The sequence below is a fragment of the Nannobrachium achirus genome (assembly GCF_963921795.1).
Source record: "Nannobrachium achirus genome assembly, chromosome: 23".
Lineage (NCBI taxonomy): Eukaryota > Metazoa > Chordata > Actinopteri > Myctophiformes > Myctophidae > Nannobrachium > Nannobrachium achirus.
This window is the reverse complement of record NC_137830.1, coordinates 20,659,068-21,235,783: the sequence shown is the minus strand read 5'-3', so window position 1 is coordinate 21,235,783 and position 576,716 is coordinate 20,659,068. Positions and strand designations below refer to the sequence as shown.

Below are 576,716 nucleotides of genomic sequence, written 5' to 3'. Positions count from 1 at the left end.
GCCGTGCCGCCTCCTTATACACAAGATGGTGACCTTACTTTTATTTGTGACTGTATTTGTGTCAAAACAAACAATGATCACCGTGTTCGGAGAGCGACCCCTGGAGTCACCGCACACGATGGGTCACCAGTTTCCATGTAACCTCGCAGTTTCCATGTAGCTAACAAGACACCGCAGCGCTTGCTCACAGGGAGAGGAGATGATACAATTATTAACGTGTAGCCTACTGCAGGTCATGAAGACATATCAGCGGTCGGGTCATATCAATAATGATTCCCGTAAGAAATTCATGCTTTTAGAACTAATTATTAATCCAGCTTCACAACTGCAGTTAACAAAGATTGATGAGTGTAGTCTCTTGTAGCCGAAGTTACAATTGCTTCACGAGTAGTCGTTTATTATTTTTTCCATATTGTTTTTCAATGAACAACACACAATGCAGAATGTAGTAGGCTGATCAGACATAAGTTTGGTCCTCTATAAAGTCCGGCTCCGTTCACACCAGCAGAGGACCGGACCATGGTCCGTTTGGAAGGGGACCGAGTCCTGCCTTTTCAAGAGGACCATGGTCCGGACCAAACAAAGGGACCATGGTCCCTTTGCACGTTCACACCAGCGGACCAAAGGAGAAAGAGGACCATGGTCCCTTTTAAGCGGACCAAATAACCCTGGTGTGAACGCCCCCTTAATTTACTTTATATTAATATTGATGTAACTGTAATTGTAATGTACATGTTTTTAATGTGTTTTGTAATGTTTTGTGTAGGCCCCAGTAAGACTAGTTAATTGCCATGGTATCAGCTAATGGGGATCATATTCAAATAAACAATTTAAAAAAATCACACCTAGCGTGAAGTGAGCGGTGCTGAGTTAATTTCATTAAGCATCCAATGTCGACCCTGGGCGTACAACAAACTTTGAGCGCTTTGTGCCAAGATGTAGGCCAGATGTAGGCCATGCTTCAGAGCCAGGACATTTAGTGGGCATACAACACATTGTGCCAAGAAGTAGGCCAGATGTAAGCCAGATGTAAGCCACGCTTCGTGTCCCAGACAAAGCCAGATGTTGGAGCGTTCAAAGTCTATAAATAGGCGATCTCTAGACGTGAACCGCCCGAGATCGGACGGGTAAGGATGGGTAAGGATCTATAATTCAAAACAGGATTATTATTATATATATTTACATCCCATATTAGTCCACTTGCCAGAATCTGAACCCTGGCATATTGAGTACAGTAAGGTTTTATGTTAGAAATGTTGAGTATGGGTCCCCAGCATGTAGAAACTACCGGATGCTAACTTGCATATGTTGAGCAATTTTCATAATTTGCATAATTCGATTTATTTAGCATCATCCCCCATAATAATGGATAATATGTCAAAAACTGATTGGCCGATTTGAACAATATTAGAGTGGTTTTGGGGGTTATTGAGGATGCTGAATCCATTTTTGACATTTTCTAAATTCAAAATGGCCGTTTTAAACCGGAAATGGCCATATACCAACTGGAAAATCAACAAAAAAGTATCAAAATCACCCACTTTAAGTTGGTATAAGGCCATTTCCGGTTTAAAACGGCCATTTTGAATTTAGAAAATGGATTCAGCATCCTCAATAACCCCCAAAACCACTCTAATATTGTTCAAATCGGCCAATCAGTTTTTGACATATTATCCATTATTATGGGGGATTATGCTAAATGAATCGAATTATGCAAATTATGAAAATTGCTCAACATATGCAAGTTAGCATCCGGCAGTTTCTACATGCTGGGGACCCTTACTCAACATTTCTAACATAAAACCTTACTGTACTCAATATGTCCGGGTTCACAATGGGGCTCTATGGGCTGGCAAGTAGACTATATACAGGTACGCAAGAGTATAAAATGTGTAGGTTTTGATTCCTCAACCACAACATAGCAAAACAAAATATTTTATATTTTTAGATAAATAATAAACAATAGTAATTATTAAGTATTAAACAGAAATAAGGAAAATACAGTAATAACAATAGCACTTTGTTAGGTGCCGTGACCTGTAGTAACAAGCCAAAAGAGTAAAATACAAAATGTGCGTGCACGTGCGTGTGCGCATGTGTGTGCGTGTGTGCGTGTGCGTGTGCGTGTGTGTGCGTGTGCGTGTGTGGGGCATACTGGCAACAGGTCTGGTTAGCGTCTATTGTTCATAAGCCTGTTTGCCTGGTGGAAAAAAGCTGTCCCAGATAGCCTTCTGTCAGGCGGAGGTATAAGCAGGAAGGCCTGCTGCACAGTGTGACTGGCTGGCTGCAGTCAATAACTCCCTTGGACCGCTTCAATATCAACCTTTAAAAGCCTCCTGGCAGGTGAAGGCCGTGCAATGAAGGCAGCTGTGACCCGCTCAGAGGCTGTGTCAGCTGCATTCATACCAACAACACCGGCATATTAAACAGACACGTCGGCGTCGCGCCTTCTTCCTAGCTTTGGAGAGGGCCGGGAGCCGTGCTTGGGAGACGGCCAATCAGCCAATCAGCCAGCTGCCCGATAAGGACAGGTTGGTTGATTGACAGGCTGACACAGCGGCAATCTGAGATGTGCAGTTTTCCAGGAAATCTCCACCGCCAGCCGTACAGAGACAAGGTAATGAAGACCCAGCTGGGGACTTCTGAAATATTGAGCATACAGCGGGAGGGAGATAGCGAGGAGAGTTCGCATGCACACTGTCAATCATACACACAAAAAGCATACTTGTCCACACATACAGCAACCTAAGTACGGTAATATGCATATATGTACAGATGTGCCATTTCAAGTCTTCTGGCTTTACTGTTCTTTTCCTGAAACTTTCCACAGCTTTCTTTCCCTGTTTTTCCTTTCTAATTTTTATGGAGAATGGAGCGTATTTTTTGCAGAAACCTGCAAATGGCAAGAAACGGTGCCAGTCCCCCAAGAAACCACTTCATTCCCATTGAAAAAATAGGCAGATTTAAATGTCGAAGTCAGAGAAGGTCATAAAATAGCAAAAATAGCTGATCTACAAGCTCAATGTTCTGCCAATTCATTGGAAATCTACTGTCTTGCCAATGGCAGGACGTGTGAAGTTTTGAAATGGCACATTTGTAGGCATGTTCAAGCTATATCATAGCATGTACTGGCCGTGCTGGTCCGACTGGCCCCCATTATAACCCTAACCCTAAGCTCAGACTAAACTAATGGTCAGAATAATGGAATGTCAGAATTATGAGTGGAAGCCGTGCAAATAGAAACCAAGCTTACACACATGGGGGCATAGGTCTACTTCACTCGCAAAAAGCACAAAGGAAATGCAACGGATATGTCAAGATATAGCATTTAAACATAAAACACAAACTCAGGATCACATATGGACAAGAATGCACTAACACGTGCATGTGCACACATACAAGCACAAACTCATAACACACCCAAGATAACGGTGAGACATTCTCTTGCAAATGCAAAGTTAATTGCAGTCCTCTTCCACCACAGCGGCATGAAATGAAACATCAGGAATGCAATGGGTCGACTAGAGATTATGCGATGGTGACGTTGGCTTTGCTACTTTAGCATTAAATATTGTTTCATTTCTGTGTGGGGGGGAAGAATAAAAATAATAATTGAATTTTGCTCATTGCGTGTGACGATGCAGTCTCCGTTGACTATTAAAATCCTCAAAAGCCCACAAATTCTTGTGTTCTCAGATTTCTCCAGGCCCTTTTTTACCCCCTTAATGTGTTGTGTCGTTAGTTGTGTGTCTGGAGTAGTTAAGCTCTTATTGCTCTAGTGTTTGTCAAACAGAACTTAAGTTAGGTATTACCTGTATTTTACTTTACTTCCTTACTCAATTATAATGACTTAATCATAATTATCTATCTATAAATGCGACAAATCTCTGTCTGTTTGTTTGTTTGTTTGTAATCCGCGTATCTCGAGAACCGTTCGTCCCACCGGCTTCAGATTCGGCACGCGCGTTCCCCGCCGCCGCGCGGAGTGCAGTGCCGGGCCTCGGCCCGACTCGGCATGCGGTTTTCCCGAAGCGGCGCGAAACGTTCGGAATCTCCTTACGCGGAGCTGATTGTTGACATCAGGCTGTTCCTGAGGAAATCGGCACAATCGCTGACTCATTGTGACATCACTTCATAAAAGGCTCTGACATCACGTACGCCAGGAGTCAACAAAAAATCTCTGTGAATGTGTATGTATGTATGTGAATCTCGAGAACCGTTCTTCCCACCGGCACGCGCGTTCTCCAGATATGGGCATAAAATGAATCCCCGAATGCGGAGCTGATGTCTGACATCAGAGTTTTCCGCAACCGGTACTGTGTGTGCAGAGATCTCCATATATTGGGGTTTGCATTAAAGGGTGGGGACAAAGGCTAACAGAAGGCAAACAGATGGTCAAAACGGGTCCTATGACAACATGACAACAGGTATATTGGGGTTTGGGAAATCGGCACAATCGCTGACTCATTGTGACATCACTTCATAAAAGGCTCTGACATCACGTACGCCAGGAGTCAACAAAAAATCTCTGTGAATGTGTATGTATGTATGTGAATCTCGAGAACCGTTCTTCCCACCGGCACGCGCGTTCTCCAGATATGGGCATAAAATGAATCCCCGAATGCGGAGCTGATGTCTGACATCAGAGTTTTCCGCAACCGGTACTGTGTGTGCAGAGATCTCCATATATTGGGGTTTGCATTAAAGGGTGGGGACAAAGGCTAACAGAAGGCAAACAGATGGTCAAAACGGGTCCTATGACAACATGACAACAGGTATATTGGGGTTTGCATTAAAGGGTGGGGACAAAGGCTAACAGAAGGCAAACAGATGGTCAAAACGGGTCCTATGACAACAGGTATATTGGGGTTTGCATTAAAGGGTGGGGACAAAGGCTAACAGATGGTCAAAACGGGTCCTATGACAACAGGTATATTGGGGTTTGCATTAAAGGGTGGGGCAGGCATAAAATGGACGCAAATAGACAGATATCTCCATATATGGGCATATGGGCATAAAATGGACCCAGAACTATATCTGCAGTGATCTCCATATATGGACATAAAAGCTAACAGATGGTCAAAACGGGTCCTATGACAACAGGTATATTGGGGTTTGCATTAAAGGGTGGGGCAGGCATAAAATGGACGCAAATAGACAGATATCTCCATATATGGGCATATGGGCATAAAATGGACCCAGAACTATATCTGCAGTGATCTCCATATATGGACATAAAATGGACGCCGACAGACAGACAGATACAGATATCTCCATATATGGGCATAAATGGACACAGGCAAACAGATGGTCAAAACAGGTCCTATGACAACAGGTATAATGGGGTTTGCATTAAAGGGCGGGGCATTCATTCTCTATTTACATCGTTCCCGAGTTGGCCAGGTCGCCGACTAGACGCTGGGCCGCCCGATACTAATGTTGGACATGTATAAATGTAGTTTATATTATTTTGGGATTCTCCGGATACTGCAAGACATTGGGTTTGGGAGGTGTTCAAAAACGCCCTTTAAAAGACAACATTTCACACACATCTCTAATAATAGAATAAATGGACAAAGTGAAGAGTTTGGTAGTCAGAGGTCAAGGTCACTGGGACATCACGTCCACCCCATTGTCATGAACATGATAACTCAGGAACTTTTGAGGGAACTTCAATACATCTGGCACTTGGGTTCAAGGATCATGAACTGATCATAATTGGTGGTCAAAGGTCACTGTGACCTCACAAAACACATTTCATACATGCCAGTGTAGTGATTCTACGTCTGCTGTTATACTGTATGTATCTGCTGCTAAGTGTTGTGTCTACTTGCACAAGAGAGACTGATATTCAGCCTCATTTATTTCTATTCTGACCATGAACCTCATGCATAGCTTACATTGTGTCTCGTTATGTGACTTTGTTTCCTTTGTTACCTTTGTCGCTTTCTCTATTCTCTATTCTCATGGCTATTTCTGAAACTGCAAAGAGCTGGGAGCTTCAAGTACAAAAAATCAATTTCACACTTTAACCCTGCCAATTTGTGATGAGACAATAAACTTAAAGTTGAAGAAGTTAATAACAGTGAAACTACAGGGAAATTGTCAGAGTATGTTTGTCTTGCACAGGAAGGAAGTGGAAATGCATTATGAAGAGCTGAAGCAGACTATCTCCTTTCCCCTCTATTCAATAAACCCCTTAAAAAGAGTAATTAGTTATTAAAATATACAGTTCCTAATATAAAACGGTGTAGTGCAAGGGCGAGCAGTATTTCACCATAAGCAACAGGGTGACATCTCGGTGGTTTAGTTCAGCAAATTGTCTTTGTTCATTCATGGTAAGCTGCGTACTGTAACCCCACATTTCCACACTCACTACATATCAAAGCCAGCCATGGTTTATGTTAAACGTGTTTCATTTAAAGCAGGTCAGAGTGGAAGCAAACATAATTGCAATTATGTCCTGGGGTCCTCGCGGTGTCCTGGGGTCCTCGCGGTGCGAGGCGTTGAGCGTGTGTAAATATATCAATTCTGTAAACAACAACAACTCGTTTCTTATTCCCATATGAGACCACCAAGAAATAAGACAGGAGAGAAAATCAAGGTGTAAAATGGAGTTAAAGGAGCTATAGTCAACTTTTTCTTGAAAAACGGATGCTAAAATAAAAATAATGTTTCAAAAATATTTTATTAAAAAATAAGCTTCATATATTTGTTTCTATTAAAAAATGACCACAAAAAGTGTAAAATAATGATAAAATAATAATTTTGGCCATTGTCAGACCGACACTTTGTTTACTTTCTAGTCTATAGACTAGGATGTAAACAAAGTGTCGGCCCTACAATGAAAAAGTTGACTATAGCTCCTTTAACTTTGGAGAGGAAAATCATACACAGGCAGGTCCCATGGTGGGTTCCTCTAACAAGATGGAGATCTTACAATGGTATATATGAATTACAATATAACCGTGGAACTCTTTGATTGGTTCCCAGAGAATGTGACAAAACAGAAACACTAGGCCTTATAACCCAAACATGATCTCGTAGTCATGGTACCCACAGTTGCCGTGACCTGTAAGTCCAGACTCCAAACAGTGGTTTACAGTAAGAATGGAGACAGTGTCACACAGTCCATATCTAGGCCTTGGTGTCAAAATATAATTATCGATAAAAACAATATGATATTAACTACAAACAAAATGATCCATCAGTGTAGATCGTCTATTTTGGGCTATTTTCACTACTTTAACTCGTTTTTAAAATAATGATAAAAAATGGTTTTGGACATACAAGGTTTCCACTCGACAGAAAAGATGTGCATACTTGCCACACATGGGGGCACACTTGAATAGAAAATGTTATGTTTTTTGTATTTCAAAATATATAATAATAATACAGTATGTCTTGGAATTGTGGATTTAAACACAAACTCATGATACTTGGCAGTTTCCGTTCTCATAATAATGCAGCCAAGAGCACAGTGACACATTCTCATGTGAATGAACACAGTCAATTCCAGTCCTCACTCTCCACAGCGCCGTAAAATGAAATGTCGGGATGCAATGGGTCGACCAGAGATGATGTGATCTCGACGTTGGCTTCATGAGCCTCTTCTGGCGGCGCGATGTGCTTCTTCAGTATTAGATATGGTGACATTTTACTTGTGGTGTGTGACGATGCAGTCAATGTTGACTATTCAAATCCTCAAACACCCACCACCCTCGTCTTGTGTTTTCTCATTTCTTTGGCCTTTTTCTTTGAACCTACAAATGTACCGTATGAGAGATGTCACTTCTGCCATTAAGGACTCCATCCCTGTGAATTCACTGGGGTCTGTGCTTGCTAAATTGACGCAACTAGAGGTTTGCGCCTGCAATAGTAATAGTAAGATATTATGATGTCACATGAAATTTGACCAATCACCCATTTATAGTCTGGTTGGCCAAAATGTCAGCTGACCAATCCACCAATCCTCATGCAAGCTTATCGGACATATGCCCGTTTACGCCCATCTAATTTGCTACAGGTATAGAGGGCCCCTCTCATGGCCCTTATATTATGTCTCGATGTTATGACATCACCCTTTGCCCCTCTCTGATTGGCTACGGGCCCATGGCATAAACACAGATACACTCACAGACATACATATATTTGACACATTTTATGCATGGCCCGTTTGGCATACTTGTACGCCAGCAGAGCGCCTTGAAATTTATATCAGGCTCCAGTTGTTGATGGTGACGTCACCAAGAATGCTAGTCCCTCATTGGCTGTTGATGGTGATGATGGCGATGTTTTGGTTGACAAGATGAGATGGGACAAGAACGTTATTGGGTAGAATGGACGTTCAAGATGCATGAAAAGCTAAACGAAACATATTGTAACGATACTACTGGACAGGTGTTTTTCTATGGGGGATTATTGGCCAATCACAGGGAGGGTTCTAGCATGCAGCTCTGTGATTGGGTGGCATTCCATCGCATAAGCCGGACCGACAGATTGTACCCAATTGGCTAATTCTGGTACATAATCTTGTGGGATCTCATAGCCTGGGGGGATGATTGCTCTGAAATAATTCATTCACAAAATTTGCATGCATGTAGTTGGCGGAAAATATCTGCCTGGCAGAAATAATAATAAAAAATAGCAAATGAATAAAATTGTAAGTAATTATAAGTAATTAAGCGAATAACTTTACTAAATTCTCAAATGAAACAACCAGAAATAGCAAATATTAAATCAATAATGTTAGAAACAATAATTGTTAGGCTTATTTTGACTGAATGCCTAGGAACCATTGTGTGAAAATTGTGTGATTTAATGTTATGGAATTAGTGTATGAAACAATTAGGCCAACACAAAAGACTTGAATGAATGAAGAATTTTCCAATTATAACTTTCACAGAGTTTATTGATCAACAATGTTGGGAGAGTATGCCATTGCGTGATAAGGGTTGTTTACACAATTGTAGACCAGTGATTTTCAAACTTTTTTCATGTCAAGGACCCCCAAATGAAACATGCGATTAATTTCCGCTCTGCCGCTCTGAGAAATCGGTCTATATATGGGCATATAGAGTTTGTTTGTGGTTATTTCTGAGTCATAGTGACATGCAAGGGTGGATCAGGCGTTGTTTATGGTTATGTCAGAGTCCGACCGACTTCCCACTTGGCACATTACTCCTTTGGGTCCTCAATGAGTTGCTATAATTTTATGGAAATTAAGCTCTTGGATCTTCTATAGCCGTCCACAATAAATATGTTTGCTTGAAATACTATCAGCTTAACCCTTTTTGTGCCTATCCCGAACAAGTTCGGCTTTATTTCAATCCAATACAATGTTTTTTTTTGCTATTTTACTTACCCACATGTAGAGATGTGGGTGGTCTTGGCTCGTCCTACGCTTTCCAACGAGTGATCCTAGATGGTCCGACGATTTATTCCATTGAAAATGGTTTAAAATAAAGTTTAGAGCCCCCCCAAAAAAACTCAATCTATACTGTCGGCGGTGCGACGTATTCCGGGGTGCCTATCCCGAACTAGTCCGGGATATTTAATAAAATGAATTAATTAATCGGAGGCCTCAACGAAGCCCCGGTCTAATTTTCCATCCATGGCCGGGGCCGAGACTCTGTTTACATCGGCCCGTAATCGGGCAACGCCGGCGCATCGCGTCGCCGAATCCAATACAAAGTCACATCTTTAGAGAGCATTTTCTCTGAACTGTGTTCTAATCTTAGCGGGAACGTTTTATTTACGGCTTAAATCGCCGAATATCTATCTTCTAAATGAGCTATCAGGCTATAGCTATCTGAAGCCATTTTCATCCGGGTCATTTTCATCACATGCACAAACGTGACCACCCACGTGACTGCGACGTGGGTCCCTGTCTGTTGCAGCGCTCACCTATGGAGTGAAGCCTGGCCACTCAACAGACTTTGGCTTTGGCGCCCCCAAGTGGCACTGTATGAGTTAAAAGGGAGCTTTAGGTTAACCCATGAGGACAGGGTGGCTCTGGGGGCCCAGCGTAAATGCATAGTCCACATAAATGGCCTTGTCTAGAGGTGTTGATCCGATCTCAGCTCCATCTACTTATTGTCTCACAGAAGGACTCGTGCTTACAGTGATGACATTCTCTTGGTTTCTCTCTTAGTCAATGTGGTGAAGAGCTCGATCTGCGCGCGCACCCACCCACCCACCCACCCACACACACACACACACACTGAAATTCAAATTCATGAGCGCTGAGCGAGAGGCTCACACAATACGTCTCTTTAATACAAACAATGAGCTCAGAGCAAAATCTCTCTCTCTCTCTCTCTCTCTCTCTCTCTCTCTCTCTCTCTCTCTCTCTCTCTCTCTCTCTCTCTCTCTCTCTCTCTCTCTCTCTCTCTCTCTCTCTCTCTCTCATATGCCCTGGCAGATGATTTTCATATTGCCTTTCATAAATGGCCTTTGCTACAGCAATTTGAAAGGGCAAACCTTTTTTTCCCTGAGAGCACTTTTCCTCCAGGTGACGTTGAAAAGTCAGCAAAGAGGCATGAGCGCAATTCAATTATCTCTCCCCCCCACTGGGGGGGGGGGGGGGTCGGGCATAGACCCTTTAACAAATTGAAGATGGTTAGAGTTGATGCAGGCAAATGGGCCGAATCTCGCTCAGAGTATTAACGGTGCGAAAAATGGAATGCGGTGCTGACGGACGTTTTGCTCCCTGACAACCCCGGAAAAGTCATTTCTCCCTCGAGTGGGATGAAGCGTTGAAAGGAAGAGGGAATAAATGCCGACGCATAGGGTAAAGGACACAGAACACAGTGTTCTGTGTAAAAACACAGAACACGCTCGGTTCGGGATAAGTATTCAGTATTGGCCCCTGCCCTGTGACCGCCCCCCAGGTTCTGTGTGGTCAGCGGACAGCTGGCAAACTGGATCCCCCAGGAGGAAGTGGCAAATGAAGCTCAGGGAAGGGATGTCTGGAACTCTCTGAAACGGTTGCCCCCACCACCAGACTCTGGATAATCGGTTGAAGATGGATGGATGGATGGAATTTGAATTGAAACTAACCACGTTTTTATTGTGTAGATTTGTATTGTTTTATGACGATTCAATATTATTCCTTTTATGTTTTCCTGACCTTTTAAATTGCTCCCCATAGCGGTCGCCCTGCACTGATGTCACACACTTTGAAAACCTGTGAACTAGTCCACTAGTGTTCTTTGTGGAAACCCCTCTGCCCCTTTTCTGGCGAGAACAATTTGCTTGTTTTTTTTTTTTCTCCTCCCAGGCCCAGGTAGCAGTGCCACGCCACCCCCCTCCCCTGCCCTCCCTTGCAACCTCCCTAAAATGAAGAGGCATCTACTGGGGAAATCACCTCAGCTTGGTCTCTGCTCTCCCAGATCCCTCATCTCCGGTGCGCTGTAACCTCTGAAGGCACCCGGCGCGGCGGCCATTACCCAGGTGCCGGGGCCTTAAACAGGGAAAGATGGATCTAGCGGCAGTCCCTCCACCGTGCCAAGAGCTCCACACATCGCCTCCTCTGTATTCCACACCATTACTTTGCCTAGTCTCGCCTGCCTGCTATCTCACTCCTTCCTTGCCTCCCTTAATACCTCCATTTTTAGTTTTTTTCCGTTTTGTATTTATCTATTTATTTATTTAGCCGAGACGGCACACATCGGGAAAAAAAGATATATAAATACACTAGGCGTCAGCAACATCCAATAATGTGGACGGATGTGAGGGGTTGTGACAGGCCATCACGCCTTTCCAAGAGTGGGAGGGCAATTTCTGTGCTCGGTCAGCAGCAAGTGGCCCCAAGGTGAGCTACTGGAACCAGGAGACAAATGGAGAGGGATACTGGCATGCTTCTGTGCGCCATCCATACAAAACGTACTGCATTTCAACGCTCGAGCCTTTCGTCCCCATCATTCGCGATGTGATTCTGTATTATATTAATGGACCAATTCCCAGGTTTTCAAAGGTTAATAGCAAAGGAGAGAAAAAAAAAAATATATATATATATATATATATATATGTATGTATGTTACAGTCAGTTTGGGTAACTCGGTGAGATTGGGGTAAGAGCGCTCGTTTTGTCGTTCACCACCTGGATCAATTCACCTTGATAGTCTCTTATCAGCGCACCTGTGTAATTCTGCGTATTCACCATGAGATGGCGACAACAGCCATTCACTTGTGTAGTCGCTGACGTCACTCGTTTGCGACACCTCTTTCGTTGTTTATCTACTAGCCTAGCCCGGCTGTGTTTAGCCATTAGCTTACTATGCCTAACTCTAACCCTATCCCTAACCTTAACCTCAGTAAAACTATGCCTAACCCTAACCCTATCCTCCGTGGGGTGAGGCGATATCATTCCTGCCGACGCTACGTTGTCATTGTCGTTGTCGTGGATCAAAGCGACCGCTTGTTCCGCCCCGCGCCGCACGACGAGCACTCCTGTTCTCAATTTCACTGAAACTCAAAAAAACTGTGACATGCATGAATGCATGAATGCTGCTAGCCTGCTTCCATGTCTGAAAATGGATTTTAAACGTCATTCAGAAAAAAAATATTTATCTTATCACATGTTGAGATTATTTAATTCATGCGTGGGGGAAAATATTTGACGAGGTCCTCTGGGGAACTATGACTATGCATCTATTCTGTTCACACTCACAGGCTAGCTAACATTAGCAGCTCGCTAGGAGGAGAGCTGCCTCTCTTTAGTTCAAAGCGGGCCAAAATGGATTCAAACTCCATTTCACATATAGTAAATAATGTTGTTATATGTTAATAATATTTAATTCATGTGTGTGGGGAAACATTTTTGCCACGGGACACGTCGTGAGGCTCCCGGTAGCAGATCGCGGGTGCCGAGGCCTGCATAAGCTTCTGTGTTTCCTAGTTAGGGGAAATCTCGCTCTTTCCTACAACGCAACATTTCGACAACGGAGCGTCGGCAGGATAGCGCCTCACCCCACAAAGGTTAGGGTTAGGGTTAGGGTTAGGTTTAGGCATAGTAAGCTAATGGCTGAGCTAGGCTGGTAGGTAAACAAAGAGGGGTCGCAGACGAGTGACGTCACCGACTACACAGTGAATGGCTGTGTTGTCGCCATCTTGTGGTGATTACGCAGAGTTACACAGGTGTGTTGATAAGTGACTATCAAAGTGAATTGATCAGGTGGTGGTAGGGGTGTGTGGTGAACTAGGAAATGAGCGCTCCTACCCCAATCTAACTGGTTTCTCAAACTAACTGTAACACACATATATATATATATATATATATATAATGAGAAAAAAAAGGTTATTCTCCTCAAAACTGTCCAACAGTACAAAGGCAGGGCCTTTAGCCAATGAGGGAGCAGCATTCTTGGTGACATCACCACCAACAAGTGCTACCTGATATAAATAACAACACCCACGTGAAATCTTTTGTAGTTTTTGAAATATTTAACTTTAAGCACCCAATGCATTTCCAATGGGAAATGAGTCTGGAGAGAGAGGAAGAGAGGCCCATTGAATCCATCAGTATCTGAGGGATTGAATGTAGGAGTCTCAAAAGTAATATGTTGGAGTGCCCGTTGGGCAGATCTTTATGCCCATATATGGTGTTCCATGTTGCAGTGCCCGTTGGGTAGATCTTTATGCCCACACATGGTGTTCCATTTGTAGGAACAGTATTTCTAGTATTTTCTTGAATTAAGATCCCAAGCATTGTCCTTCTAGCTATTGTCTAAGTCTCCTCTACCCTGTGATTATTGATAGTTTGAGTCACCTGTGTCCTATTTGCCACCCAATCCCGGTGTTCGTCTTTGACTTTCATCTGTGTCTACTGTACTTGATTTGGGTTGAACTTGAAGGGGGAAAATCCTGACAGTTATGTTTGCCTTTTAGAATGTTAAAACAAAAGCTGCATGGGTTAGATTTGACAAATAACTTAATTATACCCAGAAATGACTGACAAGGATCCTGTTGCACAGCTATTTTTGTTAGTTTAAAAATGTGTAGGAACCAGGGCAGGAATTTCAGGGACCAGGGCAGGAATTTCATGGCCGCCGTTGCCCCTCAGTTTGGCCTTGTGCCCCTCAAACCAATGGCATGACCTGAGGCCACAGTGGCCTTAATGCCCCAGCTGACTGTACCACTGCATCCTCTGTCTCTTTCTTGTCAATCTGTAGACACCAGTGTCTCTTTCTTGTCATGTAGAGATTCTCAGCTATATCTTTATCCATGCCTTACCCCTTATCGTTATAAACTTCTTTGCCTTTTTTTCTTATTACGTCGGCACGTTGTGAGCTTATAGATCAGCTATTTGAAATTCAAAAGAATAAAATAAAATCGTTAAAAATGTCAAAAAGGTTTAGGGATAAGGGGTATTATGGAGCTTATATGACGTGATATGAAAAAACTCAAGTCTATTGGAATTCAGAATGGGGTGAAAAAAACAGGACCCAGGTAGGATGTGTAAATGACGTAAAACTTTGCAGCTCTATTAACACTGACATTAACACTAATAAAGAGCAAGGGTTTTTTAAGCAAATGAATACTGACCGGTGGATGACGTCAATGTGACAATTCTTCTCACTGTCTCTAATTATCTTTTGTGCTTTGTAAAGTTCAAAGCCATCATTTGGAAAACGTAGAAAGTGAAGAAGGTAAGGAAGTAGACAACATTTTAGAGATGGCCATGGAAATAATAACAACAATAATTACACTTGACTTTTAAAGCAATTTTGGAAAATGGGTTATAAATTGCTCTCTCTAAGCCTTCCCTCTCTGCTTTCGTACTTAACGGTACTTAAAAAAAAGAAAAAGTTCAAAGGGATGAGGACAAAATCTCCCTCTATTTTATTCATGGTAATATTATTGACCAGTCCTTTTGTCTGTGGCAAAAATATATTTTCAAGCCCAGGGGTTGATGACCCCTGATCAATGATGTAAGTTTGATTTGTGCAGTGCTGAGATTCTTTTCACTTCAGTCTACATTTCAAAATCATCCTTCACCCTTAAATTCAATTAATTCTTTCAATGGACTAAACCTTGTTTTATTTGATGGCCGTCCTGCCCTAGCATTTGGCCTTTGTGCCCTAAAAAAATTTACACCACCCAAGGCCAAATGGCCGTGCCCCTAAAACGATGAAATTCTAGGCCTGGTAGGAACACTTCACAAGTTTTAATGATTTTGCCCTAAATGTGCAAACTAGGCATGCCAGGCTGAAAGTGGTTAAACAAGCAAGAACAACTAGCTGTATAGATGAATGTAAACGATTGCAAGTTGGAATCGTTTCCAACATTTATGATTATTGCAATTACTTCAAAATAATGTCAAATATTTTTTGGAATAATTGTGGCAGGCTTGCAGGCGGTGCAAAGGCAATGCTTTATAAAAGTCGGTGTTGGTGGTATACCTTTTTTCCCCACATACACAGTGATAGACATGGCTGAATGAGTGTACCAGCTGTCAGCAGCCCTCTAGATGATTTCTGTCACCGCTTGAAGTCAATTAGCCGGCTAATGCCATCAGAACCCTTCCCTGTGCATGAATCAACAGCAAGCCGTATGGAACCTCAGCAAAAAAAAAAAAAAAAACAAGAGATAATGGCCGGCTTTGATCCATCATGTTGGGTTCTGTTAGGAGGACGCAACAGGTCACCTGCAACTGACCTGAATTATAATTACAATGGAACCGTGCGTCTTCAGCCATTACACAGTCAATACCCCAGTCCATACCTAGCCTGATTTCAGACTCTACGCTGGAGCTTGAGTCTGAAGTTGTCCCCATTCTATTTGATTGAAAAGGGGAGGGGATTTAAAATGTGAAATTCCCAATCACAAGAGATCTGGTGGGAGGGGTTGTGTTTGACTTTTGCACAAAAACATTCCCTCCTCCCCCTCCCCTCAATGACATGCACCAAACAGGTCATTGTCTTTGATGTTTCATTGATTAGAGAGAATCACTAACGAGCTATCGACACTTGTAGCTGAAGCTCTTTTGAAGTTCAAAGGAGGCAATTAAGAACTCTGGTGAGCCACCCCTCCCTCCACTGTTTCTGTTGATTTTCAAAAGTTAGACGCACCCCTCCTCCGTATTGCATTGATTTCATTGGTCGGTTTCGGTCGGTTTCAGTAGAAAGAGACGCGTCATATGACAAAACCAGACCAAGAGAAGCAGTTCACTCAGAGAGTGGGCGGGTCTATTGGCTGGAGCCAGGCTAGATCAGATATGACCATTTTTGGCGCTCGCCGACAAAACCCCCGATCTGACGCAAGATTGGGCTTTGCTCACCAAGGTTTTTCTGGCTGGGTGTGAAAGGCTCTGCGACAAGATCTTTGGGCGATTCCAGCACTCGGCGAGACCTTTCAGAGAGTTTCAGAATATCTGTCAGGTTTGATAAAGGAAAATCAAGTTCTTTGAATTGAATTGAATTGAATTGATATTTGGCTCTTTCGCAGACGGGGCTGCGATAAGCACTGCGAGAAGCGAGTAGCGAGCATCAGTTTCAAATGAGAGAACAGTATACCCTCCTTTCCTTGGGTCCATGTGTTATTGTGTTGTGAATCAAAACCAAAACAAACAGCGGAGACGATAACACCATGGCTCCAAAGAAAGTGACACAGAAAACAAAAATGCACATCACAATAACACATCAACCCAAAAAAAAAAGGAGTATCGACTGGTTGACCACTGGCAGACCACTGGCAGAGACGTGATCCTCAGTTTATCGTTCCAACTTTATTCTCTGGTTTTAACAGACTTTCACATGCACCAACTCCCAGCAGGGCACTGGATGCACACATCAAAACATCCCTGTCAACCAATCCCTGAGCTTCATGCTGCTAATGTCAATTCTCCAACAACACTCCCTCCCATTGGCCAGCTCACGGCTACACCTCGGCTATGAGTCATGTGAAATGTCCTGCAATGTGTGATCCCCTTCTCAGCAATCAGTCGTGTAGTGAAAACCACAATGATATTATCACAGACGATTTCAAGAAAGAGACTTGTGTGAAATACTTTACGATCTGATTATTCCCCGCCACTTCAAATTACTGCCAGTGTGTACCTGGCTTGACTGAGGACGTTCATGCACGTTTTCAGGCTTGCACCAATATGTGTTTATTTTCGTCATCTCCATGACAACTAGTCACTCTCTGCTGATATGGTATGTTGTTTTCTATGGTGGAAGGCTGCAGTACACAATATTGAGGAAACTGTAATCAACTCTGAGTAAATGTAGCTCACTCTGAATCTATTGATTTGCCTGCAGATCAATACAATCAGTTTATTTATCCGCCAATGCATTTATTTTGCATTGGCGGAGTGATTGTGTGCATGCATGCTCTTCTAATCATGAAAGGTTATGTTAATGAGAGTATGGCTGCTTTGTTTTTTTTTTCTCACCTGAAGAAGAAGAACTCTTATGTGAAATTGCCGTTTGTAGACTACAACGCATCAGCATACATTCAACACCATAATCCAGATGCGACACCAAACTCAAAGACCTAAGACCCCCAGGCCGTGCAGTCGGATTCCAGGACTATAGGGCCGGCATAGCTGAATGGTTAGGAAGCCCACCTGGGGGAACCAGAGCCCCTGGTTATCCCTGGTTCGATTCCTGACCAGGGTAGCAATGTTGTTGTGTGTCCCTGAGCAAGACTCTTAACCCCTAATTGCTCACGTGCTCCTTGTGGGCAGTGAATCAGCTGGGTTGGGCTGAAAATTTCCCCCTCGGGATGAAGTAGCTATTATTATTATTATGACTTCCTGTCGGGAAAACGCCAGGTGGTGAGGATGGTATCCAATACCTCTGCCCCCTCTGTCCCTCAAAACAGGACCCCCCCCACACCCCCCACACCCCCCTTCTTTGCTCCCTGTACCCCCATGACTGATTAACTCTTTTACCGCTTCGAACGTTAACGCTCGTCCCAATTCTGGAGGCGTTGCGTTGCGTTGATGAGGGGTCGCGGGGGTGTGTACAGTTAAAACATCTCCCGTAATGCTGCTTTCAAATCTCCACCACACGTAAACATCAATGATGTCCAATTCACAGTTTCCTGGCTGTTCTCTGTGGACCTGATCTAGATTATGCATTTCTTTGCTCTGAATGACGGAAAGAGGGGAGGGCCATTTCACAAACATTCCTTGCATAAGGCTTCAACCTGCCGTCAGTTTGGCTACAGTACATGTATATGTGTTCATTGAAAAAATATTATTTTTGCCAATCATCCATAGATTTTCTATAACATCGCAAAGGTAAGCTACTTTTTGATGGCACCAGCACAAATAAATAATACATCTGGCAGTAAAACTGTTAAAGTTTGCCTACAAAACTCAGACGGCTGAAAACGTTTCTACAGAGGCATCACCGAGAGCAGCCTGCCTGGATGCATCCCACCTGGCGTGCCCTGCCCTGCCTGCCTGGTCTGGGTTCTCCAACATTACTTCTGAGACTCCTCAGGGACATTCAATCCCTGTGCACGCATATAGGCTACTATGGTATATACAGGTATATACTGTATATATCTCTATATATATTTATCATCATATGAATATGTGTAACCTGCAGCAAAATGATCACAGCACATTATTGATTTGGTTAACTTTCACTGAGGTGACATCAAAAGGTTTTCTGTGATTGTATTGCCTATAAGTCTTTCAATATACTGTATGCTGGGGGCACGGTGAAGCAGTCAGTAGTGCTGTCGCCTCACAGCTAGAAGGTCCAGGGTTCGATACCCGCCGGGGGACGCTGTGGGCGCCCCCGCAGTGCCCATACCCTAGGTGAGGTTGGCGAAAAAAGTGCAGTAATCCTGGTCTCTATACTGCCTCTGCCTGGCCAGCCAGGAGCCCCTGCACGTCTGGGAAAGGAACTCGCTGGAATAACGTGTTCCTTCCACGCACTACGTCCATCCAGGGAAACTTCCCCCTGTCAGGTGAAAAGAAGCAACTTGGACTCCTCATGTAATGAAGCATGAGATCAGTCTGTTGTCTTCCCAGGTTGGTGGGAAGTGTAGTGCCCATGGGATTACATTAGATAATGTGGGATGTAAAGGGGAAAAAAAGAAAAAGAAAAAAAAAGGTTATGCAGCAATAATTTTCAAGGGCTGTGTGGAATAATCATTTTCAGAGGCTGCCTATAATAAAAACAAATAGCTACAGAGTGTCTTTGTATTCTACTGTATGCAAAATAATGTCCTCCAACAGCGCAATTTGCCTTTCCTCATGACTATAACAGGTGATTGGAGAGATGCTCCAATCACCCTCTATAGACCCATTTCTCAGAGCGGTGGTTTTGTTGCATTTTCGGACACGCGCATTTCTTGAGACGATTCTCTATGTACGGTAAACATTTTGGAAACGACTCAGTGAATTGTCTTCATGTATACTTAGCCTTAGACTGAAACTAATGGGTAGTAACATCCCAGAGGGAGAGCTGACAGGGTCCTTTGTGGAAGGGTATTGCCATAACAGCCTGCTAGGGTTTTTAACACTTTTGGTTGTTTCGTTTCCTTTGTGTTTGCCTTGAAGTGTTTATATTTGCAAGTCTTCATTTCTGTTATGTTTTTGTCTTGGCAGCAAACACTGTACAGTATAGGCTAATTGTGTACAGACTGGGTGTTGCGTTTGGGAGAAAAAATAAATACTACAACTAAATGTGCATTTGTGGATTCTTGTCTGTTTGGAGCTTTAAATACTAAAACATTTTTAAAGTAGCCAAAGATCACAATGCTGTGAGCTTGTACATCTGTTGTAAAAATGATTGAATGAATAAATAAATATCCTATAATGACTCTCCCAAAAATGGATGCCAGATTGAAGGCGGTTAAAAGTCGAGACACATCTGCATAAATGCTGATACCAAAGTAATCAAACAAGGTAAATAATATAAATATCGGCCAAACCAATATGCTGTAGATCTGGCTAAAACATCCTCACGTCACCACATATTATGTGGCACTAAAGATATTTTCCATAAGTGTGTTGTAAGTCACTGTTGCCTAGGAGCATGGCATATAGCAGATGTATTTTTATCGTGGAGATGACACATAATGACTCTGTAATCGCCGACAATCACATTTCTCAAAAAACATTATCTCACTGCTCATCCCATACACAATGAATTCTGATCTATATGTTCAGTTTTTTCCCCCCTCCCCATCACCCGTGGATGGGATTTTTTTTTTCTTACCGCAGTAGGCCATGTTAAATATTGAGAAAATGATGCGCGCCGACAAGCCAGCGTTTCAGATTCTCATAACTCACTGCATATTATCTTGTCTCCCATCTTGCACTGCTGGGCAGTGTCATTTGTGGAATCGGACTCATTCACGCGAGGATTGTCTGGGGGGGAGGGATAAATAATTGCCACAATCACGGATCATTCAAGGGCCACCACTGTGCCGGGATCAATGGGAAGACCATTCGGTGTGACAATGAACCAGAGAAAGTATGGATTTTACTCAGTGATGCGATGTGCCCACATTGTGCCCACTTCTTCACATGCCACAGTGTTTTCATGTGCCCCTAGGAAGAAGGACTATACAGAAATCAATCTGTCATTTCCTCAGTTTGTGTTTAAAACAAGCTCTCCCGAACCTTTCAAAGTTGTCATGCGGTGAGAGGCCGATGCAATCAGACTTGCATTTTTCTCTAATTGGAACCAATGACAGGAAAGATTAAGATCACACAAGTGGATGGCATACACCACAATAGAAAGGCTCAAGATTGATTGTGTTGCATACAAGCAGCAGTATCAAATGACCTGACTGGCACCTGTGCGTTGCTCGCTGGCATGGGATGGTGGCACAGCTCTCCAATGAGTTGAATGCAGTGTGTGTGTGTGTGTGTGTGTGTGTGTGTGTGTGTGTGTGTGTGTGTGTGTGTGTGTGTGTGTGTGTGTGTGTGTGTGTGTGTGTGTGTGTGTGCGTCCGTGCATTAGTGCATGCGTGCGTGCGTCAGCAGCTGGCTATAGCTTACAGCTGGTTCCTCTTCCATAAGCCCTTTCACTTTCTCTTCCTCTAAGGTAGTAGAGGTAGTAAAAGTATCAATACGGCTATGTATTGTGAGCTTGTAGATCTGCTATTTTCAAATGCCCAAAATGTATATAAGGTTGAAGTGGTTAGTCTATGTTTTGTAATAATAATGAAATCTGCAAAGTAACTAGTAACTAAACTTTTCAAGAAAATGTAAAAGTATAATATTTGGATCCGAGATGTAGTGGACAAGTATTTTACAAATACAAATACCGACCACACACCACAGTGTGCAGTTTAAGATCCGGAAACCAAATACAGTATATATACTGTATATATTAACTGGTTTGGAGAGTGGCCCAAAAAAGCGCCTACTGCAGATGTTTCAACTCTTCGGTATTTATTGATATTTTCCAGAACGTTTTCTGCAAATGCATTTTTTACACAGGTTTCTTTCCCTGTTTTGCCTTTGAATTATTTATGGAGAAACCATCACACCATTCCCATTGAAAAGCAGAATCCACCTTCATAGGTAGATTTAAACTTCAAAGTCAGAGATGGTCATAAAAATAGCAAAAATGGCTGATCTACAAGCTCGATGTTCTGCCAATCCACTGGAAATCTACTGCCTTGCCAATGGAAGGACGCGTGACGTTTTGAAATGGCACATCTGTAGTGTCGTCTCTCTCTCACTGTTTGTCAACTTCATTTCCTTAATTTATTCTCTATACAGTATTTTCTCTCTCTCAGGGCGATGAGTTTCTACAAGCCCCTCGGGAGCTGTCTTCATGTCAGCCGTGTAATTTCTGTCTCCCCCCACCCACCACCCCCCTTTTCACCCCGGCACGGTATGCGTGCAAGTATTACCCTCCATGCAGGGGAAACCTAAACATCTGTCTCACTAGTAAATGATTTTCGCCTCCCCGCTGTACATCTCCAAAGAATCCTCTCCCTGCCCGACGTAGCAGCTATGTTTGCATCTGCATCAGAGCCCTCTAGGGGCCAGGGGGCAGTGAGCTGGGATAATTGGGTTTGATTTAATGCAGTCGTGTATCCAATGCAGCTGTCGTGCTAAGAGAGGCATGTGTGTACGCAAGCAGCTATACGGTACCTCCTCTGGTGGTGTGAATGTGCTAACCAACAAGTGGTGGAACGCCAAGCTATAGTATTTGTTGTAATAGTGTTTATTCCCGCTGATCCTAGAAGCACCCCACACTTTTTAAAACTTTCCTCTCCTTTGAGCACCCGGTTGGCCTCTGTTTTTTTCTCTAGTATTTGTTTTTGCTTGGTGCTACAATTTCAATTTACAATTTAAACATTTTGCAGTCTTATCCACAGTGACTACAAAGAACGGAATAAGTAGCATGATGAACCCTAGTCAACAAACAGCATCAATTATATTATGTATTATACATATTATAAATGGTCAAGTGCGATACGATATCACTTTTTCACTTAAATTTGTCTTGCGACACAGCATCCCCATATGCAACCATAGACTGCAAAGCCAACAATTTAGGGTCCGCGGTCCCTATAGTCTGGGCAACTTACAACGTCTTGCAACATGATTATTATATATACATTGTGAGCTTGGAGATCTATTTTTAGATTTGGTGTAGAGGGACCCCGGTCAACGTAGTACTGTACATAGGGTGCTACAAAATAACTACACCTGTCTAAACAACTTGCTATCTAAATAACATACTCAGCATTTGTGGTCAAGCAAACAGTAGGTCTAAACAACATAAATAGGATATGTGAACAACAAACCAATCTACAGCTGCGTAATACTCGGATTGTTGGCCATGAAGTTGTGCTAGCACTTCAGCGAAAAATGCAAGTCCTAAGACACAGCCTTGACTTCAGTTCTGGCCCAAGAGAGTCTGATGCGCTGTGCCATCTTTCAACCAGACACTTCAGCACATCTCGACAGTGGCCCACTTGTTACTGACAAGTTGGCATAGCAAAACACTCCTCATGTTCAATTTAGGTTTTCAGAGTGTGCTCTTGTGAACTGTCCCTTCCCCAAATAAATCCCTCCTCATCAGCATGCAGGGCACACTTTAGCTAATCATTTAATGACTCATTGAGAAGTACATTACTGTTTCCGCAAGCCAAAAACTGGGAATATGCAACATGGTTTTGATTTCAGCAGAAAGGGAGCAGCTTGTCAGCAAGAATAATGTCTTCCTCTAGCATCCTCTGGCATCTAAAACCATTAGGAAGAAAAAGCCCATCTGCCTTTGTCCCCGGCGAGCTGCCATACTTAAAAATACAGTACATGTCTCAGAGGCTGTGTCCTGTCATGTTGAGGCAGATAGCAACATCACCGCCCGATGCGAGGAAACACACAAAGTATGTGCACGTAAACACACACAGATTCACATTTGTTTGCACCAGTGCTTCTGCATGAAGTTTCTGTCTTGTACATGCACACATGCACACTCACATGGGTTAATGCGGAAGACACTTGCACATTAACCCATGTCATGATGCTTGATGTTGTGTTTTTTGCCTAATGCACAATCTTGTATGTGTATGGAGGCAGTATGCCAACAATATATGCATGTGAAGGCATATACAAACATGCCTACTTGAATACACATGATGTATAGTTTTAATGTCTCACACACGCACACGCACACACGCACACACACACACACACACACACACACACACACACACACACACACACACACACACACACACACACACACCCCTTACCAAACTACTTCCAGTTGGACAGCTTAATCCCGGCTTGCCCTTGTAAATCAATTCTCTGGCGGAAATTCAATTTCATATTCTGGGTTTTTTGATCGGTCCAGGTGTCCCAGCACACAAAACACCTCCGTTCCCTTCTCAGATCACCAAACAGACACATTAATCACACAGTAACCTTTCAGCGAGCGAACGAGCAGAGGACACACTGTGGCTTCAGTTGTCCCTCGGCGCAACCTCTCACGTGTGTGTTGTGTATGTGGTGTGTGTGTGTGTGTGTGTGTGTGTGTGTGTGTGTGTGTGTGTGTGTGTGTGTGTGTGTGTGTGTGTGTGTGTGTGTGTGTGTGTGTGTGTGTGTGTGTGTGTGTGTGCGCGCGTGTAAACTGTAATACTAGTTGTTCTGCATCGCCAGTGGTGGAAAGTAACAAAGTACACTTAGTCAAGTATTGTAGTTAACTAAATTTAGAATTGAATTAACGTATATATATATAAGAAAAACAATTTATAGATTGATTGATTGATTGATTGATTGATTGATTGATTGATTGATTGAAGACAAAAACTGTAATGGATCAAACATGAGTAAAATTAAATAGATGAAGTCTGACCTTGCTACCTGTACTTTGACTTACAGGGTTAGCATAAAGTGGATGAATAGATGACCAGGAATATGAGCATGAATGATATGGATATGGATACATTAACTGATAAATGATGGTGTGTTATTATAAGTTAAAGACTAAAACACAACGAATATCGAGTGTATAATACTTTCCAGTAATTAGATAGAGGGGGAGTGGAATTATGTCATAAAGACACTAAAAAAAAAGTCACAAAAGAATTTACCTAACTCCCAGGTGTGTCTTTGAGCTCGACACAATGCTTTTTAGGTTATGATCTAGGGACTTACAAAGATGAAAACACAATGAATATCAAGTGTTTAAGCCATCCAGCAGCATATCAAGTGATTACAATCAGACCCACCTTCACCAGCGGCAGCAATTAAAGTGAAACGCATAAGTGCATTCCTGATTACAATCAATGTAATGAATGAATTTGATGTTTTGTACTGTAAGTATATAGTACTTTTGTATTTTTACTCATGTAACATTTATAATACAGGACTTTTACTTACATATTTACATATTTCTACATTGGGGTATTGCTATATGTAAAAAAAAAAAAAAAAAAAAAAAACGACTTCTTTCATCTGTTTGTATGGGTTTTCTTAACTCTCCTACTGCCAGATTATTTATTTATTTATTGGGTCTGGCGCCATCAAAAAGCGGCTTACCTTTGCGACGTTATAGTAGATAGACAGACAGACATTTATTTATTTATTTTTATTTTTTTTGGTTGTGCAATAGTGCACTTTGGTCTGCCAGGCAGCAGAGGGCGGCGTCATGCGAGAATGAATGTGAATTGTCCTGCTATGTGTTGCCGTACATTCAGAGCAGTCACTGGCTACAGAGCCTCCGGGCCAGAGGAAATCAACAAGGAAGTGAATTGTTCTCCGTTGATCTAACGCATAATGGATTTTTTACACCATCACAGCGGAAAATGTGTTTACAGTAAACGGCCGCGCGACCCCTCATCAGCTTACAGTCATCAGACGAACGAACCGAACGAGCGCCGTATTGGCATCGAGGTTCTGTAAAAAATGGGGCGAGCGTTATCGTTCAAAGCGTGGGGAGAGTTAAAGGAGAGTGCCGGAATAGTCGTTTTTCCACGTTAATCTGATGATGATGATGTCCAAAAAACATCCGTAGCCTTTTTTTCTTTTTCTATAGTCCTCTGCAGCTCTAACCGCAAGCGGTTGGATTTATTGCTAAATCGCTTATTTGCATTGCTGGACAATTCCTTTGTTTTTGTTTACATCTGACTTTCATAATGGCGGAAATTTCTCCATTACTTATGTAAAAGTATCAATACTGCAATATAGAAATACTTTTACTAAGTAAAAGTCCAGAATTCAAAATGTACTTGAGTAAGTACAAAAGTATTGGAATCAAAATAAACTTAAAGTAGGCTACCAAAAGTAAAAGTATAGTCCGGGAGCCGTGGGGGTGAACGTGGATTCGCCTGTAAAAGTTTTTTTCTCAACTGATTCTTGTAGCTTGGGGTCACCTCTTAAGGATTCAAGATGATAACCAGTGATATCCATTGAGCATTTTTTATTATTAACCCCTTAATGCCTGAAACACAAGAAATCCACCCAGGAGGAAAATACCCAGAAAAATATTTTTTTTCTGGGTATTTAAGGAGGATCTGAGGGGTCTAACTAGGGGTTTGTCATGATGCTGAATCCATTGCAGGCATTTGTTTTGCACAAAAAACATTCTGTGGGCTAGAAATGGCCTCAGAAAACAATACACGTATGGGTGAGTATTCATGTTAGTCGGAGGCCTTAGGGGTTTTTTTCTCGTGCTAATCAGTCTAAATATTATCTATTTTGCACAGATGTAGCTCAGGGCATGCTCTAATGATTTAGCTAGGGCGCCCGAGTCTGCAACATTCGGGGTCGCCACAGCGGCCAAATCAAGTTGGGCTCCCATCGACTTTAGTGATGAAAAGTGATGAGTCAGAGTTTTGTGGGTGCTGTGGTGACCCCGAAGGTCGCCGACTCGGGCGCCCTAGCTAAATCATTAGAGCATGCCCTGAGCTACATCTGTGCAAAAATTCTAGCCCACGGAATGTTTTTTGTGCAAAACAAATGCCTGCAATGGATTCAGCATCATGACAAACCCCTAGTTAGACCCCTCAGATCCTCCTTAAATACCCAGAAAAAAAATCTTTTCCTGGGTATTTTCCTCCTGGGTGGATTTCTTGTGTTTCAGGCATTAAGGGGTTAATAATAAAAAATGCTCAATGGATATCACTGGTCATCATCTTGAATCCTTAAGAGGTGACTCCAAGCTACAAGAATCAGTTGAGAAAAAAACTTTTACAGGCGAATCCACATTCAGCCAAAAATCACCATTTGGCTCCCGGACTAGTACTAAAATGTTTGACAATAGCAGATCTAATGCGATGCAACGCACTGTGAGCTTTAAGAAATTGTACAGCAGTACTTAAGTAGGCCTAAATCTACTTACTTTACATCACTGCTCACAATAGAGCCCTCCCATCTCCGCTCAGACCTATCGCGGTAGAAAGTGATGTATTTTTTCCTCGCCTCTACCACTTGTTAACACTTGGGGAGCCAAACTCGTTCAGGGACGAGTTATGGCCACTAGGTGTCCCCCTGCCACAGGAAGTTATCTCGTTCACACACGAGGCAACAAACAGTTAACTTTTTGAGACTGCAGCTGCCCTTTGCATGACCTGAGTCCATTACGTCACCCAGTCAGTGCAGGCAGCCCCTCTAGGGAAGACATCACGGAAGGATTAACATTGCTTTAGATTCTACTTTGAAACATAAGAACGGCTTTATCTAAGAATGAAGTGAAAACAGCCCCATGGAAGCAGAGAGCTGATTGTTTTCACGGCGACACTTTACCGCGATTTTACCGCGATTTTTGGATTTTAGTTTCGCGAGCGTTTGTAAACAAATGGATTATCCTCCTCAATCTTCTCTGGACACGCACGTGCACACGCACGAAGCTTGCAAGGCACGTCAAAACAAAGCGTAAGTCAATGGTGGCAGCAGCAACAGCTATAAATGTTATAAACCTTAGCAGCCCATGTGTTAATGGATGGAAGAACATCAGATTGCCATAATAAAGGCACTCCTCTGAAATTCCCCTTTAACTTAGTGTACTTCTAGTAGGGATTGTAATTCAGAGATTGTACAACTGTAACTAACTGTCTCTTACGGATCCATTTGGTTATATTATTGAGACTATTACTGTGTCTATTCAGCAGTCCATGTCCTGCATGGATGTGCTGGAGGACTGGACACCTGGTGCAACAGCTGCACACACTTACACTATGACCTTTTTATTTGTTTCCTGAGAACTCCAAATGAAGATTTAGCTTTTACTGTTTTGCAATGAATCTGTTTTCACACACTCATATTTGGCTGTAGTTGCATTGGGGACTCCTTATTGGTTAAGGCTGAGTCAGAGTGACGTCCGAGGTCCGTCCGCCGGCCCGCCCTCTCATTACAATATCAACAAGAGCTTGTGTTTAAATAATAACCACTATTTGATCCATTAATTGGAACAAATGTTATTTTTTTTCCACCTCCAGAAAAGTAATGGATATACAAGGTTCCTGTCCGATAGTGATGAATTGTTGCTTACGACTGGGGCTTACATTTCATGCTGTGTGAGGAGATGCAATCTTCCTAACACTGGGTGAAAAGATAGATTATCGGACCGGTATACTACATTCTATGACAGGTATATTCAGTAAATAAACCGGCATAAACATGAGGTATTCAGCCAGATAATCAGGAATATTCAGTTCGGTATATAGCCGTTTTGTACCACTACTTAAGTATTCGTGAACCCCTGCTGTGAAATCACACCTCCGGAGGTCCCAGGATTTCTCACTGGTGGGAGGGATTTTTTCCCCCTCCCTGTACCTGCATTTTCACTGAGCATGTGCACTGAGCCAGCTGTGATTGGCTGTGATCTGTGACCTCTCCACACTGGGGGGGGGGGGGGGGGGGGGGGGGTTTATGGGGGGGGGGGGTATTCGTGGACCCCCCTTCCACATTGGGGGGGGGGGGGGGGGGGGTATTCGTGGACCCCCCTTCCACATTGGGTCCATTATATATTATATATTATTGTATATTTATATCTAGTTAATCATTATTCAGTATTCCAATTTTTTTTAAATAGCAAAATAGCAGATCTACAAGCTCAAAGTGATATTCTAGTTAATCATTATTCAGTATTCCAATTAAAAATAAATAGCAAAATAGCAGATCTACAAGCTCAAAATGTGTTGCACTGTGTCACATAGAATTAATTTATGAACGAATAGGCATCAGTCAGGTAAATTGTTTTTATTGAGAGAAACACAACAGAAAAGCATAACGTTACAAAATATTTAAATGGTGCATACATGGTGTCAGTTTTCAATTACAATTGTGGGGATCCTTGACATGAAAACGCATGTATATCAAAAAACTAAATAATAACAGCAAACCACATCTAAAAATAATAATAATCTAAAAAGGTGTAAATAGTAAATAGTAGTAAGACGTAAAAAATAAAGGAGTGCAAAAGGCAAAAGAGCAACAGGAAAAGAAAAGAGCATCCTCAGATGTACATGTGCAAACAGTTTGACATATTCTATACGCCAACAGCATATTTTTTCCAGTAGTTGCTACTGTACTGTAGGCTACTGTACTTAACTTTTGTAAACATCTTCACAGTGTGTTCTATGTGCAACAGATTAATATTCATTCACAGTATGCAGCATTCAGAAAACATTTGTAGAAGAAACAACAAATTGTAAAAAAAAAGGGGAAAAAATTGTAAAATGGTGGCGTAAAAAATGTTCGAATGTTCGAAATGAAAATGTAACAGCGACTGTCAACAATTCTGCTCCCACAAAGGGGACAATAATTACAAAAATGAGCAGTTCTGTGCAGTGTATCGCTGGCTGAACAGTGTCCCCATTTCCTCTCCGTCCAAACTGGACAACATAGACATCCTTGTCTGACATCAGCTCCCAGCATGCAGGCGACCACACAGCTCTTTCTTCATCTGTCTCCAGATGTGCACTCCTGGTGGTCAGCAACTGTAAAACATAGAATAGCAATTAATTGTATGTATTTAATTACCATTATTACATTGATACAACATGTAAAACATAATAACAACAGCAACAGTTCCAAACTTACCCTGGTCTTTCTTGTCGGTGCTTCATTGACATAGTCAATTTCTTTTTGCGGAGAGCATTTTCTGGCTGGTCCAGTCGATGGCTCCTTTTCAAAGACTCAAAATGGGTCCTGCAGGCAGCTTAAAATAAAAGGAAAATGCATTTAGGATTTATTTCGTTGTTTATGTACAAACACAATCGAATTAAACCAGTTCAAAGGTGTTATCACGAAAATGAGGAATAGAACACTGTAGTATCATGACTACTAAGATATTTAGAATAACCAGTCTGATATTATGGGTCAGTAACAGGGTTTATTCCACGCAAGGTCGGCAGGGACAACTCACATGCACCCACAGAGGTTAAGGTTAGGGTGAGGGTTAGAGTCGGTGTCGAAAAGATGACATGCAGTAACAGTGACACGTTCCCATCACATCACAGGCTCAGTCAAAACAGGAACTGGTCCAGCATGCCATGCGTGACTACTTCAAAGCTAAATGAGTAAAAAACACAACAAACACACAGGACATTAATGGGGAAATTATATATTTTTTACCTTTTATTAAGTCACCATCTATGTCAGGAAAAGCAATGCTGACCTGCTCCAGCACGTGTGTCATGACACCAAGATTGTGTGGTGAGTTGATACTGTTGAGAGAAGCAACACATTAGTTTGTATTCCAGAAAAGGCATTTCCTGTGAAGAAATCACCCCCTAAAACAACTCACACCTCCCCCACAGTTGACCGTTTCTTCCCTTCCAGCCAATGCACTTTCCCTTCCCCCCCCCCCCCCAATTCAAATAGCCAATGCACTTTAATAGCGTGTCTTTTTACTAGCCTACAATATGTGATATTATTTAATTGGTTTAATTACACAGTGATACAGCAAAGAACAACAAAGAACAAATAGTTACCTTTCTTGCGGGGATAGTTTGTGTTTGTTGTTTTCCGAGTTGTGAAAATGTCTTACAGCCTCCTATAAACAAAGAGAATGATTCACAAAGTTAGTTAAGCATAAATGCCTTCTTGCATTTGGTGGACACATACAGCCATATGCAGACATAATTATAATTTCACTTACTTTTCACCCAGTGTTTGTTGAAGAGATTTGGTGCAGAGGGACAATACAAAATGGATCCACAATGCATGCAATGCAATGTTTAAGTGGTTAAAACCCATAAAAGTGGTTATAAAGGCCTCCAGTCCACGGTTTGAAAGACATGGTCACTGATAAATACAGACAGTATGATGTGAGAACAACAAGCAATACAACCTAATTTAATATAATCAACAATGTTTGTCCCCCTTAATTTGGCAGAAAACAAAACAAACACCTATTTTAGTTAGCTGCTATGCTTTGAGAAATGGTTACATGTCTCTACTATTACCTGTCTCTAACATAGGCTACTTACATAGAATTATAGTAGTTGCAACTTACCGAACAGTTTGAAAATGATCCATTCGTTTAAGTAACACTTCTCCTCTCTGTCTTCTTCAGCAAGCAGTTACTACTGTGCCAGAGAGCCAGACTGTGAGGCACTTAGAATTCAAAGGTGGTGGCAAGAAACCTGATTGGTCACATTTTCACACTGATAAGTCAAGTGATTGGTTAAGACAGAATAAAGGAAGCCTGGTCTGAGCTACTGTACTTGTCATGGTGTTAATAATAATAATAATAATAATAATACATTTTATTTGTAACATACTTTATATTTGAAACAAATCTCAAAGTGCTACATTAAAATGGCAAAACAAAGCCAGCAAAAGATTTATAAAAAAAAGAACTAACATGGTAAAAATTGTTAATTCCATGAATTAAGAACAGTGCACATATTAGACACATCTCAAGGAAGATTTAAAAGAACATTAAGTGAAAAAAAAGAAGAATTAAAAGCACACAGGGCATCCAAAAGGACCATCTAGGCAAATGCCTTATTAAAAAGAAATGTCTTAAGTCCCCTTTTAAAAGCGTCAACTGTTGTCTGAACCCAGGTCAGAAACAGCGTCTGTTTTATGTACAGTAGACTTTGAAATAAATAGCCGATCTACAAGCTCACAATGCGTCATGATGCAACACATTGTGAGCTTGTAGATCGGCAATTTTCAGCAAAGAGGTTTGTTGTAGAGGGGGGAAAGAACGGACTAAGTACAGCGTATAAGGTCAAATGTATTTATACAACTGTTTCTAATTAGTCATCATTGAATGTCATTATAGTACATGAGATTGCAAGTTTCTACTTTTTACAACATTGTAATTACTTGAAAATGTGAGTTAAGGCAAATTAAGCCCTTTATACTTGGGATATCCAAGGTAAACTAAAATGTGTCTTTTTGGGAGGGGGGCTGTTTGCCCTCCTCCCCTTTCTTTAAACAAATAGTCAATTTGTAGGTCAAAGGAATGAACCAGACCCCCTGGTGTGCCTTTGTCTAGCTGGGGGCAGTATATCACCTATTATCACTGAATACAGAGGAATATTCCAGAATATCCCTCAAAAAGTATATACCCAATAATGTCGGTATATGCCCAGTATACCTGTAAATAAACTGTCATATACTCTACCAGTATATGTCAGATAATCTCTCTTTTCACCCAGTGTAACGGCTGTCAAAGCTCCATGCTGTATGTGGTGGGGCTCACAGTTCCGTTTGAATTATTGCCTATTTAGACAACAAAGTGGCTTAATTAGACGAGAATATTCAATCTCTTCAGCTAGTTGCCAAGGTGAGCCTGCTATAAAATGAACAAAACAAAACCAAACTAGAAAGATGCAATTGGAAATTGCAAGTGTGGTTGCCTTGAGGCGAGTCACACTTGCAAATATCTCTGTATCAGTCAGTCCTTGTCCCTGTTTGAGCGGTGCTAACCATTCCGTCCTTGTCCCTTTCATGCCCATATACGGAGATCCATGATGTCATCAATATTAAGCCCATATCTTGGAATGCCCCTATATGGACATACTGTGTCAGTCTCATGTGGTCTATGATGTCAGACATCTCCATAATTGGGAAAAGTTAAAATTTTAGTCAAGTCAATGGAGAAAATGAATTTATATAACAAATACATTTATACAAATTAAACTATATAACGTATCTCTTAGCAAAATGCAAGGAATCGATTCCAGATGAAGCCGGTTGATTTGACATATGGCCACCAAAACTGTGGGAGGAGAAGCACGGCAAAATAAAGTTTATCTAGGAGGGGAAAGAAAGAAAGAAAGATGGGTGGATGAATGGAATAAAGTCAGACAAGTACTATAGTGTGGTTGCCCTGCTAAAACAATCCAACAATAATGAATTAAGTTTTGCTCGCTCACACTTTTACATGAGCCACTTAAAGCCAGCCACTCTACTAGGTGAACTAGATCTCTAGAAACAATATGAAAGGATAAATACTCCATTACTGAGTGTTGCATTGACCCATCTGCTTAAAAAAAATAGGTGTCTTGCAGGACCTGAATTTCTTTTTGAGTCTTCGAACCCTATTTCAACTCCCTGAGCTAGAAATCTTCAAGGTATGAGTTAGGCAGCCATGCATGCAACAACATTTCTATTGAAAGAAATCAAAGTTTGAACTCCGCACACAAAAAGCTCTGGGTCATTTCCGTATAGCTAATGCAGTTGGATATTATCATAACCCACATTTGGCATGGACTGTCCCAGGTGATATGCTTTGAGCACACAGATAAAAAAAAATAACTAAAAAACGAAGACTTCCAGTGTACTAAACTAAATGGGTGATTATTTTTTTTCTTTTTCTTTTCTTTCAGCCAAAGCCAATTTCCCCAACATTATGGAGCCATAGATATTTTATAGAATTGGTATGTATTTTATGGCAAGCAGACTTTTTTTTATTTAATTTAAGTTTGTATCCTGACATCTTTTAAATGCATTCCAATGCATTTATGAATTTGCTGTGCACCTTTGTAAGGTTATTTTGTTTTTTGGTGACCCAATGCCCTTTTCTTAATGCAACTATTAGGCCAACATGACCACTCGCACACAAAATAATTAAATCTGATAGCTAAGAAACTTGTTGAGATTAAATACAACCATTTGCATGAACCATGGGCCATGGCCATAACCTTTCTTCTAGCGCCATCCTGAGGCCAAAATGGCAGCTTTGCAGACAAGATATATCATAAATTAATACCAGATTGTAGGGGAAAGTCTACCTACAATTTTGGGACAGTAGGTTGCATGAAGTGTTTGGTGGATGGGTGAAATGTCAATTTCCAGAGGCAAAGTGGCATGTTTTTCACTGCCTGCGCGTTTGGTATTTTGGAGTCTCCCTTGTGCCAGTGCGGAGGGGTGCCAATAGGGGGGTTGGACCAGGACCAGGTTTGCAGACTAATAAGCCACCCGCTTGTCCCATTGCTGTTTTTGGATCACTGTAGTGTTTAATGTTCATGATTTGAAGCATTTTGTTCAAAACGGAGAACTCTTGCAAACTTTGGAAGCGAATTGTAGCCAATCAGAATGGAATATGAAAAATCGGAAAGACCCGTTTTGTTTAATGACTAGAGATGCTGTGTACCGATTCGCATGATTTTTGGACAAAATCTGTAGGAGAGTACTGTCCAAAAATGTGTTTTGAACAAATCGACCCCATCGTGGTGCTATAACAGGCCCATGTGAAAAGTTTGGGGCAGAGGATCTGCCCTGGCATCCAGGGAGTGTGCATTAACAGTTTTGCTGCCATCAAGCTAACAGTGCCAGAGATTAGCTGCCCACAGACGGACGGACGGACGGACGGACGGACGGACGGACGGACAACATAGTCGTGCTAACCCTAACCCATACATTCAACCCGGTGGACACAAAAAAATGCTTACAATGTGACGGTTGAGCCCAACCACTGGAGAGTAGCCACACACCTTGTCCCACCTTTAAAAATTCCTATCTTGCCATGCTGAATGTGGGCAGTGCAGGAGGTGATGGACACATAATTCAGTTTGCTAGCTTGTTAGCCACTGGCAGCAAATGTTGCATTTACCTGTTCGCTTGCGTAGCATGGAAGCGAACGGGAGGTGAATATTTATTTCCCCCCATGTATGACTGTGTCCTTGCTCTGCAGCATGTCTTTGCGAAGCAATCTAATGCCGCCCCGCTGTCACCCAAATTCAGTCACATACTCACGCTGAGCTACTTCACACCAAAGCCGTAATTACCTAATTAGGAACCATCCAAGTTTTAAAGGTCAGAGTTGTAAAGTTTCACTTGTCACAGCCAACAATGGAGCACAGTGCTCCATTGCAAAATGAGATGTCTGCCATGTGAATAGTTTAGCATGCGAGGCTGCAAGATGAAAGAGCATTTGAAATGACATGGTAACTCCAGTCCACGGCCTGACAGCATAGACCTGTGATAGCACATTCACACACCTTCAGCGACAAGCCAATGAAAACATTCCAAGATGGAACTAATAGTTCCGGAACAGAACGTCTCAAACTTTTTGGCACTGACAGCGCATTCAAAGAGCTCTGCACGTTTAAGACGCCAAATCCTATTTTCCCTCCCACTGTTTACCCGTAATTGCCGTCAGTTTAATTTTGATGCACTTCAAATTAAACAATCGCTCATTATCTGTCGGCCTCACAATCACCTTGGAAATCAAGCGCCCGAGACGAAGCCTTACAACCAGACCTGACAGCGTGATGCGAGTGGAGTGCTCCATATTCTCAGCATAGGCAGTGGAAATAGCTAATTCGGCCCCCGTTGATTATGTAAATACCACCACATTTTGTCCTCAAAAACACCATTAATCATGCCCGCATGACTCAGCTCAGCTGTGTCATTTCAATTTCCGTCGGCGTGGAGACGCTCGTCTGAGGGGGCGAAGCTAATCAATTGCGTCTCATTATGTGACACTATGCGCTTGCCGCGGGTATTGACAAATGCCTGATACTTTTTCTTAACGATCCACCGGTGAAAGGAGGGTGCAGGTGGTTTCCTATTCGTCATTATGCATCGCAGACATTCAAACCAAACCAAGGGACCACTTGTAATCATTGAGTGTGTGCGCGACCGCGCGTGTGTGTGTGCGTGCACATTATGTGGATGTGTGTGTGAGGGAGTATGTGTCTCCATGATTTGCGGGCCTGCATAGTCTGCGTGCAAGTAGGTGCCGGGGAGAGGTTGTTTTGCTGTCACTCCCAAGGACAATTGGACAGGACAGTTTTAAATGGACTGAAGCGATCAATCCAGTGATATCTCTCATGTATCTACTACATACCTGCCAGCTGGGCTTTGAACATTCAATGTTCCAGTTTTGCATCCTTCTATCAGCAGACATGTTATCGTCAGAGTTTAAAACCACACTTAACAAAGGTTAAACATGTTTTAACCCTTGTGTCCCTGGGCATGACACAATAGGAGAACATCCGGCGAAGAGGGGACAAAGGGCAAGGCAAAGCCCTTAGGGACCCTGGTCAATAGAATACATATTGTTTAAGGCAAACGATGCAAATAAGAAGCCACATATCCTGGCAGAGGAAAATATATGTTAATTTGAGCAGTAGGCATCTCGCCCCTCGATATTTGCATCTGAATGACCTCAACCTTTTCCAAGCGTTTCATTTGTAATTAGACAAAACAACACACTTTTTTGTTAATAATGTTGATTGCACCTTGGCGCACAACCTTGGAAACCAATGCGTATACGTGCCTTGCATTAATCAACGATGGCGTTGGCTACAGAACAACCACTCCAAATTAGCCGGGGAAGCAAGCGGCATGCGACACCCATGCTAATGAGAGTTTTGCGTCTCCGTTCTGCCGGTGTTTTTAATTATGAATTGTTGTGCTGCATGCTTTTTAATGACTCTGTTTTAATGGAAGGCGCAAATTAATTGTGTACATTTCGGTGGCGCGCCACGACGGAACAGTCTCGGCGGAATTGGAATAAATGGAGAATCAATGGAGCAACATATTGGATGTAGATGCTCATCAATACGGGTCGTAACCGAGGAACCATGCCTCACTGCCACCTACGTTTGAACACACGCCAGGGGAGGGGGCTCAGTTGTTTACTGTCTTACCTGTGAGTGTATGTGGGATATGAAGAATGGGATGGAAATGTTAGGCATAACATAGGCCATTAGGATTTTAATGTTTCCGGTTTCTTAACGTTCCCTATCTTTAACGGTTCCCTTTCACGATTCCTAGGGATCGGGGGTTCCAAATGGAGCCTTAAAGGTACTCTGGGAGTAAATGGTGGTCCTTGTAATTAAAACGTTTGAGAACCACCGGTATTGTCACCGGTATCGTAGCAGACGCGAAGTCCACATACTGTACATACAATCTCTGACAGTGTGATAAAAGCGGTTCCGTAAACGGTTCCAAATGTGATTCTGGTTCCTCAATGTTGGATACAGTTCCGGATCCCTAACAATGACTAGCAATAGAAGTTTCCAGGTCTGCAAGATGTAACCTGCTACTGACACTAAGGATCATCGCTTAAAAACAAAACGTGACTGGGCTTTTGCAATCAGTGCTCTGCAACTTTTGAATACCCTACGAAGATAAGGCTTGCATGAGGCTGTGCCCCATTATAAATCCCTTCTGAAAACTCACCTTTACAAAGCTACTTTTGACCCCCAGTTGTGCATTTGTGTCCTGCCTAAGCAGTACGTGCATGTACTGTAAGCACTTTTCAAATGAGTCGATTTGTTCAATCCTGAAGAAGAATAAGTCTGTCAGCCGCTGTGCCAAATCTATGTCTCTTTATTTCCCCTTTGCAGAGGCTTTGTCGTTGCAAACTGACTTGAGATGTCAATCAACTGGAGGGCCTAGTGAAACTAAGTGAGACTATCGAGTCAAGTGTGTCACTTGAAGTGTCTGCGTTGCATTATCAGTTCTCAGGTGGCTTTGTGAGTGACATCAAACACATCCTGGGTTTGTCTGCCACATAATCTCTGTCTTGTCCCTGGATTTCTTTTAGCTTTCTCTCCTTGACGTGTGAGAAATTGCCCAAAATTGATTGAATTAACGCCTGCGGCTTGGGTTACGGCGTGCGAAGACGACGTGAGACTGAGACGGAACCAGAGAGGGCCTCAATACTTACGTATGTGAAATAACTGTGGAATAACGCACATAAAAAGAAATATGCAAGAAAAAAAAATCTGTATGGGAGGGGCAGGGTGCAGGCAGAGGAGTGGATGAGTAGGCAGTCGAGATGCCAGTTGGGGGTGGGGCCTTAAAAAAAAACAGTGTGACGGGAAGATGTGCCTTTGTACTACGCATCTTCTGATGCGTTGTAGAGAAGCAATCGGCTCCTCGAGCTTATCAGGGCCAGCCACCCCCGACACCATGCCACCTGCCAACAGACTGTGGCAGATCGCATTAGCGGCTGACCGATGCCTCTCATTTCACGCCACAGAACCCATGTGCTGGGAGTGGATTTTAGGATCGGGAAAAAGTGGTGCGAGCTGGAGACTTCACCCCTAATATCGCTTCCAGTTTTGAGCTCCACAGATACAAGACGAGACAGGCTTGAAAGGTGTAAGGTTCCATTTGTACACTCTCTGCGTTACAGACCTGTTATGGTAATTCAGGGCTAGCTCTTCATGTGCTTCTGGTCATATTATTGTCCACTAATTTTGTTTGTCTGTGGCAAACATTGTTTTTTGACAAAAATGTCCACTGCAAGGCGGCATGGCGATGGCCCCTGGAACACAACATGTATGACCTATTTAACCACATGAGCACGTCAAAATAGGCAAACGTGAAAATAGGGGAATATTTGGCTAAAATAGTCCCGTCGTGAGGGGTGTGAGAGGGGAAGAGTGTGGTAAACTTAAGACACCGGGTAAACTGAGACACCCCCTGTATCTAGGCAACGGAACACATGTGTGGTCATGTGACCATTATATTTTCAAGCCCCTTGAATTCCCCCCTTACCATGAAGGAGAGGACCTGATAGCGCTCTTGAAAACATTTCTTCATAAAAAATATGTTTTTTGCATGTAAAAGTAAATGTTCTTGCTCAAATCACTGTAAAGTATCACTGTCGGGCAGAAAACCTCGTATCTCCAAGTTTCAAATTTGTACGTCTTTCGTAAAGAAAAGCCCTGCTTCACCATACAAGAACTAGTCGAACTAGTAAAAATAGCAGATCTCCACAAAACGAAAGGTTTTGGACATGCAAGGTTTCCACCCGACAACAACGATAGGGTTTAAGCAGTTTAGGGACACAGGAGAAGGTGATTTCTCGACTACAAAGTGTTCACCCCAACGGCTGTATGCCGCTGTATCACTCACATCACACTCCACTCCTCAATTCTCAATACTTTGTCACAACGGAGCCTAGCTGTCAAGGTGGCCCGTCACCTACCCTCAGGAGAGAGCTGTGGCAAGCAGCCAGTCACATGTGTTGCGATGGTAATGGCCAATGGCATCCGGCTCGCCGGGGAACAAAGACAGACCCCCCACCACCACTAATCATTCCGAGGAACCACTTTAGCACAGGTGACATGCAGTCTTTCAGTTGCTTTGAACGTCCCCCACACTGCTGACAAAATGCCAGATGGTGCCCACTTTTTTTAGAAACTAGAAAATAGCTTAGCTGCCATGGGCGCTGAGGAGCCTAGACGTGAGATGGCTGTATCTTAACTGTATTGGTCTTTAAACGTGGATATGACATAATATGACATGATTACAAACATGCTGATCGATATCCTTTCCATTATCGTCACTTTAGTGACAGAGCATCGAGGATTCTTCTCTCGCCTTATTTGCTAATCGCACACAAGTTATTACTTGCGCTGTCTGTTTTCGGCTGGCTGTTCCCGGCCTACAGTACAAAGGCAGGGCCTTTAGCCAATAAGGGAGCAGCGTTCTTGGTGACATCACCGCCAACTAGTGCAACCTGATATAAATAGGCGCAAACTTGCCCACCCACATACATACAGACAGCACCGATCGCAGTACTTGCACGCTCTGCTGGCACACAAGCAGGCCATATATGGCCATGAGTGCACAAGGTGCAAATTGGCACCTCGACAGAGTGTAGTCTAGTTACCGCCTAGTTTTATTTGCACTATACAGCATGTAATGCATCCAACATCAAAGCCACAGAATCAGACATCAAAAAGCCCTCAAAAGTCAGCATGTGTTATTATGTGGACAGCAGTCAGCAAACAGTTAAGCAGCAGTCCTTGAGTGTAAGCTGCCAGTTTGCGGTTGGCACGTGCCCCGCTGGTGTAATCCTGTTTCATGCTCTCTTGGTGTGTGGAGGTGCACCATCATACCCGGGCATGACGAGTTCTGCCTACAGATATGCACCGCCGACCTCCGCAGCTCCACTGTGACGGATGGGTTTACGAAGCTCCGTTATCGCATTTCCCCATTTTCTGCATCCTTGACGTTGAATATATACTGTATGTGTATATTATTGAGTTTATATATTGTGTGTATGTGTGCCTGTGCCTGCACGTATGTATACATATCATGTGGATTTGCTCTGAATGTTACATTGCAAACGGCGATGACTTATTTTGAAAATAATTTAGGCAGGTCTCCAGCCTTACCCTCAGTGGTTGTATTTCTTCTTCATAAAGCGGCCAGCCTCTCTCTCTCTCTCTCTCTCTCTCTCTCTCTCTCTCTCTCTCTCTCTCTCTCTCTCTCTCTCTCTCTCTCTCTCTCTCTCTCTCTCTCTCTCTCTCTCTCTGACGAGGAAATAGCTCTAATCCACTTTGAGGGATATCCGAGCTGCTGCTAGCATGGCAGGCTTCAGTGCTCAGGAGGAGCAGTGGGAGAGAGCGGGGAGATTGAGGGTGTGAATTCAATAACACCTACGGAGTTCACCCGTCCCAGAGAAGTGGGGGAGATAAATGGCGGCCTCCTTCCAGGCGTAAGGGATGAGAGGGCTGCGGGGCCTCGGGCCACTCGATATGGCCCCGAAAATGTACAACTCAGAGGTCAGCTCTAAAAGATAAATAAAAAAGTAGAAGTAGACACAAAACGATTTTGGAGATAGCGGTGACGACGCCACTCTGCCATTCCTCAAACTGATGCTTTCGCCACAATTCACAAAGACAGACAGAGGTGGGGGGGTTGGGGGGTTAGAAAGACAAGAGGCAGAAAACAGAAGGGGTTGAGATAGTGTTGATTTCGTCGACTACCTTTTTTCACTGACAAAAACTAAATAAAAACTAATCACAAACCAAGCTAAACTAAATATATTGGCAATTTTGTCAACATATAAAAACTAGACTAAAATGTTAGGGAGGGACGAGTGGAAAAGAGATGCAGTAGACACAAGTAACTTTATGTTTGGTTGCGCTCTGCAAATAGTCAGAGCGCGGTGCGACGCGTTGTGAGCTTGTAAATCGTCTATTTTCAGCAACCAAGTGTAGAAACTCGGCCATTACGACACCATCAAGGCCCCGCCAAAATACATTTTAGTCGACTGAATCAATTTTAGAGTTAATCGACTAAAATCTTAAGGTATTTAGTTGACTAAAACTAGACCAAAAGTAAAACATTTCAGAGGACTAAAATATTTCCAAAATTGAATTTTATTCAAAAGACTATGACTAAAGCTACATCAAAATGTGCAGTCAAAATCAACACTGGGTTGGGAGAACAGAAAGAGAAGAAGGATTAATGGCAAAAAGAAGTGAGGGAGACAGGAGGACAGTGGTGTAGAGAGAGATAAAAGGGGGAGAACGGAGGGTGAGTGGGGCAGGGAGCGGGCTGAGTCTCTGCTGTTGACTCCGTTGCACATTTCAGCCCGGCTGGCTCTGACATAAAATTGATGATTTTTATTAAGAGCCCTGGCTCTCTATCTCCCGACTCATATATCTCTGTTACCAGAGGAAGGCCATCTTTGAGACGCCGGTGTGTGTGTGTGTGTGAGAGAGAGAGAGAGAGAGAGAGAGAGAGAGAGAGAGAGAGAGAGAGAGAGAGAGAGAGAATCTTGACACTGTTGTTCTGAAGGAGGCCGGCAGCATTTTTCTTTTTCATTTATTTTTCTTTTCTTTTTTTCTTTAGATTCAGAGCAGCGGTGGACGGCACAGTCCATTCAGGCTATTTTGGGGTGTTTGAAGTACAAGATGCGATGTTGGAGACAGAAAGTTAGTTAGTGTTTCACTGCAGACGCATGGCTGCTGTCTCCTAACGGATGGGCCTCTCAGCCTCGATGCCACACAAACCAAGTACTGCTCCAAGTACCCCATTTGTGTGTGTGTGTGTGTGTGTGTGTGTGTGTGTGTGTGTGTGTGTGTGTGTGTGTGTGTGTGTGTGTGTGTGTGTGTGTGCATACTATTACTATACTTGTTGTAATTGCTTGTAATTACCTGAGGTTAAAATGTCAGCACAAGTATAGTATAATTTGACTAGTTGACTGTGAGGACATTTTACAGGAGAAATGGTTGTTCTATAGTTAAGAGATTTTTTAGAGTTCACAATTAGCTCAGAAGTTAGGTTTAGCAGTTAGGGTTGGAGTTATGCCTGATTTCACCTAAAATGGAAGATCTACAAGCTCACATTCCTTCAAAGCTGTGATTTGACCTTGTAGATTGTTTAGTGTAGCAATGTACGGCGCACAGCAAAGTATAATCCAGGCTTAACTCCCCCCAGTTTTAAGACTCATCCTCACTTACTCCATCCCTACCCATGACAGGCCCCATAAACCACCACCAAACAAGAAAGCTCTTCCCTTCCGTCACGTCTGGCTTGCTCCCTCTCAAAGGCCTGTGGGATATCCGTGGGAGGACCAGCGAGCAGAAAACGAGTTGAGCTAGGGGTGTTTGTGTGTAGGGGGGGTGTTGAGAGGGATTCATGCTGATCGATAGCGCAACTCCTGCACAATTTGTCACCTCCCGCTTCGGAGAAAACAAGGAGGAGAAATAGCCGAGCCTGGATATGTTGCTCCCAATGACAGATAATGGCCGATAACATCGCCTTGGCAACGGTTTCGCTGCTGTAAGGCAGGGCACGGCGGCGTGAGGATCTGCTCCGAGCGCTGAGAGAGGTTCCAGCCTCGCGGTCGCAACAGTGCCACTGAGTGCCAGTGCCCTTTATTGGCAAAACTGTCACTGCAAACATCCTCGTGCAGCTCATGCTAACAACGGAGGAAACTAAATGTTTGTTTTTGTGCTCTCCCTGCACACTTGTTAGGCATATTCACTCCTACAGCAGGAGGAGGTTACTGAAAAAGACACTGTGGTGGAAAAAGTACTCACATTTTTTACTTAAGTAAAAGTATCAATACTGCAATATAGAAATACCCTGTTAAATTCTGGGATAAAAAATTTACTCGAGTGAAAGTATACAAAAGTATTGTCATCAAAATGTACTTAAAGTACCAAAAGTAAATGTACTCAGTACAAAGAATGTCCCATTTCATGTTTTCAAATGTACAAACATCTTTTGAAAATAGCAGATGCGACGCATTGTGAGCTTGTAGATCGGCTATTTTCAAATGGCCAAAATCTATGTAGGGCTGAAGTGCTTAATGTATGTTTTGTAATAATCCAAATCTACAAAGTAAATATGTTCAAATAAATGTAGTGGAGTAAAAGTTTGGATCTGAGATGTAGAGTAGAAGTACAAGTATTCCATCCATACATCCATCCATCTTCAACCGCTTATCCGGAATCGAGTCGCGGGGGTAACAGTTCCAACTGAGACTTCCAGATTTCCTTATCCTGCGCAACTTCCTCCACTCCCTCTGGGAGTATACCGAGGCGTTCCCAGGCCAGTCTGGAGATATAATCCTTCCATCTGGTCTTTGGTCTGCCACGGGGTCTCCTCCCAGTGGGACGTGCATCGAGGACCTTCCTAGGAAGGCGCTCGGGGGGCATCCGTACTAGATGCCCGAACCACCTAAGCTGACTCCTTTCCAAGTGAAGGAGCAGCGGTTCTACTCCAAGTCTCTCTCGGGTGATTGAACTTCTCACCCTATCTCTAAGGGAGATACCAGCCACCCTTCTGAGAAAACTCATTTTGGCCGCTTGTACCCGAGACCTTATACTTTCGGTCATGACCCACACTTCATGACCATAGGTGAGAGTGGGAACGAAGATTGCTCGAAAGACAGAGAGCTTTGCCTTACGGCTCAACTCTTTTTTTCTTCACAACAGTGCGATTCAGCGACTGCAAAACCGCTCCTGCTGCTCCGATTCTCCGGCTGATCTCCTTCTCCGTCTTCCCCTTTCTCTCACTTGTGAACAAGACCCCGAGATACTTAAACTCCTTCACCTGGGGTAATGTCTCATTCCCTACTTGGACTGCACAATCCATCGGTTCCCTGCTGAGAACCATGGCCTCAGACTTTGAGATGCTGATCCTCATTCCGGCCGCTGTACACTCGGCTGCGAACTGATCCAGAAGGTCTTGGACCGATGGTGCCATCAGGACCAAGTCATCCGCAAAAAGCAGTGACTCAACCTTTAGCTCACCAAGCCTTATTGGAAATTGGAAATACTAAAGTAAAGTACAAATACCTCAAAGTTCTACTTAAGTACATTTACTTAGTTACTTTACACCACTGATTAGACAGCTATTGTTGGAGGAAATGTGCCTGGTGTGACAAAATAATTCATAGAGTACTCTGTAAGTAAAAGCCCTGAAAAAACCCGCAATCAAAATGTTACATGGGTAAAGGTCCCTGTACAAAAGCATTTCCATCAAAATATACATACAGTATCAAACATAAGTGCTCATTAAGCAGAATGGCCCATTTCACGATCATATTATTGGATTATAATTAGCAACGAATTAATCTGCTTGTCACGTTAATGTTGCGGTTGGTAAAGGTGGGGTGGAGTTAAATTACTTTATGTGCTGTGCTGGGTATAATGATACTTCATCATGTATCAGTCAAAGTATGTTTTGTATTAACTTAATACAATACAATTTGCAAAGTACTTTGCTAATTGTAACGTGCATTACATTCACCCATTCATACAATGTGCATTACATTCACCCATTCACACATTGTGCATTACATTCACCCATTCATACAGTACATTTAGGAAGTGCCTTGCCCAAGGACCCAACCCAAGGGGAGCTCGGGTTCCAATTCCCAGTGGTGGAAAAAAAAGTACAAGTAAGTTAAGTATCAATACTGCAATGTAGAAATACACTGTTACAAGTAAAATCCGCTAATCAAGATTTACTTGTGTAAGTGCTGGTACACGGCACGCAGCAAGATATTTGCTCCGATTATGCTTTCGCCGACCATTTTTGGCACTCGCCAACAAAACCTTCGATCTGGCGCAAAATCGGGCTTTGCTCGCCGAGGTTTCGCTCGTTGTGTGTGAAAGGCTCTGCGACAAGATCATTGCGTGATTCCGGTGCTTAGCGAGAGCTTCCCGAGCGCCGACTGGGCTGCCATAACCACTGGGAGAAGCATCAGTTTGAACCAGTTGGGTCCATGTGTTGTGTTGTGCATCAAAACCAAAACAAACAGGGGAGAAGACAATGCAGCATGTTTCCAACGAAAACGACGCAGAAAACAAAAAAATGCACAACACAATAACACATGGACACAAGAAAAGGAGGATCTACAGGTTGACCTCTGGCAGAGACATAATCCTCAGTTTAAATGGGGTGCCATGATCACCCCCCCCCCCCCACCCCACCCCACCCTAAAACATGATTATCAGGTATTGTGAATATACTAGGAGGAAGATTTTTTTCCAAGTGTACAGAAAGAGTTAAAATTAGGTTTTTGTGTGGCCACACCGACCAGTTCATTAAGTACGCGTGGTTAGTCAGGTGGGTGTTGATCCAGCTGAAGTTAGCCACACCCACAGTGTTGGGTGAATGGTAAAAGGGGAGGAGATCATTATATGATGTCACTCTATCTGTGTTTTTGGATCGTCACTTTTGACCCACAAGGTGGCAGCCTCGAGGGAGAAACCCAAAATACAAATGAATACTTGCGTGAGTGAGCGCACACAACAAAACATCCCGACCCTCTCACCAATCCTTGAGTGTCATGCTGCTTATGTCCATTCTCCCAACACCAATACCTCCCCTTAGCCAAAAACACCCAAAGGGGTCGCTCTCGTCTTGTCTACAACTCGGCCATGACTCCTGTGTAATGTCTTGCAATGTGTGATCCCTTCTCTGGGATCAATCGTGTAGTGAAAACCTCAACGATATTATGACAGCCGATTTGAAGAAAGACATTTGTATAGTGTGAAATACTTTAACGATCCTACGAGTCCCCGGCCACTTCCATATCGTACAATGTGTTCCTGCCTTTAAAGTACAAAAATAATGGCATCAAAACAAGTTCAGTAGCAAAAGTAAAAGTACTCATTATGCATAATGTCCTGTTTCACAATTATCATAACATAAAATGTATACTATGTGACATGTTGTGACTTGTGAGCTTGTAGAATGGCTCATTTCAAATACCTAAAGTTCAAATTGGGCTGAATAGGTGAATGTACAGTATATTTTGTAATAATAATGACAATCTACAAAGTAACTAGTAACTAAAGTTGTCAAATAATTGTAGTGGAGTAAATTTTTCAATATTTGCCTCTGTGATTTAGTGGGGTAGAAGTATTGGAAATTGGAAAAACTCCAGTAAAGCAAAAAATACCACAAAAGAGTACAGTAAAGTACTTGGGTACATTTACTTAGTTACTTTCCACCACTGCCTGGAACTATTTTAGTAACATAAGTTGTCAAATAATTGTATTGGAATTAAAAACTACATAATTTGCCTCTGAAGTGGAGTAGGAGTATAAGTGATACAAATGTGAAAAAGTATCTAAAAATTCTACTTAAGTAGAGTACTTGAAATGATAGTAGCTAATTCGCAACAGGGCTCTATACTTGTGCCACTATTGGAACAAGAAGTGGAACTACTTGGTGCTAACTGCTCCTACATCTGGCTTTGTGTGTATGTCCCTATGTCCGCATGCAGTAGAAGACTATCGTCACACAAGACCAAGTACGCAGAGAACGACATCACCACAGCTGATGTCACGGACAGAACGGCCCATACAAGGAGATATATGCAGATTATGCACGTGTGTCCTGTTTGATACCACAGGTGCGATTTTTGAGTGGTGCTAACCACTCCTACGTCTGACTTTGTTTGTAGAAGCATCGAATGTAGGAGCACGGAATGAGCACGGAACTCCATGTATGGAGCTAACTAACAGTACGGACAGAACAGCCTATACAAGGAGATATGCACATGTGTCTTGTTTGATACCGGTGCGATTTTTTTCCTCTAGACCGGAAATAACCATTCAATCTTGTAGATCTGCTATATATTAACTGAATAGGGCTGCAAGGGTTCATGTGATTTATGTTAACTGATTTGTTTTCTGTCCAAAATGACTGGTTATAAAGCGGACATGTCTCTGTTGTCTGAATTCTATAACATTTCATGCACCTTGTGTAAAAAAGCTGTCTTGATAGCCTGTCTTAACCAGCGAAAACTAAAGCACACACCCAGAAGCACTTGCTTATTCATATTGTCGACATTGTAGCTCCGCCACACTTTACCTCGTCCCGCCACACACACGCCTTGCTTGTCAGCAAAGAGGGGTAAACACCCTCCACTAACGGTGCCAATACAAAGACGTCTAAAAACATCCACAAGTCTAATACTGTATGTCAAACTGGGGCAGCGGTACGCTCGGAGCAAATCAAAACGGACGAGCCAAAACAGAACATTTAGCCTCCTGTGGCTCCCTCTCACCCCCCCCCCCCCCCCCTCGCCTTGAGGAAACCAGCCATGGCGGTCTCAGGTAATAGCTGAGGGACCGCCCGTTGTCAGCCTCATATGAGCGCTCCTGGCTTTCCGTTTTTCTGACTCACTGTTCTTGCAGAGGAGCTTTTGGTTGCCACTTGTGGAAAGAGATATGATATGTCCAACGGCACTGAAAGGTGAACAAACAAACGATCTGAATAGCTGAGGCAATGATGGCTAAGCGCCACAGTGTTTATTCAGTATATCATGGATTTTGGATCTTGCACATAGATCTTTTCTCCAGGGACGATCCTGGGTCGATTGTGGGAATCACAAAAATAACATGCCCATATATGGGCTTTTTTGGCACGCAGACAGCTACCGTATATGAACATTGCTCGTGTCATTGATGATCTCATGCTCTGACATCGCTCTGTGATATCACAAGTTCACAGATCGACAGACAGACAGATAATAACAGACACAGTCCATATAGAGGCTTAAAAGCAATGCAGGTAGACAGACTGATACAGAGATATCCATATAGTTCTGAAGTCGGCAAAATCTATATGTGGCTTTCCGATATCAAACAGTCATTACCTTGGTTATACAGAGTCCCTTCTTTTTGGGTCCAAACATTCCCTTACAAAGGTCGAATCAAGAGGAATAACACTGATGTGTTCGGCCATTGTAGTGCCTGGTCGCTGTTGTTAAACGACATCAAGACTAAACTAAACTTGCTTCAAGATGTTTCTATCCTCCGTCATTCGGTCTGCTGTGTTGCGAACAGCCAGACAAGTCAGGAGTTTGCATCAATCTGCAGCACGTGCTGGAGCTGGAGGCATCTTTGTGCACAGGGACACGCCTGACAACAATGCAGACACTCCTTTTGAATTCACAGAGGAAAACAAAAAGCGCGTCGAGGCAATCATTGCAAATTACCCAGACGGACACAAGCAAGCAGCCACCCTCCCTGTGTTGGATTTGGCCCAGAGGCAGCACGGGTGGCTCCCTGTCTCGGTCATGAACAAGGTTGCAGAGGTGCTGGAAATTGCCCCAATGAGAGTGTACGAGGTAGCAACATTTTATACCATGTACTTGCGTAAGCCAGTGGGGAAATACTTCATTCAGATCTGCACAACAACACCGTGCATGCTTTGTGACTCAGACAGCATACTGGAGGCCATCCAAAACAAACTGGGTATCAAGGTTGGAGAGACCACACCAGACAAGATGTTCACACTAATAGAAGTGGAATGTCTGGGTGCTTGTGTGAACGCTCCAATGGTTCAGATCAATGATAACTATTATGAGGATCTTACTCCTAAGGACATGGACGATATCATTGATGAACTCAAAGCAGGCAGGATGCCACTACCAGGCCCTAGGAATGGCCGTTTCTCCTGTGAGCCTGCAGGTGGATTGACTAGTCTGACAGAACCCCCAACAGGACCAGGTTTTGGTGTGAGAGCAGACCTGTAGACTCATGCAGAATTAGAGTATTTAAGAAGCGAATCCTTTCCGTAAATGTCTGAAAGTCAATCAAAATGTGTAAATATTAGAGGTGTAACGATACATTTTAATAGCAATTCGATACATATCACGATACATGGTTGACGATACGATACATGGACGATATTGGTTAATTCATGGTGATAAGATACGATTCGATTTAATTATTTAAAACCGATATAGTAACTATTTAGCAAAGAAATTAAATCTGTGTGAAAGGTGTGGATAGTGCAGGTTTTTAGGGGAAACATGTATTATTATGGATATAAATAAGTAAACGTAAACCTGCACCTTGACAAAAGACAGGAACACAGAGATTACACACATTTATCGATAGACCAGTGAAGCTATATGGAAAGGAAAAGTAATTAAACCCCTCCTTTTAATTTTTTCTTCTTAAAAATGCTAAATACAATGCACAAGTAGGTAGTATCGATACAATCGATTCTTTGCTCTGCCGATTCGATACGATACAAAATAAAATTATACGATTCGATTTTAGCTGTTTTCATTTCGATATACTTCGATTTTTTAAGTTAAAAACGATATTTCGATACAGTTACTATATCGTTACACCCCTAGTAAATACCTGTGCGATAGGTGTCAGTGTGTCACTTGTGAAAATGAAATGAAAAAAAGAAAGAAAATAAGTAAATGTTTTCCAGCTCATCAAAGAACATGAATTTTGGGCAGGATATCCTCTTTTGTCAACAAAGGTGCTCTAAAGACTCTCGCTGGAACCTCTTGGTTCTCCAACATCTCAAATGTCAAATTGTCAATAAAACCTAAGCTTCAGACCTCCCAATTGTCCCAAAACAAACTGATACAACTTCATTTCACCCTTAGGCCCATGACCCACCTAATTTTTGAAAGACAAAATAATGAGTGGGGCAACCAGATTATAGTACTTGTCTGACTTTATTCCTTCCATCTTTACAGATAAACTTTATTTTGCCACGCTACTCCTCCCACAGTTTTGGTGGCACGCACTTGGGCCATATGTCAAATCGACCGGCTTCATCGGTCCGCCTCTTATTTTTGCTACAGAGATACATTACATATAGTTTAATTTATATTAATGTATTAGTGAATTCATTTTCTCCATTGACTTAAAATGCAAAAATTTAACTTTTCCCAAATATGGAGATTATGACATCATAGATGTCTGACGTCATAGACCATATGAGACTGACACATTATGTCCATATATGGGCATTTCAAGATATGGGCTTAATATTGATGACATCAAGGATCTCCATATATGGGCATAAAGGGGACAAGCACTGACAATGATCTCCATATACAGTATGGCCATTAATTTATTGGTGATTTAATTTTCCACAATGACTTGAATAGGGAAGTTCTAATGGTAAGACGTAATTCATTTGCCAGTGTGACTCATGTTACGGCAACCACACTTGCAATTTCCAATTGCATCTTTCTAATTAATAAATAGGTATTTGTCAACAGGGGTGTCGCACCAAATTCTGGGCCCTGCGTGCTACTATTGAAAAATAGCAGATATACAAGCTCACAGCGCGGCACCAAGTACAGCGCTGCGATCTGCTATTTTAGAAAAATCTTGAAATTTGTCTTTGAATATTTCAAATCCTTCTAAGGTTTTTGGAAAAACCCATGTTTCTATGGGGTCCGCATCAATATGCCGACAGGCCGGTATGCCGACACTAAAACTAACCCTAACCCTAACCCTAAACCTAACCTCAGTAACCGTGACGAGTAACTAATCTGCCGGCGCTAATCAGAACAACGGACCGGCGGAACAATGAGCGGACCCCTTTCTATGTCAGTGGTGCTCAAACCTTTTCTTGTGAAGGATCCCCAAAATGATATGTATTTGGCCACAGACCCCCCATCTCAAAATATTTTGTTCCAGGGACCCCCCAGAAGCAAAATCTGAGTTACAAAAAAGCTAAAAAAATTCATATATTCAAAGATTTGCACACATTTTCACGACTTGGGCCCTAGTAACTCAGTCCTACTTTTCCCCTCCCTTGTGACCCCATATGTGACACTCCTGTTTGTAAATATACAAAGTTCCAGTGTACAATTCATTGTGATTCTATCGAGTCAAAGGGAGAGATAGTTTTCATTTCTCTTTTTTCTTTGGTAGTTGAGATACGTGTTTTTAAGCTCCCATCATTCATTCTCACAGGCAAAGGTTTTGCAATTTATCTGAAATGAGTTTGTTTCGTAAAGCTTTCAACACTAACCCTCACCCTTGCAAAGTTTCATTATCTTACGGCTTGTTTTCTGGAGTAGGAATGTTCGACCATACGTGGTCGTCAGAGAAAAAATGTCTTCGGGCTCATTTAAGGAGATTCAGAAGAATAGAACAACATAATCCACTGTACAAAGCTCTGCGGCAGCAAATGTGCTGTGCGTGTGTGTGTGTGTGTGTGTGTGTGTGTGTGTGTGTGTGTGTGTGTGTGTGTGTGTGTGTGTGTGTGTGTGTGTGTGTGTGTGTGCGGCGCGCGCGCGTACGCGTGCGTGCATGAGGTCTGACACACACGCGCACAGCTTCCAACAGCTGTCCCACATTTGTATACTTTTTTTTTCTCTTATTCTTAAAGACTATGCTTCCTTTGACAATTCCATTATGCTAATCAGGGCCTCTTCAAATTAATTAGCTGCGACTAAAAGGAATGAACGGGGGAAGCAAGAGACTGAACTCCCGTTGCTTTTAATAAAAGACAAGTTGTACAGAATTCACTACGATAATGGGAAAGATGGGAACAAACATTACCCTTCTTTTTTCCCCCTTATACAAATTCCACTTTTTGGATGCTGCCATTCATCTCCTATACAAAAACCTGGCTCACGCCCTCCTGCTTTTGGGTGACAGTTTAGGGTCTGTGAAAGTATTTGGTAACAAGCTCTAAATGGCCAATCAGGCCAAGCGTGAGAGGAGCGGCTGTCGGAGGCACGTCTTTCTCCCTGTGAGAGTGCGTTTTCATGCCCTCTAATTGGTCTGCGGCGGATCCATCCACTTTGTGCCGGTTTCCCTTTGAATTAAATCTCGGATCATGTCGGCACTTTCAGCTCAGCCGGCAAACCAAAGTTAGGGGAGTGTTTTGCTAACAACTGTGCCTGAACAGCTGAATTTCCTTCTTCTTACCTCTATCCGGATCCCCCACCTCGCCGCTCACACTTTCAAGGGATTGGCGAGGGATGAGATGAAGTGGTGTGCTCGACGAGCACAGGAACAATGCGGGAAGCATGGCGGCCTCTGGCGCAGCACCCAAAGACTGGATCTGCGTGGGGCCAGGAGGAAACAGGAAATTACAGTGCTATGCCGTTAATACGTACAAGGACGTTGTAAATTCAATTGTGTATAGTAAACCGGTATGGTACAGTCGGCACATGCCAGGGTGCAATCGAGTTATGTCGCAAAACCAACTAGGGCTGCAGATATTGATTCTTTTCTTTTTGATAGTCGTGCTTTAAGACACTTTATGTATATATATTATTCGTTCCCTTTCCTGTTGTACCTTGCGCTTACTGTACTTACTGTACTCTGTACTCTGTTCTTGTTTTTTCTTTTTATCTTTTTCATACTTCTCTGTAACTTTGTAAATAACCTTATACTGCTGTGCTGCCTCTGGGCAACACATTTTCCCCCTTGGGATAATAAAGGTATCTATCTTATTGATTATTCTGTTGATAACTTTTTCAATTAAACCATTTTTTCAAGTCTATCGGCAAATTCATTAGCCACTGAGGCATTATTTTATGTGTTCATGCTAAATTGAGGAAAAACATCAGACCTACAAGCTCACAAAGCATCGCAATGTGATGCGCTGTGAGAATTTCAGTATATATTTATTTTACTTTTCCCTCAGTTAGCTTTGCCCAAAATAGAAATTGATTATTGAAGTAAATCGATTATTTTGTATAATTGATTAAATAGATTCAATGTTGCATCCCTAACCCATTCCACATCACAGTAAAACACATGGCTGCTTCAAGTATATTGTGACTGGATGCAGTGGGTTACACAAAATAGAAATGTGCAGAAAGCAAGAAACCAACTGAAGAATGCAACATGAGCACTGCAGGGTCTGACCGATTTTTGACCAATCAGAATGTTTGGCTGAAACCATTATCTCCCGTATAATTGCAAAACGCCTCCTTGCAAACCACTCCAGGGTCCAAATGACCCAAATCCCAAGGGCGGCAAAGAGCGAGACAACAAGGCACGGAAGCGTGGGAGAGAACAGAGAAGCTAGCTGCCTTGCGCAAACTAAAAGGGCTATAGGAGGGGAGGGGAGAAAAGAAAAGAGAAAAGAAAAAACGAGGGAGGTAATGGACATTGAGAAGACAGATTATGCAAGAGGATTCCATGGCGTCCATTATCAAGCAGCCGGTGTGTGTGGTGTATAGTGCCACCAGCCAAATGCCCTATTTATTCCAGGCATAATTATATGGCTATGAGGGCCCCCACTGATGCCCAGTGCGAGGTTAAGTTGATAGGTGACCCAGATTTAAGGCAGCCTTGTCTCGTAATGGTGCTCACAGTCAAACAGCCTTGCCAGGCTCCCAATAACCCATCTCATCTGTCATAATAAAAATTTAACTTGCAATTTGCGCTGCCCTCCCCCCCCCCCCCCTCCCTCTCACATTGTGACTGTCCTCACGTTCCGGGTCTCTCTTTGTCCCATTCTCGCGTGTACGCATGAATAAAAGCGTACACATCCATTGACAAATACATTATGCACCCAAATGCACACCTATGGCTGTGCACTATATGCAAGTATTGTGTACACACACACACACACACACACACACACACACACACACACACACACACACACACACACACACACACACACACACACACACAATGCCCTCCGCGGTAATGTTTTATGTGGATGGGCTCATATCGATTCCAGAACTGTATCCTCGATTTAATTACCCATGCTGCATATAAAATGGGCCTCCAACCAATCATTCTGCTCGGAGAAACATGCCAGGAGGCCTGAGCTCTCAGATAGCACCCTGGAAGGTATAAACCTTTTAGTGCTTTGGACCGTCCTCCAATGCTGTTGATTCCCTGACCCCTTTTGTGTTTTGTTTCCTTCGTCTCCCGCTGTCTTCCCGTCTCTCTCTCTCGTTTATACTCGCCTTTTATTCAGCCTGACCTTGGCCCTGTGCATCTCTATTTTCCCCCCACTTTGATTTCGCTGTTAAGCTTTCAGCTCTTCTCCAAATGTGACCGTAACTCTCAAGTTAGAGCCATAAACTGAGAAGTGGTGCGATGCGCCCCCCCAGCCTGGATTTTGCCTCAAGGGTGGAGGGTTGGTGGTGGTGGTGGAGTAAAGCATAAAACGAGCTGTGAATCAAACAGAGCTGAAAGCGCTTGCTGTGCTCGAGAGCAGTGCACATACCTTGCTGTTTTGCTTGTAACAACCGTGCCTCAAGGGCTAAGCTGTCACGAACAGTAAGCCTGCCATGGAGCCAAGGACACACACACATTCTGGTGGAGTCTTGGTGCCAGTAGCAATAATTTTACCAAATAGTCACAATTACCCTACTGCTTAAAGGACAACTTTGGTATTTTACAACAAGAGTTCATATTTTAGATTGCAATTAGAGAAAAGAAAAGATGAGTGTTAAAATGTTTTCATGTACTACTTTCTATCGTTTTAGCAATTTTAACAATTTTGATTTCAGTGGGTGGGGGCATACGTGCAAGTGGCTACATACTACCCAGGGGGCAAACCAGCCTTTTTTTGGGAAACCTGCATTTGCCCCGACATAAAAAGTTGTCCACCAGAAATATTATCTATGACCCAGTAGGATCACAACCTATATGGACAACCCGGTCAATTTGTACAACAAAGTCCAATATGGCCGCCTCAATATTAGCCCCTATTAGTTTTAATCGGGGGTGAATAGGGCAACATTTTAAACTGAGGGATATTTCCACGAAACTTCACAGGTTGATCAATGGTATACATATGAACATTTTTTGTATTGCAAGTTTCCATGAAATCCAATATGGCCGCCACAATATGGCCGCCATAATGTAAGGACCCAGAAAATAGGTTTTGCCTCTAACTTCTGAACCAGATGAGCTAGAAACGCAAACTTGGTGTCTATTTCATGGTGTCTGACCATGGGAGACTCAATGGAATAGCTAATTTTATTATTGGGTGTGTCTGGACCTTTATTGTGCATATTTGCAAGATGGTGGATTCCCAAAATAGAGCTTTAACATAATTTCTACCATGATTGTTGACTGCTTTTGCAAATACAAGCAATATGAATCCATTTGCTAAGATTTATGGCACAGAAGGGACTTATACCTGTATTATTCTTGAGTTTGCATGTTGTCAAAATGGCTGTAAACGAGATATTATATTTCCTGTCCGATTCTACTGTATGTAGTTGTAGCAATGACTTCAGATAAAATCAGAGACCAAAACAATGTATCTTAGAAATTATTTTTTTATTAAAAAAAATATAAAAAAAGAGAGAGATTATCTCAATGAAATGAATGCAACTGCCTTTTTGGGTCTTTCACACATAGACATGCACATGCTTTCCAACAACTTCAGCTTCAGGGAAATTATAATGAACACATGATTAAAACAGGCTGCATTATAATGCAAATAATTGCTAGTCACTATCACTGTCATGTGTACCTATCCTGCTGCATCTTGTCTCCAGTCCTTGGCAACGACACCCCAAGTAGCATGCAATTCCCTTCTTCGCACATGAACAGTTTTTCTGGCTGCCTTTGATACAGCTACATGATCTTGCCTTGTCCATTGATATAGGCCAGGCTGGCTCTGTAGATGGACAGGGGACTGCCTTCCCATGGCGGCAGCATGATATAGGCATCTATATCATGCTGCCACCCACCTCCTAGACCTTCCAGAGCTGTGGGTGAGAACAGAGCAGGATGCATATCTTCCTATCCATCACATGGTCTCAGCCCTTGGACTCGCACAGTGTCGTGCCCTGCCCTTTATTCACAGCCTGAGTGTCAGAGATACCACCAGCTATCCCTTTTTCACTGGAAAGAAGGCATGGTTCAAGACCAGCATGGGTCTAGATCTCCCTGCACTTCAGGAGTTTGGTGAAAATTCCTCTTATTCCCTCTCAGAGGATGTCAAGAATCAGGCTAGAGACCTCACAATAGCTGTATATGCATCAAAAGCTGACCATTCGGAGGACTTTGACCTGGCAAAGCTGAGAGTGTACAAGTTCCTAAATAACCGATCAACCCTGTTGAAGCTGCTGCCACCTACAGAAAATGCCTTTGGCCTGCACCTGAAAAGAGCTGCTCTTGCAGCCATAATAGATAAAACTGCACACATCGCGAAGCCAGACATCCCTTGCTTCACTGAATATGGATGGTCTCTCAGTGATGGGAAGGCAGTCCCCTGTACATCTACAGAGCCAGCCTGGCCTATATCAATGGACAAGGCAATATCATGTAGCTGTATCAAAGGCTGCCAGAAAAACTGTTAATGTGCCATCCATCCATCCATCCATCTTCAACCGCTTATCCGGAATCGGGTCGCGGGGGTAACAGTTCCAACTGAGACTTCCAGATTTCCTTATCCTGCGCAACTTCCTCCACTCCCTCTGGGAGTATACCGAGGCGTTCCCAGGCCAGTCTGGATATATAATCCTTCCATCTGGTCTTAGGTCTGCCACGGGGTCTCCTCCCAGTGGGACGTGCATCGAGGACCTTCCTAGGAAGGCGCTCGGGGGGCATCCGTACTAGATGCCCGAACCACCTAAGCTGACTCCTTTCCAAGTGAAGGAGCAGCGGTTCTACTCCAAGTCTCTCTCGGGTGATTGAACTTCATGTGCGAAGAAGGGAATTGCATGCTACTTGGGGTGTCGTTGCCAAGGACTGGAGACAAGATGCAGCAGGATAGGTACACATGACAGTGATAGTGACTAGCAATTATTTGCATTATAATGCAGCCTGTTTTAATAAATGTGTTCATTATAATTTCCCTGAAGCTGAAGTTGTTGGAAAGCATGTGCATGTCTATGTGTGAAAGACCCAAAAAGGCAGTTGCATTCATTTCATTGAGATAATCTCAATTTGGGAATCCACCATCTTGCAAATATGCACAATAAAGGTCCAGACACACCCAATAATAAAATTAGCTATTCCATTGAGTCTCCCATGGTCAGACACCATGAAATAGACACCAAGTTTGCGTTTCTAGCTCATCTGGTTCAGAAGTTAGAGGCAAAACCTATTTTCTGGGTCCTTACATTATGGCGGCCATATTGTGGCGGCCATATTGGATTTCATGGAAACTTGCAATACAAAAAATGTTCATATGTATACCATTGATCAACCTGTGAAGTTTCGTGGAAATATCCCTCAGTTTAAAATGTTGCCCTATTCACCCCCCATTAAAACTAATAGGGGCTAATATTGAGGCGGCCATATTGGACTTTGTTGTACAAATTGACCGGGTTGTCCATATAGGTTGTGATCCTACTGGGTCATAGATAATATTTCTGGTGGACAACTTTTTATGTCGGGGCAAATGCAGCACACCTTCCTTTGCCCCCTGGGTATACACGTATGTATTGCTTGACACAATAAGCTCATTCCCAAAATGCACTGCAATCTTTCATGGGCAGATGTGACTTATGGGGGCCAGTAGTGTTACTGTAAATAGTAGCAAAGAGATCGCCGGCTTATTGTGTTTAAAAATAGAAAATACATATTTAGCCACTTGTATGCATGTCCCCATGCACCCAAATTAGAGATGTTCCGATCAGGTTTTTTGGGGCCGATACCGATATTACCGATCGATCACAGCACCGATATTACCACCGATATTACCGATCGATCACAGCGTGAAATCCATAAATTCTTCTATTCTAGGAGCATTTATATTTAATGATTCCTCTTACACAGCATTGACATTGTATATAATAAGTCTACAAAATAGGAGATGAGATGTGATGTGATGTATCATAATTGACAACCTTGGTCCTTTTTATTTCAGGCTGAGGCAACGTGCAAAGAACTCTCTAAACTTTAGAGACAACTTGGAACTTCAACTTACTGTACATATAGATACAGCAGTATACTGTGGCTTTCCAGTGGAAAAAAACAAACATGAAAAATAATAATATAATGTATAATTATGGATGTCACATGTGTACAACAACAACAACAACAACTGTGCAGTGTGCACCAACACAGAACAGACAACCGTAAACATTTCACTCACAGTCTCTACAAACTAAGGTCTAGGTCTTCGAGACAACTTGGAGCTTACAGCCCATAAACTGTAGAAAATAAATTAAATCTTACTGTAAACAATATTTGTATAAAAAAAAACAATAGATTATGTCACGTGACATGTGCAACATTTTCTATAGACTAGAGACACTCTTACTGAGATACTGTAACTTTCCTGTCAAATAAACACAAACTGCAACATAAACAGGATATAGGCAAAATTACATTTTGACAGCTGACAGTTTCAAATCAGTTTTCCTCTGCGTATAGGAGATAACAAGTGGCAGCAATAAAATAAAAAATAAAACATTTTTGTTCACAGCAATAAAATAAAACAAACATTTGATCTAATATGAGTCATGACAGCAATAAACAAAAGAACATTGGTAGTTGGTAGGTAGTTTACCTGTAGGCCTATCTATCTGTGTAACTTTATTTCAGCTGAGGTAGTTTACCTGTAGGCCTATCTGTAACTTTATTTCAGGTAGTTAGTTTCTGTGGCTATACTACTGAGTGTGGGGAGAGAGCCATGGGCAATACAGTGCACAGTAAATACAAAAAAAAATCAGCTCTATCTGTAGGCCTGTCTAGTCTACATCCCGTTATTCTCTCAGCTGCTTAATCAGACTTCTGATCCGAGTTCTCCTGGTCAGACTTCTTCTGATCAAGCAGCATGATTGGCAGATTTACCTTGGTAAATATAAGCATCTCAGCATGTTTGGCAATTAACCTGTTCCTCTTCTCATCTATAATAATTCCTGCTGTACTAAAAAGACGCTCGCTATCTACGCTTGTGCAAGGTGCACAGAGATAGGATCGTGCTGCTTGTGCGAGAGCAGGAAAGCGCCCTTTATTGGTCTTCCAAAAAGCAAGTGGCCCCTGTTTGGGCTTTTCATCGGAATCATCGCAAACTAGAACTGGCTCTGACAGATAAAGATTAATCTGCGATGATATTGCGCTGTGAGCAGCTTCATGTTCATGTTCCCCATCTTCAGCCAACAGTTCAGCATACATAGCATTCAAGCCGGTTCGTGGTACCTTCTGTGGGGGTTCAGAGGACCCACTGGCTGCCACGCTCTCCTCACCAGTCTGTTGTTCCGCTGCAGTGGCCAGGACGTCAGAAAGCAGGCTGCGTATGCGTGGCTTGACATCGCCATGGAAGAATCTGTCTTTATACCTAATTATTAGAACAGAACAAAAGAGAAAATTAACATTAATTAACTCATCATGATGGATTAAAGATCATGCTTAACTTGTGTTTTGCTTAGTCATGGGCCCATAGGCATAGCATAGTCCAAATGTGTAACTGTTTTTATTCTATAGTTTAACCCTAACTGCTTACATCAAATCTGGTGAAATCTGATGGAAATGCAAACCATCCTACAATACAGGATAGCAAAACAACACTATAGTTCAATAACATTTTAAGCATAGCCCCTTTTTTTATCAATCACTTAGGCCTAAGCTAGATAAGCTTAAAGCATAATCAAATGTCTCACACAACGAAGAGAGAGAGAGAGAGAGAGAGAGAGAGAGAGGAGGAGAGAGAAGTTTTCACTCACCGTGGATCGAGGATAGTAGCGAGGGTGTACAGCTCCTCAGATTCAATGGCACTGAATCTCCTCTTAACAGCTTCCAAGAGCGTGTCTTTGGTTGTTTTCACACCATGGTCAGTCTCTTCTGTTTTCTCAAGAAGGCGAATTAAAGCTCTGACGTGTGGGATGACATCCGCAGCTGATGCAGTTGCTTTGCTTATTGTATTTGTAAGCTCATCAAAGGGTGCGAGCAGTGTAATGACGTTTTCAACCAATTTCCACTGGCTGCCGGTGAACAAGGGAGGCAAATCATCAAGGTCAGCTGCATAAGAACATAGGGCACGTTTCTGTTCCAGTAAACTTTGTAGCATAGCAAGAGTACTGTTCCACCTGGTGGGGACGTCCTGCTGTAGCCGTCTGCCCTGCTGGTTGTCGAATAGTTTGTCGTAGTTTGTCTGAGAATGTTTAAAGTGGCCTACGATGCGTCGCCCAATTGCAGCTACATCTTTGATGGCACGATGTGCCAACAAGCCCTCATTCACAACGAGCTGCAGTGTGTGCGCCATGCACGGTAGACTTGGGTACGCTGCATCCCGCATAGCCTTCTCCATGTTTCTGGCGTTATCCCGGAGGATAACGTGCACTTTGCTCGGTGGGATCCCCCATGCTAGGAACATGGCTTTGAAAGCATCGGCGATGTTTACCGCGGTGTGTGACCCATGAAACTCCTGTGAGTGAAGCACAACTCTCTGCAGCTCGAAATTCTCGTCAATAAACTGCGCGGTTAAACTCAGCATGGACATAGGGGACACACTGGAACTCCACATGTCACTTGTGAAGCTGATTGACACGATAAACTCGGTCTTCATGAGGCTTTCGATGTGCTTGTATACAATCGCGTACAATTCTGGCAGGCAAACGTCAGTCATATTTACGACCAGGCATCGTGTATCGTGGATCCAACTTGGAAACGAAGCGGTTGAGCCCTACGTTTTCCACCACAGACAGGGGCTGATGATCAAGGCAGATCATTTCCATTAACGACTAATTTAATTCTTTTTTTTTTCTTACTGTCGCCACTGTAGGATTCCTTGCGTTTCAGTGAATCTGTTACGGACAGCTGGGTGAGTGGCTTTTCTGCTGCAGCTGCCATTTGTTTCTCTGCCTTAGCGTTCGCTAGTTTTTTATACTCGTCATATTCCTTGTTGTGCTCAATCAAATGTCTGATGAGGTTTGTGGTGTTGAAACTCTTTGGAAGCGATCCTCCATGAGGTACCTCCTTTGCACAAACATTACAAACGGCAAATTTGTTGTCCTGTTCTTTTACTTTGTAAAACTTCCAGACTGGCGACGCCATTTTGCTGCGTTGTTCTGTTTACATCCACCTCCCAGTTCCAAGCTCAACATGTGCAGAGAGACACATTGGCTACTGCCACGCCTCCTTAGGGAGCCAATGACATTTCACAGACCGCATTAGCCATGGGATATAATGCACTGTCGGTCCCTATATTTAAACGTCATCTGATCGATCGGCTCGCTTTGATCCATTCTGGACGCACCGATCGATAACGATATAGCCATTATCGGCCGATCAATTATCGGTGCCGATCAATCGGAACATCTCTAACCCAAATCAAAATAGCTAAAATGGCTAAAACGATTGAAAGCAGTAAATGAATTTTTTTAACACTCATCTTTTCTTTTCTCTAATCACAATCTAAAATATGTTTAAAAAAAAGTCCTTTAAAGTTCCATATTTTATGTGCAGCTCATTGGGTTGAGCTTGGCCATTGGACTGCCAGTGAAATAAGCATTCAATACAAAGAGTCTAATTATCCTCACCAGTTGAAGGTGGGGCAAGATATTATGTTTTCACTTGTGTCTTTGTCAGGGATATTGTGCAGAGAATGTTTTTCTAAAATGGCCTTTTGGTGAAACTATTGAAAATAGCAGACATCCAAGCTCACAACGCGTCTCGCTGTGACACGTTGTGAGCTTGGAGGTCGGCTATGTTCACTGCTTGCACACTAAACTAAGCATAATCAAGTCAATACTGGATATTTCTACACAGAGAGAAACATTTTTTCAACATACGATGCTGCATTCAAGTTCAGGAGAGTTCAAGAGAATTCTTCTTGAATGCTCCCTTCAGCTATGGGTTGGAAAGAGGGCATTTGCATTTCTTTCACCATAGTAAAAACTGCATTCATGGTCTGGAGAGGGCACTTTTTACAGATGGCTAAAAGGGCAGGGGCTCAAGCCCCTTTTGATGTCTATGTGTGCACGTGCCTGGTCTTTGTCAGAGTGCGCATGAGCCTTCAGCTAATCTCACAAACCACTGGACCAATCAGGGACAAACTGTTTGTATGCCGCTGCCATATGTTTCCAATCTGTCAACGATAACTTAACTAGAATATTTTTTGTGAATGCAGACCTAGCTGTCCCTGTTCATACGTACAGTAAGGGCTTTATATCGACAACTCATACTGTACACGTACACGTATTGACTCTATTCCTTTAGTTTAGATGTACATGCCCTGTGTTTTTTTCAACTACAGTTCTACTATTCCTCACACAGAAACAAACACACACACACACACACACACACACACACACACACACACACACACACACACACACACACACACACACACACACACACACACACACACACACAGGGCCGTAACCAGCGCTGAGGTCACCGAGGTCATGACCTCTGTATTTTTGCCGACCAAAAAAAAAAAAAAAGATCTGTGCGAGTCGGTGCGACAAAGATATTAAAACGGGAGGTGACACGGTAGGCTGGGAGCACACTGGCTATACATGTGAGTGCACTGTGCCTTTAAGAACATCACAGCACTGCCGTAAAGCAGGTCCGTTGTTATAGTAATCACATCAGTCCATAGAGTTGGGGACCACGCTGTTCAGTTGTTGTTTTGCTGCCCGGAGTTAAAGCCTAAAGGCCTGTCCATACTTTGACCGAAACCGCCGTTTTCGGTCAAAAGGTCCTTTTCAACTATAAAATTAAATTCCTCGAAAGTCCTGGAATGCTTTTTCTCCGAACAATAGTTCTGAAATTTGCACAACGAGATGTTGTGACTCGCCGAAATCTAGTTCGGTGAAACGGCAAACTTGGTCGGTTGGATCACGTGTGTGTTCACAAGAAGACGGGTGGTGCTGGTGGCCACAACACTGTCCCAAAGCTGTTCATCCAGCTGCAATGGCTCGGACATACCCCCACCGGCTAGATGTGCTCGCCTCCTCCTCAGCTGCACAAAGCAGGGCAAAATCCTCCTCCTCCTCCTCTGCCTCCTCGTCTTCCTCCTCCTCAATACGTGCCACCGCTTCCAACTTTTCCATCTCCGCCATCGCTGCTGTTATCTCTCTCTCTTCTCTCCTGTTCTCTTTCTCCTCACAAATTGTCACAATGCGCCTCGCCGCCTCCTACACCACACGCAGCGTGGTGTACGCTTTTCCCCGAACCCTCCGAACAGGAGCGAAGTATGAACATCCAACGCTTTTTTTTCAGAAAAGATAAAAAATAAAAAAGTTTATTTTTCAACCGAAAGGTTCGGTTCTGTCGAAGTATGGAGAGGCCTTAAGTTTGGATTATTACTTTAGTGTGGACATTGAAACTCATTACATGGTGTCTTAACTTTGCATTTGACTGCCCAAATGAATTAGGGAGACTAGAAACAGACAGCGTTTTATCAGAATTTGGACGCTGTGTTGGGAAAATACGAGTACTTTTACCTCAAACGGAATATGATCCTGGACCACGAGCGCACCCGTTTCCACCAGAGAGAGAACAGCGGCCCGGTGAGAAATGTTTATCAGAGCTCTTTATGATTTATCAGAACACTGACATTGGGGCAATAAGTACTGTACGTGACTGCATAGTTAGTTGTTGGTTGCAGATAAGCTGAAGCACACTGGCATAGGGTCTCTCTCGACTCGAGAGTACTCAAGTTCATACATACTTAATTGTTGCAAAAGCAGACCAGGTAATGTAGTGCTGGGCAGCGGGCTGTTTCCTTCATTTGTTACTAATATTATTTGTCATTCATCTCGGACTTGCATGATGAAAGTAACTCTACTTAACGCAAAGAATGAAAGGTATTCTCTATACCATGAAACCAAATTTTCTTCCTTTTGTTTAGTGAGTTTGGGCAGAGCTGAGGGTACAAGGTATGTAGCAAGCAGAGCTGGCTCAGAGTTTTCCACTAACCTGGTATTAAGTTGGCTTGTCACATGGTCAATAAAATGGTAAAATAGTGTGAGTCTGTAATGTTCTTCTATTGATTGTGATGATGTGTTGGCTCTGTTGTTAACTACCTGCCACACACTTTTTTTGCAGGGATCACATCAATCGATTCTTTATAAATTCCACTAAAATCTTCCCCATTCCTCAGAGTAGAAATGACATGAGCTACATTTCTGGCCCCTTTTTTAGGCAGTCATGAGGTCCAGATTTGGTGACTGTACATTTTTAGTCAATGGCTGTAGCTTAGAATTTTCTTTGTTGTGACAGCAGTGACAATTGTGTCGAATGACTCTATACTGTGTCTTAGATTGCTGGCCTTGCTAGAGTTTGATGATGTCCCTGTTTCTATATCTGTGAGTGCCGAGTGGACGGCATAAGCCTTGTACAAGGCAGTTTACTGGACTTTGTCACAGTAAAGCACAGTAAAGATGCTGATAAACTAATATGATGATGTGTGTCCTTTATAGATCTAGCCTCTCTTAACTCATTTGCTGCCATTTTAACATTGCACTGTATGGCTTTACTGCCATTTTGTATAATGAATATTTTTTTTTATATTTAGATTTTTCCTAAATTCTGTGTTTGCACGACCATGTCATACATTACTGGAAATGGAAGAGGACAAGCTGTAGTTTCACGAAAAAAATATAATCTTGCATTTACGATGTACCATTCTATAGTTATAGCCATTTCAAAAACCTTGTTTTTTGATTTTCCGAGCTTGAAAATCAAATGAAAAGGAGTTATTTAAGTTTTTGTGAATGTTCTCTTTTCAAGGAAATAACTCACTTGATATCTGTCTTTATGGCTTCAGGCACTTATCAGATGAGTGTACTAGTGTAATAAGTGTAATTGTGTATAACTGGAATTGTGTAATAGTGCTGTAATAGGCCACATCTTGCCCTTAGGGCGTCTTACTTCACACAAAGAGAAATACGCTTTTTATATTGGACTGGCCCACGATGGTCTGCAGTACCTCCTCACACACACATGCACACACACACACACGCACACGCACACGCACACACACACACACACACACACACACACACACACACACACACACACACACTAACTATACTGTAGGCTATACACATACATGTACATAATAGCAGATCTATATATATATATATATATAAATATATATTGCTAAGCAGGTGGGAATGGTACCCCCTCCAACTGTATTATGTTACCCATTTTCAAATGTTTTTATTTTATTTGTGACACTTGCTTTGGCGAGTACAAACCACTTGCGTTTTCTCATGTCAATAAAGCTCCACCGAATTGAATCTGTTGGGATCCGTTAGTGTGCAGTTGCAGTGGCGTCAGTTCAGAAAAAGGTAAGGTATGGCAACATGACATGTTGCCATACCTTAGCAACAGGCACAATGAAAAGTACATTTTATTATTTCCCCCTGTAGCCAAGGCATGGCAGCTGCATACCCCTGCCATACCCAATTGACGCCCCTGTACAGTTGCCATATGTAGTTGCTGATCAGGTCCGTTTCTATACCGGATGCGGAAACGTTTATGTATGTGATTGTGTAAATAACCGGATATTAGAACGGATCACAAGCATAGAGTTATTGATCACATCAAGAAGAACGCATTACAACATTACAATGCTGTGTGCGATACACATGCTGCAGCTGATCACACTCAGGGGGAGATGCAGGAGCGCCACGATGGATCGATATTCACTTTCTTTTCAGTCTGCACGTTGCGTGCAGGGAACGGGACACCGACACGGGAAGCACAGAAACTTTGGATGAAAACAAAGCAACTTACTTTCAATGAATCGTCGCGATTGCTTACTCCACTGTTCCCGGTGGGATCCATCTGTTAGCGTGCAGACACGGAGAAGACAAGGCTAACGCTCGACGAGGATGTCTTATAAGTTTTACCGACGCGAATAGAGATGTTGTTTGTGGTCAAATCAGCCTCCGGACACGACATGGTTGCTTGACCAGGAGTCCAGGACACGGGGGGACATATACTCTGCCGCGAGCAGTGCCTTGTGATCGGGATGTAGTCGAGGGGACCCCCGCTGACGTGAGGTGAGGTGCAGATGTGTTATCTATTTGTTGTGATGGTTTATTTTGGTTCAGGCAGTCATGAGGCAGAGATGCTTCCAACTCTCTCTAGTTGGCTGCAAATCTGGACAATAGTGTGGTGTGTGGGGTTATGAAGCTGTGGGTTGTGGAGGCCCATAGCAGATTATGGTTTTTGAAGTGAAAATGTCACGGGATTTTGTTTGATTTATGAAGAACGGTCTCATCGAGCTGAACTGTTTAGTTGTTGCTATAGGCTAGGCTGGCTAGCCTCCGCTTGGGGGGCTTCCTACATGGTGCCATTCAGATTGACTTCTGGCAACACTTCCATTGTAGGGCAAGGGCATTGGTGTTGGAATGGGGGTGTGTGTGAATGGATGCATGTTGGAGTGAGGGAAAAAAAAAAAAAAAAAAAAAAAAGAGCCTGGAAAAAAAAAGACGCATTCTGTGTGCTGGAGGCTGCAGCGGTTGCCAGCACTGTTCCTTCTCTGTTGATTTTATTGAGATTTATACATTTATTACACTCTTGTTTTCAAACACACTCACTTTGATGTGTGATATTTTGGTTTCCTTATAAGATAGAAGGCTAAAACTTTTTGAGGAGCTGTGGGAGAGTCTAATTTAGCATTACATAATTTAAAAGCACATTGGCGGGATTCACGGGCGTGGCAGGGACGTACAGCGGGATTTTTACGGGATTCACGGCCATCGCAGCAAATGAGTTAATTGTGATCACAAAGTGCACCAGATTGAAGCATTTTCATTGCAATTTTAATTTAAATGTGCAAAAAGAAAAGTTCCCACATAATGGCGGAGGACCTACTTTAAGTACATTTTGATGCAAATACTTTTGTACTTTTACATTTTGAAACAGTATTTCTACATTCAAATATTGATACTTGTACTTAAAGGTATATTCAGTGATTGTATTTCATTCAAATAAAAATATAATTGGTACATTTTCCATTCAAATAAAAATATAATTCGTACATTTTCCATTCATTCTCCTCACTAGAATGTGTGCTGACCATATAAGGACTTCCACCATGGCCCGTGTTGCAAGCATACCGGTAGCTAGATTTGGTTTTCAGAGGTGGCCAGCCAGTCCTGGACCATCAGGGTAGAGTATGGCCGTAGTTATGTTATGATGTTTAGTTATGATGGTCAAAATAAAAGTTTTGAGAACCACAGTCGCTCTGAATTAAGAACGTCTGCTAAATGCCTAGATTGTAAACTACTGAACTCATAAAATGCCACAGTCTCGTAGTAAATCAGTATCATACATATCCTGAAGCTGGAGACGTAGGCCTACTGATATTCAGTGATTGGGTCTAATGATCAAAACGAGAACATTATAATGGTGTAAAAATCTATAAAAAACTAAACATTTCGACGCTGAAAGGGCAGTAAGGGACAAGATGACCCCCGGCAACTTTCATTATCACTGAATACACCTTTAAGTAAAACATTTGAGTACTTTTTCCACCACCGCTAGAAACATCGTGACAGCATGCATGCACATGGCCCACAAAATAGACAGAGACAGAGAGACCAAGCACTGAATCAAGTGAGACCACGATAATTTATTAGCTTGTTTTTAAAGCAACGGCTGCCGACTGCACCTTTCTAGTTTTGCAAATAAAGGGCTTGAGTTAATTAATTGCGTCAATGAATCAATTGGTAACATCAATCGTATTAGAAGTGAGCTTTAATCTCATGCCAAGAATAAAATTGGCAGCGTGGATGATTTTCAACTTGGCATTCCCATCCCAATGAGGCAAGATAGTTGTCTGATAGGTCTTGAATTAAATTCAATTTAGCTGGGGTAAATCTAATGCTATAGTCCCTTGTGGGAAAAGGGCAGTCTGGTGCGTTTATTTCCCAAATCCTAAATTAACTGCAAGATACGTCTGGCCAGCGAGTTCAAGCTACCCTTTGAAGAGGACAAGAACATGTTAGAACTCATTGTGCTATCTATCATAGTAGCCGTCTCTTCTGTCTTCTAATCGGGGTGAATCTGTCACTTTGGGGACCGCAGAGGAAGAGGGGCCCTAAGCTGCTGTTTCAAATCATCCATCTCTTTCAGGAAAAAAAAAATGGAACGCATTTGTCAGTTTACTTTAGCTATTCAAAAATAGCAGATATACAAGCTCGTAGCGCGGCAGCTTGTACATCTGCTATTTTTGAAAAAGTATGAAGATTTGTGCAAATCTTTGAATGTATATAACTAAAATCTTAGCTTCTGGGGGTCCCTGGAACAATATATTTTGAGATGGGGGTCCGTGGCCAAATAATGGGGTTCCTTGACATGAAAATGTTTGAGTACCACTGATCAAAGAAGCTTTTTTCAAAAACCTTGGAAGGATTTAGAAGACATTTGTAGAGTCTGCCTCAGGTCTTAATGGGTGAAAACAAAATAAAACTAAAACTGGAAAATATACAAAACATGTGTTGAAAACACATGTAAAGGAGAAGTGTGGTCATTAAAACGGCATGAAGCTCCGGGATTCATGGCCAATTAACATTTAACCTGAGGATGAACAAGTGGGGAGGCTTGAGGATGCAGGAGGGAAGAATTAACGTGGCTTAGACTCAGTGCTCTGGGAGCCAGGATGCTGAGGGTCACTGGCTCTTCTTCTCAAACAAGCTCGCCTCCCATCGATTCCAACCGAAACACTTCGGGGTCCAGCACAATTTCAAGGTACTCTAACTTTACTTGACATGTTGCCTTTCTCGACACTTAATATGTAAACTATTTTTCTTCCATTATATTTACAGCTTTAGTTACACTTTACTTTGGCGATTTAGGTGATTAATAATGAAATAGAAATAATTGGCATTTTTAAAATCTACAATCTATGTGACGCGTTGTGAGCTTATAAATGTGCTATTTTCAAACACACGCACGCACGCACGCACGCACGCACGCACGCACACACACACACACACACACAGAGGTAGATTAAATGCAAATTACAGTGTAAGAGATTTTTATTTTGAAATGATTTATTTACACTGAATAACAGATAATGAGTTTAAAGTCATAAAAATGCATAGAATCATAACACACACTGTGCAATTTCAATTATTTGTAGAAGTCATGGTGTGCGTGCGTGTGTGCGCACACGTGTGTTTGTGTGTGTGTGTGTGTGTGTGTGTGTGTGTGTGTGTGTGTGTGTGTGTGTGTGTGTGTGTGTGTGTGTGCGCGTGTGCGTGCTCGCAATGTTGCAAAACAAGTGGGTTTTTAGCAACCGTTTTAAAGCAGTCAATGTTTAAAGCAGTATGTATTACCTTGCTTATTGTATTGATGTATTATTACCTTGCTTATAGCAAGTCGCTCTGGATTAAGAGCATCTGCTAAATGCCAAAACTGTAAACTGCAAGTGCGTATTTTGCTAGTTTTAAAGCAGTCAAGGAACGACCAAAGAATTATACTCTAAGCAAATAATACTGCAGCTGTAATGGAGACCAGACTTAACCGCAAACTAATTTTAATGTCAGCAACATCAAACAGAACGAATGGTTTTGCCAACTCTCTCTCTCTGCAGTGAGCTGACTTCATCAGTATACCCATGCCGAGCCAGAGAGAAGTCTGTGTTTGTGCCCATTATAAAAGTTCAAGTCCTAGCTGGGAAACACGTCTGCCCGACTTTGACAGGAAATCTTTACTAAAAGCATATAATGGAAAAATGTCTCCCCTCCCTCGCAAAACACCAAGCTTATGCCACATGCATAAGTAATAGCCGCACGTAACACCACACCCCACCCACCATGCACACTTTACTACTTGATTTCATAATTGTTAAAATAAATACAAAATAAATAAATAAAAAGGTTGCCAAAAACAAGGGCAAGCTCACAGAGCCGCCGCTAGGGTAGTGCGAACGCTGCGGTCGCACAGGGCCTCGCACATGGGGGCCTCGCACTTTTGCTTACATGATGAATCCGCCTAAATAATCATGGCATGGGGTGGAGGGGATCTGGGTTTTGGTCAATTGATTTAGTTTTGTTTTCATATTAAATTGTCACACAAACACCGCAACCTGCAGGACACGAGACGGAGCCTGTCAACCGATTGGCTGTGATATCTCCCTGACAACAACAACAACCAGTAACACAGATGACTGTCCCTTCGGGCTATGGGATTTACTGTATCTCTTGAGACGCGGGGGGCACAGGGCCTCGCATTTCTCACAGACGGCTTTGCAAGCTCATCGTGTAACATAAATGTGATTGGAAAGTTTGGCCACAACCATGCCTTGCAACATGCAGCTACATGCAATTACTCGCAACCATTATCCGACTAGTTGCATTGGTGCACTTTAAATTAGGTTAAAATAAGGCACATACACAGTACTGGTGGTCTGGTAAATGTATCCATTGGATATGACTTACGTCTTACGCGCTTGACATTGCTGCCACCCATTTTCCAAACAATGCCATTGGTTTCTGCACGGTATGAAACTCGACTTGCCACACTTGGCATTTTCTTGATAGGTAATTCCACGCACAAAATGTCATTGCAAGGTAGTTTTTTCGGTTAAAGTTATTTTTGTGATTGAATGCATTTGAAGCATGGATGGACTCTATATTCTATAGCCACAACTAGTCCCTGGAGGAAATGTTGATTTACAAACTCAATTCACACGTCCACAAATTATTAGCCGCACAGTTGTGTTTTTGGCTATTGTAATGTACTGTATAATAAACTATTGTTGTGGGCAGGGGATTTCTATACAAAGCCAAGGGCCACTTTCTCTGCTTAACCCCCCTCCCCCCCAACCAACCCCCGGTGGAGAAGGGTTGCAGGGTTGCAATAAATCAAATTCGCCCATCAGCTCCTACCGCAGGGGGAAGGGGGGTTGGGGGGGGGGCGCAGGCCCTGGAGGACAACGTCCACTTCCGTACATTAATCTTTTAATGGACTCACTCATCTCTCTCTCTCTCTCTCTCTCTCTCTTGCTCTCTCCTCCTACTCTGTTCTCTTTGGCAGCCACTGCACGACACTTCCTCCCCCCTCCCTCACTCACTCGACCCCCCCCCCCCCCAATCCACCCACCTGCCCATCCACACCGCTCTGACACGTCTACAACGATCGCCGGGGTCATTAGATGGCCGATAGGCCTGAGAGATAACATCAGCAACAACGTGGGGGTGAGGTGGAGGAAGTGGTGGTGGTGTGTGTGTGTGTGTGTGTGGGGGGGGGGGGGGGGGGGGGGGGGAAGGGGTACTCTACTGTCTGAGCTGAACGAGGAACAAGGTCGTCCGGAGAGACGGACTCACAACTTCTGCACACCACTCCCTCTCTATTTAAGACACTGGTTTGTTCAACAGTTAGTAGTATGTCGAGCTGAAATGGCTTTTTTGGGCATTTTATTTTGAAGTATCAGTCTGAAACTCAAGCCAGTGCGTTTCTGAACCAATCAGAAGGGACCAGCCCTTCAGGCCATGGGATGGTTAACATCTGACTCATGTGATGCCTATAATGTTATCGTTATTTGTAGCCACCATTAGCCTGCAGCCGCAGGCAGAGGGAGACGGCCAAGGTGCCTCTTGTTCATCAATATTGTTATTATACATTTTATGGGGGCTATTTCCGCTCTTTTTGTGCACAAACAAAGTACGAAATTGGGAATAAGAGGTTCAACAAAATCACTTGAATTTGGTATAATAATTGCCTAACTCACGACCCGGCTGAGTGTAGGGGTCACCAGGTGCAAACACAAAAATATGGACTCCCTCCTTTGGAGTACCCAAGTTTAATATCCAAAATACAGTGAACTAGAAGAAGTGCTCTTCCGAGCACAGGTCTCCACCAGCCACGCGTCCTGGTGGTGCTATTAGGCCAATGTAAAAAGGGTGGCATGTTCTTCACCAATCTTAGACCTTTCATGGCGCCACCATGAGGCTGATTTGAACATTTTGTAGTGTAATTTCTTCCTTGGCCTTTTGCGAATGTGCGTGCACAATTTCATTACAATTGCACGCTGTGTTTGATTTGAGGCATTTTGTTCGAAACGGATCAATCCTACAAAGTTTGGAGGCCAATCTTAGCCAATCAGTATGGAATATTTAATACGGGACAGATCCGTCTTGATCATATGACTGTAGAGATACTGTGTACTGATTTGTGTTAATTTTGGGTAAAATCTGAAGGAGTAATATCCAAAAATGTGTCTTACAGTCGGCCTCCTGGTGGCGCTATAAAAGGCTGATGTGAAAAATACAAGGAAGGGGTTTTCCTTGGCCTATAGGGAGTGCGCTTAGGGATGCCCCGATCAGGGTTTTTTTGCTCCCGATCCGATACCGATCAAATATTATTGCTTCCGATTCGATCCCGATCTTTCCCGATCCGATCTTTTGGCAAGGCATTAAGAAAAAAAAATTCTATTCATTCTATCACTTAGTGCATGAAATATCCCAACTAGACAAAGAGTCTAGAATAGAAATACCCGGAGTTACTGTGAGTTGAATCTAATCCTAATTCCTTTGTTGCCACGGAGAAGAAGTTAAGAGAAAAGACAAGCAGTTGCAGGCAGGAATGGAGACGGAGAGAGATGTTCTGAGATGATTCCAGGTTTATTGTATAGATGTAGGGAGCCACAGCACAGAGCCGACCATCAGCCTCACGGCTTCTGGCGGAGAAGACACCCCACACAACATTTTGCTCCAGTTTTAAACCCTTTCGGAGTTAGCCGAGACAGCTATTGGCCCATACTTCCAGACATGTTAATTCGGTTGGCATCTCCCTTGAGACTAGATTTAGCATAACCAAATGGTCTTAAACAACAGGTGACCAACACCTCCGTGGGCTACTGGCCCCCAGCTCTTAGATTAACAAAGGGAATGTAAATGATGGTTACACCCTGACGCCTGAATAACTGAGACAGACAGGCAGGCATACAGGCACTGCCACATCAACTCCACTTTTGACTGTAAACCAACATTTGATGAGCTTGTAGACAGTACACAATAATTCACTTCATGGTAATAGTTGGTGGATATGGTTTCATATAGGCTACGACATTCCTCCCTAAGGTCACAGCCCACCTGTGACCTTCATGATATAAAAGTGAAACCATATTCATGTAAATCAGTGGAAAAAAAACATAAAAAGAAGAAAAATACAGTTCGACATACTACATACAGATTCAAGATTACATGTACATGTGGTTACAGGTTCATACATCAATATCGTTTCATTCAGTGTGACGGATCTTTGTTTCCTCTTATCTGAAATGTAAAAACATTACTTCCTATAACGTTGCCACACCCATACCAGACTTTCAAAGGAATACATAAAATCCTCTATTAACACTGAAATATCCCTCTTAACGTAGTCACAATTATAACCAATACATGACCTAGAAATGGTGGTTTACAATGATACACAAGTACATACAAACACTTGTTGATAATAGCTTATTGGCTTTCCTAAACCGAATGAATGCCAAATAATGAACTTTAACACTTATTTGACCATATTCAGACAAAAATAAAAAGAGACAAGACGTGACAATCAATAATTCAGAAAAAAACGTGAATTTGTACTTGGCATACTTGTGTATTAACACCACCAACTGGCTTATCCCGTTTGCACTGAAATACCTTCAATATCACAGAAACCTGACGTATGCCTAATAATTGTGTCTAAAACAGAACCTTTTTGTCGTGTTTTCACTACTGACAATTTAAGAAATATTAGATCAAATCCATTTTACTTAAAAACACTGTGCTTCAAAGTTGAGAAATAACAGTGTACCACGCCATACCAACGGAATTTGAGAAAAGTGACCCCTTTGTTCGGGAAGAACAAATTACGATCACTGCTGGGTCAAATAGCATAATAATGAACCGAACATACTCTGAGTAATGCCTGGTCCCTTTAAACGCAGGCCATTCCCAGAATCATTCATACGTAATAAAAAAGTAATAAAACCACAAGAAGCTATGACCCGCGTACCCACACTCTACGTTATATCCGGTGCAGTCCTGTAATACCTCTTCCAAGAAACGCAGAATTTAGGCCGCAAATAGAAAATAATCACCAAATTTCGTGGCAAATATGCCTTTAAGATCTAGTATAGGGACTCCGATTAATGGACCCCATGTTCATTTGCTTAGCTCAAAATCAACAAAAACATGAAATACATACATACATTTAACTGATTATTACATGATATTGCAAAAATAATTGACCTCTTTGTATATGTCGCTTCTGTAGTCTTCTTGCAAAACATATCAGTGTCTCACCTATATGCCACTGTGTAGTGGAATGTTCACGTTGAAAGGGTCCAACACCTCCCTTGGCCCTGCATGGCCTTGGTGGGTGATGCGCTGTAGGACAGACAGCCAGGCAAGAAAGCCCTTGATCCCGGGTGAACGAAAATCACCGGACCTCCCTCGGCGCTCAGCTGCATGCTGCTATTGTTTATTGTTCACGAAAAGTTTTTACTGTCCGACTGGATCCACGACTGGATCACCTCTTCTCCCCCCTGCGGTGAACCAGACCTGGATTCACCGCACTTTTTCTTCCTTCCAACATCACAGAGGTCCATCTGTGAGGCCATGTAGCGTAGCATCATCACAGCCATGCGCTGCGAGGTTCCTGGCTTGCAGATGAGTCGAGTTGAGGCAGCCGCTGCCGTCGTGGACATCTCTCACCCGCACGGCGTCCTCCGTCGCGTTGTCCTCCGACGTTGCTGCGGTCATCATCGCTGTTGTTGCGTGGACATCGTTGCCGCGGTCTGCGGGTTCCTCACGTTGCCGTCCGTCCGTCATCCTCCCTCGACCAGAGAGGTGCCCGTTGATAAAACACTGAATCTTCTGCTCCTCAAAAAAATCCTTCCTCCCTCGATCGCAAAAAAGAAAAAGATAGTAAAAACACTCACAGCTCCCCATATTGTCCCGCGGTTCAAGTCGTTTTCGCTCAGAGCCCCCATTTGAAATATCCCAACTAGACAAAGAGTCTAGAATAGAAATACCCGGAGTTACTGTGAGTTGAATCTAATCCTAATTCCTTTGTTGCCACGGAGAAGAAGTTAAGAGAAAAGACAAGCAGTTGCAGGCAGGAATGGAGACGGAGAGAGATGTTCTGAGATGATTCCAGGTTTATTGTATAGATGTAGGGAGCCACAGCACAGAGCCGACCATCAGCCTCACGGCTTCCGGCGGAGAAGACACCCCACACAACATTTTGCTCCAGTTTTAAACCCTTTCGGAGTTAGCCGAGACAGCTATTGGCCCATACTTCCAGACATGTTAATTCGGTTGGCATCTCCCTTGAGACTAGATTTAGCATAACCAAATGGTCTTAAACAACAGGTGACCAACACCTCCGTGGGCTACTGGCCCCCAGCTCTTAGATTAACAAAGGGAATGTAAATGATGGTTACACCCTGACGCCTGAATAACTGAGACAGACAGGCAGGCATACAGGCACTGCCACATCAACTCCACTTTTGACTGTAAACCAACATTTGATGAGCTTGTAGACAGTACACAATAATTCACTTCATGGTAATAGTTGGTGGATATGGTTTCATATAGGCTACGACATGCAGCACCAGGCCTGGAATTTCATCATTTTAGGGGCAAGGCCAGTTGGCCTTTACTGTTGTCAAACTTTTGAGGGCACAAAGGCCAAGTGCCAGGGCAGGAAGGCCATCAATTAAAACAATGATTTTAAGTCCACGCCAGTCATAATTAATTTAGCTTAAACATTAAGGAAGATTACATTTTTAATTAGGCTAATGTAATACCTTTCAATTAAATAAATATCAAAAAGCTGTTTATTTATGTTTTTCCATGTGCAGCGGTGTAAAGTAAGTACATTTAAGTATTGTACTTAATTTGTTATTGTAATTTTGAATAACCTTTAGTTACTAGTTACTTTTTATATAAATTATAATATTATTATATACATGAACCACTAGCCCTATTTAGGCTGTTTTTCAAAAGCTGTAGGATCAAAACGAATTTATTTTATTACATACATTTTACTTAAACATGTTGACGACAGTCCTTATTAATCATAAAAACAAATTCAGTATCACACATTGCTTTTTTCTTAGTTTCCTAGGCCAATTACCAAAAAGCAGACCATTTTACCTTACTTCACCCTATACTTTTGCGCTTCCAAAAAGTGTCCCAATTTACCTGACTTCACCCTATTGTTTTACACGTAACAGCGTAGCCTACTTTGCGCTTCATTGCAGAGCTGCCTGCTGCTGTACAGTCTCAGTCTTCATTTGGATCATTGGATTTACAATCTTTTCTTTCTTGTACAAACATGTGATTTAAAGGGGAGCTTTAGCAACACAGCACATTGGATACAGCTCGTTTTGTGTTGACGGCACTCACAGCAGGCAGCGGCTTGAAAAAAAAGGAAAGAGAGAGAGAAAAACGTTCACTCTCTTGCTGCCTTGGACATAAAGGGAGACAAATGTGTCCGTCCATGCAGTGAGCAACTGGAAAGCTGGCGTCTCATATTATCAAAACTAACTAGCACAGCACACAGGTGCAGCCAATGACATTAATGCACATTGTCGTAAAATACAGACAAGACAAGCAGCAGAGCTCCGTTTGAAGGCATTCGTTCGCACGTCCAGATGTATTCAACAGGATGCGTTAGATTTAACTCCCGTTTAGCCCGGTGATGCAGCTTTTGTGTTGTATAACACTGTGTCGCGGGACTCCGGTGGCTGCTACGAGCATAAATCGAATCTACTACTGGTCATATAAGGAGCTCAACCAATCGGGCACTGCTGTCACCGTAATGACTGGAAAATCGCGCAGATGGAAAACGGTGAAATGAAGTTAACGGACTGCTGTGGGCACCGGGGCACCACGGCCACTGTGGCCGTTTGGGCATGTCATTTTTCGAGGGGCACACGGCCAAAGAGAGGGGCAACGACGGCCATGGCCGTCGTGGCCGCCGTGAATTTCCTGCCCTGTGCAGCACTGAATCAACAAATTAAAAACAAAGCTTATGAGTAGTGTATAGTGATATAGGCCTACTAGTGCAGTGTTTCTCAATCATTGTGCAGCGGACCTTTGGTGTGGCCTTTGAAATTTGGCAGTGAAGTCACGATTTAAGGACTTTTAAAACCTGTTTAATATCTCAAAAAATTTAATAAAATAGACCATTAACCCTAACCCTAACCCATCAAAAATAATCAACAAACTATATAAAAACTGGTAAAACATTGGCCATTTTTAAAGTTGAAACAAAATAAGTTAAGAACCAATTAACCAGTCTGCTTGAAAAGTATGCATCTGTAGCAGCTAGTTGACAGTACACAGAGACATAATTGCCTTCCTTTGATCCATTAACAAGGGGCCAATTACTACTTATTGGCATCAGCTGCCAGCTGGACACAGAGTCTGACACAATCACCTTCCCTCTGCAGTGCTGTCAGTCTCATTTCTCCAAAAGCCCTATGATTGAAAATGATTAAGGATTACTGTGATTATGGTAAGCTTACATTTCATATCGCATTCACCTTACCTGTAACTTTCAGTACTCCCAGAAAATATTTTTTTGAAAAAAAAAGAAAAAAAAAAAAAAAAATCGATATTTTTTTCCCGATCTCCGATCTTATAAAAACGGCCATATCGGCGGCCGATCCGATCACGTGATCGGGATCGGGCAACACTACTTGCAACGTTTAAAACTGATCGGTGTAGTTAAAGGTAAAACCACGAATTGGCCTGTTATAGCGCCACCATGAGGCTGATTTAAAAAATTTGAAGTGCCATTTTTTTCCTCGGCCTAGTGGGAATGTGTGTGCGCGATTTCATGTTAATTGCACTATGCGTTTGTGATTTGAGACATTTTGTCCAAAACGGACCAATCTTACAAACTTTGAAAGCCAATCTCAGCCAATCAGGATGGAATATGGACAATCAGACAGATCCATGTCGATCACATGACTGTAGAGATACTGTCTACCGATTTGCGTGATTTTTGGACAAACTTGTAGGAGTACTGGCCAAAAGGTAGTTTTGCACAAATTGGCCTCCTGGTGGCGCTAGCACAGGCCCATGTGAAAAATGTGGGGCAGAGGTTCTGAATTGGCATCCAAGGAGTGCGCTTACAACGTTTAAAACTGATCGGTGGAGTTATAGGTAAAACCACGAATCGGCCTGTTATAGCGCCACCATGAGGCTGATTTCAAAGATTTGAAGTGGCATTTCTTCCTCGGCCTAGTGGGAACGTGTGTGCACAATTTCATGATAATTGCACTCTGCATTTGTGATTTGAGGCATTGTGTCCAAAACGGACCAATCTTACAAACTTTGAAAGCCAATATCAGCCAATCAGGATGGATCCGTGTTGATCACATGACTGTAGAGATGCTGTCTACCGATTTGCATGATTTTTGGACAAAATCTGTAGGAGTAGTGTACAGAAATGTGTTTTGCAAACATTGGCCTCATGGTGGCGCTAGAACAGGGCCATTTGAAAAATGTGGGGCGGAGATTAGCTGGTAACAAACTCGGAGGACGGACGGACGCACGGACACACGGACAGGGGCGAAAACATACTCTCCCCCTGCCTTCGGCTGGTGGAGACAATTATTATCAAAGCTGAAAACATGGTACATTTTCCTCAGGGTGGGCCCCTGAATATAAAAATCCTAATAAAATTTTTTAAAACGTATTTACTGGTGAAGGCTTATCCTCCCCTAAGCCCCCCTCCCCACAACCCCAATTGTGATGAAATATATTTAAGGAATAAATACATATATATAAAATATACGTGAATATGTGAAAGACAATTGACTGACTTCTATGTAAGCCATACTATGTAATCATACTTTTTATCTTCAGCCTCACGAAAACCCTATCCGATCACCTACAGTCCACAGATTTGGACCTGGCATCTGCGAATGATCTGGTCTGTTCAGTTATCCATACCCTAAGCGAGAGAATATTGTTTGTCGTATATTGGTATTATTATATTGTTTGTTTACAAAATTCATTCGCCCCTGCTCTAAAAAAGCCAGACCCCCTATAGCCCCCCAGTCACAATTCTCTGGAGCTGCCACTGTCTATAGCTGGTCCCCCGTTTTTACCCTCTACACCGAATGTCTTTGTCAAAATTTGCTGATTAGAGAAAAAAGTTTAAATCATTTCAACTCTGCATCAGGTGCTGTAGGTATGTGAGTGAGGCGAGCTTTAACGTGTCATGTTCACAGGATTGCGGCAGCTTGATGCAATGCATGTTAGATAACCTGCATTTCCTTGTGCGCCGACACCCCAGGTAAACGGCAGCGCTCTGGAAAAAGTTCTATATGCCTGCTCACCTCTCATTGAAAATGAATTACTAGACATGTATGTGAAAAGGCCTTTCAAGCTCATCTGTGGAACATGGTTAATATCATGAGTTTTATCCCTTTGGTGCAATCTGAAAAGCTGCTTTGCCACTCAAATGTGTTATTTTGCAGCTTGGAGGAGGACACACATAATGGAACTTTCATGGTCAGTGCCAGTGGATGGGCAACGCATTCACTCGAAGACAGAATTATCCGCTGAACGCTTAAAATATTTTTTCTTTTGATGAAAGGCTTTACACTACAATAATATAGTTTGAAACAAGCAGTATGTTTTTCAATTCAACATTTTTCATGTGACCCTGATGAAGCCCATGCGTGGGACAAATAATTGGTACCAAAGCATTTATCGCTGCTCCAAATAAATATTACAGAATGGATCTCTGGATGTCTTTAAGTATGTGATGCACTTGAATAATTTGCTATGGTCCTCACAAATGGACCTTGCACAATCTAGGCCAAGAGGTGAAGGTTTGAATTTCACATCTCATTCTCTACAGTATTATCACTTCGTTTTACAGGAGTCTTAAGTAACTCTTGCTATGAAAGCCTAGAATTAAATGTCAGACAACAATTTGGGTGCAGATAGTCATCTGCTAGAGCAAAAAAGTTGCCTGAATCCAAATTAAAGAGACCAATTGATCTGTGATCGGACATAAATGGATGCATAACCACTCTAAACCTGGCGTCCTTGAACATTTTCAAACATTTTCAGAAAATTTCAAAACAATTCCTCCATTTTTACAAAATGTAAAATAGCAGTTCTACAAGCTCAAAGCACATTGCAATGTGACATATTGTGAGCTTTTAGATCAGCAATTTTCACTATTTGTTGTATGAGTATATACCGGTAAGGCTTAAAGGAGTAGTTCACCCCCAAAATGACTTTTTTTCTATTGATTACTCATGCCATGGAGAGTAGAGATTTTTTGGTTTTTGTCACATTCCTAAGACAAAAATTTGATTAGAGTAAATTTACCCCCATTGATTCCGGATGGGGACCCGTTTCGAAAAGGGTCCCCATCCGGAAGGAATGGGGGTAAATTTATTGTTATCACATTTTTGTCTTAGGAATGCGACAAAAAACTAAAAATATTATTGAACTCTAGTCTCCATGGCGTGACTAATCAATAGAAAAAAAGTCATTTTGGGGTGAACTACTCCTTTAAGTGCTTTATTCACGCCTGGCATGGGGGTAACTGGATAAACGTGTACTCCCACCACCACCACACATGCAGCAAGTCCTCTGAGAAATTACACCGATTGCCATTTCAAAAATGAATTCAGTGACCTACACTAATGTGAAATTCATTTACTGTTGTTTGCTACCAGAAGTGTGCTCACATGCACAGACAGTGTGTTGCCTCCCATTTCAGCGGTGATTGATGGAAATACGAGATACCGATCTCCATTCTCCAATCTCAAATAGACACATCATGAAAACAATATGACAGCCGAGCAGATGGATTATTTCAATGTCTTGGCAAGTGATGTCTTTTCTAGTTAGATAAAACAAATCACAGTGAAGTGATTGATACATGTCCAAACAAAATGCGCTGCGAGGAGTTGGTCTATTTTAAATTAGAATAACATATGCAAGGGACTCACAGGTTTTCATTTGGACCCAAAGGAAATTGATTTTGCAGAAACATGTCGTTGTTGTTTTTCCACCAAAATAGGTCACACAATCTAAGAGGAGTCATGTGACAATGAGAGTCAAACAGGGTTTTGATATTCCAAGCACTTTCACTTCTGCCCATAGGTAGTCTCTCGAGTCAGACTGTTTACTGACACAATTTTCAAATGCTTCCGTCATACGGATTGTACAACGGAATGCTGAAACTGATCAGAGAGTAAAGCCTTCCTTTTCGTCTTTGCAAATTAGTCGAAACATACTTTATAGCCTATAGATTGCTGCTTGTCAGAAATGGAAATTCAAAAATATATTCTCAATATATTTTGAACATGATTTTGTGAACGGAATTGATGACAAGACAGCTAGCTTTCTCAGCGTTCAGGGGGATTAGTACCAGACTCCAGCATTCAGAGATTGTGGAATAGTTGTATGGCTACCAGGCCCGGCGCCAGGAGACAATGGCTTAGGGCAGTGGTTCTCAACCTGTGGGTTGGGACCCCCAGAGGGGTCCTCAAATTATTTTGGGGTGTACCCAGATAATTAACAAACCAACATAGCGTTTAAGTGTATAGAGGGTATCTGCACATTTCTAAAGTGACAATTTAAGGACTTTTTAATACCTCTAAAATGACAAATTAAACATTGTCCAAATTGTCAAATAGAGGCAGAAATTGTGAAAATACCAGATCTACAAGCTCACAACGCATCCCAACGCAAGGTGTTGTGAGCATGTAGATCTGCTATTTTCACAATAGAACTGTGTTCTACATAATGTAATTCTTCAACTCTTAGTGCTCGTCAGTGTGGGGGGTCCCCAGTTAAAATATGATTATTTTGAGGGTCGCGGCCTGAAAAGGGTGATTAAAGTTACAGGTATGGTGAAGGCGATATGAAATGTAAGCTTCCCATAATCACAGTAATCCTTAATAATTTTGCATCATATTCAAGGGATTTTGGAGAGAAATAAAACAGACTTTCTAGTTGTTCATTAATCCTCTGTAATCTATAAAATTTATTTATACTTATTAATGATGATCTACCAATTAAATGTGATTATCTTTGTGCACTCTTTGTATAGTATGTATAAGTCTATTATCTGCAACATTTTACCAGAAAAAAAGTTGTGTGCTGTCGGTAATCTACATTCAAAATATTATTCTGTCTGTGAACCCTTTGTACACTGCGGATAAAAACTGAAAAAGTGAGGAACTTGTGGTCAGTGTTGGCACACATTATGTGCAGGCAGAACAAGCATTCTAAAAATCTATTCGAAACAGCAGCTGCTAGAGATTGTTTAATTTGGATTGCCTTTCTATCTGCAGCAGTGTTGAAAGTTATAGTTTCTTTCATTCCATCCAGACCCTGTGAGGCCTTAGCCGCCCTCGCCTTGTGTGTGCTGTTCACGCAAGGCAACGTTTTATGAAGACGAGCACATCGTCGGAGGGGAACGCACAAACCGCCTGCTTTCGCAAAGTAATTATATTTTGGTCCCTAATGAGATTAGGCAACGGCTTGCGTAACAGCCAGCCTTTACAACAAGGCAAATACTGCAAAGAAACACTCACACATGCATGCAAACAAATAGTAAACATGTGAAACACACAAACAATTTGAAACATGCGACTCAAATTGAGTAAGTGTTGTGAGTTGTTTAGCCCTCTTAGCCTGGAAGACCCTCTCTCATGTTGTTTTTAAAGAAGACACAAAAAAACTAAACAAAAAAAACACTTGGGCTGATTAGTTCAGGGAATAAATGATCTGTAATTATTAGGCTAAGTGCTTCAGAGGGAATATTCTAACAGAGTGAGAACAGAGGCCCTCTCTTGGGCTACAGTAACGTACATACAAAACAAGGAGCCAAAACATCCAAGAATGCTATATTTCCCCTGATTCTGAGCCAGAATGTGGGGGAGGAAGATAGCGGTGTTTGCAGTCTTGGGCGGTGGATCATGTAGAGTAGAACTCATTTCTGAAGTGTTCCATTCCATCCTGCTTAACTTGTACTCAGGAAAGCTGATTTTGTAGTTGGTTTTCAATTCAGGTTAAAGACTACACCAAAAAAACGACTTTTACTTATGACTCAAGTAGGTTTTAACATCAAATGTGTGAACAACAACAAATAATGTAGTGTGCACAGAAATGTACTCTAGTCACAAAGATAGTATTCAGCCAACCTTAAGCTCCTTGAGGTTTCTTTCTTATGACCTACACAAAATAGCAGTCTCTTACTTAGTGAAGCCCAATCAAAATACTGAGATCTCAGAGGAAAAACTCAAAATCCCCAAATTCCCCCCAAAAGTGTTTTACTTCTTCCTACCATACTCTTGAACGGGTCAGCTGTAACTGGACAGGGTGAAGTCTTCCCACAGGGTTGATGTGTTGTTAGGGTTTAGGTTCTCCATGAAGCAGCACCACTTGGTCAGCATGGAGAATCCTCCCTCAAGAAAGAAAAACTGCCTCCATAGCCACAAGTGTGCAAAAACCATTATGATATGGTCTCAACTTAAAAACAATGCCATCACAATAACCTAAATATTGGTCCTGGACTCCTGGAAGTTAAAAAGTCTATTGATTCTTTTTCTCTTCACATTTCAAATTAATCCATATATCAGGATTTTTACTCTTATTGTTTTCAGCACCTTAGCTTAACCAATATATTGTGCGCACACACACACACACACACACACACACACACACACACACACACACACACACACACACACACACACACACACACACACACACACACACACACACACACACACACACACACACACGCTTACTTTATATGCCACACGCCAGCATAATCATCAAATACTGAACATTAAAAAAAAAAAAAAAAATAACAAAATGCAAATCCAGCACCAAAATGTAAATGTTGAGCAGCCAACTCACCAGGATAATCAAAGAAATCACTTTGAGAAAAAACTAAAACAACTATGGCTCTTTTGTGTCTCTCTCTGGCAACCCTGCAACGCCTCCTTTCAAACTCCACCTTATGGAAAGTAGTAGGCCTATGCATTTTTGTTCTAAATCTCACAGAGCTCTATCATAATTTAAAGCTATACTGTGTAAGTTGCTCAACTAGTGGTCAGTAGCGTCCGCGTCTTTCGGCCGTTTTTCGCCGCGGACCGGGCCTCACACCCCCGCGTCACCCCCGCGTCTGCCTCCATCTCGCCTCCATCTATCTTTGGAGGGGTCCCTGGTTCCTGTGCGTTCAGGCATTCCGGAGAAACGGAGTGTTTCACCCGAGTATAGATAGAGACACACGGGCGCCTACAAATATGGCCGCCCTATTGTGATAGCTAGCGACCCCACTTCAAGATGCGCTGTGATTGGCCGGCAGTTTATAACCCTCGCTGTGATTGGCCGGTAGTGTATGATGACGTCATTTTGCCGGGAAATCCCGCCCCTGTCACTGCTAGAAGAAAATATATAAAGAGAAGGCTTCAGAAGCTGAAAATAACGGAGTGGGTGTTCTAAAACTTTAGCGATTTAAGAGTTAGGATAATTTTAAGATTTGTTTTATAAAAAAAGTTACATGGTATAACTTTAAATACATCTGAATTCAGTTTCATGCGCTCCTGCATGCAGCTTGGGTGCAAAACAAGATGTAAACAGAACACTGGGCCTTTTCAATGTGCCTACTTGTCTCTACTTGCCTCCTCGTGAACTTGTGATACGTCATCAGTCGCCGCCCAAGTACTATTCCAATCCTCAAGTCTGCATCTGAGCAAGTAGAGACCAAATACCAGGTAGACTTGATCCGCTCCGATCCTCACACTTTACCAAGTCTGCTCTGGACCAGACTTGCACAGACTTTTCAGAGCAAATTACCCACAATGCCTTTCAACATTTCTTCTTCTCTTGCTTCTCCGTCAATAAACTGTTCAACAGCACCATCTACACTACAGTATGTGCAATCTCCCACAACTTGTTTTTACTGTTAGCTTAAATATTGATGCTTAAAATAGTCTGCAGTATTTAATTTGATTGTATTCAATCAATCAATTTTATAATTATATTGACCTAATATAGGCTACACTTTAATGAACAAATGAATTGGCAAGGCTGTTTCATTATTTCATATTTCGTTTTATTGTCAATGCACATTAAGCCCTGAAAAGTCATTTATTGAAGAGTAGCTTAGATGTTATATCTGACTTTATTTTTCATTATTACATTTTTGGCCACTTGCAGTAAGATTTCCATGGGAATGGCATAATACGATAATCACCCAGGGCTGTACACACAGTGGGCTATATTATATTTATAATTAAAGTGTTGTGTTGTGTTTTGTTTTATTTTTTCTAATATATATGTTTAGTTGTAAAGTGCACAATGACTGTTGAATGAGCACATTTTATCCTCTGTTGGAACAAAAGAACAGATCTACTGCTATGAATGTGTCCAACTTGTAGATCTGCCCAGAATATAGGCCTATTCACAGAAACGCGCAGTGGAATGCCCTGAAGCAAGCTGAGATGGTGACGTCATTGAGTATGCTGCTATTCCAATAGCAGAACTACCCTCCTCCCGTCCTCCAGTCCAAGGAAGTCCCTTCTCCCAAGGAGAACTTGCTAGTCTGAACTCCCAAGGAGGGAAGTCTCTACTCCCCAAGTCTTTGAATTGATAATCGGCCAGTTCTGAGAACAAGAGTTCCTTCCTGTTTCTAGGGAACGTCTATCCTGCATTTACAGGGAGCGTCTGTAAATTAATTACAATAAATATCTGGGTTACATAAGCAACATAGCTGCAGCTTATAAAATTAATGTTAGATTTTAGTTGTGTCTACTTTGCTCTTGCACATTGGCATGCCCTTGGCTGTGGCTCTAAGATAAGATAAGATAAGATAAGATAACTTTATTGTCACTCAAATTTGCCATAAATTGGAAATTTGTCTTTGGCATACATGCAGTCAGTCAGTCAGTATACAACAATAACACATACATAGAATACACAATGCATTAAAAAACTATAAAAAATGCATCCCAGACATATATATTAACAGTGCAACAGTGATCAAGGGCTGTGGGGGTTGGAACTATTCAAACAATGTCTTATTTATTTGTGCAGTTGGCACAAATGATGTCTTGTAGAGGTACTCTAAGCAGATCTACAAGCTCGCAGCCGCGCTGTGAGCTTGTATATCTGCTATTTTTCAATAGCTAAAGTATAAAATAATTAAGGCCCCTCCACCTTGGGCCCTAGTAACTCAGTCCCACTTTTCCCCCCCTTGTGACTCCCCTGCTTATATACTTTGTTGTCTGCTCTGACCGGGGATCGTACTTTGTCCCCTCCTTTTTCCCATTGCACTAAAAATCTCTTCACCAGACAATATTCCATTTACAAGCTCACAGTGTGCACTGTGAGCTTGTACAGTAGATGGGCCATTCTCACCAAATCATTATGTACACACTTTTAGATCTTATGGTCATTATGGAAACATCATTTGAAAAACATCAAATTGAAAATAATTTGGTTCATTTGGTTATTCTACTGTTAGGCTGATGATACTGTAGGTTCTTATATGATTCTAGATTACTATTTCTGTGCATTTGATGTATTACCTTGTGCTGTCCTTGCATCTGCTAAATGCCTAGATTGTAAATGCATAGATCTAAAATTGGAATTAAACTATTTATTAGCATTATGGGATATGGGATCTGTAGGGATGCATGCATTTGGAGGTATGGACGAGTGTTTAACATCTTTAAAATATCTGAACAAATGTATGCCTATAATGACATGAATTTACCTACGTCATCCCACAAGGGAAATTCAGTGTTCAACTTAACCCAGCTGAACCCAGTGCTGCCCACAAGGAACGCGAGGGAGGGGAGCAGTGATAGCTGGAGCAGGGAATCATACCTGCATCCTCTGGGACCTTCGGAGTCCTAGGTATGGACACTAACCACTCAGCTATCACTGCTGCAACATGCTGATCATAGCGATGACAGGTTAAAATATATGACATGCCATGATAGTGATGAACCAGCCTGGTTGGGAAATGTTGTTGGGAAATGTTTGCTTATATAATAATAGTTTATTGATGCACAGTTCACATATCCAATGGCTTTCGACCCCATTCTGTTCAAGATTTCTTCAGTCTGAAGTTGAAAGTCTGCTCGCTGCATGAAATGATTCCTTGATGATGTAATCCAGAGCTTTTTTTGTGCAATGTGATATTTGAAACATATTACTACGCTATGCACCAAATGACGAGTACCAGTGGGTTAGTGTGTGTGTGTGTGTGTGTGTGTGTGTGTGTGTGTGTGTGTGTGTGTGTGTGTGTGTGTGTGTGTGTGTGTGTGTGTGTGCGTGCGTGCGTGCGTGCGCGCGTGCGTAGATGCGTGCGTGCGTGCGTGTGTAAGTGTTGGTATTTGAGCAGTTAAAAGGACATGGATTTATTCTTGATGTTTGGAGATTCCCAAGTTAATTAACTCCTCTTTAAAGATTCTTTTCCCCCCTAAAACACAGAAAGTGTTAAATTATGTTTTTATGTGGCCACACCCACCAGTTCATTAAGTATGCCTGGTTGTCTGGTGGGTGGTGACCCAGATGAAGTTAGACACACCCACATTGTTGGGTGTATGGTAAAGGGGGAGGGGCTGAGTTTATGATGTCTCTGTTTTTCGATCAGGCCTTTTGAGGCTTTCAGCTTTCAGGAAGTAACCAACAATACACAGCTGGGGTCTATTTGAGTATTAACTCTATAGACACATACAAAACAGAAAAATACAAAATTATGGCACCAACTCTTTAACATGTGTCTTGTCTTGTTTTCTTTCTTTGTTTCCATGAACAAAACAAAAAAACAAAAAAACGAACCCAGTTTGGTATCAAATACTGATTTTGGGAATGTGTTCATCCAAGCGTATGGCAGCATACTGTATATTGTCCCATGCAGACAGAGATCCCTTAGGGACATTGCACGGTGGCACAGTATGCCAGAACACTTAACCCTTGAGAAGACATAATGGCACTGTGCAACTGCACCACCCATGCACTGTCCTGCACCCACTTGACTTGTCATAAAGAACAGCCTACTTTCTGCTTTCCAACACTCCCAAGGGACTAGAATGACAGCGCCTTTGTCAGCACGATCGATAACATGCTCTGTTTCTAGACACAGGCTATGACTATAGACCCCTTTCCATGGTAAGTCATTTGTCAATCACTGTGGTCTTGGCACCTAGACTTAATGTCCTGGTGCGATCAAATCAAAATGGCTGTTTCTTGTGCCCTTTCCGACTGCTAAGCACTGTTGCCTGTTGCCCTCAGCTATAGACCTTTTCACATCTGACAACATATTCATTCTAAATGGATTATTTGCTGTTGCAGTGTTTGTGAATATCAGTAGCTGACATGAAATAAACTTGGACCCGAGCCGTTTCCTAGCAACACAGTTCCACTGACTGTGTACAGTAGCTGTTCTCCAGTAGCTGTTGAGGTCCAAAAAAACTCAAAAACAATGCACACAGATCTACAACGTTCTTACAATTACAGACATGAGCATTTTGGTCACACAGAGAGAGGCGGAGACAGAGACAGACAGAGAAACAGACAGAAGGAGATTCTCAGTTAGATACCCAGCTCCCACTGGGTTAGCGTCTAAGGTGTCCTTGAGCAAGACACTGAACCACCTATACCTGCATGCCGACGACCAACTTTATACCTTGCAAGGTTTCCTTTGCTTGGGTGAAAAGTGCTATATAAATGAGATTTTCAAGAGAGAGGTGGTTGCAGGTTAAAAGGAGGGACATCATTTATTCATCAGTTATTTCGGAACTAGTTGATGGGTGTTGAGGCAATAAATTGCAATGAAACTATGATTATATAGTACACTACACTCTTTCAGAGCTTTTAACATGAAGGACCCCAGGTCTGGGAGAGCTCCATAATGGCAGGCCAGGGCTGGGTGCATCAAGGCTGCCTCAGGTAGCCAACGCTACAGTTGGCATGTGATTTCCAGGGAAGGTTTCCCATTGCACATCAAAGCCGGGAAGGTGTGTTGTTGTTGTTGTTTTTATCTCATGAAACACATGCGCATCACTAATTATGCCTCATATCATATCAAAGCAACCCACCTCCATCAAAGTTGGAACTGTTCGATAGCACAACCATGTCTTTTTTTGGACGCTACCCACCAGCCCCTCTCTGCTTCTTCCCTGCGTCTGTTCTCTCGCCAGGATGGGATTAAACGCCAGTTATTGTTCAGCTCCCTTAATGTCACGCCCCTCCCTCTCTCGCTTGACGCTGCCATTTCAAGCTAATTAATTTTCTTTCTGGGGTGTAACCGTATTGGCAGGCTGACAGGTAACATTATAAAGCATGACCTTCCCCGCACCGGTGTCCCACAGGCGCTTACAAAGCCAAGAGATTCTGCTGGCGCTGGCCTGTTAGAGACAGCCTACAAAGGAAGGCACTGCGGGAGTGGCAGGCATCCTTCTCCAAAGCAGCTCAGTTCTTAAGCTTTCATGTGGTGGATTAGTGGAGGAAAGACACACCTTAGCCTAGTGGCTATAGTGGCTGAATGCAGCGATAGATCACCCAAAGCCAGACCACTCACAATCACGTTTGTCCACATTAGAAATGAATGTGTCTCTAACCTTTTTATCTTTCTCTAGAATAAATTAAGAGCATTTGTGAGTGCCTGTACAGGGACAGGTAGTGTTATTGTATTCCGTTTGAGATAACCAATTTCAATACGCATAGCAAGGGTACATTTTAATGGCAAAACACTGTAGGAGTTTGGGGGGGGGGGGATAAAAGTTGAAATCCAATATCCAAGATTCAGAATTGTTTTCCATGACAGGTGCTTTACAACACATTGGTCAGGGAATACAGTAGGCCTAGGGGGCTACCAAATGTAGCTAGAAACAACAATAACTATTATTACCAGTAAGACTCCCTAATCGGGAGATAAGCGACCGTCAGGTCGCAGCGTGATTTTAGGGCAAAATGTGTAGGAGCAGTGTCCAAAAATGTGGTTGAAAAAAATCGGCCTGATGGTGGCGCTGAGTGTAGACATAGTGTCTACCGATTTGTGTGATTTTAGGGCAAAATCTGTAGGAGCAGTGTCCAAAAATGTGTTTGAAAAAATCGGCCTGAAGGTGGCGCTATATGGGACAGATCCATGTTGATGACATGAGTGTAGACATACTGTGTAGCGATTTGCGTGATTTTAGGGCAAAAATTGTAGGAGCAGTGTCCAAAAATGTGTTTTAAAAAATCGGCCTGAAGGTGGCGCTATATGGGACAGATCCATGTTGATGACATGAGTGTAGACATACTGTGTACCGATTTGAGTGATTTTAGGGCAAAAATTGTAGGAGCAGTGTCCAAAAATGTGTTTAGCAAGAATCCGCCACATGGTGGCGCTAGAAGAGGGCCATGTGAGAAATGGCGGACGAATAGGTACCGGCCCCGGCTCTCCCGGTCGCTCCTAGCCCGAGTTACGGCATTTTATGTACGCTGCAGTGGCAGGGGGTCCTCCACTGGGGGCGCCACCACTTTTGCATCCGTTCTGGAGCACCAGGAGTCGGTGGTCCCCGGGAATTCCCCGTGAGCAGCCCCGTTGGGGTGGTCATTTGTTCATTTTTGCACATTTGGTCATTTGTTACATCTGGGGGTCCCCCAGGGACCTGGGGGTCCCTGGAGCTCCGGGGGTCCTTGGAGGTTGTAGTTTGGCAGGTAAGGAGTGTGTGTGCAAAATTTGGCATGGATCTGGGCAACGGTTGCGGAGATATGAGCAGGGCAAGAGTGTGACGTGTGAGGTGTGACAGACAGACTGACTGACTGACTGACTGACTGACTGACTGACTGACTGACTGACGGACTTACACTTTGTGCAGGGTTTGATAGTAAATGCGACCTACGGTCGCAATAATACTGAATTGCTCTACATTGCAAAACGTAGTGCCATAGAATTACAGTAACTGACATGTTTGTACAGTATAGCTTGCGCTGCATGCTCACACATGGCCGTGCGCTAGTGATGCGCGGATAGGCTTCTGAAGTCATCCGAATCCATCCGCGCAAATTCATTATCCGCCCATTATCCAACCGCATTAATTATATCATCCAATTTATAAATCCGCACCATCCTCATCCGCAACTTCAAAAGTATTATTATTATTATTACCCTTATTATTAGGCTAATATTATTTTCTGGTAGGCTATTCCCTGTTAGTTTTCTTAGTTGTGCGATCACAGAAATGCATTGATCTAGCCTACGGAATGTCTCCGTTCGTCTTTTTTTCTTTCTTTTTTTTTTTTTTTGGAGTCGGTGCTGTGCGTCGATGCAGACCAACCAGACATGCAGGCAGACAGAGTCAGACACACAAGAGAAAGAGAGAGCGAGGGAGAGAGCGAAAGCGAGAGGAACAAACACAATTTAGTGGGAAGTTTAACTTACCTACTGTACAGTACTTTACAATATGGACTATGGAGAGATTCACTTTTAAGCGCAGCGCAACAAGAGGTAATGATGAGTGCGACGATGCATGCCGTGATGCCGTTTAAGTGGACACAGCTGTTTAGTTTTATCGTGGACTGCACATTGCCTCATGAAAAATGATGGTTACTTTACAAAGTATACAAAATAACACACACTAACACAGACACAAGCATACCTAGATTTCGCTTTTTATTGATAGATATATTAGGCCATAATTTATTTCCTGCATTATTTCATCCGCGGATATCCGAAATTAATTAATAATTATATTTGATTGATCCAAATCCGACTGCACCGCGGATCACCGCGGTCCACCGCGGCTAAAACCGCTATCCGCGCATCTCTACCGTGCGCTCTTCCCTGTGCCTGAGAGAGTTTTCCAGTGCAGCTCGCCCATGCGGGGGTGTGATGATGAACGAGTGCCATGCTCAATTGACCACTCCCTGAGCTCAGCAGGGGGACACGGCCTTCTGGGCCTCTGTTTGACTGCATGTCAGACCTCATTTCAGATCTACCATTTTATCTCTCGTTGAGGCTTTGATATAGGAAACCTTTGAGGTATTTTTTGGGTTAGGTTCTATGTTTTTTTATATATCTATATATGGTACAGTAGATGTGCAATATGCCATCACTGATGATAGTAAGCCATGAAAGAAACTATCTGCTTTTAACCTTAACCGTTCTACTGCCATATTTATTATTTATTTATTTGTGCTGGTGCCATCAAAAAGTAGCTTACCTTTTGTTATAGAAAATTATCTATGGATTATTTACAAACATAATCCTTTTCAATGGACACATATATCTGTACTGTAGCCAAACTGACAGCAGGGGGAAGCCTTATGCAAGGAATGAATGTGAAATGGCCTGGTAAACCATTCCGGTCGCGTGAATTCACATTATCACGTGTCTTCTGCAGACCGTTCTGGCGCCAAACCATTTCGCAGAAACCAAAGAGTTGAAAGCGCAAATCTGTGTCTGTGCTCAGGGCCCTGTGATTGAAGTTGATTGGCTCTTCCACTTTAGTTAGGGGTCAGATTCAGCAATGTTTTTTTGTCTGGGATTTCGAAGGGATTTTGAAGGTAAAACAGAAATATAAGCCAGATTTAGTCACTTTATTTACACTATATTTACGACCAGATTGATGAATCAGGCCCAATGTTGGTAAACATTATTTTAACCCCTAACTGCTCCCCAAGCGCCTACTGATGGCAGTTCACTGCCCCCAATAGTTATAGCAGGGGTCGTCAACGTTTTCAGGCCAAGGACCCTTTAGCTGAGAGAGAGATGAAGCAGGAACCCCTGCAACCTTTTCATAGATTCCATATAGTTTAATCAGTTGGCAGCACAATCATCAGTGTATTTTGGATTCATGTCAATTTGGGTTTTCAGATATTTAACCACTTGGACCATCAATACATAATAAACTTGAACTGTCTTTCACTCTGTACTTAGTGTGCTCATTTTTCCCCTCTACACCAAACCTCTTTGCCGAAAATAGCCGATCTACAAGCTCACAACGCCTCGCAGCATGAGGCGTTGTGAGGATGGTTAAATGCAGAGGACACATTTACAGTGACAAAAAAACACCCCAAGGAGTGGGAACCAAATGATAATAATATTATTGTCATATCCTCAGTACTTCCAAAACACTGAATATTGTCTGAAACTTTTCTATTTAAATCACTTCCATTCTTGCACACAAACAAGGATTGTCTTTTATATATAGGCTCTATAAAGACAGTTGGAAAATGGTAGAATGACACTGTTCTTAACGAATCACCAATATTGTATGAGGGAAAAAAGGATGCTGCCGTCTGCATCATATATCTTGTCGGTTTTCGGGCTGGGCCGGTCTCCAATTGTCAATTATGTTTCGGGCTTGGGCTCGGTCCGGGCTGAAATTCTGTCGGGCTGGGTTGGGCCGGGCTCACTTTTTTAGGCCCGATTTAAGCTCTAATTGTGAGCTTGTACATTGCCTATTTGCCACGCGCACACACACACACACACACACACACACACACACACACAAGTCCAGGTTGCTGGCAGTGTAAGCGTTCAGCTGCTGCAATATTCTGAGTGTCAGTTAAACTTTTAGAGCGTTAGAAGACACATTTTGACACTCTCAAGGTTAAATGAACACTGGGGAGTTTACAGTGCAGGTACTCCTGTTTCCTCAGACTCCCACTCAACAGAGCAGCGTTCAGCATTCTTTCTGCACTCTTTAAAGCGTTGTTCACTGTAGCCTGCCCTCCATTACTGCGAGCTGAACAGCAATAACAGCCAGCCACGGTCAATAATGCTGACACTTATCACGAGAGAGTGAGAGAGTGAGAGAGAGAGAGAGAGAGAGAGAGAGAGAGAGAGAGAGAGAGAGCAAGAGAGAGAGAGAGAGAGAGAGAGAGCGAGAGAGAGAGAGAGAGAGAGAGCATGAGCGTGTGTGTTTGCACACTGTAAATTATAACGAATGACAAGGAGAAATATAAAAATGGCATTTATAAAATCGGTGTCCTAAAAATCGTATTTGCTCACAGCCTGTGTGTGCCCATGTGTGTGCGTTTGTGCGTGTGCGTGACATTGTCTGGCCAATACCGATGATGAAGGCCAACTGTGGCCGAAACATTGTACCATGTAATTAATCTTAAGTAAATAAACACTGTCCAGCACCAGCAATGAGCTGGGTGTGCGCAACCCACAGTTTTCAACTGGACATTGCAGGACCCATCAGGCACGTGCACACCTAGACATAAAAGGGGGCTTGAGCCCCTCCCCTTTTATCTGTCTCTAAAAAGTGCCCTCTCCAGTTTTCACTATGGTGAAAGAAACACAAATGCCTCCTTTCCATGTCATCCGTCCGTCTTGGAGGATAGGCATAATTTGTAAGGCAAGCTTCCTGAATTCTGAAGCACGCTTCCATTTGTGTCACAGAAGGGGACGTTCGGTTGAATTGAAGTCCCGGAAAACATGTGCTGCGATTGGCCAGTAGTCACTTTGAGTGGCAGCGTGCTTTTAGCACTTCCGCACTTCTGCCTATCCAGTTTGAGGGGTCGCTCCAATGAACTACAGCGGCGGAAGAGGTATCTAGCTTTTTATACCTGTGGTTACAAACTGCACCAGTCTTCTGCCATCAGTGATTCTAATGACATCACTCAAACTCACCTGTACGTGTCATCAGGTGAAGTTTTTAGTGCCTACAAGAAAAACTGCTCTCAGCAGGAAATGCCTAAACAATGCATTTCCTGTGTAAAGGGTCTTTAAATGCCTGTAGGTACTTCCTTGACCTACTGGCAGAGTAAGCATGATAGCGAAATACAGCTCCATTCTGCCTAGTCCTGGAAAAGACTCGCTGTGATTGGCCAGGCGTCACTTTGAGTGACAGCCTCGCGAGGCCCCTCCCCTACACAAGGCTTCTCCTCCCCTACTAATACAGACCAAATGCCCCATCTCAGCACTGGCTTCTGTGGCTTGGTTGGCAAATCACTCGACTCTCCATCCATGCACCCCGGGTTTGCATCCAGCTTGTGCACATTTTTTTCTGCCACCGCAGACAACTTTTTGGCCGATAAAGTATAGTTAATTATTGACCATGACGGAGGCACGCCGTCTCAGGCGACCTTGATCCACGTGAGACACCGACAAGCGAGCTGTAGTGAGCGAGTAGCCGTGCCGAGCGTTGCGAAGGTCGCATGAGCCGACTCAGCGAATTAGTAAACCAGGGGGACAGAATGGTAAACATTGTTGTGGCGACTGCTTCTGCGACCGGCAACAGCCGCTCAAAGGGACTAGTGGGCTGCATGCAAGGCTTTCAGCCAATCGAACGCAGCAGCAGGGGTGTCGCACCAACATTTTCACGACTTTTCAAAAATAGCAGATCTACAAGCTCACAGAATGGCACTCGGTGCCGCACTGTGAGCTTGTATATCTGCTATTTTTCAATAGCTTAAGTATAAAATAATTAAGGCCCCTCCACCTTGGGCCCTGGTAACTCAGTCCCACTTTTCCCACCCTTGTGACGCCCCTGGCAGGCAGGGTGGGTCTTGGCAGAATGAAGCTGCATTTTGCTATCACGCGCAGAGCACACAAGAGTCATGACAATTGGCTCTGATCAGTCCAGCAGTTTGTGAGATTAGCCCAGGACGAAATAAACAGACGCACACAGCGTTGAGCTTCTAGAAAGATGGTTAGTCTCCAAAAGAACCTGTAAATCCAGTGATTTACTGGTGGTTGCTAATATCCTCATACAAGAACAGACGGCTTCAAACGTTCTGGCGGTGGGCGGTTCATGATTCTCCTCTTCACACTGCTGTGCTGTTTATTAAGTTAAGCTGTTCAGCTTAACTCCTCTAAGGTATATTAATGACATAGTTCAATATTGAAAATGGGTGGTCTTCCCCTTTAAGTAAAAGTATAGTAAAGTCCGGAAATTAAAAATGTTGTTGAGCAAAAGTACAGAAGAATTGGCATCAAAATGTACTTAAAGTACCGAAAGTAAAAGTAGTCATTATTAGGGATGGAGCTCAAAACAAGGGTCCGCTACAAACCCGATAACAAATGTAATGAGTACCCGGTATCAATAAGCTTTGGGATTATCAAGCTTGTTATCAAGCATAGCTGCCCATGACATCATGATTAAACAATCAAGACAAGATGCGATCAAGAAATTAGTACAGTACTATTCATAATATAAAGCCATTGATGATTGTGTTAATGATTATATTTTGTCAATTGTTTTGCCATATATTGTTTGGTGGTCATAGGTGGTCAGCCACAGTTTCAGTCACAACAACTGGCCAATAAAAAAAGATACCAGTTTTGTTGTCGTGAATTTGTCTCACGTCTTTCCACAAAATATTAGAAACCGCTCAATATTGGGCTTGATAAAAGCCCGGCTCGATAAGCAGGATTGACAAGGTGCTCATTATCAATAAAGATTAACAAGCTCCATCCTTAATCATTATCCCATTTCAAGTTGTCAAATGTATAAAAGTATTTTGAAGTAGAAGTCAAAGTAGTGGAAATTGGAAATACTCCAGTAAAGTAAAAGAAACCTAGAAAAAGTAAAGTAAATTTGTACTCAAGAGCACCAGGGCCAGACATGGGGCACATCATGATATGTGATTTAGACAGCTAACCACGCTAACAGAGTCTGACCTCCTTGAGACGTGCCTTATTTGCGCATAGCGTAAATATATGCCAATGATCTGGAGGCTTGATGTACCATGCACACGCACACATGCACGCGCGCACGCGCACACATGCACGCGCACGCGCGCGCGCGCACCCACACACACACACACACACACACACACACACACACACACACACACACACACACACACACACACACACACACACACACACACACACATGCACATGTAATTAGTGACAATTCACCCAATTACAAATATTCCCAGTACTGTAGTTGAGTAGCTATTTCACATACCTTTATGAGTACATTCTAAAACCAGTAATTCTACTTATAGGCACATTATTATTTGAGGCATATTTATGATGACGTTTGCCTGGTACTTTAGTACTATAGTCAGAGGTGTTGATTTGTAGTGTGTTATCACCTACAGTCCCCTCCACACACTGCGAGTCACAGACACTGTAGTTATTTTACAGTTTGTCTTCTAGAGGATTTGATTTGCTCTCTGTAGGTCGTATGCATCCTTTTTTTTTTTTTTTTTGCATTCCTTCTCCCCTGATTTATAAGCACTGTTACGCTCCTTTAACCTCAAGCGAACATCATTGTTTATCCAGGGCTTCTGGTTGGGATAGGAGTGAATAGTCATAAATGGGATACAGTTGTCAGTTGTAGACAGTTACATATTAAGCATACTCATCCAAACTCACAGTCCTTAAAGGAATAGAAATAATATTGGAGCAGTCACCCTGCTGTGAATATATTGCTGCGAACATATAACCTAAGTTTGCCAGCAAACTCAAATTCCTTTGTTATGACTTTTTTCAGTTAAGAAACCTCTTGTGCCATCATTGGATACGTTGGCATTTTGATTATGCTTGCTCTGCTTTAAACTGTTGTTTGACAGGAAAATTTAGGGACAAACTGCTGGTCAGGCAAAGTAATATCATTCTGAGCTTGATGAAATGCAACCCCTACGATTTCATGTTGGTAGAGATGAATTCAGACGGGTAGAACTGCTGCCAGTGCAGAGTAGAATAAGATGTAGTCACATGCACAATATTATAAATGTGTACTGCACCTCAATATACTTGTTCTCAGATACCAATGGTCCATACTCAGCATAACTAAAACCAGAGCCAGTGTGTGTTCTTTTAAATTGCCTTGGATGAACAATAACAGAGCCAGAAGGTTTTTGTTTGATTTGTGGACTGTGTCACATTTGACTACTTTTGTAGCCTACTTTTGATTGACTAGATTGTCAGGCTGTGTATTTTTCTACTTTTGTACTTTTAATTATCTAGATTTTCGGCGCGATGGTCAACGAGTTATGGCCATTTGAAGTGTTAACCCCCCCATCCCCCCTTTGATATTACTTTTTATGGCAGACCCCTGAACAGTGTTTTGTGTGGTGTAGATTGGAGCAACAGTGATGGGGAGAACTAATATACAGCATATAGTTCTAAATAGTTTGGAGTGCTGGTAGCAGATTATCCAAGCTCCGCTGGTCAGGGCGGTTTACCTCCTTATTGAGGTTTGGGGTACAAGTAACTAGCTGACAGTATAATGAGTGTGTCAGTGAGATGTGGATCTTCCTATGAAAGCGCCCAATCTGGTGAGATGTGGATCTTCTCATGAAGGCGTCCAATCTCTCTTAACATGGCTGCTCGAGTAATCAGCAGACAGTATGGAGCCAGCCAGTTGAGGTGATGGGGCTTCTCTGGTATATCCACTCCTATCCTGGTTATTACTGAACTTTTCCATCTCTCCAACTCAACCTAATATACTGGTGATTTAGGATTCACCCTATTAGGGCTGTCCTTGAGCATAACAGCTTCATACATCATTTATATATTCCTCCTAAGGAAGTGTCCATAAGGACATCTCTCTAACAGTGTGGCCCCCAGGGGCCCCTGACTTGGCCTCTGGTGTGACTATTCTCATGGCCAACCCACGGATTGGAGCAACAATGTGCCTGTGGTCCAAGGGGGCCCTGACATATCTTGTGGCCGTGGCGGCCACATGTGCTATTCTGGCTATTCTGATGGCAGTCCCCTGAACAGTACTGTTTGTGCCAAGTTTGGTGCAGATCGGAGCAACCCTTTAGGCAATTTTAATTTACAATGTGAAAGAATAAACGAGAGAGAGAGAGAGAGAGAGAGAGAGAGAGAGAGAGAGAGAGAGAGAGAGAGAGAGAGAGAGGAGAGAGGCCCAGATCATAGTACAGATATGTCTGCTGCTGCTGTCCATGGTTCTGAAGTAACTGTAGTTGCTGTCCAGGGGGGCTGTGACCCCTGGTGTTATTCTCATGGCAGACCCCTGTACCCCTATGTTTCTGGCAAGTTTGATGCAGATTCGAGTCTGTTCACTTCATACAGTATATAGGCCTACTGCGACATCAAATGCATAGGCAATTAAACATGTAATATATGTTTTCAACACAAGTATTCTCGCTTACTTGAGCAATACGTAAGCGAAGTTACAGCACTTACTTCTGTGAGATGATCTAATGCCCTTTCCACCCCACCACACTGGTTTTGTATGTACAGCAATGCCACATGCTAAATCCTCATCAGAAATACTGGCCCCCGAGGCCTAACTATTCACAGATGGCACTGTCTCTAAACTCCATCCCCTCCTCTTCAATTTATTATGTGCTCTATAGCTCTCCATATACCCTAAATCTCTCTCTCTCTCTCTCTCTCTCTCTCTCTCTCTCTCTCTCTCTCTCTCTCTCGCTCTCTCTCTCTGTCTGTCTGTCTCTCGCTCTCTCTCTCTCTCTCTCTCTCTCTCTCTCTCTCTCTCTGTCTGTCTCTCGCTCTCTCGCTCTCTCTCTCTCTCTCTCTCTCTCTGTCTGTCTGTCTCTCGCTCTCTCTCTCTCTCTCTCTCTCTCTCTCGCTCTCTCTCTTTCTCTCTGATGGGAGGCGGGGGTTCATCTGCTATGGCTCACTGCTTCCCCGCTCTGTTCTCAGTGTGTCTGTAAAATCTCTTTCTCTCTCTCTCTCTCTCTCTCTCTCTCTCTCTCTCATCTCTCTCTCTCTCTCTCTCTCCTCTTTCTCTCTCTCTCTTCCTCCTTCTCGTTTCCTCGCTCATCTCTCCATAGCGTCCATCTGTAACTTTATGTTGAATTTTCATTCTTGCCAGATTCTCTCGCCCCCCCGTGGGGTGGAGGATGGTGGTGCAGATGGTGACACTCTCTCTCTCTCTCTCTCTCTCTCTCTCTCTCTCTCTCTCTCCCTCTCTCATCTCTCTCTCTCTCTCTCTCTCTCTCTCTCACTCTCTCTCTCTCTCCCAGACCCCACACCCGCCATATCGTCCGCTTTTTTGCTTTTTGCTCACACACAGACACAGACACACACAGACACACAGACACACACACACACACACACACACACAACACACACACACACACACACACACACACACACACACACACACACACACACACACACACAGACTGCACCCACACAAGTCGGTAGCTGTACCTTGTACTGTATGTCCAAAATCGTGCGTGAAATTAGCCGACCTGCAAGCTCACAACGGCCCTTACATCGCGGCGTGTTGTGAGCTTGGCGATCAGCAATTCTCTTTGCTTCTGTGCGCCAAGGGAAGAGGGCATTTGTCTACAAAGCAAAGTTGAAATATGGAGATACAAGGTTTCTGCCCGACACGGCAACAAAGTCTTAACCCTATAGACTGGTGACAATGACAATAATCACCTGCACTAATCCATTTAGCGCCTTTGTGGTTGTTCTGGAAAGGAAATGGGAGTTGTGTGTGTGTGTGTGTGGGGGGGGGGGGGGGGGGAGGGGGGGGAGGGGCGGTTGAACGGGATTGCTTTGCTTGTTGTGACAAAGTCTCTGCGGATGGAGCCAGACACGTCAGAGTTTGTGTCAGGACATATCGCTACACGACTAATCTGAGAGGGATTGATTCGATTTGAGGCAATACGCGAAACTGAGCACTAAAGCACCCGACGCAACGCTTTTTAAAACACGTGTTGGAACAGGATTTTTGGGCCTCGTGGAGGCTTTGTTGGACACGGGGGGACAGAACATATGCCTGCATGAAGTCGATTCACTGGCCTGAGAACAATGGCACTGCACTCGACTTGGCACAAACTGACTTTTGTGAGGCATATACCATTGACGCGGTGTTGAACAGATCAACCTTTGCTGAGCACACAGCTACAGTACATATACAGTATCATGGAGGAGTTTGTGTTATAGACCAGTGCTTCCCACCAAACATTTTAGCTCAACAATCCAAAGGAGAGATGTGATGTCACTCTGGGACCCAAACTTCAAAAATACATCATGAACTAGAGCAGTGGTTCTCAAACCTTTTGGGCTTCAGTACCCCCTTTTCCTGATTACTGCATCCAAGTACCCCCTATAATCGACAACAACATTTTTATTAGAAAATACTGACATCAAAAGTCCAGTTCTGATGTCAATATGTTGAACATAAAAATAAGTAGCCTATTGTTTTCTACTCAGTAAGAGTTGCGCTAGTCAAAATCTTACTTCATTTGGTTTTAAAGCTTTACAGAGCAGCACGTTCACATCCAAGTGTCAATTATTTATACTTAAAAATAATAGTAAATAAACGTTTAAAATGTTCCATTTTCTCTCAAGTACTCCTGTAGTACCTCTGCGTACCCCTAGGGGTACACGTACCCCCATTTGAGAACACTGAACTAGAAAGGTGCAATTCTGGGAAATTGCAAGTGTGGTTGCACTGGGTTATAGTCAGGGGGCCAAAACTGAAAAGTGCTTCAGAAATGACTTTTGCTTTGCTTTTGTTTGGGTAGAAGCTGACAACCTTTTTTTTTTGTTAGACGGTACCCATAGAAGGAGTTTTAAGGTGGTTAAACTGCCAATGAGAGAGTAGCTGTACTTGGTACTTCATCCTCACCAAAGTTGTGGAAAAGTTGAGGGCTGGAACAATTTCCAGGCTCTCTTTTTTTCCTATAGTGAACTGGCAATGAAGCATTAAATGCTAACAGATAATTTAGTATCTCACTTGACATTTTGATATCTTGAACTTTTTCATGTATCCACATTTCTTGTCTCAGTTGGTATGCAAACATAGTGTAAGAATTAACACCAGCACATCTGTGTCTCTGCAGAGAATGATGAGCCTCTGATAGCCTTGGTTGTTGCATCAGCTGAATGTAGAAGTACAGTATGCGAGTAACAGCTTTTTTATAATAGCTGGATATATATCAATATCAGTTTCGGCCCCCAGACTAACTTCTACTCCACTACATTTGTTAAATAGTGACCTACCCCAATCATCAATGAGTTATTTTATTACCTTACGGGTAACTAACCATTACTCTTAAGTAGTTAAATGTGCTGTAATTTATATTATTTGATTAAAACAAATACATGTATTTATTAAAAGTTAAAACTCTATATTCTGATCATTCCTATATGTTTGTTCAATAACAGTATCCCCAGTTTAATAAACAATTTCATCCGATCAGGAAAGAAAACCCATTCATCAGCTTCGATGTTAGTGTTCAAATTCTAGCACTTCCAATTCCACTTGTTTGTCCTTTATCCGGCGGGTATTCAACAGGGGTCTGCAACCCCTAGGGGGTCCTCAGTAATTTGCAGGGGGGCCGCCAAGTTATTGTTTGATGGTAACAATTTCTTATTTTTTATGTGACAGTTTTGAAGAGCTAGGTAGGGAAGCTGAGAGGGATGACATATTGGAGGAGCACTTATAACAAAGTTAGTATTATATCTTCAATGCCAGCTCTGTGCCTTTTGTCATCTTTCTACCGTATTTCCTCTTTTTCAAGTGCCCTCTAAAAGCTTTGAACTTTCCAAAGCAATCATGAAAACCGGAGGTAGACAGATGCTTTTAAAAATGTCCATAAAAACACACCAAAAAGTGAAAAAACAGGCCCTCCTCATCTTTGCTCTTTATAAATGACCCTTTCTTGATGTTGAACTTTTCCTTGGTACAGACCAACAGTGTACTCACCCACCGTCCAAATGTGCCAGTGTTAAATTGTATTTTTTTATTTTATTTTGGGGAGCCTACCACCTATGCCTAAAAACACTCCTGCACACTATTCTCTATATAACTGTGCAGAGGTGGCTGCAAATTTCAGTGGGAAAAACTGATAGAAAGACTCACTCTCTCAAGGAAGTTTGAAGATGTTTTTGGTTTTCTCTTGGAGAGGCTTTATTCATTGTGACCAGTTGGTTCCCAACAAATTCAGTGATCATAAACATCCTCCTATTGGAAGATGTGATATCTATGGAACTGTTCAACAAAGATGCATGGCATCAGTATGATCCCTTTTGATTCTTCATCATCATGTGTCAGTGCATAAAATTATCAGGTACCCAATGTTGCACATTCATTGTAGGTGAAGGACCAACGGTTTATAGTTGTCTCATGTCTGTGATCATAGCCGCAAACCAGGTCATCATGCTCTTGAAATAATATTCATCATTACTCTTGCTAGCATCTTCTAATATTAGATTTGCTACCTGCATGTTCATTACATTACCACATTAGTAGTACATTTACATATGCAACATTGCTCAACATTATTGCAGCAAATTAAAAATAACTTGTCAGTACTGATTTGTGAGATTACAACCAGGCTAGAATGCATGACAAGGGTTTAAACATTAATACTGGATAGGTTGTCTGCTTTTACTCAGAGGTGTTATCTTACCGGTAGGTCAAGTCAATATCAGATTTGGCTCCCTGACAACCAGGTGTGACTGCCCACACAGAATCAGCCATATCCTCCATCCCACCTCCCCCAAAAAAGATATTCATCAACACTTTAGCCAGCCTCTATTAGCTTTGCTACCTGTATTTTCATTACATTACCACATTAGCAGTATGTATAATTACATTGGCAAATCTGCTCAATATTATAGCAGCAAAATACGATTTTACCACTTTTAAGTATTTAGTGATAAAATGACCTAAAAATCATTTTCAGAGATGCCAACCAGGCTAGAACCCATCACAAGAGGTTAAAGATTAGTTCTGAATAGGTTGGCAACGTCTACCCCGAGATAGCTGCATATGTCTCAATATCAGTTTCGGCCCTCAGACTATTAGGGTTACGAGTCGCGAGCAATCCACTGGGAATTAATTCCGTCTTACCATTTATATTGAATATTGAGAAGTATGACCAATCCTGTCTGATTGGACATTATATTGTCCAAGATATCCAGCCTTACAACCCAGATAACATCAGTCAAAAGGTTAACAAAAAGCAGGTTCACTTTGCTGGCAAAAAGATTCTCTGACCGAATACAATAGTGTGTTGCCCATAGCAACCACACTCATTAACCACTTAAGCCATGTGAAAATAGACGATCTATAAGCTCCCAATGCGTTTCCATAATTCTATTACACACTTGGGTTCCAAGTGATAAAAATCATATCAAAACGAGGGCCTGTGGCCTAGTGCATGTCAAACAGGAGGTCCTTGAAAACAAAAGAAAGAAAAGAAAATATAGAGAATCGTTGTATTATGCATGGAAAAAGTAGCCTACAACAGAACAACCTAGCCTACAACAATAGAACCAAATGGCAGTCTGAGGTATGATAAGCTACTTTGTATGGTACAGGTGCGTATTGTTCCTCCACTGTGAAAACATTGAAGTGAAAGTCCACCTCTGTGTGGACAGACCCTGAATGTGTGCGCACACATGCGGGCATCAGGCAGTGGTGGTCTGCCCCAGTACTTGAGTCGAAGTGTAGATACTCCTATATTACTCAACTGCAGTACTGAAGTGAAAGTTGCTATGTCAAAAGTATAGGCCTACTCGAATCATTGTGCTGGAATACACAGTATTCAAAAGTACAAATTATAAAGTACATGTTCTTTTTAATAAGCAACGCATTGCTGTATTGAAATGTAGACCTTTTCCAAATAAGAGCAAAAATGCAAAAAATAAATAAAATAAAATACAAATAATTTGAACATATAGGAGTTCAAGCACACAATCAATCTCCTTCCTAGAAATGTAGCTGAATCAAAAGTACAATATTTCCCTTTTAAATGTAGTGTAGAGACAGTCACACGTATCCGAAATACGCAAGTGCAGTACAATACAAAACTGTATTCAAGTAAATGCACCTTGTTACTGTCCACCACTGGCATCCACCCGGACTGCATCAGGAGCTTGAGAGGCTGGATTGCATACATGTCAAGAGTGATGATCACTCATGGCCTCTCCCCGAGTAGTGCACTAGTGAGCTGACACTCTGCGTTTCTGCTCTAATGATCTTACCCTTGCATCCTGCTGCTCGCCGTCTCTCCCGTCTTAGCGCACAGCGTTCCGCCAGATTGATCGATAAGACTGCCACCGGCTTTGTATCCATCGACAAATAACTATGCAAATAAAAATCAATGGGGCGGCGATGGGAAATCATTGGCCCCCCAATTAAAGCAGAGGCCTCGCCCGCGGGCACTTTCCGTGGAAGTGCCGTGGACCGCATTAGGATACCCACCTCTCCCAGAGTTAAGGAGATTATGTTTGAAACCACACTCATTTTCCTGTGTAAATAAATGCTGTTTTTTTTGGGGAGGGGGGGCACTGGAGGCCCGATCAGGCTTTTTGCTCTAATCAGACGGTGATTGACAAGAGTTTGATTACAAAAAGGACTCAATGAGTGGATGAAAGGATTATGATGGGACTTTCCGCTCTTTCAGATGTGGATACCCCAATCTGTTTCTGTTTGATTTGCTATAATCTCTGGTGATTTATGTTATTTAGATAAGATCCATCTACCGTCTCTTGTTATTCATGCAAGGAGAGAAAAGTCTCCCCGTCATCCCGATTTGTTCTCCTTTGTTTTCTGTGGATGAGAACTTGTTTTTACAGGCCACCTTTAGCTTTATTCCTCCTCTGATTCGCACACTTTTTGCTCAGGGTGGGCATGTCTAAGATAAAAGAAGAGAGAGAATTCAAAATGAAAAGGGGGTGTAAAGAACAAGCATCCACAGACAGGTATCTGGCATCAGTCAGCATGGGCGCTCGGGTGACGCTGAGGTAAAGTACCTGCCCACCACAGTGGAGTCTAGGGCAGGGGTCTTCAACAGCGGGGACCCCTAGGGGTCAGAGTTACTACAAGGGGCTCCAAATCTTTGTGTGATAGAAACTTTTTCTATTTTTATTTTTTATATTAACCACTTGAACCCTATAGCATATATATATATATATATATGTATGACATCAGTCTTTTGTTTTATTCACAGCATGGACGACACCATCTGCAATGTTGTTGTTGGCAGCTGGCCCTGGGTGAGATACTGGACTATCTGTTTTCATGGATAAAGGCTCAGGTGGCATTTCCGTAAGGCATTTCCGTAAAGCATCCCCACAAAGCTTCGCCGACCGCACCACAGACAAAAAGCATGTCTTTCCATGCTTTTGAGAGAGTAACTGTCGCATCTGCCAACGTTACCGTTATCCGCGTAATCCAAATTCACTTCTACATGATCGACTGTCCCGATGCGGCGGCTTCGCTGTTTGAGGAAAATGACACACAGCTCAAATGCTTTCAAGCTGTTCCCATCCTTTTGATAGCCCTCTGATAATCATAGCATTGCTGTGGTACAGGAAAGAAGCGGCCAATACACATAAACTGCTATGTGCTTATGTGTTTGTCACGCACACACTAGCACACAAACACATGCACTGTACTGTATGTCAAACGTTCGCCTCGATAATGAATGATTATTATTTATATATTATTATTACTGTGAAAATCGGATCTACAAGCTTGCGATGCGCTGTGAGGTTGTGGACGATTTTTGCTATATTGTTGCGCACCACCATTGTACAACAAAGTAGAGGGCCTAAGTGGTTAATCAGACTCATCGATTTAGTCGGTTATAAAAATTAAAAAAAACATATTTTTTTGTGTCGATTTGTTGAATAAAATATATATATTTCTTTATAAATGATAAATAACTGCCTTTCGATTAATTGATTATTCGGTCAGTTAGAGGTTCAAAATATCGGTTTTGATATGTTTTGGTTTTGCTCAGCGCTACGACCATACAACCACCGCATGCGTGTGCGCACATACTAGCACACACACACACACACACACACACACACACACACACACACACACACACACACACACACACACACACACACACACACACACACACACACACAGTCTACTATCTTTGTGGGGACATTCCATTCATTTTTATGCAAGTCCTGTGGCCTTACCCTAACCTCTATCCCTAAAACTAACCCCTAACCCTAACCCTAACCCTTAACCTAACCCCTAAACCTAACCCTATACCTTGTGGGACACTAAAATTTGTCCCCACAAGGTTTTTTTTGTCCGATTGTACTATCTTTGTGGGCACCTGTGGGCCCCCACAAAGTAATAATTGCAAGCCCATGCAGACACACGCACACACACACACACACACACACACACACACACACACACACACACACACACACACACACACACACACACACACACACACACACACACACACACACACAAAAACACACACACACACACACACACACACACACACACACACACACACACACACACACACACACACACACACACACACACACACACAAATGGACTGATGAGCGGCACTTTGATCCAACCTGTTGCCCTGGCAACTGCATGAAAAATGTCCACCAAGGACCTTTGCATCGCAGCTCCGTGTGAAATTACAGCTGAAAGGCTCGCGGTGACAAACGGCCCCTCCAAGCGGCTAGAATCACTCACACAAAATACCAATCTCCTCCGCAGGCACCGCGACCATACAATCTCCACTGACCTTGGGTTGTAAAGTGCAGCCAGGAGGAGAGAAGATGTAAGGCTGAGGCACAATGCATCCAGCAATGTTCTGTGGCCGCATGAGGTGAAAATGAACATGATACTTGGCCCGCATGAAGTCACTTCAATCACTCACGGTGCTCTCTAACTAAATAGCTAAATGTGACCCAGCATTCTGAATTTGGCAAAAAAATCATCATCTTCTGGAAGGCTACAGTAGACATCACAATGGCACATATTTCACATTGGGAGAGGGTGGGCAATGGAATCTGTAGTTCGCAAAGAAACTGTGGTTCGCAATGATTGTCGCCTAATGTTTGACACATTTTGTTTTATACTTGCTGAATGTTCTTTTTTTATTTTTTGTAAAATGTCTGGCCTATTATGACATTCTAAGAATCGGGATGTGCATTTGTATAGCGCTTTATTCCAACACGGTTTACATTGTGCATTACATTCACTCATTCACACACACAGTCATACACCGATGGCGAAGGAAACCATGCAAGTCTTGCTCAAGGACACTTCGACAACTCTGGGATCGAACTGGTAACCTTGCCGATCTACATCCGGCCACTCCACCGGCCACTCTAAGCCACTGCCGCCCCGGGTTCATGTGGTTAATACAACACATGGTATAATAGACGGATGGAGAGAAATGGCCTTAAATGTATTTACAGTGCACTGACCCACTGTATGGTGGGGACAGGATTACGGTCGAGGTGAGCGTGATGAGAGCGAAGTGCGGCAGACTTGTGATTGCAACAGTGTGTGTGCACCCAGCAGGGAGGGTGGAAGGTAGATAAAAGCATACAGGTCCAGTCACCTTGCAGCAGCTCAACAGAGCAGAATTCATGGTGGGGACCTGACACGTTCAAAGCTCAAACTAAAAGAAAAATCCATTTCAGACAAATCAGAGCCGATCCGTCTGAGGTGATGAAACCCCTTGCTGGACATGTGTAACCTTTCTCTCTTTTTTTCTTACCTGTCCGTGTCTCTGGTTTTGTCTTACTCTCTCAGCGATGACACTCCGGTACCTATCTTGCATGGTGCCTCATCTCTGATTTTTTGGAATAATAAAAAAAGAACATTGAAAAGATTGACCCAATCTGCAATTTCACAATGCATAGATAATTGCGACCGAAGGTCGCATATACTCTGAAAAACCGTGTCGCTTGAGTGTCCTTCCTTCCTTCCTTCCTTCCTTCCGTAACCTTCCTTCTGTACGGGAGTGATGTCAGTGTGATGTCAGCGAGTTGTGACATCACTTCCTGTACGGGGCGGCTACACGAAATGTGGATAACACTATATATGGAGATAGTCCAGTCCATCATGTCATATGGGACTACCGTCATAGACAGTAGCCAAAAGAGAAGGATACACAAGATACCCTCACAAAAACATGAACAAACTCATGTCACTCAAAATGACAACAACTAGAATCGTCAGAGAAACGCTGTGGTTGGCCAGATAGTCAAGAATTGGCGCGACCTCGCCCTTTAGGGCGAGGTCGCATGTCACCCTGAGGTCGCATTCCACCCTCAGGTGTCTTACTAGTAATAGATTGGCTATTTGTCATAAGGGATAGGGTGCTGTGCAAGATGTAGGGCCCTATAGTCTCTGCACAAACGTACACAGAAGTATGGACACACAAGCATGCACGTACATGCACACAGGCACACACGCTCACACACACACACGCGCACACACACGCGCGCACACACACGCGCGCACGCACGCACGCACGCACACACGCACGCACGCACGCACGCACGCACACACACACACACACACACACACACACACACACACACACACACACACACACACACACACACACACACACACAGCCTATCTCTGCATGTGTGTATGTACAAAAGTTTCATATTGGTCACCAACACTCCCCCTGGCACATCACTGACTTGGCTCCACCCATTCACTCACCTGCACTGATTCACCACACCTGCACCCACTCAGCCCTAATCAGTTACCTGGTGACTATATATACTGCCCCAATGCTCAGTCACTCAGTTTCCCTTTGGCAGCAGCAACAACACTCATGGAGAGCCCTGTCCTGGAAGAGTCTTGCCCTTGTTTATGGTCAATGAAGTGAGTTCAATGTTTGCCTATATGACTTGTACTGTTTGCCTAATGCCTATATGACTTGAAAGGTTTACCTGAATGTCGAGCCTTGGCTTATGGTTTTTACCTTGAGTTGTAACATTGTATTTATGTGTAGTCCTTATGCCTTATAGAGTATTGACCTTGTGTTGCTATTTGTATGTATTTACTGTAACTATGTTCTCTTCATTTACTGTATGTTCTTTTCTATCTATTTTATAGAATAAAACCATTAACTTTATAAATCACAACCATCTGGAACTCTTTTTCTTCGCACTCTGACCGGTGCAGCCAAGGCAGTGTTGAAACCAGACTCAAAACCTGGAAACTCTATCCTTTTAACATGGTCCTTCGACGCCGAGAATGTCAACATTGCATGGCTGGAGAGGAGCCCATGATGTCTACCACTACTTCTCCTCCAGCGCCCAGGGCGCCGCCTCCTCCGGAGCCCGGGCTTCCTTCGAAGTCTCCGGCCTCCTGAAGTCTCCTCCTCCTAAGGCCTCCCCTGAAGTCCTACGGCCTCCTGAAGTCTCCTCCTCCTACGGCCTCCCCTGAAGTCCTACGGCCTCCTGAAGTCTCCTCCTCCTACGGCCTCCCCTGAAGTCCTACGGCCTCCTGAAGTCTCCTCCTCCTAAGGCCTCCCCTGAAGTCCTGCGGCCTCCTGAAGTCTCCTCCTCCTAAGGCCTCCCCTGAAGTCCTACGGCCTCCTGAAGTCTCCTCCTCCTAAGGCCTCCCCTGAAGTCCTACGGCCTCCTGAAGTCTCCTCCTCCTAAGGCCTCCCCTGAAGTCCTACGGCCTCCTGAAGTCTCCTCCTCCTAAGGCCTCCCCTGAAGTCCTACGGCCTCCTGAAGTCTCCTCCTCCTACGGCCTCTCCTGAAGTCCTACGGCCTCCTTTAATTCTACTCCTGTAGTGGAGTAGAATTAAAAGTATTGGAAATACTCCAGTAAAGTAGGCTATAGGCTATACTTAAAACCTGTACTTAAATACAGTACTTTAGTAAATGTAGGTCTACTTAGTTACTTTAGATAACTGGTTATAATAATATTAATAATAATATATATAATAATATAATAAATATAATAATAATATATATATATATATATATATATATATATATATATATATATATATATATATATATATATATATATATATATATATGTCACGGGGATATAGAGAAACAGGGAGATCGAGAAACGGAGCGCTCGCCGTGCTGCACGGCGCCGTGCGACACTGCAAGCGGCGCGAAGGCCAGCGGTCCTTGGTCCTGCTCTTCGCCCCCGAGCGCCGCAGGCGCGAGTGGCCGCGAAGAGCGGGCCAGGGCCGCGCGGCCGGCGGAGCGCCGCGCGAGTTACGAAGCCGTGGTGAATGCAATCGTTATATTTATGCCCAGGCCGTAAGGCCTGGGCAAGCGCACGATAAACGCCGAGCTAGGCTAGTAAATAAAGAAAGAGCGTCGCAAACGAGTGACGTCAGCGCGACAAAACAAGCGCTCTTACCACGCTTTCACTGAGTTACCCGAAGTCCCCGTAACATATATATGCTTACCCTTCTGTATGGAACAATGAACAATATGAAGAGGCTTATTATAGAAGGGCAGCAGGTGGGCCTCCCAAAATGCAGTTTTCTATGCATTTCAGGGGTTTTGGGGGATTAGAGCCTCCCAAATTTCGCCGCGCGGCCAATTTATGACAGTTCCGATGACAGTGATATGACAGTTATTTAATGGCAGGACGTTCCTCCAGATCAGTGGAACAGCCATGGGCAAAAGATTTGCCCCGTCACTGGCCAATATCTACATGGCTTCCTGGGAGGAATCAGTAATGGAAAGATGTCCACTCAAACCATCACATTATTACAGATACCTGGATGACATATGGGGCACATGGGAATACACCATGGAGGAATTCCAGGATTTTATTACAATCCTAAACACACATCACAGAACAATAACAGTCAAATATGTCACAGACATGACACAAATTGATTTTTTGGACATCACTACATACAAAGGTAAATATTTTGACACAACAGGAAAACTTGACCTGAAAGTATTCTTCAAGGCTACGGACACACACGCTTTATTACATAAGAGCTCGTTCCACCCACAACACTGTTTTTCAGGAATCGTCAAGTCACAGTTATTGCGTTTTAAACGTATTTGTACGCAAAAAAATGACTTTGAAACAGCATGTAAAATTCTTTTCAAAGCCCTAAGGGAAAGAGGCTACACAAGAACTTACCTAAGAAAGGCCTACAGCACCTTTGAGGAGGTCAAGATCAGAGACCAGAGACCCCTTTTAGCCCTAGTAACAACTTATTCCAGCCAAAGCATATTGGCCAACAAACGCCTAAAAAGCAACTTTGAAAATAGGCATAACAATCTACTACAGGATTACAAGATAATCTCAGCCTATCGCAAAAATAAAAATTTAAAGGACTACCTGGTCCGGAGTAACTTGAAACAAAGTAACAGGGCTACAAAACCAACCCCAAGCTATTTCAGCCCACAGAAACAAATTATAAATAGATCAAAAAGAAATGTAGTTGAAATCAAACAAATTATACCCTACAACACACAAAATGTGATATACCTTATCACTTGTGACATTTGCAAACTACAGTATATTGGAGAAACGGGAAACTCCATAGCATGTAGGCTTAACCAACATCGCTATAATATTAATAACCATAAAGAAACACATTTACTGATTGTAAAACACTATTTAACACATGGGATCCAAGCCCTTAAGGTGTGTGGTCTAGAACACAACAGAAACTGGACTGTTGGAGAGAGGAAATTCCAAGAACAGGAATGGATTAGAAGACTAGATACGAGATACCCAGGAGGGCTAAATCTATAAAAGTTAAAACACTCTACCTACACAATCCCTAACACAAAGGCCCCCAATGCCTCTGTGATTAAACAACAATGAGCCTACTTGGCCTTTGTCATGCCTAGGGAGTGGGTACCACAACACACCCTAACCATAACAATGACCCAAGTGATGGACCATTATCACACCTGGAATCCTTTGTTATGCCTAAAACAGAAGATCTGGGGATTAACACAAACTCAAAAAAATTGAGATTTGAATAAACCTTACAAGCCTTGTCATACCTGAAGTGAATGGCCCTGACTGTCATACAACAGTCAGGATTACTTACTTAATCTGCAAGGAGACCTATTGAAACCTATTTGAAATGTAAAATGAATAGAATAAGAATTGTCATGGCGTTTATCGTGCGCTTGCCCAGGCCTCACGGCCTGGGCAGAAATATAACGATTGCATTCACCACGGCTTCGTAACTCGCGCGGCGCTCCGCCGGCCGCGCAGCCCTGGCCCGCTCTTCGCGGCCACTCGCGCCTGCGGCGCTCGGGGGCGAAGAGCAGGACCAAGGTCTGCTGGCCTTCGCGCCGCTTGCAATGTCGTGGACAATAACTATGACATCTATTGTTTTATAAAAAACACAACACTAGAAAGGCTAGTAAACATTTGGAAAAACTAAAAAGGACTAATTATAGCCCATAACCTATTTAAATCCTAAACACATAGTCCAAACAGACTATAACCATAGGGAACTTAAGAAATGTATAGAATATACTAGCCCTCTCCTACATTTTTAAATTATGGCGAGTGCAATCATTCCCTCAGAACTATTTACAGGAAGGAACCACTAAATATGATTCCTTAATGTAAACAGTACTGATCGAACTCTGACAACCTACCTAACCAGGCCAGTACCTAACTTAAAACTGGGAAAGGAACTATATATATTTTTAATACATTTCTTTTTTGCTAAACCTACATGAACCAGAACATGTAGACATGTGTATAATAATATACTTATACAGACATTATGCCCTCTTGCAAAAACACAGTGAAATGGAACCCCCTACAAGGGCTAAGACCATTCACACAAATTAACATAGCAATTGGGCCATTGATACCAACCGGGGACCAATGGGAAGACCCCTAACTTAAACCACACCCACTCATGGGACACCAGACCCCCATATATACTGGGGTAACAGAGACAAGACTTCATTCTCACCTGGAGAATCACGCATCTGAGGAAGTACTAATACTGTACGAAACGTTATGCATCATCCTACTGAAACTCGAGCCCATGGAGGACACTACTACACGGAGGAGCCCTGGCAGACAGTCAGGCGGAAGCACACTGAGAAAAGGAACCGGAAGGACACAGGAGTGTCCCAGGTAAGACAGCCCTGGACCAGGACTGAACCCAGGAGGGATTTCAGACCTAGGCCTACCTACCAACAGCAACACGGGAATCCCGGAGGAACCCGTGGGGTAAGTACTATGCATCATTCTACTCGAGCCCATGGAGGGCAATACTACACGGAGGAGCCCTGGCAGACAGACAGGCGGAAGCACACTGAGAAACGGAACCAGAAGGACACAGGAGTGTCCCAGGTAAGACAGCCCTGGACCAGGACTGAACCCAGGAGGGAAATCAGACCTAGACAAACCCACCAACAGCAACACAGGAATCCCGGAGGAACCCGTGGGGTAAGTACTAACCAACAGCCACAGTGGAACACGGGCAGACCCAGAGGACGGAGATGGGAGCCAGCTAGTGAAACCACACGGCCAGGGAGAAATGACAGACCCAGGAATAACAACAGGACCCAGGTAAGCCAGACCAACAACTACATACACACAGCAGGAGAACGCAGAGACTCCAATTTACTGGTAACCATACGTAACATATACGACATAATGGTAGCAAAACACCACTTGGCAAATGTCAGCAATCTGGACAAAACTCCAGATAACATAATAAAACGAACCAGAGATCTGGTCACCTGGATCACCCCTGCTAAACCAACAGAGCACACACTACAAATGCTGGTTAGCAATGCTAAGAATTGGGAATACACCACACTACAAATTCTCAAACAACACTACCTGGACCAAATGGATGGAGCAACAGCGGCCTTAAGCCTATGCCATCCACATGATTTTGAAAAAGCATTTCCTATCGCAACAAGATGGGCAAAAAAGAAATTTGGCAAACGTATAACACCAGGAACGACTTCGGCAACCCGGGAGATATTGGTGGATTTAAAAGATGCCTTAGAGGCTGACAGCGCTACACACACACAACCAGGAACCACCACACCCCCCACCCGACCCCCAACCCCCCAACCCTCCCCCCCCATCCTGTCTCACTGTCTACCCCAAGGGAAACAACTGGACCAGATGTAGAAACCAGCCCTGGACCAGCCTGGAACGCAAGAACCACCACGACAACAGCAGAGGTTGGAAGACAAACCACCCCAGACAGCCCAACATCACCAGATGGGATTGACGAAGGAATAGAGGAACTAAACGCAACAACTCCAGCCACAGAGAGTCCCCAAGCAGAAGACACAGAGGAAGAAGAGGACAGCATTCCCTGCACCGCATACCAACCACGCAAACATGAGGGCAAAAAGAAGAATTGGAGACTACACCTCAACAAACCGATAGTCATCATGGGTGACTCTAATCTAGCAACGATTCCCACCTACTCAGATTCCAACGTACAGATAGAATCATACCCAGGCATGAACCTGGAGTGGGCAATCACAGTGTTAGAGCACACCGAAGTTAACGAGGAAACAGAACGTCTCATTCTGAGTGTAGGTCTAACGAACATGGACCAGAAGAATATCGTGACCAGTCAGAAAAACTTAGGACGACTGATCAAGATAGCTAAAACCAAATTCCCTAACGCAAACAGACAAGTAGCGCTAATAAACTTCTCTGAGGATCTAGAAGAAAACCAAAAATGGATTCTTACCAATTTGAATAAAGAAATTAAAAAAACCAACTGTCTCCCAATGTTGGACCCAACCAAATTTAAAACACAATGGGACAACGTACACTGGACGAGAAGGACAGCTACCAGTATATTTGACCTTTGGATGGAGTCGTTAAACTAAGAGGCCCTGAACGCCACGAAGCACTAAGGGAAAAAGAAAAGACCCAAACAAATAGTATAATCAATTTATCGCATTATTTTAGACCTAACGAACACGAAAAAACCCTATTGGAAAAAGGGCTATCATTTGTACCCACAGTAGACATTTACCGGGAACAGATGAATAATCTGAGAAAGGACGTCTCCAAATATCACCGGAGGCTAAAACTAACAACACATTTTGGAAATACGGACCAAGAGGAAATCCCCAGATTCATGCCAGCATCTTACTGGGAACCAGCAGGGGAGCAACTCCCACAGGGCCTAAAGCTACTGATCCAGCAAGATCTGACGACGATCAGAAACATGCCGGGTCATCTAAAGGAGAAGCCGAACCTCACTGCAGACCAGGTAAGAGCACTCCGATCCCTAACTAACAACCAAGATATAATAATCAAACCCGCTGATAAGGGGTCATCGATTGTGATATTGGACAGACAGCAATATATATTGGAAGGCATGAGACAATTGAAAAATGTGAACCACTACAGGGAACTAGCCAAACCGATATTTGAACAAACAGCTTTAGAAGCTGAAAAAGTTATAAACACCTTAAGGCAGAAAAAATTTATAAACAGAAAACAGGAAAGATACCTGTTAGGGGTGGACAAACCCAAGGCTCGAACTATGTATCTTTTACCAAAAATACATAAAGATCCAGCCAGTTGGACAATTCCCTACGAAATTCCAACAGGGCGTCCGATTATCTCAGACTGCGGATCTGAGACTTATGGTACGGCTGAATTCATAGAATATCACCTTAACCCCTTATCCATAAGACACAAGAGCTATATTAAGGATTCCTATCATTTTGTGGAAATAATAAAGAACATTGTCATTCCAAAGAATGCGATATTATTTTCGATAGATATTGACAGTCTATACACACATATTGACACAAACGCAGGGCTACAAGCCATCAGGGACATATTCCGGAAATACCCGGACAGAAAGCGACCAGACAAAGAGCTTTTAGAATTATTGGAAATAAATTTAACAAAAAATGACTTCCAATTTAATGGCAGGACGTTCCTCCAGATCAGTGGAACAGCCATGGGCAAAAGATTTGCCCCGTCACTGGCCAATATCTACATGGCTTCCTGGGAGGAATCAGTAATGGAAAGATGTCCACTCAAACCATCACATTATTACAGATACCTGGATGACATATGGGGCACATGGGAATACACCATGGAGGAATTCCAGGATTTTATTACAATCCTAAACACACATCACAGAACAATAACAGTCAAATATGTCACAGACATGACACAAATTGATTTTTTGGACATCACTACATACAAAGGTAAATATTTTGACACAACAGGAAAACTTGACCTGAAAGTATTCTTCAAGGCTACGGACACACACGCTTTATTACATAAGAGCTCGTTCCACCCACAACACTGTTTTTCAGGAATCGTCAAGTCACAGTTATTGCGTTTTAAACGTATTTGTACGCAAAAAAATGACTTTGAAACAGCATGTAAAATTCTTTTCAAAGCCCTAAGGGAAAGAGGCTACACAAGAACTTACCTAAGAAAGGCCTACAGCACCTTTGAGGAGGTCAAGATCAGAGACCAGAGACCCCTTTTAGCCCTAGTAACAACTTATTCCAGCCAAAGCATATTGGCCAACAAACGCCTAAAAAGCAACTTTGAAAATAGGCATAACAATCTACTACAGGATTACAAGATAATCTCAGCCTATCGCAAAAATAAAAATTTAAAGGACTACCTGGTCCGGAGTAACTTGAAACAAAGTAACAGGGCTACAAAACCAACCCCAAGCTATTTCAGCCCACAGAAACAAATTATAAATAGATCAAAAAGAAATGTAGTTGAAATCAAACAAATTATACCCTACAACACACAAAATGTGATATACCTTATCACTTGTGACATTTGCAAACTACAGTATATTGGAGAAACGGGAAACTCCATAGCATGTAGGCTTAACCAACATCGCTATAATATTAATAACCATAAAGAAACACATTTACTGATTGTAAAACACTATTTAACACATGGGATCCAAGCCCTTAAGGTGTGTGGTCTAGAACACAACAGAAACTGGACTGTTGGAGAGAGGAAATTCCAAGAACAGGAATGGATTAGAAGACTAGATACGAGATACCCAGGAGGGCTAAATCTATAAAAGTTAAAACACTCTACCTACACAATCCCTAACACAAAGGCCCCCAATGCCTCTGTGATTAAACAACAATGAGCCTACTTGGCCTTTGTCATGCCTAGGGAGTGGGTACCACAACACACCCTAACCATAACAATGACCCAAGTGATGGACCATTATCACACCTGGAATCCTTTGTTATGCCTAAAACAGAAGATCTGGGGATTAACACAAACTCAAAAAAATTGAGATTTGAATAAACCTTACAAGCCTTGTCATACCTGAAGTGAATGGCCCTGACTGTCATACAACAGTCAGGATTACTTACTTAATCTGCAAGGAGACCTATTGAAACCTATTTGAAATGTAAAATGAATAGAATAAGAATTGTCATGGCGTTTATCGTGCGCTTGCCCAGGCCTCACGGCCTGGGCAGAAATATAACGATTGCATTCACCACGGCTTCGTAACTCGCGCGGCGCTCCGCCGGCCGCGCAGCCCTGGCCCGCTCTTCGCGGCCACTCGCGCCTGCGGCGCTCGGGGGCGAAGAGCAGGACCAAGGTCTGCTGGCCTTCGCGCCGCTTGCAATGTCGTGGACAATAACTATGACATCTATTGTTTTATAAAAAACACAACACTAGAAAGGCTAGTAAACATTTGGAAAAACTAAAAAGGACTAATTATAGCCCATAACCTATTTAAATCCTAAACACATAGTCCAAACAGACTATAACCATAGGGAACTTAAGAAATGTATAGAATATACTAGCCCTCTCCTACATTTTTAAATTATGGCGAGTGCAATCATTCCCTCAGAACTATTTACAGGAAGGAACCACTAAATATGATTCCTTAATGTAAACAGTACTGATCGAACTCTGACAACCTACCTAAACCTTACCCTAAACCTAAACCTAACCCTAACCCCTAAACCTAAACCTAAACCTAACCTCAGTAAAACTATGCCTAAACCTAACCCTAACCTCAGTCAAATTATTCCTAGTTCCCCGAAGGAGGCGGCGCCTGCTCCACATTGTGCACAAAAACAAGCGCTCCTGTTCTCAATCTAACTGAATCTCAAACTAACTGTGACATATATACTGCCCCAATGCTCAGTCACTCAGTTTCCCTTTGGCAGCAGCAACAACACTCATGGAGAGCCCTGTCCTGGAAGAGTCTTGCCCTTGTTTATGGTCAATGAAGTGAGTTCAATGTTTGCCTATATGACTTGTACTGTTTGCCTAATGCCTATATGACTTGAAAGGTTTACCTGAATGTCGAGCCTTGGCTTATGGTTTTTACCTTGAGTTGTAACATTGTATTTATGTGTAGTCCTTATGCCTTATAGAGTATTGACCTTGTGTTGCTATTTGTATGTATTTACTGTAACTATGTTCTCTTCATTTACTGTATGTTCTTTTCTATCTATTTTATAGAATAAAACCATTAACTTTATAAATCACAACCATCTGGAACTCTTTTTCTTCGCACTCTGACCGGTGCAGCCAAGGCAGTGTTGAAACCAGACTCAAAACCTGGAAACTCTATCCTTTTAACATGGTCCTTCGACGCCGAGAATGTCAACATTGCATGGCTGGAGAGGAGCCCATGATGTCTACCACTACTTCTCCTCCAGCGCCCAGGGCGCCGCCTCCTCCGGAGCCCGGGCTTCCTTCGAAGTCTCCGGCCTCCTGAAGTCTCCTCCTCCTAAGGCCTCCCCTGAAGTCCTACGGCCTCCTGAAGTCTCCTCCTCCTACGGCCTCCCCTGAAGTCCTACGGCCTCCTGAAGTCTCCTCCTCCTACGGCCTCCCCTGAAGTCCTACGGCCTCCTGAAGTCTCCTCCTCCTAAGGCCTCCCCTGAAGTCCTGCGGCCTCCTGAAGTCTCCTCCTCCTAAGGCCTCCCCTGAAGTCCTACGGCCTCCTGAAGTCTCCTCCTCCTAAGGCCTCCCCTGAAGTCCTACGGCCTCCTGAAGTCTCCTCCTCCTAAGGCCTCCCCTGAAGTCCTACGGCCTCCTGAAGTCTCCTCCTCCTAAGGCCTCCCCTGAAGTCCTACGGCCTCCTGAAGTCTCCTCCTCCTACGGCCTCTCCTGAAGTCCTACGGCCTCCTTTAATTCTACTCCTGTAGTGGAGTAGAATTAAAAGTATTGGAAATACTCCAGTAAAGTAGGCTATAGGCTATACTTAAAACCTGTACTTAAATACAGTACTTTAGTAAATGTAGGTCTACTTAGTTACTTTAGATAACTGGTTATAATAATATTAATAATAATATATATAATAATATAATAAATATAATAATAATATATATATATATATATATATATATATATATATATATATATATATATATATATATGCTTACCCTTCTGTATGGAACAATGAACAATATGAAGAGGCTTATTATAGAAGGGCAGCAGGTGGGCCTCCCAAAATGCAGTTTTCTATGCATTTCAGGGGTTTTGGGGGATTAGAGCCTCCCAAATTTCGCCGCGCGGCCAATTTATGACAGTTCCGATGACAGTGATATGACAGTTATTTCAAACCACTTTCACCACTGCTCCTGAAGTGTCCTCCTCCTACGGCCTCCTGAATTCTCCACTGCCTCCTCCTGCAGCCAGGGCTCCTCGGTCTCCGCCTTCCCTTGCATGTGGGCCCCCGCAGCCTCCCCCAGCACCTGGGCCCCCTCGTCCACCACCACCTGAGCCCCCCCCAGCCCCAATCCGTTCTCATGGGGCGGCGACACCACTCATCACCAATATGACCTTTTTAGATTTGTAAATACTGTCGTATTTGGGGCGGCTGTACAAAAGTTTCATATTGGTCACCAACACTCCCCCTGGCACATCACTGACTTGGCTCCACCCATTCACTCACCTACACTGATTCACCACACCTGCACCCACTCAGCCCTAATCAGTTACCTGGTGACTATATATACTGCCCCAATGCTCAGTCACTCAGTTTCCCTTTGGCAGCAGCAACAACACTCATGGGTCCTCCTAAGGCCTCCCCTGAAGTCCTACGGCCTCCTGAAGTCTCCTCCTCCTACGGCCTCTCCTGAAGTCCTACGGCCTCCTGAAGTCTCCTCCTCCTACGGCCTCCCCTGAAGTCCTACGGCCTCCTGAAGTCTCCTCCTCCTAAGGCCTCCCCTGAAGTCCTACGGCCTCCTGAAGTCTCCTCCTCCTAAGGCCTCCCCTGAAGTCCTACGGCCTCCTGAACAGTGGTGAAAGTGAGCCGGAACGGCCGGAACCCCCGTTCCGTTAAAACATTCGGGGCCGGAACGGAGTTCCGTTAAAAGGAGGAGGAGAAGCCAGCTGTCAAAATCCCATGTTAAATAGCCAGCCACAAACGCACGTCCATGAAGAAAACAATAGCCTATACTAGTCAGATTAACATACAGTACACAAGTGTTACTAGTTAGACTATATTTTCTGATAAAGTGCTTCTAAATTATTCCCGTGGGTTTGTGTAGGTCAGTGTGATCCAGTCTGTTTGCGTTTCAGTGTTTGTTTGACACGGAGCGAGTGGGTGGGGACGTTCGCGAACGAATCAAGTCTTTTGAACGGCTCTTTGAAATGAACGATAGGATTCGGTTCACAGTAGGGAGCCGTTCCTTTCTAATGAACAGTGGTGGGAAAATTACTCAATTTCTTTAGAAATATCAATACTGCAATCAAGTAGAAGTTTGGAATGTTAATGTACTTGACTTGAGTAGTAGAAGACAAGTATCAAAATGTAGGCCTACGTCTTTTGAACGGCTCTTTGAAAGGAACGGATCCCAGAGATCCGGCTCACTTCAAAGAGCCATAAATCCCATCTCTAGGAGGACTCGTGATCTGTGCCTGCATGCGGCAATAAATGCAGAATAGACCAAAATGATTCAATTCTGCATCTGGAAATGCCAGATGTAGTGGAGTAGAATTAAAAGTATTGGAAATACTCCAGTAAAGTAGGCTATAGGCTATACTTAAAACCTGTACTTAAATACAGTACTTTAGTAAATGTAGGTCTACTTAGTTACTTTAGATAACTGGTTATAATAATATTAATAATAATATATATAATAATATAATAAATATAATAATAATATATATATATATATATATATATATATATATATATATATATATATATATATATATGCTTACCCTTCTGTATGGAACAATGAACAATATGAAGAGGCTTATTATAGAAGGGCAGCAGGTGGGCCTCCCAAAATGCAGTTTTCTATGCATTTCAGGGGTTTTGGGGGATTAGAGCCTCCCAAATTTCGCCGCGCGGCCAATTTATGACAGTTCCGATGACAGTGATATGACAGTTATTTCAAACCACTTTCACCACTGCTCCTGAAGTGTCCTCCTCCTACGGCCTCCTGAATTCTCCACTGCCTCCTCCTGCAGCCAGGGCTCCTCGGTCTCCGCCTTCCCTTGCATGTGGGCCCCCGCAGCCTCCCCCAGCACCTGGGCCCCCTCGTCCACCACCACCTGAGCCCCCCCCCAGCCCCAATCCGTTCTCATGGGGCGGCGACACCACTCATCACCAATATGACCTTTTTAGATTTGTAAATACTGTCGTATTTGGGGCGGCTGTACAAAAGTTTCATATTGGTCACCAACACTCCCCCTGGCACATCACTGACTTGGCTCCACCCATTCACTAACCTGCACTGATTCACCACACCTGCACCCACTCAGCCCTAATCAGTTACCTGGTGACTATATATACTGCCCCAATGCTCAGTCACTCAGTTTCCCTTTGGCAGCAGCAACAACACTCATGGGTCCTGGAAGAGTCTTGCCCTTGTTTATGGTCAATGAAGTGAGTTCAATGTTTGCCTATATGACTTGTACTGTTTGCCTAATGCCTATATGACTTGAAAGGTTTACCTGAATGTCGAGCCTTGGCTTATGGTTTTTACCTTGAGTTGTAACATTGTATTTAAGTGTAGTCCTTATGCCTTATAGAGTATTGACCTTGTGTTGCTATTTGTATGTATTTACTGTAACTATGTTCTCTTCATTTACTGTATGTTCTTTTCTATCTATTTTATAGAATAAAACCATTAACTTTATAAATCACAACCATCTGGAACTCTTTTTCTTCGCACTCTGACCGGTGCAGCCAAGGCAGTGTTGAAACCAGACTCAAAACCTGGAAACTCTATCCTTTTAACAGTGTATATATGCGTGTATACTGTCGTAGTAGTAACATGTTATTTTGTTGTATTCACCTGTCTTGTTTTGTCATTTCAGTTCTGACATAGCTTGTCTTGTAGCTCACCACTGAAATGCAACTTCTCCACTCATAACTGGATTGATTTTTTTTCTTGATGTTGTTATATCTCAGAACTTTGAAGACCTCATGTTTAATATGAAATGGCATATAAGAAACATACTGGACAAATCACATTCCTTATTGATTCAAAACGGGAAGCAGCATTTTGTCTTACGTTAGGGACAACAATAATTATCCTGTAACAGCAATGTTTTGTTCAGTTTGGAGATCAAATCTCGTCCTTGCTTGTAACTGGTGGGGCTGAGTTAGTCTACTCTTGTTCGTAAGACAGTTCATCAGCTGGGGTGATCTGGCTTAGGAACTCCCTGCCTGAGGATTTAAGGCTATAGCAAAGTCAGAGTCAGTTAAATCACTTCTGAAAACCTACTTTTACATCAAGGCCTTTTCTAGATTGTGTATTGCCTCTTTTAGCAATGCACATTTCCCTGTTTTGTGTGTTTTATTAACCCATTTGTAGCCGATCCCGAGAATACTCGTGAAAAATACTCGAGTACTCGGAGTGCCGATCCCGAGGATACTCGCGAAATATACTGTATATACAGTAAAGCTGGCAAGCTTACCGTACGGTCCGTTGGAAAGTCCTGGCACGATTGGACTCGCCGATTCATCATCATCGCGGATCCACGTGCACAAAATAGTGATTCCTTAACATGGAGGCCGACGGTCTATCTCATCTTTAACACATCGGGTGCCCACGTGGTGTCTACGCGTCAATCTCTTTGATCTTTACGAGTGCCCAACGACGCGTTTGACGCGTTGTACAGTAAACTATACTGTACTGTACTGTAGCTACTGCACTTGGCTACCGCGGTGATGAAACAACTCCATTTCCCAACATGCAGCGCGCAATTACATCACCCGGACGTGCTGTGTGGCTCGTTGACTTCCTGTTTACCGGCTGCACAAAAGTGCTGTTTTCTCCGGATTCCCTTCCTTTTTTCATTTTTTTCTCAAAACGGCAGCCTCTTCTACATGCCCTAACACAAACACTGTGGCTTAGAAATGATAAAAAACGGTCCTGACTGAAAGAAAAGATTTTCGCGAAATAAACAGGACATACTCGGATTACATTTACTCGAATTACTTTTCTCGCCAGTACTCTCGCCGGTAGGTAAAATGACGCGTTGCCATGGGCACCAGCAAATTAGACGTCAGAGATCACGTGGGCATCCGATGTGTTAATGTCCATTTTCTACAAAAAACAGTTTTGAAGCCAAGGATGGCATTAGATTCTCGCTATAATAACACAAGTTGAAAGGCAACGATCCTCCATTACTACACCCGCATGTGATGATGATCACTTCCGGTGAATGACGTCATGACGTCAAAAAGGAAATGTTTACGCAATCGACTTCTGGCCTTCAAAATAAGAGACTGGCCGCGGACAGAGCAGGCGAACGGCGCGCTGGACATTTAACCCGTTCATGTCTGGAGCACAAAATGAGTTACAATTATTCAAATTGTTTTTTGATTTGTTTTTTTACTTTACAGTTTTATTTCCATATTACTAGCTTTCTGTATTGTATTTATTGCGCAAGCAGAGGAGCAAATACTGTAATCGGCTGGGTATGTATGTACAGTAGGTGTCCGACTTTTTTGAAGAACGTAGCCCTGAAATGGCTGGGATTCTGGGAATGTATTTATGTATGTATGTATTTAGGTGTCTCCCTACAGCCAACGAGGGACCAGCATTCCTGGTGATGCCACTGGTGATGTCAGCAGAGTTTGGTATAAAAGAGCGTTCTTGGTAATGTCTTCATTAACAGCCAATGAGGCCAGCAGGGCACACTTCGTGGCGTGCACACCTCGTGGCACACACAAGTTGGCCTTGGCCATGTGTGGCCTACTTGTGCGTGAGACGCAAGTTGGCACCTCGATAGATTGCAGTTCTAGTTATTATTTATTATTATTATTAGTGTTACACTAAATTGGTAACTATTCCTGGAATTTCATAACCCTGGAGAGGTTGCTGAGTTTTCTGCCACACGTCTTGAAGCTTGAAGTTTACTTACAGGCTAAATTTGGTCACAGTTTAGAGCCTGACGAATGAATGAAATCATGATATTCTTTACACGATAGTGTGTTGCCTGCTGCTTGACTTAATGAGAACACGTTTACAGAGTGGACCCTACATACTTTGGAACGTATTAATAATAATACTGATGATGAATGACACAATTATTTCCCACATTTTGATGGTGGTTTATAATTTAACTCTATTCTCGGGACCACTAACCCATTAACACAGTTGTGTCATTCTGGTACAAGACAGCATTTTGGGACCAACAGGCCTATGCTGAAGACCGGAGGTTAAGCAAATTCAACCTGGTGTTTTCAAACAAATAAAATACTGCGATAATGTTGGAGCTTAATTGGTACAAACGTAGTGGTCCTTTCCATGCATGCAGTGCAGTCAGTCAGCCCCCCCCCCTACTCACAGAGACTACAAGGCTGGAGACTGGAGGTCTCAGGGATGGTTCCGGTAGCAGCGACTCCACTTCCCTCACCTATTAATCACCTGCAAAAGACGACGATCTACACTTCTGGATACCAGAAGGGGGGGGGGGTGAAGCCGTGAGCAGTAGTATAGCTCCAGCACAGTGGCGTCAGTTCAACAAAAGCTAAGGTATGGCAACATGACTGGTGTCATGCACGCGCGCAAAGGCGTCATGATGCCATACCTTAGCAACAGGCATGATGATGATGATGATGATGATGATTACTATCGGTATTATTTAATTTTACCGTAGGCACAAGTAAACAACTGACTGCCACATTTGAAGAAATGTGCTGCTGCTGCTGCTGCTGCTGCTGCTGCTATTTAACAATAATGTGCTGACCTACTGAACCGGGGAATAAACCATTTTGTCCAGATAGGAGGGATACGTTTTGTGGAGAATATGATACCTTATGAAAGCAATCATTTTGTTCTAATTTGCATTGTAGTTGGTTTAAAGAAATGCAATAACAGAATAATCAACGCAGATAGTCAGACATTTGTGAATTTACTTTAAGAAGTACGTTTAATTTTCTTTCCCCCTGGAGCCATACCCAATTGACGCCTCTGCTCCAGCGAGGGAGGTTGGAGAGGTGGATGCGGGAGAATGAGGGCAGTAAGGGGGGCTTTGGGGGGGATGGAGGTGGGGTGGGGGGACGGCTGGAGAGGTTGAGGTATAATGAGGCTTGGGGTCCGAGGTAGCTTAGGGGGCCACGGCCCGTGGGGGAAGCAAAGGTCCCGGATTTATTGTGATAGACATGGGAAGAGAGAGCGAGAGAGAGACGGGGGAATGCAGAGAGAAAAACCTGGGATGAAGGATGGAGGGTTATTTTTTCCCTCTCCTCTCTCTGTGTCCTTTTTTCCACTGCGTCAGCCATCGACCAAATGCACCGTAGCCTACATTATGTACGGTCATTGTGTTTAAAAAAATAAATAAAATAAAAATGCCCGGGATGCACCTTGTGGCGAGGGGAAAGGGAAGCATGTCAGCATTTCTAATCTTGTTCGAAATTACAAACGACACTTATCTGCTCCCCACAGCCCCTCAACGACCAACACCGAAGATTTCTATTCCCATTATCATCGGCATCCTTTAAAAGAAAAAGTGACGTCCACTCTAATTTAAATTAATGCGCAACATTAAAGTACTCTGCTGTTAAATCCAACTGACGATTGCATTTTCCGACTGACCTGTTACTGGTATAGTTATCCATACCAATCTATATCTGAAGCAAAAGCTATAGGCCTATCTTTATTTATAACACAGGAATGTATCTGTTATCTATTCTTTCGTTCTTTCTGTATTTACCATGGTGCAGTATGTACACATTTGAGTTGTTTTCATTCATTTATTTGTTTATTTTCTATTCTTTTCTCATTGTCATACAGTACGTTGTTATTCCCGCCAGGCCAGGGGCGAGGATTATGTTTTCCCCCCTAGCTGTCCATGTGTCTGTGTTTCTGTGTCAACAGCAATATCAGGCACCGCTGGACCGAACAGCGTGAAACGGTTCACGCACGCACACACACGCACACACACACACACACACACACACACACACACACACACACACACACACACACACACACACACACACTGCCATTTCTCTTTATCGTTTGGGCAATTTTCAGTACAATGAACTAAAAGTGAATGCGTATATAAAAGTCTTGGCTGGAGACTGTACAGCAGCTACAGTATGTGCGGATAAGTGTGTGTGTGTGTGTGTGTGTGTGTGTGTGTGTGTGTGTGTGTGTGTGTGTGTGTGTGTGTGTGTGTGTGTGTGTGTGTGTGTGCGTGTGTGCGTGCGCACTTTGTCGGCAGGGTCATATTTCATAGCTTTAATGAATAGCTCGGGCCGTCGACGACATTCCACATCGCTGCGCGGAGAGAGAGAATAATGACTTCTGCATAATCATCCTCCCTCGTCAACATTCACTCATTACAGGACTGTATATTGTAGCAGGGGGGGGGGACGTCCCCCCGTCCCCCAGTTCCCCCCATCTTCTCCTCTCACTTCTGCGTAGGGGGAGGAGGAGGAGCGCGGGCCAGCTAACCCGAGTCCCAAGGGATGTGGCTACAACGATGGAGCCATTATGAAGGAATAGGCACTCACATCTCGGGGGCCAAGAGGTGCCGTGCTTAAGTAAAGCGTTGCCACTATTCACTTTCATGCAGGCAACGCCAGAACCCAGCGCCTTGTAGACCTGCAGAAACACACAGGCGAGCGAGCACACACACACACACACACACACACACACACACACACACACACACACACACACACACACACACACACACACACACACACACACACACACACACACACACACACACACTGCAGGAAGGGCAAAAGCCCTTTGTGTGGAAGTCAAGGTGCGCACACCTCGACAGACTTAACCACCAAAACATTCTAAATGATTTTGAAAGCAGCTAATCTAAAGGCTCACAACAGGCCACGGCACATTGTGCTACCCTCAATTTAGTCAGGAACACTCACGTCAAAGTAGATTTAACCATTTATTATTGCAACAAATGGAATAAAGTTAAACTTGGCGTTAAAGGGCTCTGTGTTCGGAGATGTTCTCTGAATTTTGTTCAAGCTGTTGCTATGCAAAATCAGGGAACTTTAAGCAAAACAATAGTAGTACAATAGCATTACTTTGACATTAGCTTGAATCATCAGACATAAAATATTCGTTTTTGAGCCTATGCCAGATAAAAAAGGTGGAGGCTAGGGTGGAGGAGGCAGCTAAGCAGCAGAGGATCCGAAGCTTCGGATCCAAGACAAGCAGAGCTATAGTGAATGCAAGCCATATTTAAAGGAGCCTCTTAGCGTGAGCTCTGATTGGATTATTATAGTGTGATGTAATGATCAGCAGATCTGTGAATGAGGAATAGGAAAGGATATGACTGACAGCTGATTACAGCTGAGGCGGGCAAGACTCATGTGTCCTGCATAAACTAACGCTATGCTTCATTTACATTTATTTATTTTATGGCATGCCCAAAATATAGGGACACCAGGTACCCATGGTTAACACATACTGTAGTAATACCATAATATCACTGCCACTTAATTCACTGCTATAAGCAATATAAGTGGTCACTATAGGGTCACACCCACTAGTGGAGGGCCACATCACCGGGGGGGAGAAATAAAAGTATTGTCTTTGGTTGTGGTCGCGCTAGGAATGTTTGGGGGCCACAAACAAGAGAAAAAAAAAGAAAAGAAAAGAAAAATCTTGCTTCGGGCCACCAGAATCCTAGAAATGTAAGCATTGAACTGTGCACACACACAGACACAATCAATTCATCCCCCTACTGCTCCAGACCAAATGGGCCCCAAAATAGATGGTGTTTTATTACCAGCGAGAATGTATTTATTTATTCAATGGGCAAATTTAAATCACCATTAAACATTCTATTGCCTGTTTACACTCCCTCCACCAGTTTAAGGCGTGAATAGATCTGTTAGGTAAAGGCAATTCAATTTTTCAGCGGCAGCAGCAGTGAATCAGAAAAACTCTCTCATGAGAATATCGCGGCAGTGCTGCTTGCCGCCATTACCTCTCCCCGACCTCCATCTCTGCCAAGACCTATTGCCGACGGAGGAGGTTTGTTGTAATTTCAAAATGAGGAGCCTGATTGAATAATTTATACAAATGTCTCAACATCTTGCTACGACACTGCGAGCTTGCACTCCGCTCTGCTCAACAGCCACAACAGATCTCTCATTCCTTCTCTTCTGCTTTCTCTCAGAATAAAGAAAATGACTGCCTGACTATTGTTTTTATTTTATTTCAACTCTATTTCAACTTTATTTTAACTCATCTCTGCATTGCTGTACATTGGGAAACAAGTACACGTCCGCACGTTCACCCTGACATGATGGGCCGTAATGATCTATTGGGAGTAATGAGGTGCCGGGTTGAGGCAGTCAGTTGGAGTTCATCGGATTCTCGGCTAAATGAGCGGCTAATAATGCGGGCTGCCTTCCAACTGGGCCGACTCCACGCAGCTTATTGACTCAAAGTTGTTGACTGTGGGCTGAACATAGAACCTGTCTGATCTGATCGTATCTAATCTTGGATGTTTGTTCAGTGCATGCACGCACATAATCACGTTTACACACAGAGGGAATGTATTTGCAATTATATATTTTATATCCATCTTCTTGTGCCCTTGTGGCAAAGTCTGTGTAACTGTGTAACTACATCCACGCATGTGCAGTGCAGCTAACCCTCGAGACCTCCGTTGGGTCATTCGAGTGGACAGACACTGGTTCTGAAGCCTTTAGCTTTCCCCCGGCGAGAACGTCCCAGAGGGGGAGCCGAGGACTTTTCTTTCCCAGCGAGCGTTCATCTGAACCCAGGTCCTTTTCTTTCTTTCTTTCTTTCTTTCTTTCTTTCTTCATCAGGCGGAAAAAGGAAGCCTGTGTATATCCCCACTCCTCTTGTTCCTGCCTACAGAGAGTCCCGGCTCTCCTCCCTTGATCCGGCAGAGAGAGGGTGGGCTTAAAGTGCGTTCGGGGCCCTGTTCCGTGGGAGCCCAGTGTGGAAGGCTGAAGGTAAGGGGGCCTGCCCCGGGGCTCACTGTGTTGTCTTAACTAACCGTGGGTTTCTCGGATTACCGTGCCCTCACGGGGCCTTCCTCCAAGCCCCCATGTTCTCTTTATTTATTCTGCTCTCTTTTGATTGTCTCTCCTCTCTCTCTTTCGGTCTCTCTCTCTCTCTCTCTCTCCCCTCATAAGGAGTCTTTGGGGTTCTCTCTCTTCCCTGCTCTCTCGCTTTCACTCTGTCTTCTGATGACTATCAGAGTTTCTGTCTGTCTTCCCCCCTGTCTCCTTCCCCCATCTCTCCATCTGAGACACAAAATAAACTCAGCTGAAGTTCTGTTCTGACGCAGTGAGGCTTCTCTCTCTCTCTCTCTCTCTCTCTCTCTCTCTCTCTCTCTCTCTCTTTCTCTCTCACTATCTCTGGTTTTTGATCCCTGAGGTCTGTCTCTCCTTTTTCAGCGAGGCCTGTGTGCCTTCATCCAGCAGTTTTGCCCTCCCAGCAGGCTCTTCATGTAAGGGGTTTTTCCAAGGTGTACCCGCGTCGGCGCGCCGCGCCAAATGACGCAATTTGCCACCGATAGAACCGAGGAGGCGCTATAGCGTCGTCGGCAAAAGATGAAGATCTCTCGGGCCTGAGAAAAAAACGAAACAAACGGATGCACATACCTACAATGTGAATAATACCTAATCCAACGTATTTTACAGTGGACACTTTGGTCACAAAGGATTTGATTGCACGGAGTCTCAACTCCCCTCAGTGATGCTCATTCCTCCCCTAATTCCCTCTTGTCTCTCCCTCTCTCCTGTGTTGTCCTCTCACTCTCTGCTGTGTCCTCTCTTTCTATCTCTTTGTTCTCCCAGTTGGTCCCCCCTCCCCCCCCCCCCCCCCCCCCCCACCACCACCACCCACCCCTCTCTCCATCGTCTCCCTTGGCTCCGGAGGGTATTGTTCTTCGGGCTCGGAATCATAGCAGAGATTTAAAACTCTGTGGATTTGAAGAGTCATCGTTGTCCCAGGTGGCCGCTCCCTCCCCCCCTTGGCGGTGCGCTCCTAAAATAAGGGTCTGCACATGGTCTGCAGAGATGGGAAACAATCCATCATCCGCCCACATGCGGTCACTTCACAGCAGAATGATACAAGAGTAGCCTCTTGTATGTGTGTGTGTGTGTGTGTGTGTGTGTGTGTGTGTGTGTGTGTGTGTGTGTGTGTGTGTGTGTGTTGCACACGCAATTATGTGTACGTGAGAATGTGGGTGTTGGCACTTATGTGGACACATACCTGCAAACACGCTTGCGTGCATGTGTGCGTGCATGCGTGTTTGTGTGTGGTGCGCGCATGTCTTGTGTCCACACACACACAAACACACACACACACACACACACACACACACACACACACACACACACACACACACACACACACACACACACACACACACACACACACACACACACACACACACACACACACAGACTATAAGGGTTTCATTGGAAACAAAACAAAACCCTTGGCACATTCCGGGCAGGCAGTGCGTCTCTGAGGAGATTGGAGGAATGTTGCCGTCTGGACTCCTCCGAGGAACAAATCAAAACTCTGTCTTGTGAATCAATGAGAGCCACGGCTCTGGGACTACCCCTGCATTCCCTATCATGTCTGGCAGAAACCTCGTATGTCCAAAAACAGATACTTTTCAGGAAATGTTAAATGTGCTGCAATGGACCATTTGAGTTATTCCTTTATTATTTAGTCGTGCAAGTTCTTGTTGGTAGTTTTCATTGGTTAAATATTCATAAAAACCCACAGACAGACGTAACTATATTCACTTTCAAAATGTGCGAAAACCAATTTGCAAGCTCACCACCGGTCTACCGGTTCACCACCGGTCTACAAGCTCAAGCAACAAAAAACAACGTTGTGCAATACTCTTGTACAACGAATTAGGGCATTCATTTACTCCAAAACATTTTAAAAAAGTTGAAACACGGAGATACGAGGTTTCTGCCTGCGAGCGACGATACGATGCTGTATATTATTCTCCATCCACCTGTGTTGCTATAAAAGGGGTCACGCTAGCGTCCCGTGCACACCCCCATGGTATAGTGCAGTGTTTACAGTGGAGCAGTGTTTACCCACAGGAGGCAGACATTAGCATGCACTCAGGGGCCTACTGAGCGGTGTTGGGGTATAGCGGGCACACCCACATAAACTGTTTACACATGTGGTTCATACCACGTACTGTAGGTACTGTACACGTTTTGTTTTCTCCCATAAACCAATGCCCTATTTTATACTTCACTGTTAGTGTTGTGGTGAAAAGCAGTAGTTGCAGAAAAGCAGGGGCATCAATTGGGTATGGGGGTATGCAGCTGCCATACCCTGGGTCCAGGGGGAAAATAAAAGTTACTTTTAAATATAAATCCATGAATGTCTCTTTGTCTATCTGTGCTGGTTATTATGTTGTTAAATTACAATAAAATAACTACAAATGCAAAATGTAACAAAATGGTCACTTTAACAAGGTATTATAATTATATTCTCCCCACTTCTATTCTCCCCATCTTGACAAGATGGTATATTCCCAGGTTCCGTATAAGCTGCACAGGTGCAATTAATTATTGTTAATTGTGGCACGTTTACTAACATGCCAAGTTTAGCTGCACTTGGACAACCGTTCCAGGCTGCCATATCCAGCCCAAGAAACCGTAGAAATGGGGGGGAAAAATAAAATGTACTTCTTAAAATAAATGTATCATGCCTGTTGCTAAGGTATGGCAACATGACTGGTACGCGCGCGTGCAAGACACCAGTCATGTTGCCATATCTTAGCTTTTTCTGAACTGACGCCACTGCAGAAAAGCTTTGTCTTTGATGTATTTGTTTAGTTATATTTATTTCACACTTTGACCAGAGAGAGACGCGCACGGAATAGGGACTCCCAAGTCAAAAATGGTTACATTTGTCTTTTATAAATATTTAATTAGGCTTTTGACCAAATAATAACTGCATGCTATCAATTGGATCCAATGCAGTGTCTTTGCCAGATACAGTCAATATTCATCTTAAAACCACACATTATAGGTACGTGGAGATATAGGTTGCATTTATGGTGGTTACAGACAGGAATTAGCAGTTTACCTACATTCTATCAACTGTTCACCCAATGAGAAACATACAATGCCTAAACATGATTAAACACACATACAGTGTACATTAAAAATACTGTACATATAGGCCTACTGTAGTTAACAAGTCAAACAAATACATATTGAATTTGTAATTGCATTGTATTTTAGTTTTTTTCAAACGCTTTTTCTATTGTTATTTTATCCCAATACTTTTTGGTGTTTTTCTTGTTGCTGCAATGTCGATGAGCCAGTTACAAAAATGTTTGTCTCAATGCAGAATCTTCAATTCTGAAAACATTTACTTCTCCACTTCTCCACAAGATATGCTTTTCAGTGTTATCATTACTGTCGACAAGCAATTATCCGACAGCGACAATATGTTTTGCATCTTTGTCCCAGTCATACCCGGATTTTTATTTTTATTTATTTTTTCAACCATGACTGGGACAACACAATATTTGTACCAGCAGGTGTGGAGTCTGTGGACGTGTCGTGTGCGTGTTGCGAGGCGGCACAAAAAGGAGATGTCTTTTTGACGCGCACTTGCGTGTATATACGCTCCCTTTTCTTGTGACAATCACAGTCGCAGGCTAACGCTCCCACTCGAGGTGTTCGACAGCACAGCGTGTCACAGGAAACGCAAGCGAGTGCGAGGAAGGTTTGTTCTAAGAAGCACAGCCAGGGGGCGGGGGTATTGAAACACAACAAAGTGTGAGCGCAGATGTCCTTCGTTGTACTGTACCTACAAACGTATGACAGCACCCAGCATGCTTCTGCCCACGCACCTCCCTCCGCACACACACACACGCACACACATGCACGCGCGCACACACCGAGTGGAGAGTGCCTGTTAACATCAGGGGCGTCCCAAGGGGGGGAAAGTGGGACTGAGTTACTAGGGCCCAAGGTGGAGGGGCCTTAATTATTTTATACTTTAGCTATTGAAAAGTCGTGAAAATGTGTGCCAATCTTTTTTTTAAGCAAACATTTGTCAAATGTTGCTTCTGGGGGGTCCCTGGAACTAAATATTTTGAGATGGGGGTACATGGCCAAATACATAATTTTGGGGGTCCTTCACATGAAAAGGTTTGAGCACCACTGACATAGAAACATAGGCTTTTCAAAAAGCTTTAGAAGGATTTGCAATATTCAAAGACTTGCACAAATGTCACGATTTTCAAAAATAGCAGATCTACAACCTCGCTGTGAGCTTATATATATCTGCTATTTTTCAATATTGAAGCACAAAATGTGAGTGGATCCTTGTACTCAGGGCCCAGAATTTGGTGCGACACCCCTGGTTAACGTGGCTGGAGGTGGGATGGGCATGAGTAATGTGCCATGAAGGCAGCCTTCAGAAGCTCTTAGAAGGGATGGGCGTGTGGCAGCTTGAGGCCTGGCGATCCGTCTTCTGCTGTTCCCATGTATAAATACCTGCGATTTGACAGGGAGAGGAGAAGCCTACAGTCGTCCCCTCTACCTGGAGGCGCGACCACGCACGCCGGCCAGGATCTAAGATCGACTTTGAAACCGGGGGGTTCAAACGCAACCAGGGATGGAGGATCGACACCTCCTCCTACCACAGTCTTTCACAGCACTGTCCGGCGACCGTAGGGACCACTGCCACCAATGTAGCGTGACCCGCAAGGCAACAACCGGGAGGCGAACCCGGGCCGCTACTTAACAGGGCGCATACGTTAACCAGTCGGCCAAAGAGCTGAGCTCGTTGGCGAGTGACCAACGCGCTACCCCGGAGCCTATACATACATACAGTACACACAAGAAAACATCACGCAAATGCTTGCACTCCGTTGCTCAAACCATGCGCGCAAAGCTGCGTGTGTGTGGTCGTGCGGAAATGACGGGACACCTGTGCCCGAGGGCCCCCAGCCCGCACGCACGCACTCACGTGTACGCACGTGGGGGAGCGAGTGCGGAGCTGCGGGCCCCCATGCTTGGCTGTGATTTTTATTTTAAGACCACTACTGGCGTCGAGACAATTTCTCCGGAGGAGATGGAGGTTCAGTCACCGGAAATTGACTTATCAATCTTCATATCTGTCCTTGGAACAGAAAAGCGGGCCGTGTTTCCCTCTCTCCACAGGCCTTGTGGCGTTACCCCCCCCCCCCCCCCCCCCTCCTCACTCAACCCTCCCCGCCCCCAGCAGCTCTCGCTCAAGCCTGTGGACGCGAAAAGCCATTATTTCCTGCGCCTCATATAATTCGGGGTTGGGTCGCCGCAGTCAAAGTCGCCTGCCCATCATAGCGGCCGTTAACACGTTCGCCGGAGTCGATCGGTGTAAATGTGTGGCCGATTTGGGGCATTAAGACAAAACAATTACCGTTTTCCTTTTATCTTTTTTTTTTTTTGCTCTACTCATTTCGGTCTCAATCTGTCAAACTACTGTTGTGGCCTACTTGTCTCATCTATGTCACGGAAAGCGAGAGAGAGAGAGACAGAGAGAGAGAGAGAGAGATTGATGAGTGCAAACTTCTCCTCAGGGGAGGAGAGTACCAAAGCTGCGGCGCCCAATCGGCGCTCTGCAAAGCAGCAGGGTGTCTTTAAAGAGGCATCATTATGCATGTGTTACAGACCTAATGGTGCACCTGACATTGTGGTCGACCAGGAACTAATGGATTATAAAAGGTTGGGAGAGGGGTCAAGGCAACGGTTGTTTCTGGAATTAGGTTGCGGCGAGTGTGCAGGAAACACTGCGAGAATAGATGACATGAGAAGCGATATTAATCCCCGGGGGGACATCTTGTAATGCAAACACTGAACGATGAATACTGAGCTAGGAAAGTGACCAATGTTGTTTGAAACTATATTTATCTCCAGCACACTGTATAGCATGCACGCACGCACGTGTATGGGGGGGAATCACTGCACAATGTCTTTAATAACCAATAACCAACATTAATTGTTCTGATTAACCATTTAAGCCCTATTTTATACTTACAACAGTGTCATGCAAAAAAGAAAATCTGCTATTTTCTTTTCTTTCATTTGACAAATTTTGGAAATGTTAAATGCAGATGAGCAGGGGCGTCACAAGGGGGGGGGGGAGGGGAGTGGGTCTGAGTTACTAGGTCCAAGGTGGAGGGGCCTTAATGATTTTATACTTTTGCTATTGAAAAATAGCAGATATACAAGCTCACAGCGCTGCGAGCTTGTAGATCTGCTATTTTTGAAAAGTCGCGAAAATCTTTTAAGCGAACATTTGTAACTCAAATTTTGCTTCTGGGGCGTCCCTGGAACTAAATATTTTGAGATGGGGCCGGGGGTCCGTGGCCAAATACATATCGTTTTGGGGGTCCTTCACATGAAATGGTTTGAGCACCACTGACATAGAAACATAGGTTTCTCAAAAAAGCGTAGAAGGATTTGAAAACTTCGAAGACTTGCACACATTTTCACGATTTTTCAAAAATAGCACGGGTGCCGCGCTGCGAGCTTGTAGATCTGCTATTTTTCAATAGTTAAAGCACAAAATAATGCGTAATAATGCATTCCCAGTCTAAAATGGGGTTAAACCCCCTCCCCTATGAAGAACATTCATGGAGGGCCCACAGTGAATCCTTGTACCCAGGGCCCAGAATTTGGTGCGACACCCCTGCCGATGAGGCATGGATACTGTATGTAACTGTGTTTTGAGATTCAGTGAGATTGAGAACAGGAGCGCTCGTTTTTGGGCACAATGTGGAGCAAGCGGTGCCTCCTTCGGGGAACTACCCATAATTAGTCCTACAGGGTTATAGATTTAGGAATAGTTTTACCGAGGTTATGGTTATCATTACCCAATGTCATGGCATCGGCTTCTTCAGGGGACTGCCCCTAAGGTGAACTAAAACAAGCGCTCCGGTCCCAATCTTACTGGTACCTCAAACAAACTGTAACAGATATACCACTCCATCCTTCCCAGCAAATCTAACCCTAACACAGCAGAAGAAGTTCTTCAACCCCATGCAGCCCAGATGATTAAAAGGTCAGAGTGGGTCCAACCACCAGACCACAGAGCACTCCTGGAGGAGCAGCCGGGGTCTTGGGAAGCACCATCATTAAACACACTGTCAGCAGTGGCTTGAATGGACCAAACGGCTAAAGGTCAGCACTTCATTTGTCTCGGTCAGTTGATGTGCCTCTCAGCTCGCTGGACCCTGCCTTTTGTTCGTGTTGCCTACACGGCACGGCCTAGTACAGTAGGCTACAACAGTGGTTGTCGAACATGTTCAATGTCAAGGGCACCCAAACTGATATGTATTTGGTTGTGGACCCCCATCTGAAAGGATTGCGTGCCAGGGTCCCCCATGAGACAGGATTTGAGGTGTTAACATTTGTATTTGTTTATACAGTATATATATTTCTTTTTTTAATCTGGTAGGCCGATTTCTGAACTGTCCACAGCCCTCCTCAGAGACACAGAGTGAATAGACAGAAATGGTAGCATCTAATAATGAGCATTTGTGAGGCCAATTACAGCTCTGTCTAAAAGATTTTATTTAGAATATTGTGTAAAAAAAAGAAAAAAGAGAGAATTGGAAACAGCAGCTAGATAGCATCCCAAATCATCACTGACTGCGGACAAGCAACTCTGACTTCTCTAATTGTTTTGAGTGGTCTCACATAATATTGTAATATTTTGAGTTATGGATTTTAGATTTTTAAGAGCTGTATGCCATTAAAACATAAACGGTTTTGAATATTTCGCTGCAATAGAGATGCGACGTTCGCGATATACAATGAGCCAAATCAACCAAATCAACCAAATGAGCCAGTCTTTTGAACGGCTCTTTTAATTGTGCCAGATCCATGACTCTGGCTCACTTCAAAGAGCCATAAATTGCATCTCTACGCTGCAAGCGCAATGTATATAGAATGAAAGTTTATCTTTTTTACAGAATTACCGAAAATAATTAATCCACAATATTCTCTTTTTGTTTTAGATGGAGCTGTATATGACAATAGGTAAATGGGTGAAGTGGTCCTTTAAAGGAGTAGTTCACCCACAAAATGACTTTTTTCCTATTAATTAGTCACCCCATAGAGACTTGAGTTCAATAATATTTTTTGTTTTTTGTCGCATTTCTAAGACAAAAATTGGATTCGAGTAAATTTACCCCCATTGATTCCGGATGGGGACCCGAATCCATTAGGGTCCCCATCCGGAACAAATGGTGGTACATTTAATGTAATCACATTTTTGTCTTGAGAATGAAACTTGAATGAGACAAAAAACTAAAAATATTATTGAACTCAAGTCTCTATGGCTTGAATAATCAATAGAAAAAAAAGTCAGTTGTGGGTAAACTATACTCCTTTAACACTTAAGTTCTGTTCGGGTCATTTTTACCCGTTTTACATTTTAATTTGGAAAAAAAGGTAGAAGTTTAATTTTTTCCACCTGAAACTCACTGGCCTTAAAGATTCTTCTGAGATGAACATGTAAAAAAAATATTTTTGCACTACACCCATGCTACACCCCCCTCATATTTTTTGAACCTTAAGTGCTGTTCGGGTCATTTTGACCCAGAAGCACAGATGCACAGAAATACACAGTATTATGCCAAAACACAGACACACAGTCACCCCCACTTCTAACAACCCCCTTCCAAAGCCCCCCCTCCGAACCCTCCCCCCCCCCCACACCTAACCCCCCCTCCCCTGATGCACAGAAATACAAGGAATCATGTACAAACACAGATACACAATCACCCCCTAACCCCTTAAACCCCTCCCCCCTCCAACCCCCCTCACCTCACCCTTACCCCCTCCCCTCCAAACCCCCCAACGCAACCCCACCTCCCTCCCCCCCCCCCCCCCCCACCACCACCCCAAAAGCACAGAAATAAAAGAAAGCATGTATACTAACACAGACACACAGTCACCTCCTTCCCCCCTCCTCCCCCCTCCTATCGCCCTCACCCCCCCCCCCACACACACACACCCTTCACCCCCTCCCCTCCTCACCCCTCACCCTCACCCCTCACTTATCTGAAGTTTTCCTTGTGACTGTACTGTATCTTTGGGGAAATTTTACGTTATTTTACATAAACATAAGGTGCTGTAAAGTAACACTGTAATTCAGGGGTGCTGTTGGATGAAAATGTTGTTTACAGGGGTGCCCTGAGACCAATGTGTTTGAAAACATCTGTCCTAGTGTATACGTTCAAGTGTATATTCATATGTGACGTTCATGTGTGTTCACATGTGTGTTCAGCTCTATGTGAGAATGATGTCCTGTTCTTGAACCACACGTATTCAATTAATGGGCATGTTGGCAAAAAAAAAAAAAAAGTTCATAAAAACATTGTCTGATTTTCATTTTTTCCTATAAGCATGAGCAATATTGCCCAATATTAAATGAAGTAGTTTTTTTTACATGAATTTCAGCTAAATCAGTGAGAACGCCTAGCTCTTTCAGTGTTTAATGTGATATAGCAAAGCAGAAATGCAAACATTTACCATATATATCATATGAATTGTTTGGTATTGAGTCAAAGTCAATGTATCATGATGATTTGTTAAGTTAAAATTTATATTAGTGTTGTTTTTTTTAAACCAAATATCCCCCGGGTCAAAATGACCCGAACAGAACGAAGGTGTAGTGAATCTGAACAGAACTTAAGGGTTAAGTACAGTACTTGAGTAAATATACTTGGCTGCTTTCCACCACTGCCCAACTGAATGTAAAAACATAATAAAAACACTGTGAAGGTACAAAGGCTACACTGAAAGGTGGGACGCCACTATAGCATCCGTCTATGCCTCTATGGTGAGTGGCAAAAGAGGCCTCTCCTCTCCATTCTCTAGTGGAAGTGATTTCACCCATTCAGCGTAGGTCACCATCAACCTACTCCATCTTCTCATCCACCGCCGCAACGGAGCCCTCCTCACCTTCACGGCGGCTAATCCTCGCAGTCGATATTAACAAGCACACTGACCACCTCGCTACAGCACCGGCAGTAGGTTATTTTGCTAGTGCATTATCCCCATGTGTGTTCCATACAAAGCTCTGGTAGCTAACTCAATGGGTCAAGCCTGCATTTAACCTCGTATTGAGCCGGCACAGTGTGTGCCTAACCCCCAGGTACCTCCAATAAAGTATACATGTATCGGCCCTGCTAGTGGGGGGTTGAGGTGTGTTTTGAAACGCACGCCCTTGTCTATAGCGCTGCAAAGACCACCTTTGCCGAGCCACTGAACAGCGACCGAGAAGTCACCTCGACAACAACAGCCCGGTTTGTTTTTGTTGTCCGCCCTCGACTGGAACCCCATGTGTCTCTGCTGTAGAGTATTACTTACACATTACAGTGAAGGGATTTAGCTGACACGCTTATCTAGAGCTGTTCAGTCAGTGGGGCGGCGGAGCAAGCTTCAATCTGTAAATCACCGGCCCTACAAGCAAGCGATGTTAAATGGTTAGACTACAAGGTCAAAACCTGCGCGCTCTGCAACACGCGTCCGCGTGATAACAGGGGATCACATAACGTGGAAGTCACATGTAAGTCTAGGAGTTGAGGACATTGTAGGTTCTATTTGGTGGGCTGAGGAGAATGTGAGCTATTGAAGTTTTGAAGAGAGCTGAGAGTGTGCATGCCCTTCTGACTGGAGTGGGAAGACTGAGAAGCAGTGGTGGAAAGAGTACTCACATTTGTTACTTAAGTAAAAGTATCAAAACCGCAATGTAGAAATACTCTGTTACAAGTAGAAGTCCAGAATTCAAAATTGACATGAGTAGATGTAAATGTATAGGCTTCAAAATGTACTTAAAGTACCAAAAGTAGAAAGTACCTGTTATGCAGAATGTCCTATTTGAAGTTTAGGTATAAAAAAGGTATAATTATCTTTTGAAAATATCTACAAGCTCACAATGCGTCGCATTGCGACGCATTGTGAGCTTGTAGATCGGCTATTTTCAAATGGCTGAAATGTATATAGGGTTAATGTATGTTTTGTAATAATAATCCAAAAACTACAAAGTAACTAGTAACTAAAGTTTTCAAATAAATGTAGAGGAGTAAAAGTACAATATTTGAATCTGAGATGTAGTGAAGTAGATTTAAGTAAAAGTATTGGAAATTGGAAATACTCAAGTAAAGTACAAATACCTCAAAATTGTACTCAAGTACAGTACTTAAGTAAATCTACTTAGTTACTTTACACCTCTGCTGAGAAGTGGGAAGGCCATCGACCCTTCGAGAGACGGAAGGGGGGAGGACTTTGGAATCCCGTAAAGAGATTAGGCTACTAGAGGGGAATCGAGAGCAGTCGTGTTAGTGCCATAGACTGTAGAAAAATATGGACGATGCGAAGCCATTGATTTCTATGCAGCGCAAATGGCCCTTTCTACCCCTTGGAATGGATGTCGCCATCATAGAATTGTAAAGGCATCAGAGATGCTATTGGCTGCCAACGGTCACGTGCAACCGCAGGGATACATGGGAGAATGTGATCGGAGCCTCCCGAAATACAGCACAAGAAGAAGAACACAGCCGGCTGGTATCAGTTTAGTTGGCCACGCCCCCCCGCAACTTTATCATTTATTATTATTTATTTCGACAAAAACGAATATGATGGTGATTGAAAGGCAATTTTTAACTAGCGATAGGAACCATACAGTATTCATGAAAATGTTAATTAAGGTTAGAAAACGAAAGGGGAAAATGAATGGGATCCAATGGAGCACAATTCTTTTTGCGATCGGCCGGGGGGGGAAACAGTGCAACTAGCGGCCAATCATAGGAAGTTTTACTTCCGTATTGGAGTCATTTTAAATCGGCAGAACTATGCCCCTGGTTAGTGCTGAGGTGCCATGATACGAGCCGCGCCTAGGAGTGGAAGCTGAGCAGAGAGAGCCAGGCTCATGTGGAAGAAGAAGACGAACGGCGGTCTCTATGTCTTTATTGGTCGGCGTATACAGAGATTCTCCACTTTTTTTATAATATGCATTGGGCCACGGCCCCACATTTGATTTGATCTTTATCTCATGGCGGACTGGCACCCCAATCTACACGTTGTCATAGAGTTGACAAATAGCAACCCAATCCATTTGGTTCCATTTGTCCACTCTCAGAGTTACAGAGAGGCAAGGGTCCATTTGGTTATATCAATCATTTAGCTGCCCCCTTTCCGGAACCCCCCCCCCCCCAAGGACATGCTGAGAACCAATGTGGTGGATGCATTCCATTCTATAATGGTGTACTGTAATAAATAACCACAGAGCCTGTTGCTGTGGAAATAAAGATTCTAGTGTACTCCAACCTGATCGACTCTAATCTAATCTAGCCCAATCTAATCTTCAGACCTCCATTGTGTGGAACCCCTCCCCCCAAAGGCATGGCTCAGGAACTCATTCCACATTACTGCAGTGTTGTGGCATGTCATCAATCAATCACTTTTCATTCACTTTTATTTATATAGTGATAAATCACAAGTTGTCTCAAGACACAGCAGGTGAAGACCATTCTCTGTAAGAGACCAAACAGTAAAAATAAGCAAGCACTTGGCCACAATAGTAAGGGGGAAAAAAACGTATCTCAGTAACTAATCATATTGAAGTTCAAACGTTCAACAAGTGTTAAGGGAAGACACGTAATGCTCCCTCAGGGCAGCCTCTAATTGATAGCTAATAGTACCCTTTAATTTACAATATACGACAGTAAATCAATATGGAGACATTGATGTTCTTTCTTTCAATTGGCTTTAGTCATTGAATTAGGACAAGTATTTGCTGAAATCATCTCTCTAGCTAAAGAAAGGTTATTCAGCAGTGTGCATGGGCTTTTTTCTTTTGGTTTAACAGATAATTTGAAACATTGAAAATTAAAGTAATGTGAAAAGCAGCATATATATTAAAGGTTCAAGGTTGTGCTTTATTGATAGCCTACATCTATTCTGTACAGGTACTTACTGTAAAAGTAAAACTTATTTTTGTTTGGCTTCCTTCAGACAATGCAGCAGCATAGAACAGTGCAAAGAATAGCAAAAAGAAACATCAGTGTATGTACACACACCACACATGCATACTGTATAATCTTGGTATATTTTTTCATTCTCGCAAAAAAATCTTGGAAATCGGTATGCTCGTTGTGCAACATTCAGGAAACGTGTAAACTCAAGCTCCATATAAACAAATACAATATAGGCTCACTGGGGTGAGTCAAGATAGACTCAGAGCTGGATGTGACCACACACCTGTTTTGATTGATGTTGTTTGTTTCCTTGTGGCTATCTATCACATCATTACAACAAAGGCATGGCACGCAGTGTGTTGTCACATGGAAATAAAGATAACTTTTCTTAGCTGTCACCTGTCATACAATTTAGCCTGTCACATATAATTTCTAACAATAGAAAGGACAGGACCCGAGAGCTGCTTTTTCGACAGTCATGGGCCCCTTTTCTCATTTTAAAGTTGTAGTTCACACGTTAAAATGTGGTTTAAATTCTAAGACAGATCTATCTCTGATCCATACATTTTCTTGTCAAGTATTTTTTGTATAGTACCACAAACCTGGCTCTATCTTTGCCCTCATTTAGCAGTCCAGGATCTATTAATTATGCCAATATGCCACGCCTGTAGAATCAAGCCCTCCTTAATATGTCAAAATGTCCACACCCCTGCCAGATTGTCTCCTGAGGACCATTTAGGCTACATTGATTCCAATCACATCTTTAACTGTGGTTGTTCACTTTGATAGGCCATATGTTAATACAATTAGTAATTTCCAAGTTATAAATGAATTGCAATAATATTGCATAATATTTGCCACTTAGTGTTAGACCATTCATGTGCAAATGATAAGCACAGAATAAACAGCCAGGCGAAGAGAGGATGAAGGGATAAACCACAGGCTGTCATATGTTGCTACATTGGCCATTGCGCATATATAGGGAAAACTGAATTCACAGAAACACGCGCACGCACGCACGCACGCACGCACGCACGCACGCACGCACGCACGCACGTGTGCAAATGATAAGCACAGAATAAACAGCCAGGCGAAGAGAGGATGAAGGGATAAACCACAGGCTGTCATATGTTGCTACATTGGCCATTGCGCATATATAGGGAAAACTGAATTCACAGAAACACGCGCACGCACGCACGCACGCACGCACGCACGCACGCACGCACGCACGCACGCACACACGCACACACGCACACACACACACACACAGTGTGGTTTTATTTGGCGAGTGCGTTCGTGACGTTACCCCCGTAAGAATTATGTTTATTATGTTCAAACTAGCTCTCAGTGAATGTCTGACGACCAGAATTTGGCGCTAAAAATCCATATTAATGTGATATGCATACTTGCATAGATGATTTTTGGTGGAGTACGTCTTTAAGTCATTTCCATATTTTTTTAAAAGCAACTGATATAGTTTTATAGTTATGAACTACCGGTATAAATATGTAAAACACCCATATCTGTTTTGCCCGATGCTATATTATAATTGGCTTAAGATGTGGGCCGCAGCCGGCCGGCGGACCACGGCCACGTCACTCTGATTCAGACATAACATAACCAAAGCAAATCTGATACGCCCATATGTTACAATGACTCAGACATAACCATAAACAAACCCCACAGGCCCATATATAGGCATACCAGTACTCTAAATGGAGATCTGGTTGTCCAGAGTCACAGTTCCGATCGTTATGCATGTAATGTTCATGAGACTGACCAACTCCTGGAGTGCCGATCCAACCGATATTACCAGATATGCTCATGCCAATATACAGACAGGGCAAGAGCATACTATACTAATGACACCAGGGATCTCCATATATGGACATAAAAGGGACACAGAAAGATGGGTACAAAGGGTGATTTGACACGCCATGTTGGATCGGCGGTGCCATGTAGGTGGGAGGTCCGCATAATGCTGTGTTATTCCATAACTCTATGTGTTATTCAGATGTCTGTGCATAATTAAAGGCATATAGGAATGGAGGTACACTTTGTTGTGTAATTGATTAAGTGTAGATAAAGTAAGCCAATATTGAGTAATAAGGGTATTGAATTTTACCCGTACACTGTATATCAAGATATCAATTTTACGTCCTATCTCCCAGCAACCAGCTCTGTAATTAAGTTAACCTCAGATACACGGATAACCATCAACATTGATACCAAAATGGATTAAGAAGCATGTTGTGCTTTTTCAGCTGAACCAACCTGGAATGAATTGAACTGAACTGACACAAAATGAATTGAATCTAATGTAGAAGAGGGCGAGCAGTGAGATGGTCATGGAAGGTTAGACGCGTTCAGCGTTACAGTAATTTGTACCATTCCCTCTGACAGTTTCACCTATGTTATTTGTTTGTTTATTTAGCTTTATTTTATTATTATTATTATTATTATTATTTTTTTTGGGGGGGGGGGGCCCTATGAGTGTACAGGCATGTAATTTGCCCAATGACAGGCGTTGGAGTGGTTAGCACCGCTGCTAAAAAAAAGGACTTATTACTGCAAATAATTGGAAATAGAAATGAAAGCTCTAAACACACCGCAGCCCGTTGTAAGCTTATAGATCTGCGATTGCAAATGATTAAATTGTGGTACTATCAAATCGAAGCCAGAATTATGGTAGACAATAAGCAAACTGAAAGAAAGGGGAAGCCCTCAACGTCTCTGCAGCCAAGCTCTCTCTCTCTCTCAGCTAGGTATTGTTTGTCCAGGAGTGATATGAAATCTGAAATCCGTGCACACAGGCCCTCCACTGCTAAATATTTCATTGACAATAAACCATTGATGAAAGACTCGGGCAGAGATGGAGGTGTGTGTGTGTGTGTGTGTGTGTGTGTGTGTGTGTGTGTGTGTGTGTGTGTGTGTGTGTGTGTGTGTGTGTGTGTGTGTGTGTGTGTGTGTGTGTGTGTGTGTGTGTGGAGTAACGGGGAGGTGGAGAATGGATTAAGGGAGGGAAAGGTGACGGTACAGAGATGGAGGGGGGAGAGAGTAGAGAGACCCAGTGGGAGAAAGAGAGGGAGGTGAGAGGCAGAGGTATAGAGAGATAGAGGAGTGGTGTATAGGCTCGACTAAGGTTGCGAACCAAATGTGCCGGGGACCCCCAAAGACAAAGACAACAGTCAAGGAAGTCAAGTTATAGAATATAGATTTATTCTTCTACTGTACGTTACGGGTTGGGAGAGGATATTCCATGGGGAGGGCCGGAGGGGAGAGGCGTTTGGGAATCCAGGGAGTGTTTGTAGAGTGGACGGAGGAGCGTGCGTGGAGACACTGGGTTTGGATTGGAGGGAGCCTGGAGTAGAGCAGTAGAACACATGTATTAGCATGGAACACACGGTACACAAGGTTAGCTTTAGTTAACACTCAAGAACACTAGATAACAGCCGTCTATACTGACCACAGTAGTCAACGTTCAAGCGTCCGGCGCCGGCTCTCAGCGGTCTATGTAGGGCAGCCTCTGATGATGGTGACGAGGAGCAGCTGGGCTGATTGGGATCAGTCACACCTGTGGCTGCACGGCCCTTGGCTTGCCCTTGTATGGCGTGCAGGGGAGGGACTAGGAACATGTGGCACAACAAGTGTGGAAGGACATGAGAGAGAATGAGAGGGCAGAAGTGTGATAGCCTGATTTCAGACTCTGTGCTGGAGCTTTGACAGAGCTCTATGACAGGCATTGTCTTTCATGTTTCATTGATTAGAGAGAATCACTAACGAGCTATTGACACTTGTATGGCTCAATCACTGACTGCAGTTCAGAACCCCTTTGAAGTTCAAAGGGAGCAATTAGGAACTCTGGTGAGTCACCCCCCCTCCACTGTTTCTGTTGATTTTCAAAAGATAGACCCACCCCTCCTCCGTCTTGCTTTGATTTTATTGGTCGGTGCCGGTCGGTTTGCCAAGACACCGACATAAAGACGCGCGTCATATGCTAATTCCAGACCAAGAGAAGCAGAACCCCCCTCCCATTACAATTACAGTATTCGAGGTTTGGAGGTCAATGTGCACTTACAGACAGAATACCCCTTTAATTCCACACATTAAGGGCCTGGGCCTTGTCTGTAACGAGGCCCCATTGACTCTTAGCAAGACAAGGATTGCGAGGGGGGTGGTAGTGGGGGGAAGGGGGGTGTTGGGTCGGACTCGTGCTCGGGGGAGAGGAAGGCCAAGCTCTCATTCCTTCGACCGATTTAATTAGCGCAATCAGAGAGATTTTGAAATTCAGCATTGGTGTCCTCCTTTTGCTTATTGCAGAGCATATTAAACAGGGTCACGGTGCCTCAATGATCTCTGTATTAAAGCTTTAGCGGGGAGTCGGGGAGTATTCTTTCCTCCTCCTGACTCTCCCTTCAATCATTCAATAGCAGCATATCGTCGTAGTCGGGTGGAAACCTTGTATGTCCAAAAGCGTTCATTTTGTATTTATCATTTGAAAAAAGAACTAAACTAGTGAAAACAGACGATCTACAAGCACACAACTTGTGTGCTTGTAGATCTGCTGTTTTCACTACTTTTGTGCGACAGCCTTGTATGATGAAGCAGGGCTTTGCTTTGTGAAAAAAATGTACAAATTTGATTGGAGATATGAGGTTTCTCCCCGGCAGTGACGATATCCCCGAGGCACCAAGGCCCAGCCGAGTTCACAGCCCTTTCCCCAACCGCCTCTCTCTCTCTCTCTCTCTCTCTCTCTCTCTCTCTCTCCACTGTCGCCAGAGCCCCGGGTCCCTTCATTCCGCTCGCCGGGTACACAGTGCAGCTCATGAATAAAATATGCGGGCGAACGGGAGGGCAATAAAGCGGCACCCACAACATATTAATAGAGCATTTACATCCATCCGTGACTCGCGGTGGCCCTCCCACCGAGGCCGGCCGCAATTAAGGCTCAGAATGGCTTCTTTGAAGAGTAAGCGATGCTCAACGTTCAGGCTAGGCCCCGAGGACAGTCAGAGAGAGAGAGAGAGAGAGAGATTGTCTGTGTGTGTGCGTGCGTGCGAGGAGGGTGATTGGCGGAAACCACCCGGCGAGAGCGGACAATCAATATTTATGGTGTGTCGTCGGGACCGCGGGCAGGTTCTCGCAGAGGAGAGAATGATTGGACGGAGATGTTTACAATACGGCCGGCAATTGGTCAGGCCACCCGAAGGTGCGTTGTGGGAATTCTGAGGACATTGAGTGGGCGGTCAAACAAAGAATGCGGCCATGGAAAGAATAATCACATGCCTGTTGATCCCACGACACGAATTCAGTGTTCTGTATCGACCGTCAAATTGCATAGACTCCCCCCCACATCTGGTGAAAAAAGTGCTATTTTTTTACTTACAGTAAGTCAAAGTATCAATACTACAATGTAGAAATACAAGTAAAAGTCCTTATACAAACGTATTGGTATCAAAATGTACTTAAAGTAACGAAAGTAGAAAGTACTCATTATGCAGAATGTCCCGTTTCACAAGTTTTCAAATGTATAAAATGTATGCAAAGATTGAAAATGGCAGATCTACAGCAGATTGTCTATTTTCAAAGTGGTTTCGTAAATAATCAAAACCTATAACTAACTAGTAACTAAAGCTTTCAAATAATCATAGTGGAGATTTAGTGAAGTAGAAGTAAAAGTAGCCTATTGGAAATTGGAAATACTCAAGTAAAGGCCTTCTCATTATGTCCATTTCAAAAAGTCATGGCAAGTCAAGTGCAACAAGAGAATAAAATGTCCAGTAGCTGCTACTGAAGAGAGAGAGAGAGAGAGAGAGAGAGAGAGAGAGAGAGAGAGAGAGAGAGAGAGAGAAATGCTGTGGTGTATACAATTGTACATGTACATTTAATTTGATGATGCTCTTTTTATTCTCTTATTGCTCTTTTCTTTTTTTTCTCTCGCACACTCTTTCTTTTTCTGTCTGTTTCTTTTATTATGCTATTGTTATTTTATATGCTGCTGCATTGTCTGAAGGAAGCCAAACCAAAATAGGTTTTACTCTTATGTAACTTAATATGTAACAATAAAGTAAAACCTTGAACCTTGAACTTTGAAGTGGTTAATGTATGTTTTACAAAATAACAAGGAACTTAAGTTTTCAAACAATTGTAGCGGAGTAAAAAGTACAATATTTGACTCTGTAGTCAAGTCAAGTCATGTAGTGGAGTAAAAGTAAAAGTAAAAGTACGGTATATAAAACAAATGGAAATATTCCAGTAAAGTAAAAGTACCTCAACATTGTACTTAAGCACAGCACTAGAGTACTGTAAATGTACTGTAAAGTTACTCTCCACCACTGCCTTTCATACTGTACATTTATACCCATATGCCGTTGCCGTCGCATTCCGATCGAGGCTCATGTATATATGTGCAACTCAGCGGGTCAAGCCTGCGTTTAACCTGGTATTGAACCGACACAGCGTGAGGCTTCAGAGTCGTCGTCCCCCCCCCCCACCCCACTCCAGATTCATGTATTCAGCATGTGCGCCATTGAACTCTCGCTCTTTAAATGAGCACCGTCCTCCATGGAATACAAGGTACACAGCGTGAGCTAACACCTAGCATAGCGATAATAGTGTCGAGTGCGGTCAATCAATGGGTTCGCGGTGGACTCTGTGCCGCCGAGCACCGCCTCTCCTCCGCCGCTCCCGGCCAACACAACGCCTAAGGAGAGGGAGGCCGGGAGACTCCCGGGGATTGTCACGGCTAAATATTTAACTCTCCGTAATACATATTTCAGCGGGCGCGCGGTTAATATTTCATGTCCTGTCGCGCCGCAAATAAATAGATAAAATGGAGGGGGTGATTTACCACCACATTAGTTATTCATATGCTCATTTTGCCTACTCAAATCGCCATATAAAATAATAAACTCCGCGGCACACCTGATTTTCACGAGGACGACTTCGAGATCCCCCCCACCCCCACCCATTATTATTAATGGCGGGAGCGCGAACAAGCATCAGGCGGGCTCCATTACAGGCGCAGCAGGGTCTGTAGTCGATGAACGCCCGTGTCAGAGGTAGTAGGGCTTAAATGAATGGGAGTCGAGCGGCAGGGCTTATCATGGAAGGTTAGGTCTGAGCCTGGGCTCGCTAATGGCCGATCTGGTGTACCATCATCTATCACTATTTGTTACCAATGACAAGACTGGTGCGAGGGCCATGTAATTAGGCCTGGAGATATACTGGCCATCCTCGGTGCTCATACACAAGGGGATACCACGACTGCCTCCTTTGTGTGTCGTGTCTTGTGTGTGTGAGTGTGTGTGAGTGTGCGTGTGTGTGCGTGTGTGCGTTTGTGCGTGTGTGTGTGTGTGTGTGTGTGTGTGTGTGTGTGTGTGTGTGTGTGTGTGTGTGTGTGTGTGTGTGTGTGTGTGTGGGGCGGGGGGTGGGGGGGTGCATGTGTGCTTGCATACGTGCACGTGTGGCACTGGCAGATATATTTTCCTACATTTGATATGCACTCTATGTCTTGTGTTGAACATTGTGTAAGCATAATTCTTCTGCTTTTAGAAGCGGCATCACACGTATGCATCCATTTCTGTGACTCTGCCAGGTATAGTGCTCGTGTGAGTTTGTGTGTGTGTGTGTGTGTGTGTGTGTGTGTGTGTGTGTGTGTGTGTGTGTGTGTGTGTGTGTGTGTGTGTGTGTGTGTGTGTGTGTGTGTGTGTGTGTGTGCGTGCGTGGGTGCATGCATGCGTACGTGCATTGCTGTGTGTGTGTGTGCGTTCGTGTATGTAGCAAACACAGCAGACAGATGAGAGAAGGGACACTCGGGCCCACATGGGACCAATTTCCCTGGCCTGTTCCAAAGGCCTGTTCATTTCAGTGAGCAGGAGGGAACAATACTCTACACCCTGCCAACTGCTGGCCAGAAACCTCATATCTCCATATTTCCACTTTTTGTCTTTCTTCATAAATGTACAGAATGCCCTACTTTGTCGTATGACGGTGTTGCACAAATGCAGCGAAAATGTACAGATCTGCTGATCATTACATCACTCTGTCCAATCAGAGCTCTCGGTCAGTAAGGGAGGCTCCTTTAAATACGGCTTGCATTCACTATAGCTCTGCTTGTCTTGGATCTGAAGCCTCAGATCCGCTGCTGTTTAGCTGCCTCCTCCACCCCAGCCTCCATCTTTTGATCAGAGTCTGGCATAGGCTCAAATACTTGTGATTTTATGTCTGCTGATTCAAGCTAATATCTGAATGTATTGCTATTGTACTACTATTGTATTTGGGTGTATTGCTTTTGCTTAGAGTTCCCTGATTTTGCATAGCAGCTGCTTGAAGCTGCTTGAGCAACCCTAACCCAAGTTTAACTGTTTAACTGTTTAAAAATCTACTTTGATGTGAGTGTTCCTCACCAAAATGCCTTCTGAATCCTGACCTGAGTGCAGTTTTGTGAAAAAAAAAAAAAAAAATGATTACAAAATAATAATATAAGATACTGTACATAGTACATTTAAGAACCCTAAAAGGCGTTCCCGGATTGAAAGGTAGTGGTTCCAAGTATTAACAACTAACAAGAGCTTTTGGAAATAAAACAGATTTATTTCATTTTTTTTCATTAGCTGAAAAGTAACAGTTTTGAACATACAAGGTTTCCCCCAGGTTTTGCCACCTTCCCCCAGCCGCCCCCACCACCACCACCACCATCACCACCACCCACCACCCACCACCCCTGCCACAGTACAGTGCACCATGCAGGCCTCCCACAGTACAGCGCTGCACATCTCCGAAAGCTCAGATTGGAGGCGGTGGGCTCTCAAGATTTCAGGCTGTCGCGTTCCCGTTCTCTCTCTCTCTCTCTCTCTCTCTCTCTCTCTCTCCTTCTCCTTCTCTATCTCTCTCTTACTCCATCCCTCCCTATTTTTCATCCATCATGTTTAAGAAAGCGCAAAAATAAACCAGGCAGTCTAGGTTTTTAGTTTTGCCTGGCACAGCACGTGAGGACCGGCAAGCTGCGCGCTGGCATCAGAGAGAGCAAAGCTGTAGCTGGCAGTTTTTTAGCGCATTTCAAAGATGAGGATGCTAATAATACAGTCAAATAGTCGTGCCAAATGAAGCCTGGATGAGCTGGAAACTATACCTCTCATCATCATCATCCAATTGTATTAAAAAATGTCTTATTTTGTCCTGCTGTTGTCCCCCCGCCGGTCATGAATAACACTAATGCAGCCGTTCCTCAATTTCCATGTGTCACCAAACGAAATGGCTAAATCAGAATCTGAGATAATGTCTGTGGTCGGGCCTGCTCTCTGTTTTTGGGGCGACGGAACGTGCCTGAAAATGAGCCCGCCTGCAGGGGTGTCGCACTAAATTCTGGGCCCTGGGTGCAAGGATTCACTGACATTTTGTGCTTTAACTATTGAAAAAATAGCAGATATACAAGCTCACTGAGTGCCGCGCTGCAAGCTTGTAGATCTGCTATTTTTGAAAAATCTTGAAAACTTGTGCAAGTCTCTAAACCTATATGTTTCTATGTCAGTGGTGCTCAAACCTTTTCATGTGAAGGACCTCCAAAATGATATGTTTTGCCACAGACCCCCATCTCAAAATATTTAGTTCCAGGGACCACCCAGAAGCAAAATTTGAGTTACAAATGTTTGCTTAAAAAGTACATTATATTCAAAGATTTGCACACATTTTCACGACTTTTCAAAAATAGCAGATCTAGAAGCTCGCAGGTGCCGAGCTGTGAGCTTGTATATCAGCTATTTTTCAATAGCTAAAGACAGGCCCCTCCACCTTGGGCCCTAGTAACTCAGTCCCACTCCCCCCCCCCCTTTGTGACGCCCCTGCCCGCCTGCGTACATTAACCAATGCTGCATCAAGGCGACATGATCCAAAGGCCTGTTCATTACTGTGGGCTGGAGGGAACAATACTCCACACCCTGCCAAATTAATTTGCCGCCACATGTAGACATTTAGCAGACGCACTTGTCCAGAACGACTTACAGAGTGCAAGATCAGAGTCAATGGGACGGAGAACCCCAGTCAACAAACGACAGGGTAAGTGATCATATAAATCAGCCTTTTCAATTGTGAAAATAGCAGATCTACATTCTCACAACGCCTTGCGTGAGCATGTAGATCTGCTATTTTCTGCGTCTAATATTTGACAATTTTGGCCAGTGTTTTACCAGAGGTACTAAAAATGTGTTTAAAGTCCTTAAATTGTCACTGTGCAGATGTGCAGAATGCAGATACCCTTATACTGTATGTTGGTTTGTTTACTGTTGAGCGATAAAACAATGTTAACATTTAGCAAAACATCTGGGGACCCCTCAAAATAATTTGGGGTCCCGACCCACAGGTTGAGAATCACTGATATAAATAGTGTGTGACTTGAGAACTGTTCTTAAGTACATTCATTCAGCATTATGTACTTGTGTATTTGTGTTTTTAGATACTTATGACCTTCACCTCCACTACATTTCAAAGACAGATATTATACGTTTCACTCCACTGCATTTATAGGAAGAAAGAAAGGTACATTAATGATAGTAAAAATAGCATAAAAGCACATCGCAAAACATAATGTTAAAGCTCTCTGTTCCCGTCACGACCATCCATGCCCTCAATCCAGAGATCCAGAGATCCTCATCCCCAGATTTTAATAACTACTCACACCTGTCCTCACTTCTTTCCTTGCCTGCCTTGCAATCAGCCAATCCCATTGTGTATTCACTCCCTTTATACCCCTCTGTTTCAGTTAATCTCTCAGGCAGTGTTGTCGTTTCATCTCACTTTTGCGTTACTTTCCGTACATAACTCCAAAGTCTGACTTTTGGTTGCTGAGCTGAACTCCTGGGATGTCATTGGGGTCGCATTGGCTGGCAGTTTCCACCCCCCAGTGTTCACATTTAAACTCCCAATTCTATTCTTTTATGCATATTTTCTATGCCAATTTGTGTAGATGAATCTGCATTTACTGTAGATAGGTATTGAGTGTGTCTCATCCATATACATATTTCCTGGTCTGCGCCTGTACATTCATTTCACTTTGTGCTGTGACTCCTTACTCCTTCTCTCAGATCAAAAGATGCACTGAGCTGAAGGCACTGAGCTCTCAAAAATGCTAATGTCGGGTTCGCGGAGAGCCTCTCAGAGTGTATTACTGAATGAATGTATGTATGCTTAATGGTCTGCGATAAACGCTAAGCAATTTGAGAAAATTGCTTGGCGCGGTCACCCTAGCAGTAGTTCTCTCTCCTCCAGACCAGGGCACACGAGCAGAGTGGAGCGGTTACAAAGGCCGCTCCATGCTCCAGAGGGCTGTTGTCCCGCTCGCTAGTCACTCTGGTCGACCACCGCGCCGCTCCGCTCCCCGCCGCTCCGTCGCTCACGTTGATTTTCTTATCTCTAGCTCCGCGCTCGCTCCACGCTCCGCTCAGGGTCGTCAATCAGAGTCAGCAGCCAAAATAAAAAAAGTAGTTTGCTACCATGCATATAACACTTTCTCCTTTGCCAGTGTGTTCCCAACACAAATGCTTGCAGTAACATGAGCCTCGGCTTGATGGAGAGCTGTCTAGCCTTCAATGTTACAAAAGACGCCATCTAAGGCATTGTATTTTTTAATAAGACGGTAATATTCAATCCTGTTGGTTATTGATTAATCACCACAACCGAGAGAAGGAGGCGACTCGTGGCGTGTGTTTTTCATTTAGCCAAATCAGACTTTCATTTCAAATCGTATCGTTTGACTGGCTGGTGGTGCCTATAATTTAACTGACACAAGGTAGGCTATTTATTATAAACATTGCCTACTTGTGTGGATGATATATAGATACATTTGACTTGAGTGAAAAGTTGATGAAGGGAATTCTCTGTTTGCTCTCCTCTCCGCGGTGGCATGGTTGCACTGACTGCACTCTGCAGTGCAATTTGGAATGCACAAGAGTTCTGGGCAGAGCCGTTCGTTGTTTGCATTGGAAACATGTGGCACGTGGCCCCAACAGGATCGGCCAGGAGCGGAGGAGGGTCGGCTCCAAAGACACCGCTCAGACACATTTGAAAAGTCGCTCGTTCACGCTCAACTAAAAAACGGCCCGCTCCGCTCCCCGCGCTGCTCGCGCTCCACTCCGCTCGTATGCCCTGCTCCTCCTGACTGGATAAAATTGTTATCCTGACTGGAAATTTTATTTTTGGTTTACTAAAGAGCTGGAGACCCCTGGGACAAACACAAGTCTAGGATACCAGGGAAAGTTCAAACAGCTATCTTAACTAACACTCTCAGCAATTATGGTCAAGCCAACATACATGTATATCTATCTAAATAAGTAGGCAAGGGTGGTGTAATGAATAGAGGCACACACCCTGTTTTAGCTGATGTGCAGGAAAAGGGATACAGGGGTGGGTCATCTCTTGTGTGCTGAATGTAAAGGGGTGCCTACGTACCGGTATGTACCGAAAGCTTGATCCAACACCAAAGGCAACCCACATGATCTGGTAGACAGTACTACCAGATCATGATATCAACTGTACGTATATGGTCCCCTTCTTACACCCCTTTTGCACAGCATAGGCCTATGCCACATGCGGAAGCAGACAAGTGTCAGCCTCCTCTAGCGAACATGGGGCAAGGCAGGCCAAGTTTGAATCAAAAGCAGAACAGAGGACTCCACATCACTGATTGACACATCACTAGTGTTGGATGCAGGCAGCTCAGTCTGTCCAAAACTTGTTTTTAAGTCCATGTGTCCTCAATAAAGTATTGGCCTCGGAAGCTACGAGTGTGCGGCGTCTCTTTAATTCTTCAGGATGCAGGCTGCAACCAGAAGCCAGCGAGGGGAATGCAGAAGGGTACAGTGTGTAGGGAGGTTGGAAACCAGGAATTCAATCATTCAAGCCTGGAGATTGGATAAGGAGATAGGCAGACTCCTCCAGAGAAAGCATCTGATCTTCCAGATGTTGTACAGTGCAATTCTTGAATGATATATATAGCTGACTGTCCATGACACTTCCAGATTCTTGGAAGTTGGAACAGGAGCCACCGAGGTGTGTCGTGGCAACTGGAGAGATCCTGCAGGGCTTTGCAGGGAAGAAGAGAAGCTCAGTCATAACTGTGTAGAGCTTGAGGTGGTGTGTATATGTTACGGGGACTTCGGGTAACTCAGTGAAAGCGTGGTAAGAGCGCTTGTTTTGTCGCGCTGACGTCACTCGTTTGCGACGCTCTTTCTTTATTTACTAGCCTAGCTCGGCGTTTATCGTGCGCTTGCCCAGGCCTTACGGCCTGGGCATAAATATAACGATTGCATTCACCACGGCTTCGTAACTCGCGCGGCGCTCCGCCGGCCGCGCGGCCCTGGCCCGCTCTTCGCGGCCACTCGCGCCTGCGGCGCTCGGGGGCGAAGAGCAGGACCAAGGACCGCTGGCCTTCGCGCCGCTTGCAGTGTCGCACGGCGCCGTGCAGCACGGCGAGCGCTCCGTTTCTCGATCTCCCTGTTTCTCTATATCCCTGTGACATATACATCCACTGTGAAATGTCAGCCTGGAATGCAGTGATGCACATGCCCTCCCGCGACAGTACAACATGCCATGCCAGCCTCCCATAGTGTCACACCTCCGAAAGCTGAGATTGTTGGCCATGTGCTCTCCGTTAATTTCCAAGCTGTCACCACTGCTCAAGAAAAGTTATCCTGTCATGTTTCAGAGAGTGAAAATAAACCAGGCAGTGTTGGTTTTTAGTTGTCTGGCAATGGCACGCGAGGACCGGCAAGCTGTGCGCTGGCACCAGAGAGAGAGATGCAAAATGAGAAGGAAGAGAAAAGTGACATGTGAGAAGCAATAGAAACACACACACACACACACACACAGAGAGAGAGAGAGAGAGAGAGAGAGAGAGAGAGAGAGAGAGAGAGAGAGAGAGAGAGAGAGAGTATAGGCCGGCAGTTGGAACCAAATTTCAAAGGCGAGGATGCTAATACAGTGACAAATGAGGCTTGGATGAGCTAGCAACTATACTTCTCTGTTATCCAATATTTATAAAAATCTTATTTTGTCCCACTGTTTCCCCCCAGATCACGAACGGCTTTCCACATGGACAGTAATGCAGCTATTCCTCATGTCCATGCATCACCAGACAAATAGCTAAATCAGAACGTGTCACACAGTAATATACGTCTGTGGTCAGGGTTGGTTTCTTGACCAATTTTGTATTTCGGGCGACGGGACTTGATTGAAAATGAGCCTGTCTGTGTACAATGTCTTGTTGTGGAGACACGTGAGGCGTGTGGCTGTTCCAAACGCCTGCTCATTACTGTGAGCAGAAGGGAACAATGCTCCACATCCTGCCAACTTCATTTGCCGCCATCACCTTCCCTCAACCCGCCCACCCCCACCACCGCCACCCATCTGCCACAGTACAACAAACCATGCCGGCCTCCCACAGTACACCACTGCACCTAAAGCGCAGGAGACCAAGCGCAGTGGTTAAAGATGCCAGACTGAACGACTTTGTCACACTCATACAGTATATGTGCAGTGAAATGTTGACTCCGACCGTGCCACAGTGCCCTCTCTTTACTCAAAGTTTAAATGTAAATATCCAACAACTAGATTAGATTTATTTATTAGTGTGGTTGCCCTAACAGGCAGCCACACTATTATTCAAGAGTAACCACAATACTTTGACGCACTACACCTCCCACAGTTTTTGCGCCACACACTCGCGCCATATGTCAAATCGACTGGCTTCATCAGGAATCGTGCAGAATCATAATTGATAATTTATTAGTGAATTAATTTCCCCCATTGACTTAGGTACTGTCCATGTAAATCTTCCTATACTTCCTATACTTTTAGATTATTTGTCCATTGATGTAATGTTTTTTATATGTTCATCATGTTTCTTTTTATTGATAACCTGTGTGAATATTGCATTGGAGCTGTTGAACGAAATTAATTTCCTTCAGGATTAATAAAGTATCTATCTATCTATCTATCTATCTATCTATCTATCTATCAATCTATCTACCTACCTACCTATCTATGATGCCAACATAGCACAGGCCAATCAAAGGCCGTGAATGGTGTTAACATGTTTTAAGCTTATGTGAGCTATGTGTTACCTGAGACCTATGACAATAACCACAATCTTTGCAAGTGTGGTTACTAGCTCAATCAAAGTTCAGCTCGAGTTTGAACAGCCTAACTGTTGAGCTGTCCCTCTTAATGTTTCCTTTCCTACCTCCTGTTTTAGAATTCTCTTTTTTCTCCTGTCTGTCTGTTGGCTGACCCTCTCTGTTGTTCTTGTTTTAAACCTAGTTTTGTTTTCTTCAGAAGGCCGTCCATGACGTCAACATAGCACAGACCAATCAAAGTCCGTGAACAGTACTAATTAAGCTTACAGTATGTGAGCTAAGGGTTACCTGAGACCTGTGACAATAACCACAATCTGTGCAAGTGTGGTTACTATCTCAGATCAAAGGTAATATTCAGCTCGTATGAGTTGAACATTTCTTTTTTTTTTTTTGGTCCATGCTGACGTCATGATTTTGGTTATAACACGGACCAATCAAAGCAATTTCTTTTGTTAAACCCGCTGTGAAATTGGCAAACCAATCGCAGGCCACTGTGTCCATGACCAGTGTTGGGCAAGTTACTTTTAAAAAGTAATTAGTTGCTAATTACTGCTCCGAGAAAGTAACTAGTTATGCTACTACGTAGTTACTAAATTATAAAAGTAACTAGTTACTAGTTACTTTACTTAAAATATATATATAATAAAAACTAAACATTCTGGATAAAAAGGTCATCTACATTTTTTCTTTTTAAAGGGGGCTTCCATTAATGACCTTATATAAAGAGAAAATCTTATACTGGGATTGTACCGTAGGTTAACCAATAATCACTCCTCTGCAACGTGCATTGACTCAGTTAGAGTGAGAGCGGCCGGTAAGTTTCATGTTCATGTTACTGTGAGAGGTTTGCACCGCTCAAAAAATAATTGCCACTTTTTTGCCACCATTTTAGGATAGTTACAGTAATCTTTGGGCTTGGTGGTCACTTAGTGGAGAGGGCCAATCCTTCAGTAGCAACGGCCCACAGAGCAGAGACATCACATGATGTCTATATCATCCTGAATACAGGCTACTGTGGCCCAGAAGTCCCACCCAAACAGCACACACAAACCCACAACGTGCCGCTGCTTCAACCTCCTATTTTTGAGCTGTGCTAAACTTCTCCTTCATCTGGCTTTGTCTGTTTTTACGTTTATTGGCCAAGCTTCGCGGGATGCTTAATGAAATTAACTCATACAAATCACCACTCACTTCACACTGTGCTGCACTGGCTGCATAAGACAGGTGGCAGTGAAAAAACTGCATTCATCAGCCTACAGACATATTTCGGTGCGACCACATTGGGGTTTTCCTCGAGGTTTTCACTGTTTACAGTGAAAAGGTTTTTCTCGAGTGTGGATACGCTGGTGACTCTTCAGGTTATCTAACCGACTAAAACTCTTGTCACACTGTTTACAGTAGAAAGGTTTTTCTCCAGTGTGGATAGGCAGGTGCCTCTTCAGGTCAGTTAACTGACTACAACTCTTGTCACATTCTTTACAGTGAAAGGGTTTTTCTCCAGTGTGAGTACGCTGGTGACTCTTCAGGTGACCTAACCGACTAAAGCTCTTGTCACACTGTTTACAATAGAAAGGTTTTTCTCCAGTGTGGATACGCTGGTGACCTTTCAGTTCATCTAACCGCCTAAAACTCCTGTCACACTGTTTACAGATGAAAGGTTTTTCTCCTGTGTGGATACGTTGGTGTGTCTTCAGGTGACATAACTGACTGAAACTCTTGTCACACTCTTTACAGTGATAAGGTTTTTCTCCAGTGTGGATACGCAGGTGTCTCTTCAGGTCAGTTAACTGACTACAACTCTTGTCACATTCTTTACAGTGATAAGGTTTTTCTCCTGTGTGGATACGCTGGTGACTCTTCAGGTGACTTAACTTACTGAAACTCTTGTCACACTGTTTACAGATGTGCGTTTTCTTATAAGTCAGCTGATGTGTCTTTACTTCTCCTGGTCGAGTAAGAATCTTGGTAAACCTTTGATGACTGTAATATTTCGGTTTGTCTGTGTCTCCTTGTTCCTGGTTGGTTACAATTCTGGTGATTTGCTGGAAGGATTCTGAGGGGATCTGTCCATTGCGGGGGACAGACTGAGGGGATCTGTCCAAATGCCCATAGCAATTGGCAGTAGAGGTAGTCATGGCTCGATTGAGATCTGAATGTACAATCAGAACAGCGGACTGTGATAGGGACAGAGGGTTAGGTTCTCTTTGGTAATGAAGAATGTATTTATCCTCTTTCTGACACCCTATGTGTCCTTCTCTCACTACACTAATTCCTCTGGTCTCTGTGGAATGAAGTAGAATTCAAAAAATATTGTCAAATCTTATACATGCTGAGCAGAGCTCTGGTCTGACCTCACTCACAACACAACTGGTTGCTGTAGATGCCTGACAACACTTATCCATATCCATATATGGAGCTATATCCATATCTGGAGTTTGTGATGTCAGATAGAGGTGATGGCCAGTTCCATGTCTTGTGTCAAGGCAACCACACTTGTAATATCCAATTGCATCTTTCTAGCTCTGATAGCCTGAGGGAAAATGCTCTTTGTGTCACACTAGTGGCTTTGTGACATTGCTGACGTTTGCCTGTCCGCAGCGGCACAAACAGTCCATTGCTGGGGTGAAGGAGCCGTGAAGGTCCCTCAAAATCCCTCTAGCTCTGCTCAGGTACCTCCTTTAAGAGGCATGCAGGGAGTGAAGTCACTGTATACTCGCCCAAGGCAAGGCAAGGCAACTTTATTTATACAGCACTTTTCATACATCAAGGCAATTCAAAGTGCTTTACAGAATAAAACAAAAAACACATACATTCAGAGTGCAACAATCCACTTTAAAAATACACAATACATACAATTAAAAATGTGGTTGAGTAAGCTATGTTAAATAAATAGGTTTTCATCTTGGACTTAAAAACGGCTATGGTTGAGGATTGTTTGATTTAACTTGTTTTGTTACAACTGTGTGAACTATTAGAAGGCCAGTGACCTACAGTATAGGGGGTTCATATGGCTTCAGCATGTCTAAGATGTAGCTGGACCCAGAGCCACAGAGACATATAGACACGTAACAACATAAAATCTATTCTCTGGGAGACTGGTAGCCAATGTAAGGATTGTAGGACCTTTGTATAATATGGTCATATGTTCTAGGCCAAGTGCACCACCCAGGCCTTGCTGGTCCTGAGAGGAGTTATTTTCATATCAAACAATGATAGCCTCCATCAGATTGCTACTGTATGTGTAGTAGCCGAGTAGAAGGGTTTTAGGATCCCCTTGGAGACTTGAAATATCCTCAGCTTTCTGAGGTGGTAAAGGTGGTGTCTATAGCCTTCCTAGCCACCGTATGCATGTGCATAGTCCACAACAAGTCCTCCCTGATGCAGTGCTCACCCTCTCCACTGGTTGCACGTTGATCATCTGCCAATGTGTACAGAAATCCACACCATCTATTGGTATTACCCAAAGTTCAAGTAGAAGCTGTTTTCCTGGCACCACAGTGACCACCTCCTGCAGATCAGCCTTCTTCTTGCTGTCGAGATCGGAGCTCTGTGCAGATTCAAAAAAAGTTCCTCGGTTCCTGTTTCCGGGGGCAGTTGCCTGGCATGGCAAAGTGAGTTCCATCAAGCTGTGTGCTTGGCATCATAGAGTGAGAAAAGAGAGGCAATGAGATTGAGGCGATGCGATAGAAATAGGATGAGGGAGAGATTAGCAGAGTGCGAGCCAGCAGTTTGAAGAGCATTTCAGAGACCAGGATACTAATACAGTGACGCAGTCGTGCAAAATAAGCCTGGATGAGCAACAGTAGCAACGATACTTCTGTGTCATCCATTCCAATTTAATAATAATTTCTTATTACGGTATGGCCATCTGTTGTTCCCTGTCTCTTGAATGACTTTCTACATGCACATTAATGCTAGATCTGAGTTGATAATGTCTTTGGGAAGGTAAATCTTTGTATTTCGGGTGAGGGGACATGGCTTTTCACCCTTGTTACCCCCCCCCCCCTGCATGTGTACCATAACAATGCAACGTCATGGTGACACGCGAGGAGTGCATGCGGAAATGAGATCTCATTTCATGTTTTCTTTCTGGCAGGCTTGCATGCCTGAACTCGGTGCATAGAAGCAAATAGCAAATAAATAGAATTGTCAGACAGGGAAGGGAGGGCGCTCTGGGTGCGCTCGTCTCTGATCTATTTTGCAGGTGTCTGGCAGACGAGGGAGCTCGCAACGACGCTTGACAAAATGTCTGAGAGAGCTATAGGGACAGAATCCCAAACAGTTCCAAGGAGCGACACAGTTTTTTGTTTTGTTTTGTTTTGTTTTGTTTTGCTTTGCTTTTCAACCCTCTCTTCCGTCAGACTCGGCCCCTCTTGTATAAGTTGGGTGGTGGTTGGTACTCAGTGAGTGCGGCATTTCTCTGCGGACTCAAACCTTCCCTTGAACTGTTTGCTTTCTAGAGTGAATACACACACTCTTTCTAGAGTGTGTGTGTGTGTGTGTGTGTGAGGGCGCTTGCGTATATATAGAGCGTTCAGATCCCTGGAGCTTTGACTGCCAATACTAATTAAAAACATGTGTATCTATTATAGATCATAAGAAACAAACCAAAAAAAGACTCCCATTGTACTACTTGGTAGGACAAAAATCCATGTAAATATTTAATGAGCGGAAAGAAGTCTGCCGTCTCGTGTGAGCTGACAGGGTTACGCGTGATGCCACCGACGGGACACGCCAGACATCAATGGAGGAGCGTAACTGACAGGCTCATACTTAACCGAGAGTCTCATGTAAAATGAAAGAGATAAACATCCATTCGATTTGTTTTCTCCACTGGGCATTTTATGAAACAGAGCTCAAACGTCGGAGGAGTTGTAAGGGCATTTTTGATGAGGCTCTCAACAAAATGTGGACAAGAAATCGACCTCCATCAGTGCATGAGTGTGCATGTGTTCATGTGTGCGTGTGACGTGTGTGCGCGCACGCTTAAAAGTATGAGTATGTGTAGCAGAGTGACTCAGTGCCTCAGCCCGATTGATTGATTGAAGAATTTATTAGAAGTTTGCAATAGAAAAAAGTACAGTTTCATGACAGTACAAATCACTGGTACAAGGTCAACTAAAAGGAGATCCTAGAAAGCCGAGGCTTATTTCCACAGGAACCACACTTTAAGTATCTCATACGTCTCAAAAGTCTAATATCTTTGGCCCAACGGTTAAGATATTGGACTTTGACGCAGGGGACCCGTGTTCGAATCCCTGGCGTTACATATGCACACACTAGATATGCATGCATACTCAATACATTAATTAACAATATACAATATGAATTACATGTGCCCCCCCCCCCCCCCCCCCCCCAACTCTGTCGGGGGGGCATCCTCATCCTTGTCAAATCATCATCCTTGGAAAAGCTGTCCATATAGCACTGGGATAAATGTAAGAGAAATGTGCGTACATACTATTACAGAGAGCAGCGTTCTTGGTCAGATCACCCCCTTAGCAAGGCTAGTCCACAAGGTGCAAGCTGGTATAAAAGGACTGTGTAAGAAGAAAAATCACAGTGCACTGATCCTGATGGTTTCGGTACACTCAGATTTTATTCATGGACCGATGCTTTTAATATTGAACAAACAAATACCCTAGTGCAACAACTAGTGGAGCTTCAGGTCAAAATGGCAATGTTTTTGTGGATAAAGGCTTGTTTAAGGACAAGCCCAACAGGTGCTCGTAAATGTTTTAAATCCAGTGAGTTCGTTCTAAACACAGGGCTCCCCCAAGGTTGTTTCAGCCCCCACCAACATCATCTCCTGCAGCAGCCGATGACAAGATGGCCCCAGTGGCCAACCTGACTGACACCAACGCTTTGTCTGAATGCAATCAGACAGTAAACAACCTGGTCAGGACGTTTTGGGAAAACTCCCTGGAGCTTAACATCACCTGTACACCATCAGACAGTAAACAACCTGGCCGGGACGTTTCAGGGGAGCTCTCTTAACCTTTTTATCTTTTTTAACCTCACCAAACCAAGTAGCCCTGTTGTTGGACACGAGAGACCTTTTTTCCGCCCACTCGGCATTGAAGGTCAGCTCAATCATTTTTAAACCTTGGGACAGTGATATCATTCTTTTCAACTATGAAGGATAACCTTTCCATAAGTTCTGATTGTTTTTGGTTTATATTTGTATTAGGGCTGGGATGCGATTAAACATTTGAATCTAATTAATTACAGGCTCTGTGATTAATTAATCGCAATTAATCGCATTTTAATCGCACATCGATATTTGACCTGAAAAGCATCTTTTTTCGGTAGCACTTTATAATGAAGTACCTCAATAAAGGATAATTAACAGCTAATAAGGCACTTATTAACAATGAATTAACAGCTAATAAGGCACATTAAGTCCTAATAGTGCATTTATAAACCCTTTACTATGCACTTATTATGAGATCAATTAACACTAACAAATCCTTAATAAAATCTTTATTATAACAGTATAAACAATTAATTAAGCCTTTATTAACACTTTATTAGGCAATTTAAAGCCACCTATTCTAAAGTGGGAACACATCGGGTACACCCGCCACTCTGACATGTCGGAAAGGAGACATGTCAGAGTGGCGGGTGTACCCGATGTGTTCCCACTTTAGAATAGGTGGCTTTAAATTGCCTAATAAAGTGTTAATAAAGGCTTAATTAATGACTTGTTGTTGTTTATACTGTTATAATAAAGATTTTATTAAGGATTTGTTAGTGTTAATTGATCTCATAATAAGTGCATAGTAAAGGGTTTCTAAATGCACAATTAGGACTCAACGGATATTAAGTTTCCCATAAGGGGACTAATAATTATTAATTAAGTCTTATTAACCATTTATAAATCTAAATAGTATTATAATACATTTATAACTATTAATTAAGAACTTATAAGCACATAACGATTAAGTATCTCATAAATACACTACCCCCTTATTATTGCCTTATTAAGATGTATAAGCACATATTAAGGTTAATAAGTATCTTATAAGTGTTTAATTAGTTGTTCATTCATTATAATTAACTCGTTAATTACGGTTTAATAATGTTTGAATAAGAGTTAATTAATTGTTAATGTGCCTTATTAGCTGTTAATTAATTGTCAATAAGTGCCTTATTAGCTGTTAATTAGCCTTTATTGAGGTACTTCATTATAAAGTGCTACCCTTTTTTCAAGTAAAACACATTTTGTTGTACGAGTGAATCAACGAGTGAGTTTTTTAAATCAAAATTTCGCATCCACTGAGCCAAGCAAAGCGCTCTGATCGGCTACTTCTCCCTTTGCGTTTGTTGTCTCTTCTTGGTTGGTGCATCGCTATGATCAGTATGCCCGAAACTGAAGGTTCTGTGGTGCAAAAACTAAGTGCGATTAAAATGCGTAATTTCTTTTAATCGCGTACATTTTCTGTAATTAATTAATCGCAATTAATCAGTTAAAGCTATACTGTGTAAGTTGCTCAACTAGTGGTCAGTAGCGGTATAGCAAACCGCAGTCGCGTCTGCTTTTTTCGGCCGTTTTTCGCCGCGGACCGGGCCTTCAGACCACCGCGTCCGCCTCGCCTCGCCGAGACGCGGCGATTTAATAATTAGGACAACTTTAAGATTTATTTTATTAAAAAAGTTACATAGTATAGCTTTAAAGTCCCAGCCTTAATTTGCATTATAACTTAAAGGGGGGGGGGGCACAGCAAGATTTGTCCATTGTCAGTTTTTCTGAGTTTTTAAGTTTGATTTGTTTATTGTGATATAGAAACACGTTTTTTCAGAAAAAGTAGGATTTTTTGAAGTCATTTATTTAATCAGGTCCTATAAGGTCTTTGGTGCTGGCTACAGGAATCTGGATATTTCTGAAGCTAGACATCTTTGTGCGGTTGGAGCTTGCAGCCACACAAAGCTGGAGATTTCGGCCGCGAAACTGGATACTTTTTAAACCGTATATAAGTGAAGATATTGAAACATATCTGATATACTGGATCCGTGTAGGCATGGAACACGGATAACACTAGCCTGACTGCAAGCGTCAGACTCTATCACACACTTCGTTTTGGGAAGAGAGTCTGAGATTGCGGGCAGACATTCCACTTCTGGGGGGGGGGGGCGGGCTGAAGCCTATTGACGTCACACACACACACACAAACACACACACACACACACGCTTAGAGCCCCCGACGGCGACGTGGCGTGACATTGCAAAAATACGTTATTTCTTATAACATATTATATGATTGCATGTTTACGTTAGTGCAAAATGGTATTAAAACGTAATGAAACGGCACTATTGTATAGTTTATTAAAAGAATTTGAGTCGAGTCTGACTCCGCCATGACCAATCAGAGTCCACTAGAGACTCTCATGTGGGCAGAGGACACCAATCAGAGTCCACTAGTGACTCTCGCGTGGGCAGCAGAGCTCTGGAGGGAGGGGGCTGGGACCGGACCAGCCTTGGGAATCCACCAGACGCCAAACCACGTGCCCCAAGCATACAACCCTGATTGGCCCATTCAATTCGCCCGCTCCTCAGGCGGAGAAGAAATAAAATATTAAATCTCCGGGGTCAGTCCACACTACGCACCACCCACCAACAGGGGGTGGTAATGTGCGGACTGATTTATCAGGCTAGGATAACACAGGACTCCGATTATTTTAGACTTAGATATCTTTGTCGTGTGGACCTAGATATTTTTCTATGGGGATATCTGAAAATCTGGGATATATGAAACATCCAGATTCGTATGGCCTAGGCCTTAACACCCATGGAGCCAAACTCGTTCAGTAACGAGATACGGCCACTGGAGGTCGCTGTGCCAAAAATCAGTTGTCTCGTTTGAGGAACGAGACAAAGGGTTAACTGTGCAGCGTGCAGCTGCGCGGATGTTGTGTTGTCTGTGAAAGACCCGCGTGATTCCTAAACCCACCAGGCTTGAGTTAAGACCTGCCTCGCGGAAACGCGAGGACTTCCAGGAGTGGCTGAAATCCCTGCCTGACACATGGAGGGTGGATAAAGTCAGAGGCATGAAGACTTGTACTTGAGAAAAGCCTGCATTTGCACAATGCACAGCTATTAATTTCTCACTACAGTGCTCAAAATAAACTGTGCTAAAAAAAAAACTTGAAACTGACTTAATTGTACTGTGCTTAACTCATTGAGTGCCTATCCCGAATTAGTTCGGGATATATTATCGCATCCCAGAGTGCCTATCCCGAACTAGTTCGGGATATTAAAAAAAAACAAAAAAAAAATTTGAAAAAAGATTAAAAAAAAAAAAAAAATTGGACCCCATCAAATCTAGTGAACATGATTTCAATCGCGATTTTGCATGTTCCACCCCCATACAACCCCATCTAACATACAGGGCAGCCATGTTTGTTTACATAACATGTAAAACATAATGGCGATTATCTCAAGAATGCCTGAACGGATTTCCAATCGGATTTTTTTGTTTGAAAGCTGTGAACAAACTGCACAAATCCACTCCAATGCAATCCAGGATTGCATTGGATTTTTTAGAGCTCATTCTTCTCTGTTTTTTTCCCATGCATGAGGTGTGCAAGCTAGGTTTAATCATGGCTAAGTTGACGAAAATAAGGCTTCTAAAATGCTTGGTAGCCAATAGCTAACTTCAAGCTAACTTCATCCTCTTCCTGTACATGCACAAAGGAAAGTGTTCAGGCAAGTCATGGCTGCAGGGCTTCTGCATATACCAGCATATCTCTATGGGATTTTCTATGGCCACTGGGCGCCCTCTAGTGGTGACTAGGGTGGCACTAAATGAGTTAATAAAGGGAAAACTTTGTAACTTTGCTAAAGAGAAAAACGCTCTGAGAAATTAAGCTATTAATTTGTCACTACTGTGCTCAAAATAAAAACTCTTACTGATTATCAGTTAAATTGTTATGGTTTGGATATGGCTTTGGGCGTATTATGCTGCGTGTATTATTGTAATGGATCAGTAGGTAGTAGGTACTTTGCACTTGAGCGAGCAGCACTAACGTTCATGGGCACTTTCATACTTAAGATTATCGAGAGGAGGCGGGTCTTAACTCAATCCTGGTGGGTTTAGGAAACACGCGAAAGACCCTGGTCCATACGTTATAACGTGGCTCGCACAGAAACAAAATGGAGCATCTAGGCTGCATTGATTTCTATTCTATGCTGAAACATAAAAAGGGCTTTATCTCTGAATAAGGTGCAAAGAACGGCAGGGAAGCTAAGATCTGCCTGTTTTCACGGCGACACTTTCCCGCGATGGTCGGCCCCGTTTTGGATTTTAGTTTTGCGAGCGTTTGTAAACAAATGGATTATCTTCCTCAATCGTCAGTGGACACTCACGTGCACATGCACGAAGCTTCCGAGGCTCTTCAAAATAAAGCGTAAGTGAACGGCGGCACCAGCAACAGCTAGAAATGTTAGAAACCTTGGCGGCCGTTGTGTTAATGTGCTAACGGCCCCGATGAAGGTAACATTAAAGGTTGTTGCACACTGCTACGTTTTTTCGTCCGAACATAGGAGCACATTTCAGGGGCACGTAAATAAAGAAATATGAGCAGCGGTTGCCACAGGGGCTCCCGAGGATCATCGGCTGCCGTGCCGCGGTGAGACACAACACACTCACTCAGTGAGTAAACGCAGTGCGGGATTTCACAAAGAAGAACACAATCCAGCTCTCATCGCCCGCGCACGCATGCACAAACGAGCACGCTCGCGGGGATTTCACGGGACCACGCCCGCTCACTTCACCGCCCCTAAACTTCTCCGCGTGGCCAAAATAGCCACCCGCCTCTCATTGAAAATGAATTACTAGGACACGGTGACCGCACTCCGTTTGAAGTGCCCTTAATTAATAGAGGGGATGACTTGCGCCAGGGTCTCCAAAATATTTCGAGATCATGTAAATCTGCTTGTTGTAGTTAAAGGGATATTTCACTTTCAAAAAAACTTTTGGTAATTTTATCGTCTAATCAGGCTTTTATGAACACCCTGAACAGTTTTTCATTTGCTTGATTCGATATTTAGATATCTGATGTAAATGTTAACAGGCCCATGGCCTCTCCCCACACACAGCCATTGTAACTTCAAACTTCATTTTAACCATGATAGATTCATTAAAAACACCCATTATTTTTTTCTGGTGACTCCTATTACCCTCCTAATACGTGAGCAGGCCGTGTTTTTTTGATAACTTTCTTAGTTTATTTTTTAATAATTATTTTTTGTATTTCATTTTTTCCATTTTCTCAAATAATTATTAAAAATAAATGAAAAAAGTTATTGAAAAAACACGGCCTGCTCACAAATTAGGAGGGCAGTATGAGTCATCAGAAAAAAAATAATGGGTGTTTTTAATGAATCTATCATGGTTAAATTGAAGTTTGAAGTTACAATGGGTGCATGTGTATGTGGAGAAAAGCCCATAAGGTGTTTCCCCTGTTGAAAGTGGAATATCCCTTAACTGTTAGAGCAGTCCCCCCTAGCCCCTCTAGACTCCATGGTGGTGGCATTTACTGTTGCGGCACCTGGGCACATGTCACTGTTTCTTATGACCATGTTCTACAGTATCTGCAAGTGTGTATTTGTGAGGTACTGTACTCTCTTTATTTTAAAAAATGCACTTTTGTCCATTTCATTAAACGAGAACTGTGTGATTGACTAGTTAGTTGCCAGGTAACCACTGAAGTGGAGTAGCCCACTCTGTTCAGTCAAGATGATTGACGGCAACATATTAAACCGTTTTATATTAATTGCATAACTCACAGGAAACTAGGGATCAGCGATCCTGTAAAGCTAGCTGCACAGTATGCAGTATAAATTAACACACATGCAGGGACGTGCTGGGCCCTTGATTCAGCCCGGGAAAAAAAGAGTTGGAGAGGCCCTCATTGCGCTGCTGCTACTCCAAGATATGCCATTTCAGATCATGACAAGTGACAAGCCAGTGGGCCAATTACATGAGTTATATTTCGTCATTGTCGGGTGGAAACCTTATATGTCCAAAACCGTTTGTTTTGTATTTATCATTTTAAAAATGATTTAAACTAGTGAAAACAGCCGATCTACAAGCACACAACGCCTCGCAGCGCGAGGCGTTGTGTGCCTGTAGATCTGCTGTTTTCACTACTCTTGTGCAACGGCCTTGTATGATGAAGCAGGGCTTTGCTTTGCGAAAAAATGTACAAATTTGAAACTTGGAGATACAAGGTTTCTGCCCGACAGTGACGATTTACTCTGTTGGCCGCCCAGCCCCCAAAATGGAGCGAAGGCAAACATTTTTTTTTTTTTTTTTCATAATGGCCGGCCTGGACCGGCTGGGAATGAACCGGCCGTTCAGGAGTTGTCCCGCTTTTCCCAATGGCCAGCACGTCCCTGCACACATGGGCAATTGGTGAGCGCATGTTTGCTTGGCTGAGCCTCAGTGTTACGTGACCAAAGCGGTAAACAGGAAATGAGTGTACTTCTACACCTGACAAGAATACAAATATCAGTGCAATGAAATGTGGGGGTGGACAATGGACATATACTTTGTGTGTGTATCCACACAGTTGAGGAGGCAATAATAAAAAGTACAATAATTGCTGCCTGCAATTTTGACACAATTTTTGCAGTGCATGTGACAATAAAAACCTTGAAGTTGTTGAAACCCTTTTTTTTCTACTGCAACACTGTAGATAGATGTATGGATGGATGACAAGATAACTCCTGAACAAACTGACCGGCAAAGTTGTATTGCAATGTCAGTGGTTTATTTATGTTTTGACCTCACCAGTGTGTCTTCTTAAGAGCCGGCACAGAATGTTCTCCTTATTCCTATTACAAGCCTCAAGAGGAGTGGGATGTTGTGTAAGGCTTAGAGGTACCAAATCCTCCATGAACACAGAACAGAGAAGAGACCGTTTTCTTTTTTTTTTCTTTTTTTTTTTTTTAATGAAAAACCCTGCCTCATAAAGAAAGGGACATGGTGTGGGACGGGAAGCACAATGCCATATTGCAGTGCTGAATCCAGAGACCGCAAAGCTCAGCTTTTAAAAACATGAGGAAAGAGATTGTTTTCTCATCTCTCACTGTCTCTCTTTTCCCTCCCTATCCCGGCATTAAGAGAGAGAGAGAGAGAGAGAGAGAGAGAAAGAGAGAGAGAGAATCATGTTTTTTTTTCTTATCCATTGTGTAGCCTACTGTACACACCATATCCATTAATTTTTTTCCTACTGGCTTTCCCTCTCTCTCAGTCAGTTTATGCACCTTTCTTTTATTTATTTTTCCCTACTTCCTTACCATTCTGCCGTGCCACATATTTCATCCATGGTAACCTCTCCAGTGTTGGATGTATTCTTTTCTTATATGAACACAAAATGTCACTTTGAGTGAAGAGCATCGGCTTAATGCCAACATACAATATTTTGATGAAGGGAAGGCGTCAATTCAATCTCTTCTTCCCCGGCTGGCTCCGTCTAAGACACACAAAGGAGCACATACAATGGAGCGCACGCACGCACGGTCGCACGCACGCACGCACGCACGCACGCAAGCACGCACGCATGGACGCACGCACGCACGCACGCACGCACGCACGCACGCACGCACGCACGCACGCACGCACGCACACACACACACACACACACACACACACACACACACACACACACACACACACACACACACACACACACACATACACGTAACAAGTAACCAGCTTGACTCAAGTGCAATTTGGCAATCTTGAGATACTGTAACATTCCACCAACTAGAAAAATATTGTTCCTTCGAAACAATTGTGGGCTCGCTTCAAGCCAGAAAACAATGGCTATAAAAGCACAAAATGTCAAGATCGCAGGCAGTGCTCTCTTTGACGTTACTGACGTCAAAGATTGGTCCATTTTGTTCCAAAAATGTGTTATGCAAAAGTTGACCCGCTGGTGGCGCTATAACAGGCCAATGTGAGAAGGTTGGTATCTGTTCCTTGACCTATTGGGAATGTGCTTGCAAGATTTCACGCACATCCCAGGCTGTGTTCATGATTTGAGGTGTTTTTGGCTTTCGACACTTTATCGCTGCTTGCAGCTATATTTATTATTATTATTTTATATTTTTTTGTGTGCACTTCATAGGCATGTTAGATAAAGGTCCTTAGATTGCGTGTAGAATGTTTCATGCAAATTGCAAAAAAAAATCCTAGAATAAAAACGGGTTTAAGCGTTTTACAAACGGCTCAAAATTATATAGCGCCCCCCTTTGGCCATTTGGGGTAAGATTGGTTTCAGTGATATTTGAACTAACCCTCTACACTATTTTGTCATGAAAATTTGACTTTGCATGTATGTTTTAGAGGCAGAAGAATAATTTGCATAAAACTGCAATATTCATTGAATTTATTTAAAAAAGCATGTTTCAATTTTAAAGAAATCCGATCTGACAGATCTTTAGATATCGGTCCAAAGTTCATGTAAAAAAAGTTGTGTGCACGTGGAGCGAAAATTCCAGAATAAAAGCGGGTTTACGTGTTTTACAAACTGCTCAATATGGCGGAAAATTGAAGGGCGGAGCTTACTTAACAACGACACAGATGTCTTCCGCTTGAGTCAAAGCACGCGTGTAACAAGTTGCATGTCTTCAAACGAAACGAGTCATGACTTATGCCCGTTTGAAGTTTGAATTTTCAAACGCTTCGTATAGCGCCCCCCTTTGGCCGATTGGAATAAAATTGGTTTCAGTGATACCTTGACTAACCCTCTACATCTTTGCCAAATGCCATGAACGTGTAACTTTGCATGTATGATTTAGAGGCCGAAGAATAATTTGCATAAAACTGCAATATTTATTGAATTATTAAAAAATTATATTTCACTTTAAAAGAAATCCAACCAGACAGTTTGACCGTATTGGTCCAAAGTTCATGTGAAAAAAGTTTTGTGCACTTGACGCGAAAATCCCAGGAGGAGATAGATTTTTACTGTTTTTCATATAATTCCGAATTGTGGGAGACCTAAAGGTCAGAGGTCAAAAGTTAGAGGGTAAAAGTTGTTCGGCATGAGGAGACGCATAAGTGTATACAGGTTTCATGGCTGTATGTATAACACAGCATGAGCTATACCTGTTCAAAGATCGCACTTTCGAAGGCTTCCTACAGCGCCACCATTTGGCCGATTGCTATAAAAAATAATAGCACACTTCGCCACTGTAAACTGAACACATTGATGTTTTTATTTTCATTTTCTCACTAAGTATGTAGGAGTAGAAAGGAACCGAAGATCCCGTCTACTGATTGCCTGCCTGATAGATAAATAACTAGAAAAATATTGTTCCTTCGAAACAATTGTGGGCTCGCTTCAAGCCGGAAAACAATGGCTATAAAAGCACAAAATGTCAAGATCGCAGGCAGTGCTCTCTTTGACGTTACTGACGTCAAAGATTGGTCCATTTTGTTCCAAAAATGTGTTGTGCAAAAGTTGACCCGCTGGTGGCGCTATAACAGGCCAATGTGAGAAGGTTGGTATCTGTTCCTTGACCTATTGGGAATGTGCTTGCAATATTTCACGCACATCCCAGGCTGTGTTCATGATTTGAGGTGTTTTTGGCTTTGGACACTTTATCGCTGCTTGCAGCTATATTTATTATTATTATTTTATATTTTTTTTGTGTGCACTTCATAGGCATGTTAGATAAAGGTCCTTAGATTGCGTGTAGAATGTTTCATGCAAATTGCAAAAAAAATCCTAGAATAAAAACGGGTTTAAGCGTTTTACAAACTGCTCAAAATTATATAGCGCCCCCCTTTGGCCATTTGGGGTAAGATTGGTTTCAGTGATATTTGAACTAACCCTCTACACTATTTTGTCATGAAAATGTGACTTTGCATGTATGTTTTAGAGGCAGAAGAATAATTTGCATAAAAATGCAATATTGTTTGAATTATTTAAAAAAGCACGTTTCAATGTTAAAGAAATCCGATCTGACAGATCTTTAGATATCGGTCCAAAGTTCACGTAAAAAAAGTTTTGTGCACGTGACGCGAAAATTCCAGAATAAAAGTTGGTTTACGCGTTTTACAAACTGCTCAAAATGGCGGAAAATCAAAGGGCGGAGCTTACTTAACAACGACACAGATGTCTTCCGCTTGAGTCAAAGCACGCGTGTAACAAGTTGCATGTCTTCAAACGAAACGAGTCATGACTTATGCCCGTTTGAAGTTTGAATTTTCAGACGCTTCGTATAGCGCCCCCCTTTGGCCGATTGGAATAAAATTGGTTTCAGTGATACTTTGACTAACCCTCTACATCTTTGCCAAATGCCATGAACGTGTAACTTTGCATGTATGATTTAGAGGCCGAAGAATAATTTGCATAAAACTGCAATATTGATTAAATTATTAAAAAATTATATTTCACTTTAAAAGAAATCCAACCAGACAGTTTGACCGCATTGGTCCAAAGTTCATGTGAAAAAAGTTTCGTGCGCGTAACGAAAAAAACCCAGGAGGAGATAGATTTTTACTGTTTTTCATATAATTCCGAATTGTGGGAGACCTAAAGGTCAGAGGTCAAAAGTTAGAGGGTAAAAGTTGTTCGGCATGAGGAGACGCATAAGTGTATACAGGTTTCATGGCTGTATGTATAACACAGCATGAGCTATACCTGTTCAAAGATCGCACTTTCGAAGGCTTCCTACAGCGCCACCATTTGGCCGATTGCTATAAAAAATAATAGCACACTTCGCCACTGTAAACTGAACACATTGATGTTTTTATTTTCATTTTCTCACTAAGTATGTAGGAGTAGAACGGAACCGAAGATCCCGTCTACAGTATACTAGATAAATAAATAAATAATGACAATATCTAAAGTGTGCTCGCCAGTTACTGGCGAGCCCACAACTAGAAAATATTGTTCCTTCGAAACAATTGTGGGCTCGCTTCAAGCCAGAAAACAATGGCTATAAAAGTACAAAATGTCAAGATCGCAGGCAGTGCTCTCTTTGACGTTACTGACGTCAAAGATTGGTCCATATTGTTCCAAAAATGTGTTGTACAAAAGTTCACCCGCTGGTGGCGCTATAACAGGCCAATGCGAGAAGGGTGGTATTTGTTCCTTGACCTATTGGGAATGTGCTTGCAAGATTTCATGCACATTGCAGGCTGTGTTCATGATTTGAGGTGTTTTTGGCTTTGGCCACTTTATCGCTGCTTCCAGCTATATTTATTATTATTTTTTTGTTGTGTGTGCGCACTTCATAGGCATATTAGATAAAGGTCCTTAGATTGTGTGTAGAATGTATCATGCAAATTGCAAAAAAAATCCTAACGGGTTTAAGCGTTTCACAAACTGCTCAAAATGATATAGCGCCCCCATTTGGCCAATTGGGGTAAGATTGGTTTTAGTGATATTTGGACTAACACTCTACATCTTTGCCAAATGCCATGAACATGTTACTTTGCATGTATGATTTAGAGGCAGAAGAATAATTTGCATAAAACTGCAATATTCATTGAATTATTTAAAAAAGCATGTTTAAATTTTAAAGAAATCCGATCTGACAGATTTTTAGATATTGGTCCAAAGTTCACGTAAAAAAAGTTTTGTGCATGTGACGCGAAAATTCCAGAATAAAAGCGGGTTTACGCGTTTTACAAACTGCTCAAAATGGTGGAAAATTGAAGGGCGGAGCTTACTTAACAACGACACAGATGTCTTCCGCTTGATTCAAAGCATGCGTGTAACAAGTTGCATGTCTTCAAACGAAACGAGTCATGACTTATGCCCGTTTGAAGTTTGAATTTTCAAACGCTTCGTATAGCGCCCCCCTTTGGCCGATTGGAATAAAATTGGTTTCAGTGATACTTTGACTAACCCTCCACATCTTTGCCAAATGCCATGAACGTGTAACTTTGCATGTATGATTTAGAGGCCGAAGAATAATTTACATAAAACCGCAATATTGATTGAATTATTAAAAAATTATATTTCACTTTAAAATAAATCCGCGAAGACAGTTTGACCGTATTGGTCCAAAGTTCATGTGAAAAAAGTTTTGTGCGCGTATCGCGAAAATCCCAGGAGGAGATAGATTTTTACTGTTTTTCATATAATTCCGAATTGTGGGAGACCTAAAGGTCAGAGGTCAAAAGTTAGAGGGTAAAAGTTGTTCGGCATGAGGAGACACATACGTGTATACAGGTTTCATGGCTGTACCTCAAACACAGCATGAGCTCTACCTGTTCAAAGTTCGCACTTTCGAAGGTTTCCTACAGCGCCACCATTTGGCCGATTGCTATAATAAATAATAGCACACTTCGCCACTGTAAGCTGAACACATTGATGTTTTTATTTTCATTTTCTCACTAAGTATGTAGGAGTAGAAAGGAACCGAAGTTTTTTGATACTTGCACTGCTTAGTATAGAAATAAATAATGACAATAACTAAAGTGTGCTCGCCTATAGGCGAGCCCACAATGACAATATCTAAAGTGTGCTCGCCTTATAGGCGAGCCCACAATAAACCATTAATTATATTGATTGTACAGAGACTAGACATAACATTCCCTCCGCCCGTCAGTTATTGAGTTATTTTGTAAACAGACAAACAGAACGGGGTGATTAACCTCTGTCAAACTCTGTTGAAGGAGGCAATAAACAGACTGATTACAAAACCCTGTCACACGTTGCTGCAGACAGGGTAATAATCATGAGGAAATGGAATGTGTCCCTTAAACGTTCCAGATACCAGCCGATGTCACGTTAAGGTTTCCGATTTGTTTAATGATAACGCCCCGCTCAGCTCTGTCTCCCACTGCTGAGATGAGGATATTCTCTCTCTCTCTCTCTCTCTCTCTCTCTCTCTCTCTCTCTCTCTGAGCAAACAGGCACAAGTTGTTGACGTTATTTGTTGTTTTCTTATTCACAGATCGTTAAGCTATATCAGATTTATGCTCCGCCTCCCACACAGCTAAAAAATTACGAGTTGTGTGAATGAAACAATGACACAATTGAAGATTTTATTACAATTACATTGATATACAGTATATACTATACGTATATGTCATGTTTTTGCCAGACCCATGAAATGGGTAGGCCTACATAAGCAAATGTCGGTCTGTCCCTTTTCTATATAAAGGGTACATATGATGATGACATGATGATGACATGCCTACAAATGATGTCATAAATGATGATGACAGACAGGGGGTCTGGCACAACCAGGTTGACCTGGTCTAGTTGCCAGACCCATGAAATGGGTAGGCCTACATAAGCAAATGTCGGTCTGTCTGTCTGTCCTGGTTTTCTATATAAAGGGTATATATGATGATGACATGATGATGACATGCCTACAAAAGGTATGATGTCATAAATGATGATGACAGACAGGGGGTCTGGCACAACCAGGTTGACCTGGTCTAGTTTTTTAAGCAAAATGATCTTGGCTGTGATTGTTTCACTTTAACTTCTGTATAATCTGTGCCTCACTTGTGTTTCAACCTGGTTGCTGTTGCTCATAACACCTGAATTTCCCTCCGGGATCAATAAGGGTTTATCTTATCTTCCTAAAGGCCTTACGCTATCCCAGGACTCACTGACCACCACCAGCACGACTGCCCAGTGACATACAAGACAGACAAACACACCCACACACTAACACACAAAGAAGATGGCGAACACACGCAGAGGTGTCAACTTCCCAGAGCTTTTAGATTGTGCCTGTAAAGGGAAAGTGTTGACAGAGACACAACTGAAGAACGTCGAGACAACCAGCCAGTTAATTAGCGAGTACATTTCTGTCTCTCCGTCGAGGAATAACGACACCTGTTTGGAGGAAGGGGGCGTGGGTGGGTGGGTGTGTACTGTATGTGGGGGTGTTGTTGGTTTGTGGCAGGGGTGGAATTGTGTGAACTCCATGTGACAGACATCGTCGCTATCGGGCAGAAACCTTGGATGTCCAAAACCGTTTCTTTTTCTCAGAAATGGAAAAAGCTCAATTTCACGCACATCACAGGCTGCAGCTATTTATTATTATTATTATTATTATCATTATTTTGTGTGCATTTCATAGGCATGTTAGATAAAGGTCCTTAGATTGCATGTAGAATGTTTTATTCAAATTGCTCAAAAATCCCAGGATAAAAACGGGTTTAAGGCCGGGGCCGGGGCCTTGCTGCGCGGTGAACTGCTCTTCACCTTCTCTGGAGTATGAATGAGCCTTTACACCACTGTGACACTGCCACATAAATAGTATAGAAGGTATGCGCGTGACATCATCATCATACCCGGAAGTTATGCGGGAACGCCTACTGACTGAGTAGTAAAAAACTACTTTCTGGCCTTGACAGCCCATACATCCAAACAGAAAAGTCCTATCTGATTGCATTAAATGACATTAAACTATGTTAAACTCACTTTGCCACTCACTTTGCCACTCGATTTGCCATTCACTTTATGCATGCGCATACCCTCTATATTTCCTGTCTAGGTATGATTGTTATAAGACCCATTCTTTGTTCCAATGAATATATCTATTAGTTCTCTGTTGTGAGGTTTTATTTCATAGGGGTAGAACCTGTAGTAAAAGTTTCCAGGAAGTGATCACTGATGGAAAAAAGCTACCAGGATGTGTACTTCCTGGAAACAAGCCCCTAGGGCTTTATGTGTTATCATTTTAGCAATCATTGTAATATAGTACCATGTACTATTTGCAACTGTATTGTTGCAACTACAACAATATTTGGCAGGTAAACTTTAAGGCCTGAATAATGGAAGCTTGGTCGAAATTAAGACGATATTCTGGGTGGATATTATGAACTGATTAAAGGAACAAAGGAATCTCCTGCATGGAGCAACCTGAAATAAAGGTTGGTTTGGTAGATTTTTGGACTGACTGAAGATTTTTAGTTTGTGTTGGATATTACTGATCTTTAATATAACTCAAACATACAATTTATGGTTCTGATTGTTCTATCACCACGTATGGCATTTATTTACAAAAAGACATAGGCCTACAGTTCCATGTTGAAATATGGAGATACAAGGTTTGAGCCCAACAATAGTCTGGCGGGAAGTAGCCAATAATGAATACCATTGAGGTGTCAAATGCTGCCGCTAACAATGCTGGGGCGATGGCATTTTAATGTCTTCCCAGTCCCCTGTATGTAGGCTATTTTCCCATGTGTTAAAAATAAGAAACTGTTGCAAATTGGCTGGCTAAATAGGTTAGCGCTGTTAAAAGCTCCCGACGCCGGGCTGCCATTTTCACAGCGGATCTCGCACTGTAGCCGTGATATTTGTCAGGGATGCAATAAGCTCTTCTCCGAGATGTTCTTTTGAATAAACAGTGCTGCCTGGTGCAAATGAATTAGCCCCGCGGCACTCAGCCACTTGAATCAATTTCAACTCATAACAGTAACAAGCTCTTACGCAAGTATGCATAAGTATATTGTCGCTGTCGGGCAGAGAACTTGTATGTCCATAATTTTACTTTTAATGTCTTTATTTTCAAGGGACTTGGGGAGGAGGTCACTAACCAAAGATGCCTCTGCCATTGAAGGACAAAGTACTCAATTCTAGTACTTGCAAAGTGTAGCTTTCTCAGTCAAATTTGTACTTGAGTTTAAGTACTAGACTAGGCCTACTGGCATTTAAAAATACTTAAGCGTTCAAAGTACAAATCGAAATAATTTAGGGAGACACATGCGATATAGGATAATGTGGATAATCTGACTTTGATTATTCATTATAAGGAGGTGAGATGAAAGTCTCCTCATCTACATTAATAAAACGTTCCGAGGGTGAGTGGCGTCTGAGGGATTTTGAATGACTGTCAATGCTGTGTTCATAAAATGAGACTGATTTCGTCCACAACTATATTTGTCGCTATAGTTGTTGTGTGGGCACTGCCATCCATTTGAGTTAGAGTGATTATATTGTTATCATCGTCGTTATCATACTTGGTGTGAGTGAGTGGCCCCTTAGGGCCGATGCATACTCCACTTTTAGAGCCGGGTACCGTCATTAATTCGGCTCTTCAGTGCTGCCGAGATTTTGTGACTCCCCGAACCGAACCGGAATAAATTCGGCTCTAAAAGTGGAGTATGCATTGGCCTTTAGAAAGAGAACAGGCACAGGTGATGTCGACTCTCCTCTCTCCCTCTGTCCTCTGTGCATCTACCATTTAGCATGAGAAAGTGATGTCTGAGATGGGAGCGCAGACTATATGTCGATCTCTGTGGTGTGGAGTGATCGTAGCACTCTTGTCTTGAGAAAACAAAGTGCCTGTGGATGTCCGTCATGAAAAGACGGTATTCCCTTTAGTCATGCCACGACTCCACAGTCTCTCAAATAAATCAGTATAAAACCGCTGTGTGTGTGTGTGTGTGTGTGTGTGTGTGTGTGTGTGTGTGTGTGTGTGTGTGTGTGTGTGTGTGTGTGTGTGTGTGTGTGTGTGTACATAAAGGAGCACCCGTTTTCTTTTCTTCTTTTCTTTTTTCATTGATAGTACAGTAGGAAGACAGGAAACAGAGAGACGGGGAGTGACATGCAGCCAAGAAATTAATTCATTAATTAATTCTCTCTCTCTCTCTCTCTCTCTCTCTCTCTCTCTCTCTCTCTCTCTCTCTCTCTCTCTCTCTCTCTCTCTCTCTCTCCCCCAGTGAAGCACAGTGAGTATTCTGAATAGGCCTCATTACAGGCTCCAAAACACAACACAATTAGGCTCTTTGTGATGCAGCCACTATGATACTGATAAGTTTCATTTCCTGAAAGATTGCTTCCACCGTGTCCGGCTAACACCGCTGTGGGCTGCAGGATTGCCTTCACAATGATATGAAAACAGCTCTTTATTTTAAATTTTTCTCTTCTCCCCCAATCAAGTGAAAACAGAGGGAGACCAAAGTGTTGACATGCTGCTGTGCAGACACACACGCAAGCTTGCATGAAATGTACTTCTGACAGGAAATATTATATATTGCAATGTTTCTCAAACTTTTTCATGTCAAGAACCCCCAAATTAATGTATTTGGCTGCAAAACCCTGTCTCAAAAGATGTTGTGCCAGGGACCCACCTACAATATTTGAGTTTGAGAAATATATCACAATTGTTCTAGAAAAAAATAAAATAAAAAAAAGAATATATTTATGTATATATATATATATATATATATAATATTCTATATTATGTTGTTATGGTATTATGAAGAAAGTATGGAATGGAGCGGAGAAAGAAAGGAAAGAGGCGTTGATTCAAGAGGGTTTTGTTCCATTTTCCGATTTAGCTTGTGTTGTCCCCCCCACCCCAAAACCCCCCCTACCCCCACCGTCTGATGCACTCTCATTATCGCACGATAGAGACAGGCAACGTGCCCATCACATATGGCGCGCCGCGTCTTACTACGCCCCTGCGTTGTTTATGGCACATCTTAAGAGACATCTTAAAGACGCCAGAGTCGGCAAGGGTAACCGCGGGAGACGAAGGTTCTATAGATAATCCCTCAGAGAAAGACACGAGAGGGAGAGGGATAAAAAGAGAAGAAATGGATGAGATTACCAGAACATGATGAAAAGGGGAGTAAGAGTTTGGAAGAAAGTCATGTCGGCCTTGTTATGACACAGGCGAGAAGCCGGGAGAGGCAGTGTTTCGTGAGAAGATGGGTGGCAGGGACACCAAAAACTGGAAAAAAAGGGAGAAATTAAGTAAAAAAGTTCAACAGCTTTTGATCCAACTTTGATCGAGCAGTAATTGCTTTCCAGCGGATGTCCCGAAGAAACTGAGGCACGTAGCCATTCACCGACTGCCCAAATCCAACACAATCAGCCTCTTTTGCAGTCTGTCATGGCTGCACAAGCCTAGAGGGTATGAGAATGGTGGTTTGGGGTGTTGAGGTATTGATGTGGGAAGCGGTGCGCTGCCTCCTCTCACATCTCCTGGGTGTGAATCAGAAGTGAGGCGGAGATCCAGCTTTTGTTCTCTTCCAGGCAGAGGGCCTGCTATTCCCACTCGATGACACCCTTCTGTCACTCTCTAACACATATACATATATATACAGTATATTTGACAGTGCTGGGTGGAAAACTTGCAAGTAATTATTTTTTCTCACTTCGCTTCATAGTCTGCTATTTCCGCGGGGCGGGACGATCACCCAGGCATCACTGCTAATGATTGGTCTGTGGGCGGGGCGGGACTGGTGGCTTCCAATGTAAAATCACTTCCTGACTTACCTACGTAATTGGTGACGTTTGGGAATCCGGCTAAAACAGGATGAGAGCAAGATGGAGAAGCAAAAAATTATAATAATGGATTCCAAAGTTCAAGGTTAATTTATTTGTCATTTACATGCTTGCACAAAAGTACAGTACGTCCGGATGAGTGGGCTCCTCCATAATGTGAGTCACACTGCTCCTAGATAGATAGATAGACAGACAGACAGACAGACAGACAGACAGACAGACAGACAGACAGACAGACAGACAGACAGACAGACAGACCTTAACCAAATAAAGTGTCCAGAAAAGTCAATGCTAGTCAATGCTACATAAGTATATCACCATTATTTCAAACCCAAGTAATGATACTTAATTAATACTACTAATACTACTTAATAATGCAGTCAAACTGGTCAAAAGTGGTCAGTGGAAAAAAAAAAAGCATGACAAGTGACATGTGCTCACAGCAAAAGCGGCACCTGCTCACATTGATGTCCTCAACTGAAGGAAGACATGGGTGATATTCTGCATGTGTGCATTTCTTTTCCCACCACCCTCTGTAGTGCCTTCTTGTCAGCAGCAGTGCAGTTCCCATATGGTGCTGATGGAGAATGTGAGAGTAGTCTCCACCACACACCTGTAGAAAGCCTCCAGCACTGAGGTATTGAGGCATGCAGTCTGCCTCGGGCCGCCTGAGGAAATAAAGGTGATGTTAGAGATGTTAGTGGTGCACTTCAAGTCCTCAGAAATGTGAACTCCAAGGTACCTCAAACTGGGGGCGTTTTCCACCATAGCTCCATTGATGAACGGGGGGAGCTGGGGACATGGCCTCCTCTTCTAAAATCCACTATCAGCTCCTTTGTCTTCCACACGTTAAAAACAGAGATTATTCTATGCACACCAGTCCACCAGATCTGTCACCTCCTGCCACTACAATGACTCATCATTGTGGGATATCTGTCCCACGACTGTGTCGTCTGCAAATTTCACAATATGGCTGCCCGAGTGTTTAGCTGTGCAGTCAAGTGTTAACGGTGTGTACAGTAGGGGGCTTAGGACACATTCTTGGGGGGAACCAGTGTTGAGGATGATGGGGGAGGACAAAATGGCATGGATACTGACAGACTGTGGCCGGTGAGTCAAAGTCCAGGACCACCCCAAAAATCGGCGCATGCAGAAGTGCCTCTTTGTGAGGTTTGAGCACCTGCCCACTCAGTGGTAAATGATAAACGGTACCCAAGGCGCTTTACAGAGATTGTGCATTACATCACCCATTGACACACACATTCATACACCGATGGCGGAGGAAACCATGCCACTCACCGGGAGCAACTAGGGGTTCAGAGTCTTGCTCAAGGACTCTTCGACACTAACTCTGGGGGAGCCCGGGATCGAACTGGGAACCCTTTGAGTTCTAATGACGGTTTCTCTACCCCTGAGCCACTGCCGCCCTCTGCACGGCCCTGCAGGACCCAGTTGCAAAGGTTAGGTTACTATGACTATAGGATGGCTTTAGAGTGAGAATAGTGTACGCACACACTCGCGCACACGTAACACTCATACGCACACACGCACACACACACATGCCATTGACATTGACACATACTGTACACGTGCAGACATAGTCCACAGAGGCAGTCTAGTGCTCCATTTATCTGAGAAGGTCAAGCACGCACAAGTCGTCATGCTTTATGCATTACGATGTGAAATATCACACAAATTAGCATGCACACTTTGGCTGGCACCCATTCAGCACAGCCTGCGTGGGGCCACGCAGTGCATTCTGGGTTAAGCAGCGGCCGTACTGTACCTGGTGCTTTGAGACAACTTCATTTGCTGGCCTGCCAGGAACATGACACATGCACTGCCAGTATCAATTGGACCAGCGGCGCGGCCGTTTATTGTAAAGCCTGATGTATGCTTGCTTACGCGGCATTGACGTGCACCGCAAATAGCAGATCTACAAGCTTGGAGATCGGCTATTTCCGATGCACAACAAAGTATAAATCAGATGTAATGGTATTACTGTCTGGAGTGCATTACCTTCATTCCTGGCCGTCGAGCACATAGACACCACACCCACGTATAAATGGAGCGGCAGGCGGCAGTGGGTATACTTCATTATTTTGTGGTAACAGAGTGAATAAATACGAGGTTGATAGCACATGTCTCCCCACACGTGGAGACGTACTATCTCCACGCTGGCACGCCATGCACATAAATCATCACAGTGCTCATAGCGTTTTTCATTACCCTCCTCATACTTTATCTGCAGAATTGTGCACGGCTATAGGTTTGTGCTTTTGATTTGCGAACACTGTGCACGCATGTTACATTCAATGTTCTGTGTCGACGTGTAATCTCGCAGAATGCACGTGGCGCACGTTTGCAAGGTTTATATGGCCTGACAACTAGACTAGACATAATATTCTATGGTATATATAGCGTCCTGGTCTGTTTTACTGGCCGAGGAGAGAGTCCTAAAATTCCTCGGTGACACGCCCACGCTATTTTTGTTTATTGCTGTGTTATTGTGTTAGTATTCTCCTTGGGGAATCTGTTGTCCAGCGTTGATTCATGTGTTATGTCGTTTTATGTTACATTATGTGTAATAATTTGGTTAGCACCCATCAATGGTGGACGGTAACAAAGAACATTTACGTGTACTATACTTACAGTAAGTGAACGTATCGAGTATCTGTAATTTCTTTTAGTATGTGTGTGTGGGTGTGTGTGTGTGTGTGTGTGTATGGGGGGGGTGTATGACTCTCACGGCATTTCAAAGAAGAATACGTCATTTTGACTCTGCTACTCTACTCCGGGATCCAAACTTGAAAAATGAATAAAATAAATAAATAAATGAAACATTATGAATGAACCTCTTATTCCAAAAGGTTGTGAAAATAGCTGATCTACAAGATCACAACATGTTGCGATGTGATGTGTCAATGGTAGGCAGGTTTCTGAACTGTCCACGACCACAGCCCTCAGACACCTTGGTTGAAAGTGAGGGCGAAATTGTCATGTTAGGTTATATTCTATTTAGGGCAAACAGAGCCATGATGCTGCTATTGTGCATGTTGGATTGCTGGAAAGGCTTTGCTACACTAAAAGGAACAAAACCTTAAGCAGTATCAATAACACCTGTAAAGGACTATTTATTTCAATATGGCTGCCATGGAAAAGGTCTTTAAGTGAATACAGATTATTGCGACCGCTTGCAGTCGCAGTTGCTGTGATTCCTGTAAAAATTAGTGAAAGTAAAAGTAATAGTAGATCGAAAACGCATTGTGAGCTTGTTGATCTGCTATTTTCTGTGAAGGTTTTCCCAGAATACAGATACTAGGGTTTAAGTGACTAGAATTCTAAGGGTTTTTTGTGCTGCTGAATTCTAAAAATAACGTAAGTAATCCATATTACTTTTTCACTACCTGTACGTTTAATCACCCACTCTGACTGCAAAAAGCCATGCAAATACGCATCAAAGCAAATTGAATGCGCATTTGCATTGTGGTAACAGCAACAAGAACAACAAGTGCTAAATGAGTCTTGCTTCGGTTGGAACAGGTGCAGAATTTTGCATTGACAACCTGAAGCCATTGGTTCAACCAGCCTGCTGTTGTCGGAACAGGCAGGTGGTGAATGGTGATGGTTTCCCCATCGCCGAGCACCAAGCCCATCATTGTTTGAATGTCAAACCCTATCTAAACATCATTGCTAACCAGGTGCAGTTCTTCACAGCCTCTGTGTGTGCACCCTTTGGAGGTGCGTGTGTGCATGCATTTGTGCACCAAGTCAATGGGAAAATACATTATATCAAGATCATTACCATTTCTGTCCTTTTGTTCTTTTATCACCCCATCGCCCAGGGCAAATGCTATGTGGGGGGTGTGGAATAAGCAAATTACTGCCACATTGTTGTTACCTGAGGTTAATCAACTGCCTGAGGTTAGACTGTCCAGGTGATCAAATATGTTTCCCTGCAACGTCCATCAAATATCGCAAATATGAAAATACTATAAAACAAGCAATACAGTGGATGGAGGAGGAGGAAAGGGAATGGCTAGAGGAGAGAATAGTAGAGAGTAAAGCTACATCATTTGGAAGATGTGCTGTCATGAAGAAAGTCACTGTCTGAAGAAGGGAATTCTTGGTGAACACCCAACTCAGAGATCTGAGACACTCTGGCATCCGAGACGTGAGATCGCTTTTAAACCTCCGTTCATTGTTCATGAGAATAGTTGCTTTCAGAAGAACGTTGAGAACAGTTCTTTGCATTTATTTTTTAGTCGTCATTGTTGTTCAGTCAACTGCAAGGATGTTCAATAACCACTATTCTCTTTTGCGATGACCTCACTCTCCTAATGCAGGGCACAGAGAGTTAAAGATGAATGTGACGCTGGAAACTGGCCTCAACTCCTCTATTCCCTTCATATCCTCAGAGGACAAGTCATTAAAAATTGCTATATTCTCTTTCAACCTCGTCCTGTGGTTACCAACCAACAGCTATGTCCTGTGGCTGATACTGAGTGGAGCCGGCGGGACAATAGCCTCCGAGTTCTTTTCTCTCAACCTGACTGTATCCGGTATCATCTCTTCCCTGGCCTCTGTATTTTACTTTGCGTGGATCCTCAAACGTGACATTGTTTTTGAAATGGGTCTCATCGTTGTTGGTGTTTTGCTCCTCTACGCTTTCCCATCGTTCCAGTGCTGTATATGTGTGGAGCGTTACATAGCAGTGGTGCATCCTGTCCTATATCTCAGGTACAAACCTCTGCGCTACAGGGTGGCCTGTTGCTGTGCTGTCTGGCTGATGGTGCTTGCGTTAATCTTTGGATACACAGTTGATATGTTGTCGACGACAGTGTCGTCTTACATCTTTCTGGGTTTTTACGTTGTGTTCATTTCCGTGATGTCTTTCTGCTGCCTCTCGCTCCTCAGAGCTCTGAAACAGCCCGGACCGGGAGAAGGACAGAGGGACATTCAGGAGGGAAAGGAAATGAAGAGAAGGGCCTTTAAAACTATTCAGATTATCTTGATAGCAATGTTAATGAGTTATATTCCCTATGTTTTAAACGTAGCACTGAAACATTTTTTAAACCCAGGAACCTTTCATACTTCAGTTGAAATCACATACTCACTAGTCATGATGTTAGGGCTTGTTCACCCGTTGCTCTACATGCACAGAGTTGGGAAACTGCCATGCTTCAAGGTGCTCTGAAAGTAGCAGACCTATGTTTAAATTAATTAATCTTCCACTGTGAGTCGGAGAAACTTATTTCAATTATTCAGCTATTTGTTATTGTTTATTGAATTAGTCATGGTAGAGGAAATTGCATTTTGGATTTGCATTGTAATTACCACATCATATATGCATTATTTTCTGGGGCTAAATGTATGTCTGTTAAGCATTGCAAAAGTATGATGGAGGTGTCCGCTGCAAAGCTGAAATGATCACTCCTCTGGAATCCATACTGGAATTTCATGTTTTAGATATGAGAGAAATGACAATTAGGCCTGGGGCGGTATCGACATTTTGTTACCGCGATTACCGTCTTCCCATTTACCGCCGGTACTGCGGTAATTACCGCACCCCAGTATCTATTAATTAAGGTTCGGCGATAAGCCAAAATATTGCAATCATCTTCCCAAAAGTCGCCTCTCCACAGCCTGACTGCCCGAGTTATACTTCTCCGTACAGCACAGCGGGTATGGCTTTGAAAGGAGCAGATCTACAAGCTCACAACACATCGCATCCGCGACGCGTTCTGAGCTTTTAGATCTGCACTGTCGGGTTACCATAGTAACGTAGGCTAGCTACTTAGCTTTTCAGACACAAACAGCTGTGTGAACAAACCAGAAGAGGACGGGTAGTCTGATCGTGTACAGTGATTCTGTAAACTCACGTCACGTCTCAACTCTCAAATCGCAGTGATTGAGTGCTGCTATATACAGGTTTTAGTTACAAGACTTGACAGAAAAGGTTATAAAATCTCCAACGCGCCGACAGACGGGGCACAACGTGCGACGCGGTGGAAAAAGTAAATAGTTTCATTTTCGGTTTTAGTCCACGCGGCCCGCGCTCCGCCAGTAATCCGTATGAATAAAAAAAGATACAGAGAAAAAAGATTACAGAGAAAGTTTACGCTGCTCTGTACTCCTCTACGCAGGCTGCCCTGTGTAGGTCTGATTGTCTGTGTCTCTGAGAGTGAGAGTGACGTATGTGGCTTCCAAACTGTGGTACACGGCCCAGAGCAGAGCGGCATGGAGCGCATGCGGTCCTCGCTTCTCCCCTGTTTTAAAACTCGCTGGTTTTCCAATAAAAAGTAGACTTTTTTTTGTCTTTTTTTACCGCGGTAAGCACACTGACACCGCGGTAGACCTCGGTTTACCGCGGTACGGCGGTACGGCGGTTACCGTGTCCAACCCTAATGACAATGTTGATTTTGACAGCACATTTTTATTTAGTTTTAGTAATTTGAGTCATTTTAGTCTTCTGAATAAAATTTCATTTAGTTTTAGTCAGAAAAGTTTTAGTCTTAGTCTAGTTTTAGACAACTAAATATCATACGATTTTTGTCGACGAAGTGCACAGTTGATTTTGTTGACAAAAATGTATTTTGGCAGGCCTTGATGGTGTCATAATGGCTGATTTTACCCTTGGTTGCATGCTGAAAATAGACAATTTACAATCTCTTCTTCACTATAGTCCCTTATTCCCTTAATAATATTTTGTCTGGTTTAGTCTGTTTTTTTATTTGTTGACATACATCATACAGCTTAGTTTTTATTTCATTTTCGTCTGTGAAAAAAGGTTTGTGAGAAAAAGAGTGTTGCTCTGCACAGTGCTTTGCGCAGTGTTTATTTTGTCGACTAAAACTGAATCAAGACAGATGTGTCTGATTTTTCTTATTCCATCCCGAATTGATTGGCAAATTCCACACATTGCTGGCCCACATACCTGACCTGGTGGAGAACTGCGCCCCGAGGAGCACTTTTTCTAGTTTATAAAGCATCATTCTAAATTATGTACTTTTTGAGGCTTTGAAGACTTTAGGCAGGCAGTATGCAGTATGCACATTGTGCTGCACAGTTCAATGTCATCAATGCACAGGAAGTTGTTTTCTTCATGTCTCAGTATTCTGCACCTGATTAATTATTAGGTATTTTGGTTCAAAATAAACACAACTGAAAATAACTTCAACACTTTTGTTCTCATATTCCTTTCTTGTGATAACCCTAACCCTAACCCTAACCCCATTCCAACTTCGTATGATTCTGTACAGTAATTCCGTTAAGTATTCATGTATTGAATATTCTTGTATTGTGAATGTCACGGGGCAGCCCATGCCCTATAGAGACTAGAAGAGACAATGCACACACACACAACTAACTACTCCTAATTAATCATCACTGGCCATCTTGTAAGTGACTGTTGGGAGTGTTGTGGGTTTCATATTTGTATATTTGTATATCTGAATGAATTCGTGAATATACAGACATTGCAATACCTTAAAACATTATCTGATTATTGGATCATTGGGGTGGTGGCAATTTGTAGGTGTGGTCACCTCACCTGTTACTCTCATGCAGTACTGGTGATCCTCTTGATAGAGTGGGGGAAGGTACCAAGTACTGTAGAGGAGAGGGGTGTTTGACCTATGTTAAAAAGCTCTTATCTTGTCTTTGTTATGTTCTCTTATATTGTGTTGTCGCCTGACTTGTATATGTATTTGGTTTAGTAAAACCAGGAAATTGTAAGCCAACTCATGGGCCGTTGTTAGCCATAGGTTGAGTTAAGGGGTTAACAATTACAGAACTGTTTCTTGGTATAGTCTTGGTTATTCAGTTGGACTTGGAGCATTGACTAAAACACTTCTAGGGGAGAGCTGCCAGGTTTAAAGCAGTTTCTTAAGTTCCTAGTTTGTTTTCTTTCATTTCTTTAGCTGTCAAGTATTTTCATTTTCCATATTTTTGTAAAGTCGTCTTTTTGTTGGTTATTTAAAGGCCTTCACTATTTATATTGCACTGAACCTGTTGGTGGAGGTAAAATGTTTGGGTAAAAATAAAACCCCAAAACGGGACGCTTTTGGAGCCTTGGCCCTCGTTCAACCTTCACAGTGATTATGGCTACTGCTCTCAGTAGCCAACTGTTTTGATCTCACAAACCAACTGTTTAAGAAATCAATCAGTCAATCACTTTTATTCATGGTTCACGTTCAAGTGCAATATCATCTATGCTCTTCTACAGGCACGTGCACACATGGACACCAAAGGGGCTTGAGCTCCTGCCCTTTTACCTGTCTGTAAAAAGTGCCTTCTCCAGACCATGAATGCAGTTTTCACTATGGCAAAAGAAATGCAAATGCCCTCTCTCCATGCCATACTTGAATGCAGCATTCAAGAGAATGGCCTTGTCCAAACACTCCTGAACTTGAATGCAGCATTTTATGTTGAAAGCAATACAGGGAATGGAGGGGTGAGGCTAGAAGAGGGAATAGTACAGTAAATGATTTGGAGGATATGCTGAAAGGGGAATTTATTAGGTGTTTTGGCTCAAAATAAGTACAACAGAAAATTACTTAAATTCTGATGTTCTCCTTTCATTGAACTTTGATGGCATTATTCCTATTTGCTTTGAGGGCTTTCAATTAAATATACATTTTGTATAGTGATTATGGTTCAGTAGTCATGTGTTCTGATCTCACAAAAAAGTCTGTTTATGACATCGATCAATCTTTTTTTTTTCATGATTGTTCCAAATCACATAAGTTCTCTATTCAGCTGACCAGTCAGTGTAAGATCATCAACCTCTCTGTCTTTTTAATCATTTATCATCCATTCAAAGGGAAAAGAAAGGTTACACGGGTGTATGATAAACAAATTATCTCCATATTGTTGTGGCCTGAGGTTATGCAACCATGGGCCAGTGCTGATGCAACCTTCCGGATGGTTGGTTAAGGACTATCCAGGTCATAAAATATAAATTTCCCTGGAATAGCCATCAAAATAAATGTGGCATTTAGGAAAATGCTCTTGTTTGCATGTGTACAACAAGCATTACAAGTGGATAGAGGAGGAGGGGAGGGAATGGCTAAAGGAGGGAATAGTATATAGAGTACATTATTTGGAGGATGTGCTGGCATGAAGAAAGTGACTGTCTGAAGAAGGAAATTCAGCAACAACATCCCAACTTGCATCGAAAACGTGAGATCCCTTTAAGTCTGTTTGTTTGTTTGTTGTCCATTAGAATAGTTGTTTTCAGAAGAACATTCTGTTTTTTCTGTTTTGTCTGCAGAAGAGCAGCGTTCATATGGCCAACTTTAAGGGACCTGCCTTAAAGTTGGCCATACAAACCAACAAGTCATTTTGTATTTTAAAACGAAATGCCAGATGCCACATGTGTTAAAATGTTTTAGTTGTGTCAATGTTATATTCAACTGAATCACTCAAATCCAGCCATTACGTTTGGAGGATGTTATTCACTGTCCTCTTTTAAGATGCCTTCACTCTTCAATGTTTGCAGGGCATCGAGTGTTAAGATGAATGTGACGCTGGGAAACTCGTCCACATCCCCAGAAGACTACATCCGTCCGACACTAAAAACTACTGTGGCCTCTGTCAACCTCGCCCTGGGTTTACCGATCAACAGCTATGTCCTGTGGCTGATACTGAGTGGAGCCGGTGGGGCAATAGCCTCCCAGTTCTTTTCTCTCAACCTGATTGTATCTGGGATCATCTCTCTTCTGGCCTCTGTCTTTTACTTTGCATGGATCCTTGCGAACGCCGCTATTTTTCAAATTCTCCGTAACGTTGCTGTTCATTGTTTCATCTTCTCTGCTCCATTGTTCCAGTGTTGTATCTGTGTGGAGCGTTTCATAGCGGTGGCGCACCCTGTGGTATTTCTTCGGTACAAACCTTTGCTGTACAGGGTGGCCTGTTGCTGCGTTGCCTGGCTGATTATGATTGTGACTGTTGGCTTTGGACACATCTTTCGTTTTCATACAGCGTTGATTTGCATCTTTCTGGCTTCTTACATTGTGTACATTTCCGTGATGTCTTTCTGCTGCGTGTCGGTCCTCAGAGCTCTGAAACAGCCTGGACCGGGAGAAGGACAGAGGGACAGTCAGGAGGGGAAAGACCTGAAGAGAAGGGCTTTTAAAATTATACTGATCATCTTGATAACAATGTTAGTGAGCTATGTTCCATACGTTTTCACTGTAGGACTGCAATTTTGTGTCAAATGTGTCAGCCTTTTAGGACACTTTCCCCTTGCTATTGACATCGCATATTCAGTATTCACAATGTCAGGGTTGGTTCACCCAATTCTCGTCATGCACAGAGGTGGAAAACTGCCATGCTTCAAGATGCTTAAAGCAGGATAGATCTCTTACACAACGTGTGACAATGATGATGAACTTTATTCATGAAGGACTTTATGGTGCTCCAGAACGGATGCAAAAGTGGTGGTGCCCCCAGTGGAGGACCCCCTACACTGCAGCTCACATAAAATGCCATAACTCCGGCTAGGAGCGACCGGGAGAGCCGGGGGCGGTACCTATTCGTCCGCCTCGGCGCCGTGCAGACCCCACCCCTCATTTCTCACATGGCCCTCTTCTAGCGCCACCATCAGGCCGATTCTTGCAAAGCCACCCTACGGTCGCTTATCTCCCGATTAGGGAGTCTTACTGGTAATAGTTTTAAATCAGTCAGTCACACAACATCGTGCATCGTGCCTTTTGTTTATATGTTTCTGATGCTAAATGTGTTATTAAGCATTGTAAAAGTGTCACATGGAGGTGTCTGCTGAAAAGCTGAAATGATCACCCCTCAAGTTGACTGTTTGATTGCGACCGTAGGTCGCATTTACTACCAAAACCTCCACAGGCTGTCTGTCTGTGAGTGAGTCCGTCACACTTTTGCCCTGCTCATATCTCCACAACCGTTGCCCCCATCCATGCCACATTTTGCACACACACTCCTTACCTGCCAAACTACAACCTCCAAGGACCCCCGGAGCTCCAGGGACCCCCAGGTCCCTGGGGGACCCCCAGGTGTAAAAAAATGTCCCTCCGTGAGTGACACATCACACGTCACACTTTTCCCCTGCTCATATCTCCACAACCGTTGCCCCCATCCATGCCACATTTTGCACACACACTCCTTACCTGCCAAACTACAACCTCCAAGGACCCCCGGAGCTACAGGGACCCCCAGGTCCCTGGGGGACCCCCAGATGTAAAAAAAAACCCAAATGTGAAAAATGACCAAATGACCACCCCAACGGGGCTGCTCACGGGGAATTCCCGGGGACCACCGACTCCTGGTGCTCCAGAACGGATGCAAAAGTGGTGGTGCCCCCAGTGGAGGACCCCCTACACTGCAGCTCACATAAAATGCCGTAACTCCGGCTAGGAGCGACCGAGAGAGCCGGGGCCGGTACCTATTCGTCCGCCTCGGCGCCGCGCAGACCCCACCCCTCATTTCTCACATGGCCCTCTTCTAGCGCCACCATCAGGCCGATTCTTGCAAAGCCACCTACGGTCGCTTATCTCCCGATTAGGGAGTCTTACTGGTACCTCTTTATCTGAAATGATGGGTAGTGAATCATCATGGTTGTGATCAATGGCTTTAGCTTGCAGATGGTTAAGTTTAATCATGGGTTTGGTGTGCTTTAATTACTCGACTTTATTCAAGGGTTAGGGAAAGGTTTGGGTTATTATTAATTCATGTATGTTTGATATTTGTACACATGCCGGTGATGGAACAGTTGTAGCATTAGTGAAAATGCAAAAAATCTACAACATTATGTTGCTGTGCATTGTCTGAAACATAGCCTATAGAGAACCGTGTACTACATTTCACTACAACTTTTGTCATACAAAACAAAATGATAATCCATAACCCAAGATCTGCACCAGGTCCGCAAACACGGTCCATGACAGCCTGCGAGACCATAAATCACAAAATCTCCTTTGAAGATGTGAAGTTAATGACATGGGACATGAATGATACGTAACCCAGTCAGCAGAATAAAATGCAGAATGTTTCTGGAAACCATTTATACTTTTGTAGATTATGTCTATTTTCAACTTAATGGTCTTAAGTGATATTTATTAAGGAGGAAAAAAAGGTTAAATAGCTCTATATTCTCCCCACTTCTCTTTATTAAACATGAGATTCATTTTCAGGTCTCGATACCAATTTTGTCCAATCAACAGAGAGAACTCATGCAGGATAAACATGTGAAATTGGAAGTGATGACACAATTAAGTAAGCAAACTCAACTGGAAGTGGAACATAAAGTTGAAGCTGTTAAAACTGTCCAGATTGGCTGAAATTGGCAAACCATACATTTTCTGGTTATTAAAGAGCTAATCTTTTGTATGATTGTTTGTTTATTATATTTTTAGTTTTATCAGATTTTATATTGTTAAAGAGCTGGTGAGATGGGGTTACTGAACAACATCAGAATAGAGCTTGTTTGAGGTTGTGTATCTCTTACACTGCCTCAGTGGTAGCACTGTTGGAGTTTCAAGGGTCATTTTTAAGGATAGCCATGAAGCATTACATTATATTTAAGCAATATTACACGAGAGGGTGTGCATTAACGCGGTTATCCTGCACGACAGCCTTTTCGCAGGAACGAGCCGACAGGCGAGTTCCGTAGGAAGGGCCGGAGTGCAAGATAACCGTGTTAATGCAGACCCTCGAGTGTAATATTGCGATTATACAACTGTTGCCCTAAAAAAAAACATGTCAACTTTATTTCATTGTAATTAAGATATTCGATAGGAATTTGTAATTTTTTAATGCCACATTTAGCTACTGTGTCCCTGAACGTCACATGAAAACCACTAGCCAGCCGCCTAGCATAGTGTGGGGAGAGAGAAGCGCTTGCGGTCTTTCGTGACCAACGCAGCTGATTTCTTTACTTGATGAGAGACAGTGCAGTAGTGCTCGTTATATGCACGGTTGGAGAGCCTGTTTTCCATTGAGAGCCCGACTACCTGTTGTATAAATTCTGTTCATATTACACACCACACATTTTGAGAATGTGGAACAATTAATTTGCTTAGTCATTTCTTTTTTACTTGAAACTTTAAAGTATTGCAGTACTTGCTTTAAAACAGTTGTTTTCTAAAGTGTGCTTTTAAAACACTTAAGTATGTTTGTATTGTTTTCACAATGCATTTACAAAACCTTTCTGATATTGTTTTACAGTGCCTTCACACCCAGGGCAAATAAAGGCTACATGGGTGTGTTATAAACAAATTATCCCTGTATCGTTGTTTCCTGAGGTTCACCAACCAAGGGCTAATGCTGATGCAACACTTCCTGAGGTTAACCTACCTGTCAAATTCCATGTGATAAAATATAGAATTTCCCTGGACTAACCATCAAACGTGGCAATTATGAAAATGTTCATGTGGACAGGTGTACAACAAGCCATACAGCGGATGCAGAGTAGAGAAAGGTTGAGGTATTTGTACTTTACTTGAGTTCCTAATAGGGTGATAAATAGGTCTACTGTAAATACACAATAAATGATGTCTAAGTAGTTGAAATAGTTATATAACATTTGCATTTAATAGAAGATCACATAAACTTCTGAGTGCACAAATGTCATTTTACGGGAGCATCGCCTTAACGCCTTTTATGTAATGTTTGTGTCAGGGTCTGCTAAATAGCTTGTGTTTAAGGAGCTTGCTGGTTGCTTGAGAAGCCTACAGCAGTTATACGATACCAGTCAATTGTACTGAATTACTTTCATATGCTGAATTTAAATAAACAAAGATCTCCAAAATCTCAAAAGACCAGTACATCTCAATTTTGTTATAATCTCTCCACCTTAAGGCCTACTCAGGATTTGTCTCCTTGAGTTTTGCCACCCTGTGTGTTACTTTGTTTGCAGTGCTTCCCCCTTCACCATAAAATATGCAATAATGTCATAATAATGTCACAATTGCAAGACATACTGTATTATAAAGTCTGATTCATGTTGGAATTTGTTTTGTCATTTTGAATAATTGTTAACCATTTATTACTAAAATAGAAGTGCCGACAGCTTTCAAGTGCCTTGAAAGCTCCATACCACCTGGTAAATAACCATCACGTGTATGTGTGTCCATCTGGGTCTGTTCCCAAGATAGCAGTTTGCAATTCCATCTGCAGTCACTGGCCCACAGCGTGTTCATAGCAACCCATTTCCTGAGAACACACACACACACACACACACACACACACACACACACACACACACACACACACACACACACACACACATGCACATGCACACGCCCACGCATGCACTGCAAACTGAAGTACTGTGTTTTCCTTAGACAATCTCTTATATAAAGTAAACATAAAAAATGGAAAACTAAAAAAGCTGATCCTGATAAAGACTGTATTTTATTCTGTGTTTAAGGCCTGGGCCTTTTTGCTCACTCATCACCATGTGCTTTACATAACAGACACAGTTTGATACTTGTTGTCCAGAATGAAGTGTGGGTGTGAAAGTATTCAAATTGGTCCACCCACTCGCTTCCGCTACGTTTAACGTTCTGGAAGGGTAAGCCAGTAATTCAAATGTAATGTACTTGTCATGTCATGTCATGTCATGTATTTTGTCTATCACAGAGAAGGCCAAAAAGAAACTGCAGCCTGCACGCACGCACGCACGCACGCACGCACACACACACACACACACACACACACACACACACACACACACACACACACACACACACACACACACACACACACACACACACACACACACACACACACACACACACACACACACACACACACACACACACACTCAGATAACTTGCATGTGTCATTTTTGATCATTTTCTGTGTAAGATAGTCCATGGAAACAAAGAACGCTGATTAGGTTTCTGTGTATTACATTTCTTCAATAATAATTTCTAGAACAGAAGTTCATATTCGTCAGTTTGGGGCACAAACTTCAAACAGTTATTTCAGTTTGAGTTTAAGAAAGAAAGCACATCTGTATCCCACAGGCGTGGGAATGAAGGATATAATATTGCCGCAACAGAGGCCACTAAGCACTTATTGAGCTGATATTGGATGCAAAAGCAATGGTTGTGGTGACAATGATACAAGACATAAGACATTAGTCTAACTCCCCAGGGGGCTCATTTATACAACTGTGTGAATTCCAAGTGTCTTTGTGCTCAAAAGAAGAAAATGCTAAAATGCACCATGCATAAGCAGTTGAATGCAGTTCTCCCTTTATGAAATCAACTTGAAAATGTGCATGAGCTTAATATCTCACCCCGTTAACTACCACATTCGTCCATAATATGGTTGTTGAAGCCCTTCTGTGCTCTTATATTAAAGTCAATTCAACTCTGTCAAACTACATCAGCTCGAGTATAGTCTATACTTCACTATAACAACTATTTAAGTATTTCCACAAATTCTGCAAAGTAGCTATATTCATCTTTACCTGCGCTGACTGAGTAAGTGGGTTTCAGAAACACATAACATCATGGATGGACGGACGGGTAACGCCTGACACCGTGGTTCTCCTGACACATCACTGTGACATCACTGTGATGTCAGATAGGCTACTCAGAGCAGGGATCACCATATATGGGCATACACAGGTGACATCACAGTGATGTCAGATACTCAGAGCAGGGATCTCCATAAATGAGCATAAAATGGATTCTGTTAGGGATTTCTATATATGGGCAATAAAGGGAATGTATCTCAGATGATGCCCTATAGGAGAACCACACTAACAGAATCCATATATGGCCAAGAGACAGACAGCTTTTGCCTTTAGGCGTCTTAATGGTATTTCTAAATGTTTAAGGTAAGGATTTCTAGGATTTCATTAGAAGTTATGAAACTGGGGGAATTACTTTAAATGGTCATGTACGGTAGGCTACAGTATCTTTACCTCAAGTACATAAAATATTAAAAATAAATGTCTTTGGTGTGCAGTGGTGATTTTGGGACACAAAATAAATCAGAAATCTCGCTTTCTGAGAAGTTGGCAGCCCTGTCTCGATTATCTGGTAATTGGGTTAATTTAAGCCTGCTGTGGAAGTTCCATTGAAACAAGATCTAACAGTTTCCATTTGTTAAATGGGAGACAATATGGTGACTGCCATCTAAGTGCCAACATTTGTATTATTATTTTTTATTTTTTTAATGTTATTAAAAGTCCCTCCTCACCCTTTTGTTTGACTAACATTGACATTTGGGAGAGTTTGGCAATGTTTTAATGACTCGTGTTAATGTGCAAAATGTTAACAAATGTAGATTACTAGAAAGTCGCGCCGCAAGCGGCGCTCCTGTCTCTCCCCCCTCGCCACGTTGTTAACAGGAAAAGCTCTGTGAATGCATAGCAGGATCCAGGCAGAGGTGGAACATAATTCGACGGATAACCAAATGTTGTGTAACTGGCTTCACGTTCGGTTGAAAACACGACACACCTCCCTCTGTTGTAATTCGATACACTGCCCTCCGCTCACTCTCTCTACTCTCTCTACTCTCCACCCCCCCATCCTCCCCTCACTGACTGTGCCTGTGAGGGGCACGTGCCTCTCTCTCTCTCTCTCTCTCTCTCTCTCTCTCTCTCTCTCTCTCTCTCTCTCTCTCTCTCTCTCTCTCTCTCTTTCTCTCTTTCTCTCTCTCTCTCTCTCCACGCGCGCTTCTGCACTCTCGCTGCACTCTCGGAGGGGCTGCGCTCTCTAGGGGTTGTGTGTGTGTGTGTGTGTGTGTGTGTGTGTGTGTGTGTGCGTGCGTGCGTGTGTGTGTGCGTGTGTGTGTGTGTGTGTGTGGCTACGCCCCCCTCTGTTGAAATTGGATCCGCCGGTCCCATAGCTGGGAATGAGCCAATGGAGGGCTGTCACCATGTAGGGGCGGTATTCCTTACGTCCTAGACGCCGACTACCTATGAGTTGAAGTCGATGTAAAGGGGGCGTTAATGGGCGTGGAAGTGGGATGCGGCAATAGGAGGAATGTATAAGATCCGTGACCTCTAAAATAAAATAAACATAAATTAATGTTGCCATAATGGCAAAATGTTCAATATATGGCCAGATCTATAAGTAGACAATGACATTTGAACTAGTATGGTGGTTCTTTTCATCACATAAGCCCTCTATCTATCCTTAGTAAGCTGAGCCTGTGTCTATGTTGTAAGCTTGCTTAACACATTTATTATTTGGAAAGCATCTGTGTCACTTTAGATTTGAACCACTTTAACCATTATTGTATACTTTAGATATTCAAATAGCATATATATATATATATATATATATATAGCAGATATACAAGCTCATAGCGTGGCACTGAGTGCCACACTATGAGCTTGTAGATCTGCTATTTTAGAAAAATTATGAAAATGTGTGCAAATCTTTGAATATCTAACTATTAATCAATTGAATGTCCTTCTGTCTGTCCGGAACCCACATGCTGACATCACTGATATTCTCTGATTCTGAGACTCCTACATTCAATCATTTTAAAGCGAACATTTGTAACTCAAATCTTTGCTTCTGGGGGTCTCTGGAACAAAATATTTTGAGAACCGCAAAATACATATAATGTTGGGTGTCCCTCAACATTTGAGCATCATGAATACAGAAACATATGTTTCAGGAAAACTGTTTAGGATTTGGAAGACGTTTGTAGAATCGGCCTCAGGTCTTAACGTTATAACCACAGGAACACCCAAAATCAAATGAAGTCGTAATTTCTCCCGGAACAGAGAGGGAAAGGGAGGGGGCTGTGGGGAGGAAAGGGAGAAGAAATCAAAGGCCGTGATCAATGTCCTACTAATCTCATTGCCATTTAGACCAAAGTGGATTTCCATTGGAAGGTTGACCCCCACCATGCCCGGGCCTGGGGGCCCCACTTCCCCCGACCCCTTCCAATCGTTCAAGCCCATGGCCTCACTCGATATGAACTAAAGGCCAGGCCGGTGTTTGTGAGGGAGCTAATTAACTTAGAGTCTCTCTGCACAGAGAAGCAGCCTCTCCGAATCAATCCTGTCACTCTGTGAACTGCACCATGTACGGCGTCACTCAGTCACCTGCCACCCTCACTCCCTGTAACCCCGCCGCTCAGTTCAGGTTGAGGGGGCTTCGACTCTTCTTCAAGGCTCCTTGTCTAGAGCAGCAGTTTTCAACCTTTTTTTATACCAGTAAGACTACCTAATCGGGAGATAAGCGGCCGTCAGGTCGCATAATACAAACTTTAGAAGGCAATCGTAGCCAATTAGGAGGGAATATGGGAAATGGGACAAGATCCATGTTGATGACATGACTTTAGAGATACTGTGTACCGCTTTGCATGATTTTTTTGGCCAAAATCTGTAGGAGCAGTGTCCAAAAATGTGTTTTGCAAAAATTGGCCTCATGGTGGCGCTAGAAGAGGGCCATGTGAGAAATTATTGGAGGTTGTGAGTTGCCATCCAATGAGTGTGAGTGCAAAGTTCGGAATCGATAGGGGCAACGGTTCCGGAGATAAGAGTAGGGCCAAAAGTGTGATGGTTTTCATAGTAACTTGCGACCTGATGGTCACAATCAAGGTCCATTATTTATTGGGCATCTGAGCCATGGACGCAAAACGTAGAATATTTTGTTTTTTGCCCACAATTCCATGCTGTATTGATGTTGTACCATTGGAGAGATAACAGGCAAATCAAAATATAAATTATTCTACATTCTCTGATCAAAATAACAATTCTTCTACTTTCTCTATTGTGTAGACTTCTTGTAAATTAAGTAATGCAGGTGTCAATAATTTAACTCTTAGTGTAAAATGGTTTAGAGTAGGCCTATATACTATATGGTCTAGAGTATGTAAGCCATTTACCTTGATAGGGAGTGGGTTGTTGGCTGATTTACCACTGTTTCAGGGTTGTGCAAACGTAGCAAACAACCCTGAAACAGTGGTAAATCAGCCAACAACCCACGACCTCAAATGGTAAATTGCTTTTCTACCACTTTTTCCATATAAATGAAAGAAAACACAGTTGTAACTTGCAAGGATCTTTAGTTACAATCATTAATTGTTTCAGTGGGCGGGGTCCATGAGCCAACTCAAGGTTGTTGGCCTATTTACCACTCTTTTAAACCAATCAGAATCCAATATTTGAACATGTGACTAGAAAAAGTGGTAGAAATTGTGTGTTGTCCTATCTTTTTTCCCAGTATATTCCCAGTATATTTCTTCCCATTTCTTTCCTTGAGTTACTGAGTTCCGTCTGCCTCTAGTGTTTGGACCTTTGGGCCTGTACCTGGACCTTCTTTTCCTCCAGCTTCTACTAGTGTTGCCGATTTAGTTTGAACTGCTCTGACTCCTGCAGTGTAGCAAAGCACAGTTTAGTATAATGTGGGACTTGAACGGCTCTTGATATGGCTCTTAGAGGACGATGGATTTTTACGTTGGCAGTTGAATAAACCTGAATGTTCAGCATTACGACAAGGAACAGAATGATGAAAGGAAAGCAATTTAATGAGTTTGTTCTTTTGAATGGGCTCGTTTTCGCTCCCAAAGTTTAGTTTAGTCAGCCACATTCCACGGTGAAGAGGTAACTTTAGTATAATGAGGTGATCAGTTCTGAATTCCTTCCCCAAATTGTCTCTGTACATTGAATGAAAGAGTTCCAGATCCCCAAAAAATAGAGATAATGACATTCTTGCTCACGACTGTGGTGAAAGAACGCGAGGAAAGAAAACAAGATGACAAATGGATGGAGACACAGCCTGACGGCCTGAGGGACGGACGGACGGCCTGAGGGACGGACGGACGGACGGACGGACTGACAGATGAAGAAGGGAGAGGAAGATGGGAGCGAAAAGGAGAACCTTCTGAGCTCTTCTTTCATACTGGATGCTGAAGCCATGGCAACAGTGGTTGGGATGACAACGCACGCACGCGCACACACACACACACACACACACACACACACACACACACACAGTATATTTGAACCATACCGATTATAGATCTCACCTAGCCTTCGCCATAAAATGAACCCTATATCACCTCTCTGTCTTGAGTGTAAAATTGAAGAGGGAGATTATATTCACTGTACTGCATGTGGTATATACAGTATAGGCCTATACAGTATATTTGTGCGTGCGTGCGTGCGTGCGTGCGTGCGTGTGCGCGCACGCGTGTGAAAGTTATTGCTTTCAACCTGTTAATGCCCTTTTCTGAGGAACCTAATACCTGCCATGGGAAGCAGGATCTCTGTACAGAGAGATGTACATCAAAGAGTGTTGTGTTGGAGTAGACGCCATGTGAATGATTCAGCTGAACTTCAAATATCATCACTGTCGGGCAGAAACCGAGTATGTCCAAAAGTCGATCCAATATACTGTAGTATTTAGTCTCAAGCTTTTGATAATGCTTTTCATTGGTGTATTTTTAAAAGACAGACTTAAACACTTTTAACTTGGCATTGTGAATCTTTGAGCATGTCTTTATTATAGCTAAAATATATATGGAATATGGAAGTACACATTATGTTTCTGTACAGTGTAACATCATTGTCTGTCAGTGATGATATCTCCATATTTCAATGCCCAGTGTCACAAAACGTAGCAAAAATAGACGATCTTCAAGCTCACGGTATGTTGTGAGCTTATACTGTAGATAGGCTATTTTTGTTTAATTCTTGGAGAGATGGTGGTATAACAACATCAGGGAATTTATTTAATGGTCACTACAATTGATCAAATAATTAAAAAAATATCTATCTCCCAGAAGCTTTTGTCCGATTTTTACAGGTGAGGGGTGATAAGGTGATTTCATTCTCAGGCGCACAACACAACTAATATAGACACCGCTCCAATTGAGAGAGCACTGACAATGGATTTTACAAGGGGTTTTATAAGCATTCTCTATCGCCCGTTAAGATCCAATGCAACTGTTAACACCCAGGATACTAAGAGGAAATGGGAAAGAGATCTCGGGGGTTGAAATTGCTCCTATAGCCTTCGCATACAATGTACCCTAGTCTATCACCTCTCTGTCTTAAGTGTAAGATTGAAGACTAAATTCACTGTACTGCATATGGTCATGTCATAAGATTGAACGATATTGTTTGGGTATTGTGCAGTGGTTGAATGTAATCTTTAATATGGATGTGTCTGATTCTGGGACTTAATAATACGATTTTTAACAAGTTCTAGAATATGTTTGTTTAACTTATATATGTCTTTATGTCTTTTAACTTATGCTGCGAGGAAAAATATTTTCGTCTTGGATTAATTGTTGTCGTTTGTTTTTTCTTTTTTGTCACCCATCTAAAGACTGTCAAGCACCAAACAATGTGTCTATATAACATTCTATTGTATGGTCCGATGTGCTGCCTGTAGGTATGTGGTAGTTCATATTTGTATCTTGAGCTGTCTGTGTTTGTTTTGTTTTGTCTTTATCATAAAAAGTAAAAATCAATTCAAATATTATTGGGAAAAAAATCTCAAGGTTGCAACGATACTGTACTGTGGAAAATCAGCTGGGCAGGACTTCCTGTATACCTCGGGCGTACACATCTTTAATGCTTCATTGTTTATATTGCGCTGTAACTGTTATTTGTTATGGATGTGTTGAGTGTGTTGTGGATGTGGAGATGAATTATGTTAATAATTGAGTTATGGTGTTTTGTTATGGCATTGGGAGATAGTGGTAGTTGCTGTGAGCACTGTTGCTCAAGAGTGAGCTTTGGTTGGAACATTTGAGAGCAATAAACTTGTTTACACGTGAAGTCGTTGGCATGGCACTTCCTTCGAACCTTCAACCCACGGGCCAATATCTAAATGCAAAATATAAAGTACCTATACTCCAAAAATGTAATACAGTACTCAAGTACATTTTCTTAGTTACTGTCCACCATTGCACTGTTCATAATGCAGTGGTGGGCAACGAATATTCAAGTGAATTACAAATTATTATCACTGCATTGCTGTATTAAAATTTAGAATATAAAAAAAGAAAACTATCAGAATTCCTTTCAAAAATGTTGAACATAGCAGATATAAGCTCCTTCTGGATCCGGAAGTTGGTGGTTTACGAGGCTAATTTGAAATGGGGCTTAAGAAGTGTTGAATTCATAATATATTTTTGTAAGTTTGTGTCCGAAGAGTCCCTTCTTAGAAATGTACGTAGAAGAGTCAAAAGTGAGAGTAAAAATGTAATCGGGCAGAAACCTTGTTTCTCCAAGTTTCAATGAACGAACATTGACAAAATGTACGCTACTGTCCACTACTGCTTAAAGGAAACACCTATCCCCTAGACAGGAAGCACTACTATTACCCTTTTAGGAAACACCATCTCCCTTATGAAAACACAATCACATATAGACAGGAAACTCGCAGAGTAGAGACCATTTGGTCCGCTGGTGGACCCCTGACCCAACGTTGAGAAACAGTGGCCAGCTAACATTCCACACTTGTTTCAGGTATTAACCACGCTCAACCTGGCGTCCCTATTTTGGACCTACTGTATATTCATGTCATTATCAAAATGTGGGCTTTCAGAAACCCCTTCCCCTCTCAATGCACAGAAAGCTAGTCCCTGCTTTGAATCATGTCCCACTTGATGGAAATCGTGGTAAAAGGCAGCTAGCAGCTGGTGCTTAGCGGGGGCCCCTGGCCCCAAGCCTGCAGCCCGGCTCACTGATGAAGACAGATGGACCCGCGTCGAGGCCCCCGACGCCCCCAAGCCAGGCAGATTAGAGCGAGGCTTTCTGATGGACGCCATATCACCCACTGAGGAATGAAGGAGGAGTGTTTGTGTGTCCCTGTATCCCTAATGCTTGTGACGACCAAATGTCACCACAATTATACTAGAATTATAGGAGAAATACTCGAACATCCCAGTATGGGGAACATTCATACTATTGATGTCGATGTACTGATGTATTACCTTGCTTATTGTAAGTTGCTCTGGATTAAGAGCGGCGGCTAAATGCTTAAAAAGAGGGTTATTGTCCGAGCTGCTCCAGTGTGTTTCCCAAACAGTGGGTCGCGACCCATTTGTGGGTCAGGGACCAATTTTTATGGGTCATGGCTTTCCTACAAAAAAGAAAAAATATATTTTCAGAAATAAAAAAGAAAATTTGAGAATTTTATGAATTTTCAAACAAAGAATCAAACACATCCAAGAAATTCCATAAACAAAATATAATAATAATTAAGAAGTAGTGAAAATAGCAGATCTACAAGCTCTCAACGCAGCTCAAAGCTTGCATGTTGTCATATCTTGCAGTTCTGCTATTCTCACTAGTCTGGGTCCCGGGCTAACGTCTAATTTTTCTTTTGGATCTCAGGCTAAAATGTTTGGGAACCACTAAACAGTACATGCTGTTGTTACACCGGACCTGCCTTCCTTTGGCTGAGGCAGAATTCCCTTTCTCCTCTTTGAATCTCTCAGCCCTTTGCCCTTACCTACGGCTACGGTACCTTTTTTACTAACAGCAAGTAGTCCTCAGCATTGCTGGATCATCATTCTGGCAGTTACCGTAACTTGAGCTACTTTCATACCACCACCAACAACAACAGGATCAGGGTTTGTAAGTATATTGTGCTGAGACAAATGAGAGGCGGGCTAGAGTCTAGTGTGGGAAGGCCGGTTTATTGATCGGTAAAGCCCCTTACTATAGCAGCTGCCCCGAAGGTGATTGACTTAGGCTGATGAGAGCATAATTAAGACGGCAGCACTTGGACGGATGGGTGCCGTATCACACCGGTAAGCACAGTGTGCACTGTGATGTATGAGGGACAGTGTTAGTGAGAGGGAGGGTGTCTGTATCATTGTATACTGGAGGAGGACCAAATATCCAAATGTCCACTACAAGTATAACATTCGAGAAATGGTCCTCAAAAAAAAAAAAAAAAAAAAAAGTTCCAGTATAGGCTTAAAATTTGCTAGGAAAAGACTCAGGTTGGGTTACTGTATAGAGTTACGACCAGGCATTTAGAGGTTGGCTTGACTCAAAGCCTGGGTTTCCAAGGCTAGCTTGACTCTGACAGCTGCAACCCGCAATTTACACAGTCTTGCTAGTGTAGCAGTATGGGGTCAGAGCTTATCTGATGCCCAAGGTGGAGTTCCAATTTAGGCTAGTGGTTAAGATGTTGGATTTCTATGGGAAGGCTTGGGTTCAATCCTCAGGCGTTGTTACACTAGGCAACATAACCTGGCACTTCATTTTATTTTTTGAGCGGTGGAGCCGCTCCTCTGAGTGGGTATGTCCGTATGTGGCTGGCTATGTCCGTATCATGGCAATACCTCTGCTGACCACACACACACACACACACACACACACAAGGGGCAATCATATTCAAGGGCTTTTGGAGAGAAATGCGACAGACACAGAGCACTGCAGAGGCAAGGTGTCTGTGTCTGTGTCTGTGTCTGTGTCTGTGTCTGTGTCCAGCTGATGCCAGTAAGTAGAGGATGGCCCCTCGTTAATGGATCAATGGAAGGCAATTATATCTCTGCTCTGTCAACTAGCTAATTGGTTCTCAACTTGTTTTGTTTCAACTTTAAGGAGTGTATTTCTCATAATAATTATAATAATGGTGGTATAAGAGCAGTATATCTGAACTGTCGCTGGAGTAGCGGTAACGCCGCCGCCACCCCTTGCAATATTGTGGCCCGTGGCTTGGTAATTCGTCCCTTGGGGAAAACTAATTGGGGAACCCTGCTCTACACTGCTCTACAGTAGGCTATGAACAGTACGTTTTAAACAGCCTGTCGCATGTTATAGTGAAAATAGCCGATCTACATGCAGATTGTCTATTTTTTTTGCAATTTGGGTAAAGCTGCAGGATTAATGTGGTTTCAACCCATTAAGACCTGGAACACATTATTACTTTAACCTTTATTGACCTGATTCTATAAATGTTTCCTAAATCCTAACAGGTTTTTGAAAAATGTTTCTATGTCAGTGGTTCTCAAATGTTTTCATGTCTAGAATGATGTGTATTTGGCCATCTCAAAATATTATGTATCATACTATAAAGGGACCTGCCAGAAGCAAATATTTTAGCTAAAAATGTTCGCTTTAAAAATAAATATTCAAATATTTGCACAAATTTCAAAAAACTTAAAAAAGAATTGCAGATCTGCTATATTTTTAAGTATAAAATAATTCCAGGTCTAGTTAAAACATGTTTGGTTGTATTTCTCTGTAACAAACATATGGTAGATTATTAGCTTTTCAATCAGACGTCAAATCAGAATGATCCAAACTGGGCATTTTAAAATGTGTCCCCTTTCTGAAAACTTACAATATTAGTTAATTTCAGTTGGTAGAATGGCCGTCTTGATCTGAGGTTTACCGGTCTCACTCCTCTTGGCTTCTTGTCCTTGATAAAGACACTGAACGCAACTGCGCCTGATAAGCAGAATGGTCCTTGCACAGTTCCCTCCGCCATCTGTGTATGAAAGGGTGAGTGTGAACTGTGAAATACATTGTAATGTGCTTTGAAGGGTTGGAAAGACAAGAAAGGTGCTATACGCAGTCAATTTACCATTAAGGCAATGACTCACACGGCAGAGCCGCATTTCATTATTTCAATTTTATGGTTTACTCACGTATTTTTGTTTAGTTCGGCGTCTTCCAAGCAGGATGAAAAGGTAACAGAGGTGCAGGAACCTCTGGCTCACATGAGAAAACAGTGCTCAACATTCAATGCACACACAATGTGATGACATGACCAGAAAAATCAATAGGAATTCTTTGTGAGGGGTCACCCCCCCAACCCACCCCAGGGCTTTGCACCGGCAGAACAAAAGAGCAAGGTCTGTCTTTCTCATGGAAGGCTGAGACGGCAATAGGCCCTGTAAAGTCTTTCTGTACAAACCAAACCATGTGCGGTCAAGCAGTGCATTAAGCTGGATTTTCACTTTGTTGCGCTATACCGGTGTCACATGCTCGAAAATAGCCAAATCTACAAGCTTGCAACCTGTCATGCTGCAGCGGGGTGTGAGCTTGTAGATCAGCAATTTTGGCTGTACGACACCGATGCACAACAAAGCATAAATTAACTAAGCCTTATTCTTCCCACGGCTCGACCTTCCGCCCCCGCTTCTTCTTCACCAACAACAGACCTCAGATACCAAAGACCACAGCTTAGAACAGGGCTTTTCAAACTTTGTTACCACAGTAAATAACTTTTTCATCCACAGCACCCATGAATTACACTGTACATTTTTAGAATCTTATATCATATTAGAACTGACTGAAAATATCTTTATAATTGACGTTTAACCACTTGAACCCCAGCATGCACTATTGGGGGGAAGGATAACATAAAAATGCCGATCTACAAGTGGTTAAACTTACTGAAGTGATATTGATGAATTCCAAATATTATCAAAGTATTCTGAGGCACCCCTGGACTGGCGCCACGGCATCCACTTTGGGAAACCCTAGCTCAATTAGCATTCCAGAACAGTCAAAACAAGCAGTTGCAGGAACTAAAGCAGAATGTTTTACTGCAACGTTCATTCTAGTCTCTCCTGACTCCTGGAGGAACAGTTGGGCTGTTTGTTTATCAGGTATTTATTTGTAGAGAAGCCACCGGGCTCTTTGTGAAAATCCCATGGTGGATGGAGAAAGCCTGCTGCCTCTCTCCATTGACACCAAACATTGATTAGGTGGGGTATAAATACTGCACTGTAATTTCCCAATGCCATTTCTAATTGGTGCCGACCGGCGACCGGCAGCTGATAACAATTACCTTGGATGGGTTTTTGTTGCTGTTTGTTTTAGGTCAACGTTATAACGGGGCCATTGCCTTACAGGAAATGAAAAAGCAACAAATCAACTTGGGCCTGCAAGCCTCTTAACCAAACCAATTAGCGTTTCAGCTGACAACGTGCTAAAGCCTAGTCGGGAGATTCTGAACCTGCATGGACATCACTTGGCTTCCCTCATTTTCCCCTCTTCTTTCTTCTATCTGAATAGTTAAGTCAGTGGTTCCCAAAGTGTGGTACATCTTTTAGTAAAGGTTGGGGTTAACTTATACTTTTTTTTTTTTTTTTAATTTTTTTTTATCCCACAATTTTGTAACCCATTTTTCACCCAGTGCTAATTGCCTATGTAATCCTGGGCTCTGCTCTCCCTCTGCCGCGCCTGGGGAGACAACGGACTGACCTCATGCTTCCTTCTGTGCATGAGGAGTCCAAGTTGCTTCTTTTCACCTGACAGTGGATACTTATACTTTTGAGAATGACTTTGCATTTCCATTTTTTATGGTACGGCAGTGATATGAGCTCCATGGGGCTCCATGGCTCATAAGTCTGACATCTCATTACTCCGACTACGCAGTTACTGACTACGTGTGCGGTTGGGGTAAGAGTTAGCGTTAGGGTTAGGGTTGGTCACATGTCACTAACATTTAAGTTCGCTAACTAGCAAATACATTTTGAGAGTAAAGACTGTTGCACCCTTTGTTGACCCAACCAAGCTTTAAATGTTTTAAGTCGGCCCCTAACCAACCAACCAGTATGGGCTCCTTCCACATAGCAATATGGTTGTTGTCTCCACCAGACTGGCTGGGTGAAGAAACTGTCCAGATGGATATTAGTTTGAACCATGTTTTTCATATCACTGGCAGCTGCACTAACCAGTTGGCTGAAGCACCAGCCCCACTATAAGATGAAGCTACTTGGTCAGATATACCGTATGTTGCGCACATCCTGTTCGTCGCTGGTGCTGGACACAAAGTAACAGTTCAAAAGAATAAAAGTCTGCATGCATTGCTCCTATTTTAGTTTACTTTAAAACAAATAAAGTGCAGTCTAAACAAAAACAGTCTGCACTCTGTCGAGGTGCCAACTTGCGCCAATTTAGTCATTTCAATGGCATGTGCCATTGGTGCCGTGGGCCCATTCGTGGCGATTCAGGTCTGGTGACGCTTGCTTGACTCGGTTGAAAATCTGTACGGCAAATCAGCGTCGTTTCAACTCCATGACGTCAAACAACAGCGCCCGGACAGGAGATTCCAAAACATAAACAAACATGGTGTTTGTTTATGTTTATGCGATATCGCTATGAACCATCAGTAGCAGACATATTTTACGTGTTTGATTGTTAGTTGGTAGCACTCCTATTCTTCCGGTTTCTTTGGTTAACAAGTAGCAACATGTTAGCCAGCCACATAACAACACGAATAAGGGTCGCTTAACAACGATGTTGCTTTGGTACTATTGTGATTGATTAGGGGGTGAACCAGTCGCCGAAGACTGCCTCTTTGGCAATGCCCATGCCAAAAACGGCTGCAGGTCTTTCAGACCGAATAATGGAGTGAAACAAAAATTTTAATTCAGGCTGATAGTCAGGCTACATTATGATTTCCCCACACCAGAACAATTAGGTTTGGGTTCCAAATTCAGCCATGTTTTTCCCTTTACGCTTTATACGAGGTTGACGCCCGACAACCCCGACCTGACCTCATGTTTATTCACGTGCATAATGTATTCAGAACAGAGGAACACGAAAGGCCTAACTGACCTGAAAGGTTGAACTGCCCAAGCGGAACCAGGGTGATGGCCCCAGAGAGAGGAGGGGAGAGAGAGAGAGAGACAGAGACAGAGACAGAGACAGAGACAGAGACACACAGACACACAGATGGACCGACAGAGAGAGACTGGTTAGAGAGAGTGAGATACTTTGTTGTCGGGCGGGAACCATATCCATAACCGTTCATTTAGTTTTTATCATTTAAATGATTTAATATGGTGAAAATAGCACTAGATCTACAAGCACACGACTCCTCACATCGCAAGGCATTGTGTGTGTTGTGTGTGTGTGTGTGAGAGAGAGAGAGAGAGAGAGAGAGAGAGAGAGAGAGAGAGAGAGAGAGAGAGCTGACAACAGATCAAGTGTATCGTTTCTAACATGGTTGGCGTGGTAGAGGTCTTTATAGAGTGACCTCACTGGAAGCTCCAGGCGGATCACACGGCCAGAGTGGGCAGAGTGATGTCAAGAGGCCCTCCATCCCGGGCCCTCGTGGGCATGAGACTGCTGTCAACACTGTGACCCTGGAGGATGACTCAGAGAGATGGGATGGAATGATAATCACAGTGGTGGGAAAAAAGTACTCAAATGTGTTACGTGAAGCTGTGATGACACGCAAAAAAATATATAAATCAGGTTATCTCTTTGACTAATATTGTTGATGACGTCACGGCGTGCCTCTACTGTACTTCACTATGTACTGTACTGTTGGTCGGCCAGTCCGTCTCCCCTTGTTCACACTATGAAAACCAGGAAGTCGCCTTACAGGAAAATGTATTTTATTACTAAATCTGTGCATATACAAATTATATTACCTCTCAGATATCTTAGTTTTAGCAACATTGTTCATGTCAAGTAGTTAGTTTGGTTTATTTGTTGAAATGATAAAAATCGCTATGGTGGTGGGTGGATTACCAGCCCCGCTGCTGGGTGGTTGATGGCTGGATTCCAGTCGGGGAGGTGGGAGCTAAAGACGGACACATGTGTGGTGGTGCTCGCTTACCGTGACAAATACGCCGCTGTGCGGTGCTCTCATAGCGATTTTGATCAATATAATGAATAAGCATGAACAGACTAGTTTGTGTGGACAATATCGATGTAACTAAGATATTCAATTGGGTACAGTACATAATTATATTTTATATGTGCAGAATTACAATTAAAATACATTTTAATTTGAGGCCACTTTCTCAATTCCCTGGTCAGTGCGAGGCGCTGCTGGCTCTCACTCTGCTCGCCTGTTTCAGAACGTTTTCAGAGAGACCACGCGACCTACTGCTATTATAATGTTAAACGTTGGTGCGTGACATCACATTTTTAAGTAAAAGTATCAATACTGAAATACTCTGTTACAAGTAAAAGGAAGAAAGCGTTCAAAGGCATCAAAATGTACTTAAAGTACAAAGTACAAAGTGTTTGAAAATAGCAGATCGGCTATTTTCAAATAGCCTATAGGTATACTATTAAGACGCCTCAGGGCATCTTACTAGGGCGAGGTCACGCCATGTCTCGGCCATCTGGCCAGTGATGTACTGTATATCGGACCAGTTACCCATATATGGAGACCCCATGTACCCATATATGGAGATCCATGTAGTGTATATGGAGATATGCTGTGAGAGCCCAAACATGCATACTCAGTTATTCGTTATGTGAAAGTCCTATGACGTCTATGACATCTGACATCATACATCCCTTTTTCCATACATGGAGATCCCTGTCTGTAGAACCAGCCAGCCACACAGATATGGGCTGTCTTGGCCATCTGCCTTGGCCATACGTGTATATATAGTATGGATTCTGTTAGTGTGGTATGTGGCCAATGTGGCCTATATGGGCATTCCCATATGAAGTCCTGTTAGATATGTGCCTCTGTTTGTGCCAGTGACTGCTTCCACACAGAACTGCGACCAGGAACATGTAATCAACATTAACAGCTTGGTGAAATCAACGCATACTCAATACCATTTCCACAAAAAATTATAATAGATAAGTACACCAAAAGTATTCCAAAATTACAAATGTCTTGGCATCAGATTATTATACAGAATGGTTCAATTCACAATCATATTATTGGATTGTAACTAGAACGCATTAATGTGTTCCTTGCTTTAATGTTGCAGCTAGTAGGAGGGATTTCATTACGTTATGTGCTGCAGGGTAGCTTAAAGGAGTAGTTCGCCTCCAAAATGACTTTTTATCTGTTGATTACTTTTGCCATGGAGATTTGAGATCAATCATATTTTTTGGTTTTGGTCTCCATGGCGCGAGTAATCAATAAAAAAGGTCATTTTGGGGGTGAACTACTCCTTTAACCTGTAACAATACATCACCATGTATATCATTAATATGTTCTACTAATAGTCGAATCTAAAAAATCAACTAGTAACTAAAGATGACAGATTGTAAAAAAATATAATAGTATTTTTGCCCTGAGGTGCTATGGAGTAGAAAGTATAAAAAAGTTAAAAAGTTAAAATAAAAAAAGTAATCAATTTAAGGACAGTTCTTTAGTAAATGTACTGTAGAGGTACTTCTTTTTACCACTGTCTGGCATTCGTCTCTGACTAACACAGGGCCAGTACAGTTACAAGAATGATCTCTGTGATAATTCGATGGTGCAAAGATCTCTCACTGCAATCTATTCTGTTCTGCAGTGCCAGTGCATGAACCATACTTTATGTCTGTTGCAAGAGCCTTTAGAGAATTACTGCAGAAATGTGACAGTGCTGATTTATTCAGTAAAAATCCTCTAAGATCACACACACACACACACACACACACACACACACACACACACACACACACACACACACACACACACACACACACACACACACACACACACACACACACACACACACACACACACACACACACACATGCACTTGGCACAGCCCCCAATGCACATGCATGCACATGCACAAACACGCATACAGACACATGCACAGTTTAACAATTTTTTTATGTCCACACATAGGGAAAGCTAGCATACAGGGACACAGGGACAAAAGGTGCGTAAAGGTTACATTTCTCATGATACAACAACACGCATGTCACTCAGCACTCCATGGGTAGTAGAGACAGCACAATATTTTGCCAGCCTTTCTGCCTCGTCTTTGGGCATCCCAAATTGTCGAATTTAGATTAGATTAGATTAGATTTATTTGAAAAGCGATAAAACCACGCGTCGCAGCAGTTCGAGGATAACCAAAGAAAGTCCTTCGACATGTTTCCATTGAGGTCCTCTCACAGTCAACAGTTAATCTTCTAAACCCTCCAACAACCAGTCTGTGGGTATGTCCTAGATCACCAGGAAACAAAGTTCTTAGTCTTGCACTGCTGCTTGGTGTTAAAGTGCTCTCTGTAGTTGTTCTCAGGGGCCTGGAAGTCTGTCCATTGCTATTCCGACAGCGGACGGACATAGCGCAGGAAAGGCCGGGCCGGTCTATTGCCTCTCTTCCCGGTAGCTGTTCACGCACGCACGCACTAACGCACGCACGCACGCACGCACGCACGCACACACCAGCATTTACTTGATTTTCTATTCTACTCTCTATACAGTATTTGAAACTGGCAGGTACCTTTGTACTGCTGCTGAGGCAATAGTGCTCCACCGAGGACGGCACAAAAAGTAAAATAAATAAATAATAAAAGAAACGTAATTAATTTCTCGTCTCATGGTAAAAGAAAAAAAAACAACCCAGAGCGTTTGAAGTTGTCGAGTTGAGAAAGATAAAATAAAAGTCTGCTATATAAGCTGCGGCGAAGCACAGCAGAGCAGCACACAGAGAATAGAATAGGAGAAGTGGAAGCAGGAGATAAAACGTGTCATCTATTCTTGCGAATTCTCCCTTTGAGAGTTCTGCTGCTCTTCCTGTGTGTGCGTCTGCTTTGCTCCCCGCAGAGCAGCCCCCCCCCCCCCCCCCCCCCTTCTCCCTGGAGAGATCTGCAGAGCGAGGCAAACACCTTCTCCGTTTCTCTGCGGCTGTGTGTTCTCCAAAATACGCTCTGGGCAATTTTAAATTAACTCCTTAGCACTGCTTTTTCCCCTGATAATTATGTCTCATCACCCGCCGTTGCTGCTATAAACGGAGGATGTTTAGTGTCAATATAATGGGAACTAAACTGTTTTTCTGCACGAGCCCCGTGCCAGGTTATAATGTAATGTAATGTCTGCTGTATCCTTTAGAAGAAATATGCTGAATGGATTTACAGTTTATTGGTGAGCCTGGGTTCATAATGTTTACATGCCATTATTGTCTCGTGCCTCGCAGCTATACGGTTCTATTGTAGGAGTCATCTTTGCCCCGGCAAAATGTCAAGTTCTGCCGGGATCAGCGAAAATGTGTCGTCCACTTAACCCTCTCTTGACCCTCCTAGAGGGATAGGGCTCTTTTTGCTCCCTACCTGAAGGCAGCTACCACCTCCCCCAAAACAAAGACAGCTCTCTTTCTCCTGCCAGAAATGCCATCGTCGAAGGATTGACAACAGCCTTGACAACAGGCTGTGCACCCAAGGCAAGGAGACTGCCGGTTAGCAGAGAAAGTAATTCCTGAGGATGTTGTCAAACTGCCGTCAAATTGCAGCTGCATGCCAACTACTTTGACTAGCGCTGACAGGTTTGGTGACTTTGTCCACCACAGCAACCCCCACACACACAGTACACAACCAAAAATATGTCTACACACAGGGGGTTGGAGTAGGGCACACTGTATTCAGAGATTTAATCAACAGATTGTGACACTGTCAATGTCAACAACATCATGTAGCTGTGGACTAGAGCAGTGGTTCCCAACCTTTTTAGGCCACAACCCCCCCAAAAATGACCCCCATTGTAGTAGTTGAGGCACTTCATTTATTTTCACTCAATTCCCGCAGATTTCTTTTTTTTTTTGGGGGGGGGGGGGGTGTATTAAAAAGTCACTTTTATACTGTCATCCCCAACAAAATCATGATGACTCCCCTGGGGGTCCCGACCCACAGGTTGAGAACCACAGGAGGCCCGGTAGAAAGTGACAGTGGAGAGGGTCAGATCAGTAACTTCAGATTCCTATAGTTCCTCGTCATACACATCACTGAGGATCTAAAATGGGCCACACACATTTCACAGGGTGAAAAAGACTCAAAGGATGCACTGCCTCAGACGGCTGAAGATATTCAGTGTGAGTACCCACTACCCGCAATCCTCAGGCCGTTCTACAACAGCAACATCAAAAGCATGCTGACAAGCTGCATCACTGTCATGCGGCAGCTTATTAAGAATCATGCACTGTGCCCTCCACTGCTAAGCGTACTTACAGAGCACTCAGAGCAGTGTGGTACAAATGGTCCAGCGTCTAATCGGAGGTGAGCTTCCCTCCCTTCCCTTGCCTTCTGTCCAGGATACGGTGTATACTGCATGGCCAAGGCTGAGCAGATCATCATGGGCATTCACCACTCGCCACGGTGGACGTTTCCAACCATCAGGCTGTTGAACAATCGCTGAGCCTCGCTGTCATGTCAGCCTTGATGACACAGGCCATCACACAGGAATTATCACTTCATGTATATGATAATAATTAGTCAGACACAACCACTTTCCTCGTCCCTTAAAATGAGCAAAAATAGCTGATCTACATGCTCACAACACGTCACATTGCGCTTGTAAATCAGCTATTTTTGTTCCTTTTGTGGGAGCTGCCATCTGGCATTAACTTACTCTAACTACTGTAGAAAACTTGCAAGAAAATCTTAATTTTATTTCAGAGGCTATGGCTATTTATGAGGCCGTTTTGAACAATTTGGAGGTTCTTCCTTCCTCCATAATCTAGCCATTTACTCTAATTTACTTTAATTAGGAGTGTTCTTAATCATTATCCATTTAAAAGCGCATGTACTCCGGTCCATTTGTTCCTCGTCCCTGCTGTGGAGTCTTTCTCTCATGGTGAGTCATAGTCGCAATAAGTTAAGACGATAATTAAGACAACTAGAACATTTGCAATTTGTGAAATTGCAAGTGTGGTTGCCCTGTGTTTCAAATCATATATTTGAGTTTTGGGAAGTGAATTTCCATTATTTTTGGGGGCTATGTTTGTTTACCAGTAAGTAAATGCATCTTGTGCATTGTAATCCCCTTACATGAGTATAAGGGGATGCACTAACAGTGCATCTATAAACTCTAACAGGGCCTAACAGGGCATCATCTGGGAATCATACTTAAAAGTATGATTCCCGTTTTCGGGGGGAATGCCTATATATGGACATATATGGTCTCATGTGGTCTATGACGTCATCTCCATATTTGGGAAAAGTTAATATTAAAGGATCTATAGTCAACTTTGTCTTGAAAAACGGATGCTAAAATAAAAATTATGTTTCGAAAATATTTTATAAAAAAATAAGCTTCATATATGTGTTTCTATTAAAAAATTACCACAAAAAGCGTAGAATAATGATAAAATAATCATTTTGGCCATTGTCAGACCGACACTTTGTTTACATTCTAGTCTATAGACTAGGATGTAAACAAAGTGTCGGCCCTACAATGAAAAAGTTGACTGCATAGGCAGGCCTAGGCAGGCCTATGCAGGACTGTTTTTCACAACTGATCATTTATCTGGTAGATTCAGTCATTGTGTTTTATCTCCCTAAATAATATAAATATAAACACCTGATTTATTTCTTGAGCTATGCTGGCATGAAAGACGCAACTGAGAACATGATACTTAATCCACCTTTTAGAAATTAGATGGAGAGTGAATAATGTTCTTTAAGAGTTTTGAATCCTAAACCTTTGGTTTATAAACTCCTGATGTCATTTAAACCATTCAAAATTCACCAGCAGTCTTTTTTCTTTTTTTTTTCTGGCATGGAAGATGCAAAAAAACATCAGCTTTGAACATGTTCTAAATGTCTCAATAGAATAGCAGGGAGACAAAATACAACCGCCCCAATGGTACACATTATAACATACTCTACCATACAGATTGGACACAATTTTGATGGAGAGTGAAAAATGTTCTTCAGGAGTCCTAAACCCTAAACACTCTGTATAAAGCTCTGATCTACAATATCTCTTGAGCCACACTGGTTTGAAGATGCAAATGAGAATGGAATACTTAACCCGCCTTTTAGAATGTAGATGGAAATGTTCTTAGGAGTTTGAAACCTAAACCTATGGCTTATAAACCCCTGATTTATCTCTTCAGCCACACTGGCATGGAAGATGCAAATGAGGATGTAATACTTGACCCGCCTATTATACTTAAGACTAGCTTGTCTCCGACTAATATAATCGAATCTGATTGGATGAAATCTTGCCCTGGCACAAAACTGTGTTAAACCACTGGAATATATCACTTACCAGACACCACATGACACTGACTGCAGGTTGAGTTGAGTAACACATCACCACTGGCTAGCAAAGACCAAACTTTGTAAGACCAGGCCACATCTCTCCGTTTGGTCTGGTTGAAATAAATCAAAAGAATGAATACATCAAAGTTAAAGAAGAGATCAAACGACACTATTCCATGCAGACAGTGAAAGTTAAGTCCAACAAAATCACTTCACACGCTCAGTGTAACCTACTATTTTCAGGACAAGGTCACTTCACATCTTTAAATGTTTCTATTGCACCCTGGAGATAAGATTTTGTGCAAGAGAAAGCAACGTTGGAGCAGCGTTATTATTTAGGAGATCACACATACTATAGGAGAAAAAAGGCAGTCTTAAATAGACTATCTCTGAGCTTTCATTGCTTGTTTTGATTGTATTTTAATAACCGCATTGCAGAACCAATCCAAAGTATTTAGGGCGGTCCTTCACATTGGGGTTGGGACAGGACTTTTGAGCAGTGCTCCTGGAAGGAGCTAAGATCCAACAACATCTAGCTTTGTCTGGGACGTGAAGCGTGGCTTACATCTGGCCTACATGTTATTTAGGGCGGAGTTGTCCTTTAAAGGGGAATTTCTCTTGCTCAGTGTTGTAGTGCTAAATTTGGAAGTGTGGGCATGCACCGACGCGTGCACGTGCATCGCGTGACGTTTTCGGTGGGTACTTAAAACGGGTCTGCGCGGCGGCAGAAATAGCCTTTAGACCAGTGGTTCTCATTCTCTCAACCATTAATTTGATGACCAGATCATCAGCTAAACCATGCAAAATAGCTGCAAAACTGATATTTCCAATTCATGAATCCATTCTCAAATCTTCTATTACCATCTGCTCATTTCAGCACTGCCTGGCGAGCCTATTTCAACCAATTGCTGGGTCAGAACGACCTGTAATATCAATATTTCCTAGAGACTTTTCACAAGAGATATTTCACACGGTTAATGCACGGTGGCATAACAGAACCGTTTTAGGCAAATAGTTTTAATATAGGCATTATGTCTTACCTAACCAGCCCTCCAATAAGAATAAGACATGTTTATTTACTCACGTTTAGCAGCTGATGAGAATGCACCACGTTGCTGTTGTACAGACAGTGCTGGTGGTGTCTGCATGTTTGACTGGAATAATACTCGGGTAGATAATCCAAGGTAACAAAAAATCAAAACAAACAAACTGCTGCAGGCTACAAACCGCTTAAAGTTTGAAGAAGTAAACACAGACTGTGTACTAGTTGGTTGGTCAGTGAGTCTTATCCCATAGCCCGAAGGGGCAGTCAGCTTGCTGGTTGGTTGGTTGTTGGTTGTCATGGATTATATTACAACCAATCGGTGGACGGTCTGCTCTGTGCTTCTGCACTCTGTCTGCGGTACAGTAGGTACTTGATGACACGGACCAGCAGCCAGCCTGCCGGCCCGCGCATCACTTGTGCACGCACGTCAATGCGCGTGCGCGCGACGTGAGAGAAGTGTGGGCACGACGTGCCCACGCTTGTACCCCCCACTACATCCCTGCTCTTGCTTGATTCAATATTTAGATTATTGAAATTCATTTGATCAGACATGCTTCCCTCCTATACTCTGTAAGCCCGTTACACTTCAAACTCCACGTCAGGTTCAGGTGACTAGAATTGTTCTAATTTTTCATAATTTCATTATGTTAAAGGGCAATACCGGGTGGGAAAGGTGGGCAAGAAATTAACCCTTCTAGTGCCTATCCCGAACTAGTTCGGCTCAATTTGTCGGCTAGTGATGTAATTTGGAGTGCCGATCCCGAACTAGATCGGCTCATTTTGTCGGCTAGTGACGCTGTGCTTTGGTCCTTACCGTGAGCTGATTCTTGAAAACGTAGGTGGTCCGAGGTCGTCCTACGTTTACTATTTTCTCTGAATCTATGCTTTTCTGGAAGAGGACAGCCTTTATACAGCGCTGGTCTATTAGGCCTTAGCCCGGCCTTTGAGCAGGAGTTGGGCTCCATCTAGTGGTGGCACTGGACGAGTTAAAAATAATTATATTAATATTAATTCTCTCTCTGAGCTTTGTTAGGCTGCCATCCAAGCTATGGAGCCACTGGCGCTCTAGCCATATGTGCAGAGACACTACTACTACTACAAGCCCCTCTTGCTCGGCTGCATCTGGTTGTGGAACTTCTCCCCTGCACCGCTTGCACTGGAATGTTGCACTTTCCTCTTGCAGGCTGCCTTTTACACCACTGCATCTCCGATGGACCCATTTCTGACAGCCCCCGCACTGGATAGAATTTGCTTGTACTCCCTTCCCACAGACTCCACATGGCCATGCTCCTGACTGTGGTATAACTCCCAGGCTAGCACCACCAAACATGACCTTTGACTTATCCGCATTCACCTTCATCCCTTTTCACTTCCAAGCACTGTGCGTGCTCTACTGTAAAGAGCCATAACCACCTTGACCAGTCCCTCCTCCACTCCAGACTTCCTTAGGGCCCACCTCACCACCTCTCTTGGCACCCTATCGAATGCTTTTTCCAGGTCGACAAAAGCATAGTACAACCTCTTCCTCTTCTCCTGATGTTTCTCCAGCATCTGTCGGGTGACAAAGATTGCATCTGTTGTACCTTTACCGGGCATGAAGCCAAACTGCATCTCATCTACCTCTACCTGTGTCCTCACCCTCTTTTCCAACACCCTCTCCAGAACTTTCATTCCATGCTCCAGCAGCCTAATTGCCCTATATGACCCGCATGCAAGTGGGTCACCCTTCCCCTTGAATAGTGGCACCAGGATGCTTTTTGTCCAGTCTTCTGGAATGTGCCGTTCAGCCACGACACTGTTACACAGGTCAGTCATCCACTGCACACCGACATCCCCTGCCGCCTTTAGCATCTCTGCCACCACTCCAGATGGTCCAGCCGCCTTTCCATCCTTCATGGCTTTCAGGGCTTTCACAACTTCTGTTGGCATGATTGGGCAGCATTCACCCTCCACTATGTCACATCCCACCTCTCCATCCCAGTCATTCTCCACATTCAGCAGCTTCTCCATGTAATTTCGCCATACTACCTCAACACATTCTCACCTCTAAAGCGTCATACAACCGACGTGTTGTGAAGTACTGTACTGCGTCGGACGATAGACGCTTTGGGATTGCCTACTGTGTCAAGGGTTGGACGCATTGGGTATGGCCAGTGGTCTAAGAAGAAAGAAAAAAAAAAGTAGTTCCCGAAGCGAGATTCGATACCGCTATGAAGGGTTTACCAGCCACCCGACGCTACCGCTCACGCCACTATAAACGACGGAGCCGTGCCGTCTCAGGCGCCCATGAACGCCGAGAGACGCCGCAGAGGGAGCGGAAGCGACCGAGTCGCCGCGGCGAACGGTGTGAACGGCGCATGAGCCGACTCAGCGGCGTTACCGAATTATGTGCCGTTATGGACAGAATAGTACATTTTGACCAGGGGACTGCTTCCGCGTCCGAATACGGCTCAAAGAAGGGACTACGTTATCATCCACGTTGTCAAAGATAAAAGCACAAAAAAAAAGAAATTTCCCAGTCGTCTGCTTAGCTCAGTCGGTAGAGCATGATGACAGCTAAACCAGAGACCCGGGTTCAATTCCCCCAGTGTTGTACCCGAACGCGTTCAAAGAACGATCGTTCATGAACATGTTCATATTTTGGGCGAACGTGAACTGAACGTAATTGTTTTCGCTTGATGAACGATATCGTCGAACGCGGTCATTCTGACGCCCGTGAACGGCGTTCGTCGGCATTCACATGCTCCAATAGTATGCACTGCACGCAGCTCCTCGTGAACGTTGATATGCGGTGCTGTCTGCACTCTGCAGCTGCACTGTGAATCTCCTCCTCGTTACGTCTCGCAAGCCTGACTATACTTTAACTAACTCCTATGTGTGTTGCACGGCGAAAATAGCTGATCTGCAAGCTCACAACGCGTAGACAACGTGAGCTTGTAGATCAGCTATTTTAACCAACGCGGAAACATGCTGTGCGCGAGGTTTAGAAACGTCTGCCTTCTAGTGGGGTTCCTTGTACATGTAATTTTTTGTTTTCATTTCAAATGTGTGTTAAAGTTTGTTTCACTTCCAATTTGTAGATTATGGTCTATAGAACAATTTTGGTTTGAGTGTCAAGACAGTAGATTGAAGAAAAATATATTTTTTGCCCTATATCAAAATGACCAAAATCGGAATTGTGTTTTTTGAACAATGTCTTAGTTTTCCCACAACTGCTGTGTAATATATATATAGTTTTTTATTGCTATATCAAGTCAATACTGTGTGGGGAATCAATTGGAGTCAAATATTTGTTTTGAATATTATGATATTTCACACAATGAGACAATAACATGGTTATTACATTCAGCCCTTCACAATAAGGGTGCAGGAAGACTGGGAACTAGGCAGTGGGCACATAAATATTGTGGGCACCTCAATGTTAAATTGGATGAAATTATTGCTGTGTGTGGTTCTATATGGGCTGTGTCAATAATTTTGACAAATAATAGCATGCAGCAATGTCTAAACATTTATATATATATATATATATATATATATATATATATGTTACAGTATGTTCAAGAAACCAGTAAAAGTTGTCAAGGAGCACTCGTTTTGACGTTCACCACACACTAATCACCACCAGATGGCGACGTCAGCCACTGCTCTGCCATTCACCAGAGTGTATATAAGAGAGTTACGTCACGCTTTGAACTCGCCGCAGACCGGAAGTGTTTACTCTTTATTTACTAGCCTAGCCTAGCCTAGCCTAGCCTAGCCTAGCCATTAGCTCCATTGTAGTCACTTGGACAGGGCGTTTAACGTGCGCTTGCCCAGGCCTTACGGCCTGGGCATAAATATAACGATTGCATTCACCACGGCTTCGTAACTCGCGCGGCGCTCCGCCGGCCGCGCGGCCCTGGCCCGCTCTTCGCGGCCACTCGCGCCTGCGGCGCTCGGGGGCGAAGAGCAGGACCAAGGTCCGCTGGCCTTCGCGCCGCTTGGGGCTTCGTGGACCCAGGGGGGCCTCGTAACTCGTTTGGGCTTCGTGGATACAGGGGGGCTTCGGTAGCCGCTCGCAGTGTCGTGGACAATAGAGCGGCGCACCGCCTGGAGTACGTTGTTGTGGCGACCGCTTGCTCCGCCCCGTGCCGCACCACGAGTGCTCCGCGTCTCGAATGTGCTGTTTCTCTAATATACTATGACATATATATATGACCTATATATATTTTTTTTCTTCTTTTTTTTCTTTTTTTTTTTTTAATAGCCAAAAGTATAAAAAAAAATTTGGTTAAAAAAAGAACGAAAAAGAACTAAGTTAGTTCATTTTGGGGAACCATGAACTTAGTTCAAAATATAGAATTATGAACTATGAAATTAACTAGTTCATTTTAGAAGTTCTGAACTTGAACTTGAACTAGTTCGTTTTTGAAGTGAACTTTCCCAACACTGAATTCCCCGTGAGTGGAAAATATTCCAGTAAACACATGTCGGCGCATGCGTACTAAGACTCTCCGTTCTCGTCCTAAAACTCTCCGTTCTCGTCCGACCGTAGACGCAGTAAACGTTCCAAAGTGTCGCACGGGTGAAGCAGAAAGCGAGTTGGGAACGCATCGGGAGGGTGACACAAAGGGGGTGAGAACGGGTTGACTTCCTTCACTCCTCTGTTGTCTGTTACAATGTTACCATCCTCATCCTTCACACAGCTTGCACCGGTTACATCCCGCCTATCCTTCACCATCTGCTTTGTTATCTTGAAGAAGCTCTTTTGCCCCCTCTCACTCTCCAGCTCACTTGCAAATTCTTTCCTTTTCGTCTCTTGGGCCTCCCATACTGCTGTCCGTGACACCCTCTTTGCCTCTTAGCGTACTCTGCGTACATAGCGTACTCTGTCTCATCCCTAGATCTCTTCCATACTTTATGGCAACGCCTTCTTGAAAAACGTGTTGCACACCACCAGCTCCAGTGCATCTCCAAACTCCAGAATCCTCTCTCCCTCCGGATTCCATGTGCCATAACCCTGAAGCCACCTGCCTCCCTCCCCACGTGTCCATTCAGGTCACCCCCAAGGACAATAGCCTCATCCTGGGGGATCCCTGCTAACACCATTATGGCCTTGTCCCAGAACACATCCTTCTCGTCTGCACATCTGCCAACTTGAGGGGCATAGATTGAGATTACATTTGTCAGGTGCTTCCCAATAATCATCTTTACAAAGAGGATCCACTCATTTACCCTACTGACACTTAGCACTTGATCTATCCACTTTTCGGTGATAAGTATTCCAACACCACCTGTCCCTTCATTGCAGCCTTGCCAAAAGAACTTGTACCTTCTACCGATCAGGCCTGTAGGCCTTAAGGCTGTACCCAGCCTCTCTAAATCATAATCTTTGACCACCATCCCACCCTACCCTCTGACTCCCTAGGCTCTTTTAACTCTAACATACGCTGCGCTCCTCCGCCAGAAACCTTGGTGTTATCCTGGACAGTGATTTTAAATTTGATAAACATATTAGCTCGGTAGTGAAAGCCAGCTTTTTCTAATTGAGAACACTATCTAAGGTCAAACCCTACCTTCCCCCAAAACAGCTGGAGATGGTCATCCATGCTTTTATTTCTTTCAGACTAGACTATTGTAACTCACTGTACACCGGCATTGACCAGGCCTCTCTCAAGCGTCTACAACTCGTCCAGAATGCAGCAGCCCGCCTCCTCACCAATACCAAAAAACTTGACCATATTACTCCTGTCCTTGCTTCATTACATTGGCTCCCTGTTAGATTTAGAATAGATTTTAAAGTTATTTTATTCGTTTTTAAATCCCTTCATGGCCTGGCACCTACTTACCTCTCAGATTTAATTCACTTCTACGTCCCAGCCAGGACCCTAAGGTCCGCAGATAAGATACTGCTGGTGCCCCTTTCCACCAATAAGAGGAGCAGGGGAGACCGTGCTTTCGTAACAGCGGGCCCTACGCTCTGGAACTTGCTGCCCCTCTCTATTAGATCAGCTCAATCGATAGGTGTTTTTAAATCTTTACTTAAAACACATTTTTTTTCTCCATTGCCTTTGACTGTATATAGCTTTTGTTTTTGTGATGTTTTTAAAGGGGCACTCCACCACTTTTCAACCTATGTTCATATAATTGGTCCTCACTCAAAAATAGCTGTTTTCTTTTCTTTTTTTTTCTTCTTTTTTTTCAGAGGAGGGCTGTGGGCAGGTCAGAAACCCATTGTCTTGTGACATCGATTGCCAATCCAGCTTATAGAAACTGCAGGCTTTCTATTCCTGAAAAGTTGCAATTTTAAAGTGGAAGCCATTGTTCTCGCGATAATAAAAATCTAAATAATTTTTTTCAAAAATATTGATTACATTTTTTTTTTGGAAAATGATGATGTCACAAGACGATGGATTCTGAACTTCCCACAGCTCTCCTAGGAGACTTGGACTGAGTAGAAAAAAATTGTGATATTTTATCATGAACATTAGTGAGGACCTATTATATGAAGACAGGTTGAAAAGTGGTGAACTACTCCTTTAACTATTTTTGCTTTGTTTTTGTGATGTTTTTAACTATGTTCAGCACTTTGGTCAGCTTTGCTGTTGTAAATGTGCTATACAAATAAAGATTGATTTGGTTTGATTTGATTTGATTTGATTTGATTTGTGTCTGTCCAGCCATATCAAGAATATTTGGAGCACATCTTTTGCAGCCGGATGCCCTTCCTGACGCCAACCCAAAGAGATAGATTTTTCTGTAGGGGTTGACTCCCTTAGCCTATTCCTCTCCCGGGGAGCCCACTAAGCAGTGGTGCTATTTAACCCATAGTTGGGGCAGTGGTTGGCAAGGCGCCAGGGCATGTCCACGCGCCGGTGGGCCTGCGCACCTCACCTATGGGGCCCACTGCTGCTCCCCGATCCCTTACAGTTTAGCCTGGGACTGCGAGGTCCCAGTATCCGTGTGTGGCCACGAGGAGGCACTGCAAGAGTCTTGGTGGTGGAGAGGCTGTGTACCGGCAAGAAGAGACTTACTTACTCGGCTCCTCTGTTCACCCCCCGCAAGGAGGGCTAGCCGGCGGCAGTAGCTGAAAGCAGAAAGTAGCAAGCAGGGGCAGCATGCAGCATGCACTAACTACAAGCACTTCTACACAGTCCTACTGCACTGACGCATCACACACACCCCGTGTGCAAGCACACTCACACACAAACTGAATGTCCTGCCTATTTATGTCCTCCTTGTTTGTTTATGCTTTATTTGATATTTTTCTTGTTTATTGTTTAGTTCTTTTTTTAATAATTTTTTTTTTGCTTCCGTTTTGTTTTTATTAGGAAGAAACCCCGTACTGCACGGATCTAGATCCAGATATACTTAACATTATGTTCAATGTTATAATTAATTGACCATGTACACTGTCTATAACAGACCCTCTCTTTTTAACATAGTTACCTTACATTCTTACAGAACATTAAGACCCAAATTGTGTTCCTGCAAATGTGAATGCTGCAGATAACTCAGATAAACTCATTTAATATGATGTAATTTTGTTTTGTCATGTTATGTCACTGTCACTTCAAGTTGTGTCATGTGTATATACCGTGCCTTTATACTTTATATGTGCTTTCAATGAAAGTGGAAATATGGGTGTTCTAATAAGATGGTTTTAAAAAACCTAAACATTTCAAAGTAAAATCACACTTTAAAAATGGAACCTTACTGTGGACACGCATGCTTGAGACTCTTACTTTGAAATATAAATATTTAACTTTAACCCTCTCATGCATGAATTATGATAAATTAAAACAAATATTACTATGTGTTTTTATGTGTCTTTAGACATAATAACTGAATTTTGTCTTAAACCATATTGACTGGGCCACCAGGCAATAGGGTTTAAGTGGTTTTCAATCATGAGTCCAAGATGTACTGCACAAGCACGAGTCATTACAAATCTGTTGATCAGAGCATTTTTATTACATAGGGCAGTTTATTGAACTTGTAAATGTGTTAGGTGTCGTTATGCATTGACCTTAGCTTTTCCTACACGCACAAAAACATAAGATTTTGAACATTTATAATAATTTGTTGCTTTCAACATTCAAAGCTGTAAATTTGTTATAGCTACATTTTTGTTAAAAACACAGTATTTACATTAATAGCAATACACAAAGTGTCCTATATTTGGCATACTTACAACAATCTCGATATATACTTTACAATTTCTCAAGTACTGATTAATGTGAATATTTAATCACAAATATTTCACAACAAATTAAAAAGGAAATCAACCGTACAAAAGTGAAACATACAAGCAATACTGAAGTTAATTTCCAGGAGGAAAAAATATGTTGCACTGAATTAAGAGATTATTTTCTGCTAAAATCTTCTCTTCTCTTTTATTTCATTTTATTTTTTACAAAACAGTGCCAAATTTGCTGACTTCACTACCTAAAAGCGGATGAACTGGGTCATTGTTGATAGTGCAGTCAACTGACATCCACCTCTTTATTCAAATGGAAAATAAAAATGTCCTACTCATCTGTACAAATATTAGACTATACAAAAAAGTAGTTTAGAGATTGTTTCTCCATAATGCTTTCCCAACAGAGCAACAGCGCTGGGACATATCTGACAGGCAGGACGGTGGCAGTTTGTAGAGATAAAATTCACTTGTATTTTACTTCCTTGTCAAATAGTCCTCAATAACAGTACAGGTCGTAATGTTGGTGATAAAGTCTCTTTTGTGCTTGTCTAAAGTTGCCTAAAGCAGTGATCATAAAGCAGTGATCACCTTGATCACTGCTTCAAAAAGGAAATTGTATTTTTGTCGTTTTGTGAGCGATCACAACTCCTATACCTGCAGATATATCAGTGGTTCTAATATATTAGTGGATTCCAGGGACTCTCTGGGTTCCTTTAAACTAGAGGGTACGTCTTAATTGACCCTTACAAGTATGTAACTCTGACAAAAACGACAACTCCAGAATAAATAACATATAGGCTAATTTTCCTACTTATATTGATCCCAAATGACTTATCATGCATTTGATGTATTGATGTTGATGTATTGATGTATATTACCTTGCTTATTGTATTGATGTATTACCAGCTTATTGTAAGTCGCTCTGGATTAATTAACACCTAAATTATAAATTGTAAATTGCCGTCCAGATTCCCAAGCAGACCTCATAACATATTGCTACTTTACACTATATGATTTTACTGTTGACCGCAACAAATAGTGTAAAGGCTATATGCTTACGGGCTCCACTCTATGCTATATGAGGGATGCTGGGGTCTGCTGGGGAAACAGGACAACAGATTTTAGGGGATAAATAAGTAGGAAAATGAGTCTATATGTTATTTAGACTGGAGTTGTCCTGTAACAGGTCCATTTGGTTCCATTTGTATACTATCAGAGTTAAGGGGAGACCATGAAATACAAAAGCTTGAGAACCATTGCAGTATATCGTCACTGTCGGGCAGAAACCTTGTATCTCCAGGTTTCAAATTTGTATGTTTTTTCGTATACTAAACTAGTAAAGCCCTACTTAATCATACTGTCGCACAAGACTAGTGAAAATAGCAGATTTACACGCACACAACGCCTCGCGGCGCTTGGCGTTCTGTGCTTGTAGGACAGCAATTTTCACTATTTTCTATCATTTTTAAAACGATAAATACAAAACTAACGGCTTTGGACATACAAGGTTTCCACCCGACAACGACGATAATATTTACAGTATGTGCAGGTGTCTTTGAGCAGAGCCTCTCTGGAGTTTCTTTTCTCCCGTTCTAGTTCCAATGTTCCGGGGTTGTTTTTTTTACAGCATACTGTACATATTTATGATTCCTTTGGCACAATACTTGGTAAATCCCCCGCTCCCCCAAATGGATCTGCCGTCACGTACATCATCTACACTTCATGCAGGAGGGGCAGGGTGCATTCACAATCGCCACTCTGGAATGTTCAAGAATTCAGTGTTCAGCCGCGAAATAGGCTATACGAGCCCCGCTGGGTAGGTCACATTAAATTAACTCCAGTGTCTGGTATCAGGAGAAGCCTTATATGATTTCAAAGTTAAGGAGGCACGCTTCCTCACTTCACTTGAGAGCTTGAGGGAGAGATGAGAGGTTGGTTGGTTTTATCCGGTTCCTCGATGGGGATGACGGTCGAGTGGTTTGTGTTATGTTCCACCGACGACCTCTCGAGCAGTGGTGTAAAGTAATTAAGTACATTTACTAAGTACTGTACTTAAGTATAATGTTGAGGTATTTGTACTTTACTTGAGTATTTCCAATACTTTTACTTTTGTCTGCAATACATCTCGGATCAAAATATTGTACTTTTACTCCAATACTAATTACTTCGCAATATAAATTATAATATTATAAAACATACATAAACCACTTTCGCACTATTTTATACCTTGGTCATTTGAAAATAGCCGACCAACGCCTTGTGAGCTTGTATATCTGCTATTTTTGAAACATTTTGTACTTTTACTCGTACACATTTTGATTTCCAGACTTTTATTTGTAACCGAGTATATCTGCATTGCAGTATTGATACTTTTACTTAAGTAACAAACGTGAGTACTTTTTCCACCACTGCCCTCGAGTCAACCGTTAAACATATTACCTGCTCTTGGATGATATATGCCACGGCACTGCAGTCATAGTTGTGAAGGTACCCTAAATTGAAAAATAAAAAAAATGCTGATGCGGTTATTACTTTGGTACAATTCAAATGCAAATTGAAGGTATGAAACCTATCCCCTTTCCATCTGGACTCCATATTTTGTGCATGTCATTAAGTCATAAAAAATAACATTATGACAAAAATAGTGTCAAATAATGAGCAGATCACATTTCGATGCTTTGTGAGCTTGTAGATAAGATATTTCCATTTTTGGGGGGAGAAAAATAGGGCTTAAGTGGTTAACATTATTCACATGTTTCTTGGCACAAAGCCAGAAAAGTCTTTGTTTTATCACTTTTATCACTTTGCCATTCCATCGGTGGAACGGTTATGACTGTGAACACACCCGTGTCTACTACACTAAACTGAAAATGCATACGCGACCTCTAGCACCTTTCTAGCCATACAGTATACAAAGAGTACAGAGTACTTAAAAAAACGTGCAAGACTCACGGATAAAAGACTCTTGTTTCCAATACTTAAGGCAAAAAAAACACTTCTCATATACCAATATACATATATTGGGATTATGACATCTATCAAAAATGTCTTTAATTCTTTTTTTTTTTATCATATTTTCTAGAATGTTCCCGTAAACATGTGTTCTCATTGACCATGGAGACCTACGGGGCGTGATAGAGCTAAAAGTGTGGAATGACATATTTCAATGCAATGCCCTGGAGTGAAGTACACAAAAATAAAATAAAATAAGAAAGAGCTATGACAATTTGACATTCTCTTCAGTTTAGTTTGTTGCCCGCATGTCAATCTGTCTGTCTTTAATCGGAGGAGAATTGGTCACAGATCGTGCCAAACTGAAGATAAAAAGTAAAATAAAATAAAATAAAAAAAGAGGGAGTGCCCAGTAGAAAAGTGCAAAACGCGCCAGTGTGTTCATTCCAACATCCCAACCGTCCTCCGGCCGCCCGTAGCCCAGACCTGGGCCGTACTCCTCCCCCCAAAGCTGGCCCCTATAGCTGGGAGACCTTCCTGGGGAGAGGCCTGGGCCTGGGAACGCGGGGGTCGCCGGAGGAAGAGGGTGCCGGGTCCAGCTTCATGCTGCCCGTGCGGAGCTGGTGGGGCTTGGGGGGCAGCGCCGGGGGGTCCACCTGCGGAGGAGGTATGGAGAGGCTGTGGGGCAGGGGCACGGGCCGGCGGGTGGGGTTGTTCCTCTCGTAAACGCTGTACGGGGGCGGCGTCTTGTTCTCCCGGCGTACGGGCTGCTCCGCGTCCGAGACGGGGTGGAGGGCCAGCGTGGAGGGAGGGGGCGGCAGGGGCGTCACGTGGACGGGTGGGTGCTGGTCCCCCGCCGCGGGGAACTCGGTGCCGGACGCCTCAGACACGCTGCAGCGGCTGAGAGAAGAGATGCCACTGCTGTAGCTGCCGCTGAGCACGGGGGAGTTGGAGACCAGCCCGGTGGTGTGGCACTCGGTGGGCGACGGGGTGAAGGGAGGTGCCGTGCTCTGATGGAAAGAAAATAACAAATGAAATGTCAAGACTTTTTTTTTTATCTTCTCATTCTATTATTCTCTGCTGTCATGTAAATTTCCATGTAGCTTTTTTTCAGCGTGATGACCCCCTGTAGCCAGAATGACTCCCATTAAATAGAATGCTCAACTGCGTGGGGGCAGCGTGTTCAAAGCGGAGTGACATGACAATCGGTTTAAAGATCAAGAAGAAAGAGGTGATTATTTTCTGATCTTTCTTTCATCGCGGCGGCAGAGCTTTCCTTTGGCTTGAATTTATTGAAGCCTTTCTGTACCATACGTAATAATGGCTTGGGTTTAAAAATAAATCCCATTTTAACCTTTTCAAGAGTGTCTACGACGTGGACTGGAGTGACTCTGGCGCAGTGTTGGCATGTGTCCCCTCTGCTGTGTGATAGGTTACATCTAGTGGTTGTGAAAGAAATTATTTCTCAGGGGTCTTTTCAATTGTAATATTTTGTCATAATAATTCACATTGTGTGATAGTTTAGTTTTTAATCTCCTTCGAGAACGCTGCTACCCATTTCTATTATCACATTTTCAATGTGAACTTTTGTGCCCCCTCCAAAATGTGGTCTGGATTACGTCAGATTTTATGGCTCACTTGTGCTTTTCAACATCTTCAGAATGTCTCAAGGCCCTAGCATCCCTCTTATCCAATCTGCGGACACTTAATGTGTGACCTTGCTCACAGACTGGCAGTGACAACAAGTGACAGGGTGGCTATAAGTCATTCATTTTATTGCATTAATTTTCATTTCAATGTATGCAAATGAGCAGCGACAGAGTCAACCAATCGGAGGGCAGATTAGAACTACTATCTATTAGAACCACCACAGACAAACTGTCATCACTTCTCCTAGCTCACTGACTCAGCTCACTGCCTAGTTGGCTGGTTGATCAGTTAATTGTGAGATCTAGTTTGTACTGTACTTAGCCTGGTAAACCATCCCGGCCGCATGAATTCACATTTTCATGTAGTTTACATTAAAAAGTCGTAGTTTACATTAAAAAGTAAATTTTTTCTTTTGTGATTTCTGAATGTAATAAATTCAATTTTTATACTTCAGCCATTCAAAAATAGCAGACATACAAGCTCATAGGGCAGAAGCATTCCCTGTAAACACACGTCATCGTCCATGAAGCTCAGAATCATTTCTCAAACTTTGGAAGCAATGTAACCAATGTTATTCACATCACCTCTTCCTTATAATGATAAACAGGTTAGGAATTTATACAAAAAAAAACAACTATTAATTAACAAATAAACACAGCATATGAATAAATATTCATGATAGGGTGCAATAACATGCAATCAACTAAGGGTTTTCATTGCTTTAAGGTTTGATATTTATGTACTGTAAGGGATAATGAATGGCTCCGCCGTGAATGACGATATATGACGATATATAACAGACCAACGGCCTGATAACTAGTTATTAGTAATAGTTATCAGGCCGAAGGGATGTTATATATCGTCATTCACCGCGGAGCCATTCATTATCCCGCTTATTACCCGGCTACTGTATAATTTGACTCAAAACTAAAAACAAAACAAAGTATTTCCTTGTTTACAGACGGCTGGAAGTGTTCCACAAGTGTTGCGCTGGGTGTCCCCCTAGCGCGACACGGTCGCCTTAGAAAACAAGGAAGTCTGATTAGATAGAATCCATTTTCTGATACTACGTTGTCTATTTCTCGCTTAAATATATGTTTGTTTACATGGCTGACATGTTGGATACAGCACAAGATTCACGCAGTGCAGCTTGACTGCAGCAGGTGCTCTGAGTCTTTGATTAGCAGCGGTCTGTTATAGAGCGGAGCGGTCTGTTATATCAGGGAATATCGGACCATATTCAACCAAGCTGGATAATAAGAATGGATAACTGGTACAGTCCAATAACGATATTGCAGAATGAACACAGCCTTCCAACCTTCCTAACCTAGCCTTCCATGGACAAAAGCATGCCCACGCACCCCTGATAATGGTACTGTAGGGGGTTGCACATCCATGGTTGCTGCAGCCTGTGGTCTCAACATCACTTACTGTACAGTACCTCTGTTACCACCACCCACGCAGTTACTTTGTATAGATTTGGATCATTATAACAAAACAAAGCAAAACAAATAAAAATCCTCTAGTTTTAGTAAAACGAACTTGAGTTACAACTGTACTTTTCCATCGCTTCGCCATAAATAACCAATCTACAAGCTTGTAGATGGGTTATTCTTGCCGAATGTTTCCCCCAGAATGGGGTTCAAGTGGTTGACCAATTAAGGCCTATATATTTTATAATTTGTCAATTCCAAAATAACCACTTTGAGCTTGTGGATCATCTTTTTTTGGGTTACGTTATCATCATCATGGCAGCCTCAAAAACGAGGATCCGTTCTCCTCATCCATTCATGTGCTATCCTTTTGAACTAGCTAAGCTGAAATCTCCGCCTGTGTGCCTGCTGGTGACTGTGGAGTCCAAGATGTGAGTAGAAGAGTCGGAAGTGTTGGAAGGGAACGGGGTAACATGAGACGTTGGTGTCTTTGTTGCCGCTTCGCTTCGGCTGCTTGTGCCCGATCTGCCTCAAGTTTCTGAACACCATTGGCAATTGTGCCTCACCAGGATGAGCATTCCGCTGCCAGGGCCTCCCAGTTGTCCACAGGAATCCTGTTTCTTTTTTGAGTAGCTGTTTAAATTGGTCTTTCAGCCGTCTCTTGGGTCCCCCTAACAGCCTTGAGCCATGAGCCAGTTCACAAAACAGGGTCTGTTTGGGGAAGGACAAGTCTTCCCTACGACATAAATGACCAAGGAAGCGCAGCTGGTTTTTGTCGATGATTTCTTCTACACTTGGGAGGTCGGCGCGTGTTAGAACAACGTTGTTAGTGATGCGTTCTTCCCAGCCGATTCCCAGGATTGCCTTTGGTTTCTCACTGGATGCTGTGTGCCTATCACATCCACAAATCTCCTTAGAAATGCGTGCTGACGCAGACATATTGAATAACCCCGAAAGAAAAGGCAGAAACGACTCAGCCGACAAGATCTCGCACCTCATCGACGTCCACGGCAGGCGTCAGGAAACCGATCGCTCATCAAAATGTTGTTTTCTGAGCAATTACACCATGATGCCATTATATCTGCTTACGGTTTAATTGGGCCTGGTGAGGAGTGCGATTGATCAGCGGGTGTGTAGCGCTCTGGCTGGGAGGGGGGCACACAAAGCCCTGGTCGCGCTCTGCTCATCAATCAAGGCTGGTCGTTTAAGATTTAAACGATTGGCACAAATGCGTTATTTTCTTTTGTCGTTTTACAGCTGTTGTATGTTGTACCTGTATTGACATGCTGTCCAGGCATGTGCAAAGAGAGATAATCCGTTAACAGTTGGACAAGGGCGATTTAAAATAATATTTTTGACACTGTGCTGTGATCTTGTTTAATGGTTGTCTCGCACAGAGCTTAATATCTGTCCACCAATACCTGACATCGCTTCCAGGAAGCCATAAAATGTAATTGAAGAATTTACAACGCCATAATATTTAATAACTTGCAGCCATCTTTGAATCAGCAGCCTTAGGGTCACCATTTGACATGGTAAACTCAGTCCGTATGAGAGGAACTGCATTTTAGCTGACTAAGTGACTGTGGAAAATCATACTTTAACACATTAACCATATTTAGGGCATGTCATTACAGGCGAAGAATCATTATATTATATTTTATTAAAAGCCCATTCCTGCATTTCCATCCACCATCTGTGTGAACTATGGGACATGACCGTATCCACAGATCTGATAAAACCACAGCTTTGCCATCCATTCTGACTATGGGATTGCAACTACCGTGGCAAAAATGCTAATAAACAGCGTAAATGTGGGAAAAGTAAAAAGAAAATCGACTTCCTCACTCCCTGCATATGCCAATGGTCAATGTCCATGTGCAAGTTCAAATCAATCGGTGAACCCACTGAGGAGAAAAACAGATGAGGACGGACACAGACAGAAAATAGCTAATATACAAGCTCTCCCAACGAGTATATAAGTGGATACAAATTACAATGTGCAATCTGAAGTGTCGTAATTCAAGCGACAACATGGTGGGTTGCCCAGCTGACCAGGGGAATATCACGTTTACCTTTGTTTTGGGGATCATTGCACAATCATAGAAACATATTGATATCACACTTTCAATCAGAAAGAGAAAAAAAAGACACACCAAGCACAACTTGATAGCGTGATTTTTTGAAAAAATGAAAGAGATTTCATTTTTTTTTCCATGCCTGACTGGACAAGATATTTCTTGGATTTAACAGAATGCTGAGTAAAAGAGCGCTCTCACTTTCCCGAGCTGTTTGTTTGTTTCTCTCCAGGGTACCAGGCTGTGAGAAGTCCCTGTGAGCAGTAACAATGTGGCAATACCAAAAACCTGACGCAAGTCACGTCCCTTGCAGGTTCCTATCCTGTGGTTTGTGAGTCTGGTAACGACTCCTGTCTGTGTGCGTTGATGTGTGTGAGAGAGGCCAGCGAGAGGGAGAGTGCATAGAGAGTTTGTTTGCTGGCAGAGTTGGTGTGTACATGTCTGTGCTCTGTGAGTGGTACAGGTACTGTAATGGCACCTACTTGAGGACCATAGAGCAGCCGTTACTGGCTATGATGGGCAGCCGAGTGCTTTGCTTCAGGCCTTTGCTATTGCCAGAACACACACACACACACACACACACACACACACACACACACACACACACACACACACACACACACACACACACACACACACACACACACACACACACACACACACACACACACACACACACACACACACAATTGAGAGAACATGCTGAACTGCTGAGCTGTCCACAATTGTTCCCTCTCTTTTACTTTCAGCCTCCTCACACAGAGACATTTTACCAAAACATTTACCAACTCAAATCAGACATCAAAAGCCCACAGTAAAAACAAGCCATTATCTTGTGTGACGCATCCCACCCACGACAACAGCCCACACCGTTTAGCAATGTTGGCTTTGTCAAGCTCTCACAAGAACGCAACAATGACAATACACAGCAAGCAGATACAAGGTTCTAAAGTACGTTTCCAAACAACCTTCAGCGCTTGATTTTCATTCCAGTCACTCTCCAGGCGCCAAGACCTCTTCCACATGACACAGCTGAATGACTACGGGGCTCATTAACAGCAAACCTGACAGCTCAGACTACCTAGTCAGACAAAACTCATGTTCATTCTGGTTGAACCTCACAAAATTAAGACATTTCCATGTGCTTGGGTCTATGCAGACTTGACTTTTTTCGGAACTTTCGGTCCTTTCAAACCCCATCAGAGCAAACATGAAGCAACAGTGGGAAGACAAGAAATGGTAACCATAGGCATTAGCTGAGAGACATCACTTGATTGGCCCACTGGCTTGTCTATCATCTGAATACTGGCCTAGTAGCCCAATCACATGCCGGTTGTGGTGGGCCGGTCTGGGCCAAGATGCCAGGACTGAATTTATGTCCCAGTCCAGCCCTGCTATACGCCACCACTTAAAATCATTGTCACCCGTGACCTAGGATGACATTGGCCGTAAGACGTAAGAGTACTGTACATAAGCCCATGTCACCATCTAAAATGTCACATGCTTGCATAGTAAAGAAAGAAGCTAGATTTTTTCATTGTTGTAACGCGTTGCAACCCCATGGTTGGAACTACTGTTTCGTTCTCCAATTGCTGGGATTAGACAATCACTGTGACTTTCTAAGCTGGTGTTTTTGCCGTCACAGTACAGATACTGTACTGTAAGTGAACGTCACAAGTGTTTTCCAACTCTGAGCCTAGGATAGCAATGCATGCATACTGAGTCTCCCTTTGTTAGCTTTTTAAGGCAAGTAACTTTTTTAAAGAGAAGCCTGTTTGAGACTATACAGTTTTATGGTCACTGGGCTAAGTGCTTGCGTTTGCAGCATAGGCTGTTTCCTTTTTCTGTTATGAGTAGGCAACTTCTCTTTTTTGCACACTGACGAGAGCTTTCACTCGTTAAAGCACTTTAGCGCCGTAGTTTTAATGAAAAGAGAAACTGCTTATTTTCTCCATTATTGGTAGACAAATTCTCAGTCGCAGTAAAAAAAATATTTGCACAGTAACGAGCATGTTTGCTCGTTAAAGCGCTTTACCTCCTTAGTTTTAATGAAAAGAGCGGCTGCTACCCAGTAAGTTGTGGTGGGTACTTCTCTGGTGTTTGCTGTAGAGGTGCTTGGCCGTACATTAAAGATCCCAGAAGGTGCGCGGTTGTTACTTTAGAAGTATTATTAAGCCATATATTGTTGTTGTCGGGTGGACACCTTTGTTTTGTGGGACATTCTTGTATGATCAAGCAGGGCTTTACTTAAGAAAAAACATACACATTTGAAACTTGGAGAGTTTTGACAGTGACAATATATTTGGTCATACATCAGTGAATCAGTGAAAATAGCTGATCTACAACCTTATAACGAGTCACAGTGGTGTATTGTGAGCTTGTGGATATGTTTTGAATTGTTCTTCACCTATAATGACATGCCCAAAATAGGGACGCCAGATTGAAAGTGATTAGCTTAGTTCAACACAGGGGGAGCCGTTTTGATTTCAATGTCAAAAACTCAACCTATTTAGCAAAATGTCCTATTACCATTACTAATTCTCTTTGGCATAAGAAAAAATTAAATAAATTGGAAATGATAAAAAAACATTCCTCATATCGAACGGCCAACACTAGCATCACGTATGCCATGCCAGCATAGCTACTAATGCCAGCCCGACTAGCTGAGGTGGAAGGAATGCAGCTCGATAGCCCCCCCTCCTCCCCTTCTGGTATCTCTTCAAAGGCACGGACTGAGCTGAGGTGCTCCCCATCTGAGGTTTCCCACCTTGGAAAAATGGTTTGACTGCTACAGTCAAACCACAACAATAGATGTTGCCCACTCAACATCATAGTCACCCTATGATGTTGAGTGGGCAACATCTATTGTTAGGCTCAGCCTCTGGCAGTCATCCAGAATTCATAAACCAATACAGTAGTTGCATGTCTGTTAGCTGAGTCTGTTTTAGCACTACTCACTAATCCTCTGTTACCAAAAGAGGGAATAGAATTTTAACAAAATGCTCTCTTTTTAAATAAACCACAACAGGTCATCTCCATAAATGATAACAAATATGTAGCAGATGGCAAGTTATTATGCCAAATATAAGTAAAATCTGAGCAAATTCAGCCATGTATTCTATGTGTTACCTTACCTACAGTATATACATTACCTGCGTATGTTCAGGTAATGTGATATCCCCTCTTTTAAAATACTGATCGCCTTTACTACTGGTGAGGCCATATTGAAGATCACTCCCAGAGCCTTTAATTAACTACTGAAGATAACTTAAAAGCCTGCTAATTAGCTAATGGTGATAACTTGAAAACCCATTCATCAGCCATTGATCATATGCCTCCGACCCTCCCCCCCTCCCCCCTAAATTCAATAGCACGTTCAAATCTAGATTGAGCAATGACATGCGACCAGGGACCTTTGCTTGTCACAGTCTTTCCTTTTACTTCAACTCGGTGGTTCTATACAGGTTTTTGGCATACTCTTATTGGAATCCATCCAACTGCAATTCCTTTTAGTTGACAAATTTTCTGTGTCTGTGATCATGTCAGAACATCTCCTAACCCGGTTTCGGGGCCCCACAAACACCCCCCCCCCCAGTGGCCGCAAAACTGCTTACTAACTCATAACAACCGCCCTGAGCAAACTTAATAGACTCTCTTGGATCGATCAAGAGCATGGATACTCCCCAACTCCCCGGCATTCCGAAGGCAGAGGTATAACTATTCAGCTGTGCGAGCAGTTTCGGTGATCTATAATGCAAAGTTTCCCAGGCGTGAGGTGGGTGCAGGACAGAGACCCCCAGGCTGTTTGGAGCGGTTGTTAGTGGTGCCGGATAACAGCCTGCGGGGTCACACTGACCCTGACCTTTACAGAGGGAAGGAGAGAGAGAGAGAGAGAGAGAGAGAGAGATAATAATAGAATCGAATGGAGGGAAGAGGAGAGGAGAATGGGCTAGCATAGGGTACTATTATTTTGTTTACTGCACAGAGGGAGAAGAGGCTATAGGCAGTGGTGGAAAAAGTGCTAAAATGTTTTACTTAAAGGGGTTATGCCACCTTAAGGGTTACTGTCACCTTAAGAAATTATATTAAAAACAAGTTAATATTTGTTTGATGTCATTGTGGGAATGCACGATAAGCCAATCAAATAAATTAATTGACTGTTACTTACTGTATGTCTGCACAATGTACATTTTCTTCCCATCGCCCGCAGGCTCGCTCTCACAGTCACAGCCCTCACAACTTCTCTGCTCCCACAGGGCTAGCTAGCTGGGCTAGCACTAAAGCTAACCAGCTAAAGACACACATTTATATATGAATCTGTGGCTATAAAAATTATATTTCCGGTGGTTACTGGTTGTTACTTCCCCATTGTTCATGGGAATATGCTTGTTTATGTTTATTCATTGAAATGGAAAACACAATGTTTTCACTGAGTTGGGCAGCTGCGCTCGAACTCATCCTCGAACTGCGTGCGGCTGGCCAGTATAGATGTGACGTTCGCGAACGAATCAAGTCTTTTGAACGGCTCTTTGAAATGAACGATATGATTCGGTTCACAGTAGGGAGCCGTTCCTTTCTAATGAACAGTGGTGGGAAAGTACTCAATTTCAGAGATCCAGCTCACTTCAAATAGCCATAAATCCCATATCTGCTGGCCAGGCTGTCTCCTGTCTGTCTCTCTACTCCTCCGAGTGGAGGGGGCTGCGCTACGAGGGATGGGATCATTTGATTCAGAGATTTCAGACCGTTTTAAAAAAGACCACGTGACCTACTGTATCCTACTGTATCATACTATTATAATTTCGGGGCGTGGCAGGACCCCTTTAAGCTAAAAGTATCAATACTGCGTTGTAGTTGTAGAAAATACTCGGTTAAGAGCTGTCGCGCAATCTGTGCGCGACTCATCTAGTAGACGTGTAGACTCGGTGACAGCTTTCGAATAAAAAAACCCCCATTGAAATAGACATATCTGTTGCCACGTGGTATCCCTGCTTATCCGCCAGTGTTTACATAAAAAAAAACATTGGAAACAGCCAGCTGTGCGCTATGGTAACACATGGACACGTTCGCGCACATAGCAGACGATATGTGCGCAGATCATATGCCAGGCGGGTAAAAGAATCAAACAGCTACAAAATAAAAATAAAAACGCGTGAAAAAATACCATTCTATGGCCGTGCAGTCAGCTCACTTGTTTACAATGAAAAGCTATGCGAACGGAGCTGCGATTGGACCTCAGACCGGATATGGAAACCTAGATCCGGTCCAAACGGGAAATACGACCGGATACAGTTAGGAGGCGGGCCTAAAGAGACAGAATCGGCTATAATCAGCGACCATACTTTTAATCGTTTCATAATGATTGAAGCTAATTAAATCTTCGGGCTCCTCGGGCATCGCAGAGTGGTACAGCGGGAAATCTCCGGTTTCGACAGGGATCGCAGGAAATGAGTTAAATAACCAAAAGTAAAAGTACTCATTATGCAGATTGTCCCATTTCAAGACAGGACAGGAATAGAAAGAAAGAAAGAAAGAAAGAAAGAAAGAAAGAAAGAAAGAAAGAAAGAAAGAAAGAAAGAAGGAAAGAAAGAAAGAAAGAAAGAAAGAAAGAAAGAAAGAAAGGTGAGAGAGCACGTGAGAAGAGACAAGTTAGAAGGGGGAGAGAGAGAGAGAGAGAGAGAGAGAGAGAGAGAGAGAGAGAGAGGGACAACCAGACAAAAGCTGCCAGGCCAGTGTTCTGGCAGCCCTGGGTACAGCAGGCCAGTCCGTCCATCAGATGGACCAACAGACCTGAGTGACAGGGAACATCACCCACCTTCTGCGGAGATCTGGACACGTGGACAGGAGAGTGGGACCTCATGGTCTTGGCTGACGAGCCTGCGGACAGCCATGCAGAGAGAGAGAGAGAGAGAGAGGAAGAGAGAGAGAGAGAGAGAGAGAGAGAGAGAGCCAGAGAGAGAGAGAGAGAGCCAGATAGAGAGAGAGAGACAGACAGAGAGACAGAGAGAGACAGGGACAGAGAAACAGGTTTTTATTTGTTATAATTGTGAGGACAAACATGTTAGGACGGCAGTTTGGTCCTTATAATTATTGTATATTGCTAAACTTCTACTATACTTGTACTCACAAGTCTAGTAATACAGAGACACAGTGATACAGTACACACACAGACACACACACAAAGTAGCATATCATTGTTGTCGGGTAGAAACCTTGTATGTCCAAAACCGTTCATTTTCTATTTATCACTTTAAAAACGATTTAGAATAGTGAAAATAGCCGATCTACAGGCACACAACGCTTCGCACCGCGAGACATTGTGTGCTTGTAGATCTGCTATTTTCACTAGTTTTGTGCGACAGTCTTGTATGCTGAAGCAGAGCTTTACTTTACAAAAAAAAAGTACACATTCGAAACGTGGAGATACAAGGTTTCGGCCCGACAGTGACGATATCTACAAGCTCACGAGCTGTGATCTTGAAGATCTGCTATTCTCACTATTTTTACTTCCTTTGTGTTTAGATAATAAAAAAGGAACGGTTTCGGACATACAAGGTTTCCGCCCGGCAGCACCGAGGAGGAGTGGCGAGATGGGCCAGCAACTATAAGAGCGTCAATTAATCAAATAAGCGTCGACGTGCCGCAGGGTTCCTTTAGATATGCCCTGAGCTGCTTCCTGCGGTACGACGCCAGCGTCTGTCTGCACGCCGTTCGCAAATAAGCAAAACAAACAATAACGCAACCGCTGCCTGCCTCGTTACACTGTCTGGCAGTGTGATTCATCAGAAGACTCGGGGGAATAAGTCTGTAAACAAATTAATAAACAAACTAAAAAATAGAAAAACAAGCGTTAGGATTGATGATGGAGAGCTCTCCTGGTGTAGTAGTAATAGTAGTAGTTTCATATATACTGTATATACAGTATATATGAGAAACAAAACAGCAAATGCAAGAATTGACGAAGATTTAATGTTGGCCCTCTTCGAGGCCTTGAAGATTTAGAATGCGGTGCTCAGTCAGACTGTATCATCTCATAACAAGACTTGCATTAGCATTTCAAGCGACGGCGGGTGAACACAAGAGCAAAAAGTAAGTTGGAAAGAGAGAGAGAGAAAAAAGGCATCAGTGGTGCAGATATCTGCAGTTGGAAGAAAACAACACAGACTAATCAAATGTAAGGAGACTGCTGGGTTGTCAAAAGTCAGAGCGGAAGAATTAGTACCAATTCCCTCGGCGGGAAGGAGGAGAGACTAGTTTTCTGATTGGTCGGTTTACCTGAGTACGGTGGCCTAGGTGGGACAGGAGGAACTAGAAACTTGCCCACCGGGTCGGTGGAGTGCAGGGTGCCTTCTCTGGCACTGTCTAAACTCCAGCTACTTGGGGTGGCCCTCACTTAATGGTGGGACGGCAAGACAAGAGACACCACCAGACGAGTCAATGGACATGGGAGGACACAGCACCAGACCCGTTGAAAGAGAGAGACATTATGGCACTCTTTGTCGGTTCACGTGTTTGGAAATGTACAGTATAGTGCAGTGTTTCTCAAACTTTTAAATGTCAAGGTCTACTCTTAACTCTGACAGTATACAAATGGACCCGTCAGAGTCCATTTGGTTCCATTTGTATACTGTCAGAGTTACAGACGTCTATGGGTCAATTTGGAACCCTCTAAAAGGAACTCACAGAGTCCCTGGAATCCACTTTGAGAACAGTGTTTGGAAGTGCTTGCTCTTTCCTGAGCTCAGCTCAAAACATAATACCAAATCAACTGTTGTTTTTTTGGCAATAAATGATTTGGAGTGTTGTTGTTACTATCTCTTTCAATAGATCTGCAAGGCACAGTGGAATGATACAAACATCCATATACAGCAGCCTGTCATGGTGCTTGGTGATCAATGGATTACTGTAGATGCACCCGCTCCACATGAGACCCCAAAAAATACAATATTATTTCTATAGCAGAAATATCACATCTACAAGGTTATAAATGTTAATCATATGTACATAGGGCTTAAAGGACAACTTAGTTTTTTTTTTACAACACAGGTTCATATTTTAGATTGTAATTAGAGAAAAGAAAAGATGAGTGTTAGAATGTTTTCATTCACTTCTTTCTATCGTTTTTCAGTGATTGATTTCAGTGGTTGGGGGCATGCGTGCAAGTGGCTAAATATGTCTTTTTAGACACAATAAGCCCCCTACATGCACCGCATAGTTTCCTTTCATGGTTAGGTGAGACTTATGGGGGCTCGTAGTGTTGCTAAAGAATTTGACGGCTCATTGTGTCTAAAAAGACATACTTAGCCACTTGCACGCATGACCCCAACTACTGAAATCAAACTCGCTAAAATGGCTAAAACGATAGAAAGAAGAAAATGAAAACAGTTTAACACTCATCTTTTCTTTCCTCTAAGTAATCTAAAATATGAACCCTTGTTGTAAAAAAATAAAGTTGTCCTTTAAGTGGTGAAATACATACAGTAGGGCAGTGTAGTTTGCTTAGGGTGATCATTGTATCCGCCAAAAGTTAAACGTCTAATGCATTCTGCTTACTTTCTAGCCATTATGGAGAATCCACTTTAGTTAAACGCCTCCCATGGTCAGAATGGTGCTCAGAATAATGGGCCTCTGAGAACCCTGGTCAGTCACCACATTTATTTTATAAATGATGAAGGTTAAATGTAGGTCTAATATGATGTAAACAACATGTATACTCAGCCTATACAAGGCTATACATTATTTCCGACCGTTTTCCAAAGAAAACATTTATTCTTATTAAAAGAAATTTACGTTTTGGGGGTAAACAACTGTCTATTTAACCTTGATTGCCCACTGGACCTGTGTGATACACGTCAGCATTTGTGTAACTTTCATCAGAAGGAGAGAGATTTTGCACACAAACATCCCACTCTATGGAAAGATGAAGATGAGGAGACTCAAGGATTCACAGCCTTAATAAAGTTGATGAGATCACGAGATGTCGGCGCTTAAATGTGTGTTAGAAGGCGTGATGTTACGCAGTGTCTAAGGAAGCTATGAACTGCACCTGTGAATGAATCACACGTTCAGTGTGAATCCTCACACCCATCCCCACTGTCACGTGCACAAGGTGTAAAGCCTGTTTGTATACTTAGAGAACAGCAGCAGTGGTGGAAAGTAACTACTGTAGGTACATTTACTTAAGTACTTGAGTACAATTTTGAGATATTTGCATTTCCAATTTTTAAAAAAAAATTACTTTGAAGGTTTTGATAGACAATAGATAATCGACAAGCTCACTGTGAGCTTGTACATCTGCTATTTTCAAACTATTTTTATACTGTACATTTCAAAACTTGAAATGGGACATTCTGCATAATGAGTACTTTCTACTTTTGGTACTTTAAGTACATTTTGATACCAATACTTTTGTACTTTTACTCAAGTAAACTTTGAATTCCGGACTTTTACTTGTAACAGAGTATTTCTATATCCCAGTATTGACACTTTTACTTAAGTAAAACATTTGAGAAATGTTTCCACTACTGAACAGCAGATCTTAAAAGATCGGCTATTTTTTTCGTGCAGAAAAAAGGTTTATGGCCATAGCTCTCAGCGAGGTGTGTGCGTGCGTGCGTGCGTGCGTGCGTGCGTGCGTGCGTGCGTGCGTGCGTGTGTGTGCGTGCCTGTGTACGTGTGTGTGTGTGTGTACAGGGGAATTGACGCATGCCAACCACTTCCTCTTGAAACGGAGGTGTCTCACTCATTTCCCTCATTATCCGAGTGAGTTCAGCGAAGCCTCCGGGGCTGTTTTCATGCCGTTTCCGACTCAAGTGGCACTCTTCCAAACTCCCCATCGCTGATACAAAACTAATCACAGAAGGTGAATTAAGGTAAACCCGCCCACCCCCAACACCACCCCCTTTATTACCGCGTCCAACTGCACAAAGCGGATGGCAACTGTACAAGCTTCTAGCGGATGAAGTTAGGAAGGTTATTTGGGGTCGAATATGCAGTATAACCCAAAAAAAAGTTGTTTACCAGTCAGGTTGTCGGGTAGTCACGTAGTAAAGAGAGAGCTCAGTCGAAATGATCATGATCGTCTCGAGTTTGGTTCTTGATTACACCCAGTCGGGGTCAGATTCAGGTCTCGGTTTTCCTTTTGACTTTTTAAAACTAGTATTTTCCTTTCTTCTTTTATCTCCGGTGAGGAGGAGGAGAGCAGCGCTAATAGATACGCTCTCATACATATGAATGTCGCTCATGTCCGTCTGCACTGCAGGAAGGCGACCCGCCGTTATATTACTCTACCTGATGAAGGGAGATGAAAAAAACTGTAAACCCTGTTTAAGAAGAGTAGGAAAGCGACGCCTGCGGGGTGTGGGTTTGTGTGTGTGTGTGTGTGTGTGTGTGTGCGTGTGCACTTTTGCATGTACAGTATGCTCATGTTGCATGTGAATGCATACTCTTTTACCTGACCAGCCGCCTGTCTCTGTGGATATTTTTAAGAAGAGTAGGAAAGCTACGCCTGCGGGGTGTGGGTTTGTTTGTGTGCGTGTGTGTGTGTGTGTGCGTGCGTGCGTGTGTGCGTGTGTGTGCGTGCCTGTGTGTGTCCTGTGGAGGCTGTGGACCCAGAAGCAGCTGCGTGATGACAGGTGTCTCCAGACAGCAAGTGGTCATCCTGTCACACACACTCTGCCTGGACAGAGGCCCACTGCCTCGGGGACACACACCACACCACACCTCACAGCACAGCACAGCACAGCACAGCACAGCACAGCACAGCACTAGTGTTGATTTTGACAGCAAATTTTGATTTTAGTTTTAGTCATAGTCCTTTGAATAAAATTCAGTTTGGTTTTAGTCATGTTTTAGTCTAGTTTTAGTTAAATCTACAATTGATTTTGGCGACAAAAATGTATTTTGGCAGGCCTTGATGGGGTCATACTTCCTGATTTTACACTTGGTTGCATGTTGAAAATAGCAGATCAACAAGCTCACAACGCGTCGCGCTGCAGCTTGTAGATCTGCTATTTTCAGAGTGCAACATCCGAGCGCAACCAAACGTAAGATGACTTGTCTTTTAGTTCTACAGGAACTCCACTAGTCCCTCCCTAACATTTGTTGACGAAATTGACAATATATTTTGTCATAGTTTTAGTCACCCTTCTGTAGCTTAATTTTAGTTTAGGTTTCGTCAGTGAAAAAAGGTAGTCGACGATCTTTTTATTTTTTTACCTTTGTCTGGTGCTGAGAGGTTGGGATCGCTCCTTGGTAGAGTGTTGTCTATCTGATGAGGAGTGGCTCTCTGAAAACACACACACACACACACACACACACACACACACACACACACACACACACACACACACACACACACACACACACACACACACACACACACACACACACACACACACACACACACACACACACACACACACAAACATCTCAAATCAACTTCACAGATATCACACACAAGCGCGTGAGGTTTGTGCGTTTGTGTGTCTCTCTTGGGAGTGTGTTTGTGAGCGTATCTTTTTCATACAATACGTCAAGAACTCACAAGAGGACCAGCCTAATCATAGAAAGGTTGCATGTTTCTATGATTAAAACCTTTTTTTTTTTTTTATTAGGCTTACAATTAGGAAAGTATTCAGGGTAGGGTTAGGATTAGGCATTTAGAGAGAAAGATACATGCCAAAAATAGACAATATACAAGCACACACCGCGTTGCACACGGTGTGTGCTTGTGCACCGTGCATTGTCTATTTTCAGTGCGATATATCTCTCCTGGTCGTCCTCAGACGAGCCCTCCATCGTCGCTTCCAGTCATCTCTATGCAGCTTGTTGGTGCTTTGCGCTCCTGCGTCTTTCTTGAGTACATCCACGTATGTTAATGTGGGACGTTCTCGGGACCGGGCCGTGTTGCGAGTTTGTGGATCGGCTATTTTTACTACTTCTTAAAATGTTGTTTCCTAATGTATAGAATTTGTTAGATTTTTATTTTATTTCTTCATGAAATTACTGCAAAATAATCATTGCATTTGTTTTTTAATTCATGAAAAAAAAGCTTTTTTGGGAATGTTTTTTTTTTATGTTTTGAAATAATATTAAAAACAAAAGGCAAGAAACAAAAAATAAAGGGACCCATAAGAATGTGTCCACGACCCACAAACGGGTCCCCACCCAGTGTTTGGGAACCACTCCTCTACCCTGAGTTACCCCAGTCTAGCACACTGGTTCTCAACCTGTGGGTACTAGGGACCCCAGGGGGGGTCACCAAATTATTTTGGGGGGTCCCCAGATGATTAACTTAATGTGTAACATTGTTTTCTCACTCAACAGTAAACAAACCAACATAAAGTTCAAGGGTATCTGCACATTTCTAAAGTGACATTTTAAGGACTTTTAAAGAGGTGGTGCCATAGTTTTGTACTTTTTCTGTTTTTCATGTGTCTAGGACCCCCTGGTGTGGTTTTTATGAGAAATGATGTATTCTCTTGGTATTTGTTTGTTTTCTCTTGGAGGCTGCCACCTTGTGGTCAAAAGTGTCAGTTAAAAAACACAGATACTAAGTATGTCACAGTATCAACTCCTCCCCTAATTACCATTCACCCAACACTGTGGGGTGTGGCTAACTTCAGCTGGGTCACCACCCACCATGCATACTTAATGAACTGGGGGTGTGGCCACATAAAAACCCAATTTTAACTCTTTCTGTATACTTTTTTGGAAAAAATCTTCCTCCTAGTATAATCATAATACCTGATAATCATGTTTTAGAGGGGGGGAAATCATGGCACCACCTCTTTAAGACCTTTTCTAATACCTCTAAAATGAGAAATTAAACACTGGCCAAATTGTCAAATATTAGAGACAGAAATTGTGAAAATAGCCGATCTACATCCTCACAGCGCCTCGCAATGCGAGGCCAAAAAGGTTGAGAGCCACCGGCCTAGCAGAGTGTGCTGGGATTAGGGGGGTCCTGGGAAGTGAGGTCTAGTACAGTAGCAGATGAATAACGGAGGAGGTGTGTAGTAGCCGTGTGTTAACCTGCGTGGGGTCCAGGGGGTTGGGGAAGATGGCGCTGACCGGCCTCTCTCTTGGAGACAGACAGCTGTTGTTGTCTCTGGAATGCTTGTGTTTGTCCGCCATCTGGGGCGAACCTGAGGGGGTGAAGGTTAGCACAACACACACACACACACACACACACACACACACACACACACACACACACACACACACACACACACACACACACACACACACACACACACACACACACACACACACACACACACACACACACACACACACACACACACACACACAGCGTTAGACTATTACCCGCAAACACAGGCAATCAGAAAAGGCCAATCTCTGGTTGGTCCCTGTGAGGCGGTCCAGCATGCGTTCTGCCTCACTAGCTCCACAACATGATAAATGGGCCACATCCACCCTCCACTCTTCCCCCACCGCCCTCCTCTCCGCTTCATCCCAAGCCCTCCTTCTCCGGCCCCACGTCCAGTGGTGTGAACTAACTAAAGTCCATTTTACTTAAAGTAGGACTGTCATCTAAAGGGGTACTGTCACTTTAAAAAGTCATCTTAAAATATTAGTTAATATGTTTATGATGTCATTGTGAGAATGCGCAATTAAAAGCCAATCAAATTAATTGACTGTACTTAGACTACTTACTGTACTGGTCAGCTGCTGTTGGGGGGCGAGGGGCAGATTACACTGTGACATGAGTTTCAGACTATTTCAGACCGTTTTCAGAGAGACCATGTCACCTACTGTATCATACTATTATAATTTCTGGGCGTGTCAGCGGGCCTTTAAAGGGATATTTCACTTTATAAGGTGCTGGGAGTGAAAATTATGAATATCGTCACTGTTAGGCAAAATGATAATTTTATCATCTAATCAGGCTTTTATGAACACCGGAACACCCTGAACAGATTTTAATTTGCTTTATTCAATATTTAGATATTGGTGCAAATGTTATCAGGCCCTCCAGGCCCAGGGCCTCTCCCCATACATACCCATTGTAACTTCAAACTCCATTTTAACCATGATAGATTCATTAAAAACACCCATTATTTTCTCGGTTGACTCATACATGATCAGACCGTGTTTTTTCAATAACTTTTTTCATTTATTATTAATAAATAACATTTGTACACCCTCACAGTTTTTAAGGGTCCATTTTGGTTCCTAGCTATCAATCACGGACAACAGACAGAGCATACGCACCCTGTCTCCAGTTAGAAACGTTTAGATCAGCAATAGATCCTGTCCCATTAGTGGCTGTGCCCCGCGACAGCCTTGGGATGGGGCCATCATACCAGCAGCAGATAGCAGGACCCCCCCCCCCCCCCCGATAAGAACAGTAATTCACCTGCACTCTTTATGGGAGAGACAGAGGCAGTTTTTATACGGGGCGGGCGGCCAGGGGCCTGCTGGGCAGAGAGGGGAGGGAGCTGGACCTTTTCACGTCCATAAACGTCCCCATATATTCGTATTTTTATGAGGCACATCGGGACGGAGACACATCGGCACGTCTGTCCGAACGTGTCGAGATTAAGAGGCCAGGGGGGAGGGGGGGTGGGGGAGAGAGAGAATTAGAGAGAGAGGTGACATTCGATATTTTAACTCTGGTTAAAATAGAGGTAGGATTGGTTGCAGAGGCGTAATTTCAGATAGAAATAGGTGGTGACATAAAAAGAAGTTATCGCCCCAATACTAAAATAACGAACGCATTGAGCATTTGTAGATTTTCACTGTTTCTTTGGTAGCGAAGAGAGAAAATGTTCGTCTAAAATGACATTCCCAAAATAGGGATGTCACATTGTAAGTGGTTAATTAATGAATGGGACAATATGCATAAAATAACTGAATTTGAGGTTAAATTCATCAGGGGTGGCAATTGCCAATGTCCTGATGCCCCAAATGACGCCCCTGGTTGGTTGAGGTTACGACCAGACCGGAGATTATCTGAAGGGTTAAGGAGGCACGCTCCAACAAACTAGAATCATGTCATTCTCTTGTTCTCTCTCTCTCTCTCTTTCCCTTCGCCTTAACTGCCTCTCTCTCTCCCCCCCTTTGTCAGAGTGCCCCTCTGCAGTGTTTGTCTCACCATATAAGCAGGTTTACTTTACTGTGGATTTGGTTAGTAATGAAATGTGTGTTGTTTTTGTTCTGTCCATGTATTTTGTCTTGTCTACTCTGTATACATGTAACGATTGTAACATGCATTTATGTTGGGACCCCCTCTAAAACGAGATGGCACATCTCAAGGGGTTTATCCTAATAAAGAAATCGGCATATTACATTTTTCATCTCATTTAGTATTCTCTCTCTCCTATTCTCTCGCACTTTTCTGTTGCACTCAACTACCTCCTGATGTCTTTTTTCCTTTCCTGTACAATCTGTAGCTGCAGATGATGAAGTTACCAGGTGTGCGGTTTTCTAATATTCACGTTCAATGATTTTGTGATGCAGACGGCTTCTGCGAAAACAAGCCCAAAAGAAGCTGTTTACAAGCGACTTTAAAGAAAAACAGGCCAAAAATCACTTATAATAAGCAGACTAAGCAACACTATGTTATGTGGGGATGTCGTCGCAGTCAGGCGGAAACCTGACGGTCCAAAACCGTTACCTTACAGGAAATGGATCCAGCTGGATCCAATGTAGTTATTAGACACAAGCACTTTTTGTTGGTTGACTATTCATTAAATCCACAGACAGACAAAACATCCGGACTTGCGCCGCTGCTCCAATCCGCACCAAACATGGCACATGACAATAGTCACATTTGGGGCCATGTGTAGACCCCAGCGGCCACAGGTCCCCTGGATAGCAGCTGCAGTGACAGTTACTTCAGAACCATGGGCTGCAGCTACAGTTTACTCAGGACCATGGACAGCAGCCACAGACATCTCTGTGCTAAATGGTAAATGGTGCATTTATAATTATATAGCGCCTTTATCCAAGGCACTTTACATAGATTGTGCATTAAATTCACCCATTCACACACAAATGCATACACCCATGATGGAGGAAACCATGCAAGGCAACCAACCTGCTCACCGGGAGCAATTAGGGGTTCAGTGTCTTGCTCAAGGACACTTCAACAGTAACTATGGGGGAGCCCATGATCGAACTGGGAACCTTCCGGTTGCCAATCTGCAACTCTACCTTGTAGATCAGCTATTTTAACTACTTCTTAATTATGATTATATTTAATTTGTGGAATTTCTTAGATGTTTTTGATACTTTGTGTGAAAATGTATCAAATTCTATGTTTTATTTTATTTTTCTAGAAAAAATGGTTTACTCATTACTTTGAGTCGTGATCCATACAATTCTGTGACCCACAAATGGGTCCCGACTCCCGACCCACTGCTTGGGAAACATGTGGTGTGGAGCATGCTCAGTCTTACCTCTGGCACTGGAGGGGGCGGAGCTGGTGACGTTGGGTGAGGCAGAGTGATTGGAGCTGAGACTCGAGGTAGATGGGCTGGGCTGGAGGGAGAACCACAAGAGAAGTATGTCACTATCGTCACCATCACCAGGGAGGGGCGTCACAAGGAGGGGGAAAAGTGGGGGTGAGTTACTAGAGCCCAAGGTGGAGGGGCCTTAATCATTTTTATACTTTAGCTATTGAAAAATAGCAGATATACAAGCTCGCAGCGCGGCACTGAGTGCTGTGCTGCAAGCTTGTAGATCTGCTATTTTTCAAAAGTCGTGAAAATGTGTGACAATCTTTGAATAAATATGTATTCTTTAAGCGAACATTTGTAACTAAAATTTTGCTTCTGGGGGGTCCCTGGAACTAAATATTTTGAGATGGGGGTCCGTGGCCAAATACATATCATTTTGGGGGTCCTTGACATGAAAGTTTGAGCACCACTGACATAGAAACATAGGTTTAAAAAAAAAAGAAAAACTTTAGAAGGATTTGAAATATTCAAAGACAAATTGTCAAGATTTTTCCAAAAATAGCAGATCTACAATCTCGCAGCTTGTATAGCTGCTATTTTTCAATAGTTAAAGCACAACATAGCCACAACATGGCATAACGTAATAATGCGTTCCCAGTCTAAATGGTTTAACCCCCCTCCCCCTATGAAGAACATTCATGGGGGGCCCGCAGTGAATCCAGGGCCCAGAATTTGGTGCGACACCCCTGTATGTTACTAACATCACCATCAGGGACGTGCAGAGAATGTTAGAGTGGCAGGAGCTGACATTTCTAAAAGGGCATTTGGTGAAAATATTGAAAATAGCAGACCTCCGAGCTCACAACTCGTTGCAGTCGGCTATTTTCGGTACTTGATACTTCACTGAACTATAGTTTGGACAAGGCAATTCTCTTGAATGCTGCCTTCTACTTTCACCATAGTGAAAACTGCATTCATGGTGTGGAGAGAGGGCACTTTTTACAGACAGGTAAAAGGGCAGGGGCTCAAGCCCCCTTAAGTTTGATGTCTATTTGTGCACGTGCCTGATCACCACCACCATCATCAAGTACATTTTTGAATGCCGTATAGCAGGGCTATTCAACTAAATTGTCCAGGGGCCCACATCTTCAGAAACCCAAGGGGCTGGACGCTGGACTTTTTTTTATGTTTAGAATTCTTCTGCTGTTTTGGCCCCGCCAGTTGAATAGCCCTGCCGTATTAGCATGTCACACATTGTGGCGCATTGTGAGCTTGCAAATTGGCTATTTAAAGCATTGCAATAGTTCAGGCGGGCATAGCAGTCAGACTGTTGCCCCCGCTTAGTCACCCTCCAACCTCATTCACTACTATGTCAATATGTTAATATAGACTTCTGCAGCTTTTATTATATCTGTGTATCTTGAGTTATGCCGTGGAAGCGTTAAATGTTATGTCCATATCAGAGGCAATACTTCAGAGGTGGTTCGTGATCTTAGATTATGTCGTGCTTGCGCAGATAAATCTGTAGTATCACAGGAGCAGAGCCACATCCACATACATAGATTTTAAATTCAATCATCCTCATCATCATAGTCGTAAGTGAACAGATCGACGCCAGAATCACAAGAACACAACACTGCAGCACGGAACAGCGCGGCTGAGCGCAAACATGCCGTAATTTATAGTCTACTGGCGAAGGTTAACGGGGCGAATCCCAAGTGGAGTGTGGTTATTATTACATTTCCCCACGATCAGCCGTACTAAGTGCAAAGGCGTTAATGGGATCCGGCAGTGCGAGTCTCCCCTTCATTATCGCTCTCAGTAACTTTGTTCAGAAAAGTACCAATATACTGTAGCAGTAACTTGTGAAAAAATATGTGTTGGATTGAACAGAAAAAGAGGAAGGATTTATTAATTTACCCTGGGGGGGCTCGGTCGATATTTCAACATAACATTTGTTTTACGTCCCAGTGTTTCGACGCGGGTGAATGTTAACCTGGTTAAATGCTAACCTGACGATGCTGGTGAGAAGCTAACCTGCCGACGCTGGTGAATGTGAACCTCTATGCCTAAACCTAACCCAAACCCTAACCTCAGTAACCCTGACGCTGGTGAGTAGCTAACCTGCCGACGCTGGTAGTCAAAATAATGGGATATAGAAATAGCGAGATTTCCCCGACTTCATCAGTCCTTTGTGCCGCTTACTATGAGAATGCAAAACGATGCACGCATGGGTCAGCCGTAATCGACTCTCTGTTACCCAGTGGCATTATGGCCTTGTGTGACCATTGTAACATCCACTCTGATGTCACCTGTTGCGCCACCATGAGGCCGATTTTTGCAAAATAGAAAGAAGAGGAAGTCCGCACACTGTTCCAATGCTCCAGCGACAAATGTATTTAAAGATGGAGACACAACGTTTCAACCCTAGTGGGTCTTCATCAGGTATGTTGTGTCCCCTCTTCTTTCTATGGTGCGTATTTTTGGTCCAGCACCTGTACATTTTTGGAGATGTGCGTGTTTCCCCCTTTGCTCTCGATTCTTGCAAAACACATTTTTGGACACTGCTCCTACATATTTTTCCCTAAAATCAACAAGTGTGTACATCAGCATGGGCCAAGACACACGTGTGCCATGAGTCAGCTAAACGTGTGCCTTGAGATTCTGACGTGCCTCCATAGAGCGTATGAGTAGGTTGGTGTATACAATAAAATAGTGTAACCAACAGAAAGAGAGAGAGAGAGAGATTGACAGAAATAGAGAAAAAGACATTCTCTTGCGTTCGTGTTCTGTTTTCTTATTAATCACGACGTTTCCAGCTGCTCATAATTTAAAGCAATTACCAATCCTATTATTTCGATGTACAGCAATGGCTTGTTGAAATGCCGACAGTGTTCTTTTTGTTTTCTGATAATCAAGCTGAAGTGAGAGGCAGAGAGAGAGAGAGAGAGAGAGAGAGAGAGAGAGAGAGAGAGAGAGAGAGAGAGAGAGAGAGAGAGAGAGAGAGCATTAGAAAGAGAGAGTGAGGCAGAGTGAGAAAGGAAGAGTTGGAGGAGAAAATAAATGATGGAGAAAGTGAGAAATACAGAGAGGTTAACAGGGATAGAGATGGAGATGTTGGTGGGGGGACAGCATAGAACAGGGTGCCGTGGCACCCTAGGGCAGTGTTTCTCAACCACTGTGCCTGGGGACCTTTGGTGTGCCCCTGAGAAGGGTCAAGTGAAACACTGCCTTAGGGTGCCGTGATACAAGTCCACTGTGCACTGTTACTTGGTGCGTTCTTCTTCGATCTACACAAATAGCTACAGTATATTTTCGTCCAGGCCTTACCCCTTATCCCTAAACTTCTTTGCCTTTTTTATATTTTGAAAAACATTTTAAAATACTTCAAATAACCGATCTACATCGAAACGTTGTAGATCAGCTATTTGAACTATTTTAATGTTTTTCAAAATAAAATAGTAACAGTTTAGTGATAAGGGGTAACGCATGAACGAAAAGAGCGCCCAAAATCTCTTCACCAAAAACAGCAGATCTACAAGCTTTACATTGTGACCCACTGTACAGTAAGCTTGTAGATCTGTTGTTCTTGGTGAACGTTCCCCACAGAATAGGGAATAACTGGCATAGAAAGACAGACGGACGGACGGACGGACGGACGGACGGACGGACGGACGGACGGACGGACGCGTGAACAGAGGAGAAGTTACCTGCATATTGAAGACCTCGTCCGAGCTCTCCGACTGGCCAGTGATGTTACTGACCTCGTTGGAGGCCTGGGACGACAGCGATGAAGACGAGTAACGGTTCACCGCTGGATAGCTGAGGGGGCTGTCGATGAGAGAGAGGTAGAGAGACAGAGAGAGAGAGAGAGAGAGAGAGAGAGAGACAGAGAGAGAGAGAGAGAGAGGGAGAGAGAAAGATGATTATCGTGGTCGTTCTTAAAGGTGTTGTAGTACAAACAGTACATTATGTCCCGCACCACTGCTAAAATCCACAGTTTAACCCCCGAGACTGTAAAAAAGTTACACTTTTACACTCTCTGGGTTAAAGTGACACTGAGGATTTCTGCTGTGCGCGCTTCGAGGGCATTCACTCACCGATAATAGACACAGCAAAACACACAGAGAGAGAGAGAGAGAGAGAGAGAGAGAGAGAGAGAGAGAGAGTGAGAGAGGTGGATAAACACCAGACAAACGGGGAGAGAGAAGGCAAAAAAAGGGGTTAGTTCAGTGAAAAGATGATGATGCCATCAATCACATTTCACCACTTAAACCCTCTATGAAACAGACTGGCATGCTCTTGTTTCTTCTACACCAAATCTCTTTGCCAGAAATAGCTGATCCACAAGGTTTGCGACGCATCGGCAATTTCATTTTAAGTTAAGCCTCGCTTATATTTTGCCACGCAACGGCGTCACTCTCTGTTAACATCCGATGCGACCGCGTTGTGAGCTTGTGGCTTGGCTATTTTCAGCGAGGGACACCGCTGAACAATGGACTGTGAATCGTGCATATTAGTCGTGGGCGAGACTAAAGCAACGGCCCACATAAAAATAGCACTGCTTGGCCAGACATAATGCAAAACACAGCCTCGATAAGGCAGTGAGAGACTGACACAGCATGTGTGAACCCTGTGTGTGTGTGTGTGTGGGGGGGGGGGGGGTTGTGGAGTCCGGATATTGCAGGCAGGAGTGTCACACCAAATTCTGGGCCCTGGGTACAAGGATTCACTCACATGTTGTGCTTTAACTATTGAAAAATAGCACCGAGTGCCGCACTGCAAGCTTGTAGATCTGCTATTTTTTTTAAATTGTGAACATTTTGTGCATTTTTTATTTTTTATTTTTGGAAATCCTATGTTTCTATGTCAGTGGTGCTCAAAATGTTTCATGTGAAGGACCCCCAAAATTATACGTATTTGGCTACGGACCCCCAGCTCAAAATATTTAGTTCCAGGGACCCCTCAGAAGCAAAATTTGTGTTACAAATGTTTGCTTAAAAAATACATATATTCAAAGATTTGCACACATTTTCACGACTTTTCAAAAATAGCAGATCTACAAGCTATGAGCTTGTATATCTGCTATTTTTCAAGTATAAAATAAATAAAGCCCCTCCACCTTGGGCCCCAGTAACTAAGTCCCACTTTCCCCCCCTTGTGACGCCCTTGATTGCAGGTAGACAGGATGGCAGGGTCGCTGGGCACACACACACGTACACACGCACACTCAAACAAACACACACACACGCACACACGCACACGCACACGCACACGCACACACACACACACACACACACACACACACACACACACAGTATACGCCCACCAGTCTGGCACACATAGGGACAGCTCTGTGTGTGTGCAGTGTCCCTGCCGGCGCCCAGATGGAGCCACATCGGTGAGGGAAGGCGGGGAGGAGGAGGAGGGGGGAACAAAAGAAGAACGCGGGAGGTCAAGGTGTTAAAGGTAAAAAGTTCAAGGAGAGAGAGAGAGAGCAAGCAAGTTGGGAAAGAAAAGAAGGCAGGATGAAGCCAGAGAGGAATGCCACGTAAAGGGAGACACAAAATGACTTTTGGATTGTTTGTGTCGGCTTACATAAAACATATAAAGTAATATACTGTTATCGCTATTGGACAGAAACCTTGTACCCCCATATTTCGTTATTTATTTTGTTTTGATGCCGTATAACAAAAATAGCCACAACGAGACGCGCAGTGCCACTTTGTGAGCTTAATATATGTTTAAGGGTAGGGTAAGTAATTTCATTTAATTCAAATAATAACAAAATGGTATATAATGTTCTGATAGTACCAGTTACTATAGAGTGTTTGGTCCATATTTGGACTTCAGCCTCATCCCATGAGGAGAAAAAAGCAGGAGAGGAAGGCCCAAGCCTTTCATCTACATGAAAACTGAAACTTAATTGAAATCACTTACCCTACCTTTAAACAATAAAGAGGTATTAACAAGAGCTTGTAACTGAATACGAAAAGAATCATCAAAACTATCCTTTTCTTCGCCAAGTAACAGCTTTGTACATACAGGGTTTCTGCCCAACAGTGAAGACATGTATTTGTATGCATATTATGTAAATTAATCACGTAAGCACATAATACATCGTCACTGTTGGGAAGAAACCTTTTATGTCCAAATTTTCATGTTCAAATGCATGTATTCTTTTTCAAAATTAAAGCCCTGCTTCATCATACAAAGGTGTCGCACAAAAGTAGTGAAAATAGCAGAACTACAAGCAGACTTGTAGATCGTCTATTTTCACTACTTTCATTTGTTTTTTAAATAATAAAAAAGCAACGGTTTTGGACAAACAGGGTTTCCACCCGACAACGACGATAATTATGTTTCTTTTTAATGAGTCCTTTTTGACCAAACTCTTTTGTGTTGCAAAAAAAACCAAAAAACACCACATTCAGCCACGGCCAGTCGATTTCAACGTCTGTTGTGTGGAGACGGCGGGGGGGGGTTCTCACCTGCGCCTGGCAATGCCTCTGCCACCCTCCGGGCTGATGATGTTGGGCACCGAGTTCCTGCACGCACGCGGGCTTCCGTTGGTGAAGTGCACGGGGCTGGCACGCACGTACGCTGGAAACTCCTGAGGGGGGTTGCAAGCGGAACGTGAGGAAGTGATGGCGTGGGCTCGCTTGGCGCGCCAGCATGAATTATGCAAATAGGAAGACGACTACACATGAAGGGAGGGCTGTACATCGGGGTCCACTGGTGCACAACGCCTGGATACGAGGACCACCAGGGGTGCAAACCGTGACTGGTTGTTTAAATGGAACCAAATACTAGGGATGTTCGATATAGGCTATTTGGACGATATCTGATTTTCTGATATTGTCCAACTCCGATACCAACCGAAATATATACCGCTTTTTTCACCAAAAGTAAACTAATTGTCAACCACTTGCACTTCAAAACGATGTTGCTGAGCGCGTGTTCAGACCTCACAGATGCGCAACAGACGGTAAAACCAAAAGGTTACGCTGGAGATTGTTGTTTAGTCTAGCATGTTTAAACACTGATAACGATAATTTTCCGATAATACATTTTTATGCTAATATCTGCCTATGATATCAGGAGGCCGATAATATCGGACATTCCTACAAAATACTGCTTTACATAATCACTGAAACTAACGTATTGTACAGTACTCTTTTAAATGCTTATAAGGATAAGATGGACTAGTGGTATCTTGGGTGGTCTACCTGTATGCCAAGGCTGGATTTCATCAGGTGGAACTGGTCCACTAGCTTCTTATGCAGAGGTCTCATGTCCTGGGGGACAAACTTCTCGTGCACAGCCAGGCCGTACTCCAAGATACGTGCCTGTGAAAAAGACAGCGGAACCCCGTTGACATCTACTGCACAAAACAAACGGGAGAAGCTTAACTCACTGAACGCCATAAACGTCTATTACGTCTTTGATCCTTAGTGCCACAAACGTCTTTTACGTCTTTTTAATTAATCAAAAGTTTTATAATTTTTTCATAATTGTAATTTCAAAAAAATCGCTCTAGAAGTTAGCCATGAGCCTCCGTGACCGGAGCGATACGGCCGATTTGACTGTAGCACCAGTGTAACACAGTCCGACGGGAAATCGGTATAACCGAACATTGGTTCCGGCCGTTTAAATGTTGTCTTAAAACGTTCGTTTATACACTTCCCGTGCTTCCCTGACGAACTATAAGTACTCCAAAAACTCCGAAAAATCACACGAAACCAGCGGTGCCATCCATTTGGCGATTGCTATCCTTGATCGCGATCGCCAGGGCTCTGAAGTGTGTAGCATGCTAGCTAAAAGGCCTGGCCAAAATGTAAACAACTAGGCCCAAACCAAAAAAAAGATGGACGTCTTCTTCCTTCTTCTGTTAGTTGATCAGATAGTAGGAGACCACCACCTGGTGGTTTTCAAATGCCATTGCACTCCAGATTACACACATGCCCAATGACAGCATACACATATGATGATGATCAAGACATCTTACACATGTTCTATTGAAGCCCAAATCTAATGATAGGATATATATATAAATATACATGTTTTCCTTTGTAAGAGGGGTAGTGTGGCTTTCGATAGAAGCATAGATTTATATATGTAATTTAAGTACAAAATATGATTTTGGCCCCCATAAAAAGGCAAAATTAAACAAAATGGCTGGCACCAGTTTTGTAGATTTTTAATCAAGGGTGGCATTCAGTGAAAGGGAGAGTACACCCCCAAAAAGATGTTTTTTTTTTTCCTATTGGAGACTTGAATTCATGATATTTTTTAGATTTTGTCGTATTCCTAAGCCAATAATTTGAGGAGACTCTTTGCGTCTCCATAGGGAACAAAGCAGGCTCTTTGTGTCTCCATAGGGAACAAAGCAGGCTCTTTGTGTCTCCATAGGGAACCACTGCTCATCAAATTATTGGCTTAGGAATGAGTCAAAAACAAACAACTCAGGTCTCCATGGGGCGAGTAATTGATAGAAAATAAGTAATTTTTTTGGGTGAACTATCCCTTTAAACCCGGTTCATTCTTCATCGCGGGACACAAATAGCGGTCCTACAAGCTCGCAATGTGTCGCATCTGCTTGTAGGTCTATTTTTTAATCAATTCAATCAATTCTAAAAAACAAATGAATAGGTAGGTGAATACGTAGGTGAAAATGAAAGAAGGCTAAAATTGGTGTATGGAGCTCTGGTCTTCTGGTTTTATTTGGGGCTGCTACCTCCTTCTGAACCCTCCTTCTGAAGATATATTTACATTTTAGGGCCAGAGTATATAGAGACAGGAGGAGATAATGGGTGAGATCGATGGGAGACTTTTTATCGATCAGTGTGATTAAAAAATCTTTTTAGATATTGTCGTTGTCGGGCAGTATTATTCTCCAAGTTTAAAATGTGTATGTTTTTTTGGTAAATTAAAGCCCTACTTCATCAAACAAAAGTGTCGCACAAAAGCAGTGAAAATAGCAGATCTACAAGCAAAGAACGTTGTGTGGTAAACTTAGAGCAGGGGTCTAAGATATGTAACCACTTGAACCTTCAATACTTAATAAACTTAACCTTTCACTCTGTACTTAGTGTGCTCTTTTTTCCCCTCTACACCAAACCTCTTTGCCGATTTGGCTATTTTTGGCTAAAGATCTCAGAATATGGACGTTAGGGATCAAGTAGTTAATATAAAAAAGGAGAAAAAAGGTTTCTATCACACAAAGACTTGAAGGACCCCCTGTAGTAACTCTGAGGACCCCCTAGGGGTCCCGGACCCCTGTTGAAAACCCCTGACTTAGAGCAAAGATTAAACTAATTTCACATGTTAACGGGAGAACGGGGGGGTTAACGGGGGGTTAATGGAATTCATTTTAGGGCAGAGGGAGAAAAACGAAATCCCAGAGATTCACCCGCTGAACACTTCAGCGACAGGTGCAATATGCGCTCAGTTTCATCAGACCGCATACATATATGGATACATTAAGGTCATACATATGTATGTGTGATCATAGTGAGATGCGGCGGCAGTGTAATGTTCAATGTTCAGCGTTTGCGCGGCTTTGGGGAAGGAGCTGTGCTTGCAGAAGTTGGATTTTCCTTGCCCGAGGAGCTGTAGCACAGAATGGACTTACATCATTTGCGTATATATAATAGCTGCATATATGTATGCCGTTATAATGGTGCCGCGCCGTGGCTCATACACATGAGGTTTAAGAGACATTTATTTTAAGAAAGGGAAGCTTAATTCTGTCCGGAGGGAGGACGGGAGGGTTGACGGAAAAGTATCATGGAGCTCCCGCCGAGTTGGGAAAAAAAAAAAAAAAAAAGAAATCCCCCGTGGAGAATGGAATACATTCAATTCCTCTGTTGATTATTTTACAGCATCCATTTGGAGTTAAATGAACCAGAGACTGGTTTTCGTCCGCCATCACTGACCTGCTCGAACATGAGCTCTCTGAGTTGTCCTATCTTGTCCCCATCCTCTGGGTGGTTCAGGATGTAGTCCTTCACAAAGAAAGCCTGGAGGGGGACAGAAAACACGCACGCACGCGCACACACACACACACACACACACACACACACACACACACACACACACACACACACACACACACACACACACACACACACACACACACACACACACACACACACACACACACAATTAGACAAGGGCGCTTTAGGGACTCGCAGTATACCTATGCAAAGCCAAAGGTGCAAAGAAAACGATCACACTTTTAGAGTTTAGAAAACTTTAGATCAGAGCATTGTTGTTGCTGTTGCAGAGGTGGACAGCATATTGTTTAGCATTATTCAGTGGTAGAATTTTAATCGTTATGTGAAGTAAACTATTCCTACATCAAGATTAAATTACGATAAAACAATGTAATAAAAACACGCATCAGCAATGCACTCCCAGAGGTGTTGAGTCGTGTGGCTCGCCACATTTCATTTGGTGTGTCTCGCAAATGAGTTTGTTTTGATGTTTTCACATAATACGGTCACATCATAAAGTTCACTTCCATCCAGAGCTAGAGTAGACGGTTTCTACGTTTTTTTTTTTAACCCATTTAGAACGGGTACACATTTTGTGTATCATTATTTTATGCTTTAACTATTGAAAAATAGCAGATATACAAGCTCACAGCGCGGCACCGAGTGCCGCGCTGCGAGCTCGTAGATCTGCTATTTTTGAAAAGTCGTGAACATTAGAATTTTTACCCGATTCTATCTTGTGTCTTTTGAATCCTTCTAATTCTAGGCCTAAATGGGTTAATATGATAAAAAGTTTCCACTGCCATTACAAGGGACACGCCACCATTTTGTGAGGTCTGCTGGGAAAATAAACTGATTGTAAAATACCCGCCTTGCATTTGCCAATTGTGAAGCCAAGTCTAATTGTGTTGTTGGTATCACTCAGTGAATCAACATTCATGGCTGGTTTGTAAAAGCCTTCCGAGTTCAGACTGGTTTAGTTGTGCAGTGATGAAGCCATGTGGGTGGTGAAAGAATACAGAGCCAAGGAACACAAATTGAAACAAATAAATAAATAAAATAAAATTGCCTGGAAAGGAGATTAGAAAACGATCTCACACAAAAGTGAGCAATAAATTGGAACCAAAACTGTTGATGAATTCACACAACCGTATATGGTACACTTTGCCTCGGCTCACAATCACATACTGTAGGTAGACAATTTGATGAATTTCTCCAAAGTGTCAACATGGACTCCGATTTCCCCAGGATTCAATACCACACCTGATTATGAATCACAGACTTGCTTTAGCACACAGTTCCCAAACTTAAAGTCGATTCAAAAAGAGGAAACGGAATGGGATGAGAAAATGCAGCTGTGCTTTGAATGCCGGTCGTCGCGTTAGCGGTAATCGCTAGATTCGCCGGTGTTTACAGTCGCCATCAAAACACAGAGATGCGTCGGCGAGATTTTTCGAGGCGTGCGCACATGGAGGAAAGAGATGATGAGCCAATCAGAAAGGCCCCGTCTTGCAATCTCGTCTCGCAATCTCCTTTCAGATCTGTCACGGCGAGAGAGGAAGGCCGGAGTTCACAGGGAGAAAAGAAACAAGAAGGACACGGCTGTCTATCTCCGAAGATGAGTCGAAAGAGGAGAAGCACACTGCTGCTTCAAAGACACGCACGCACGCGTGTTAAAACAAGTGCATGCACACAAACAGACTGATACAGAGATGCAGTTAAATGCTATACGCAAACACAAAGATGTGCACACAATGACCTTATGGATATGTAGAAGCCCCCCACCCCCCCCCCACCCCACCCATCCACCCAACCCACACACAGATCTCAATCAATAAACGGCATCTGAGTGTGACTTGCCATGTCTGTCGGCTCCGGCTGTCAAATAATCAGAACAATCTTTAATACCAGACAAGAGCTGTTTCTCTGAAGTCTGCATCTTCACAGAGAGACCTTTTGGTTGCTCTACACCTACAAACACACAGCGCTCTCCATGTTCTCCGCACACACACACAGAGGATCTGACCTTTTTCCCCTGCTCCAGCTTCGATTGTAATGTCAGTGATCTAAGCTTGTATATGAAAATCACGACGGATAAGTGTCGGCTAAATGTCTATCTACGATGTCGATAATAATACCAAAAAGAGGGACGTGGAGAGGAGATTAACCCATTAAGACCTGAGGTCTAATGTACAAATGCATTCTAAATCAGGCAGTTCTCACAGTGCTGCGAGCTTGTACTATTTTTCAATAGCCAAACTATAAAAAAATAGCAGATGTAAAAAAAATTGTATGTCGCACGCACCACTTTCTGAGCTATTATAGTATTGTACAATGTGTTGATACTTTTACTTTACTTGAGTATTTCCATTTTTCAATACCTCTACATTATTGGAGGCAAATAATTGTACTTTTCACTCCACAACAATTATTTGAAAACTTTAGTAACTAGCTACTTTTCAGATTATTATTGCAAAATATGCATTAACCTACTGAATTGAGACCTGCTTTATGAATCGGCTACATGAAATTGTGATTGAAAGACCATTTCCAAGACATTTAGAAACGTTTTGGAAAAGACTTGAGTACAGAGTATTTCTATATTGCGTGTGTGTGTGTGTGTGTGTGTGTGTGTGTGTGTGTGTGTGTGTGTGTGTGTGTGTGTGTGTGTGCTTCTATTACAGGGGTGTCCAAACGTTTAGAAAATATTAAAACACCCAAGGGTCGACTATATCTCCTGACATAATGTACTTTCGGTCAGACGATAACGTTTTCTTTTTTTTTTTTCAACATTTTTTTTTCAAAAATGTTTTTTTTTTACCTCAAAAAATGTATTAGGCATGATCGCGATCGCGAAATTGCATGTTTAACCCCCATACCAACCCCATCTTTCAAACATGGCAGCCATGTTTGTTTACATTTGAAGAAAACATAATGGCTGCTATCTCATGAATGCCTGAACGGATTTCCAATGGTTAGGCATGGGCGTGCATGATCCGTGCACTATGAATTACATGGAAGTCTATGGAGACCATGGCAACTTGGACCTTCAAAGAGATTTAATTGATAGCAACGAGAGAGTTGACTATCATCATCATCATCATCAATATTTAATATCAATGGTCTTTTGTCAGGCGTCTGCTCTGAACAAAACACAAATAACTAAGCCATATTTCACATTATTACCAAATGTAACCAGACGTGCAAGGTAAAATAATACAATAAAATAGCCTTTCTTTGACCCCTTCAGAATGAGACAACAGGAAACAATCCTGACAAATTATACTCTGGGAAAATATTCTTGTTTGACAGTCCTGTCGGGCCGTTTATAATACAATTTAGGAATGAAGCCGCGGGGCCGTATAAAATGTGTCCCCGAGCCGCAGTTGACCCCCGGGCCACACTTTGGACAACCCTGTTCTATCACTTCTTCCACCGCTGTGGTTTGCATACAGCAGGCGACATGATTCAACAGGGCCAAAGATGGCAGTTCTAAAGATGAAAGCGCTACTGTAGGAATGACGGCAGTTTCCCACACGGGGTTCCAGTGGGAGAGGCGACTCGGGCGCGCCGAGCGGCTCACTAAATCACTACGAAAAGTCCAATTAGAGGTAGAACGCCAAAGGGCCCCAAAATAAATCACACGTAATTCTCCAACCCACCCACACCCCGCTCCAGTCGAGAGCAATAAATCTGAATACTAATAATAACGATCTCGCCTTCGGTTGCGGCTGTCAATCGGGCGCCACGCAAATAGAAATTAATAGATGTGTGATGCTCGATTCCCTCGTGGAATTCGAAACGACTGCCGCAATAATTTTTCAAGGGGGAAAAATGGGGGGCGTCAATATTGACGATGGCACCGGTATCGAGCAAATATCTTCTCTGGTCATCAATTCTCCCCACGCTAATATATTAAATATTATATTGGCAACTATTCCACAATCTCCAAATGCTATAGAGTCTGGAACTACACCTCCAGAAATCCCAGTAACAGAAGATGGCATTTCCATTCACAAAAATACAACTTTTTTATTTCCATTTCTGCTAAGCAGCAAGCTATAGATTGTCGTTGTTGGGTGGAAACCTTGTATGTCCAAAACCTTCCTTTTTTATTATTATTTAAAACTACATGAAAACAGGCATTAGAATCTAAACTTTAGATTCTTAAGTACAGTATGATGGTCCTCGGAGACACCTGTGTTTCCAATATTCTACAGTAGGCCTAGGACGTCATTTTTTGCTTTGTTTAGACTGCAGGCAAACCCAATTTGTTTCTCAAATCTGATCTTTAGGTCTGACCGTCAAAACCTTTATTCGCAAATGATCAGATCAGATTTCTGTATTACAATTACGAAAACAGCTATGTACGAGCAATCAGATATATTTCATTTTTTTTGCTGTTCAGATATGATAACACGTCTTATAGAGGCCACTTATCACACATATGAATACAGGTGTGCCTTGAGATCATCTGACTTGCTCTTTGGTGTGACTTGGGTTCCTCAAAGATGAGGGTTGGGAACTGCAAGTACAATCTATAATATATTGTTCCCTGTGCAAGGTGTGGCTTTGTTTCACAGTGGAATTTCTATGTGGAATTTCTATGTACGGCCGCACTGTGGATGAATTCCTGCACCCTCTGTTATTCTCAGCCAATTCACGACCGGGATGAGTTACGGTGTAGCCGTCCCTCTCGACAAATATTGGAAGGTTGGAACGATAATTCCTTACCGTGTCATTTTTCAAACAAACAGATCTCACCTTTGTAGTTCTATCGAGCAATCTTTCCAAGCTTAACAGGCTATTTCTGGGCAGAGGCACACTTTACTGCATGTGGTGGACATGCACATGGACACACACACTCAATTAAAAACTACCTCCCTCTCCCTGTCTCTCTCCCTCTCTCTCTCTCCATCTTTCTTTCTCATGTACACACACACCCATACACACACACACTCTCTGCAGTGGAAGAGGGTGGTTGCTATGCGACGCTGAGAGCGAGTCACTGAGTCCATATAAGCTACCGTTGGCTGAAGGTAAGAGGCATTTGCTTGAGGAGGAGGCGGTGATGCACTTGATGCACTGTCAAGCCCGCACAGACCAGCCACAAGTAGACACTGTTTAATGGTGTAAACGGAGTTTCGCTCACATTACTGTACCTTTATGCTTAAAGGAAAAATGCAACACCAGCTCACACATTCAAATTATCTTTATGTTCCCTCATAAAATCCGTATTACAGGAGCCACACCCATCAATTTCCTCATGGCACTAAAGTGAGACTACAATCTACAATTCCTCCTTCCTAAACACTCTACAATATACTTACTGCACTTTGTTCTATGACAAATAGTGAAAATAGCCCATATAAGCTTTTAGATCATAGCATACAGTAGCTACAAGCTTTTAGATCTTCTGTTTTTTCTGTTTTTTCTATTTTTGCAAGGTTTGGAAAATGTTTGTCTATAATGACGTCCAAAATGGAGAAGCCAGGTTGAAAGACAGCCGGTTTCCTGTCGCATCTGTGCCTAGGGTTAGGAGTACTAACTAGTACTATTCAAGCTTGATTTAACCAAGCGACTCATTGACTGTCATGACCCAAGTTTCCCGAGAAATAGCCAATTTCACTTCTCTACCCACAGCTTTGAGTGCCGTGAGTCCTGCATCACAGTTTTTACGAGACTTGCTTACAGCCAGATATCTCTGACTGTTACTGAGTTATAATGTAGTCGTCTTCAGGTGTTGTGCGCCAGAAATAGCCAATCTACCAGCTCACAATGCGCCACAGCACAACGCGATGTGAGCTTGTAGATTGTCTATTTCCGGCGTTAAGACAACCGCATGCCCCTACGTGAAACTCCGGCTTTGTGTTGATATAGAGGGGTCCTCAGACGTTTGCTCTGACAGAAGCCGGCTGTCAGGGAAAAGTGAAGGTGGCAGGCTCCGCTTGTACGCAAGTGACAGGTGGTGCAGAGTAGACGGCACGCCGTCCGGGGGGGAATCTGTATGCCTGATATGGAGCCGTTGTTGCGTGCGAGTCTCGGGCCATTCCACCTACCTCCAGAGTTTGGTAATATCCAGTGGTGTCAAATAACTAAGTAGATTTACTCGAGTACTGTACTTGTGTACAATTTTGAGGTGTTTGTACTTTACTTGAGCATTTCCAATTTCCAATACTTTTACTTCTGCTCCACTACACCTCAGATCCAAATATTGTACTTTTAATCCACTGCAATTACTTTAGTTACTAGTTACTTTGTGATTTTTGATTATCATTATAAAACATAACCACTTCAGCCCTAAATACATTTCGGCCATTTGAAAATAGCCGATCTACAAGCTCACAACGCATTGTGAGCTTGTAGATCTGCTATTTTCAAAAGATTTCTATACATTTGAAATAGGACATTCTGCCTAATGAGCACTTATACTTTTGGTACTTTGAGTACATTTTGATGCCAATACTTTTGTACTCTCACTCAAAGTAAATGTTTAATTCTGGAATTTTACTTGTAACAGAGTACTTCTACATTGCTGTATTGATACTTTTACTTACTGTAAGTAAACCATTTGAGTACTCGTTCCACCACTGGTAAATATCCTCATCTGCACTGTGTTTACGCAGCTCCCAGTGGCACCGCCTCGACGGCTGCGGCACAGCTGTCGGATTGTTTTCACTGATCAACTACAGCGCACTGACGTTCATCATGGGAGATCTTAATCGTTACAATTTCGACACCGCATTTTTGCCAGGCTTTTTGAACAGCATGATAAAACGTGATGCCAAGTAAAACTTGGACTTTAGACAGGTTCTATGCCATGGTAATAGAACCCCGTCTAACTCGGACCGTAACAATGTTTACCTGATCCCCTCAAGAGCCGTAAATCCCTGGTTAAATCCAATGGTGGAAGAAGTACTCAGATTTGAGAAATACAATTTTACTAGTCCTGTATTCAATTGTATTTGACTAAAAGCACAAACATAATGGCAAAATATACTAGGAGTACCATACGTAAAAAAGTACTAATTATGCAAAAAGACCCATTTCACAATATTAATTTACAGAATGTCTGCCCGCCGTCCGCCATCCGCCGTCTGTCCGCAGGCTGAAATCACTGATACTAAACAGACAGACATCACGAAACACCATACAGTATGTGGGCATAAACGGGTGAAAGAGTCTGCATGCTGACATCACTGATATTAAACAGTGTCGCCACCATGGTAACAGCTGCATGCTTAAACAATGCCCAAATAATGTCTGTCTCACATGATGAAACAAGTGACCAAATTTGGAGATGACATCACATACAGTACTGGCCTGGACACGGAACACCATACATGGGCATAAAAGAGAGCCAGACAGACAGAGATAAGAGATGAAAGGCAGACAGACACACAGATACAACGGGTATTGCACAACTGGACATCAATTGTGACTACGGACAACCGGTCTGGGTTTTCCAACATTACTTCTGAGACTCCTCAGGGACATTCGATCCCTCATATAATGTGCACTCATATACTGTGCACATGACTATTTGGATTACAATTAGTAATGAATTCATGTGATCATCACTTTAATGTTGTAGTCTAGTAAAGGACGGAGTGTCAATTGACTAATGTAATCCTAGGCACTACACTCCCTTTGCCAACCTGGGGAGTGCAACGGACTGACCTCATGCTTCCTTCTATGCATGCAGGAGTCCAAGCCGCTTCTTTTCACCTGATATGGGGGATATTCCCCGGTAGGACGTAGCTTGTGGAAGGAAACACGTTATTCTAACCAGTTCCTTTCCCCTCCGTCAGGCTTGCCAGCTGGCCAGGGGAAGGCAGTATAGAGACCAGGATTACTGCATGTTTTTGTGGGGGTACCTACTCTAAGAGACACAGGGAGAACAGGCAAACACCACTCAGAAAGACCCTTTTTCCAACCCCACCTAGGGTATGGGCACTGATGACACGGAAGAGAGAACACGCTCCCCAGCGCCCCCAAAACGTCCCCGGCAGTAATCGAACCCGGGTGAGGCACTACCGACTCCGCCACCGTGCCCCTGTTGTTGTGCACAACTGAATTTATTCACTCTGAATTGATACATTTCCTTCAGGAAAATAAAGTCCATCTTGTGTTTCTTATCCTATGCATTACTAATGTGACCAGGTCCTGAGGTGGTTTTGACAAGTAGATTTCTTTTAAGTAGTATGTAAATAAATCCTTGTCAGTAACATTCTCGGTGTTAGTTGAACACTGAGAGTGTGCAAGTGAAAAGGAACACAGAGCATCTCTGTATCTGTGCATTGAGCATTTCCTCCCTTTGTCTGTATCTATTTGTGTCACCGTTTGGTTTCATTGCACAGCAGTCACATTAAATACGAACGCATCATCCCTCTATCCGTCAGTCGCCCGCTCATCCGTCACATCCCCCGCTCCCCGCCTATCTGTCTATCCGACGCTCCTCGCACACATCCCATCACGCTTCCCTCACTCATCCGTCCATCCATCCCCTCCAGCAGTCCGCTCGCCACACAGCCAATCCATGCATCCATCACCCACTCATCCACGCCACGTCATGTGATTCCGTTAAGCGCTCCATCCGTCTATTCATCCCTCGCTCCCTCTGTCTGCCCGCCCGTCCGTCCGTCCGTCCGTCCGTCCGTCCATCCATCCATCCACTTCAGGCCATAACTGCATTTGGAGGCACATGGGTATTGAATGTTGAATATCTCACCAGATGCATTGTCTATCAGACAGGCCCATCCATCATATTTATTGCCTATCATAAGAATATTTCGCCAGTTTAACCAAATGGATGGGGGAGGAGGGCACAGCTAGAGGCTATGGATATTAGGCGATCCTTAGCATGAAAAGTGTGGGCAGACTGTAGGAACCCCCCATTTTATATAATCAGTTGCAGTATTTCAGAGTTATTTTACAGTGTGCATGAAAGAATATAATATTGTCAAAGTGTCCAAGTCGTGTGTTGCTGCGTGGGGAAATTAAAGCTTCGTGTGCTTCTCCTATTCCCATCTGTTCATCTGTGGATCATGGAATAATTATCACCTAAAAAAGAAATGTGGACAAAATCATCTGCCCTCAAAATAAAGACGCATCCATCTGCTCCCTTCATCAATCCATCCTTTCATCCATCGATAAGCCCTTCGAAGATTATCCCCCCTCTATACTGACGGCAGGAAAATGACTCGCATACGAAGTGTGCATCAATTCCTAGACACTAATGGCCTTCACCCACATCCAGACAATCATGAATCCATCCTTACAGGTACATTTCCCGTTTCTTATACAGTATGCTGCTTTTACAATGTGTGCATTATCCTGCACATCGCTATTCCTATATGTGCTGCTTTATAACGGCCTCATACCACTGCCTTTCTCATGACTGCCTCTGTGTGTGTGTGTGTGTGTGTGTGTGTGTGTGTGTGTGTGTGTGTGTGTGTGTGTGTGTGTGTGTGTGTGTGTGTGTGTGTATTACAGTGTATCGTCACTGTCGGTAAGAAACCTTGTATCTCCGAGTTTCACAGTTGTACGTTTTTTTTTTTCGTAAAGTAAAGCCCTGCTTCATCATACAAAACTGTGGCACAAAACTAGTGAAAATAGCAGATCTACAAGCACACAACGACTCACGATGCGAGGCGTTGTGTGGTTGTAGATCGGCTATTTTCACTATTTTAGATCATTTCTGGAGCAGTACTAACTTCCAACTGCTCAAATCAAATATATATATATATATATATAGATAGATAGATAGATAGATAGATAGATAGATAGATAGATAGATAGATAGATAGATAGATAGATAGATAGATAGATAGATAGATAGATAGATAGATAGATAGAGAGAGAGAGAGAGAGAGAGAGAGAGAGAGAGAGAGACAAGATTTCCACCCGACAACAACGATATATTTCAGTAAATTATCTGACCAGTTTGAATCCCGTTTTCCTTTATCTCTATCCTTTTCCCACTTCCCTGAAGACTACCGATGATGGAGCTTGCACGAAAAAGAATTTCACCCACTCCTACTACACCTGTAATCCTGTGATGTGACAAGAGATCCCTTTCCCATTCTGATCCAGCCGTCTACTCCTCCCTCCCTCCTTCCAGTGGTGGAAAGTAACTAAGTACTTTTACTTAAGTACTGTACTTAAAGGACAACTTTGTTTTTAAGCTGGGCCACCAGCTTCGGTAATCAGCTCATTTTCTTTGACGACCATTGATTACCTCTTCTGGATAGGCTATTCATGTCACATGGTAGAGCTAAGGGCCAATCGCAGGACAGTACCCCAGGAGTGCCCTTCTAGACAATGGGGGGAAAGAACTGGGCCAATAGCAGTTACCGCTCCTCCAGTCCAGGCTATGGGGAAAATTAGCTGTTGGAAAAAGTACTCAAATGTTTTACTTAAGTAAAAGTATCGTAAAAGTATCAATACTGCACTGTAGATGTAGATGGGAAGTAACGAAGTACAAATACTTTGTTACTGTAACAAAGTACTTTTTTCAGTACTTTGTACTTTACTGAGTAGTTATTTGTCTGAGTACTTTTTACTTTTATCCGTTACATTTTAACACAAGTATCTGTACTTTTACTCTGCTACATTTTCAAAACAGGCTCATTACTTTGGTTTATAGCCTATTAATGTTGCGCCGGAGCATATCTGAATTATCTGATGCGCATCTGATAGGCACACACAGTCGCACGCACGCACGCACACACACACACACAGGCACACACGCTCAGCAGCAGCAGCAAGCAAGTTCCCAAAAGTTCTTTTTTCGCCAACAGACAACTCTCTCTGCTTTCCTCTTACCTGCAGCCTGCAGGACATCCTCGACATGTTCCCAAATAAATAAGTCCTTATTTAAACAGTAGGCCTACACAGCTTCCAATTCCAAACACAGCCTTTGTGATCATTAATCCACCCGTACCGCTGGATTAAGAATTGACGTCTTTTCTCTTTTTGTCTTTCCAGGTGTAGCCTATTACAACTCGTTAAGCCTCGTCTGAACGTTTTAAAGTGCACTGATCAATAGAGAGAAGTGTAACATTGTAAGTCTCTGTAGAGAGGTTAAAACGAATCAAAACAACTTGAAGCAGTAACATGGGGTATTTTTTTGCTTTGCATATACTCGAAGGCATCAGACTAATGACATAAGGTACATTTCTCACCTTAAACAATGAAATGCAGACATGCACGTACTGCTATGTGTTTGAATAGGGAAACCTTATTTATTTATTTTAGCTTTTATTAAAAAATATTAAAATAAGATTTTGTTTGATAATATAAGTTTTGCCATAATCATGCAGCTTTATTACAATGACACAGCTATAACAGCAATGTTTAAAAATGTTATAGATTACAGTAGTAGACCTATAATATATAATTCTTTTTAAATTCATATTATTTTTGTATCCATAAGACAAAACGGACTCGAACCCCCTAGGACTTGGACTTGACTTGGACACTTTAGGTGGACTCGACTACAACACTATAGCACATTCTCACAATGACATCATAAACATATTAACTAGTATTGTAAGATTACTTTTTAAAATGACAGTAGGCTACCCCTTAGATGACAGTCCTACTTCAATATCAAAGAGATGCCACTTACAGCAATTCACAGCCGTCTACTGCAGATTTCATCCCACAATATAGTCAGTCAGTTATATGTTCACTTTGTCACGCTCATTCAAAGCATTATGGTAACATTAAACGTCCCCGCCTTTTTAACCCAAATGTGACCAGCTTATGTATTGACAATGTGTCAATTCTTGTTTTTACAACAAGGGTCCATAATTTAGATAGTCATTAGAGAAAAGAAAAGATGAGTGTTAAAATGATTTCATTACTTCTTTCTATTCTTTTAGTGATTTTGATTTGCATGCATGCCCCCATACCAGGTTGGTATGGGGGCATGCATGCCTTGTCCAAACTCTCTTGAAACTCACCGGACATAGCCAACTGGAGGTCTGCTATTTCACCAAAAATGCCCTTTTATACATTTCAGCCCCTGCCTCACTAATATTCTCTGCACATCCCTGGATACATGTGAGTGTTTTTTCCACCGCTCCCTCCCTCCCTCCCTGCCTACCTCCTGGTATCGTGCCAGTCCTCCGTTGACAGCGGCGTCGATGACCCCGTTGAGGCACATGGTGAGGGGGTTGATGTTTTGCATCTGTCTGTTCTGACACTGCGTGATGAGGGTTCTCAGCTGCAGGTTCTTGTTCTCGATCACCTCGATGGCGTTCTCCAGCGGGCTCACCTCCACCTGCCACCAAACAAAACCAACGAAGAAAAAGCCACGCGTTAGGAGAGGCAACAACACCGATCACAATTAATACAGTTAGTTTGCTTGTGTAGACTATATTCAATTGGAATATTATTCCAGCCGAGGCAGGAAATCGGCCTTTCGTCTCACCTTTACACACATGAACCCTATTTTAGGCATATCATAATAACTGAACATTCAGCGAAAGATACAATCTATAAGCTCACAAAGTGCCGCAACTACTAGATATAGTAGTTCTAGTAGCTATTTTCAACAAATTGAGGTCTTGGGCTGGCTCTGTGGCCCTGCAGACTTAACTTTATAGTTGTATAAAGTTAAGTAAAAGTAAATGTACTTTGTTACTTTCCCCTACTGGCAATCACAGATACACTATCTAATATTTCACACCTTGCCAGTGGCTATGCACGGAAGAATAATGTGCTTAGATCATCATAGAGAGTCCAGCCGAGGCAGGAAATCGGCCTTTCGTCTCACCTTTACACACATGAACCCTATTTTAGGCATATCATAATAACTGAACATTCAGCGAAAGATACAATCTATAAGCTCACAAAGTGCCGCAACTACTAGATATAGTAGTTCTAGTAGCTATTTTCAACAAATTGAGGTCTTGGGCTGGCTCTGTGGCCCTGCAGACTTAACTTTATAGTTGTATAAAGTTAAGTAAAAGTAAATGTACTTTGTTACTTTCCCCTACTGGCAATCACAGATACACTATCTAATATTTCACACCTTGCCAGTGGCTATGCACGGAAGAATAATGTGCTTAGAGCATCAGAGAGAGACACGGTTATGTTTTACATTGGACAAAAGAAATAGCATTTCAATTCCCTACACTGAAATGATTTGAATGAGTGCTTTGGTCACTCAAAGCATGGAAAGTGCTGAATAATGCAGTGTGGGGCTCTTTGAACGCTAAAAAAGAATTGAACCAAATGTGCTTGTACTAGACTAAAGGTAGGTATCCTATTGGGGAGAAAATCTGTCTCAGTACTCACATCCGATATCCAATACCCACGCCAACAGTCCAATTTCACCCAGTAGCTCCAAACTAATGGACTAGATTAACTATGCTGTAAAAAGTAATGAACTGGATCTGTATCAATGCTTGGTACTGGATCCTCCTTGAGAAATAGGGAACAAGTAGCCGGTGTAGAAAGGAAAGTGCATGCCTAAGATAGCCAGTAGACATTTGTCCTACTGAACTGGTAAAACCACTCTGGATTTGTATAATTTGAGACAAATACATTGCAGTTGAATGCTGATGTGAGTTTATGTTTTAACTATGAGATGAAATAGTGCTTCTCTGGATCAGGGCCCCCTTGAAAATCTTGAAACATTGACTGCCGTGTTAGTGGTCAGATGGGTGGGCTGTGTGTATTTTCATTTGTATGTTTATTTGAATGAAGAATCAGCTGATTCTAATCCACCTTGGATCAATGGATCCCTTTTTTTAGTGTTGCTGTACAGTATATCAGAGGTGTGCATTGGCACTACCCTCCCCATTCAATTTGATTACGGTTCACCAGGTCACGATTCGATTCTATGATGCATTGCAATGCATCACACTTTTCTATATTACTGCAAAACATGTAGTCTGGGATCACTTCACTTTTCGGGGGTTTGATCCGGTCGGGAGCGGAAGCAACTTTACGTCATGTTGTAGTCCTCGACAGACTACACTTTGTCCGGAACTATCAAACCGGATTCAGTTTTAACACAAAATATTCCCCTGCACCAAAGGACACGTATACTTTTAGGGCCTAAAGCGACACCGCTTCTTCGGCTTGTAGTTTCCGCCTAGAGCGGATCAAACCGCCCGTTGTTAACGATCACCAGGCTTTCTCCCAGAAAGCGGTGAGCATTGGCACTACTGTATATTACCATTAAATTGTAATATACAGTGTTTTGCCAACTATTTGGGGGCCCACTTGCATTTCCCTTGTGGCCCACGAAATCACACAGAGCTAAATGGAATGGATCACATGAGTGTGTACTGTGCGTGCGTTTTTTAGGAGTCACTCACCAACTCTCTTTTCTCCACTTCGAACCAGCGAGAGATTCCTGGTAGACTCTGAACTAGTGTCAGTGTGGTCCTCTCCACCCAAAGACTCTGCAGAAACACACACACACACACACACACACACACACACACACACACACACACACACACACACACACACACACACACACACACACACACACACACACACACTTATCAATACACAGACAGATAAAACAAAATGTGCATACCAACACGCAGACACCCCCCGCCGAGTATGTATAACATATGTGCATACATTAACTACACATATCTCCTATCACAATCCATCTTCTACCACTTGCCCCGCCGCCCTGCGTGCTTGTCAACATGCCAGCAACACGCAAGGTCAGGAGCACCAGTGCATCCTGACAGCATGCAAGCCACGGAAAAACCCACCGCATGTTATTACCATAATATGGATTCCCACTCCGCTGTAGAGGCTGTGACCTTCATGTTAAGTGTGTGTGCATGTTTTATTAGTGTGTGTGCATGTCTGTGTGTACATAAAAAATATTATTCTTACCAATTAAAAACTGTTAAAAAGTTCATTTCAAGTTCAAGTGAGAGAGCATGGCTGAGAAAATGCATGATTTGGTTTTTGATTTAGGCTGAATGCATTAGACTTTGACAAGTGGTTTTAAGCCAGCAGCACACTCCAAAAGAAGTTGAAACTTTTTCGGCTTCGGCAGGTCTTGCCCAATGGAACAAGGTTCTCTGTATTATACTTGGCTGCGTCTCCGCAGTTCTGAATATTTTTAGCCCACCCAGGCACCCACTGATTATTGAGGGCTGTAGCTTCTAACCTTCTTCTGCCAACATTTCTTCAGAACTGTCCGTGGTACACCGCCAGCAGATTGCAGAAATAAAACGACACAATGTTCCCAATGGTGTCTCAGCGGTGATGTTCGGCATATTAGAAACAGGTTCAAGAACTGCCGAAAATAACTTTGGCAAGGTGCTGTCTGTTTGTTTGTTTGTTTGCTTGCTCTGCAATGGCGTCATCTTGTTTTTATTGACTTGCTAAAGCTGAACAACAGTCTGACTTTGTTTGGTGTATGCTGCAGCCCTTAGTCCACCAATATTTTGTTGATTAGTAGTTTTTCATCCACATTTCTTGTATTACAAGAAATGTTATATCTATATCTATTACAATTACAAATTGTAGATAAAGCCTTTGACTTCTGTCAGTCTAGATCTTTCAATATCCAGCAGCCATTGTGAAATCAACTCTGAATTTACACCAGCAACGCTATATTTCACTGCCGCATTCAGAGTGCCGCTTTCCCCACCGCGGAAGGAGGTGGAACCAGCCAAAGGAAAGGTTGAGAAAAAAGTGTAGATGTTTGCTGTGTGGTGAGCTGTGCTCTTAATTAGGCGAAAACCAGGCATATATTGTACCCTCGACACTTCAGAAAATGGACTAATGTATGGAGGTTTTAAGTGAGCTACTACATGGCCTATTCCTTACCTAAAATGCATGAATGGTTCACAAACAAGCTGCCAGAGGAAAGCATAGAGTGTCTGTACTTCTCCCTGTCTGAGTGCTCTCCTCCCGGAAACAGCTGAGATTTGCCTGGAGCAGCGGAAATCTCGCTTGAGCACAACTAGCTTATTTACGAGGGTGTAACTCATACCTCAGACATGCCATTTTATTGCATTGTTTGCTAAATGTCTGCACCTTGCAGCTTCTGGTGTGAACCTGAAAAGGCTGGCCTCTGCATGACTGTATGCAGCAAAAACCAAATGTAATAGATTTGTTAATAAACTCATTGAATGCTATATGACAAGTTTGACGAGTGACGAGTTTGACGAGTTGCTTATTTTTGACTCTGGATGTCCGCTAGCTTATGGGTTACTTCCGGGGTATCCAGCAGGTCACCTAGATACGTTGATGATGTCACCAGCCCAAAATCAGCATTTCCATTATTTTAGGACAACAAAGGAAAACCCCTTATCATGGGATTGAATGGGGCGAGTGGTGGAACGTGCCACTGGATGGCACTGTTCGCTAGATTATGGATCACCAATTTTTGGAAGGTCTAAGGACACGTCGATGACGTCACTGGAACAAAACCAGCGTTCGCTTGGTTTGGATGATTTTGAAGGCTTTATTCTTATAATGGAAGCCTGCAGGAGAGTGTGGAAAAGCGAGGTACACACAGATCGCGCTCTCTTTGGAATGGATCGAAGCAAGTGGAGCAAATCAGAGCATCGTGGACATATGCAACTGAATTTTCAAAGGTTAGTGAAAATCTCTGAAAGCGTGGCAGGGAGCATCCAAAGTCGAAATTCATTGGTGGTAGTCAATGAGTTAAATAAACAAATTAATTAGTAGACAGTCTCCAACAACTATGAGTTGGCTAAGAATGTATCTAGTCGAGGACAGCCCTGCAACGTTCCTTCTGCTGCAAACGACAACTCTTTGTACAGTGTGAAACAGAGAGATCAAGTTTGCACACAAAACAGGCTTACTGAACAGCTGTAGACACTAATTATCACACGCTGAATGTTCCTACGCTTGTTAAGGACAAGCTAAAGAACCAAAGGAAGAATGACGCCTGAAAAATGGATTACAAGTTTAGAGCGCGGTGCATAACTGAGCCCCATCATGTGTTTTCAGCAACCTCTGGTGGACAATAACTTTAGAACATTACAACTAGTGTGTCACACACACACACACACACACACACACACACACACACACACACACACACACACACACACACACACACACACACACACACTCTGACCTTTCAACAGATAGTAGACAGCTCCGTGTCATGTGAGGAGCTTGACAATTGGAGGTAAATGAGCTTTTCCAGACTTCTCTGATAGAGCTGTGTGAGTGTATAGTCGTGTCTGTCAATAGTGCTCTGTCAGTCATAGGAAGTCACTCTATTATGTCATGCCTCCATCATAACACAGAGACTGATGGAGACATGACATGACACATTACGAGAAAGAAGCTGCATGCGCGTGGCACGTGTGTGTGTGTGCGTGCGCTTGCTTGTATTACTATGCTTGTGAAGGGCAAATGTTCCCATAATACAGTAGTACAAATAGACATAATTGTCTTGGTCCTCACAAGAGAATAAGGTTGTAGTACAGTAATACAAAGGCATGTGTGTGTGTGTGTGTGTGTGTGTGTGCGTGCGTGCGTGCGTGCGTGCGTGCGTGCGTGCGTGTACCTGCATGTGTGTGTGTGTCTACAGTACAAAAGTGGACTTGCTCTGAGTTGAGGAAGGCTCACCCTGTGTCTGCTTCTTAATTAGTCACACAGGAGTTAACATGAATTAAACATGTGGTAATCACACACACACACACACACACACACACACACACACACACACACACACACACACACACACACACACACACACACACACACACACACACACACACACACACACACACACACACACACACACACACACACACACACACACACACTCTACTCATACATACACACTCTACTACCACCAGTAAGGCTCCCTAATCGGGAGATAAGCGACCGTAGGTCACTTATCTCCACAAATAGGGCAAAAATGTGTTTTGCCAAAATCTTCCTGATCCATGTTGATGACATGAGTGTAGACATACTGTGTAGTGATTTTTCGTGATTTTAGGGCAAAATCTGTAGGAGCAGTGTCCAAAAATGTGTTTTTAAAAATCAGCCTGGAGGTGGCGCTATATGGGACAGATTCATGTTGATGGGATGAGTGTAGACATACTGTGTACCGATTTGCGTGATTTTAGGGCGAAAATTGTAGGAGCAGTGTCCAAAAATGTGTTTTGCAAGAATCGGCCTCATGGTGGCGCTAGAAGAGGGCCATGTGAGAAATGAGGGGTGGGGTCTCCGCGCCGGCAAGGCGGACGAATAGGTACCGGCCCCGGCTGTCCCGGTCGCTCCTAGCCGGAGTTACGGCATTTTATGTGAGCTGCAGTGTAGGGGGTCCTCCACTGGGGGCGCCACCACTTTTGCATCCGTTCTGGAGCACCAGGAGTCGGTGGTCCCCGGGAATTCCCCGTGAGCAGCCCCGTTGGGGGGTCATTTGGTCATGTTTGCGCATTTGGTCATTTTTTACATCTGGGGGTCCCCCAGGGACCTGGGGGTCCCTGGAGCTCTGGGGGTCCTTGGAGGTTGTAGTTTGGCAGCCAAGGAACGTGTGTGCAAAATTTGGCATGGATCGGGGCAACGGTTGCGGAGATATAAGCAGGGAAAAAGTGTGACGTGTGAGGTGTGACAGACAGACTGACGGACGGACTGACGGACTCACTCACAGTTTGTGCAGGTTTTGATAGTAAATGCGACCTACGGTCGCAACTACAACACAAACACATGATCAATGAACTAGAGGGGAGGAGAGGAGGCATCATTGTTGTTTAACTCACACACATTTCAATGTTCTCCCCCCACCATACATATTCAACTTTTCAACCTTTCACTACAAAAGACCTTGTGGAAAACGTTTCGCAATGGCTTTTGTTTATTGCATCCTTATCCTGCCTATAACACATGTAGGTCTACTTGTTTGGAGGGGGTGATAACTCATACACATTGTGCTTCACTTACAAGGATAGTAGAATTAGTTTTAAAAATAGGAGATACTTTATGGGAGTAATGGGACACACATTTCCCAAGGCTTCACTTTCAACATATCATTAGGCTACAGGTGAAAATAAAAATACCAATTCATAGAACGTCCTACAGTTTTCAAAAGTTTAAAAATTTGCTCAAATAGCAGATCAGAAATATGCGCCTCAAGTATGAGATTCTTAAAACATACAATTCTATTCCTTTTACAAGGATTTTCATGTTTTCTCAGCTCAAACATTTACTTCCTACGTGGGCTCTGATCTTATTGTTAAGTTTTACCTTAGTTCTTAACAATAAAATCACGTTCCTTCATCTGCCTGAAACTTTTAAACATTTACAACTGTTCCCTTTTCTTTAGAACAAGAACTCTAATTAAACATAACAACGGGGCTTCTGTGCTCAATAATCTCTGGCCAGAAGTCCATACCAGATTTCATTGCATTTGAATACATTGGGTTTCAAGGTGAGAAATAGCTCTGCTTTGTTTTCTGCTGAGTTTTGTAACACCCTGCGCAACACCCCACCGGTTCATTTCTATTTATTTGGACTTGACATGGCAGACGATGCACGGAATCCATTTTGTAATTACTGAATGCTTGTGTGAAAGGCTGATTTAACAGCGGAGGGTAACATTAATCCCTATGAAATAATGGAGGGCTGATATGTGAATTATAAAACAACTGAATATTCTGAATCTGCGTTTGAAACATTGTGACACGAATCTAATCACAGTTGCTGCATTGGGTCACATATCTGGTAGGCTCGATTAAACAGAAGATCAGAGATCCAACTAAAATGTCTGGTGTCGTTGAAATTCAAACTAATTGAAAATTAATAAAAAAATATAAGGATAACTTCAGAGCAGAACCAATGCAAAGACTTTAGGGCAGTCCATTTTTTTGGTCTCCCCGGTGTCCCTTCTACCTCCCCAATTCACCCTTTGTCAAGTCCCGCCCATTGTCCTGCCCCTCTCCACACCCATTGGTTGCTTTGACTTGGAGGGACATTCAGTGGGACATTCCATCCACTGCCATGTTAATTCAGTTGCTTCATATTGTTATTCTGTGTGCTCAATTCTAATTTCAAACTTTGTTTCAGTCAATTGGAGCTGCTCAGTGGCAGCATAGTGAATCAGCATGTTTTTAAATGTTTTTATTTCTCCAAAAGTTATGTTTTAGCTAATTCAACATAAAAAAGGCGGAACCAGGGCGGGACAAGGCAGATAGAGCCTGCTGGTTGGTCAGTCAGGGACCAACCAGGAGGCTAACAAAGGGTGAATTGTTTTGACTCAGTCTTTCATCTTCATTTCAGGGGTTTTCTGAATGGGCGTGTCTGAACGGGCCTGTTCACAGATAGTCCCGCCCCATCTTCTCCAGTCTCCACGCGAGGAGGGCGGGTACTGACAGACAATCTCCCTCAATAGCGCCCCTTTGCCAACAAAGGCCCCCCCCCCCCCATTTACATTTTATTCATTTTTCAAACAAAGGGCATTTTGGTATTGCAGCTGAAAAGGCTTGGAATGACAGACGGACAGAACATGAGTGTCTAATATCTGAGTGGTTGTTTAGGCTTAAGCCTCTATGAAAACGTATCATGGGCCAATATGTATATCAAATATATTTTTTAAATAAGCCTGGTGTACTGTAGCCCCTTTAACGGAATGGGTTCCCAAATTGATCTTCCTTCCGTTCTCACCTTGAACTCGTTCTCCTTGTCCTTGGTGCCCTTGTGGAAGGGCCGGTCGTAACGGAACCTCCAGATGTGGTTGAACTTGTAGAAGCTCTTGATGTTGTCAGGGACACCGTCCCGCTGCAGCACGTCCTGGCTCTCCGGGATCGGACTCACCGCGTAGATCTGGAGGTCTGGGGCGGGGCGGGTCAAGGACAAAACAGTGCGTGACAGAGAGGGAAAGACAGGGAGACATACTAGGGACTTTAAGCAAGGACGGCTACGGCAGTCCGCTACAGTAACCGGAAATGGATCTGCGCTCGATAGATAAACCTGCTTGCCGCAGCCCTTCTTACTACGGCAAAAACTACCTTTCCACGTAGCGTCTACAACGTCTGCTGCGTAGACGTGTCACCATGGGAACCAAAGAGTTCAGTAAAAGGGGTGGGAACCCGTCGCAGATGGCTTTTTGCTTAACGATTTTGCCTGCTACGGCGATTGCGTCATAGCAGCTTTACTTCCGCCTAGTGGAGCCGTCCTGAAAACCGTCTTTGCTTAAACTCCCCACTGTAGGCAGAGAGTGGGGAGGCGGGACTAGGGGTGCAACAGTTAAAGAGGTGGTGCCATAGTTTTGTACTTTTTCTGTTTTGTATGTGTCTATGGAGTTAACATTACTCTAATAGACCACCACCGGGTGTGGTTATAATATGCACACATGTCTTCCCTGTGTATTTACACTTTATGTAGACTTTTTTTGAAAAAAACCTTCCTCCAAGTAATTTATAATCATAATATCTGGATGATTATGTTGTCTTTAACTTGGGCTGCCATTTTGGTAACTATTTGGCTGTAGAGTGCTCAGCGCGCCACGTCGCGACAAGCCTGTCAATCGCCTATTTTCGAAATCTTTGCACAACAGCTGTGCAACAAAGTTTCAAACAACGCTTAAATGATTAATCGATTTGTTGATATGAATACATACAAGTAAATCAATAACTAAGAAATCGATTGATAATCTCCACGAAAATCAAGCTCCTAGACGGGACAAGACAGACAGTCTCTCTCTCCCTCTCTCTTTCACATTAGCAGTATCTTTATTTTCCCGATAGTGATACACACAGCACTATCATCATTATACACTCAGCCAGCCCATATGGCTACTGCCCCCCCCCCCCCACACACACACACACACACACACACACACACACACACACACACACACACACACACACACACACACACACACACACACACACACACACACACACACACACACACACACACACACACACACCTTATTCACACATCTTACTCACACATTGTTCACGCATCAGCGTGTACCTGGCGTGCACGCCCGAAACACCCACGTGTACATTGATATCACACTTTGATAGCATAACATACACGCAACCATATGGTTCTCCGCTTGCATACCACATGCAGTATATGCCCCACACATACAGTATATGGTGAACAAACACATGTATGGTATGCATATATAATGTACATAACACACGTGTGTACACGTGTAGAACACAGTTTATCTGTTTGTACGTCAGCGGTAGACCAATCAATCGCAGCACATGGCTGGCCTGAACCGTCTGGTTTAGTAAAAGTGGCATACAGGAAAAAATATATCTCCCCCGGCTATACATCCGCACTCCGAAACATCGCTATTTCGACCACCTAAACCTAACCTTAAAGGAGTAGTTCACCGTCAAAATAGACTTTTCTATTGATTACTAACCCCAAGTTAAATAATATTTTTGTCGCATTTCTAAGACATTAATTTGATTTCAATGAATGCATCCCCATTGTTTCCGGAAGATCCGTAATAAATCTTTTTTGGGTATATCTTTTGAATGCGAAAAATACAAAACAAATATTACTGAACCCAAGTCTCCATGGTGTGAGTAATCAATAGAACAAATGTCATTTTGCGGGTGAACAACTCCTTTAAGCCTAACCCTAACCTCAGTAAAACCTACACTGGTGAATGCTAACCTGGTTTCGGAATGGAGTGCCCCCATCTCCCCCAGAAGAAGATTTTCCTTTAGGCTCAGGCTAGTGGAAAAGATGTTTGGCTTTAGTGTCCCCTGGGTTAAAATCCCGGGTGTTACATAGGGTATAAGTGGTTAAGAGCAGGGGTCGTTCGTGGCTGAATACCTACTGTATGCACACAAGCAGGCAGTCTGTATAGATTTGTGTGGCTTCATTCAAACAGCACTCATAGTAATTTACCATCAATATTCAAAATGGGACAGAGGCCATGACATCATTTGTTGTTATGTTGTACTATTGCTTTTTTAAATGTGCCTCTATAACATGCAAGCCAGAGCAATAGCCCCACAAGTATAGTAACATGTCACACACAGACGCACGTACACACACGCACGCACACACACGCACACACGCACACACACACACACACACACACACACACACACACACACACACACACACACACACACACACACACACACAGCTTTTACCATAAGCAAACCTGGCCAAAATAATGCCCTTCACCACTGGAATATGAATGAAGACAGCTGACATAATGCATTAATATGCATGAGCATCTGTGGCGGGGTACAGTAGCAGGGCTCTGGGAGTGGCGCTATTGATTAACGATACTGGAGGATAACGCAGCGCTATGCTAACACAGTTAGACTTATAGCTGTCGATTCCAACAGCGTTCTGAGTTATGCGTGCGAGAATGGCGCGCACACTTACACGCCAGTAGGACACCCAATTGCACATGTGCACACACAAGCTTGTATAGACAGTAACACAGCGGCGCAAAGCCATATGTGCACATCGATGCCCACACACACACACACACACACACACACACACACACACACACACACACACACACACTTATATTAACATAACGACATATAAGATGCAAAAGCACATTATGTACTATGTACTGTGTACACAGTACACCGATGGACGGACGCACACAGCTGCACACACCCAGCACAGTACACACCACATACACACAATAAAGAAAATTAACACATGTACACACAATGTGTAAATGGTAAAGCGCAACTTTTTAAGCACTCTCTCTCAGTCTGTTTCCCTCCCTCTCTCTCTCCCTGTCCGTCCCCTCCTGCCTTGCTCGCTCATGCCTAACTTATAGATTTGTCATAAGAAGGCATCAAGCAGATCTACAAGCTCACAACAAGTTCCGGACGCAAGGCATTGTGAGCTTGCAGATCTGCCATTTCTAGCAGAAGACACCGCCGTAAGACAAACTACAAGTCAGGCTTCAGTCTGTTACTCAACCCCCCCCCCCCCCCCCCCCGTCCTCTTCCCCTCTCCCTCTCCCTCTCCCTCTCTCTCTCCCTCTCTCTCTCTCTCTCTCTCTCTCTCTCTCTCGTTCCATTTGGCAACATCTCACTCAGTATACTGTATATTCCACTTTCTAAGTCTAGCAGCAGCTGTCCTGTTCTCTCCATTGGAGTGAATTATTGAGATGACTCCTGATCTTAGAGATGGGGCTGAATATTGAACAGATACTTTCACATCTCCATACATTCTAAGCGTCATGTGTATTCAGAGTACAGCTCATTATCTGACGAGGAGACAGAAACATGGTTCGCGTGCGTGCGTGCGTGCGTGCGTGCGTGCGTGTTTGTGTCGCACTTCACACACACTGCACATTGCATGTGCTCCTTAACTCACTTAGCGCCGAGCGAGCCAGATTTCAATATGAATCTGCGCTTATAACGCCAGGAAATAGCTATATTGAATCCCCAAAATCACATTACATAACAGATGCACGTTACATGCGGATACCACAAGATGACCACTAGAGTGAGCCATAGCCCATAGACTTTGTATGGTCCCATGTTAAGTCAGAATAAAAAACAAGGTTCATGACATAACAGGATGGTACAATGACATGCTCTCCATTGACATTCAATGGACAGGCCGCGGGCCGCCATTTGAGCTCAATACTGCTCAATTCGTGCTTGATCGTCTCAAACCACCATTGGTATGGGCATCGGAACGTATATAGATGCCACACAGAAAGTTTCCGAATCAAAATCCGACCTAGTGAAGCTACGTGAGGGTCGGATGGTTTGCATTGAGCCTAGCGGCTAACAGAGGCCTACGTAAACAGGAAGCTATGGCTTAAAGGTGACGTCATAATCGTATCCTTTTTTTTCACGGTTTTCATCTGTATGCTAGTCGAAGGTAAGCTAACCGTTCCGCTCCGTCTATCAACCCAAATTAAAAGCTTAAACAATGCTTTTATATAAAAGTCGCTCCGAGTCGCTCGGCACTAAACGCCATCATTAGTTAGTCGCCCCGAAAGTCGCTCGGCGCTAAGTGAGTTAATTGCTTACTTCCTCTATAATTGCACATGCACTTAATCAGCTTTTAATGCATTTTACATTAAGTGCATGTGCAGTGTATGCGTGTGTGATTCATTTATCTTGTCAAGAGAAATTAACTCTGTGCATGTGTGTCTGTCTGTCTGTCTGGCTATTGTATTTTTCTGTCTAAGAGGTGATTTTTTTTAAATGGTGTATTTATTTAGGGCCTTTATCCAAGGCGTACAATGATTAAGCATTACATTCACCCATTCACAGACACAATCATACACCGATGGCAGAGGAAACCATGCAAGGCACCAACCTGCACATTGGGAGCAACTAGGGGTTCAGAGTCTTGCTCAAGGACTCTTCAACACTAACTCTGGGGGAACCTTCCAGTTCCTAAGCGACCGCTCTACCTCCTGAGCCACTACCGCCCACCTACCATTATTTGCTGACCAAATTGACAATATATTTAGGCTAAGTTTTCGTCAGAGAAAAAAGGAGTTGTTCGATGAAATCAACACTGCAGTGCATGTGCACATAGCTGTGAGTAGATGTGTGCATACTGTACAGTACGTACACATCTCCAGTCCTCCAGCCAAGGAGAAGTGAACCCCCGCCTCAATGCACTCTCTTTCTCTCTCATGTGGTGTTAAGGATACACTGGGCCTCCGCCTGGTAGATGGTCTGATCCGGTTGGTTGACGTGCTGCATGGCGATGGCGTGCGGGAACTCGTTGAGCATCCTCTGCTGGAAGGCCTCCAGCCTCTCGTAGTCATGGCCGCGGCACACAAACTCCTTATTCTGCAGAGGGAAGGAGGAAGGAAGGGCCGAGGAAGGCGGCACCGTGGGGTTAGCCTGACATCTAGTGGCCACTCGGCGCTACTGCGGCCCTATACTGCTTTCCCACATCAGACTTGTGTGTGTGTGTGTGTGTGTGTGTGTGTGTGTGTGTGTGTGTGTGTGTGTGTGTGTGTGTGTGTGTGTGTGTGTGTGTCTGCCCATACATGTGTGCACTGTGCAGTGGTGATTCATTGTCACCTACTGTAGCCTATTAAGCTGTGCACCATGAACAGATCAGATTTTTCAAAAGCACTCGTATTCCAAAGCCTAACAGACAGTTACAGTTTGAAGGGAAAAGAACACCCTTGACACAGGTGCATTCCTCTGACAACAAGAATGCTGCCATGGAAAGGAACGCTGCCCGCAGGTACAATGGAATTGTTACGAGCTATGAGTCATGTTCTTGGAGATATGATCTCCTCGTGTGTCCCTGAGATATTGTCTGATTGTCAGTGAATAAATGGAGAAAAAAAAATATATGTTTAGTCAGAAAGTGGAATTTCAGGTATCTGATATCAAAGAACGTCAAGGTGCCTTCAGGCAGTAGACTGGAAGGTAAAGCAGCCATTTATTGAGGCATACAGTACCTATAGGATTCATCAGATATATTGTAGTAAGCTGTGTCAGGCATGAAATGCTGCTTTAAAGTAATGTATTTCTGTAATATTATGACTTCCCCTAGTAATGAGCAGATTGCTGAAACGTAATGTAATGATATGACAGTTATTGCACCTAAATAGTCCTCCACATTTCTTTATGATTCTTTCATCAATTAATGCTCTGTCGTTCTTACCCTCAGGAAGAAGGGAAACTTCTTGCCGTAGAAACCCACTCTGAAGAATTCGGGCTCGAGTCTCTGCTGGTCCATGATTTTATCGTACAGGGAAGCCTCCATCATCTAACGGCAAGAAAGTAACGATCGTCTCAATGCATGTCATCATCCCTGACATTTCTATGGCACAGCGATCGTTTCCATTGACTTTTCGTGGGTGGCAATAACTAGCATCAATTGCCTCAACTGCCTTTTAATCTTCTGAAATCTGTATTCTACAGGAGTGTGATTGTTTTCAAATGGGTGCAAAAAAACGGAACGGAACGGAACGGAATAAAGTATATTGATCCCTGTAGGGACGCTGGGTAGTTTTCTGTAATAGAGCCTTTTTTAAACCATGAATGGTGTTGGAAAAATTACTCAAATCAAGTATCAATACTGCAATGTAGAAATACTCTAAGTAAAAGTCCGGAATTCAACATTTACATGAGTAAAAGTACAACAGTGTTGGTGTCAAAATGCACTTAAAGTGACAAAAGTAGAAATTACTCATTAAGAACAAAGTCCTATTTCACAAGTTTTCAAATGTATAAATATATTTGGAAATAGCATATAGACAATATCACAATGGCCAAAACATGCTGTAGATAGAGCTGAAGTGGTTAATGTATGTTTAGTAATACAAATCTAAATCTACAAAGTAACTGGTAGCTAAAGCTGTCAAATAAATGTAGTGGAGTAGAAGTACAAGTATTGGAAATTGGAAATAGTAATTAGTTACTTTCCACCACTGACACGGATAATGTGTAAAAAAAAAAAAAAAAGAAGAGATCCGAGCACTAAAAAAAGAATGCAGAGGAGAGTGTCCTATAAGGTATCATTATACATGTGAACTAAAGACTACAAGGTTTACAAAAGAGAGGAAATAAAGTTCAAACAAATTTGATTCTATAAAACAGCCAACATAATTTCGATCGGTTAAGGTCTTCATCTGGGCGAAACGTATTTTAACTTCACTTCTTCTCCTCCACAAACAGAAGAAGAGCTCCGATCTCTTCTTCTGTTTCCTCAGTATTGTTTAGTGTTTTTCTCATAGATGATGGTGTGTGTTGTTACGTGCACTCACTCACCCTCATCTTGCTCAGGTTCCTGTAGTCGTAGTAGGACTCGTACTGGTCTGCCAGTTCCCTGCACAAGATGATGCCGTTCTCCCAACACTGAGGGAACACACACACACACACACACACACGCACACGCACACGCACACACACACACACACACACACACACACACACACACACAAATATAATTACATGAAACTACGCCACATTTGGCTGTGGGCCCCGTGGAACATCTTTTTTAAAAAAAATCCACAGACCCCAGGGGTCTTTGAGGGGGTCCCCAGCTAAATGATCCACATTGTATAACATCCTGGTCAAGCCGGTCTTACCAGGCTGAGTGCTGGCGAATAAGTGCGACATGAGTAAAATCATCTCTTTCCACAATGGAAGATCGGCAACATTCTGTCCCAATAAAATCTCTACAATGGAACTTCACACAAAAACTGGCTTCCGAGACGTGATCACATAAACACCATCGCCTAAGATGACTTGGACACGAATTTCGAATGCCCCCAAAGTGGCCCTCAGATGGACACCACCGGGGAAAAGGAAACGAGACCGACCTAAGATCAAGTAAGTACATATGGAACCAAACGGACCTGTATGGAAGCATAAGAGGGTCCTTTTGGTTCCATTTTGTACACTGTCAGCGTTAGCATACAGTCAGAAGATCGTAAACACCTGCTAACACAATAACAGCATGTAAACTGCCCTCGACCTCTGCAGTTCTATGCAGACCAGTGGTTCTAAAACATTTGCATGTATTTGGCCACAGACAGACCCCCATTTGAAAAGGTGTTCCGCCAAGAACTAGACCCCCATGTGAGAATATATTTGATTTAGCATTTAAAAAATGCTTTAAAAATCTACAAGCTCAAAACGTGTCGCAAGATCTGCTATTTTCAAGTGGTTTAAGTGGTTAAAGTGATGCTATATCAACACATTTTGCCGGGGACCCCCTGGAACCCCCTCAAGGACCCCTGTAAAACTACTGTTGCAGACAATCTCTCTGTCTGCAACGCCTCACACAGAGTCACCAGCCGTGTCACTGCAGTGTCACCCTCTCTCCACCGGATGTCAGCGATGTGCAGGAATTTCCAGTGGAGGCTAATCTGTCTGGGCCCTGCAGGTGCTCCGGGGCCCTCAGCCATCCAGCTAATTAAATGAAAGAAGCCCTCCCCCTCCTGTCGCCGTCTCGTCCCCGGGCGGCCGGCGGCGGCAGATGGCGGGCCGTGGCGAAATTCACTGGTGAAATTGGACGGTGAGTAACGAGCTGTGCCGGTTTTAACGACTCCGCGGAGCTTGTGCGAGATTGGATCAGCGAGCGCTTGAGCATTTTGAGTACCACTCTTTTTCCCACACCTCGCCGCTTCCTCCGAGAACAACAACCGACTACAAGGCCAAGGAAATAGAGAAGGTGTGTGTGGTGGAGTTTTTGTAGGGAAAAGTAGGGACATCTGATCATGTGCACATGTGCACTTTAAATCAAAGTTGACCATTGTCTGATTGACATGGTTTATTTACTCTGTCTCTCTGTGATTTAAAGTGTATCCTGTAGTCTTCTGTGGTTGTTGAGAAAGATATCTGCAACAGGGCAGAAAGCCCGCAACACTCCAAGTTAGCACTCAAGGAATCTCCTTTTCACATGATTTTATTTACCTCAACTGGACAGAAGCAACGTACGCGTTTCGACCCTTCGGTCGTGCAACAACCACAGGGTTCGATGGTGGTTGTTGCACTGTGCATTTAATGGTTGTGGTTTATGGTTTATGTCTGGAGCAATGGACCGAACGAATGTCCCCATGTGGGACAATTAAGTTGATATGGATTCTGAAGGGATGAAAGAGAGAGAGAGTGAGAGACCCCAAGGTTGCAGGGGGTCACTAGCTAAATGTGTTACTATAGCATCAGCATCAGTCTAACCACTTTAACCCTACTTTATACTTAGGCTATTTCGAAAATATGCAACAATTTTTCAAAAAAAATTACAAAAAATGATGAACAAATGTTTAACAACACATCTTCTCACAAAACCTTTTCACATCGGGGGCCGTGGCCATACACATAAATTAGTCGAAATGTGGATGGCTGGCCGTCACTAATAGATTTTCATTTGCCCACCTGGCCCCCCAACTGTGGAATAAACTCCCTGTCGCACTTAGAACAACAGACTCACTCCCTAGCTTCCGCCGTGGCCTGAAGACTCACCTCTTCAGACTCCACCAAAGCCCATAGCACTTACCACAGCACTCGCCTACCCTCAATGACCATACATGAAAGCTAGATAGCATTCTTAGGTTTTACCGGTATATAAAGTAGGTTTTATACTGAGTAGGTCCTTGGTCTACTTACGTAATTTTTTCTAGATTCATATTTCTTTTTTTTTTCTTTTTTTTTTTAAACATCTGTTTATTAACTTTTTTTTTCAGGTAGCAAATATAAACAGCAAAATATAAAATATACAATTAGAGTAAGAAATAACAAGTGAACAAACACAGAATTCAAAAACTAAAATTAAAAGTAAGACAATAAGTCCAGACAATATACAAAAAACTGAAATAACAAATGTAAACAGAAAAATACAAATAAAAAATAAAAAAAACATACAGACGGCTGATGGCGGTACGCGTCCCCAGACTAGGCGGACAACACTGAGAGCAATCACAATCCATATCTTACTGATATTAACAGACAACCCTAGGGGGCAGCTGATCACTATCTGTTCTCTTCCAAGTCTCTAGCAAACTGAGAATAGGTGACCAAATCTTATAGAAAAGAGGCTCCCTATCCGAGAGGACAAACCTTATTTTCTCTAGGTGTAAGACTCCTCCTAGCTCCTTTATCCATAAATTGATTGAAGGGGGTTTTTTCTGATTTCCAGGCTTGAAGGATTAACTTCCTAGCCAAGAATGTAGAGAGCATAATAGCCTGTCCTTCATGTTTATTTAGAGCCCACCCTGGCTCCAGCACCCCAAAGAGTGCAGTCAATGGAGCCGGGGAGAAGTCCCTCTCATAGGCTTTAGCAAAAAAATCAAAGATTTGATTCCAGAAGTTTTGCAACTTATGGCACAGAATGAATTGATGTGCCAGGGTCCCTTCTTCAATAGAACATCTACCACATAGGGGAGAAGATTCATTGAATAATTTATGTAGTTTAGCCGGAGAAAAGTGCAGTCTGTGAACAATCTTAAATTGGATCAGGGAGTGCCTGACATTAATCGAGCTGCGGTGAATATTATTGATACATTCCTCCCATGTTTCATCCGAAATATCCAATCCCAGCTCACTTTGCCAACTTTCCTTAAATGGGAGGGAAGATGGGCTAGACAAGTCCTGTAAAATGTGATAGAATTCAGAGACTGCACCTTTACCGAAAGGTTCGACATGCATTATGCTCTCTAGTACAGGATGGGACGTTTTTTGTTCAAAACGTGGGACGTGGGTTCTGAAAAAATCTCTCATCTGAAAATATCTGAAAAGGTGTAGATTCATATTTCTATGCAATTGATGTTGCAATGTTGTTTATTGTAGCTTATTGTAAGTCGCTCTGGATTAAGATACCTAAATACCTAAACTGTAAACAGTAAACTGTTGAGAGAACCACTGACTGCGTCAGAAAGTGTTGGGAAGCCGAGACCACGGGAACGAGAGGCGCACACGGCAGCACCTCCGCAGGGTGAGATTCAACCTCCGCTGCAATGAATTCACAGCTGCCATTTCCATAACATTTATCCAGCCAACGACCCTGCAGATCAATAAAGAGTGATTACCGTCGGCCGCCGCCGGTCGTCCAGAACGTTTCCGTCGATGTATTTGGCACCGTCGCCTCTCCTTTAAAAACAGAGCAGTAAGTGCCGCTTTAACGCTCCGCCGCGGGAGGATATGTGGAGCGAAATGGAAATCAGCAATCCGTGCGCGCACACACTGGTGCGGGCCCTCCAGTGGTAAATATTTTATAGAAAATAAACGCCGGCACGATTGATGTGTCGCTCAATCATACACAGAGAGAGAGAGAGAGAGAGAGGGGGGAGTAGGGAGAAATAGAGGAAAGTAGAGATGCACCGATCAGGTTTTTTGGGGCCGATACCGATCACCGATCAGCTGGAATCAATATCTGCCGATACCGATATTACCGATCGATCACAGCGTGGAAACAATATCTGCCAATCCCGATATTACCGATCGATCACAGCGTGAAATCCATAAATTCTGCTATTGTGTCACTGTCGGAGCATTTATATATTTAATGATTCCTCTTACACAACATTGACATTGTATATATTAATTCAATTCAACTTTATATTCTAAGGTCATGATTTGATTCGATTCTCAATATGATATATTATCGTATCGTAAATCATTTTAGTCCTAGGAAAATTCCTCCTCAAGAAAAACAAAACAAAAAGGTTTTCTTATAAAGACAGTGGCAATATTGTCTATCCTTCATTATTTTCAAGGTTATTTGGCTATAATGGTTAATAGCAACAATAATAGGCCAAATAGGCCCTTAAGATTTTCTGTACACTATATACATATTTGGGGTCCTTGCTCTTGGCATGAAAATGTTTGAGAACCACTGTTCTTAAACAATATCAGACAACAACATTTCTGTTTGACTGACCTTCCCAGTTTTTTATTTTTATAGACCTGTTTGCTGGAAAAAACAGGATATGGCAACACTTTTATAGACCTGTTTGCTTGTTTCTGTCGCAGAAACTAAATGGCAACGCTTCATCCTCCTTACATCTAGTGCTAATGGTTAGCACCTGTGGAAATGACTGTTTTAAACTATATAAGGGAACTACAAACGTTCTCCTTAGATCGACAACAACTACCTCCAACTGTTGTCCTCCAATGACTTTGGAATTATGTTTTTTGGAATTAAGTTTAACAGCAACGTTACAGCCTCTCTCTCTTCTCTCACGTCGCAGAGAGAGAGAGATAGAGAGAGATAGAGAGAGAGAGAGAGAGAGAGAGAGAGAGAGAGAGAGAGAGAGAGAGACGAGCGGAGCCTCGTTAACCCAAAGAGAGAGAGAGAGAGAGAGAGAGACACGAGCGGGGGAGAGAGAGAGAGAGAGAGAGAGAGAGAGAGAGAGAGAGAGAGAGAGAGAGAGAGAGAGAGAGAGAGAGAGAGAGAGAGACACGAGCGGGGGAGAGAGAGAGAGAGAGAGAGAGAGAGAGAGAGAGAGAGAGAGAGAGACACGAGCGGAGCCTCGTTAACCCAAAGAGAGAGAGAGAGAGAGACACGAGCGGAGCCTCGTTAACCCAACAACACAGCTGAAAACGCATTCATCTGATCACTCAAATCGTGGATTTTACTTTGAGAAGTCAACACCTACAAAGGTAGAAGTCGGCTACTATTCCAATGGTGTATCCAATATGTTTAAAACAAACAGCTTTCATCTCACTCTGTCCCCCTTTCTTCGGTGCATGTCTGTGTGTGGTGTGGGAGGAGGGGGGGATTAAGTGGCTCACAGACAGAAGTGAACATGGAGCCGCACGCACGCACGCACACACACACACACACACACACACACACACACACACACACACACACACACACACACACACACACACACAGAGAAGAGAGGAGAACAGAGCTCTCCTTCGTCAGAAGCACGCATGCACAACGCGCACGTGAATCGAACGTCAACGTCCCTTTTGCTTCAATCCCTTGATCGGCTCGCTTTGATCCAATTATGGAAACACCGATCAAAACCGATACGGCCTTGATCGGCCGATCTGATATCGGAACCGATCAATCGGTTCACCTCTAGAGGAAAGGGAGAGAGAAAGGAGATGTAACTCTTGTTGAACGCGTGACTTTAAAGATGGGGTGCTGTGGTGTGATTTCACCTCCCCCCAAAACATGAAGGTATGTCATCATGATGAGTACGGGGGAATCGAAACAGCAGGACATCGAAATATCGAGATTTGGGAAATGGGGCGTTCCAAGAGCAGACTACAAGGTGCTGAGTCAGGCTTAGTACCATCTATGGTAGGTAAGCGCTCCTTCCAATAAGTAGTATGGTAGGAGCGCCTGTGATTTTACACTCAACTGGCAGCCGTCGGCATTCATCATGATATACACCTGTGATCCGCACAATATGGGACATACGCACTGCTTGGTGAATTTCACGTCAGTTTTAGCCTACAAATTATACGGATTTGGTCACTTTATTTACACATTATTCACGACCAGATTAATGTTTCAGATGAATCTGTCCCAATGTGAGGCAATGAGGTTTTGGGCGGACATGAGTAAATTACGCGTTTAGTAAACTATTTTAACATTTATGATAGAGTAGGCTATGTTTCTCAGGCATTCATTTCCCTTAGCATTTCAGACCGGATATAGAACAATAGCGGATTTGAAATCGTTGGAAAACTGGCATCAATACGGGTCTGTAGAAACCAATGGCGTAACTTTGTCCATATTTTTTTTTACGTTCTAATGTTGGGAGCTTTATAGATTCGCTACTTTCGCTATTGTTAATGATAAGAAAGAACAGGAGAAATGCTTTTACCTTCCCCCGGTCAAAGTTCTGTACGATGGTGAGGTGGAGGTATTCTTTGCGCTGCCACTCGCTCTGCATGGGATAGTTGAGGAACTCTCTGAGCGGTCGCTCTGACCACTCCAACAGCTCATCATAGAGCAGCAGGGTGTAGGAGGCCTCTGGAATATAAAAACACACACAGTTGCAGGCACGTGCACACATCAAAGGGGGCTTGAGCCCCTGCCCTTTTATCCGTCTAAAAAAGTGCCCTCTCCAGACCATGAATGCAAGTAGTGAAAATAGCCGATCTCCAAGCCAGCCGGAGCCGGAGCCGAGATCTTCTCGCGGCCCTGTCACGTCCCACAGCACCCGCAGTGGACCGGAGCATCGCGGAGTGTTAGATATTCACCCGCGGTGGGACCAGAGCATCGCGGAGGGTTAGATATTCACCCGCGGTGGGACCAGAGCATCGCAGAGGGTTAGATATTCACCCGCGGCGGAATGGAGCATCGTGACAGGTTAGATTTTCACCTGCGTTAGTTTTACTGAGGTTAGGGTTAGGGTCAAAGTTTGGTTTAGGTGCTGCCTCCCGGCGCTCCGTATCGTCGGCAGGTTAACATTTCACCTGCGTCCCTTGAGGGGCCGCGGCCCCCCTCCATGGGTATGTGGGACAGGACGGGGACGCGATAAGAACTCGCCCTCCATCCTGCAAGCTCACAACGCGTTGCAGGGCGACACGGTGTGAGCTTGGAGGTCTGTTTTTTTTTTAATATTTTCACCAAAACATAAAGGCCCTTTTAGATATTTCAGCCCCTGCCTCTTTGATATTCTCTGCACGTCTGCACAGTTGTATAGCTATACTTTGGCAAATCGACCGGCTTCATCAGGGATCGTGTGCTTCCATCTTGCTAAGAGATATGTCATATAGTTTAATTTATATACATTTATTAGTGACTTAATTTGTCCCAACAGTACAGTACTTGTGTGACTTAATTGTCTCGTAAACCCTAAAGGTTGGCGCGCTCATCCTCCTACAGTTTGGGAGGCACACACAAGCCATGTGTCAAGTCGACTGTCTTCCTCGGGAAGATGTGTGCACGGGCCTTAATTTTGCTTCCATTTTGGGGATATATAGGGATATGTCATATACTTTATTTTATATATGAATGTATTAGTGAATATATTTTTTGAAAATAAAAATAATCTACAAACTCACAAAGCTCTCACACACGCACGCACGCACGCACGCACGCACGCACGCACGCACGCACGCACGCACGCACGCACGCACGCACGCACGCACGCACGCACGCACGCACGCACGCACGCACGCACGCACGCACGCACGCACGCACGCACACACACACACACACACACACACACACACACACACACACACACACACACACACACACACACACACACACACACACACACACACACACACACACACACACACACACACACACACACACACACACACACACACACACACACACACACACACACCTGTGTAGTTCTGGGCTTTCAGATGCAGGTCATAGAGTTTGTGGATGTAACGAATGTACATCTCCTCTTTGTTCAACTCGGTCTTATAGAAGTTCTGGAAAAGTAAACAAACAAAGAAGGAGCTCGATTAAGATTGAGAGAGAGAGAGAGACAGACAGACAGAGAGACAGAGAAAATCAGACAGAGAGATGGACAGAGACAGATACAGAGAGAGAGAGAGAGAGAGAGAGAGAGAGAGACTGTCATACAAAAATATTTTCTGCACTGCTGAATAACATTGACTTCCTGGCTTTTCTGCCTACGAGCCCAGGTGGTCTCACAGATGGCTACTGTTATATAAGACGGGGGGGGGGGTGTATCATCACAACAACAACAGCATAGGTTGGAGCATGCTATTATGTCTCATATGTGAGAGTAATGGATGAGTGGGGTACCGTACCACAGCATCCCCAAGATTACATTAACTTATGCTTACAGTATGCTTTAAACAAACATTTTCAAAAAATCTCAACGCATGTCATTGTGATGCGATGCATTGTAAGCCCATCTGTGTCCATCGCAGAAATTGTGGTCGTTAGAAATTATAGTTGTTTGCTCTTGTGACATTAATTCTGCTTTGGGGCCTAGTTTCGAACTTCAATGGAGTCATGGTTTTGTCATTTTCAGAAAGACTGCCTAAAGTCATCATTTCCGGGAGAGATGGCATAATTTAGGGCCCAAAACCCGTTTCCCAAATAGCGAAAATGGAGAATCGACATGCTCACAGCGCGGCAAAACGTGAAACAGGGATGCAAGGTTGAAAGTGGTTAATAAATGTATGGTTGTAGACAATATGAAAATATATACAGTATGTCACATGGGCATGGATTGAGATGCACTCAGCGTTGATCTGAAATCATCAAAGTTGGTGAAAATATGCATAAAATAACTGAATTTGAGGTTAAATGTGAACACTAGGGGGTGTTAACTGCCACCCCCTGAGAACCCAAATGACGCCCCTGAGGGATATTAAGGCATGTTATACTGTCTTTTATATTACTTTGTTATCCTTTGTTATTACCACTTCTATGTACTTGTTTTACTCGATTTACCTTAGGATTAATAAAGGCCTATCTGTCTGTCTGTCTGTCTGTCTGTCTGTCTGTCAGTCTGTCAGTCTGTCAGTCTGACTGTCTACTCACCAGCAAACTGACCGTACATCCAATCTTCTTCCCATCCACCTCACCCAGCTTCATACAGTCCCTGTGAAGGACACAAGCAATTCATCACAGCTGCTGTACGTCGCTGATTAAAGGCGTGACATGCTGACAGCTGTCAACACAATCAAGAGCCACTCCAGTGTTCGACGTGTGCATCTCTCAAATGAGTACAGTATGTACTGTAAACAGGATTTGAAGAAATCTGTGTGGTTGTGTATTTCAATCTTAATGTGTGTGTGTGTGTGTGTGTGCGTGCGTGCGTGCGTGCGTGCGTGCGTGCGTGCGTGCGTGCGCGCGCGTGCGTGCGTGCCAGTCAGTCCTAACCTGTAGTCCAGCAGTCTCTCCATTAGTCGAGTGACGGTAGCAATCAGCGAGATGCCACTCTCTCTCCACGTCTCTCTCTCTATCTTCTTCAACAGGCTGTAGAGCATGGAGAGAGAGACAGAGAGAAAGAGAGACCGAGAGATAGAGGCACAGTAGGAGAGAGAAAGAAAAAGAGACGGAGAGAAACAGTGTTGTCACAACAGTGACAGTGGGAATAAGAGACAAAAAGAGGACCGAGAAGTCAGACACAGTTCAGACGAGAACAAAGACACGAAAATAGAGGAGACATTTAAATAAAACGTAAGTTAATGACAGTCCCAAACACGCATGCAGTATGCCAGAGGTCCTCTCTGTGCTGACTAGAGCAGGGGTCTTCAATGTTTTTCATCGCAAGGACCCCTTAGCTGAGAGAAAGATGTAGCAGAGACCCCCACAACTTTTTTCATAGATTCCACATACCGATAGTTTCATTGTCTGACAGTTCATCAGTGTATTTTGGATTCATGTTAATGTGTATTTTCAGGCATTTAACCACTTAAATTGACAATTCTTGACCTTTCACTCTGTCTTCTCACTGTTTTTTTCTGTTATTTATTTCCATCTACACCAAACTATTTGCCGAAAATAACCGATCAACAGATCTGCTACTGTATTTTCAGGTTAACGTTCCACCCAGAATAGGGATACTAGGGTTCAAGTAGTTCATGACACATCTGTCTTACACATATAAAACTACTTTAACACTTTCCATGCCAGGGCCAAATGGCCCCAAGGTAGCTGTGCCAGGATTTTGTATGTTTTTCTTTACTATGCAATGAAAAAAAATGTTTTTTTCCCCCACAGAAACGGACACAGTTGTTGTGATTCAGTGGCAAAAATAATTTTGTCAATCAGACAAATGGTTCCAGAGATAGAGCTAAATGAAACAAAAAAAGTGTCCATCCACTAGAATGGACACACATTTTCTCAATCAGCTAAATGAGGGAGCCAACACACAAACAGAGAAAAGCATCTCTCTGATCTCAGGTCATTTTGACATATTTAAAAAAAAAAAAAGAAAAAAGAATAATCAATTTTTATTATTCTCGTCAAAAGCCGTCATTGGCACTGACGGCGATTCAATGATTCTCGTCAATCTACCTCTGTGGCATGGAAATAGTTAATGATTTAGCCAGCAGGCCACAGTGGCTCTTAATCTACAAAGTTGTTTCTCCGAGCCATGTACACGTTTAATTTACGCATTTACACAGTTAATCGTGTCAGGGTCCAGAGGGAAGGCCTGCAAGAAAAGTCGTCCGTCGTGAAAAGCGAGAAAACAAGCAAAATAAGATACGTTATTTTTTTCCCTTCTACATATTGAGACAGTTCGATTATTAGAAGCTTCACATTTCTACAGGTAAATGTTGTGGGATCCATAAATACAACGGCAAGGAAGAGGTTTCCTCCAAATATTTTCACTCTTGTGCATAGCTGGTTCTCATTATTCTGCGGAACCAGTAGCTATAGCTGATTGCTGTGTTTTTATCACATTTCTGACAGCCTGTTGAGCTTGTCACAACTCACAACAGAGTAGGCGCTCCAAATAATAGCTGATTATGATTTCACAGTTCTGCCAGCCAATAACTGGGTTTTCTTTTCAGTGTTTTCCTTTTAACCGAGTAGGAGCCAAATGTCCGTCCAGTTCCTCCCTCACATGCTCACAACATCCCCCACAGCAGTTGTTATAAGTGGAGTCAGTATTAACCACTTGAACAATGTTTTACAGACATCCCAAGTCTCCCGGATGTTGCGGGAGTCTCCCGGAAATCAACGTCTCCTCCCGCACACCCGCGAGTGGCACTGAACCTCCCGGAAATCCCGTCCGCTCCCGCAAATGCCTGCCATATCCATCTGGATCCGGTCTAGAACCGGATCTGCAACCCGCGATGCAAATAAATGTGTTCTCATTCGTCGTCGAACTGTCAATCTGGCAAATGAATGATTGTGGGAGATGTGGGCGTCTAAAAGTGACCAACCACTGGTCTCAGATGCAGAGACTGGGTTCTCATTAAGCGCGAAGGATATATTCAGCTCATAACAGTAAACAGACAGGTTTTGACAGCTGCTTAATATGAATAAAATAACAGTACTTCACAACTTTCGGTTCTTTTTCGCTGGACATACAACTGGACATATAGCTGCAGTGCGTTAGCCTGTGCGACGCATGGCGGCCTGCAGGCAGGCTGTTGTGTGTGTCTCACTGTGAGAGTGACAGAACTTTCTCCCAAATACCCGTATTGGCCCGAATATACCACGATATTTTATTCTAATAAACATATCCTCAAAATAGAGAGTTGTTTTATATTCGGCGCTTAGACATTTTCCATTGTAATTACACATCCGCGCTAGCAGATGGCGCCGGTACGGCATTACTGAAGTAACCGCAGTAGGCAAGTGAATCAAAACAGGGAACACACGTGCACGCATGTACTCAGTCAGCTGTGACGTAAAATGGAGGAACAACAACAACGCGACCGTCTTGAACAAAGTGGCTCTAAAGCTGGACAAGTAAGCAAACAACAGAGGCGAAGTTATGATGCCAACTTTAAATTAATGGTTATCAACGCGGCAGAGTCAACAAACAACCGCCAAGCGGCCAAGAAATATGGTGTCACAAAAAGAACGTCTCCAGTCGGCACTCCATCCTATATGGGTGGTGCTATAAAAAGTTTTTCTTTATAAATAACTTTATTTTGTCTTCAATATTTTTTTTTCTCAAAATGATATTCGAAAAATAGGGGTCGTATTATAATCAGAGTCGTGGTAAATTCGGAATAATACGGGGAGGTAAGAAAGACATCATGCTATAAATTAACCCGATTATATTAAGCCTAAAATGGTTCCGCCGCCATGCAGAACCATTTTTAACAGTTTTTAACAATTTTTAACCGTAGAAAAATTAGTAAAATCCGAGAAAAAAACGATATTTTTTCGGGCGCACGTGCACAGGGGACCTCCCGGAAATGCTGATATCAAAGTTGGGATGTCTGGTTTTATAGCCTACTTCAGCTATAAAAAAAGAGAAACTTTGCAAGCTTGTACTTTAGGTCTGATTTTGAATACTTTTGAACATTTCTAATCTTCTCTTATGGGGGTCCCTGGCACACAATCTTTTCAGAAGCAGGTCCGTGGCCAAATACATATGGATTCGGGGGTCCCTGACATGAAAAGGTTTGAGGATCTACGGACCCCACGGGTTTGGCCAGCTCCTGCTGGCGCCTGTTTGCCCACCCTGATGCCACCCATCTCTCCCTGTGCCCGGCCCCCCACCCACACCTCCCTGTTTCCACCCGTCCACACACACACACACACACACACACACACACACACACACACACACACACACACACACACACACACAAACACAAACACACACGCACATCAAGAGAGCGAAGAGGAGAGCATCTTACCTAGGGTACGGACCAAACAGGGGTATTCTACTCCAGGCGGGGTGCATAGGCGGAACAAATTGATATTAATAGGATTAATATCAGCACACACTCACACAGGTTAGTTCAGGGGTTAGTGGGGTCAGCAGCAGTGGGGAAATTAACAAACTAAACGTAAAAAATGTATAATTAAAAATATATATATAAATTATAAAACCATAAATAAAAATCTACATGTGGAATATAACCATCAACAAATAATTGATTTACAGTTTGGGTAAGAATAATAATATTACACTTGCTTGAACGCTTAACCGCATCTACTACTCTGCATAATTATGCATTTCAAATTCTGCAATTCTCTCTGTAATGTACCACATACTATACAGCATGATGGAGGGTGGTGAAGGTAGTGATCGACTACGAAAAGACGATGAAACAATTAAAGAAGTGAATAAAGGTGTATTTAGTAGTGATCCCAGACGGGAAATTACTTTTAACCATTGACCCAATAAGACAGATACTGATCAACAATACTTATCTGGCCGAGTCATAATTTTTCAGTGGCAGAGGATGTACTGAGAAGTAAAAGTTGCAATACCACAATATAAAAATACTACAGTATGTTGCATGTAAAAGGCCTGTATTACTTTTTAAATAGCAGATCTACAAGCTCACAACGTGTGCACTGCACCGTGAGCTTGTAGATCGGCTATTTTCAAAAAAAAAAGAAAAAAGTAAAACATGGCCTATGGCAAGTATTTAATGCATGTTTTGTAATAATGATCTAAATCTGAAAAATAACTAGTAAGTGACATTTTTAAATAATTGTAGTGGAGTGAAAGTGCAAAATTTGCCTCAGAGGTGTAGTGGAGGAGAAGTAAAAGTATTACCCAATTGGAAATACTCGACATTGTACTTTGCACAGCATTGAGTGTATGTACTTCCACCACTGTAAACCTTTAACTATAGCCAGTTAGCCACACATCAAGAGGACGTTTTTATTCCAAGGACTTTTTGGTGGACATAATGTACAGAGAAAGTGGAAAACAAACAAGCAAGAAGTCACACACCAATATTGTTGAGGTGCTGACCACGGTGCAGAAGATTTGAGATGAACTAGTAGCCACGATTTAATGATAAGAAACCAACGTTTTGACCAGACAAAGGTCAAAACAAAGAATGAACCTCACATTGACACATTCCATTGAGTTCCATTGGAGGAGGTTTGTCCGCAATCTTGGGAAGCGGCAGGCCATTATCATGCATTGTCAATATGTTTTCAGATTTTTACATATTATGAAAGACAGAATGTAAGCTTTCAAATGATGTGTCATTTAATGAAATCGGAAAATATGATGTGTCCATTTGAGACTTGTTAAACCAAACGAACGAATACCCAAAGCAGAGAAAATGCCCTGCAAAGGTTCCTCCGTTTCTCTAGAGTGCAGAAATGTGAGTGACAATACGATGCCTCCACTAGTTTTACAGCGGTCAATACTAGAAATACACTTGATAAGACAGACTGTGTATGTATTTTTATGTGGCAGCTGGACATAAACCAGGAGTACATTCCCAAAGGGAAGAATAAAGTAACCTCAAGGTCAGGTACAGAATCCACCATAACACCAAAAAATATTTTCTAAATTCATGATGTACAACAATAATTAAAACACACTTGAATCTGAATAGCCTAACAAGAGAACAGCATTAAAATGTGGCATCTGTTCCATGGAAGGGAGATCTTGATATATTGTCAATGCATGATAATTGCACGAAATGTTGGTTTCTTGTCATAAGTTGTTACTTCGTGGGTGAGTAGTGTGGCCTCTTTCTTCATCTCAGGACATAATAGAATGAGTTTGTGAATTGGACAGAGCGATCACAATATGAAATGAAAATATTATGATTTTGTTTAGTGTTTTGTCCATAAATTGCCACTGTGTACGGACAAGGAAAATGTGAACTTGCACAAAACACCACAAAAAAAGCAAGGACACACATACACTACACACACACACATACACACAGGCGCAAGCACACACCGTATGAACACTTGGGACATCCCACCACAACATGCAGGGGCACAAACCCGGGTGCACATACAGATCGTGGGAGGGGTGGACAGGGTGCGAGAGGACGACTGGCCAAGGAGGACATTGTGTGTGACGGATGAAATGTGAGCGGAGCTTTCACCCCCTAGACACTAGTATCACTTACCTCTGGTGAGCAAAAAAGCCTTATTTACGCGCCGTAGTACGGCAGTGTCGCTTGCCAACGAGAGCACGTCTATTCTTTTTGGCAAGCGACAGCCTTCCGCACCGAGGCTGTTTAATACCCCATTAGTGGACGTAAATGCACGGAACAGGGAGCTACGTGCTATGTGTGGTTGTATGTCTACTCTATGCACTGGCTGCATCCAGGCTATTGTCATATACTGTACTGTATATTATGTACAGCAGGGGTAGATCTACCAGTGGATCACAAAGGCTGTGCAAATAGACCAAATATTTATAAACAAAAATCACAAAACTCCTCTTTTTGGCATCTGCCACTTGGATTAAGGTGACCTGATAGATTGACATCAAGAAGGGCCTATCGGCTCCCTTCACGCCATGGCTTCTATAGTAGGCAATGCAATGTTTTGTTTTCAAGTGTGTTGAGTGTTTTGCGAGCAAAACGTCAGTAGTATATTATTTAATTTGCGAGGGAAAGAACCTGAAAACCTACGGCTCTAAAGCCCCCTCAGGCAAATCTTTTCAGCAATGGGATAATCATTTTTGGGCGAGTAGATCTTAGATCATCTGGTCTTCTTAAAAGTAGTTTTCAAGTCAAAAAAGTGTGGGCAACCCTGATGTATATATATGTTACCGGATGTTTGGGTAACTCAGGACGTTCTATGTAAGAGCGCTTGTTTTGTCGTTCACCACACACCAATCACCACCAGGTGGCGACGACAGCCCATAGAGTTATAATGCGACAGCCATTCACTAGTGAAGGCGCTGACGTCACTCGTTTGCGACTCTTTCTTTATTTACTAGCCTAGCCTAGCCTAGCCTAGCCATTAGCTCCATTGTAGTCACTTGGACAGGGCGTTTATCGTGGGCTTGCCCAGGCCTTACGGCCTGGGCATAAATATAACGATTGCATTCACCACGGCTTCGTAACTCGCGCGGCCGGCCCTGGCCCGCTCTTCGCGGCCACTCGCACCTGCGGTGCTCGGGGGCGAAGAGCAGGACCAAGGTCCGCTGGCCTGCGCGCCGCTTGCAATGTCGTGGACAATCGAGCGGCTCCGTTCCGCCCCGTGCTGCACGACGAGTGCTCCGTTTCTCGACCGTCCTGTTTCTCTAACAAACCGTGACATATATATTACACGTAATCTGATTATTCAATCAGGAAAAAAGTGGCAGTTATCTCCAGGGTTGGATTTTCTGGGAGGAGTGGGGGAGAGAATCAATTAGTAGTTAGTTGGCCGATATCTCAGTCAGCCGTTACTTTTCATCCCTCTTTCAATCCCTTTCTCCCCCTTGTTCCCTCCTGCAACAGGTTTTTTTTCCCTCTGGTATCTGTGTGTGTCTCTTTCTCTTTCTCTCTCTCTCTCTCTCTCTGGGTGGGTGGCAGGGACTCACATGCTGTTGAACAGTTCCCTGTACGTCTCGTCTCCTTTGCCCTCAGACATCAGGCTGTCCAGCTTGTCTATAAGCTTGGCCTCCACCTGAAGCACAGTCACACATCACAGTTAGGAAATCACGATCAGGAATCGCAATCAGAATCACGGCAGCTTTATTCAGGGTTTGACTTGCTGGTGGGTCGATCTGCAAGCTCACAATCCGTCACATCGTGACAAGTTGTGAGCTTGTAGATCGGCTATGTTCTCTTCTTCGGAACATTTCTGAAAATGATTCAACATGTTTGCATAATGTAGCAGAGCGACTCACTGCCCCAGCCTGATGACGTCAGAACTCTAATTAATCTCCCCAGTCCATAGGGATGCCCCTTTGGTCTAATAGTTAAGATATTGGACTTTCACGCGGGAGACCCGAGTTCGAATCCTGGTCGTTACACATATTTATGACACACTCATAACAGGAACACTGGTTAAGTGTTTCTGTGGGTTTTATAAACATGTAACCAATGAAAAGTATTAACAGTTTCCTCTTTCCATTTCTTTTCACATACAGGGTTTCCTTTCGCCCAGGGACGTGCTGGCCATTGGGAAAAGCGGGACAACTCCCGAACTGCCGGTCCAGGCCGGCCATTAGGACAAAAAATTCAATAAAATGTAGGCCTTTGTTCCATTTTGGGGGCTGGAAAGTAAATCGTCACTGTTGGGCAGAAACCTCGTATCTCCAAGTTTCAAATGTAATTTCTTTTTTCTCGCAAAGCAAAGCCCTGCTTCATCATACAAGGCCATTGCACAAAAGTAGTGAAAACAGCAGATCTACAAGCACACAACGTGTTGTGTGCTTGTAGATCGGCTGTTTTCACTAGTTTAAATCATTTTAAAAATGATAAATACAAAACAAACGGTTTTGGACATACAAGGTTTCCACCCGACAACGACGAAATATAACTCATGTAATTGTCCCACTGACTTGTCACTTGTCATGATCTGAAATGGCAAATCTTTGAGTAGCAGCAGCGCTATGGATAGAGATCTCTCTCTATAGTGCGTAATGAGGGCCTCTCCAACTCTTTTTCCCGGGCTGAATCGGGGGCCCAGCACGTCCCTGCTTTCGCCTGACAGCGATGATAATGGTCACCACATAACAGTGATTCTAGTTCAGATCAGCCACCAGCTCCTGGTGAGCCATGTACCTGTTTGAAGTTTCCACTGCGTCTCTGCTCCCAGTCCATCATGTCATGGAAGATGGGGATCATGACGTTCCTCAGGTCCGGCTGAGGAACCAGTGTCACCTCCAGGAAGGGGCCGATCATCGCCGGGATGAAGTTTAGCTTGTGTTCCCCTGCAGGGGAAACAAGCAGTGTTGTTTTTGACAGCAAATTTTGATTTCGTTTTAGTCATAGTCTTTTGAGATAAAATGTATTTTAGTTTTAGTCATAATTTAGTCACCTGAAAAGTTTTAGTTTTAGTCTGATTTTAGTCGACTAAATATCATAAGATTTTAGGCGACTAAATCTACAGTTGATTTAGTCGACTAAAATGTATTTTGGCATGCCCTGATGGCGTCGTAATGACCGATTTTACACTTGGTTGTGTGCTGAAAATAGCAGATCTACAAGCTCACAACGCGTCGCAGCGTTGTGAGCTTGTAGATCGGCTATTTTCAGCATGCATTGCAACACCTGAGAGTAACCAAACATAAAATGACTCTCTTCTCCACTAGTCCCTCCCTAACGTTTTAGTCTAGTTTTTATTTTGTTGACGAAATTGTCAATATATTAAGTCTTAGTTTTAGTCATCACACCTTAGTTTTTATTTCGGTTTCGTCAGTGAAAAAAACGCAGTCGACAAACATTTTTCGTCATAGTTTTAGTCGACGAAATCAACACTGGAAACAAGGGCTCATGGCTTCAGAGTCTGAACCAGAGGCTACTGCATTCCATCCCGATTAAGGACTCAATTATTCAAAACCAGTGATTCTCCTTTACATTTTCATGTTAGGGACCCCCGAATTTCATATGCATCTGGCTACGGACCCCCACCTGAAATGATTTTGTGCCAGGGTTCCCCAAAAGATAAGATTTGTTAAAAATGTAAAGAAAGTGTCCCCAATTGTTCAAGAATGTTCAATATGTCTGTGGCCTTAATTCTTACCAATCTGGGGGTTTGAGAACCACAGTTCTACACAATATTCCATACATCAACTCCACACGTTAAATCATAATATTCCTGAGAAAACTATACGTGTCTTGATATGAACTGATCTGTTTTACTGGTTTCTTTTTTCATCTTAACTTGAGCAGCACTTAATTGTTCAACCATGGTTGTTTTGAATGTGCTCAACAGATACAGTTTGATTTGATTTGATTTGAAACGGGTCCCACATAAAAATATAATAAAATAATGATAATAAAACATCCCCACCTAGGTTCTGCCACATGCTGAAGATCTCACAGCCCATCATGACCCTCATATCTCCATACCTGAACACAAAGAGAACAAGATCAGGTGTGTGTGTCCATGTATAAGTGTATGCAGTGTGTGTGTGTGTGTGTGTGTGTGTGTGTGTGTGTGTGTGTGTGTGTGTGTGTGTGTGTGCAAGCACATGCCTTTATGTACACAGTACACGCATGTACATGTATGCGAGTTTGCATACACTTACTTTTCCAGTGTCCTCTTCCGCTTGGAGGGAGAGAAGGACTCCAGCTGGAGACAGGGCTGGTTGATGAATATTACAGACAGGTAGAAATAGGAGTCCCACACCTGCAGGTGACAAGAGTGGTACTACAGTGTTATTAAACATCACACAAAAGCTTGTCCCCATGTTATTTAAATAATAATGATTGCTTATAGCAGGGGTGTCCAAACTTTTTTCAAAGGGGGCCACATTAGAAAATATTAAAAGACCCAAGGGCCGACCATGTCTCCTGACATAATTTACTTTCGGCCGCACCATAACATAACATAGTCAAGTTAAATTAACACTGAGGAGGTTTCAGCTGTCTAATCCATCTGAAAATAATTGATATGATACCAAAAAGGTTTTGATTGCGATCCAGTCCTAATGTAATTCTCCCCCGATTGCGTTCTCTCCCACCCATGCTGAAAAGAGCCGATCTACAATTTCCCAATGCATCACATCACGACACGTTGTGAGCATTTTCAGATTAAGTCTGCTCTAAACAACCGGGTGTAATCCTTCTGCCTATTTATCTCAATTAAGAAAATACTAAGGGGATGTGACTGCACACTCGCTCCTATTAAAATGAAAACAACAACAACAACATATTGTGCTCTGGGACATGTAAGCACTCAATAACTATTAAGTACAACATAATTGCTAAACACAAAAGGCTACTTAGAGTGCATGTGTGAAAGGCAGTTAAGGAGGGGGGGTGGGGGGGGGGGGGGGTGGATGTAGTCACTCAGGCGGAAAACAAATGTTTTGTCCCCGGTTGAGTTCAGTTCGCTTGATGAACTGTGGACGCCTTCTGAGAACCTGGCAATAGCCCTGTGCGTGCGTGCGTGCGTGCGTGCGTGCGTGCGTGCGTGCGTGCGTGCGTGCGTGCGTGCGTGCGTGCGTTACTATACATAATCGGAGGACCTTTAAACAACACACGAGCATATGGGGGTGGAAAGAAAGTACATTTACTCTACTACTATACTTAAATTTTGTAAGTATATTTTGATGCCAACAATTTTACTAATGGTATTTAACACGGGGCTTTTAACAATATGTTTGCACATTGTCGTATTGCTACACCTTACCTGGAACACAGATATACAATATATATACAAGCTCACAGCAGGGCAACGAGTGCCGCGCTGCGAGCTTGTAGAGCTGCAATTTTTGAACAATCCTGAAAATGTGTGGATGTCTTTGAATATTGTTGATCCGATTCTATGAATGTCTTCTAAATACTTCTAAAGTTTTTGAAAAACGCATGTTTCTATGTCAGTGGTTCTCAAACCTTTTCATGTCAAGGACCCCTAGCATTGTATATATTTAGCCGCTTCTCGAAATATTATGTATCAGGGTGCCACGCTGTGAGCTTGTATATCCGCTATTTTTTAATATTTAAAGCATACAATAATGGTTCCAGGTCTTAATGGATAAAAAAAGGCAACTTTTTCCACCTGTGTGCACGCACCTCGCTGTACAACTCGCCCGTCCTTACCTTGTAGTCAAACTTGTCATTGAGGAAGTTTTTCCTCAATGCGTCAGAAAGGTAGAGGACGGTCGTAATGATTACACTGAAAGACAGACAGAAGGAGATATTGCAGAAGCGTGCCACATTAAAGGTAGAGTAAGTGATTTAATTTAATTCAAATAATAACAAAATGGGTCAATGTTCTGATAGTACTAGTTATTATAGAGTGTTTGGTCCATATTTGGACTTCAGCCTTATCCCCTGTAAGGAGAAAAAAGCTGTTTCAAAAACTGTTGGGTGACAAGTTTGCCTCAAATCAGGATAGAGTGGGGCCTTCCTCCAATCATGGTTGAGTGGGGGCGGGCCTTATGCGCACCAAGGCCTGCCCCCACTTGATCATGATTGGAGGAAGGCCCCCGTCTGTCACCTAAATGATTAAGAAGAATCACTCAATGTGTTATCCTTAAAGGGATATTTCCCCAAAAAAAAGTTTGATCATTTCAGTCACCAGAACCAAGGACAGTTTGGTATTTGAAGTTACAATGGGTTTGTATAAGAAGGGGGCTTGTCAGATAAAATGAATATGAAATATCTAAATACTGAATCAAGCAGTTGCTCACAAAAGCCTGATTAGACAATGACCAAAAGTATTTCTGAAAGTGAAAAATGCAATTCACAAAAAAACGCAAATACAAATGTCCCGCCACTACAGTCATCCAATTTAATAATCTGGATTAATATCAACCATTTTAGATTATACTGTAGGTGGCCCCGATCACCTGTGAGTAAACCAGGAGGCATAAGATTGGATCTTTGGGCAGCTCACACTACAGGATATTGAGGATAATAATATTGCTACATAATCACTCCCGATCTCCTGAACTGATTGTGGCTTTGCTGACCCTAAAAATAAGCCGATTATAATGTAGTGCGTGCTGGGTTTACTGGTTGTGAGTGAATGGCAAGGTTGAGTGACAGAGAGGTCTTACTTGTTGGTGACCAGACGCATGACGGTCCAGTCCTTAGGGAACATCTCTGGTCGGATCAGGATCCTGAACACTGTGAAGATCTGGAGCAGGAAGTCCTGGATCACACACACACACACAGGGGAGAAACCTTACCACTGGCTGCCATTAAATGCACTCACCTTGCATATTTATTTGGTTCAAGGCACAGGTTTTTCTATCTATATTGTAATTCAAATTCAATGCATATGATTATTGTTTCAAAAAACTACACTCTGCAAAGTGACGCGTTGTGATCTTGCAGATCGGCTATTTGTCAATTTGTGTTTTTTCACAATATGGGGAGCCACAACTAAAGGCTACAGTATACAGTATGGGGACCGTGGCCTGGAAAAGCTTGGGAACCCCTGGTTTAAGCGACCACTTAGCAATAGAGAGACAGAGACAGACACAGAGACAAAGACAGACAGACACAGACACAGACACAGACAGACAGACAGACAGAGACGAACAGAGACAGACAGGGAGGAGATCATTGAGTGAGGAGGGATGAGATGGGCCTCGAGCCAGAACCACATCCGCTATGTGATGATTATTAGGGACAACAGCACCAACAGGGTGCAACATTATAGGTCCCTCGCTGCCTTTGTGGTGCAGCTAAAACTGAAATTGGAGATGAAACGCAGGCATTTGGCAATGTTCCGAGCAGACAAGCAACAAAGGCTGAACAGTTTTTAATCGCTCTTTGATTGTGTGAGACTACAGGGAATGGACACACTGCGGCCTGAATGGCTCACAGCCAGCACTCCAGCACATTTACAGTTGTTTATATCTCAGCAAAAAATAAATGATTTACGTTTCAAAACGGACAATCGGTTACGTCAACGGGCCAATCAGAGAAGCCGATGCATACAATCTCCCGAACTCATGGAGAATCTGTGCGTTCTCCCCAGACATTTTCAAAACGATATCTTTTCCCGTATGTATTATCAACAGAAGGTTTCCGAGGTAGGGCATCAACGAAAAAGTCGACAAGTCGACTTCATTACACAAGTCGACTCCCACCAGAGAAAGTCGAAAGTCAAAGTTGAAAAAAATTATACGAAGTTGATAATAATAATACTTTCTATTGTGAAAATAGCAGATCTACATGCTCACAACGCCTAGCGATGCAAGGCGGTGTGACCATGTAGATCGGCTATTTTCACAATTTGGACAATGTTTAATTTGCCATTTTAGAGGTATTAAAAAGTCCTTAAATTGGCACTTTAGAAATGTGAAGATGCCCTCTATACACTTAAACTTCATGTTGGTTTGTTTACAGTTACAGAGTGAGATAACAATGTTTCACATTAAGTTAATCATATGGGGACCCACCAAAATAACTGGGGGGTCATGTGTGATGTGATGAGGTCATCAAACGATAAAGTCGACTTCAACTCAACTTTTTACTGAGTCGAGTCGACTTGCAACAATCACAAGTTGTTAATGCCCTATTCCGAGGTCAGTTTGGGTGGAATCGCCGCAGGCTTGGAGTTGATATTTGCTCAGTAAAATGGAGAGGTGGAACAATATAAGCAAGCAGTTTGCCTGCTGTCTGTTTCACTGCTCTGTGAATTACCCATCTGCTCAGCTGTGTATAATCCCTCAGGTCACTGCTGTAAATGACAAGGCCTTTGTAGTCACCTCAACACAACACATCTGAGTCTTTAATCCATTTCAAAGCAGCAGTCAGCCCCACACACACACACGCACACGCACACGCACACGCACACACACACACACACACACACACACACACACACACACACAAAGCAATTTTGTAAATCTTTTACCATTGTTTGGGGAATTTGGTTAACCCCAATGTGTCACATCGATACACAATAGTGAGCTTGTATATCAGCTATTTCCGGCAAGCAACTAAGTATAAATCAAACAGTATGCACACACACACACGCACACACACACACACACACACACACACACACACACACACACACACACACACACACACACACACACACACACACACACACACACACACACACAGACACAGACACACACACACACCGAATAGTGTCACCAAATACAGATTGTCACAGACAGTGATTCAGAGTCAGTGTTGGGAAGTGTGCTTTTTATAAGTGACTTTGGACTTTCTTTACTGTAAAGTGTAAAGTCACTACGTTTTGGAGCATGTTTCTGAAATGCAGTTGCTTATTTGAGCATACTTCAGTTTAACCACTTTAATGCTATGTACATACATATGTGATATTCGAAAATCTGGAAAAAATAAATACAATCTGTATTTTACAAAACTAATCGTCTTGTAAATAAAGGTCCTTTGAATTGAATTGTATTAGGGTCATTGGCACAAAATATTATCAGATGGGGTTCATGGCCATACATATTAATTCAGGGGTGCCAAACGTGAAATATGTTTGAGAACCACTGATTAGACTTAAAGGAGTAGTTCACCCCCAAAATGACTTTTTTCTATTGATTACTCATGCCATGGAGACTTGAGTTCAATAATATTTTTAGTTTGTTGTTGCATTCCTAAGACAATAATTTGATTGCAATAAATGTACCTCCATTGATTCCGGAATCAATGGTGGTAAATTTACTCAAATATTTTTTTTTTGTCTTAGGAATGCGACAAATACTAAAAAATATTATTGAACTCAAGTCTCCATGGCATGAGTAATCAATAGAAAAAAGTCATTTTGGGGGTGAACTACTCCTTTAAGTTTGACTAAAATTAACGTTTGACTGACCAGCCGTATAGTGGCCTATTTTGGGCTTGTTTTCATCGATCTGGCTGCTTGTTTCTCTCGCGAAATCTGGCAACAGTGTATTAACGCTTTCAATGACACCTTTTCACCACTAGAGGGCGCCCAGTGGCCATAGAAAACACCCATCCACAAGCGCTGTAACAGCACAAGCCGTGCGCAGCCATGACAAGCCTGAACACTTTCCTTTGTGTCATCAACAGGGACAGGATGAAGTTAGCTTGAAGTTAGCAATTGGTTACCAAGCATTTTAGAAGCCCTATTTTCGGCGATTTAGCCATGATTAAACCTTGCACACCTCATGGATATGCATGGAACAGAGAAAATGAGCTCTAAAGATCCTGGATTGCATTGGAGTGGATGGTAAATATCGGCGGCGCGACGCTCTCGCGGGCCGTGTAAACAGATGACGGCCGGCGGCCCGGCTAAAAATAAATAAAAAATAAATACATTTTACAACATTTTTTTTTTTTTTTAAAAGCCGAACTAGTTCGGGATAGGCACCCAGGACGGTCCAGATCACTAAAGCAGTTAAGTACCGACTGTAAAGGCCCCGGCAGGCTTAACCCCGGATATTCATCAGAAGTGGTGAAAGAGGCGTTGATCTCCTCCCTGGGCTATCCATCTCAACCAGATAAAGTAGTTTGGATCAAACGAACGCTGCATGATTACGGCGGTCTCCTCCTCTCTATCTTACATAAACACCCTCGCTGCGTCAAGGCGATATTCATTTTCGTTCAACGATGGCTGCCACAGGCGCCTCCCACTCATCCCCCCCCCCCCTCCCCCTCCCCCTCCCTCACAGTCTGACAATAATGTATTCTCAGAACAGCAATATCCGTTCACGGTAGGGTGAACTCAGCGACTGCGTTTTCTCACAATCTCTTTCTCTCTCCGAAAGAGAGGGAGAGGGAGATAGAGATGACCTTCATCTGATGACGGTCAGATGAAGGTCACGTGTGACCCAGAACATTATTTCGTCGTTGTCGGGTGGAAACCTTGTATGTCCAAAACCGTTTCTTTTTTTGTTATCATTTTTAAAGCGATTTGAAATAGTGAAAATAGCCGATCTACAAGCACACAACGCCTCGCGTCGTGAGGCATTGTGTGCTTGTAGATCGGCTATTTTCACTACTTTTGTGTGCGACTTTTGTATGATGAAGTAGGGCTTCAATTTACGAAAAAACATAGAAATTGGAAACTTGGGAGGTAGAAGGTTTCTGCCCGACAGTGACGATTTGTTACATTTTGGGAGAGAGTGGAGCTCCTCCGTGTATCTACAGTACTGTTATTTCCAAAAGCAGCAGCTGAGGTTGTTTGAGCACCGAAACCCTTCCATAATACACATCGCCTTTGGACAAATAAACATACGGAGCCCCCTAGTGGCCACTGGAGGGAAAAAAATATATAACACTAATTCGTGGCCACGAATTACTATTTCGTGGCCACCAATTACTATTTCGTGGGCATGAATTAGTATTTCGTGGCCACCAATTACTATTTCGTGGCCACCAATTAGTATTTCGTGGCCACCAATTACTATTTCGTGGGCATGAATTAGTATTTCGTGGCCACCAATTACTATTTCGTGGCCACCAATTACTATTTTGTGGCCACCAATTACTATTTCGTGGCCACCAATTACTACTTCGTGGCCACCAATTACTATACTATTTCGTGGCCACCAATTAGTATTTCGTGGCCACCAATTACTATTTCGTGGGCATGAATTAGTATTTCGTGGCCACCAATTACTATTTCGTGGGCACAAATTAGTATTTCGTGGCCACCAATTACTATTTCGTGGCCACCATTTACTATTTCGTGGGCACGAATTAGTATTTCGTGGCCACCAATTACTATTTCGTGGCCATGAATTAGCATTATATATATTTGTTTCCCTCCAGTGGCCACTGGGGGGCTCCGTATAAACAAACCATCAAAACAAAAAGTATGAATGCCTCCCTTTCTCCTGGTCTCTCTCGCTGCAGTGAAAAGTTCTAGCAAAACTTCCTCCCTCGAACCCACGTCAGCGGTGTGGGAGTGAGCCCACCCACTGCCGATGTCTGGGGATGAGTGAGTCCATTAGAGAGAGAGATACAGCATTCGCACACTGCACGGCCATCTATCACAATGCAGGTGCGCGCAGGGGCGTCACACCAAATTCTGGGCCCTGGGTACAAGGATTCACTGCGGGCCCCCCATGAATGTTAACTATTGAAAAATAGCAGATATACAAGCTCACAGCGCGGCACAGAGTGCTGCGCTGTGAGCTTGTAGATCTGCTATTTTTGAAAAAACGTGAAAATGTGTGCAAGAAACCTATGTCAAGGACCCCCAAGATTATATTTGGCCACGGACCCCGATCTCAAAATATTTAGTTCCAGGGACCCCCCAGAAGCAAAATTTGAGTTAGAAATGTTCGCTTAAAAAATACATATATTCAAAGACTTTCACACATTTTCACAACTTTTAAAAAATAGCAGATTTACAAGCTTGCAGCGCGGCACTCGGTGCCGCGCTGTGAGCTTGTATATCTTGTATATCTGCTGTATATACGTTATAAGGGCCCCTCCACCTTGGGCCCCAGTAACTCAGTCCCACTTTCCTACCCCTTGTGACGCCCCTGGGTGCGCGGCACGAGTTTCTGCCACTGCAGTGGGTGACTCACTCACTTCTCTGAGGTTATTATGGTTGCTGATGTGAGTGGGTGGGCTGGATGGTAATGGAGAGAGAGAGAGAGAGAGAGATGGAGGCCGACGGGAAATGGGAGAGGAGGTGAGAAAGAAGACAGCGAGAAAATGAATCACTCTGGAGCAGTAATCAAGAGATAGATGGTTGATGTCGGGCAGAAACCTTATATCTCCACTTCAACTTTGTTTTCGTCACTTAAAGGAGTAGTTCACCCCCAAAATGACTTTTTCTATTGATTTACTCATGCCATGGAGACTAGAGTTCAATAATATTTTTAGTTTTTTGTTGCATTCCTAAGACAAAAATGTGATAACAATAAACGACCCGGATGGGGACCCGTTTCGAAACGGGTCCCCATCCAGAATCAATGGGGGTAAATTTACTCGAATCAAATTTTTGTCTTAGGAATGTGACAAATACCAAAAAATATTATTGAACTCTAGTCTCCATGGCATGAGTAAATCAATAGAAAAAAAGTCATTTTGGGGGTGAACTACTAGCTCCTTTAAAGGGACTACACCATGCATTTTCATTTTTCATATTGTTATGTCTTTTTTCTGGTGTCCCACCAGCACCTTCTATCCTCACAAAGTCCTATTTCTGACCATTGTGTCTTTCTCAGTTTATGGGCAGATCTATGTAAGCAGATCTCAGAATGGCTGTCTGATTTTAGGTCCCTTTTGTGACATCACAAAAGGGACCTACTGCTACTGCTGTGCTGAGTGGGGGTTGGGGAGGGGTGGGCTAGGCCTGAGAAGGAGGCAGGGAGGAGCTGGGAGAGGGTTGGGGAGGCCTGCTAAGCAGGAGGTGGGCAGGAAACTGGCTCAATAGCGCATTCCTCCCAATGACAGAGGCTCTGTATTCAGGAGTGGTCATTTGGCCTCAAACCTTTTGAAAAACGTTTTTTGGGACATAAACAATATTATACCAGTAAGACTCCCTAATCGGGAGATAAGCGACCGTTGGTCGCTTATCTCCATAAATAGAGCAAAAATGTGTTTTTCCAAAATCTTCCTGATCCATGTTGTTGACATGAGTGTAGACATACTGTGTAGTGATTTTCGTGATTTTAGGGCAAAATCTGAATCGGCCTCATGGTGGCGCTAGAGGGCCATGTGAGAAATGAGGGGTGGGGTCTCCGCGCCGCCAAGGCGGACGAATAGGTACCGGCCCCGGCTCTCCCGGTCGCTCCTAGCCCGAGTTACGGCATTTTATGTGAGCTGCAGTGGCAGGGGGTCCTCCACTGGGGGCGCCACCACTTTTGCATCCGTTCTGGAGCACCAGGAGTGGGTGGTCCCCGGGAATGCCCCGTGAGCAGCCCCGTTGGGGTGGTCATTTGGTCATTTTTGCACATTTGGTAATTTTTTACACCTGGGGGTCCCCCAGGGACCTGGGGGTCCCCGAAACTCCGGGGGTCCTTGGAGGTTGTAGTTTGGCAGGCAAGGAGTGTGTGTGCAAAATCTGGCATGGATCGGGGCAACGGTTGCAGAGATATGAGCAGGGCAAAAGTGTGACGTGTGACGTGTGACAGAGGGAGTGACGGAGGGACAGCCGGTGGAGGTTTGGATAGTGTGCAAGTAACTGCGACCTACGGTCGCAATTAATTATTTTCAAATGCACGGTGTAGAACCTTTAATGCCAAGAGTGTCAAGCAAATAGCCAAGCTACAACGCGTCGCGATGCAGCACTTTATAAGCTTGTAGATCTGCTATTTTCACTGTTTCTGAACATTTTTGTCCGTGTGCGTGTGCGTGTGTGTGTGTGTGTGTGCAAAAATGGTAAATGTTGCATTTATATAGAGCTTTTTTATCCAAAGCGCTTTACATAGATCACATTCACCCATTCACACACACACATTTCACGCAAGCTAGTGGTGGAGCGGTGTAGGATCCACTAGTTTGCCATTCATACACAGATGGAGGAGGAAACCATGCAAAGGCACCAACCTGCACATCGGGTGTAATAACATGCCCCACAAATATTTTGTATTAAATTTCATTTTGATTAAGGAGCACAAGTGCAAACATTTGAATTTGAAAAAGCAGTGAAAATAACAATCTCACAAAGGATTGTGTGGCTAACAAACTGTAGAGGCATGCATGCATGCACGTGCGCGCACGCACGCACACACAGGTGCACGTTCCTACCCTCAGGTCATCCTTGTTGGTGAATTTCTGCAGCAGCTTTTGGTAGTGTTTGTCACTCATCTGACGGAGCAGAGCCAGCAGGCACGCCACAAACTCCCCCTGCAAAACAAACACACACACACACACACACACACACACACACACACACACACACACACACACACACACACACGCACGCGCACACACACACACACACACACACACACACACACACACACACACACACAGAAGGAGAATTACTTCTATCATTTTCATCAATGCAGTCACCATCGCTATCATGTCGACGAGGATAATATTGCTGGCTCAACAACACAGCAATGACAACTAGCAAGAAGACAAGACAGTAATATTGATTTTAGAGAACTATTACACTATATGGGTATTGATTGGAAAGAACTCTTCAAAGTAACTAAGACAGTGGGTTCTCAAACGTTCTCATGTCATTGATTTCTGCCTCTCCTTATGCTATATTGACTCGTTTTGCCCCCTGCCCCCAAGAAATCCCTTTGAGTCCTCGGACCACACTTCGAGTTAGTTCAGAACAACTGAACTAAGCGATTGCTAAGCAAATGGCCAAAATGTATAGGGCTGATGTGGGTAATGTATATTTTGTAATAATAATCTAGATCTAAAAAGTAACAAGTAACTAAAGTTTTAAAATAATTGTAGTGGAGTAAACGTACAATATAATAGATGTGGTGGAGTAGAAGTTAAAGTATTGGAAATTCAAAATACTACAGTAAAGTAGAATTAACTCAAAATTGTACTTAAGTACAGCACTGTAGAGTAAATGTACTGAGTTACTTTACACCACTGCATACTGTTAATAGAAACTAGACTAAAACGTTAGGGAGGGACTAGTGGAGAAGAGTCATTTTATGTTTGGTTGCTCTCAGGTGTTGCGTGCTGAAAATAGCAGATCTACAAGCTCAGCACGCAACCAAGTGTAAAATCAGTCATTATGATGCCATCAAGGCCTGCCAAAATACATTTTAGTTGACTAAATCAACTGTAGATTTAGTCGCCTAAAAACTTATGATATTTAGTCGACTGAAATTAGACTAAAACTAATACTTTTCAGGTGACTAAATTATGACTAAAATTAAATTACATTTTATTCAAAAGACTATGACTAAAACTGAATCAAAATGTGCTGTCAAAAACAACATTGCAATAGTGATAAATAGCAGATCTACAAGCTTGTGAAGTTGTAGCTCAGCTATTTTTAATTATTTTTTGGGAAACTCTTTTACGACGAAGTAAGGCATTCATGAAATATAGAGATACAGTACAAAGTTTCTGCCTGACGGCAAGTATATACAATACATGCTGCATGTCCTGCACAATGTACATAAAGTAACCAAATGTGCACACACAGACGTGCAAGTATATGTGCACACACACAAATGCACGTACGGTGACGTCCTGAAACTGCAGTCGGAGAGTAGCGCCCCCTGTAGGCTGGGGCCTGTTGGTGATCTCCAGGATGGTTCTCAGCAGAACGCCCAGTAGACTGTCCACGATCAGCTCCACCTCCTCTGACACCACCACCTCCTGCACACGCACACACACACACGTGCACGCCCCAGGCTTTAATGACATTTTACAATTCAGTGCATTGCCGTTAGGGTCAGAGTAAGATAATTGCAAAGTATAGTATTACAGTGGTTATCAACCTGCGGGCACGAGGGTAATAATTGGTGACACATTAAGATATTGGATATAACGTTAATATCTTTCATTAAAACCTTGAGAAGTGAGTTCATTGTGATGCTGCTGGGAAGTTCGTTCGAATGTTAGTTCCATTGGTCGTAACCGGGGACACACATCAATTGAAGAAAAAAAAAACATCTGAAGGAAAAGTGAAGAACCAAGAATTTGGTAAGATAGTACAAGAGGGAAATTAATAATCTAATCAAATGTCTGGTACTGTAATACACAAGTAATCTCTGTTCTGTTCTTTGTGTATGGCAGTGTGTGTGTGTGTGTGTGTGTGTGTGTGTGTGTGTGTGTGTGTGTGTGTGCGTGCGTGCGTGCGTGCGTGCGTGCGTGCGTGCGTGCGTGCGTGCGTGCGTGCGTGCGTGCGTGCGTGCGTGCGTGCGTGCGTGCGTGCGTGCGTGCGTGCGTGCGTGCATGCGTGTCCCTCTTCACTGTGTCCCTGACAAGCAGACAGGTCTTGGCCAAAGTGATAATGAGTTGGAGTCAGGCTGGCATTCCCACTGCTTCTGCTGTCACCTCCCCTTACATCTACTGACAAGACTGTGTGCGTGCGTGCGTGCGTGCGTGCGTGCGTGCGTGCGTGCGTGCGTGCGTGCGTGCGTGCGTGCGTGCGTGCGTGCCGGTATGTGTGTGTCGGTGTTTCGAGGCCCTGAGATCATGCATCATGCATGTTGTGTGTGCATGTGTGAGACCCCAACAACACGCCACAAAAAAAGCCGCCCTATTTTTCACCTTGTGCTCATTTTAGAATAATTAATTTCTCTTATTGAATTCTCAAACAGACCAGTGTGGACTTTTATCACAAATACACTTTAATACCCGCGATTGTAGGTGAGGGCTTAAAGATCAACATTCCACCCAACCAGTGTTTAATCTTCACAGGTTTTAATTAAAAGGTCTTGGAAGCAGCACAGGATTTAATTAAAATGGTCCTATAAGCAGCAGGGAACAGGCACACCTGGCGTTCATGACAGTGCCACAGCATTGCTTCACTGCAGTTGCTAAGTAACCAGAGACTCTGTGCATGCAGGCACAAGTAAACAAAAACGGTTCCTCAGCCCAGCAGTGATGGACCGAAACAAGGTACATTTACTTGTGTATCTTGTGTACTTGTGTTACTCTGTTTACATCCTGGCCACATGGTGGGTTCCTGTTGCTGGTGAAAATAATATAATATAATGATAAAAACACTGAAAAACCCCAGCAGAGGCTGATAAATGAATGAATGTCATACCTGGCAGCAGGCAAGTGCACACATAGACACCAAAGGGGGCTTGAGCCCCTGCCCTTTTATCCGTCTGTAAAAAGTGCCCTCTCCACACCATGAATGCAGTTTTTACTATGGTGAAAGAAACGCAAATGCCCCCTTTCCATGCCATACCTGAAGGCAGCATTCAAGAGAATTGCCTTGTCCAAACTCTCCTGAACTTGAATGCTGCATCTTATGTTGAAAGAATTGCCCTCTCTGTGTAGAAATCCATGCAGTTATGCCACATCTCCAGTATTCACTTGATAATGCTTAGTTCAGTGTGGTATCAAGCACAGAAAATTGCCAATCTCCAAGCTTGTGACGAGTTGGGCTATTTTCAATATTTTCACCAAAAAGGCCCTTTTAGAAATTTCAGCCCCTGCCTCTCTAACATTCTCTGCACGTCCCTGCCTGGCAGTGATTGTGTGTGTACTCACCCCCGTGGTGCTCTCCTCCTTCATGATGAGCGACAGCATGCTGGTGAGGATGCGCGCGCACGTCACCAGATCCCTCTGCTCCTGCATGTGGGCGTGCAGGAGACGCAGCACCACGGGTAGCAGGATGCACCGAGACTCTGCACCGCACGCGCACGCACGCACACACGCACGCACGCACACACACACACACGCACACACGCACGCACGCACGCACACACGCACGCACACGCACACACAAATAAAAATAATGTTAAAGTTGGGACTAGTGGATAAGAGATCCAGTAGAACTAAAAGTCATTTTCATGTTTGGTTGCGCTCGGGTGTTGCGCTCTGAAAATAGCAGACCTACAAGCTCACAAAATGCGTCGCAGCGTGAGCTTGTAGATCGACAAAATCAACTGTACATTAAGTCGACTAAAATCTGACTAAAGATAAACATTTATTCAAAAAACTATGACTAAACTAAATCAATATACACATTTGAAGGTGTCTGTGACTGTATAGGTTATACAGTTATTCACAGAGCCCATTGCACAATGCAGACTGCAGAGGTTCTAGCCAGCAGATGGAGCCAAAACCCTCAGCTGACAGCCTCATAGCGACTCACTTAATCTGTGAGGTGCTCTGGGTCAATTTATACACAGTTAAATTGACACTGAAAATGTTGCTATGCAGTATTGTCCCTTTAGATGCCCTCTTGGTGAAGATTAAAACCTTGTCTACAAGTAGTCGTCAACAGAATGAAGCAGAATTTTTCAACTTTTTCCATATTTTTCTGTCCTTGCATGACTAGTCCACAGAGACAGTTACACCATAGAATCCTTTGTGTTAATTGAACTCAGAGCGTATAAATATAAACATGGTCCATTTGGTTACATTTGTACGCTCTCAGAGTTAAATCAGGGTTTATGGTGTACGACTGTACGCTGTCAACACATTACAACTTCTACAAAGTATTGAAAACATAGTGAACGATGCATCTTGGCTCGAAAACACCGAAAACAACAGGGGTCAGCAAAGCTAGCACACATTATCGCTGCTTTGTTTCTCCCACACACACACACACACACACACACACACACACACACACACACACACACACACACACACACACACACACACACACACACACACACACACACACACACACACACACACACACACACACACACACACACATGCATTACAAATGGATAAATGAAAACTGTCCTCCAATATGAGTATTTAGAGAAGCATGTACAACTTACAAAATAAATAACATGTGCAGCTGCTCTACATGCGTCCAATGCAATTTACACGTGTCCACGTTACATTTGCCCTTTTGCGAGTGCATCGAAAATAAAACTTTTCCATTATAATTGCATAATCTATCATCCTAATCAAGGATTCAGCGACGCGGTAAGCCAGCGCGCTGTAGGGGTGACAATTATACCTGGCGTTGCTGTAGAATCGCCTGCTGTGTTGAGTTCTTAGCAAGAGGTATGTAACGCAGACTAATGGCATGGGGCACGTGTGCAGCATGACAACCGTGTGAAACATCGATCAAAGTCAGCGCTTTTGTTCGAAGACGCATGAATCAGGGCGTTTAAAACGGTTTATTCAGCAATACTACCGTGTGAGTGCGTGCCTGCCTGCATCTACATTCTGTTCATATTTTCTCATGCGAGCATGTGTCTTTATGCTCTGCACGCATGCCAAGAACATTATAAAGTAAAATGAGAAAATATACATTAACAAACGGGTTACAAATAATCATGTGAATTTATTTTCATAAGGAGCTGTTAGACCAACAAAACCCAGAGGGGCTTAAAGAGGTGGTGCCATAGTTTTGTACTTTTTCTGTTTGTGTCTAGGAGGTTGAAAGTACTTCATTAGACCCCCTTATGTGTTTTTTTTCTTTTTTGAGAAATGATGTATTCTCTTAGTATTTGTTTGTTTTCTCTTGGAGGCTGCCACCTTGTGGTGAAAAGTGTCAGTTAAAAAACACAGATAATAAGTATGTCATAGTATCAACTCCTCCCCTATTTACCATTCACCCAACACTGTGGGGTGTGGCTATATCAGCTGGGTCACCACCCACCATGCCATCCATGCATACTTAATGAACTGGGGGTGTGGCCACATAAAAACCAAATTCTAACTCTTTCTGTATACTTTTTTGGAAAAAAATCTTCCTCCTAGTATAATCATAATACCTGATAATCATGTTTTATAGGGGGGGGGAAATCATGGCACCACCTCTTTAACAAGTGGCTAACAATACAACACGTATTATTACATTTTAATGTAATGTGTGCTAGCTTAGCTGACCACGAACGTACGCCTGTGTTTTAAAGCCGAGATCCATCAAGCACTACTGTATGTTGTCAAGGCTTTGTAGCAGGTGCTACGAGGGGACAGAATACCAGTGGTGGAAAAAGTACTCAAATGTTGCAGTAAAAGTATCAATACTGCAATGTAGAAATACCCTGTTGCAAGTAAAAGTAAAAGTCCGGAATGTACTTCCATAAAAGCACAAAAGTATTGGAATGAAAATGTACTTAATGTACCAAAAGTTAAAGTAACTATCTTCAAGCAGGGCCAGGTCAGCTCAACTCTAGTTCAGTAAGCGGTCTGAGGGGGTTCCGGGTGCAGATTCAAAGTATAATTCGAGGGCGGATTCACACTGCAATCCGTTTGATTAGAACTGATTCTGAAACCGGTTGCTGGTTCACGCTGGCCAGCATTCACATTGGCAGACCTTCTGGCCTCCCTGGAGATCACTAGCACTATACAGCCCGGTCCTATAGGTGGCGGTATGCACATAGTGTCATCAACTATGCGACATTGCTGATGGTGGTTGCCAATAAATTCAGGCATGAAAGTTGGTGTAACAATTCAATGACGCGCGACAGCGCAGTGTGGAACATTGTTGCAGTGGTCTTGGGTCTCGCACCCCCCACACCTCGACAAGACAAACAAGCCTATTTGCATATCAATTGACCTGTGTCGCTGATCTACAAGCTCACACTGACCTTGCATCCGCGACGCGTTGTGAGCTTGTAGATCTGCTATTTTCCAGGCGCATAAACGTGCAGAATGATGAGCGAGACATGCAGCGCAGCGCACGTTATTATTTTAATTATTTAATAATCAACATGGCTGAAACGCTTGTGGCTTAATATTCACATTAATGGCACGTCAAGCAGGCACAGCAGTGCACAAGCAGTGCCAAGGAATCTATAACATCGAAACAAAAGTCAGGGATAAAGGAATACTTTTAGGCTATTTTCTATCAACAGCGGTAAGTCATTTTCGGTTTGTTTTCATGGTTTAACAGTTCATGGTTTAACTTGTAGGCTAGTGCTTTCTCTTTCTGCTTTTCTTTCCCGACGGGCGACAGCGCACACACATGCATGCACGCACGCACCAAGCCCCCCCCCCCTCCCGCTGTAAATCTGATCCCAGAGCAGCATAACCATCATCTCACAGTTACAGCCATACTTCATGTCGCTGCCTCGCGGCTAATAACGGACCTGAATCTGATCCTAGGTCAGCCTAGATTACAGTCCCGTGTTCCGAATGTTTTAACGGAGCGCCGGTTCTGGCCGTCCCGTCTCACTTTCACCCCTGCCTCAGTGCGCTGGTGCGAGACAATAAATAACTGTTCGCCAATTGCTACTTCTCCCAATTGGAAGTACATGACACCAGTCCAGCGCACCACAGTAGTAGGCTAACTGGTGATATAAAACATATAAACGAATTTTAGAAGACAGTCCTACAAGCAAGCAATCTCTCTGTGAGATGAAGTCGCTGATCCCATGGCCATGTCGACAACTGTTACCCAGTGTTTATTTGTGCCGACGGCTGACTCGTCGACATTATATGAGGTCACGTTCAACATCAATACCGTTTTTGAGGCCGGTTGCTTCACACTGCGGCTCACCGGTCTCGAGGTCGCACAATGCAGTCTCGAGACTACCTCTTGAGGTGGTTTCGAGGCTATCCGTTTCTGAGGAAGACCGCACGCTTCACACTGTCAAAACCGGTTTAAACATCTGCCAAGTAGCCTCGAGACCGGTCTCGAGACCGCAGTGTGAATCCGCCCTGTGACAAGTTATAATCCGCACTCACAGTATCAGGTTTAAGAGTCTTTTTAATGCAGAAATAGCAGCAGCAGCAGGCAAACAAACAGACGCGTTTCGGCTACGCCGTCATCAGTGTTAATTAACCGAAACGCGTCTGTTTGTTTGCCTGCTGCTGCTGCTATTTCTGCATTAAAAAGACTCTTAAACCTGATACTGTGAGTGCGGATTATAACTTGTCACCAAAAGTTAAAGTACTCATTGTGCAGAAAGTTTTTCCACTACTGCTCAGAGATAAATGACGGGAAACCACGTACCAGGGTTGATGTACAGCTGACTCTCTACCGTCTTGACGATGCACTGCAGCTTGACGGCCTCCAGGGGGCACTCTGGGGGGGCCGTGGCGGGCAGGCTGCCCAGCGTCTCGCGCACAAAACCGGCCACCTCGCGCACCGTGAAGATTTTCAACAACTCGCCGTAGATGGCTGGGAAAGTCCGCAGGAACACCGCCTGATGGAGTGGAGTTAATGGTACACACAACAAAAACGTGTTAAAGCTGTATTATGGCACTTTGTTTTGTGAATAAAATATATAGGCCTATATATTTTACTGTGTACAATGCCGGTGTTCAAATTTATGATTACAATCTGACATTAAGTTTGTTTACAATACATTGTTGCCTTATAGTTGCCAGTATTTTCTGACATTGTGTCAAACTAACCCAAGACTAACTCCAAAGAGTCCTAGGTCCACAGGTAGAACAATATGATGGTAGTAAAATAACACCTTGTTACCCAGACAAACATGAAAGCAAAGATGCTCTGCCTTATATACACTCACACATACAGTAGTGCAAATTATGTCAAATGGGATAGGCTAGGGCAGGGGTCTTCAACAGGGGGTCCAGGACCCCTTGGGGGTCCTCAGAGTTACTACAGATGGTCCTTCAAAACTTTTTTTTCTGATAGAAACATTTGTATTTATTTATTTAACCACTTGAACCCTAGCATCCATATTCTGGGAACTTTAACCAAACATAGCAGATCTACAAGCTCACAAGAGGCGTTGTGAGCTTGTAGATCGGCTGTTTTCGGCAAAGAGGTTTGGTGTAGAGGGGAAAAAGAGCAGACTAAGAGTGAAAGGTCAAGTTTATTACGTATTGACAGTTCAAGTGGTTAAATATAACTGAAAACACAAATTGACATGAATCCAAAATACACTGATGATCGATCGTGCTGTCAAGCAATTACACTATGGAATCTATGAAAAGGTTATGCAGGTTTCCTCTCCTTGAAGTACAGGCATTATCTAATCTTCTCACTGTATCTAGAATTCATAAGACCTCTATTGAACTGAAGACAGATCTGATAGCATGTCCAGTAATGTGTCCATTATTTTTGTGAATATAGTTTTCAATAGTAAAGCAGCAGTCTGAGCAACATCCTAATGTAAGCATGAAAGGTTATGAGTTTATAAGAATTTATTACAGGCTACTGAAGTCCATCGCTGCAGTCCTGTTTACATCACTCCAGTAGCAGAGTGGACAAAGATGCACCGATCCCACTGCTAGTGCACCGAATAGATAGCTAGGAACCTTTCAGGTATTCAATTGCTAAATAAATGAATAAAATAAAAAACGTCAACTCATAAGTGGGATGTTTCAATAAAACCTCATGTTTCCAGGCTGTTTTGAACAGTGTTTCAAATCATCAACTCTGGTCTAAGCCTTGCTGCCGGAGGCAGGTCAACATGGCAACTGGGGACAGTGGGGAGAGGGATTAGTTGATAAGAGTCCCGAAGCACAAACACATACTGTACTACTTACGGTACTGTAAGCCAGTTCTCAACCTTTTCAGGCTGTGAACCCCCAAGGTAATCATAAAGATATGTGAACTGGGGACCCCTCACCCTGATAAGCACTTGGAATGTAGGGAGTTGAGGCATTACATTTAGTTTGACTCGGTTCCACAGATAAATATTGTGAAAATAGCTGATGTACAAGATTGTCTATTTAAAAAAATGGAGAGGCCAATGTTTGACCAGTTTTTATAGTATAGTTAGTGGCCAAGGCACGAAGTGCCCGAAGGCCACTTATTGATATTGGACTTCAGCACTATTATTATTCTTCCGCCACTTTTGCTCTAGCGGCTAGACCGTGCAGTCGCTTTTTACGAAACTCGGCAGTATGGCAGAGGAATATGCCAAACGGCTAAAACGCGAAGCTAGCAACAATCGGCCAAAGGGTGGCGCTGTAGGAAGCCTTTGAAAAATGCCAACTTTGAACTGGTGTAGCTCATGCCCTGTTTCAGGTACAGCAAGAAACCTGTATACACTTATGCGTCTCCTCATGCCGAACAACTTTTACGCTCTGACTTTTGACCTCTGACCTTTACCTCTCCCACAATTTTGAATTATATGAAAAACAGTCAAAATCTATCTCCTCCTGGGATTTTCGCGTAACGTGCGCGAAACTTTTTTTACATGAACTTTGGACCAATACGGTTAGATATGTCTCGGCGGATTTCTTTTAAAGCGAAACATTATTTTTTAATAATTCACTCTATATTGCAGTTTTATGCAAATTATTCTTCTGCCTCTAAATCATACTTGCAAAATGACACGTTCATGGCATTTGGCAAATATGTAGAGGGTTAGTCCAAATATCACTGAAAGCAATCTTACTCCAATTGGCCAAAGGGGGGCGCTATACGAAGCGTTTGAAAACTCAAACTTTAAAGGGGCATAAGTCATGCCTCGTTTCGTTTGAAGACATGCAACTTGGTTACACGCGTGCCTTGACTCAAGCGGAAGCCAACCGTGTCTTTGTTAAGTACGCTCCGTCCTTAGATTTTCTGCCATTTTGAGCAGTTTGTAAAACACTTAAACCCGCTTTTATTCCGGAACTTTCGCGTCACGTGCACAGAACTTTTTTTACATGAACTTTGGACCAATATCTAAAGATCTGTCAAATCGGATTTTTTAAAAATTTAAACATGCTTTTTTAATAATTCAATGAATATTGCAAGTTTTATGCAAATTATTCTTCTGCCTCTAAAACATACATGCAAAGTAAAATTTTCATGATGAACTACTGTAGAGGGTTAGTCCAAATATCACTGAAACCAATCTTACCCCAATTGGCCAAAGGGGGGCGCTATATCATTTTGAAAGAAGGCGTCAAGTACATTACATGAAACTTTTTCTTTTTTTTTTTTTTTTTTTAAATGACAGATCCATCATGTGTAACTGCTGTAGTGTAGTGGTCAGTGCCTGTGCCTGGTATACGGATGGTTGGCAGTTCAAACCCCACATCGGGTTGAGTTGATGTTAATATCCTGGATGCCCATGGCATGTGCATATGTCAAACTCTTTAATGTTGACACGTCTGATCTAACTCCAGATCACGTTCATGTTTAAAATTAGCCCCACAACTACTGTAGATTTACATGAAACTTTTTCTTTTTTCTTTTCTTTAAAAAAAAAAAAATGACAGGTCCATTATGTGTGACTGCCGTAGTGTAGTGGTCAGTGCCTGTGCCTGGTATACGGATGGTTGTCAGTTCAATTCCCACATCGGGTTGAGTTGATGTTAACATCCTGGATGCCCATGGCATGTGCATATGTCAAACTCTTTAATGTTGACACGTCTGATCTAACTCCAGATCACGTTCATGTTTAAAATGAGCCCCACAACTACTGTAGAGGGTAAGTCCAAATATCACTGAAACCAATCTTACCCCAATTGGCCAAAGGGGGGCGCTATATCATTTTGAAAGAAGGCGTCAAGTACATTACATGGAACTTTTTCTTTTTTCTTTTCTTTTTTTTTTTAAATGACAGGTCCATTATGGGTGACTGCCGTAGTGTAGTGGTCAGTGCCTGTGCCTGGTATACGGATGGTTGGCAGTTCAAACCCCACGTCGGGTTGAGTAGATGTTAACATCCTGGATGCCCATGGCATGTGCCTATGTCAAACTATTTAATGTTGACACGTCTGATATAACTCCAGATCACGTTCATGTTTAAAATGAGCCCTTCTCTACCGGCCGTTTTTTTCTGTTCTGAGTAAAAGAAAATATGATCACTCGAAAATGTCAGAAATACTCAGATTACATTGATTTCACCCCAAGCCTCCAAAATATAAAAAAGAAATCAATAAAATCAAGGCACTCAGCCTACAAAGAACTTTTTTTTTTAAACAAACATGGTTAACAGATCCTGTGGCTGCCTAGTGTAGTGGTCAGGGCATATGCCTTTCATGCAGAAGGTCGTTGGATCGAATCCCGCTTGGGGTTTATATAAGCATAATACCATGACATTTGGTAGACTTTACAGTTTGGTTCCTTGAACAATGTCTGATATGGAGCCTTCCTATAAATGTCCCCCAACCCCCCTTGATGCGTATTTTAATATCCGCCATTACTAAATAATGTATTTTGCATCATAAATCTAACCTGACTTTCGCCAGATGGTGACAGCATTGCTTACCATCTGGGCTCGCTCCGGCAGAACCGATGTAAGCCAGGCCATTTTTTCAAATTCTATAGCAGGTGATTGGATATGGCCGTCTCCCACTCATATTGGCCTGTCTGCATGACGTTGCACCCAGAATCTGCCTCCTGGGTTTCCACGTGGTCTGCAATCAGACTCTATTGGCTCAGAGCCGCTCAGAGCCCGCCCATAGCTGCCGCTGATTGGTCCGGCCCGGGACTTTACGAGTGTTATCAACTCTGCCGGACCGAGCCCAGATGGTAAAGCAATGCAACGCAATGCTGCTACCATCTGGCGAAAGTCAGGTTATCATAAATCCTGAAACAAGCATTATAATACAAACTGTCATGTCTACACCTATGTTGTGATTTTCAAGGATTGCAATGATATCATGTACCAGTTCCAGTGGCCTAGTGGTTTGAGTGTCTGCCCTGAGACTAGGAGATCTGGGTTCAAACCCGGGTCACGTCATACCAAAGATTCTAAAAAATGGGACCCAGTGCCTCCCTGCTTGAAACTCAGCATCAAGGGTTGGATTGGGGGTAACTCCCTGCGACATACTAGCGTCATGTCCAGGGTGTGTACTTGTACATCAAGCTGCCTTACGCTACAGAAACAGGAGATAGGCTCCTGCCCTATGAGATTCATATGGTCTTCATAGCTCAGCAAGGCTTACTATGTACATCATCAAACTGTGCATAGTATCACAGTTTTTTATGTCTGTTGCATATAGGCCTACAGTCTTTTGCATACATGTTGTGTAGAGGCCAATTTGTGCTTTTACCTATAACCACCGATTAGTGTAAAACTTTGTATGCACACTTCCCAGAGGCCAAGGAAAAACCTGTTCCCTGCATTTTTCACATCTGCCATTTATAGCGCCACCAGTGTTACAGTATGTAAAACACATTCTTCGATATTACTCCTTCAGATTTTATCCGAAAATCACACAAATCAGTACACAGTATCTCTACAGTGATGTGATCATGACGGATTCGTCAGATATCATATTCTATCTAATTGGCTAACATTGAATTCCAAGGTTTGCAGGATTGCTCCTTTTTGAACAAAATGTCTCAAACGCAGTGTGAGATTTTGCACACACATTCCCACTAGGCCAAGGAACAGATGCCACCCTTCTCACATTGGCCTGTTATAGCACCACCAGCGGGTCAATTTTTGCAAAACACATTTTTGGATCAAAATGTCTCAAATCCCGCATGCAGCGTCCGATTGCCGTGAAATGCCCAAGAACACGTGGTACCCTTTTCACTTTGGCCGATTATAGAGTCACCACTAGGCCAAAAAAAAAAGAAAAAAACACCTGACCTGCAGGAGACCTGTTCGGAAGAACACTGCTTCTAGTTTTTCTTTGATTTGTTCTTTGCTTTCCCTTGATGCTTTTTTGCTTTCCTGCTTTTTCTGCCTTGGCCACTTTATCGCTGCTTGCAGCTATATTTGTTGATTACTTTTGATGCAGTAATGGTCTTTTTTTTTTTTTACAAAGGTCTTAAAAGTCCTTAAATTTTCACTTCATTGTCATATGGACCCACAGGTTGGGAACCACTGCTGTAAGCAGCCATGCACCCAGGAACACCCATCAGGTCTTGAATGGGTTCAAGGAGGTCCCCAGCTAAATGATTGATAGTTAGGAACCAAAGTGAAACACTTGAAACTTGTGAAATGGGACATTCTGCATAATGAGTACAGTACTTTCTACTTCACTGCACGTCATCTATAACCACACACAAACGGACACACAATCCCTCTGCTCATGCACACCCACACGCAGCTGTTGTTGCTGTATAATTGTGGGTGTTTTTAGGCCGGCTTGCTTTGCGTTTGAATAGGAGTCGAGTGAGAATTACTGGCTCCAAGAGGGTGTTCTGCTTCTGATATCGCCCCTTCTGGGCATTCTTCTTTTTTTATCACTGGTGGGGATATGTTTCATAACTGCTTCTGGTCAGACGGATTTAATTACACACATTTCCTTTGGGAAATGTGTGCACTGTGTACTGTAGTCAGGGAATTTTAATAAAACCCTGGGAATAAATTCCTTACCAAACAATTTCTTCACCAATGTGTTCGTAAAGGTGTCTAGTAACATATCTAACAAAGATTGAAATTCAACATCCCTAGCAAAATGTTTGACAGCTAGGGTAATTCTGGGTCTCATTCACTTACTATACTCTGTACTATAAGGGAAAAAATGACTCCCAAAAATCTGCTTTAAGTGGGGTGTGAGGGGTCTAACTAGGTGTTTTTAATTATTCTGAATCAATTGCAAGCATTTGTTTTGCACGAAAAACATTCTTTGGGCCAAAAATGGACCCCATACACCTTGTGAAAAGTGATGACTCATCACTAAACCATAGTTTTTTTGGGTCTGTTTTTAGCCCAAAGAATGTTTGAGTGATTTTCTCCCTTATAGTACAGTGTATAGTAAGTGAATGAGACCCAGAATTACCCTAGCTGTCAAACATTTTGCTAGGGATGTTGAATTTCAATCTTTGTTAGATATGTTACTAGACACCTTTACGAACACATTGGTGAAGAAATTGTTTGGTAAGGAATTTATTCCCAGATTTGACAGTTTGAGAGCTAACTTTCCCTGACTACTGGGACTGTCTGCCATTTCTCATAAAACATTTTTTTTTTCCCAAATTAAAAATTCATGTATTTATTTTTTCGAAACTAGCAAGCTCAAAACATGTCACAATGTAACACGTTTTGAGCTTATAGATTTGCCTTCTTCGCTATTCGTTAGGTATAATAGGGCTTGTATGGGTAAGAAAAAGATCTCTGTGCAACTGTAGAACCCTCCGGTAAGATGAAATCCAACTACACACCATTTACCACTGATGCTAAACAGGGTCCATCATTCTGGAAACAGGACATTGTGTGGCGTGCAAGCGGAGCAGGTTTAATGAGGACACAATGCATAGCACAGTTGCAGTTTAGCCACTCAGCAGCAGTTGTAGATAAAGTACTCGACCGCAGTACTTGAGTCAAAGTATAGATACAAATACACTACTAGTGAAAGTGGTTCTGTCAAATTTGTATTTGAGTGAAAGTACTGGAGTACTGACAATAACAGATCTACAAGCTCTACAAGCCATGAATGAACCCAAGTCAGACCACAACAGGGTCAACAAGTGGTTGAGAAATTATAATGCTACAAAGTAACTCAGCAACACGCACGGTTATTATTTACTAGATATATACCTACACATACTTGGCATGCGCTTTTTATCTCTTTACTGCTTAAAACAAGAAATCTATTTTTTTTCCTCCTCTGTCCATAATGCCAAGGTCGAGAATCTCGTCTTTATTTAATTACATTGGATTATGATATCAATCTCTCTCCCACACCCAGTCCATCCCATCAATACACACGTGAGTACACGCACGCACCCACCTACCCACCCCCCCCCCCCCCCCACACACACACACACACACGCGCATAGAGTACCTGTGTCTGAGTGACGGGACTCGTCCCTTTGTTTTCCTGGGACAGGAAGAAGCGGATGGACATGAAGAGCTCATGGATGCAGACGCGGAACTCGTCCTCATTCTGCCCCCCGGTGGCCAAGGAGAATAGCCTCCGGGACTGGATGATGTACTTGAAGATGTACTCGCTGGCCTGGAAGAAAATAAAAAATATACTCAAATGTTTTACTTAAGAAAAAGTATCACTACTGCAATGTACAAATACTCCGTTACAAGTAGACGTCCCAAATTCAAAATTTACTTGAGTATATGTACAAAAGTATTGGTATCAAAATGTACTTAAAAGTACCAACAGTAAAAGTACAAAATGTTTGAAAATATTTTCAAACAGCCAAGGTATAGTCAACAACCAGTTTGTTTGCACTCACAAAGTATGTGAGAGATCGTCATAATCATGCTACAAGGCAGGCTACTAGGGGCGAATATAATGTATAAGACAATTATTATACGGAACACATTACTGACTATGATAACTGAAGCACCCAATAAGGCTAGTTTTAAGAGACTCCTTAAAGATCTTATGACATCAAATGTACATTTATTTTATTCTTAGGTTTCCTGACCTAGATTAGATAGATAGATAGATAGATAGATAGATAGATAGATAGATAGATAGATAGATAGATAGATAGATAGATAGATAGATACCTTTATTATCCCAAGGGGGAAAATCAGTTGCCCAGAGGCAGCACAGCAGTATAAGGTAAGGTTACTCAATTACACCCAAAAAACCTTTCAACATTCAGTGGTTTTTTGAATAGTTAGGCTCAGAAATGTGAGTTAATTTGTCTCTGGACGTACGCATCATCATACAGGGGGATGGTGTGGTTGTAGGGGAGGGTGTTATCACCTTTGCTGTTACTTTACTTTGTGTTTGCATTGGTCCAATGCACCATTTACCATTCACCACTTTGGTTGTTGAGTTCACCCTCCCCTACAACCACTCTCCCCTGGATGATGATGCGTACGTTCAGAGGAAAATGAACTCACTTTTCTGAGCCTAGTAATAAAAAAGAAACTACAGATTACAGAAAAACCACTGAATGTTGAAATTTCTGTTTTTTTTATTTTTGTTGTTTTTTTTGTAATTGAGGTCAGGAAACGTGAAAAAAACTCAAAATAAAATGTCATAAGACCTTTAAAAGAGACTTGACCAATTATCCTCACTTCAGGAAGAGTAGCTTTGCTACTTGTGTGGCAGCAAAAGGTGATCCATAATGAATTAAGGATAAATAACACAGCAGGAAAAACAACTGAACAACTTTTTACATAATAATTACTTATTCAACAGGCAACAGCGCATGTAAGCAACGTGGAACATTGTCTTCCATAGAAACCTGTTGTGTGGATGATGAATGAGGAACAGCACCATCATGGCTGCCACGTGTCTCTCTGATACCATCGTCTACATGAGTCATTAGAATAATGCAACGTGGAAATTCACGACGCCGCAGGCAAGCAGCTTCCATTTATTAACCCATTTAGGCCTACAATTATTGAATGCTTTAACCAGTGAAAAATAGCAGATATACAAGCTCACAGCGGCTCGCTGCGAGCTTATAGATCTGCTATTTTTGAAAAAGTCGTAAAAATGAGTGCAAATCTTTGAATATGGATGGGTGACGTGACGTAACGTTTTCGCTGTCCTCGGTGTCAAACATGTATAAATAAAAAATATATTTGTCAAAAACCTTCTGAATATTGTGCAGGACATTAAGCTTTATGTGAACTTACTCAAGATTAAAACATTTCATTCCTCATTTCTTCAGAATTTTCAACCAAACATGGCAAAACTCATATGGTGTGACTGTCCTGACCTTGTTTCTCAAAGTGGGAACTTGAATAAAACTAAGAAAAAGAATTGCTAAAAATCATTTGAAAATGAATTTAGGCTAAAAAAATGTCTATTTGTGAGCCTATATCTTTTCAAAGTCAAAGCATAATGTTTTCAGTCATTTCTGATCAAAAACATTTTGTCCCCCAAACCAAAATCATTTGGTGTGACACTAGTTTGGAAAAATTAAACAGGCAATTATTTGGACACCTATTGGCTAGAGAGGTCCTTCTTCTGTAAGGCTATTCAGCACTCCCAGCACAACTGCAAGACAGGTGTCTGAGGTGAGTTACGATTTTAACATTTTCATGAAATGCCATCTTGTTGAAACTTTGACAAACTCACCACTTTGGATGTCTGTTGGTGTGACACCTTTTCATTAAAAAAAGCTTAAGTTATTTGAAGTTTTGGTCATATTTCCATGTAGATCTAGGTTGCTTTGTTATAGCTAGCATGCTGTTAGCATGCTAATGTGTACATAGTAGCCTCAAGGTAAACCTAAATGCAGAAAACGTAATATGGTGTGACACTTAATCATAATGGTGTGACATGTCTGCTTGTCACGCCATATGACTTGATTGTCACACCATATGATTTAAACTGTATTTAACTACAGATATAACAATAAATAACAAAGTTCCATGTTTCTTTTGTACATTTAAACATTTGTTTTAAACATTTTTACATAAAATGTAATTTAGCTTCATTCAGTGATACTTCAAATTCATCAGACAGAGCAGAAACCCCTTCACAGAAACCTTAACATATTGTTTCAATCTAAACAATATTTTCTCTTTGTCTTAAACTATACATTCCATTTTCTTTTGTCAGCTGGAAAATGACAAGTGCTGAGAGAACGAGAAAGTACAGGGAGAAACTAAACAATGACCCAGCAAGGAGAGAGGAGCCAAAGGGGCGAGACTGCATTTTCTACGAAGAGCAGGAGGTTGTCTGTGGCATAGCAGAACCGCAACAAGGAAGCCGGTTTGCTACCCTCACCAAATACGACTGGCTGATGTACAGTACAGTCTAAATGTATAATATAATCTGATCTAATACTTTTGTACTTTCACTCACTGGACTGGACAGTGGACAGTGTTAAGGTAGGACCCGAGACAAAACTAGCGAAAATAGCTGATCTACAAGCTCTCAACACGTTGTGCTGCGAGAGCTTGTAGATCAGCTATTTTCGGAGTTGCGCAACCCAGCACTCTTTAGCTAGTGGAGATGTGGTGTAATGTCATGATTCCTAATTACATTTGTTCAACACAAAATGCTGTGTTCAAGTTCAGGAGACTTCGGAAAAAAGCAATTTACCTGAATGCTGAGTTCTGTTTCCACTAATTGGTGTTAATAAAATGTTGCCTTGGCTCCAAGTGTGGCTATGCGCCTTATTGTCTCTTTAGGATCCTTCTGCCGTGGGCCGGCAGAAGACTTAGGTGTGCGTAGCATTCCTGTGCACATCCTCATCATCCATCTACTACTACAATTCTTTCTTATCCCATGTTAAAGCCCTACAATAATATCCTGTTCAGAAATATTAAGGCCATGTTATCCTGGGTAATTGTTTAATCAATCAGTAAAGTTCAGTACTCACTAATAGGTAGGTTAAAACACAGTTTGCTTTGACACATGAAGATATGATCATACGGTGTGACACTAAATCATTTGGTGTGACATTCCAAATAGTGAAAAATCATACCTTTATTAATGATTAAACCAAAAAAATGTTTATGGATTACATAGAGAATATTATCAGGAAGAGTCACAAATATTTGTGTAATTTTAGAGAAAGTTTTGACAGAATACATTTAAAATGTGTTGTAAGATCATGAACATGGGCCTCACACAGAGTGTCGATTATGAAAAAAATATACAGGTATAATTAATTTTCAAAAAACTATAGTGGATCACTGGTTAGTTATGATAAAGGACTTTGATAAAGTGAGTAACTTAAGAAAGATGTACTCCATTTTCATTTTATGAACAATTATTTTCATGTCACACCATATGACGATTTTAGGCACAAGTACAACAAACTGCTGAATAAAGTCTGATTCCAATAGAATATCTAAAAACAAAATGTATTTCCATAAGGTTGAGAGTGAGTAGAACAAAAGTAAATAACTTTTATGCCTGCAATTTAAAGTTTTTTTAAAAACACATTTTTTGGGGCGTCACGTCACTGACCCATATATGTATTTTCAAAGCGAACGTTTGTAACTAAAATTTTGCTTCTGGGTGGTCCCTGGAACTAGATATTTTGAGATGGGGGTCCGTGGCCAAATAAATATCATTTTGGGGGTCCTTCACATGAAAAGGTTTGAGAACCACTGACATAGTAGTCTCTCAAGAACAGACTAACTGAGCTCCAGTTGAGTGAAAAGGACCTTTTCTTTGACGATGGCTGGCCAGATTGCTGTCATAGAAACATAGGTTTTTTCAAAAAAAATATACAGGTATAATTAATTTTCAAAAAACTATAGTGGATCACTGGTTAGTTATGATAAAGGACTTTGATAAAGTGAGTAACTTAAGAAAGATGTACTCCATTTTCATTTTATGAACAATTATTTTCATGTCACACCATATGACGATTTTAGGCACAAGTACAACAAACTGCTGAATAAAGTCTGATTCCAATAGAATATCTAAAAACAAAATGTATTTCCATAAGGTTGAGAGTGAGTAGAACAAAAGTAAATAACTTTTATGCCTGCAATTTAAAGTTTTTTTAAAAACACATTTTTTGGGGCGTCACGTCACTGACCCATATATGTATTTTCAAAGCGAACGTTTGTAACTAAAATTTTGCTTCTGGGTGGTCCCTGGAACTAGATATTTTGAGATGGGGGTCCGTGGCCAAATAAATATCATTTTGGGGGTCCTTCACATGAAAAGGTTTGAGAACCACTGACATAGTAGTCTCTCAAGAACAGACTAACTGAGCTCCAGTTGAGTGAAAAGGACCTTTTCTTTGACGATGGCTGGCCAGATTGCTGTCATAGAAACATAGGTTTTTTCAAAAAATCTTAGAAGGATTCAAAAGACACTTATAGAATCGTGTGAAAATTCTAATTTTAACGATTTTTCAAAAATAGCAGATCTACAAGCTCGCAGCGCGGCACTCGGTGCCGCGCTGTGAGCTTGTATATCTGCTGTTTTTCAACAGTTAAAGCAGTCAATAATCCTAGGCCTAAATGGGTTAAAATGCTATGTGCTGTAATACAGAGTAATGTGATAGGGAGATATCATCACTGCTCTGGTGTGCTTGCTTGCTTGCGTGCGTGCCACGGGCCCGGGGAAATATTTGATAACACTTTCTATGGAGAGTGTTTGTTTCTTTTTGTATATATGCTTTATTTGATCGATTAACACATACCTTGCCATTTAAAAATGGCTGCCAAAGTGCCAGGCTGCCACAAGTCTCCATAAACTTCCATGTAATTCATAGTGCGAGGATCATGACCGCCCATGCATAGATCATGCACCACGTGTGTGACTGTGCATGCCGTTCACAGCTTTCAAACAAAAAAAATCTGCTTGGAAATCCGCTCAGGCATTCATGAAAGAGCATGCCATTATGTTTTCTTCAAATGAAAACAAACATGTCTGCCATGTTTGAAAGATGGGGTTGGTATGGGGGTAAACATGCAATTTCACGATTGCGATCATGCCTAGTTATATAAGGAAGTAAAAAAATAAAAAAATAAAAAAAATGCCCAAAACTCGGGAAACTCGGGCATGGCGGTGTCAGATAACGGGAATAACTCTGGAAACTCGGGAGGGTGCAGACAATTAATGAGTTAAGACCTGAGGCCGATTCCACAAATGTCTTCTAAATCTTCTTGAACAGTTTTCGGAAAAAACGTATGTTTCTATATCAGTGGTGTTGAAACATTTTTATGTCAAGGACCCCCATCTCAAAATATTTTGTTCCAGGAACCCCAAGAAAGATTTGATTTACAAATGTTCGCTTTAAAAAAAAATATATGTATATATATATATATATATATATATATATATTCCAACGATTCGCTTTCCAGGATTGAATGGCTTAAATAGGAAAGGGGACACGATGCAGTAAAGCCCCACGTGGTCGGATTCAAACCAGGATCAGCTGTGAAAAGCACTGTACAATGAGACAGTGGGCTGCCCCTTTGTATATCAATAATTAAGTATTAACCGGATTTATGGCTTGTAGAGGTGTAAACTCATGCCTAAAGTGGTCCATGAATTTGGACCACCCGCTGATATTAGTCACTAGGAAATCGTTTATGAACCGTTAAAATCAGTATGTCTCTCTAAGCCTCTGCTTACAAGGGCTTGTGAACAGGCCTGGAATTTCGTCATTTTAGGGGCAATGCCACTTGGCCTTTGGTGCCATTCCCGACACCTTCCCGCGACCCCACTTTGAGAAGTTTGAGAACTGCTGGCTTAGGGACATTAATGTGGACCTCCTCACCTTGAGGACTTGCTGGATGTGATCCTGGTGGTCTGCGTCAATGATGCGATCTACGTACCACTTCAACACTTTGATCAGGTCCCTGGGGAGGCAACACACACACACACACACACACACACACACACACACACACACACACACACACACACACACACACACACACACACACACACACACACACACACACACACACACACACACACACACACACACACACACACACACACACTTCAGCCCTATATACATTTCCTCTCACAATATGCCGCGATGTGACGCATTGTGAGCTTGTAGATCTGCTATTTTCAAAAGATTTTTATACATTTGTAAACTTGAAATAGGACACTATACCCAATGAGTACTTTTGGTACTTTAAGTACATTTTGATACCAATACTTTTGTACTTTTACTCAAGCACATTTTGAATTCCGGACTTTTACTTGAAACAGAGTATGTCTATATTGCAGTATTAAGACTTTTACGTAAGTAAAATATGTGAGTACTGCATTGTTCCGCCACTGACTGCAGCTCCAGAAGCTCAGCATCACTTCTGTGCAAAATGGAAGTGGCTTCCACAACGGAGGAGAACCCATCTCATGATCAACGGGACACCAGTGGAGAGGCTGGGAAGTTCAAAGTACCTCAGTGAGTTGCTGTGCACGTCACTGAGAACTTGTCATGGGAAATGCACACAGACACTGTGGCTGCGGAGGCTAGGCAGTGCCTGTACCACCTCAGACAGCTGAGGATATGTAAGGTCTCACGGAAGGTCCTGAAATACTGAAATACTACCTAGCTACATGTACCACTCTGACACGCGTTGTCTCAGTTTGGTAGAGGATATATTTCCTCCTATAGGACCAGCCAGCCCTGCAGGTGTTTAACAGTTTTGGTTGGTTACTCTTTAGGACAGGGGATTTCAACTGACCTGTTGGTATTCGCGTGATTTGAGAACAGTAGAACTGAAGGCATCATTATTATGAGTGGTCATTTCTGAGGATGCTTGGGCTTCAATTCCAAAAGTATTTCAAGCTTAACTACTACAGAAGTGGATCAGCTCATTAAGAACCACAGACTCTGTCAGGAGGCACATGAACTGTCCTTTGTGAAGTTTTGGAAGTAAAGATTCCCAGAGCTTACAGTAAAAGCAAAGTGTGTTTCACTGTTTGCAGCTACACACTGTAGGCCTACTTTATCTCTGCATTTACAGGTTGGAGCCAGGAAATGACATGCGACTGCAGAGATTCCTGTCCACCACTAAAGCCAAGAATAGACAGACTGTGCAACTCAATAAAATGAATAATATTTGCCCATATCCCCACCTAACACAACGATGGTTTCCAGGTTGATAATTAGTGAGGGTGGTGGGCCGGTTGCCCCTGGCTCACAATCAAGGGAAAACCTGTGCTCGAGGCATTCTCTACTTTAGGCAGCATCCACTTTTAAACCATGTTGGTTGTTTGCTTTTGGAGGCATCCCCTACTAAATCATTTTGTTCGGTATTTTAGGAGACATATCCATTTATTATTGTGATGTTATCTGCTTATTGTAAGTCGCTTTGGATTAAAAGCGTCTGCTAAATGCCTAAACTGTAAACTGTAAACTGGAGGCATCCCCTACTAAATAATTTTGGTTGTTTACTTTAGGAGGCATCCCCTAATAAAAATAATTGGTTTGTTACTTTAGGAGGCATCCCTAACTAAATAATTTTGATTGTTTACTTACTAAATTATTTTGGTTGGGTACTTCAGGAGGCATCCCATCCTCAAATGAATAATTTAAAGGTTAGGGTGGCTACAGTAGCTTAGGATCTGTCCGATCCTTAATAGTGACTTCAGGTAACCAGATACCCTCAAACGCTGTCCACATAAGACCATGCAGCGACTGAGTGATTTGGACACAGAGCCATTGTTCATAATACACAGCAGTTTGAAATCAAAGAGTCATGTTTTTTGGAAGATTTTCTCTCTTTCTGTCTCTCCCCTGTAGAGCTTTAGTTTTAATTAAACATGAGCAGATGCAGCGGCACTATTTTGGAACCTGGAGGAGGAAATCACAGGTAGATCGGAGGTGAAGGGAGATGAGATCTGGCAACCGTGCGCCTGCGTGTCAGCTGTGTCTGAGGAATGTGACAGCATGCTATCATAGCAGGTACAGCGAGTGAGAATAGGACAGTCTGTGAGAACAGCAGGCTGTGTGTGTGCGTGTGTGCGTGTGTGTGTGTGTGTGTGTGTGTGTGCGTGCGTGCGTGCGCGCGTGCGTGCGTGCGTGCGTGCGTGCGTGCGTGCGTGCGTGCGTGCGTGCGTGTGCGCGCGCGCGCGTGTGTGCATGTGTGTGTGTGTGTGTGTGCATGTGTGTGTGTGAGAGGGAAGTGTAGAGGAGACGGAACAAGACATGGGGGAAATGAGGCCAGCCTGAGTAGAGCTCTGCGCAATTCTTTTTTTCCACAGGCAGGGGGCACCGTAAGCATCTGGTGTGAACTCAGTCTGAAGATCTATAGACCGGCACTGAGCTTTCCCACAACAGCACTTCTTTGCTGCTTTAGAATGAGGTTTACAAGCACAGCTTTCCTCTGAGCCATTCATTACTGTCAGTTTAATTGCAAAATGACACTCCACCTACAGTATATTGACATTTATTGCAATGAGCGAGCAGGTTTGCTTTGTCTTAGCACAGTACAACCATTCTCAAGACACCACTGTTGATATTGTCGACTTTGACTGACCTTGTGGAATCCCTAATGTTAATTACAGTATGTGTGAAACCCACACTGAAACCCTGAATCATGGCAACAGCAAATGCTAAATGGCTGACGTACTGCCCTTTTCAGCAGGCCATTGTACTCAGATAAAGTAGTATGCTCCATGTCAGTGGTTCCCAAACCTTTTAGCCCGTGACCCAAAAGAGAAATTCGCCCAGGACCCAAAATAGTGAAAATAGCAGTTCTACAAGCTTACAACGCGTCGCTTCGCGCCACGTTGAGAGCTTGTACATCGGCTATTTTCACTACTTCTTAATTGTTGTTATATTTTATTTATGGAATTTCGTAGACGTGTTTGTCTGTTTGTTTGAACAAAATTCATAATTATATATATCTCTAAAAATACAATTCCCGTTTGGGATACAGTGCTCCATGTGAATCACTACCACTTTCAACCTGTCGTTATTATTTTACACGAACACACACACATACACACACCTGTAGGACAGAGCCCCCGCAAAGTGACTCTCAATGTAGGTGTCCATGACTGGCTTGAAGTGCTGGAACTTGCTGTCTTGGAGGAGGTTAATGATGTGAACCTGGAAGAAGGAGGTGAAACATGTGTGGATGAATGTCAATTTATCAATGACAAAATCCAAACGTCGTCATCCTCTAAAACGGGAACCAAATTGCTGTGATGGATGCGCAAAAGGCTGAAGTTCGCGATTAATTAAGTGAAACCTGTAAAGTTATATTGTGATGAATAATTCATTATTTGATGGCCTCTGTAACAGCAGAGGCCAGTCTTGATATTCTTTAATTTCTCTGCTTTAATTTAACACAATGTTTTTATCTAGATTCAATGCGTTTTGTCTTGGGTTTTAAAGCTTCTGTATGTTCAGTCTGTGTGGCTGTACATTACAAAGTTATACAAATAATTACATTTCATAGAATACACCCAAGAAAAGAAAATTACATTCCAAGACAACTACAATTACAACCATTGTTGAACTACAGTATAGCTACAGTTCAAAATAGATATGGTATAGTAGGCTACAAAGATAATCACTGCTGATTAATGTGGTGAAATGTTGAATTCCATCTCAGAAGATTACAAATCAGTTCTCATTCCATTGCAGTTACGAACGCATGCATGGGCACGCATGCATGCGCACACACACAACTGCACAAAGCATTTTTCTGGATTTTTTTTTTTCTGCAGTGTGAATTGCATTGTGTCTGCATCAGTGAGACGCTATGAAAAGAAACTCATTCCAAGTTGGGACGTGTTCAGATGGAGGAGTGAAGTCCATACTTTTAAAATGCCACCAAAAGGACACTTGATGGCTTCAATGCCTCACTGCTTCTCATCATCAGTAAGCCGATGCATGTGCGCGCGAGCGCGCGTGTGCATGAGTGTGTGCGTGTGTGCGTGCGTGCATATGTGCGTGTGCCTATGTATAGAATAGCGATGTGAGCTTGTAGACCGGCTATTTTCAGCTCTAGTGTTAAGTTGTTGTTTTTTACCTACATATTGGTGTTAACAATATCACACTTTTAGAGCAATTTCTAACGACTCACAGACAATCAATATCCATCAGAAGGACATCTGGAATGCAATCGGTCTCACTCCCCCTCAGAATCAATCAGTCGTAGTTTTGTTTTCAGATTATAGATTATATATATCATTACCTCAGGTAGCCATCGACAATCTTGTCTCATTATAATGAATAATCATAGTCAGATTATCCATAAAGCCTCTGCCTATTGCATGTGTCTTTCAACACCACTGAGGTGGAGATCTCTCTCTCTCTCTCTCTCTCTTTCTCTCTCTGCCTCCGTGTGTGGACTCCTACACAGCTGAACTTTGCACAGCTTGATGCCACTGTTTACAGAATCGTTCATCCGCATGGATGCTCACATAATCATCCTCAAAGTTCGTGCTTGGTGTGAATACAGAGTGTTTCTACATTGTGGTATTGCTACTCCCACTTAAGTAAAAAGTCAGAGAACTTCTTCCACACACTGCTATTCAATCAAACCCTTAGTACGGGTGTGTATCTGTATGTCTGTGTGTCCTTCCAAACGAATAATGATATATGCACTTAATGTAAGATGGTCACATCAAATCAGATTCACAAGCTAAACCCTGTGTCTGATTACCTGCTATGTATAAATAACAGAAATGAGTCTCTAGTAAACAGTTCAACATTCAGTTAGCTGAGAGTCAAACACCTCCAGTCCTTATCTCGCCTGCCTGCCTGCCTGCCTGCCTGCCTGCCTGCCTGCCTGCCTGCCTGCCTGCACTTAAAGGACAACTTTAGTTTTTTACAACAAGGGTTAATATTTTAGATTGTAATTAGAGAAAATAAAAGATGAGCGTTAAAATGTTTTCATTTACTTCTTTTTATTGTTTTAGCCATTTTTGTATTTTGATTTCAGTGGGTGGGGGCATGCGTACAAGTGGCTAAATATGTATTTTTAGACACAATAACCCGGCAATTTATTTTTTTACTATTTACACCAGCCCCTATAAGTAACATCTGCCCATGAGAAATTGCGGTGCATCTTGGGAATGGGCTTATTGTGTCTAAAAATACATATTTAGCCACTTGCATGCATGCTGGGGGCATGCATGCAGGCATGCATATCGTTAAAATCACTAAAACGATAGAAAGAAGTGAATGAAAACATTTTAACACTCATCTTTTCTTTTCTCTAATGACTATCTAAAATATGAACCCATGTGGTAAAAAAAAATCACACCCGTGTGAAGTGAGCGGTGGTTGTGGAGGCTGCGCAACAGCATTACTGGGTGGGTGCAGCGGGGGTTGCAGTACTTATGGGTCAAATAAATGCATTTCAAGATTGCTCAACAGAGGCACTTGAAGGTAGGTCAGCCAGATGTTGGAAGTAAATGGTGCTGGTATAGCAGTGGGGCCAAAAGCAAGGTGAGTGTGATACAGAGACAGTAAGGTTATGGCAAACAATTGTTCTTTCATTAATATTTCAACTTAAAAGAGACTTCAGCACACAAAATAAATGCAATGATATTTATTACAAAAGGTTTACAAGTGAATATAATTAAGTAGGCCTACTTTTTTTTACTCTTACTTGTAACATTTTGACTGAGTTTACTGTGGATTGGAGTGTGACCAGGAGTACTCTGTACTCTTACTCAAGTACTTGGGTCAAGTAGCCTACTGTCCATCTCTGGCTGAAGCCTGATTTATACTCCGCCCCCGGAGATCTACAAGCTCACAATGTTGGCATTTGCAACGCGATGTGAGCTTGTATGTCAGTTGTTCTCAGACGTTCCCTGAACACGGTGCAGGCAGAGGTGGGACGTTCGCGAACGAATCGAATCTTTTGAACGGTTCTTTGAAGTGAACGATGGGATCCGGTTCGCGCAGTAGAGAGTGCGAAGTAGAGAGCGCATAGTGAGACAGATCCTTGGCTCGGTCTCACTTCAAAGAGCCATAAATCCCTCTAGTTGCAGGGTGAAGTGTCTCGCTTTACGCTGTCGCTTCTCAACACAGAGGAGGTTCGTTGAAATGAAGTGAAAGCAGCGCTGTGCAGAACAACATGTTTGGGGATCTGTTGGGAATTATTTTCCTCACAAACTTTATTTAGCAGTCAAATTTCGCCGGGATGGTAACGTGTAGCGTTTGTTGCACGCTACGTCACTACTGGAGTCTAAAAATAGCTACGCTACGCTACAGCTACGCTGGTTCAAAAGGAGCTGCGCTACCGTGACGCTACTGACAAATGTAGTTAAGCTATGTAGCGTCGCTACTTGTAGCTCGCTACTGCCCATCACTGTGTGTGTGTGCGCGTGTGTGTGTGAGAGAGAGAGAGAGAGAGAGAGAGAGTGTGTTGTCTGCCTGCCCTGCTCAATAGCGCCCCTCCTTTAACGTGTGTGTGTGTGTGTGGTCTATGTGTGTGGTCAGGAGAGGTATGGCAGGCGACAGACATACACGGCCAGCCAGCCAGCCAGCCAGCCAGCCAGCCAGTAACATCTTGAAAGCGAATCACAGGAGCGGCGGGACCACCGCTAAAAAGTTGTCCTTTAAGCCTCTCCAATTGATCCAAAATGCCGCAGCACGATTGGTCTTCAACCAGCCAAAATGTTCACATTTCCTCCCTTCTCGGCTCCCTCCACTGGCTCCCGGTTGCTGCCCGCACAGAATACAAAACACTGATGCTGGCCTTCAAAGCAGCCAAAGGTATGGCACCTCCATACCTTCAAAGCCTGATTGAGCACTACAACCCCACCCGTGCATTCAGATCAGCTAACACAGGGATGCTGACAAAACCTTCGCTAAAAACTCCAGGACAACGATCCACTCGCCTAGGCCTAGACTCTTCGCCCTCCAGGCCCCCAAACTGTGGAATAAACTCACAGTTGCACTTATACCTGCAGACTCACTCCCTAGCTTCCACCATGGTCTGAAGATTCACCCTACCCTCAAATGACCATACAATTTAGATAGCATCTTATTTTTATTTTTATGTCATAATTGGTTAGGAAGTTTTTTACTGAATAGGTCTAGCTGTTTTTTGTTTTTCTTTCTTAGATTTGCCTACTATTTCTTTCCATTTGATGTATTGAGGTACTAATGTATTACCTTGCTTATTGTAAGTCGCACTGCATTAAGAGCGTCTGCTAAATGCAAAATTGCCTGTCTGTGGACTGTGGAGCTAACAGGTCAACATCAGGAGACTTACCAGAGAGTCGAACACCTTCAGTCCATATCGCTGTGAGCTCTCATCCAGAATCCCAAACAGTGTGTCCAGGGTGTCTTGCAGGAACTGGGCGAGGGTGAGAATATAGGAACCATTATGTAAAACATACGACTATGAGCATTTAACCACTTAGGCCATGTAATTCTTATTGGAACGTCATGTCATATTTGTGTATTATAACACTTTGGTTCTCAAAGTGGGGTCTGGGGACCCCCAGGGTTCCTTGAGGGAGTTCCAGGGGGTCCCCAGCTAAATGATAGTTATGAATCAAATGGACCCTCATGGAGTTAAAATTGATGTTGATTTTACAATATAAATTGGGGTCTCAGAGATAAAAAATAACATTAAATGGGGGTCCGTAGCCTAATAATGCATGTCAAACTGGGGGACCTTGAAATTAAAATGGTTGAGAATCACTGCTAGAGCCGAAAAAATCTTCTGTATTGGGGGTCGCCGGCATATCTTTTCTAATGGTGGTCTGCAGGCTATTAAGCGTCAATTTGGGGTCTTTGACATGAAAAAGTCTGAGAAACACCGTTATAACATGCCCAAAATAGAGACGCTTGTTTGAAAGTGGTCAACATAGGCTACTTTGTTTTCCGTACCAACTGGATTTATAATGTTATCTGGAATCAAATCAAAGTGTGTGTTACAGCATGCGCATGCAACCTACCTTGACTATCTCTGAGCCATCGATTTCCTTCAGCTTGGACAGGCTGTCGTTAATTCTCTCTGGATGGGCCCTCCACTTTAACAGGTCCAACATGTCACCTGACAGAGAGAGAGAGAGAAAGAGAGAGAGAGAGAGAGAGAGAGAGAGAGAGAGAGAGAGAGAGAGAGAGCGAGAGAGAGAGAGATAGAGAAATTCAGACAGTAAACTAAATCAAGATGTCACAATGAAGTCTTACAGAGGAACAAGTTGAGCGATGCAGACTGATAGGAGAACATAAACGGCAAACAAATAAAACAAAAACTAAAAACAGAAGTATGAGGACGTGAGCCGGTGTACGAGACAAAAACATCCCCACTCCCTTCATTTGCAAACCAACACTAACAGTGCCAACTACAAAGCAATGGTGACATTTCCGAGTGCAGCAGGATGCAGTTAAAGAAAGTCATTTTGCTGAGGTAGAGTCCCCAAACAACAGTATGAATAAAACAACAGCCATACACCAGGAACTTCATTCCTAAAGCTGTCCCAGAAGACTCACTGAACCGCCAGCCTGTCTTGTGCGTGCATGCGCGCGCCGGGTGCTCACACTTTTCCTTAAAAGCCCAACAACACTAATTTTCTCACATATTGCAGATGACTACTTTTAGAGAAACATACCCTAATGCTCTTACAACAGACTGCGCTCAGTCTAGCAAATATCCAAGTAGCCAAGTGTATGATGAAATTAGCCTTTAAGCGAGAAGCTAACAATTAGTTGGCTGCCAATATTGGCTCTGCTGCACTTCATGAAAGTAGTTGGTTAAATTAGCAGCACAATGGCCAGTGAATTCATTTTATTATTATTTTTAATTGGCCCACCACTGCGGAAAATGTTACTAAAACATTTTCCTCACCTTAATATAGCAGTACAAGGTTGACAGGTTGTTTCAAGTACAACCTGTCAGATAAGTGCTTGAAATGTACAGTAAGCTGGTTCTTTGATTAGGGATACTAGAAGCTCGGCCGCCCTTCGAGCATCTAGTCGGCGCCCTGGCCAACTCGGGAACAATGTAAATAGGGAATGAATGCCCGGCCCTTTAATGCAAACCCCATTATACCTGTTGTCATCTCATCTCATCTCATCTGTTTGCGTGTGTCCATTTATGCCCATATATGGAGATACCTGTCTGTCTACGTCCATTTTATGCCCATACTGTATATGGAGATCTCTGTAGGACCGGTTTTGACCATCTGTTTGCCTGTGTCCATTTATGCCCATATATGGAGTTATCTGTCTCTCTGCGTCCATTTTATGCCCATATATGGAGATCTCTGTAGGGTCTGAAGCCGGTGGGACGAACGGTTCTCGAGATACGCGGATTACATACAGACACACACGCAGACAGACAGAGATTTGTCGCATTTATAGATAGATACAGAATCTACCATTCTTTGATTTAATCTTTTTATTTATTTATTTTTTAATGTTTTTTATCCCACGTTTTTTGCAACCCATTTTTCTCACCCGGTGACTACCTAACCTGTAGTCCTGGTTTCCGCTCTCCCCCTGCCGCGCCAGGGGACATTGGGGAGCACCCGGCTGGCTGGGGGAGGTAGTATAGAAACCAGGACTACTGCATGTTTTTGTGTGAGGGCCTATGCCCAAGGAGACACGGGGAGAACATGCAAACTCACCACAGAAAGGCCCTATCGCCAACCCCACCTAGGGTGTGGGTGCTGAGATTTAATCATTTTATGAAGGAATACATTTTTTCTTTCAATATTTTTATAGATTTTTGACAAATTATGTTAAAAAAAATAAGTAAAATACAATAAAGTATTTAATCGATCAATCCAAGGGCGGTTCTCGGACCACACTTTGAGAACCACTGCTCTATAGTCAGGTCTGAAACCTACTGTCCATGGTTGACTATTTGGGCCAACATATGCTGGCACTCTTATCGAACCACTATTAACCTACCGTTCTGTGTGAGTTTGGTGGAACAGAGGAAGCTGGTGATCCAGAAGGACTCCTTCGTTCCCTTCAAACTCTGATTGTTGGCCTTGGAGGAGGGCTGCTTGAGGTAGCGCGAACAGTCCGCCAGGTTGGCATTCTCCTCACACTGCAGAGAGAGAGAGAGAGAGAGAGAGAGAGAGAGAGAGAGAGAGAGATAGAGAGAGAGAGTATACCGCAGGTGAGTTGGCACGTTGTGATCATGGTAATGTTATGTTGCGGTCCGCACTGAATACAAAACACTGATACTGACCTTCAAAGCAGCCAAAGGTACGGCTCCTCCATACCTCCAAAAACCGATCAACCCCTACAACCCCACCTGTTCACTCAGATCAGCCAACACAGGGATGCCGACAGAACCCTCGCTAAAAACCCCAGGACAAAAATCCACTCCTGTGGAATAAACTCCCTAGTTGCACTTAGAACTACAGACTCACTCCTTAGCTTCCGCCGTGGACTGAAGGCTCACCTCTTCAGACTCCACCTAAACCCATAGCACTACTGTAACACTCCCCTTCCCTCGATGACCACACATGAAGCTAGATAGCATTTTTAGGTTTTAGAAAAGTCTTTTTACTGATTAGGTGCGTGGTCTACCTATGTTATTGTTTTTTCTAGATTGATATTCCTTTGCATTTGTTGTATTGTTGTTGATATACTGACATATTATCTTGCTTATTATATTGATGTATTACCTGCTTATTATAAGTCACTTTGGATTAAAAGCATCTGCTAAATGCCTAAACTGTAATCGTAAATTGCATGTGCCATGTCGCCATGAGTTGCCATCAAAGTGCTGTGAGTTCAATATTTGACTGTAGAGCTGTTGTCAACAAGTGCAGCGTTTTCCAGGTGTCTCTGTATGGCTGTACTGGTAAGTCCACATGTACACAGGTGTTTTTTACACTTATTTTTCCTACTTTGTAAAATCCAATCTGCACGAGCATGTTTAGAAAAAGATCTCTGTCCAGTGTCCACGTTAAAATGCTGTCATCTTGAAAAAGGCTACTGACAGTCTGTCAAGAACTACAGTCCTGTGTAGCCTACATGTGAACAGGGCTTTTACGGATGTGCAATGCTGTCCCTGAGGACCCAAGTGAGAGCAGTGTCGAGTCTGAAGTTCATCAGATGACGTGGTTCTCCAAACGAGCGAGCCGCTCAGCTCAGCCAATCCACTTCACACTTGTAGTGTATTGCTGCGGAAGTGCAGTGTCGATTGTGAAGTCTTTTCGATCGGTGGTTCTTCAGAACCGCCCCACTCGGAGCGACTGCATATTCCGAACAGGCATTGCACTAGTATCATTCAATGCAGTTGTATTAACAATTAGGAACAGCAGGAAAAAGGGCTTACAGTTGGTTTAATGGGGATTACAATTGCCAATCTCATAAAGTAGCAGGGCTGCATGATATTGATAAAATATGATTTGCTCAATATTGTAATTCTTCAATGAATGCTAATTCAGGTGGACAATGCTTTTTCTCATCATCTTCTGCAAGCAATTCGCCAGAAGGACATGCATAGTGATAGGAACCTACACCTTTCCCTTCTGAGCACTTTTTTAAAATGTTTTATATAAACACACCACTTTCACACCGATCTCCCCAAAATTGTACATTGATACTTCATTTGCTTTCCGGTTTGATTAATTGTGGTTCTATAATGCACGGCTGAGGCCGTTTCCCACACTGTTTGAACTGATTCCTCTGTGCCTATTTTGGTTCTTGAGGGGAAACTAGGCCATGCCAACTTCATTGAGCGTCTCTGCACAACGTCCATCTGGCATTAGCAGGGGCCCTCTCCTCTCATCAATGGGAACACACAGGACTGTGACAGGCTTCCAACAAGCTGTCCTCGAAAACTGGCAGGCGCAGGTTAGCCTGGCTCCAGCCAATAGACCCGCCCACTCTCTGAGTGAACTGCATCTCTTGGTCTGGATATGTCATATGACGAGTCTCTTGATTCGGTTCAAAGCCGTATCTTGGCGAACCGACCAATGGATTCAAAGCAAGACGGAAAAAAATCTACAGAAACAGTGGAGGGAGGGGTGGCTGCGTGGCTCACCAGAGTTCTTAATTGCTCCCTTTGAACTTCAAAAGGACTCCGAACTGCAGGCATTGATTGAGCCATACAAGTGTCGAGTAGCTCGTTAGTGATTCTCTCTAATCAGTGAAACATCAAAGACACTGACCTGTTGGGTGCATGTCATTGAGGGGAGGGGGAGGAGGGATTGTTTTGTGTGCAAAAGTCAAACACAACCCTCCCACCAGATCGCTTGTGATTGGGAATTTCAAATTTTAAATCCCCTCCCCTTTGAAATCTCAACACAATGGCTCAGGCTCAGACTCTTAAGCTCCAGCGTAGAGTCTTGAAATCAGGCTAGGCGCAGGTATGGGGTTGGTAAGGACCGAATCTGGCATCCGCCATGGAGCAGAGCAAAATAAGACGTGCTTTGGTAGCACTTGATTTTGTAATGGCCTTGATGCCGTGTGAATACCTGTGCACTCTATCATGCAGTAAAATCCACAGTGTTAAAGGTAAGGCGACAGCTAGGGGGTACTACAGAATATCTAGACCAGTGGTTCTCAACCTTTTCAGACCGCGACCCCCCAAATAATCATATTTTAACTGACAAGCACTAAGAGGCGGTGTGAGCATGTAGATCGGCTATTGACAATTTGGCCAATGTTTAATTTGTCATTTTAGATGAATTAAAACGTCCTTAAATTATCTCTTTAGAAATGTGCAGATACCCTCCATACACTTAAACTTTATGTTGGTTTGTTTACTGTGAGAAAACAATGTTTCACATTAAGCTATCATCTGGGGACCCCCCAAAATCATCACCTGGGGGTCCCGACCCACAGGTTGAGAACCACTGATCTAGACAACGATATCAGAACAGTACAAACCCTAAGTATAGTCAATACAAAAAAATGTAGTAGGCCTACAGTACAAGTACAGTTAAACACCCTGCCTAAAAGGAATTAACACCCCAAATAAGTCCTTTTACGGTCTTATTTACATCGAAGGACCTAACGCATCCGTGGGCAACTGACGGCCCGGGGGCCATATGCGTCCCCCACCTTCACTTAATGCGGCCCGCAGCAGGTATATCAGAATACTTATATATTATTTATGTGGGATCATGCAAACATGACCCGCTTTAATTACTTCAGTCTATATTAGTAGTTTAATGACTAACTAAATCTGCTATTTTTGCTACTTTTGTGTGACAGAGAATGACGAAGTAGGGCATTAATTATGATAAAAAAAAGGTCAAGAGATAAGAGGTTTTGGCCCTCTGGAATGAGTTTGGAAGTACAGTATAGTGGCCCTCTCCATCATCAAAGTTGCCCACCACTGTCCTAACTACCATTAACTGTACTTGGTACAATAGTGGCACCAACTATAAATGTACATTTTAAGGTCTAGCATTCAAAACCATACTGTGTATGTATGTCTTCAATGCTCTGGAAGCCTTAAATATAACATGTGTATATGGATGACATACGTGCTCCTATGTTGGTAGAGCAGTGCGGTCAAGCAGCAGCAAGATAACACTAGTCTACTTCCACTCATTACGTCAGATTTACATCCAAAATGATTATGACATAGTTATTGTTTATGAAAATGACAAACAATAACAGGATCTGAAATCTGAAAGACAACCACCAACACACCCAACGCACATTCTTCAACCATTGCCTCCGACTCCTTTTTAGAATTTACTGGCAAAAACACCATCACAAATGCCAGCTTGTGGGATCCCACCAAGCACGAAACAATAGAAACTCGAATCAGGAGGAAAGGGAACTGGAGAGGTCACACACTCTGAAGACAAAACGTCTCAATATGAATGGATGGAGGAGTTTAATCAATTGGCCTATTTAAAGGCCTAAGTAAGTAAGTAAGTAAACTACTGTATAACAAAGGTACCATTTGTTCACATTAGTTGCATTTCCAGCCTTTAAAATGATTTGTTACCCTGTCGTTATTATGTATGAGTCATTTGGTGTCAATCTGTGTTTCTGTTCAGGTGTTCTCAAATTCTAGGGGCTCAATCATGTAGAACTGATTATTTTTCTTCTTCTTATTGATTATTACATGATTGGGATTGCAACATTAGCATATTAATAGATCTTAGCATGCTACTGTACTGGGTAAAGATAAGGTATTCTAAATCTCCTGTCGGGACATCTTTCGGGTGGAGAAAAATTGGGTGACTATTATTTATTGCGTGAATGGGGTCGTGGACGGGTGCCACATTAGCATATTCATGGCTTCTGGTGTACTGAATGAGGGCAAAGGTAGAGGCATTCTAAAGCATCTGTAGAGACATCACTTGGGGGGAGAAAAATACTTAACAAGCAGTGGTGTAAAATTAAAACTTAAATACTGTCCTTAAAGGAGTAGTTCACCCCCAAAATGATTTCTTTTTCCTATAGATTACTCACGCCACAGAGAGTTGAGTTCGACAATAATATTGGTTTGGTTTTTGTCGCATTCATAAGACAAAGATTTGATTATAGTAAATGTACCCCCATTGATTCCGGATGGGGACCCGGGTACATTTCTTGCAATCAAATTATAGTCTTGGAAATGCAACAAAAAACATGATATTGAACACTCAAAGACTCATGGTGTGAGTAATCAATAGAAGTATTTGTACTTTACTTGAGTATTTCCGATTTCAAATACTTTTACTTCTACTCAACTACATTTCAAATCCAAATATTGTACTTTTACTCCTTTACATTTATTTGAAAACTTAAGTTACTAGTTACTTTGCAGGTATAATTTATAATATTATAAACCATTATCTATTTTATACCTAGGCTAGATAATAGCATTGCTTATGATGCAGGGTGGATTAAGAACAGGTCTTGGTGTGCTTCTGGCTGCATAATGTGCAACAAATACAACCACAACCTGACAACTGGCACACATGAAAATATATTCCACATAGCAGAAGTAAACTTCAGTGTGATGCAACACAGTGGCAATCAGTCAAAGTGGAAATGAAACCATACGCTATTTATTATACGCTCGCTACAGAAGCCATGAGCCATACTGTACATTTGGAAATTGTGGAAACAGTGAGAACGTGTACAGGGCATGTGTATGTGTGTAGTGGGGTGAGAAGTATAAACTGTCACGCACATACGTGCAGGCACACACACAGTGCACACGTGCGCAAACACATAGCAAATTGGCTTAAAGATAAAGCTTAAAATAAAATGTGTAACTCTGAGACTATATATTTGTACACTCTTAGAGTAAAATGAACACTGCAGGTTTTACTGTGTAGATTTACATAAGCTCAAGCGGCCTGTCGGCCCACTGACTCATGTGTGTTGTTTGTCATCCTGTGACAGACGGTAAATAACGTTAACAGGACGACTGTAAATTTCCCACGTCGCTATTGTTATGTATTTATTCAGACCTCAAAGTGAATTACGCGATTGCTACGATGTACGAGGGTCTGCATGAGAACCTCTTGAGTGTCATCGTATTGCCTGCCACTGTGAACGAACACAGCTCCCTCCCTTATTTAAACGACTCATCATGGGTGCGTTCGGGAATATAGCACTGACCGCACTGGCCAATGCAAACTAATACGTGAGTGCGCTCGGGGTGCGCATTTCCGAACGCACCCCATGGCTGATTCTCTGGACAGACACTCTAACCGCTTTCAAACTGCTGAACTCATTTTGCAAAAATGAAATAAAAAAAACCTTTGGTGTAGAGATGCTGCGATATAGATTTTTCATCTTCGATACGATATATGATATGAAAGTATCTAATTCGATACGATTCCGATATGGACCGATACGATATAGCACATCATTTTAAGTCTTTCTATGATGTCTGATATCGAGCAGGCAGCACACATTTATAAATGTACTATTTATTTCTGATTTTGTACTCTGGAATGTTAAAAAAGGGTATTTGTTTATAATTGTTCCACTAGTTTTACAATCTTTATGAAAATAGACGATCTACAAGCCACCACTCCTTGCAGCATGACATGTTGAGAGCTTGTAAATCTGCTCCCTTTACCTTATGACGTCTTTTTTTTCCCGCCCCCTGGCCCCTGCTACACATGAAGCACACACACACACACACACACACACACACACACACACACACACACACACAGACACAGACACAGACACAGACACACACACACACACACACACACACACACACACACACACACACACACACACACACACACACACTCCAGTGGTTAAGCTGTAGCTGCTAACGCTAACTCGATAGCTCTGCATCGGCGTCTCTGGCAACGTTTGTTGTTGGTCTTGGGAACGAGCGTGTGATCGCGTCTTTTTTGCTAGTTTTGCACTGTGCTGCTGTTGGGTCTGCTGGCTTTGCTTTCTTTCAGAGTTCACTCTGTTGTACTGCTGCTGCGGTCGTTGACTTGTGGGTGACCGTGGAGCAGACTCCTGGAATGGAGTGCTTATATCGGAGCGTTCTATCGGATGTTTTAGCTGAATTACGATATGATCCGATATACGTTTATAGGCTCATATCACGCAGATATGCGATATATATATATCGTATCGCCGCATCCCTACTTTGGTGCCAACTTGTTATAGTGCTCAGTGTGAATGAACGATGACTCTACTACACACAGTAATGGTAGTAGACTCATTGTTTACCTCCCGCTTCTCATTCCCAAGATGCTATTCTATTCTATTCTACTGTAAATAGTAAAGAAATTGCCGGCTTATTGTGTCTATAGAGCATCGCAGCCGAAGTGGTTTACTGGTGCCACTAAAAATCTCCCATTCATTTTCCCCATAGACTTTTTTCTCTTTATAATTTTTATCCCACAATTTTGTAACCCAGTGCCAATTGCCTATGTAATCCTGGGCTCTGCTCTCCCTCTGCCGCGCCTGGGGAGACAACGGACTGACCTCATGCCTCCTTCTATGCATGAGTAGTCCAAGTTGCTTCTTTTCACCTGACAGTGGGGATTTCCCTGGTTTTGGACTTTTACAAAAATATTTATTTATAACAATTATGTTAAACCTAAAACCAAACCATCCTGGATCTCAGTGAATCATGACCATAAAACCTTTAATTCTATATAAAAACACATTTTTTATATTTAATTATTTGATATACTACATTTAATAAATACCCTTTGTTTAGCGACTTTCAAAATGTTCTTTACACAGAAACAAAGGTTTCATGGTCATGATTCACTGACATCCTGGATGGCTTTGGTTCTAGGTTTAACATAATTGTTATACATCTTTTTGTGAAAGTCTATGAGGAAATGAACGGGAGATCTTTTTGTGGCACCAGTAAACCACGCCCACTGCAATGCTCACATGCCCCCACCCAGTGAAATCAACATTGCTAAAATGGCTAAAACGATAGAAAGCAGTAAATGAAAAGAAGAAAAAAATAACACTCATCTTTTCTAATTACAATCCAAAACATGAACCCACGAAAAAAACAAAGTTGTCCTTTAAATTACCTCACAATGTGTTGCATTGTGATGCGATGTGAGTTCTTATTTTTGTTATTTTCTAAACAGGGTTTAAGTGTTTTGAGTGGTTAAAAATGTAAACCTGTCCTTTACAGTGTCTCAATTCTGTTACACACGACTGTGGGTCAAGCGTGACGATGAGTCACCTGGTGCCGCCGAGATGCAGTCTGTGGGCAGAGATTTATGAAGCTTACGGGAATTTTGTCTTTTGTTTTGGCTTCTAGGCATTGCACTTGTTCAACAGCGCCTCAAAATACTGTGTAGGCTGCAGGGACGTGCTGGGCCCCTGATTCAGCCCGGGAAAAAGAGTTGGAGAGCCCCTCAATGCGCGCTATAGAGAGAGATCTCTCTGTATATCGCTGCTGCTACTCAAAGATTTGTGACAAAGTGAGGCCAAGCCAGTGGGCCAATTACATGAGTTATATTTCGTCGTTGTCGGGTGGAAACCTTGTATGTCCAAAACCGTTTGTTTTGTATTTATCATTTTAAAAATGATTTAAACTAGTGAAAACAGCCGATCTACAAGCACACAACGCCTCACACTGCGAGGCGTTGTGTGCTTGTAGATCTGCTGTTTTCACTACTTTTGTGCGGCGTCCTTGTATGATGAAGCAGGGCTTTGCTTTGCGAAAAAATGTATAAATGTGAAACTTGGAGATACAAGGTTTCAGTGACGATTTACTTTGTTGGCCGCCCAGCCCCCAAAATGGACCGACATTTTATTTTTATTTTTTTTCCTAATGGCCGACCTGGACCGGCCAGGAATGAACCGGCCATTCGGGAGTTGTCCCGCTTTTCCCAATGGCCAGCACGTCCCTGCTTCTAGGCGTTGCACTTGTTCAACAGCGCCTCAAAATACTGTGTAGGCTGCACTCTGCCAGAGGCAGTCAACCATAGCTGCAATCACCTACGCTGTAATTACATTGTAACAACACTGCAAAGGTGCCTATTATGCTATGCTGCACATTGCAGCACGTAACATGTTATGATGCTTACTGTAGTGTATACTGTATATCTCAGTTGGGACGGACAGACAGACGGAGAGATAACTCATAAACATAATGTCTCCAGCAACGGTGGTCGCCGGGGCAAGCAAAAGATATTCTGAGGACACATTTGTATATTGTTACTGTCGTCTTTTACCGTACTGTATGTCCAAAACTGTTACTTTTCAGGAAATTGGATCCAATGTATTATTGCACCTTTCAAAGTATTTCAAAAAGCAGCAAACATTTGAGCTTGAATTTGTCAGTTTTTCTTTTTTTGCAGTTATTTGTACAATGGTAAGGGGAATTAAACTAATTTACTGCCATTTTGAACCCCCTTCTAATGTCCCTTCTAACTGTCGGCATTTTGTATACCTTTAACGTGGGCGCGTGTGTGCACATCGTGCAAGACGGTTCTCGGATCGCGTTCGCTCTACGATCATGCCGTGGTAAGCAACAAAAAAACAACAGCCCTCCATAGTCCATAACGATCGTGTCTGCATGCACGCTGTTGTTGCGTAACAAGGAAGTGAATGCGTTCAGAGACAGGATACAGAGGGTTGTTGTCCCGCCCTCTGTTTCCGTTCTGTGAACATCCGTATCCGGTTTCAGTGGATAGTGCGGCTCTATAGAGAAGAAATAATGGCGGATCGGCAATCATACTTTAATTGTTTTATAGCGATTAAAATATATTGACAGCTCGTCACTCGTCATAGGCGCAGTGGACACACTTAAATAACTCGTCAAACTAGTCATAGGTGGTCAATGAGTTAATGCCAACTAACCTCTCTCTGCCAGGTTTTTAATTACTTTTGAAAAAATATACAGTATAATAAAAAAAATCTATCAAATCCGACCAAAAAAGGTGCACATTGATGTCATAGAATCAGGGGGGAAAATTGTCCAGTTTCGATAATCATTAGGTAAAGTTACATCATGTTTAATGCAGCCTGCATTTTTTTACAAAATGAATTATTGAGAGTCAATGGTGAGTGTGTCCACACACACACACACACACACACACACACACACACACACACACACACACACACACACACACACACACACACACACACACACACACACACACACACACACACACACACACACACACACACACACACACACACACAGGATCATTGACAACACCTGCAGTGCTGTAGAACAGGCAGAGACCAAGTCGGACTGCATGCCTTGGTGAACAGCACCCTCTAGTGGACTCTCGTCAAACTACGTCTTTGGCACGGAGGGTTATGTAAGCGGAGGGTTATGTAAGCACTCTCGTCATTTTACGTCCCTGGCAGTTAATAATACAAAGTTGAAATAAGGCTTCTACCCAACAGTGGATACATGTTATATTGCATTGCATTATAGCGTAGTGTAGTAGTGTTGACCTTTAGCAGGTGTTACCTTGTGTATGATGAGCTCATGGGTCCCGTCAGGAAGCGTCCGGCCATCCTCCTGCATGAGAGGGACGAAGGAATATCCAAACAGCTTCTTCTCTCCTTTGTCTTTTGCTGTCAAAAACACACAACACAGGGACGCTGTTACAGCCAAAAAACACAACACAGGGAAACTGAATACCATAGCTGAATGGGTAGAGACATGTCTGAGAAATAGAAGGTCCCATGCCCGAGTCCCAGACGCGGCTAGGGCTACGGCTGTCCCGTAGCAAGACACTTGACCCCTAACTGCTCCCCCCCAAGCGCTTATCATGACCGCCTGAACAGCCATCAGTGGAGCTGAAACTGAGTTTCCCCTGTGGGGACTAACAAAGGTCTCCCTTTCCTCACTTACGGTACCTAAACCATTACAAGCGGAACACTGATTGTCACTTCTCTCATACTGTAGGTTGGACATGCACCTCCCAAAAGAAATGTACGGATTGGAAGAGGCGGTTGTGTCATAACGTTACTCCTCTTAGCAGTGTAAACCCCTTTGGTATTTTTCTGCACCATATTTCTGCTGTGCCTTGCATGTTTCTGTGTATATTATGATTATATTGCGTACACTGCCAGGCTTTCAAACTAGGCTGTCCTTAAAGTATTGGAGGGATATTGAAATGTTTTAGTTTAACTGTTGAATCTGCTTAAAAGTTTTACTTTCATTTAAACAACAATAAACAAGAGGGAGAGCTATACTGTGAGGCGCTGGTTTTCAGCCTCCTATCATAGATCCCACCGGTGTCAATATTCATGGTATCTCAAGTGTATTATTGCGATTAAACCACAGTTTGATCAATAATATTTATGATTAGAAAGCAAAAAGAGTGGGGAGAAAAAATGGTAGGGGCCACTGTTGCTATAGGTGAGGTAAATAAGCGCTGTATTGTGGAATATTGGCCTCTCAACCAATCTAAACGCGAGCTCGGAACTAACTGTGGTATAATATCTGTTCAGTGATACAGAACTTTGTAAGTAGCTCATATGAAATTATACTTAGCTTACAATAGACTTACAAGGATGGAAAAACACCATTACAAAATTGAACACTCTGCATTTTGTGCGAGCATTGTGTTGCTCCCCTCGGGCTCACTCGATGGCTTTTACCTTCACATTTTCCTGCAGTCTAATAACGTTCCATTTTATAAGTCTCCTTCTGGGTCTTAACAGGGAGAGAGAGAAAAAACAGACTAAACATTATCACAGTCGAGCTAGCGGGTTTATTTGGGCCAATAAATCATTGTAAGATCTGTTCTTTTTTTTGTGCAGCGCTGCTTTTCATAACCGAGTGACAAAACGATAATGAACATAACAGCCCTGTTTTCACTACTGTCCAGAGTGTAAGGCGAGTCCCGAAAGGCTCGCTCCATTTGCGCCGGCAGCTCAAGAAACTCCCGAAAGTCAAATTAACAGCACTGACACAGCAGAACAAGTGCAATAACAGTGCAAGTTTAAGAAATAAAGTCAGAAGATAACAGTTTTTAAACATAATTTCCCTCTAACTCATTTAAGGGCTTCGGTGTGACCACATGTCTATCATAAGGACCCCCCCCCCCCCCCCTGTGAGTGTTAATCTAATAATCTAACTATAAATTTAGCGAATGTCTGTCTGACCATCTGCAACATCACTGATACTACACAGTTTCACCGCCATGGTAACCGTCTGTCTGCATGCTGACATCACGTCATACTCTGACATCATAGTACTGACATCACAGACTGGCCTGGACACGGAACACCATGTATGGGCATAAAGATCTGCCCAATGGGCACTCCAACATGGAACACCATATATGGGCAAAAGATCTGCCCAAAGGGCACTCCAACATTACTTCTGAGACTCCTACATTCAATCTCTCGGATACTGCGCACACCCCTGTACACCCCTACAACCTTTTCTGGCCGCGACCCCCAAAATAATCATATTTTAACTGGGGACCCCCCCACCCTGACGAGCACTAAGAGTTGAGCCATTACATTTTGTATAACACGGTTCTATTGTGAAAATAGCAGATCTACATGCTCAACCCACAGGTTGAGAACCACTGATCTATGCTACAATCTGTGTTTGGTCTCATTAGGAGGTTTGAAGGTGGACAAACTTGTCTAATTATGGAAACACAAACATGCTCACTCAAGCATTCCCTCACCCTCACCCCTCTCTCTGTTTCTCCCTCACCTCCTGCGAACGCACGCACGCACGCACATAAACATTGACGCAAAAAACCTAACCAATTAAGCCTGATCATGTCATTGCCAAAATAGACAACAGCAAACAACAAACCATAACTAAAGCCTAACACCCAACCACGTCCCACGCGCACTCATCTTCCACACCATGTCACACCCAGAGCCTTGTATTCACAGAGAGTCATGCCACTTACGTTCACTTCATGGGGTCAGGTCTACCACATACACATCTATTGTCGAATAGTGACAAACCGCTGAACCCGGAAGTTTACAGAATGCATTGGAGTGTATGAGGGAAAAGTGACATTTCGAGTTACATGCACCACGTGACCGGTGCCGTTTCTGACCCCGCGTTGACAGAACTCTCTGTACAAGGCTCTGGTCACACCCATCCAAGTCACACCCACACATGCACCAAAGCGACCACGCAGAACTTACTGGAGCAGTGTCGGAACTCGAAGCGCACGTGTGAGCCGCGGAACACGTCCACGGGGATGGGCAGCTTGATCTGTTCGGCCCAGCGCGGGCTGTTGTTGTGGTAGAGGACCAGGGAGTGGTACTGGTCCGCCCCGGGCTCCCCGGAGCCCGCCGCCATGCAGCTCTGGAGAGAGATGGAGAAAGACAGGGAGAGAGAAGAGGGAGGAGAAAGAAAAGAGTAATGCAATGTAGAAATACTCTGTTACCTGCTTCTGCAGATCATTTATGGTTTAAAGAAAGTCGTATATATATTTCACTGTATTCCAGATAAGCAAAAAGTGTCTATTTTTCTAGAGCGACACTGAATGATAAAACAGGAAGAGACTTCTTAACATTATCAGTAAAGGAGCGTGCGTCTCTTTTTTCTTTTTGTCAGGCTTGCTGAAGGACAGGGTGTGACAGAAGTGATAGGTTTCTTTACCTTGAGAAGCAGTCCGTCCGCATCCAGCACGTAGACGGTGATTTCCACGTTGCGCGCCACGCTCTTCCCGCCCTTCTCGAACTCTCCTTTCTCCAGGGTCATATAGAGGTCGTTCCTCATCTCTCCTGCAGGGGGACAGGAGCAGAAATGCATCCACAATGAATACAAGCAGAGCACTTCTAAGGTCATATTATTGGCACCTAGTCACATTACTGGACTATTAAACTCCAATGGTCCAGGCCGCCACGCCCAAGTTTCTGCTTACACTGTAAAAAGTGGGACTGGAGGGAATTAATATTTAGTAAATAAATAGAGTAAATTACACACATTAAAAAGGACTATGTGCAGTTTACAATAAAAGAGAGCTGAATTCAACTATTAATGTATTATATTTTACTAAATTTTCTTTGAACAAAATAAGGTGCTAATCATTGAGTAGAATGCAATAGTATTTTTGAGTAATTTCAAATATGCAGAAATAATGTAAGTTTTACTTATAGGGGAGAAGCCCCTATAATGAATTATTAATTGCATTTTACTCCATTTTGTTTGAATAAAATCAGCTCTCAATTATTGAGTAGAATTTATTTAAATCTGTCACTAATGTCATAGATGCCGAAAATTGGTAGAATTCCAAGAGAGTTCCAAATGGACCCTTATGTGTATGTAACTCTGAGGGTGTACAAATGGAACCAAATAGCCTGTTAGCCATTTGTACACTCTCAGAGTCTATCACCTCTCTTGGCCGCTTTAAGCCCGGATCAGAGTCTACGGTGGAGACCTATCCACCGCAAATTTGAGGTGGAAAGCTTTCCACCTCAAGTCAGAAAATAAATGCAGGCCATCATAGTCACGGCCCACGGTGAAGTCCTTTACCCCGTCTAGACCGGTTCAGGTCGACCAATCAGTGAACGGGGTGTAGAGCCTGCCTGTCTGATAGTAAAAACAGAGAGATGTGTTGGGACTCACGGTGGAAAGCTCTCCACCGTGAGGAATGATGTAACGTTGTAGTTTCATGACTCAAAAAGACTCGAAAAGACTACACCGCGGTGTAAAGCCTTCCACTGCGGACCCGACTATGATCCGGGCTTCAGGACTTCCCTTCCCTTCATATCTAGAAACAACCTGTTCATGCTTTTAATACTGCTTGTATTTACATGTATGTCTAACTTTGATACAGGTCAAAGTACTGTATTCTCCATTCTCTTTTGTTTAAAATTAGTAATGGGGGTGTGGGTGGGAGATTTTGAGCAAGCCAACTGTACCTGTACATGTATGTATTGTGTGTTTTTGTACTGTATATAATGTTTTACTTACAGTATGTGTATTTGTATTGTATGTAATGTTTTACTTACAGTATGTGAATTTGTTTTGTATGCAATGTCTTACTTATGTGTATGCAGCATCCCATCTAAAATGAGATGCTGAATCTCAAGGGTCTATCCTCTCAATAAATTCGGACCAAATTCTGACTGTCACTCGATGCTCGCTGTACACAACACGTACGGCAGTGACCTTGCATCTGTCAATTACGAATGAACCTCCTGCACTTCTTTCTGTGTTTTTCTCTTGCATTGATTTAATATCAGTCTTGAAAGCTGACCTTTATAACATGACGTACAGTGGATATATATCAAACATCAGCTAAACCGACTACCATTTCTCCCTCAGATCTGTTCAATTCTGACCTCCCTACCAAGGCTAGACAACACTCCAGTGATCACTGCATATCCATCAACCTGCAAAGCAACTGGGGGGAGGTGGAGGGGGCGGGAGGGGGTGTGACAGGTACTGTCACCACGAGTCCCCACTAGGCTTAGATTGAATACCACCCAAAAAAACTATACGCCCGTGTCTCCTTCTCAGCTTTGTCCACTGTCCCAGCACATCAGAATGTGACATATCTGTCACCACGCTACATCCAATCCGTCTGTCAAGCTGTCAGGCCAGGTCAGCAGGACCCGTGTCCCCCTGCAGACACTGACCAGGGGTGACAGGGGTCCAGATCAGGGCATGGAGAGATGTGATTGTTCTCTTAGGTGAAATGACGAAACTATGCCCTCAGCAATCAAGCTGTCATATACCAAAGAATATACTGTCAGGTTTATGCTAAATATTATCAGCTTCGGCCATATATTGTACACACACAATTGTGCTTGCATTTCATAATCATTAAATGTCACCAATGTACCTGAATAATTTAGTCAACATTGGCTGAAACCCATTCTGTGGTTAATAAGAAATGGTTGTTTGAATTTCAGCAGTAAATCAATCTGTTTTTTAGGGAACTATTTTCTACCAGATATTTCAAATCAATCACTGATTTAAAATGCATTAAAAAAAGAACATCAATTGAATGTAACTTTTGACAGAAAGAAATTGGTGCAAATTACCAATCTTAAGCAAGTTGAGAAACACTATTAAACAGTTTTTATTTGCTAGTGTCTGCCCCCCATGACTCGCACCAAAATGATCTAGGTGCCGGAAATGTACCAGAGATTTATTCATTTACAACTATGTATTTTAGTGTTAATAAATACTGTCTCCAAAACATCCTCAGGTGCTAAGACCAAGGCATTCTTTTTGATCTGTATTTCGGTATAGACCAAGGGTCTTCAACAGGGGGTCCGGACCCCCTAGGGAGTCCTCAGAGTTACTGCAGGGGGTCCTCCAAATCTTTGTGTGATAGAAACTTTTGTTTTAAACACTTGAACCCTAGTGTCCATATTCTGAGAACTTTAGCCAAAAATAGCAAATCTACAAGCTCATTGTTTGACAGCAAAATCAGATCAGATCTGTAGATCTGCTATTTTCGGCATAGGTTTGGTGTAGAGGGGAAAAAGAGCAGACTAAGTAGAGAGTGAAAGGTCAAGTTTATTAAGTGTTGACGCCAGTTCAAGTGGTTAAATATCTGCAAACCCAAATTGACATGAATCCAAAATACACTGATGATTGTGCTGTCAAACTATATGGAATCTATGATAAGGTTGTGGTGGGTCCCTGCTTCATCTCTCTCTCAACTAAGGGGTGCTTGGCCTCAAAATGTTGAAGACCCCTGGTATAGACAAACACTGTAATGACAACAGAGCTACATAGGGTTGCCAACTCCCAGAGTTTCAAATACGGGACACTTTCTAAGGAGACATGCGCCGCCATAGGCGGCGCCGAAAAATCGGATATTTTCGTTTATAAAGTTGGCTAAAACGGGTATTTTCCTATATTAAATCATATTTTTCCTTTCACAATATTAATTCGGGTGTCTTTGGGGCGAAAAATCTGATATTTTTGGTTATAAATTGGCTAAAACGGGTATTTTCCTCTATTAAATTATATTTTTCCTTTCACAATATTAATTCGGGTGTCTTTGGGCCAGCTAACCTATTACCTTAAAATCATGTAGTGTAGTCCTATATTGTATTTCTCTCAATTTTCCAAAACATATCGCCTAGGTCTACCTGGTCCTAATGTGCCCACTCTCTGGTTACCCAACACTAGTTTAATCATATTGGCATACAGCAATAACCATTTTAAAAACAAAATCAACACATGCTTATTTCACATACCAGCCTGTCTGGGGTCGCTTTAGTTGGCAGACAAGATTACTGTAGTGTTCCCAGGAATACCAATATCCATGGCTTATTTTCTGTTGCTTGCCTGCTTTTTCACCTTTTTGTTTAGCCTATCACCTATCATATTCATGTCTAATATGTTTGTACACAATCTTCTGGCACACGTTTTTTTTTAAGACATTAAACAATGTTCTGAGCCGAGCACTGTCGTATGGTCGCTCGCACGCACTCGTATCGTCTCTCGCAGGCAACTTGTGGAGTGAACCTACAGCCCATGCTTGGGAAGGGAGTGTGTAGGGGGCGGAGACTGTGTCTTAGCAACACTGTGTTAATAAGCCAATCAGCTGCTTACAAACAGCGCAGCGCCTCTCACAGCAATGGGATGCAGCACTTGTCGTCTCAGAGGAGAGCAGAGTGGAAGTGGAAGCTCTCTGACAGGCAGAATCGCTGTCATTTCTCAATTAAATCATCCCGTCATTCATATTTATCCCCCAACCTTAAAATACGGGACAAAGAGCGTCCCGTTTCAGTTCAATACGGGACACGTCTTTTAGTTTCCAAAAAAGGGACGATCCCGTATTTTACGGGACGGTTGGTAACCCTAGAGCTACAAGAGGTGTTGCCAAAAAAAGGCTAAAATGAATGATACACAGTATGACTTGGAAGTGGTTAAGCAGTATTGCTGCTTTGATAGTGTGTGTTGCTGTAATGAGACTTTCAGTAGGAAAAAAAAGATGTTTTCCGTGTGGCAGGTGTTTACTATTATCCTTCACACTGAGCCAGTGAGAGAGGACATACAGTACAAAGTTATTACAGCACAAGGAAACACAAAAAAATATGCCACATAGACAAGGACACCCAAAACATACAATATACACTGAGACAGAATAGTACACAAGGACATAGAGGTTTGTTTGTGTGCAGGCGCACGCACGCACGCACGTACGCAGTCTACGCACGAACGCACGCACGCACGTACGCACGCACGCACGCACGCACGCACGCACGCACGTCAAGTATATGTGTAAACAGATAACCGCACATGCACCCCCCTACACAGCACCCCCCCCCCACACACACACTACTGTATGTACATGGTTGATGCTAAGTCCTACAAAACCGAAAACCTGAGATAATACCCAAGAAAGACCTGAGTCGGGTTTGGGTCCATGCTTTATTGTGGTCTGTTTGGTCTAAGTCGGGTCCTGTTCTATTACCATGTTCTGTTTATCATTATATCGTCACTGTTTGGCAGAAACCTCGCATCTCCAAATTTCAAATTTGTATGTTTCTTCCTAAATTAAAGCCCTTCATCATACAAGACTGTCGCACAAAAGTAGTGAAAATAACCGATCTACAAGCACACAATGCCTCACGGTGCGAAGCGTTGTGTGCTTGTCGATCGGCTGTTTTCACTATTTTAAATAGTTTTTAAAATGATAAATACAAAACGAAAGGTTTTGGATACACAAGGTTTCCACCCGACAACAACGATATGTACCTGAGTGGATCCGAAAAGAGCTGTGATCAGCATTGATCAAGAGAAATAGTTTATTGTTCATGTATTGTTTATTTAGATCCCCATCAGCTACATTCCTGGGGTCCACACAGAAATAAATTGCATTACATAACACAAATACATTTTACAGTATAAGTAAACAGTTCAAATGCATGAACTGTTGTGCAATTTTATTTCAGTGATGATTCGGCTGACCTGGGATCAGATTGTTGCAGCACGAAGTAAGGGGGCGAGAGTGGAGCTGCGTGCCAGTGAGTTGAGTCAGAGTGGAGAAAAGGTACACAGTAGGGATGGATCAACTGATATAATGCTTTTGTTTTTAAATCATTGGGTACTTGTAAAAACAAATGCACTTATAACAAATCTGTGCCAAAAGGTTTTCTTTGTTAATTCATTTATATTCAATTTCAAGAGCCACACGCCTACGTTATAGGCCAATTCATCGCCGCAGGAACACACAATTGTAGCCTTAATTATCTACTTAACATACAGTCTCATCTTAATGTCACTTAACTACACCCCGCCCCCCTCCACCCGCCAGAACCAATCAGATCTCGGAACAACTTTCCCGGGTCCATTAGGTTTAGGTTGATCATTTTGGAGCCGTGAAGACATCCAGTTGATGCCCATCATTTTGCAATTTAAAATTGTGAGTGTTTAGCTCTTGAGAGTTCCTCTGAGATCCAAATGAACACTCTGGATTTTACAGTGAAACATAATTTAGTATTCTTATGTGTCGTGTTAGTGTCAGATATTTTGTTTTCTTTTGTATGTTGTACTGTATTTTTGTTTTGTCTGAGTGTATGTATAACTTGTCTTGTATGTCTTTAAAAAAAAGAATGAAAAACAAAATAAACACATTGTTTAAAAAAGAAAAAAAAAGAAATGATTGTGATCCTCTTACAGTGCTGTGACCTGCCTATGAACTGAGGGGATATTATGTAAGGACAGTGTGTGTGATGCATGTGTAGTTTCCCATGAATGGACCGAGTGTACTCTATTGACTCAACGTATTCACCGCACCGGGCTAAAAGCGGAAGAGGCAATCAAGATATAAAACAGAGCGGGTCTCAGACTGCAGATGTCCCTGGTTATTTCAACAGATGCCTTTTAAGTCAATTATGGCTGCCAGTCGTTCTGGTGGCGCAAAAACCACAGTTGGCCACACCTACAACCAATACAACCGCATGCAACACACACCGGCAGTTGTTTTGACAACCAACTATCCAATTACAACACAGCCGCTCCTCCAGGTCATGGGATCAAGAGTGCTGACGCAGATATCCGTCCGAGTGATGGGATCGAAACAGCCCAGGGGGAGCTAAATATAAAGTTGGACACAGGCTCCAGGAGAAGTACTCCTCGAACATGTGAATGTCCCTGTGAAGAGTTGGGCTGTTTTATTTTGGACATTTAAACCACAGAGAATTATAAAAGTGTGGCTCGCAGTCTTATTTGATCTGTGTGCCATCAAAAACAGTCCAGTATATAGTTTTTGATCACTGTCTGTTTATCTCAATGGGGTTGGTGCGCATGGGGAATGCCAGGAAATACATGGGAAAACAGGACGCGACCGGATAAAAAGGCTTCTTATTAAAGAACACAGAGGATACGGGTAATTATAGAATGCCGTACTGTATTTAGACAGGAGTGAGACCTTATTAAGCACTTTGTGAAATCTGAATGTTGGTGTAGTTGTAGGGGGCTAATTAAGTCGTTCTGCCCGAACCCATGTAAACACGGGAACATGACGGTCGGGGCTTGGTCTCTACGACCATGTGTGATTTCATCATAACCCTTTGGGAAACTCGGCCAATAACTAGAAAGATGCAATTGGAAATTGCAAGTGTGGTTGCCATGACACGAATTTAGCAAATTAATGTTGTCTTAATTATTAATTCCCTAATAAATTAATGGCCATACATGGAGATCTCTGTGTCAGTCCTTGTCCCTTTTATGCCCATATGTGGAGATCCCTGATCCCTGTCAACTCTTTCTCAGCCTGAACGCACATATACGCATTATTGCGCAAGACTGGCCCAGCCTGGTCGCACATATACGCACTAGGTGATTAAAAACGCAATAAATGATAATGATTAAAAAAAAAATATCGGCACACCTTTTTTATCACCAGACCGGCTTACCCAAGTATCGGCACACCCCATCTGCGTGCGAGGAGGAGGGGGGAGGGCCCAGAGGGGGATGGGTGTTTTTTTGTCATGGACTTGTCTGTACACACAGCAGCCACTAGCTTAGCAACATTGACGGAGCCGATTGAAACGAAAATGCTTGGAGTTACGGTACATACCGAGATCATTGATTGTGACCACATTGACGTGCACGAAACGCGCACGCGAAGCTTCCCGGGGGGGGGGGAAGGCTCCGCCAAATCGCCACTTTATTCCAATGGGGAGCTAGAATCTTCGCTGGGTAAGTAAACATTAACCGACGAAAACAAAACAAAAAGAGACACGTGGGATGTGAAGATGTGCCGATGGCCTGAATGAATGAATGCACTCTAGATCATAATACAATAATAAAAATTCCCGGCTAATCTGAGGACAAGCCATTTTAGCGGAGACTGGGAAAGAGTTAAGCCCATATCTTGAAAAGTCTATGATGTCAGACATCTATGATGTCAGCCATCTCCATATTTGGGAAAAGTTTCATTTTTTTAAATTAAAGTCAATGGAGAAAATATCGAAAATAGCAGACCTCCAAAGCTCACAATGCGTTGCAGCGTGACGCATTGTGTGTTTAGTTACTTTCCACCACCGGGGGTCTTCTACGAGGAAGGAAGGTTCTATGGAAATGAATCCTCTGAAAGGAGAGGATGCCTCCTCCTTACAGGAAGCGGTGAGGAGTGAACACAGCGTGGCTTCCTGCCATAAGAGAAGTCACATAACGTCACTGTAAGGTGGAAAACCTCATAATGCAAAACGCATTCACATCTCTATCTCTGGGGTCGAGATTGATTTTCCTTTGCTTAACAACAGTTACCATGGCAACACTCAGGCTTTTAAAACAGGACACAGACACAATACTGTACCTCTTGCGCGCGTGCGCGCGCACACACACACACACACACACACACACACACACACACACACACACACACACACACACACACACACACACACACACACACACACACACACACACACACACACACACACACACACACACACACACACACACACACACACACAGTTTCCTAACAAAAGAGAGAAAAGGGGAAGTGGAGAGGGTCAGAATGGTACTGATAGATATGATAAAGCACGGGTGGTTAAAGAGAGATTACAGAGAGAAAGAGAGACAGCCAGGGAAGCCTACAAGGAGACAGATGTACATGTGTCCCCCACCCCCCCAAATCCAATATTCCCTGGAAGGTACGGTACATGTTTGTTTGTTTTAGCTGCACTAGCCTAAACCATGGATCTTTACCACGTATTTGCTTGTTAAACACGACATACTCGACATAGTTCGATCTTTACCACGTATTTGCTTGTTAAACACGACATAGTTCGATGTATACGGTGTACAGCGAAAATAGCCAATATACAAGCTCACACAACGCGGCACGATGTAATGGGTTGTGAGCTTATACGTAGGTATGCTACTTTTTTAAATGTCATGGAGGACATGGCCAAAACAGGGATACCAGATTGGGTTTGTGTGATATGGATGGTTATAATTATTATATATTATTTTGTATAGGCCTATGACTATAAATCACGATTTCCAAGTGTATTTGTTCACTGGAGGACATGAGCACAAAAAACAATGTTGATGTCCTGCCACTGACCTGTCTACACGCAACTAATGCATTGTTAGAGTAGTGCAACATAGGGATCCTTTTGTACACAAATAATGTATTGGTTGATAATGATGAGCAGACCGATATATTAAGTGTGTGTGTGTGTGTGTGTGTGTGAGTGAGTGAGTGAGTGAGTGAGTGAGTGAGTGAGTGAGTGAGTGAGTGAGTGAGTGAGTGAGTGAGTGAGTGAGTGAGTGAGTGAGTGAGTGAGTGAGTGAGTGAGAGAGAGAGAGAGAGAGAGAGAGAGAGAGAGAGAGAGAGAGAGAGAGAGAGATGACAAGAGATGAACGGAGCCAGACAAAGAGTGAGACACAGGGAAAGAGAAGAGAAGGCAGCAGAGATGGACACGGCCAGAGAGAGAGAGAGACCGCCAGACAGACCACCAGACAAACAGACAGAGCACAGACAGACAGAGAGAGAGAGAGAGAGAGAGAGAGAGAGAGAGAGAGAGAGACAGAGAGAGAGAGTGAGAGAGTGTGAGTTTGGCACACAAAGAGAGAGACAGAGAGTGGCATTTCCCCTCTGAGCCCAGGGGCAAACTAGCAGGAAGCAGGGTTGGTCATTACAGTCTGCTGGTGAGACAAAGACAGGTTGATGAACAATCAATCACAACCCCCTCCCTCTCTGTTCCCTCACTCACAAAGAAACCTATTTTTTGCCAAATGTGTCCAAAAGTGCAAGACAAAGCCCCCTGATGTCGAGTATAACATATAACATTAATGAAAGAAAGAATGAATGAACATAGGGAAAATTCCCCTGTCCAGAATGGCAGGTTCGGCCGAGTCCACCGCTTCAATCTTTGCACAACAGGCTGGGGTACCACGATGCACCACGAATACACACCTGAACGAACACATCGATATGACATCGAATGCATACGTGCAATAGCCTCCGTGTGTTTAGCCTTACTGAGGCAACTAGAATGCTCTATTCTCTATTTTATTGTCCCCCACAGTGAAGCCACCCCCCCTCCCCAACACACGCGCGCGCACACACACACACACACACACACACACACACACACACACACACACACACACACACACACACACACACACACACACACACACACACACACACACACACACACTTAAGGAGCGTAGCAGGGAGGCTGTTGTCATTCAGAGACGATGCGCTCTTTGTCACTTCCCTTATCTGCCTTCGACAAGCGCCAATATTTCACCTTTACGAAGGTGCCCCCCCGACCCCTTCCCGCCGCACCCAGGGCAGAGATTCAAATGTCACTCTGTACAATGTACACAGCCAATAGGTGGTGGGGGAGCTTCACTAAGCGTTACCGAGGCAACCGGGTAACAAGAGGAGGGGACTGTGGAGGAGTTTGCGTGAGGCCCTTGGGCTGGAAAGCACACAAGGATGGTGGAGGGGAACTAGCAGTGTTAGGCATGCATTGACAGAGCTGAACGTGTGCTGTTATACTTACGGGGCAACTCTGCTAGCTCAAGCTGAGGAGATGCAAATCTCTACACTGTCTCTTTACTGTCATACACCTGTAAGATGCCTAAGGGCGACAATCGAGGTCACACCATGTCTTGGCCATCTGGCCAGTGATGAATATCGGACCAGTCTATCTTTAGCCATATAACACAAAAGTAACCCCTCAATTTAAGAGTGTGTGTCATTGTAAAGTTACAGTAACACTCAAAGGATGAATTCTGTCTCTGTTCCAGTCCTGTGCTATCGTCTAGAAAGCTTGCAGATCTGCTATTTTCTGAACAGTACCTAGTACCACTAGAAATCGTTTAGCAACACCTACTTCAGTTCAAAACAAACACATGACATGCATAAATAAATACATTTCCACCTTCCAGTACATTTCCAGTGCCCGTGTCGGAAAGATTATATCAATTGAAAAAAAAGTACACAGTAAAGTATGACGTTTAAATTGTAAATGTATCTTACCAGGCATGATGATGTCAGAGAAGCCCAGTTTCCTGGTGATGGAGACGCCCCTGGTGAACAGAACCATGTATTCTCTCCTCAGCTGCTCTATGTCCCCATGGAGGAGCTGGAGGGAGACGGCTAGGCCTGAAACACATCATGATACCACACATATTAATATTAGGGATGTCACCGAATAATCGATTTTCGAATATTCGTTAGATTAATCAATATTCGATTTTAATATTTCATAATCGAAAATCGAAAAAATATTAATATTTTTTTTTTTTTTTTTTTTTTTATACTATTTTTTGGCTTAGTTAGTTAGTTTCAACCAAAATATAGAATATAGGCTAACAATAGTATTAATGATAATAGTAAATGGCCATTGATTTATTATTCACACCAGCACCAACTGTAAACTGTTTAGACAGAGTGAAGGAGCACAGCAGAGTGGCAGCTGCCTGCTACACACTCCCCTGCCCCCCTGTCTCAGACACAGGTGTGATTGATTCAGGCTTGATTGTTTGGTACTTGGTGGCCATCATCAAAGAAAAGGGAAAACAGCGTCCTCTGTATTGTAAAGCATCACAGAATCTGTTCTTGAGAGATTAGGTGAACAGTACACTGGCACACTAAAAAGAAAGATGAAGAGTAGTAGTTAGGCTACCAATTACCTGAAGAGCCATGCATTGAAATCCAGTAAAAAAAAAAAAAAAAACAGAAGTTTTTTTTTTTTTTTTTTTTAATAAAAAAAAAATAATAATAATTAATTATCGATTTTCGAATAATATTCGATTATTGCTATAGAATAATCGATTTTGATAAAGGTCCATTTTTGACATCCCTAATTAATATTGATATGTAGAAATAGCCTACTCTGTTACAAGTAAGTCCAGAATTCTAAATGAACTACAGTAAAAGTACTTAGAGGAGTACTTCACCCCCAAAATGACTTTTTCTCTATTGATTACTCACACCATGGAGACTTGAGATATTTTTGGGAATGTTTCACAAAAATGTGATTATAGTAAATTTACCCCCATTGATTCCGGATGGGGGACCCAAATGCATTTGGGTCTCCATCCGGAATCAATGGTCCTACAAAGAGTCTCCTAAAATTATTGGCTTAGGAATGCGACAAAAAATAAAACATGTTATTGAACTCAAGTCTCCATGGGGTGAGTAATCGATAGAAAAAGGTTTGAGGGTGAACTACTCCTTTAAAGTACAAAAGTAGAAAGTACTCATTATGTCCCATTTCACAAGTTTTCAAATGGATACAAATATTTGAACATAGCAGATCTAAAAGCTCAATGTGTCGCATCGTGACAAATTGTGAGCTTGTAGATCCGGTATCAAAATATAGTCAAATGATCTATGACCTCATCTACTTTAGTTTGCAAGACAAAATAAAATAGTAGGTACCAGAGACTAATACATCATCATATTGATCTTATAGTCTGTGACCCTTACAGATAGATGTGACTTGATGTGATGACCATTTGACAGTTATTGACAACCTGTTTTGAAGTTCTTGGAGGCTATTTTTAACATTATCTATTTCCTGTTAGTCCACAAAGAGACTGTGGACGAAAATACTCAAGTAATAACTACCCCGAAAGTATACTTAAAGCTATACTATGGAAGTTACTCAACTACTGGTCAGTAGTGGTATTGCTTTTTCCGGACGTTTTTCGACCGGGGTCGCCGCGGACCACCGGAGCGGAGCTGCAACACCGCGACCGCCTTCACCTCGCCGATATGCATCTTTAGAGGGTCTCACGTCCCTCTGCGACCAGGCGTTGGGGAGTAACAGGCAAGACTCCAACACCAGCGTAAACACTGTTGCTGAGGCAAGCTACTTCCTGAAGAGACGGCAAGACGCGCTGTGATTGGCTGGTAGTGTATGATCCACGCTGTGATTGGCCAACGTATATACAACGTATACGGAATGAAGCAGATGACGTAATTTTGCCGCGAAATCCGGTCCCCGGCCAGGATCATAGAAAGCATATTTACAGAAGGTTTTAGGGGCTGAAATTAACAGAGTGGGTGTTCTAAAACTTTAGCGATGTAATAGTTAGGACAATTTTAAGATTAGTCCTATTGGAAAAGTTACAGAGTATAGCTTTAGGTACAGTACTAGAGTACAAGTACTTAGTTACTTTCCACTACTGACAATACATCACTGCCTTCATCTAAAATACAGTGCCGTCCTGTCTCTGTGACTGCAGTCATCAAAGCAACGTTTCATCATCACTATGCAAGATGGCTGCTTGTGTGGGCGTCTTAGTGTGTTGATGGTCTACGCCTTATTTGGCCAAAATGGAAATAGAGCCCCGGCTGGCCAGGGGGAGGCAGTATAGAGACCAGGATTATGCATGTTTTTTGTGAGGGCACCTACCCTAGGAGACACGGGGAGAACATGCAAACTCCACACAGAAAGGCCCTTTTGCCAACCCTACCTAGGATATGGGCACTGATGGCGGGGAGGAGACGACACGCCCCCAGCGCCCACAGCGTCCCCGGCGGGAATCGAACCCAGGACCTTCTAGCTGTGAGGCGACAGCACTACTGACTGGGCCTGTGCCCCTCCCCCTCCCACACCAGATTCAATCATCCCCCAATCAGTGCATCCACTGCAACTCACCCTCACCCCACAAACCTCGACTCACATCCTCTACTTGTGCAAACACTAACCTCAGCGACTGGGCCTTATGCTTGGTCACACTCTTGACTGTGGAATGCCCTCCCTGACCACCTGAGAGCACCACAGTCTGGACTAAAACCTATACCTTTTAACAAAGCATTTCTTTTAGCTACACCAGTTTTACCTATAGGCCTTATACCCTCATGTGTTTGTAATGTTTAAATTGTATTTATTGGTGCTCTTTAATGTTGTGAAAGAGGTATACCTACTGTAAGATATGCCATTACAATGGCAGCTACGCTGCAAACTACACAAGACTGTACACAACTGCATTCCCCAGAAACACACACACACACACACACTGAACAGAAAGAAAGAGACTAAGAGAGCCAATGGGGTGGATAGAGAGAGGCCCACCAGGTTTTGACTGTCTATCTCTCTGTCCTTTCATCTGAAGCACACACGCACGCACGCACGCATGCACGCACACACACGCATGCACGCACAATCCAAACCAACTTCATTATTATTCCTTCCAGTGTTTGACACTCACAGGGAGCACCTCTTCATGTTCTCAGAGAGATGGGTGGAACAGACTTCAGCAGCAACAACACAGAGTTGGGTTGTCACAGTACATTCTGTCACCCTCTTCTTTCACACGAGGTCACAGTAGAACGATTAAACTGCCCTGACCGACAAACACGACCCTGTCCGTCACATCTGGCTTTGGCAAATATTGTGTTCACTGTTCATTGTCTCCACCAGCCGAAGGCTGAGGGAGAGTATGTTTTCCCCTCCGTCCGTCCGTCCGTCCGTCCGTGCGTCCGTCCGTCCGTCCGTGCGTGCGTGCGTCCTCGCAGTTTGTGAGCAGCTAATCTCAGTCACCGTTGGCCCGATCGCTGCCAAACTGAGCACACACACTCCCTGGATGCCAATCTAGAACCTCTGCCCCACATTTTTCAAATCAGCCTCATGGTGGCGCTATAACAGGCCGATTTGTGTGGCCTGGTTGTTACCAGCTAATCTCCGGCGCCGTTGGCCCGATCGCTGCCAAACTGAGCACACACACTCCCTGGATGCTAATTCAGAACCTCTGCCCCACATTTTTTAAATCAGCCTCATGGTGGCGCTATAACAGGCCGATTTGTGTGGCCTGGTGGAGACCTGTGCTCGGAAGAGCACTGCTTCTAGTTTAAATTTCCTTTTATGCTGCATTCACATAGCAGCCCAGTGCGGCACGGCATGGCACCTTATGGTCTTGCACAGCCTTGCATGGCCCAGCCCAAATATCTCCAGTTTCTATAACACAATATATAGTAGTAGGCGGCGGCCTAACCCCTCTAATATCCACATCTATACATAGCAGATTATGGTTATTGACAATCCTTCGTACATACTATAGGTGGAGATTGTTGCTTCCTGTCTGACAATGCAATGTAAAGTGGAAATTTTCCTGTGCACAAACGCAAATCACCTGTGCAGGCTCTGTATGAACCAAATGGACCCTTACAGGTCTGTAAACCCAGAGGGTAAAAATTTAACCAAATGGATGTTTAACAACAAATATAAACAAATCACAGCAAATCACAAATGATCCAGGGCAAATACTGATAAAAAACTAAAATTGCAGCAAACTACATGATCTTAAGTCCCGGGGGGAGACATCATGACCGCGGCCAATCAGTAGCAAGCAGCGTTACACCTCACCTGTTTGGCCCTGTTTGGCCTGCCTCAGACCTCTCGGGAATGGGGCCAAAATTGGCACCCTTTTCGGCCCCACTGAGTCCTTGAATATGGAAACAACTGCACAAGCAGGCGGTGAGGTGTGGGGCTGCTATGTGGAAACGCAACACAAGAGACCTTTACAGGTCAATGTGGTCGCATTTGCACACTATCAGAATTACAAATGGATAGATGAAAGTTAAGGAACATCTAAAACAGAGCAGTGGTTTATTAGGTAGCTCTGGTCCTGTCAGAGACCATGTTTAACAGCCTCTAGAGAATGTCTCGCTGTCTGTGCTTTAGTGGCTGTACTTAACATACTTTAATTACTCAATGAAGTAAGGGCTTTTTTTAAATTACAACGAAGTAAGTGATGAAAGATTGTCCTCCACACAGTGTTCTAAATAGTGACGTTTCCATAAAGCCTCTTAATGCGCATTAAGCCTTTTGCGCTTAAATCTTTTTATGGGAACACTTCAAAATGCTTTTGAGGCTTTATCGAATAAACTAAATGTGCATTTGTGAATGGAAACGGGTCAGACAATAAATGCAAATAAATGATGACGTTCTGGTCCATATCGTCCTCCTATAACACTTTCCCCCGCCACTCAATTAACGTCCATTGTATAGCGTTAGCCCCCAAAACAAACCGCTTGTTACACACGGGGTGACACTTCGTCATCACACCGTGTTGCGCGTGCCAAAAGTGGCCGATCTAATTTTCATATTGAAAAATATGAAAAACAAACAACAAACATGTATCAAATTATTTGATTTTGGGAAACAAAATCTTCCACAGGGAATACAAATGTAATAAACATTTGGAAAATGAATCCCATTGCCACCATAGGTGCCGGAGGGGCCTGAATGTCCCCTCACTATTGGGGAAACTATTGCGGAAAGAATCTGATCTGTGGTTGTGTTGCGCGATCATTGTTGTGTACTGGCTGCATGCTTGCTTCTCGCTGCAATGACCGTTCTGTTACTGGCTATGTGCAGTCACTCTCTCAACCGAATCAACTAGGTGCCAGACAAGCTAATACACATCGTTTATCTGTGTAGCTGGCTGTGGGTGTGAAATAAGCATGGGCTGCTTGAATTAGGTGCTTCTGCGCAAAATATGGGGGAACAAAGTTGTTCTCCCGTCAGTTAAAGTGAGAGATCGGATCACGGATCCAATCCCTCCCCCCCAGACAACTATTCCACAATCTTCAAATGCAACATTAGAATCTGAAAGTACGCCCCCTGAAAACAGAACACAGGAAGGACATGATATATTTTCGAATTTACATTTCTAAGCCACAACCTAGATACAGTAGCTTTGACTAATTTGACTTACAGTAGGAAAGGTTGTGTGAGTCTCGAGAGATTTTGTAACTTAAGTATATTAATTGCAGTCACTAAAGTTCTGCGTGCGCTGTAAACACTGGCCCCCGACAGAACGTTTAGTGAGGTTCACAACCTTAGCTGACGCACTGGACCACAGCTACGTTACCTCAAGTAGGGTTGTTCGATATGGCCAAAAAATTAAATCTCGATTATTTTCTCTGAAATCCCGATTTTCGATTTCGATTTTTTGTTAAAAGAATAATACATTGTTTCAACTATTTTGTTTTCATTTAAAAATGCAAGGAAATGATTTTTTTTTTCATTATTGTTTCATTTTTTGATTTTTTTTATATATCCAAATAGCAAAATGCAATAAAACAATAAGGGTATTAATAATAATAACTTTAGTTGTGCAACAATCACATACAACTTAGCGTCCTTAGTGTTTCATTATCAATAGTGAGTGACAAAACAGCCAAAACAAGCCAGCTCTTGGAGGCTGGTGAGGCATTTTGGTAGGCATTTCGCCTACCAAAATGTAATTCCTGGCTACGCCCCTGCCCTGCACCACTCATGCACGGAGATGTTGACTGATTGTAAACGGAGGCGAAGCGCTTCGCTTCCCGACGCAAAATTAACACAGTGACAGGGACAGTAGGAGTAAACTACAGTCAGTAGGTGGGTAACACAGAATTAATGAGCTTCTTTCAAACTACAACAAGTAAGTAAGTTTACCAGCTCAGCAGTGTTTTGTTCTGTTTGCTGCTTGAACCATCGCGAGTGAGCGCCGTGCGGTGGTGAACTCTGCTCAGTCTGACGTGCGCTAAACGCGCATCAAAGAAATTACACATCAGATAGAAAGTAGTATTAATTTGGTGTCGGACCTTGTCGTCCTGCTTTAGGAGGACGGGGCTGTGTACTTTTTGCGCGTGCAAGGCTCCAATGAGTAAGAATTTCCCTAATTAAAGTGAAAATCGATTTTACGATTTCCATTTTTTTAAATCTTCCAAAGGAAAAAAAACGGGTTACGATTAAAAATCGATTAATCGAACAACCCTAACCTCAAGCAAGACTCTTCTCCCTCCGGGTCCCTGGCTCCCATACTGTGGAATGACCTCCTCCAGACTGCAGACTCTCTGCCCATTTTCCACCTCTCCTCTTCAGACACTACCTCACCCAGTGCCTCTCAAATATTTTTATGTCAAGGACCCCCAAAAGTATATCTATTTTGGCCCCATCTGCTATACTAAGCTATACTAATAGGGCAGGGTTCTTCAACTTTTTTCAGGCCAAGGACACTACAAAGAAGCAGAGAGGTGTACCCGTACTAAATACATATTGTATATCATGCTGTTGCAGATTAAACCTTTTCATAGATTTAATAATGAACATTGCTTGTTTGACAGCACTGTAAATGAATGTTTTTCTTTACATATTATGGACAAAGGGAACGGTGAGGTCACCCATTGGTTTCTACAGATCCGTTTAAGCCACTTTTTTTTTGCAAATTCAAATCCACCGTCTTGGGATGGTACTTATTTGTACTTTATTTGAGTATTTCCAATTTCCAACACTTTTACTGTAACCTGTGACGTGACAATAAAGATGATTCTGAATGTCAATTTTCATCACTACTCAAATTGTCTACTAGGCCAGGGCTCTCAAAGTGGATTCCAGGGACTCTGTGGGTTCCTTTAGAGGGGTATAAATTGACCCATACAAGTCTGTAACTCTGACGGTATACAAATGGAACCAAATGGACCCTAACGGAACCAAATGGACCCTAACGGGTTCATTTGGTTCCATTTGTATACTGTCAGAGTTAACTCATTTAATGCCGATCCCGCGATATCTCGCGAAATATTAAAAGGTGTCCACAGTGCTGATCCCGCGATGTCTCGCGAAATATACTGTATATACAGTAAAGCTGGCACTGGTTACCTTCGGTCCGGTGAATAACCCTGGCACGGGTGAAGTCGCCGATTCATCATCATCGCGCATCCACGTGCACGCAATAGTGATCCCATCCCATAGAAAACAATGGTCCTTCTCATCTTTACAGTCCATTTTCTCCAAAAAACACTGGATTCTCGCTAAAATAGCACAAGCATGAAGGCATCCATCTTAGATCTTTGTTTACGCTCAGGACCAGAACTAGTCACGGGTGAATCTAGAACATCGTCAAGTGGGAATTGTGAGCTCGATCTACTTCCGGTCTTCAAAATAAGAGGGTGGCCGCGAATGGAGAAAACGGCCGGCACTTTGGACAATTAATCCTTTCATGTCGGCAGCAAGGGGAGACCTTAAAATGTGAAAGTTGGAGAAACAGTGTACTAGGCTGCATGTGAGCAAAACCAAGTCTCTCCCTGAGTGTGTTGTGTGTGTGTGTGAGTGAGTGAGTGAGTGAGTGAGTGAGTGAGTGAGTGAGTGAGTGAGTGAGTGAGTGAGTGAGTGAGTGAGTGAGTGAGTGAGTGAGAGTGAGTGTGTGTGTGTGTGTGTGTGTGTGTGTGTGTGTGTGTGTGTGTGTGTGTGTGTGTGTGTGTGTGTGTGTCTGTTGAATACTCTCTCTGTTACTAAACATCCATTGTTCTTTGCGTCTCTCCCTGGCTAATTGGCTGTTAATGAGGGCCTCTCTGGCACACAGCCAGGTCCGCTCAGGATAACCACACAGAGAGACCACTGCATGCGTGTGCACACACACACACACACACACACACACACACTCACACTCACACACACACAAATTTTACCCAAAATGGATAAAGATCCAAATGGCCACATGCCCACAGAAAGAGACAAATACACTTCCAGGATTCACACATCTGTGCACACTAAGACATGAAATGAATAGAAATGCACACACACACACACACACACACACACACACACACACACACACACACACACACACACACACACACACACACACACACACACACACACACACACACACACACACACACACGACTCTCTAAATATGCACAGTCCAACACACATTGCTCTACCTCACACCATCACACTCCACTACTCCATTTTAATTGTTCCCCTGACATTACATTATATTGTAAATTGGGATGTGCATATCTTTTTTATTTCTTTTTTTTATCTTTTCTTCTGACAGTACATATAATGAATTGAGAACCTCTAATTATGGTGTGTATGCTATTAGCTTATCTGTGACTTTTATAGTCACAGATAAGCTACAGAGGAATCGCTTCTACACTATGAACCAGCAATGTATGAAAGCAGACATGAATCAGACTTCCCAGTTTCAACGCGTATAAGTACACGGCGCCACTGCCCACTGAGGCCAACAAAACAATGTTGAGAGTAGGGCTGGGAAATTAACCAAAAATCTATCTAAACCGAAATGTTGAACCTCTGACCGACTTAATAAATTAAATCGATTATGCTGAGTAACAACTTAAGCCCTGTATTCTACTTTATTGTACAATGGTGGTGCATGAGTAAAAATAACCAATCACTCTATTTTTACATTTTCTTTACATGCAGATGTTTGAAATAATCATGATATCAATTTGAAGTTATATCACAAGCCCTATAGTTGAGAGGACAGGACATAAGCAGCGTAAATCTCATTTTGAAAGTAGCAAGAGACCTACAATAAAATGTGATCCTTTCAGAGTGGATCCTAGAATCCACACTTTTCCCCTTTTCTCCGATTCAGTCGTTATGATAATTCCCAATTTCTCCACACATGTGTAGCCTGTCTCTGCCGAGATTCTGAGTGGAGCGGGCATCTTTTTTTTAAGGACAGACCAAGACCCTAATTGGACCTGTGAGATTCGTTCCGAGGTCCAATTTGTTCCAAGGTATTACAGAACCAACCTCAACTGCTGTATATTACAGAGGCGTCAATTGGGTATGGCAAGCTATGGCAGCTGCCATACCTTGGCTACAGGGGGAAATAATAAAATGTACTTTTCATCATGCCTGTTGACTGGTGTCTTGCACGCGCACAGTCATGTTGCCACTGGTATATTATATGGACGTGACAAACCTGCCAAAGATGACGTTCTACCAGTAGATGCTAATGAAATCTGGGAAGCGCTCACTATCCCGACTATCCGCTGTTCCGACATGGTCGGCAGGTTAGTTACTTAGCGTCGGCAGGTTAGTTACTTAGCGTAAGGCAGGTTAGTTACTTAGCGTAAGGCAGGTTAGTTACTTAGCGTCGGCAGGTTAGTTACTGAGGTAAGGTTTACTGAGGTTAGGTTTATGGTTGGGGGTAGAGTTAGGGTTATAGTTTTAGTGTCGGAATACCGGACCGTCGGAACTCTGATGCGGACCCATGAAATCTAGCAGCTATGTATCAGTCTACAATAAGAGACAATGACATTAAATTGATGACAATGAAGGAATCCATGTTCCCACATGTCACGGTGTGTGCACCTTTGATACACATTAACTGTTCTGCTGCCCTTGACAGTCCTCACCGTCATTGAAAGGGTTAACACCATGGCGCCGTTGACGGTGAGGACTGTCAATCTTACTGTATATACAGTAAAGTTATTATTACTTACTGTACGTCGATCCGCACCCGTCCGCATCGGTAATGTCCACGATTTGTTTACAACGCACGTCGGGCGTGCACGCGAAGTGAACGTCCTCCATAGTAAATCCATTGAGAGGCCCATAAAGAGACTTCATTTACTCCAAAAGAGACATTTTGAGCCATTTTGAGCCAGGTCTAATGTAAACAATACACACGGCTGGGCGCAGCCATGTTTCTCTTCTGGGCTCACACTGTCATGTGACTAGATGACGTAATCGTTGCCGTCAAGTGATAATCCAAAAAAACAAAAACAACCCCCTTCCGGCCCTTCAAAATAATAGCGGCGGCCGACGGAGGAAACGGCGCGGCACCAAGGCACCTAGCAACCTTCAGATTAAAAGGCAGTAATTGTGTTAAATCACCAGCCGCTTCTGTCCACCTGACAGCGAGGAGGTTAACCAGGAGCATGTGACACACACAGAGGAATATGCTATCAGACATGCTACTGCTCCCTGCTAAACTTGTGCCAACCTGTAGGAGTCGCTATAGTGCAGCGACAGAGATCACCCTCCCCTACCGGATTCCCACCCTTGAACACAGGCAATTGTGTTTGTTGGAACACTCTGACAAGCTGGATGCAACGTGGAAGATTTCTAGCATATTTAGGTAGGCAGTCAAACTCAGTTTTAAGGGATGGCTGCACTTTAAAATCCAACATGTTCATTTAACTCTTGAGGGCCCTGAATCTTACACCCGGTGCGAAGTACAGCACAATTGTCGTTGCTAGTTCACAAACAACGCAATTGTCAATTTCATGCCCAGGCAGCACCCATGTTTTCACCAATCTATGTTGTAAAAAATATTGTTATATTATTATCGGCATATTGTTATATTATATATACTTAGGTAGAGTGAAACACGTCGGAATGTGATTGTGCCTTAGACCAGTTCTGACATGGTCTAAAGTCTGGTGCACCGTGCAGTCCTCCAGTATAGCTTTACAGAGCATTAGAGAGTAGATTAACCTATATAAGTGGGTTCGCAAGGGATGCACAATGCTTGCCAAGCAAAATCCATCAAGACTCACATTCAAAATGGCATTTTGAAACAACAACAACAAAAATATAATTAGAAATCTGGGCCAGATTATTATCTATATAATGCATCAATACCAGCCAATTTGCCACGCTGGGAGGCACCAAACTCGCAGATCATATTCATGTTAGGAAGCAGCAGAACCATTTTTCAAGCAATTGATTTTCCATTATTCCTGTTAATAAGAATAGGACTAATAAGTAATAAGAAAACTGTTGCAAAGTAGGAGAGAGGGAGAGAGAGATGGGGAGAGAAAAGGATTATAGAGTTTATTTCGATAAGTAGCCAACACTATATTGCTGTTAGAAAATATGTTTAAATACCGCTTGTCATGTAAGAATGTTTCTATGGTCAACACAGCAATTCACCTTCAACTTCAATGTTGGGGCTCTTATGCACAGAGCGTCCCTGTCAGGCTTTAATATGGATTAAATCAGGGGTCTTCAACGTTTCAGATATTTAACCACTTGAACCGTCAATACTTAATAAACCTGACCTTTCAGTCTGTACTTAGTCTGCTCTTTTTGCCCTCTACACCAAAGCTCGAAAATAGCCGATCTACAAGCTCACAACGCCTCGCAGTGCGAGGCGTTGTGAGCTTGTAGATCGGCTATTTTTGGCTAAAGTTCTCCGAATATGGACACTAGGGTTTAAGTAGTTAATATAAAAAAGAAGAAAAAAATGTATATCACTCAAAGATTTGGAGGACCCCCTATAGTAACTCTGAGGACCCCCTAGGGGTCCCGGGCCCCTGTTGAATACCCTTGGATTAAATAAAGAACCTTACTGAAAATGAGAATGTCATAATTAACCACTTAAACCCCAGCATGTGTATAGTGCCAATCTAGGAACACATCGGCAGAATCTGTTTTGAGAGATTAGTATAGTACTGTGGAAAGATTTTGCAGAAAATAGCAGATCGATAAGCTCACAACGCGCTGCGTTACGATGCGCTTTGAGCTTGTCAATCGGCTATTTTCTGCAAAAGCTTTCCCCACAATAACAGAAAAGACACGAGTATAGAGCCCAACCATAAGGGGTTTAGGTGGTTAAGTTGATATCTCAAGATATTGCATACTGTATGTCTCCTGAAAATAAATGACATTACAAGAGGAACATCTCTAGCATCTCTATTCTCTACAGCAGTGTTTCTCAAACTTTCAAATTTCAAGGTCTCCCCTTAACTCTCACAGTGTACAAATGGAACCAAATGAACCCGTTAGGGTTCATTTGGTTCCATTTGGTTCCATTTGTACACTGTCAGAGTTACAGACTTGCATGGGTCAATTAAGACCCCCATAAAGGAACCCACAGAGTCCCTGGAATCCACTTTGAGAACCACTGCTCTACAGAACTTGTAGATCGTCTATTTTCATTTATTCATAACGGAACAACAGAAAAACAACCCACTGGGGGGTTTCTAAGTGATACTAAAACATGTTTCCCCACTGCGTTACATACAAACTAGCTACTGTGTATTTACTAACGTTAAAGCATTGAACTAATTTATATGATCACTTCAATAAATTAATAAACACCCGGATACACTTTGACAACAGAAACCATTTTATGAAGATGCCACATTGCTGGAGTGCAAAACTCCTGTGAGTATTTCACGGTCACCTAAGACCAACGTTTCTCTGATGTTGTTTGGGACCGAGCTTAATGTGTTCGCAACTTAACCTAACCTCATCTAGTGCTGCAGCCTGAAGGATGACAGGTACTTAATGGCTTCCCAGTGTCTGTTTGAGTGTGTGTGTGTGTGTGTGTGTGTGTGTGTGTGTGTGTGTGTGTGCGTGCGTGCGTGCGTGCGTGCGTAGTGCGTTTATGTGTCTGATAAACAGACATAGGTGGCTGTGAAGTGGACCCTGCTTAGGAATTATTCACTTGCAGTGGAAACAGTGAGTCTCCGATAATCATGCCACTGCATTAATTTGCATAATTCTAGAGTCTACGATGTGTGTGTGTGTGTGTGTGTGTGTGTGTGTGTGTGTGTGTGTGTGTGTGTGTGTGTGTGTGTGTGTGTGTGTGCGTGCACGCGTGCGCGTATGTGTTTGTGTGTGTCAGGGAGAGAGTGTTTGTAAAGCTGCCAAATTAAAGCAAAGTAAATGTATGCATGGAAACAGAGCATTGAAAATGACCGTCTTAGTACAAGTTCTGAAAAGAAAAACCTCTCTCCACTCGTTAAGACTCACTTGAGCTGCTCTGCCGTACATCAACTAACTAACACTAAAATGTAAAGAACAACACTTCAGACTACACTGGCAGGCCTACTTTGGGCATGTCAACAAAATGTTGCAAATCTATAAGCTCACAATCTGGGAACCCATCATCAAAGAAAGGGCGACGCCCACTCGGCCTGTCTCTCTTCAGCCATCATTGACTCTGTCTCGAGAGATTGATAAGCTCATAACACGCGGCATTACAACATGTTAACAGCGGTTAAAACTGCAGCCATGAAACGTATTATGTACAGACGCACAGACGGGGGGGATTGCAGCTTCAAGCCCTCATCTTCCAGAGCTGAAAAATGTAAAATCTGTTGCGGAGGGAATAGCACCAAACTTCCACAACACGTAGGGAATCTACCATCTGTGGATGTTCTGTGACTTTCACAGAACTATTCCAATAATTAGCTGAATCACACTATCCGCACGTTTGATCTATACGCGTTATCTGTGTAGCAGCAAGTGCATTATCTGATAGAATACCGGCCACTTAGCGCTTTAAATGTCCATGTGGAAAATGTATCGCCGTTTCATGGGAATTTCATTTGAGATAAGAGAACACAATGACTTCTGATTATCTGCTGCGGATGAATACTTTGCCGTTCCCTCGCCTTATTTTGAATGTTGAACGAAATACATTTCTACTTTCTCTCCTGAATTTATCCATCATCTATCCATCTAAAGCATGTTGCATCTCTATTCAAAGGTGAGTCTCTCGCTCTCTCTCTTTCTTTCTCTCCCTCTCAGATGGGAATTCAGGCTTGCGTGCTGCGGTCTTTCATTGTCGTTCTCATTAACTTGGGAGGCGTTAAGCCGTGGCGCCTACTCTGAATGGCTTTGTGTCAGCTGATGTAATTACCGCCACATCCCTCCACTCTCTTTCAATTGTTTCACTCTCGTTCAATTGTTGGGATTGTTTCATATCTCTCCGAGTTGTGTGTCTTCTCCTTCAAGTAATTACGGGTCTTCTTAGTTCAGCGCTGACGCAGGAGATCGCTCTTGAAGATTCAGACAATCTCCATGCAAGTGTGTGAGTGCGTGTGCGTGAGCGATTGTGTGTGTGTGTGTGTGTGTGTGTGTGTGTGTGTGTGTGTGTGTGTGTGTGTGTGTGTGTGTGTGTGTGTGTGTGTGTGTGTGTGTGTGCGTGCGTGTGTCTTTGTTGATACGTGCCACATCCAATTACCACCCCATCCTGTGTAACGAGCCGCATAGATTATAGAAGGAAAACAGACGATTTAACTCTGAAGAGGTTGAACTCGGCTAATACACAACAAATTAGTCACTTCTGTGAGTAAAACAACAGCCTCCGGCAAAGTTCGCAGCGACAACTTTTTCCAAGAGCAAATGTATGCAAATTGACTCAGCTGCAAACTTTTTGGAGAATCGTGGATGACTTGCCTGATGTTTGCTGTGCTCTGCAGTCTGCTGTTACAGGCAACCAGTGGAAAGACCGACTTAATGTTGCTCCAAATATTCCACAAATAAGCTGCAAGCTTGGTAGTTCCTTTTTTGTAATTCTTTTTAGCAAAACATGTGTAAACGTGTGTACAAGTCGAAGTCAAGTGTAACCAATATGAAGTAGAATAAGAATGCAATTTACAACCACATTATTCCATCCTCACTCTCGCAAACTAGTTTCTAAAAGAGACTTGCTCCATAAGCGATTTTACCCTATATACTTTGTCGAATGAGGAAGAGTGAAAATAGCTGATCTAAAAGCTCACAGCGTCGTAGTAGTAGATAATAAATGTTTTGTTATGTGCACGCAAAAAAAAGGTTTTTGGCTACAAAATAGGCATGCACTGATTGCAAAATCACCTCTACAAGAGCTGATTAATCAATGAAAAGTAATAAGAGCTTGTGACTAAATAGTAACTACATTGGCTCCATTGGAACACAGGTTTATTTTTTCCATTGCCTGAAAAATAACGGTTTTGGACATACTAATTTTCCACCTGACAGCAATGCTGACCTCCCATCTCAATGCATGTACAATTGAGCAGTGGGCTTACTGCGGTGACAGCCTTGTGCCAATATTGATCCGATTCCCCCAGATAGGAGCTTCACTCCAGCACCGTAACGCAAATTGGCTGGAAACTTGCCACTGTCCTTGTCAGCATGCCGTTGTGCTGACTAGCTAAGTTTGTCAGTTGCGCCGAATCTGAGTTTTGCATGGCTGAACACTTCAGAATGGAATTATAAACCACCCCCCCAAAAAATGTTCGTCCCCTCTATACTCTAGCTTAGGGGTCTTCAACAGGGGGTACGCGACCCCTAGGGGGTCCGCGGAGGTACTGCAGGGGGTCCGCGAAATTATTGCTTAAAAAAAAAAAGATTTCAAAAAATGTTTTTTTTTTTTTTTTTTTTACATTTATATTAAAAAATAAATCATGATTCTATCCATTTTGAATAGCTTGAATACATGATTACTATGCAACTGACAGATTGTTGATATTATTGACATTGGTTCTCAGTTAATAAGTAGTATGTTTAGAAATGGTGGTGGTACGGCCCACCCTGCTCGCTGTACATGTTTAAAATAAAATATGTCGTAGCCCCGACCCCCCACCCTACGAGGTGGTAGGGGGTCCCTGCTCCATCTCCCCATCAGTTTGGGGGTCCCCGGCCTGAAAACGTTGAAGACCCCTGCGTCTAGCTAATACTTAGCAAACCTGACCTGAGCTGCAATGTACTTGGTGGATTATTTTTCCATCTACAGCAAAAAAAAAAGAGCCAAAAATATACGATCTACAAGCTCACAACGCGGCACATTGTGACACGTTGTGAGCTTGTAGATCTGCTATTTTTGGTGAACGTTCTCCCCAGAATAGGGATGCAGGGGTTCAAGTGGTTAAACGTCAAGTACAAAGTTATTTTCAATCTGACATAACGGAAACGGATATTCTCTCAAGTTTTCCTCGAGACATACTGTATATCAGGGGGAAATATGTACATATTATTTATGTCCTGTAATATGATGTATGATAATAAATGTAAGGTGCTTTAAAGTAACAATGTAATTCAGGGGGGCTGTGGAGGAAAAGGTTATTTGCAGGGGTTGAGAAATCCTGCCCTACAGCAGCGGTTCTCAACCTGTTCAGGCCGCGACCCCCAAAATAATCATATTTTAACTGGGGACCCCCCCCCCAGTCCCCCCCCACCACCATGACGATCAGTAAGAGTTGAGGCATTACATTTTGTATAACACGGTTCTATTGTGAAAATAGCAGATCTACATGCTCATAACGCGTTGTGAGGATGTAGATCTGCTATTTTCTATTTTCACAATTTCTGCCTCTAATATTTGACAATTTGGCCAATGTTTAATCTGTCATTTTAGAGGTATTAAAAAGTCCTTAAATTGTCACTTTAGAAATGTGCAGATAACCTCTGTACACTTAAACTTTATGTTGGTTTGTTTACTGTTGAGTGAGAAAACAATGTTTCACATTAAGCTAATCATTTGGGGACCCCCAAAAATAATTTGGGGACCCCCCCCCCCCCCCCCTGGTCCTGACCCACAGGTTGAGAACCACTGCCCTAGAGTGCCAATAAGCTGTAAAAATGTGAAAGTCAAAATGCGGGTAAAGGGAGGCGGGGTGAACAAACAGCAAGAGAGTCTTACCGGTGTTGGAGCCGGACAGGTTGTATCTAGAGTTGACCTTCCTGATGATGTTCTCGTGGATCTGGTACCACTCGGTCTCCGTGTTACACCTGACACAAACACACACAGGGTTGTCCACCCGTCAGCATTTCTCTTTCGGAAACGACTCGCTTTTCTCCGGGGCTCTTATGTACCGTAGCACACTTCTCTAAGCATAATTTGATCCTTTGAAGCAGCGTTTGCCGTGAGGATATTGCAAGTGGGCCTTCAAATAATTGGCCAAACGATTCGATTTTAACTCATTGGTCGCGACCATCAAAAAAATCCCTGTGTCTTTCACTGGCTGTATTTTCTTACCTTTTAACGGAATATTTTGAAATAATAAAAATTAAAAACAAAATGTAGGTAACATGAAATTAAGGGTCCCATAAAAATGTGTCCGAACCCACAGATGGGTCCCGAGTCCAGACCCAGGGGAAAAAGTGATTTAAAGGAGTGGAGAACGTGGAAAGGACCAAGGGAAACGTGTTGCCATGCAGGACACATTTAAAAAGCCTAAAATACACAACGCTGAAAAGAAACAGCAGGGGTCCTGTTAGGTGTATAGTAGTCGGATTGGAACATACTGTGTCTATTTTCAGCTGTAATGGGACTTCAGGGAAGCGATAAGGAGGGAGAATGATTGACAAAAATCAATGGCCGCTCGGTTTGTCACCTGCAGTCGTTCCATTTCCAATCAGAGTACAGTTTAGTACTAGGGTCATGGGGCAGTGGTACTTTCCATTTATTTTTATTTCCAATTATTTTGAAAACTGATACTCAAATTACCATTCTCAAATTACTAATAGAGATATTTCTCGGAGATGCTTTTCAAAAACAAAACAGATGACCAATGTTGCCTGAATGCGTTCAATGAACGATCGTTCATGAACTTGTTTGCAGCCGCGCCCAGTCTCTTCTTTCTTTGCATTCACTTTGAAACGCTGTGTGTGCATTGCCTTCTCGTTACGTCTTCATGTAAAGCCTGACTTTTTATAAGGTGAAATCGGAACCGCATCGCGGCAATCAAAAAGTTGGATTGTTTTAGAGTTAATCTAATTAATTAAATGGTCGTCAACTCATCACTGGCGTATTGGACAGCCTCCAAAACTCGTCGAACTTGTCATATTGCAGTCTAAGGAAAAAAAAAACTAAACTAGTTAATTTTTTGGAACCATGAACTTTAGTTCAAAATGTTGAATTATGAACTATGAACTGAAGTAGGTTTTTAAATTTGTGAACTGAACTTTGAACTAGTTCATGTAGAAAGTGAACTTTCCCAACACTGCAAATGACGCTATAAAAGAAAGAAAGAACAAACAAACAAACAAACAAACAAACAAACAAACAAACAAACAAACAAAATGATATTAAGGCAATTATAACTAAAGTGTGTAGGTATATTTGTCCATCTGGGACAGTCCAGCTGTAATTTAGGTCAGGCCACTGTGTCGACGGCATCCCTCCGTGTCCCCACAGGATAGCATGCAGAACAGAGTGCTCTCCCTGCTGTTTGGAGAAGTAGTATTACGCTGACCTACTGGAGTAGAATTTAAAAACTAAAATAGTGCCGACAGGCTAGAAGAATGGTGTTACTCTAATCTACCGAAGGAATAGGAGCTTTCGACTTGGCACTGTTCCGTGCAGCGTGCTACCGAAGGAATAGGAGCTTTCGACTTGGCACTGTTCCGTGCAGCGTGCTTCCTCTAAATATGGTGATTGTGAATTATAAGCAATTTTTTTTCTTTCACTCTATTAACACATCATTTACACACTGCTACTGTGTGTTTGCAGCATTTGCCCACTCTTCAGTGGTGGAAAAAGTACTAACATTTTTCAGCAAATAGATTTGGTGTAGAGGTAAAAAAGAGCTGACCAAGTACATAGTGAAAGGTCAAGTTTACAAAATATTGACGATTTAAGTGGTTAAATGTAATGAGAATACACATTAACATGAATCCAACATAGACTGATGACAGTGCTGTCAAACAAGTCTAAAAATCTACCTATGAAATCGATGAAAATCTGCAACACAGTTTTATACAACACGTATAGGGGGTCCCTACTTCATCTGTCTCTCATCTAAGGGGTCCTTGGCCTGAAAACGTTGAAGACCCCTGCTGTAAAACCTTCCAAAAAAGAACAGAGAATGCCTGGTGAGCGGGGGAGGAGTGGACATCTGGCCAGACTTACGCGTAGACCTTGAGGTGGTGGTCCTCCTTGGAGTCGACTGTGAGGAGGTCCGCGATACTGACCACAGCGCAGCCAAACGGCCTCCTGTACTGGACGCTACACACATTCTTCTTCTCCCCAGCACCCATCCTCCCTGAACGTGCACGTACGCACACACACACACACACACACACACATACACTTACAATGTTGCACCAAAAAAATCCATATCCATATTAAAGGCAAAGAGAAAACGCATTAGCTTTCAGTGGAATAACAACATGTGTCATCTAGGGATAGGACGATAATCTATTATCGTTTATGTGATAAAAAAAACACTCATAATAATCGCCTCGTGGAGATTTAATGTATCGTGAAATCGTCCTCCGTCATGCATTGGGATGAATTCACCTTTTATTTGCCGAGCTGCAAATCCGCAACCACTTAAACCCTCTGTAATTGGTCAAACGGACCAGTAAATAACGTACTTGATACCAAATCGTATCAAGTACCTTGATACCAAATAAATACGTATCAACTTGATACCAAATGTACTCTCTACCAAATCTCTTTGCCAAAAATCTCCGATCTATAAGCTCACAATGTGTGAGCTTGTGAGTTGTGAGCTTGTAGATCTCCTATTTTTTTGGCAAATGTTCTACCCCAGGATAGTGGATGTTGGGGATATTTTGATTATCGCGATAATACCGTAAATCGCATTTTCTTTGGTCACAATAATCGTGATACGAAATGTTCATATCATCCCATCCCCAGTGTCATCTCATACCTATTCGTATGATGTGCACAACGATGTAAACGTCCTTCCTCAGATCACTGCTTCCCAGATCCTAATGAACCACAACAGGACAGGACAGGACGGGACAGGACAGGACAGGACAGGACAGGACAGGACAGGACAGGACAGGACAGGACAGGACAGGACGGGACGGGACGGGACGGGACAGGACAGGACAGGACAGGACAGGACAGGACAGAGGAGCATTTTCAGCACGCTTTCATCAGGAGGTCGAAGACCTACTCTACATTTTTACTTACTTAAATATAACTAACAAAATTATAATGTAGAAAATACTTAAAACTAAATCCAGTATTAACATTTTTGTATAGTAAGTATTGTTAGAAAATGTATTAAAACAGCCCACCTACAAGTTATATTAAGTATAGAATAATGCCTAAGTGTTTCATTTTCATTCATTGATATATACGTTGGTTTAACCTAATTATGAAGACCCCCAGGCCAATTCTACAAATTATTTCTACAATAAATCATTAGTTCGCACACAGATTTTTTTTTTAATGTTCAAAAAGAGCAGATGTACATGCATGCAGTGAGCTTGTAAATCTGCTTTTGAAAAACCAACGCAAAAATCTAAAATGACACAAAATTGCTTTCCCGGTTTTAATGGGTTAACACAGTGGTTTTCAACCAGTGGTCCGGGGACCACCAGTGGTCCTTGAGGGGGTTCCAGGTGGTCACCAGCTAAATGATGGAGAGTTGGTAACCAAATGGACCCTTATAGATCTTTAACTCTTGAGGGTGTAAAATGAATCCAGGTCCATTTGGTTTCATTTTATGCTCTCAAGAGTGAAATTAGTATCTGCATCACTTAATTTACAAGATGTCTACACAATTAGAGAATGTACTGTACCATCTCTCCTATGGTACCATTTGAGGACAAAATCTTGTCCTCGATAACACGATAACAAAATATACTACGTTTTGGGTCTGAGAGGCTAAATCTCATCAAATGGTGGTCCGTGGCTCAAATGCCCCAAAAATAATGGTCAGGTCTCACCCTGGGCACAATATGCGCTGTGCGTTGCATAAATGGAAGTGGCGGAAATGCTACGATTAAGGGAAGTTACATCATGCAGTGCAGGTCTGTTTACATCCCCCGGCAAAACAAACCTAAATAGATTGTAGCTCTTAACTCGCTCTTAATAGGTGTAACTTCGTCAGAATCCATGTTTTTGTTTGGATATTGTTTATTGCGAGCGCAACCGAAGGGGCGGGAGAAGTAGAACAGTTTTGGGGAATACGTTTGCAGGAACACCGCACTGTGAAAGAAAACATCTGGTAAAATTCACACGGCGGAAGTCCCACGTTCTATGCACTCTCTGCCTCACCCCAGGTTTCTCTCTTCGCAGATGAGTAAGCCTGGCTACGCAAGGTTAAATGGACCTTGATATGAAAAAGGTTGAAATAGACTGGGTTAACACATGAAAAAACAATTATCAATGAATCGACAATGAATTGATCATAATTGCTGCCCTACTCTCAACCCACTCAGTAGATATACGAGTGTGACCCATTCTCCGTTCTAGCCTGAATGCACCATTCATGCTAAGGTTTAACTAAAGAGTACTTGGGGTATGAGGACAATGTTATTTCACAGCTTGGCTGAATGCTCGATTCTGATTGGTCAATTACATCGCATTCTGCGGTCCGCTATTAGTCGATAGAGGGCGGCCGCTGTGTCTCGGTTTACGTTGCAAAGTTAATTGCAATCCTAAGTAGCCATGTAATAACAGTGGGATAATATACAGCATCGCGTCAGTCCTGCTTCGGCTTAATATTATTCACAATAATGGTCGTCTCACTGATCATTATTCTGTACATAATTACACTATATCACCGCTGTCGGCTGGAAACCTTGTCTGTCCAAAACTGTTTGTTTTGCATTTATCGTTTTAAAATATATTTAAAATAGTGAAAATAGTCAAACTACAAGCACACAACGCTGTAGATCGGCCATTTTCACTAGTTTCGTGCTGATGGTTTTATGTTTTATCCCGGCTCTAAAGAACTTCTTGCAACCGGAGTCTTTGATATTGTCACTGTCAACTCGGATGGTAACCTCCGATGTCCCAAAAAATATATAAAATTGACTTTTCAGGAAATGGAATGAATGCTTCAGGAATAGTGAGAATGGCTATGTGACGTGTTGGAAGCTTGTATACTTTGGCTTGACACTCTTGTAGGATGAAGTAGGGCATTAAATGAAGAAAACACATAAAAAGTTGAAATGTACTACTAAATATATTATTTTTGCCTTCTTTTTATTTTGTATTTCTAAGATCAAATCGTCCTCTTTTTCTGCCTCGACACCATCTATGCCTATGCCCTGTCTGTGATGCATGTATTGTACAGTATACCCATATAGTTTGATCATAACTTATCACCAGCTTACACAGCGGTTCTCATTGGCAGTGCTTGTGTGTAGACAGAGTTTTTAAGTCTCACCACAAAGAGTGTGCATTGTCTCTCTGTCTTCTCCGGTGACTTGGGGACTCCGCTCTTATTCAGCCTGACAAAGAACCTTTCACTGCAGGAGAGAGAGAGAGAGAGAGAGAGAGAGAGAGAGAGAGAGAGAGAGAGAGAGAGAGAGAGAGCGCAGAGATGAGTGTGGTTCGACACGATAGGGGAGAAAGGTCATTATTAAACAACTGAATCAAATGCATTGTTTGCAGGAGCAGAACAAGAACGAGATGAACACAAGCGGGGCTAAATTCACTGAATGTCAGACTGCACTGTGGCGGGAGGGGGGGGGGGGGAGAGACTGGAGGAATACTGGAGCTTCAAACAGCAAAAAGGTCACACACAAACGAAAAAAGACAGATTCTTAAAACGACGCATAGAGGAAATAGAGGGAAGAAAGGAGAGAATGAGAAGAAAATTATAGAGAGAGAGAGAGAGAGTAGTCCGAGCGTTTCCGGCAAAGATCGTGCACTTTACGATAAAAGCATGACATTTGGCACACAGTTCGAACATGCCATATGGAAAATGTTTGGCTATAGGGACATCGCAGATTTGTCTTGGGAAACTTGTGGGAGCCAATCAAAGTTGGGGTCTCATAGACTTTAATATACAGTAAAATAATACAAAAGATAAATATGCTATAAGTAGCATGTGAGGGGTCACACTAGGGTTTTTTGGGGGGGATTCTGAATCCAATGCAAGCATTTGTTCTGCACGAAAACATTCCTTTCCGAAAAATGGCCCCCACAAAACTGTGAAAAGTGAAGACTCATCACAAAACCATAGTTTTATGGGGGCAGTTTTTAGCCCAAGGAATGTTTTTCGTGCATTGGATTCAGAATCACGAAAAAAGTATATTACTGTATAGTAAAGTCTATGAGACCCCTCCTTTGATTGGCTCCCACAAGTTTCCCAAGACAAATCTGCGATGTCCCTATAGCCAAAAATGATCCATAATATGGCATGTTCTAACTCTGTGCCAAATTTCATGCTTCTATCGTAAAGTGCACGATTCCATCAAAATACTGCCCGAAACGCCCAGACTAAGATAGAGAGAGAGAGAGAGAGATACTGTAGAGAAAAACTGGAAGAAAGAAAACCAAGGCGGGACAAATAACCAAAATCAGACAAATGTACTTTATTATGTTTGAAGAACTACATTGAATCATTAGCGTGATGCCATTATTGTAACTAGAAGCTGGGCCGCCCTTCGGGCGGCCCAGCGTCTAGTCGGCGACCTGGCCAACTCGGAACAATGTAAATAGGGAATGAATGCCCCGCCCTTTAATGCAAACCCCATTATACCTGTTTTCATAGGACCCGTTTTGACCATTTGTCTGCCTGTGTCCATTTATGCCCATATATGGAGATATCTGTATCTGTCTGTCTGTCGGTGTCCATTTTATGTCCATATATGGAGATCACTGCAGTTATAGTTCTGGGTCCATTTTATGCCCATATATGCCCATATATGGAGATATCTGTCTATCTGCGTCCATTTTATGCCCATATATGGAGATCTCTGTATCTGTCTGTCTGTGTCCCTTTTATGCCCGTATATGGAGATCTTTGTGATTCTGCATCCATTGTATGCCCATATATGCCATATATGGAGATATCTGTTTATCTGCGTCCATTTTATGCCCATATATGAGATTTCTGTCGCTTTTTCAAACAGATGGTCAAAACGGGTCCTATGACAACAGGTATAATGGGGTTTGCATTAAAGGGGGAACCGGCACTGTGTCTGCAACACAGTCGGAGGCACAGACAGATACAGAGATCTCCATAATGGGAATAAAGGGACACAGACAAACAGATGGAGGAGGAGACAAACTTAATGCAAACCCCATTATACCTGTTGTCATAGGACCCGTTTTGACCATCTGTTTGCCTGTGTCCATTTATGCCCATATATGGAGATATCTGTATCTGTCTGTCTGCGTCCACTTTATGCCCATATATGGAGATCTTTGACCATCTGTTTGCCTGTGTCCATTTATGCTCATATATGGAGATATCTGTATTTGTCTGTCTGCATCCATTTTATGCCCATAAATGGAGATCTATGCAGACACAGTGCCAATTCCGGAAAATCCTGATGTCAGACATCAGAATCCGAACCTTTCGTGCTGGTTCCAGAAAATCGTGTATCGGGTCGGGTCGGGTCGAGGCCGAGCACTGCACTACCTGCTGCGGTGGGGAACGCACGTGCCGAATTTGAAATAGGGAATGAATGCCCCACCCTTTAATGCAAACCCCATGAATGCCCCACCCTTTAATGCAAACCCCAATATACCTGTTGTCATAGGACACGTTTTGACCATCTGTTTGTCTTTGTCCACTTATGCCCATATATGAAGATCTCTGCACACACAGTACCGGTTGCAGAAAACTCTGATGTCAGACTTTATGCCCATATCTGGAGAACGCGCGTGCCGGTGGGAAGAAGGGTTCTCGAGATACGCGGATTACATACATACATACACATTCACAGAGATTTTGTGTTGACTCATGTGGCGTACGTGATGTCAGAGCCTTTTATGAAATGATGTCACAATGACTCAGCGCTTGCGCCGATTTCCTCCGGAACAGCCTGATGTCAACAATCAGCTCCGCATAAGGAGATTCCGAACGTTTCGCGCCGGTTTCGGAAAACCGCGAGTCGGGTCGGGTCGAGGCCCGGCACTGCACTCCGCGCGGCGGCGGGGAACGCGCGTGCCGAATCTGAAGCCGGTGGGACGAACGGTTCTCGAGATACGCGGATTACAAACAAACAGACAGAGATTTGTCGCATTTATAGATAGACTAGAAGCTGGGCCGCCCTTCGGGCGGCCCAGCGTCTAGTCGGCGACCTGGCCAACTCGGGAACGATGTAAATAGAGAATGAATGCCCCGCCCTTTAATGCAAACCCCATTATACCTGTTGTCATAGGACCTGTTTTGACCATCTGTTTGCCTGTGTCCATTTATGCCCATATATGGAGATATCTGTATCTGTCTGTCTGTCGGCGTCCATTTTATGTCCATATATGGAGATCACTGCAGATATAGTTCTGGGTCCATTTTATGCCCATATGCCCATATATGGAGATATCTGTCTATTTGCGTCCATTTTATGCCTGCCCCACCCTTTAATGCAAACCCCAATATACCTGTTGTCATAGGACCCGTTTTGACCATCTGTTAGCCTTTGTCCCCACCCTTTAATGCAAACCCCAATATACCTGTTGTCATAGGACCCGTTTTGACCATCTGTTTGCCTTCTGTTAGCCTTTGTCCCCACCCTTTAATGCAAACCCCAATATACCTGTTGTCATGTTGTCATAGGACCCGTTTTGACCATCTGTTTGCCTTTTGTTAGCCTTTGTCCCCACCCTTTAATGCAAACCCCAATATATGGAGATCTCTGCACACACAGTACCGGTTGCGGAAAACTCTGATGTCAGACATCAGCTCCGCATTCGGGGATTCATTTTATGCCCATATCTGGAGAACGCGCGTGCCGGTGGGAAGAACGGTTCTCGAGATTCACATACATACACATTCACAGAGATTTTTTGTTGACTCCTGGCGTACGTGATGTCAGAGCCTTTTATGAAGTGATGTCACAATGAGTCAGCGATTGTGCCGATTTCCTCAGGAACAGCCTGATGTTAACAATCAGCTCCGCGTAAGGAGATTCCGAACGTTTCGCGCCGCTTCGGGAAAACCGCATGCCGAGTCGGGCCGAGGCCCGGCACTGCACTCCGCGCCGCAGCGGGGAACGCGCGTGCCGAATCTGAAGCCGGTGGGACGAACGGTTCTCGAGATACGCGGATTACAAACAAACAAACAAACAAACAGACAGAGATTTGTCGCTTTGTTGACTCCTGGCGTACGTGATGTCAGAGCCTTTTATGAAGTGATGTCACAATGAGTCAGCGATTGTGCCGATTTCCTCAGGAACAGCCTGATGTTAACAATCAGCTCCGCGTAAGGAGATTCCGAACGTTTCGCACCGCGAGTCGGGTCGGGCCGAGGCCCGGCACTGCACTCCGCGCCGCGGCGGGGAACGCGCGTGCCGAATCTGAAGCCGGTGGGACGAACGGTTCTCGAGATACGCGGATTACAAACAAACAGACAGAGATTTGTCGCATTTATAGATAGATAAGGAGGGGGCACAATAAATACACCCAGGACCCTTCAACTTGGTACAGTAAATGTGAATAACAGTATTCAAGTACTCTGCAACATAGGGCCTATATTTCTGGTTGATTGATTGATTGATTGATTGATTGATTGACATATGCCAATCAGTGGCCCTGATCAGTCGGAGCTCATATTAAAAATCTCCTGGTCATAATATAACCTGAATGAGACTAACATAAGCCCCTACTAACACTACTAAAACAGTACCCTGAGCGAGCGCTAGCAATCCATGGCTCAGAAGGACGGGGATACACTAGCCCGAGTATCACTCCGGTCAATAGCATTTGTTCACCGATCTTTGTGCCTGCAATCCTGGATCTATGATGTCATCTCCACATTCGGGAAAAGTTTAATTTTTGCATTTTCCCTTTCAAGTCAATGGAGAACATGTATTCATACATGTAACATGTATATAAATTGAAAAAATATCAATAAACAAATACTATAATATGAAAACTATTGGATCAAAAGCAACAAAATAAGTAAACTTAATTTCTATCTGTCCCTAGATAGGCAGTACACTGTGGCAGAATATTTGAACACAGTGACTGATGACCAACTGAGAAAAACCTTAACACATCGGGTGCCCACGTGGTGTCTACACGTCAATCTCTTTGATCTTTACGAGTGCCCAACGACTGTACTGTAGCTACTGCACTTGGCTACCGCGGTGATGAAACAACTCCATTTCCCAACATGCAGCGCGCAATTACGTCACCCGGACGTGCTGTGTGGCTCGTTGACTTCCTGTTTACCGGCTGCACAAAAGTGCTGTTTTCTCCGGATTCCCTTCCTTTTTTCATTTTTTTCTCAAAACGGCAGCCTCTTCTACATGCCGTAACACAAACACTGTGGCTTAGAAATGATAAAAAACGGTCCTGACTGAAAGAAAAGATTTTCGCGAAATAAACAGGACATACTCGGATTACATTTACTCGGATTACTTTTCTCGCCAGTACTCTCGCCGGTAGGTAAAATGACGCGTTGCCATGGGCACCAGCAAATTAGACGTCAGAGATCACGTGGGCATCCGATGTGTTAACAATGAGATTCAGTGAGCACAGCCTGAATGACAGAGATGAACATGGCTGCCCAGAGAGGACAAGCTGTGCTCTCACTATGGTCAGGGGGTGGTAGGGACAAAAATAGCAAAAAACACAGATTTTGACTCTGGTGAGAAAGCTGAATGTTCATGGTTTGCCAGAATATGTAGCGGCCTGCCACAGAAATTAGGCACAGTGGGTGAATAAACATAATGTCTGTTTTTGTTTTTCTTATCGTGTTTGTGTTGTCTGTTATGACATGGAGTATCTTTGCATCATGCATTATTAATGCTTTGGCAATTATGAGAATCCTTGTGATGCCCATGAAGCTTATCTGAATTAGAAATTTGAATATGAATTGGAGAGAGAGAGAGAGAGAGAGAGAGAGAGAGAGATGGAAAACAGGAAGAGAAAGTGAACTTGCGTGCGCGTGCGTGCGATGGGAAGAAAGAGGACTGACGTTGATTGCCTTTTAGGTCTCTTTGTATTCTCCGTTTCCTCTCCTCTGACTGTTAATTCTATCCCTTTCTTTGTTTCATTCTTTAGAACTCTGACTTGCTCTCTCCGCCAGAGTGGCGGAGAGAGCCACACATACACACATACACTCTCTGCTATACATGAGAGGACATTTTAGGACAACAATATAATTTTATGAATGCAATTTTTTTGCAATTATTAAACCAAAGCAGTTGTGAGCTCATGTACTGTAGATCGCCTATTTTCAGTGCACGATACCAGCACACAACTCAATATGAATCAGGGATAACTGTAGCCCACATTATTTATGAATATATTTTCACGTCCGTATGATCTGCTGCTGGGGGTGAAGCCGTCATAAAAAGGAATCCTAACCAGACCTAAGTGAGTGTATTCCTTTCTAAAAAAAGACTTTCTGCCAGAACCGTGCACCCGATACACAATTATTGTGAACTACTCGTCGATGATTAGTGCTCCTCTCGCTCCCTTTCATGAATAAATATTTTATCTATAAAACAACCATGTTTCTTGTGACAACCAGGACCATTGTCCTCATAATGGTGGCTTCTCAAAATCGACTATGCTACTTGTGGGGACTTTTGTAGTAACTATAGTAATACCAGTACACACACACACATGTGCATTCAAACAGAGTGCGGAGGCCTCCTGCTGGGTCCGTCTCATCCAGGCAGGCGAGCCGGGGGCTAATCCGGTTAGGTGACTTTCACAGTCCAGCGATAAGCAGAAGGAAAGCCTTGTAATGCACCACCACCCCACAATGAGCCAATGGCAGCCGGTTCATAGCCACACCGCCAAAACCTCAGGGTTAATTTAACTCTGAGAGTGCGCAAATGGAACCAAACGCCGTTTGGTTCCATTTGCGCACTCTTGTGAGTTGCAAAAAAGTGAGGGTCCATTTGGTTACATTTGCTAACTTTATGAGTTAAATTAACACCAAGTATTTCGCTGTGCTCTTTTTACAGGCTTAAACGACATGGAAGGATGCTAGCAATACTCGCAAAACAAAAGGGACGGACCCGGCGGGCACAAGCGGAATAGACGGCGACAAATGCACAACATTACACTGGGTGCTGGTTGATTTTGTCATTGAAAGCCCTTGTTATGGCCCTAACAGATGTTAAACGACGGCAAGAATAAACAGAGGAAACTTTTATTTAATACCGCATACAGCTAAAATGGATTTCTACAGTTTTTATAATCGTCCGGGAGTCATTAAACAATCCCATTAAAGCCTTAACAAGATGCTGTGTGTTCGGTGCGATACACGTTTAAAACAGCCAGCCTGTCATGGTTTGAGGGCAATTCCGCTTGGCTGTGGAAATGGGGCATTTAGAAGCTGCGTGCACTTACAGCACAGTACAGCTTCACAGTATGTACATATTGTTATGATAACTGTTATGATATGGTATGGATGTATTATTGTATGGCAGAAAGCAGACTATAGGCTACCACTGGTTCTCAACGTGGGGTGCAGGTACAAGTGTGGCAAATGTCAAGCAGTGGTGGAATTAAGTAACTACAGTAAGAACATTTACGTAAGTACTGTACTAAACATTTGAGGTATTTGTACTTCATTTGAGTATTTCCAATTTCCAATAGTTTTGCTTCTACTCCACCACATCTTGGATCCAAATATTGTACTTTTATTTTATTATTTCATTTGAGTAGGCTACTTTTTCCACCACTGGTGTCAAGTGACGTGTCACACAACGAAAGTGATGTTATTGCGACCGTTAGGTCGCAGTTACTATCAAAACTTCCACCAGCTGTCAGTCAGTCTGTCAGTATGTCTGTCCGTCACAAGTCATGTCACACTTTTGCCCTACTCATATCTCCGCCACCGTTGCCCCTATCCATGCCATACTTTGCACACACACTCCTCATTTCTCACATCGCCCTCTTCTAGCGCCACCATGAGGCCGATTCTTGCAAAACACATTTTTTGAACACTGCTCCTACAGATTTTGCACAAAAATCCCATTTTCCCTCCTCATTACCTACCATTGCCTTCTAAAGTTTGTGTATGCGACCTGACAGTCGCTTATCTCCCGATTTAGGGAGTCTTACTGGTAACAATAACAACTGTGGGAAGGATGCCTGCTACGGTGTTGCGTACCTTTCTTATAATGGCCTTACGTAATGTATCTCAAACTGGGGGTCCTTAAAATAAAATGTAGAAACAGGTTGGGAATCATTGGTCTAATACGTCATGGCTGTGAACGAGCCGGACGCGATCACTCTGCCTCTCATTTGATTTGAGCTACTGTACACAGAGGTTGTCGTTCATTAGGACTGGCCTCCGGATGCTTCCAGAACGTTCATCTGGCCATTACGGAGATGGATTCCTATGCATTAAGCATGAGAGAATGGCTCTCGCACTCATTCCACGACTCCTAATTAACGCGGCATTGTTGAAACCTCAATTAACAGACCCACCCACCCCACCGCACCCCACCCCCATCCAGCAAACACCCACACACAAGGGCATCTGGTGCACCGTGCTCCTTTCCTCTTCCTCCTCGTTCTCCTGCTCTGCTCACCCGCTCTCGCTCTCTCACTAACGCATGCAAACACACAATCAACCGTCCACAACCACCCTCTCATGCACAGCTGCAGCGTGCCGAAGAGACCGTCTGAGGGGACGACGAGTGCCCCCACTTCTCTCCATTCTGGACCCACACCCACTCTATCTTTCTCTGTCACCGCTCGCATTAACATAACATGAATGGCTGAGCCCCCTCCCCTCACGCCCCGGTCTCTCCTGCAATATCGATAATTGCATTAGGGGCCGGTGTACTGCCAACAGGAGGGGGGGGGGGGGGTAAACTAAGTGCCCACGTGTGAAGGACTGGAGAAATTTAGAACCCACACACACACACACACACACACACACACACACACACACACACACACACACACACACACACACACACACACACACACACTCCCCTGTGGAGGGGAACATAGTAAGAAATTGCTCCTTAATGGACTGAAAGAAGTCACCGGGTTGGACAGAGGGTGTTTTGTGGACATGCGTTCTGCGGACAGGAGAGCACTCTGACAGAGACGAGCGAGGTAGGCCAGAGTACAGCGCTTACATACACACACACACACACACACACACACACACACACACACACACACACACACACACACACACACACACACACACACACACACACACACACACACACACACACACACACACACACACACACACACACACACACACTCTGACAGGACAGTATGGGTTTTCATCGTTATACACATGCACGTACACGCACACACAACCAACAACCTCTGACAGGTCACACTGTATTGTCACCATTGCACCCAGCTGACGCGTGAGCGCACACACACACACACAAACACACACAGCGCACACACACACACACACAAGCAGAGGTCGCCACTCAACCATGGCCGGTCTTGTTAGAGGCAAACAGAAGGTGGAGGGAAGCCATTGCTTCAAGGGATGGATGAGGCAGCCAGTGTGTGTGTGTGTGTGTGTGTGTGTGTGTGTGTGTGTGTGTGTGTGTGTGTGTGTGTGTGTGTGTGTGTGTGTGTGTGTGTGTGTGTGTGTGTGTGTGTGTGTACAGTATGTATCGCTAAGCAGCCAGACAGGGGGTCTTTATTGAACACAAAGAAGAAGCTATTCTGAAAGGGGTCTGCTGGTGCTGGATGCGTACTGAGATGACAGGCCAGGCCATCATCTGGTATCACACACACACACACACACACACACACACACACACACCACCACCACCACTGTAGTTCACAAAAATGGCTCTTTGCGCGCGTGTGTGCGCGCGCGTGTGTGCAGACAAGGAGACAACCTTGGCCGCATGCCAGCAGTAGATACAACTTGACGACAACATCGAGGTAGGAGACAAGCTGTCCCATCAGCGCACCATGTGGACACACACACGCGCGCACACACACACACACACACACACACACACATGCGCGCGCAAACAAGCACACGCACACAGAGCGAAGCAGGCAGACACAATGGCGGAGGATTAAGACGGCCTCTCTCCTCACAGCTGGTAGAAAAGTTAATTAACCGAGATTGGAAACTAAATGAACAGCGGAGGAGAAAACACTCGTCTTTGTGCGTGACCGGCGGCTAGGAGAGCACATGGCCAAAGGGGTGTGTGTGTGTGTGTGTGTGTGTGTGTGCGTGCGTGCGTGCGTGCGTGCGCACACTTCTGCGGTCGCTGAGTGCTTATTGATTTGTTGGGGTCTTTTACGGGAGTGTTTTACAGGCCGTTTCTCTTGCATTTTTCTAGTCCCCCGACTGCCTACGTCTTATCTTTCACCTGCTGTTAGCACCTTGCTGTATGTCATCATCATCACTGTGTTTCACCTGCGCTGTCTGAGCGACCTTTCTACAGTATATGGAGACCAGTGATTCTCAACCATTTTAACCCATTTATAGGCCTAGAATTATTTAATGCTTTAACTATTGAAAAATAGCAGATATACAAGCTCACAGCGCGGCATGCGAAAAGCTCTACCCATATGGGCACAGACAGACAGACAGACAGATACGGTAAAGATGTGACGGTTCTGATAGTAAACTGCGACACTACGGTCGCAATTAAAGGTTTCAAAGCGGTACTTCAAACAGATGGCAACACTCAGAAAGCCTTGCTTCAATTACCCTGCAAGTACTAATACTCTTTTAAAGCAAGAGCGAGAGAGGGATAGAGAGTTGAGAAGTGGAGAAAAAAAACAGAGAAATCAAAACTGTGGGAGGCAGGGAGGGAGAGAGAGCAAAGTGTAGGAGAAACTAAGATGATACCGTTGCTTTCTAATCAACCTCCACTGTTCAAAGCTAAATGCATGCTGGGAAAAGGCACAGTAAATTACGTTCATTATCACCCGACTTAAAAGAGAGAGGAGGCTCAAATAGAACCTCTCTAATTGTGGGCGCCAGTGACGCACCTACAGTACAGTATAACAGTGTGTGTGTGTGTGTGTGTGTGTGTGTGTGTGTGTGTGTGTGTGTGTGTGTGTGTGTGTGTGTGTGTGTGTGTGTGTGTGTGTGTGTGTGTGTGTGTGTGTGCGTACATGCAAGACTGCACATTTGTGTGTATGAGGGGAGGTGTATCTGTTGATGAACTCCATTCTCGCTCTATTTCTCTCTCCCTCTCCATCATCTGCTCCGTCCTTCTCACCTCCTCCACATGACGCTCAAAGGAACAGCAGACGAACAGGTTTGCGCGCAAGGGAGGTATAAATAGTGAGCTGCTCTTCTCTCTCATGTGTTATTTAGTCACCTGGAGGAGTTAAGAGCCACATTCTCGGTTCTACATCCACGATGTACATTCACTAGAGCAATAAGCCCCAAGACGCCTTGGTTTACAGTGATTTCACAACAGGGACGTTGTGAGGCACGATTGTGGGGTGCCTAAAACCCCCTTAGTTACTCTAAAATGACTTTAAACAACAGCCTTGCACGGCTTATTGCTTTTATAAAATGGTTACCAAATATGGCAACATGAAAATCACACATTATCCCAATAAAAACTGTTTTAATAACTTCAGTACAATCATTTCTACAAGAAAGTAGTCCCCGACAGCTTGCAAAAACAAGGGCATTGCTATGCAAATCCATGGAAGGTCCCAAACTGTGAATATTGTAAACACGCTATTGTAATGGTGAAATGAATCCATTTTCAGCAACTGCATTGTCCAAATTCACAACAAAATCTGAAATTTCGTGGAGTAATACAGTAATACATGGAGTAACACATGCAGTCACAGGCATGTGTTTAGTTTAGAGCATTTTACAATGGCTTCGAATGCATCTCAGCCAATCATAATCAAGGAACCATCTGTTTTAAAATTACAGTTCCATACACTACAACTTGAATAAGAGAACGCAGATTCTATGACTATACTCTAAAATCCTGAGTGTTCAGTTAAGTTTGAGATTGAACTTGGAATCAAAAGGAATGTAAGGGTCCATTAATGTTCCATCTGTAAACTCACTCTCTGTGAATATTGCATGGTTTACTGTTGTCATAGACTCATAGTTGTATACTGCGTGGGTGAGTAAAAGTAAAGAGCATTGACAGAGTGTGGGGGATGTAGGGTTGGTTCTGGCTAGGCTGACAGAATTCACAGAGGATCTTTCTCCAGTAAATTACTGCGAACCTCAATTCATATGAAATGTGTGCGACAGATATCCCTGATGACTCATCCCCCCATGACCTATGATTAGGGATGGAGCTCGAAACCTGAGCCCATTACAAACTCGATAACACATTTATCGAGACCCGGTATCAATAAACGTTGGGCTTGTCGAGCCTGTTATCGAGCATAGCGGCACAAAATATTTTAATTTAATTTTAGAAGGTGGTCACACTGGTCAGCCACAAACTCACAGTAACAACTGGCCAATAAGAAAATATACCACTTCTGTTCAGAATTTGTCTTCTCACATTTTACCTCAAGATATTAGAAAACACTCAAATAGCGGGCTCGCTAAAAAGAAAGAGCTCCATCCCTATATGACCCTCTACCTCCCATATCTATGACAGGTTTCTATTGCATATCTTCACCATGACCACAGTCAGGAACCTTATTATAGGCATTTCATAATAGGCAAACATTCAGCCAAAACATCGTCACACAACAAGCTTGTAGCGGCTATTTTTAGTGAAGAGATTTGATGTAGAGGCGGGGAAAAAAAGGAGGGGGGCCCAAGCTCAGACCCCTGGGATACCCCAGTCTACAAAGTGTATACGGTCTAAATGGTTAAACAGAGCCAGGTACCATCCTCCACTACAAAACCTCAGTTCAGTTCAGTTCAGTTTCAGTTTATTTTCAGTTCTTTGGGCATTATACAAGTTATTATTGAAAAAAATAGAAAAATATAATCAACAGTATAAATATGCATACGAAAATGTCTGTACATACATTTCACAACGCATCCCACGTAGATCTGCTATTTCTTTCTATTTAAGTGGTTTAGCCTGTCAATGGGTTTTATAAATACTGAACAAATGAAACGTATGAACAAGAGCTGGTGTGATGACTTAATAATGGGTACATTGGAACAGACCTGGGATGGGTTCATTTTCCCACCCAACAGCAACAGAATAATATTCAAGGATTAACATTTGGTCTACTAGCAGCGTGCACAGGACATTAAGGTGCTTACTGGTCCAGTGGTTTGTGGGATTAGTCATGGACATTAACTCACACATACACTACACACATACACTACACACACACACACACACACACACACACACACACACACACACACACACACACACACACACACACACACACACACACACACACACACACACACACACACACACACACACACACACACACACACACACACACACACACACACACACACACACGACAGACCTCTCTTCTAGACTTCTTGTTTTCTAGCCGTAGTACATTTCAGAGATTTTTTTCTTTACTTTACTGGAGTATTTCCAATTTTCGGTACTTTTACTTATACTCCACTATATCTTAGAGCAGTGGTTCTCAACCTTTTCAGGCCGTGAAGGAGTAGTTCACCGCCAAAATGACTTTTCTTCTATTGATTACTCATGCCATGGAGACTTGAGTTCAATAATGTTTTTTTTTTTTGCTTTTTTTTTTTGATTTGTCACATTCCTAAGACAAAAATGTGATTATAGTAAATTTACCCCAATTGATTGCGGATGGGGACCCGAATGGATTTGAATCCCCATCCGGAATCAATGGGGGTACATTTCTTGCAATCATTTTTTTGTCTTAGGACTGCAACAAAAACAAAAAAATATTATTGAACTCAAGTCTCTATGGCATGAGTAATCAATAGAAGAAAAGTAATTTTGGGGGTGAACTACTCCTTTAACTGGCGACCCCCCACCCTGACGAGCACTAAGAGTTGAGGCATTACATTTTGTATAACACGTTTCTATCGTGAAAATAGCAGATCTACATGCTCACAACAGCTCTCCTCTAATATTTGACAAGTTGGCCAATGTTTAATTTGTCATTTTAGAGGTATTAAAAAGTCCTTAAATTGTCACTTTAGAGATACCCTCTATACACTTAAACTTTATGTTGGTTTGTTTACTGTTGAGTGAGAAAACAATGTTGCACATTAAGTTAATCACCTGGGGACCACTCCACTACCATTACATTATTTGAAAACTTTAGTTACTAGTTACTTTGTAGATATACATACATTAACCACTTCAGCCATTTGAAAGTAGCCAATCTATAACCAAAACCAATACTTAGATACTTCAAGGTACTTCTACATTGCAGTATGGATTCTTTTACTTGATTAGAACATGTGAGTACTTTTTCCACCACTGCCAGTGAGGTATTCAAATCCCAAGCTACTGTTAACAGTAACTGTTGTAAGACAGAGGTCTGTCTTGCAAAAGACACTCAACAAAGAATATTGTTGCTGTCAAGTGGAAACCTTGTATGTCCAAAACTGATACTTTATAGGGAAATAAAAAAAACTGTGTTCCATTAGATCCAATATTGTTATTATTTAGTCACAAGTTTGTGTTAATACTTGCCATTGGTTAAATAGTTATACTGTAAAACCAACTCATTAACCAATCTGCAAGCTCACAACACAGCGTGAGCTTGTGGATCTGTTGTGTATTCCTCTGAGGCACTCCAGTGGAACACAAATCATCAAAAGGCATCAGTTTTAGAGCCGCTGCTCAAATCTCTTCATCCCGTCATTTTCCGCTCGCTCGGTTCCGGTGAATCGACGCGTTCGAGAGCTGAAATGGAATTTCTGCCCTTTGAATTGTGAAACCATCAAGGTGTGAGTGTGTCCGCGCCAATTCACATGTGGTCCACAGTAACACTCACCGTCTGCACGCGCACATGCGCTGTGTGGGCGCAGGCTTGTGTGTGTGTGCATTTAATATCTAATTAGCGAGCCGCCTTGCTTGGTGTCTGTATGTGCAAGTTGTCTTGCAGAATCTTGTGTGTGCACAAAAAAGTGTGCGAGTGCATGAGTGTGGGTGTTTGTGTGCGCAGGGGCCTCACAAGGGGGGAAAAGTGGGACTGAGTTACTAGGGCCTAAGGTGGAAGGGCCTTAATTATTTTATACGTTAGTTATTGAAAAATAGCAGATATACAAGCCGCGCTGTGAGCTTGTAGATCTGCTTTGTAACTGAAATTTTGCTTCTGAGATAGAGGTCCGTGGCCATCATTGTGGGGGTCCTTCACATGAAAGAGTTTGAGCACCACTGACATAGAAACACATTTTCACGATTTTTCAAAAATAGCAGATCTACAAGCACAAAATAACGCAGTGAATCCTTGTACCCAGGGCCCAGAATTTGGTACGACACCCCTGCGTGTATCTACGACACAAGCATGACGTGTATCTAATAAGCACTGTGCCCGGTGTGGAACAGCAGACTCTCAAGAACAGAGGCTTTACCTCGCCCACTTGATGCAGCTAACAACCTCCCTCTGATTGCCGAGAAGGACTGGTAAAATATCGGTAAGACACAGTGCACGGCCACAAGCTCTAGAGTGTGGAGGGAATTTTGCTGCAAGAACACTATTAGATATTTCATAACTCCAAAGATCAGAGGAAAAGTCACAGCAGAGAAACAACCATGCTGGAGATTGTGAGGATACATGGATGCTGACCACAAACATATATTTTGGAACTGTCCAAAAATTATTATAAAGTATTGGGATGACGTGTGGTCAGTAATAAATAAAGGAGATATTGAAATATATTGTATATATATGAATGAAATACCAAAGACAAGTGTGGTATAGGAAACTTGACGCAGGAAAACACACATGCAGATGACATGTATCTGGTCAAGGTGCTGCTGGCAGCCAGCACAAAAAGCAATAACAAGATTGTGGTATAAAGGTGACCCTCCAACTTGTGAGCAGTGGCTGTGCATTGTGGAGGAAATATATGTGATGGAGAGATTTACACACAAACTCAGGATTCAAGAAGAACTATTCCTTGAGAAAAGGGAGAAATGGACTGAATATGGAACCCAACAAAATGACACCACCAACATTTAATATGGACTAAAATGTGATATTTCAACTGTTGTAATGATGTTGACCCTGTGAGTTTTTTGTACATGTGACAAACTGTGAAAAAAAAAAAATCCCTCTGCTGACAAATCACCATGAATACCGTGGGGACTGCCCATAAGTCAGAAGGTTCATTAGTCCGAATCTAGTTAGGGTTACTGAGGTTAAGGTTAGGGTTAGGGTTAGAGTTAGGCATAGTATTCTTAACAAATTCGGACTAATGAACCTTCGGACTAATGAACCTTCGGACCAATGCCATGGCACCGAATACCGTTTTAGCTTCTCACAGTGACTCGGTGCCATGCAGAGACTAGAGTTGCCTTCGTCAAATGTTCGAAAATATTTCCTCGACTACCTTTTTTCACTGACGAAAACTAAAAAACTAAACAAAAACTAAGCAATGATGACTAAAACTAAGAGGAAATATATTGACTATGTACCGATCGTTCTGGAATTTCATAACATCAGATTAACGTAATAAAACGGCTAGTCCGGAATTCTCCTTTAAAGGCTTTTCAAAATATAGATTTTATATAAATATTGGTCCATAATACGGTTTTATACAGGTTTTAGCCTAAACAAACACTCGGATATTGAAATATCATGTTCTGTCTGTCTCTAATTCGAAGCCGTTTCAGATGCCAAAATGCCCTTTGTTGCTTTGGGCTAAAATTGGAACGATTAGAGAACCACGATGAGAACCAAGTAAAGCCAATCGTAATCTTCTCTGTATCGTTCCAATTTTAGTACCACTTTACCTCATGGTTCCATCTCATACTGTATATACTGTATAGTCTCAATAGAAGGGAGAGTATTTTTTGCAGGTCTTTCAGTCCGAGTGTATAAAAAAGCAACTGGGTTAAGCACCGTTGCTCCGACCAGTTTAACATTCACCAGATTAGCATTCACCAGCATTAATTTTACTGAGATTAGGGTTAGGGTTAAGGTTAGGTTTAGTCGGTGTACAGTATCTCCGTCCCCCAGACTTTAGTCACCTCCGCGCAGCCAATCACAAGCTTCCACTGCCTTAACCCAGTTGCTCGGACTGAACAACCTGCAAAAAACACTCTCCCCTCATTTGAATATAGCCTCCCAAAAAGTACCGCCCCCTTCTCGAGGGGGCCCAATAGGAAATGAGCCCCCTGTGACATAACATGGGGCCGATTTCAAAAGAGTACCGTTCAGACATGCCCATTCAGAAAATCACTGAAATGAAAGGCAAGGCTTAGAGTTAATGAATGCGTTTTTGGGGGCTGGAAGAGACACTGGGAAGACCAAAAAACAAGAAAAAAATGAAAAATGTGAAATTCATGGTGAGGCCCCTTTAAGCCAAGTGTCAAACTAGGTTTTCAGGCACCAACTTGACTCTCAGCAAATTATTCCATCTCTCTCGCCGCCGACTGTAGCCTACCTGCTATGTGCGGCGAGAGAACAATAGCCAGCCATGGCCGTGGCCTCGACGCTTGGAATTAGCATACTTAGTTTCAGGGGCGCGACTTTGTGTAGTGATTAGTGCTTCACGCGGAAGGTTGAGTGGTTCAAACCCTGCCTAGGCCGACGTCAGCAAGGGGGAGAAAACGCCAGCCACCTCATGGCCTCCCCGAAGTAACAAGAAATCTTGTGAAATAAAATGTTGCCAACCAATCACCAAGGACGATGATACACGAAAGAAGAACTTAGTTTCACAGTTTTTTATGTTGCCAGAAACCCATGTCCAGATGTTGGACGTATTAATTAATTGAACTGTGGTTGAATTATCAGGCTATTAAATCACAACGACATCACAGACAAAGCTAGCCAAGAGCCAAGCACAACAACACACACATGGATGAAACCAATATTAAGAAGCTGATTGGCACCTGAGCGGGCGATTCTCTCGTCCGTCATAGATGTGGAAAAAGACCTCGAGTTCCTCGCCCAGGTTGGCACTCATCAAACTCTTCATGTGGACGAATAGGTGGTGGGTGCTAGCCGGGGCCGGGGTGTCCTTCTTGCGATGCCTATGTTCCATCTACCACACAGGACGAGAAGGGGAGAACAGCGTTTATTTCATTTCACTCATTCTGTTGCAGTGGTTCCCAAACCTTTTAGCTGTATCCGATTCCTGACAATTCATTTTCTTGTGTTAACTAAAAAGCTGGAAACCCCTGTTTGTTTGATTGATTGATTGATTGATTGATTGATTGATTGATTGAAGACTTTATTAGAAGTTTGCATAGGAAAAGCTACAGTTCCATGACGGCACAGTTCACTGGTACAAGGTCAACTAAATGGAGATCCTAGAAAAGCACTTGGCTTATTTACACAGGAAACCATTGAAGTATCTCATATAACATTGAATGACAGACGGATAAAACACAGTACTATGCAGTAGATATAGTCAGGGGGAAAAAAAGGGGGGAAAAAAAAAAAAATATATATATATATATATATATATATATATATATATATATATAGTAAGTAAATACAAAGAAGGGTCAGGGGAGGGTAAGGATTGTGTTATTGCACAAACACTCTATAGCAGCAGCAAAATAAGTGTCTATTTTAACACTTATATCACTTAACTTAACATAAGCCCATTTAATCATAGCATGTTCTCTGCTTCCTCTGCTTAGAACGAACCTATAAAACACCGAGTAACACACATGCTGAAGTATGAGATGGGAGAATGTGGATGTTTTGCTGTACAGTTGATATGTTTATTTAATTAACGTGACCTTCTCTACCCTCTAGCCACCAATTTATATTCTTGTATTTCTGTGTCTTTGACTGCAACAGAAAACTTGATCTCAAGTGGAAAATAAAATAAAAAACTAAAGGGGAAATATAAATAGCTAACTCTCCATAAAAACAGCCTGGAAAACCTCCTGCACTGTGCCATAATGACACTCTAAGGAGTGGAGGAAAAATCACATTATAGACATATGACGAAATGTAGGCCCGAAAACATTAGAATAGAGTTGAACACTTAAAAGTTTAACCCATCACAATCTTTTAACCACTTTAACTATATTTTATAGTATGGCTATTCAACAATAGTAGATATACAAGTGTATGTAGGTCTGATAGTTTTTGAAAAACGTGGAAAGTTGTGCAAATCTTTCAATATAAAATATAAATATATATTTACTCAAATCTTTGTTTCTGGGGGCCCCTGGAACAATATATTTTGAGATGGGGGTCGGTGACCAAATATTGGGGGTCCTAGACACGAAAAGGGTTGAGAAATAGCAAAATACATTTTTCAGAAAACATTTTTTTTTTTGTCATTTTACAGTCGGCTTCAATTCTTAATGGGTTAATGGCAATGCTCTTCTGTGCCAGGAGGGCGGGTAGTGGCAACGTGCACGCAGAAGTGAAATCCAATGAGACTGTGGGGGCGACGAAATACTCCACCAAATCCACTTAAATACTGAATCCTCTAAAAGGCCTGAGAGAACCCAGCAGGTGGTGGTTGGCTGCTGAATCCCGGGACAATTTGAGCCTTCACGTCCCATTACTTGGTTTCAGGAAGAAAAGGGACCAATTTACTGTCTTCAGCTCAGCGGAACAGCAGTCAACTTGGGACCTCTCCTGTCAAACACAAGTAATAAAACCCCCAATTTGACGGAATTTGTCAGGAGGACGTCCCCCTGAGGCACGTTTGAGTCTATATTTTTACTATTCTGAGCATACAACTGATAAAGGTGGTGTATTAAAGTGACATTACTTTGTTAATGTTAGTGTTTAATAGCTCTATATTCTGATAATCATTGATATTCATGGGTTGCATTTGTAGTCCTACACCAGCCATGTTGAGGACCAACACAGGTGTTCTGATTGGCATATTACTTCCATGCCAATCAAACAAATTGAAAAACCTGTGTTGGTCCTCAACATGGACGTTTAGGACTACAAATGCAACCCATGAATAGTGCTTTTGCTCAGTAACAGGGGTCTCCCTGTCTCTGCAGCTTTCTATTAAATAGAAAATATATGTTTACGTTGCGATACCAATTTCATCCAATCAGGAGAGAGAACTCAAGAAAAACAAGTGAAATTGGAAGTAATAAACAAAAAAGTAAAAAAAAAAAAAAAAAGCGAAGCTTATAAATATTGGTTCCATCTCCTGATTAGAAGACTGGATTTGTTTTCCTTCTGAACGGACATATAAAGCACATAATGGACAAAATTTACATTTGAGCATTTGTCGAATGAAACACTTCCATTTGCATATGCACTTATTTTACAATTTTCAAAGACACATGCACACGTGCGCGCACACACACACACACACGCGCGCGCACGTGCTAATAAACATGGTAGCAAGGCCCTTGATACAAGCTCTGCATATTATTTTCCATTCAGCAGCAGAGATGGGGACATGTTTTAGAAGCAGCGTGTTTCCTTTATGTTGCTCTAAATCTAATTTGTTTCACATCACATGCTTTCTGCTCCAAGGATGAGACATTATATACTGTGCGCGCGCACGCCACACACACACACACACACACACACACACACACACACACACACACACACACACACACACACACACACACACACACACACACACACACACACACACACACACACACACACACACACACACACACACACACACACACACACAAGGCGACTAATGCATTCCATATGCACATAGTGTTTCCTACATCCTTCCCAAGTGGCGGAACACAGTGCTTTGCAAGTAACTGCATTTATTTAATGTCTACATTTATTTATCTATTCAGGGAAGACTATTGACAGGGGGACCTCATTCAGCCCTTCTTTGACTATGCTAACACCTCCTGGTACTCCAACATCAAAATCACTGAAGACTAAGCTCCAAAACTGCCAATACAAACTGATTAGACTAGTTCTCGACCTGCCGGGGCCCATGACCCACCTTTTTCCCCACACATTTTGCTAGCCTAAGATGGCTTTTACATTTGATTTGCTTACCTTAATAAACATTGTCATAAATACTTTATGGTTCCTGTCGCTAGTTTAAAGCCTCGTTTCAATCACCATGATAAGTGTTTTGTGAAAATACAGTCCAATTTATGTTATAATTGATGTTAAAGCAGGGTATGCTGTAGGAGGGGCTTGTGATCATAGGCTTGTGATGATTCTTCTTCGTGTGCTTTATTTTCGGCAAGCTCAAGATTATGTCCCAACTCCCAAGTATCCTTGCGGTTGCATGTGATGATGTGACCGTTGGCAGCCAATAGCATTCCAATTGGGTACCAGTAAACAATGATGGCAACACCCAAGGGCAAAAAAAAGCTTAATTTTCACAGCATAGAAACCCACCGTCCATATTTTTTACGGTTTATGCTTAGCAGGCATGCCTGTACAACATTCAGGGAACATCTCCGAACACAGAGCCCTTAAACGCCAAGTTAAACTGTATTCCATTTGTTGCAATACATGGTTAAATCTATTTTGACGTGAGTGTTCCTGACTAAATTGTTTTTTAACAAATCAATAATACTTAATTGTTAGTTCAAGTGTGGACCTCAGGGGTACTCTGGTCAGTGAAGTATATAGGGCTTGAGTGTGTAACAAAATACAGTACACTACAATACAGCATGAAATCACCCATCTATGCCCCTAATTAAAAGCTATGATAAAATCTATGTACGCAAATTAAACCATAGAGATGTATATCTGTGTATTAGCCACACACACACACTCACAGCCACGACACAAGGTAGGGAATTATGCAGATGACTGCACGTTTTAAAAAGAGATAGACTCTTACTAATCCTGTTGTCTGCCCAAAAAAGACAGGGACCGTTGGCTGAACTGAGCAAGCAGGCGGTACACACACACACACACACACACACACACACACACACACACACACACAGAACGCCAGATGGTCACAACCCGTGCCAAAACATGCCCTGCATTCATTTAAGGAGAAGGAAGGAAAGAGAGATGAGAAGGAGGCAAGTAAGGACATAGGAAAGCGAAGAGGATAGGAAAAAGAAATTGTCCAATAGTGTACTACAAATTTGCCAAATGTAATGGCAAATTCTTAAAATTTGGTGAAGATAGTGAGTTATACTATAGTTGTGTGCGTGCGTGTGTTTAGTTACAATTTTTAACTTTTATTGCTCTTGCTAATCACTGTATGTGTGGAGTGCGGTAGACCTCACTGTAGCTCATTAAATACTCAAAACGCGCAACCAAACTGCTCCTTTCAAAGAGACCATCAAAGAGGTTTGTTTTACGAAAATGCTGGGAGTTTTCTGGTGCAAGAGTCCTTTTTTCATCTTTCTTTTTTTTTTCTAAGAGAGTGGGAAGTCTGTCGTAAATAATTTTCATAGTTTCCAAGAGGAGCGCCGTTGGAACCTGTCTTTATTTACAATGAACTAAGCTGAGATGGAGAAAGTGTAGGAGAGACAGACAGCAGGAAAGCTGAAAGGGGAGACAGAGATAGGAGAGACAGACAGTAGAAAAGCTGAGAGGGAGGAAGTGTAGGAGAGACAGACAACAGGAAAGCTGAGAGGGGAGAGTGAGGGGGGACAGACAGTAGGATAGCTGAGAGTGAGACAGTGTAGGGGAGACAAAGTAGGAAAGCTGAGAGGGATACTGCACAAAGGGGAGTTGTGAGAGGGCTCGGACTAGTACAGCCTTTTGGTTCCAGGAGAGGCCTTAAACACTGAGGTCCTTTTAAGATACAGTTGGAACGGAAACATGGGACAATAATAGACACAAACCCACAGCCTATAACCAACTATAAAATTCATACACTATGGATGAACACAATGTCAGGAGCTTGGTATCCGGATTTTCACAACAATTAAAAAAAAGGGGGGGCCTGCGCGGCGTACGGTCATCCGTCGTGGAGCAGCAGGTTTCAGTCATGAAAAGGGAAATTGAAACTTGAACCTGGAATATAAAATAAGGCATCAAAGCGTGGAGCCTCCACACCAACCGACTCTGTCATTTGTTTTTATAGAACTCGCTTACGTAACAGGGGATCAGCTCCTGGTTCAGTTCAGAATGACTAGGCATTCGTGGCACTATAATAAGCCGTAGTATTTCATTAGTGGTTCAGTGGTAGACTGTAATCGAAGCCGCTCGAGGGGTTGAAGTGTGTGTGTGTGTGTGTGTGTGTGTGTGTGTGTGTGTGGGGGGGGGGGGTTATATGACAGCTACAGCATGACTAGACGCCAAGGACAGACATGACAGCTCCAAAACAATGCTGGAATGTCCGAAATAAACAGCTTTGGTGCGAGAGGAGAGGAGAGGAGAGGTGGAGAGGAGAGGAGAGGAGAGGAGAGGAGAGGAGAACAGGGTTGGTGAGAGTTAACCCATTTAGGCCTAGAACTATTGACTGCTTTAGCTATTGAGAAATAGCAGATCTACAAGCGGCACCGAGTGCCGTGCTGCGAGCTTGTAGATCTGCTATTTTTGAAAAAGTCGTGAAAATGTGTGCAAATCTTTGACTATATGTATTTTCCAAGTGAACGTTTGTAACTCAAATTTTGCTTCTGGGGGGTCCCTGGAACTAAATATTTTGAGATGGGGGTCTGTGGCCAAATAAATATCATTTTGGGGGTCCTTCAAATGAAAAGGTTTGAGAACCACTGACAACATAATCTCTCAAGAACAGACTAACTGAGCTCCATTTAAGTGAAAAGGACCTTTTCTTTGACGATGGCTATAGCCAGATTGCTGACAACATAGAAACAGGTTTTTTCCAAAAAACCTTAGGATTCAAAAGACACTTATAGAATCGGCCAACATTCTAATTTTCACGATTTTTCAAAAATAGCAGATCTACAAGCTCGCCGCGCTGTGAGCTTGTATATCTGCTATTTTTCAATAGTTAAAGCATAAAATAATGATACACAATATAGTGTACCCGTTCTGAAGAGGAACAGTGTTGGAATCGTGTGTCCAACGATGTTATCATTGCTCAGCCGGTAATGTTTTCAAGCATGTTGTTCCAGAGAGCAGCGTGAAGCAGCAGCGCCAGGTGGAGTGACAGCCTAAATGCCCCTCTCTGTGGGGGAGGGGAGAGGAGAGTCCTGCAGGGTGCATCCCTCCCAACAGTCACATAAACAGCATCCTCTGTGCCTCCCCAACCACTCTACCGTGACCCCAATTTTGGGCATACACGTATCAAGGAAAACATTGCATTTTATCGAAAATAGACCACTGGCACTGGGTGAAAAGAGAGATAATCTGACATATACTGGTAGAGTATATCACAGTTTATTTACAGATATACTGGGCATATACCGACATTATTGGGTATATACCTTTTTAGGGATATTCTGGCATATTCCTCTGTATTCAGTGATAATCAGTGATATACTGCCCCCACCTAGACAAAGGCACACCAGGGGGTCTGGTTCATTCCTTTGACCTACAAATTGACTATTTGTTTAAAGAAAGGGGAGGAGGGCAAACAGCCCCCCTCCCAAAGAGACACATTTTAGTTTGCCTTGTATAAAGGGCTTAATTTGCCTTAACTCACATTTTCAAGTAATTACAATGTTGTAAAAAGTAGAAACTTGCAATCTCATGTACTATAATGACATTCAATGATGACTAATTAGAAACAGTTGTATGATACAATACGTCTTTATTTTTGAACATCATAAGAGATACAGTATAGTATTGTACAGTATTGTATAGTACAGGAATGGCATGCAAATTGACTGGAACCTCATTTGGTCTAAGTCAGGGGTCTTCAACGTTCTTCGTGCCTATAAATGCCTTCGAAGCGTCCCTGTTAAGTTATTTAACCACTTGAACCGTCAATACTTAATAAATTTGACCTTATACTCTGTACTTAGTTTGTTCTTTTTCTCCTCTACAACACACCTCTTTGCTGAAAATAGCCGATCTACAAGCTCACAATGTGTTGCATCATGACGCATTGTGAGCTTGTAGATCGGCTATTTATTTCAAAGTCTACTGTACATAAAACAGAAGCTGTTTCTGATCTGGGTTCAGACAACACCATGACCAACACCAAGTACAGTAGCTCAGACCAGGCAGTTCCTTTATTCTGTCTTAACCAATCACGTTCCTTATCAGTGTGAAAATGTGACCAATCAGGTTTCTTGCTTCAACCTTTTGAATTCAAACTGCCTTGCAGTCTGGCTCTCGGGCAGACAGTAGTACTGTACTGCTTGCTGAAGAAGACAGAGAGGAGAAGTGTTACCTAAATTAATGGATCATTTTCAAACTGTTTGGTAAGTTGCAACAAATATAATTCTATGTAAGTAGTCTATTATATGTTAGAGACAGGTAATAGTAGAGACATGTAACCATTTCTCAAAGCATAGCAGCGGTTTGTTTTGTTTAAGGGGGACAAACATTGTTGATTAGATTAGATTAAATTAGGTTGTATTGCTTGTTGTTCTCAACATCATATTGTCTGTATTTATCTAGTGACCATTTCTTTCAAACCGTGGACTGGCCTTTTTAACAACTTGTATGGGTTTTAACCACTTAAACATTGCATTGCATGTGGGTCAATTTTTTATTGTGTCTCTGCACCAAGTTAAGAAGAAAGTTAAGAACGTATTGGTGAATGAGGCCCATTGAGAGTAAGTTAAAAGGAACTGTTTGTAAGACCTTTGTGTTCCTGTAATAATTCTAATTTAACAAATTGTTTAACTCACTTAAGCTCTTTTAGACAGTTAGCAGATAGTGACCGTCCCCTTTGTCACTGCTAGGTGGGGGTGGGGTGACTTTACTGGGCCAGTCAACTAATGGTTCTCATTAACAGTGTCTGTCTGTTCTCCATATGACCTGTATGTGTCCACCAAATGCGAGGAGGCCTTTATGCTTAACTAACTTTGTGAATCATTCTCTTTGTTAAAGGAATCTGTAAGACGTTTGCACAACTAGGAAAACAACAAACACAAACTATCCCCACAAGAAAAGGTAACAATTTGTTCTATGTTGTTCTTTGCTGTATCACATATTGTAGTAAAAAGACACATTAGCTAGGTACATAGGATATTTGAATTGGGTGATAACACCTTTGAACTTTAAATAGATTGTGTTTGTAGATAAACAACGAAATAAATCCTAATTGCATTTTCCTTGTATTTTAAGCTGCCTGCAGGACCCATTTTGAGTCTTTGAAAAGGAGCCATCGACTGGACCAGCCAGAAAATGCTCTCCGCAAAAAGAAATTGACTATGTCAATGAATCACCGGCAGAGAAAGACCAAGGTAAGTTTGGAACTGTTTGTTTTTTGCTGTTGTTATTATGTTTTACATGTTGTATCAATGTAATAATGGTAATTAAATACATACAATTAATTGCTATTCTATGTTTTACAGTTGCTGACCACCAGGATTGCATATCTGGAGACAGATGAAGAAAGAGCTGTGTGGTCGCATGCATGCTGGGAGCTGATGTCAGACCAGGAGGATGCTGAAGTTGACTGGCGCGCGGTGTGGATCGTCTCACCTCCTCCGGAAAGAGATGCTCAACTCTCCGCTCTCTGCAACGTGCTCCAGGAGAGGAAAAAGAGTGACCCGCGATGGCTTCATCAACACCACCGCATGCACCGAGACGCACTGGGAGAGCACCGCCCATTCATGGCTCTCTTAAACAGTACCATGACTTAAATGGTTATGTTGTCCAGTTTGGACGGAGAGGAAATGGGGAGCGATATCAGCCAGTGATACACTGCACAGAACTGCTCATTTTTGTAATTATTGTCCCCTTTGTGGGAGCAGAACTGTTGTCAGTTCCCTTTTTTTTTACAATGTGTTGTTTCTTCTACAAATGTTTTCTGAATGCTGCATACTGTGAAGTTGAATATTAATCTGTTGCACATAGAACACACTGTGAAGATGTTTACAAAAGTTAAGTACAGTAGCCTACAGTACAGTAGCAACTACTGGAAAAAATATGCTGTTGGCGTATAGAATATGTCAAACTGTTTGCACATACATCTGAGGATGCTCTTTTCTTTTCCTGTTGCTCTTTTGCCTTTTGCACTCCTTTATTTTTTACGTCTTACTACTATTTACTATTTACACCTTTTTAGATTATTATTATTTTTAGATGTGGTTTGCTGTTATTATTTTGTTTTTTGATATATATGCGTTTTCATGTCAAGGATCCCCACAATTGTAATTGAAAACTGACACCATGTATGCATCATTTAAATATTTTGTAACGTTATGCTTTTCTGTTGTGTTTCTCAATAAAAACAATTTACCTGACTGATGCCTATTCGTTCATAAATTAATTCTATGTGACACAGTGCAACACATTATGAGCTTGTAGATCTGCTATTTTGCTATTTATTTTTAATTGGAATACTGAATAATGATTAACTAGAATATCACTTTGAGCTTGCTATTTAAAAAAAAAAATTGGAATACTGAATAATGATTAACTAGAATATAAATATACAATAATATACAATATATATAATATATAATGGACCCCCCCCCCCCCATAAACCCCCCCCCTCCACGAATACCCCCCCCCCCCCATACCCCCCCAACCCCCCCCCCCCTCCACGAATACCCCCCCCCCCCCCCCCATAACCCCCCCCCAGTGTGGAGAGGTGGGGGGGGGGGGGGGCCCACACACACACACACACACACACAGATCACAGCCAATCACAGCTGGCTCAGTGCACATGCTCAGTGAAAATGCACACACAGATCACAGCCAATCACAGCTGGCTCAGTGCACATGCTCAGTGAAAATGCAGGTATAGGGAGGGGGAAAAAATCCCTCCCACCAGTGAGAAATCCTGGGACTTCTGAGGTGTGATTTCTGACAGCAGCCACAGCAGGGGTTCACGAATACTTAAGTAGTGGTACAAAACGGCTATATACCGAACTGAATACTCCTGAATATCTGGCTGAATACTCCTGATTATGCCGGTTTATTTACTGAATATACTGTCATAGAATGTAGTATACCGGCCCGATAATCTATCTTTTCACCCAGTGTGGGAGACAATCGGTTGTGGACGGTCCAGTACGATACCTTTATTTTTCTGTGTGTACTTCCGTGTCATTTAACTCTGTTAGGAACCTTCTTAATTCAAAGAAAACTACTTTCAATGCACCCCTGGGCTTCCTCCATGCTTCCATCAGCTCTCCCTTTCATCCCTCGCTTCACCATCTCCTCCTATCTATAAGCCTGCTTTTATGCTCCTGTTAAGCTGCAGAGGAAAGGAGACGTCCCTTACACAAATGAGAAGTGAGGTGTGTAATTGAGTGTTCTTGTGGCGCGCGTGCGTGTGCACGTGAATGTGCATGCAGTATGTTTACAGTACAGTATAGTGTGCATGTGGATGTCATGGACGTGAGGAAATGAGTGTAATTGAGCATGTGAGCCCATGTACAGTATATTAACACTTTGCTAGCCGAAATAGAATGGCTTGTTGTAGATAAGCCGTGAAATTTCTATTATTATATTATGATCTGAACCGCATTCATTTTACCAGACAGACATCCAGCGCTATATCACGTGGTCTTCATCCCCCATTACCATACCGCGATCCCCGTTGTATACTCACCACAGTTCCCAGTGAAATTCTTCAATCTGCATTGGCTTAGAGTGGGGGTTTCGGCCGACGCATCTTATCGCGTGCGCGATCCGTTCACGTAAATGTAGGCTCAAATAATCCACGGATGACTCAAGAGTAGATATGAGCATTTTCGCTCGCATAGCCCCTAGCACTACTGCTATACTAGCACAAACGTATAAACAGAAAATGGGTGGCTGCTGGGAAGCCTCTGGAAGGAATGGACCTGACGTCACTTCTGCTTCATGTCAGACGAGCCATGCGCTATTGATGGACGAGTGGTGACTAGGGAAGGTTAGACGATCGCCGATTTTCGGATAAAAATCATTTATTTCGTTTTTAATGACCCAGTACGGTAAAAGACGGCGCGGCTGAGACTCCTTGCTCAGATGTCCGGTATATTCCGGTTTTTAATATTAAGGGGCTCCCCGTGGCTTGCAAAGTGTTAAAAAGTATTTCCAGAAGTTGGGGTTCGGGTAGCTCTGGTCCATAGCGTTAGAGGAGTTCTCCCTAACGCTATGTTCCTCTACCTCCCAAATCCTTGGCAAATCCGGAAAGACCCGTCGTCTGGTCCGAAATAACAAAAACTGTTTCGCCCCTCGCCAAACCAAAGGTATCAGTGGACAGTTGAAAGCTTACTCTACTTAGTGGACGCGGTCTGAGCCCCCCACCACACGATTAAAATACATTTCTAGGGCAAAATGAAAAATATTCTACCGGATGGAGACTCCATTTCTTCTAGTTTTTCACTATTTGTCGTCGCCATCAAGGTGCCAACTCACTACTGCCGTGCAGGTCAGAGGACCGAATTACATAGAGCATTAGGGTCTCATACATTGGTTGTTATTCAGCTCTGTGACGTTGGAAGCGCTATTTCGTAAAAACAGGCTTCAACCAGGAAGAGTGTCTCCATCCAGTAGAATATTTTTCATTTTGCCCTAGAAATGTATTTTAATCGTGTGGTGGGGGGCTCAGACCGCGTCCACTAAGTAGAGTAAGCTTTCAACTGTCCACTGATACCATTGGTTTGGTGAGGGGCGAAATAGTTTTTGTTATTTTCGGACCAGACGACGGGTCTTTCCGGATTTGCCAAGGATTTGGGAGGTAGAGGAACATAGCGTTAGGGAGAACTCCACTAACGCTATGGACCAGAGCTAGGGTTATGGTTAATATCTAGGCATTTAGAGGTTCGGTTTAAGGAATCATACCGATCCAGTCTTTGTTGCACGCCGGTGTCGACAATAAGCTGATCTTGAGCTTGCAGATCAGCTATTCTCAGTTATAATGGCTGCAGGAATCGGGTTTACTTAAAAAATGGCAAAGAAATGGGTATAAAATCGCTAATCCTAAAATGACGATGTCCTCACAAGTATAGTATTAAAATGTGTACTGTATGTGTGTGTGCACATGTACCTTTTCATCCATTCAACCTCTGTATTGATAACGGCACTAAGGAGGCTCTTTCAACTTGACCCTGCCAGACCCAAGCAGTCCATCGCTGCCGTCTGATCCGCCCGCGTCAATGAACTCTCTGCGCCGGTATCTCCATCCCGGCCCGCTCGCTCCTTCTCCCTTCCCGTCTCACACTCTCTCAATGGGATATAACCCTGGCATTAAAGCGAAGACAGCGCTGCTCCTAAGAGACTAAGAGGTGCCAAGCCGGAGAGCTAATTTAAGACTTCAGAAAAGTTTTTTGAGGGGTAAAAAGCCCACTTCAAAGACACTGGCGTGGTGTGAGGAGAGTGGAGTTAAGAGAGAGTAGAAGAAGGTGGGATCTTTTACGCACCGCCTGTGCGTGAGGTGGCGTTTTGTACTGCATGGCTCTGTAGGAGGCAAGCCGTCTAGAAATGGATCTGGGAGAGTCTGCCTGTCCATTGCGCGAGGCGTTGTGAGCTTGTATATCTGCTATTTTTGGCTAAAGTTCTCAAAATATGGTCACTAGGGTTCATGTCACACTTTGGATTCATGTCAATTTGTGTTTTCAGATATTTAACCACTTTCACTCTGTACTTAATCTGCTCCTTTTCCCCTCTACACCAAACCTCTTTGCCGAAAATGGCAGATCTACAAGCTCACAACGCTTTTTGGCTAAAGTTCTCAGAATATGGACACTAGGGTTCAGGTGGTTAATATAAAAAAGGAGAAAAAAAGTCTCCATCACACAAAGATTTGGAGGACCCCCTGTAGTAACACTGAGGACCCCCTGTTGAAGACCCTTGCACTAAACCTTGCATGGATGGTTTCCTCCAGGGTCAATGTAATCCACCTTGTAAAGCACTTTGGATAAGGGAGCTAAATAAATGCACCATTTACCATTGTACAGGCTGTGCACTAAAGTAAGCAGGTTGCATGTTTACCCTTCCTCCCGACACGCACGCACGCACGCACGCACGCACGCACGCACGCACGCACGCACGCACGCACGCACGCACGCACGCACGCACGCACGCACGCACGCACGCACGCACGCACGCACGCACGCACGCACGCACGCACGCACGCACACACACACACACACACACACACACACACACACACACACACACACACACACACACACACACACACACACACACACACACACACACACACACACACACACACACACACACACACACACACACACACACACACACACACACACACACACACATTAGGTAGGCACAGACGAGGCAAACATCCACTATAGGCTTACGAAACCGTACACACACGCGCTGGATAAGCTCCATCTAATTTCAATTAAGCCGCACGACAAGTGGAAAACAAAGAGGTCGTTTTCCACAAACAAACGCCACAGAGAGTATTAGCGATCTAATATGTGCTGCTGGAGGCGGTGTGTGCGTGTGCGTGTGTGAGTGTTTGTATCCATAGGAACGGTGCATGTGAGGGATTAATCTTCCTGGTCCTGGTACAGGTGAATGACAGTTATTTTGGTCTGACTGTGGTTCTGGGCAGTGGCTCTCAAACGTGTTTCACGTCAAAGGACCATACGTTGGTGTGCGTGCGTGCGTGCATGCATGCAAGTACGTATCTGGGCTATAGGCACATTTAAACAGTTTTTGTGTTTCCGTCTTTGTGTTTTACTTTATTCATGTCCAAAAACGGCACAATTTTTTTCAAGATCTCCCTCGATGGCGATTGGTTTAAAAACGGATGCTCTCTACCTTCTTTTGAATCTCCTCTTATTAAACTTCATATAGATACTATGGATCATAATTATGCGTTATTGTTCTACATTGTTATCGTTATGGTTAAATGTCATGTTCATACCTTTGTGGGGTGTGTGTGTGTGCGTGCGTGCGTGTGTGTGTGTGCACGCACACATCTAATACAATCCTCTCCGTGCTGTGTCAGGCCAGAGATCTGGTTGTCATGGTAACAGCAGAAGGGGCATGGGGGGGAAAAACGACAGATGCGGCGAACAACCCACAAGGACCACGAAGAGGGAGGCAGAGAAAAGAACATGTTGTATGTATATAAAACAAATTCCTTATTCTTTATTCCAGTGGTTCTCAACCTTGAGAGCGTTTGCAGCCCACCCAATCTGACCACATATTAATGATATACTATGCCAGCAGTTTTCATTTGAAGTTCAGGAACATAGCTAGCTAAATGTGGCATTAAAAAATGACAAATCAAATATTTTAATTACAATGAAATGAAGTTGATTTGATTTATTTTTTATTTTTTAGGGTAACTGTTGTATAATCGCAATATTACACTACACTTTAGGGTGTGTGTTATCGTTATTATTGGCACTTCTGCGCTGCCTACGGAACCCGCTTTCGGCTCGCACTTAAATACTGCTGCTTGTGTCTGTTCAGTGGTGTCTGTTCAGTCGTCAGTATGTCCCTTGGATTGCTCTGGTCTAGTTCCACAATGCTGACACAGTTTCGGCCGGCATTGCTCACATTCCATTCGGGTTCCCCCACTTTCTAGTATGTCTGTTCTGGGTCCAGGCCTCTCAAATGTAAATTTGAGTGCAGAGTGATCCGTTAATAGTTCGCAAAAGTCAGAATGAATAACTTGGTGCCTTTTGAGCGTATTTGAGCCCTACTTCACTGTACAACATTGTTGACCAAAATTATATCAATAGGCTATTTTAACTTTTTCGCCGCCGTTGACGGTGAGGATTGTCATTGAAAGGGTTAATACCATGGCGCCGTTGACGGTGAGGACTGTGAATCTTACTGTATATACAGTAAAGATATTATTACTTACTTAATGTCGCTCCGGTCCCGCTCGCATCGGTAATGTCGGCGATTTGTTTACAACGCACGTTGGGCGTGCACGCGAAGTGAAGCTCCTCAATGTTAAGTCAATGGCGAGGCCCATAAAGAAACTTCATTTAAACAAAATAGCCATTTTGAGACATTTTGCAGCAGATCTAAATGTAAACAAGGCAAAAGGCAGGGCGCAGCCATCTTCATCTTCTTGTCGCACACTGTCATGTGACTAGATGACGTAATCGTTGCCGTCAAGTGATAATCCAAAAAAACAAAAACAACCCCCTTCCGGCCCTTCAAAATAATAGCGGCGGCCGACGGAGGAAACGACGTGGCGCCGAGGCACCAAGCAACCTTCAGATTAAGAGGCAGCAGATGTGTTAAAATATAGGAATCGTTTAAAGGGAAACGTTAAGGTATCGGACCGTTACAAGGGAATCGTTCCTTATCGTTTTTTATGTTTAAATGCAATGTGCAGGACTGCCTGGTATGGCAATCGTCAAACGTCGCTTCAGGTCAGGGGGAAGACGTTTCCTTGAGGAACTCCATGTAATCGATGACACAAAAAACAAACAGGGAGGATCTTGCACACAGGTGTGGTGTGTTAATCGTCAAGTGGAAAAGACACCTTTGTGATATGAACCGTTAACTCAGTTACTGCCAAATTAAATATGCCTTCTAATGGCATTATTGCCATAAAATCTCCATAGACTCCCATGTAATTTATAGTGCACAGATCATGCACGCCCATGCACAGATCATGCACCATGTTTGTGCAGGCTGTTCACAGCTTTCAAACAAAAAAAAAAGATTGGAAATCCGTTCAGGCATTCTTGAGATAATAGCCATTATGTTTTACATTATGTAAGCAAAGATGGCTGCCCTGTATGAAAGACGGGGTTGTATGGGGGGTGGAACATGCAAAATCGCGATTGAAATCATGTTTACTAGATTTAATGGGGTCCAAAAATAAAATTAAAAAAAAAAAACGAAAAAAAAGTGAGATAGTTGATCTGAAAGTCGTTTGGCACTGTATGAGTTAAAAAGAAAAAGAAAAAGAAAAACATACCAGTCTGTATAGTTCAGTGACACTGATCTCATCTGGGTCCACCATGCTGAACTCTCTCCTGGGGACCAGGTCCAGACACAGGTGCCTGTAACACACAAACATTATATGAATGTCAGAAAATCTATGGCCGACAAGCCTCTCCCCTCTTCCCTTCATCGTCACCAGTGGTGTGTAAAGCGCATTTATTTAAGTACTGTACTTAAGTACAATTTTGAGATATTTGTACTTAATTGAGTACCAGTATTTCCAATTTCCAATACTTCTACTTCTACTCCACTACATCTTGGACCTAAATATTGTACTTTTACTCCACTACCATTATTTGAAAACTTATGTTACTAGTTACTTTGAAGATGTTGATTATTATTACAAAACATACATTAACAACTTCAGCCCTATGTACATTTCGGCCATTTGAAAATAGCCAATCTACAAGCTCAGAATATGTCGCGATGCGACACATTGTGAATTCAAAAGAGTTGTATACATTTGAAAACTTTAAATGGGACATTCTGCATAATGAGTACTTTTACTGAAGATGTTGATTATTATTACAAAACATACATTAACAACTTCAGCCCTATGTACATTTCGGCCATTTGAAAATAGCCAATCTACAAGCTCAGAATGTGTCGCGATGCGACGCATTGTGAATTCAAAAGAGTTGTATACATTTGAAAATTTTAAATGGGACATAATGCATAATGAGTACTTTTACTTTTGGTACTTTAAGTACATTTTGATGCCAATACGTTTTACTTTTACTCGAGTAAATGTAGAATTCTGGACTTTTACTTGTAACAGAGTATTTCTACATTGCAGTATTGACACTTTTACTTCAGTAAAACATTTGAGTACTTCTTCCACCACTGCTCGTCACCATCACTTCCTCCTCCTCCTCCAACTACCCATTACCCTCTTCTCTCCCTCTCCTACACCCAGGGACGGGCGGTGTCAGGGGGGGCCGCCACCGCAGTGGTCTCCGCAGTCAAGAGACAGACAGAGGCAGTCAAGCGTCCCCATGGCCAGGAGCACAAGCTCACTGTGATTGTGTGTGGAGAAAGAGATCGAGGCACGGGGAGAAAGTCAGCACGGCGTGCAAGAGAAAGTGAGAGAGAGAGATGGAAACTGAAACGGAGAGGATCAGAGGGAGATGGAGAGAGACAGAGGGGGGGGGGGGCAGCAATACGGCAGAGTGAAGTGTGTATTTCTTTGGTTGGGCTCCATCCCTGCGGTCAGAGACCATTGTCTGTTTGAGGCAGAGGAGATGTGATTGAGAGCAGAGCTTCGCCTACAGGGAGAACGCTTGACACTAAAACACACCGCAAGCGGGGGAGAGATACTGTTGTGTAGGCCGCGCGCAAGTGTGCGTGTGCTTGTGTGACATGTTGTGTCATCGTATTTTTTATTTATTTTTTATGTTTTTTATCCCACGTTTTTTGCAACCCATTTTACTCACCCGGTGACTACCTAACCTGTAGTCCTGGTTTCCGCTCTCCCCCTGCCGCGCCAGGGGACATTGGGGAGCACCCGGCTGGCTAGGGGGAGGTAGTATAGCAACCAGGACTACTGCATGTTTTTGTGTGAGGGCCTATGCCCAAGGAGACACGGGGAGAACATGCAAACTCACCACAGAAAGGCCCTATCGCCAACCCCACCTAGGGTGTGGGTGCTGATGACGCGGGTGGAGGAACACGCCCCCAACGCCCACAGCTTCCCCCGGCGGGAATCGAACCCAGGACCTTCTAGCTGTGCGGTGAAGTGCTAACCACTGCACCACCGTGCCCCTGTGTCATCGTATTTACGTGTTTGTATGCACATACTGGATGTATCCATTCCTGGTACGCAGTGTTTGTGTTGGTTCGGTCACGCGTGTAGACGCCTATCAGTATCTTCTTGAGCAGAGTCACGCCTCTCACTCGCACGGACATGCAACAATGTATTAAACAACTCTTAAGTTCACACCTAGACGTTTATAAACAATGTAGTGTCACACCAGTGACTCCACAAAGTGATTTAACAAAGGAATGAGCCTGTATACATATATAGACCATTAGACCATTGTCTGACCTGTTAACTCCTGTACTGTAGGTGTTAAGCGACGTGCGTGTGATGTCATTAAGATTGCGTCCCCCCAAACATTAACAATACAACACTGCTGGTACTGTACTGTATGTGTTACTCACTGTCAAGTCTCTCGCTCTCTCTAAGTCCATCTATCTTGTTACCGAGGACTCCCTACTGTCTAACCTCACTGTTACCTGTCTGATGAGAACGGGCAAGTGCTACAGTGTCTCGATTGTGTTTACTTTAATGGTCCTAAACAGGAATATGGCAAAGGATCCAAGCAGGGTTTCAGAGCAAACAAACCGAATGCAACAGGTTTACAGTAATCTCGTTACAGAATAGTGGAAAACTGGACTAACAATAAGCTGATGGCAAAAAATAAATAAATACAAATAAAAACTCTAAGCTTGGAAATCCACCATAGTTTCTGTAGTAAGCACTTATTGTAAGCCGTATACTTCATCCGACAATGTGATGCAATGCATTGTGAGCTAGTACATCAGCTATTTTACTTTCATCTATAATGGCATGCCCAAAATGGGGAAGCCAGGTTGAAAGTGTTTTTAAAAAAAGGAAAAGAAAAACAGCAGCATGGGAAAGTTAACTAGCACAGAGTGATTTCTGTTCTCCTGAGAATGGCCTAAAGGTACAGTAAGCCAACCTGCAGTAAACATTAAAACAGCACGAAGGCATAATTTACATACATTTCTTTCACATTCTGGGCTCGCAGGAATATTCAGAGCTTGGTTTGGGGCTGCCTGTCCCAAAAGAAGCTTGTGTACCTCAGACGAAGACAAAGGACCGTTCCACTGAAACATTAGTCAATGCAGTTAACAGTGTTTCTACACTGCACAGGAGAACACTATCGGGGTGGATTATCTGTGAATTTTATAGCATGGGAGGACAGGCCATAATAGGATGATCTATCGGTACTATCCCTACCGTCTACGTATTTCTCATATTTCGTCTCTCTCCTCAGAGTTTTCCGTGGCTCAGAATGGGCCTTTGGGGGTTGACTATGCATGGCTGGTCTGCTTAGCGACAGTAAAGGCAATGAGTCTGTGTTAGCTTACTTTACAGAAACCCATGTGTTTCCAGTTACGGTATTTCAAACAAAACAAATAAATATATTACAGTATGTTTGAAATCCCAATCAACAAAACTATATATATACCAATGCTACTCTTCTTTTGAAGTCTGCCACTAAACTTTGCAATTCTCTCTGAAAATCACAAACTATTCAATGAATAAACAAATGTCAGTACTTCTGTTTTGAATCTGACACAATGGGGGTGCCCGCTGGCCTACCGGTCCAGGCGCATACCACTTAGGCACTGCCACATAGGCATGGATGCCTGGTGGCGGCGCCGGGTCGATTCCCAATCCGGACGACTTTTGCCGTGTGTCACTCCCCATCTCTTTCCCCCGTTTCCTGTCAGTCTAGTGTGTCCTATCAATAAAGGCATAAAAGCCCCCAAAAAAAAAATTTCTGACATAATGAACCCATGCAGCATAAACGATCCCGATTTTTATACTGAAGGCTTTGGTAAGCTGCTCGCAGAGGCGTTTTTTTCAGACAGGGAACAATTGACGCACATAGTAATTAATTTTAAGTCAGAGGCGAGCTGGTAGGGAGGGAGTGATCAGACAGGCGACAAGCGGGCGCATTAAACTGCTGCAGTCATGCTTGTCTCACTCGGCCTGTGCCCGAGTTTAATTGTCTTGAACGTTTTTCTACGTGATACGGAGGGAAAGAGTGCTTGAATGTACTAAACTTGAAACAAGCTACTTAAACCCAGATCCCCAAGTTGTACTGGTGGGTGCTCACCTTTTTCCCTCTACCAAAGGGGTTGGGAAAAAGAATTCTCCGCCCATTATGGGCCGATGCATACTCCACTTTTAGAGCAGAGTTTAATTCCGTTCGGCTCTGTCCAAACTACAATATGATGTCATTCAGAGGTTTGGGGGGGGGAAGGTAGCGCCATTAAGTCGGCTGGTCGGTGCTGCCGAGACGTTGTGACTCCCCGAACGCAAGGGCTCATGTGATTAAACACATTCGAGGAGTGTTAATTTCAATTTTTATTCTCAATTCTCAATCATTTTGACTCTAGCGATTTCCCTTCTAGAAAGCCACTTCAAAAGTAACTAAGCACATTTACTTAAGTACTGCACTTTAATTGAGTATTTCCAATTTCCAATATTGTAATTTTACTCCACTACATTTATTTGAGAATTTTAGTTACTAGTTACTTTGCAGATATACATTATAATATTATAAAACATCAGTACATAAACCACTTTAGCTCACGCGCATTGTGAGCTTGTAGCTCTGCTATTAGCCTATTTTCAAACATTGTGTACTCTCAGCAAACGTTGATGCCAACACTTTCATACTTTTACTCAAGTACATTTTGAATTCCAGACTTTTACTTGTAACAGAGTATTTCTATATTGCAGTATTGATACTTTTACTTAAGACACCCCACCACACCACACCGTCCACTCACTCATTGCCCCAGTCCAGCCGTGCGGTGATGTGCTGCTTGACGTCTCTCATGCGGTCGTGGGTGAGGTGTCCGACCAGCACCTGCCTCCGGAGGTCCAGGATCTCGTTCATCACATGCCACAGCCTGTGGAACAGGTCCCCCTCGTTCTTCTGTTAGAGGAGAGGAGAGGAGAGAGATCAGGCTTTATTTCATTGGTAGACATGTGTCGATTTTAGTCATAGTCTTTATTTTTACTAATATTATAGTCATCTGTTTTAGTTTTAGTCTAATCTACAATATCACAACTTGAACAACTTGAACAAATGCCACTATAGAGGGTATGCTCGTGACATCATCATCATACCCAGAAGTTATGTGGAAGCACCTGCTGAGTGGCAAAAAAATACTTTCTGGCCCATACATCCAAACAGATAAGTCCTATCTGATTGCATTGAACGACATTAAAAGACGTTAAACTCACTTTGCCAATCACTTTGCCACTCGATATGCCATTCACTCTATTTTCACATTGGCCTGTTATAGCGCCACCAGCAGGTAGACTTTTGCGAAACACATTTTTGGAACACAATGCCTCAAATCATGCATGCAGCATCCAATTTCCGTGAAATACCTAATATTGGCGAAGAATACATGCCACCCTTTTCACATTGGCCTATTATAGCGCCACCAGGAAGATTGACCTGGTGGAGACCTGTACTTGGAAGAGCACTGCTTCTAGTTTTTATTTTGTTTTCGACTTTTCATCAATGAAAAAGGGTAGTAGACGATAATTTTTCGTCATAGTTTAGTCAACGAAATCAACATTCCACTCATTCTCTTGCATAATGACAACACTGCACTGATGCTTGTACCTGCATGGGTGAGTGACAAATAAACCCCCCTTGAGAGAGACTCCCAACAAGAGGAGATGAATTGAAAGCCCGATACGGGTTCGTTTCATGTCTGTGTGCGTCTGTCATCTGTGAATATTTCCCCCGCAGCCTCCACAGCTCACACTGCGAAGAGAGACTCTTCACAAAATGTTTTTATTTCTTTTTTTGCTGCAAATGATCCTCGGATTCCCGCTGCTTCTCTCTCCTCGTCAATTTATGCTCTTTGATCGGCGGGGCGTTCATCAGTGCGATGTAATCTGCACTACAGAATAGGCCTAATAGGCAACCAACACAATCAATTTGACTAATGAGTGTGTGTGGAAAGGCTTTCGGGCTGTTTGCTGCCCGGGAGTCGTACCAGGCCAAATTAATTCCCTTTAGCAGATAAACACACGAAGCTCAACTCTGTCAGTAGTTAATATTCAAGCGAGATCTGCCAGTGCCTGCGTACAATGATAGCCGATGCACCGATGTATTGTGAAACACAGAACAAACTGTATTTTTGCATTCTGTGTGTGTGTGTGTGTGTGTGTGTGTGTGTGTGTGTGTGTGTGTGTGTGTGTGTGTGTGTGTGTGTGTGTGTGTGTAGTACCACATAGAGTTGTTTCCACATGACTCCCCAGTCTCTCAGAGTGGAGGTCATCTCTGTGATGACAGAGTCTTCAGTCGGAATGACCGTCTCAAACTGCCTGTGGGTTGGACACGCACACACGCGTACACGCAAGCACGCACACACACGCACACACACACACACACACACACACACACACACACACACACACACACACACACACACACACACACACACACACACACACACACACACACACACACACACACACACACACACACACACACACACACACACACACACACACACACACACACGTACGTTCTGTATTAGAATAATTGACCTCTACAACTGATCCGAAATTTCCGCAGAACTCTGGGTCTGCAGCCTCCCAAAATCCTCCCGTGTATGCCCACTACTCTGCTCACTCTAATGCAATGGTTCTCAGACAGAGACTCTCTTATGGGGGTCCCTGGCTCAAAATCCTTAAAAATGGGGGGGTCTACAGGGCAAATATATAATCAATTTGGGGGACCTTGACGTGAAAACGTTTGAGAACCACTGCTCTAATTCCGGTTGCCACTCGTATTCAATTCAACACACTGGTGACGTCCTGCAAGGCACTCAAGGTCATTACCCTCGTGACCCTTAATGCTCATTCATACTTCAATTTTAGGTGAGTAGCAACTGACCTTTTAGGTGATAACCTTATCACCTAAACGGTGATAACAAGTGGAGGCCATCATATTTCATGGTGATGTCCTTAAGGATTGACCCTGCCTCCCTTTGGTTCAGATGCGCAGAACAGAAAGACAGAAATAGCAAGACACGGCAATTCCGGTTTACTTCCCGTATCTGTGTGACGTAGGTGGATACCTTTTTAGGAGGCGGAAGTTGTTTATTCATTTCCAATGGGAGAGTGAACGTGAACACAGCTTCTGAACCATTCTTTAGCTCCATGGTCACTGATCCGATCGGCACAAGCCACAAATATCATACTAAAATGGCTTTTTTCAGCGACACAAATAAGGAGAAAATCAACTTTATTATGACCCTTTATCTGTCCCAGCAACACACAGAGAGTGTCTTGCTGGGACTGGATCTAGAACCAATAAACGTTCGCGAGATTTGCCATCAGATGCTGGCGCCCACTTAGGAGGCTATTTGTAGGCTTTGTGTACCATGTCGCACTCTACAGGCTCCAACCAGTGGCTCCAACCAGGATGTCCCATCTTGTATATTAAAAGTCTTTGGCAAAACCAGTGCTTGTAAAACAAGGGGGTACGCCCACCTAACTTCTAGACGGGTGATAGCCCAGAATGAATGGGGTGATGTCAGTCAGGTGAGTTGCTACTCATCGCGGTGAGTGACGTAATGTTGTAGTTTTCTGACGTATACTCACCTAAAAGTGGAGTATGAATGGGCCTTTACCAACCCCTCTTCAAACCCACATCTGTCCCTCCATTCTCTACATCTCAAAAAAAAAAAAAGTATGTCACGGTTTAGCTGCGAACCCCCATTTCAAAATGTTTGTGCCAGGGACCCCCATAAGAGAGGATTTGTCAAACCTTTGCGAAAATATCACCTCACAACGTGTTGTGACCTTGTAGATCTGCATTATTATTATTATTATTAACTTTTTATTATTATTTTTTTCTTAAGAGTTTAAACTGTTCCTCATTTTGCTGGGGACCCCCTGCCTGGACCCCTGGGGGTCCAGCGGACCCCACTTTGAGAACCGATGCCCTACAACGCCATGACCATTTCCCACTTCTTCTTCCCTCCTGGCCCCCAGGCTGTGGAATAAACAGACGCACGAGTGACAGAAGTCCTCATTATGCTCCCATACACAACAAGCACACGTAAATATAGAATCCACGTGTAACGTGAATTGAATTGGACAGAGCATTTTTTGTTGGCTCTCAGGGCCAGGCTGTGACAATGTGTAGAATTTAATTAAAGTGCTTGCCACTGGCCATGTTTCTACTGCTCTCAGTTACACACACACACACGCACGCACGCACGCACACACGCACGCACAGAAGTCTGTGTGTTCCTCCCCGACTGCATTGTATAATTTCCGAGTTATGAAGCTTCCTCCCCTGTCTCCGTTTTGCCACCAGGCCCTTTCATCTTTCATTCATCAGTTCATGTTTCATTTATGCCGAGCAGAAACACAGCCGTTTGTGACCGCATGCTGTGCCTATCCGCCTCGCATACAAACAATTGCCTTTGTGTACACACAGACCCACTGCAAACAGAGTTATGCAGAGCATCAATTCACATGCATGCAGACAAAAGGTACAGTGGCTACGCTGTAGGTACAGTAGGATATGCAACGACAGATGGACACCTGCACAGGACAAAGAAGAGGCAATTTGCATGAGAGACGGCAGGCGATGCCAAGGATGGGTGTCTGTGTGTGTGCGTGTGCGTGTGTGTGTGTGTGTGTACTCTGCGAAAGGATTTTTAAAAATTATGTCTTTACGGTAGCATACGGTAGTTATGCTCATATTGCTTGGCGTGAGTGGCCTTTAACACCTACCTTTATATAGTTGAGTGAGTTACATATGAATACATTACTGTTTGTGTGCATAGATACAACTTACGTGGGTGTACAGCATACAGTATGCATGCACATGTGCTCTTGTGTGTCTACCTCTCATTAGTGTGTATGTGTGGGGGGGCTTGTGTGTTTGCGTACTGCACTGTGTGTGTATGTGTGTGTGTGTGTGCGTGCGTGCGTGCGTGCGTGCGTGCGTGCGTGCGTGCGTGCGTGCGTGCGTGCGTGTGTCAGCGGTGGAAAAAGTACAGGTACTCACATATTTAACTTAAAGGGGAAGACCACCCATTTTCAATATTGAACTATGTCATTAATATACCTTAGAGGAGTTGTGTGGAAATAGAAAAAAGGTTCCCCTGGAGGATTGATTTTGGGGTTTGTATTGTAAAGTACAACTTGATGACATCACACCGTTGTACTTTACAATACAAACCCCAAAATCAGTCTTCCAATTCTAGGCAACACAGAAGGGGGAGAACTTTTTTTCTATTTCCACACAACTCCTCTAAGTTATATTAATGACATAGTTCAATATTGAAAATGGGTGGTCTTCCCCTTTAAGGATAAGTATCAACACTGCAATATAGAAATACTCTGTTACAAGTAAAAGGCTGGAATTCAAAATGTACTTGAGTAAAAGTATGAAAGTGTTGTATTTAAAGTACCAAAAGTAAAAGTACGAAATGTTTGAAAATAGCAGATCTACACGCTCACAACGCGTCACAATGTGATGTGCTGTTAGCTTGTAGATCATACAGTATATGTTCGAATAGCCAAGGTATAAAATAGGGCTAAAGTGGTTTATGTATGTTTTATATGATATTATAATTTATATCAGCAAAGTAACTAGTAACTAAAGTTTTTAAATAAATGTAGTGGAGTAAAAGTACAACATTTGGATCCATGATGTAATGGAATAGAAGTAAAAGTATTGGAAATTCTCAAGTAAAGTATACAAATACCTAGATATTTGATTTAAGTACAGTACGCAAACACACAAGCCCTGCCCCTCCCTCCCACACACACACACACACACAAAATGAGAGGTAGACACACACAAGTACATGTACATGCATATGCTGTACACCCACGTAAGTTGTATCTATGCACAAAAACAGTAATGTATGCATATGTAACTCAACTATATAAAGGCAGGTGTTAAAGGCCACTCACACCAAGCAATATGAGCATAACATATAAAGACATCGTTTTTAAAAATCCTTCGTAGAGTTCACACCACAACCATAACAAAGACAATTGTGAATGATCGTGACTGAAGGTCGCAGTTTACTATGAGAAACGTCACAGCTTGTCCGTGTCCGTGACGTGTACACATTTTTAAGGTCTATGGGTTTGCTCTGCTCTGATGTCACTGTGATGTCAGGAGAACCACTCTACCAGAATGGCTCTGACATCACGCTCTGGCTTCACTGTGATGTCACACTAACAGAATCCCTTTTATGCCCATATATGGAGTTCCCTGATGTCATCAATATTAATGATGCCCTGTTAGAGAGATCCCTGTGATGCCAGGGGGAACAAATCCCTTGTATGCCCATATATGGAGATATGGAGATCCCTGTGATGCCAGGGGAACAATCCGTTTCATGCCCATATATGGAGATCCCTGATGTCCACATCCCTGATGTCCACATCCCAGATGTCCACATCAGGTCGCTTGTCGCCCTGAGGCGTCTTACTAGTAGGCTATAGTTATAGTTAAATAGTAAATGGTGAATTTATACAGCACCTTTATCCAAGTCGCTTTACATTCACCCATTCACACACACATTCATACACCGATGGCAGAGGAAACCATGCAAGGCACCAACCTGCTCATCAGGAGCAATTAGGGGTTCAGAGTCTTGCTCAAGGACTCTTCGACACTAAGTCTGAGGGAGCCCGGGATCGAACTGGGAACCTTCCGGTTGCCAAGCGGCCACTCTACCCCCCTGAGCCACTGCCACCCCTATAGGTATATAGTTACCGTTGTAATGCTTGGTGTGTGAATGAATGGCCCTTAATTCTGGAGTGTACAGATGTAACCAAAATCATCATGATTTTACAGTGCATGCAGGAACACTAAGCGAAAAAATGCACATGGTCCACGACTCACCCTTTGTTCTTAACTTGGGCATTCTTCAAGTGGATGTAACTGCACGGGAAGATGCCCTTGAGGTGAATAAGGAACACAACAAGGTTAGCGAGTGCACGAACAGGCCTTCTCTCTCAGAATCACTCTGCACCACCATTAACTCATTAACTGCCAAGGCACGAGTTTCACGAGTTATTACAGTACTCCCAGGCTGCCACAGCCCGAGTTTCCCGAGTTGGAAGCCATTTTGAAAAAAAAAAAAAAAAAAAAAAATTTATAAAAAAAATTCTAAAAATGCCTCAAATGTATTAGGCATGATCGCAATTGCGAAATTTCATGTTTAGCCCCATAACAAACACATCTTTCAAAATGTCAAAAATGGCTGTTTTGTCTGACTTTGAAGGCTTGTATCTCATGAATGCCTGAACGGATTTCCAAGCGGATTTTTTTATTTGAAAGCTGTTAAAAAGTACTACACATATGGTGCATGATCTAGGCATGGGCGTGCACGATCCGTGCACTAAAAATTGATCCGTGCACTAGAAATTTAGGAAGGTGGCAGTGTTTGTTTTGTCTGACTTTGAAGGCTTCTATCTCATGAATGCCTGAACGGATTTCCAAGCGGATTTTTTTGTTTGAAAGCTGTTAAAAAGTACTACACATATGGTGCATATATGGTGCATGGGCGTGCACGATCCGTGCACTAAAAATTGATCCGTGCACTAGAAATTTAGGAACGTGGCATCCTGGTACTTGGTGGCCATCTTGAAAAGGGCATTCAATGAGTTAACACAACATCAAGTGTTACCAATTTTCAGAGAAACTATTACAAGATTGTACAGATTTGTGCTCACAAAAGCATACATTAAACTAAAGGCTGAGGTTAACTTTAGAAAAACATCTATTCATGTATTTTAGGAGTAAAATGCTAACAGTAACACACGCGAGCGCCAAGCGCACACCTCACTCACCTTGGTATTTGGGTTTTTGAGAATGAATCCTCTGTACCAACCTAAAGGGGGACAAGAATAGCATAATTTGTTATTCCAGCATGTTACTGTAACAGTATGTAACACTATGTGTACACAGTATTATGTTCATGAGTACGGTATTATGTTTATGGATACAGATTATCTTCTCTAGACTGCCGAGTATGATGGGAGAGCAAGTTCAATCTGCGTGTCTGTGTGTGTGTGTGTGTGTGTGTGTGTGTGTGTGTGTGTGTGTGTGTGTGTGTGTGTGTGTGTGTGTGTGTGTGTGTGTGTGTGTGTGTGTGTGTGTATGCGCGTGCGTGTGTGCGTGCGTGCGTGCGTGCGTGCGTGCGTGCGGGGGGTTGGAAGTTAACAAAAAGGCTATTTTCTGACACACTAACAAGTGATAATAAATAGTCTGAGATCTTTCCTGAGTGAATAACTTTATCCTGTGTCATGCATAAAAGCTTCAAAGAACACAGACACACACACACACACACACACACACAGACACAGACACAGACACACACACACACACACACACACACACACACACACACACACACACACACACACACACACACACACACACACACACACACACACACACACACACACACACAGTCAAAGACACACGCACACAAGATCAGCAGAAATTGCGTCTCCATTTCATTTATGATACAAGTCACAGCGGTGCAGTAGGTTACTCAATCTCCTTTCCGCGCATGGTGTCGCAAAGGCAAATTGTTTCCCCAGTATTTTGTTGCTGCGGGCCAGCCCAGTGGGCAGTGTGCAGCCAAGGAACCTGCGATATAACTTTGAATAATTTTCCATTCTGAAAAATGAACAACAACAGTTCCGCTCCACAGCACACACACACACACACACACAAATGCACTCACGCACGCACGCACGCACGCATGCACACACGCACACAATACAATGAAAGCACATCACAGAACTGTGCTGTGCTGGGTTACGCAGCAAGTGGCTGTGGGCCAAAGTAATTTAAAGCTAACAGGAGCGATATGCTCGGCTACTGTAAACCACATTGTCAACTATCTGAGAGGGTGTGAAAAACTGTGCTATCTGAACAGACAAGGTGAAAATGATAAAGGCTTTTGACTCGTGCTAAAAGCAGGAGCATAGACAGCATAATGATAATAATAAGTCTTAGAAGAAGCCGTAGTCAAGCGATTATTCTAGCCTGGCCGGGAATTCCCAATTCAAATCAGTGAGCATTAACGAAAGATGCTTTAGCCAAAGCGCAGGCGCTAATTACTATAATGATGTACTGCATTTGCATTTAATGTTGTAGGCTACATTTCATTCAGCTGATGCTCTTATCCAAAGCCACTTAGCGTCAGCACAACAGTGGAATTTAAGCTCATTCTACCCTCGCATTCATTATTATTAGCCGGGATAACAGCATCAGTCTGAAACCTAAATGTATTAGTTCCCTATAATTTGGTTTGGGATTTGCCAACACATGAAGGACCTGGTGTATTTGAAGTTGTTTCATAGTAATTTTGTGCACGTGATTGTTTCTCACCAACAGTGATGGGTGAACACTAAGTACATTTACTTGAGTGCAGTCCATTTTTTTTTTAGTATCTCTAGTTTTTTAATACATATGACTTTCATTGTACTTTCCACTACATATCAAGAAAGAAAACATTTATTATAAATTAACCACTTATGCCCCATATCATATAGTGAAACTAGTAGATCTACAAGCAACAAAATGGCAGAACAAATGGCACATTGCCACATGTTGTACACCAGTACTTTAACTCAAGTACAAATTTGACAGAGCAACTTTCACTAGTAGTCGAGTAATATTTGACCAGGAGCATCTATTCTTTTGACTCAAGTTTCTTTTTTTTTTTATCCCACGATTTTTATACTGACAACATTTTACCCCTACAACATACTGACCTCATGCTTCCTTCTATGCATGAGGAGTTCAAGCCACTTCTTTTCACCTGACGGGGGAGTTTCCCCCGGTATGACATAGCGCGAGGAAGGAACACGTTATTCCAACCAGTTCCTTGCCCCTCCATCAGGCGCCCCGCCCCCGGCAGACGAGGGGTGCCTCGTCTGGCAGTATAGAGACCAGGATTACTGCATGTTTTTTGTGAGGGTACCTACACCTTTGTGAGGGTATTTTTTTTAAGAGAGATAGTTGTTGTGCCAGTGAGGTAAGAAACCCTAGAAGGGCTTATTAGAAGACATCACTGTGTAATAATGTTGTGAATGAAAATAGGCGATATCAATAGTTTCCATACAGCACGTGGGAACAGCATCCACAGATGTGTCACAGGGTACTGAAAAAAGGTATCGAAACTAGACAGATTGCATAATTAACAGCGGATGAATAATGCATGCCATCTTGGTAATTTGCGGCGGTCAGCGCATTCTAAAAACACACACTGGCCATTTCCTCAATATGTCATTCATTTATCAGCGGTCAAATGCAGAAACGGCTCTTGACAAGGGTCTGTGTCAGCAAATAATGTCATTAAAATGTCCCCTGCCTGGCTCAGACTAAAACATCAATAGGACTTGCTTGCAATTATGAATTTTCTTTTTAATAGCACCTGAAGATTTAGTCAAACAGTGAGGGGGGGCAGTGTAGGAGAGACAGACAGTAGGAAAGGTTAAAACTGTTTCCAGTTTGATAGTTCCGGCCAAAGTATAGTCCGTCTAGGACTACAGGACAAACATGACGTAAAGTGGTTTCCGCTCCCGACCGGATCAAACGCCGAAAAGTGAAGGGACCCTAGGCTATAGCAAAAGAGACAGGGAAACAATGCAGGGGAGCCAGACAATAGGAAAGCTAGGGGGGAGACAGTGTAGGAGAGACACACTGTAGGAAACATAGGGGGGGACAATGTTGAGGAGACAGACAGTAGGACAGCTAAGAGGGAGACAGTGTAGGAGAGACAGGCAATAGGAAAGCGGAAGAGGGAGACAGACAGTAGGCTCCCCATGCCAGCATGGGTGGTTTTCGAGGCTCTAACACAATGGCGTCAAACAGGCACTCGATGCATGATTTAATTTGCAACGGAATATATTCACCGCGGTTAGGGAAAGAACAAGCAAAAACATCAAAGAAATACCAAGAGAGGCATCTAGCCACAAATAAATCACAGAGCAGCGAGCATTATGAGACGCGGGGGTTGTGTGTTGGCGTCTTGGCGAGGAAGAGCACCTCCAGAGCGTGTCGCTCCCCTGTGTTTTAGGAATGTTGACAGGAGAAACGTTGTCAGCGGAGGGCCGGGCCATTACTCTGTCACTCTCCTGTCACCAGTCTCTCAAGTCGACGCTCTCGCTGATGTACTCTCTCCGAGGCCCTCTGTGGCCTCATATTATTACATCCTTCTGGAGCGTTCTTCTCGGCTGTCTACGGCGCCTTAATATCGCTCGTCTCTCTCTTGCGTCTCGTGTCCTTGCGCGCCTTTCTGTGAGCTTGGCTTCCCGCCTGCATCTACTCGCAGTTTTCCCAAACGTTTAAATGTGTTGAGTAAATCTCCTTTTACATTTATATTTTTTACAACCAAAAAAAATATCTGCAATTCTCAAAAAATCTTTGAAAAGTATTGAAAATATATCACAATTTCTTTCGAAGGCCTTAAGCAATTCATTCATAATGTATTTCTTGTAAGTTTGGGTCCCAGGGAGGCACCAAATTTCTCTTTTTGTGTGTCGAGCTGAAACAAGTTTGGAAACCCCTGTGCTACATCTTCTGTCTTGTTTCCCGCTATGTTCTCCTTCTGGGCCTCAGGCCTGTCTGTCTGTCTGTCTGTTTGTCTTTCCGTTGTCTCTCCTGTTACAAGCCTGTCTCCCACTCCCGGCTGGTATTGGGCAGTGGTGTAAAGTAAACTAAGTACATTTACTTCAGCACTGTAGCCTACTTAAGTTCAATTTTGAGATATTTGTACTTTACTTGAGTATTTCCAATTTCCAATACTTTTACTTCTACCACTACATCTCGGATCCAAATATTGTACTTTTACTGCAGTACATTTATTTGAGAACTTTAGTTACTAGTTACTTTGTGATTATCATTAAACATACATTAACTGCTTCAACCCTACATACATTTTGTGCATTTGAAAATGGACGATCTACAAGCTCACAATGTGTCACGATGCGATGCATTGTGAGCTTGTAGATCTGCTATTTTCTATATATATATATATATATGTATTGTAACGGAGTACGTACTGTATACATTGCAGTATTGATAATTTTATTTAAGTGAGACATTTGAGTATTTTTTTCCACCACTGGTATTGGGTTGGTAACAGTAGTCTTCATGAGAAATGAGATCCAATTGTCTTCCTCTGGACTTCTCTGCTGCTGTTACGTCTACTTGGCAGACGTCCGTCCGTCCGTCCGTCCGTCCGTCCGTCCGTCCGTCCGTCCGTCCGTCCGTCCGTCCGTCCGTCCGTCTGTCTATCTGTCTATCCGTCCGTCCGTCCGTCCGTCCGTCCGTCCGTCCGTCCGTCCGTCCGTCTGTCTGTCTATCTGTCTATCTGTCTGCCTGCCTTCTTCCAAAACAATGTTGTCTGAGGGAGATAATCTTCTCTGTCTGTGACTTTCACAATACAATAGATGCCTGTCTGTCTGTCTGTCTGTCTGTCTGTCTGTCTGTCTGTCTGTCTGTCTGTCTGTCTGTCTGTCTGTCTGTCTGTCTGTCTGTCTGTCTGTCTGTCTGTCTGTCTGTCTGTCTGTCTGGGGAGAAATGAACGAATAACGGGAAGTGAAGTGAAGTGAAGCGTGCCACGTGTGTCTGTGTTTTAAAATCTGAGCAGCAGAGAGGGAGCGATTAGGAAATACAACCAGAGCATAGCAGCGAAAACCACGTTAGTGCGGTAACCTAGAGCAAATCACTACGGAATCAGAGGGGGAGGGAGAGAGAGAGAGAGAGAGAGAGAAAGGGAGAGAGAGGGAGAGGGAGACCAAACAGGAATAAAAGAGTGGAAGGGGGGAGAAAGACATCTAGACGATGTGAACAGGAAGGCAGGAACATTGGCCATTAAACACAGGAAACGGTGGCAAATAATGAATTTCCACAGACATTTATCTCTCTCGCACCCGCACCCGCACGCACACGCACACACAGACACAGACACAGACACAGACACACACACACACACACACACACACACACACACACACACACACACACACACACACACACACACACACACACACACACACACACACACACACACACACACACACACACACACACACACACACGCTACTGAAGCCATTAATGTTTAATATGTTTGGCACAATATTCTCGAGTTGTAGGAAACGTAGTACTGAGTGTTGGTGGGAGGCTGTCTGTGTGTTTCAACCCTACATGTGTCTGTGTGATTATGCATGCATGAATGTACAGTAGGCCTATGTGTGTAACCGTGTGTGTGTGTGTGCGTGCGTGCGTGCGTGCGTGTGTGAAAGTGAAAATCTCGCATACTGTACATGTCTGTGTGTGTGATTATATAAATGCATGAATGTACAGTATGTGTGTAACTATGTGTGCATACATGTGCACTGTGCCTGTGCGTGTCTGTGTGTGTGCGTGTGTGGGTGCGTGCTGTACCTTCACATTTCTCCAGGATCTGCACGGTGTCCCCGATCTCCAGCGGCAGTCCATGCTGAACGGTGCCTCTGAAACTGGCCAGCACTGCAACGCAAACACAAACAACACGCATGTTGAGTCTGAGTCTATGCGCTTAGTCCAGTCTGACAGAGCAACGTCCACCCATGTCCAGGGCACCGCGAGCGAGGGCAGCGTCAGCGTGCCTCACAGCGTAGGCGAACATTAAGCGCTTTCAACCATGCATCCCTATTTAGGGTGTGTAAAAAGCTAAAATCACAGAATTTGCAGATCAACAAGCTCACGGCGCATAACATCGTGACGCACTGTGAGCGTGTAGACCTGCTATTTTCCACTATTCATTATAGGACAAAGCTATGATTGATTAATGTAATGACGTTGTTGACAAAGATGCATATGAACTGCTCATCAGAAGCAGTTACTGCAGGAGTTTAGATCAGGATTTCTCAAAGTGGGTGCCGCTGCCGCAGAATAGAGTTACGATATATTTGGTGTGTTCTTTTTCAATATACACTAAATCTCTTCGCCAAAAATAACCAATCTACAGCTTGTAGATAGGGTTTTTGGGGAAAAAGTACACCCCAGAAAAGGAATGTTGTGGTTAAAGTGGCTCTATGTCAAGTATTAAGTTATTTTCAATCTGTCCTAATGGCAACGGATATTCTCTCAAGTTTTCCTCGTGACATATTGTTATCTTAGGGGGGAATGATTTGCATATTTACAATATAAAGTAACAATGTAATTCAGGGGTGCCGTGGATGAAAGTTATTTACAGGGATGACCCGAGCCAAAAATGGATTGAGAACCACTGATGTAGATTTTGCTCATGGTCAGGAAGTACCAGGGATTGAACCGGGGACTTTCCAGACTTCAGTACAATCTGCTCTACGTCCTGAGCCAAGTGCCAACAAAGGGCTACCAGTAACACTTGTTTCCGACATCCTCCCGCGACGAGTTTTTGCTTTCAAAGGTATCAGTGATTCAATCATTTCTCTGTATTGGTCGGAGGGGGAGGGGGGGGGGGAGCTAACAAGATTCTCTCTCCACACGCTCCGATTCAATTCAGTTCATTGAATCCAGAGAACGCACGGAGAGGCTCGTAAATCATTTGTCAGAGTCGAAGAATTGGCAACAGGCCCGCAATCGCTCTCATTCACTTCAGGCTGGGTGCTGATGCTCTGATGTTACTGCATAGCACTCCCTGGCCTGTAGTTGAGTGTAGTGGTGGACAGTAGCTAAGTACACTCATTTGAGTTCTGCACTTTAAGTCAATATACTTTACTTGAGTCGAGTGTATGTATTTTTGGATGCCATAAGTTCACTCTACAACATTTCAAAGAAACTTTTGACTCCACTGTACATTTCTGGCCAAAGAACTAAAAGATCATTATGAATTAACTACTTAAACCCCATTTCAAATATAGTGATAATAGCTGATCTACAAGCTCAGATCTAAAAGTATGTACTTTTGAATATCAGACAAACTGAGAGACAGGGCTTTGAGAACATCACTCAGACCTGCATACTGGCTAACTGTAACTCGTCATGGCTTGACACAACAAACGCACACACAGGCACACAAAGGGATTTGAAGCATAAGCGAGTAGTAGAGATTTGCAGCCATGTAGAAAGGAGAGGGACAGCTATAGCTCAGACAGCTGTTGCTAAAGGCTGGTTCACTGCCAGATTCAGCAGGTCCTAGCTACAGTATGCCACACACACACACACACACACACACACACACACACACACACACACACACACACACACACACACACACACGTGCAGTCCCCACGCTGGAGGGGATTATGTTCAGTCTAGCTTTCATCAAAGACACAGTGACTCGTGCAGACTAAACTGACGCGCGCGCGCGCACACGCGCACGCACACACACACACACACACACACACACACACACACACACACACACACACACACACACACACACACACACACACACACACACACACACACACACACACACACACACACATTAGTATATTGTATTTGCACTTCTGCAGACAAGTGTATATGTACGCATGCAGAGCCATGCATGTTGTGGATGCATTGAGCACACACAGGAAATGTATGCTATGCACACACTGTATACACTAGTGCAGACAGCAGACACCCACATACAGTACAGTCTCACAGCAAAGCGCCACGGAACTGACATCTCTGTGTGTCACAGAAATACACGCAAGCTCACACACACATGCACAGGGACGAACACAAAATAATATTAGACTGTAAAATACACAAAAACAGACAAGGCGCGCGCGAGGAAGACATAAACATCATGCAAACACATCATGCTTGTTGCACAAAGGCACGCAATGTTTAACATGCACTTGCAGCACATGTTACATTACGACACACCCTGTGCCAAGACATGAGAGCACATCCTCTCTCTCACACATGCACAATGCGAACCACAAATTTGTCACAGTCACACCCGGACCACTACCCTAGCCCAGTGGTTCTCAAAGTGTATTCCAGGGACTCTGTGGGTTCCTTTAGGGGGGTCTTAATTGACCCACACAAGTCTGTAACTCTGGAAGTGTACAAATGGAACCAAATGAACCGTGACGTGTTCATTTGTTTCCATTTGTCAAAGTTAAGGGGAGACCTTGAAATTTGAAAGTTTGAGAAACACTGCCCTAGCTGTCCGGGCCTAATTTAGAGTTTTTAGTGGTTTGATATTGATATTGGTCAGGACTCACTCAGGAAACCCAGCTTGAAACCGGGACAATTCCGGCCAAACCGGGGTGTCTGATCACAGTATCAAATGCACACTGAGTAAATCCATTAAGCGGGGGTAAAAACGGTGTGAGCGAAGTCCCTAATGGGCCTGACGGAATGGAAGAATCATCCGCAAATCAGAATTACAACTGAGAGCCATGTCTCAACCTGACGAATTACAACCCATGGAGAGGGCCTTCTCCCAGGTACAGGGATCGGGTCAGGTCTGCTGATGAAATCGAAAACGCAACCGGCCAAAGCCAGCCCCTCCGGGACATTCCACATTTCCAGTGATTGCGTGTGAGAAAGAGTGTGTGTGTATGTGTGTGCGCGCGCGCGCATGTCAGAGAGAGTGATCCTTCTGCGTTTGAAGTTGAAACTCTGCCAAGGCTCTTGTTATCCTCGTCGCTGCAGAAACACAATCTTTCTTTACAAGGGATTTGTCGCCAGAGCACATCTGACTTTGTAATTCATTCAAAGCCTGAATCACTCACATACAGGGAAACTGACACACACACACACACACACACACACACACACACACACACACACACACACACACACACACACACACACACACACACACACACACACACACACACACACACACACACACACACACACACACACACACACACACACACACACAGCTGGCAGTCACCGATTTGCATGGAAAAAAATGCTAAAATACTGTATCTTTGCATTCTCTGCACACACACACATGAACTCACATACACACAGGCATGCACTCAAAAGCACAGAGACACACAGACACCCACACGAAGCACACACAGTCGCAGACAAGAAAAAAAATGCCAGGCACGCGCGGCGCGTGCGAAACGCAAAGTGCAAAGCGTGCCCAATACATGAATTATCCAAGTGACTTTCCCAGCTGTAGCTCCCAAAATTATTCCGTTTTCAAGACACTCTTTTTTTAACTGTGGTGAAAAGACAGCCTCCCTCCTACTGTCTGTCTGTCTGTCTGTCTGTCTGTCTGTCTGTCTGTCTGTCTGTCTGTCTGTCTGTCTGTCTGTCTGTTTGTCTTTTCAGCTCCATCTTGTCTGTCCCTGTCACTTTGCATGGTCTCTCTGTTTGTCAGTGTGATTCACATTGTCTTAGTGTCAGACCTCGTTGTCTTCTTCGTTTCCATTCATCGATCGTCTTTAATCAGTGGTTGCAACCCTTTTCATGTCAAATTGACACTTATTAGTCCATGGACCCCCATTTGAAAAGGGTCTGGGACCACCATAAGAGAAGATGTTTACGGCTCTAGCAGTGATTCTCAACCATTTTAATTTCAGGGACCCCCAGTTTGACATGCATTAAGGCTATGGACCCCCATTTAACGGTATTTCTATCTCTGAGACCCCAATTTATATTGTAAAATCAATGTTAATTTAACTTTGAGAGTGTACATATGTATTTGTACATTTTGTACACTCTCCAAGATACAGATAAGGGTCCATTTGGTTCAGGCACCTAGGCTGGTAAACCGGCCTGACAGCGTGTTGCAGGTTCGAGTCCCGATCGCGACGACCTTTGCTGCGTGTCACCCCCAATAAAGGCATAAAAAGGGGAGTAAAAAAAACGTACATACAATAATTACCGGCTGCATAATTGCAGATAACAAAGTCTTCAAAAAAAACTTAAATATATTGCCGATATATCGGTCAAACAGATATACATCTCTCTCTATGTCGTCTTCAGACATCGGCCTGGCTCTAGAGGCCTGACCTGGCCTGCCCTCTGTCAATCATGGCATCAGCTCTTCTGTCTCCGTAAGTCCATCTCTCTACCTATATCTGTCACAGCTCAACCTCCACAGAGAGGAGCTGTCGAGATGGGAAAGTCTTCGGCTGTTGTTTCGGGGGAATTCTTTTGTAATTTAATTTGACGCTCAATTGAGCATCGGGGATGGGGTGAGATGGGCCGAGGGACAGGAAGTGCTGTATGACTCCACAAGAGAGCAGGGGGAAGCAAGAGCAGAGCTCAAACGCGGGGGGCCCCGAGACACACCTAACCACTTGCGTGCACAACGCTGCCTGCCTCACAGAGTGCAAAAAATCACACCCGTGTGAACTGAGCGGTGGTCGTGGAGGCTGCGCAACAGCAAAAAAAAAAATATATATATATATATATATATATATGGGTAATAATAATAATAATAATAAAAAATATTAAAATAAAATATTAAAAACATATTAATAATAAAAATAATAATAATATGGGGGGGGGGGGGGGTGCTTGTTTGCGTGCGAGAGAGAGAGAGCGCCATCCATCCATCCATCCATGCATGTCACTCAGGCCGCCACTGGTATTGCAGATGATGCTCAGGGCAGCCTAGACTCAACAGCACCTCTCTGGTCACCCAGGGTACTCAGGCTACACCGGCTACATACAGACAGACACACATACACACACGGCCACGCTATGGAGACGGTGTGACCACCGCTCAAAAAACAGTACAGAGGAGGAAGAAAGCTCATAAACTGACACACACACACCCACACACACACGCACACACACGCGCACGCACACACCATGGGCTACATGTGCAGAAACCCTTACTCCACAGTCCACATACCGTATACTGTATGTCAAGGACCCCCAAATTGACACGAAATTAGCCCACGGACCCCCATTTGAAAAGATATGCCAGGGACCACCATAAGAGAAGATTTTTTTACGGCTAGAGCAGTGATTCTGAATCCATTTTACTTTCAAGGAGCCCCAGTTTGCCATGCATTAGGCTACGGTTTGTGCATGGACATCCAATTGCTTAAATGCACCAAACACTATCCAGCTGTTGCAGGGCAAAACCTGCTCCACACACAAACAGACACATGCACACACACACGCGTGCGCATACACAGATGTTGTGTGACAGGCACTGCTATTCTTGACCAAACTGCTGGTCCCAGACTAGACATTACACACAGATGGCAGCGAGGGAGAACGCATGCACGACGTGTGCACACCCCCAAGAGAGGGAAAAAGACAGGAGGGGTAGAGAGAGAGAGGTGAAAAGAGGTAGAGTGTGAGAAAGAACAGAATCAAGACAAACGGATGGAAATCACAGAAGTATGCACCGTGTATAGAAACAGAGATAGAGGACATAATGGATGACAGAGAATTGAACAGCAAGTGGTTGCCATGCGGTGTCCGGTGAACTGGTGTTTTTACATAGAGAGACAGAGACAGACAGGGATTGACAGAGAGAGAGACAGACACAGACAGACAGAAGAACACAGCAACTCTTTCTTGCAACAACAATTCCCAGGTACACAAGACACTCACACAAAGAGTGTATCGGGTTGAACATGTGTTTGTGCACCACAGTTATTAGCCTTTAAACCAGATGAGTCATTATTTTGCTCTCACACATTCGTGTTTCAGTTGTTATAAACTTCAGTTTTGAGGGGCCCAAGTTAGTGTAGGTTTCAACACACACTCTACAAATGTCAACTACTGACCTCTACAATGTCTAGTTAAGCCTAGCATCTCAACAAGTCAAGCACATTTCACAGAGAGGGAGAGAGAGAGAGAGAGAGAGAGAGAGAGAGAGAGAGAGAGAGAGAGAGAGAGGGATAGAGAGACACATACAGGGGAGTGATTACATGATGAGCGGTGTTAGAAAATGAATAATCTTCACTATCTGTCCCCCATGGGGGGGGGGGGGGGGGGTGATTATTTCATTTGCGTTTTTTCTTGATAACCATTTCCCAGTACAGGTGTTGGAGATGTAAAACAAAGTTTACGACATTGACAAGTGTTTTTTGAGCGGTGGTCACAACACTCCTATACGTGGCCGTGTGTGTGGGTCTGTCTGTCTGTATGTCTGTCTGTCTCCGTGTCCGTAGCCTGCAGTAACCTTTTCTGACCACACATGTTAAGGGAGGGGCGCGCACGCACACACACACACACACACACACACACACACACACACACACACACACACACACACACACACACACACACACACACACACACACACACACACACACACACACACACACACACACACACACACACACACACACAACCGAGTGTGATTTTTTTTATTTACAGTCGGCGTCGAAGCTAAAGATGGAGACGTAAGATTAAGGCCAAAGAATCGTAGTGATAGTCACTAATCTGCTCATCCGCTGACAAGCTGATCTACGAGCCCTCGGAGAGCTTGCAGATCGGCTATTTTCGCTATTTATCATGCAACAAAGTGGTGGTTAAAGCACTTTCACACCCCCCCCTCCCCCCTCTGTAATCCACTTGGAGAGTACGAGCGACCCTGTACGTGTGTGCGTGCATGTGTGTGTACTGTGTAGTGGAGTAAAATACTGTACTTAAGTAGAATTTTTAGGTATTTGTATTTTACTTAAGTATTTCCAATTTCAAATACTTTTACTTCTGCTCCTCGGATCCAAATATTGTACTTTTACTCCACTACATTTATTTGACAACTTTAGCTACTACTACTAGATTTTTTAAATGTATTTGTATTACGAAACAATTAATCTATTCAACCCTAAACATTTCGGCCATTTGAAAATAGCAGATCTACAAGCTCACAATGCGTCCCATCGCGACGCATTGTGAGCTTGTAGATAGATATTTTCAAATGTTATAAATTTGAAAACTTGTGAAATGTGATATTCTGCACAATGAGTGCTTTCTACTTTTGTTACTTTAAAGTACATTTTGGTACCAATACTTCCGTACTTTTACGCAAGTACATTTTGTATTCACGACTTTTACTTGTAACATAGTATTTCTACATTGCAGTATAGATACTTTTAGTAAAACATTTGAGTGCTTTTTTTTCCACCGATGCGTGTACGCGTGCGCGCGTGTGTGCGACCGCGTCTGCGATGCCTAGAATGCCCACAGGCAATGGATGCATTACTACCAGGCTTATGTATTTTGGGATGCCACTTGGGAGTCAGGGCCCGTCGTTTACCTCCTCCCTCCCTCCCTCCCTCCTTCCCTCCCTCCTCTGCTAAGCTCCTTCCAGGGCAGTGAGCCGAGTGACAACAACACTTCCACTTCCGCTCCTCTTCCTGCCGTTGACGACCTCTGCCACTTTCGCTTGAGAAATAGGCCCCTTTTCAAGCGGCGTGTTGACATTCAGGTGAGTGGGGGACAAGCCACAGGAAGCAACCAAACACACACACACGGACACACGCGCACAAACACACACACACATTGCCTAAAAAGCCTTGAGGCGCGCTCCGCTCTCTTTGTTTTTGTGAACAAACGGGAGTTCAAAAGGCTTGTTACCGTGCTTTTAACCTCTTTAGCTTCACTTCCTCTTCTTTTCTTTCCACGATTAGTGAGCCGACAATGGCCTCATGTGCCTATAATCCACTCCCACTGCGTTAATTATTCAACGCTATATGTCATTAATATGCTAATTCCGCGGCGTGTTGACATACGCGGCCGCTGCCAAAAAGACGACAGGTCGTCAATGCTTAATTGGGCTATGTGTTTGAACACAACACACACATGCGCATGCACGCACACGCACGCGAGCGCACACACACACACTTCTCTCTCTCTCTCTCTGTCACACACATTTCCCACAAGCTCTAATTTAATGGTATATTTATTTAGATTTTGAATACTAAATCTGAATCGGAACAGAAGCAATGTATTTGTTTATGAAGCCCAAAGGCCAAACAGAAATTATTTTTTTATTTATATGTTCCAATGTTCAAAGCCCAAAACACAATTAAATGTGTTAATCGCAATTATTTGAGTCACAATTAACCAGTTAAGCCCCATAAGGTCTTTTCTGTTTTCTGTTATCAGAGAAATCTTCCACGGAAAATAGCCGATCGACAAGCTCACAACACGCCATCGACAAGCTCAGAGCGCACCGTGAGCTTGTCGATCAGCTATTTTCAGCAGAAGCTTGCCCCAAAATACTGATGCTGAGGTTTGAGTGGTAATGGTAATGCCGTGACAGCAGTCCAGGGGTGCCGTGAGATCATTTGATAATATTTGGAATCTATTTGGACACTTGAAAAAATATTTAGTATCATTTTAAACTTGAAGTACAAAGTTATATTCAGTCAGTTCTAACCAAAATGGCTATTATCTCAACGTTTTCCTCGCAAAATAATCACTACAATATCGTCACTGTCGGGCAGAAACCTTGTATCTCCAAGTTTCAAATGTGTACGTCTTTTGGTAAAGCAAATAGCCCTGCTTCATCATACAAGACTGTCGCACAAAACTAGATGCGAGGCGTTGTGTGCTTGTAGATCTGCTGTTTTCACTAGTTTAGTTAATTGTATAGATGATAAATACAAAACGAACAGTTTTGGACATACAAGGTTTCCACCCGACAACGACGATGTGCTATAAATATAAGTTGCTGGGAGTGAAACTTATAATGTAGGGGTGCCTCGGATTAAAAACAAATATTCATGGGGTGCCCTGAGACAAAAAAGTTTGGGAACCCCTGGTCTGGTAAAAAGTAATGGTGTTGAGAGCCCTGGCTGTGACCTGCATGTCACCGTGTCACTCTGGTGAGGATGAACTGTGTGCATCGCTGCACACGGAAGGCTGTGCATGTGTACGTCTTTACCACTAGCCTGACACCGTCATAGAACCAAAATAACAGAAATACCAGCAAAAAAAGTGTTGAGCAGTAACTAGTTACTAGTAATAGGCCTATATTACTGTAATATTATTACTTTACCCAGTAACGAGTAGTGTAAGAGATAACTCAATTATTTTGTAAAGAATAGTACTAGTAAGACGCCTCAGGGCGACATGCGACCTCGCCCTAAAGGGCAAGGTCGCGCCAATTCTTAGTGATGTATCGGACCAGTTACCCATATATGGAGACCCCTGGTACACATATATGGAGATCCATGTACTGTATATGGTACATCCCTTTTATGCCCATACATGGAGATCCCTGTCTGAACCAGCCACACATATATGGGCTGTCTTCCTCTATACAGTATACGGGCATTCCCATATGAAGTCCTGTTAGATATGGGCTTAATATTGATGACATCAGGGATCTCCATTATGGGCATAAAAATGTTTTTGTGAGGGTATCAACCCTAGGAGACACGGGGAGAACATGCAAACTCCACACAGAAAGGCCCTATCGCCAACCCCACCTAGGGTGTGGGCACTGATGACGCGGAGGGAGGAACACGCCGCCAGTGCCCACAGCGTCCCCCGGCGGGAATCGAACCCAGGAGAAACACTGTCTTAAACAATACTGTTCTGGTCTAGAAGAGACCTTGAAACATGAAAGATGTTCGAAATACTACTGAAATAAATGCTCTTGTTAAATTGAATACACAGGACCACAATGGAAACAAGCCCTCAGAGCTTATTGTGTTCTTCTTTTTAGTAATATTATTGGAATCAAATGTTACATCTACAGAAATGCTTGTGCAATATATTGTTAGTATATGATGTGGTTTGTTACCCGTTCCAGGTCCTCAATTAGGGCATTGATGGTGTTCTGGCACACCATCTAATGGCTTAGAGAGAAAATGGACAGAGGCCAAACTTACTTGCCAACCCCTACTGAGCTATTTTTGAGAATGTTTGCCTAGAATGTCATGCCCATTGTACAGTGTAGGGACAACAGGGTTAATGGGGTTAATGACTGTCTCTCCGTGTGTGTGTGTGTGTGTGTGTGTGTGTGTGTGTGTGTGTGTGTGTGTGTGTGTGTGTGTGTGTGTGTGTGTGTGTGTGTGTGTGTGTGTGTGTGTGAGAGAGAGTCTAAGTGAGTGCATGTAGTGTACATGCTTTTGGGCTGGACCAAAACCACCCTCACTGCAATGTGAATAAACATTCCGACACTTTAACCTGACGTGTGCTTTGTCTTGGCTAAGAGAAAGCGTTGGAAAAGAGACAGAGAAGGGCTTCTTCAACTCCCGTGGCTGCGTTAGTGTAGGCCTTCCTTCCTATGCGGTGAGGAGTGGGCTGAGAGGCATGCATATTTCAGCGGCCCCTCCAAACATACAGCTAGGCTTTGAGTCTGAATGGCAGGCAGTGAGTCAGCCAGTGGAGTGCGGTCTGGGGGGCAAACACAAGGCCTTAGTCAGGCCCGCCGTACACTAAGCCGTTTGTAACCACCGGGCTGTGCTTATGCATAATACTGTCTCTGCAAGTATAATCCTGACCCGTGCTAAGAAATGCTTGGAGGGCAGCGGAGACAGACACACACACAAACACCTTCTGTCTGGGACCGTGCAGCGCGTGCGGTGGCGAGCACTGGGGGTGTCTGACAGCGCCGATGTGAGGAGGGGACTGATCGCGGAAGGAAGCGTGCGCACCGAGTCGCTGCCTCGCCTGCAGCTGGGCAACAGACTAAGAACCGATGATCCCAAGAAAGCAAGGTTGTGGAGTCGACAGGGAGGAGGAGATGAGGAGCGAGGGAGAGAGGGAGATCTGAGGAGACGGTACCAGAGGAAAGAGTTATGAGAGGCAGAGAGCAAGGAGGGAGGGGAGCGGGTAAGCAGAAGAAGAGGAAAGAGAAGGCCTTGAATACTATATAGAGTAGTACCTGCCTGGGTTGGGTGGAAGAAGTGCATGAAGACATGCACACATACCCACACAGTCGCACACTGTGACACACACACACACACACACACAAATGCCAGCAGTGATGATACTTAGACAGCGAAGACAAAGGCTTGGAAGATAGCCACACGAGCATGCTCGCACACAGAAGAGAACCGTGATAGGCAGAGCACACAAAAGGCCGGCTGGCAGAATCACCCAGCAGGAACGGCTTTCATTTCACCTTTGCCGCCGGCAGGCTCCCTCGCCCTTTCACCGCCTTTGTGCTCACATCAGGAGAAGACAACCCGGGCCCACCGCAGAACCCTTCGCGTGCTGTACAATAATCCAGCACCTCAGATCACTGACGCTCTGCCACTAGCTTTCCGTGTCAATGCTCGTGGTTGGAATGGGACTGTGTTAGCTCAGACACCAGCACTGCACAGGAGGAATATGGATAGAATCAACTTTTATCCAAGCAAACCAACAAGGGACAGCGAGGGCAAATATGTTCAACAGGCGCTTCGCTTCGGTTGTGGGCATAAAGCAAAATGACTTTGCCTCGGCTAATTTCAACCAGTTAGAGAGGCAAACAGCCTCGACGAAGCTAAGTCGGAGGGTAAATCAAACTATTACTGCAACCGGTCTACAGAGGCCTTCAATCAATTGAAATACATTCTACTAATTCAAATACCGTTGTCGTCATGCAATCGATTCTCAGTGGATGTATTCCAGACTAAATATCTTACAAGTGAAAATCTTGCCAAAAACTTCAACATTGTAATGCTAAAAAGGAGAACACAGGGATGTGTTTACATTTGGGAAGGAGCTCACACTCAATATACAGTACCACTCCAGGTTATTGCATCACTTGCAACACAAGATTAGACCAGTGGTTCTCAAAGTGTGGTCCAGGGACCCTCAGAGGTCCTTGAGGGGGTTCCAAATGGACCCTTACAGGTCTGTACCTCTGAGCGTAGCAATGGAACCAAATGGACCAGTTCCATTTGTACACTCTCAGAGTTATGCGGGTCCTTGAAATTAAAAGACAAACACATCCGATTATCTCCATAGATGGGACCTGATCTGTCCTTTGGATAAAGGAAACCAAGATGTTGGCTTTGATTTTCGGCAGGTGGGTCATGGATCGGGAGTTTGGTATTGGAGGAAACCTCAAAATGTGTCATGCCGTTACTGATACATTTGAATGTGTGTGTGTGTGTGTGCATGTGTGTGTGTGTGTGTGTGTGTGTGTGTGTGTGTGTGTGTGTGTGTGTGTGTGTGTGTGTGTGTGTGTGTGTGTGTGTGTGTGCGTGCGCGTGTGTTTGTGTGTGTGCGTGCATGCGAGTGTGCGTGCGTGCATGCGAGTGTGTGTGTGTATTGGTGCATGTGTGCGTGCGTGTAGAGCCACTAATCAACGACATTATTAAAAAGGGAGGTGTTGGGGGAGCAGGTTATTGGATTCCCGCTGATTTGCTGTCACCGTCTCTTCTGGCATGATTAGCATCGACGACACCACACCTCAAATCACACATTCAGTCACACACACGTGTGCACAGACACACACCCCTTCCGCAATATTAATCTTCATTTATACTTGGTTGCGTGACTTTTGAACACTGCAGATCTACAAGCTCAAAGTACCTCAAAATTGTAGGGATATTTCACTTTCAAAAAAACTTTTGGACATTTTATCGTCTGCAGGCATGTGTGACCTAGCCTGGGGCCAGCGCTATACTAATGCATCTAGCTAACTAACATTCCCTCCTTGTTTTAACATGGCTGGGATGTCTAGCTCAGCTAGGCTATGTGTGACCACCCTGGACAGATTTTAAGTTCCTTGATTCAGTATTTAGATATTTAATATTAATTTTGTCAGACACGCCAGCTTCCTACTGTATACAAACCCATTGTAAACTCCATTTTAACCACGATAGTTACTGAAAACACTGTTCTTCTTTTTCCGCCGAGCCGACTCATACTACCCTCTTACCCTCTTACGTGAGCTGGCCGTTTTTTGATAGCAGGGGCTGAAATAGGCCTTTTGGTGAAAATATCGAAAATAGCAGACCTCCATGAACTTGGAGGTCGGTACTTATTCATGGTCTGGAGAGGGCACTTTTTACAGGCGGGTAAAGGGGCAGGGGCTCTAGCCCCCTTTAATGTCTATGTGTGCACGTGCCAGGTACTCAGCTACTTTCCACCACTGTCTGTTGGCTTGTTTGTTTGTTTGCATGAGTGTGTTTGTGGGGGTCATGGGGTCAACGTGGCAGGCCTCAGGCTGACAGAGAACGGAACAAAGTGTCTGGCTGGTTCGGCTGAGTGGCTGACAAGCTGTAGCGGGACAGATCAGAAATGACTCAGATTAAACCCAAATATAGGTCACCGTGCTAAAGCTAACGTTACGGCCCTGCATCGCCTCACTCCCTGCCATCTGGCTGTACGTGTGTGTGTGTGTGCGTGTGCGTGTGTGTGTGTGTGTGTTTTTAAGCTATATAGCCGATGCTACTGTACCATACATAGAGCTAAGCAAACCAAACCTGTGTTTTAGTAGTAGTGTTGGGTTATTCTCACCTACTGTACATGTTGACACTCTAAAGTGCATTCACACCGGACGTGACAGAAATAACCACGTAACGTGAATCGTGGGAAGCAGAGTTCACACCGGATGTTAAATGTTAGCTTGAAGGTATTTGCCATACACGCACATTAAGGCTGCTGCTATGTTCGCTTAAAGTGCCTTTGCCCCCTAGTTTCCCACAGAAAATCTTTATTTGAAGATAATTTAGCCTAACTCTAGTTAAGAGTCGATATTTACACTCTTAAGTTCAAGAAAGAAAGAAAGAAAGTAAGAAGAGTCAATGAGAGCGACAGAGGATGAACAGAATGATAACAGAGTATAACAGAATGATAAAATTAAAGAAAGAGAAAGGTACTGTAGGGAGAGACAATACACACATGGTGAGAGAGAGAGATGGAGGGATGTATGAAGCATATGACAAACGAAAAGCTGCTTGAAAAAAACTGAGAGAGAGAAAGCAACAGACACAATAGGAGGATGTCTTCCTAACGTAAGGTAAAATGTGGTGTGGTGGGAGGCTGGTGAGCAGCGAGCACTTTCACTTTGACACACACTCTCTCTGTCTCGCTCTGCTTCATAGAGGAGGTGGGGCTGACCTCCAAATGCACTTTCCTGCATGTACACACGCAAGCACGCACGCGCACACATAAACATGGACACCTTTTTTGGTTAGTGTCACTTTTTGTTTGGTACTGCATTGAGTACTAAGTAGTATTACCAGTAAAACGCCATGTCTTGGGCCATCTGGCCGGAGGGATTTGGTTCCCCTGGCATCACAGGGATCTCCATTTATGGCAATAAAAGGGATTTGGTTCCCTTGACATCACAGTGATTATATATTGGCATTCACAGATATGGGCTTAATATTGATTACATCATATATATGGGCATAAAAGGGATTGGGTTCCCCTGGCATAACAGGGATCTCCATATCTCCATATATGGGCATAAAAGGGACACAGATACAGGCTTAATATTGATGACATCAGGGATCTCCATATATGGATCTAAAAGGGATTTGGTTCCCTGGCATCACAGGGATCTCCATATACGACAAAAAAAGGGATTTGGTTCCCATGACATCACAGTGATGACAGAGTGTGATGTCAGAGTGTGAGAGTTAATCAACAAAAAAGACAAACGTTACCCGTCCGTCCGGCCGTCCGGACAGACACGGACAAGATGTGACGGTTCTGATAGTAAACTGCGACCTATAGTCGCAAATTCGCAATAAGTATTATTATTTGTGTTATGCCAAGATGTGAGACACTTATGTAGCACTAACTGTTATGGACACTTTATTTGTTTCTTTCCTCCGTTTATGATTGCTCTGTATTGTTTATGCTTCTGATTTTTGTAACCTTAACTGCTGCGCCACCTCTGGGCGACTGATTTTCCCTTGTGTAATATTAAAGGAAGGTATGAATGTATGTATCTATCCACACACACACACACACACACACACACACACACACACACACACACACACACACAGCTATGAACACTTCATCACACATACAGAGAAAGTTCCCAGGAAATACAAGCACAACACAATATACATAAATACATATACGAGGTACACGTGCGTGCACACACAAGCACTGCCCTGGCATTTATGACTGAAGTGGCAGGTGCCATGTTTCGTTGTCAACACCACCATCTAACAGGGTCATGGAGATATAACATGTCTTGGGGGGCGCGCACACACACACACACACACACACACACACACACACACACACACACACACACACACACACACACACACACACACACACACACACACACACACACACACACACACACACACACACACACACACACACACACACACACACACACACACACACACACACAAGCAGTGAGGATGTTCCATAGAGTGCATTCCTTCCATCAGTCTAACCTTAACCTATATAGAAAGAGAACGTGATGTTACCCCATTGAAAGTAATAGCTGAAAACCTCCCAAGATGGCGCCACCTGTCCGTTGAACTCCCTTGAATGTCCTCAAGCTAAATAGCCAGAAAATAGTCGTAGTCTGCTCACTCTGAAGGATTTCTGGTCTTTATACCATGGTGAAGACACACACGCACGCACGCACGCACACACGCACACGCACACACACACACACACACACACACACACACACACACACACACACACACACATGCGTGAACACACACACACACACAGACATAATGTCAACGACTGCCGTCTACTGTTACAAATCTCTTCTACTTATACATGACTTGAAAAAGAAAATCCAATCCAAACATGAAGTGATGGTGCTGCCATTCTCACGGGTGATGAAACTGTCTGAAACGCAGTTCTTTTGAAACATACATCAGACGTTTCATTGGACTTGACAGCTCAGACTAAAAGAAACGTCAAGCTTTAGAAAACAAGAAAGTCACTTTGATTTAACATAGAATTATTAAAAAGGAAAAGAAAAAACTTAATAAACATAACAAAATTGTGTTCCATTAACAGAAGAAAAGCTCACTCTTGCCATTCTGCAGTTCCCCGCGCTATTTAACGCAACCGTTTTTCATTTATCACAACACTAACAACAACAACGCGTAATCACGAGCGCTTGAGCATCACTTCAACAGTGACTCAGCGGCAACATAACTGGCCACCCTTTGGCGTCCGTAGCTTAGTGAGTAGGAGCAGTGGTTTTCAACCCTTTTCATATCAAGGTCCATTATTTATTCGGTATTTGAGCCACGGACCAACATTTGATGTAATTTAGCCTCTCAGAGTACCCAAAACTTAGAATATTGTGTTGTTGGATCAGTTTGTCCACAATTCCATGCTGTATTGATATTGGTACCATAGGAGAGATGACAGGCAAACGTTGTTCAAAATAAAAATTCTAATTTTGTAGACTTCTTGTAAAGTGAGCAATGCAGGTGTTTAATTTAACTCTTGAGAGCGTAAAATGAAACCATTTGGTTTTCCATTCGGTTTCATTTTAAAGATCTCTAAGGGTCCATTTGGTTACCAACTCTCCATCATTTAGCTGGGGACCACCTGGAACCCCCTCAAGGACCACTGGTTGAAAACCACTGGGGTAGCGAGAGGTCATCTGGTCAGCGGTTCACCTCCCGGCCCCGGTCAAAGTGTCCCTGAGCAAGACACTTAACCCCTAACTGCCGCCCTGTTTTTTTTTATAGCTTTTCTGCTGGTGGTCCAAACACAGCAGGAGACTTTTTAAACCAGTGGTTCTCAACCTGTGGGTTGGGACCCCCAGAAGGGTCCCCAAATTATTTGGGGGGAGTTCCCAGATGATTAACTTAACGTGCAACATTGTTTTCTCACTCAACAGTAAACAAACCAACATTAAGTTTAAGTGCATAGACTAGAGGGTATCTGCACATTTCTAAAGTGACAATTTGAGGACTTTTTAATACCTCTAAAAATGACAAATTAAACATTAGCAAAAATGTCAAATATTAGAGAAAGAAATTGTGAAAATAGCAGATCTACATGCTCACAAAGCATGTAGATCTGCTATTTTCACAATAGAATAGAAAGTGTTCTTCCTCTTTCCGGTTTAGGCCACGCCTAGACCGGATCACACGGCCTGTTTAACCCATTCAGAACGGGAACATATTTTGTGTATCATTATTTTATGATTTAACTATTGAAAAATAGCAGATATACAAGCTCGCAGCGCGGCACCGAGTGCCGCGCTGCGAGCTTGTAGGTCTGCTATTTTTTTTTTTAATCGTGAAAATTAGAATTTTGACCCGATTCTGGATATTTTTTGATATTTCTCATTTATGCACACATGCCCAAAATAGGGACACCAGGTTGAAAATTGTAAAAAAAAAAAAAAAAAAAAAAGACGAAAAAATAGAAGAAGAAGAAAACAAAGGAAAGAACTGACTACATGATGCCGGTAAAGGTTACTATGATTCATAAACAATAGACTCAACACTCAATACCAGTAATATGGTTGTATGTGTAAATGAAGGCATTTTAAGCCATGTGAACACAAATGGATTGTACAAAAGAGGGTGTGACTCAATCTGGAAAGCGGTCTAAATACCTTGTCAGTGATATGTTGTTGTTATTATGCATTATGTTGTATTAACTCATTGAATGCCCTTTTCAAGATGGCCGCCAAGTACCAGGATGCCACGTTCTTAAATTTCTAGTGCACAGATCAATTTTTAGTGCACGGATCGTGCACGCCCATGCACCATATATGCACCATATGTGTAGTACTTTTTAACAGCTTTCAAACAAAAAAAATCCGCTTGGAAATCCGTTCAGGCATTCATGAGATAGAAGCCTTCAAAGTCAGACAAAACAAACACTGCCACCTTCCTAAATTTCTAGTGCACAGATCAATTTTTAGTGCACGGAACGTGCACGCCCATGCCTAGATCATGCACCATATGTGTAGTACTTTTTAACAGCTTTCAAACAAAAAAATCCGCTTGGAAATCCGTTCAGGCATTCATGAGATACAAGCCTTCAAAGTCAGACAAAACTTGCCTGACTGCTAGCGTCCGACTCAATCACACACTTCGTTTTGGGATTAGAGTCTGAAATTGAGGGCAGACATTCTATTTCGGCGGGGGGGGGCTAAAGCCTATTGACGTCACACACACACACACACACACACATACACACACACACACACACACGACGGCGACGTGGCGTGACATTGCAAAAATACGTTATTTCTCATAACATATTATATGTCTGCATGTTTACGTTAGTGCAAAATGGTATTAAAACGTGAAGAAACGGCACTATTTCATAGTTTATTAAAATAATACGAGTCGAGTCTGACTCCGCCATGACAGTTTTCACGGACCAATCAGAGTCCACTAGACTCTCACGTGGGCAGAGGACACCAATCAGAGTCCACGAGCGAGTCTCACGTGAGCTCAAGAGCTCGGTTTGGAGGGGGCTGGGACCGGAGCAGCCACACCACGTGCCCCAAGCATACAACCCTGATTGGCCCATTCAATGCGCCCGCTCTTTGGGCGCACTCGAAATAAAATAAAATATGTGCAGCTTCAGTCCACACTACACACCACCCACCAGCAGGGGGTGGTGATGTGCGGACTGAAGTGTCAGGCTAAGACAAAACAGCCATTTTTGACATTTTGAAAGATGTGTTTGTTATGGGGCTAAACATGCAATTTCGCAATTGCGATCATGCCTAATACATTTGAGGCATTTTTAGATTTTTTTTTATAAAAACAATTTTTGAAAAAAAAAAAAAAAAAATGGCTTCCAACTCGGGAAACTCGGGCTGTGGCAGCCTGGGACTACTGTAATAACTCGGGAAACTCGGGCCTTGGCAGTCAATGAGTTAATGTACTGTACATATGACTGTGATTTAATGGGCCATTATTTTGCTATTTGTTTCGGTTACAACATATGGAATAGCTGGCGATCATCACCTCATTAGGGTCTTGTTCAGTTCTCCATCCCCCCCTCTCCTGCTGAGAAGCATATTGTTCGCTATATATAGATAGATATCTATACGCACATATGGAATAGGCATGCGAACGCACTCCTGAGAATTGCACTAGCACAATTGGATACATATGAATAAACATGCCACTGCATGTGCACTCGCACCATACACAACCACAACACAAATGGAAGAAACACACACAGGATAGAGCCTGGTGTGTGGGTGAATCTCCTTCAAGCATGAACAGCCATATGGATGCTCTTTTCTTATGGCGCGGTGAACAGTAGCCTGGTAGCATCGCCGCACCAACTCGTGCATGTACTGTAGTAGCTGCACACCGCACACTGATGATTGGCCAGCTGATTAGCACTTTTCTGGGAGCGAGCCTGGAGTGATTTCACCCCACGGCAGACATTTAATTGCTGGGTTTCGAGTCACGGCCGACCGAGCCGGTTTCTGCATCAGACGCCGGCTCGCGCAAGAAACACACGCGCCCTCCGCGCTAAAATGAATGCTGTTGTTTGTCGCCGGTGGTGGGGGGACGTGATGCTTTCACCAGTGTTTTTTTTTTTTCTTTTTCTTTCCAGGGGCTGTTTGAATAAACATAGACATGGGGTTGACAAAGGCTCATCTATCATGCCATGTGGGTGGTGCCCCGATGGAGCTGAAGGCTACACTGATGCCATTGTTGCTGCGCGGAGAGGCATCGAAAAGCATGTACCATCCCTGTTTCACTGCGGCGTGAACCACAGGCCAGCCCGTTGGTTGGTATGTGCACATAAATGGTGTGTACTAGGGGTGTAACGATACATTTTAACAACGATTATTTTGACGATACGATACATGGACAATATTGGTTCATTCATGGCGATACGATACGATTCGATTCAATGCTTTAAAATCGATATAGTAACTATTTAGCAAAGAAATTAAATCTCTGTAAAACGTGTAAAAAATCCATTATTATGGAAGTAAACGCTGTGATTATCTAGCAAATACATGGACATTATATGGACAACTTTGACATGAACACAGAGATTACACACATTTATCAATAGACCAAGACCATCCACACATACTGTACACACTGTGTACAGTACAGTATGTGCGGATGGCTTTGCATCAATCCCTCTGTGAATATGCATGATGTGTGTGTGTGTGTGTGTACAGTGTGTGTCCCTTCATGCCAGTGTTACTTAAACAAGCCTAAACAAGTGACTGCTAACACAGGGTCCCTCTGGGCTGGCCACTCTGTCTCTCTGCCTCCTCTGATTACCAACCTTGGGGCGCGCACACGCACACACACACACACACACACACACACACACACACACACACACACACACACACACACACACACACACACACACACACACACACACACACACACACACACACACACACACACACACACACACACAGGGGGATGCTAGGCAGGGAGATGGAAGGGGGGCGGTGATGGTGGTGGCAGGGAGGCATCTATAGTGGATAGATGGGAGGGAGACAGAGCTAGTCTTAGAAGAAGGGATGAATGATCCGGTAGAGCAGTGGTTCTCAAACTTTTTCATGTCAAGGACCCCTAAATTGACACTTGTTAGCCCGCGGACCCCCATTTGAAAAGATATGCCAGGGACCCCCATAAGAGAAGTTCTTCACAGCTCTAGCAGTGATTCTCAACCATTTTCATTTCAAGGGCCCCCAGTTTGACATGCATTATCGGCGACGGACCCCCATTTAATGGCATTTCCATTTGGTTCCTAACTATCGTTTAGCTGGGGACCCCCTAGAACTCCCTCAAGGACCCCTGGAGAACCAATGCAGTAGAGAGAAAGAGGAGGAGAAGAGCACAGAGAGCGGATAAACAGAGAGCGACGAAACGGAGAGTAAAAAAGACAGATGGGGCAACAGATGGGGGGATGTGAAGAGAGGATGGGAGCAAACAAAACAAATCGTGAAAAAAGATAAATCTAATAAAATGTGGTTCTTTAAATTTAGCAGCGAACAAGAGAAGTGCCAGTCGGGTGTTTTAGCAGAACTGGCGTTTCAGCATGCACGTTTGTCTCGCCGGCTCTGACGCGTGCCGGAAATAGGCAATCAACGTGCAGCGCCGCGTTGCGACTGTGAGGTTCTAGATCGGGTATACATACTGTTTTCAGACTAAAACAATTGACAATAGGCAGGCAGCGAGGTCCAAAGAGCAAGTGTTTCTCAAACTTTCACATTTCAAGGTTTCCCCTTAACTCTGACAGTGTACAAATGGAACCAAATGAACCTGTCAGGGTATGTTGTCAAAGTTACAGATTTATATGGGCCAATTTAGACCCCTTAAAGCAGTGTTTCTCAATCTTTTTTGGCTTGAGTACCCCCTTTCCCTGATTTCTGAATCCAAGTACCCCCTTTACCCGACAACAACATTTTGCTTATAAAACTGCAATTGAAATATACATAAATGGGTAGCACTTTATAATAACTATACACTATAAAGCATTAGTTAAGCATTAGTAACTAATGAATTCATCATGAATTCATCATGAGTTCATAGTTTATTAATCATGAATTCATCATTAGTAAGGCATCATTTATACATTAACTGAACATTAGTTAACACAGTAGTTAAGCATTAGTAACTACTGAATTCATCATGAGTTCATACTTTATTAATCATGAATTCATCATTAGTAAGGCATTATTTATACATTTACTGTACATTAGTAAACACAGTAGTAAACACAGTAGTTAAGCATTAGTAACTGCTGAATTCATCATGAGTTCATACTTTATTAATCATGAATTCATCATCAATTAATGATTTATTAAGGTAGTTACTACTCGTTAGTTAAGTATGTTCCGTGAGCCCATCTAAAGTGAGGACTATTCATGCCTTATAAAGCATTTATAAATGAGATAGAAGCAGTGATGTAGAAAATGACAGTATTTATTACAAAAGCGGACACCTGAAACAACATAGTAATAATAAAACAAAACATTCATGATTAATAAGCATTAGTAACTGCTGAATTCATCATGAGTTCATACTTTATTAATCATGAATTCATCATCAATTAATGATTTATTAAGGTAGTTACTACTCGTTAGTTAAGTATGTTCCGTGAGCCCATCTAAAGTGAGGACTATTCATGCCTTATAAAGCATTTATAAATGAGATAGAAGCAGTGATGTAGAAAATGACCGTATTTCTAGGTTCGTGAGGAGGTGAGGTGACTAAAAGAATAGACCAGAGACAAGAGCTTAAATGTGAATAATAAAGACGTCAAGTTTACTGAATGAAATAATGAAGCAAAAATAGTATGCATACAATAAACTATTTACAATGATGGAGGTAGGTAGACAAAATTCTCAAAAACCATTCAACACCTTTCTTTTTTAGAGCAGGTTCTTAGGCCAGTTTTTCTATTTAGTTTACCAACTAAATATTTAACCCAATTAATTCAAACTAAAGATAGTTTTCTATTTAGGACCGGTCAATCTTTATTATATTTTCAGCCTATTTAAACAGGTAAGACCTATTTATTTGAGCTATTTTCAGCAGGTTAAGTATGCTTTCAAAATAAAACGTGCAGGCAAGTACCTTTAAACTCACCTTTAACCTTAATATGACCTTTAAGTTCAACCTTTACAGAAAATAATAAAATAAAATATCAAAAACAATCAATTATCAAAAATAGTGCAATATCAATTTTAGTAACAAAACAGTGCAATATTGTCAATATCTAACTTCCAAATGAAATGTCACTGTCTTTTCCTCTTCCTTAGATCTGTGTTCAGTTAACTCAGTGGATGATCAAAACAGTTCAGTTGCTCGGTCCAAAGTCTCAGTTCAAAAATATTAGTTAGTCAGAGTTCTGTTCAAAGTCAAATCTCAGTTCCAAAAAATAGTCAGTCAGAGCTCTGTTCAAGTCACTTGGTCAAACCATGCAGTTGGTCCAATAGATGTTTTTGTAGATTCAGTTCCTGGGTCTCCAATAGCTTGACATCCGATGTCTGTGTGTTGCCTCACATGGAGAGGAACCCACTCAGTTCAAAACTATCTCTCCTGTCTTTCTTCAGCTGCTGGTCAGGCTTGTTGATGAGCAGCAGCCAGTTAGCTTAGCTGTTAGCCACAAAGTTCGTTTTTGCTGACTGAAGCACTGGATTCTGTTGGCTCAAACTCCTGCTAACTTGGCTAGGCCTTTAAACACTCATATTGTACAAAAATAACACTTAAACTCTCGAAAATAAATGCTCAAAACTGTCTTTTTGTCCTGACGTTTTTTCTCTCTGTTCACTCACTGTTCTGTTGATCATACACTCTGTCTGTATCAGGAAGAGACTCTTAAAGGGGCAGTGCTCCTTTTATAGTGGAGTGCACTTAACTCATTGAGTGCCAATCCCGAACTAGTTCGGCTTTATTAGCGTATCGTAGTGTGCCGATCCCGAACAAGTTCGGCTTTTAAAAAAAAAAAAAAAAAAAAAAAAAAAAATTTTTTTTTTTTTTTTAGAAAAATTTTTTTTTGAATTTTTTTTTTTTTTTTTGGGACCCCATCAAATCTGGTGAACATGATTTCAATCGCGATTTTGCATGTTCCACCCCCATACAACCCCATCTAACATACAGGGCAGCCATTTTTGTTTACATTACATGTAAAACATAATGGCGATTATCTCAAGAATGCCTGAACGGATTTCCAATCGGAGTTTTTTGTTTGAAAGCTGTGAACAAACTGCACAAATCCACTCCAATGCAATCCAGGATTGCATTGGATTTTTTAGAGCTCATTCTTCTCTGTTTTTTTCCCATGCATGAGGTGTGCAAGGTTTAATCATGGCTAAGTTGACGAAAATAAGGCTTCTAAAATGCTTGGTAGCCAATAGCTAACTTCAAGCTAACTTCATCCTCTTCCTGTACATGCACAAAGGAAAGTGTCCTTTCCTTTGTAAAAAAAGTCATGGCTCCAGGGCTTGGGCATGCATTACCAGCATATCTCTATTATTCTCTGGTCACTGGGCGCCCTCTAGTGGTGATAGGCTGGCACTCAATGAGTTAAAGGGATTTGTTCAAAGCCCGATTTTTTAACCTCACATATAAAATGTTGTTGGCACATTTTACACAATACAGCATGAGTTTTCAACCTTTTTAAGCATATTTATTACTGTAGATCAGGGGTGCCCAACCTTTTTTGACCCAAGGTCTACTTTGAAAATGTGCCACCTAGCTGAGGGCTACCAGCCCAAAATGTACCGTAACACCCATTCAATATACATGTAAAAAACAGAAAATACTGTACTGTAATCATACTGTATAGTAGGAATTGTAATTGAATGAAACGATTGCAACTTCTCACATTGGGCATACAGACAGCATGACCATTTATTGCACACTCTGCATATTATGCACTGACAACACACTCACACAAAACCTGTGGATTTATGTCAAGTCACTGATAGTTCTCTTTTTTATATAGTTTTTCTATTTTTTTTTCTTTTTTTATAGTTTTTTTTAATAGTTTTTTAATAGGTTTTTTTTTTGTCCTTTATTCCATGTCAGTCTCTCTACCTTAGTGGGAAACCTGGCACTGGGAAGAGGAGGCTAGCTTGTCAAAGTCAGGGTTGTATGAGCTGGTTGCAAGTTTTAGGCAGGCCACAAGGTGCTCATCTGTCATTGTGGCTCTGTACTTTGACTTGATGAACTTCATGTGAGAAAAAGCAGACTCACACAGGTAGGTTGATCCAAATTCAAATGGGTCTGAGCGGTTTTGGAGCGAGGAATTTCCTCCGCTCCATTCCTCCGCTCCGCTCCGCTCCAAGCCGACCCTATTGGGGCCGCGCGCCGCATGTTTCCAACAAAACAGAGCCGTGCGCAGTAGCCTACTAGTGCAGTGAAGCCTTGTTGGCACCGCGGAGACGGAGAGGAGAACAGACAGAGAATTCCCTTTATCACGATTTCACTCATCCACACACGTAGGCTATGTTTATAATACATAGCCTACCTTGTGTCAGTTAAGTTATATATCACCAGCCAGTCAACGGATACGAATTCAAGTGAGACTGATTGAAAAACACACGCCACGACTCGCCTCCGTCTCTCGGTTGTGGTGATTAATCAATAACCAGCTGGATTTAATATTGCCCGTCTTATTAAAAAATACAATGCCTTAGATTAGATGGCGTCTTTTGTAACAGTGAACGCAGGTCTCCATCAAGCCGAGGCTCACGTAACGTTACCGCAGGCATTTGTGTTGGGAACACTTGTTGTGCAAAGCAAAGGAGAAAGTGTTTCGCATATGGTAGCAAAATCCTTTTTTTATTTTGGCTGGTGACTCTGATTGACGACCCTGAGCGGAGCGTGGAGCGAGAAATGCGAAAATCAACGTGAGCGACGGAGCGGCGGGGAGCGGAGCGGTGCGGTGGCCGACCAGAGCGATGAGCGAGCGGGACAAGAGCCCTCTGGAGTGCGGAGCGGCTTTAGTTGCCGCTCCACTCCGCTCACATGCTCTGACTACTACACGTTGAGTTGAGTTCAGTCAACATCATCCACTCGCTCGGAGTCGTTTCACTGAAACGCCCGATATATGTCCTCCCCCCCCGAATTAATAAATGATTTATTTGAAATCATCTCGCGGTCCACTGGTAACCAGCCCGCGATCTACCGGTCGACCGCGATCGACTGGTTGGGCACCCCTGCTGTAGATGAACCAACTATTTATTGTTGTTTTTAAGCAAAATCATATGATGCAATGAATTAACCATGAGTTATTTAAACCAGTATGCATAACCAGGTAGTCATTTATTTGACTTTTTATCACCATATAATTGACCCTTATTTGGAACCTGGGTTATATAATGTACAGTAAATGTATAAATAATGCCTTACTAAAGTATGAACTCATGATGAATTCAGTAGTTACTAATGCTTAACTACTGTGTTTACTAATGTTCAGTTAATGTATAAATAATGCCTTACTAATGATGAATTCATGATTAATAAACTATGAACTCATGATGAATTCATGATGAATTCATTAGTTACTAATGCTTAACTAATGCTTTATAGTGTATAGTTATTATAAAGTGCTACCCATAAATGATGGTATATGATGCTGTGATAACCCCCATTTCAAGAATATAAAATATATAAATAAGAAGTTTTCATGTCAATAACTTCATCCAGTTTCTTGGTACCATGTAATTTGGGCAACTCAAGTTTCTCCATGTGTCATCATTAAACATAACAGTACAGGTTTTCCCCCTCCTAATTCAATTTGAGTTAATTCCTTAACTATGAACTATATTAGCATGATTTAAACTTCTATTTCAATTTTTTGGGGGCATTTTTGAGTACCCCCTGCAGTACCTCCACGTACCCCCAGGGGTACACGTACCCCCATTTGAGAAACACTGCCTTAAAGGAACCCACAGAGTCCCTGGAATCCTCTTTGAGAACCACTGCAGAGAGCATGGACAGCTACGGTATAATGTACCAGGCACAGGTATATTCCAATAATACATTATCCAGTGGTGGAAAAAGTATTCAAATGTTTTACTTAAGTAAAAGTATCAATACTGAAATGTAGAAATACTCTGTTACAAGTAGAAGTACGGAGTCTCCAAGATTTCTTCAGAATATGTATCACACGCTCATTTTGTATATCCGTGGCAAAAAATATTAATTTTGACCAAAAATGTCCACCAAAAGCCAACATGGCGATGATGACCCCTGTGAAACACAGTTATAGTCATTTATGTATATTGGTTTAATTAATGGTTTAATTAAAGCCACAGTCCGGAACTTGTTTTAGTGAATAAGGGACCATGTCCACAGAAAGGCACTTTGAACACGACACACGCACTGAGCCAGATGGCTTTTTGGAGATGGGAAAAATCTAACCGACTCCAAATACCCGTCCCTAGCACAGCACACACAGCCACAAGTCAGGAAAATACATTAAAATAATGAAAGCTGGCCGAGTGAAACAGGGTCGACCTCATGGGATTATGGGAGGCTGGCCGTAACGAGACAGGGTAGCAGCGAGGTTAAGATGTAGTTTAACCCCCGGAAGTCATCTCCATCTCATTACCAGACCAACATCAAGTCCTCCGCTAGCGACGAGGCTGATCACACGAATGTCAAAGATAAATGATGACCCCTTGGGCACGAGAGCCAAAGATGGAGAGCTACTTAGCATCAATGAAGACAGAGGGATTAAGGGAGGACACAGACGGACAGAGAGACATGGAGGGGGTTGACATTGGAGTGGGTTGGCTGACTTCTATATTATCCCCGACTTTCCCCGTTACACCTCAATCTGTTGAATTATTAATACATAGCCTTCAGTGTTCAGACTCATGTGTTCTTCAATGTTAATTAAGGACGCAACATTGAACAAAATGAAACTTCCCAAATAAACAAACAGAGTTTTTATTTAGGCTGCAAGCTCAATCTGCAAGCTCAATCCACAAGGTCGCAACGCGTTGTGAACTTGTCGTCTATAATAATAGTGACAATACTTGCCATATCACTATTTTTGCACAAAGTATAATATAGCGATAAAAAACATGCTTCTCGGGGCGTCCGCTGGCCTACTGGTCCAGGCGCATACCACATAGGCTCTGATGCTTGACAGTGTGTCGCCGGTTCGATTCCCAATCCTGACGACCTTTGCTGCGTGTCACTCCCCATCTCTCTCCCCAGTTCCTGTCAGTCTACTGTCCTATCAATAAAGGCATACAAAGAACAACATGCTTTTCGATCATTTTATTAACGCAAAATATATCGAAACCGAAATTTAGAACCAATATATTTATAACCCCTTTTTTGTTTTTAATCGTTCATTAATCATAATTGCAGGAAAAACGTTGAAATAATCATGATATTGACTTGAAGTCTTACATCGCCCAGCCCAGGAACTGTGGGGAGCCGCTGGTCATTAGACATCTGCTGAGGGTCACTGCACAGGGGCCACGCACACACCAACAACCCCTGAGTGACTCACACTCACACGGGGAGCCCCAACATGTATGTGTCTTTGCGTGCCACCTCGCGTGCACGCACACACATGCCGGGGAATATGTATCTATTCAGGTGCATACTGGACTGCACATTTGCATGACTGGACACACTCACACTCACACACACACACACACACACACACACACACACACACACACACACACACACACAGATGGCAATCGCTTTTGAGCACAGCCAGGGCAAAGGAAGTCAGAGCCAGAGGGCTCTGACACACGTGCACGCACTCACACACGCAAGCACGCACAATACTCGAGGACATCAACATTTTAGGAAGGTGATTTTATTAATGAAACATTGATTTCATTTCTGGCATTTATAACCCTGATCTTAAAGCTGAAAATACAAGCTCACAACAACGCGTTGTGACGTGACGCGCTGTTGTGAGCCGATATAGGCCTACTGTAGATGCTGCTATTGCAGGGTGATTTTAAACTACATTTAAATGAGGTAAAACTCCAAGCCCAAAACCTAAATCTAGCCTCGAAATGCCCAATCCTAATCCCAACCTGAATCAGTTGCTAAGTGTAAGCTTAACTCTTCAAAAAATAGACAAGGAAAATGGTCCACCTCACAATGTCTATTTCTACTGTACTTGTGGGGGCAAGTAGTACCGGTAACTCAGTAACACTCACACACAAACACGCGTGTGCGCGCGCACGCACACACACGCACACGCACACACACGCTCACACACATGGTTGCTTCACATTCAAGGGCACACAGATGGCAGGTGCTACACAAACACAGGCCAGTGGAGCATACCTTATTATCAACTGAGCCCCGCGGCCGTCCGGCCATCAGCACACAATAGGATCCAATCTGCAACACCTCACCTCTCCATCCATACAACAGAGAGGGAGGCTAAGGCCCACATCTGTGTGAATCTCAGTTAAACAAGCAAATCCGCAAACAATCACACTTTTAAAAAAAAAGGTATACAGGGCAAGTGCCATTTCTTGGTTAAAATAAGGTTGGGGTAAACGGTTTTTAGACAATCAGGACTCGGGAGTGAGAGCTCACGCGGGGTGGAGGATGAACAAGTGAAATTGGAAGAGATGACGCCAAAGAAAATAACGATGAGGTGAGAACACTATTGGACCCACCGACTGAAAATGTATTTTCTGTTTACCAGTAAGACTGCCTAATCGGGAGATAAGCGACCGTCAGGTCGCATACACAAACTTTAGAAGGCAATGGTAGGCAATGAGGAGGGAATATGGGAAATAGGACAGATCCATGTTGATGACCAGAGACGTCATTACGTGCGCGTTCCGCGTCAGAGACGCGTTCACGTCGCCCAGAGACGCATTCACGCCATGGTCCCAGGGACGCGCCCTCATTGGAGTACATGTTAAAATAATTTACAGCGTCGCGGTCAGGGTCCCCGCGGAATGAACGTGTTGCAAACAGCATTTCATTTCATTAATATCCTCGCCAGAAAGTGCCTGCCGTCTGTCTCTTTCTGCATGCAGTGGAGCCACGCGCTCTGCAGCAGAGCAGAGGCACTGAACTTCAACGCAGTGAACAGACTGGCCACTGCTCGCTCGCTCCCGGGTACATGAACGTGCTCTGTCACTGTGATGTGATGCTACGTTTAGCTACATGCTAAAGCTACTGCCGTTTCTGGCTGCTCGTCTGAGGCACAGATGAGACTGGCAGAGGGTCATAAACTCATTAAGTCATAAAAAGACGTCTGATTTTCAAAGCGGAGAAACTAATTATCTGTGATTTACAACAGCCGCTCTCCCGAGTGCTCTACACGTTCTCATCGTACTTGAGTAAAAGTATACACTTAGGACTAAAAGTAAAAGTACTCATTATGCACAATTATTCTGTTTCACGTGTTACCAAATAATATCCTTTGAAAATAGCCATGGCTGAAGTGGTTATGTAGGCTATACTTTTCAAAGTAACTAGTAAAGTTTTCAAATAATTGTAGTGGAATAAGAACAATATTTGCCTCAGATGTAGTGGAGTAGAAGTAAAAGTAATGAAAATTGGAAATACTCCAGTAAAGTAAAAGTACCTTAAATTGTACTTATAAGTACAGTACTTGAGAAAATTACCTTTTTATTACCCCAAGAAAATAAAATAAAATACCATTATTGCACCAAAGTAATCAACAAACTAAAACTATACTATCAAAAATGTCCAAACATTAGTCAAATTGTAAAATAATATAAGAAAGAGGCAAACATTTTATAAATAGCCGATCTAAAAGCTCACAATGCAAAAAAAAAAAGAAAATGGGGACCCAAATTGGGGACCCATACATTTTGTCTGGGACCCATTACATTGAAAACCTATTAACATCACTGGATGACATGACTTTAGAGATACTGTGTACTGCTTTGCGTGACTTTAGGGCAAAATCGGTAGGAGCAGTGTCCAAAAATGTGTTTTGCAAGAATCGGCCTCATGGTGGCGCTAGAAGGGGGCCATGTGAGAAATGAGGGGTGCAAAGTTTGGCATGGATCAGGGCAACGGTTGCGGAGATATAGGGGAAAAGTGTGACGTGACGGACAGACTGACTGACAGCCGGTGGGGGTTTTGAGAGTAACAATTAAAGAGCTGGAGAGACAGGAGAGACCCTTGCTACTGAACAAACACTTCACAGTCATGATTACTATTAAATTATGTGTTAACTTTTTTCCTTTTTTAACCAAAAAATTGGATTTACCCTACCGTTAACTCTGAGATACATGGGGTTAACTACAATAACACTTAGATTTTTTTAGGTGTAATAACACTTTTACAGTGAGGGGAGGACAGAGGACAGAGCCACAAGATGAAGATAAATGGTGCATTTGTATAGCAGCCTTTATCCAAGGCGCTTTACAATGTGCATTACATTCACCCATTCAAAAAAATTCATACACCAATGGCGGAGGAAACCATGCAAGGGACCAACCTGCTCACCAGGAGCAGCTAGGGGTTCAGTGTCTTGCCCAAGGACACTTAGACATGTGTACAGGGGGAGCCGGGATTTGAACCGCCGACCCATGGATCATTGGCCAACCAATTGGATCTACCCCAAGATGTAAGGATGAATGGATGGAAGGAGACAGACTGGCAGTTAAGTGGCTAAGAAAAAAAGAGGCAGATGGATGGAGCGATGGACAGACAGACAGACAGATAGATAGATAACAAATAGACAGACAGATGAATGGATAAATGGATGGAGAGTGGAGGAAATAGATGTCTCTGGGATAGATCCAGAGACAGATAGCTTGCATCATTAGTGCTTGTAAGCACACAAATGCTAAGCAGAGACTGCATGCGCACTCCTCCACGTACACACACACTGAATTGTTGGTTCCCTCCCTCGATGACATGCAAGCCACACAGTGCACGCGAGTACAGGGCAGTCACGGCTCACGATCACAACCTTTTCATTGACAAATAATTGTTGTTGGGTTGTACACAGGTACGTTTATGTCATAGATCAGGGGTTCTCAAAACATATTTGAACTGGGGACCCCCACCATGACAAGCACTTGGAATTGTAGGTATTACATTTAATGTGACTCGGTTCTACAGATAACCGTTGTGAAAATAGCCGTTCTACTGTAGATCGGCTATTTTCACAATGTTCGCTTCTTGCTTACTTAAAGGAGTAGTTCATCCCCAAAATGACTTTTTTCTATTGATTAGTCATGCCATGGAGACTTGAGTTCAATAATATTTTGTTGTATTTGTCGCATTCCTAAGACAAAAAAAATATTATAGTAAATTTACCCCCATTAATTCTGAATGGGGACCCAAATGCATGGGTCTGGATGGGGACCCAAATACTAGCCACTGGATGGGGACCCACATGCATTTGGGTGAGAATCAATGGGGGTAAATTTACTATAATCTTTTGTCTTAGGAATGCGACAAATACAAAAAAAAATCTCCATGGCATGACTAATCAATAGAAAACATGTCATTTTGGGGTTGAACTACTCCTTTAATATTTTACACTCACAGTTTGTCCAGTTCGTATTAAAATGGTCTTGAAAGTCCTTAAATTGTCACTTAATAAATGTGCAGATACCCTTTATACACTTATACTGTAAGGTATGTTGGTTTATTTACCGTTGAGTGAGAAAGAAATTACATTAAGCTAATCATCATCTGGGGACCCCACAAAATAATTTGTTGACCCCACATGGGGTCCTGACCCCAAGTTATAGAACCACTATCATAGATGAAAGGACGCATGAAGTCTGACATTCTCATGGAATCAATAAGGCCCGCGCTTGTTTTTAGCACGTCCGGTGTCAATGCGGCTTTAAGTGAGCCGTGAGTGGTTAATAATTCCCCACTTGAACAAAAGGGGAAGTATTATCCACTCACACCGTCTGCAGTGAAGACATTAGTGAGCGATCTGGTGAGAAATCTCCAAAGACCTGCCGCCTTAATGTAATGAAAGTCACTCAGGCAGACAGGATATATTTGCCCCCATCAACGCTCTGCTAGAGAGAGGCGAGAGATCGAAAGAGGAAGGAAGAGAGGTCTAGAAATAGAGGGTCATGCAGAGAGAGAGAGAGAGAGAGAGAGAGAGAGAGAGAGAGAGAGAGAGAAAGAGAGAGAGGATACAGCGAGAGAGAAAATGGCATATAGAGATACAGAGAGGAAATGAGATAAATGGGTTGCAGATGGAGAGCTGGGCATTGGCCAGTCTCATGCTAACGTCCGCTGTGATCTGGGCTATCATTATCCGATGCCACAGTTTATGAAAGCATCCGAGATTGAATGTGAGAGTGCGTGCGTGCGTGCGTGCGTGCGTGCGTGCGTGCGTGCGTGCGTGCATGCAGGTTGATTATTTTTCTCCTACTGCCATGGAATCGCATTTCTGTGAAATGGTAAATGGTACACCAGTGGTTTTCAAACATTTGTCTGTAAATGACTATCATCCACGGCACCCCTGAATTACAGTTTTTTTTTATCTCATGTCATATTACGGTACGCAAATATGCAAATCTTTCCACTGAAAACTGAGAATATCTGTTTCCATTAGAACACTTTAAATAACTTCATATACGCTTAACAACTTGAACCCCAGCATCCCTATTCTGCCGATCCAAAAGCTCACAACGTGTCACAACGCATTGTGAGCTTGTAGATCTGCTATTTTCGGTGAAGAGAGTTGGTGCAGATGGTAAGAACGCACCAAGTACAGTGCAACTCATGTGTTTTGCTAAGTCTACTCTAGAGGGTCGTTAAGTGGTTAAACTGATGTGATATACTGATGAATTCTAAATATGACCCCTGGACTTCGTCACGGCAGCCACTTTGAGAAACCCTGTGGTACATGTTTGTGATAAAGTTTACACTCAGCCCCCTTTTCCATGATGTTGAGCCAAACTGCAAAGTACAGAAGTTCAATAAACCTCATGATCCCTAGCATTCATATTCTAATCTATCCCATCCAATCTACAAGCCCACAACGTGTCGCTGTGCAAATGTCCCCACAAGTAGGAGTAGAATTTGAGAAATGGACATTGTGAGGTTAGGGTTAGATTAGGCATTTGGAGGTTGGGTTTAGAGGTTAGGGTAATAGAGTTAGGCCTGATTTATACTAGTTGCACGCCAGTGCCGGGCACCGAACACTGCATATCTACAAGCTTGTAGATCAGCTATTTTCAGTGTGCAACACGAGTGTATCAGTGTCTACCCTGGCAGTGATTTTCATTCTTTCCTATAATGGAGATGAGTTGCATAGTGAAAAGAGGAGAATGCGGGTATGAGGTTTGATATCTGTAGCCTGCTGGTATGTCAGTTATATAGACATCTGCTTCAGCTTAGATCAATAATACAGTCAGTCCCTCTCTCTTACACACGCACACGCACACGCACAGTATGTATAAATGAAGATATAGACCAGTATGCTCAGGGCGAGATCGTGCCATGTCTTGGCCATCTGGCCAGTGATGTATATCGGACCAGTTACCCTTGTACAGTATGGAGACCCCTGGTACCCATATATTGGAGATCCATATACTGTATGCTGTGAGAGCCCAAACATGCTTACAGCTCACCCGCACTGCTCGCGATGCGCCGCGAGCTGCGCGATGCGAGCGATTAAATCTCATTAAAATACATTTGTTTCAATAAGGATGTCCTGACCTACCGCGAACGACAACGTGTCGTGCTGCGACGTCGTCCACCACTCCTGTTTTCGCTCGCGGATCCTCTATTTGAGCGAGGTTTCGCAGCGACGTCCATAGAGTGCTATCTAGAACTACCGTAGCACACAAAATATAATTGAACAATCAAAATTGCTATAAGCAGACGTCAAAAGTCCTGATATATAGAGCATGACTGATTTATCCGTTATATGCACACTATATATTTTTTATAATATGCATTTTATTACAGGGACATGCCTTGGGTAATTGGGAAATCGTTCTCTTTGTGATATTCCATTTTTATCTATGGATATTTTTTATTATGAAATTCCCCATTACGTTTGCCGGTTCAGTGCGCCGATATCATTTTGGATAATAAAACGTGTTGTTAAGCTGTAAAATATCCTGCCTCTAATTACATAATACAGTATATGTACAGTAATACTGACCGGCACTGCCATGGTGCCACGATCTCACGTGCAATTTGTCCATAAACACATGTGCCATTTCATTATTATAGATGGCCGTAAAACAAAGACAGCAAACATATAATATACATAACATATAACATACAAGTACAGTACCATCACACGTCGGCACGCTAACGATACCGTGCTACTACTGAGAGACAGATGGTGCTCTATTGTCACGTTCAGAACTGTATCACAGCCAAGTGGCTCAATAATGCTAAAATAAACATGCACATGGTGGCCATGCTTTGGCTTTACAACAGCCATTATAATGTATCGCTGTGTTCTCTCTTTCCTGTAGTGTGATAACCAGTTGAATGTATTGGCCGTGTGTGTGTGTGTGTGTGTGTGTGTGTGTGTGTGTGTGTGTGTGTGTGTGTGTGTGTGTGTGTGTGTGTGTGTGTGTGTGTGTGTGTGTGTGTGTGCACGTGGTCAAACATTCCTGTGAGGCTAAGGGGTTCAGCTGTTGCGGCGGTTATTTTCCCGACCGCTGCATGCCTTTGTAGGATCACTGTGGATTACTGCCACGGTCCAAAGACTGAGGGGAAAAAGAAAGAGATGGGAGAGAGAGAGAGAGAGAGAGAGAGAGAGAGAGAGATGAAGGGACAGAAAAAGAAATTGAGAGACAGATAGAGGTGGGAAAGAAAGATGTGAAATAAGGGATGGAGATGTGCAGGATGGAGGGAGCGAGAGAGAGAGAGAGAGAGAGAGAGAGAGAGAGAGACAGACAGAGAGAGAAAGATGGTTTGCAACCATTCCTTCCAGAAATGGAATTCAGAGGGGAGAGGTATGAAACTGAAGAATGGAAGATTCGTCCAAGCAACCCAAAAGAAGAATCACACGGCCAATCATAACACTGACAGAGAATGAGAGTGAGCACACAGAGACCAATTCCAAAGTCCACGAGTTCACTACAGAATCAGGGTCCCTCCGCAGGGGAGCAACAAGGCCATGGCAGTCCAGCCGGTAGTCTTTGAGATGTTTTGTTTACGACCACAGTTTTGGATGGACAGACGGGCCGACATCACCAGGGGTGTCGCACCTAATTCTGGGCCCTGGGTACAATTGGATTCACTGGGGGCCCTCCATGAACGTTCTTCATAGGGGGAAGAACCCATTTAGACTGGGAACGCATTATTACGCATTATTTTGTGCTTTGACTATTGAAAAATAACAAGCTCACAGCGTGGCACCGAGTGCTGCGCTGCGAGCTTGTAGATCTGCTATTTTTTGGAAAATGTGTGCAAGTCTTCCTTCTGAGGTTTTTTGAAAAACCTGTGTTTCTATGTCAGTGGTGCTCAAACCTTTAAGTGTGAAGGACCCCCAAAATGATATGTATTTGGCCACGGACCTCGATCTCAAAATACTTAGTTACAGGAACCCCTTGGGAAGCAAAATTTGAGTTACAAACGTTCGCTTAAAAAATACATATTCAAACATTTGCACACATTTTCACGACTTTTCAAAAATAGCAGATCTACAAGCTCGCAAGCGCAGCCCTAGTAACTCAGTCACACTTTCCCCCACCTTGTGACGCCCCTGGACATCACCATCCTTGGAGCCCCTTCACCTACAGTAGCAGGGCTAAAAATAATCACACTTTGTAGACTTTTGTTGTGCTGAGTAAGGTAGATAAAGTTTTGCGGGAGCTTGCTCTGGGAGGGGCCGTGTTGTCATCATTTTTTCTGTTACTGAGATTGCCACAGAGAAGGACAAATAAGGGCCCCACTCTCCAATGTGTTTCATAAAGGCCCTTCGTCTTTGTCAAGGGCCAACATGAATGATGTTTGCAATAGTCTCTCTGTCTCCTCCATATTAAACTGAGGAGGGGAAGGAGGCCGAGTGGGAATGATGGGGGGGGGGGGGGGGGAGAGAGAGAGAGAGAGAGAGAGAGAGAGAGAGGGAGAGAGAGAGAGAGAGAGAGAGAATGTCAAAGAGATTGTGTGCTCAGCTAATTAAGCAGTAGGAGGCAGAGAGAAAAATACAGGGAGAGAGGAAAAGACCGAGATTTAATGACTGCATTGCTGATGTATTGCTTGCACCAAAGAGAGAAAGAAAGAGAGACATTGACCGATGGGGAAACGGAGAGAAAAAGAGACACGTTAAAGCCATAGTTGGGTAATTTGGATAGAGGCAAGGGGAGAGAGTCAGAGAGAAAAATGGTAAATGGTGCATTTATATAGTGCCTTTATCCGATATATTATATTCGCCCATTCATTCACACACATTTAACAACAGCAGTCGAGGAAACCATGAAGGCACCAACCCGCTCATCTGGAGCAATTAGGCGCTAAGTGTCTTGCTCAAAGACAAATCGACACCAACCCTGGGATCAAACGGGCCCTTCCGTCTTCCGATTCTCAGAGAGCCTCACTACCTCCGGAGACACTGCCGCCCCAAAAGAGACGGTGACAAAGGGACACAGACACAGAAAGCCAGAGGCAGTGAGCCCAAGTGACGTGTGGTAAGAAACAAGTCAATATGAAAGACAGACACAATTAGAAACAAAGAGAAAGAGAGAGACAAACACACGCACACACACACACACACCCACACCATGTCAAAGCTGTGGCCTGGCTCATTTCAGGACAGGTGCTGGGGAGGGGGACTGAGACCCCACTCAAAAAATGCCCCGGTTTCATGGAAATTAGGTCGACAGTGGTCCTGTAATTATATAAAACTAGAAACACATCTGTGGGCCGTGCTCCTAACATGAAGCTGTCAGGGAGGAGTCGTCTGAAGATGTGAGGGGGTTGGGTGCTCGCTCGCTTAGTTAGCGTGATTAATTTAATCCCAGTTTTTCCTCCTCCCTGCCGCTGTGAGCGAGCGAACGCACTGTCTCAGTCCAAAAAAAACCAGCGGAAGCAACATTTGAGTTACAAAAAAATACATATATTAAAAGATTTGCACACATTTTCACGACTTTTCAAAAATAGCACTGTGATCTTGTATATCTGGTATTTTACAATAGCTAAAGTATAAAATAATTAAGGCCCCCCTCCACCTTGGGCCATAGTACCTCAGTCATACTTTTCCCCCCTGGGGGGGTACGGGGGTTTGTAGAGAGAGTAGGATGCAAATCAGATTCAAAAAGTGTTACACAGGGGTGCCCACTGGCCTAGCTGTCAAGGTGCATACCACATAAACTCTGATGCCTGACAGCACGTTGCGGGTTCAAGTCCTGATCCCGACAGCCTTTGCTGCATGTCGCTCCCCGTCTCTCTCTCTCTCCCGATTTCCTGTCTATCTAATGTACTATCAATAAAGGCAAAAAAAGCCCCAAAAATATAAAAAAAAAGGTGTTACACAACATACTGACATGCATGAACCCACCAGTGGTCACTGGTTGCCAACCTTTTCTGGAGTGACAAAGCGTCCGACCGTCCGTGGCCCACCTATTTCACCACGTAACTGTGTTACATGGTCAGATGAGTGGGCCACGTGTATTTTCAGAGCATGTTCATTTTAATGATCAATCAATGGATTGCGTTCCGGCTTGGATCAATGGAGCTTACGTAGTGTGCTTTAAACTTATCGGTTTCACAATGAAAACGTTGTTTTTCCCCCAAGGGGAATACCATGCCTCACGCACGTACGTGCATGCGCACATGCACACACACGGATCAGGGAAAGAGTCCCATGGGGACAGTCAATTGACAGTCCATCAACTGGCTGTATCTCTCTCTCTCTCACTCTGCATCTGTCCTTCACAGCTTTCCGTGTCCTTTGTGTGCTCTCTCTCTCATCTCCCCCTCTATCCTTCAAGTCACAACTCTATAGTCACATTCTGCTGTCCTGTCCGCTCTCTGCTAGAAGGAGTCCTATGGGTATTGTGTATGGCCTTGCAGTGTGTGTGTGTGTGTGTGTGTGTGTGTGTGTGTGTGTGTGTGTGTGTGTGTGTGTGTGTGTGTGTGCGTGTGCGTGTGCGCGCGTGTGTGTTAGGGCTGTCCCCAAACCGCCGAAGTTCCGTTCGTTATATTGCCGGATGTTAATTAAAACGTTCGGACGGCCGCTTAGGCTATTTATCTAATTCATTTATATTAAGATGGCTTGTCACTTGCATTGCTACCCATTGTGCACTTTTCTAGCCATCCGGTTTTGAGAGGATACTGTATAGGACAGCTGGGCGGAGAGACAGTGTAGGAGAGACAGACAAGATGAGAGAAATACATTTCAGGAACGACAGTTTGAAAGCTGAGAGACATTATACAACTTTACAAATTAGGCATTTTGCAGACGCTCTTAATCTAGAGCAACTGGACTCATTATAGGAGAGATGGGACAGCAGGAAAGCTGAAAGAGTGGCAGTTAGTTTAGACAAAGATGTTAGGAAAGCTGAGACTGAGATTGTGAAGGAGAGACAGAGAATAAGAAAGCTGAGAGGGAAGGAGAGACAGGCTGAGAGGTAGACAGTGTAGGGGAGACAGACAGACATTAGGAGAGCTGAGAGGGAGGCAGTGTAGGACAGTGGTTCTCAACCTGTGGGTAGGATTAACGTAAGGTACAACATTGTTTTCTCACTCAACAGTAAACAAACCAAGTTTAAGTGTATAGAGGGTATCTGCACATTTCTAAAGTGACAATTTAAGGACTTTTAAGACCTTTTCTAACACCTAAAAAATGAAAAATTAAACATTGGCCAAAGTGTCAAATATTAGAGGCAGAAATTGCGTTGCGAGGCGTTGTGAACATGTAGATCAGCTATTTTCACGAAAGGACGGTGTTAAACAAATTGTAATGCCTCAACTCTTCCAACTCCAAGTAGTGCTCGTAAGGGTGGAGGGTCCCCAGTTCATCTATGATTATTTTGGGGGTCACGGCCTGAAAAGGTTGAGAACGACTGGTGTATGAGAGACAATAAGAAAGCTGAGAGACACAGTAGGAAAGCTGAAAGACAGACAGTATAGGAGAGACAACAGCAGGAAAGCTGAGAGGGAGACAGTGTAGGAGAGACAGTAAGAAAGCTGAGACAGAGACAGTGGAGGAGAGACAGTAAGAAAGCTGAGAGAGAGACATTGTAGGAGAGAGATAGTAGGAAAGCTGAAAGCTTAACAGCAGAGGAAGGGCATGTTTGAATGTTTCAACCACTAGCTTACACTGCCAAACGGAAACGGCACAAAGTGTATTCCAAGGTGTTGGTGGTTGAGTGGGTTGGGTAAGCAGAGAGGATTTGGGAGTCTGTCATGGGGAGTGAGCGGTGCAAGTCAGTGGCAGCCACAGTGCATTAGGCCAGCCAGCGCACTGGAAAGAAGATTATGGCCCCAGTCCATATGAGATTCCGGTGGTAGGGAGAGAGAGAGAGAGAGAGAGAGAGAGAGAAAGCGGAGCGGGACCACATGGGTGGCACATCACCGCTGATGATGCCTGGAAATGACTCCCCTTGAATATCAATGGCCTGGTTCCAAAAAAGTCTTCGATTTCACAATTCAAAAGTATGTTTCTTACATGGTTCAGGGGATGTTACCAGTTTGTCTGTATGTGCCGACTCATGAACCAGAAAACAGCAAGATTTGACAAACAGAGGGTGAGGCACATTTAACACCAAAAGCCAGGACCAACCAACGGACATTAGCCACTACACCTGACCCTATACAGCTGCAGAGTGCACAGCTGCAGAGTGCACAATTAACTATAGTCCGTCACTTATTTGCCGGGCCAAAACAAGACCCACTGCCACATTGTTCAGCATCAGAACTAGTTAGACTACCTCCTCCTCCTCCCCCTCCGCCTCAGAAAGCCGACGGCAGCATCAGGGACCGGGATGCTGCAAAAACATATGTCATACACATGTGTGTGCCTGTGTGCAGCACGCTCCACTTGTGCGGCTAGTATTTTTAGCATCCCCACACTCATTATGTCAGCGCGCCACAGCAGAAGGGCCTAAGCTGTGCTACAGTGAACTCAGAGACACAAAGAGAGGGAGAGAAGGAGAAGTGGGAGAAAGACAGAGAGCGAGAGAGAGAGAGAGAGAGAGAGAGAGAGAGAGAGAGAGAGAGAGAGAGAGAGAGAGAGAGAGGGAGAGGAAGGAAGAAAGACAATGCAGCAAAAATTGGTTTCGGTTCAACCCGGGCATCCGCTAAGGCATTTGAATCTTTTCACATGCGGCTGCGCTGACTGCGGAGAATGTGTTTGTCTTATTGCGCCAGGGCCATAAAGTTTATTTTTAACAGCGTTACAAAACAAAAGGCGCCTCGTTGCGCCCTACGTGTGTTGTGGCTGGTGCTAAAGTGGCACGACATTGTTTCACGGGCGTTTATTTATTTTATGGTTTGCCTTGCTTAGAGATGAGAAATAAGGACCGCAGATGTCTGCTTTAGACTGATTTGTGACTCACTGCGCGCCGGAATGTGTGCCGTGCCAGAAATAGCCAATCTACAAGCTCACAACATGTCGCATGGCGCACGGCACCAACCTACAACAAAAGTACGACTAACGGCAGATGTTTTGGCCCGGTGCCGATCCCGATCACCCTAAACCACCGATTACAGATGTTTTTAACAATATTTTTGGCAAGCTCACAAGAGCTTGAAGATCAGAAATAAGGACATCAAGTTGAAAGTGGTTATAAAATCTTTTCCATCAATTCCTGGTAATGACCGATGTCATCAAAAAAGGTGAATAATGTCCGGAATATCGATCAAGTACAAATTTCAATCACTCTGTGCACCCTCCTGTTTATATCTTTAAGTGGCGGATCCACATGAAAGTGAGTATCTTACTTCAAACAGAAAAGTCCTCAAAGAGGCTAGGAGAACCCGATTCTGGGGATGACCGTTAGGATCAGAGCGGTCACAGTGGCAGGTTATTAGACCTCTAGATGAATAGACGCGGGGGGTGGAAGATACTTGATCCCAACGGGTCGGGGACGTCCACCATTGATCCATTGTCAGCAGGAAATTATTCCATAGGCGAAAATCCCCTTGTGGGTTAGTGCTGCTATTTGTGGCCCCGTCAGATGACCTTGGAAATGCCCAGGCTCACAGCTTTGAAGAGTGTGTCACATTTTGTCTCTTAAAGACACAATATGCATTTCTTTTGTGTTAATTAAGTCAGTGGTTCTCAACCTTTTCAGGCTGTGACCCCCAAAATATTCATATTTTAACTGGGGACCAACCGACCCTGACAAGCACTAAAGTTGAGGCATTACATTTTGTATAACACGGTTCTATTGTGAAAATAGCAGATCAACATGCTCACAGTTGCGAGGCGTTGTGAGCATGTAGATCGGCTATTTTCACAATTTCTTCCTCTTTGGCCAATGTTTAATGTGTCTTTTTAGAGGTATTAAACTGTCACCTTAGAAATGTGTAGATACCCTCTATACACTTTAACTTTATGTTGATTTGTTTACTGTTTAGATAGAAAATAACATGGCACATTAAGTTAATCATCTGGGGACCCACCAAAATAATTTGGGGACCCCCCTGCGGGTACCGACCCACAGGTTGAGAACCACCAAATTAAGTTATTGAGCTTGTGCCTTATAGGGATGGAGGAGAGGTACATAAAAATGTATCATTATCCATTTAGGACTGATTAACCGAAAATAAATAAACGTCAAATTAATCAATCATAGAAATTATTCAAATATTCTATATATATTCATTCAATAGTCAGCAAACTAATGAGGATTATCCTTTTAGTCACAATAGAACACCCCTACATTTATCTAAACTGTAAAATGTCCTTCCTCCATTACATATCGTTGTATCCTAATCCTATGTCTGAGAGTTAGTAGTCACTTGTTTGCAGGGACAGCCAGGGGCCTCTAGGCAAGAGCCTCAGCGGTCTTTTGGGAGTCTGGCAGCTGCTACAAGAGGGTCCGGGGCTTAGCACTTGTTTTGTATACATCCTACATGTATTTATAGCAAACTTCCTACTTCATTCATTCATTCATTTGTCCCCAACCATTTCCTGTGCTGTGCTGAACAAATGGCCTGAGGGGTCCATCTATCATGACCCAGGCGGAGTGCGTTGGACTGCCCCCCCTTCCCTGCCTGGCCCCTCACTACAAAGGCACCCGTGGCTGGGGTGGAGGGGGGGCGTCTTCCTTAGCATTTCCCCCTAGCTTCTATGCCCACACAAAGGGGATCCATTACAGCCACTTTTAGCTCAGCGACTGAGTCGCTGCGACTCTCCACTTCTGGTACACTGCAAAAACTGATTTTCAAGAAAGTAAATAAATCCTTGTTTGTAGCATTTAAGTCTTATTTTCTTCGTAAAAAGAAAAATATTGCTTGTCAAGCATATTTCGCACCAGAATATTTTCCTAATTTTAAGGAAAATATGACTTGAATTTTCTTAATAGGGAATTTGATCAAATATTGAGCAATATTTAACCAGTAACAAGCTACAACAGTGATTTCCATGCATATCCCAGCAGAGGCACTAGATCATATTTCCTTACTTCAAGACTAAGACCAGTTTGAACAACTTCTCAATATAAGAAATGATTAATGCATCATAGTTTTATTTGTTTTACTTCATGGGCTGCGACTGTGTGCTTTGTTAATGTGATGTGTTAATATGCTCAAAAACGTGTTGAGCTTTAAAGCCACAAAAACACTACAAATTACACAGCGCCAAAACATTTGTGTTACTTAGGGTTTTTTTCTTTCATAAACTCGCCATTCCACCTCAGAGTTGTTCGCTTGAGTTCCTCATGCTGAAGTTCTGTAGAAGCATTCACACCAGAAGATCAAAGAAGAGGATGGACTGATGTTAAACATAGTCCCACCCCAGTCTCTCCTATTCGTCAGCTGGCTTGCATTGCCTTGCAGCTGGCCTATTGCACTTGCAACTCAATTTGATTGAGTTTTATTTGGAATATTCCAAATAAACCCGGCCCTAAAAGGCGAGGTCGCGCCATGTCTTGGCTGTCTGGCCGGTGATGTATATCGGACCAGAGACTCCTGGTACCCATATATGGAGATTCATATTCTGTATTATGGAATGGATATATGCTGTGACACCCCAATCATGCTTACTCAGTTATACTCAGCCACACAGATATGGGCTGTCTTCCTCCATATATGGGCATTCCAATATGAAGTCCTGTTAGGTATGAGCTTAATATTGATTACATCAATCCCATTATAAAGCATTCTATGATAATGCTTACTGTATATGCAATTTTATATGCTTGCACTCATAATGCTTCATGATTATAATTACTGGTCACTCACTGACTTTTTTCTTTTGGCCAGGATCATAGGGTCATTTCACACTCTAAGGAACCTAACTAATTCCGGTTCGGGAGGGCTCCCCGACCCGAAATTATTTAGGTTCGGGGGGAGTTCATCCATACTTTCTTAAAGTGATCCCTGACTAATACGACAAATATGCCTTAATACATTATCATTATCCTCTATAACTACAATGTAAAATTAAAAACACCTTAAATATTATATTTCTTCTAGAAATAGCTAATCTTTCACTCAATAGGAGAAATACCTGTCGCAAGTTGATGATGTCATAAATGTCATGTGTGATATAACCTGCAAAAAACACATTTGAAATATTGATTTGATGCTCATATTAAACATAGGAAGTATTACGTTTGTTTTTATTTTCACATGCATGCCATAAATTCCATAGGGATAGATTACACATGACATTTATGACATCATCAACGTGCGACGGGTAGGTCCCCTATTGAGTGAAAGATTAGCTATTTATAGAAGAAATAAAATATTTAAGGTGTTTTTAATTTTACATTGTAGTTATAGAGGACAATTATAATGTATTAAGGCATATTTGTCGTATTAGTCAGGGCGGCGAGTGCCTTAGTCGCTTGTAAATATTGGAGGTCCATGGCATGACGACGTTTGTGGCCGATACATGAGCGTTGCAGGGCGGATACATATCTGACTGACCCTCGCGCTGCACGCTGAATGACTGGAAGTCCATTGAGTAGCAGGCAGCTCCAGCTGGCAGCAGCACCAGTGATGGGGACACAGGGTCTTAGCGGCGCAGTTAAGGAGAACGATACTTCAGTTCTGGAAAGAAGCACCAAAATTTTACAGAGTGTACCTCTTGGGTCATTCTTTAGAAAAATCACATTAGACACTTAATTTTCAAAATGGCTGCCAGTTTTAAAGATGGCCGCCTTTTCGGATATGTTTTACAGGACGCCAGCCAGTTAATATCGAATTTTCATAATATTAAAGTTGTTTTGTAGGTTTTAAAACATCCTGAGTTCATTTATTACACTTTTAAAGCAGCCAGAATAACCTTTCTGACTTTTGGTTGGGGTCTTTCCTCACCTGGGACCCCCCAGACAGACCCCTGAGCCTATTTCAGTAATCGCTCTGCTCCTGCTCCAGAACAATGTTAAATTAGATCTGAAATATGCTCTGAAATAAAAAATGACTAGTAGCAAATAACAGAGGTCTTCCACGGGGGGTCCGGGACCCCTGGGGGGATCCTCAGAGCTACTACAGGGGGCCTGCCAAATCTCATTTTTTTTTTTTGAAACTTTGAATGTTTTTATGTATCCTAGTTTTATGTATTGTACTTTGATGGTTTATTAGTATTCTCAGTATTATTTATAATGTTTTTTTTGTGTTAAACAGTTATGGTTGACAGCTGTTACTGCAGGGATTGCAATAATGAAGGTATTGCAACTTTTCACTTTGGGCGCAGAACAATTTATTCCATTTATTGCACTGCACTCACACTGACCACACACACACACACACACACACACACACACACACACACACACACACACACACACACACACACACACACACACACACACACACACACACACACACACACACACACACCTCTTTGTTATTGTCACCCCAAAACCCTCACCTTATTAGAGCCCATGGTCAATTACGCCCAAAGAGATTCACTACAATACAGTAATTTCAGACATGCAGGATATATTCGTCTTCATCATCATCATCTTCAATGTCCAACCTAATAGTGTTGACACAGTCTCCACCATAGCATAGAGTGAAAGGCAGGTTATTTAAGCAGCTGCACCGTCCCTTACAACCTGCTTTGCAGACACATTTGATGAGCTCAAGTACTGCCTTTGGAGCAGGGAGAGCAAGAAACCTGACTGGAATATACCCTCCACTCTCTGAATTCCATCTATTTTCTTTGATTGGTGGAAGCACAGGGTATGGTATGGTCAGGTATGATTTATCCTGCATTGTGACAGAGTTGGCGCGGAGGTAATGTGGTAGCAGTGCAGCACGAGTTGGATGTAGCATCTCACCCTCCAAGTTCTTTGACAGAAATAGTTCCCATCTGAGTAATCCCAGGGTTGTTGGACCTTTTGAACTGTAAACATGGCATGCAAAATGTTCCGACTGCAATGTTGATGGAAGCTCACCATTTATAAGCTCAGGAGGAATGGCCAATGACCTTGACAAAGTCCTTGAAGCGGTTAATGGCTTGGTCATCATCATCATCATCAAGTAGGCATTGACCCATGTCTTTTTGGTGATTCCAACAAATGTTCATCCCCAGTCAGCACCTGAAAAACTATGTACGCAAAGGAACCCTTGACATTTGTAACATCCAATAACTTGAACTCACTTGAATATATAAATTTCCTTTTTTTGTACCGGAGGCAAGGACTTGATAAGGAATCGGGGTATCAGCCTCTTCATGTGTTTGCACTTCCTCAAAATCATGTCCCTTGATGAAGGTATCCTATTATGATGCCTACTTTGTCATACCTGACAAATTGCCCTGAGCTTCCATCAATTGAAAAAAAAAATAGATGGAATTCAGAGAGTGGAGGGTATGTCCAGTCAGGTTTCTTGCCCTCCCTGCTGCAAAGGCAGTACTTGAGCTCATCAAATGTGGCTGCAAAGCAGGTTACAAGGGACGGTGCAGCTGCTCAAACAATAACCTGCCTTGCACTCTCCTCCCTGCAAATGCTATAGTGGAAACTGTCAACACTATTAGGGAGCCAAGGGAGGACATGTATAGTAGTGAATTTCTTTGGGTACAATTGACCGTGAGCTCTTTAAGAGGATAGGGTGCGGGTTTTGGGGTGACGATAACAAAGAGGTGTGTGTGTGTTGTGTTGTCAGTGTGAGTGCAGCGCAATAAATGGACATGTTAGACTGCGCGCCCAAAGTGAGAAGTTGCAATACCTTAATTATTGCAATCCCTGCAGTAACACCTGTGAACTGTCTAACACAAAAATGTAATAAATAATACTGAGAAAATAAAAACAGTTAAAAAAAAGAAAAGAACTTCCCCATCAAGATTCGGCAGGCCCCCTGTAGTAACTCTGAGGACCCCCTAGGGGTCCCGGACCCCCTGTGGAAGACCCCTGGGTATTTGCTACTACTCATTTTTGCTTTCAGAGCCCAGTTACAACAACTTTAATGCTTCAGTTATGATCTAATTTAACATTGCTCTGGAGCAGGAGCAATGCGATTACTGAGATAGGCTCAGGGGTCAGTTTGGGGGGTCCCAGGTGAGGAAAGACCCCAACCAAAAGTCAGAAAGGTTATTCTGGCTGCTTTAAAAGTGTAATAAATGAACTCAGGATGTTTTAAAACCTACAAAACAACTCTAATATTATGAAAATCGGACATTAACTGGCTGGCGTACTGTTCAGAGGCAGCCATCTTGGAAACATGGCAGCCATTTTGATTTTTCAGTGTCTAATGTGTTTTATCATAGGAACAACCCCTAAGGAGTACTTGTGAAAAGTTTTAGGTTTCTTTCCACTTCTGAAGTATTTTAGTGCAAAAATGCATTTATCTGCCCCGCTATCTCTTCCATAGGTCTCTTCTCTCTCTCTCACTCACTCTCACAAACGCTCGAGCAAAACATTTAATCTACAAGCTCACATTATAGACGTGCCGCGGCTGCCTCATTTGCTGCATGCATATCATCACGCAGTCACAACTCGTCGTGGAAAACCAACACGGAACATTAGCAAAGTTGTGTCTATGCTTTTCTTTTCTCTTTAAAACGGTCGGCGAGTAGCGAGACATGCACCAAAGCTCTCTCTCTCTGTGTGTGTGTGTGTGTGTGTGTGTGTGTGTGTGTGTGTGTGTGTGTGTGTGTGTGTGTCACGCGCCTGCCTGCCATCACTCAGAGCGAGACCCAGCTGCTGTCTGTATTCGCTATGAAACACTCAATACACGGCGTCCACAATCATTTGGAAGTCGGCGTGTCTCCCTCCCAAACGACCGCTGTTTCCTTGGATTCACAGCCGAGAATATGCACTTGAAGCAGGGCTGAATGAATGTGAAGACCGAAATTATGTCGGGAGGTCACAACATTTTGGCAGCACCGTGGAGCCGACTAAAGTCGGTTGACGCCCCCCCCCCCCCCCCCCCCCCCCCCCGAACCGGGAGGGGAAACCCATATTTGGGTCTGGACTCTGGACACTGCCGAGCCGAAATTAGTTAGGCTCCTTATAACGGTGTGAATCGACCCATAGTCTCTCTATAAATTAACACGCCAGTATAAGGTTCATCCCACACGGAAACTCCTGTGAGGAGATAGCTTTCTCTGGCCTGCAGTTCAATGTGCTCTAACGGTTATAGACTCTATGACCCTTGGTCAAATTGGAGTTCCCAGGGAATAAAGGTCGTAGGAGGACAACCAAGACATCCACGTGTTCGTCTCGGAGAGCTCTACAACATATCTCTAGCTATTTCGCATTATAAGTCGAAAACCATCATGTGTCAAGGGTCGATCTTTTAGTATGTTGTATAGCTCACCGAGACGAACGCGTGGAGGTGTGTTGTATTTCTGTGCAACATTCCTAAGGTAAAACTACGGTTAGCCTCCCTTGAATTACAATAAAATCGTGATAGGATATTAGGATTATTGAATGTCAACCTGAGGCTTAGAATTATGTGCAGACTTGAGAAAAAAATATATCGGAGCACCTACCAACCCGTAACACCCAAAACAGACCAGGAAGTGGCCGGTTTAAGGCACTTCCTGTTGGCGCACTGAAACAAAACCTGCATATTCTGACTCAGCACATGTGATTTAGGGGGGGGGGGTAGCCAGAAAGTCATTTTGGGGGTGAACTACTCCTTTAACTCCTAAATTCCATGATTATTTTGGGGGGTCTCCAGTTCAAATATGATTATTTTGGTGTGTCACCGCCTGAAATGAGGGCCACTGGTTGTGAGCTTGTCGAACTGCTACTTTTGAACATCATTGGAAGTATAATGTAAAGTTTGGTTTTATTATGTTATTACCAAATCAATATGAGCATAATATCCCGGAGGATATCTAGTCTCATATCACGATGTATCAATAGAAAAAGCCCTAAAAATTATCTAACAGAAGTATCCATGGTATTATCACCATCTTAGCAGCATTTAATATGGGTAACAATAATAATATTATTATTAATAATAATAATAAAAGAAGAAAAAAAATACTTCTACAACTCTACTTCCTAATCATATTCCAGATGTGGTTTGAACCATTGTGTTTCTTCCTTTTCCTATAATTTCCTCTCCATATATGATAATCTTTCTTTTATCATTTTCGCCATAGATGTTATGGCAAATAGCCTATAATTATCAGGTTTTCTTGATTCACTTTCACTTGTTGGAAGACCTGAAGTTAAGGGGTAGTCCTCATAATTCTGTGCTTTCACAATATCAACTTAGCGCAATTTATTAATGTTATAATACAAGTGAATCTACATTATACACTGTTTTACGTGCATAATCCAAAACGTGTATTTAGAGGAAACAGTTATTAGCAAATATAAAATATATTTATTACTGAAACACCCCCTCAGAGGAGATGGTATGGTCCAAAGAAACACAGGAGGTGACGTAGTCTCCTCCCATCCCCCGCCTGCTCGTTTCAAACAGTGCAGTGGTAACGGCTGCAGAATTTCATTCATCTTTTTCATTTCGTCAAAGTTGGATAAATAAAATACTAAAAGTCTACTCCGCAGTCTCCGCATCATGGAAGTGGACGACGTGATCGCCAGCACGCTCGCAGGTATGTGTCTAGACATGTGTAAATCTTACGTTGTGTAACTTGTGTTTCATGTGTTATTGGCCATGCTTAGCATAGCTGCTAACGCTAGCTGCCTGTGGGCTCACTGGGCTGTAGCTTCTGTAAAACACATTTAATGTTTCAAGGTTGTGCTTATTGCGGACAGACAAAACGTTTTTGTGTATTGACATTACTAATGTCAGGGCTAGGCGCTAGCATGTCTGTATTGTGTAGGTCGAATGCATAATGTTATCGCCTGGTTAGCAAACATACAACCAGCAGCTAGGTGGCAGCATTTGACTTGCCACATCTAAACAGTGGGTCTTCAACGTTTTCAGCCCAAGGACCCCTTAGTTGAGAGAGAGATGAAGCAGGGACCCCCACAATCTGTTCATAGATTCCATATAGTTTCATTGTTTGACAGCACAATCATCAGTGTATTTTGGATTCATGTCCAACCTCTTTGTGGCATTGTGAGCTTGTAGATCTGCTATTTTTGTCTAAAGTTCTCAGAATATGGATACTAGGGTTCAAGTGGTTAATATAAAATATAGGAGGAAAAAAGTTTCTATCACACAAAGATTTGGAGGACCCCCTTCTAGTAACTCTGAGGACCCCCTAGTGGTCCCAGACACCCTGTTGAAGACCATTGCTGTGAAATCAATGGTAATTTAACTCAGAGTGTAAATTTGTACACTCTGAGTTACATACCCATAAGCGTCCATTTGGTTCCTAATTATCATTTAGCTGGGGACCCCCAGGAACTCTCTCAATGACCCCTGGGGCTCCCCAGACCCCACTTTGGTATAGTATCATGTAAGGTTTTCATCATAATGTAAGGGTTTTAATGCACATTCTGGATATAACATGTTCTCAAGCCTGTCAACATACCAGCTCAACAACGCAATTTTGTACATGGCTATCTTTTACTAGAATTTAAAAATGTGTTCCTAAAGATTGTACAGGAAATGTAACAATGTAAAATGATTGAGAGATTCTCAAATGTGTTAAGTGAGAAAAGTACTGCCATAAAAGTGTAGGCTACCTAAAGCAGGGGTTCCCAAACTTCTTTTGTCTCAGGGCACCCCATGAATATTATTTTTCATCCGAGGCACCCCTACATTAAGGCCAAGGCTACACGGAGCTGGATATTTGTGAATCTAGACATTTTGTGCTGTTGGGGCTTGTAGCCATTGGTGCTGTTGGGGCTTGTAGCCACACGAAGCTGGATATTTTGGCCGTGAATCTGGATATTTTTCAATACGGATAAATAAGTGGAGACACTGAAAAATATCCGCTTCACTGGATCTGTGTAGTCATGATACCCGGATATCTCTGAAGACTTTACTGTGTGTGTGCTTGTTAAACCTAGATATCTCTGTCGTGTGGACCTAGATATTTTTCTATGTGGATATCTGAAAAAAACGGGATATATGAAATATCCAGCTCCGTGTAGCCATCGCCTAGATCGTCGTTGTTGGGTGGAAACCTTGTATGTCCAAAACCTTCTCTTTTTGTGTTATTATTTAAAAAACGATTTAAAGTAGTGAAAATAGCCGATGATGCGAGGCGTTGTGTGCTTGCTTGTAGATCTGCTATTTTCACTACTTGTGTGACACTTTTGTATGATGAAGTAGGGCTTTTATTTTACCAAAAAACATACACATTTGAAACTACAGATACAAGGTTTTTGCCTGACAGTTACGATATTGATCATTTTCACTCCCAGCACCTTATATTTATAGCATATTTTAGCCATTATTTGTGAGGAAAACATTGGGATAACAGCCATTTTGGTTTGAACTGACTGAAAATAACTTTGTACTTCAAGTTTAAAATTATACTAAATATATAAGCCTAAACTGACCGTGACCTAAAGAACCAAAAGTGCTTTCATTTCATGTTATGAAATGGACAATCTACAACCTCACAGTGTGTTGTGACACGTCATACAGATAATGTCTATATACTGTAGGGTTGAAGTGGTTCTTGTATCATCCTCTTGGAATAATTGAAATCTACAAAGTAACGTAAGTTTTAAAATGAATGCAGTGGATTACAATTGGGGGGGGGGGGGGGGGGGGGGGTGGCTTACAATTGTGGGGGGGGGGGGGGGGGGTGGCGACAATTGTCGCCACTCCGACAGCAACACTTCCATAGAGGTTACGGTTAGGGTAAGGTAAAAGGCCCATTCCCACTGGGCCAGATAACAGATAAAAAAAATCTTTCTCCAGATATTTTTCCATTCAAAGTGGTTGGTAGATACAGAAAAAAAAAAAAAATCTCTGCCATCTCTGTGGCAGATTTTTTGTTTAATCTGTATCTACCATCCACCATTTTTTATCTGTTATCTGACCCAGTGGGAATGGGCCTTAAGAGAGACGGCTAGTGTCTGTCAGAAAGGAAACATGTTTGAAAGGAGAGATGCACCCATTAAAATTTTAATATTTTGAGTCCAGATGTAGTGGAGTAGAAGTCAAAGTATTGAAAATTGGAAATACTCAACTGAAGTAAAATTAACTCAAGTGTACAGTACAGTACAGAATTAGTTTGCACCACTGGTGTTCATGTCAATGATCCCCAAATTAATTTGATATTACATTTACAATACCTTACTTGGGAGCTTGTAGATCGACTGATTTCAAGTGTCCAATGTATAGAATTAACTATGTACACACAGATTGGCTGGGAACCGACCCACTTTGAAAACCACTAATGCAAACATCGGGCCGAATTAGTTTTGTGATTTATTAAATCTAATTTCTGTTCCAGGTTCCAGCTGCCATTAATGATATTGAGATGCTTCTTACACCTTCTCTTGAGAAGAGGCTTTGGTGCTCTTTCCTGGGTGACCGGAGACAAAGGGGTAAATTCTTAGAGTTGTACAAATGACATTACATTATTATTATTATTATTATTATTATTATTTTGGTTCTTGCTAGTCAGATGTCTCATAGTATACACTTCGATATGGTTTGGCATGTCATTAATGGGCAACATTAACACGTTGCAGTCCGAAATAGAATGGTGGTTGGTGGATTAGCCATGACATTTCTATTATTGTATTGTGATCTGAGACATAATATTATGTTTATAAACACGAGCCCGCCGCCCCTCCATCTTGGACAGCGGCGTTGTTTTTTTTTTTTTTTTTTTCCCCAGGGCAGTAACTCACCATGTTTTTCTCGATCTCCGTTGGGATAGAATGGGCGTTTTGGCCGATCAACGATGTCTCCGTGCGTTTCGCGTGCGCGATCCATTCACGTAAATGTCCCCGCAAATAATCCATGTGTGATTGAAGAACAACACTGAGAAGTTTCGCCTGCATAGCTGCAACTATGGCTGCAGTAGAAGCTAGAGTCTGCAAACAGCAAACAAATGGCTGGGAGAGCTGCTTGGACAAGGATAGGACCATGACGTCACCTCTGCTTCATGTACGGCCTGGGTGAGCTATGAATGCTCGAGTGAGGGCCAGGGAAGGCTAGACGATCGCCGATTTTCGGATCAAAATCTTTTATAACGGTTTTAAAGACAAAGTCCGATTAAGTACGACGTGGCTGAGGGGACCTGGGGGGAAGTGCGATATGGTACGGTTTTAACATTAAGGGGCTCCCCTTGGCTTGGAAGGTGTTAAAGGGGAAAACTAAAAGTGCCATTCCTACCCACTGCCATTCCTACTGCCATCCCTAACCCTAACCCTAACCCTAACCTCAGTAGGAATGGCAGTGGGTAGGAATGGCACTTTTAGGAATGGAGAACTGACCCCATTTTCAATATTGAACTATGCCATAAGGACCACCTCACCACCTCAGGACAACCAGTCAAATATGACCAGTTGTAGCATGCTGAAATACTAAAATATATAAAAACACAGTTTGAACACAAACTAAAATAACAATTGCATTGATCCTGTCCCAAACAACAATAAAATAAGATCTGGTTGTCCCAGAGGTAAGGTGGTCCTTTAATATACCTTAGAGGAGTGTGGAAATAAGTTACCCCCTTTCTGTGTTGCCTAGAGGATTGATTTTGGAGTTTGTACAAATACAAGACATTTTTCAGGATCTTTGCAAAGGCAGGAACTGCTGTTTTGTATGTGTACGACGTCCCACAGGCTCACCTGGTCCAAGCCAGGGTTTGCTTTGAAAAATATATACTCAAAGATTTGCAATTATTTTCATGATTTAAAAGAAATAGCAGATCTACAAACTTGCAGCGTGGGATTCTGTGTTGCGCTGTGAGCTTGTATCTTTTTTTTTAAAGTTTTTTTCCTGCTAATTATTTCAATGTATTGTTCGTTGCAATATAAGATATTTTATTTCACCTGTTTTGCAATGTATTTTCAGGCCCTGGATGAGATGAGGAGAATTGTGCATCCCTACAATACCCTGTACGTCGAGGAAGTCATGCAGTGACGACACAGCTTCGTCGGGGACTACCAGTTTTATGCCATCCTAAAGAACCAGAAGATCGGCAAAGGTGAGGTCGCCCCAGTTCTATTTGGAGATTTCCTAATGAATGGATATTAATCTAGTTCCAATCCCTTTTTGTATACTCCTAGAGCTGTTTGACCTATAGTACCATGCACCTCAGTCCTGTCTTAAATATGCGTTCTATTTAATGTTTAATATCTCTGCTGCTGGGCCGAAATGTTCATTTTCGGGAAAATTAGCTCAAGTGGAGTTAGGAGGTTTTGACCGAAGGGCTTTTTACTACTTTTCATTGTTTCAATGTTATTTAAACCAACACACAGACGTAAAGGGTGTTCAGTAGCACATATTTATGAAAAAAAGAGAGGGCCAATCGGCTGATTTGGCAGAAAGTGGGGAGTTAGGAGGTTTTGTCCCATGCACTTTTTACTACTTTCCATTGGTTCAATTTTATTTAACCAACACTCAGATTTAAAGGGTGTTCAATAGCCCTGATTTATGCCACAAAAATCAAAAACCTCAAAATGGAGTTAAAAGGTTTTGGCCAGACAGTGACGATATCTAATATGGTGACTTTATTTTCTTTACCATGGGAAGCAATATTAATGTGACTCCCTGTGCATTCTGCCAGTTTCTTTTTATACACAGCGCAGATTAGTAAATAATATCTGACTATGGGAAGCAACGTTAATGTGCAGTTTGTGTTCTGATCTGCATGTCGGAAAGTCGTGACTCACCAAACATTGGAGATGCTGTGGACAGGCATTTATATACACTTCCGTTGTCATTGATAACTGTGCGTGGAAAATTGACCATCATTATGCTATTTTAGATTGCTTGTACAGACAGGCATTTATATACACTTCCGTTGTCATTGATAACTGTGCGTGGAATATTGACCATCATTATGCTATTTTAGATTGCTTGTACAGCGCCTGTCCTTGATTTAAAGGAGTAGTTCACCCCCCAAATTACTTTTTTCCCCCTATTGATTATTCACCCATGGAGACTTGAGTTCAATAATATTTTAAAAAAGTAAATTTACCCCCATTCGTTCCGGATGGGGACCCAAATGGATTCGGGTATATCCGGAATCAATGGGGGTAAATATTATACATAAATATACATGGTGTGAGTAATCAATAGAAAAAAAGACATTTTGGGGGTGAACTACTCCTTTAAGGTGCATGGTCTTCTTCATGCATTGACTGCCATATGTTGTCTTTTCAGTGAAACCCAGTGGAGCAGTCCATCTCGCTGTTGGGAATCCTGCCACAGCTTTCCCCATCTTCAGTGCCCCCCCCCCCCGGGAGATGGCAGAGAGGCCATGTTTCACATCCTTAAGGTGAGAGTGTGCATATACTGTAAGTTAGTAATGCCTGTACAGTACATTTTATTTTTGTTCAATCTCAAAATGCATAAGGTGGAGTGACAAAAGTGATCACTTTGTTTTAAGAGTACTTTTTTTTTAAATAGTTAATAAACTAGTCCTTGATATTCTGCAAAAACTATATATTATATTGTCAGAATAATGTTGGAACCTTGTTTATTGAAAGATACTGTAGTGTGGTTTAATTTGGTCATGTATGCTATTAAACATGTTTGCACTGGTTTTCTAATCTTTTTCATTGACTTGTCCTTTGACCAGCCTACTGAAGACCCCAATGGCTTCCTTCGTCAGCGTCCTCTGGCCAGTCCTGTCGTCCTTGTCGGTGAGGACAACTGCCTGCTCTGCATTGGGACTCTGCCGGTGATGACCTTTGGGAGGAGGACTTTCAAAAGGGACTCATCTAACTCATGGCATATTACTATGCCCTTCATCTGGCGTACCCCAAGTGTGCGTCTACAGTGCTCTCAGTACTGCAAACTGAAGTCCTCCATGATGCCATGCATTAGGGAGATACCACCCACGCATACAACGTCCTAAGCTGAATGGAAGGACTACATCAGTCAGTGAGTGTGCAGATCTACAAGCTCAAAACAGCAGATCTACAATCTCATAACACAGCGCAAAGTGGATCGTTGTGAGCTACTAGATCTGCTGTTTTCACTTCAGTGAATGTTACCCTAACTCAGTGGTTCTCAACCTTTTCAGGCCGCGACCCCCCAAATAATCATATTTTGATTTGGGACCCCCCACCCTGATGAGCACTAAGAGTGGAGACGTTGCATTTTGTATAACACGGTTCTATTGAGGAAATAGCAGATCTACATGCTCACAACGTCTCACTGCGAGGCGCTGTGAGCATGTAGTGCTATTTTCACAATTCTTGACTCAATTTGGCCAATGTTTAATTTGTCATTTAAAATCAAAAAAGTCTTTAAATTGTCACTTTAGAAATCTGCATATACACTTTATACACTTAAACTTTGTTGGTTTCTTTACAGTTGAGTGAGAAAACACACATTGCACATTATGATAATCATCTGGGGACCCCCACAACTAATTTGGGGACCCCTCTGGGGGTCCTAACTCACAGGTTGAGAACCACTGTGCTAGATAATGTGATCAGTGAATGCTTCCTTAACTCCCCCTAAGTTGGGCCTTGTTCAGACTGGCGGCCCAAATCCAGCCCAAATCTAATTTCCTATCCAGATTGGAGTCAAAATGTTTTTTTTTTAATGCAGTCTGGAGATGGCTATGGATTCAAATCTGATTTATACTGCAATATAGAAGTACTCTGTTACAAGTAAAAGTCAATAATTAAAAATGTACTTGAGTAAAGGATCTGCTGTTTTCACTTGGGTCCCGAGTGCAAACTAATCTATTTGGGGTTTTCCGACCAGAAAAGTTTGGCAACCTGCATTGCACTATATAGTTCTGGGGAACTTTGTTCGGGAGCGACGTTGTTCGAGGGCGATGTTGTTCTGGGCAGTGTTGTTTGTGGCGGTGTTACTGATTGGGGAAGGAGCTCGTACATTTTCATAACTAGCACCTTATCGATCCTGCTTATTGAGCCCACTATTGAGCATTTCTAATTTGTGGAATTACGTCACACGATAATATTTTATCGGTCAGTTGACTTGCTAGTTTTTCAAGCTCCATCCCAGATAGTGACATGTACTGTAACTGCGCCTGTGTTTACATTTTACATGCACTTTTGTTATTTTTGTTTTAGTATTATTCCTTTTGTTGTGTGCTGTGAACAGCAGATCTACAACCTCATGTGGCGCAAAGCGGGTCGGTGTGAGCTTGTAGTCCTTACCTAATCTCTCTTTTGGGTTCCGACCAAGTTTGGGAACCATTGCCCTATAGTTCAGAGCGCTGTATGGGGCACTGTTGTTTGAGGCAGTGTGAGCTTGTAGTCCTAATCTAATCTCTTTTTGGTTCCGACCAAGTTTGGGAACCATTGCCCAATAGGTCAGAGCTTTGTATGGGGCGATGTTGTTTGAGGCGGTGTGAGGTTGTAGTCCTAATCTAATCTCTCTTTTGAGTTCCGACCAGAAAGGTTTGCGAACCATTGCCCTATAGGTCAGAGCACTGTATGGGGCGCTGTTGTTTGAGGCGGTGCGAGCTTGTAGTCCTAATCTAATCTCTGATGCTGCTGGCATGTCACTGCACTTGAGTTTTGTTTTGTTTCATGTGTTTAAAACAAACAATTTCTGTATGCTGCAAGTGTCCCCCCTCCCAACCAGGCTTTGAAGAAAATAAATGCTGGAAAAGTGCTTCTGGTGTCTTCATTTAAGACTTTTCATTATGCTTATTTGAAGAAATTGCTTCTTAATTTAAGAATTTGGGTCTTATTATTGCTGTTAGATTAAGCAAGAAACAATCCTATCAAGAGAACAAAATGCCCATTTTGAGAAGGTATTTCCTAAATAACATAGTCTTCATTGCTTATATTAAGCTAACCTTTGCTTTAGAAGCAAGCATTTTTTTCCTAGTTTTGAGAATCGATATGCTCGTTCAGTGGCTAGAAATGTTTTGCTAGTTTTAGGAATTCTAAGCAAGGAAAAAATGCTTACCCCATTGGCAGATTTATTTGCTTGATATGAGAAAATTAATTCTAGATTTAATTTTTTTTTTCTTAATTTAATCAGGGTATTTTTTGCAGTGTAGGCCCCCTAACAGAGCCCCCCCCACCCCCAGAGAAAGAGAAGGTAGAGGAGACGAGGCCTATAGATAAAAGACAGCAGGTGGATGGGTCTGTGGAGAGTGGGAGAGGTTACAAGCTATTGGTTGAACTTGAGGACTTAAACGCGTCGCATTGTGAGCTTGAAGATCGGCTATTTCCACTATCAATGTTCTTTTTTAAGTATAAAGTCGTCAAATACTGTATGTCAGTCATTTCTCTGTAGGCCTATATTTAGGTTATGTGTCATATCTGCCATGTGAAACTTCAAAGCCTACCAGCCAAACAGAAATGTAATTGTCAACGACAAAAACACAATTGAATCGCAATTATTTGAGTGACAATTAATCCTCATGTAAAATGTCATAATCGCGACAGCCCGATTAAGCACACACAGAAACACAGAAATATAGAGAAACATGTGCTCACGCGTGCGAAGTCTGCAGGCCAGCAGGAATGTCACACACTGAGCTGTCCGACAACGGCTGAAATCACCATCTTTTTCTTTTAAACCATGCTTATGTACAGCTTACTTATCTGCTGATATTTTAACTTTCTTATTCCATTACTACTTTTAACCATGCAATATATGTACTGTATCATGCACCATGTATTTAGATTTTTGAGTGATGGAAAACCGCTCCTTAGAGTGGCTATGTCCATGGCTTTGTGTGTTAGTTAGTCCGTAGCATGAACTGCAATACCGCTGGTGACCAAGTGGCGCTGTTATGTTGCATTAGTACAACGGTGCGTGGCCGGAGTTATCTTTCATTAGTACAACGGTGCGTGGCCGGAGTTATCTTTCATTAGTACAACGGTGCGTGGCCGGATTTTTTAACTATAAAAACAGGAACAGATTGAGAAGGCCACTGTTGCGCAGCCTAGACGCACGCACACACACACACACACACACACACACACACACACACACACACACACACACACACACACACACACACACACACACACACACACACACACACACACACACACACACACACACACACACACACACACACACACACACACACACACACACAGGGTATAGCTGCTCAAATTCACTGCTCCACCCAGCGGTGCTGTTGCGCAACCTCCACCGCTCAGTTCACACAGGTGTGATTTATTTTATACATTTCTTTCTCCCTTTATTGAAACTGCAAATGATGGAGCTTGTACAACAACGAATTTCGCCCACATTTGTACACCTAAACTGTGATGTGACAATACATTTCAGTTGAGCGGAGTTGAGTTGATTTGGTTTGCCGTCAATGTTTACGAATAACATTTGAATCTTGAGTTGAGTTGAGAGACATGTACATTATGCACAATGTGTAACCTCAGCTGAAGGATTTTCGTGCAAAACACAAGATGACTCTGCCACAATGTACTGTTTACATGTATGACTAATAAAGTATTCAAACAAACCATGTTGTTAAGTAATGTTGTAGGCTTAGGCTACAATTTAGTTACAGCTACACCAAATGACAACATTCGTCGCCCGGAGCACTCATGCAGTAGCTCGTGGCGCACAAACACGAACTCATGTTTACGGCTTCAGCGGGTGACAGGCGAGAGATAAATTAAACTTTTACAGCGCATCAACTGTCGAGCAAAGCGTCTCAGCAGCACAGACAGGGTGAGACAAACACGCAAACAACATGAAACACTGTGTAAAGCCTCGGCCCTAAAGAGGCCCGCTGCTCCGTCTTTGCCCTTAATAAGTCAAGGCTTTGTCTCACAGAGACTGCCTAATGACAGGAGGAGAATAAACTGTGGCTGTGAACTGACACAGGGAATCCTTCAGGCTGCATGTGGGAAGAGGACAACAACACACACGCACACACACACACACACACACACACACACACACACACACACACACACACACACACACACACACACACACACACACACACACACACACACACACACACACACACACACACACACACACACACACACGTTGGTATTACTATAATTGCGAGTACATCCAAATGAAAATATCCGTTGCTCGCTTGCGCAACGCACTGCAAAAGAGACGATCTACAAGCTCACAACAAGTCATCTTTGGTACACAACCAAGTGTAAATGAGGCCCTAATCCCTAAAACTAACTTCTCACAATGTATGTAAGTAAACACACAGACACACATACACACAACCCAACACACAGACACACATACACACACAAACACACACAACAAAAAGGGAAATCAGCACCCACAATGCCCTGCGGTCCCAACCTTTTTGGTAGCTGTGCTGGTAGAATGCTGAAAAGGCCCCATTCAATCAATGCCGAGAGCAAAGTAAAAATGTGTGTGTGCATGCGCGCACGCGTGTGTGTGTGTGTGTGTGTGTGTGTGTGTGTGTGTGTGTGTGTGTGTGTGTGTGTGTGTGTGTGTGTGTGTGTGTGTGTGAAAGGGGGTACCAATGCTTCTTCTCCTCCAACTTCAAGTGATCCATTCGTATTTAATCTAAGAACTTGCGTCTCGGTTTCGGGGCACTTTTAAAGCCGGATAAACAACCTACTATAAATGTGCAAAATCTATTCCGCAGTCCCAGTAGGCCGGTTAGGGGGCTGAATAGAAGGGGGGGGGGGGGGGGGGGGGGAATGGGGTTTCTCTTAGAGATGGAGGTGAATGAAAGTAGAGCAAGGCACGGTTGGGGGTCTAGTCAAGCTGATGTAATGGTTTGCAAGAATCTGTCGGACGCACGCAGACATCCTTTTGAAAGATTTTGCGACCAAATGAAAGACCTCTATGTTCGTCATCCTTGAATGACGAACATACAGATTCAAAGCCGCTGGCAAACAGGACTACAGTACTCGCATTTTCAGACACGCCTTCAACCACGCTTGTAGTTTTGTCACGATATTTTCACTTGCAGCCACTCGATTTGTCACATGACAGGTTTACAGGTGTAAAGTGTGGAATAAACTCCCTGTTGCACTTGGAACAACAGACTCATTGCCTAGCGTCCGCCGTGGTCTGAAGACTCACCTCTTCAGACTCCACCTAAGCCCATAGCACTTACCGTAGCACTCGCCTACCCTCAATGACCATACATGAAAGCTAGATAGCATTTTTTATGTATTTATGTATTACCTGTTTATTGTAAATCACTGTGGATTAAGAGTGTCTGCTAAATGCCTAAATTGTAAATTGTAAAGAAGCATCGCAACACGTGACGCGTTGTGACGCGCTGTGAACTTGTAGATCTGCTATTTTTGGGCAAATGTTCCGCCCCAGGATAATGGATGTTGGGTGATATTTTGACTACATATATGTATAGCAATACTATTGTAAATCGCAATTCTTTTGGTGACAATAATCGTGACATGACATTTTCACATGGTCCCACCCCTAGACGTGACCAGAAGATACGAGACATGTAAAGTAACAGAATGAGTAGGAACACAACAGACTCATCACGTACACATAGGCGTCAGTCTATCTGATAAATTAGTTGATGGCCACGGCATCAAGTGTATCAGTACCTTACAAATGTTCCAATATGAGTAGAGTGAAAAGATACAGTAAGGCATACAGTCGCAGGTGGGTTATAAATAGCAGCAGATTCAGATGTGTACATGAAGGTGCAGCACTAGAGCAGTAAACAGATATAGGACCACGGGTCTATGTGCAAACAGTCCCACGTGCAGGTGGGACATAAGGGAAAGTATAGTCCCCACATTGGTATGGCTGCCGTAGCCTCACCCTGTTGCAGAATAAAGCAATTTCAATCAGGCGGGCAGCCTTGCGTATTAAGATCAATTGCAGTCGGACTGAACACTTTGGCGTTTTTCAAAAGGCTGGGGAAAAGCAGCTGTGACGAGGTCGAGTGAGTTGACTGTGGAAGCGAGCGGACGGACTGGCGGGTGGGCGGGCTGGCGAGTGAGAGTGCGTCAGTGAAAAAAGAAAAGAAGTCGCAAGCTTTCAAAGTCAAGCCGACACTAAACTGGGCTCTTCTGCTGAGCGGGCAGGCAGGGAAGCGTAGCGAAGTTGACAGAGAGGAGAGGCGAGGTGGTTCGGGCGATGAGCCATCACCTGGCTAGCACCTCACACCGCAGGGCTGACACTGAGAGGAGAGCCCTGCCGTCATCTGGACAGCAACAAGACAACAGCGCACGCGCGCACACACACACACACACTAGGGCTGTCTTCGACTCGGAATTTATGAAGTCGATTCGAGTCGCGGGGGTTAATCCGACGTGTCGACGAATCGTTTTATAAAAAAAAAGAAAAAAAAAAGGAAAAAAAAGTGTTGCTTTAAACCACGCCAATAGGCCTACAATAAAACAGTAACATGAACATTGTTTTAAGCATTCAAACTTGTTTTCAAAGCGAACTAAATCCATGAACTTGACGGCCGTTAGGCCTATTGCCGTGCATATGAGACACTTAACCTGCGGGCGGACATTAAATGATTGATGAAAAGATTGCGTCAGGCCTAATTGTGAATTGTGAATCATCAATCGCGGGGCAGAGAAAGAACAGAGACGAGAATAATGTATCTCTTTGACAACACAAATGCGTGTCATTTATTATTTTCACAGCCTCAGGTTGTAACTATTTTCTTTGACACAGAACAGTTAGGCCTACAGGACCTCAATGTAAATAAAATAAGTAATAATAGCCTATACATCTGTACCTCTGCTTTTTTTGTGCAAAAAAATCAAACGAAATGTTTCTTTTCTGTAAACAGCATTATTTAAGAACAAATTAAATGACAATATGACAACAGTGTCATAACGGTGCGCACCGCGCCGAACGGCTGAAGCTTTCTTTTTCAGATCGGAGGCCTTAGTAGTACACACATCACACAGTAGCCTCTTTTCTTTTATATTAAAATAAAATCCAAGTGTTCAAATTCACTTCACACTGTTCAGTGGTTAAAAGAAAACGAATACTCAATTCTGACCTATCGTTGTAAACAAAATGATTAATAAATAAAGCCTCACCAGCCTACACTAGGCTATGAGTGTATTCATTCATACATAGAAAAAATAACACAGGCTACTGACCTTGGCTTGTATCCCCCCCACCCAAAACAAAAAAAAAGAAAACGCGAAAAGAGAAAAAGACAGATTGTTACAGTGAGTCCAGTGAGTCCATTGTTCTATTTATCCTTCTTCTCCTTAATCCGTAGCTTTGGGTTTAGCTGTCGTAGGTTGTGGGCGAGAAACACAAGTTTGTCAACGTTCTTTGGAAGAAGTGAGCATCGGGATTTGTTAACAATAAAGCCAGCCTTTGAGAATATTCGCTCGGACGGCGTGGATGTGGAGGGGACGCAGTGCAGCCGTCTGGCTGCCAAAGCCAGCCTGGGATAGTGGTCCTCGTTTTTTTTCCACCAGCGCAGGGGTCCGCAGTCGTCAGCTTTCGTTTGGTTCTGCAAGTAGGCTCTCATTTCATTCTGAATAGACTCCTCTTCTTGTCCATCTTCTTCTGTTGACATTGACATTAGCATGGCAATCTCTTTCTCCTTTTCCTCCTTTTTCTTTTTTTGAGTCGGCTGACTTTCCTCTTCGGAACTTTCGACCTCTTCACGTACCGTTGCCGGTGTCGCGTCTTGTTTCTCCTGAGACAAGAATGCAGCCAGATTAGTCACCGTTACATATGCCTCATCTCGTTGAGCATCCGATAGGAATGTCAACTTTTTGAAACGTGGGTCGAGCACTGCGGCTTGCACATAGAGGCTGCTCTGTCGTTGTGGCCCTGTTAATCCCCATCTCTCTTCGAACTGTGCAGTAATCTTTCTCTTCAGGGTTTTGATGACCGCACTGTCGTCCTCGCACACTTTCAGGTGGCGTGTTTTCATATTGATGAGCATAGGTACAGTAGCAGACAAGGATGCATTCAGTTCCTGTGACAGCAACTCAGTAAGAGTAATCATGGGCTTCAGAACTGAAACGAGGTCTTCTGCTACTCTCCACTGTACCGATGTCAAGTCTAGGTCACGATGTGCCTTCTTGGTGATGAGGGGGTCAGAGAGCACTGCAGTAACTGGCCATCGCTGCTCGACAAGGCGATCGAGCATTGAGTACGTGGAGTTCCATCGTGTTTGCACGTCTTGGATTAGGCTGTTCTCTTTCACTTTCTGTGTTTTTTGTTTATCTGTAAGTGCTGCAGTGGCCTTCGCACTTTTTTTAAAATGACTGACGAGTCGCCTAGCAGCTGCGATGGCGCGGCAGACCGGTTCCTCCTTTAAAGCTGCGTTAATGCACAGTTGCAGCGTATGCCCAGCGCAACGAACCGATTGTACTCTTCCCCAGGATGGATCGTCGGCTAACTTGCTCATGCAGAGAGTCATATTTGATGCATTATCGTGCGCAATAGCAACCCGCTTCTCTCCTGGAATCTCATATTCATCCATGACTTCGCTGAGTCTGTTCGCGATGTTTTCTGCCGTGTGACTCTCAGTCATCTCTTTAGTTTCCAAAACATACGACCCCGGTTCCCAGTCAGCAGAGAGCGTATGTGCCGTCACTGTCATGTACGCTTCCATTTGCAGCGACGTCCACATGTCAGAAGAGAAACTTGTAGCTGCGCTGTCATTGATTTTCTCCTTAATCACCTCTTTTGTTTCGTCATATTTCTTCACAACATGCTCCATTACAGTCTCTCTTGTGGGCATCGTGTATTCTGGTTCCAGCAGTTCAATTAGATTTTTGAATCCCATACCCTCTACAATGTTCACGGGCCTCATATCAAGAGCAATGAATTCTGCAATAGCGTTGGTAATAGCCCTCCTCCGAGCCTCTGTGAACGGCGGTTTGAAGTCCAGCTTTCTCTGTGTTAACTTCGGGGAGTCAGTACTGTCATCACTGCTCGCCTCTACTGCATGGGCCTGTGGCAGAATGTTTTAAGTAATTAGACTTATTATTGTAGTAGTCATAATTAAAATATTAGGCTACAACGAGCCTATATAATAATAGCCTAATTAATCATAGCCAATGACAGCTGTGCAACTAACAAACTCACCCGTTCCAAATGTTTTGCCATGGATGTTGTTGACGAGTGGAACGCAAATTCTTGATTACAAAGTAAACACTGGACCTTTTTAGGGGCCTTGTCCTTCATAAGCTCAAAATGCTTCCAAACCTTAGACTTTTTTTGAGACATGTTTGCTTTTTAGTTGACCTTATAGCTGCGACTGTGCGATACAAACGCTCCTGCACGCATGGCCTTCCTGCTAGTTTACCGAGCATGCGCACCCCCCAAAAAAATAAAAGAAAATTAGGAATCGACGCAGGGAATGTGAGTCGACGTCAGGCTCATTTTCCGACGCGTCGATTCATCGATTTTTAGAAGACACCCCTAACACACACACAAGTATAATCTACACAATGCACCTTCAGCGGTATGCATAAGGTCAAAGCTTCAACCGACAGAAAACCACAGACATCTAGACATTCACTCGGGCCCAAACACACACACACACACACACACACACACACACACACACACACACACACACACACACACACACACACACACACACACACACACACACACACACACACACACACACACACACACACACACACACACTTACCAAGGTTACACAAAACTAAACATGCAGCCATGCACACATACAGTATAGAAACACACACACACACACACACACACACACAATATTGTGTAATTTAAACACGCCCTCGGCCTCGTATGCACGCAGCCACGCACGCACACACGCACGCACACGCACGCACGCACGCACGCACACACATATATATATATCAGGTAATGAGCCAGCTAGCAGCTAGCAAGGTCAGAGATGTGCCCGGGAACATCCAGGCAGCAGATGATCCACACTGTGTGATCTAACGATAGGAAGAGTAATAGAGACAGTGGGACAGCGATGCTAAGGCCCAGCATATAAGACAAGACAGCTCTTTACAGTATGTCAGAGATAACAGACAGCCCCTGGGTGATGTCAACTGATCAATGGCCGCTGCTGCAGTTAAATCAACAAGCCTACCTTGGGGGGCCTCGACTAGCTCGTACTCAAGTGCACTCAGTGCAGACATGATATAGGCCTTGTTATGCCGTATACGTTAGGCTGCATACGATATGGCAGGTTTGTACATGGTGACACTATATCAACAATGCAATAAGACAGATCAATTTCTATGACTGTCTAAGACAGTGGTCTTTAAATCGGGGTCTGGGTAGTGTGTACTGTATTTTTATAGTACAAAACATGTTTCAATATCATGTACTATTATGATTTTTGTACTCAACTTAATCCATAACACCTTTTCATATTCCCATGCCCCTAGGACAGAATAATTTGAAACGGCGGTCCATTTGGGCACCCGGGACATGGCAACATTTGAAAACCCCTGCAGAGATAAAGGTCGTTGCAGACCTCAGACAGACCAGAGAAGAAAGAAAAGGGGGGGGGGGGGGGAGAACAACCACCTCACAATCTCTTTTTTGAGAAAACGGCAACCATGGAGCCAGACATAATCGCGGACCATAAACTGCAAGCACCTAGACATCACCGATCAACACCCTAATGTCTCCATCACAACACAGAACACTTTCCCATGCACAGCCGGCTACAGCAAACAACACCAGCTTCCAATGACAATAAAACATTAACACCAGAAAACCGAGTAGACGAGGGCAGTGCAGGAGGAGAGGTCTTTGTGATGGCACAGAAACACAACAAACATGAAAACACTGTGTTGTCTGTCCCACTAGAGACAAGACATAGTGAAATGAAAAATATGTTTTTCACACTTTTAGAGCTTATCCATGGTAATCGGCATTCCTAACACTAGATGCCAAGAAAATAAAAAAGAAATGTGTAATTTTATATCAAAAGTCCCTAAATAGACCATTCTTAATTATTTCCTGTGAACAGAAAACGTGCTGCGTGATGACATAGACAGGTCTTCTTGAATATAAATGAACCTTGATTACATTCACCTGTTTGATTCCCATTGCTGCATTTGCTGCATTTGTACATTCCTCCAAACACAACTGTCCCACTGGCCTTGTCCCTCTGCCTGCCATTTGAAGGCTAATGGAAGCTACAAACACAAATATTGGGTACACGTGAGCCGTCCCAGCGCCTGAAGGGCTGGTCCCTTCTGATTGGTTCAGAAACAGACAGGCTTGCATTTCAGACTGAAACTTCAAAATAAAATGCCCAAAAATCCATTTCACTGGGTCTTTAAAAGACAGAAATTAAACAGGGTAGGTCACAAGGAAGAACATAAGATTTCACGGTTATTATGACGCCAATTAGCAGGTTTTCCCGAGCTATTACTCCCTATGGTCTCACCTTTAATGACACGAGGATGTTTAAATTAATGTTGTGGTTCTCAGTTCTGGTCCAGAAGAACTAATTCCAGGGAACTGTTCATCTGGTTCTTCTTAATTAGTCCCTGATTAGACCATTGAAATGACCACTGGTTCTGCCCTGTCCCCAGGACCAGAGGTGAGTCTAACTAATTTAACCCATTATTTTATACTTTAGCTATTGAAAAACAGCAGATATATGGATTTGCTATTTTTGAAGAATCGTGAAAATGTTTGCAAATCTTTGAATATCATTTTTTTCAAAGCAAACCTTTTCAACTCAAATCTCTGCTTCTGGGGGTCCCTGGAACAACATATTTTTAGATGGGGGCCTGTGGCCAAATACATGTAATTTTATTTTCATCGTGCAATTTATCTAAAGCATGATCCCAAACTATTATCATTGTGGGTGTACTTAATGAGTCCACCCGGGTTTTAATGTACCGTACTGTCCTTTCTGGAGGAAAAAAAAGTTAACATGACGTTTTAATTTAGCCTCATTAATAACTTTCAAAGTTATTAATCACGTCATGTTTTAATCTAGCGTTATTAATGACTTTAGAAGAGAACAGTCACCCAAAATAACTAGGCGGCACTCTCTCGCAAGTGCCAACTTGCGTCTTGTGCACTCATAGCCAAACATGGCTGGTAAGTTGCGTCACTTTCCGAAGAAAATGACAAGCGTGACCAGCAGAGGGCGCAAGTAGGGCGCTGATAGTTGTCTGTTGGTATGTGGGTATATCTTGTTGGTTGGTGGTGACGTCACGGAGAACGCTGCTCCCTCATTGGCTAAATGCCCAGCCAATGAGGCTGGGCCTAATACATACCCACAATACCCACAAACCCGCACACAGCTATCATCACCCTACTTGCGCGCAAGTAATTAAACCAATCTCAGCGTACCAGCTGCTGACACTGACACTGCTTGGCCAATCATAGCTCACGCTCGCTGCACAGGGATGTCGGGCCATTATTAGACCCCGTCTTGTTGTTTTTCTGTGGCTTGTGTGGCATGTTTTCGGTGGGACCTGGGAGTGGGTCTACCACTGTTGGCTATAGGAGCCGGCAGGCACGGAACAGAGAGCTACAGTAGCTGTCCTCTGTTATACTCTGAGTCAGAGGGTCATCGGTAGCGCTTTATCATACTTCCTGTCTACTCGGGGCCCCACTGAGGCACACACACACACACACACACACACACACACACACACACACACACACACACACACACACACACACACACACACACACACACACACACACACACACACACACACACACACACACACACACACACACACACACACAGAGAAAGACAGAATACACATACAGAAAGACAGAATACACTACACACAAGCGTAATGGAGCTAGATTTGGACACACGCACAGTTCCTTGTGGGTACATTTGTGTCAATTTGTACGCTCTCCGAGTTAAATTGATATTGAGGACTTGATGCACACACACACACACACACAAACACACACACACACACACACACACGCACAGATGAAGAGAGACAACGACACACACGCACACACACGGGTGCGCACAAACCTACCTCGTCCTCCAGTAGAAGATAGGACAAACTGTACAGTGTACACCCACACACACATGTTTCAAGGCACTGTATGCACACACACAAACACACACACACACACACACACACACACACACACACACACACACACACACACACACACACACACACACACACACACACACACACACACACACACACACACACACACACACACACACACATCAGGTGATATCTAGGACAGGTGACTATGGAAGTAGAGGAGGGTGGGGTGCAATTCACAGACAAACAGGCAGAGGAGATGTAAGCAATTTACCCCGAGTGAGAGGACATTATGCTCTCATAATGTCCGCAGTGAGGTTGTTATCGGACGAGGCGCAGCCGAGTCCGATAACAACCTCACTCAGGACATTATGAGAGCATAATGTCCGACCCCGAGTGGTAAATAGCTTTTCTACCACTTTTTCCCGTATACATGAAAGAAAACACATAGTTGTAACTTGCAAGGATCTTAAGTTACAATCATTATTGCCTATAAAACTTCCGCGAGACAGCAGATAGTTCCACAAACAACATCTTCTACTCACCAACAGATGGCGCCAACTCCATACTAATCCATGCGTCTAGCTTACAGCTAAGCTAACGTCAGTTAGAAGTACCGTTCCGGCCGTAAATAGAGGCTGTTCGCTTCCAGAAAGGCATAGGTTCAGAGAAAAGGGGCTTTAAAGTTGGCGGATTGCATTGGATCCAAATAAATCGGCGACTATAGCATGCACGTTAGTAAACATAGGACCGTTGCCACCGTCATTTGTTGGTTGGGGGAAGTCCCCGGATGTACACTGAGGCGCATTGATCTCGGACACACAACTTTGCGGCAGTTGTCCTCTGATAACCTCCGGAATTTAGCCAATCAGAATCCAGTATTTGAACACGTGACTCGAAAAAGTGGTAGAAAAAGAGGAGAGAGACAGGGAGAGAGAGATAAAGGGAGAGGGGGTCACAGAGAGAGAGGGCAACAGGAGGGAAAAAGGGCAAGAAGAGATGGAAAAAGTGAGAGAGATACGTAGACGAAGACCGAGTGGAACGGATGGGATGAGATAAGGAGAGACCGAGTGCAACATCCAGAGAGAGAGAGAGAGAGATAATGAGAAAAATGAATTATATTCAAGAAAGATAGGAAACAAGGAAGGGGTTGGCTGAAGAGGATACAGGATAGGAGAACCTGTTTGTATTTTCTCTCCCTCTCGACTCTCTCTACTGTGATATCTCATTCTCTTTCTTTGTCTCTCTGTCTCTCTGTCTTGACCTCACTATCGAAGCATCATGAGAATGGCCTAGGCAGCCATAGCTTACTAGTGGGTAGAGGCGCTGTCTGGTAATCAGAAAGGTACCGTGCCAGTTTGCCTCCCAGCTCGCCCCCACATCTACTCTATGTGCCGAAGGGTCACTGAGCAAGACACTTAAAGGAGTCCTTCAGACCAAAACACATATAGGGTTAAATCTGCCTTTTATCATACCCCTTCATACCTGCTTTAGTCGATTTTTTTCATAGCTGCCCCTGTTGCTAGATTTCGGCTGCCCATGTTGCTAGATTTCGCAGGCCCTCTCATAACTAACAGAGTATATAGTCCAACTTGTCAAACGGCTTCTGCTCTGCACCAGAGCAGGGAGAGGAGAGCCTAGAAAGGGAGGGGAGGAGCAGAGGATCTTCTCATCTGTAGTAAGGGTGCCTGTGAGGTCAAAACAGCGGTTTGGTTGGTCTCAGGACGTTGTGTAAACACAATCCAATAAAAAGAATACTAACTTTGAAGCTAAAGAAATAACCGCACTAGCCTAAGGACTATCTACTCTGTTAGTTATGAGAGGGTCCGTGAAATCTAGCAACATGGGCAGCCGAAATCTAGCAACAGGGGCAGCTATGAAATTGACTAAAATTGACTAAAGCAGGTATGAAGTGGTATGATAAAAGGCAGATTTAACCCTATATGTGTTTTGGTCTGAATGACTCCTTTAAACCCCACGCTGGGAGCAACCTGCACTGTGCGTTGCCTTAACACTTTCAGTGCCAGGGCGTCATATGACGTCCGACACGACCTTGGCAATGATGCCAGAAAATAATATTGGCGTCATATGACGCCAGATGCTTTTTTTTCATATTACAGTAGTACAGTGTTGGATCTATGCGGTAACCAAGATACAGCCCTTTTGGACGATGGGACGGTCGTCATGCATGACAATTCAGTGGCGTCAGTTCAGAACAAGCTAAGGTATGGCAACATGACTGGTGTCTGGTGAAGACACCAGTCATGTTGCCATACCTTAGCAACAGGCACGATGAAAAGTACATTTTTATTATTTCCCCCTGTCAAGGTATGGCAGCTGCATACCCCTGCCATACCCAATTGACGCCCCTGCATGACATCACACGCTTATGTGACCAAATTCAAGCATGCTGGTTGGCCGGTTCCCCCCAGAAACAAGAGTCTCAAAGAGTTCAGTGACTTTTATCGTACCGGGGACACAGCAATCAGAGGGAGAGAGAGATATATTGAGAGAATGAGCTAGAATTAGTTATAAAATCATTAGATTTAGTATTATTTAGAGAGATAGAGATATCACGGAGGTACTCGGCTGCTACACCCACGGGCCACGGCCTCGATTTTGGTTCTGGCGGCCAGAAAAGCTCCTTCTACGGGCGATCGGTTCATCAGCGAAGGCCTCGGCTGGAACATCCACGGCCTCGATTTTGGTTCTGGCGGCCAGAAGAGCTCCTTCTACGGGCGATCGGTTCATCAGCGAGGACCTCCGCTGGTACATCCACGGCCTCGATTTTGGTTCTGGCGGCCAGAAGAGCTCCTTCTACGGGCGATCGGTTCATCAGCGAGGACCTCCGCTGGTACATCCACGGCCTCGATTTTGGTTCTGGCGGCCAGAAGGGCTCCTTCTACGGCGAGGCATGCATGCTGCCAGGGACAGACCACCGATTGCTACGGTTTCTCCGCGCGCCCTGTAGGATGCACTGCTGAGCTGTGCTGCGGTATGTTCTCTACGTTTCACTTTGTTATACGTCTGTCTTTCAATGTTATATGAGATAAGTGCTGTATAATGTATCAAAATGTATGAAATATATGGCCCATAAACCATAAAACTGTCTCCGCGACTCACAAATGGGTCCCGACCCAAACGAGAGAAGCATCCATTTCATTGTAAAGTCGACATTCAGAAACGCTGATTTTAGGCTATATTCTTCACTGCATACTACGTGCCACTCACGTTAGAAGTAGAACATTGTTTATTTTGGCGATAATGAGCCAAGGACATCACATCACAGCCTAGTATAGAACAGTGGTTCCCAAAAGGTTTGATCGCGAGCCCCGGGGTGGGGGCGCTCGCCCTGGAACCTCCAAAGCACTAGCGACCACCCTCCACAACTCAAGCCCGATTTGGGAGACCCTCCTGGGCATGGCGCCGCTCGGCGTCGGCCTCTATACCTCCGTGATGGAGGGAGTGAAAACTTTTTATGTCCAAAACCGCTCGTTTTGCATTTATCATTTGAAATTATTTAGACTAGTGAAAACAGCCGATCTACAACAACAGCCGATCTCCTTTTTAGGCACTAACTAGTAACTAACAATAAAATATGAGTCTAGAACACACCACTGTATGAGCTGCATAAAGTGTGGTTCCTGTTGAAATGAGCCATGCATCTGTAGCCTACTTTGATTGATTGATTGAAGACTTTATTAGAAGTTTGCATAGGAAAAGGTACAGTTTCATGACGGTACAGTTCACTGGTACAAGGTCTACTAAAAGGAGATCCATGAAAAGACTAAGCTTATTTCCACTGGAAAGTGGAAACCATTGAAGTATCTCATATAACATTGAATGACAGACAGATAGAACACAGTACTATGCAGTAGATATGTAAAGAAAAACAAAAAAAGACAGTAAGTCTAAACAAACAGTATATACAAAGAAGGGGAGGGTAGGGTGGGGCTAGGTTCTTTTTTTTACCACCTCTTTCTAATACATTCTTCAATCAATCAATAAGCCTGACCTGCTATTGTTTTTTTTTTTTTTTGTGCATTTTTTTGGGTCCATATTATACAATTCAATTCAATTCAAAGGAGCTTTATTGGCATGAGAAAACATATGTTTACATTGCCAAAGCAAGTATAACAAATACAATATAAAAACCAGTTGAAAATGGGGAACATATATACAGTTGGAGGGGGTACAGCATTGTTCATTTTACAGAGCTATGTCGCATTGTGACATTTTATATATATACAGGGTACACATAGCAGCATTATTTTCCTACATAAAGGTATCGGCTCTGTTTCATACTGTATGTGCAATCTACAAGCACACAACGCCTCGCACCGCGAGGCGTTATGTGCTTGTAGATCTGCTGTTTTCACTACTTTTGTGCGACAGCCTTTGCTAAAGAACATACAAATTATACAGAAGCACGATCATTTAGTATTTTTTATTTATTTCTATCATATACAGGGCCCGTGGAGTCTGACTGGATGGAGGAAGGATGGAGAGGACAGTATGATGGCTGAGATAGCGAGAGCGGAGGAGTCAGGCATAGGTCATACACACTGTAGGTTCGCTGCCTGGACCAATGTCACTCTAGGGGAGCTGAAGAACTTTCTGGGACTTCTCTTCCTCACAGCTATCGTTCACAAGGCGGAGATTGCCATGCACTGGTCAAAAAACCCTGTCATTGCATGCCGTACTTTCCCAGAACAATGGCAAGAAACAGGTACCAGGCCATTTTGAGGTACCTGAGGCGCACACACACACACACACACACACACACACACACACACACACACACACACACACACACACACACACACACACACACACACACACACACACACACACACACACACACACACACACACACACACACACACACACACACACGGTGAACAGTACCATCTTTGACCTTTATTTGTGGTGCCTTTGACTCCTGAATGTTGGCTTGTTGAATGCCTTTTTTTGAGAATACAGTACAGTACAGTACTGACTTTTATATTATTTTATTTATTCTTTACTTGCTGCACATTTATTTTATTTTACTTTTATCCAGTTATATTTTATTTTTGTTTAGTCATATTTGTGATTTCTTTTTTTTTGGAAATATTTGTAAATATTGTTGAACATAAATATGTTCATGCTGGATGTGTGAGGTACTCACCAGGGTTAGGGTTCGATGTTGCCATAAAATAAAAGGTTGACATCGCTTTTCTGACTTTTTGTCTTCCTGACCTTCTAGACCAGGTAAAAACACAGTGAATTCACAGTGCATAGTTCTATCAAAATGTAAGGCAATTTCTACCTTCTGAGTCATTTCATACTTTTTCACTTTGCCCCCTTGAAACTAGACGATGGTACAATATTTTTTTAACTTTTTTTGCACATAATGAAAGTAGGCATGTCATTCTTTCTGTCAAGGGTACTTGTGTTCCGTTACCATTTACCAATTTGTTGCTATGGCTTCCTAAAGTTTTTTTTCTTTGAACTCAAATATCTCAGAATCTAGATTTCTGAGGTTATTGACTGGTTTGCGCAGTGCGCACTCTCGAGCACCTATCTCCAAAACCGCTCACCGAAATCACTCCAAAAAATTTTTGGTAAAAAAAAAATCCTCTTTTACCAAACCTCCCATTTTTGTTCCGATGTGAATATCGGATCATTTCCAATTTATTCCCTGGAATTGGGGCAGAAATGAATGGGACCTAATGGTGGCACTGGTAAGGGACGGGGGGCAGGGGGGGCTGGCACTCAAAGTGTTAACAGTGCTCTTAATAGGTGTAACTTTGTCAGAATCAATGACATTTTCTGCAAATCCCCTGAAAATGTACTGTCTTGCCAATGGCAGGACTTGTGAAGTTTTGAAATGGCACATGCTCACAACGACCTCGCAGCGCGTGAGCTATTTTCACAATTTCTGCCTCTAATATTTGACAATTTGGACAATATTTAATATGTAATTTTAGAGGTCCTTAAATTGTCACTTTAGAAATGTGTAGATACGCTCTATACACTTAAACCTTGTTGGTTTGTTTACAGTTGAGTGAGAAAACAATGTTGCACATACAGTATTAAGTTAATCATCTGGGGACCCCCAAAAATAATTTGGGAACCACTGACTTACAGCACCTTCAACCGCTACCTTTCTGCCGTGGCCTTCGCTGTGCTGTTGTTCTGTCAACATGCACAATTCACACTTCACTGAGTACCAAACAGCATTATGGCAGTCAGCTCAACAACACAGAGTTATGTTTAATCTACAAGGGGGTTTGGGGTGGTCTAAAGGAAACCAGTCACCCCAATTCAGGGATAAATTGAAGTTTTTGAACCTGGACGGGGTCCACAACCCACAAGGGAGGTCATGTTACACTGTGAACCGGAATGGAACCAAAAGCCCTTTGTACACCAAGTCTGGTCACACTCTGACACCTGACCAAAAAAACAACACAAGCACCTTTTTGCAAGCAGACCAAGAGTTGCGATTTTCATGGGCTTGTTTCTAAAGTGTGGTTGCTTATTTGGGCTTGCGGTCTAATGTTGTTTAAATCAGTCGTTCTCAAACATTTTCATGTAAAGGACCCCCCGATTAATATGTATTTGTCCATTTGTACATCTGCACATTTTTTTTTTTGCAGATTTGGGTGAATATTGGCGTTTTTGACCTGAAATTGACAGCACACAGAAACACTGCTACAAGTCCCCAAGTATTAGCGTATAGCCCTGTATTATGTGTATATATTATTTTTTTTATACAGAAAATATATCGTGCCAGAGAACCACATCAGATTTGGGTTGTTAAAATGTTTAAAATTGTCACTTTTTCCTCACAATTGTGGCAATATTTGGAGTTACAACCCTAAACCTCACCCACAGTGCATGCCATTTTGCTTTCAAGTGGTTAAAACGATCATGAATAATGCATCAAGGTTCCTCGCCATGTGTCCAACATTCCTCACACTTCATTATCCATCAATAATACATTAATGACATCACCGGGCTTCACGTCCGAGAGAGCAACTATAACCGGCCCCTTTATTGGCTCGTCATTAATAATGAATTAAGGACATTGTCTGCTTTTATCAACCTGGATAAACGGGGTGAGCAGAGGACACTATTGATGCACTAATGTTTATAGCGGGGGGGTTTGGGGTCATCACATCACACTGGGTCACAAACACAAGCACAATCAATTCTACACTTCCCGTATATTATCGATGCGTGCGGGCAGGCCTAGATTACAACTGCAGGATACACAGATAAATGTGGTCAGGGCCAGCGTTGCCATTCTGCTTATTTTAAGCGACTTTGGGCTTACAGTCGCTAAATATTGGTGGTTGTCTTTTTTTTTGGGGCCTCGTTTCTAATGTAGAATTGCGTTGAAAATAGCAGATGCTTTTAGAGGACGTACAGTAGATAAGCTATTTAAATAGCCGATGCATATACCGTAGGTTTAAAGTGGGTAAACTGATCTCGATGCTATATTAACTAATTGTGTGAGCGTGTCTCTCTTCTTTTGGTCGTAGACCTGGTTGCTTGTTTTGCTCACAAAAGCTGCATCGGAGAAGCTCCGTGGCTGCGTCACTCAAAAGGGACCGGTTTTATTTTCTTCTTTTCCATGAGCTATCACAACAAAGTGACTGTCGCTGCACCAGTGAACAGGCTCTTTCACCCGCCAATCACAGCCATTGTCACCTGAGAATGGCCTCTGTTTATGAAAACGGCATGTCAGTCATATTCCTTTTTTTTTTTTTAACTACCTCCCGCACACACACACACACACACACACACACACACACACACACACACACACACACACACACACACACACACACACACACACACACACACACACACACACACACACACACACACACACACACACACACACACACACACACACACACACACACACAGCCTTCCCTGCTGCAGTGGTGCTACTGATCATTGTGTCTGCTGAATTCCTAATAGGACGCATCCCATTAACCTCTCTCTCTCTCCCCCTCTCCCTCTCCGGGATCACAGATTGATTACGGCCATGGGGAACCCACAGTCACACCACACCACAGGGTTGGGACAAAACACATTCCACATCCATTATGGAAAACAGATCGTCATCCGGGGTTCACCGTCCAGTCCACCCAATCTCATTTTGGAAATAAAACGTATTGAAATTAGGACAGTATGAAGGCAAGGTCTACAGCTTCCCAATGACGTTCTATTGATGAAGATCGGAGACTGTTGATTAACAAACACTCGGGCTGTCACAATTATTACATAAACGTCTAATCGTGATTATTTGACATTATCGCAATTATTTTGTCATAATCGTCATAATCGTGAATGTTGAAAAATGTCAGAAATAGTGGAAATAGCAGATTTACAAGCTCACTTTCAATGTTATTCTTTTAGTAGTAAGTTGTCAAATATGTCAGTAATTTCTTCATGTATTTAGGTTTTGTGTCATATCTGCCATGTGCAACTTCAAAGCCTAAAAGCCAAACAGAAATGTAATTGTCAATGACAAAAACACAATTAAATCGTTAATCGCCAATTATTTGAGTGACAATTAATCGTCATGTAAAATGTCATATCGTGACAGCCCTAAAGGTCTATAGCTTACCAATGATGTTCTATTGATGAAGATCGGAGACTGTTGATTAACAAACACCCACCTATTTTAAACGTACCATCACAATCACAATGTCGTGTGGAAATAGCTTACTTATGTGTTGCACTGCGATGCACTGTAGGAAACAACAGGAAAGATTTGGGATACTGTCAGGCAGCCAGCTGCACGTGTCCACAACGCCATCATTTAGGGCTGTCAGTCCCAACCACAAATCTTTGACACCAATTACAGGATGGAATATCAAAAGGCCGTTTGACAGTCATTGTCACAAGACTCACAAGACCATTCATTGTACTTCATTTGGAGCAACAAACAGGTTGTAGCATTTGTTGTGCCCCCTATGCGTCAATGGGTCTTTTTTGCCTTTTCAGGCCGTTGTCGACCTGGCCAAGACAATGAATCAAACTAACGTGCCTGTGTTTGAACGCATGTGTATCTTTGTATAACATCTGCTGTTGTGAGTTGGGAAGGTTTAGGCAAAGTAGGTACTGTGAAAGAAAAATACCCATTTAACACTTTTTATCCCTATGCAAGGTTGCCCCCATGTTGTTTTGTGAGTCAATGGCTTTCTTCCATCATTTAGTGTTCCACGGTAAATAGAGCATGATGCGATCGACCAAACAGACGTGCCGTCGCCGCCAGACGGTTTCTCTGGTCCTCAGGATCAGGTCTCAGAGCCTGTTTTCTTGTCATAACAGTGGCTATTATTGTCAGCGTGAATCATTCACTGCAGAGGAGGACAGTCATCATACAGTATGTCACGTGTCCGTGTAGATTTATTCAATCCCAACAAGACGAACGTGCCTGGAAACAGCAATGCGGATGAGAGGGATTTTCACTCACTCACAGACAGTCAGTCAGTCAGTCAGTCAGTCGGTCGCACTCTTTCTTGCTTTCTCTCTTGCTCTCTCTAAATGGTAAATGGTGCATTTATCCAAGGCACTTTGAGATTGTGCATTACATTCACCCATTCACACACATGCATACACCGATGGCGGAGGAAACCATACAAGGCGCCAACCTGCTCACCGGGAGCAACTAGGGGTTCAGAGTCTTGCTCAAGGACTCTTTGACACCAACTCTGGGGGAGCCCGGGATCGAACTGGGAACCCTTCGGGAACCCTCCGTGTTCTAAGACGGCAACTCTACCCCTGAGCCACTGCCGCCCCAGTCTCTAACTGCACAAATGTCGGGGGCCTTTGTGTACAGTACAAGTACATACTATCTATGTACTCTACTGTGCATGCCTTTGTGCATGTGAGTCTGCATATTATGCGCCTATTTACATGCATGTGCGTGTGAGCAAGCTCGCCATAGGTGAATGTGCGTGCGACGAGCACGTGAAGAATCGTAAGCTGGTAGGCGTCGGATCGCCACGCCCACTTAACTCCTCCTTCCTCCGCCCTCCCCCCCTGTGCTGTCCTCCCCTATACATTACCCTGGGGGGCAGGGGGGCTTAATGCATCAGTGAATCGGGGGGTATAATGGTGGAATGAGCCACAAACCCGGCCAGCCACCCACCCACCCCAAAACAACCTGCTAATCCCCTGCGGAGGGGGCGCACGTACCGCCCCGGCAATGACCCCCCACCCCCCCCCCCACCCCCGTCTCTGACACACGCCAGCAGCCCCCCGTACCACTACAACCAACCGTGGCGATCACCCCCACCCCCAACCCCGAGCGACATCCATCCCAAACCCCCAGGAGAGAATGGGCTGTGGGGGTGGGGGCCGAAAAGCACATCAGTCTACCGAGCAAAGAGCAGGCCCTGCACCGTCACTCAGCCTGTGCAGTTCCAGCGGAGAGATGGAACATTCCATCGGGGCATTTTGTTCTGTTCCGCAAATGATCTGATGCTGATCAAGGCTATTTTCCACTTTGGTTAAATGGGAGGGTGGTGGTGGGGGGGGGGGGGGGAGAGAAGGTGCCGCTTAATCAAACTCATCTGATGCTTATTTGGAGAATTCAGAGTGCACCCTCGCCCAAATTCGAGCTCATTAATGCAGTTTAATTATGTGTCGAAGTGATGACAGGCAATGACACGGTTGATTGGCTGTATCAAAGACGCCGTAATGAGGGAGAATCAAAGGTCCCTCTCCGTCTCTCTCTCCCTGTGGTGGTGGTTAATGACTTAAAACTATTATTTACTATAAACACAGGGACAAATCGTGGCCTGCCTTCCCTGTTCAGCGGCCCGGGGCCTGGAGTGGCTTTCGCAACAGATTAGCCAGCAGTCTATTTCTGGACCTCCGAACAGACTCCCTCGTGTAGGTGTGTCATTTCTGTCTTCTTCTGCTGTGTCACTCACATCTCTGCAGCTCTATCTTATCATGCCTCCATCAATGTCTCTCTCTCTCCCTCTCTCTCTCTCTGCTAATCTCATCTCTCTCTTTTTTTTTCTTCATTCTCCCAAGGGCCCTTTAGCTCGGCTTTGATCGTACAGAAAATTACTTCAATATGATATGACGAGTATCAGCCTGGACGAGTATCAGCCTGAAACGCTCCCCTGTTGTCGTCCCCCTGTCCCCCTGCCTCTATCCAACCTCCCCACCAACAAGCCCATTAGGGATGTAACGAGACATTAAGATTAGATTTCTTTTGCGTAGTGTAGAGAGGGACTGAGCTCAGAGAAGGTAAGGACAAGCAACACGGGTCTCCAGACAAAATCTAACGGGGGACGTTGAGGTTATGTGGTCACTGCAGTGTCAAATCGCTTTACCTACCCAGGACGGAGATGTGAGAGATTAGGAAAATCTTTTGTACCGGCTGCCCTTAAGCTGTACAACGAGACACATAACGGACGCTTGAAAAGGTCTCCCTTCCTAACTTAGACTGACGGAACCATTGCTGTATTGACTTTGACCTGTAAGGAACTATTGCTGTATTGACTTTGACCTCTAAGGACCGTCCAGGAAGAGTGCTCATGTGCGTCTTGCGGTGACACGCTTCCTAGTTTCTTCTTTTTTCGCACTTATTTTTGACATTGCACTATTAGGTTGTGTTGGTAGTTTCTGAGTATTTTTGCTTTATTTAACAATGACAGTGAGATACTTGTTTGCACTAACTAGCATTGACTGCTATGGTCTCTTTTGCAAGACACTTTATGTATATATACTTATATATTATTCGCCCCCTCTATTGATGCACCTTCTCTTTATTGGTACTGTACTGCTCTTGTCTTTGTTTTGTTTTTCCCCCCCTCTTATCTATCTTTTCTTATGTCTCTGTAACTTTGTAAATAACTGTATACTGCTGTGCTTCTACTGGACAACTGAATTTCCCCCTTGGGATAATAAAGGTATCTATCTATCTATCTATCTAAATCGGCTACCAGCGGAGCCAAGGAATCAAGATATTAATATTAACATCAGTAAATCAATCTCCCCGCCTCATCCTCCTCTCACTTCAGGTTAAACCCCTGTGTAATCACTCCAGCAGCTGGAGCTAATGGGCGCCTTAACACCTACTCGGCAACATATTCATATTTCATCAAATGGCACTGGGGGACCCAGCCTTGTCCTTGGCTCTGCTCTGCTCTGTCGATGTGTAAGGCAAACTAAACATCAAACGCCTGGACCTACCAATTAAGACAGCGTCTCATCTCGGGAGTCTTTGGCCAGAGATCAAATGTTCTCAGCACAATCCAAAAGGAATTCTGAGGCCTATTAGCTCACCAGGCCCCCACGCACATCGTTAGAAAGCAGGGGGTGAAATATTCACTTGAAAGCACCCCGAGAACGCATTTAAAATGGCCGACAAAGGGTAACGGTCATATCAATAATTGGGTACAGTATTACATCAATATTGCTATGGGCACGCTCATTAACACACCCAATATGCGCACACATCCACACAGTGGAGTGAGAAACCATGTGTGAATGGTCTCAAAGTTCTTGTTGCTAGAGAGAAGATTTAGCCCCGTTTTAATGACCATTTCAAGAGTCTTCTTTCTTTCTCTTCTCCAGGTTTCTGTGAGGGCAACAGCTGTTCCCCGTGAGCATGACTAATTCAGGTTGAACTCTGACCCCATCTGACAGATCAATGGTCATTTTAAAGATCATTAGCAGACTATGGTTATTTATTTTGCCAAAAGGATATTCGAGTGTGATTATGAATATGATTGATTATGATTATTAATTTACATAATAATCATATTCGTGTACACTGTAGGGAGCTACAATGGAAAAAACTATGGCTCGTGGACCAACCGGTGACTTTGTACACGACTTCGTACATTTCCCATAGATTCTATGGGACTTGACCACTTGCTCCTGCCCTTCGTGTACACGGTCTGTGCCGTCTATAGTTTCTTAATGGGGGGCAGCAGAGAGCCATATGTACACAGGCCCTAGGTGGTGTCCACGACCAGTAGTTTTACATGAACCCTCAGAGGGACACTGTGGGCTTAACAAGTGGTCCGTGGTGGTTCTCAAAGTGAGGTCGGGGGACCCTCAGAGGGACACTGTGGGCTTATCAAGTGGTCCATGGTCGGTTCTCAAAGTGAGGTCGGGGGACCCTCAGAGGGACACTGTGGGCTTATCAAGTGGTCCGTGGTCGGTTCTCAAAGTGAGGTCGGGGGACCCTCAGAGGGACACTGTGAGCTTATCAAGTGGTCCGTGGTCGGTTCTCAAAGTGAGGTCAGGGGACCCTCAGAGGGACACTGTGGGCTTATCAAGTGGTCCGTGGTGGTTCTCAAAGTGAGGTCGGGGGACCCTCAGAGGGACACTGTGGGCTTATCCATACCTTGGCTACAGGGGGGAAATAATTAAATGTACTTTTCATCGTGCCTGTTGCTAAGGTATGGCAACATGATTGGTGTCTTGCAAGACACCAGTCATGTTGCCATACCTTAGCCTTTCCTGAACTGACGCAGCTGTGAACATGTGTACACAGCCAGCATATTACTCAATGCCAAACTTTGCACACACACTCCTTGCCTGCCAATCCACAACCTCCACCCCTCCAGGGACCCCCAGGGCTTATCTCCCGATTAGGACACTTTCCAGCATAGTGACATGCAGAACAAACTGTCCATATAGTATGGTTTACATAAAAGTCAGTTGTCTTTCACACACACACACACACACACACACACACACACACACACACACACACACACACACACACACATATATATATATATATACATATATATATATATATATATATATATATATATATATATATATATATATATATACATATATATATATATATATATATATTTCATTTATTTATTTCATAAATATTTTTCATCACAATTGGGTTTGTGGGGAGCCATCCCTGCTTCAAGCTGTCACAGCATGGCACCAACACTTCAAACTAGTTAAAAAACCCAATACAGCAGATCTACAAGCACCTCACAGATCTACAAGCACCTCGCACATGCCAGGGACAGAGTAGGTTGGCCTGTATAAGCCTTGCTGTCAACACACTATACTACACCACTCAGGCCACCAAGCCAGGTGTGGTCAATTAGTGCCTTCTTCTGATCAGTGGCTTCTGCTTGATGAGTGGCACCAGTCTGTCTTTGTTCCCTGGTCAGTCAAGTTCACTGGGAGAGAATGTTTCAGATCAGTGCAAGTGTATTTGTTTTCCATTTGGACTTACTGTGTTTTGTTGGTACAGTATGCGTGCGACTAACTAATATTTCTGATAATTCCAATTTGTTTGTTGTTTAATTAGCCGGATTGTGAATGCCCTGCATTTTTCTTTCATCTTTAGAACCACACGTGTGTAACAAAACAGAGTGGTGATCATTTGGTGTGGGTGAAGAGAAGAAAAACATTTCATTAAAGGAGTAGTTCACCCCCAAAGTGACTTTTTTTCTATTGAACTCAAGTCTCCATGGCGTGAGTAATACATTGAAAAAATAAGTCATTTTGGGGGTGAACTACTCCTTGAATGTCAGTTTTGTGGTGTTTTGACTGGACACCCTGAGGATATTGCCAGATAGACAGACAGACAGACAGACAGACAGACAGACAGACAGACAGAGAATTGTAGGCCTTGCATTTATTTGACTTGGTTCCAACAGATGGCGAAAATAGCTAATCTTCAAGCTCACAATGCCTCACTGTTTGGACAAAGAGTTGAGGCGTTACATTTTGTAAAACACGGCCTTGTGAAAATAGCAGATCTACATGCTCACAACACCTCACAACGCAGGGCGGCGTGAGCATGTAGATCTGATATTTTCACAATTTCTGCCCCTAATATTTAATTTATCATTTTAAAAGTATTAAAAAGTCCTTAAATTGTCTCTTTAGAAATGTGCAGATAGCCTCTGTATACTGTTGAGTGGAAAAACAATGTTTCACATTAAGCTAAACATTTGGGACCACCCAAGATCATTTGGAGACCCCTCTAGGGGTCCCATAGTTGAACCACTGACTTATAAGGGGAGTATGGAGACCCCTCTAGGGGTCCCATAGTTGAACCACTGACTTATAAGGGGAGTATATGAGGCTGGATCCGTCTGGAACACTGCACTAGGCTCTCGCCAGCTCTGTAGCTCTCCACACTTGAACAGTTGTGTCCTTAAATTCAATTATAATAATTAACCCCTGTATATACGGGCAATAGTTTCACATGACTTTGTGTACACAGCCAATAGTTTTACATGAACATGTTCAGGCTTTAGTACTGTACTGTCTCGTGTAGCCCAACAGAGCCCATCACAGCACAACACGGCCCACCAGAGCCCAATACAGCCTACCAGAGCCCAATAGACTCCAGCAAACCTAAGTCCAGCCCAGTCCTGCCCAATAGGAGTATAGACCAGGGAAGGGGGGTAGTTAGATGACTGCACCAGACTCCACCAGGCTGCTCCATGCTCCAGCCAGCTCTGTAGATCCTGTGTACACGGCACTCCTAACTCGAAAGGTCAAGGAAAAGGGTCGTTTTAGGCGTCAAAACAGGCCCTTTGTCCTTAAAATGAATAAAAAAATCAAAGAAATATGTTTTGTTTCAGGCAGGACACACGTTTCATATTTGAAGCATGCCCGATCTGGTCCATGGCCGGTTCTCAAAGTGAGGTCGGGGGGCCCACAATGTCCCTCTGAGGGGACACGGCACAGATTGTGTACACGAAGGGCAGGAGCAAGTGTTCAAGTCCCATAGAATCTATGGGAAATGTACACAGGCGTTTACAAAGTCTCTGAGTGTCCCACCAGGCTGGAGCAGCCTGGTGTTGTCTGGTGCAGTCCTGTCTACCCTAGTCTGGCCTATTCAAGCCAGATCTGGACAGTAATGGCCTGGTGGAGTCATCTAACTACCCCCTTTCCCCGGTCTATACTCCTACTCGGCTGGGCTGGACTTAGGTTCTCATGACCCTTTACGATTGCGAAAAAGACACCGAAACCCGGATTTTTGTCCTTAAAATCAATAAAAAAATCTAAAAAAATCTGTTTGTTTTACGCAGGAAACACTTTTCATATTTGAAGGATGCCTGATCCGATGGAATGGGTTTCGTGTCTCTCCGACACTTTGAACCCTTTATGATTGCGAAAAAGACACGAAATTTGCACGCCACCAACACGATTACACATTCTTTCGGATAAAAGACACTTATTCTGACTTACTTTTTGACGCTGAATCCAACAAACCCGGTCTCGTGTCTCTACGACACTCCTAACTCGAAAGGTCAAGGAAAAAGCCACTGTGTACACAGGCAATAGTTTTACATGACTTTGTGTACACGGCCAATAGTTTTACATGAACATGTCTAGGCTTTAGTACTGTACTGCCTCGTATAGCCCAACAGAGCCCAGCACAGAACAGCACAGCCCACCAGAGCCCAATACAGCCCCCCAGAGCCCAACAGAGTCCAGCAAACCTAAGTCCAGCCCAGTCCTGCCGAGTAGGAGTATAGACCGGGGAAAGGGGGTAGTTAGATGACTCCACCAGGCCATTACTGTCCAGATCTGGCTTGAATAGGCCAGACCAGGGTAGACAGGACTGCACCAGACTCCACCAGGCTGCTCCAGCCAGCTCTGTAGATCCTTGCACATGCGATTAACCACTGTGTACACGGGCATTAGTTTTAAGTTTTACATGAACCCTCAGAGGGACACTGTGGGCTTATCAAGTGGTCCATGGCCGGTTCTCAAAGTGAGGTCGGGGGGCCCACAGTGTCCCTCTGAGGGGACACGGCACAGACCGTGTACACGAAGGGCAGGAGCAAGTGTTCAAGTCCCATAGAATCTATGGGAAATGTACACAGGCATGTACAAAGTCACCAGTAGTTTTACATGAACCCTCAGAGGGACACTGTGGGCTTATCAAGTGGTCCATGGTCGGTTCTCAAAGTGAGGTCGGGGACCCTCAGAGGGACACTGTGGGCTTATCAAGTGGTCCATGGTCGGTCCTCAAAGTGAGGTCGGGGGACCCTCAGAGGGACACTGTGGGCTTATCAAGTGGTCCATGGTCGGTTCTCAAAGTGAGGTCGGGGGCCCACAGTGTCCCTCTGAGGGGACACGGCACAGACCGTGTACACGAAGGGCAGGAGCAAGTGTTCAAGTCCCATAGAATCTATGGGAAATGTACACAGGCGTGTACAAAGTCACCAGTAGTTTTACATGAACCCTCAGAGGGACACTGTGGGCTTATCAAGTGGTCCATGGTCGGTTCTCAAAGTGAGGTCGGGGGACCCTCAGAGGGACACTGTGGGCTTATCAAGTGGTCCATGGCCGGTTCTCAAAGTGAGGTCGGGGGGCCCACAATGTCCCTCTGAGGGGACACGGCACAGATTGTGTACACGAAGGGCAGGAGCAAGTGTTCAAGTCCCATAGAATCTATGGGAAATGTACACAGGCGTTTACAAAGTCTCTGAGTGTCCCACCAGGCTGGAGCAGCCTGGTGTTGTCTGGTGCAGTCCTGTCTACCCTAGTCTGGCCTATTCAAGCCAGATCTGGACAGTAATGGCCTGGTGGAGTCATCTAACTACCCCCTTTCCCCGGTCTATACTCCTACTCGGCTGGGCTGGACTTAGGTTTGCTGGACTCTGTTGGGCTCTGGGGGGCTGTATTGGGCTCTGGTGGGCTGTGCTGTTCTGTGCTGGGCTCTGTTGGGCTATACGAGGCAGTACAGTACTAAAGCCTAGACATGTTCATGTAAAACTATTGGCTGTGTACACAAAGTCATGTAAAACTATTGCCCGTATATACAGGGGTTAATTATTATAATTGAATTTAAGGACACAACTGTTCAAGTGTGGAGAGCTACAGAGCTGGCGAGAGCCTAGTGCAGTGTTCCAGACGGATCCAGCCTCATATACTCCCCTTATAAGTCAGTGGTTCAACTATGGGACCCCTAGAGGGGTCTCCATACTCCCCTTATAAGTCAGTGGTTCAACTATGGGACCCCTAGAGGGGTCTCCAAATGATCTTGGGTGGTCCCAAATGTTTAGCTTAATGTGAAACATTGTTTTTCCACTCAACAGTATACAGAGGCTATCTGCACATTTCTAAAGAGACAATTTAAGGACTTTTTAATACTTTTAAAATGATAAATTAAATATTAGGGGCAGAAATTGTGAAAATATCAGATCTACATGCTCACGCCGCCCTGCGTTGTGAGGTGTTGTGAGCATGTAGATCTGCTATTTTCACAAGGCCGTGTTTTACAAAATGTAACGCCTCAACTCTTTGTCCAAACAGTGAGGCATTGTGAGCTTGAAGATTAGCTATTTTCGCCATCTGTTGGAACCAAGTCAAATAAATGCAAGGCCTACAATTCTCTGTCTGTCTGTCTGTCTGTCTGTCTGTCTGTCTGTCTGTCTGTCTGTCTATCTATCTGGCAATATGTTCAGGGTGTCCAGTCAAAACACCACAAAACTGACATTCAAGGAGTAGTTCACCCCCAAAATGACTTATTTTTTCAATGTATTACTCACGCCATGGAGACTTGAGTTCAATAGAAAAAAAGTCACTTTGGGGGTGAACTACTCCTTTAATGAAATGTTTTTCTTCTCTTCACCCACACCAAATGATCACCACTCTGTTTTGTTACACACGTGTGGTTCTAAAGATGAAAGAAAAATGCAGGGCATTCACAATCCGGCTAATTAAACAACAAACAAATTGGAATTATCAGAAATATTAGTTAGTCGCACGCATACTGTACCAACAAAACACAGTAAGTCCAAATGGAAAACAAATACACTTGCACTGATCTGAAACATTCTCTCCCAGTGAACTTGACTGACCAGGGAACAAAGACAGACTGGTGCCACTCATCAAGCAGAAGCCACTGATCAAAAGAAGGCACTAATTGACCACACCTGGCTTGGTGGCCTGAGTGGTGTAGTATAGTGTGTTGACAGCAAGGCTTATGCAGGCCAACCTACTCTGTCCCTGGCATGTGCGAGGTGCTTGTAGATCTGTGAGGTGCTTGTAGATCTGCTGTATTGGGTTTTTTAACTAGTTTGAAGTGTTGGTGCCGTGCTGTGACAGCTTGAAGCAGGGATGGCTCCCCACAAACCCAATTGTGATGAAAAATATTTATGAAATAAATAAATGAAATATATATATATATATATATATATATATGTGTATATATATATATATATATATATGTGTGTGTGTGTGTGTGTGTGTGTGTGTGTGTGTGTGTGTGTGTGAAAGACAACTGACTTTTATGTAAACCATACTATATGGACAGTTTGTTCTGCATGTCACTATGCTGGAAAGTGTCCTAATCGGGAGATAAGCCCTGGGGGTCCCTGGAGGGGTGGAGGTTGTGGATTGGCAGGCAAGGAGTGTGTGTGCAAAGTTTGGCATTGAGTAATATGCTGGCTGTGTACACATGTTCACAGCGGCGTCAGTTCAGGAAAGGCTAAGGTATGGCAACATGACTGGTGTCTTGCAAGACACCAATCATGTTGCCATACCTTAGCAACAGGCACGATGAAAAGTACATTTAATTATTTCCCCCCTGTAGCCAAGGTATGGCAGCTGCCATAGCTTGCCATACCCAATTGACGCCCCTGCATGTTCACCTCCAGTAGGTTGGGAAAGTAGCCTGCCACCCTGTGGAAATAGGCTTGAACTGCAAGATAGGACCCTAAAACAAATAAAATGGAATAAAAAAGCATCCGTAAGACGGATGGGCGAACAAGTGGTGTCCATACGTAGATGGGGTCCCAGAGGACATGTAGAGCCCACCCCCTTATTTTTCACGCCCCCAGGGAACACACAGCGGGGTTTGGAAATTTGTCGTGTACACCAGCCCTAGGACCTCGGCTTCGTGGACCGATTTAACGATAGGGGTAATAATAATAATAATAATAAAATAATTCATTTTATAAACATGTAATTTGTAAGGAATCTCAAGGTGTAAAGCATGCCTTCGGGACTGCTATGTTGGTGCCAATTAACCGAACACTGGTCTTACACATGGCTAGTAGTTACGATATAACATGAATTACTTATTAACTAAACACATTAATCACAGCAGTGCCGGAGCAAAGTGTGTTTACATTATGTCTACCTTTTTGAACAGCAAATCAATTATGCACAGCTGCCACAGATGACTTCTAGGCTCCCAGATATAAGGCACCACAAAAAAGAAAACACACCGCTCCAAAACACTACATACATTAGCCACACAGATCTGTCTCCAATGTGACAGGCACCGGCACACCAACACACACAACTGGCGGTGTTCGCAGGTGGGAAGCCGCCAAGCCGGCAGGCCGTTGTGTCCTTGTTACTGCAATAGTAATCTCTCAAGACAGATTCAGCAGCCAGCAGCAGCTTTCCTTAATTCTTTTCCCCCAGATTGCTGAAATAGAAACTACTACTGTTTGCCCTGTTCAGTGGGGAGGGGAAGAATAGAGTGTTCCTCTGCACAGTGTTACACTCTCCATGGTGAAACTCCTCCCTGCCAGCAGGAAAGACGAGGCTGGTGTATCAGAGGCGCGTGAATCAAAACACTGTTCCGGTTCCAAGGGCAGAGCGCTTGTTTTCGGTGGAGATGACAGAGGCGCGCCGTCTCAGGCGACCTTGAGCCACGTGAGACACCACCGAGCGAGCGGTAGCGAGCAAGTCGCTGTGTCGAGCGTTGCGGCAGTCGCATGAGCAGATTCAGCGCCGTTACCGAGTTATGTGCCGTTATGGACAGAATAGTAAATAACCCATATTGTGAAACAACTGATCCACCACTTCAAAATACTCCTCACCACTTCAAAATACTCCTCACCACCTCCAAGGCACTGCACACCCTGGCTCCCCCCTACCTCTCCGATCTCCTGCCGCACACACACACACACACACACAAACACGCAGTCTTGTAAAGTGACTTTGAGTACTCAGAAAAGCGCTATATACATTCCAGCTATTATTATTATTATGGTTAGGGCTGCCACGATTATGACATTTACATGTTAATTATCACTAAAATAATTGCGATTAACGATTTCATTGTGTTTTTGTCATTGACAATTACATTTCTGTTTCGCTTTTAGGCTTTGAAGATGCACATGGCAGATATGACACATAACCTAAATATACAAAGAAATGAAAATTGACAACTTTATCCTTTAGAAAGAACATTGATAGTGGAAATAGCCGATCTACAAGCTCACAACGCGTCGCAAGCTTGTAGATCTGCTATTTCCACTATGTTTTAAATGTTTGTAAATAAATATATGATCTTTCAAGATGGTAAAGGATTATGACGATTGTGACAAAATAATTGAGATTATGTCAAATAATTGAGATCAGACGATTATGTAATAATTGTGACAGGCCTAGTTATGGTGGTCCTTGAAATTAAAACCGTTTGAGATTCACCGGTAGTGTATTTGTATAGCAGACGTGAAGTCCACATACCAGCTCTGACAGTGTGATAAAACCGGTCTGGAAGCGGTTCCGGTTCCGGATCCCACCCCTATGCATGAAGCGATGGAAGGTAGCACGCCACTCCCCGAGACGCAGAGAAAGCATGATCATGAGTCATGATGACAGAGGGTGAATCTCTCACGGCGTGGGGGTTGAACTTGTTTACTGCGGGGGTCCCCCAGGGCTCTATACTTGGCCCGCTCTTTTTCTTCCCTCTCCACACACCGAATATCTTCACCAAAATGTTTGCGCCGGGAATAGGGACGCTATACCAATCACTCAGACACTCAAAGACCCATCCGCCCAACACCGACGTCCTAAATCAGTTACTTCCTTAATAGAGTGTGTGAGTGTGTGTGTACGCGCGTGTGTGCGTGTGTGTGTGCACACGTGCATGTCTGCCTCCTTTAATAGCCTGGATTGCACAACAAGGGAAAAGCAGGCTTCCTCTGTACTGCCAGGTCAGGTGATGTCACAAAACTCACAACCCTCTCTATATCACAGCCAATTAAGGGTCTTATTGTTCTCATTGAGAAAAGGGATTAAAGGCCCTTAATCCAATTAACAAAGTCCCTCTAATACTTTGGGGGTTCGATTGGCAGATCTGGTCATTTTGCATTGCAAAGTGAACTTTGACGGGACGGACCTCAGCCCCGAATTAATGAATTCCAAACCAAATCAAATTGCCACGGATCTTAGGCTTGCCTCTATGAGCTCTCGTACTATTTAAAATAACAAGTTATTTAACAAGATCAAAGGTTGGGTTTTAGCACTCAGCTTGACAGGGGGAAGGGAAACAAGCCATTGCAGAGGGAAAAGAAATTAGCCAACCCAGAAGCTGAGCAGAAGTCAGAAGAATTGTGACACAGAGCAGGGGGCTGGTCAATTCTGGTGAGTGTTGGAAAAAGTATAGTAGTATATGTTTTTACTTCACTGTAATGTAGAAATACTCTCTTGCGAGTAAAAGTTCGAATTCAAAATTGGTAAAGTACTGACATCAAAATGTACGTAATGTACTTGTTATGCGGAATGTCCTGTTTCACAAGTTTTCAAATGTATAAAAATCTTCTGAAAATAGCAGATCTACAATTATTATTACAAAACATAAAGTGTCCACTTCAGCCCTATATACATTTTGACCGTTTGAAAATAGACGATCTACAAGTTCATGAGGCATCGCGATGCGACACATTGTGAGCTTGTATACATTTTCAAATGGTCTGAAGTGGATAATGTAAGTTTTGTAATAATAATCTAAATCTGCAAAATAACTAGCAACGCTGTCAAATAAATGTAGCGGAGTGAAAGTACAATATTTGGATCTGAGATGTCGTGGCGTATTGGAAACTAGAAATGCTCAAATGCCTCAGCATTGTACTTCAGTACAGTAAGTAAATGTACTTAGTTACTTTACACCACTGCCAGAAGCTGTGCAGAAGTCAGAAGAATGGTGACGCGGAGCAGAATTGAACCGGAGGCTCAATTCTGGTTCACTGCACAGTAAAGTCCTCTGCGAGGGAGGACTTACGGGGACCATTATGGTTTCATTTGTACTTTCCAGAGTTAAATTAACACACAGGACTTGTACAGTGTTGTGTTCCAGTCTCCTCAGGTCATGGTGGCGGTGAGGTAGTGGCCCACAGTAATGGATAATAAACAACATTTACAGGCGCTTGCGTCAGGCTACTACTACTACTGACAAATATGTTTTCTCAGCAGCAGAGAAAACGAGAAGTAAGCAGGGTTTGGCTATTAGAGCGTGTCAGGGGTTGGATAGGGACCATCACAGAGAGACAGACAGAGAGAGAGAGAGAGACAGAGAGAGAGAGAGAGAGAGAGAGAGAGAGAGAGAGAGAGAGAGAGAGAGAGAGAGAGAGAGAGAGAGAAATTGTAGCCTATACATAATTTGTCAGTTTTGATTGTCTTATTTGACACCTGCTGACAATGTAAACATATGTTTTCTCATGCCAATAAAGATCCATTGGGGGAGAGAGAGACAGAGAGACAGAGAGAGAGAGAGAGAGAGAGAGAGAGAGAGAGAGAGAGAGAGAGAGAGAGAGAGAGAGAGAGAGAGAGAGAGAGAGCATCTCTAAGGAATATATGAGAAATTTAATCCGCCCCTCTGTGGTCGCATCTCAGTGAGTCTATGTTTTTCTGGTGGAGAGGAACGCACTGAGGAATTTCTACCCAAGAACATGTAGGCTATTCCACACGTTTGGCAAGTGTCGTTGTTATTGTTTTTGTTTCACTTGACCGTTTTCATTTACAACCATAGGCCATAGGCCATGTTAAGGACACCCCAAATTTCAAACATGTACATTACAAGATGTACCAATGACCCGCACACCATCTTCCACTTGCCAAAAAAACTATTTTTATTAGAAATGCAACGTTTCTGTAAAAAAGACCTTCTTCAGGCATCTGAGGACCCCCAAATTAACACTTAGCCCGCGGCCCCACGGACCCCCATTTGAAAAGATATGCAGGGACTCATATTAGAGAAGATTTGTACGCCTCTATAGCAGTGATCCCCAAACATTTTAATTTCGAGGAGCCCCAGTTTCAAATGTATTATAGTCTACGGACCCCCATTTGATAGTATTTCTATCTCTGGGACCCCAATTTATATTGTAAAACCAATGTTAATTTAACTCAGAGAGCAAATGTTGTAGGCTACACACTCTCTGAAATACATACCCATAATAAGGGTCCATTTGGTTCCAAGTTATCATTTAGCTGGAGACCCCCTGGAACTCCCTCAAGGACCGCAGGGGGTCCCCGGACCCTACTTTGAGAACCAATGATCTACTACAGCCATAGGCTATGACTGGAAACAATGCGCGGTAAGAGCACTCACCTCCACCGGGAGATAACCACTCTAACCCAATGTCCTCACAAAATAACGGAAACACTGTCCATTTCCAAAACGATTCTGAAACGATTTCTACGGTTATCGTTTCTTTCGAAGAAGAAACCACAGAGAATGTGCACTGCATGTAGACATATGTAGACATATTTCAGCCCATGACAGTCAGACACTGATGACTGAAGGTGAGAGGTATTTGTTTTTCTTTCACACACGCACTAATAACAAAAAATGCCACGATCTAGCCGTGCATGGGCGCACGGACTGGAGCGCACAATAATATCACAGACGTGCAAAAACAAATCAGCTATGGATTGGGGGAGAGAGAACTGAGAAGTGCAAAATAAAAAATGTGTGCAATTAACGAATCACAGGGGGTCAGAAAGAGAGAGAGAGAGAGAGAGAGAGAGAGAGAGAGTCGCTCAGTCCTATGCAATGTGGCATCCATCCGATTCCGAGATTGAATCCAAAATCCATGTGCTGATTTAAAACAAGACAAAACTATAAAATAAAAATAAATAACAACCCCCAGACCTGTGATCTGAAGAGAATACCCTAATATCGCTCACTGTAATAACAATGATGTGTACAGACAGTACACGCTCCTTTTTAGATCCGCTACAACCTACCCTCCATACAGTCGCCGCGGAGAGGATCATCACACTCACACACAGTTTTAACGCCGTAAAGGGAAAAAAAGGCAATGAATGAACTCACCGACGCCGTATTTCTCGTTTTCGGTAGGTATCCACATGTTTTTACGATGGGTTCAATGGAAGCAATAAGTGGTTCGTTGGTAGGATCCGTGAAACGCATTCTATTGGATTCCGTTCGGGCTCCGTATCTGCTGCGGTGGTGGTGTTATTGTAGTAGTCATTGTTTAGCTGTGATACAGAGGGAGAAAAGCAGCGCTGCTTGGCTGGCTGTCTGTGCTCTGTAGTGGCACAGAGACACGGAGGAGCGCCAGCGTAGCAGAGCGCAACACACACATACACACACATTCACAGTGCCGCAACGCATTCTGGGGTTTGTAGTAGTAAAACTGTGTCTGTGACGTAACCCCAACCCTAACATCTCTCTCTGGTCATGATGACGCTTCCAAATGCCATACTTACATATCATTCAGAAATAATACTAAATAATTGTAGGCTATTAATACATAATTATATATATATATGTCATAGTATATTAGAGAAACAGCACATTCGAGACGCGGAGCACTCGTGGTGCGGCACGGGGCGGAGCAAGCGGTCGCCACAACAACGTACTCCAGGCGGTGCGCCGCTCTATTGTCCACGACACTGCGAGCGGCTACCGAAGCCCCCCTGTATCCACGAAGCCCAAACGAGTTACGAGGCCCCCCTGGGTCCACGAAGCCCCAAGCGGCGCGAAGGCCAGCGGACCTTGGTCCTGCTCTTCGCCCCCGAGCGCCGCAGGCGCGAGTGGCCGCGAAGAGCGGGCCAGGGCCGCGCGGCCGGCGGAGCGCCGCGCGAGTTACGAAGCCGTGGTGAAACGGCCTGGGCAAGCGCACGTTAAACGCCCTGTCCAAGTGACTACAATGGAGCTAATGGCTAGGCTAGGCTAGGCTAGGCTAGTAAATAAAGAGTAAACACTTCCGGTCTGCGGCGAGTTCAAAGCGTGACGTAACTCTCTTATATACACTCTGGTGAATGGCAGAGCAGTGGCTGACGTCGCCATCTGGTGGTGATTAGTGTGTGGTGAACGTCAAAACGAGTGCTCCTTGACAACTTTTACTGGTTTCTTGAACATACTGTAACATATATATATATATATATATATATATGGGTGGGTGACGTGACGTAACGTTTTCGCTGTCCTCGGTGTCAAACATGTATAAATAAAAAATATATTTGTCAAAAACCTTCTGAATATTGTGCAGGACATTAAGCTTTATGTGAACTTACTCAAGATTAAAACATTTCATTCCTCATTTCTTCAGAATCTTCAACCAAACATGGCAAAACTCATATGGTGTGACTGTCCTGACCTTGTTTCTCAAAGTGGGAACTTGAATAAAACTAAGAAAAAGAATTGCTAAAAATCATTTGAAAATGAATTTAGGCTAAAAACAATGTCTATTTTGAGCCTATATCTTTTCAAAGTCAAAGCATAATGTTTTCAGTCATTTCTGATCAAAAACATTTTGTCCCCCAACCCAAAATCATTTGGTGTGACACTAGTTTGGAAAAATTAAACAGGCAATTATTTGGACACCTATTGGCTAGAGAGGTCCTTCTTCTGTAAGGCTATTCAGCACTCCCAGCACAACTGCAAGACAGGTGTCTGAGGTGAGTTATGATTTTAACATTTTCATGAAATGCCATCTTGTTGAAACGTTGACAAACTCACCATTCTGGATGTCTTTTGGTGTGACACCTTTTCTTTAAAAAAGCTTAAGTTATTTGAAGTTTTGGTCATATTTCCATGTAGATCTAGGCTGCTTTGTTATAGCTAGCATGCTGTTAGCATGCTAATGTGTACATAGTAGCCTCAAGGTAAACCTAAATGGAGAAAACAGTAATATGGTGTGACACTTAATCATATGGTGTGACATGTCTGCTTGTCACACCATATGACTTGACTGTCACACCATATGATTTATACTGTATTTAACTACAGATATAACAACAAATAACAAAGTTCCATGTTTCTTTTGTACATTTAAACATTTGTTTTAAACATTTTTACATAAAATGTAATTTAGCTTCATTCAGTGATACTTCAAATTCATCAGAAGGAGCAGAAACCCCTTCACAGAAACCTTAACATATTGTTTCAATCTAAACAATATTTTCTCTTTGTCTTAAACTATACATTCCATTTTCTTTTGTCAGCTGGAAAATGACAAGTGCTGAGAGAACGAGAAAGTACAGGGAGAAACTAAACAATGACCCAGCAAGGAGAGAGGAGCCAAAGGGGCGAGACTGCATTTTCTACGAAGAGCAGGAGGTTGTCTGTGGCATAGCAGAACCGCAACAAGCAGCCGGTTTGCTACCCTCACCAAATACGACTGGCTGATGTACAATACAGTCTAAATGTATAATCTAATCTGATCTAATACTTTTGTACTTTCACTCACTGGACTGGACAGTGGACAGTGTTAAGGTAGGACCCGAGACAAAACTAGCGAAAATAGCTGATCTACAAGCTCTCAACACGTTGTGCTGCGAGAGCTTGTAGATCAGCTATTTTCGGAGTTGCGCAACCCAGCACTCTTTAGCTAGTGGAGATGTGGTGTAATGTCATGATTCCTAATTACATTTGTTCAACACAAAATGCTGTGTTCAAGTTCAGGAGACTTCGGAAAAAAGCAATTTACCTGAATGCTGAGTTCTGTTTCCACTAATTGGTGTTAATAAAATGTTGCCTTCAATGCCTTGGCTCCAAGTGTGGCTATGCGCCTTATTGTCCCTTTAGGATCCTTCTGCCGTGGGCCGGCAGAAGACTTAGGTGTGCGTAGCATTCCTGTGCACATCCTCATCATCCATCTACTACTACAATTCTTTCTTATCCCATGTTAAAGCCCTACAATAATATCCTGTTCAGAAATATTAAGGCCATGTTATCCTGGGTAATTGTTTAATCAATCAGTAAAGTTCAGTACTCACTAATAGGTAGGTTAAAACACAGTTTGCTTTGACACATGAAGATATGATCATACGGTGTGACACTAAATCATTTGGTGTGACATTCCAAATAGTGAGAAATCATACCTTTATTAATGATTAAACCAAAAAAATGTTTATGGATTACATAGAGAATATTATCAGGAAGAGTCACAAATATTTGTGTAATTTTAGAGAAAGTTTTGACAGAATACATTTAAAATATGTTGTAAGATCATGAACATGGGCCTCACACAGAGTGTCGATTATGAAAAAAATATACAGATATAATTAATTTTCAAAAAACTATAGTGGATCACTGGTTAGTTATGATAAAGGACTTTGATAAAGTGAGTAACTTAAGAAAGATGTACTCCATTTTCATTTTATGAACAATTATTTTCATGTCACACCATATGACGATTTTAGGCACAAGTACAACAAACTGCTGAATAAAGTCTGATTCCAATAAAATATCTAAAAACAAAATGTATTTCCATAAGGTTGAGAGTGAGTAGAACAAAAGTAAATAACTTTTATGCCTGCAATTTAAAGTTTTTTTAAAAACACATTTTTTGGGGCGTCACGTCACTGACCCATATATATATATATAATAACAGACTGACCTCATGCTTCCTTCGCTTCTATGCATGAGGATCCAATGAGAATCCAAACCGCTTCTTATCACCTGACAGGGGGGAGTTAGGGTCGTTTCACACTTTAATAAGGAACCTAACTAATTTCGGTTCGGGAGGGCTCCCCGACCCGAAATTATTTAGGTTCGGGGGAGTTCATCCATACTTCCTTAACGGCTAGTGCCGAAGTCGCTTGTAAATATTGGAGGTCCGTGGCATGACAACGTTTGTGGCCGATGAATGAGCATTGCAGGGCGGATACATATTTGACTTGCCCTCGCGCTGCACGCTGAATGACTGGAGATCCAGTGAGTAGCAGCTCCAGTAGGCAGCAGCACCAGCGGGGTCTCTTCTCTCTCTCTCACTCACACTCACAAACGCTCGATCGAGCTCTGTCAAAAACATTTAATCTACAAGCTCACATTATAGACGTGCCGCGGCCGCCTCCCTTGCTGCATGCATGTCATCACACAGTCACAACTCGTCGTGGAAAACCTATCAACACGGAACACTAGCAATTAGCAAAGTTGTGTTTAAGCTCTTCTTTTGTCTTTAAAACGGTCGGCGACGCGTTAGCGATACACGCAGCAAAGCTATGTGTGTGTCAGTGTGTCTCGCGCGCGCGCCTCCCAGCGAGAACTAGCTGTCAATGTATCCGCTCTGCGACGATCAATACACGGCCAGACAAGCATTGGAAGTCGGCGTGCCTCCCTCCCAAACGACCGCTGTTTCATTGGCTTCACAGCCGAGCATATGAACTTGGAGCCGGGATGAATGAATGAGAAGACACCGTTGAGTACCGAAATTAAGTCGGGAAGTTACAACATTTCGCCAGCACCGTGGAGCCGAATTTAGTCGGTTGACGCCCCCCCCGAACAGGGAGGGGAAACCCATATTTGGGTCTGGCCAGTGCCGAACCGAAATTAGTTAGGCTCACTATAAGAGTGTGAATCGACCCTTACCCCCTGGTAGGACATAACGCGTCACACGTGGAAGAAACGCGTTATTCCAACCAGTTTTTTTGTGAGGGTATTACCCTTGGGGACACGGGGAGAACATGCCAACCCCACCAAGGGTATGGGCTCTGATGTAGCGGAGGAGAGAACACGCCCCCCAGTGCCAACAGTGTCCCCAGCAGGAATATTTATACTGTTAAATATTATAATTTATGTTACATCACAAGAAAACAACAGTTCTGACCCTGTGTAGAGGAAACATGAGGGGAATGGATCAAAAGCATATAGGGACAGACAGTGATGGAAAATCGCATTTTCAGCCAGGGCAGTTAGGCTGGCCAACCAACCATCTACCAACTTGACCAGCTTATCAGCTGGGCTTTTGCTGGTCTGCCCAGCCATCTGACCAGCTCAGAGGTGGGCAACTTTGATGGTGGAAAGGGCCACTATATTTCCACATACACTCATAGAAATCCTCAAAGAAATTTGCATCCCTATGGGCGAGGGTCGCTCTATTGAATGGAAATGGTGGTGTGGACTGCCTGTCTGTGAAGGAACCTATGGACGAGTTGGGGGTTTGTTTTTCAATCAACGTTTTTCTAAGGGAAGCGAGATCACACTTGGGGAGGCATCCACGCTGGCTATGCCGGTGATCTGTACCCTCGTAGAGTATTACCTAGCCCCATATAGAACCTCACCCGTCGCTGCATACTGTTGTGCTCCGAGCACAACAGTATGCAGCGACGGGTGAGGTTCTATATGGGGCTAAGTATTACCAAGCGGGGAACACATTCTCGCACACATCGCCACTGCGGTAACGTCTGCTCTGCCGCCTCTCGAGAACTCAATTAGCGAAAGGTGGATCACTTTGCATTGCCTCAAAATCACCATGGTCGTTGGCCAAAGAAATTATTTTGTGCCGTATTTAGAAGCTCTGACCTGACGGTTGCCACTTGCCATTATGGCGTGTTACTTGTAATTAAAATGTCTATTCGTATGTTTGTATTGTACCTATACCACACATCAATTACAACTAGAAATACTGTTCCTACAAAACAGTGTGGGCTTGCTCCAAGCCAGAAAATAATAGTGTAAAAGTGTCACGGTCCCAGGCAATGCTCTCTTTCATTTTACTGAATGGTAATGGTACTACAATGCAGACAAGCAGGTGCCAACTTGCACCTAAGGCTCAAGCAGGCCACACATGGCCCACTTGTGTGCAAGCAGAGCGCTGCACGAGGTGTGCCCTGCTGGCCTCATTGGCTGTTAATGAAGACATTATCAAGAACGTTCTTATATACCATATAAATTCATCACCAGGAATGCTGGTCCCTCATTGGCTGTAGGGGGGGGGGGGGGGACACCTTCATACATTCATACATCCCCAGCCTAGGGCTACGGTCTTCAAAAATCCCAGTCACCTACATACCGGTACATACATACATTCCCAGCCATTCCAGGGCTACGTGCCAAAGTTTTGAGGAGAATAAACTTACTCTGATAGATAAAGAAAGAACATACGTGTGCCTGCTTTCAGCGAGCCCACAATTATCAAGCATAATTGAGGGCTCAGACAGTGTCTTGCTCAAAGGCACTTTTGAATAAAATGTCTTTTAGTTTTAGTCATATTTTTGTCACCTGGAAAGTTTTAGTTTTAGTCAAATTTTAGTCGACTAAATATCATACGATTTCAGTTGACTAAATCTACAGTTGATTTAGTCAACTGAAATGTATTTTTGCAGGCCTTGATGGCATCGTAATAACTGATTTTACTCTTGGTTGCGTGCTGAAAATAGCCGATCTACAAGCTCACAACGCGTCGCAGCGCGACGCGTTGTTAGATCTGCTATTTTCAGCATGCAACACCTGAAAGCAACCAAACATAAAATGACTCTCTTCTCCACTAGTTCCTCCCTAATGTTTTAGTCTAGTTTTTATTTTGTTGACGAAATTGTCAATATATTTAGTCTTAATTTTAGTCATCACAGCTTAGTTTTTATTTCTTTTTATTTCGTTTTCGTCAGTGAAAAAAATGCAGTCGACAAACATTTTTCGTCATAGTTTTAGTCGACAAAATCAACACTGGACAGTATGTGGCACATCATTTGGTTAAAAGAAATGTAAGGGAGGGGCAGCCATAGACTAAGCTGACAGCCTAATATAGAGAAAGATGAAGGGGATGCATGTAGATATTTTACTGTGGAATTATATTATAGCCTACTTGAGCTATGTTAAGCAGACAGTGGCTGCTTGAAACTGGGGTACACGAAAGCAAAGGGAGACACACACATGTTCTAATCTACTGGGACGATTTCATGAAAAATACATGAGCGCGTGGCGGGGGGCTCTAAGGACTAGAGGGTGTTCCACAGCAAACCCAAGAAAGTACAAAGTACGGCATGAGCGTGTGTGGGGGTGCACATTTTGTGTGCACCCCCACACAAATATGCAGCCACTAAATGCCAGGCATTAATATTTTCTATGTATGGTCCTGAACTCATTTATTTCTGAGTGCGAGGTTCACACAGTGCAAACCTGTAAGACAAAGCATCCAGCACAGTAAATGTTAAATGAGATAACATTTCAGTAAAAAAAGAAAAAAAAAACATTTTCTGTAAAAAAGAAAAAAGAGAAATTAATACATCCACAGAGTATTTAAAAAGGTATCGCCCCGCAACTGATTTTACAGTGTATATTGGGGTTCCAGAGATATACTATATATATATATATATATATATATATATATATATATATATATATATATCAAATGGGGGTTGTGGCCTGATGCTCATAAAACAGTGTGAGTCTTTGAAATGAAAAAGGTTGAGATCCACAGTTTTAAAGAACCCCGCATTGCTCTTTGTTACATCACTGGTTTGTGGTTCTCAATGTCGAGTCCAGGGACCGCCAGCTGTTCAAATGGACAATTACGGGTCTATAAATCCAAGAGTGTACAGGGGTTATCTCTAAATGGGAACCAATTAACACTCGCACTGTAAAATCTAGTGTTGATTTAACATGTACAGAGGTACACCCTCAGAGTTACAAACCAGTAAGGGTCCATTTGTACCCTTGTAGTCCCCGGACCCGGCCTTGAAGAACACCATTGGACCTTAAGGTCATTGTCCAACACATCTTAGCAGATAGTATGTTGTAAAATGATAAGTGGGTGTATCCACACAAGCATAACGGACTGCATATTTTGGCAAGGATTCAGCCCAAATGACATTGTTACAGTGCCTTGCACTTCCTCATTTCTTGGCTCTGAAAGAGTCTAGTTAATAATCCCATCTGTGCCAAAATGTGGAGAATGCAAGTCCCATTGACTGCCTGACTAATGTTATACAGTAAAAGTGATCTGTGACTGAGGGGGACAATGAGCTGTTGGTCCATGGTTTGGCAGACTGGGCGGTCAGCTGAAGGACCAGTGCTGGTTCGGGTCAGCAACATTACAGTTGTCCATCTGAATCTGGCCTCCTTTCAGCTGTAAACATCTTCCACTGCTGGGGTTCTTCAGAAGCTGCTCCTCTGTAAAGACCCACTCCTGTTGTGGTGCCACACTGGTACCCATTCCCTTCTGCTGGCAGAGCTCGATCTTCACCTGCTCCGGCTGGGGTGTCGCATGGACACACAACTGCTTCCCAATGTTGTGACGTAGCTCCTTGTGAGACGTGTATTCAAAGTACTGATTTCCTCCCATGTTGTGACACGGGTACATGATCAATGGTTTGCCTCCCTCATTCTTCTCGCCCACATCCAAGCAGGTTTGGGATCCTGAGTTCTTAATTGCTCCAAATTTAACAGAAAGATCTGGAACAAAGGCTTCTGGGTAAACTGTGTTGAGGTACCAGGCGAAGTTATTGCACTGCAATCTCTCTCTCAGTTGTACACGTTCAGAGATGTCGCCAAACTCTTTCTCTCTGGCCATCTTGGCAGCATTATTGTTACGACGGTAGAAGATATTCTTATAGTCATCCATCCAGACCTCGGCCAGACGCACCTGGTTGCGAGTGACCTCTGTGCCCTTGGGGAAAGTGTGGGGGCTCTTGGAGCGGAAGACATGGCCCACCACGGAACAAGGAATGATCTCTAGTTGACCCCCACACTGCCACACCCTGAATGACATCTCCACATTCTCACCACCCCAGATCTCCATCTGGTCGTCATAGGTTCCAATTTGCTCAAAATACTTCTTGGAGATGGCGAAGAGTCCACCGGCGAAAGTAGGTGTTTTGATAGGGTAGGTCTTATCCTTGGGTTTCTTGTCATCAGGGATCAACTCCCAGCCAAAGGACAGACTCCAGTCAAAGTTGCCACGGAAGACATCGCCAGAGACCTCAGGCTTTTTGAATTGGAATGTGTCTTGGTCTATAGTGGAGATATGTGGACTGACCACTGCAGTGGGCTCTTCCACAATACGAGCCAGCAGGGGCTCCAGCCAGCCATGGAAACACTCACAGTGTGAATCCAGGAAGGTGAGGACTTGACCCCTGGCCACACTGGCCCCCAGCAGCCTGGCTGTGATGAGACCTTTCCTCTCTGGCTGTCTCACCACACGGACGATCTTAAGCTGGCGCACAAACTCCTCCAAAGGCCTCTTGAGGTGCTCGGCGTCGCTTGCATCATCCACCAGGATGATCTCTTTGAGCAAGGTAGCAGGGGATGTGTGCAGAACACTGAAGACCGTCCTGAGGAGGGTGGACCAGGCCTCGTTGTGAAAGACAATAATCACGCTGGTGGTGGGTAAAGGATAACAGAACTTTTGCGCCACACACTCCGGAGCCCGGGTGTCATCGCCAAGGCTGCGGCTCAGGGAGATGCTGTCGCTGGCGAACTGGTTGAAGCAGTGTCTGGTCATGCCTTGTTCTTTCGCCGTCATCTCCTCCGGGGTCACGTGTTCCTTGTGGAAAGCCTCGCCGCCGGCCCCAGGCCTCTGGGGGTCCTGCGGTGGCCTCTCCAGCGCGGGCTTCAGCTCGTCCTGGCTGTAGAACCCATGGGGGCAGCCTTTGATTTCGGTCTGCTCTCGGTCCGTAAGCCTCAGGAGAAAGACCACTGCAATTATGCACAGAGTCGATCCCAAGAGAAAAAGCCTCTTCAGGGAGGACATCCGCCAGCGCGGGTAGAAACGCATGGTTCTGGAAGGAGGTCACACTCCAATCTCAAGTCCTGATCCGTATTTGACAGACAGCTATGTTGATCTATGTTTGTGAAAGACAATAATTATTTAAACCCAATCGCAAAAATAACTTTCTAAATTTCCGTTTAGTTATCTGTTTCCAATTTATAATGCTTAATTTTATATATGCCTCCAATTTCATATTTGGGCAAGACTGACATCATACTTATGACACCATATTAATGATGTCATGATGACCATGTTTTTTAGTATCTGTACTTGAGTATTTGAATTTTTTAGACTCTTGGAGACTTTCCCTCCGCTATACTTCAAAGACATATAGTGTGGTTGCTATTAGGCAACACACTATTGTTCTTGGACCGAGAATATTTTGCCTGCATATTGAACCTGCTTTTTGTAAACATTTGCACAAATGTAACAGTGAAGCGTTGGTCATGCTTCACACACTGTGTTCATGCTTCACATGACATCATACTATATAATATAAATGGTAAAATCGAAATCATTTCCCTGTGGATTCCTCACGACGCGCTTCAGCACAACCACACTTGCAATTTCCCAGAATTGCACCTTTCTAGTTACAGTATACGTTGTAATTTTGTACTAAAACATTTCTCAAGAAGTATTAATTAGCCACTTAAGCCTTATTTCAAATTTAGTGAAAATAGCAGATCTACAAGCTTGTACCCCGAAGTCATCCTGGGCGAAGCTGTGAAGATTGTGGGCTCAGCCAGTAGTTGCTCTCTGATCTTGTACCTCGCTGGGATCTTCATCCTCAAAAACATATATTTAGTTGCTTAAAACATTTGATCTGCAGTCAGACAGTGATAATCCTTTTCAAACAAGAGCTCTTTCATGTTTCAGGTCAGGGTTTGGTGTAGGGGGAGGGGAAAAGAGCAGACTAAGTACAGAGTGAAAGGTCAAGTTTATTAAGTATTGACGGTTCAAGTGGGTAAATTATCAGAAAACACAAATTGACATGAATCCAAAATACACTGACGATTGTGTTGTCAAAAACTATATGGAATCTTTCAACTAAGGGGTCCTTGGCCTGAAAACGGTGAAGACCCCTGGTTTAAGGCATGTGAAACATTTTCTTATTTTTTTTTACAGTTATTATAACTGGCAGGCAGTTGTGGCCCACATGGTGGCTGTTGCAGTGGTATATGTCTATGCTCCACCAACACACCTGTCACAGATATATCTGGTTAGATGATAATAATTGTAATAATAAACATGTCAATACTGTATCCAAAGGACATGTACTTTATAAAACAATAATTATTTGTGAGACAGGGATGTGTTCTGTTCACTGTCAAAAATATTGACAACTTCTTAATCAAATACATTATTTTATTAAACAAACAAGCAAATACCCTATCAAAATCTACCCACTAAGTACTAAATAATGGAAATCAGTTGTAAATGCAGTGAAAGGAACACAACTATGAATGCAAAATATTGTGAGAGTAATGCACTCATAATCAATGAATGAAGATTTGTCTAATCACTTGATATGACGAGGAAATCAATGCATTAATTAAACAATTAGGCACACACTGTACTCTGCTAAAAGGGGAAGAGATGAAGAAGGTTAGAGTCGGGAAAAAAGTGGAAATAATTATAAAGATAAAGAATAATAAATTGGATATTTATTTAAAAGCAACTGGCGTCTGTCATCCATCCCCCAATCAATGCATTAATTACAAAATTAGACACACACTGTACACTAAAGGGGGAAAGAGATGAAGAAGGTTAGAGTCGAGAAAAAGTGGAAATAATTATAAAGATAACAAATAATAAATTGGATATTTACATATTCAATAGCAATTGGTGGCTGTCGACTGTCATCCACCCCCCACCCCCCTTCGTACCCGGTGATCTGTGAAAATATTGACTTCATGATGAAAGTGGTCCACTTCACCATCCCCAGCCCCACCCCCACCCCCATTCCCATAAAGACATGTTTTCTCTCAATAGAACGACGGGGATAATGGGGTTTTGGTGGGGGTTGGGGGGCAGTGGGAAACGTCATAATGCTCTCTGCTCTCTATATGTATGAATTAATTATAAGCCAGGAGGAGAGCAAAGGGAAGGGAGGGAAACGCCATGGATGCCTGGATGCCTGCGTCCCTGCGACGATAGGCAAATAAATAGTCAAATAAACAAAGAAATGCGTCACATCATAGTTGTTGTCGTAAGTGTATTTCACACCAATTCATTCTTCCCAGTTCCCACTGGCAAGCCATCCTAAATTTACCCATGGTCAACGTATGTCTTTTGTGACCCACATTGATGAGGACAGAACACTTACTCTACTCTGCCTATGGGTATGCAACCCGAACAGCACCAATCTGCGTGGGCACTTGCTCACATAGCGCCTTGCTCATCGGCACGCCTTGTTTTAAGTTTTGATTTAATGTGTTTTCACTGTTTGTAACCACTACTCTATAGTTAGTTGACCGAATTCCCAAGGGCACTATACTAGCCTCGGCCCCCTCCAGTTTTCGCTCTACACTAAAGCCGATCTACAAGGTCACAGCTACAAGCTCACAATGCATCGCAAGTCTCACAAGACAAAACACATGTAATGGTGTGAACTCATAGATCTGTTTGTTTCATCTGTACGGTTCAAGTAGGCTAGTTGTTTTGCTGAGTACATGATCCGCATTATGGAATTAATACTTCCACTGTTTTGCTATCGAAGTGCTATATCAAAATGACTCGAAATCGGATCTGGCTCCACTTAACACAGCAATAGACAATAGAGTAATTTGTCCTTGGTTGTCCTTTTCTCACGCGCCAAACTATTAACATATTTTAACAGTTATATCCACGAGTTTCCTACGCCCCATAGTGCATCGCGCAAACGTTTGCATCGATCTTCCGGCGCCGATTTACAAGCTCTCAACAGGTTGCATCTGCGACGCGACGTGAGCTTGTATGTCTGCTGTTAAACCCGGAAGTTTGGTCCGGATAGTCTCCAGTAAACTCCTGCGGAAACTTGTGGATAGACTACAGCCACTCTGCTGTATAGGGGCGGGGTTTGCCAACCACTCCCAAATCACGCATAACTGACAGATGGCGGTTAATCTGTGGTGAGAGGTGGAGTTAACCAGCTATTGTTCACACCCACATTGTCCATGTAGGTGAAACAGTTTTCCGGGGAAGGATGCATCACTTCCCCAACTCCAACCTTTCAAGGACGAAACTCTCCGCCTGTACCGCGGGATCCTGGTTGATGCGCTATGCCGGGGGGGTCGTGGGGGTCTTTGAGGACGAGTGATGGAAAGGGGTGATTTGATGTGAAGGGATGTGTGACTGGAGACAGGGTCAGAGGTGACATATCTGTTCGCCAGCCATGCTGGGAATGGATTACCGTGCTACAGTATAGGGGGGACGGTGTAGTGAGTCACCCAGGCTAGCATACTGTATCTGCTGTCTGTACCATAGAGCTGGATGTTCTTTCTTTCTTTCTTTCTTTCTTTCTTTCTCCTGATTGCGACCGTCAGGGAGCAGTTTACTATGAAAACCTCCACCGGCCGTCCGTCGGTCGGTCGGTCGGTCGGTCGGTCGGTCGGTCGGTCGGTCACACGTCACACGTCACACCTTTGCCCTGCTCATATCTCCGCATCAGTATATAGGGCTTGTTTGTTTATTGTATGACATCACGCCACATCATCAGCTGTGGACTCTGTGATGTCATCGTATCGCATCAGTATATAGGGCTTGTTTGTTTATTGTATGACATCACGCCACATCATCAGCTGTGGACTCTGTGATGTCATCGTATCTCCATATATGGCCATCTCCGTATATGGAGATATAAGTCGTCCATGCCCAAGTATGGGCTGGTGAGGTCAGACTTTGTGTGATGCGTAGGTTATCTCCATATATGGAGATTCAACATTCCAGGCAATGCTCTCTTCCCTGGTGAGAATTGCCCCTTTATATAGGGCTTGTTTGTGTATTGTATGACATCACGCCACATCATCAGCTGTGGACTCTGTGATGTCATCGTATCTCCATATATGGCCATCTCCGTATATGGAGATATAAGTCGTCCATGCCCAAGTATGGGCTGGTGAGGTCAGACTTTGTGTGATGCGTAGGTTATCTCCATATATGGAGATTCAACATTCCAGGTGTAACTATGGCTACCCGTATGACGTGAGAGGTGGAGGTTGTGATATTTGTGGAGATAAGCGACCAACGGTCGCTTATCTCCCGATTAGGGAGTCTTACTGGTACTCCTACAGTTGGTCTTAGAGCACAGACAACCATGTGTCTCCTCCGATTGATGCACGGTTCTCTAGTTATGCGTGACATGCACGCACATACGAACACACGCACGCACAATCTGTGCATTCATAGACTGATGACATCCCCCCTCCCTTCCTTGAAACCTTTTCCCTTTACTCTCTCTGTCTCCATCTTTAGCTCCCTTCCCCTTCCTTCCTTCCTTCCCTCCCTCCTCATCCACCACGTTGCCTTTTGTGCGTCTTCCTCCTCCTCCTCCGTGCGTTTGCGGCGGGTTTCATCAGAAGAGGCCATATGTCAGGCTGGCAGGACGGAGAGGATGGCGGAGAGAGAGGAGGTGCAGAAGAGATGGTCACTGCCACAGACAGTCGAGGCCCGGTCAGGCCAGATGGTGGCCCGGGAGATCGCTCAGCTTTTCCGACGCGGCACCCACCACCGCCACCCACCCACCCATAGCCTCTTTTCATCTCTGGCCACAGAACATCTGCAGAGTGTATGAATCGAAACCAGCAGCTCTGGTGTGGTTGGAGAGTGCACCAAAACACAGTTAACCAGTTAGCATTTTCATTTCAAGACCCCGAAACTGATTTGGCAGGGGACCCCCATCTATGTTGGTTGGGCCAGGGACCCCCATAAGAGAAGAGTTGTGTTGAAATGTTTCAAAATTATATACATTTTCAAAATATTTCAGAATAGTAAAAGAATAGCCAACCTGCAAGCTCACAGCGTGTCACATCACAGCGTTTTGAGCTTGTAGATTGGCTACTCACCCCATGTATGGAGACTTGGATATTTTTAGTTTTTTGTCACATTCCTAATACAACCCTATGAAGACACAAAGGGCTCTATTTTGATTGTCTGTTTTAACTGGCCAAACAGCATTTACCACGCCTCTAGGTCTTAAAGGAGTAGTTCACCCCCAAAATGACTTTTTTTCTATTGATTAGTCATGCCATGGAGAGTAGAGTTCAATAATATTTTTTGTTTTTTGTCACATTCCTAAGACAAAAATTGATTCGAGTAAATTTACCCCCATCGTATCGAAACGGGTCACCATCCGGAATGAATGGGGGTACATTTATTGTTATCACATTTTTGTCTTAGGAATGTGACAAAAACCAAAAAAAATTATTGAACTCTAGTCTCCATGGCGTGAATAATCAATAGAAAAAAAGTCATTTTGGGGGTGAACTACTCCTTTAAGGCCTAAGAGCTGGTACTGAAGACAATCAAAATAGAGCCCAAAGAGTCTCCTCATGATTGGCCTAGGAATGCGACAAGAACTAAAACATATCCAATTCAAGTCTGCATGGGGTGAGTGATCGATAGAAACTAAGTAATTTGGGGGGTGAACTTCTCCTTTAATGCTATATTAACTAATTTAGCTGGGCCTGGGGGAGGGGGGAGCCCCTGGAAACCCCATCTAGGACCCATGTAGGTTCCTGGGTCCCACTTTTGAGATCCATTGAAATATAACTGGACACCATGCCTCTCTAACTCTGGGGAGCCGTCATCCATCTCATCTTCTCAGTGCTCCAGTTTTGGTTTAGTTCGCACCAGGAAGTGGTGGTGGTGGGGGGGGGGGGGGACTGTTTCGCACGCATCGATATCCGCCCACTCTCACGCAGCAGGCCAATATCCTCTCCTGCAGACAGAGACCATACAGTACATCTAAATATAGCTATGTGAATATGGGCCGTAAACTGCTGCCATGACGAAAGAGTATAGTCGTTTTCATGTGGAAACGTGTATGTCCAAAACCATTCGTTTTGTATCATTTAAAAAATGATTTAAAATAATGAAAATAGACGATCTACAAGCACACAACGCCTCGCATCGCGAAGCATTGTGTGTGTGCCATTGTTGGGACTGGCTTTCGGTTCCCATGTTGCCTATGAGGGACTTTCATTTGGAAACTGGGTGGTCGTGGTTGCTTGGCCTTAATTACTTTGCTGTTGCTGGACGACACATTTATAGCATTGGCACATGTGCACATGGCTTAGCAAGGGGATTAGCCATTTGCTCTTTTCTATATGCCTTGTGATATGTCTGTATTAGAATATAATCCGTCCATAAGTTATTTTCATGTACATACGTTTCCGCCACACTTGAATAGATAGATATACCCACTTTTACACACACGCACGCACACACACAGATGTGCACGTATCGGTATGCTTACTCACACACTAAAGCATGTGTCTGCAATGCAGACTTGTGTAGGACAAGACCGACAGTATATTAATTGCCAGATCAGAGGCTGGAATTACACATCAGCAAGATAGAGAGTATACGAATGCACGGTAATGGATTGTTGTCAAAGTCTGTGAGAGAGAGATAAGCATAAAAGCCTAATGGGGTAAAATAGCTAGGCTACAGTACATACAGTATGTGGCAGTATGGACATAATGGATAATATGACCATCATAGTTTAATATTAAATGTATTTTATACCAGCCCAAAGCAGAAGATTTCATGTAGAAATGCACATTTGAAATCCTGGCTCCTTATTCAGTGCATAGAACTTCCACATTATAGATTATGCATTAAGATGTCTATAGTCTGTCATGTTAAAATAGCAGATGTTTAGCAGTGATAGCAGCATATCAGTGTGACTTTGTTTATTCTTATTCATTTATTTTACTCCTCTCTCCGTAGGGCTTTCACTTCAAAAACCCTGTTTTGGCTGGGTGTATAAATAGAACATTTCCCTCCTTAAGCGTAACAGATACGCCAAGGACATGTTTCTTTCACAGGCATGACATGAAAAACCTGGATATAGACTATGTATCTGTGCGCCTCAAACCAACGGTGTCACCTACAGAGCGAGTGCTTGCCGTCAGTGAATCAGACGAGTGAAAAGCATGTCGTTTTCCCTCTCCTCCACCTCCTCCTCCACCCTGCTTATCTCCTTCACTTGCGTCTCTGATACATGGGAAGCGTTTAACATCACAAGAGTCTCGCGAGTCACCGATGGAGTGCAGCGTCTGAGTATCTTTAACGTGCCGTTAATGTTCTCAATACCTCTGTGACATCAGAAGACATTTCAAATCCTTCAAAGTGACAAAGTTTCATGTCTTACGTAATATTAATATTAATTCTTGGTGTTGCTGGAACTCAAAGGCCTCGAGATCCCACGTGGCTTGAAACAGAGTCTCATTCAAGACACCAGTTTCATTGAGTGATAAGGGAAGGGAAGGTAGACAGAAAGCTGAGAGGGAGACAGCGTAGAGTAGACAGACGGTAGGAAAGCAGAGAGAGGGAGACACCGTAGGAGAGATAGACAGGAAAGCTGTGATGAAGGCACTTACTGTAAGGGAACATACCGTAGAGGTGAGAGACAGTATAGAGAGCGAGAGAGAGCACAGAAGAATGGTAATCCTTGACGTATGGGCCCAAATAGTGGGTCCAATTACAGTAAAGCAGAATTGTAGGGCACAGACTAAATTCAAGTCCTAATCACTATTTTGTTTGTCAGAGTACAAATGGAAACCTGAAAATTGATTCCCCAATCTCCCTTTCATTTAATACACACAACTTGAGCATGCTATCCAAACATATAGGCCACACAGTGCTTGTGCAAAAGGAATTCACGCAATGCACAGCATCGCTGGATGATGGCTATGATGCATTTTCGGGAATATGGGACCATGCAGCTCTCCCCAAAAAGGTTATCCTCCAGCTGGATGGTTGTATCTGTCAACAGGTTGAGAGGAATCCTTGTTGATCTGTGCCCTCGTTCACCACCCACCAGCACAAAAAAACATGTTCACCCGCAGTCCTAAGACTCATGGCACACGCGCACGCACACGCGCACGCACACGCGCGCGCACGCACGCACGCACGCACGCACGCACGCACGCACGCACGCACGCACGCACGCACGCACGCACACACACACACACACACACACACACACACACACACACACACACACACACACACACACACACACACACACACACACACACACACACACGCACACACAGAGCCACATGCAGCTATTTTTCTCTGCTTGGGTCTTACTCATCTCAGGAGAACCACAGATGACTGGTAATTGCACCACCCCGTCCTAAAGTGTTGTTTTGTGGCTCTCTTCTGGGCAGGGGGAGGAGGGGATGTTCTGCATCAGACTGGCGGTTCCGTGGGCGTTGGCGTACAGAGCAGCTGCCCCGCCGAGCGTTACCAGTAACTGCCAGCCACACACCTATATAGTCTCTTTGTAATAATCGGACAAAATGCTGCAACATCGCTGTACAGCAGTGGTGGAAACATATTTTACTTAAAGGGGCACTCCACCACTTTTCAACCTATGTTCATATAATTGGTCCTCACTCAAAAAAAATGTTTTCTTTTTTTTTTCAGAGGAGGGCTGTGGGCAGGTCAGAAACCCATCGTCTTGTGACATCATCGATTGCCAATCCAGCTTATAGAAACTGCAGGCTTTCTATTCCTGAAAAGTTGCAATTTTAAAGTGGAAGCCATTGTTCTCGCGATAATAAAAATCTAAATATTTTTTTCAAAAATATTGATAAATTTTTTTTTGTGGAAAATGATGATGTCACAAGACGATGGATTCTGAACTTCCCACAGCTCTCCTAGGAGACTTGGACTGAGTAGAAAAAAATTGTGATATTTTATCATGAACATTAGTGAGGACCTATTATATGAAGACAGGTTGAAAAGTGGTGAACTACTCCTTTAAGTTTGAAAATAGCAGATCTACAAGCTCACAACTTTGTGAGCTTGTAACTAATTACATTTTTCAAATACATTTTGTGGAGTAGAAGTAAAACTATTGGGAATTGGAAATACTCAAGTAAAGCACAAATACCTCAAAATTGCACTTCAGCACAGTACTTAAGCAAATACTCAGTTACCTTACACCACTGAGTCTCTTGTAATAATGGGACAAAATGCTGCAACACCACTGTGTACAGTATACAATCACCTTCACTTGAGCCTTGGCGAGCCCCTAATTATTTCTGTTTGTATATGATGTGCTCAGTGGCATGGACGCAACAAGGTGCAGGCTATGATTAACTGGCTAACCCTAATGCCCTAAAAACACGCTGGCACCACATTAACTGTGGCCTATATCATGCTGCCGTTAAACGCACGGCGGCCGTGTCATCCTGGCGGACTGAAATAACCCCGGCCTCGGTACACAGGCGCAACCACTTAAAAACCCTCAATGAGCTTAGGGCAGAGGCTATTATACCTCGGCTCCAGGGGAAAGAAATTAAATGTACTTCTTAAAATAAATTTGTAAATATCTCTATGTCTATCTGTGTTTATTATTCTGTTATAAAATACCTTTAAGCTGCAAGATGCAGTTATTTACTTTACTGTGCCTGCGGTAAAATAATACTAGTAATCATCATCATCATGCCTATTGCTAAGGTAAGGCAACATGACTGGTGACATGGTTGCCATACCTTAGCTTTTGCTGAACTGACGCCACTGGCTTTGGGCTCTCTACTTGGTTTGCTCTTTGTTCCCTCTACACCAAACCTCCTTTGCCAAAAATAACCGATCTATAAGCTCTATATGATCTATGATCTATATGCTATATCTGCTATTTTTGGCGAATGTTTAAAGGGATAGTTCACCCCCCAATTTTTTTTAATTTTCTATAGATCACCCCATGGAGACTTTATTTTGTCGCATTCCTAAGCCAATAATTTGATGACCAGCAGTTGTTCCCTATGGAGACACAAAGAGCATGATTTGTTCCCTATGGAGACACAAAGAGCCTGCTTTTTTCCCTATGGAGACACAAAGAGCCTGCTTTGTTCCCTATGGAGAGTGGAGACACAAAGAGCCTGCTGTGTTCCCTATGGAGACACAAAGAGCATGCTTTGTTCCCTAATATGGAGACACAAAGAATCTCATCAAATTATTGGCTTAGAATGTGACAAAACCCCCCCAAAAATATCCATGAATTCAAGTCTCCATGGGGTGAGTAATCGATAGGGAAAAAGTCATTTTAGGGGTGAACTATCCCTTTAACTGGTTAACCACTTCAGCCCTATGGGGCTTTTAATTTTTAAATATTTGTTTTTGGGCTTTTATGCCTTTATTTGACAGGATAGTAGGCTGACAGGAAATGGGGAGAGAGATGGGGAATGACATGTGGCAAAGGTCGTCCGGATCGGGAATCGAACCGGCGACGCCAGCAGGCATCATAGCCTAGTATATGGTACGCGCCTTGACCACCAGGCCAGCGGGCGCCCCCCCTATGGGGCTTTTAAGCCGTGACATCATTTTGTAGTCAGACCTCCAAGCAGATTTATTGTCAATATCTGTCCCTCGCTATTTCAACAGATCCGAGACAAAAATAACGACTAAAGTATAATTCTACCACTTTCCTTTCAACAACAAAGAGAAGAAAAATTAGTAAATAGTAAAAATAGTAAAAAGATTCACTTTTCTGGGGGCCAAAAGTTCTCCTCTGCCTACAAAATGATGTCAGACTTAACAGCCCCATACCATGTGCTATTTTTATTTATTTTATTTTATATAATGTTTTAATAAAAAAGAAATACCTACGACATGCCCAAAAGTTTCACCATGGTGAAAATGATTAATCGGCAGTCTAAAGTCTGCTGTGAGAGCGCTTAAATAAATGGATCAGTATGCGGAACTATGGTGACGTTCATGACTGGAGGGAGTGACAATATTCATATCATATTTGACCAGGAGTATCACGTCTGTCGGGTGGAAAGTAAGAGGTTTCTGCCCAATATCAAAGATCTATACTTTGACATACTGTAGTACTGAGGTTGAGTACATTGTCCACCAGGGACGTGGAGAGAATGTTAGAGAGGCCGGGGCTGACATTTCTAAAAGGGCCTTTGGGTGAAAATATCAGAAATAGCCGACCTCCAAGCTCATAACGTGTCGTTGTGAGCTTGGAGGTCGGATATTTTCTATGCTTGATTTCTACACAGAGAGGACAATTCTTTCAACATCAAGTTCAGGAGAGTTTGGACAAGGCTGCCTTCAGGTATGGCATGGAAAGGGGGCATTTGCATTTCCTTCTCCATAGTGAAAACTGCATTCATGGTCTGCAGAAGGCACTTTTTACAGACGGATAAAAGGGCAGGGGCTTGATGTCTATGTGTTGTCCACCACTGAACTGCATCCATGCGTGAGCAGTGAGCAGCACACGCGCGGAAGAGTATCGAGTGGCTGAGGCCTGTCAGCGGGGAGGATGGATGGCGACGGGCGAGTCGACGGATTTATAAATCACCACAGGACATGTGACAGCCAGGATTTGCCGCCCGCCGAAGATCTGACGGGGGACACTCGCAGGTCTAGCGGCACACATGAATAAATATATGAAATGACATAGTGCTGCGGTGCACATTTGAGAATTTTCAATTCCGTGCAGGCCCGAAGCCATGTTTTCATGATGTGCTAACGTGCAGATGTCAGTGACAAGACCATTGCGTAACCCCCACCCTCACAGTCCCCTTGAATGGATGGAGCATTTATTTATTTTCTTTGCTTGGGCTGCATGTTCTTTTTTCCCCCTTCTTCATATGGATGAAAGGATGCATGAGGAAAATCCTCCTAAGTCAGGATATTCTCTTGATCCTTGTGTTGAATAGAACATGGAATGTTGCTTTAGGTTCAAACTAAAGCTATAGCCATATGGAAGTGACTGTTAACATTGCTGGTAGTCTCGTGCTTAACCACTTGAGCCCTATAGCATCCCTATTCTGGAGGGACATTCGACGGAAATAACAGATCTACACCACAGTATAATCTCACGATGCGTTGCAAACGCGACACGCTGTGAGCTGGTAGATTGGCTATTTTAAATTTGGTGTGTGGAGGGGGAAAAGAGCGTGCCAAGTACTGAGCTGATCCCGGTCAGCTAAGTATTAGTTCACTAGGAACAGAGGGGTAAAGTGTTAATGTATATCGTCGTTGTCGGGTGCATGGAAACCTTGTATGTCCAAAACCTTTTGTTATTATTAAAAAAAAAAAAACGATAAAAAAAATGCAAAAATAGCCAATCTACAAGTACATGTAGTGCTTGTAGATCTGCTACTTTCACATTTATTTTGCGACACTTTTGTATGATGTATGGCTTTAATTTACGAGAAAAAAAAAGAAACTTGGAGATGTGCGGTTTCTGCCCGAAAGAGACGATATTCTTTTTATTAACTTTTTGTGTTTCTGGTGTGGCACATCAGAAATAGACACGGTACAAGCTCACAACGTGCTGCATCCTGAGCGTATTTGTGCGTGCGTGCGCAGCGAGGCAGAGATGAAAGGCAGCTGTGAACGGTTGTGCCATGGCACAGTGGGAGAGACACGTGGCTGTACTGTGATAACCTACTGACTGAGGGGGGGGTGATACACTCTCTGAGTGTCGGACTGGCTACCCGGCTCAACCGGTACACTACGCTGTGCAGAGACACACTGGGACGTGTACATGATGGATGCCAGTGGGGGTCCATATAGGCAATGCTGCGTGTTGAAATAGACAAAGAGGGAGTGAGGAGAGAGAGAGAAGGTAGAAATACCGGTATTTAAAGGGAAATTAAATGCTGAGACAGAGACAGAAGCATAAAGAAACAAGAGACAGGGCTACTGATCTACTGGTTGTTGATTGTTGATATCCTTTTTATCACTGATATCCTTTAAAAGCCTTAGTTGTTACCTGTTGTTGTTTGAAAAAGATTATGCGGTTACTTTAAATATTATTGTTTAATTGCTATTGTGTTTAAGTGCTGTCCTAATAAAAAACAAAAAGAATACCGGTATATTAATAACCTGTACTCTTTAAGATATAGATTACTGTGCTCATTTGCTGTCATGTACTTGAATCTACTTAATGAGAAGGCCATCTCAGAACGATGGAAAAGTTCAAACTGTATTTAGTAGAAAGGCATGTGTGAGGTTCAAGTTAGAAAGAGAGGCTTAGCTTACAAAACTGGAGATGAATTGACAGGAAGGGTGTAAGCAGATCTCAATGTTAAAGTGTGATAGCTTAAAGTTTGTGAGACAAGAATTGTGAAAGTAGCTGTTTATCTGCATTTGAATCTGCACTTGTGGTCAATGTTTTTCTTTGTTCTTCCCTATTCTGAAACATTGCAGGTATGTTGCGAAACTCTCCTCCAGAGAAACGCAGAAGTCAGATCGGCAAGCGACAAGTGGAGAAGTTGCCTCCTGTCTGAGACCAACCTATATTTTTTCCATAAATAGGACCCAGGGATAGAATAGCGGCACGCAGACTTCGTGAACTGGCCTCGGCACAACTTGTTGCTGATAAGGAAAGCATAGTTTGAGCCCAGAGATTCTGTATCACATTTCTATCATTCAATCTGTAATATTTTTTACTTAATGCTTAATTATTAAATACATATTTTTGCCTTTAACACTCTTGTCCTCTCCTATATTCACCATACAACGGATGCGCGGAAAAAGTGTGATCTGAGGGTTTGACAAATTATCTCACTGCACTATCTGGTTATGTTTAGGGCTTTTTTCCATCATGGTCCAGTAGACCAGAAGGCCTACTGGTCCAGGCGCATACCACATCGGCTCTGATGCCTAACAGTGTATCGCGGGGTTCGAGTCCCGATCCCGACGGGCTTGGCTGCATGTCATTCCCCCATCTCTCTTTCCCTGTTTCCTATCTACCTAGTACCTACAGAATACAGTATACTGTACTATCAAATAAAATAAAATAAAATAAGAAACAAGAGACAGATTCCGGTAGACAGACATGGAGAGGAGGGACATACATTCAAAAACCAGACAGAGAGACTGAGGGGGATTAGGACACACTGTAGACACAGAGAAGGACATAAGACACTCTGAAGACATATGGGCGACATACTGTAAGACACGACTGTGGACGTACAGGGACATAAGGTACACCGAAGACATATAAGGCCACCACACTGTAGTAGACACACACAGAGACATAAGACACACTGTGGACACACGAGGGACACAAAACACAGAGTAGTCACACAGACACGCCGTAGTAGACAGTGAGGGACATGCTGCAAGGCAATGTTTTCAACCAGTGGTCCTTGAGGGGGTTCCAGGTGGCACCCAGCTAAATGATGGAGAGTTGGTAACCAAATGGACCCCTATAGATCTTTAACTCTTGAGAGCGTAAAATGAAACCGTTTCATTTTAGGCTGTCAAGAGTTACATTATTGTTAAACACCTGCATTACTTAACTTTAAGTCCACACAAGTACAGAATAAGGCTGGTCAATACATAGAAAATATATCGATATCATGCAAGGTATACATATCGACGAAGATGGCGAAATGAGGTATTGGTGTATGTGTCAAATGAATTAACAGACACACTATGCGTGCACATAGCACATGCATTATTTCAATAAAACCATTGTTGGAAAATGGAAATAAGGCATTTAATGTCTTTATTCTATGTGTACTGTGCAATGTGCATGCATGGATATGCTATTCATTATCTGGGTTTAGGCAGGCAGTGGACCTAAAGCAGAATAAATCATTCAAATATATATAATGCAATAGTGTTTTACTAATATTGTGAGTAATATCGATATCGAGGTATTCAACAATGTTATGGAATATCGCCCAGCCTTAGTACAGAACGTAGAAGAATTGTCGATTTTTGATTGACCTGTTATCAGTCCCATGCTACCACATCTGTACAGCATGGAATTGTGTGTATATTTTTTGGTCTGAGAGGCTGAATCTCATCAAATGGTGGTCCGTGACTCAAATGCCGAATAAAGAACGGACCTTGATATGAAAAGGGTTGAAAACCACCGCTGTAGGAGACAGAAAGACAGAGCAGTGTTCTGACACACGTGGTCTCTCTATCCTCAAACATCAAACATCAAACAACATCAAAAGCCCCCCCTCTCTCTTCCAAATGTCAGAGCGGCCGGGAGGGCGTCGGAGCGAGGCTCTGGGGTCAGGCCCCACCGCGCCTCCTGCTCTCCAATAACAACATTCATCCAGAGGCGGACAGAGTTCTCGACCCCAGTACTTGAGTCAACTCAAAATGTACTCCAGTACAATTACCTACACATTTAATTTATAGGACCTTGGACGTGGAGTTGTTGGAAGCAGAGATGTAGTTTTTCTTTGGCAAACACAATAAGCATTTGAAAATATATACCGTTTTGTCTGTGTTCGCATCTTTCTTTTTCACTCCCGCAAAATCAAACATGGCCTTAAGATAAGGTCATTGCCGCAATGCCGCGGTCTTGTTTTGAGTTGATAAACAAGAGAGAGCGTGGCTATCTTGGCGTTATCCTTATATGGCTAGGGGGTTACGTATCTCCGCTCTTATGTAGATCCCAGTGGAGAACATGTAGCCTACTGTGATAGGTTTCCTACTTTGACGAACACAGCATGTGGCCAACTGCATTTTAGGGGAAAAACAAAAACAAAACACAAAACAGACAACCTAAAAGTACTCAGTACTTTTCAGCCTTCCTAGAAATTTACTCGAGTAAGAGTACAAATATTTTTCTTGGAAATGTACACGAGTAAGAGTAATAAGTATCAAAGATATCTAATACTCAAGTAAAGTACAAATCCCCAGAATCTGTAATTAAGTACAGTACTCAAGTAAATTTACTTGTGTATTGTCCACCGCTGCCTTCATCCTCCTGACGCGCTGAACCACTTCTTCCTCCGCTATACAGCTCAGAGACGAGGTTCCTGCTCATTACAAGCCCATTTTTCCAGGGATCGTTCGCCACATTTTTGACCATTCTTACCTTCACCAAACATTGTATCCAAAAAGTAAAGGTCCTATACCCGTCTCTCACATGTCTACTTTTTTACGGCGGGGGTAATCTAAGTGATGTTTTGAAACAATACTTTTAAATCTCTCATTTTGTCAGCCAGTTCCATGTTTTTGTCAGCCTGTGGCCATTTCTCGCCCCGACCGCTTGGTGGCTGCAACACAGATTGATGGCGAGTCACGTGTGCACATTACTGCTTCCGTAACTTCACTGGGGAAAAACATGGAACTGGCTGACAAAACGAGTGGTTTAAAGTATTGTTTCAACACATCGCTAGGATTACCCCCGCCGTTAAAAAAGTAGACATGTGAGAGAGGGGTATAGGACCTTTACTTTTTGGATATAATGTTTGGTGAAGGTAATAATGGTCAAAAACGTGGCAAACTATCCCTGGAAAAACTTCATATGGGCTTGTAATGAGCAGGAACCTCATCTCGGAGCTGTATAGCGGAGGAAGAGGTTCCGAAAGGAGCTGGTCAGAAGGTCAGTGTCGTGACCCCGTCGTGTGTTGACGGCGCCACCTCTGCGGTCCTTTACAAGGTCACGTGTCACATACCACAGCTGTGTGTACTAAAGAGGGCAAGGACAGGCCGTAGCGCGCGTCACCGTCCGCAGACGGCCGGGGCTGTTTGAGGGACACGGGTGGCTGAGGGTGAATGCATGGAATCCGCACTTGTGGACAGGTGGGTGGATGCATGTATGGTATACGGGTTGGGGGCAGGCAGGAGGGACAGACAGACAGACGAGACAGACAGACAGACAGACAGTCAGACAGACAGACAGACAGACAGACAGACAGACAGTACTCTTGAGAGTGTAAAAAAAACCTGGGTGGTGCGGACGAGCGCATAGCGACGGTGGTGAACAAATAAAAAACAGGTTTTCCATCACAGCGATTTATGACCGCAGGTGGCATATGCTGTATGTTCAACCCAGACAGAGCAATCATCTCCATCTCCCTCTGTCTCTGAAATACTCATCCCTCACAGAGAGAGACAGAGACAGAGAGAAAGAGACAGACAGACAGAGAGAGAGAGAGAGAGAGAGAGAGAGAGAGAGAGAGAGAGAGAGAGAGGATAATATAGATTCTGCTCAATGAGGCCGAGCAAAGTGTTGTAGTAGCTACACAGTACAGTCGGTGGTGAGTGGGCCACGTTGACTTTAATTTATTTGGGACGTCGCCGTGGCTCCTGGCGTTTACTCGATCTGCTCCCCGGTGCGGAAAATAGCAGGGCTCAACGTCAACGTGGAAATAAAATGACACAGTAGTAGCATCGGCAGCCATGTGCCGGGGATGACGGAGCGACCTTCAAAACACCGGGAGATGGAGTGAGGGGAGGACTTCCTCTTTTTTTTTGGCTGTCGGTATAGTCACTCGAATGGCTCTGTCTCTGCCACCCTCTTTTAATCTCTCTCTCTCTCTCTCAAACACACGCACGTACGTAAGCATGCACGCTTATTGTACTATATTTCTAGACTTTCTTTGCGTATTTAACCCTCAACCTAATCTCATCCCCAACCCTGACCCCTGACCCTTAAATGTCTAATCCTAACCCACACACCAACCTCAACACTTTACTAGTTGTAACCTTGTCGCCAACCTCTTGGCCGGGAACACATTTTTGTGTAGTACATATTTGCTTTTGGAAAATTTGAATAATATTTGACGTTTTTCAGAAAACTTAGTTTAGGCCTAAATGGGTAAGTCTTTCTTATCCATGAAAATGATCTTTCTCTGTAAGTCTAGTATTTTACTATAGCACCTGAGAGGTTTGGCCCTCACGTCGTTAAGCACACACACACACATCACACACAAACAAGCACACAGGTACGCATGCATGCACGCACGCACGCACGCACGCACGCACGCACGCACGCACTCTTTTCTTCGATTTTCGTCTGCCTGTGTCTCTCTCTTGTGCGCGCTCTATTCCTCTTTCTGAAGGTCAGCCTTTCTTGCCCATCTGTCTGCATTTCTATCTGTCTGTGTCTCTCTTTCTCGCTCTGTCTAAAACTGAGTGCGTTGGTCCATCAGCCTGTCGCTCCCTTTCAGCCTCTTTCCTTCTCTCTCCCTCCCTCTGCAGCCCGACAACTAGGAGATCTGCAAGCTCGTGACGCGTCGTGAGCTTGTAGATCTCCTATTTTTGGCGCGCGACAACAAGACCACGCGACAGAGTGTAAATTAAGCCTATCTATGGCATGGCAGACGGTGCACAGCCAAGTCCCAGTGGGTATTCTTGTCTCCTCCAACTGTCGTAGATATGACATAACCTTTAAAAACCTTGCTTCCTTACACCAGGCCGCCCCGCGTCTGACTAATACTGTGCCAACGACTGTCACAGACAGTCAGCTCCCATGACTTACTGTACTGCCCTTGTGTGTCCACATGGAGAGTTAACTAGCGAGGTCTCTAGCCTGCACTGATTGGTCAGCCACGGTCAGGGGTGTCACACCAAATTCTGGGCCCTGCATGAGTACTTTAACTATTGAAAAATAGCAGATAAAGTGAGGTTGTAGATCTGCTATTTTTTAGTCTTTGAACATTTCAAAGGTGTTTTGAAAAACCTATGTTTCTTTGTCAGTGGTGCTCAAACCTTTTCATGTGAAGGACCCACAAAATGATATGTATTTGTATTTGGCCACGGACCCCCATCTCAAGATATTTGGTTCCAGGGACCCCCCAGAAGCAAAATTTGAGTTACAAATGTTCGCTTAAAAAATACATAATATATTCAATGATTTGCAATCATTTTCATGACTTTTCAAAAATAGCAGATCTACAAGCTTGCAGCGCGGCACTCGGTGATGACAGTGAAGTGACAATTTCATTTTTTTTAAAAAGTAAAGAAAAAAGACCATTGCTCAAACAATGGCCAAATTGTCAAATAATATAAGAAAGAGTCAAAAGATTCGAACGCCTCGCAACGAGAGCTTGTAGATCAGCTATATTTACCAGCTATATATGTGGAACCGAGTCAAACTAATACATCTAATGCCTCAACTCCTATCCAAGTGTTTGTCAGGGCGGGGGGTCCCAGGTTCAAATATGAACATTTCTTGGTGGGGTCCCCTGTTAAAACATGATTAGCTTATTTGGGGGGGTGAGGGTCGCGGCCTAAAAAAGATGAGAACCACTGACCTAGTAGGTTTCACAGTATCAACGTCACAGACAGTGGTGGAAAAAGTTCTCAAATATTTTATTTAAGTATTAAAAATAGCAATACTGCAATATAGAAATAGTCTGTTAAACTAAAAGTCCGGAATTCAAAATGTGCTTGAGTAAATGTACAAAAGTATTGCCATCAAAATGTACTTTATAGCCTACCAAAAGTAAAAGTACCCAGCAGTATGCAGAATGTCCCATTTCAAGTTTTCAAATGGACAAACAGCATATCTACAAGCTCACACATCGGGAGCTTGTAGATCAGCTATTTTCAAAAGTCCGAAATATATATATAGGGCTGAAGTTGTTAATGTACTCTAGGTTTTGCAGTAATGATCCAAATCTACAAAGTAACTAGTAACTAAATTTTCAAATAAATGTAGTGGAGTAAAAGTACAACATTTTGATCCGAGATGTAGTGGAGTAGGAGTAAAGGTAGTGCAAATTGGAAATACTCAAGTAGAGTACAAATACCTCAAAATTGTACTTAAGTACAGTACTTAAGTACATCTACTTAGTTACTTTCCACCACTGCTCACAGACATGTATAATATAACATTGCTATACATAGGTCTACATGTCACAGTGCCTATTACCTAGGCTAGACATTACAGCCCCACAGGGCTCTATTGCAGCATGCCGGTTAGAAGCTGCCTGCGTTCTAAGTTCAAGGTCACTGGGCTCAAACCGCAGGCGCCACCCAGATGTCACATGTGATGTTTCACGGCTGCGTGAAGGCAGAGACGACGCACTGTGGCAGCGTCTGACAGAGAAAAACAAGCCGCTACGCGTTAACCCGGCTCTCCCTTCATCCTGCTCCTGCCCCCAGGCAGTTTACTATGAGAACCGTCACATCTTGACCGTATCTGTCTGTCTGTCTGTATGGGTAATAATGATTGTCTTTTTTGTTGATTGACTCTCACGCTCTGACATATATGGAGATATTGAGATCCCTGTGATGCCAGGGGAACCAAATCCCTTTTATGCCCATAAATGGAGATCCCTATAATATTAAGCCCATATCTGTGAATATCTATGGCAGGGGTGGGCAACTTTGATCACTATATTTCCACATTGCACATTGCTACATTCTACTTTGTCATTCTAGTATCTCATACAAAAGAAGAAAAAAATAGCCGATCTGCAACTTCAAAACGCTGCGATGGGTTTTGAGCTTGTAGATCGGCTATTTTTGCTTCTTTTGAATTGGAATCCTGAATATTTGTTGGTTATTTTTTAATTGGAATCCTGAAATCTAACATTTTTATTTAATTTCCAACGCATTTAGTTGTATACTTATGTTAACTTTATGAACTTATGAACAAATACATTGGACATACACAAAAAATATAAAATATATAAAAAATATATTTTTATATATTTTATACTACTATACCAGTCATTACCACTAAGATAGTAGCAGGTCATGTTTGGTATTGTAACAGCTGAAATCAATAATATATTAGTATTCCGGTATTAACCTGTGGGCCGCATTAAGTGAAGGTGGGGGCCGCATGTGGCCCCCGGGCCGCCAGTTGCCCATGTAAGATCTATGGGTACCAACTGGTCCGATATACATCACTGGCCAGATGGCCAAGACATGGCGCGACCACGCCCTTAAGACACATTCACACCACTAAGTATTTAATTAAAACGAATCCTGGACTGTATTATCGGAAAGTGTGCTTTGTTTGGGCTGGTGTGAAGGCTCATCTGAATTCTGTTTTGCGGAACGAACAGAAGAATTCTAATCCACAAAAAAACAGTGGTCTCGCTTCGCTTACAAGCGCACCAAAGTGTGGTTCACTGTTGGTGTGAATGCAATCCGCGTCAAGTGTAGGAAATGAACCAAAACGTGGCATTGTGTGTTGAAGAATTTGTAGAACACAGGTGTTTCTCCTGTCTCTGGCGCTCACGACTCCTGGCCCCAATTTCTGAAAAAGCGCAGTACTTTTTTGCTTTGGAATTCTTACTGTAATAATCACATTTTGATGCCAATAAGTTTATACCTTTACTCAGTTAAATGTGTGTATTTTTGTAATGCGGTTCTGCTACTTAAGTAAAATAAAACCTCAATACTTCTTCCACCACTGCCTTTGAAGTCACGCATGCACCGCGCTCGCACACACATAACGGTCACGGGGAGATATGATCAGTAGGCCTGCGTGTGTTTGATCTCTCATCATCCCCCCCGATAACAACCGCCCTCCCCCCGTCCTGCGTGTTGTACTGCAGGCACGTGCACACATAGACATCAAAGGGGGCTTGAGCCCCTACCCTTTTATCTGTCGGTAAAAGTGCCCTCTCCTCTCCAGACCACGAATGCAGTTTTTACTATGGTGAAAGAATTGCAAATGCCCTCTTTCCATGCCATACCTGAAGGCAGCATTCAATAGAATTGCCCTGTCCAAACTCCTGAACTTGAATGCAGCATCTTATGTTGAAATCTCTCTGTGTAGAAATCCATGTATTGACTTGGTTATGCTTAGTTCCGGAAATAGCCAACCTCCAAGCTCACTTGGAGGTCGGCTATTTTCGGTGCTTCCACCAAAAGGCCCTTTTGGAAATTCCAGCCCCTGCCTCTCTAACATTCTCTGCACGTCCCTGTTGTACTGCATTTTTTCGTTACATCGTCAAAGCACTTTGGAGGTGGAGGTGGTGGTGATGGGGAGGGGCGGGGGGCGTAAAATCTCTGGAGACCCGACAGAGTGAGGGAACATTGATTCATATCTGATATTATTTATACATGAGGAGGGGGAGGGGAAGGATCATCCACAACGATTCTCCTCTCATGATATTGTTGTGTTCTTTTTTTTTTTTTTTTTTTTTTTCATTTTTAACCTGAACCAAAATGTTGTGTTAGAAGAAACAGTAGGGAAGTAATGTTGTCAGTAAAAGTCAGTTTAAACCACGGCACTTGAATATTCTGCCTATGAATAAACATAACTCATAGTATATTGAAGGTAGGTAGGCTACTGAAGCAAACACAGACTGTTTAGGCCTTTTTAGTTACAGGGTGCAGGCAACGTTTTCGATGTCAATACATCTTCGTCAACTCTTAGTATAATTTGCAAATTGCCAAAAAATAAAAGAATAGAATAATAAAATAAAACAACAGTTGCAACTGAAACCAACTTGTAAATCAAATCAAATCAAATCAAATCAAATCAAATCAAATCAAATCCTATTTGTTTAATTGAATTGAATTGACCAAAGTGCTGAACATGGTGGAGAAAAAAAAGAAAAGAAAAAAATTCAGAGCATATATATCTTTGATGTTTAAAGTGATCCCTGACTAATACGACAAATATGCCTTAATACATTATAATTGTCCTCTATAACTACAATGTAAAATTAAAAACACCTTAATTATTTTATTTCTTCTAGAAATAGCTAATCTTTCACTCAACAGGGGAAATGCCTGTCGCAAGTTGATGATGTCATAAATGTCATGTGTGATCTATCCCTATGGAATTTATGGCATGTATGTGCAAATAAAAACAAACTTAATACTTCATATGGTTAATATGAGCATCAACTCAATATTTCAAATGTGTTTTTTGCACATGCATTCCATAAATTCCATAGGGATAGATCACACATGACATTTATGACATCATCAACTTGCGACATGCATTTCCCCTATTGAGTGAAAGATTAGCTATTTCTAGAAGAAATAAAATATTGAAGGTGTTTTTAATTTTACATTGTAGTTATAGAGGACAATTATAATGTATTAAGGCATATTTGTCGTATTAGTCAGGGATCACTTTAATAACGCGATGTGCAAGTCGCATGTTTACTAAATACTAAGGAACTATCCTAAAAAAATACCGGTAGATGCATTTTTTGTTGTATGTTTGTTACCAGTGCTATGTTAATACAAGAGCACAGCTGATCAAAGAGACTGCGGTGAAATAGGGTCAATAGGCTACAAAGCATTGATCTCTCCCACATTACACTGTCTCTAACACACGCACACGCGCACACACACACACACACACGCACACACATGGACACACACACACACACACACACACACACACACACACACACACACGCGCGCGCGTACACGCACGCACGCACGCACGCACGCACGCACGCACGCGCGCGCACACACACACACACACACACACACACACACACACACACACACACACACACACACACACACACACACACACACACACACACACACACACACACACACACACACACACACACACACACAGCAGAGAGCAGTGCTTCCTAAAACACTGTGTTAGTGGCAGGATCTGAATCTATAGAGCATCGCAGTGAGGTGTCGGAAGCAAGCTCGCCATTCATTCTTACCATAGGGTTTTTCATTATCAGCCACAAAGTCGTAGCAATTCAATGTACACTTACCACTAGGCTGGTGGTTGTAAAATGGTTCTATATGCTCCTGTAGAACCCCCGAGTATGTATCACTCTAGTTTTAGTAAAAACACATTTTAATCAAGATCGCAAGGAGAAGAACTGCATTTCCCATACTGCTAAACATGCACATCCCGTGAAATCGACGTCTGTGATTGGTCTAGCTTCTTCTTCTTTCACATATCTTGCGGTTACCGCGGAAGTAGCTACTGCCCCCTGTCTTCCCGGCAGATTAGTGCACTTCAGCAGAACTCCGTGAGCGATCGTCTTTCTTTTACAAATATGATGCACTATGTTAAGGATGACGATAAGAGCGTCCACATAGATGACAATCACTACATTTCAGGCCATATGCTGGCCTGGATAACTAAACTGAGCGTGATTTAAGGGCTATATTTCAGGAAACAAGTGTCATTCGCAATGCATTCTGGGAGTGTAGTTTCCGCAATTTAAAAAATAATGATGTACACAGGCTTGTACCCTGCCCTTTTTTCAGCTTTCTAATTAATCTTTGGCTGCATTCAAAAGAATGTGAATATTGTCATGATTCCTCTCCAGCCGAGGTGGCTTTGTCCAAGGCTTAAAAACGTTTAAATAAATACTTTATGAAATGTCTATGGAAGAAATGAATGCGGAAAACGCTTCCGACACCAGAGTGAGGATGGGGTGGGGCTTCAACTGCGATGCTCTATAAGAGGAAGGAAACACTCAGAGAATACGGGAGGGAGAGAGAGAGACTTACTGTAAAAGTGTTAATTCAATCTCTCAACATTTTAGAATGCTTTTAGAATAGCATTTTTGAGCGGTGCTAACCGCTCCTACGTCTGGCTTTGTGTTACATCAATGAGTTGGATTAACCATTGCACCCCTAGTGCAAAATAAGCAAATGAACCAAACGACACAGAAGTGACCTGCAAGCTGTTGGGAACTCTTTGTTACAGGACGGCAGAATTTGCTCTGACCTGTAAACCTCCGTCAAGCCACCAATGCAGTCCAATAGGCCAGTGGTTCTCAACCAGTATTCTGGGGACCACCAGTGGTCCTTGAGGGGGTTCCAGGTGGTCCCCAGCTAAATGATCGAAGGTTGGTATCCAAATGGACCCTTATAGATCTTTAACTCTTGAGAGCGTAAAAT

At 43.1% G+C, this 576,716-nt stretch overlaps 3 protein-coding genes across 4 annotated transcripts; 1 reads left to right on the top strand and 2 right to left on the bottom strand.

Annotated features, from left to right (window-relative positions):
- Positions 1–47,876: 47,876 nt before the first annotated feature.
- On the top strand, positions 47,877–48,611 carry LOC308309170 (NADH dehydrogenase [ubiquinone] flavoprotein 2, mitochondrial-like; the record flags this gene model as incomplete). The annotated part of the gene is made up of 1 exon (XM_080754646.1): positions 47,877–48,611. The coding sequence occupies one exon, from the start codon at positions 47,877–47,879 to the stop codon at positions 48,609–48,611; it is 735 nt and encodes a 244-aa protein (XP_080610772.1).
- Positions 48,612–230,675: 182,064 nt separating this feature from the next.
- dock4b (dedicator of cytokinesis 4b) lies at positions 230,676–542,381 on the bottom strand (the record flags this gene model as incomplete). 2 transcript variants are annotated; one of them, XM_080753915.1, is made up of 53 exons in its annotated part: positions 230,676–231,167; positions 241,134–241,195; positions 242,594–242,710; positions 246,536–246,605; positions 248,354–248,466; positions 251,746–251,827; positions 255,456–255,576; positions 258,237–258,358; positions 258,975–259,094; positions 261,684–261,767; positions 273,856–274,032; positions 276,080–276,166; positions 282,390–282,556; positions 287,359–287,500; positions 288,333–288,437; positions 289,442–289,528; positions 295,960–296,108; positions 297,439–297,532; positions 298,620–298,680; positions 298,962–299,057; positions 302,411–302,437; positions 306,019–306,104; positions 307,208–307,356; positions 308,439–308,497; positions 308,677–308,777; positions 310,193–310,268; positions 311,155–311,249; positions 318,764–318,862; positions 320,180–320,317; positions 322,178–322,305; positions 326,550–326,742; positions 334,196–334,366; positions 340,533–340,614; positions 343,729–343,829; positions 347,959–348,042; positions 348,650–348,747; positions 350,610–350,751; positions 360,559–360,665; positions 363,219–363,381; positions 363,679–363,803; positions 374,504–374,629; positions 391,651–391,739; positions 393,862–393,994; positions 394,628–394,688; positions 397,106–397,187; positions 414,780–414,931; positions 430,736–430,820; positions 435,310–435,458; positions 436,774–436,870; positions 441,432–441,487; positions 442,382–442,422; positions 447,999–448,082; positions 542,345–542,381. In XM_080753915.1, 53 exons carry the CDS (start codon positions 542,379–542,381, stop codon positions 230,676–230,678), a joined length of 5,964 nt encoding a protein of 1,987 aa, XP_080610041.1. The 2 variants fall into 2 exon arrangements, with proteins under 2 accessions (XP_080610041.1, XP_080610042.1); XM_080753916.1 differs by lacking the exon at positions 242,594–242,710.
- Positions 542,382–550,256: 7,875 nt separating this feature from the next.
- LOC308309003 (polypeptide N-acetylgalactosaminyltransferase 6-like) lies at positions 550,257–551,975 on the bottom strand (the record flags this gene model as incomplete). The annotated part of the gene is made up of 1 exon (XM_080754458.1): positions 550,257–551,975. The coding sequence occupies one exon, from the start codon at positions 551,973–551,975 to the stop codon at positions 550,257–550,259; it is 1,719 nt and encodes a 572-aa protein (XP_080610584.1).
- Between the last annotated feature and the right edge of the window lie 24,741 nt (positions 551,976–576,716).